The sequence below is a fragment of the Chelonia mydas genome, chromosome 14 (assembly GCF_015237465.2).
Source record: "Chelonia mydas isolate rCheMyd1 chromosome 14, rCheMyd1.pri.v2, whole genome shotgun sequence".
NCBI classification, from domain to species: Eukaryota; Metazoa; Chordata; order Testudines; family Cheloniidae; genus Chelonia; species Chelonia mydas.
In genome coordinates this window covers 28,280,846-28,839,274 of record NC_051254.2, presented here as the reverse complement: position 1 = coordinate 28,839,274, position 558,429 = coordinate 28,280,846, and the positions used below count along the sequence as shown (strand labels likewise).

At 47.1% G+C, this 558,429-nt stretch overlaps 10 protein-coding genes, 2 long non-coding RNA genes, 1 other non-coding gene and 2 pseudogenes across 47 annotated transcripts; 7 read left to right on the top strand and 8 right to left on the bottom strand.

The window, feature by feature from the left end:
- Positions 1-40,992: 40,992 nt before the first annotated feature.
- Positions 40,993-50,746, bottom strand: LOC102940912 (zinc finger protein 239). 6 transcript variants are annotated; one of them, XM_043528848.1, is made up of 4 exons: positions 50,512-50,719; positions 49,239-49,435; positions 44,347-44,460; positions 41,333-44,039 (listed from the first exon to the last, which is right to left on the bottom strand). In XM_043528848.1, the coding sequence occupies exons 2-4, from the start codon at positions 49,375-49,377 to the stop codon at positions 43,093-43,095; spliced, it is 1,200 nt and encodes a 399-aa protein (XP_043384783.1). In that variant the 5' UTR covers positions 49,378-49,435; positions 50,512-50,719; the 3' UTR covers positions 41,333-43,092. The 6 variants fall into 6 exon arrangements, with proteins under 6 accessions (XP_037769246.1, XP_043384783.1, XP_043384785.1 ...); XM_043528850.1 differs by having other exon boundaries at positions 41,333-44,036; positions 50,512-50,717; XM_043528849.1 differs by lacking the exon at positions 50,512-50,719 and adding an exon at positions 50,137-50,232.
- Positions 50,747-87,785: 37,039 nt separating this feature from the next.
- Positions 87,786-430,192, bottom strand: LOC102940697 (zinc finger protein 271). The gene is made up of 9 exons (XM_043528496.1): positions 430,040-430,192; positions 427,643-429,717; positions 407,546-407,558; positions 108,561-108,654; positions 107,103-107,216; positions 105,692-106,921; positions 93,824-94,006; positions 89,292-89,408; positions 87,786-88,999 (listed from the first exon to the last, which is right to left on the bottom strand). Exons 4-9 carry the CDS (start codon positions 108,589-108,591, stop codon positions 87,786-87,788), a joined length of 2,889 nt encoding a protein of 962 aa, XP_043384431.1. The 5' UTR covers positions 108,592-108,654; positions 407,546-407,558; positions 427,643-429,717; positions 430,040-430,192.
- On the top strand, positions 95,799-99,859 carry LOC119567454. Its single transcript, XR_005227477.2, has 2 exons — positions 95,799-96,013; positions 97,272-99,859. It is a non-coding gene; the product is annotated as an uncharacterized LOC119567454 (long non-coding RNA).
- On the top strand, positions 120,029-135,510 carry LOC122462923 (annotated as a pseudogene).
- Positions 136,306-145,516, top strand: SH3BP5L (SH3 binding domain protein 5 like). 3 transcript variants are annotated; one of them, XM_043528865.1, is made up of 7 exons: positions 136,306-136,623; positions 137,738-138,486; positions 140,891-140,953; positions 141,460-141,588; positions 141,822-141,983; positions 142,599-142,772; positions 143,472-145,516. In XM_043528865.1, the coding sequence occupies exons 2-7, from the start codon at positions 138,283-138,285 to the stop codon at positions 143,844-143,846; spliced, it is 1,107 nt and encodes a 368-aa protein (XP_043384800.1). In that variant the 5' UTR covers positions 136,306-136,623; positions 137,738-138,282; the 3' UTR covers positions 143,847-145,516. The 3 variants fall into 3 exon arrangements, with proteins under 3 accessions (XP_043384800.1, XP_037769241.1, XP_037769242.1); XM_037913313.2 differs by lacking the exon at positions 136,306-136,623 and adding an exon at positions 136,647-136,861; XM_037913314.2 differs by lacking the exons at positions 136,306-136,623; positions 141,460-141,588 and adding an exon at positions 136,729-136,861.
- On the bottom strand, positions 174,647-200,481 carry LOC119567444 (zinc finger protein 239). 12 transcript variants are annotated; one of them, XM_043528830.1, is made up of 8 exons: positions 196,761-199,837; positions 196,581-196,673; positions 196,404-196,501; positions 196,213-196,324; positions 187,097-187,269; positions 184,040-184,141; positions 178,951-179,488; positions 174,647-178,371 (listed from the first exon to the last, which is right to left on the bottom strand). In XM_043528830.1, exons 4-8 carry the CDS (start codon positions 196,263-196,265, stop codon positions 178,092-178,094), a joined length of 1,146 nt encoding a protein of 381 aa, XP_043384765.1. In that variant the 5' UTR covers positions 196,266-196,324; positions 196,404-196,501; positions 196,581-196,673; positions 196,761-199,837; the 3' UTR covers positions 174,647-178,091. The 12 variants fall into 12 exon arrangements, 11 of the variants coding, with proteins under 11 accessions (XP_043384765.1, XP_043384758.1, XP_043384760.1 ...); XM_043528823.1 differs by adding an exon at positions 199,921-200,481 and having other exon boundaries at positions 178,104-179,488; positions 196,761-197,268; XM_043528825.1 differs by adding an exon at positions 199,921-200,481 and having other exon boundaries at positions 178,104-179,488; positions 196,761-197,220.
- LOC119563544 (zinc finger protein OZF) lies at positions 226,047-233,245 on the bottom strand. The gene is given in 3 exon segments (XM_037913272.2): positions 226,047-226,276; positions 226,278-227,713; positions 233,027-233,245. Coding segments are annotated over 2 exon segments (1,515 nt in total). The 5' UTR covers positions 227,703-227,713; positions 233,027-233,245; the 3' UTR covers positions 226,047-226,186.
- Positions 263,860-275,704, top strand: LOC102939813 (zinc finger protein 501). 4 transcript variants are annotated; one of them, XM_027830635.3, is made up of 4 exons: positions 263,860-264,085; positions 265,735-265,906; positions 269,876-269,980; positions 270,279-275,704. In XM_027830635.3, exons 2-4 carry the CDS (start codon positions 265,747-265,749, stop codon positions 271,634-271,636), a joined length of 1,623 nt encoding a protein of 540 aa, XP_027686436.2. In that variant the 5' UTR covers positions 263,860-264,085; positions 265,735-265,746; the 3' UTR covers positions 271,637-275,704. The 4 variants fall into 4 exon arrangements, with proteins under 4 accessions (XP_027686436.2, XP_043384706.1, XP_043384705.1 ...); XM_027830636.3 differs by having other exon boundaries at positions 263,865-264,085; positions 270,282-275,704; XM_043528771.1 differs by lacking the exon at positions 269,876-269,980 and having other exon boundaries at positions 263,864-264,085; positions 270,282-275,704.
- Positions 294,277-320,688, bottom strand: LOC102940035 (zinc finger protein 883). 3 transcript variants are annotated; one of them, XM_043528720.1, is made up of 5 exons: positions 320,433-320,688; positions 319,095-319,267; positions 308,075-308,275; positions 300,334-300,447; positions 294,277-300,013 (listed from the first exon to the last, which is right to left on the bottom strand). In XM_043528720.1, the coding sequence occupies exons 1-5, from the start codon at positions 320,624-320,626 to the stop codon at positions 298,665-298,667; spliced, it is 2,031 nt and encodes a 676-aa protein (XP_043384655.1). In that variant the 5' UTR covers positions 320,627-320,688; the 3' UTR covers positions 294,277-298,664. The 3 variants fall into 3 exon arrangements, with proteins under 3 accessions (XP_043384655.1, XP_027686435.2, XP_043384656.1); XM_027830634.3 differs by lacking the exon at positions 308,075-308,275 and having other exon boundaries at positions 300,334-300,450; positions 320,433-320,686; XM_043528721.1 differs by lacking the exon at positions 308,075-308,275 and having other exon boundaries at positions 320,433-320,683.
- Positions 340,697-345,936, bottom strand: LOC122462972 (annotated as a pseudogene).
- Positions 375,665-388,650, top strand: LOC102941612 (zinc finger protein 501). 3 transcript variants are annotated; one of them, XM_043528764.1, is made up of 4 exons: positions 375,665-375,863; positions 377,648-377,848; positions 381,903-382,016; positions 382,299-388,650. In XM_043528764.1, the coding sequence occupies exons 2-4, from the start codon at positions 377,710-377,712 to the stop codon at positions 383,669-383,671; spliced, it is 1,626 nt and encodes a 541-aa protein (XP_043384699.1). In that variant the 5' UTR covers positions 375,665-375,863; positions 377,648-377,709; the 3' UTR covers positions 383,672-388,650. The 3 variants fall into 3 exon arrangements, with proteins under 3 accessions (XP_043384699.1, XP_037769204.2, XP_043384700.1); XM_037913276.2 differs by having other exon boundaries at positions 375,734-375,863; positions 382,296-388,650; XM_043528765.1 differs by lacking the exons at positions 375,665-375,863; positions 377,648-377,848 and adding an exon at positions 377,856-378,223 and having other exon boundaries at positions 382,296-388,650.
- Positions 415,246-456,560, bottom strand: LOC114019174 (zinc finger protein 883). 5 transcript variants are annotated; one of them, XR_006285879.1, is made up of 4 exons: positions 455,431-456,560; positions 443,563-443,661; positions 441,123-443,208; positions 415,246-415,302 (listed from the first exon to the last, which is right to left on the bottom strand). XR_006285879.1 is itself a non-coding variant. In XM_037913267.2 (4 exons), exons 3-4 carry the CDS (start codon positions 443,624-443,626, stop codon positions 441,566-441,568), a joined length of 1,707 nt encoding a protein of 568 aa, XP_037769195.1. In that variant the 5' UTR covers positions 443,627-443,661; positions 454,291-454,503; positions 455,431-456,560; the 3' UTR covers positions 438,571-441,565. The 5 variants fall into 5 exon arrangements, 4 of the variants coding, with proteins under 4 accessions (XP_037769195.1, XP_037769197.1, XP_037769193.1 ...); XM_037913267.2 differs by lacking the exon at positions 415,246-415,302 and adding an exon at positions 454,291-454,503 and having other exon boundaries at positions 438,571-443,208; XM_037913269.2 differs by lacking the exon at positions 415,246-415,302 and adding an exon at positions 454,291-454,503 and having other exon boundaries at positions 438,571-443,205.
- LOC119567458 lies at positions 456,557-461,552 on the top strand. Of its 2 annotated transcripts, none has more exons than XR_005227482.2 (3): positions 456,557-456,755; positions 459,709-459,804; positions 460,366-461,552. It is a non-coding gene; the product is annotated as an uncharacterized LOC119567458 (long non-coding RNA). The 2 variants fall into 2 exon arrangements; XR_005227481.2 differs by lacking the exon at positions 456,557-456,755 and adding an exon at positions 458,260-459,105.
- A 32,854-nt stretch (positions 461,553-494,406) lies between these two features.
- On the top strand, positions 494,407-528,694 carry LOC114022245 (zinc finger protein 239). Of its 5 annotated transcripts, none has more exons than XM_043528834.1 (5): positions 494,407-494,736; positions 518,431-518,519; positions 520,162-520,258; positions 520,952-521,065; positions 521,281-528,694. In XM_043528834.1, exons 2-5 carry the CDS (start codon positions 518,496-518,498, stop codon positions 522,366-522,368), a joined length of 1,323 nt encoding a protein of 440 aa, XP_043384769.1. In that variant the 5' UTR covers positions 494,407-494,736; positions 518,431-518,495; the 3' UTR covers positions 522,369-528,694. The 5 variants fall into 5 exon arrangements, with proteins under 5 accessions (XP_043384769.1, XP_043384771.1, XP_043384770.1 ...); XM_043528835.1 differs by lacking the exon at positions 494,407-494,736 and adding an exon at positions 517,471-517,685 and having other exon boundaries at positions 521,284-528,694; XM_043528833.1 differs by lacking the exon at positions 494,407-494,736 and adding an exon at positions 517,471-517,685.
- Positions 506,019-506,091, bottom strand: TRNAV-AAC. Its single transcript has one exon. It is a non-coding gene; the product is annotated as a tRNA-Val (tRNA).
- Positions 528,695-558,429: the final 29,735 nt, after the last annotated feature.

Here is a 558,429-nt window from a genome sequence, read left to right as displayed (position 1 = left end):
TTTTGGCACCAATTGTTAAGCAGCTAAGCATGCCTGGGACATTGCTTCTTCTAAGGCTCGCCACATAGTCATTCCTTCCAAAGAATCCTGTGGGGAACTTTGGTTCCTACGATCATTACATCTCCCTTAAACAAACAAAGCAAAATACAATTAGAAAGATACATACAATTTAGCTAAATTTCAACTTTTTTACTTAACTTGTATCAACTTAATTTAGCAGTTTCTAATCTGAAACCTTACAGAGTCTAGAACAATGTGTCTCTTTATGTATCAGGTTTTCTTCTCGCTCTTCCTTTAGATGTAGTAGCAAGTGTATGAGCGTCCCACGTTTGTTTGGGCTTTTTCTATACTGGAACTGACCGCTTGAGACTCATAGATTCAGTAGAATTGTTTGGTATTGCTTGCCTTTCTGAGATAGATGTTGACATTGTTTCTGTTTCTTCCATATTTTCTTTCCTCTCCTGCTTAAGTCTCTTAGTGCTCATTTAATCCTCTCTGTTTGTTCTAAAGATATCTCCTTCCTCTGTCTCAACAAGATAAGATCTTGGAGCAGGATACTGGTCAATCAGTTGTGTGGGTTTCCATGTTCCTTTTTAATTAATACAACAGTTTCTCCATTTTTCAGTGATGATAATGGCTTTGCATCTTTGTCAAAAAAATATTTCTGCTTTGCTTATCTCAGTTGTAGGCTAGTTTGTATGTCTCCTTTTATCAATTTGGGTTGCAACAGTTGTGATGAAGTTGGCAATCTGGTCCTTAGATATCTTCCCACAAGGAGTTGAGCAGGTGATCCTAAATCTCCCATAGGTATATTTTGATGGCTCAGTAGACTAAGAGAGGGATCTGTGTTATCTAAGCTAGATTTTTTATGAATCCTTTTTACAAATTGAACTGTTCTCTCAGCCATTCCATTGGACCATGGGAACAACAGGCTTGATGTTTGGTGAATAAAGTCCCATTTCTTTGCAAAAGTTTTAAAACCTCAGGAGCTAAATTGTTGTCCATTGTCACTAATGAGATCTTCCGGTATGCCAGATCTTGTAAATACAGACATGCAGTGTCTAATGATAGATGTACTTGTGGTTTCCTGAAGCAAGCAACTTCTAGGCATTTTGAAAAATAATCAGCCTGAATAAGTTCATCTGCCCCTTGAAACGCAAACAGCTCCATGTCAAATTTCTGCCAAGGTCTCTTTGGGACCTCATGGTAACACTGGTTCCTTTTGAGTTTTGTCTGTGAAGGTTTGACATGTGTTCCCAGGCTGTACCATGTCCTCAATTTGACTGTGCATGCCTGGCCAAGAGACAGCATCTCAAGCTCTCCTTTTACGTAGCTCTGCTCCTAGACGACTCCCAATAGCAATAGCCTAGATCTCTTTTCTGAGACTTTCTGGTATGATGATTCTGTCACTTTTAAAGTCAAATCCATCTTGCACATGTAGTTCATCTCTATATGGTCAATACACATGGGTATCATCTGGTATTTCAGGTCCCTTGTCTGACCATCCTTGCAAAATAGTTTGTCTTAAGGTTGCAGGACAACATCATTTGCAATAGCTGCTTGAAATTCCTTCAATTTCTGTACTGAAATAGAATCACAGAATCGTAGGACTAGAAGGGATCTCAAGAGGTCATCTAGTCCAGTCCCATGCACTCATGGCAGGAGTATTATAAGTATTATACTAGGTAAATAAGACATCATGAGGAGTATTGTGACATCAGCTTCCACTGAACTTACTCTTCACCTTGCCACATGTATGTGCTGGATAAAGCATCAGTAATTGCTAACTTTTTCCCTAGTCTGTATTTAACCTCCCTTTGACATTTCTGCAGTGTTAGCAGTCATCCCTGAATCTTTGGTGGAGCATTGTACAGATTTTTTTTGCTGAAAATGGCCTCAAGGGGCTTGTTGTCTGTTTCCTCAGCAACCCCTCCCCCCCGATAAATGGATGAAATCAAGTACATCCAAATACTATTGTCAACATTTTTTCTCTCTTTGAGCATAGTTCAGTTGTGTAGTTGTCAGAGTGTTAGAGGCATAAGCAACAAGAAAACAGTTTTGCAGCAATGCAGCCCTGAATCTGGTAGAATTTGCATCCACTGACACAGTAACAGTTTCTTTGACATTAAAGTTGTTTAGCACGAGTGCCCTGGTAAGCAATTCTTTCTAGTGTTCATGTACCACCTTATGCATTGACCTCTAGGGGAAGTCTACATCTCTTCCCAACAGCTGACTTAAAGGAGTTGTTACCATTGACAAGCGTGAGGTAAATTTCTCAAGGTGAATAACCATTCCAAGAGATCTTTGCAATTCAGCCCTGCAGCTTGGTGGGACTATATCAGTTATTGCAGTCATTTTTATGCTGTCCGTTTTCAGACCTTCTTCTGTCAAGTGATGCCCCACTTGGAAACTGTTGGAGGGGACTGGCCCTAGAGCTGGGGCTTTAATGGCCACAGTCTTTTAAAAATATATTTTCTGCTGCAGAGATGGTTTAAAAACCAAATGGAAAGACACTTCTCTGGAGACCGTACACAGCTGCCACAAACTGGCCTCCACCCTCTGGCTACTGAAGCCAAGTGGGCTGAGAAGCTACTAGGGCTATTGCTCCAGCCAAGGCACTACCCATGGGAACTCTGATTGGAGGATTACTCAGCTCCACTGATTGGTCCAGCTACACTATTTAAGCCAGGAGAAGTTTGTCTGAACAATGAGGTTGTTTCCTGTTGGATCCTGTGTGTGGCTGCCTCCTGCCTTACTCCTGCCTTGACTCCTGTTCCCACTGTGTTCAATCCTTGCCTCTCCTCCTGCCCTTATGCCTCATCTGTGATGCTCAGTGACCAGTCCTGGCTCTGACCCAGACTCTGGCTTGATTCTTAGGTCTGGCATTTGGCATCTGACCCCATCGCTGACCCTCACCTTCGATTCTTGACTTCTGGCAACTGGCAGTTGACTCTGGTGCTGACCCTTGACTTTGTTCCCCAGCTTGGATTCCTGCTCCTCCCAGTAGGCCTGACTGCCTACATCCTGGTCCATAGCACCAATTCAGCAAAGGATGACTTACACTGTTGCAGATGTGACCCATTGGCTCCAGTGGAGCAAAGCTGATTTAGAGCATCTGGGGATCTGGCCCAATTGATGCTATCAGAACAATGTTGATTCTCACCCAGTTGTGGATCCAGTCCATCAACTCCAAAGGAGCAACGTCACTTCTTGCCAGTTGTGACTCTCATCCACTGACACCAATGGAACTGCAGCTGATTGACACCAGCTGAGGTTCCAGCTCAATTCATTCAGTTTCAAAGCAGGAGGAGAAAGGGGGAAAGTTTGACAGAATTTAATTAATCATTGTATTTATCTTAAACCACAGTAGAATCCAAATGTTCCCATGAGGATTGGGGCTCCATTGAGCTGGACCCTGGAGATCAATGAGAATTGGGCTAAGCAGTGGTCAACTCCAATGACTGCTGAGTATGATTTTTGTTTTGTTTGCAGATAGGGAAACTTCCTGGGTGGGTGAGGTCATCAGCAACCAGGGACTGAATCAGGATTCCTGCATTTTTAATCATGAGCTGTTATTGCTTGGGTTAAAGCAGAGCTTCTGAACCAATGTGTCTTAACACTCTGGTACTCTAAAAAAGTAATGCAGGGGGGAGGGGTGAAAGAGGTGGTCCTTACTACTTTTAAGGACTGCCCCACTTCTGTCCTGTTTCAGAGGTGGGGAATGTTTAGGCCCCTTATTTCTCCCAAAGTCACCAGTAAACATTGTGCATCCAATCAGGGAGTGCCTGCAAACTGTGTGGCCCGCCTGGCCTGGCATGGTGCACAAAAAGCCAGCCAGAGCAAGGGAGTGCCAGCACACTGAAATAGCACTAGTAGCCACCCTAGAAATGTGCCAATCATAGGCACTAAGGCAGGGAGAGTCTTCAAATTCCTAGTCTAGGCAATGCGTGTGCACAACTGACCAGCACCAGCAGGGGGCATCCACAAATTTCCAATATGGAGAGAGAATACTTGCAAACTACTGGTAATGTCAGGGAGCATGTTCAGCAGTCTAACCAAGGAAGAGAACATCTGCAACATCCAGCCCCATCCCTACTGTTTCCCCATAATCCAATAATTGTCCACTCTCCATACTCCCTTACCTGTCAAGTCAAAACATCCGTGAGGTAGAACAGTATTGTTACCTCATTTTACATATGGGAATCTGAGGCACAGAATAGACTGAGGGATGTGCCCAAGTTCACACAGGAAGTCTGTGGCTGAGCCAAAAATTTGGCCTAGGTCTCTTGAGTCCCAGCCACTACACCACACTTTCCTCCTTTAAAGTACCTTTCTTTGATTGGGAGTGAAATCTAGGTTCTGGCAACATGCCAAATCCTACCCAGTAGAGCACCAGAGAGTAGATGATCAGGGCATGTTCACCATGTGGACACAATGCACGTCATCCTCACTTCCTGCAGAAGTTCTGTAAGCTGGGTCCAGTTCTGCCTCCTGCACTTAGAAAGGCTTCATGTTAGTGGACAGGTTCATTGCTCCAGTGAATGTCCCTGTTAGCAGAGGAAGAAGCAATTTGTTAGGTGGCCCCAGCCAGTTCCAAGGAGAGGTTTGGATACCAAATGGTGCCCTTCAATATGACTCTGTATTCAGTGGGGAGCCAGTGTAGTGATGGGAGCACTGGGGTGCTGTATTCATGGCAACCCATGTTACTGAGCAGTTCCAAATAGCTGCTGTTCTTCCAGGTGTCTTTAAGCAGTAGAAGGGCTGGGAGATGCTGCTGATCACATCTCATGGGAAGGGACCCCACAGCTGGGTATTGTTTGTGTTTTGCTGACATTCCAGCCCATGCTGTTGTCCTGCCTGTTTCCCTATGTGCCTTCTACTGCTCTGGGATCATCTAGACCAGTGTCACCTCCCTGTTTAAATGCTGACATGCAGCCAGGGCCATCCCTTTATGATTGCAGCTCCTGGCAAGTTCTCATGCCCAGAGTCACATGCTCATTATAACCGCCACATGTAGGTCTTGGACTTCCTTGCCTTCTGGGGAGAGGAGTATGCCCAGTCCATCTGAACAGGAGTCACCAGAATGCCAAGGTCTTCAAGTGTCTGGCAGAGCAAATGTGTGGAAGTGTCACTCCCTGGATGCAGAGCAGCACAGCACTGAGCCAAAGCAATGGAGCTCCAGCAGCCATACAAGACCAGGACCTCTGGCAATGCTTCCAGTGCATGCCCTATATGAGAAGCTGGGCAGAACTTTTGCTATGGATGTTACCATTAAAAACTGGCCTGGGATTCTGGGCAGTTTGGAGTTGACCACAGATGTCACCCAAGTGACCTCCAGAGACTGACAAGTAGCAGATGCCTCCAAACAGCCAAGATCCTTTTGGCATGATAAGTCCTGAGGGGTTTGGGAGCCCCTAAAACCCAGGCAGAGACTCAGCGTGAGACTGCTGCATAGGAGAGCTCTGCCAGTCAGTGTTCTGTGCAGCATTGCAATGCAACCGTCTAGGGGGATTTAAATGGATTTGTTCTGGATACCCACTGGGTTGTGCCCAGGGCCGGTTTAACTTTTTGTGGGCCCAGTGCCAAAGATATTTGTGGGGCACCCTGGGGAACGAAGGGGCCGGGGCAAGAGCACAGCGGGGAGGGTGGATTTGATTTAAATCATGATTTAAATCACTAGTCAGGAAGACTCAATTTAATCATGGTTTTCTACATAAAAGTGCATTCTTGTTGGTTGTTATAACCTTAATACATATTCTTCACAACTCAGAGATAGATGTAGGTTTCATTTTTAGAAGGTACACACTATACATTTTTAAACAGTGATTTATTTTGAAAACTTTTCAGATGAGTTTTACAGCTATATCAGAAAATGAATGATTGTTAGGTTATTTCATTTACCAAAGATAATTGAAGCAGATATTTATGAAGTCATTGGGAGGTGAACTATCTCCAGTTCAACAGGTTAATCATTAATATTTGGAGGATTTTCTTGCAATGCTGTATTAGGAAGAGAACATCACCAGACAGACATTTCAATTGTTTTATTTAACTAAAACAACAACATTAACTATTCTGGATTTTTTTCTTCAACAGCAAACATAATATTTTAACAAAAAAGCATATGTCCCTCGCTTCTCCCATTTATCTCCAGACTTCTCCTTGTCCAGATCTATTCTGCCCCCAACAATCTTCTATTCATTGAACTTTTTGAAACTTTTCACTTTTAAAGAGACGTAAGGGATTGACTCTGTGTACACAAATTTGCATAGGGACAATAGAGTTGAGGTCTGTTTTTTCTCACCTCTATATATCATTTACTTAAAAACATTTTTTCTGTTAACAAGCATGTTACCTCTGGAGACACAAATCCACAGTTTGAGAACTGGTTTCAGAGTAACAGCCATGTTAGTCTGTATTTGCAAAAAGAAAAAGAGTACTTGTGGCACCTTAGAGACTAACCAATTTATTTGAGCATAAGCTTTCGTGAGCTACAGCTCACTTCATCGGGTGCATCCGATGAAGTGAGCTGTAGCTCACAAAAGCTTATGCTCAAATAAATTGGTTAGTCTCTAAGGTGCCACAAGTATTCCTTTTCAGTTTGAGAACTGTAAAACTAAGCATCTCTGATGGTATCTTCTGGACTGAGCACTGAGTCCCATTGGGTAGACAGAAAGATTAACCTAAATAATCTATACAGAAGCCTGTGGAACCCCATAAGATTGGGTCCCTTATCTATGAACTATTAGAACTCATTTACAAAACTTTTCTTAAATGTTACATGAATATATTGTCACATACTATAGAATTAGAATTTATAATCCTATTCCATGATGAGATATAATGTATCTTAATTAAAACTATCTGTAGATAGGTTTTTTCCTCAAAAATCCAACTTTAATAAAAAAAATCAGATTTTTTTTTTAAAGTCATTGATTTTTATTCACCCTGAGAGTGGGGCCTGGTGGGGGAGAAGGATTGGTCCCAGCTGGAGAGAGGCAGGGGCCAGGGGCAAGATGAGCACAGTGGGGCATGGGGGGAGGATTAGTCCCTGCTGACTGTAGCAAGGCAGGGGCCGGGTGCAAAAGCACAGCGGGGCAGGAGCTAGGGTTGGTCCCTGGAGCAAGGGAGGGGCTGGGGGTAAACTGCAAGTGCAGCAGGGCTGTGGAGGGGGTAAATAGGATCCCCCCCACTCCTGCCCACATAGAGTGGGTACCTACCTTCTCCCTGGTTCTAGCCCATTCTCTTGGTCTCTCTCTGTTCTGAGCTGAGGGTGGCTGTGCATTGAGCATAGGGCTGGGGGTGCAGGGTCTGGGAGGGAGTTTGGGTGCAGGAGCAGGCTAGGGGTTGGGGTGCAGGGTCTGGCCAGAAGCTAGGGTGAGGGAGGGGGCTCAGGGTTGGGGCAGGATGTTGGGGTGTGGAGCGCTTACCTGGGGCAGAAGTCAGGGCATGGGGTTTGGGGGGGCGGGGGGCAGGGTGTGTGTAGGGGGTGCAGGAGTCAGGACTGGGGGCGTGTGAGGGGGGGTGCAGGAGTCAGGGCAGAGGGCTGGGGGTGTGGGCTGGAGTCGTGGGGGTGCTTCCAGCCTCCTGCCCTGAATGGCTTATGGCAGGGGGCTGGAGGGGGTATGCCCTGATACCATTCCCTTCCCCAAGGCCCCACCCCCGCCTCCTCTCCGTCTCCTCCCCCAAGCGGCAAGTGCGCTGTGGCTCCACTCCTCCCCCTCCCTCGCACCGGCAAACAGCTGTTCGGCGGCAAGGGAAGCGCTGGGAGGGGGAGGGGCAGGAAAGTGGCATGCTCTGGGGAAGAGGTGGGGGAGGGGGAGCTTGGTTGCTGGTGGAGCCTGCCCTGCTGCAGCAAGAGCCAGCAGGACCAAGCTTCTGCCCGCTTACCCTGCAGGAGAGAGGGGTGGGCGGAGAAGAGCGGGCCAGCCCAGGGCCCCAGTGGCGCTATGGTAAATCCAGTACTGGCTCTGCCATGTTGGAAACATGTGAGCTATGAGACTCTATACACCTGTTCGGTTTCCTCCACCCCCAATGAGCTCAAAATAGCACCCACACCACAGACTTTAAGGTCTAAAGGGTTTCTTTCCATGAAGTATCAAGTCCCACAGCCAACGACCACACATGTCCCTACCCCTCTTCCTGTGTTACGTGATGCTCTTACCTCGCATGAACACTGCAAGACAATGCAGCCTTCTTGGGACCACACATGAAGGCGGTGTTTCCCTTCCACTCCTGCACCAGCTGTGGGAACATCATCCTGGTCAACAGCAGCATTGCATATCTTCCCAGCTTGCCCACTGCCTTTTGGACCAAGAACTTTATCTGTCTTTTGGGGACACATACACTTACTCCAATGTAAGGACAGCCTGCAAAGATACACATGGGCTTACTAACCTGCTCTCTGCTGCCCACCACCCACCTGGCACAGGGCCGGCCCACAACATTTTGACACCTGAGGCGGGGAGCTCAAATGATGACCCCATGCCCCCTTGCTTGGGCCAAAACTTTGAAAGGTCTCAATTCTGCCTTCTTCCTGTTCTACACCTCTCATGGTACTGCTCTGCTACCTACCCCAATAAAGGAGAACTAACAACTTAAAATGCCTCGTTCAAAAATTTTAAGTAACACTTAACTTTCAAACACCTGAACAGCAAATGTAACTTTTCTTGTCTGCATAGTAAACACTGAGGTTTTTATCTGTTTGAATAATCAAAGTGGTGCTTTCCGTACCTTCTTGGTTGCAAAGATTTGAACTACTTCCTGCTGAAGGTCCACAGTCTGGGCCAGCTCATGCTCTATTGAGATGGTTGCAAGGCCGACCAGCCTCTCCTGCGTCATTCTGGAGCGTAGATGTGTTTTTATTAACTTCAGCTTGGAGAAGCTGCATTCTCCACTGGCAACTGTTACAGGAAATGTTAGAAGTATGCACAGAGCCACAAAAGCATTTGGAAAGAGGGTGGTCATCTTATTTGTGCACATATATTCCAGAACAGCCTTTGGAGTTGATCCTGCTGAAATGTATCTTGAAAGGGCTTTCAGTTCATCACCTAAATCACTCGTATCAATATCACGCACGTCATCATGTGTCAACACTGTCTCTAGTGCCCTGCATTGCTGGTGTAGGTCTTCTTCAGGTATAGTGAGGAGTTTGGGAATATCATACAACATCCCAAATATACTTCTGTGTTCCTTCAGCTGCATGAAATGTTCTTCAACTGACTGTATTGCACAGTCTAGCATCTGGTTACAGAATTCAACTTTGAATTGTTTTTTGGGGTCTCTTATGGGATTATCCTGTGCCTTGTAATCAAAATGTCTTCTTCTTCGCTGACTCTTGTATTCTTGAATGGGTGGGAAAATAGCTTCAGTGTGAAGTTCCTCTGCCAACTTCTGTGCATTCTTCAGAACGTTTTGAAATCCCTTATCTGTCTGGTAAGACTGTAGGTATGACTTTGCTTTGTCCAGTTATTCCATTGCTCCAGATATATCAAGGTCAAAACCTTGCAGTCTCTTGCTTACAACATTTATTTCAAACAGTATGTCATGCCACAACATTAAGCCACACAGAAATTGGAAGTGATGTATGTTTCTGGTGATTCCATTTCCCTCTGCCACTGTTCTCCCACAAACAGTTCCTGTCATAGCATTATCCTCCATAAATGGCAACTATGGCATCATCTGTCTTCCCAATTTGGTGTTTGATAGGCTTTATCGCCTCCACTTGACTTTCCCATCGAGTGGCACTCAGTGGTTTCAGTGTCAGAGAGGAAGTTCCCAGATGTTGCTTCAAAATTTGCCATCGATGAGTTGATGCAGAGAAAAATACATAGATGCTTTGAATTACATTAAAAAATTCTCACAATGGGAATGAGCCTTTTCTGAACATTTTGTCAGTAAAGAGACTCTGATGTTATTTTCTCTTGATGCTGATCATCTATGGGGTCCTTTAACCTTAGTCTCATCTCATGCTCATTCCACCTATGGAATGTTCTCTGGTGGTTTGCTGCCTTCTCATGGCATGCCAGATTTCCAGCCAGATTTTTCCAGTCCTTTGTTCCTGTAGAACCCAATGTGGCTGGAACATTAGACTGGAAGAGTTTGCAACAAAAACAGTGTGCAGCATTTTGGGGTTTTGAGGACATAAGCCATGGCCTCTCCACTTTGTCACCATTGGGGATTTCACGCCAGTAATGTGTTGGATGGAAACTTCTATTTTCATTGTCTTTGGGGAACATGAAGTTTTTCACTTGCTGTGACCCATGCAGTACAAGGAAGTCCCTCAGGCTACTGCTCAAGTGGGTCCACAGTCCTGGATCACCTAGACTTAAGCAAGTAAACTCAGTAGCGGCTGTTTCTTGTGCCTCCACCACACTCTTCTCTGATCTACACTTTTCTTCAGGAATGTGCATGTGTCATAAATATAAAGGGAAGGGTAAACCCCTTTTAAAATCCCTCCTGGCCAGAGGAAAAATCCTCTCACCTGTAAAGGGTTAAGAAGCTAAAGGTAACCTCGCTGGCACCTGACCAAAATGACCAATGAGGAGACAAGATACTTTCAAAAGCTGGGAGGAGGGAGAGAAACAAAGGGTCTTTGTCTGTCTGTATGCTGCTTTTGCCAGGGACAGAACAGGAATGGCGTCTTAGAACTTTTAGTAAGTAATCTAGCTAGGTATGTGTTAGATTATGATTTCTTTAAATGGCTGAGAAAAGAACTGTGCTGAATAGAATGACTATTCCTGTCTGTGTGTCTTTTTTGTAACTTAAGGTTTTGCCTAGAGGGATTTTCTATGTTTTGAATCTAATTACCCTGTTAGGTATCTACCATCCTGATTTTACAGAGGTGATTCCTTTACTTCTATTAAAAGTCTTCTTGTAAGAAAACTGAATGCTTTTTCATTGTTCTAAGATCCAAGGGTTTGTGTCTGTGGTCACCTATGCAAATTAGTGAGGATTTTTACCAAACCTGCCCCAGGAAGTGGGGTGCAAGGGTTGGGAGGATTTTGGGGTGGAAAGACGTGTCCAAACTACGTTTCCCAGTAAACCCAGATAAAGTTTGGTGGTGGCGGTGGAAATCCAAGGGCAAAGGGTAAAATTAATTTGTACCTTGGGGAAGTTTTAACCTAAGCTGGTAAAAGTAAGCTTAGGAGGTTTTCATGTAGGTCCCCACATCTGTACCCTAGAGTTCAGAGTGGGGGAGGAACCTTGACAGCATGGTTACATCCATTTGAGATGGAGATATAGATGCTGCAATAGCTGCCAGGTCACCTGCACTCTGACTAACTGGAAGATCAGGCATCTCCTCACCACTCACATCCTCACTGGGGCCAGAATGCTCACCTTGAACATTTGTGTCTATGTATCTCAGGAGACCTCCTTCCTGCTTAGATAGGAAAGCTTCCTTCACTTTCTTTTTCTGAGTGCTGCCCCAGAGGGGCGTTTTCTTCTTTCACTCATGACTGCTGTTCTGTGCCAGTTATAGCGGCTCTCAACACTCAGCTGAAGGGGACAAATAAGCAAGCTGGTAGCAAGGCCTGAGTGAGGGAAGATATCAGCGTCTTAAGGGTCTAACTGGCTCCTACTACTTCAGTTGACTGCCTGTTCTCTCAAGTGATTCAGGGAAGCAGCAGGAAACAGGAAGCTCCCTGAGAAGCTGGTGTTAATCAGTCCAGGCTCCTGGGGATGCTAGAGATGTACATAAGAGGCTGCTCCTCCTCCTCTCTCTCCCTGCTGCTTTCTGTTATTCCCTCTCACCTTTTCTCCTGCCTGCCTGTTAGGTGTCTTGTGCCCTCCTTCCTCCAGGACAGCACTCCACCATCTCTGTGCATCTAGAGCAGAGAGAATATAGATGCACCAGCAGCAGACACAATTTTCTACACTCTGGGTCCTAGTGGCTCCCCCCCACAGCCTTGTACCTGGGGCGGCTGCCTCAGTTTGCGTCATGGTAAGGCCAGCCCTGACCTGGCATTTGTATTGGGATCCTATGCCAGGGGAAATAAGGTGGAAAACATATGACCAACTCCAAGTGCAGCTCAGACTGGGAAAAGTGAATGGGAATGGAATTCCAAAATTAAGAAAAGAGTAACATTTTATCATTGTTGGTACGGAGACTAGTACTGGTACAATGACTACATGTGCTATTACTCTTTTCCCATAGTGCCTGCAACACAGCTGCTCTCATAGATAGGGTCCTCATTGGTCACTTACACCTGGCAAACTTTCAAGGTAAGTGAAATAGGACTAGGGAACACATTTGCTGACCTCCTGACTACTTCTGAGCATAAGGCCATGACAATAAAAGTGGGAGGTGGTTTCCTGCAGCAAGCAGAGATGCTCTCAAGGGAGTAAATGGACAAAGGAAGGGACATGCAGGAGAGGATGCTGGACAGGAGGCAAACAGCTTTTTACCTCCTCCTGTGGATGACTGTCAAGATCACTCAGAGTGTTTTCTCCATGCTGTCTGACAGAAGTTTGAAATTGTACTGATGCACAAAAACCAGATCAATTATTGTATGTTGAGAGAGGAATCATGGGAGTTTGTTACTTTGACCCCAATTCCCAGAATTCCAGTAGGTTCCAGTAGGCAACCCATTCACTTTTCCCAGTCTGAGCTGCACTTGGAGTTGGTCATATGTTTTCCACCTTATTTCCCCTGGCATAGGATCCCAATACAAATGCCAGGTCAGGGCTGGCCTTACCATGACGCAAACTGAGGCAGCCGCCCCAGGTACCAGGCTGTGGGGGGGAGCCACTAGGACCCATGAAAAAAACTCCATAATGCAGACAGCCCAGCAGCAGAGCATTGCAGCATGGGGTATCTGACCTGAATACTGCAGTTATTTTGAAAAAGTGCCAAGCTGTATGGATGCAATGATTCACAAGGAAAGTAGCTTAAGCCACATAAAAAAGTAGTGTGAATGCTCTCTTTCAAGATACTTATCCTGATATAATGGAATAACATACACTGAGAGAACTTCCCATGTAGACAAAACTTAATTTCAGTGATTCTCCTAGTTAACCAGAGAAGGTAAAGTGTTGTTCACTGATGCTGCTATGTGAAAGCTTACTGTCAGCAAGGAATCCAAAAGTACTCCTAGACTATTGGCTGAACCAACCAATTGTGGGTAATTGATTTAAATGTAGGAGCTGAACAGAAGACATTCAAAACTCCTCAAGAAGTAAGAATCAAATCAAATCCCATCTCACCCTGGGAAGAGTGGTCCAGGTTTCAAATCCTAGACAAACCCTTGTTAATGATGTGTTTGATGATATACCTTTAAATATTTGAGTCTTTTTTGTCCCCTCTGCAAATTCTGTGGAATGATGGGTTCCTTACCTTCCAAAAGGATTTGTAGGAATAGGGCATGATTCTCCTTTAGGGTGCCAGATGTCAAGGGTTCAAATACTGGACAAGCCCTTGCCTAGGCTGTGTTTGCTCCTGAACTTTAATTTAAAAAAAAATTAAATCCAGTGAAATGCTGTTATCCTTACAATTACAAACCGATTTGTTGGAATAGGGTATGATTCTCCTTTAGGGTTTAAATCCTGGCTAAGTTCTTGTCAAAACTGTGTTTGTAGCTGTCCCATTAAATTTTTTGGGTAGTCTTGTGCGTCTGTGTATGCGCATGTGAGTGCACTTAATTCTGAAGAATTATGATTGTTATTTACTCAGAACATACCTTGCTGATCTAGGCTTATGATTATCAATTTAGAAGCAAGAGTGCCCATGTTCAAATCCAAGAGAAACCCTTGCCAAGGCTGTGTTTGCCTGTTTTTCCCCCCAAAAGTCCTGTAGAATGACGGATGCATTTGAGGTCAGGGTCGGGAGATGGCAGGACCAGAAGACAGGAGAATGGAGCAGGGGTCCAGACTTGTGCCAGAGGGTTCCTCTCTGTCAAAGAGGAAGTCCCGAGTGGCAGCAGTGGCAGCCTCTCTTGCAATGACAACAGCGTGTTTGGTGGTGATTGCGGGACTGCAGCCATCCACCGTCTTGCAGCTGCAGCAGTGTCACATGGTTCGGCTGTGGTACATGGGGGTTTCGAGTAAGTGCCCCATGTGGAACCTTGTAGTGGGCACATTACTGCTCCACTCCTTTGGCTTTTTCCCTCGGCAGCTCAGGTCAGTCATTCACCTGCCAGATAGTAGGAAATCTGACGTTAGTTTCCATTTAGTCAAGGAGTCTGAGCAGTTCTGTGAGAAGCCTGGGGAGAAAGCCCCCATGGAGCAGCTCAGGTGGGATTAGGCACTACCCTGCTTTTCAAGCCTGCAGTGAAGACAGTAACCATATTTTTCTGCACAGCTGTGGTACAGGAGGAGGATGTTTGCACCTTGCTGGAGCATTATGCCTGTCGGCCAGGAGGGTATATGACAAGTTTGCCGTGTGGATGGGTAACTTTCGGGGGACAACTGAGCTTTGGAGGGATAAGAGTGACCAGTTAAGACATGTTCCAAATATGTTTTACACTGGTTCAGAGTGGGGTTACTGCTGGTATGTGGGACAGCCTGAGGCTTGCTTCAGCTGTGGCTCATATGAGCACTTCAGTTACAGGTGCTCAAGCCAGTGCTGTCTGTGCTGTGAGTCCCCGGAGCACAGGATGGAGGAGTGCTGGTAAGGGATCCATTGTAATCTGTGTGGGAGGCAGGGACACATGTACCGCAATTGTCCAGAGGTGTGGCATATGTGAGAGAAGGCACACTGGTGACAACATAGAGCACGCATGAAGATGGAGAGTGGTCAGGAACCAAGGGAACAGGAGTGGTCAAGCAGACATCGGCCTCAGATGTTAAAGGAGTGGAGGGTTTATGCCCCATGAATGGGGAAAGCAGTGGACCCAGCGGTAGGATAGTGAGACTAGAGGAACTAGTGCAGAACAGTGAGGAAAGCAGTGGGGTAGGTAGAAAAGGATGGCCAGGTGAGGCTGGTGGCTATGCGCTGGCTGGGGTAACAGGGCCCAAACAGTCCCCATGTGACCAGGAACAGGGTGATGGATTCCAACTGTGCTGTGAGATGCCTGACCTCTCCATGAACAGGCAGGAGGAGAGCGGAGCCACTGTGGAGACTTTTGTGAAGGTTTCCCAAAGGAAGAGGCAGGAAAGAAAGTGTTCTGTAGTTGTTAATGTCCCACCGGCTGCACTGGGGTTATGGGACTGCACGTTGCCAGCTGGGACTGAGGAAGGCAATATGGCACCTCCCCAGGACAACCGTTTTGCAGTGTTGGGCCAAGAAGAGACAGAAGAGGAAGGGTTGAAAGGGGAATCTGCAGCACAGGAAGTGGCCTGCTCAAAGCGGAATGAGTGTCTAAGGAGAAAGGCACTTGGGCAGATCAGAGGAGGAGGGAGGGTTCATCACATCCTTGTTTGTCTCCTACAGTTTTGGATGGCGATGAACAGGGTCAGGTGTCACTTTTCCCTTTTGACTCACTGCTTGACCCAGGGGGAAGGGAATGAGTGAGACAGGGCAGCACCCTAGGATGGGGCAGTGGGTGCGATGGGCAGTAAAGAGCGAGTTTTGGGGAGGAAAGCATCTGCCCTAAGCTGACTGAGGTCAATATAAGGAAAGTGGCATCTGTGAAAGTGGCCATGTGGAGGGATTCAGAGGCCCATGAGGAGATGCTTGATGTTTAGTACCTTTAAGCAGCTGGACCTGGACATAGCGGGCATACAGGAAATGCCTATTAATGACAATAGGGAAGCTCATTAGGTGGAGGGCGACTGCAGAAAGGGCCCATCCTCCTGTTTCTCTAGGCCAGATGTAGAACTGATCAAAGAAATTGTTTTTAATTGTTCACTTTATTAATATAACTTCATAAGCAAAGTTTTATGAATGAAACAACATTCATTCATAAAACCGGCTACCCCAATAATAACTGGCTAATTGAGTTTCACTTTCAATCCAATTGCTGCTTAAATCACTGAAACTTACAGTTTCAACATTGTAACTTCTGTTCACTGTTTGTCATTCATTATACTTGTCCGTGTTGTAACTCAAACTCCACTTTAACTTGTCCCAAACTCCATTTTAAAATGCTCACTCCATTTTGTAAAAACTTGCTGTAACCTTCATTTTTGCAAAACCCTGCTGAAATCTTATTAGTGTAGTTTAGATGTGTGAATGAGGTATGTATGGATGATGAAATCAACCTCCAGCCCCAACCTGTCCTGATGAAATAAAGTGTAAACACCAACAGCTGAAGATGCAGACAACAGCCCTGACAAAGCAAGAAGAGTCCACCCAAAAAAGAAAATAACAAAAGTACAACTGAAGAAACATCAAAGCCAGGTCCTAGGCTGAAAGTCATGTCTGCAATTGATGGGTGATCAATCACACTGAACCCAGAGGCAGCATGACACAGCAAGACCTATAGACTCTGGATTCAAACTAAAGCCTACAAAAAGGATGGGTGAGATGGAAGACTTTGGAGGGTAACATTCTGCTGCCAACATGGAAGGGCATCGGTGCATGCCCACCAGAGACCCAGTTCTTCCTTGTGCCCAGCTTTCCTGGCCAGTTAGCCACCACAAGCTATGAACCCAAGCCACGAACTCAAGCTACATTCAGGACTGGTAACTATCTAGCAGCTGCAGAACATTTGTATTTGTGTGTGTGTGTGTGTGTGTGAGAGAGAGAATAGTATAAGGGCCCTACTGATCAAACCCTAACCCCGCCCCTTGACCCCCTTAAACACTGCCCACCTGTCACCGGAAGTCCCGTCCCATGGGGGTATTACTTCCGGGGTCTAGTCGGTCACATGACCGGAAGCAAGCTGTGTCATGTGACCACTCTAACAACTCCTCCCACTGCCCTCTACCAATCAGGAGGTGTTTTGTCCCAACAGGACTGTCCCGAGAGGAGATTTGACCAATCAGGGTGAGTTCCAGGGCGGGGTGTCCTGTCCGGAAGTGGATCGTGTGACATCTCTAAGAACTCCTCCCACTGCCCTCTACCAACCAGGATGGGGTTCGTCCCAATAGGACCACCCTGAGAGGCAATTTGACCAATCAGGTGAGTTCCAGGGCGGGGTGACCTTGTATCTTTAAACTATGAGAAACTATGACCCCTTTTTTGCCATCTAAAAAACGAAAATTGGCTAAAAGAGCCGAATGGCTCAGTGTGTGATCTTGTTCACGTTCTAAATTTTTTTAAAAAACTGGTAATGTTTTGCTTTAAATAAAACATTTCTGAATTGGTCATTGTGGTTTATTTTGTTTTTGTTTTGTTTTTTTAAAAAACCCACCAAACATCAATTGTCTTTAAACCCCTCATCTGGGATGCTTTATTGGTAATAAAAACGTTGCAAGATACACATGTCTGGGCTTGTTGAGACATGATGCCCAAGAATTTAAATTTATTTTTTACAAAATTCATCACCATCCAGTCGTTTTGCACTAAGTCGTTAGAATACAATTTTAAAATCTGGTCAAAAGATAAACCCTTGCTACAATGATGTAAGAAAAACATGCAGTGATAGCCACAGGCGATGGAGCGGGGGTCTTGTAATTGTCTGTTGTGAAACACAATGTCTGTGGCATTTTTGTTTAAAAATTTCATAATGCTTTTAGGAAACAACACACAGTTTCTTGATCAACCAGATACAAGGCGAGCCAGTGTTCACCCGGTTGGTTGTGTGGATGCGTGTTGACCACCAAACCTAGGGGTCTCTGAGACAGCTTGCTGCCAGGGAGCCAATCGCAAGGAAACATATCTAAGAAATTCTTTTTCGTGTAAGGGTCCATTGATAAGACACGTGAGAGCTGCACGGTATCCATGTTCACATGTAGTCAAACAGAACGTTTCTCCTCTGATTTATCTCTATGACGTTGTCAAAAACCCCATACACGATCATATTGATGGTAACGGTTAAAGCCTTCCCAAAACGTATTTCTGCTCTCAGGTTCCCGTTTTTAATCAGGGAATAGTGATTGGCGCATTCATGGTTGGGAGACAGGTCAAAAGCAAACAAGGTGTAACCCTGTGCAAACTCCTCACGGTCGATTAACAGAGAACGATCTTTCATGTGTTTACCAGCTGTCTGTACCAGATTCATGTATTCTCTCACACAGCATCCTGCCCTGAAGTCTGGTTGCAGAGGCTTGATTGGTATCTGTTCACCATCCACATACAAGGCCACAAAATTAATATCGTAATGCTTAAAATGAAAGGGATTTTTAGCATAACTTCCTCTAAAGGCATCATTATCCACAAACCCTAGGACAAGCATTTGGGGTATCTGTCCCAAAAACAGGTTCTCCTGGTTACTGACCCTGCTGCCCACGAGGATGCTAAACACTTTCATTCCCACATGGTCCACAGGGTATTTAGCATTAACGGTAAGCAGGGCCTCCGCGTGCCCCAGACGAATGCTCAGGGCCACCCATACTTTCTTCACAAAAAGGGATGCTGATAGAATGCACAGTTTAAAGCTTTCGGCTGCACTGCCCATTAAACAGAAAGCATCTTTACTGCGCATCAGTTTAATTTTCACATCCACTCTGTTCAACAATAGTTTTTCTTGAAAAAACAAGTTGCTGTGTAGATGACCCAGCAGCTCTACCGTCCTGCTTTGGGCCGTCAGCTTTGCACGCCTCACAAACCCTAGATTCCTGCCATCCAACTCCATTTCTTCCTGTTGTCTGGCAGTGTCTTTGTAAAAGAGGCCGGTGGAAAATTGCGTGGCAAGGGTGTTGTTGCTGTAATTGAGCACCGATTCGATAAAGGCCCTGTAAGGGTAACAGTTGTTGCTTTGGCTTACAAGGCGGTCTCCCACCGTGACATCCAGGTGACTAAAAACAGAGGCCACGGGGTAATTCACCAGGCCCACCTCGGCGTCCGCAGCGAGTTCAGTTCCATCTCCTTTTACAATCTTGCAACACAGGTACAACAATGTGTTGTTTAAATCCATATAATCTATGACATTCCCTGCTAGTCAATGGGGGCAGACTCCGTAACGGCCGACAGAGATGGCACCTCGATGTAGATGCTTTTCTCGATGCTGGTCTGCATAGGGGCTATTTGGAACAAGTCTAGTTGGGATTTGGTGCATTCTTCAGACCCGCAGTGAACGAAAGCCATGTTGATTAAAATATATCTCTTTTACCAGGCAGAGAGCATTTCCTCTTTCACCCAGGCTTCCTCTTGGACTTTCACTTATAGCTGGCCCTACACGTCAAAGCTCTTCTTTTAAAGGGTTTCAGGGGACCTGTGCATCGCAGGTATGATGCATTTCTCTTTCTCTTCCTCCTTTTAGTGTACATCAGCCCCGATCCTTCCTGTGAAGCTGTATTCCCCACCTTCTCCAGAACAGCGCGGGAGACATGGCCTCATGTCTTTAGCTATGTTTTTAGCAGCAGTTTTTACATGGGGTTTAATAATCTCTAGTCCCCTCCTCAAAAGCGGTACGGCTTTTCGAAAGAGGCTACGGAATATTCCACCCACGCCCGCCCCGTACATCACGGGGGCCCCATGATATCCAGGAAGGGCATATCCCGCCTGGGCTTTGTAATAGTTCCTGTAGATGGTGGGGTTTCCGTAATTTTTTAGGATTGCCATAATAGTGTTTTGCTTTTTAGAAACCTCGCTCTCTCCGGGGACGCAGGTGTAGCTTGATGATCACCTTGCCAAAGCGAAATGAGATGCTTCTGTTCTGATCTGTCTTTATTTCAGTGGTAATGGTGTAAATATGATGTTTACTGATAGGGACGTAATGAGGTTTATCAGAGGTGATGGTGACAAACTTGTTCCTTCCTCGGACGGGGACACAACGTAACAGGGGAACAGAAAAGTGCTCCCACAAACTGGTGTTCTACCATATCCGTGTACAGATACAAGGAATTAAAAACCCCTGTAATGTCTGCCGAGAAGGGGAATTTTTGGACGCTGTGTTTGGGCCCAAGCCCAGAATGTTAGCTAGCTCCCCGCTGGTAGAAAACATGTAAGTAAAATTGGCAGATTTAAGTCTAATTTTTCTACCCACAGGGTTGTAGTTCATGACCATCTCAGGTGGCCTGGGATGACAAGCCACGGTACTGTTCATATGATCCAGTAATTCCGGTATGGACGAGTAATAACCTCGTCGTAGGATGAAACTCCATGCCATATCTCCAAAGGTGATTTCAAAAGGGGTGTCTTTGTTGATAGTGTTCCAGCTGTGCGGGTATTGTATTTCCACTAACCCCACCTCCCAGGCACCCCGGAGATCCAAGGGCTTAATTAGCTGTATTGTAAAATTCAAGCTGGTGTTTTGGGGAAAAACTGCAGAGCTGGTGTTGCTGGGCAAAGTAATGAAAAACCCGCCGTTGGTCATTATTTCTCTCTCTGTGTCTTTGCAGGAGGAATATCTTTTTTTTGGTTTGTTTTTGGTTGTTGTTTTTTTTGTTTGTTTGTGTCTAAATGTCAGAGTTGAGAAGCTTCCACCCAGCTGTTAAACTTATCAGGCCACCCCAACCATTTCACCAGTAGTTGGTTTTTTTTCTCCCTTTTCCTTTCTCCGCTAGAACTTTTTCAATCCTGTAAATCCTATCTCGTTTGGGGTTTACTTTTTGTAATTCTTCAGGGTAAAAAGATCCAGTAACTATCTCACCCTCGTAATCTTTTGATCGGTATACAGGTCTCCAGCCCCTGGTTAAGGCTTCATCCACTATGAATATCTCATCGGTAAACGTCTGTTCATAACCTTTTTCAAAAGCTCCTTTGGTTTTAGATAGTCTCACAAGGTCACCTTTTCTAAAAGGGGCAACAACCGGTTTTATTTTAAAACCATCTCCATAAACCATTTTCCATACCTTTAGAGAATTTGAAGGGTTAACATCAGCGGGTCTGGTACGTATAGTTCTGTGAAAGCTCTGGTTGTAACTCTTTATAAAGTCAGGTAACACATCGATGTAGCGAAAGGTGTTATGGGCTGTAAAATATCTCCACATCCTCGTTTTTAAAGTTCTGTTAAATCGCTCCACAACCCCTGCTTTGACTTCATTATTAGTAACAAAATGGTGAATGCCATGCTGCTTTAACAATCTGCTTAAAGGTTTGTTTAAAAATTCTTTCCCCTGATCAGTTTGTAATTTTTGAAGCACGTGCCCTTCGCTAAAAATAGCTTTAAAGGCCTTGGATACCTGACCACTTGTCTTGTCTCTTAGGCCTAAGGCCCAGGCATATTTGGATAGAATGTCTACCACTGTTAAGATGTGCTTAAAACCGCTGTTGTGTTTGGAAAACTGGTGCATATCCACCAAATCTGCCAGCCATTGCGCATCCACTTCTGAAACAATGGTCTTGTTTCTTTTAAAACATATTCAAGCCAGTTTGTGAAAAGTGTAAGCATCCTGGTCTGAAAGCCAAGCTGTTACCTGTCTTCTATTTAAAGTTTTACTATGCTTTTTGGCCACTTGAAAAAGAGGGTTCACCCCGCCAAAGCTCCCAACTTCCCCGGGGGTGTAATATATTTTCTTTAACAGAGCCGTCTGTGGAGACATGACTGGTTACTGGTACCGTCTTTTACTAACACAAGTATGAAGGGGGACACATTCATATTAACACATTTAAATAAGTTTTATTAATCACCTGGTTTAACACAACCTTTTACAGCCGCCTGTAAAAATGGATGCCATGACTCCTAACATGAGGGAGTCTGTGCTGGTTCATTCTGCCATTTTGTCCTTTTCCTCTTGAGATCTGTGTCTCAGACATGAGCAAAAACAGCTGATGCACGATACATTTACTCCCACAGGGCTACCGATGTATAAGTTCTCAAAGGCCTCTAGAAAGGCATTGTCAAGCTGTTGAGAGATTTTCAGAAAAGAAGCAGTGTAAGCACCCCACTGCTTGTTTTTTGATTTACATAATCCCGGGTCGGTTCATAACCCCATTACACCCCCACATCCCCGACCGTCACTTCTTAATCATTTATTTACCTGAGCCATGTCTTTTCCGTTCACCTCTTCCACCGGTAACTCCCCCAAGCCATGATCGCCTTCCACCTCTAGGGAGGTGGACAACAAAAGGCCATCACGCTCATCAGAGTGTCTCATGAAGGTTTGGGTTTCGGGGTCAGTTTCTGATGTATCCATCAATGGAAAGCTCCTCCTTGGAACTCTTGCTGATGTAGCGCTTTCTCCACACAAGTCCAAAGGTGCTCGGCACTAAAAAAAAGTCCAAAGTTCTCACGGGGGTGGTGAAGGAGTCCATGTTTCTACGATTTCTAAAACATGCGTTCTTGGTAAAAGATGGCGTCTTCTGCCCGGTGCTGGGACTTATGGGGTGATGGTGCTGCGCTCTGATTGGCAGAGGGGTCACACAACCCGCTTCTGGGAGGTTCACCCCATCCCAGAACCTGCCCTATTTTGGTCAAATCTCCTCTTGGGGCAGTCCTATGCAGCCGAAACCCCTCCTGATTGGTAGAGGGCAGTGGGAGGAGTTTTTAGAGGGGTCACACAACCCACTTCCGGACAGGTCACCCCGCCCTGAAACTCCCCCAATTGGTCAAATCTCCCCTTGACGCGGTCCGATGGGGGCGAAACCCCTCCTGATTGGTAGAGGGAAGTGGGAGGAGTTCTTAGAGGGGTCATACGACCCATTTCCGGACAGGTCACCCCATACTGGAACTCCCCCCGATTGGTCAAATCTCTCGGGGTGGTCCTGTCAGGACGAAACCACCCCTGATTGGTAGAGGGCAGTGGGAAGAGTTGTTAGGGGGTCACATGTCACACCTTGCTTCCGGTCATGTGGACGCCTTGACCCCAGAAGTAATACCCCCATGGGGTGGGACTTCCGGTGAAAGGTGGGCAGTGTTTAAGGGGTCAAGGGGCGGGGTTTAAGGGGTCAAGGGGCGGGGTTATGGCATTCACGTGGCCACCTTGATCCTGGAAGTAATACCCCATGGGGCGGGACTTCAGGTGCCAGGTGGGCAGGGTTTAAGGGGGTCAAGTGCTGGGTTTAAGGGGTCAAAGGGCAGGGTTAGGGTTTGATTGACAGTAGGGCCCTTATACTACTTGTGTGTGTGTATATATACATAGGTATTAAATATTAGTTATTGGCTAGAAATCAAATTGTGTTATAATAAATGTGACATCTTGTCTTGTCCCCTGAAATGATCCTGTGTAGTTTTGTCTGCATAACACAGAGAAGTATGACAGGGTTTGAGTTTTGTTCCTCATATTCATAGTGTGAGTACAGAAGCTGGTGGAATTCCGGCTGAGGTGGATTGGTGGATTTTGAGTTACATGGCACTGGCTGCAGCTACATTTGCATCGATAGTCTCCAACTGAAATGGAGTCAAATGTTAGGGAGTCACGTACATGACTGTGATCAGTAAACATAAATTCTAAAATTATTAGAAAAATAAATTCCCTTTCTTAATAAAAGAGAGAGAGAAAATTGTAACCATGTATGTTAAAATTAAGTAAATATCTTTTTAGTGGGGTGAAAAACAATTGACTAAAATAAAGTAGATAATGGCAGTAATACAGAGTATGTCTGTCAGAAAAAGTAAGCAGATTTTATTTATTTTTTATTTATCTCTAATAAAGAAAGTATGAAAAGTGTGTTTCTAATATCTGTGTTAAGGCTCCAAAACTGATACCTCAAGGCTTGGAATTGGGAATATTTTGCTGCATTATCTCCTGATTATTCTAAATTTACATATAAACTTAAACATGGATACCACTGATTTCAGCCCACTGGATTATTTCCATCTGTCTGTTACTGAAGACTTTTGGTCCTTTCAGGTTGCACAGATCAATTCATATGCTGATTCATACCTCACTCAGCACTCCCACAATTTATCAGCCCATTGCTGCATGCAGCAGTGGATCCCAACAAGTGTGCCTGAAATTCAGTGGTTTTGGGGTCTCCAAATTTTGTGGGGATCTAAACCTTCCGCCAGTTGGAGTCAGCAGCAACAAGGGCTGGGTTCAATATCTAGGGGTTCCTCTTAACAATACAAAACAGAACCGTCTCAAGCCCTGTCAAGGTTCCTTCCCCACTCTGAACTCTAGGGTACAGATGTGGGGTCCTGCATGAAAACCCCCTAAGCTTATTTTTACCAGCTTAGGTTAAAACTTCCCCAAGGTACAAACTATTTTAGCTCTTGCCCTTGGACTTTATTGCTGCCACCACCAAGTGTCTAACAAATATATAACAAGGAAAGAGTCCACTTGGAAACATCTTTCCCCCCAAAATCCTCCCCAAACCCTATACCCCCTTTCCTGGGGAAGGCTTGATAAAAATCCTCACCAGTTTGCACAGGTGAACATAGACCCAAACCCTTGGATCTTAAGAACAATGAAAAGCAATCAGGTTCTTAAAAGAAGAATTTTAATTGAAGAAAAAAAGTAAAAGAATCACCTCTGTAAAATCATGATGGTAAATACCTTACAGGGTAATTAGATTCAAAACATAGAGAATCCCTCTAGGCAAAACCTTAAGTTACAAAAAGACAGAAAAACAGGAATATACATTTCATTCAGCACAGCTTATTTTCTCAGCCATTTAAACAAAACAGAATCTAACGCATATCTAGTTAGATTACTTACTAAGTTCTAAGACTCCATTCCTTTTCTCTTCCCGGCAAAAGCATCACACAGACAGAGAAAGCCTTTGTTTCTCCGCCCCTCCAGCTTTGAAAGTATCTTGTCTCCTCATTGGTCATTTTGGTCAGGTGCCAGCGAGGTTGTCCCAGCTTCTCAACCCTTTACAGGTGAAAGGGTTTTTCCTCTGGCCAGGAGGGATTTTAAAGGGGTTTACCCTTCCCTTTATATTTATGACAAGCCCATACCCAATACTCTAGGAAAACTTAACACCAGCCCTGGATGACGGTAAGAGGCAATACTTTACATTTTCCAGCATTGAGTTTGTGTATAACAAAGGAAAACGTCTATTAAAAGGGAAAGGGAACCCAGCATTTATTTGGGAAAACATCACGACCATGATTCAAAAGCATGTAACCATAAGCAAACACCCACCCCATAGTACACTGGGAAATGTTCTTTGCTTCAGTTCCCCACCTTACAATGCGAAAGTCCAATGAATGAATGTCCCTTTAACGATCCACTCCCCTTTTTCTCTGCTGCATTCCATGTAGTCAGCCAAGACCCAGAATTCAGGGTGCGTTTGTTTACAAGGGTCCACCTTCCACCCCTGAAAAGGGGGTGGGGTATTAAGCACTGTTGCTGCTGCTGTGATCTCTGCAACTACTCACCACTTGCTGCCACTTCTGCCACTGTTATAACTGCTGCTGCTGCTCACTGCCACTTGGGGGATGCTGCATTCTGAGGTTCCCGCACTTAGCCCAGCTTTTAGTGATTTCACCAGGCAGCAGGGAACTTCTGCGCTGCTGCCTCTGCATTGTTTTCCATTGCAACACTCTCCCTGTAGAAGGTTTAAGACTTAACCGCTAGATCTGCTCATCAGTGATTTCAGCTCCAGTAATCACTGAACAGAAGAAAAGGGACTCTCAAGTGAATCCAATCATCTCTGTTTTTAAAAACTGGAGCGCAAACAGTCAAATGCTACCTAGGGCTCTTTAAGCAGAGTCCATGCCCCCTCCCCCCCCACTTCAATGGGATTTAGCATTCCGACCCCCTGCTGCCCTTTACTCATACAGTAATGATAACGACATTTTGTTACCCCTGCCTTCAGTAGTGAAAGTGACCTGTAACCTCAATCCAGCCAAAATTGGTCACTTTGGCAAAGCAGGTCTATCTGCCAAACACCTAGGCACAGTATGCATGTCTATGCAAATACTGTCTGCTGCTGAACTCTTTTCCTGTAGTGCATCACTAGATGTCATTCAGAGCCTGCTTACAGAGATAACAAACCAACAAGTGTTTCCCACAAAGCCACTCTCATTTCAATTCCAGTTTTTCAAAGACAGATGACTTGGCATAGGTTTCTTTTCCTACATTCTTTCTCTGCTACAATGTAGCCTCCAGCAGCAGAGATGAAAGCAGGCATTGGCCTTTCTTGGACAAACTTTACTGTCTGTTGAAACATCTCCAAGAGAGGTATATGCATGTCTACAGGTCTGGGCAGAGTGTAAGCACAGATGAGTCCCTGTTGAGGTTCACAGGTTGCCAAATAGGATTTCTCCAGTACATCCATTTTGAAGCACTTGGAGGAGAGGAAGGCGATCAGGAACAGTCAGCATGGATTCACCAAGGGCAAGTCATGCCTGACCAACCTGATTGCCTTCTATGATGAGACAACTGGCTCTGTGGAAATGGGGAAAGTGGTGGATGTGATATATCTTGACTTTAGCAAAGCTTTTGATACGGTCTCCCACAGTATTTTTGCCAGCAAGTTGAAGTATGGATTGGATGAATGGACACATAAGGTAGTAGAAAGCTGGCTAGATTGTTGGGCTCACCAGGTAGTGATCAATGGCTTGATGTCTAGTTGGCAGCCGGTATCAAGCAGAGTTCCCCGGGGTTGGTCCCGGGGCCGGTTTTGTTCAAAATCTTTATTAATGATCTGGATGATGGGATGAATTGCACCCTCAACAAGTTTGCAGATGACACTAAGCTGGAAGGAGAGGTAGACACCCTGGAGGGTAGGGATAGGGTCTAGAGTGACCTAGACAAATTGGAGGACTGGGCCAAAACAAATCTGATGAGGTTCAACAAGGACAAGTGCAGAGTCCTGCACTTAGGACTGAAGAATCCCATGCACTCCTACAGGCTGGGGACTGACTGGCTAAGCAGCAGTTCTGCAGAAAAGGACCTGGGGATTACAGTGGACAAGAAGCTGGATATGAGTCAGCAGTGTGCCCTTGTTGCCAAGAAGGCCAACAGCATATTGGGCTGTATTAGTAGGAGCATTGCCAGCAGATCGAGGGAAGTGATTATTCCCGTCTGTTCGGCACTGGTGAGGCCACACCAGGAGTATTGTGTCCAGTTTTGGTCCTCCCACTACAGAAGGGATCTGGACAAATTGGAGAGAGTCCAGCGGAGGGCAACGAAAATGATTAGGGGGCTGGGGCACAAGACTTACGAGGAGAAGCTGAGGGAACTGGGGTTATTTAGTCTGCAGAAGCGAAGAGTGGGGGGGATTTGATAGCAGCCTTCAACTACCTAAAGGGGGGTTCCAAAGAGGATGGAACTAGGTTGTTCTCAGTAGTGGCAGATGACAGAACAAGAAGCAATGGTCTCAAGTTTCAGTGGTGAAGTTGAGGTTGGATATTAGGAAACACTATTTCACTAGGGAGGGTGGTGTAGCATTGGAATGGGTTACCTAGGGAGGTGGTGGTATCTCCAACCTTAGAGGTTTTTAAGGCCTGGCTTGACAAAGCCCTGGCTGGGATAATTTAGTTGGGGATTGGTCCTGCTTTTAGCAAGGGGTTGGACTAGATGACCTCCTGAGGTCTCTTCCAACCCTAAGATTCTATGTTTCTATACTAAATTTCCCGATTTTAAGATGAGAGATATCTGCCCAAATGTCTCTGGAGAAATAAAAGAACATTTGAGACCAAATGAATTTTATGACCATTAAGACGCAAGGTGACAACTGCAAATTCCTTTCTTCTCAAAAAACATGGAACAACTGCATGAATATATAGCTAAATTTATTATAAGATATATTTGTAAGCAGGTATTTTATTAGTTTATGAATAATACTTATGCTATGCGGATTCCAGATTACATTTGCAAGCATTCCAATATTTAACAGGACCAGGATGATAAGAGTCAGATTATTCCATGTGATTGTACTGAGCATGTTAGTGTAAGGAGAAGAGGCTTGGCCGATGACAGCAGCTAAGAAAAAGAGTTTGGAGGCAGCCCATGGCTGAGGAACATACTACACATTTCATGGAAGAACAAAATAACAAATCTGAGAGTAAGGGAGCAGGACATATTAGAAAATATCATCAAAGAAAGAAGGCTGGGACATGTACACTGTATGGAAGATGGGAGACATGCTAAACAAACTATGAATTGGGTGCCTGAGGAAGGAAAGGGAAAGTGAGGAGGGTCAAGGGAGAACCGGCAGAAGACAGTGGCAGACGATGCATCAGCATCACCTGGAAAGGCGTACCACAACTAGAGGGTGACTGTAATTAATGGAAGAAATGGGCTGCCTGCTGTGTCAGAGGCACAGGAGAAATTAAGGTCTCCAAGGTAAAGAACGTGTACTATTAGGAATAATGAATAACATCGAGCTTTTATCTAAGTGATTGTTAGAGCTGAAATACATATTCACAAGATGAGAAGTAGTCATTATGAATTTAACATTAGAAGTTATTGATAGTTAGGAATAGATTTCTTGTTTATGTTTTTGAAGCTCTCTAGGTCAATGCCTCAACCTGAAGCAAATACTCACCAGCAACCACACACCACACCACAGAACCACTAACCCAGGAACAAGAAAAGGAGTACTTGTGGCACCTTAGAGACTAACCAATTTATTTGAGCATAAGCTTTCGTGAGCTACAGCTCACTTCATCAGATGCATGATGAGCTGTAGCTCACGAAAGCTTATGCTCAAATAAATTGGTTAGTCTCTAAAGTGCCACAAGTACTCCTTTTCTTTTTGCGAATACAGACTAACACGGCTGTTACTCTGTAACCCAGGAACATATCCTTGCAACAAAGCCCGTTGCCAACTGTGTCCACATATCTATTCAGGGGACACCATCATAGGGCCTAATCACATCAGCCACACTATCAGAGGCTAGTTCACCTGCACATCTACGAATGTGATATATGCCATCATGTGCCAGCAATGCCCCTCTACCATGTACATTGGGCAAACCAGACAGTCTCTACGTAAAAGAATAAATGGACACAAATCAGACGTCAAGAATTATAACATTCAAAAACCAGTCGGAGAACACTTCAATCTCTTTGGTCACTCGATTACAGACCTAAAAGTTACAATTCTTCAACAAAAAAACTTCAGAAACAGACTCCAACGAGAGACTGCTGAATTGGAATTAATTTGCAAACTGGACACCATTCAATTAGGCTTGAATAGAGACTGGGAGTGGATGGGTCATTACACAAAGTAAAACTATTTCCCCATGTTTATTCCTCCCCCAACCCCCGCACTGTTCCTCAGATGTTCTTGTCAACTGCTGGAAATGGCCCACCTTGATTATCACTACAAAAGGTTTCTCCCCCCGCCCCCGCCCCGCTCTCCTGCTGGTAATAGCTCACCTTAAGTGATCACTCTCCTTACAGTGTGTATGGTAACACCCATTGTTTCATGTTCTCTATGTATATAAATCTCCCCACTGTATTTTCCACTGAATGCATCCGATGAAGTGAGCTGTAGCTCAAGAAAGCTTATGTTCAAATAAATTTGTTAGTCTCTAAGGTGCCACAAGTACTCCTTTTCTTTTTGTGAATACAGACTAACACGGCTGCTACTCTGAAACCTGTTAATATAAGTAGAATATCCTAATGATTGGGAGTTAGCATATTCATTTTATAATGAACCTGGAAATTACTTGAAATTAGAATCAAGCTTGGGGTTCAATCGTCCTGCATTAAATGCAAGATGGAATAAATTCCCCTCCAAGTGAAGTTAAGTGTAAGAAGAAGGAAGAATGACTTTAAACTTTAAAATTAGTAAAACTTCAAGAATATAATGACCAAGTTATAATAAAATATGAAAGATTGTTATTCCTGTTGTTAAATGTTTCAAGAATTAACAACAGAAAATGGAGCTAAAGACTTCTCAAACAATTCTATTAGTATTATACTTTAATTGACAAGGACAAATAAGAATTCAAAAATTTCACAAAAGGAACTGAACCCCATGAAAAGAACTTTATTGAAGCTTGGATGCCACCTATTGGATGGGAGGAAACATACACCTGACCTGTCCAACTGAGAAATTTTATCATCTGAAACCAAAGATGGGGTCCATCCCTAAAATTTGTGATATCCAATGAGAAGGTGCCAATATCAAGAAATCGATCCCTTCTAGAACTGGACAAATCCATGGGTATGATGGAATGGAAGAATAATGTAGAAAAGGAATGTCCTAGCCCAAATGAGCAGTAGAGACCTTTTGATCTGATACAGATAGGCCTATGCACTTCAAGCAAGAAGTGATCAGTTCTTTGATTCTCCTCTCCTGAGATAGAGTGCATTTTTTTAAGCAAGAGTCATTGATAGACAAGAACGTTGGGTTTGGACCTTTGAGTCCAAAATCCCATCAGTAAGCAACCTTGTGAAAGAAAGAACTTTCATGAAGATCAGAGATACCAAGAAGAAATCACCACCACACAAAGTGTGTCTCTGGTCAACTGAAGGAAGGGTGAGAGTTCACTATTTATAGTGTAGAGAGGTTAGGAAATTAATAGTTATTGCTAATAGATTCCATGGGAAATTCTGTGCTTTGAAGGAAGTCTAAATTTTGTCTTGTATAGCAAAAATACTGCTTTTTTAGAATATTTAAACTACTGGAGTTCATATTTTTATTCCATAAATCCAGATACTTGTACTGCTAGGACTTATACCTTGGGAATATACAAAACTGATCAACTTAAAAATGTCCTTAGGTATTACTGAGCTATCCTGATTGCCAATTGCATTAGGGAAGATACACTAAGAACAAGAGAGAAAAGATGGAGCACTGAAATAGCTTTTAATATTTTAAAATCTTTCTCTCAGAACAATAATTGGACTGGGTTATAGGATTTAAATCTTACACATTGAGACTAAGTTACTTAGGTGCCTGATTTAGGTTTGATCTACACTTAAAATTTAAGTTGTCATAGTGTCATTGGTCTGGGGTGTCACCCCGACTGACAGAGCTACACTGGCAAAACCCGTAGTGTAGACCTATATATGTTGACAGAAGAATTATGCCATCAGTATAGGCCTGGTCTACACTTAAAAGCCAGGGCAGCCTCACTATGGTGTTAACAGGTGTGAAAGATTCACACCCTGAGTGCTGTAGTTATGCCTACCTAACCCTCAGTATAGATGCAGCTAGATGGATGGAAGAATCTGCTACTTGTGAGAGAAGATTATCTACAGCAATAAGAAAACCCCTTCCATCACTACAGGAAGTGTCTATGGTGCTCCATTGGTATAGGTACAGCACCCAGACCATGGGCTTACCCCCCCTCACCCTCAGTCCCTCCCCTCCACTCCACCAGTGCTCACCACAAGGCCCCACCCCCACTCAGCCTCTTCACCCCGAGGCCCTGCCTGCCTCTCGCATAGAGTGGGAGGGGGCAGAGAGGAGTGAACAGCGGCTGGGGGGAGGGGGCAGAGAGGAATGAGCAGCGAGCGGGGCCTTGGGGGGAAGAGGCCAAGTGGGGGCAAGGCTTCAGGGCAGAGCACAGGTGGAGTGGGGGGAATTGAGGCCACAGCCCGGACACCGGGGCCCCTTCTGAGTGTGGGCCCGGCACCATTGGTGGCATTGTAAACCTGGTGATGATAGCGCGGAAGCATAAACAAGCCTTTTACTCGGGAAGGTGGTGTTCCTACAGTGACCAAAAAACACCTTCTACCAGTGTGGACTGCCTCTATACCATGGGTTTATGCAGACATAGCTACCCCAACGTAGTTATGTCAATATAGCCTTGTTGTCTGTTTTTACCTGGTGAGTACAATAACCATAAGAAGATATGATGTGCATTTTGTATGTTAAGGCTGATTTAACCATTACCTAGCTTACTAAAGTTATTGTGTTATTGCTTAACAGAACTAACATTGAGTTCATTATTGTCTTGCTGTGTGCACACCTAATTCTGCAGCTGTACTAATGTGTCATCACATGTGTGAGAGTTTCTTGTTTTCTGGTTACCTTTTGTTCTATTAACCGGCTAAAATTTAAGTACTCCAAATTTAAGTACTACAGAATACTTACCAGTAATATCTATCACCACTGGGAAGTTAACCACTGTATTTTGCAAAAAAAACAGGATTACTTGTGGCACCTTAGAGACTAACAAATTTATTTGAGCATAAGCTTTCGTGGGCTACAGCCCACTTCATCGGATGCATGCAGTGGAAAATATAGTGGGGAGATTTCATATACATAGAGAACATGAAACAACGGGTGTTACCATACACACTATAACGAAAGTGATCAGTTAAGGTGAGCTATTACCAGCAGGAGAGAGAGAGAGAAAAAAAAGCCTTTTGAAAACCTTTTGTAGTGATAATCAAGATGGGCCATTTCCAGCAGTTGACAAGAATGTGTGAGGAACGGTGGGGGAGAAATAAACATGGGGAAATCGTTTTACTTTGTGTAATGACACATCCACTCCCAGTCTTTATTCAAGCCTAATTTAATGGTGTCCAGTTTGCAAATTAATTCCAATTCAGCAGTCTCTCGTTGGAGTCTGTTTTTGAAGTTTTTTTGTTGTAATATTGTGACTTTTAGGTCTGTAATTGAGTGACCAGAGAGATTGAAGTGTTCTCCAACTGGTTTTTGAATGTTATAATTCTTGACGTCTGATTTGTGTCCATTTATTCTTTTACATAGAGACTGTCTGGTTTGGCCAATGTATATGGGAGAGGGGCACTGCTGGCACATGATGGCATATATCACATTCGTAGATGTGCAGGTGAACGAGCCTCTGATAGTGTGGCTGATGTGATTAGGCCCTATGATGGTGTCCCCTGAATAGATATGTGGACACAGTTGGCAATGGGCTTTGTTGCAAGGATAGGTTCCTGGGTTAGTGGTTCTGTTGTGTGGTGTGTGGTTGCTGGTGAGTATTTGCTTCAGGTTGGGGGGCTGTTTGTAAGCAAGGACTGGCCTGTCTCCCAAGATCTGTGAAAGCGATGGGTCATCCTTCAGGATAGGTTGTAGATCCTTGATGATGCGCTGGAGAGGTTTTAGTTGGGGGCTGAAGGTGACGGCTAGTGGTGTTCTATTACTTTCTTTGTTGGGCCTGTCCTGTAGTAGGTGACTTCTGGCTCTGTCAATCTGTTTCTTCACTTCAGCAGGTGGGTATTGTAGTTGTAAGAATGCTTGATAGAGATCTTGTAGGTGTTTGTCTCTGTCTGAGAGGTTGGAGCAAGTGTGGTTGTATCGTAGAGCTTGGCTGCAGACAATGGATCATGTGGTGTGGTCTGGATGAAAGCTGGAGGCATGTACGTAGGAATAGCGGTCAGTAGGTTTCCGGTATAGGGTGGTTGTCATAAATATAAAGGGAAGGGTAAACCTCTTTAAAATCCCTCCTGGCCAGAGGAAAAATCCTCTCACCTAAAAAGGGTTAAGAAGCTAAAGGTAACCTCGCTGGCACCTGACCAAAATGACCAATGAGGAGACAAGATACTTTCAAAAGCTGGGAGGAGGGAGAAAAAACAAAGGGTCTGTGTCTGTCTGTGTGATGCTTTTGCTGGAGACAGAACAGGAATGGAGTCTTAGAACTTAGTAAGTAATCTAGCTAGGTATGTGTTAGATTATGATTTCTTTAAATGGCTGAGAAAATAGCTGTGCTGAATAGAATGAATATTCCTGTCTGTGTGTCTTTTTGGTAACTTAAGGTTTTGCCCAGAGGGATTCTCTGTGTTTGAATCTAATTACCCTGTAAGGTATCTACCATCCTGATTTTACAGAGGTGATTTCTTTTTACTTCTATTAAAAGTCTTCTTGTAAGAAAACTGAATGCTTTTTCATTGTTCTAAGATCCAAGGGTTTGGGTCTGTGGTCACCTATGCAAATTGGTGAGGATTTTTACCAAACCTTCCCCAGGAAGTGGGGTGCAAGGGTTGGGAGGATTTGGGGGGAGAAAGACGTTTCCAAACTACGTTTTTTCAGAAACCCAGATAAAGTTTGGTGGTGGCAGTGGAAGTCCAAGGGTAAAATAGTTTGTACCTTGGGGAAGTTTTAACCTAAGCTGGTAAAAGTAAGCTTAGGAGGTTTTCATGCAGGTCCCCACATCTGTACCCTAGAGTTCAGAGTGGGGAAGGAACCTTGGCAGTGGTGTTTATGTGACCATCGCTTATTAGCACTGTAATGTCCAGGAAGTGGATCTCTAGTGTGGACTGGTCCAGGCTGAGGTTGATGGTGGGATGGAAATTGTTGAAATCATGGTGGAATTCCTCAAAGGCTTCTTTTCCATGGGTCCAGATGATGAAGATATCATCAATGTAGCGCAAGTAGAGTAGGGGCATTAGGGGACGAGAGCTGAGGAAGCGTTGTTCTAAGTCAGCCATAAAAATGTTGGCATACTGTGGGGCCATGCGGGTACCCATAGTAGTGCCGCTGATTTGAAGGTATGCATTGTCCCCAAATGTGAAATAGTTATGGGTGAGGACAAAGTCACAAAGTTCAGCCACCAGGTTGGCCGTGACATTATCGGGGATACTGTTCCTGACGGTTTGTAGTCCATCTTTGTGTGGAATGTTGGTGTAGAGGGCTTCTACATCCATAGTGGCTAGGATGGTGTTTTCAGGAAGATCCTCAATGGATTGTAGTTTCCTCAGGAAGTCAGTGGTATCTCGAAGATAGCTAGGAGTGCTGGTAGCGTAGGGCTGAGGAGGGAGTCTACATAGCCAGACAATCCTGCTGTCAGGGTGCCAATGCCTGAGATGATGGAGCATCCAGGATTTCCAGGTTTATGGATCTTGGGTAGCAGATAGAATACAGACTCCAACGAGAGACTGCTGAATTGGAATTAATTTGCAAACTGGACACCATTAAATTAGGCTTGAATAAAGACTGGGAGTGGATGTGTCATTACACAAAGTAAAACTATTTCCCCATGTTTATTTTTCCCCCTTACTGTTCCTCACATGTTCTTGTCAACTGCTGGAAATGGCCCATCTTGATTATCACTACAAAAGGTTGTTGTTGTTTTTTCTCTCCTGCTGGTAATAGCTCACCTTAACTGCTCACTCTCATTATAGTGTGGATGATAACACCCATTGTTTCATGTTCTCTGTGCATATAAAATCGTCCTACTGTATTTTCCACTGCATGCATCCAATGAAGTGCGCTGTAGCCCACGAAAGCTTATGCTCAAATAAATTTGTTAGTCTCTAAGGTGCCACAAGTACTCCTGTTCTTTTTGTGGATACAGACTAAGACGGCTGCTACTCTGAACACTGTATTTTGCTCACTCTCAACCTCTTCTCTGCACCTGGACTACATATGTATCTTTGTGTGTGACAGTGTTTGTGTGTGGGAAACACCTTAGATCTCTCTTTCCCTCTGATAACAATACATTGTGTGTATGAATGAAAACTTCCTCCCAACTCCTAGCATTACTTCAGTCTTCATATGTGTATACTATAATTGCTATAATACTTTTGTACCCTGACTTTGATTGGGTTGAATATATCTAACTACAGAAGTTATTCTATGTGAATACCTCATATATGCAAACTGTCTTCATTTGCAATTGCTACTGTTTTGCCTTTGTTTATCTTAAATACTAAGAGCATTGAGCTTTGTATTTTCTTATCTGTATATTAACTTTGCCACGGTTTATACTTTATGGTTGTAGGTGGTTTCTCTTTGACAATCTTTATAGAGAGATACTCTTCCCAACACAGATTAAGTGAATGACATGAGCACCTCATTTCATCTGACTTTGACACCAGTCAGCCTAAAAGCCTGGAAAGATACTGAAACAAATTATTAAACAATCAACTTGTAAGCACCTAACGGATATACAAGTCACAAGGAGTAACCAGCATGGATTTTTCAAGAACAAATCATGCCAAACCAACCTAATTTGACGGGGTTACTGGCCTAATGGATAGGAGCAGAGGAGTGGACGTAATATAGCTTGATTTTAGTAAGGCCTGTGACAGTCCCACATGATAGTCTCATAAATAAACTAGGGAAATATAGTCTAGATGAAATTAGTATAAGATGGGTGCACATCTGGTGAAAGACAGTACTAAAAGTATTTGTCAATGGTTCACTGTCAAACTGGTAGGGCATATCTAGTGGGGTCCCACAGGGGTCAGTCCTGTGTCCAGTATTAGTCAATATTTTCATTAATGACTTGGATAATGGAGTGGAGAGTATTCTTATAAAATCTGCAGATGACACCAAATTGGGAGGGGTTGCAAGCACTTTGGAGGATAGGATTAGAATTCAAAATGACCATGACAAACTGGAGATCTGGTCTGAATTCAACAAGATGAAATTCAGTAAAGCGAAGTGCAAAATATTTCAGTTAGGAAGGAAAAATCAAATGCACATCTACAAAATGTGGAATAATTGGCTAAGCAGTAGTACTGCTAAGAAGGGTTTGGGGGTTACAACAGATCACAAATTGAATATGTGTGAACAACTTGATGCAGTTGCAAAAAAGGCTAATATCACTCTGGGTGTATTAACAGGAGTGCAGAAGGTAAGACATGGGAGGTAAGTGTCTACTCAACGCTAGTGAGGCCTCTATTGGGGTATTTTGTCTAATTCTGGACACCACTCTTAAGGAAAGATGTGGACAAAGTAGAGAGAGCCCAGAGGAGAGCAACAAAAATGATAAAAGGTTTAGAAAACCTGACCTATGTGGAAAGGTTAAAAAAAACTGGGCATTTTTAGACTTGAGAAAAGAAAATTGAGGAAGGACTTGATAACAGTATTCAAATATGTTAAGGGCTGTGTGATGGGGCAAGGCCAGATGACTATGGAAAAGTAGTGGGAGATAGATATATTAGCTCCAGGCTAAACAAATCCCTAGGACCAGGACAAGTGAAATGGCAGCTGCTCCAGGTCAATTAAGACACCTGTGGCCAATTAAGAACTTTCCAGAAGGCAGGGAGAAGGCTAGGTTGATTGGGACACCTGAAGCCAATCAGGGGCTGGCTGAAACTAGTTAAAAGCCTCCCAGATAGTCAGGTGGGTGTGCATGTCAGGAGCTGTGGGAGGAAGTTGCACTGGTGGAGAGGCTGAGTAGTACACACCATATCAGCCAAAAGGGAGGAGGCCCTGAGGTAAGGGTGAAGTGGAGCTTGAGGAAGTAGCCCAGGGAACTGTACATGTCATGTTTCTAAAAGGTCAGCTACCATAGCTGATCCTATTAGGGTCCCTGGGCTGGAGCCCGGAGTAGAGGGTGGGCCCGGGCTCTTCCCCCCCCCCGCCCCCCTTTTGCCCCCTGATTAATCACTAAGACTGGGAGACAACAGAGACTGTGCAAAGAAGGATAACTTCTCCTCACCTCCCTCGCTGGCTTATGATGAAAATGGCTCAGTAGACTGTGACCCTTGTCTCTAGAGAGAGAAGGGTTAACTGGAGGGTCACAGTGAGCCTCAGAGGCTAGTGAAATCTGCCAGGAAACACGGGACCCACAGAGGCAAGGACAGAGCTTTGTCACAGCTGTTATAAAAGAGGACTGCGATCAATTGTTCTCCATGTCCACTGAAGGTAGGACAAGAAGTAATAGGCTTAATCTACAGCAAGGGAGATGTAGGTTAGATATTAGGAGAAAAAATTCGAACTAGAAGGGTAGTTCTTCACAGGAACAGATTACAAAGGGATGTTGTGACATTCCCATCACTGGAGGTTTTTAAGAATACATTAGACTAAGGCCTGGTCTGCACAACAAAGTTAGGTTGACACAAGGCAGCTTATCCCAAACTAGTCGTGCATGGTGCTACATTTAAATTTGGCTCCTGCCAATATAATGCCCCATTATGCTGACTTAATAACACCACGTCCCTGAGTGGCATAGAGCAAAGGTTGATGTAGTTAGATTGAAATAGTTTGCGTGTAGACACTGCGTTATTTACGTTGACCATTACTATCCTCCAGCAGCTGTCCCACAGTGCCCCACATGGACCACTCTAGTCCCCATTATCAACTCTGCTGGACCAGAAGCCACACCTCCCATTTAAAGCTCTGCAAATTTTTGAAATTCCTTTTCCTGACTGCCTAGCTTGGCAAGTACATGAAGCAACTCTCCATGGTTGAGTGCAACTGCCCATGCCTGAAGGGGGGTTCCATAGAGGATGGAGCTAGGCTGTTCTCAGTAGTGGCAGATGACAGAACAAGAAGCAAGGGTCTCAAGTTGCAGTGTGGGAGGTCTAGGTTGGATATTAGGAAAAACTATTTCACTAGTTTCAGAGTAGCAGCCATGTTAGTGTGTATTCGCAAAAAGAAAAGGAGTACTTCTGGCACCTTAGAGACTAACAAATTTATTTGAGCATAAGCTTTCGTGAGCTACAGCTCACTTAATTGGATGCATTCAGTGGAAAATTTCACTAGGAAGGTGGTGAAGCACTGGAATGGGTTACCTGGGGAGGTGGTGGAATCTCCATCCTTAGAGGTTTTTAAGGCCTGGCTTGACAAAGCCTTGGCTGGGACAATTTAGTTGGTGTTAGCCCTGCTTTGAGCAGGGGATTGGACTAGATGACCTCCTGAGGTGCTTCCAACCCTAATATTCTAAGCCAGCTACACACTTCAGACACACTCCTGCATGGAGGAGAGAGGAGGGACTGGATCTCCTGGACCTGTGGGGAGAAGAGGCTGTGCAGGCACAACTCCAATCCAGCTATAGAAACATGGATATCTATGAGCAGATTGCTTGGGGGATGCAGGAGAAGGGATAGGACAGAGACCAGCAGCATGAAAGCCAAGGAACTGTGGCAGGCATACCAATCCAGTGCCAAGCCACAGATCTGCCACTTTTAAAAAGAGCTGCATGCCATACTTGGTGAAGACCCTGCTCTCATCCCCAACAGCTCTGTGAATACCTCCAAGGAGCCTGAGTCACAGGTCTCTGCCTTTAACAGTGAGGAGGAGGAGGTGGATGAGGAAGAGTATTGGGGACAAGCGACAGTGGGAATCCAGCCATGCAGCAAGCCAGGACCCGTTTTTTTTACTCCACAGCAGTTTGGCAGTACTGCCAGATGAGCATGGGGTGAGCCTGATGCTGGGGAAGAACTTTGGGTAAGTGTGTAGTTTAATTTTAAATTACAGGGATGCCTCCCACCCCCTCAAGTAACAGGACACATTTTTGACATAATTTACTGGTGTTAGAAGAGATAGATAGCAACTCTACCTCTCTTAGTTTAATACTATTTTTCATTCCTCTCTAGAGTTGGGGGTAGGGTCCACATGGAGCAGTTTATGTGCACAGGGATGTTCTGTGAATCCTCCTGAGATATCTCAGTGAAACTTTCATGGAGGTACTCTGCAACCCTGTGCCAAATGTTTCACCGCCGGCACAAGGAGCCAAGACAAACTGCACAAATGATGTACTAACTGCGATGACTTTATGCCAACATAACTTGCACTGACGTAAGTTTGTAGTGTAGACATGGCCCAAGTCTGTACCAAGAGTCTATCTCAGTTGGACTTGCTGAGCAGAGTTCATGGTGTGAAGCAGGAAGGTTGGAGCCCCATTGCTTCAGTCTATGGAGGCAGAGAAGCTGCAAGGTTTACCCTGGAGGCAGAGGGAGACCCCTTGGGCATCTGGCACACTGAAGGGGTTCCTCCAAGAGACTGTTCCAAACCTGGGGACAGCACCAGTCCCAGTACAGATGTCTTTCCACTAGGCCACACCGTTGCTACATGGATCCATGACAGTAGGTAATCTCAATAAGAAAAGGAGTACTTGTGGCACCTTAGAGACTAACAAATTTATTCTCTAAGGTGCCACAAGTACTCCTTTTCTTTTTGCAAATACAGACTAACACGGCTGCTACTCTGAAACCTGTCAGTAGGTAATCTGCCTTTCTGAGAGACAGTAGCTAGGTTGAATGCTTCTATCAAGCTAGCTGTGTCTACAGTGGGAGTTAGATTGACATAACTATACATAGTGCAATTTTTTTTTCTCAGCCCAGAGCAACATAGCTAGGTTGACCTAAGTTTTAAGTGTAGACCATGCCTAGCTGTTTGAGTGCCAGGCAGGTGTAGGTAGCTCCTGTTCACTACAATGCAAAGGCAGTGGGTTAATGTGTTATGAGTGTACTATGGCATCACTCAGAGTTAAGATTGCACTGGTATGAACCATAATTCTCTAGCTCTTGGTTTTCAGAGATCTGAGCTAGAAATATTTTAACTCTTCACTTCCTGGTTTCAAAAGCTTAAGTTTTGCTAAACTCAATATCATGGAGAGGCATGAGATACCACTGGGCAGCTCTAAGTCTGCATTAACACAGAGGTTTTTGTCAGTGAATTCTCTAGTATTTTAACAGAGAGAAATCTTGTTTGTATGAATTAGACCATTTAGACAAAAACAATGAGGAGTCCTTGTGGCACCTTAGAGACTAACACATTTATTTGGGCACTTAAGGTGCCACAAGGACTCCTCATTGTTTTAGCTGACATAGACTAACATGGCTACCACTCTGAACCCTGTCACCATTTAGACAGTTGTAATTATCATGTAGGTGTGCAGTTCAGGTAACAAGAGCTACCCCTCAGTGCGGTTCATCAGTAGATCTCAAGGACGGAAACATCATTATCCCCATTGTACACATGGGGAAACTGAGGCAGAGTGGCGAGGTGACATGGCCAAAGTCATGCCACAGGCCTGTGGCAGACCTGGGAATAGAGCCCAGGGTTTTTGAGTCCCAATACAGATGTCTTTCCACTAGGCCACACAGTTGCTATGTGAATCCTAAGTGCCCCAATCTTCCCTATACTTTGATATCATGGAATGGGACTAACAGCTGTGCTCTGAAATGTCTGCAATGTGCAGTTGCTAGCAGGGCTGATGAGAGAAATCTCAGACATGGTCTGTGTCCCAAGAACTGGACAGTTTTTTATTACATGGTAATAACAGTAATGTTAAGCATGTGAGAGAAGATTCGTTTGCCTATCTCTTGTCCCACCCCCACAATCCCCTGCTACATACAGCCCTCCCTCTTGAACCACCATTTCCATCCCACCCTCCCCTTCCCACCCCTTTCCCCCCATACCAGTGCTGGAGAGCCTGTGATATGCATTGAACAGGCCCGTTCACAAGTTCAACTCTTCACCCAGTCTCAGTGTGTGTTCTCGTTACATGTCCCCCAGCACGCCCGTCTCAGCTCCTGACCCAAAAGGGCTTTCCCAGATGCCACCTCACATGGGTAGCTGGGAGATTGGCTCCGACATCCCTAGACGGACAATCTCCCCCCAGATCCTGGCTCATGTATGGGTAGAAAAAAGGGGCTCCCCCTAGAGAGGCAGCCCCCCAGATCTTGGCATACACACATGGGCAGGAAAAGGGACTCAGACACCCCAGAGGTGTAAGGAGCCCCTGAACCTGGTACAAACATGGGAGGGAGAATGTGGGACTGACAGGTGCCCCCACCCCTATTCCCTGCCTCCTGCCCTGCCACCCTCCTCCACCTCACCCTTCCCAGTGTTCAACCTCTCCCCTTCCAGTCCCCCTAATCCCCATCCCCTCACCCTGACCTAAGCCCCCAGAACACTCTCCCCTACCATCTTCTAATTATCCCTCCTCCCCTTTTCTCCCTATTCCCCTCACTCTTCCACCCCCTAATACTTCCTTCCCCTCCCAGCAATGACATGTGTAATTTATTTTCTTTTCAAAAATAGCATAAGTGCCTTCTGAATCTCCTGCTGCACTCAGATTACAATTCCCCAAAATAAAATAAAAGACCCTCTTTGATAGAGGCTGATTGTCACAAGATGCCTCTGATGTTTCCCTACAGATTTCTACCAACAGCTGGGTTTGAATTTACACTGGAGCAATTGCCAGAACATTTTGCCTAGAGCCACACAGCTGCTGAAAGTTGCAGCTGGCTACCAACCCCCATGGCCTCTCAGACAGCACATGCACAGTGAGATCCATTTGGTGTGGGAGCACTACGCACACACCTAACTTGAGAGCTAAACTCACTAATACTGTTTTCAGTTTTATTCCCCCAGAGGGGTGGTCCAGTCCATGCATTCTCTGGGAGTAGCCCTAGAGTGACTGAGACTCTTGTGCCAGAATCAGTTCCTCATCCCTAGCTCTGTGCAAAGAAAATTGGTAGAATCCATGAACCTTAAGAAAAACTGCTTTTGGGGAGTGTAACTCAGGAACCGATTGTTCAGTGACCCCAAATTTGGATCAGTAACCCCACCCCATGTCCTGAGAAGGCACACCACATTTCATGGCAATCCAAGTAACTGTGCAGATTTTAGACCACTTACAAGAGTCAAACTATACACAGAAAGCTGCTTTAACCTTAATTATAATGGAGACCTGGTGGTCTGCTATAAAACTGCATTAATCACTGTAATATCTGAGCACTTTCCAAGTAGCATATTAATCACATAACTTAACATCTTTCATGTGCTGTTTGTTCTCTTATCCTCTCTCCAGGATGAGGTATGTACTCAGTGGAGGGTTTTTTTGTCTATATACATGGCATTGTGCATTTAAGTTAGAGAATGCAGGTCAATGAAACGTGCCTGGCATTTGGCATGGAAGGCAGTAAGGTTTGAGACGGTCCTTAGCTGCTTGGAGAGTTCATTCCACAGTCTCAGACCAGCCAACAAGAGAGACCTGTGTCATGAACACACAAGCTTTACCCTTATTGTTGAGAGTTCCATTGTGCAGAGGGGTGAAGTTTTCGACCCCAGTCTCGATCCCAGAGCTTAAGGCAGTCTTTTGTATCTCTACAATGAGCTCCATGGATAAGGACCAAGACCTTGGACTTGATTCAATATTCTGTGCGAAGCCACTATTGGGAGCAAGGACAGGTGTGATGGGCTCGCTGTAGCTTGTGTAGCTGAGGAGATGCACTGCAGTGCTTCTGTATTAGTTGGAGTTTCTTAAGTGCAGTTCTTGCATGGAGTACCGCAATGCTACAGAAGTGTTGAAGGTGTAAATAACTGAGGCTGGGTCTTTGTCCACTAGGAGGGGCTGGAGTCTGCTTGCCACCCAGGAACTACAGAAAGCATTACTCATGGATGATGCTACGTGAGAGCTCAGCATCAGCGATGAATCCAAGAGCACTCCTAGACTGTTAAATGAATTGGCCGATCGTGGGTAGGAGCTGATCAGTGGATGTTCAGAGCTTCTCAGGAAGTAATAATCAAATTCCCATCACAATGTGGAAATCTTATCTCAGCCTTTTCCTCTGCATGCCTCTGTCTCAGAAAGGTGATTACATTCTTTGCTTTAACTATTCCATGTCCCCAATATATGGCCCCTACGGCCTGGCCAGAGTTGCTGACGTTCATGGGAATCAGCAAAAGTGTTACTCACTTCACTTATCCCTAGTCAGGACACACTAGGGTTTGCATCTTCTGTGGATTCTCTGATGCCTAATAAAGGCTGAGCTGTACCGGAAGTTTTTCCCGCACTCGGGGCATTCATAGGGTTTTTCTCCCGTGTGGATTCTCTGGTGTTCGTTACAGGTGGCTCTATCCCGGAAGCTTTTCCCACAGGTCAGGCATTTGTAGGGTTTTTCTCCTGTGTCAAGTCTCTGGTGCCTAACGAGTTGCGTGAGCTGACGGAAACTTTTCCCGCACTTGGGGCATTTATGTGGTTTCTCTCCCGTGTGGATTCTCTGGTGTTTATTAAAGGTTGACCGATCCCTGAAACTTTTCCCACAGGTCAGGCATTTATAGGGTCTCTCACCCGTGTGAATTCTCTGGTGTGTACTGAAGGTGGATCTATCACTGAAGCTTTTTCCACACTCATGGCATTTATAGGGTCTCTCTCCCATGTGGATTACCTGGTGTGCAGTGAGGGTTGAGCTACAACTGAAGCTTTTCCCACACTCAAGACATTTGTAAGGCTTCCCTCCTGTGTGGACTCTCTGATGTTTGGTGAGGTTTGAGCGCTGGCTGAAGTTTTTCTCGCAGTCAGGACACTTATAAGGTTTTTCTCCTGTGTGGATTCTCTGGTGAATAATAAGGAATGATTTCCAAGGGAAACTTTTCCCACAGTTGCCACACATGTGAGGTCTCTCTCCTGGGGGGACTCTCTGCTGAACAGATTCTTTGATTTTTCCAACTCCTCTGACATTCTGCATGGACTTATCCTGTCTTTCCTTTTGGTGGTTTCCCTGCTGTCTCTCTGACCAGCGCTGACTCTTATGGGCTTCTCCCCACTCAGGTCTCTGGGAAACATCTCCTTCCGCTCTTCCCAATGCCATCCCATGTGGCTCCAGTTGTTCAGAACCTTCCTGCTGAGGGTTCTCCTCCTTATTCTCGTTCACCATCTCCTCACCTGCTGGGACAGAGAGAGAATCCAGACAGGAGTCAGTCCCTGTGCCGGGGGAAAGGGAACCTCAGAAAAGGGAATGAGAAAGGGGGGAACAAACCAAAATAAGTGGTGGGGAGATATCAGTATCTGACTCTCCTCCCCAAACCTTTCCTGACTGGAGGCAGAGAGAGGAGATCAATTCTGCCTTCATTCCATTACAATATGGATGTCGAGAGGGACTAAAAGGCCAGATACGATTGGTGAAAACCCACGAGTGATGTCTGTCACAAGAATACAGAAATTGGTTTCTAAGTCAGTTCAGCCAATTCTTTACCCATATCGGCAATTTTTGGGATCTCCCTTTCCTTGTAACCCTGGAGATCAGGGACCCATGTCTCCCCCCCTAGTTCCAGGCAGGAGATTACATCAGGTTTCGAAATTGGACATCCTGTTTGGTGAGCAAGGAAACAAGTGTTGATCTTGTTCATTAAGGTCAGTGCTGTTACTACTTCCAGATCCAGGATATGAGTAGCCCACCCACAGGGGCTCCTTCCTCTCCCCACCCCCACCCTAAAGGGACTGGGCTATAAATCGTAAAGGACATCATGAGACATACTGTCTGGAGCAAAGGTTCATCCACTCTGCCTAGGGAAGGGGCCTTACTTATTCCCTTGGGGAGCTAAGAAAATTTGCTACGCTCTGTAGGTATCAGGGCTACTATTAAGGCTCTGTCGCTGCCAATTATTCCCTTCTCCTTCCCCTGCAACACATATGCCCATATTCCTCCAGAACACAAGCCAGAACAGGAAGATATTACAGGGGGCTTGTCTACCTGGTCAGTAAGCCAGAGTGTGACTGTAGCACATCAGCTGTTGTGCACTAACTGTCTGTGTGGACCCTGCTATCATGCACTGAAAGTTCTGTAGTGTGTTTTGAGGTACTGCTCTCAGTCACTTAGTGTGCAGAAGCAGGGTCCGCACACCTATTTAGAGCACGGTAAGGTGCTGTAGATTTACACCTTGACTTGCTGATGTGACCCAGTGACCGCTTAGTGTCAACTGGCAGAGGGCACAGAGTATACCTAGGGTTTTACAGGGATATTCTGGGTCAGAAATGTGCATAATTGCTCATCAGAGGGCAGCAGGTGAGGTCTCCATTGAAAACCAGTTACCCACTAGTCGCTGTAACCCTTGTGAGATGTATGTGCAGATAGTATAGACACACAACCTCTTAAACACTGACAACTATGTGTAATTTACGGTCTTGGAGTTAGGGCAGGTCACCAGGAGGTCACATGTCTTGGACAGGCTCCTTTCAGGCAGGAGGTTACAGACACTTATCTCTCTCTGTGGTTATATATGCATTGTCTGCCTTGCAATGGAGGCCTATCTGCAGACTGAGCCAGGTGCCAGTCGAAAGGCTGCACAATCTAGGAGAGAGCAGAGGGGTGGCCTGTTTATGTGCAAAGACACAGAATGGTCAGCATATATCTGCGGGCACAAGGAAACACACAGGATCCTTCATCAAGGAGCCAAGCTAACCGCGTGTTTGTCCTAAGGAAGGAGGGTCACAGCCAACATTCCCTCTAATTTTTTCCATCCATGTGCAGAATAAATTTTGTCATGTGCACCAAGATATGTGCGGATGTGCGTCACCAATAGAAACAAAAAACCTAGATAGAATTTTTTTTTTTTTTTTTAAAAGTTACCCTAGGGATAATTACTCCAGCCAGGGCAGGTTAGGCATTTTAGAACTCACTACTCAAATAATTTAATTAAGTGTAACAGAGAGATAAAAATTATGAAATGCATAGACCAGTCAAAACCCTAAAATAACACACTTTGAAAGAATAAAATTACAGAGAATATATGTGCATTGCAGGAAGTACCAAGAAGTAACAACAATAATACAATATGTGCTGGGAGGTGAGTGTGAAAGAGACACAGAGAGAGAGAATGTGTGTGTGTGAGACAGAGACTGTGAGTGTGTGACACAGAGACAGTGTGTGTGAGACAGACACAGAAACTGAGCTAGCTGCTGGGAAAATCTCAGAAACAGTGCAGGCTGAGCCAGGCTGTGTCCCTTCTTCCCTGCTCTGCGGAGATGGGCTACAGGGGCAGTGGAACACCCAAAAATCAACACCCTCCTTCCCTCCCACCCCCCACCCAGCCAGCAGGAGGATCCCAGGAGCAGCTGCAGGACAGAGCAACATGGGGGAGGGGCACCTGAACACATGCTGCTGGCTGTGCACGCTCTGCAAATCAGCTGGGCAGCGTTTGAATCTCTCCTGGGCAGCTGCGCAAGTGCGCAGCTTACAGAAAACACAGGTCACAGCCAGCTGGGCTGTGGGATGCTGAAAGGATTTTGGGTGAGCATCACTCTACAAGACATGAGAGTATCTAATTCATAAAGGCTGTGGCTTTCGAAGGGACCCAAGAGAGTTAAACATCCAACCGCACTGACTGCAGTGTCTGGGCCCCTTACAAATTTCCAGTCTTAATCCCTCTGGTCCCCACTCTCCCAGTGTGAAATGGAGATAGCCACCCGCTCTCCATCTGTCTTCTCTTTTTAGATGGAAGTCACTTGGGAGCAGGGGCTGTCTCTTCCTGTGTGAATGTCGGTTCACAGAGTGACAGGAAGCGGGGTCCAGTAGTTAGGGATTTGGCCTCAAACTCAGGAGATCTGGTTCAGTTCCTTGCTCTGCCAGACTTCCTGGGTGACCCTGTGAGCATCTAGACTAGACTATCTGTGCCTCAGTCCCCTATGCATATAACACATGTAATAGCAGCTCCCTCTTCCACAGGGGCAAAGGGATATGTTAAATACTGCGAGGTGCTCAGACACAGTGGTAATGGGGACCCATATAAGTACCATTATGGCACAATCGGCCCTGATGCCCATTGGAGAGGGCAGGTGCTGTGGTAATTAAAAATCTGTTTCCTAAACCAGCCATAGTGGCGTAAGGTTTACATGAATTCCTGCTTCCGAAGCGTCTCTCCCTGCTCGTGTGTAATCCATCACCAGCTTTCTCCATCCCTGCGCTAGCTGTTGCAGGGCCCCAGAAACACGGAGGGTGAGACTAAGGGACCTCTCAGTACCAACTGGTGAGGACACACAGGATGCATAGGATTGTACAAGGATCCCCAGGGGCAGAGATCTGCACAACAGTTCACTGGCAGGTAGGTGTATGAGGTCTCTACCAAAGGCCAGTAGCCTACTGGTCATCATCAGCGTGAAACATGTCTATGGATAATATCAGAGAAATTACATATCTTTATTGAAAAATTATGTTTGTAGAGTCTTGGAGTTAAGGCAGGTCACTAGGAAGGAGACGTACCTCAGAAATGTTCCTTTCAGACAGAAGCTAACTGTCACCCATCTCCCTGTCTGGCCATTTATGTATCATATGCCTCACACCGTATGGCTGTTCGCATACTGAGCCAGGTGTGAAATGGAGCGATTGTGAAGTCTACGAGAGGGGATATCCACAAGTAGAAAAAACAGCAGGGAGTGTCCTGTTTATGACTAAAGACAACACACTGATATGGCTTATCTTGGAGTGCACAGAGATGCTCTGAATCCTTCAGCTAGGAGGCAAACTGTTACGCGCTTGTCTCATGAGAAAAGGATCACAGCCTGCCTGGCTGTAAAGTGCTGCAAGGACTTTGGGTGAGCTGTACTTTACTGGACAGGAGAGAATCATGTTAATTAATTAAGTCCCAGCTCTAGAAGGCACGTTTTGATTTGATTTTCTATGGAACCATTTGTTTCCAATATTTCTACTTGCTTTGACTTGGAAGCATCACAGCCATGCATTAACTGTCTAGAAAATCACCACCAACTCCCGCCTCCCCACACACCCCTGTCCCTCCCCAACAAAAGCAGAACAGGAAGTCATTATTTAAGACTGTGAGCTCTTTGGAGTGAAGATTGTCTCTGTGATGGGTGCACCAGACCCTTCCAGGCCCCCTGCTAGAGGCCCCATAGTCCTACCACACCCCACCCCAGGAAAGGACCAGCAAAGGTGGGTCCTCCAGGCCTGCCTACAGAGGCCACAGAGAAGCAGCCAGTCAGAGCCCACCAGGCTCAGATAAAAGGAGCTGCAGGGGCTGAGTGGGGCAGTACCTGGCTGGGGCCAGATGGGTGAAGACAGGGGCTCTGCTCTGGCCAGAGGACCTTGACAGGTTGCATTTACTGGAACCAGAGAGAGAGACTGAGACTGTAATTAGGGAGGTAAAGGGCCCAGGTGGGCAAAGGCCCAGGGAAAACAGGGAGCAGTATGTAGCTGCTGTTTATAGGGTCCCTGGGTTGCCACCTGGAGTAGTGGGCAGCCTGGGTTCCCCCACCAGCGACTGGCAAAGTCACCTAATCCAGGAGCAGGGGACAAGACTCTTTGAGAAGCCTCAGAGAAGGGCAGGATTGCAAGGGCCCAGAGATGGGGCTGAAGACGTTCCCCCACCACGCTCTGCCCATACAGCATCCTGAACCAAAACCCAACTTTCCCCTCTCTTCTACTGTAGAGAGCTACCCCACAGAATACATTCAGACCATGAATCACATCCTCCACCCTCATTCTGCCCCAGAACCCAGCCCCTCTCCCTGCAAGGAACCATCATTTCAGAAGGCTCAGTCATGTCCAGGAAAAAACACCAAGAACAGCACCCTCCTTCCACGAATTCAGCATACTGGCATAGGAGGTGGCCCTGAAGGCATTAACAGCAACTGGACCCAGCCCCGTGACTCTGGTCCATGCCCTTCCTGGCTGGTGGAAGAGAATTGAGAACATCCGGGGCCTCCCGCTAACACAGCTGGCTGGGGCAGACCACAGGCAAGACAGAGAGAAAGCACATTTGAAAATCTGGCTGCTGGGGAGTTAGGCAGGGCTGAGGCATGAGACTCGTGTTCATCTGTCAGATGGCAGAGGGGTCAGAGGCACCAAAGGACAGAACATTCCCTAGGAAGGGGGGAGGGATACAGGAAACATGTCCCTCTTGAAAACCTCAGTTGTGGGAAGAGTAGCATGATTGTTATGTCCCTGAATTTCCTGTCCTAACAGGGTGTGTGTGGAGGTCACAGTCTTTCACAGACAGGAGCTTGGGACTATCGGGGCAGATCCCCCTGATATCTGAGGGACCCATGAAGAACCCTGCACAGAATCTGACACCAATGCTTCTGAGACACACGTACACACCAATTTTTAATGCCCGAGGAGGCAGGAATCCTTACCCAGCGAGGTCACGGTCTCATAATTCTCCCGCATGACGTCCCTGTAGAGGGCTCTCTGACCCGGGTCCAGCAGAGCCCATTCCCCCTTGGTGAAATACACAGCCACCTCCTCAAAGGTCACCAGCTCCACTGCAGCCATGTCCCTTCCCTGTTACTCAGGAATGTGGGATAACCTGGACTGGGACCTATTCCGCAGCCTGTCAGGGCGAGAAGGGAAATTGGGGCCATTTCCAAAGGTGCTTCAATGCATTTCACACCCCGATTCCCACCAGGCTCTTTCCCTGCAGACTGACACTCCACACTCTGCAGGGCTGGGGAATTGCTTGAGTCTATTGTGTGTGGATTTCAGCAGGTGCCTAAGTGCCTCACAAGAACCACAATAGGCACCTGACCTACCAGCCTCCTGAAGAGGATATCCCAGCTGTAGTTCCCGAACAGAGATAGGTGCCGCCCTGCAGTCGGAACCCTATCTCTGAGAGAGGGGTGGGCTTTGGATACATCCCTGTCATCAGCATCTCCATGGGCTAGCTCAAGCAGCTGCTCACCTAGCATAGGAGCCTTTGTGGATCCCACTCCTAGACCCCTATCTCTGCCCAGTCACTGTACAGGGAGCGTGGGCACCTCACTCAATTGTGTGCATTCCATTGTTACTCCAGTGACTGGCTACATGCCAGGAGGCCTTTGTGATGCTCAGCGTTGCAACACCCCAGCCCCTTTGTGCATCTGGGCACAGGAAGTTACTGAGAAGATCTCTTAATTGCTCTTGGCCCCCACAATTTCAGAATCGAAAGAGCTACTTTGGGGATCCCCCTGACACTGTCCCCAGGGCAGCACATTCCCCAGCAGTGCAAGGACTAGGCAAAGGCAAGAACTTGTTTTTCCTCTTCCTGCTCCTCACCTTGTCTCAGGAAAGTCAGTCTGCCCTGGGTGCTGCGTCTGCAGTGAATGGAGCTGGGCAAGGCTGGGAGCTGGGAACCTCCCTCCCCCCTATTGCTCCTGCTGCCCCTGCCGGACTCTCCCCCCATCTCCCTCCCCTCCTCTCAGGCTGGGAGACTCGGTCCCTGGCCCGGCCCAGGCCGGTCGCTCTCCCGGCGCTGGCTCGGCTCCTGCAGGCGCTCAGGGGGCAGAGCCGGGGGGGTCAGGAAGGGCAGCAGCTCCGGGACTCGCAGACCCCCGCCCCCCCGGGAGCAGAGCTGGGGCGAGGAGGGGCCGTTGGTGCAGAGTCACTTTCCTGCCCGGCCCCAGCCCTTCCCCCGGGTCTCTCCCCCCTCACCTGCAGGCTCCGGCTCAGGGGCTGGTTCCAGCCCCCGGAGAAAGTCCCCCCGGCTGGGCCCCGAGGGGCGCTAGGGAAGGGTTCTCCCCGCACACACTCCGCTGGGCAGCGGCAGCGGCTCAGCCCGAGCTCCCGGCTCACGATGGAGGCGGCGGCAGCGTCTGACCCGGGAAGCTCAGCCCCGGAAATGGCGGGCAGAGAGAAGCATAGAGAGCCACCAGCCCTCCCTTAGCAGCAGCCAGGGCCCTCTGGTGGCCACAGCTACTAAAAACCCCTCCCTGGTTCTCCTGGCGTAGGTCAATTAAAGATGGATGAAGCCAGATTCCTTCTCTCCTGCCTGGACAGACAGAAACCTCCAGCGCGAATGAACCAGACAGAGGCTAACCGAGCCCCAGAGGAATCATAGACTTTAAGGTCAGAAGGGACCATTATGATCGTCTAGTCTGACCTCCTGCACAACGCAGGCCACAGAATCTCACCCACCCATCCTGTAACAAACCCCTGACCTATGTCTGAGCTACTGAAGTCCTCAAATCATGGTCTAAAGACTTCAAGGTGCAGAGAATCCTCCAGCAAGTGCCCTGTGCCCCATGCTGCAGAGGAAGGTGAAAAACGCCCAGGGCCTCTGCCAATCTGCCCCTGCTGCAGTTCCGGGACCCACCAGCCCTGCAGCTATTTATATTGTGGTCCCAGAGGGAACAATCTACAGCCCTAAAGTTACCCCCTGTGTCTCACGGAGTCTCCTCATCCCCACCTGCTGTGTCGGGGGAGGGGATGTCCAGGCTGCCCCTGAGGAGAACGGGGGTGCCAGGCAGGGAACTGGCTTGGAGGGGTGCTCTCACAGCAGCTGGGGATGGACTCACCCAGGCTGTCATGGTGGGTGGTTGAGAAGTGACGGGCCAAGGCCGTGAGGGCTGTTAAGGAGGCGGAGACAGCCCTGGGAGCTGCTGGTGTAGTGTAGTAAACTGCTCCTTGTTGGATAGCAATTACTGATACATTAGATTGTAAGAAACTGCTATTGTAATACACTGCTACCTGACGTAGCAAATGCCTACAGGTAGCAGTTTCTTGCACTGTAGTATATATGAAATTGAACTGGCCCCAGAGCTGGGGTGTAATGGACAAAATGGCTTTGTTTTAGATCTCTGCTGCAGGGGCTGATTACAAACCAAATGGCCAGATATCCATCTGGTGTAAATCCGCCCAGCTCTGCCGAGTCCACTGGAGTGATGGTCTGTTTACACTATCTGGGATCTAGTGCCTCTGACTCAATGGAGTGACACAACTTTGTATACCCTCGGGTTCTGAGCCATTGGCTCCTATGAAGAGTGGCTAATGTACACCAGTTGGGAATCTGACCTCATTGGCTCCAGTGTAGCAACATCAATTTACACCAGGTGGGGATCTGCCCTCTTTGATTCTCATGGGGAGACACCAGTTTATAGTAGACAGGAATCATAGAATCATAGAAGATTAGGGTTGGAAGAGACCTCGGGAGGTCATCTAGTCCAACCCCCTGCTCAAAGCAGGACCAGCACCAACTAAATCATCCCAACCAGGGCTTTGTCAAGCCGGGCCTTAAAGACCTCTAAGGATGGAGATTCCACTACCTCCCTCGGTAACCCATTCCAGTGCTTCACCACCCTCCTAGTGAAATAGTGTTTCCTAATATCCAACCTAGTCCTCCCCCACTGCAACTTGAGACCATTGCTTCTTGTTCTGTCTTCTGCCACCACTGAGAATAGCCAAGAACCATCCTCTTTGGAACCCCCCTTCAGGTAGTTGAAGGCTGCTATCAAATTCCCCCTCACTCTTCTCTTCTACAGACTAAACAAGCCCAGTTCCCTCAGCCTCTCCTTGTAAATCATGTGCCCTAGCCCCCTGATCATTTTCGTTGCCCTCTGCTGGACTGTCTCCAAATTTGTCCAAATCCTTTCCGTAGTGGGGGCCCAAAACTGGACACAGTACTCCAGATGAGGCCTCACCAGTGCCGAATAGAGGGGAATAATCACTTCCCTTTATTTGCTGGCAATGCTTCTACTAATGCAACTCAATATGCTGTTAGCCTTCTTGGCAACAAGAGCATACTGTTGACTCATATCCAGCTTCTCATCCACTTTAATCCCCAGGTCCTTTTCTACAGAACTGCTGCTTAGCCAGTCAGTTCCCAGCCTGTAACAGTGTATGGGATTCTTCTGTCCTAATTGCAGGACTCTGCACTTGTCCTTGTTGAACCTCATCAGATTTCTTTTGGCTCAATCCTCCAATTTGTCTAGTTCACTCTGGACCCTATCCCTACCCTCCAGTGTATCTACCTCTCCCTGCAGTTTAGTGTCATTTGCGAACTTGCTGAGGGTGCAATCCATCCCATCATCCAGATCATTAATAAAGATGTTGAACAAAACCGGCCCCAGGACCGACCCTTGGGGCACTCCACTTGATACTGGCTGCCAACTAGACACCGAGCCATTGATCACTACCTGTTGAGGCCAACAATCTAGCCAGCTTTCTATCCACCTTATAGTCCGTTCATCCAGTCCATACTTTTTTAACTTGCTGGCAAGGATACTGTGGAAGACCGTATCAAAAGCTTTGCTAAAGTCGAGATATATGTGATATATAAAGTCAAGATATAGCAAGATCTGCGAGTGTTGGCTTTAATGGATCTACAGCAATTTACACCAGCTGAGGATCCAGTCCAACAAATTTTGGGGCAAGTCAGGAGGAGTGATGATGAGAAATTAACAAAGGGGGAAATGAGGCTCATTGTTATTCATTACTGTTATCCTTTACACTGCGGTAGTGTCCAAATAGCCCAGCAGTATCAGGGCCCCATTGTGCTGAGCTTTTGAACTGAATGAGAGTTGGGCTGATTAGGGGTCATCTCGAAAGGATCTTGAGGGTGTTTGTTTTGTTTGTGGGTTGGGTATTTTTCTGGTCAGGTTGTCAGCAGGGATTGAAGCAGGATCCCTGTATTATAAAGCATGAGTGTCTACTGCTTGGGCTATGTATTCTCTATTGACCTCTCACAACACACACAAATTCTACAGGTTTATCATAGTTATCATGGATACGCTTTTGTTCTTGTAGTACGTGTAAGAGGGAGGAGGGTTGTAAACATTTTTGATTTTGAATAAGGGGTCACCAACCTGAAAAGTTGAGAAACTTTGGCCTATAGGATTCCGCTGGGGAGTGGGCTCTGGGGCTTGCCCCGATCTCACGCTCCAGCCGGGGAGTGGGGTCAGAGGCTGCTCTGCGCACCGCAGCTCCTGGAAGCAACGGCATGTCTCCTCTCCGGTTCCTATGTTTAGGGGCAGCTGGGGTGCTCCGCGTGCTGCCCTGTCCGCAGGTGCCAACCCTGCAGCTCCCATTGGCTGGGAACTGCAGCAAATGGGAGCTGCAGGGGCGGCGCCTGAGGATGGGGCCGCGCGCAGAGCCGCCTGGCCATGCCAAAGCCGGAGAGGGGACATACCGCTTCTTCCAGGAGCTGCTTGAGGTAAGTGCTACCCAGAGCCTGCACCCCTGATCCCCACCATGCCCCTGACCCAGCCCTGAACCCCTCCTGCCCTCTGAACCCCTCAGTCCCAGCCCAGAGCACCCTCCTCCACCCCAAACACCTCATCCCCAGCCCCACCCCAGAACCTGCAGCCCCAGCCGAAGCCCTCACACCCCCCGTACTCCAACCCACTGCCCCAGCCTGGGGCCCCCTCCCGCACCCTGAACTCCTCTTTTCTGGCCCCACCCAAGAGCCCTCAATCCCTCTTGAACCCCAACCCAAATTTTGTGAGCATTCATGGCCCACCATACAATTTCCATACCCAGATGTGACCCTCAGGCCAAAAAGTTTGCCCACCCCAATCTAAAGTCTGGATTTACATCTGCCTTGGTGCATAAGCCATTCCTCTGCCAGAAGGAGCAGCACACCCAATGGAATCATGCACAAAAGTGAGGAGGGAGCAGAGGGGGAAATGCTCCAGCGAAATGTGTTAGTGGGCTAAAATCACTTCCACACAGAGGTCTGGGGCAGGACAGACAAGTTCTCCCATAATGGACCAGAAACCAATTTCTAGAATGGCTCTAGCTGGTGAGCTTCTACGGACCATGGGATATCCAGAAATCCTCATGTCAGAGCTGTGTAGCTGCTGTGCCAGTGTGGCAGTGTGGACTCTCAGAGGAGGGCATGGTGGGAATGGCTCAAACATGCTCACATGGCAAGAGCCAGGCCATGGGCAGGTACTACAGTGTAGACATAGCCTCAGTCATTTAGTTAAACCTTCTAGATTGATGAATTCATGGTAACTACAGGGAATACAAAGCAGAACCACAGAATAACTGGGAGGTCACAAACTTTGTAGCTTGTGTTGGCCGAATTCATTGCACAAATCAAGGGCTCCTTGCATCACTCCATCTTCCCCCCACACACACACACGTAAGCTCCTGGTGTGCCACCCTCCAGACTATCTGCAACTCCCCCAATCTCTAGAGGCTCTGTCCACCCGCTTCCTTCATACTGGTCTCCCCCAGCACCCCCTCACCTGGAGATCTCTGTGTCCCCCTTTCCCCATGGTCCTCAATTCCCATCCCATGTCAGTAGCTCTGTGCATCCGCATTTCCTCTTTCCTCCATTTCCCCCATTCCAGGATCCCCCATTCTCCCCACATGACAGGAGCTCTGTCTTGTCACCCCGTCCCTCCTTCCCCCTCCATACCAAGGGCTCTGTGTTCCCCTTCCCCCAATCTCCCCCGTGGCAGAGGTTGCATGTGCTCTTCATTCCCCCATCCCTTTATACAAATATCCCCATCTCCTCTGCCCCTCCCTATGCCAGGGGCTGTGTGCACTCCCTCATTCTCCCTCATCCTCATGCCCCACATGCTCCTAATCTCTCCCATCAGGGGTTCTGTGTCCCCTATTTCCCCCTCCTCTCATTCTTCTCCCCCCACCCCCACATACCATTATCCCTGTGTGCACCATTCCCCTTCCCAATCTTTCCTACTAGACTAGGGGCTATGTATGCCCTGCTCCCCTTTTCTCCAAAGCCAGGGTTCCCAAATCTCCCGCCAGGGGTTCTATGTCTCCCCATACACTGACATCCCCCATATTCCCCTCCCATGTCGAGTTGTGTGCATGCCCCCCTTTGCTCCATGTCCCCCACCCCCTTTATTATTTTTCTTCTTTCTCTCTGGGAGATGTCACTCAGAGTGTCAACATGTTAAACTCAATTGGGAAGATGAGCATAGGGTACTGTTAAACTGGAAGGCGTCAGTGGGGCCATCAACCAGTTCTTTGACCTACAGACAATTACAGAAGTGTTTGAATCAGTGGCTGGGCTAAGCAGATGGCAGGGGCTCTATCCCCCCTCCATTTCCCCCTTTTGGTTTTCTGGTTTTTCCCAAAATCAATAGAATTCTATCCACTGATACCTAGAATGTTCCCAGAAATGTTGGAATTGCTCACATGTGGTATTAAAAAGTTATGGTTATCACATTATATACAGACAGACAAACAAACAGAGATGCCAATAAAATCTGCTAGATTATACAGTATAAATAAATCCTTAAAGTGATTTTCTGAAAGCCCCTTTTCACCCCCAGGAAGGCCAGTTTTCACACTCTTGTTCTCTCCTGTAAAGGTCTCTGAGAAACTCCAGTCCCTTCTATTCTTCCTCATTCAAAGCAATTGGTCACAAATAAACCCTTGGCCCAACTAGGTGCCCAGGTCAGGACATTGCATTTTGAATCTAACCAAACCCATTGCTGCTTCTGAAACTAGTCACTAAAACACAATCAAGAATATATCAGAAATCAGAGCGTACAAGAGAATGACTGTTCCAGGTGAATGGCAGCAAATTTCTGTGATGTTCTATTCCATATAGGATTTTATTTACTGACAAAAAACAGAGCCTGCAGAGTTAAGATTGCCCTGAGTTACCTTGCGCCTTTCCACAATGTCCCTTTCAGCAAAACTCAGATTTGGTGTGTGGTCTGTGAGTTTAATGAAAGTCACTGTTAGGTGGCATTGTGGGCACAAGGGAGAAGGGTTGTAAAAAGGGGGATGAAGCAATTGTAAAATATAGCAGATGTGTTCTTTCTATGGGGCAGGCTAGTGATTGAGTGTAGGGCAGGTGTAGGTAGCTCCTGTTCAGTACAGTGCGAAGGTGAGTGTGTGTGATGGGTATATTGGGGCATTGTACAAAGAGGGCAGAGTTAAGGTTGCATTGGCATATATGTTAACTGTGTATTTCCTGGTTGAGTCTGAAATGCCTTAACTCTTCATGTCCTGGTTTTCAGAGGTTTGAGTTTTGCTGAACTGGATGTCCTGGAAGGCACGAGATACCGCTGGGTGTCTTTAACTCTGCATTAACAAAGCTTTTAGTCAGTGGATTGCCTAGGGTGACCAGATGTCCCGATTTTATAGGGACAGTCCTGATATTTGGGGCTATGTCTTATATAGGTGCCTATTACCCCCCACCCCCTGTCCCGATTTTTCACACTTGCTATCTGGTCACCCTGTGATTGCCTAAGTTTTTTTTTTTGACAAAAAGAGAACTGCTGTTGGCAGGAGTTAGTGGACAGTTAGGCAGCTGTAATTATCATGTAGGTGTGGCACTCAGACACTGTTGTGGATGGGTAATGATGATAATACCTAGCTTTACATTGCCCTTTTCATCAGTATATCAAACAACATAATCTCCATTGTGCACACAGGGAAACTGAGACAAAGAGACGTGAACTGATGTGGCCAAAGTCATTCCACTGGCCTGTGGCAGAACTGGGAATAGAGCCCAGGGTTTCTGAGTCCTGGTCCAGTGGTCTCTCCACTAGGCCATGCAGGTGCTACATGAATTCTAAGTGCCCCCATCCGCCATACATTTAAATATTGTGGAATGGGGAGAATGGTCATGCTCTGAAATACTTGTAATGTGAAGTTGCTAGCAGAGCTGATATATGCTCCCAGCATGCCTATTCTCAGCTCCCCACCCAGAGGGCAGGGCTTCCCCAGATGCCAGCTCATAGGGGTAGCATTGCACAGGAGATTGGCTCTAACCTCCCTCTAGTGATAAGACCCTCTCCAGATCCTAGCTTATGTAAGGTAGGCAGAGAAAAGGGCTCAGACTCCCCCAGAGGGTGCAGGGACCCCAAAATCCTGGCACACACACAGGGGTAGGGAGAGGGGTCCAGACACCCAGGAAGGGTAAGGATGCCTGGAACCTGGTACACACATGGGAATGGAGACAGTGGGACTGACAGATCAAATGCCCCTATCCCTATTCCATGCCTCCTGCTCTGCCACCCTCCTTCACCTCACCCTTTCCAGCGTTCAGCCTCTCCTTTCCTCTTCCACTCCACCTAATCCCCATCCTCTCACCCTGACCTGAGCCCCCCAAGCAAACTCCTCTACTATCCACCCCCAGTTATCCCTCCTCCCCTCACTGCAGCCCCAAACCCCTCTCCCTATTTCCCCCCTCTTCCTCCCCCTAATTCTCCTCCCCTCCCAGCAAGCATTCACATGTGTAATTTATTTTCTTTTCAAAAACAGCATAAGCGCCTTCTAAATTTTATGCTACATTCACATTGCAATTCTCCAAAATACTACTACTACCCTCTCTGAAAGAGGCAGATTGTAGGAAGATGCCTCCCTTGTTTCCATTCAGATTTTTGCCCATGATGGGGTTGAATTTCAAGTGTCCATGTGTGATTCAGGACCAATAGCCAGAACATTGGCTCTTGAGCCACAGAGATCTGGTGAGCTGTAGCTGACTAGCAACCCTCTTGACTTCCCAGGCAGCACATGCACAGTGTGATCGCTGTGGTGTGTGAGAGCAAGTTACACCCTCCTTAAGAGCTAAACTCATGCCATTTTCAGCTTTGCTTCTCTCCAGGGTGGTGTGGTCCATGCACTCTCTGGGGGTAACCCCAGAGCGATGGAGACTCTTCTGCCAGAATTAGAGCCCTGGTTTGATCCCTAGCTGTAGCAAAAAAAAAAGTTGGTAGAATCCATGAATCTTCAGCAAAGTTGATTGGTTGGTTTGTTTGGAGGGGGTGGGGGCAATATTTTGGAAACCCTTTGGTCAAATGACCCCAAGTTTGGATCAGTAACCCCACCCTGTGTCCTGAGGAGGCATGCCATGTTTCAAGGCAATCCAATTAACGCTGCAGATTTTAGAGCACTTAGAAGAGTCAAGGTTTAAACAGAAACTTAGGTTTAACCTTAACTATACAGCAGATGTGGCAGTCTGTTCCAATACTGCATTCACCACTGTAGTGTCTGAGCACCTTCCAGCAGTGCATTAATCGCATAACTTAGCATCTGCCATGTGCCATTTGTTTTCCTATCCTCTCTATAGGATGACTAAACAAATCCATTTTTTTCAATCTTCTCTCATAGGTCATGTTTTCTAGACCTGTAATCATTTTTGTTCATAGATATTAAGGTCAGAAAGGACCATTATGATCATCTAGTCCGACCTCCTGCACAACGCAGGCCACAGAATCTCACCCACCCAGTCCTGCGATAAACCTCTCACCAATCTCTGAGCTACTGAAGTCCTCAAATCATAGTTTAAAGACTTCAAGGAGCAGAGAATCCTCCAGCAAGTGCCCCGTCCCCATGCTACAGAGGAAGGCGAAAAACCTCCAGGGCCTCTTCCAATCTGTCCTGGAGGAAAATTCCTTCCCGACCCCAAATATGGCGATCAGCTGAACCCTGCGCATATGGGCAAGATTCACCAGCCAGACACCCAGGAAAGAATTCTCTGTAGTAACTCAGATCCCACCCCATCTGACGTCCCATCACAGGCCATTGGGCCTATTTACCATGAATATTTAAAGATCAATTAATTGCCAAAATCATGTTATCCCATCATACCATCTCCTCCATAAACTTATCGAGTTTAATCTTAAAGCCAGATAGGTCTTTTGCCCCCACTGCTTCCCTTGGAAGGCTATTCCAAAACTTCACTCCTCTGATGGTTAGAAACTTACATCTAATTTCAAGCCTAAACTTCCCAATGACGAGTTTATATCCATTTGTTCTTGTGTCCACATTGGTACTAAGCTTAAATAATTCCTCTCCCTCTCTGGTATTTATCCCTCTGATATATTTATAGAGAGCAATCATATCTCCCCTCAACCTTCTTTTAGTTAGGCTAAACAAGCCAAACTCCTTGAGTCTCCTTTCATAAGACAGGTTTTCCATTCCTGGGATCATCCTAGTAGCCCTTCTCTGTACCTGTTCCAGTTTGAATTCATCCTTCTTAAACATGGGAGACCAGAACTGCACACAGTATTCCAGATGAGGTCTCTCCAGTGCCTTGTATAACAGTACTAACACCTCCTTATCTCTACTGGAAATACCTCGCCTAATACATCCCAAGACCGCATTAGCTTTTTTCACAGCCATATTGGCGGCTCATAGTAATCCTGTGATCAACCAATAGTCCAAGGTCCGTCTCCTCCTCCGTTACTTCTAATTGATGCATCCCCGGCTTATAACTAAAATTCTTGTTATTAATCCCTAAATGCATGACCTTACACTTCTCACTATTAAATTTCCTCCTATTACTATTACTCCAGTTTACAAGGTCATCCAGATCTTCCTGTATGATATCCCCGTCTCTCTCTATATTGGCTATACCTCCCAGCTCTGTAACATCCGCAAATTTTATTAGCACACTCCCACTTTTTGTGCCGAGGTCAGTAATAAAAAGATTAAATAAGTTTGGTCCCAAAACCGATCCCTGAGGAACTCCACTGGTAACCTGCCTCCAGCCTGACAGTTCACTTTTCAGTAGGACCCACTCTAGTCTCCTTGTTAACCAATTCCTTATCCACTTTTCAATTTTCATATTGATCCGCATCTTTTCCAATTTAACTAGTAATTCCCCATGTGGCACAGTATCAAACACCTTACTGAAATTTAGGTAAATTAGATCCACTGCGTTTCCTTTGTCTAAAAAAATCTGTTACTTTCTCAAAGAAGGAGATCAGGTTGGTTTGGCATTATCTACCTTTTGTAAAACCATGTTGTATTTTGTCCCATTTACCATTGACCTCAATGTCCTTAACTACTTTCTCCTTCAAAATTTTTTCCAAGACCTTGCATTCTACAGATTTAAAACTAACAGGCCTATAGTTACCCGGATCACTTTTTTTCCCTTTCTTAAAAATAGGAACTATGTTAGCAATTCTCCAATCATACGGTGCAACTCCTGAGTTTACAGATTCATTAAAAATTCTTGCTAATGGGCTTGCAATTTCATGTGCCAATTCCTTTAATATTCTTGGATGAAGATTATCTGGGGCCTCCCAATTTAGTCCCATTAAGCTGTTTGAGTTTCGCTTCTACCTCAGATATGGTAATATCTACCTCCATATCCTCATTCCCATTTGTCATGCTACCATTATCCCTAAGATCCTCATTAGCCTTATTAAAGACTGAGGCAAAGTATTTGTTTAGATATTGGGCCATGCCTAGATTATCCTTGACCTGCACTCCATCCTCAGTGTTTAGCGGTCCCACTTCTTCTTTCTTTGTTTTCTTCTTATTTATATGGCTATAGAACCTTTTACTATTGATTTTAATTCCCTTTGCAAGGTCCAACTCTACTTGACTTTTAGCCTGTCTCACTTTATCCCTACATATTCTGACCTCAATACGGTAGCTTTCCTTGCTGATCCCTCCCATCTTCCACTCCCTGTATGCTTTCTGCTTTTTCTTAATCACCTCTCTGAGATGCTTGCTCATCCAGCTTGGTCTACAACTCCTGCCTATGAATTTTTTCCCCTTTCTTGGGATACAGGCTTCCGATAGCTTCTGCAGCTTTGACTAAAATAATCCCAGGCCTCCTCTGCCTTTAGATCCATAAGTTCTTCAGTCCAATCCATTTCCCTAACTAATTTCCATAATTTTTGAAATTCAGCCCTTTTGAAATCAAAAACTCCTAGTCGCAGATTTATTTTTGTTTATCCTTCCATTCAGTTTGAACTGAATTAGCTCATGATCACTTGAGCCAAGACTATCCTCTACAACCATTTCTTCTATGAGGTCCTCACTACTCACCAAACCAAATGAAAATGGCATCCCCTCTTGTCGGTTCAGCAACTACTTGATGAAGGAATCCATCAGCTATCGCATCTAGGAAAATCTGAACCCTATTATTATTACTAGCACTCATCCTCCAGTCTATATCTGGGAACTTAAAGTCTCCCATGATCACGCAGTTTCCATTAGTATTTACTTCATTAAAAACATTAAAAAGGGCTCTATCCATATCCAAATTAGATCCTGGTGGTCTATAGCACACCCCAAGCATTATCACAGGGGAGGCTCACATTCTTCCCCAATGTGATTTTTGCCCAGACGGACTCTGTCTTATCCATTCCATCGCTTCTTATTTCTTTACATTCTACCTCATCCTTGATATACAATGCTACTCCACCACCTTTACCTTTATTTCTGTCTTTCCTAAACAGCACATACCCTTCAATACCTGTAGTCCAGTCATGACTACTATTCCACCATGTTTCTGTTATCCCTATAATATCTGGTTTCACTTCCTGCACCAGTAGCTCTATTTCCTCCATTTTGTTACCTAGGCTCCTCGCATTGGTGTACAAACATCTTAATTTTTGCTGTTTGGCCTCACTCACATTCTGTACCCGATTAGGCACGGTCATTCTACAGCCAGTATGACCTATTAGACTGGTATCCACACTGCCCTTCCTCCTTATGTCCATTCTCCTACCCATGGCTGTATCCCTTCTTACTTTGTTTTCTTTCCTCTCAATGCTAAAATCCGGCATGGAGATTACCTGGACATCTCCCAATCATCTCCCCCAAATTCCTAGTTTAAAGCTCTCTTAATCAGTTGTGCCAGCCTCCATCCTAGAAGTCTATTTCCTTCCCTACTCAGATGAAGTCCATCCCAAGAGAACTGTCCTCTGTCCATGAATGCCTCCCAGTGGCCATACATCCCAAAGCCCTCCTTATAGCACCACTGCCTAAGCCATCTGTTGATAGTCACAATCTTGTCACACCTTTGTTGCCCTTCTCTAGGAACAGGCAGAATCCCACTAAAGATCACCTGAGCCTCGATTTCCTTAAGCGTCTTCCCCAACCTAGCATAGTCTCCCTTGATACGTTCCAGCGAGAATCTACCGGTATCATTTGTTCCCACATGAAGGATAATGAGGGGATTCTTTCCTGCTCCCTTTAGGATCCTTTTCAACCTCAGGTCTACATCCTGTATCTTAGCACCTGGAAGACAGCACACCCTTCTATTCTCTGGATCAGCTCTGGTTACAGGCCTGTCTATTCTTCTCAGTAAAGAGTCCCCGATCACATAGACCTGCCTTTTCCTGGTGACTATGCTATTCTCCAGTCTATCCCCTGTTCCCTCTGGCTGCAAGTTCTTTCTATTCTCTGGACTTTCTCCAATTTTTCCACATCTTTCCTGAAATGTGGTGCCCAGAACTGGACACAATACTCCAATTGAGGCCTAATCAGTGCGGAGTAGAGAGGAAGAATTATTTCTTGTGTCTTGCTTACAACACTCCTGCTAATACATCCCAGAATGATGTTAGCTTTTATTTGCAACAGTGATACACTGTTAACTCATATTTAGCTTGTGATCCACTATGATCCCCAGATCCCTTTCCGCAGTACTCCGTCCTAGGCAGTCATTTCCCATTTTGTATGTGTGCAACTGATTGTTCCTTCCTAAGTGGAGTACTTTTCTATTTCTCCTTATTGAATTTCATCCTATTTACTTCAGACCATTTCTCCAGTTTGTCCAGATCATTTTTAATTTTAATCCTATCCTCCAGAGCACTTGCAGCCCCTCCTAGCTTGGTATCGTCCACAAACTTTATAAGTATACTCTCTGTGCCATTATCTAAATCATTGATCAAGATATTGAACAGAACTGGATGCAGAAATGATCTCTGCAGGACCCCACTCATTATGTCCTTCCAGCACGACTATGAAACACTGATAACTACTCTCTGGGAACGGTTTTCCAACCAGTTATGCTCCCACCTTATAGTAGCTCCATCTAGGTTGTATTTCCCTAGTTTGTTGGTGAGAAGGTCATGCAAGACAATATCAAAAGCCTTACTGAAGTCAAGATATAGCAAAGAGAACTCCTAGATTACAGGGTGATCTTCAGAGCTCCTTGAGAATTAATAATTAAATACAATCCCAGCATGGGAAACTTGCTCTGCATGACTCTGTTCTGGAAAGATTATTTCATTCATTGCTTTAATAACTAGTGCAGGTCCCCAATACATGGCCCCTCCAGCCTGACCTGACCCTCTGGGGTTAGTTGGAATCAGCAAAGATATTATTCACTTTGTCCATCCCACTCCTAGGGTTTGTGTCCTCTGTGGATTCTCTGATGCCTAATAAAGGTTGAGCTGTGCCAGAAGCTTTTCCCACACTCTGGGCATTCATAAGATTTTTCTCCTGTGTGGATTCACTGGTGTTCATTAAAGGTGGATCTATCCCGGAAGCTTTTCCCACAGGTCAGGCATTTATGGGGTCTCTCTCCTGTGTCGAGTCTCTTGTGTCTAATGAGTTGTGTGAGCTGATGGAAATTTTTCCCGCACTTGGGGCATTTATGTGGTCTCTCTCCCATGCGGATTCTCTGGTGTGTACTGAAGGTGGATCTATCACTGAAACTTTTTCCACACTTGAGACATTTGTAAGGCTTCCCTCCTGTGTGGACTCTCTAATGTTTAGTGAGGTCTGAGCGCTGGCTGAACCTTTTCTCACAGTCAGGACACTTATAAGGTTTTTCTCCTATGTGGATTCTCTCATGCGTGATAAGGACTGACCTCCAAAGGAATTTTTTCCCACAGTTGCTGCACGTGTTGGGTCTCTCTCCAGTGGGAATTCTCTGCTGAGCAATGTCTTTGATTTTCTCGACTCCTCTGATCAAATGAGTGGATTTACCCTATCTCTCTTCTTGGTCGTTTCCATGATACCTCTCTGGCCTGCACTGATTCTCAGGGGCTTTTTTACACTCAGGACTCTGGAAAACATCTCCAGCAGCGCTTCTTGATACCATCCAATGTAGTGGCTCGGGACCTTCCTGCTGAGGGTTCATCTCCTCACTCTCACTCACCATCCCATCACCTGCTGGGACAGAGAGAGAATCCACAAGGAGTCACTCCCTGTGCCGGGGGGAAGGGAACCTCAGAGAGGGGAACAGAGAAGGGGGAAGAAACCCAAATAACTGCTGAGGAGATTGTAGAATCAGTACTGGCTCCTCGTCAAACCTTCCTGAGAGGAGAGAAAGGAGGCGATCATTTCTGTCTCCTCACCCCATTTCAGTATTGATGTGGAGAGGGGCTAACAGGTCAGACAGGACTGGTGAAAACCCTTGAGTGACATCTGTCATGAGGATACAGAAATTGGTTTGTGAGTCAGTTTAGCTGATTCCTCACCTGTGTGAGCATCTCTCAGGATCTCCCTTTCCTCGAACCCTGGAGATCAGGGACCCACAGCTCCTCCCATCCTTCCAGCCAGAAGATAATGTCAGGTTGGGAATTCAGGAATTCTGTTTGGGGAGACAAGGAAACAAGTATTGATCTTGTTCATTGAGGTTAGTGCTATTACTACTTCCAGAGCCAGCATCTGTGTGACAAAACCCAGAGGGGATCCTTCTCCCTTCCCCGACCCTACTGGGCTATAAATCATACAAGATCCCATGATGCACTGGTGTGCCACTCTGCCTAGGGATTCATCCACTCCGCCTAGGGGTTCATCCACTCCTGCTACACTAGGATACAACTCTGTCGCTGCTAATTATTCCCTCCCCTGCCCCCAACACTTATATCTATATCCCTCCAGAACACAAGCCAGAGATATTACAGAGGGCTTGTCTACATGGTCAGTTAATGCCTGGCAAACCAGAGGGTGAATGCACAACACATTAGCCTTTGGGTATTGACTGGCCGTGTGGACCCTGCTACCATGCATTGAAGGTGCAATGTAGAAAATCGCTACACACCTGCCTACAGTGCAGAGCAAAGAGCCTCCACTCATGGGGCCCCTAGCAGAAGGGCCACTCATGGGGCCACTAGAAGTAGGGCCCCGTCCCCATACTGATCAATGGTCAGTCAACCCTTCCCCATCAGCCAGGAGACCGGCTCTGCATTCGCAGAGTCCTGAGTCCCAGTGCAGTGTGTGGACCAAAGACAACCCCTCCTCTCTTTTCTACTGTAGCAACCTACCCCACAGAGTTCTCCTGGACCATAAAGTACCTCATGAACCCTCTCTCAGCCCTAGCCCCTCACATTGCGAGGGACCAGCACTTCACAGAGATCAGCCACAGCCAGGAAAGGACACTGAAGAGTCTAGAACATCTGGGGTGTCCTGCTAACACAGCTGGCCGAGGTGGAACATGGGCAAGATGGAGGGGAAGCATATTTGGCCACTAGTGATTTAGGCAGAGCCAGGCATGAGACATTTGTCCATCTCAGAGATGGCAGCAGGATCAGAAACAACATAGGATGGGACTTGCCCTGGGAAGTGCAGGGGAGAGAGAGAGTTTGTTCATCTTCCCTTGGTTATGGGAAGAATAGCAGCATGATTATGTCCCTGTGGGACAGTCTCTCACACACAGGATCAAGGGACTAGTGGGGCTGATCGCCTTCAAATCTGGGGGACCAGTGAAGAACCCTGCACAGAATCTAACCCCAATGCTTCAGACACACACACACACACACACACACACACACACACACACACACACTCACACAGCTTCCAACACCGGAGGGATAGGAATCCTTACCTAGCGAGGTCACAGTCTTATAATTCTCCTGCATCACATCCCTGTAGAGGGCTCTCTGACCCGGGTCCAGCAGAGCCCATTCCTCCTCGGAGAAATACACAACCACCTCCTCGAAGGTCACCGGCTCCGCTGCAGCCATGGCCCTTCACTGTTCCTCAGGAGTGTGGGTTAAACTGGGCTGGGACATGATTTCGCAGCCCAAGTCAGTGGGAAGAAGGAAAACTGAGGCAGTTTCAAAAGTTTCACATCTTGTTTCCCCCTGGGTTCCTTCTCTACAGACAGACGCTCTAGATTCTGCAATGCTGGGGAAATGCTTTGCATTTCAGAACTGGGAACAAGTCAGGTCTCTCAATCAGTGGCCTGTGCTTCCAAAATGCTGAGCCTACAACACTGGGGTTCAATTCTGAGTGCCCAGCACTGCTCATCATCAGGCCATTTATTCTAATGCTTGAATATGGATTTACAAAATTAACTTTAGGCTCCTGTATTTACAGATCTTGGCCTAATCATTTAATTCAAGTGCAGATGCCACCTCTGAGTGTGCTAAACACCAGCTTGACCCTCTTTCCACACACACACACACACTCCGCACTATGTAATAGAGCTAATTTTGATTCCATTAGGAGTCTTGTTACATGCTGCAGAGCTGAAACCAGTGATTCCTAGGTCTAAGGGCAGCTAGTGGAGAGGTGCAGCTGGTGGTAAAGACTGCAGCAGAACCCCATGGAGAGGTGTGGCAACTGGCTGTTGACCTGAGCAACAAAGCATATAAGATGCCCCCATACCTCCCCCCACATCCACCCAGGCTGGGAGGTAAACTCTGGGGGCTGCACTGACCAAGGACAGAAACTGTGGGTGAGGTGACTGTTGGGTTGCTGGACTTAAGACCCTGAGGGGAGAAGGACACTGCCAGACTTACTTGGGGGTGGGTCTTTTGCTCATGGTTGGTGTTATGAATCCTGTTTGTGGTGTTTCCCCAACAAAATGCCACATTGTTTCCCTCCTTTATTAAAAGGCTTTTGCTACACTCAGATTCTGTGCTTGCGAGAAGGGAAGTACTGCCTCTTAAAGGCGCCCGGGGGGTGGTATGTAATTGTCCCAGACCACTAGGGTCGGGGCTCAAGCCGGTTTTGCATTGTGTTATTGAAATGGAACCCCTAGATACTGAACCCGGCCCTTGTTGCTGCCAACTCTGACAGGCAGAAGGGTTACATTAGTTTAAGCAAACCATCTTACTTTTCTAGTCTAACACTTCCTAGGTTTTCTTATGATTTTGTAACTTGCAGTTTTTATGTCTAAATTTGCAGTATTTTTATCCTATTGCACAAATGTATTCTTTGTGATCAGATGTTATTAAGACATATAGATTTCTCAGACTGCTCTCAAAACATCTGCAGTTTAATTTGATGCATCAATGAGCACTGATTTCTGCAATTGCTGTTTTGCCCTTCTGTCTAGTGCCTCTATCTTTGACACATCACCACTTTTGCATAGAAATGACTTCCCAAATTTTCATTAGGAGTACTGTACTTTCTTCTGTGAAATCCCTCTGAAAGGCCACATTCTATAGTATTTTTACTAAACTTATTTACAGTATTAGACAACCCCAAGAATTCAAAAATCATCAGTCATGCATTAAAAGTATGATATTTTAAAAAAGAAATACATTTGGGTTCTATTTGTTTGCGTTTTTGTGTCTATAGGGTATATTAGCTTAATATTTTCCAGCTTTTTTCCTTAACCAGGAAGGCTAGAGTCCTTTTAATGAAAGCTGCAATTATCATAGAATCATAGAATATCAGGGTTGGAAGGGACCTCAGGAGGTCATCTAGTCCAACCCCTTGCTCAAAGCAGGACCAATCCCCAATTAAATCATCCCAGCCAGGGCTTTGTCAAGCCTGACCTTAAAAACTTCTAAGGAAGGAGATTCTACCACCTCCCTAGGTAAAGCATTCCAGTGTTTCACCACCCTCCTAGTGAAAAGGTTTTCCTAATATCCAACCTAAACCTCCCCCACTGCAACTTGAGACCATTACTTCTTGTCCTGCCATCTTCTACCACTGAGAATAGTCTAGAACCATCCTCTTTGGAACCACCTCTCAGGTAGTTGAAAGCAGCTATCAAATCCCCCCTCATTCTTCTCTTCTGCAGACTAAACAATCCCAGTTCCCTCAGCCTCTCCTCATAAGTCATGTGTTCCAGACCCCTAATCATTTTTGTTGCCCTTCGCTGGACTCTCTCCAATTTTTCCACGTCCTTCTTGTAGTGTGGGGCCCAAAACTGGACACAGTACTCCAGATGAGGCCTCACCAATGTCAAAGAGAGGGGAACGATCACGTCCCTCGATCTGCTGGCTATGCCCCTACTTATACATCCCAAAATGCCATTGGCCTTCTTGGCAACAAGGGCACACTGTTGACTCATATCCAGCTTCTCGTCCACTGTCACCCCTAGGTCCTTTTCCGCAGAACTGCTGCCTAGCCATTCAGTCCCTAGTCTGTAGCGGTGCATTGGATTCTTCCGTCCTAAGTGAAGGACCCTGCACTTATCCTTGTTGAACCTCATCAGATTTCTTTTGGCCCAATCCTCCAATTTGTCTAGGTCCCTCTGTATCCTATCCCTACCTGCCACCATATCTACCACTCCTCCTAGTTTAGTATCATCCGCAAATTTGCTGAGAGTGCAATCCACACCATCCTCCAGATCATTTATGAAGATTTATGAAGATATTGAACAAAACCAGCCCCAGGACCGACCCTTGGGGCACTCCACTTGATACCGGCTGCCATCTAGACAATTATCAATCAATCCCTTGATTCCAGAAGCTTGTGACTTCAGATAAATACCAAACATTGCCATTGCCATGATAAAATAATGAGAGTTGGCGACACAGGATATATGTATTTGACTACCTAGAAACACACAGCATTGGTATGAATAGGAATACTTGTATTACATCAAATTAAATGTTTGTTTAAATTATTTCTAGATAGAGGCCTTCATTTGCAAACATTGATTGGGTGCTACTTCTCCCAAAGAATGATTTAATACCATTTTGGATTTCTAAGTATATTGCGTCAACACTATTACCTATTACTGTTTGCCAGAAGCTGGGAATGGGTGACAAGGGATGGATCACTTGATGATTACCTGTTCTGTTCATTCCCTCTGGGGCACCTGGCATTGGCCACTGTCAGAAGACAGGACACTGGGCTAGATGGACCTTTGGTCTGACCCAGTATGGCTGCTCTTATGTTGACCAACCAAACTTGTAATCTCATCACAAAAAGATATCACGTTAGTCTGACAGGATTTATTTACCATAAACTCATGTTGATTTGCATTAATTACATTACCCTCCTTTAGATCTTTATTAATTGAGTCTCTTATCAGCTGCTCCATTATCTTGCCCAGGGTCATAGTTAGAATGACAGATCTATAATTACCCAGGTCATCCTGTTTATCCCCTTTTAAAAATTGGTGCAACCTTGGCTGTCTGCCAGGCTTCTGGAACTTTCCCAGTGCTCCAAGCTTATTGAAAAATCAACATTAAAAGTCCAGCAAGCTTCTCAGCCATCTCTTCTAAAACTCTTGGGTGCAAGTTACCTGGACCTGCTGATTTAAAAATGTATCACTTTAGTAGCTTCTGTTTAACATCCTCCAGAGATACTAGTGGAATGAAAAATGTGTTGTCACCACCATATGATGACGTTTTTTTCCTCAAATACAGAACAGAAATATTTATTGAACATATCTGCTTTTTCTGCATTATTATTGATAATTCTGCCATTTCCATCTACTAATGCACCAATACCTTTCTCATGATTCTCTTTGTTTCTGATATTTTTTTTAAAAGCTCCTTCTTGACTCTAATGACTCTAGATTTCTCCTTGTGTCCCTTGGCTTCCTTTTTTATTTTTTTAGAATTCCTAACTTCTGCTTTATATGTATGACTATCAACTTCCCCTTTTCTCCATTTGTTTTATTTATATATATATAATTTTTTGCAGCGGCCTTCACTTCCGCATTAAACCAAGTTGTTTTTTTAACCAGTGTGGCCTTCTGCCTTGATTGTAGGATTGTGGCTTTTTTGGCACCTAGTAAGATGTTTTTTAAATGATCTGCAAATATCATTCAAATTTTTCTGATTACATTCTTCCTCCTAGCTGATCTGGATCATAATTGTTTTCAGCTTTGCAAACTTGGCCCTATTAAACTACCAAGTATAGATCTCACTGGTCTGGACTTTATTCTGCTTCCTTGTTATAAATGTGATCAAGCCATGATCACTGGTGCCTAAGTTTCCATTAACTTTTAGTTCTGTGATCAGTTTCTTTTTATCAGTTAAGACAAGGTCTGATAAAAAAAATCCCCTATGTTGATTACAACACTATTTTGCTTAGGAAATTGCCATCTATTACATTTAGAAATTTCCAGGGATTTAGCAGTGCTTAATTTTTGCCAGGGCTGAGCCTTGGCACCTCTGGTGGCAGTTCATAGCTCCAGCACCTCAGGGTTTGCTGCATCACTTATTAATGTAAAAATATTGCCAGAGCCCTGGCACTTCTTTCATTACAAATTAAACACTGTGTTTTAGTACTGAAAGCATGGGACCTACAGAATATGTCACTCAAACTGAAATCCCTCATGATCACACAGGTTTTTTTCCCTACACATTGTAGATAGGTGTTGTAACCCCTTCTGCCAAGGCACCAGCAGGGGACAGGTCCTTATTTCAGGGGTTTCTCTTCAATTTTGTCTCAAGCTCCCACCTAGTAATCTAGAAACCTCTAATCACTCGGGTGCCTTTGCCAGGCAAATCTGTTCCTATTTGCAAGCACAGAGATTTAAACAATAAATTCAAAAAAGAACTAGATAAATTCATGGAGGATAGTGTGACATTGCACTTCATATGATTTTATGAAAATATGCTAATAAGTGTGAATATAATGTAACTGGAATATGCTTCATGCAAAAGGTCTCTTATAAGGTATCATTACAAAGCTTATAATATACTGAGTGTGGTCATCCTATTTGTATGAATGTATCATTCTTGAATCTAAAACTAGAAATATGAAATATAACTCTGGGGTCCTATTGTACTTATGCAAAGTGTGGGCCATTAATGGTGGTTTAGAATCTTGATGGCTTCCATCAACTAGGACAATTGACTGTAGATGGCTCTGTTTACTTGCAAGCCTTCCTGTGAGTCAAGCTGGGAAGAATGAAGGCTTGGGGTCTCACAGGACATGCGACCATGTCACCTGGTACTGAAGTCCATCTTAAATCTGGTGCTTTTCCATTTAGAAAGAGGTGTGGGGACCCAGAGAGACAAAAGATTCCAACCTTGTGCCAAAGCTATAAAAGGGGTGGAACAGAACAAAGTGGGCTGCAGTCATGAGAAATCCCCTAGCTACCACCTGAGCTGGAACAAGGACTGTACTAGGCGAAAGGATTGGGCCCAGACTAGAAAGGAGTCTAGTCTGTGAAAGAAGCTTACTGGAACATCTCTGAGGGTGAGATTTATCTGTAATCAGTTTCTTACTGTATTAGGCTTAGACTTGCGTGTTTTTCTTTTATTTTGCTTGGTAATTTACTTTGTTGTGTCTGTTATTACTTGGGACCACTTAAATCTGACTTTTTATACTTAATAAAATCGCTTTTTGCTTATTAATTGACTCAGAGTAAGTAATTAATTCCTAGGGGAGCAAACAGCTGTGCATATCTCTCTGTCAGTGTTATAGAGGGCGGACAATCTATGAGTTTACCCTGTATACTCTTTCTACAGAGTAAAATGGATTTATTTAGGGTTTGGATCCCATTGGGAACTGGGTATCTGGGTGCTAGTGACAGGAGCACTTCTTAAGCTGTTTTCAGTTATGTCTGCAGCTTGTGGGGGATATGGTTCAGACCTGGGTCTGTGTTTGTAGCAGGCTAGTGTGTCTGCCTCAACAAGACAGGGTACTGAAGTCCCAAGCTGTCAGGGAAAACTGGTTCAGAGGTAGTCTCAGCACATCAGGTGGCAGTCCCAGGGGGTCTTCTGTGACCCAACCCATCACAGATAAGTCCATCAATGGCTATTAGCCAGGATGGGCAGGGATGGTGTCTCTAACCTCTGTTTGCCAGAAGCTGGGAATGGGAGACAGGGATTGGATCACTTGATGATTACCTGTTCTGTTCATGCCCACACCTGGCATTGGCCACTGTCGAAAGAGAGGATACTGGGCTACAAGGATCTTTGGTCTGACCCAGTATGGCCGTTCTTATGGTCTTAACTTTATTGGGGGGCCAGGGAAGGGCCAGGTTAAACTAGGACAAATATTTACAGTTTAACACCTTTCACCACCATTTACCTCATGGTGCATAAGTCTTAGTCCCAAACAATTGGACCCTGAATGGCTGATGCAGTTTGTTCTGCCTTCCCAGCCTTCAACTCTCAGTTCATGGGCCCCCAACTTCCTCCCTCATTGTTGGTGGTTCCCAGAGTACAGGTAAACCTGTCCTGCTATAGCAGCAGTTCTCAATCAGCAGCCCAATTAGCACAGAGCTGTGGCCCAGCTGTGTGCAAAAAAAAATGTCAAAATTTGCCATGCTGGTCTGATAAGGGGTGGGCTGGCTGAGCAGGAGAGAGAGTAAGGCAGCCTGCTGGAGTGATGCTGCCAGCAGAGGGCTGGTGAGTTCTGCAGGGAGTGGGTCTGTGGGTAGGTTGGGGAGGGCACTGGGATCTAGAGTTTTGCTGGGGTGCTGCAGCACCCCCAGGTTTTAGGTGGGGCTCTGCTCCAGGGGTCGGGTCCAGCTGCCCAGCCCCATGCTGGGGGGTCAGGTCTGGCTGCGGGCTGCCTGGCCCCTCACAGTGGTGTCCTGGAGTCCTGCTCCTTGGCCCTGCACTGAGAGGTCCGGGACCAGCTGCCGGCTGCGCAGCCCTGCACTTCAGGGTCTCGGGTCCTGCTGCCCGGCCCCACATCTTGGGATCCTGGGCTCCTGCTGCCTGGCCTCGCACAGCAAGGTCCTGGGCTCTGGCTGCCTGGCCACACTGTGGTTCTCAGCCTGCAGCCCATGTAACACATTGTGGGCCGCATATGCAGCCCCCAGTGATAAACAGGTTGAGAACCACTGTGCTATAGTGAGTTCAGAAGCTGGGACAGAGTCACTAGGCTGACACAGATTCCTGCTCCCTGAATCATTCACACAACTGCTCTCTGCCACAGGCTAAGGCCTGTGAGTGAATCCAATGACTGCCTTGCTTTGGCAGCTGCTCAGACATCCAGAACTGCTGCTAGGCTCCCACCTCTGCTTACCAGTGTCGAGGCAACTGGAATCTCTGGTGACTTCTACCCATGTGAAGCAATTACACCTCTTAGCTCAGCTTTCCAGATTCAAGGAGACCAGTAGCCTTAGGACCACAGCAGAGACTTTACCACCCAAAGAGCTATTCCCAGTGACAAACATCAGTATCCATCAGGGTGACCATACTCAGTCATTGTCCAGGCTTTGCCCAGGTGGGTTCTCAACAGCATACTCTCAAATATATGGACCCCAAGTACAAAACTTAGTCAAATTATACCCCAGTGTCCCCAAACTATCTGCAGTTAATATGCAAATGAGGTACTGCCTCACTCAGTCCACTGCACTTGCTCCCCGGCAGATGCCAGCAGAGAGCTCACTCAGTTACCTCCCTTCTCTTATAGGCTTGAGGCCACAGGACTTAGAAATGTGTGAGAAGCCAGTCATCCTGTTCTCTATTATGATGTGGTGGTCTGTAGCAGACACCAACTAGTATCCCATCTTGTGCTTGATCTGCTCGGACACCGATCCATAAACAGCTCAACATCATTTTCTTCCGAGTTATCAGTGACTTGGAAACAAGTAATTTTATTTTTGACATAGGATGCCAAGTTCCCCCCTACACACACACTTTTTGCCCACTTGCTCCTTCCCAGAGAGGTTATAATAATTGACTGTAACATTCCAATAGTGCAAATTATCTCACCAAGTTTCCATAATACCAACTAAATCAAAGTTATACTCATAAATGAGCAATTCTAATTACTCTTGGTTTGTTACCCAGGCTCCTAGCATTGGTTTATAGGCAATATGAGTCAGTGTGCCCCCTTCCTCCCACCCTTCTAAGTCTTTTATGTGGGGTCATGGAAAACCTGTTAAAGCATTTTAAATTTAAAGGAATTAACAGATGTTCCCCACCCCGCACTCACACTTTCTTTTATTCCCTTTCCTTTACTTACTTAGGCCTGGTCTACACTACTAGTTTAAGTCATATTTAGCAACGTTACATTGAATTAACCCTGCACCCGTCCATACAACAAAGCCATTTTTTTCGACATAAAGGACTCTTAAAACCGATTTCTGTACTCCTCCCCGATGAGGGGATTAGCACTGAAATCAACATTGCCGTTTCAAGTTAGGATTAGTGTGGACGCAATTCGAAGATATTGGCCTCCGGGAGCTATCCCACAGTGCACCATTGTGACCGCTCTGGACAGCACTCTGAACTCGGATGCACTGGCCAGGTGTACAGGAAAAGCCCCGGGAACTTTGGAATCTCATTTCCTGTTTGGTCAGGCAAGCTCATCAGCACAGGTGACCATGCAGTCCCAGAATCAAAAAAGAGCTCCAGCGTGGACCGAACGGGAGGTACTGGATCTGATCGCTGTATGGGGAGATGAATCCATGCTATCAGAACTACGTTCTAAAAGACGAAATGCCAAAACATTTCAAAAAATCTCTGAGGCCATGAGGGACAGAGGCTACAGCAGGGACGCAACACAGTGCCGCGTGAAACTTAGGGAGCTCAGACAAGCATAACAGAAAACCAAAGAATCAAATGGATGCTCCAGGACAGAGCCCCAGACATGCCACTTCTACGCTGAGCTGCATGCAATTCTAGGGGGGGCCGCCACCACTACCCCACCCCTGTCCGTGGACTCCGATGATGGGGTACTCTCCGCCATGCCTGAGGATTTTGTGGATGGGGAAGATGAGGAGGAGGAGGACGAGCTTGGGGAGAGCACACAGCACACCGTTCTCCCCGACAGCCAGGATCTTTTTCTCACCCTGACTGAAATACCCTCCCAACCCAACGAAGCCGGAGAAGGGACCTCTGGTAAGTGTACCTTTTTAAATATAATACACGTTATAAAAGCAAGTGTTTTTTAATGATTAAGTAGCCCAGAGAATTGGATGGGGGTTGGGGTTACTTTGGTTTCTGCTGCTGCACGTTAACAGGAAAACCGCAGCACTAAATGGCCAACTCAACGTGCTTTGCTTGGTATGGGAGAGGAGGGTGCTGCTGTTATGAAGGTTGCAGAAGCCGAAAGACTATGGCTTACCATGGCCGCCTGCAAGCCAAATTCTGTTGCCCGGCACTGTGTGTGTGATCTCTAACACCAAAGCCACAGGCACTCAATATAAGATGCAAAATGCGACCTTGTACCAAAATCACATGTGCTATGTAATGTGAATAGTGTTGTTCACCGTGAAAGAGTATAGCCATTGTTCTGTAAAATGTATCTTTTTAAATACTTCACTCCCATTTTTTCCTCCAGCAGCTGCAAATGTTTCAAGCCTCCCTCCTCCGTCCCAAAGGCTATCTCAGATAAGGCGGAGAAAAAAACGCATGCGAGATGAAATGTTCTCTGAGATCATGCAGTCGTCCGGCACTGACAGAGCTCAGCAGAATGTGTGGAGGGACACAATAGCAGAGTACAGGAAAGTGGCCGATGAATATGAGGAGAGGTGGCGGCAGGAAGATCAGAGGAGGCATGAGGCAACCCTGGGATACTGTGAGATCAAACGGACATGCCGTCCAGTTCATGAATGGCAGTAGGATCACAGACTGCTGCTGCAGCCCCTGTTTAACCACTCTCCCTCCTCCCCAAGTTCCATCGTTCTCACCCAGACGCCCAAGAACGTGGGGGGGGAGGGGGGGGGGAAGGCTCTGGGAACCCAACCACTCCACCCCAGTGGACAGCCCAAGCAACAGAAGGCTGTCATTCAAGAAGTTTTAAACTGGCCTTTTCCTTCCGTCCTCCCACACCCCACCCGGGCTACCTTGTGAGATATCTCCCTATTTTTATAATCAGTTAATAAAGAATACATGGTTTTTAAATGATAGTGACTTTATTTCCTTTGCAAGTGTAAGCAGAGTCAGGATGAGCTCCACCCTGACATCTGGTGGTGAGGTGTGGCAAGTTGTGGAAAAGAACTTCAGGGGCTGATCTCATTTGCATAGGCACACCCACCCCGCCTAGAATGAGGCCATAGCTGCCCAAATAGTCACTTTGGCTGCTGTGGGATCCCCAGTGTCTCTGTTATTGGGGCAGGAAGAATAAATTGTTATTACCCTGATTATGGGAATCAAGGACAGTGGAACTGTACTTCGCCTTTTGTTATGATGGAGGGACTCACCATCAACTAAGTAGCACTCGCTAGGCAAGGGACATGGGTTCCAAAACTCTGTGAATGGAAAGAGGCTGGGGACAGGTATTAGTACTTGGTGGCATGCCCCCCTTCCCCCCTGGGTGAGAGCCTTACATGCTAATTGCACTTCCTCCTCTCTCCACTGTGGAATATCAGAGCTAATTTTGATTACATTAGGAGTCTAGTTACAGGCTGCTGAGCTGAATTCACTTGCGGCTAATGGTGCACCAGCACTGAGGCGCCCCTACTACAAGCTGAAATCACAAAAGAGCTGAAATCACTGAGTGTTGTGTTAAGTAGGGGGGGAGCCTGAAGCTATATGGTGGAGCAGTTTGCGGGACGGTGAGCAGAGCGGCTGGTGGAGCAGAGCGGTTTGCGGGACGGCTGGCAGAGCATTGCAGTTTTCGGGACGGCGAGCAGAGCGGCTGCAGAGCATTGCAGTTTGCGGGACGGCGAGCAGAGCGGAGCGGCTGGTGGAGCAGAGCAGTTTGCGGGACGGCGAGCAGAGCGGAGCGGCTGGTGGAGCAGAGCAGTTTGCGGGACGGCGAGCAGAGCGGAGCGGCTGGTGGAGCAGAGCAGTTTGTCGGATGCCTAGAGCAGCTCATGGGGTAGCTGGCAGAGCGGAGCCCCATGGAGAGGTGGGGCCATCAGCTTTGGACCACATAAGGTGCCCCTTAACCCCCCTCCCCCCCCCATCTCCACCCAGGTTGGGAGGTAAAACTCTGCAGATAAACTTTTGAACTCTGGGGCTGCCCTGACCAAGGACAGAGACTTTTGCGTCGTGGGACTTTGGGTGATTTTGCGTTGCTGGACTCAAGAACCAAAGGGAAAGGACATGCCCCTTTTTTTGCTTGGGGTGGGTTTTGCTCATGGGTTGTGTTATGAATCCTGTTGGTGGTGTTTCCCCCAACGTAATGCCACATTGTTTCTCTCTGTTATTAAAAGGCTTTTGCTACACTCAGACTACATGCTTGCGAGAGGGGAGGTGCCCAGCGCGGGTGGTATATATTTGTCCCAGGTCACTGGGTGGGGGCTCAAGCCGGTTTTGCATTGTGTTATTGGAATGGAACCCCTAGATACTGAACCCGGCCCTTGTTGCTGCCAACTCTGACAGGCAGAAGGGTTACACAAGCAAGCTGTGATCAAAGCCGGGAGGGAGGGTGGCTGACAGAGAATTTAGAGGCAACCAAGGGGGCAGGTTTTCATCAAGGAGAAACAAATAGAAGTGTCACACAGTACCCTGGCCAGTCATGAAACTGGTTTTCAAAGCTTCTCTGATGCGCAGCGCTTCCTGCTGTGCTCTTCTAACCGCCCTGGTGTCTGACTGCACGTATTCAGCGGCCAGGCGATTTGCCTCAACCTCCCACCCTGCCATAAACATCTCCCCCTTACTCTCACAGAGATTGTGGAGCACACAGCAAGCAGCAATAACAATGGGAATATTGGTTTCGCTGAGGTCTGACGGAGTCAGTAAACTGCGCCAGAGACCCTTTAAACGTCCAAATGCACATTCTACCACCATTCTGCACTTGCTCAGCCTATAGTTGAACAGCTCCTTACTACTGTCCAGGGTGCCTGTGTACAGCTTCATGAGCCAGAGCATTAAGGGATAGGCTGGGTCCCCGAGGATAACTATAGGCATTTCAACATCCCCAACTGTTATTTTCTGGTCTGGAAAGTAAGTCCCTTGCTGCAGCTGTTCATACAGACCAGAGTTCCTGAAGATGTGAGCGTCATGTACCTTTCCCTGCCATCCCACGTTGATGTTGGTGAAACGTCTCTTGTAATCCACCAATGCTTGCAGCACCATTGAAAAGTACCCTTTGCGGTTTATGTACTGGCTGCCTTGGTGGTCCGCTCCCAAGACAGGGATATGTGTTCTGTCTATCGCCCCACCACAGTTAGGGAATCCCATTGCAGCAAAGCCATCCACTATGACCTGCATATTTCCCAGAGTCGCTACCCTTGATAGCAGCAGCTCAGTGACCGCGTTGGCTACTTGGATCACAGCAGCCCCCACAGTAGATTTGGCCACTCCAAATTGATTTCCGACTGACGGTAGCTGTCTGGCATTTCAAACTTCCAGATGGCTATCACCACTCGCTTGTGAACTGTGAGGGCTGCTCTCATCTTGGTATTCTTGCGCTTCACGGCAGGGGAAAGCAAGTCACAAAATTCCATGAAAGTGCCCTTACGCATGCGAAAGTTTCGCAGCCACTGGGAATCATCCCAGATCTGCAATACTATGCGGTCCCAGCACTCTGTGCTTGTTTCCCAGACCCAGAATCGGTGTTCCAAGGCATGAGCCTGCCCCAGTAACACCATGATCTCCAAATTGCTGGGGACAGCAGCAGTTTGAAAGAAATCAGTGTTCATGTCCTCATCACCACGCTGCCATCACCTCCTCACCTCGTTTTTCAGGTGCTGGTTCTGCATAAACTGCACAATAATGCGCGAGGTGTTTACAATGGTCATAACTGCTGCAGTGAGCTGAACGGGCTCCATGCTTGCTGTGCTATGGCATCTGCTTGGGCAATCCAGGGAAAAGGGCGCGAAATGATTGTCTGCTGTTGCTCTGACAGAGGGAGGGGCAACTGACAACTTGGCTTACAGGTTTGGCTTACAGGGAATTAAAATCAACAAAGGGGGTGGCTTTGCATCAAGGAGAAACAGAATGGCCCCCTCAAGGAATGAACTCAAAACCCTGGGTTTAGCAGGCTGTTGATTTCACGGAGGGAGGAGAAAATGAATACAAAACAAATCTGGTCTATTTCTTGTTTTGATCCACGTCATCTATCTTTATACATCTTGCTGGCAGCAGATGGTGCAGTACAACTGCTGGCCATCATCATCTCCTGGGTGCTCGGCAGAAGACGGTGCAGTAGGACTGCCGGCAGGACTGAATCGCCATGAGACAAAACTTAAAAGGGAAATGACCTGGCTGAGTCACTCCCATGTTTGCCCAGGCACCCCTGACCGACCTCACCGAGGTCAGCTAAAAGAGCACCCTGGAGTACGACAACGATAGCTACCAGTCATACTGCACTGTCTGCTGCCAAAAGGCAATGAGCTGCTACTGTGTAGCAATGCAGTACCATGTCTGCCAGCACCCAGGAGACATATGGTGACGGTTACCTGAGCGGGCTCCATGCTTGCCGTCGTATGGCATCTGCACAGGTAACTCAAGAAAAAAGGCGCAAAACGATTGTCTGCCCTTGCTTTCACGGAGGGAGGGAGGGAACGGGGGCCTGACGATATGTACCCAGAACCACCCATGACAATGTTTTAGCCCCATCAGGCACTGGGATTTCTACCCAGAATTCAGATGGGCAGTGGAGACTGCGGGAACTATGGGATAGCCACCCACAGTGCAACGCTCCGGAAGTCGACGGTTGCCTCAGTACTGTGGACACACTCCGCAGACTAAATGCACTTAGAGCATTTGTGTGGGGACACACACAATCGACTGTATAAAAATGCTTTCTACAAAACTAAATTCTATAAATTCTACCTAATTTTGTAGCGTAGACATGGCCTTAGACCTGCTCTATTTGGGGAATTTTTTTCAGATTAACTTTGGGGGTGGCATAAACTGCCTTGTGTCCACACACAAAATTCTCCCCTCCTCAATTTCTCTAACATTTTACTCCACATTAATTAATCCATTTTGGAAGATCTAGTTAATTCAGTCTGAGATTCATGTGGACGTAACCTTAATTCAGAATAACTACTCTTCTTCTAGCCATCCTCCCCCTGCTATCCCATATTGCACTGCTTCACACTTGGATCAGACTGTCTGTTTACCTGTGTGCTCTCTATTGTGCTGGGTTCATCATAACCCGACATCACCTTCCCATTTAAATGCTGGCAAGCAGGCAGGTCCCGTCATCCCGCCCACCCACCCATGAGATTCAAGCTTATGAGTTCACACACCTAGTGTCACATGCCCATTACAGGCAATCATCAAGTGATCCATCCCCTGTCATCCAGTCCCAACTTCTTGTGAACAGAGGCTAGGGACACCCAGAGCATGGGGTTTCATCCCTGACCATCTTGGCTAATAGCCATTGATGGACCTAATCTCCATCAATTTATTTAGTTCTTTTTTGAACCCTGTTTACTTCTGGCCTTTATAACAGCCCTTAGCAACAAGTTCCACAGGTTGATTGTGCGTTGTGTGAGGTACTTCCTTTTGCTTGTTTTAAACCTGCTGCCTATTAATGTCTTTGGGTGACCCCTAGTTCTTGTGTTATGAGAAGGAGTAAATAACACTTCCTTATTCACTTTCTTCACACCAGTCACAATTTTGTAGACCTCTATCATATTCCCTATTAGTCATCTCTTTTCCAAGATGAACAGTCCCAGTCTTTTTAATCTCTCCTCATATGGAAGCTGTTCCATACTCTTAAGCATTTTTGTTGCCCTTCTTTGTACCTCTTCCAATTCTAATATCTTTTTGGAGATGGGGTGACTAGACCTGCACATAGGATTCACGGTGTGGGCATACCATACACTGTGGGGTGTCAGGGAGCTAGTACCCAGCCAACCGCCAGCAAGTCTCTCTCTCTCACTGATGCAGAAGGTTAACAAAATGACTCTCAGTACTGGGCCCTCTGAGAGACCATCATACCCACAGAATGTCTCCAGCTAAATGACAAAAAAGCCTGCTCTGGGAGCTTGCCACTGGGCCAATCAGAAGGTGCTTCTCTACCCACAGGATTTTTGCAGACTTCTACATCATAGAATACTAAACTGCATCACATTTCACATTATTCAGCATCACATATTAAAATATAGATTAAAGCTAAAATATCTATCAAATGGGATATGTATGCAGATTTCTTTATTAAATTTTTTACCATATCTATGTACATTTAATCATTTTTGTTTTTAACTTCTGGACCAGGATTAAAATTTCCTCTTTCTACACCAGTCTTTAAAAACTGGCAAGACACCCCAATGGACTTACATGCCCAAACTGTATTCCAATTTCCCTTTATTCTATTTATTCAAAGTAACATATTTCGTGGCAACTTTTTATATTTATTAGAAATTAGCACCTTTTAGCTTAAGCTGTACTAGAAACTCTTAATTTTAATGAAGTCTTGCCCAAATGAATTGCTCAGCATACACAAGTGCAAACAAACAAAAATTGTAAAAATAGTTCACACGGACATCATTTGTAAATTATGAAGGAAGTTTAGGTTGCAAGGAATAGCAGTATCACACAAACCCCTCCCTTCCAGCAGGATTTGACAATGTATGTCCTTCCTCAACACACACATCTGTAGCACCATCATCCCCCCTTGCCCCCATCTCTGTTACCTTGAAAACAGATTTAGGGTACTCCCAGAATAAGCTCACCTATTGTCCCCTCCCGAGTTCATCAAGAGTTCCCTAAAAACAATTCAATATTAACCAATCTGTTTTCCTAAGGTATGGGTCTCTAGGGGAGCTAGGAAATACGTGGAGGACACAGATACAGCCTTCCGATACATGATTGACACAAGCAGTATTCTTTTCCAAAACAAGGCACCTTTTTATTGGTGCAAATAATAAGAATCCCTAATACAATAACAAACTAACAATCCCCTTATTGATGTTATAAACACAAATCCCTTTTAACAAGTAAAAGAGCACCCCAAACCATACTACCTTACTGTTTGAAATGATTCTAAGTGGTTGCACCCTGTTACAGATGGCCAGTCCATCACAGATTGCTAACAGCAATTTTTAAATGGTTTAAATCTCATACATTTCTTTCACTATCAACACACACTCATACATCTGTCTTAACCCAGAAATATACATGTACTCACTAACACTATACTATGCTGTCCTATACTATAATTATAATTGACGGGTTTACTCTGTCTGCTGACACAGGACTCCTTCTGGTGCCACTGTTGCTGCTGCCTTCTTGCTTGCTTCTTCAGGACTCCTCTTGTCCACTCTTCTCTCCTCAGCTCTATCTGCACCGGCTGCTACCCACTGACACATCGACTTTTATACTGTCCTGTCAAAACATTCTAGATGCCTTTTTCCCCCCAGTATACTACACTCCCATTTGTTTGAATGGCCTGGCGTTTTTTGTGATCTTTACTGCACATGCTCAATACCAACATTCCAAACATTCCACAAATGCTCACGACTGTTGTTTACCTGAGAATTATGATCTGCTGACCTTTCCCCTACTTTTGCACATACTCCATAAATATCATGTGACCTGCAGCTTCCAATAGTGCAGTGACTCTAGCTTATTCAAAATGGTGGTCAGGAATACAAAATGAAGTCTGAGTAATTTCTCTGCTATCATCTCCTCCTTCTCAAAACAATTAAGCATATATTCAAGCCAAAGAGCATACTATTTTATAAATATGCCACATTTAGCATATTGGATTTAATAAATAAAATAAAAACAACAATGGAGCATTAGGGAAACCTATATTTTAAGTCTTTGAGAGGCAGTAGCTACAAATAAAATGTCCTTAAGATTCAATGTATTTTATATGCTTTAGCAGTACATATTTTGCATTATTAACTTACTTGGCACATTTAGCAAAATACAAAAAATAAATAAAAATAATGAAAGACAAAAACATCCACATTCACACACTTACCAAGACTTTTGAAGGTAACATGAAAAAACAGGGCATGAGGATAAGAGTTGCCCAGGATTTTAGGAGACATTTTCATGACTGTTTGAAATTTTTATTCAGTGAAAATTTTGTATCCATTCTTTGTTAGTTGTCATGCTTTAACAAGGGTAAATGCATATAATACATAAGGCATTACTTTCCCACTGTTATTTTTCTAGTCACTTTTTCACAGAAGGGCAGAAATACTAAATATATACATTGGAGCCCCACAGAATAGCAGTGACTAAACACTTAAAAGCAAGATGGGGAGCAAACACATTGAGAGAATTGTGCTGTGACACTGCTGCAAAAAGCCAAAGCCAGACCCTTTCGACTAATAAAAAAAAGCCCTGTGATATAATGAAAATGTATCAACATCTTTACATTTGTACCAATATTTTATAGAGCTATCTGCAAAACAATTACTTTCCCGCCCATTTAATTTATCACCACACTGAAGCGGCCTTACAGAATTAATTGCCCTGTGCAGATATAAAACTTTACATTGTATAAAGCCTTTAAAACTGTAACTTCTAGCACCTCCCCAAACCCCTCTCATACAACATTATGATTTTGTCTTACCGAAACAAAATGAAAATGACAATACAATGTTTAAAAGAGAGACTATCCCAACTTGGAAAAAAAAATAGCATTAGCTTGTTTTTAAAATTTTGCCTAAATGAATTGCCCAGTATGAAGAAACACCAACCAGACAAAAACTTCTCTAAATCTCTTTACAAATACAGGACATAGGACTTTTAATAAGCTCATCATTTTGTGAATTGTGAAGAAAGTTTTAAATTCTGGGATACTGTATTAAAAAAACCCACCCACTCCCACATTTATAAGGGGATTTTACAGTCAACACATACAATTTTAAAAGACAAGAACAGAGATAAAATCTCCAGCCTGGCACTGACATCTAAAGAAACATGCCCCTTCATGCCTACCCCACACCCCACCTCTTCTTTACCTGACTTATTTTTTCTTCAACTACCATCTTCTGCTAACCACATGATTTTTAATCACATCAAATAAAATTTTAAAATACAAACTATCCTAACTTTTAAAAGTTTAACATGAAAAAAACAGGATATAGGGGTAAGAGAGCTGGCCCAAATTTTAGGGGAAATTTGACAATTGTTTGAAATACTTTTTAGTGAAAGTATTTATTCTTTGTTAATTGTCAGGCTTTAGCATGGGCATTTGTCACACAGCAGCTCTCCCCAGCTTCATGAAGCTTTATTCCCCCTATTGCTTTGCCAATCTTTCTAATCTCTTTGTCCTGGCCTATCAGAAACAGTAACAATAAATAAATAAAATAACAGTAACAAAATCATTGGCAGGATTACATACTTGGTGATACTTTGTGGTGGTATTTGTGCAGAGCAACAATTCCTTTGCTGTTGTTTTTTTTATCATCATCATCACACTGAAGAAGTCCTAAAGAGTCAAGTTTTCCCTGTTCTTATATAATACTTTACATTTTACTTTTACACAATGTGTCACCTCAAGCTAGTCTACACTAGAAGTGCTGCAGCAGCACAGCTGCACCGATACGCCTCTGTAGCACATCCGGTAAATACACTCTTATGTCGACGGGAGAGAGCTCTTCCATTGGCAGAATAAAACCACCTCCACAAGAGGCAGCAGACACCGCCACTTAGGATGGTGTAACTTATGTTGCTCAGAGGGGTGGCTTATTCACACACCTGAGTGACATAAGTTACACTGACAGAACTGGTAGTGTGTACAAGTCCCTAGATATTTTACAATGTCAAATAATACAAGACAGTAGATGACAGAAGTGAGAAATTACAGAAAACTGTTATGGAGAGTACAACTGTAATGCAGAGAGACTAAGGGGAAATTAAAAGGCATAGCTGAAGTAAAAGAAGGTGTAATTGAAGAGGAGATTTTAAGCAAATGGGAGCCAGCTGGTTCAGGGTATACCACTTCCCATAAGCCCTCCCCCCCCAAACAAGCACCTAGGGCCCTTTTCAGGGGAACGGGTGTGTATGCCTTTTGTTTTTAAATGAACGGTAACTTTCCAACAACTATAAAAATACAAAGTGTTCAAACGTCTTCACCCTCACTCCTTCCCTTTTTACAACTGTCTCTGTCCCACTATGCACTGATTAAAAGTTTCTCCTTACCTTGGAGGAGACCAGGCCTTTTAAAGCATTGTCCCCAAAACTATTGGCTAAGAAAGTACTGTGCAATCATCATATAAAAGACGACACGCCATTCAAAAAGGTCTGTGAGTTAAAGATGGAGGTTTCTCACAGTCCCTTGAATTAAGCCTCGCCAGCACTGTCACTCAAACAGCTCATGAAGAGACACCAGACAGAGGAAACTGTGGGAACAGAAGGAACCAATATACTCTTGGCACAACCAGTGCGTGCCACTCTGGAAGCATGTCACGGGAGCAGGCCAACAGGGAGAGCACCTGATGAAGGTTATCAAGACAGTGCAGAGGGGGAGCATGAGGCCAGACCGCTGACCCAGCTTTGGTTTAACACTCCAGATCCCAACCAGGAGACCCCAGTTCAAACAGAGTGGGGTGGGTTGGAGAGGGCTGGTAACAGGACCTGGCCATGCTTGCTCAGTGGACTCGCATGTTCAGCTTCCAGCTGAAAGGTCGATGGAGTGAGACCATCCCAAGGCAATTAAGAAAAAAAAAAAAAAAAAAAAGCTGTGACCTGAAGAGGTCTCTTGACATACAAAGGAAAGGTTTTCAAGCATAGTATAAAAACTAGTATGATGCCTTATCTGCGTTTCTTATTTTAAATCTCTCAGCAGCTGAGTGATGGTTCTTTAGAGGCCTGGGAGAATGTGACCACCGAAAGCCATGAAGGAACAAACAGTTTGGGCCTGGCCTGCTTTTGCCCTGGCCCAAAACCGAATGCTCTGTAGGCAAGGGTGCAGGAACAATTTTTATAGTGAGGGTGTTGAGAGCCATTGAATCAAACTGTAAGCCCTGTATACAATGGAAACCACTTCAAGCCAAGGCAGCACCCCCAGAACCCCTACTTCCATAGGATACCAAAAAAGAAGGGGATGCTGATTCTATAGACACGTACTATCTAACTCAGAAAGAAATCTGGCATGGAGGCTGTGCTAACCCATAACCGGTCAAACTTTTGCTTTTGATTGTACAAGTTGCCATAAGCAGAATCATCACACATTGTCTGAAAGAGAAGCAATCTGAGAACTCTGAGATTGTGTCACAGATGCCCCAAAGCAGGCCAAAGCAGCCATGACTGTGAGCTGGACTGCACATGATGTGAACCAAAAACTCTCAAATATTTGTCCCTGTTTAACCCTGGAATATTGTGCTCAAGCAGTAGAGTAGGTGAACAACATGACAGATGCTAGAGACCCAGATAAAAGTATTAGATGAAATAATCAGACCCTCAGGTAAATGCTTAATGCAGAATCTTGAACTTCTTCTTCCTTCAGCAAATTACAAAGCCCTGTTTAGAAGAAAAAAAAAAAGAACTGTTTGTAAAATACCTAAGTTAGAGGGTACTTTGGGAACAAAACTGCTGATGCAAAAATAAAATAAAATAAAAGTGTGGTGGGGACGGGGGTTGTAAATATAATATCAGTTGCAAATGCCTGTGTGAAGCATGTTTTTCATGGGACACTCCATTGGAGTCCCTGTGTCACATGAAGAGATCGGCACTGAGCTACTTGGCTCCTCATGCAAATCCTACGAAAACACAGCCCCATGCATACAGCATCTGAGGCACTGGTTTGCCCCTAGCAGACCAGGAAGCAACTTGAAGATAAGAACCGAGACCTGAACTTGATTCAATATTCTATGGGAAGCCAGAGTAGAGACTGAGGGCAGGCCTGAGTTGTCCATGCATAGCCTTTGTCGAGAGAAGTGCTGCAGTGTTCTGTACTAGCTAGAGTTTCCTAAGTGCTGACGCTTTCGTGCCCAGGTCCATAGCACTGCTGTAGTCCAGCCAACAGGTGACAAAGGTATGAACAACTACTGAGGCCAGCTTATTGTCCACCAGGATGGGACAGAGTTTCCTAGCCAACTAGAGATGAGAGAAAGCATTACTCACAGGGGCAGCTATGTGAGCGCTTAGTGCCAACAAGGAATCCAAGAGTCCTCCCACACTACACAGGGAACTGGCCAATTGTGGGTAAATGATTTAGATGTAGGAGCTGATCGCAGGATGTTCAGAGCTTTCTGAGATGTAATAATCAAATCCCATTACAACACGGAAATCTTATCTCAGCCTCCTGCTCTATACAACTCTGTCCCAGGAAGGTGGTTCCATTCTCTGCTTTGATAACCATTACATGTCCCCATTACACGACCACTCCAGCCTGGCCTGACTCGCTGAGACTGTGGGAACCAGCAGAGGTATCATTCACTTGGCCCAACCCTAGTTAGAACACTTCTGCGGTTTCTCCCCTGTGTGGATTCTCTGATGTGAAAAAAGGTAGGTGCTCCGAGTGAAGGTTTTCCCACACTCGGTGCACTTATAGGGCCGCTCCCCCGTGTGGGTTCTCTGGTGTATAATAAGGTCTGAACGCAGACAGAAGCCTTTCCCACACTCGGGGCATTTGTAGGGCCTCTCTCCCGTGTGGGTTCTCTGGTGTTTTCTAAAATGAGATCGATCACTGAAGGTTTTTGCACAGGTCAAGCACATATAAGGTCTCTCTCCCGTGTGGGTTCTGTGGTGTGTAACCAGGTATGAGCGCCTCCTGAAGCTTTTCCCACACTCAGGACACTTATAGGGCATCTCTCCTGTGTGGATTCGCTGGTGTGTATTAAAATGTGACTTGTCACTGAAGCTTTTCCCACAGTCGGGGCATTTGTAGGGTCGCTCTCCCGTGTGGGTTCTCTGGTGTATAACTAGATAAGAGTTCCGACTGAAGCTTTTCTCGCACTGTGGGCATTTGTAGGGCTTCTCTCCCGTGTGGATCCTCTGGTGAGTCTTAAATTGAGATCTATCACCGAAGCATCTCTCGCAGGTCAGGCATTTGTAGGGTCTCTCCCCAGTGTGGGTTCTCTGGTGAATGACAAGGTGTGAGCTCTGACTGAAGCTCTTCCCACACTCAGGGCATTTGTAGGGTCTCTCTCCCGTGTGGGTTCTCTGATGGGAAGTAAGGAGGTGGTACTGAGGGAAGCTTTTCCCACAGTCAGTGCATATGTAGGATTTCTGCCCCAAGTGGATTCTCTGGTGAAGATTGAGATCTGAGCTCTTGCTGAAGCTCTTCTCACAGTCCGGGCACTTATAGGGGTTCTCTCCCATGTGGATTTTCTGGTGAATAATAAGAACGGATCTCCAACGGAAGCTCTTCCCACACTCACTACAGGTGAAGGGTCCCTCTCCAGCAGGGATTTTCGGTTGAACAATATCTCTGATTTCCTCTACCCTTCTGCTCCTCTGAATGGATTTACCCCATCTACCCCCTGGCTGGTTTCTCTGCTGCCTCTCTGGCCTGTGCTGCCTCTCACGGGCTTCTCCCTGCTCAGGACTCTGCGAAACATGCCCTTCGGCTCTTTCTGATACCATCGTATATGGTTCTACTTGATCAGGACCTTCCTGCTGAAGATTTTCCTCATTGTTTCCACTCACCGTCCTGTTACCTGCTGGGACAGAGAGAGAATCCAGACATCACTCCCTGTGTCGGCGAGACAGAGAACAGCAGAAAGAGGTACGGCACAAGGGAGGATATACCCCAACGACTACTGGGGACCAATAAAATAGGAACTGAATCACCTCACAAACCCTTCCCCAGAGGGGAGAGAGCTGGTGACCAATTCCATCTCCTTGTCCCATTTGAATATTGATGAGGGTAGCAGCTATAGGTTTACACAGAACTGGTGAAACTGCCCAAGGATAAAAATATTGGTTTCTGAGTCAATTTAGTTGCCACCTCACCTGTGTGAATGTTTCTCAGGATCTCTTTTTCCTCGTAACCCTGGAGATCAGGGACCCACGGCTTCTCCTCACATTCCAGCCGGGAGATCATGTCAGATTTGGAAATTGGAAATCCTGCTTGGGGGGGGGGGGGCGGGCGGGCAAGAAAACAAGTGTTGATCTTGTTCATTAGGGTAAGAGCTGTTACTACTTCAAGATCCATGTTCTAAGTAGCAAAACCCAGAAAGGCTCCTTCCTCTCCCTCCCACAACTCTACAGGGACTTGGCTGTACATTGTAAAAGATCCCATGAGGCACTGTTCTGGAGCAAGGGTTCAACCACTCTGCCTAGGGAATGGCCCTAACTTATTCCCATGACAAGTTGAGCATAGTTGCTATGCTCTTTAGGTATCTGGGGTACAACCAAGTCTCCATCGCTGTCAATTATAACCCCTCCATCCCTTCCCCCCACCCCACCCCACACACACATACCTCCACAACACAAACCAGAGCAGGAAAACCTTAAGGGCTGGTAAAAAAAATCCACACCCCTGAATGACTTAGTTAAGCCAACCTAAGTCTCCGTGCAGACAGCATTAGGTCGACAGAAGAATTCTGTCGATCCAGCAACCGTCTCTCAGGGAGGTAGATTAACTATAGCAATGGGAAATCCCCTCCCATTACTGTAGTACATGTCTACACTGAAGCACTACAGCAGTACACCTGCAGCTGTGTTGCTGTAGCGTTTTAAGTGTAGACACAGCCTTAGGGAACCAAAAGGGATACATTCAGGAAATGGAAGTAGGGGCATGTCTCCAAGGAAGCATATATGGAAATAGCACAAGCATGTGGGGACAAACTCAGGAAAGCCAAGGCAAAGAATGAGTTACAGCTGGCAAGGAATGTTAGAGACAACCAAGAAGAGATAGTATAAATATGTCAGGCAAAAAAGAAAGATCAAGGACAGCGTGGGTCCACTGCTCAATGGAGAAAGTGAGCTGGTAACGGAAGATGATAGGAAGGCAGAGCTGCTCAATGCCTACTTTTCTTCAGTCTTCTCACAAAAAATAACATGGATGATTAGTGAAGTTACCATAGACAATCAAGGGGAAGGGCTGCAGATCAGGATAAGTAAAAAACACGTCAGAGATCTTCTGCCAATTAGAATGAAATCAGTTCACCACAGGCTGCTGAATGAATTAGCTGAAGAAATCTTGGAGTCACTGGCAATAACATCTGCAAACTCAGGGATGACAGGAGAGGTCCCAGATGACTGGGGCGGGGCTAACGTAGGGCCCATCTTTAACGGCAGGTCTATACTACGGCAGGGATTGACACTCTGAGATCAATCCACTGGCGGTCAATTTAGTGGGTCTAGTAAAGACCCGCCAAATCGACTGCAGATAGCTCTCCAGTCAACCCCGTACTCTGCCGCTGATGAGAAGAGTAAGGTAAGTCGACCCATTGACACCCCCACCCCTCCCCTGTGGTGTAGACCCAGCGATAACTTGACCTAAGGTATGTCAACTCCAGCTACATTATTCACGTAGCTGGAGTTGCATAGCATAGGTTGACTTACCACAGAAGTGTAGACATAGCCTGAAAAGGGGAAAAAAGAGGAGCCGGGGAACTATAGACCAATCAGCCTGACTTCGATACCTGGGAAGTTACTAGAGCAATGTATAAAACATTCAATTTGCAAATACCTGGAGCATGAAGGGGTGATCACTAGCAACCAGCATGGATTTACCAAGAAGAAATCATTCCAAACCAGCTTGATTTCCTTCTGTGACAAGGTAACTAGTTTGGTGGATGGGAGAATGTGGTGGACATAATATACCTGGACTTCAGCAAGGCTTTTGACACAGTCCCACATGACAATCTGATAAGTAGGCTGAAGAAATGTGAGCTTGGTGGCACTACCATTAAGTGGATACATAATTGGTTAAACAACCACAAACAAAAAGTAACTATTAATGGAATGATGTCAGATTGGAGGGAGGTCTCAAGTGGGGTTCAACAGGGATCTGTACCAGGCCCGGTGTTGTTTAACATCTTTATTAACGGCCTGGCTGTAGGTATAGACAGCATACTGATCAAATGGGCAGATGATACAATGTGGGGAAGGGGAGAGTTGCCAACACTTTGGAGGACAGAGCTAAAATTCAGAGGGATCTTGATAAATTGGAGAACTGGGCTATAGACAACAAAACGAAATTCAACAAAGACAAATGTAAGGTGCTACACTTAGGGAAGAGAACCCAAATGCACAAATACAGAATGAGGGATAACTGGCTTGGCAGCAGCACTGCTGAGAAGGATCTGGGAATTGTGGTGGATCACAACCTCAACACAAGTCAGCAGTGTGATGCTGTTACAAAAAAAGCAAAGCAATTTTAGGTTGCATTAACAGAGGCATAGTGCAAGTCACGGGAGGTGATAGTACAGCTCTATTCAACACTGGTTAGGTCTCAGCTGGAGTACTCTATCCAATTTAGATCACCAATGTATAGAAAGGATGTGGAGAAACTGGAAAGGATCCAGAGGTGAGCGATCAAAGGGATGGAATGCAAACCATATGAGCAAAGGCTGAAGGAACTGGGTATATTTAGTTTGGAAAAGAGGAGATGAAGGAGGGACATGGCACTGGTCTTCAAATACTTGAAAGGTTGCCATAAAAAAAAGATGGAGAAAAGTTGTTCTCTCTTGTCACAAAGGGCAGGACAAGAGGTGGTGGGTTCGAACTACAGAATAGCAGATTAAGGGTACCCTTACAGAGTTTTTGCACTGTAAGTTTCACTGGTGATAGGGAACCGGTGAAAGTAAAGCGCTGGTTTGTGTACTCACTCAATTCCTCAGGCATCAGAGAGTGTTTACACTACCAGCACTTCCATCACCAATGAGAACAGCGCTGTAGGGCAGCTATCCAACAGTGCAGCTCCCTTGATAGGTCTCATAGGAAGGGGGGGGGGGGTGAGCGGAGGGCATTCTGGGTCCCTGCCCAGTGCCCTGTGCTGCCCTGCTTCATGTCCCAGTAGCCCCATGACTTCCTTGTTTCTTTCGTGGCATTTTTTTTAAAACGCCCTGCTGTCTGGCTGCTGTCCCTGCCATATCTACAAGCAAAGGGAAAGAGAGCTTCAAACTTCCCGGGGCTTACAGAGGGAGGGGCGGACGTCCGTTTACTTGGCGTCAGAGCAGCGGAGATGCTGGCCAGAGTGGTCACTTTTGGAACTGTGGAATATCCTTCAGAGGCCAAAAGGTATTTACACTGGTAGAATGTGTCCTCATTTTCACAACAGCACAAAAAGAACAGCGGTAAGAGTTATATGCCTCTCGTGAAGGTGGTTTTCTTTTTGTGGTGAAACTTCTGAGTTTCACCGCAAAAGGTCATTAACAAGTGTAGATGCTCCTGTGGTTTTAACACAAAAAAGGGACTTTTTGCACTTTAAATGGTAAGTGTAGACATAGCCTTAGACTAAATCTCAGGAAAAAATTCCTAACTGTAAGAACAGAAGGAAAATGGAACCGATACCTCGGGAGGTTGTGGAAGCTCCTTCATTGGAGGTTTTCAAAAGGAGGCTGGATAGCCATCTGTCTTGGATGGTTTAGACACAATAAATCCTGCATCTTGCCAGGGGGTGAGACTAGATGACCCTTGCAGTCCCTTCTAACCCTATAATTTAGACTGTGAGCTCTTTGGGGTGGGGACTCTCTCACTGTGTATCTGTGCAGTGCCTAGCTCAAGGGGGCAGTGACCCCTGATTGGGGCCTTTAGGTGCTGCCCAAATATGAGTCGCCAAGAAATAAACAGAGGAAATGCCACCTAGGGCCTGGAAAGAAAATCACTAGACACCTGCCCTCAGTCTGGCACAGACAGCAAAAAGCTTCCTGTCATGGGTTCATGATGGAAGAGCACAAGGGCACATCCAATGGCTGGTCAATGGTCATTCAGCCCTTCCCATGACCCATGAGCCCTGTTCTGCCCCTGCAGAGTCCTGAGTCCGAGTGCAATGTGAAACACAAAGACCAGCCTTCCTCTCTCTTTCCCCCCAATGCACACTAAATTCGTCCGGTCCTTGCTCAGCCCCATGACACTGCTCCATGCCCTTCCTGGTGGTGGCAGAGTGTTGAGAACATCTGGGGCCTCCCACTAACAAAGCTGGCTGAGGCACACCACAGACAAGATGGAGAAGTGCATCAGAAAATTGCCCACTGGGGACCTGGGCAGAGCCGAGTCATGAGACACTTGTCTATCTCAGAGGCTCCGAAGGACGTTAGCCCTGGGAACAGGAGGAGACAGCGAGTTTGTCCCACTTGCAAACCTTGGTTATAGGAAGGCTAGCATCATTGTTACGTCCCTGCATCTTCTTTCCTGGGGGTATGGAGGGGCCAGTCTCACACACAGGGGATCTGGGACTGTCATGTGAAATCTGGGGGACCAGTGAAGAACCATGCACAGAAACTGACCAAGATGCTCCAGAGGCACACAGTCCTCCCCCACAGCCCCACAACACATACACACTTTCTAATACTCAAGGGGACAGGAATCCTTACCCAGCGAGGTCACAGTCTCATAATTCTCCTGCATGACGCCCCAGTAAAATGCTCTCTGACTCAGGTCCAGCAGAGCCCACTCTTCCTCCGTGAAATACACAGCCACTTCCTCAAAGGTCACTAGTTCTGCCGCAGACATTTCCCTTCCCTTCCTCTGGGGGATGGGACAATCTGGACTTGGATGTTACTCTGCAGCCTGTCAGGGTGAGAAGGACAATTAGTCACCCCAGGTTCTTTCTATGCGCACACATTCTAGACTCTGCCATGTGGGGGAAACAGTTCCACAAAGATTTTCAAAATCAGCAACATCAAGTTAGTCCCAAAATCAGTGCTTAATTTGCATCAGGGCTGAGCCCCGGCACCTCTAGCCTTGGCAGTTCATAGTCCTGGCACCTCTGGCCTTGCTGCATCAGTTATAAATGTAAAAATATTGCGTGAGCACCAGCACCTCTTACATTACAAATTAAGCACTGTCCAAAATCCATATTCATTTCTCTCAATAAGTCTTCTGAGATTCCAAAGTGCTCAGCCAGCAACATTGGAATTCGGTTCTGAATACCTTTTATTCAGGTGCCCGAACATGGATTTAGAAATCTACCTTTAGGCTCTTGTATTTCAAGACACTGGCTTGGTCACTTTATTCCAGTGCAGGTGCCACCTCTCCCACCAGGACTAATCTGACTGAGACATTGTTAAAACCTCTGGGTAACAGAGATTTAAGTGAAGTCATTGGGACCACTCACATGGCCAAAGACAAGCATATAAGCAAGTGTTTACCAGATCAGATCTGAAGTTAGTATAAATCATATCAAAAAGAAAAAAAGTCAGTGTGTACGCACAATGGAGATTTACCAACCCTTATAACAAAGCAATTTCAAAACAGGTCTTTCCATATTACAGAGATGAGAGTGTCTCAGCCAGAAATTCAGTCAAATGTAGTTTCTAGCCAAAAGTTTTTAACATGCAAGGGCTGTTGAAAATTTGATCAAACTTTTTTATGCATGGTGCTTCTTTCCCATCCTGCCCCCTCTCAAAAAATGGCTGAGTGTCTTTTCCTCAATGTTTCTACAATAAATTCACCCCGGACAGAAAATTTCAACCCTAAAGACGAGCATAAGATTTGCCAAACTGAATCAGACCCAAGGTCCATCTAGTAATTCTGAGCATGTTATAAGCAAAGGAACTGGTCCCTTCAGGCTGAAGTTGTGCAGCCAAAGAGCACAATCCCAGGAGCCGCTTTGGGGAATCCCCCTAACACTGTCCTAAGGGCAGTGCATCCCCCCAGCAACAGAGGCAGGAACTGGCTTTTCCTCTCCCTGCCCCCCACCTTGTCCCAGGAAAGTCAATCTGCCCAGGGGTGCTGCAGGGAATGGGGCTGGGCAGGGCTGGGAGCCGGGAACCTCCCTCCCCACTGACTGCTCCTGTTGCCCCTGCCCCTCCCCACCACTCGGGCTGGAAGACTCAGTCCTTGGCCCGGGGCCTTCGCTCTCCCGGCGCTGGCTCGGCTCCTGCAGGCGCTCAGGGGGGCAGAGCCGGGGGGGTCAGGGAGGGCAGCAGCTCTGGGACTCGCAGACCCCCGCCCCCCCGGGAGCAGAGCTGGGGCGAGGAGGGGCCGTTGGTGCAGAGTCACTTTCCTGCCCGGCCCCAGCCCTTTCCCCGGGTCTCTCCCCTCACCTGCAGGCTCCGGCTCAGGGGCTGGTGTCGGCAGAGCCCGGGGCTGCCCAGGGGCTGGTTCCAGCCCCCGGAGAAAGTCCCCCCGGCTGGGCCCCGAGGGGCGCTGGGGAAGGGCTCTCCCGCACACACCCCGCTGGGCAGCGGTAGCGGCTCAGCCCGGGCCCCCGGCTCACAATGGAGACGGCGGCAGCGTCTGACCCGGGAAGCTCAGCCCCGGATCTGCGGGCCGAGAGCAGCAGGCTGGAGCCAGGCGGATGCTCAGTAACAGCTGCTGAAGCCGCTGCCCTCACTCTGCCCATACTGCACCGGCCATCAAAGGGGGTAAAAAGGCAGGTGGGGGTGCAGGGTGCTCAGGGGAAGGCGAGGTGTGACGACACAAATCTCAACCCTCCCCTTTTGCAGAGAGAGGCCAAATCGGGGGCAGGGCGCAGGACCAGGGGTCGAGCACAGAGTCCAAGCGCTGCCGGAGGGGGCCCCGGGATGCGGGCGGAGCGGATAAAAGTAATTGCAGACGGGGTGAGCTAGCTGCAGCAGGGGCTGCCAAACAGGGGGGCGGGGGGCTTGTGCTCCTAGCTGGCTGGAACATGTCAGCTCCCCCTTCCCAAACCTGGGTGTTAAAGGCGCAGTGTCACCCAGTGCCTAGACAAGGCAGCTCTTCTCTGTCTGAAACGGCCGGTGTATTGACAGGTTTCAGAGTAGCAGCCCTGTTAGTCTGTATCCGCAAAAAGAAAAGGAGAACTTGTGGCCCCTTAGAGACTAACCGCTTATGCTCGAATAAATTTGTTAGTCTCTAAGGTGCCACAAGTTCTCCTTTTCTTTTGGCTGGTGTATTGGTGTTTAAAAAAATTCTTTGGCAATTTCTGTGACTAACATGCAGACACCTCCAGCCTCATAGCAGTTCATTTGTTTGACTTATTGGAGTTCTGATTGCCAGGATTGGCCTCCCTTTCCTGTAATCCACTGTCAGTGTAGCTTCACTCCTTTTAATTATTTAATGTTTACAATTATTTTTGGCTCATTGTTTTTACCGCTCCAACATTTACTTTGGTTCACATTTTGTGCAGATGAATGGAATGTTGCTACTTTAATGTTTATAATAGCAAATACTAATGAGTAATATAATTAAGATTAATATTAAATTATGCAAATAGTTTAAGCAATCGCATCTCACAGTGAGTTCTAGTACAACACTTCCTGTGTTTTACTGTGATTTTGTAATATGCAGTTTTTCTCCATAGTAAAAGTTTATTATTTGTGATCATATGACTACGGCTGACTGAGTTCTTGGGTTGTCATCAGTATACAGGAATTGCCATTTTCTTTGATCCAGTGAGGATTGCCTTTTTCAGCTGTAGTTTTGCCTCTCTTTGCAGCACCCCTGTGCATTTTTCACATTGCACCACTTGTGTGTAGAACTAACTTCCCAATATATTCAGTAAGGGCACTGTACTATCCTGTATGAAATTCCTTTCAAAGGCAAATTTGCACTGTAATTTTTATTAAACATAGATATACACTATCAACAACCCTAAGAATTCAAAACTGTACTACTTGTGCACCAAAAATTATGAACTTTTAAAAAATAAATATATTTGGGGTTCTTTTTATCTGCCTTTTTGTTTCTGAGCCTTTAGGGTGCACTTGTTTCATATTTGCAGGCTTTTTTTGCTGCAGACATGAAGGGCTAGAAACATTTTTGTTGTTTTTGTTAAGGAAAGCTGAGTTGCTCAGACAATTCATTGATTCCAGTGTTGTCCCTCTTCTCCTTCCCTAGGCAGTACGTTGTGACCCATCTTCCACGTGCCTGCACAAGGACTGTGGGTTGTGCAGGGGGCTGTGCTCCCCAGAGCATCCCTGTCCACTCCAGAGGAGGCATCAGGGTTCTCCAAAATCTGCTCTGGCTGCAGGACATGGCGCCATGCAGGAGAGTCAACGGCAGGTGCAGTCACAGACATGATGGCTAGCACAGCTACTGGTGGTGGAACTGAACCACCAACTGAACTCCCTGCTGCTAGCCCATGCATTCAGCATCTGCTCCAGGATCAATCAGTCCTGTTCCACGTTCCTACACTCTTCATCCAGGGACTTCTCCCTGCTCCCATTGTGTCCTGCTTCTTCTTCACCCTCTTGAACTCCAGGCACTCTTTGCTCCTGCATGCCACAACCCTGAAAAGGTCCTCTATGTTCCTCAGTGTGGGCCAGTTTTAGGACCCAGTGCCCTGGGTGGGAGGCTTGGCCAAGCAGAAAGTGTCTGCCAGTGGAATGAAACAAACAGCATATTAATTGTATTGCTGCAAGGAAAAAAAAAAAAAGAATCCCCCCACTTTGCTTTCTCCATCTACACATGGCTGCGGGTTGCAACATTTTGAAATGTGTATTTAATCCTTTATGAATTCTCCTGTGCAGACCCTCCTACTTCTAGCATCAGGAGAGCCCCACCCACACACCATGATAAGGAACATTCATTTTATTTAAAAGAAAAAAAAGTGTTGAAAAAAAGCCACCCCTGGCTGAGGCAGGGCACAGTTACCAACTCGCTCTAACTTTGTTTCTGGCTGGGGAAGCCATAGAAGATATACACAGGTGGCAGGTATAATAGGCCAGGGGAGGCTAAGCCTCCCCAACCCAGGCTGTGTGGCCCCTCCCATGCTCCACCTTGAGGCCCCACCCTCACTCTCCCTCTCCCCAGCGGCTGTCGGGAGCTCAGCTTGGACTGGCGGCCTGCAGCTTGGGACAGCTGGTGGCCTGGCCCCAGGGGGGCTTGGGCTGGTGCTTGGGCCAGCCAACAGTCCAGGGGTTGGGCCAGTGCTCGGGCTGGCCGGGGCATTGGTGCAGCTGGGGCGAGTGGGCAGGTGCTCCTCTGGCTGTGGGGGGCTTGGGGCTCCAGTAGGCGAGGGGGGTGAAGGGGCAGGATCTCAGGTGAGGCCAGGAGGCTAGCACCCCCGAAGCGGGGGGGTTTCACGTGCCACCCATGAAGATATACATCTTTTGGAAATATTAGAATGGAAGAAGGAAGTAGTTTTCCAGGTAAGTGGTGGGACCCCATTATCTAATGCAAAGGAGATATTTAGGTGGCTGAACAGCAAGTGAGCAAATGGAGTGGTTTTACTGGAGGGGGCTGGGGGGAGAAAGTTCTCTCTACCCAGACATCTGAACAATTGTTTGGAATTCCTGCTGCGGGGGGGGGGGGAGGTGAATCAAGATGTTGGAGTAGGATTCAGAGTTTTGCAAGTGGCAGAGTGGATTCCCCTCCCCCTCATCTTCCCACCACAGCCTAGAAGTCCAGGAAGAGGCAGGAAGTAGGAAGAGGCAGCCAGCTAAGACTGTCTGCTGCATGAAATGTCATCTAAAGTCACCTGGCAGAAGTGGAGGAAAATCAGAACAATAAAATAACAGGCTGAGTGTATAACAAGCAATGAGGACCACAAAGAACTTCACCACTCTCTGAAACCCAATGGATTTATAAACCTGTGCTGTATGGGACTGTGCAGTTTGCTAGCCAAAGTCTAAGTGTAACATGACATTAGCATTCTTGAGTTACCACCAACTGCGCTTGCAAAGACATGCACTCATACCTCCTAGGCCTATAAGCCTTTACTTGTTTTGCTAGCTATAATTGCAAACAGAGCTTGTCAGAGACATTAGGGAGTTGTGGCTACATTTTTTTTCTCCCTTTGGCAAAGTCAAAAGCCCTTGAGTTAGGAAATGCCAGAATGAACGCTGCCCATGCAACCTTAATTCAGTTTACTTGTGCCCATGCATTATGATGCAGCTTTAATTACACACAGAAGAAACCATCTGTGAACAGTTTGGTATAAGTGACTTGGCAAGCATCACATAGGAACTCAGTGGCAGAAGCCGGACTAGAAACCAAACCTCCGAGGTGGTAGTCAACTGCCCTAACCACAAGCCCATCCTTTCTCTCATTGAAGGCCCCCCCAAACCTTCCAACTTCTGCAACAAAAAAGGCAGTAGTCCCACAGACAACAGCGTCCTTTACTACACAATGGATTCATCTCCTGAGCAGCCCCAGCCTGTGCACTGACTGAGGCAGTGATCTTGGGAAAAAAATAATACAGGTTCATGTAATTAAAGACTGTATCATAGTACATAAGCACAAGGGGGGCAAATTAAGATGGCATGCACAACATTTATTCTGGAATTTCCTCCCTTGAGAGCCCTTGACTTTGCAACCTTTAAGAATTAAACTTTGTATTTCCTAATTGTTAATTATTTAGTTTATTGATGAGAGCAGCCTTAACTAATGCTAAATGAGGGGTTTTTTTGTTTGTAAATATTTTTTTAATAGAAACAAAATCTTTTATATATGTGCCATTTAAATAATAAAACACATTTATTAGGTTCAATGCCTATTTTATTGCTACTCTTATCTTTGTGCAGCTCCATATTTCACCACTTCAGTGTCTTGTTGACCAATACCTGGGAAGTCATTAAATTAAATTGTATTCAAATGAAACATGTTTTAAACTTCACATTTACTGCAACTTCTACATGACTTAAAAATGTGTAATGGAAAATGGAATAGGGACTTAGATCTCTAATTTCCTGGGTTGGTTTGTTTTGGAAAGGTAAATATTCAGAAAGCCAGAGATTGCCCCCAGTTTGTAAGAAGCAGCTAGCCAATCTCCATAAGCAGGAGCTGTAATTTTGTACCTTATTTTCATGTGCCACCCAGTCCCCACCCAAAGGAGCCCTGCTGCTTTCACTGCAGTGCCTGCTGGGACCCTGCTTTGCATCAATGACAGGGGGAATCAGAGGAAAACCAATTAGCAAAGGCAGCCATTGCCATGACAGCCAGGGTCATAGTGACCCTCCCCAAATGAGCAAAGGGGCTGGATGGGGGGGCACTGAGTGGCTGATTGTCTCTGCTGTCACAGTGGATCTGCTCTGGCAGGGGACAGCAAATGTGTGCAGAGTGGGAAAAGGCTGGCTTTTCTGGTGTGCTGGTTTTCCCAAATTTCCTGAAAAATCCACCCCATCCAAACACAGCCCGGGGATCCCTGCACATGCACATCCATCCATGGCGGACTTTTGGTTCCAATTCCCCACATGGCAGGTTTACCAGAAAGGGTTTCTGAACAAAGCTGAGATGTGGAGGTAGGGACCCGGTAAACCAGCCAGTTCTGACACAGCCATAATTATGGTCTTAAATTCTATGGGTCTTGCTACTGCGAGACTGTAATCCTGCGGTCGCATCTAAAGGCCTCATCAAAGGCTCAGAGCCCTGTGGCGCTGGGCCCTGCAGCTCAGGGAGAGACAGGCTGACTAGGAGATGTCATCTCAAAATAATCTGAGGGGAGTTTGTTCTTGTTTGTTGGAGCAGAGGGAAACTTCCCCTTGGGTCATCAGCAGGGATGGAACAGAGGATTTCTGCATTTTAAAGCATGCGCTCCTCAATTTAGTGGTTGTGACCCCCAGGTGCGGGTCACATCCTAGGAATCCGTTTGCCACGGAAAAATGCAGAATTTGCGTTTTTACAAAGAATCTTTCACTTTTACATTTTGTGAAAAAATAAAAACGTATACAGTAGAACCCCATTTATCTGAGCCTCCATTATCCAGCTCTCCAGATTAGCTGAACCACCAGTGCATACATAGGAATATGGGAAATTGATACTTCAGCCCTGCATCCTATGGCTGACAGTCTGAGCCCCTGCTGATGATCTGAATTTTTGATTATCCGATCGGGCCCCAGTCCCAGTTAGATTGGATAAATGGAGTTCCACTGTATATCAATAAACCATTGGGTTCAACTGATACCTATATATATTGGGGCTAGGGAAATGAAAGTTCAGCCTTTCATTTTAATCACAGAAAAATGTGGAGTTTTATGTTTTTTTTGTTGGAGAATTTTGTTTTTTTAATCACAGAAAACTAGGAGCCCTGGTCATGAGGCCTGGCAGTGAGATCTCTGTGGCAGGGAACTGAGTCCATAGGGGAAGGGTTAGGAAGCAGTTTGGGGACTAAGGAGACAGGGTTGTGGATGCATCTCCTGTTTCCATCCCTTTGTGTGGGCAGGCTCCGAAGGGGCAGGACTTTCTTTGGGAGCAGTGAGGATGTAGTTCCCTCTCACAGTAATCTGGGCAGAAATGAGTTGGCTCCTGGTCCTATTTTACAACCCCCCCATCTAAGATCTCCAATTCCACATCACAGCAACAGGGATGCAGATTAGATTTATGTTCCAGCTAAACCAGGCAGTTAATACTTCTGCAATAGCTAAATGTCGCCTTTAGGGATTATTGCATGAATGGGGACAGTCCCCACCACTTGGCACTATTGTTTTAGGCTGGCTGCACACTCAGGCAGACAAATCTGCATCAGTACCACTCCCTTCACATTTTCAAGGGTTTCTTTGCATTCATGAGAGCTGGTGGGCATACTGTTTATTTTAAAGGAAAGTTAAGATTCTGGAGCAGATTTATGTTTTTAGCAGGGGATGGAATTTAAGGAGCCGCTTGGGGGATCCCCCTGACACTGTCCCCAGGGTGGCACATTCCCCCAGCAGCACGGGGACTAGGCAGAGGCAGGAACTGGCTTTTCCTCTCCCTGCTCCTCACCTTGTCCCAGGAAAGTCAATCTGCCTGGGGTGCAGCAGGGAATGGGGCAGGGCTGGGAGCCAGGAACCTCCCTCCCCACTGATTGCTCCTGCTGCCCCTGCCAGTCTCTCCCCGTATCTCCTTCCTGCCCCCTCTCCCCTCCCCTCGGGCTGGGAGATTTGGTCCCTGGCCTGGGCCCGGGGCAGTCGCTCTCCCGGAGCTGGCTCGGCTCCTGCAGGCGCTCAGGGGAGCAGAGCCGGGGGCGGGTCAGGGAGGGCAGCAGCTCTGGGACTTACAAACCCCTGACACCCTGGGAGCAAAGCTGGGGCAAAGAGGGGCCATTGGTGCAGTCACTTTCCTGCCCGGCCCCAGCCCTTCCCCCCGGGTCTCTTCCCTCACCTGGAGTCTGCGGCCCCCAGAGAAAGTCCCCCTCCAGCTGGGAAGGGGCGTTAATGTAGGTTTCTCCCCAGCTACCATAGCCCTTCCCTTTTCCTTAACAAAGCCCTTCCCTGCAAAAGTATCAGGACTGCAACTCCTGCCCCCAACTCACTCACAGACTGGAGACAGGTCCCCAAAACTCTTCAGGTGCTGTGACACAAACTCACCTGATGCCCAGGTGCCCCAGAGCAGCATGAAGTGGGACCACAAATAACACAGGGGACAGATGGGAACCTACTCTCCGCAAACTCCAGGGGTGCCAACCCTAAACACCATGGCCCCTCTTGCTTCTTTACAAATGGGGTTTACTGAGCCATTGGAGTTGGAGTTAACAGCAAATCAGCCACCGCACACTTCCCCCTGGATCTTCCAGATTCCATCTTGTTCCTGAACAGAGGACCCTGCAGAAAAAAGACACCCAAGCCTGCTGCCATCTGGGGCTCCGAGCAGTCCCCTGGGCCACTGGGTCTCTTCTGCTGTGAGGTATCCTCTGGGGCAATCCTGGGTCCTCACAGAAACACCCCAGACTCCTGGTGTCTCCTTATTTCCATCTGCTGGATCCACAGAGAAGGGAGGCCAGTGTTGATGTGGCCATCATATCTAGACTCACCTGTAAGTATCCCCTGGGGCCTGGCTTTATGGGAGTGGTGAGCTTCCCAGCTTTGTGGAGCTGAGCCCCCCAGGCACTGAGGAGCACCTGCCCGAGTGTGGGTAGCCTGGTGAGGGGGTTGAGATGTCACTGGAACTGGCTGAATACAGCCACGGAATTTGCATTTAGAACTCTAGGATGTTTTACAATCAGTTGTAGGGTGGAATTCATGCCTGGGACAGGGGCCAATCAATGGTCTGAAAACACAGCTTTTGTGGGACTTACTTAGTGCAGAGCCCTTCTGGGGGTGCCTGGGGTGGGGCAGTTGTTATGAATTGTATTACGGGAGCACCTCAAGGCGCTGAGAACCGATCCCCATTGTACTGCAATGCGCAGACCCTGAGAGGGTCCCTGCCCCAGATAGCTCACAGTCTAAACAGATTATTACCCTCACTGTATGTCACACAGGGAAACTAAGGCAAATACCGATTAGGTGACTGGCCTGAGGTGATATGGGGAGGCTGAGAGGGCAGTCCCAGCCCAATGCCACAACCAGCCTTCTTGCTACCGACTCCAGGTCTGTGACTCCCCAGCTCAATTGCTTAGAAGGGGAGTGCGCCAGAAATGACCAAACCCATAACTTTCACTGTGGCCCCGTTACAAAGGGCTTACCAGTTCTTTTCCTGGGCCCGCCAGGGGCATGTGTCTTCCGGGCTCCAGGCAGCCTCCTTGTGGTCAGGCTTCCCTCAGCCCCTGTGCCCTTATATTTTGGGTATCCCCTTTGATAATCCTGGGTCCCAGTAGTGTCCCTACCGCCAGCACCCCCGCACAGGTGTTTGTTACAGAATGTATGAACTCCAGGTGTATTCCTACATTGATGCACGTGACCTGAGTGTTTCATTGTTTCCACACTTTTTATTGAGTAGCTTTTTTATTTTAAAAAACCCCTAATAACCCTGGGAGTTATTTTTTGCTAACATTTGCTACTTACATAACAGGCGGCCAGATCTCCAACAGCATTCAGCTTGTACGTAGACCATCCCACACGCTGAGCTAGTCAGAAAGTCTGGCCCTGCTTGTGGGTGCTTTGGCCCATAAAACTTCACGGGATGAAATCTCCTAACTCTGCTCCTTTCTAAGCTCCCACTCCTCTGTCCCTATTGGAAGTAACCTTGGGGTCTCCTCTCTGGATCCCTGTTACAGCAGATAGTGGCTGTAAGTCACACAGAGATGGGGTTAGGTCCTCGGAGATCAGCCCTTGCTAGGCACTGGAGAATCAGCATCCCACGTTTGATTTCAGCTGCAAACATCAGTGCTTAGATTAGTGCATAGACTTTGTGCTGGCCCTCTGTGCAGAAAGGAATTATAGCTGGGGCCTCCAAAAGAGCTAGGCACTCGGATACATTGACTTGACCCTGCAGGCCATGAACATGCAAGCCTAGGCACCTGAAATTCATTGATGTCAATAGGTGCTGGGTGCCTAGAGGCTTTTGAAAATCCCACTAGGTGCCTAAATACCTTTAGAAATCTGTGCTCCTCCTCAGTCCAAGGGTTACATGCACCAGCCCAGCCCTGCTAAATAATGCTCAGCCCATAAGGGCATATCTGCACGATGGTGTAGGCAGTAAGAAGCCTCCAGCACAGAACAGCTAACGCCTAGTCCCCACCATCCGGACGCGAGAGCAGTGCCCCTCACAGTCCAAGCAATGATTGGAGAGCTCAGCACAGACTAACACAGGTCTCAGAGGCACCATACGGGTTGAGCTTCTGACACCCATGAGGATCTGAGAAGTGTTCCAGGAACTGTGTCAGCTGGCCGGGTGTGTGGCCCAGGGGCTGTATGTTGTTTTTGTCTTGGGGGATGGGGTGGAGCGATAGCCCCAGTGATAGGGCCAAGGGGAACCCCTTTCTTAGTGCCAAAATCCAACACCCACAGGAGCTTATTGACCGTGAAAACTTGCCCTGCTCAAACCCTCTGGCATGCAGAGATGTGTGAAGGAAAAGGGCATCAAATTCTACATATCAAAAGAGTTCAGGCCTCATGTGTCCCTTGTCCAAGGACTCACACACAAAACACTATATGTCAGCATCGACAGCAAAACTGCCACCTTTCGGCCCGGTCTCCCTCTCCCCACGGGTCACAGAGACAAGGGCTCTTTGCTACTTTTCGAAAAAACAGCAGCAAAATCCCACTAACTTATTATTGAATGATTGTTGCTTCAGAAAACTAACTTATGCAAAAGGCTGGGATGGAAAAATATTAACCAAAGTGATTCCTGAGTTGACTCTGTTACCGATAACAAAAAAAAGTCAATAAGGAGGCATCAAAGGCAAATTCACTTGCACAAACTCGAGGGTGAACTCTCAGAAGAAGGTGAGGGAGAGAATGGTGCCTCAGCAGACAACTCATGCACCATATGCCCTCTGTCCAAAAGGGCTCAGACATACACCTGTGAAAACAGAGCCCTGGCACATGCAGATGTCTCACCCACCATGTGCCCTCCGTCCGGAGTGCTCACACAGGCAGCTGTGTACGCTGGCCACAAGATCAGCTATCCTTGCAGGGAGCTAGGTCCCTTCTGATACCCAGAGCAGCTCAGCTGGATCTAGGTAGGGCACCTGTAGCGCTTCTCCCCCGTATGGGTCCTGTGGTGTCGGATGAGGTCCGAGCTGCGGTAGAAGCTCTTCCCGCACTGGGCGCAGGCGTAGGGGCGCTCGCCAGTGTGGATGCGCTGGTGGGTGACAAGGTTGGAGCTCTGGCTGAAGCTCTTGCCACAGTCGGGGCAGGTGTAGGGGCGCTCGCCCGTGTGCACACGATGGTGGGTGATGAGGGTGGAGCTCTCGGTGAAGCTCTTGCCGCAGTCGGGGCAGGTGTAGGGGCGCTCGCCGGTATGGGTGCGCTGGTGGCAGATGAGGGTGGAGCTATCCACGAAGCTCTTGCTGCACTGGGGGCACTGATAGGGGCGCTCCCCAGTGTGGACGCGCTGGTGCCGCATGAGGGAGGAGCTGTCGTTGAAGCTCTTCCCGCACTGGGTGCACTTGTAGTGCTTCTCCCCGGTGTGGATGCGCCGGTGCCGCAGCAGGGTGGAGTTCTCGCTGAAGCTCTTCCCGCAGTCACCACAGATGTAGGGCTTCTCACCGGTGTGGATGCGCCGGTGCCGGAGCAGGGCCGAGCTCCAGATGAAGTTCTTTCCGCAGTCCCGGCAGGCGTAGGGCATGTCGCCCATGTGGACCCGTTGGTGCTGCACGAAGTAGGAGCTGTCGCTGAAGCTCTTGCCGCACTCCCCGCAGACATAGGGCCGCTCGCCCGTGTGGGTCTTCTGGTGCCGCACATGGGTCGAGCGGATGCTGAAGCACTTCCCGCACTCCTCACACCGGTAGGGCTTCTCGCCCGTATGGGTGCGCTGGTGCTTGATGAGGGTGGAGCCGTGGCTGAAGCGCTTCCCGCAGTCAGGGCACTCGTACGGCTTCTCGCCGGTGTGGATGCGCCGGTGTGCAATCAGCGCCGAGTTCTGGTTGAAGCTGTTCCCGCACTCGGGGCACTTGTAGGGTCTCTCCCCGGTGTGGATCCGCCGGTGGATGATGAGGGCTGAACTGCTGCTAAAGCTTTTCCCACAGTCCTCGCATCGGTAGGGCCGCTCCCCGATGTCTTTGAGCTGATTGACACCTCTGCCCGGGTGGGAGGATCTGCTCTTCCCTGTCCCTCGAGGGTTTCCCTGCTCAGCACTCTGGGAAATGTCCCCTTTGGCTGTTCCCGATACCGCCCCATGTGGTTCCACTGGTTCAGGACCTTTCTGCTGAGCGGTCTCCTCCTCACTCTCACTCCCCGTACCGTCACCTGCTGGGACAAAGAGAATCCAGACAGGAGTCACTCCCTGTGCCGGGAGAAAAGGGAACCTCAGAGAGGGAGGAAGAAACCCACATAACTACGGGAGAGAGAGAAAAATCAAGAGACAGTTCGTTGGCCACAAACCATCCTTCCCACTGCAATGTTTTCCTGGCTGATGTAACCAATTCCTCACCTGTGCGGACATCCCTCAGGAGCTCCGGTTCCTCAGAGTCCTGCAGATCTGGGGCCCACAGCTCCTTCCTCTGCTCCATCCAGGAGATCACATTGGGCTCGGGGATGGGAAATCCTGGTTGGGGGAAAGAGAACAGGCAAGATGAGGGCTTGCGACATAGACAGAGAATATTTATTATAGAGACGTGATTTTAACCCTATCTCTGTGCTGGGAAGTTGGGAGAAAAGGTCCATGGACACATTCTGGGAGAGTCAGATGTCTGCTGGGGGATGTGTTGTGTCACTATCACAGATTCAAAGGTTCCAAAGCCAGAAGGGACCACTGTGATCATCTAGTCTGACCTCTTGTATAACACAGGACAGAGAACTGCCCCAAATAATTCCGATAGCAGAGCTGTTAGAAAAACACCCAATCCTGATTTTAAAATTCTCAGTGATGGAGAATGCACCATGAACCATGGTAAACTGTTCCAATGCTTAATTACTCTCACTGTTAAAATGTACGCCTTATATCTAGTCTGAATTTGTCTAGCTTCAGCTTCCAGCCAACGGATTATGTTAGACCCTGCTCTGCTAGAATGAAGAGCTCATTATTAAAAATTTGTTCCCCACCTAGGTACTTATAGACTGTGATCAAGCCACCCTTTCACCTTCTCTTCTCTCTGAGCTCCTTGAGTCTATCACAATAAGGCAGGTTTTTTAATACTTAAGTCATTCTTGTGGCTCTTCTCTGAGCCCTCTTCAATTTATCAACATCCTTCTTGAATTGTGGGCACCAGAACAGGACACACACATAATATTCTCTAATATAATACAATATTAAAATTTACATATGCCTATAATATAAAAGTGAAAATGAGAGGTCAAAATGAAACGGCTTGACTTTCTCTCATTGAAAATTTCATTGAAATGGACACGTTCTGGTAAGACATTTTGATTTTGATGAAATGGCATTTTTTGACTGAAAACTGTTCAGTTTCAAATTTTTTGACCAGCCCTAACCACTGGTGTGTCCTTGAATCTCCTCTCCCAGGGGAAGGGGAGTGAAAGGAACAGTCACTCTTTTAACACACACACACACACACACTCTGGGGCTGATCCCCATGAAACCTAAGGGAGTGGAAAAGTACCCCGAGTAGAACCCAAGCCAGCTGCTTCTAATACCTGAGGGGATAGGAACCCTTCCCCGTGACATCCCTGTAGAGGGCTGTCTGACCTGGGTCCATCAGAGCCCACTGCCACTCGTTGAAATACACACATACCTCCTCAAAGGTCACTGGCTCCTGGAACAGCAAGAATCCCCCACTCAGTGAGCCACAGTCCCACTCGCTCAGTCACTGGTGCCCTGAGTGCCCCATATTAAATACATCTCAGCAGCTCATTCCTTTCTCAGCACCTTCTGTTCTTCCAGATTAATTGTTCCCCCGTCCCCCACCAGCAGCCCCTGACCATCCCCTACCTGAGCCAGCTGCTCTGCAGCCATTTCCCATCCCCGACCCCCGGGCAGGCGGTTTGATCTGGAGTGAAACCGGAACGTTATCCTGCAGCCTGTCAGGGTGAGAAGGGCGAGTGGGGAGGTTTCAGAAGCGGCTTTCACCCATTTCTCACCCCGATTCCCCCTAGGGTCTTTCTGTGGATACAGGAATGAAGCTCATAGAACATTCAGTCTCCAGCCACCCAAGCACACCTATACAGAGGAGCGGCTGGCTATCACATTATAAGCTGGGCTGACAGCACCACCTATTATTAAGATTGCCCAGCACATCCTGTTATAAGAAACTGTTTTCTGTGGCTTATAACTTTGCCAAACGTAAACTGTTTGGCCTGACCTTTCCCATGCCAGGTCTCTGCCTCAGGCTGAAATAGCTGGGAAAATTTCAGCCAAACAGTCCAGCCATTTCTGAGACTGAGGCTAGGGAAAAATAAGTGGTTTTGCCCATGCTGAAAAATTTGGATGTCCTTTTCTTTGAAAAGCTCGCGCACTCTCCATGCTTCAGAGCAGGGTGTTGTAATGCAGAGGGTGTGTTGGGGGGGAGGATTTTGCCATGCCCAGGAAACCCGCATTTGGCTAATGTATATGCCTTTGAAAAATGCCGTTTGCACATGGTCAGCAGAGGCTTCTTCGGTTTTAGCTGCTAAAATTCTGGACTTCTACATAGAGTGCTTCCGCCGACGTGCACGGGCTGAAATTGTGGAAAAGCAACATCACTTGCCCCACAACCTCAGCAGTGCAGAACACAATGCCATCCACAGCCTCAGAAACAACTCTGACATCATAATCAAAAAGGCTGACAAAGAAGGTGCTGTTGTTATCATGAATAGGCCAGAATATGAACAAGAGGCTGCTCAGCAGCTCTCCAACACCACTTTCTACAAGCCATACCCTCTGATCCCACTGAGAGTTACCAAAAGAAACTACAGCATTTGCTCAAGAAACTCCCTGAAAAAGCACAAAATCAAATCCGCACAGACAGACCCCTGGAACCCCAACCTGGGATATTCTATCTACTACCCAAGATCCATAAACCTGGAAATCCTGGGCGCCCCACCAACTCAGGCATTGGCACCCTGACAGCAGGATTGTCTGGCTATGTAGACTCTCTCCTCAGACCCTACGCTACCAGCACTCCCAGCTACCCTCGAGACACCACTAACTTCCTGAGGAAACTACAATCCATCGGTGATCTTCCTGATAACACCATCCTGGCCACTATGGATGTAGAAGCCCTCTACACCAACATTCCACACAAAGATGGACTACAAGCCGTCAAGAACACTATCCCCGATAATGTCACGGCTAACCTGGTGGCTGAACTTTGTGACTTTGTCCTTACCCATAACTATTTTACATTTGGGGACAATGTATACCTTCAAATCAGCGGCACTGCTATGGGTACCCGCATGGCCCCACAGTATGCCAACATTTTTATGGCTGACTTAGAACAACGCTTCCTCAGCTCTTGTCCCCTAACGCCCCTACTCTGCTTGCGCTATATTGATGACATCTTCATCATCTGGACCTATGGAAAAGAAGCACTTGAGGAATTCCGCCATGATTTCAACAATTTCCATCCCACCATCAACCTCAGCCTGGTCCAGTCCACACAAGAGATCCACTTCCTGGACACTACAGTGCTAATAAACAATGGTCACATAAACACCACCCTATACCGGAAACCTACTGACCGCTATTCCTACCTACATGCCTCCAGCTTTCACCCTGACCACACCACACGATCCATTGTCTACAGCCAAGCTCTGCGATACAACCGCATTTGCTCCAACCCCTCAGACAGAGACAAACACCTACAAGAGCTCTATCAAGCATTCTTACAACTACAATACCCACCTGCAGAAGTGAAGAAACAGATTGATAGAGCCAGAAGAGTTCCCAGAAGTCACCTACTACAGGACAGGCCTAACAAAGAAAATAACAAAACGCCACTAGCCGTCACCTTCAGCCCCCAACTAAAACCCTTCCAACGCATTATTAAGGATCTACAACCTATCCTGAAGGATGACCCAACACTCTCACAAATCTTGGGAGACAGGCCAGTCCTTGCCTACAGACAGCCCCCCAACCTGAAGCAAATACTCACCAGCAACCACATACCACACAACAGAACCACTAACCCAGGAACCTATCCTTGCAACAAAGCCCGTTGCCAACTGTGCCCACATATCTATTCAGGGGACACCATCACAGGGCCTAATAACATCAGCCACACTATCAGAGGCTCGTTCACCTGCACATCTACCAATGTAATATATGTCATCATGTGCCAGCAATGCCCCTCTGCCATGTACATTGGTCAAACTGGACAGTCTCTACGTAAAAGAATAAATGGACACAAATCAGATGTCAAGAATTATAACATTCATAAACCAGTAGGAGAACACTTCAATCTCTCTGGTCACGCGATTACAGACATGAAAGTTGCGATATTACAACAGAAAAACTTCAAAACCAGACTCCAGCGAGAGACTATTGAATTGGAATTCATTTGCAAATTGGATACTATTAACTTAGGCTTGAATAAAGACTGGGAGTGGCTAAGTCATTATGCAAGGTAACCTATTTCCCCTTGTTTTTTCCTACCCCTCCCGCTGTTCCTCAGACGTTCTTGTTAAACCCTGGATTTGTGCTGGAAATGGCCCACCTTGATTATCATACACATTGTAAGGAGAGTGATCACTTTAGATAAGCTATTACCAGCAGGAGAGTGGGGTGGGGGGAGAGAAAACCTTTTGTAGTGGTAAACACCCATTTTTTCATGGTTTGTGTGTATAAAAAGATCTTCTGAACTTTCCACAGTATGCATCCGATGAAGTGAGCTGTAGCTCACGAAAGCTTATGCTCAAATAAATTGGTTAGTCTCTAAGGTGCCACAAGTACTCCTTTTCTTTTTGCGAATACAGACTAACACGGCTGTTACTCTGAAACCAGTCTATAAAGTATCTACATGGGGAACAAATAATAGAATCCTAGAAGATTAGGGTTGGAAGAGACCTCAGGAAGTCATCTAGTCCAACACCCTGCTCAAGGCAGGACTAACCCCAACTAAATCATCCTAGCCAGGTCTTTGTCAAACCGGGCCTTAAAAACCTCTAGGGATGGAGATTCCACCACCTCCCTAGGTAACCCATTCCAGTGCTTCAACACCCTCCTAGTGAAATAGTGTTTCCTAATATCCAACCTAGACGTCCTCCACTGCAACTTGAGACCATTGCTCCTTGTTCTGTCATCTGCCACCACTGAGAACCGCCTAGCTCCATCATCTTTGGCACCCTCCTGGAAAGTTGAAGGCTGCTACCAAATCCCCCCTCACTCTTCTCTTCTGTGGACTAAATAAGGCCAGTTCCCTCAGCCTCTCCTCATAAGTCATCTGCCCCAGCCCCCTAATCATGCCCTCCATTGGACTCTCTCCAATTTGTTCACATCCTTTTTGTCGTGGGGGACCCAAAACTGGACGCAGTACTTCAAATGTGGCTTCACCAGTGCCATCGAGGGGAATAATCACTTCCCTCGATCTGCTGGCAATGCTCTTACTAATGCAGCCCAATATGCTGTTAGCCTTCTTGGCAACAAGGGCACACTGTTGACTCATATCTAGCTTCTCATCCACTGTAATCTCCAGATCTTTTTCTTAGCCAGTCAGTCCCCAGACTGTAGCCGTGCATGGGATTCTTCCATCCTAAGTGCAAGACTCTGCACTTGTCCTTGTTGAACTTCATCAGATTTCTTTTGGCCCAATCCTCCAATCTGTCTAGGTCACTCTGGACCCTATCTCTACCCTCCAATATATATACCTCTCCCCCCAGCTTAGCGTCATCCGCGAACTTCCTGAGGGTGCAATCCATCCCATCATACAGGTCATTAATGAAGATGTTGAACAAAACCAGCCCCAGGACCGACCCCTGGGGCACACCACTTGATACTGGCTGCCAACTAGACACCGAGCCATTGATCATTACCCGTTGAGCCTGATGATTTAGCCAGCTTTCTATCCACCTTATAGTCCATTCATCCAATTCATACTTCTTTAACTTGCTGGCAAGAATACTGTGGGAGACCATATCAAAAGCTTTGCTAAAGTCAAGGTATATCACAAATATTTAATAACGAGCGCTTCAATCTAGCAGAGAAAAGTCTAACATGAACCAACGGCTGGAAGTTGAAGCTAGAGACCCACAGACTGGAAATGAGGTGTAAATTTCTAACAGTAAGTGTAATTAAGCACTGGAACAACTTACCAAGAGTTGTGGTGGATTTTCCATCCCTGACCATTTTTAAATCAAGACTGGGTATTTTTCTAAAAGATCTGCTCTAGAAATTAGTTGGGGGCAATTCTCTAGCCTATGCTGTGCAGGTAGGGTGACCAGATGTCCTGGTTTTATAGGGACAGTCCCGATTTTGTGGGCTTTTTCTTATATAGGCACCTATTACCCCCCATCCCCTGTCCTGATTTTTTACACTTGCTATCTGGTCACCTTATGTGCAGGAGGTCAGACTAGATTATCACAATGGTCCCTTCTGACCTTAAAATGTATGAAAAAAAATCTTTTGCCAGGTCTGCAACTCCTTGAGATGCTTCACTCCCCCTGCAGGCACACACACTTTAAGCACTGGTTCCAATGTTGAGTCTAGTCCCTTTGTGGCTTTAGCCCTTGGAGACTCCAAGCAACGGATAATCTGTTCCCAAGGTAATTGGTTCCCACAGATAATTACACTGACAATTAAAAACTCTGCTCCTTAAAACAGGGGGATTGACGATGGTATCTATGCAGGGAGAAGCTTTCTAAGACTACAAGGCTCTGCAGTCAAGCGGACAAAGACAAAACAAGATCCAGTGGCTGGAGTTGGGAATCAGTAAATTCAAACAGGAAATGAGACTAGTGTGATCACAGTGAGGCATCAGAACAGAATACCAGCTGGTCGGGCTGGATGTAGGGATCACTGAATGAGGAGCCCTGGTCTGTGCGATGCAGGAGGACAGGACAGATGATCACAATGGTCCCTTCCAGCCTTAAAATCGGTGATAATAAATATTTACTGTAACTACATCAAACCACTACAAACTGGATCACGGGTTAGAGAACACAAGTTCTTTCAAGTGAGAGCGGGGGTGGATCCTTCTGCATCATGTTATCAACTCTGGCGATATTATTGTGAGTCTCACAATATTTAGAGCACATCATACGGCCCCAGCTCCTGGAGTCTTGTGCTCCCTTGTGAATCTCAGCTAGCTAGCTAGCTAGCTAGCTTTCTTGCTAGTTTTCAGCCCTTGTGGTTGAAGAGAAAACACAACTCTCTAAAGGCTTGAAAAGCAAAAGATTAATACGCATTGGATTCTTTTTATTTATCTCTCTCTTTTTTTTTAAATAACATGATTTTTAAATCCATCTTTTTGGACTGTGGTGCATGATTTCTTAGCATTTCGAGTCAGCAATACCGTATTCCTTATGATATTTTGTAGCATTAACATTCTAGGTATGGAGTATGTATAAAAACCGGTCATCCTGCCAATATATTTCTATAGGATGAACTGGCAAAGTCCATTGCTCGGAGCTTTGCCATTCCTGACTAATACAACCATTTCAAACAAACAGTCATGCCATGCCATGATGTTACTCCCTGGGACTAAGTCAAACCTTACTTCATCTCCAATCTGCTTCTCTCAGGGCCTCTTTCACTAAAGCCCAACAACAAAGAACACCTTGCAGACAAAGGCTCTCATCCCCAGTGCAGGCACAGTGCACAGAGATCCAAGTGCAATACCCCACAGAGCTCACTGCAGAGCGGTCACTTTGTTCTGCACAGACCCAGCCCCTCCCACCCAGCCTAAACCCACCCACCGACATTTTAACCCCCCCCCCCCCCCCCAGTAACAGAGTCTCTGAGCCAAGAGCTAGAAAAGAGCAGACTCCAAGGAGCTGCTTTGGGGGATCCCCCTGACACTGTCCCCAAGGCAGAGCATCCCCCCGAGCACTGTGTGGACTAGGCAGAGGCAGGAACTGCCTTTTCCTCTCCCTACCCCTCATCTTGTCCAGGAAAGTCAATCTGCCCGGGTGCTGCAGGGAATGGGGCTGGGAGCGGGAACCTCCCTCCCCATTTATTGCTCCTGCTGCCCCTGCCAGTCTCTCCCCCATCTCCCTCCTGCCCCCTCTCCCCTCCCCTCGGGCTGGGAGACTCGGTCCCTGGCCCGGTCCGGGGCCGGTGGCTCTCCGGGAGCTGGCTCGGCTCCTGCAGGCGCTCAGGGGAGCAGCTCTGGGACTCGCAGACAGGAGGGGCCGTTTGTGCAGAGTCACTTTCCTGCCTATCTAGGGCGATTAGATAGCAAGTGTGAAAAATTGAGACACTTTTTTTGGGAGGGGGCGGGGGGAACACAGTGGATATAGCTACCCATACAAGACAAAACCCCTAATATCTTGGGACAGGCCACATAATATTAGGAGGTCTGGTCACTCTACGCCCACCCCCAGGTCTCTCCCCTCACCTGCAGCAGGCTCTGGCTCAGGGGCTGGTGTCGGCAGAGCCCGGGGCTGTCCCAGGGGCTTCTTCCAGCCCCCAGAGAAAGTCCCCCCGGCTGGGCACAGAGGGACACTAGGGAAGGGCTCTCCCCGCACACACCCCGCTGGGCGGCAGCAGCTCAGTCTGGCTTTTGGACACTACAGATAAAGCAGCAGCTGTGACCCAGGAAGCTCAACCCCGGATCTGCTCAGCATAGAGATTGCAGTAACCAGCATCTTCCCTTCCTTCCAATAGCCAGAGCCCCCTGGTGGCCACAGCTCAGGAGCCCTGGGCGCAGACCTGCTGCATGGCAGGAATCCGGCCAGAGCCCTGCCTGCACCTGAGCAGTTACAAACCAATTTGGAAATTAGGAGGGAAACAAGAAAAGGATTTTTTTCTTTTCGGGTTGTGAAATTTTCCATCCTTAGTGTGACTGAAGATGGTTGTGTACCATGATCAAAATATGAGCTTTCTAAAAAGGATTTCTGTAACCAGCCTTACATATGTACCTATATTTTAAAATTCTACCATGTTACAAAGACAATCAAGTTTTAGGCAAGGGTCCTGCCGTCTTCCCATCCTGCATTACAGTTAAGCATGTGAATAAGCAAGTTCAACTGAGGTGGCAAAATTTGCAGATGATACAAAACTACTCAAGCTAGTTAAGTCCCCGACTGCGAAGAGTTACATAGGGATCTCACAAACTTGGGTGACTGGGCAGATGGCAGATGAAATTCAATATTGATAAATGCAAAGTAATGCACATTGGAAAACAATCCCAACTATACATATAAAATGATGGGGTCTAAATTAGCTGTTAACACTCAAGAAAGATGTTGGAGTCATTGTGGATGGTTCTCTAAAAATATGCAGCTGCAGTCAACAAAGCAAACAGAATGTTGGGAATCATTGAGAAAGGGATAGATAAGACAGGAAATATCATATTGCCTCTATATAAATCCATGGTACGCCCACATCTTGAATACTGCATGCAGATGTGGTCACCCCATCTCAAAAAAAAAAAAATTATTTGAATTGGAAAAGGTTCAGAAAAGAACAACAAAAGTGATTAGGGATATCGAATAGCTTCTGTATGAGGAGAGATTAATAAAACTGGGCCTTTTCAGCTTGGAAAAGAGATGACTAGGGGGATATGAGAGAGGTCTATAAAATCATGACTGGTGTGGAAAAAGTAAATAAGGAACACAACACAAGAGCTAGGGGTCAACAAATGAAATTATAGGCAATAGGTTTAAAAAACAAAAGGAAGTATTTCTTCACACAATGCAGAGTCAATATGTGGAACTCCTTGCCAGAGGATGTTGTGAAAGCCAAGACTATAACAAGATTCAAAAAAGAACTAGATAAATTCATGGAGGATAGGTCCATCAATGGCTGGTAACCAGGATAGGCAGGCATGGTATCCCTAGCCTCTGTTTGCCAGAAGCTGGGAATGGGCAACCAGGGATGGACCGCTTGATTACCTGTTCTGTTCATTTCCTCTGAAGCACCTGGCATTGGTCACTGTCAGAAGACAGGATACTGAGCTGGATGGACCATTGGTCTGCCCAGTGTGATGGAGTGTGCGTACCCCTCACTAGGTGAGAATGGGTTCATCCCACACTATGGGTGGAGGAAGTTCCGCCCTCAGACCATGGTGGGCATGCTCCAACTGTTCTTGGAGTATAAGAGGGAGCAGACTAGCTCAGTCTAGGCTGAATGCTGAGGAGGAAGGATGCTTGGTGAAGGCTCTAGCCCAGGAGCCAGTACAGCCCTTGCCTGTGGGAGCTGGAGAGCCCGAGAAGTGACCAGAGACCTGTTGTCTATGGCTGAGTCAAAGTCCCAGTGAGTTACCTTTGCCAAGGGCCTGGAGACCCTTATGTCATATGGACCATGACTTCAGGAAGCAGGGTAGGAAGGGGCCCAGGGAGGGGGAAGAGAGTTGTGACCTCCCGCAAAGCGGAGTCTGCCTGTTTGGGTGGCAGACACATTTGCTACTAGTGGGGCCCTGGGCCAGGAGCTGGTGGAGCAGAGGGGGCTCAGGTCCCATCCCTTCTCCCTGCCCCCACCCCCCTGGACTATCACTGCCCTGGGTTGTGGTCCTTGGCCTCTAGACCACATAGCCCTGCACTTGATGACTATATTGACTCTAGGGGGAAGGATAGCTCAGTGGTTTGAGCTTTGGTCTGCTAAACCCATGGTTGTGAGTTCAATCCTTGAGGGGGCCATTTAGGGATATAGGGCAAAAATTGGGGATAGCTCCTGCTTTGAGCAGGGAGTTGGACTAGATGACCTCCTGAGGTCCCTTCCAACCCTGATATTCTATGGCCACTTAACCATGCCATCTTGCACTTGAGGGCTGCTATATTGACTCTGGCCATTAAGCAGCACTATCTTGAGTCCCAGGACATTCTGGTAGACTAACTGTGGTGCCATCACACCCACGATCCACACCAAAGAGGGATGGGGTGTTCATGCACCACCACACCAGTATGGTCATTCTTATTTTCTTAAGTCTTTGCTTTTATATCTTGTGTGTGGCCTATGGAAAGCCCCAGGACTGCTCACCATACACATAGGAATCTGTGTGGAGATCTGGCCTGGGTTATACAGGGAGTCAGCCTGGATGATCAGTGGTCCCTTTTGACCTTGGAATCTAAAACCACTAATTACATCAAACCAATTTATCTTTGATTGCATGTTAAACAGATGCTTTCCCCAGTTGACAGCTGGGATTGATCCTTCTGCATCATGTTATCAACTGTTGTGATTTTATTGTCTCACAATATGTAGAGTTTATCTTGCACCCCCAGCTCCTGGAGTCATGTGCAGTACATGCTGATGTGTTTGAACTGGGCAGCCTTATATAATTATGATTGCTGCGAGGGCTGTTTAATTGCAGTTAACTCAAGTGATTAACCCAATTAAAAAATTAGTCAGGTTTAATTGCACCATTAACAATATAGTACCAATTTAAAATTTTGGGTGTTTTTCTACATATAGATTTCAATTACAACACAGAATACAAAGTGCACAGTGCTCACTTTATATTTGATACAAGTATTTGCATTGTAAAGATAGTATTTTTCAATTCACCTAATACAAGTACTGTAGTGCAATCACTTTATCATGAAAGTTGAACTTACAAATGTAGAATTATGTACAAAAAACCTGCACTCAAATAAAACAATCTAAAATTTTAGAGGCTGCAAGTCCACTCAGTCCTACTTGTTCAGCCAATTGCTCAGACAAACAAGTTTGTTTACATTTACAGGAGATAATGCAGGCTGCTTCTTATTTAAGTCACCAGAAAGTGAGAAGAGGCATTCACATGGCACTTTTGTAGCTGGCATTGCAAGGTATTTACATGCCAGATAGGCTAAAACATTTATATGCCACTTCATTCTTTAGCCACCATTTCAGAGGAGCTGTTTCCATGCTGATGCTTGTTAAAAAAATGCATTCGTTAAATTTGTGACTGAACTCCTTTGGTGAGAATTGTACATCTCCTGCTCTGTGGTTTTACCTGTGTTCTGCCATATAGAATGTTATGGCAGTCTCAGCTAGTGACCCAACATATGTTGCTAATTTTCAGAACACTTTCCAGTACTGGATTTACCATGGTGCCGGGCCCACAGTTCAAAGGGGCCCCACCTGGCCCGCTTTTCTCCATGGCACCTCCCCTCCCGGCTCTCTCCTATGGGGGCAGAAGCTTGATGCTGCCAGCTCCTGCTTAAGGCTTAGCCCTCTCACTTTTAAAAATGATTGCTTGCCCCTCAGGCTTTTCTGGCAGCCCTGTTGCCAGGTATCTTGTTTTAGACTGGAAACTCCAGTAGAAAATGACTTGAGTGTCCAGTTAGCAGTGCTGACTGGAAACTAAAAGTCCAGTTATAGGAGTAACCACATTAGCCTCCGCTCCTCCCACTCCCAAGACCCACCCCAGAGGGCTGGAAGAGAACCAGTCCTGCTGCTGCAGGAGGAGGGGCAGCTCAGTGAAGAGACTAAGAGAATGGGCTAGAACCAGGTAAGTACCTGCTCTATGGGCAGGGGGTGGGGCGTGGAAGAATCCTGTTTACCTCTCCCCAGCCCTGCTGTGTTTGCAGTTTACCCCTGGCCCCTCCCTTGCTCCAGGGACCAACCCTAGCTCCTGCCCCACTGGGCTTTTGCCCCAGCCCCTTTTACAATCATTCCCCAGGGGGCCCACAAATGTGGGCCCAGCACCAAAAAAGTTAATCTGGCCCTGACACTTTCACTGCAGATTTGACAAAATGCAAAGAAGGTACCAATGTGAGATTTCAACAATAGCTACAGCACTCGACCCAAGGTTTAAGAATCTGAAGTGCCTGCCAAAATCTGAGGGGGATGAGGTGTGGAGCATGCTTTCAGAAGTCTAAGAGCAACACTCTGAGCAGCAACTACAGAACCCAAACCATCAAAACAGAAAATCAACCATCTGCCTGTGGCATCTGACTCTGACTCAGATGATGAAAATGAACATGCATCAGTCCGCTCTGCTTTGGATAGTTATAAATCAGAACCCATCAGCATGGAAGCATGTTCTCTGGAACAGTGGTCCAAGCATGTAACTTTACAGTGCAAATATTTGTAAAAAAAATTTAAGGAGCACTGTACTTCATATTCTGTGTAACTGAAATCAATAGTTGAAAATTTAGAAAACTACCATTTAAATATTTCAGGATTTATTTTTAACAGTGATTAAAATGGATTAATCATGATTTTTAATCTCAATTAAATGCAATTAATTCATCATTTGACAGCCCTAATTGCTGCAGTACCTAAAAGCCAGGGCCTCATGGTGCCATGGACTATACAAACACACTTAAGTTTTAGATGTAGGCTTAACCTAGCTATATCAGACTCCTGGAAAATCTCACCCCCTGTGTGATGTAGATAGGATGACCTACCCAACTGTACAGGCAGTTTGTCTTATGGAAGATTTCATCCATCGACCTGGCTACCATCACTCAAGGGGTGGATTAATTAGTGATAAAAACCCTTCTGTTGCTGAAGCACGGTGTTACAGTAACACAGCTTCAATGCTGTAGCTGTGCCACTGAAGTGTTGGTGGTATAGACAAGCCCTTCAGCTCTGATCTCACAACTGCTTGCATGCTTTCCTTTAGTACAGTGAAATCAAAGTTAAGACAAATGAATCATTGCAGGATTGCGGCCCTTTCAGGGCAGCAAAAGAGAAAAGGGGATTTTTTAAAAAAAATTCTTTTCCCTTCACACCAGCCCCTTCCCCCTACTGCCTATTTTTGTCTTCAGCACGCTACAGCTGATTGTCTGCAAACAGCTAATCCAGCTGCCCATCAAAGGTTAATGGGGGGACCCCCCAAATGTGCAAGAGCTGATTTGCTGCTGATTATCCCAGTGGGATTACCCCTCAGTTCACTAGCTGAGCACCCACTTTTTCCTGTGGGTGCTCCAGATGGAGCACCCACCGAGTTGGCACCTATGGCAAACAGGGACTTTCTTGACCAGTGGTGGTCTGCCAGTTGGGAGTGTTGAAATGCCCATAGTGATCCTGGGGTCCCAGCCTATCCCTTGCTCATGAAGCTGTACACCTCTACAGCACGAAGGAGAGATTCAACTACTGTCTTTTTTGAGATGGGGTGACCACATCTGCATACAATATTCTGGATTTATATAGAGGCAATATATTTACTGTCTTATCTATTCCTTTTAGTGATTCCCAACATTCTGGTCACTTTTGACTGCCGTTGAACATGGAGTAGATCAGAGGTGGCCAAACTATGGCCTGCGGGCCACATCCAGCCTGCAGGACCATCCTGCCCGGCCTTGGAGCTCCCTGCCGGGGAGGCTAGCCCCTGGCCCATCCCCCACTTCCCCCCTCCCCTGCAGACATACAGCCAGCAGTCTGGGTGGCGGGGCTGTGTGCTCCTTGCAGGGGATCCCAGCAGGGCAGGGAGCTGGACTGGTGCAGGAGCTGCAGTTGGAGGTAACCTGCTCCATCTGCACCAAGTACATGATGGTGCCTGTGATGCTGGACTGCGGGCACAATTACTGTGAGGACTGCATCAGCCAGCACTGGGACAGGGTGGAGGAGGAGGATCCGAGGCAGTGCCCCCTTTGCCGCTGGACATTCCAATAGCGCAGCTTCCGCCAGAACAAGCTGCTGGCCAACATGGTGGCGATCATGCAGCAGTTCCCCTCCCAGGACGAGGTCCAGGATGTGCGCTCCACATCCAGCATGCTGGGCGGGGGAGGGGGGTGGAGCCCATGGGGAAGAACCCCCAGGAGCAGCAGGTAAAACAGCAAGAACCCAGTGCAGCTGGAGTGAGTGCCCCCATGGCTCAGTGGTGCTATTCTGTGCCATGTTTCCAGGCTAGATGGGGCCACTGCTCTGAGCCTTTCCTAGGTAATTTTGTAGAGGTTGTGTTTCAGTCCCATTTCTATTCAGTTCACAATTCATGTCAGACTAGGAACAGAAACTAGCAAAACTGCACACTGGTCTCCACTCCTTCCTCTTGGGCCTCAAATTGTCCCTCAGTGCCAGGGACCAACCTCCCCTTAGCTGCTCCTGTGGCTTTGTGTAAACACCAGCCCCCTGCACTGTTGTCCTGGTTCCCTTCCCAGCACACAGTGGGGAAGTGAGATTGGATTCCCCCCTTTGAGCTCACCTGGCTGTGATCTCACATGTTGACAGCCAGGAGCAGGGAGCCAAGAGCCCAAGGGGGCAGCTGGGCTTGTGGTGGGGAGCTGCAAGCCCTGGCTCTCGGCCCCTCACATTGCCCCTCTTTGGACAGTGGAAGTGTTCCTGGTAAGGACATGCATCACTGACAGAAGGAGGGCAGTGTAGACATGAAAAAACAGTAATTTGTGGTGGCTGTAAATCAACGTAACATAGGTCAACTTATGGCTGTAGTGTAGACATGCCCTATGTTGCTCAGGGGTGTGGATTTTTGACCAAGCCTCAGGGGTGTGAATCTAATTTTCTAGTGTAGACTAGCTGAGGTTGTCACCACTGCAATTAAAAACACATGGCTGGCCTGTGCAAGTGTAACCCACACACCTCATGGGTGTGATCTATCCCATCTAGTGGCACCAATACCACAGAGATTAAGGAGTCTGCTCTACAGCTTTAGCTAAGTGCCATATGGCTTTTAGCTCATGCAGTAGAGGCTCATGCACTAAGCTCCAGAGGTCCCAGGTTTGATCCTGCCCGCTGACAGCCGGGGTCTGTCAGTGTTACACAAGCTGGCTTGGGCTAAGGGACTGTTTAATTGTAGTGCAGACATTTGTGCTAGGTCTAGAGTCCAGGGTCTAGGACCCTGCAAGGGGGGGGGCGTTGCAGAACTGGGGCTGTAGCCCCTTAGTCCAAGCCCAGGTCAGTGGCACAGGCCAGCTGTGGGTGTCTAATTGCAGTGTAGACATTCCCTAAGGGCCTGTCCCAAATTGCACATTCAGCTTTCCCTTTGAGGCCTCCCCATTACAGGACAGAGGTGATCCTGGGGTGGAGGTGCATATATCAGGTCTGCAGCAATGTTAGTTCTGTGAAACCCAGGGTGTGGCAGGGATTGGACTATAATAAGAGTAAAACAACAAATCTGTGCCAGCTGAGGGGGATGAGGACCATGAGAGGTGCAAAGACCAAGGAGGTGGGGGAGGTGTTTGGGGGGGTGGGAATAAATGAGAGCATGGCATGAAATTTGTTATGCATGTTACAGTAGCACTTACCTCCCTGTGCCAGGCGCTGCCCAAGCACACCGTGAGAATCCCTGCCCAGCTGAGATCAGGGCTCCATTGCACCAGGCGCTGCACAGATACAGTGAGAAACAGTCCCTGCCCTGAGTCTGAATTGACTAAGGAAGGAGAATATCTGGGAACCAGACCTCCTGAGTCCTGGCATTGGGTCTCCCTCTGAAGGTCCCTTTAGGCTGCATAGGAAGGGAAACATTCTGGCAGTGAGTTCAGTAGGGCTGGTGATGTGTAACACTAAGGCTGCACTATTGGAACTAGTAGTGCACAGAATGGGCAAGTAATATTCTTCAATCTGTCTGTGGTATGCACACCCCATCCTCCTTTTGGGGCATGGTGGAGTTGGATACCACCCCAGTTAGAGCCTTCCTGACAGGCTTTAGGCTGAAAGCAGCACAGACCAGAGGCCAGAGACAATATGGCAGCCCTTGGGGTCAGGGCAGTGCAGCCCAATGGCCAGAGTCAATTACAGCCGCTCTTGGGGTTAGGGCAGCACAGCCTAGGGGACAGAGTCAATATAACAGGCCACAGACACAGGGCAGCCAGAGTCAATTACAGTGACCCTTGAATTCAGGGCAGTGCTATGTAGCGGTCAGTACCTGGGGGGCCATTACCAGAGGGGCTTATGCCCACCAAACTCCACTGGGCCCCAATCCAGTGCCCTAACAGCGGTAGAGTGGTCCACCACTGGGAAAGCAGAGAATCCCACCAAACCATGCTGACCTCACCTGGGTGAGATACCACTCGCTCACCCTCCCTGGGTCACTTCCTACCATGCTTCCAGAAGCTGCAGTCCAGTCAGCACTGGGGTCTCCAGGCACCTCAGCGCAGATGATTCCCTGGGGCTTCATTGGCCACAGATCTCCAGTCTGACTCTCAATCTCCAGCACCTACAGGCAAGGGCTGTGATGGCTCTTCAGCTGGAGCCTCCACTAACAGTCCTTCCCCTCCAGCAGTCAGCCTAGAATGAGCTGGGCTGCTCCCTTTTATACTGAGGCAGCAGTTGAAGCATGCCCAGCAAGGTCCGAGGGGCAGGACTTCCACTGCCCATAGTGTGGGGTTAACCCCCTCTTGTCCAGTGCATGGTATGCACACACCGTCCCTAATGTCCTTTGCTGGCACCTCCAGCTGGAGATCCCAGGGACCCTCTCTGCCTCTGATGCTCAGTGGGATCGATCTGGTCACTAACCAGACTTTCCTCCCCCTCCAGGAGAGTTTCAGGCAGCGTCTGGAGACTCTGAAGAAGGACCTGGAGATCATGCTGAGCCTCTCATCCCATGGGGAGATGTGAGAGGCAGGTGACCCTATCACCCCATTAGCCACATCCAGCTCCATGACTTCTGTGGCAGCAGCCCTGCATACCCCAGGGCTGAATAGCCCACACCTGGGCTCACAGGTCAATCTGTCTGGTTAGGCACATGGCATTGTGGGGCCATGAGGTTGTGTCTACATTGCAAACTAAGCCAGGCCTCTAATGAAGGGCTGAGTGCAAACCTCCATTCTGCCCACATACAAATCACTGACTTGGATCTGAGTGCTGGCTGACCCTGGGCCCTAGCACCCTGCTAGGGGATGGGTCAGATCCCAGTTCCTGTTGGGATCCAAGCCCTGTCATTTTGCAGTATGGATGCAGAGGTAAAATCACCTCCCTATTTCTTCTCACTATGTCCCTGTTGATAGATCCTAGGATCACATTAGCCCTTTGCTCCACAGCATCGCCCTGGGAACTCACATTGGTTGCTTATCCACCATCCCTCCCTAGACCGTTTCCAGGTTCTTCCCCTGTAGCCCTTGGGCATCTGAACTCCCAGGTTTAAGCAGGTTGGGCAGCTCTGGTAACACCATGGTTATTCAGCTGTGTCCTAGGACCTCTCTAAAGCTGTATCCCCAATGCAGCACTGAGATCCCCAAGCAGGCGCCTCTGACAACCCTATCTGCCTTGCAGCACCTGCTCTCCTTCCTGCAGGATGGGCAGCAGATGATCCTCCAGAAGCTGCAGGAGATGGAGGAGACAAATGGCACATGGGAGGAGAGGAAAGAGGAGCCAGACCCAGGACAGCAGGTGAGATGGCAGAGACAGCCCAGATCCAAGGGACAAACCCTCCTGGGGAGACCCCCAACTCCCTCTAGGGCTGCCAATGTCTGTTCAGAATTGTCCCCTGGATTCTAATGCAATGTGGGGACAGGGAGGTCTCAGCAGGGGCCTCTCACAGTCAGTGCTGGCCCCAAAGGCCCAGTGCAGCACTAGGAGGCCTGTGCTGCAGGGACAGAGATCAGCAGGGGTCACTCCACTCTCCTCTGGCAGGCAGGGCTGGCCCCAATGCGCCAGAGTAGCACTAGAGGGCCTGTGGTGCCGGGAGCAGGGCAAGGGGCACTCTCCATGGCCAGGCTGACCCCATGCATTGGAAACCATTAGAAAGGCGGGGCCGGAGGGAAGGGAAGGATTTTACTGAACTTGAGAAAAGGAAAACCTACAATGTAAACTGACTCTTTCTTCCTCTCTCTCTCATCTGGTGCAGGATGAAAATATCACCTTGAGCAGGTAAGGACTCTCCCTTTCTCAGACAGCACAACCCTTTAATACATGCAACCCCTAATAACCTTCATAAACCAGAGATCTGGCTATTTATTTTTGGGGTTTTTTTATAAAGCTTCTATGGTATCTATCTATCCAGATGCTCCAGAGGGAGAGAGAGGGAGAGGTGATGTGAGCATGTGGACATAGTCTTGACTGGCTGAAAGCCTTGGTGCAGGCGCTCCTCCTGCCCTTTGAGGTCTCTTGAGCTGTGTGGATGCTAGGATGAGATAGGCGGTGCTGTCTCAGCATTCCATGATGGTGTAACTGGGCAGACAGAGCAACTTGCTATCACAAATTTGAGTGAGGTGGATCACTGTCAGTCCATTGCTACTTGTAATTTTCTGGGCAGCACCATTAGCTGCAGAGTCTGGAGACCTGCCCCTGGGAGTGAGGACTAGACTCTGCTCATTGACCAATCTCGTTTTCATGGATTGGCCAAGGTGTTGGGATAACTTGGAAGAGCTACTCCTTGTGGGTGTCTGAGCCCAGTGAAAGCCCTCAGAGGAAGGCCTTGAGGTAATAGGATCTCATCTTATAGCTGCTTCTCTAAGCTATGAGTAGGGCCTTACCAAATTCACGGCCATGAAAAATGCATCATGGACCGTGAAATCTGGTCTCCCCCTGTGAAATCTGGTCTTGTGTGCTTTTACTCTATACTACACAGATTTCATGGGGGAGACTAGTGTTTCTCAAATTGGGAGTCCTGACCCAAACGGGAGTTGCAGGGGGGGTCACAAGGTTATTTTAGGGGGGTTGCAGTATTGCCACCCTTACTTCTGTGCTGCCTTCAGAGCTGGGGGGCTAGAGAGCAGCAGCTGTTGGCTGGGTGCCCAGTTCTGAAGGCAGCGCCCCACCAGCAGCAGCACAGAAGTAAGGGTAACGATACTATACCATGCCACCCTTACTCCTGTGCTGCTGCCTTCAGAGCTGGGGGGCTGGAGAGTGGCAGCTGTTGACTGAGGGCCCAACTTTGCAGGCAGCAGCACAGAAGTAAGGGTGGCAATACCATACCATGCCTTCCTTACTTCTACACTGCTGCTGGCAATGGCTCTGCCTTCAGAGCTGGGCTCCCTGCTAGCAGCCGCCGCTCTCCAGCTGCCCAGCTCTGAAGGCACTGCCGCCACCAGCAGCAGCACAGAAATAAAGTGGCAACACCATACCATGCCATCCTTAGAATCATAGAATATCAGGGTTGGAAGGGAGCTCAGGAGGTCATCTAGTCCAACCCCCTGCTCAAAGCAGGACCAATCCCCAACTAAATCATCCCTGCCAGGGCTTTGTCAAGCCTGACCTTAACAACCTCTAAGGAAGGAGATTCCACCACCTCCCTAGGTAACGCATTCCAGTGCTTCACCACCCTCCTAGTGAAAGTTTTTTCTAATATCCAACCTAAACCTCCCCCACTGCAACTTGAGACCATTACTCCTCATTCTGTCATCTGCTACCACTGAACAAGCAGTGTTCACCCTGCAGGCCAACTCTTCAAGTTGGTTACCTGATGAAAAAAATACAGAATCATAATCTAAATTCTACACTTTAACAGACTAAGCAAGAGTTGAATCAAACAGCTTTTCTTACACCACTGGATGTTGGAGATAGGTTACGGTTCTTAATACACAGGCTGAATTTCCTCCTCAGCCTGGGACCAGTCTCCCCAGTTCAAAATCTTTTGTCTTCCAGACGATCTTCCAGATGTTGAGATGGGGGAGGAGAGAGGCCAGGTGGTGTCATCAACCCTCATTTATACAGTCTCTCCTTGCATGACATGGGGGTTAAGTAGTCCCCATTGTGAATGTGCCCTTTCTGAGGGATCTCTGGGAGCGCGGATTCTTCTTGATGGGCCATCAACATATCTGGCTGGTCATGATGTAAATCTATTTTGTCAGTGTTAGTTACTCCTTTGTTGCCACTGAAAGGCTAGCTGTGGGAATTTCCCATTTGCCTCATATTTCAGTAACACACACAGCAATCTTTCATAACTTCGCATACAATGATAGTACATACACCCCAACAGGATATTAATGTTCAACAAATCAAGACTTTCTAACTGATATCTCAAGGCATGCATTGTATAAAGCATATCTTCATATCACAGGGGAGAATATGGGGGTTCTATGGTGCTATTTTGAGGTACAGAGTGTCATAGCAAGGCCACATTTCTGGATCTGTGTGCTGAGCTTGGCACAGCCCTCCAACACAGAGACACCAAACTGAGAGCTTCACTGACAATGGAGAAATGAGTGGCAATCATATTGTGGAAACTTGCAAAGCTGGTTTGCTACTTTTGGAGTGGGGAAAATCCACTTCGGGAGCCACTGTCATTCAAATGTGTGGGGCCATTAATCATCTCCTGTTATGCAGGACTGACTCTTGGCAACAGGCAGGACTTAGTGGATGGATTTGCAGCTAAGGGGTTCCCAAACTGCAGTGGAGCAAGGAACCCCATTTTGCCCTCAGATCACCTTTCCACAGAGTACACCAACAGAAAGGGCTACTTTTCTACAGTCATGTAGGTGCTGGTGGATCACCAGGGATGCTTCTCCTACATCAGTGTTGGCTGGTTGTGGAAAGTGCTTGACACTCACACCTTTAAGAGCACAGGACTGCTTAGAAAGCTACAAGCAGGGACCTTCTTTCCTGATCAGCAGACTACTGTTGGTGGTGATCAAATACCAGTAGTGATCCTGGGGTCCCAGCCTAGCCCTTGCTCCCCTGGTTCATGAAGCTGTATGTAGGTCACCTCGACAGCACCAAGGAAAGATTCAGCTACTGGATCAACAGGTGCAGAATGACAGGTGAATGTGCTTTGGTAGGTTGAAGAGTGCTGGTATTGTTTGTTCACCAGAGTGGATCTTGGTGTGAAAATATCCCAATGGTTATAGCTGCCTGTTGTGTCCTGCATAATACCTGGGAAGCAAAGGGGGAAATGTTGCTGCAGGGGTGGAGATGGAGGGGCTGTTTGAGTTTGAACAGCCAGACACAAGGGCTATTAGACAAGCTCAGAGAGGCTCTATACTGCTTGGGGAGGCTTTCAAAGGGCACTTTAACAGTGAGCCATGGTAATGTGCTGTGGTGGACTGTGCTTAACCTGGCACTGCAGTTTGGGGGCCTGTTAGGAACTCTGGTGCTTGCTGCATATCTGGGCACATCTTACTGCCAGTGCAGCTGTTAACAGTGGGGTGCTTGCTGTACATTTATGATGACTGCACTGATCCACTGGGTTGCAGGGGCATGCACAATGGGGGACAAGCAGGGCCCCAGGCCCCCACAATCAGTGGGGGCAGAGAACTCTTCCAGAGCCAGGGCCTGGAGAGTGAGATCCTCCAGCCCTGGGGCCATGGAGGGAGATCCAGCTCCTCTGGCTGCTGGGAGAAAGCGAGCTCCACCGGCCCTGGGGCTGCGGAGGGTGGGCAGGGAGAGCTAGCTCCACCAGCCCTAGGGCTGTGGCAGGGAGAGCCAGCTCCTCTTGCCATGGGGGGAAGGGAGATCTAGCTTCTCTGCCCACAGGGGGTGTGGGGACGCACAGAAAGTGCCCCTCCAAAAGCGGCCTAATTTTTATTCCTGTGCACGTTCCTGCTGGTGCAGTGCACAAACCACCACTTTCCCTGCCACCAGGCATTATACACCATGTGTAGTAAACTAGGAAAGGTGAATCACTTTCAAAACAAAAGAATGAAAACCGCTCCCAACACACAATCTGAAAAACTTAACAGAAAATACATTTTAACATAAAAGATTAGGGAGCGTTAATAAATAAACCAGAGGAAGGAATACCGATGTCCATTGTAGCTACATCAACGCTGGCTTTCACAGGTCAGCTCTGGTTGTTTACGCTTTCCCCGGTGTGGAGTGGTAGGGATAGGCATGCTGGCTATGAGGAATGCTGAGGGGGCTTGTAGGGAGGTGCTATGCTGTAGTGCTCTGCAGACTGCAATGGGAGTCGAGCCCAGGATTGTTGGACCTGGAGGTCCACAAGAGTCTACAGCATATGTGTTGGCTGACAAAGAAGCCCTGTTTTATCCTGGTGCTTCTCCTTTCCTCTTTTTCCTTCTCCATACAGTCTGCAGTGTTCACCCTGCAGGCCCTCTCTTCAAGGTCTGGTGCAGCACTGGCTTGCAGAATCTCACAGAACGTATCCCCCCACATCCTCCATTTTCCTCCTCCTTTTCTGGTCAATTGTTCCACCCATGTGGAGGGGGAACCCTTCAAGGCCACAATGGCAGCAGCTGCAGATAAAACACATAGAGGTACCAGTGCCAGTATAGTAGGAATGGAAAGTGAAAAAGAACATTCAGAACTGCCCCCTTCCCTTGTTCCCCTAAAGTGTTACACAAGACAAGCTTATTAAGACTTCTGATTCAGCGTGCTCGTGCACAGCACACTCACAGCACCAGACGTCATGAGTATGAGCTGCCGGGGTGATGGAAATGAGGAGGAAATTGCTCAGTTGCATGAAACTATGAAATTAGAGCAGTGGCATTGAATACTGGCACCATTTTCTGCAGGTGGTGGTGGCAGTTGTGGAAGTATAACATTGTATAAGTATAACGTTGTATAAGGGGACATGCTGGATACATTGTATATGAGAGGGCATGCCAAAACATGTTACAAAGTATCTGAGGGAGCACACATAGGGACAGTTAGCTTTTGAATGGAGAAGCAATTAAGATAGAGCCAGCACGTCTAAGAAGCAGGCATCAGAATGGAAGGTGTGAAGGGCAATTAGTTAAGTTAACTGGAAGCTGTTAAAGGAGATTGTTAAGGGTGGCAGGTAATTGAAGATACGTGACTGGTCTCAGGGATCTCGAAGGGTGGTGACTAAAATCTTTTTCTTCTTTTGTCTGTAACTTCTCTGTAACTTGTTCTCCAAAAAACTGTATAAATTAAGAGACACAAGCCCCACTCGGGGGGCTCACTTCTAAATGTATTAGCAGAGCAGCGTTGCTAATAAAACAGAGTGGTCTGATAAATTGTGAGTCTGAGTCAAACTTTGACACAGTTTAACCTGATATCTCACTCCTTAGGGTAACAAAGGCACAGGGAACACAGCTGCTACTGCTGGTGTCCCAAAGTCACCCAGGTACATACTTTCCTAGCCAGTTTGTGGCAATGGTGCCTGCCGAAGTTATCACCAACTGACTTTGGAAAGTGTTCTACAATGGAGGCAGAAATTAGGCTGCCATTCCTAGAAACCTCCATGGACGTTTCATTGAGATCTCTCAGGAGGATTCAAGGGACATCCTTGGTTACATAAACAAACTGCTCTGTGTGGCCTCCTTGCCTAACTCTACAGAATGAAAATGAAAAGCAGACAGCAACTCCAGCTCTCTTTGTTGTACCACTACCTCTTCCAGTATGAGTCAATTAATGAAAATTCTATAGCTGTGTCCTGCTAATTTGGGAGTGCCATCACTATATCCAAGGTTAGGTCATGCTTGACCTGGGGACTGACTGGACTGCGATGGAGTCTCAAACCAGTCCTGGCTCATAGCATAGGTGGTCCTCCCTGTCATCTGTCCTCCGTACGCCTCCTCTTCTTTCTTGTTCACCACCACCTCCTCCTCCTCCTCCTCCTTGCTCTTCACATCAGAGGTCTGTGACTTGGGCTCCTTGGAGGTATCCATGGTGGTGAGAGGGGTGCTGGTGGAATCAACAAGTATGGCATGCAGCTCTTTGTAAAAGCATCATGTCTGTGTCTTGGAACTGCATCAATTGTTGGCCTCCTTGGAACTCCTGCTATGCCTGCTGCAGCTCCTTAGCATTCACATGGTCCTGCTGCAGGTCCCTGTCATACCCTTCTCCTGCGTCCCCCTTGCAATCTGCTCGTAGTTGTCCACATTTCTATGTCTGGTCTGTAGCTGTGCCTGCACAGCCTCTTCTCACAGGCCCAGGAGATCCAATAGCTCCTGTCTGCTCCAAACCGGAGCACACCTGGAACATGTAGCCAACATGTGGTCAGCTGGGCAGTTGCGTAAAACAACGGAGAGCTGCTAGGTGTGCTCACCAAGCTGGACAATCAAGAAAAGGCATTGCAAAAATTCCAGGGGCTTTAAAGGTGATAGGGGGCTTCCAGCCTGTGTGACCCCTGGCCAGTGGAGTTCACCATTGCAACCAGAGTGGTGCGTATCAGGCATTCTGGGATGGTTGCTGGAGGACTGTTAGGGCAAACATAGGTAACACAGTGTCTACATTTCTGTTGCATCAGCCTACATACGTCGACCAAAGATCAACATCACTTGGGAAGCTGGTGTTACTGTGTTGGCTTATTGGGGTGCTTAAGCCAGTGAGGGACACATTTAAGTGTAGACACATGCACAAATGGGTTGATGTAAGTCAGCTGACACCATCCTAACTTTGTAAGGTAGCCCAGGCCTCAGGCTGGGCAAAGGCCCATTCAGGCTGGATAGCAGCATTCATGATGATTGTTCCAAAGGAAACCAGGGGAGCCTAGTGGCTTGGCATGTTTTACCCTACAATCCTAAGAAGGAGATAGATGGGGCCACACTCCCGGTGTCCTGTGGCTCAGTGATCTCTAACTATGCCTGTCTTGGTGGGTTGCAGGTCTGGCAGTGAGAAGCCCTCGAAGCCCCGATTGCAGTCGCCAGAGCCATGTGACTGCCGGCTGCACCTGCTGAACAGCGTCCAGAGGATACAGATGATGGGTTACAGAGGTGAAGCAGGAGCAAATTCCATTCCTTTTCCTCTTGCCGCTGTGGCTAGGCCTACGTGTGACAGCAAGCGGGGCTAGGTCCTGCAGGTCTGGTGTAAATTGTCCGGGCGTTGCTAGCTGTGGCAATTTGCACCAACTGTGGACCTGGCCTAAAGAGAATCACAGGGCTACAGGCTTCCCCAGCAAGGGGCTCTGTGGAAGGAAATGCGGGGGAATGGATCCATATAGCATGCTGTACCCCAGCAATCACATCACTTTCCCAATGTCAACTGGATGGTGTGGAGAGGCCCCTTCACCCACAGCCCCTGGGGACTAGGCCTTAGCCCACATAACATGTGGGGCATGGGCAGCGCCAGGGTGAGCTTCCCTCATGCTGTCCCACCTTGGTTCAAACTTCAGGGTGGGTGGGAGGGTTACAGGATAGTTTGGCCTCTGGGACCCCAATGGAAAAAGAACTAAGAGTCAGATCCAGAAAAAAGGACTGAGTCACATTAAGGGGGGATATGAGAGCATTCTGAAAAAAAAAAAAAAAAAAAACTAGTATGGAGAAATTGAATAAGGAAGTGTTATTTACCCTTTTATACAACACAAGAACCAGGGGTTACCCAATGAAATTAATAGGCAGCAGGTTTACAACAAATATAAGGAAGTACTTCACATAACCTGTGGAACTCTTGGCCAGAGAATGTTGTCAAGACCAAGACTATAACAGGGTTCAAAAAAGAACTAGTTAAGTTCATGGAGGACAGGTACAACAATGGCTATTAGCCAGGATGGGCAGGGATAGTGTCCCTAGCTTCTGAGTGCCAGAAGGTAGGAATGGGTAACAGGGGATGGATCACTTGATGATTTCCTGTTCTGTTCATATCCCTCTGCAGCATCTGTCATTGGCCACTGTCAGAAGACAGGATACTGGGCTAGATGGACCATTGGTCTGACCCAGTATGGCCATTCTTGTGTTGTTATCCATCTGCTTGTCTCACCCGTGCCACTAAAGCTGTCAGTGGGAATGGCTTCAAGCCACTGCCAGCTGAGCCACACTGGAACTGACGCCTCGGGGGAAAGGTCCTGTATCCCATCAACCCCGAAGTCAGCCAATGCTCCCACTCTAGGGCCAGATCAGAGCTAGCAGCCCCTGGAGGGGAAACTCCCTGTGTCCGCACTCCCCTGAGCCCCATAGTCCCCTGTCAACGTGCCTCCATGGGTAACAACTGACCCAAGTTCAGGACAAATTGCTAAGCAATAGGGCAGCCATACCCCAAAACTGTGGTTATTCTCCCATAAGATATACCAAACCAGCAACAAAAGTAAACTTCTGTCTCACCACACTAGCTAACAAAAAATCAGAAAAGCATTCTCCTTTGGCATTCCAGTCCTGGATTCAATACCCGAACACTAGACTTAATGATGAGTGGTTATTTAAAACCAATTTCATCAAAAAAAATATTCTTCTGATCCCAAAGGACCTGCCACACACCCAGGTCAATATACAACTCAGATCTTACCCAACCATCAGGCTGTTGCCAATCCTTTAGTATCTAAAATCTAAAGGTTTATTTATAGAAGAAAGAAAGAAAGAAAGAGAAAGGTGAGAGTTAAAATGGGCTAAAGGAATCAAATATATACAATAATTGCAAAGTTCTTGGTTCAGGCTTGTAGCAGTGATGGAATAAACTGTTGGCTTGTTAAGTGTCTGGTTGCTTCCAAATCATTGGAAGGTCCTCAGTCCTTTGGTTAGAATGCTCTCATTAGTATAAGTCCATAGTCCAGAGGTTTGAGCAGGAAAGAGGCAAAATGGAGATGTTTCCAGCGCCTTTCATAGCTTCTCTCAAGTGAAGGGGAACCCATTGTTCTCACTGTGGAAAATTACAGGTGACAAGACGGTGTTTGGAGTCACATGATTTCGCTTAGTCATAGCAAGAAAGTCCATTACATGTAGATAGGTGTCTTCCATTGTGAATTAAGTGTTCTTTAATGGGCCATTCAACTTGAATAGTTCCTTCACAATGTGTTGGCTAAATACCTTGTGGGTGCTACCTAGAGCAAACATTTGAAATCCAGGTATAGAGGCAATACTCATCACTTCAAATCCAAAAATGATGCATGCATACAAATAGCACAGTCATATTCAGAAAATCATAACCTTTCCATAGACACCTTACTTGATATACTTTATAAGATTTGTTGCAATTATATATCAGTGGTAGCAACAATGATCTACATGGTCATATTTTAATCAGATAATGTCACATCCCCTCTCCCTGCAACCTGTACAGAGCTGGCAGCCCCTAGAAAGGAAAGGGCCCATGTCCCATTCCCCACATCCCCTGAGCCAGCCAGTTCCCCAACTCAGAAAACTGAAAAACTCAGTATGTGATATACATCTAGCGGGAGTAGGTAGGGACATCTTATATTTTCTCTAAGTAATGTTTCTCTCCTTGCAATGACCTGATTTCTTCTCTTTCCCCAGCCCAGTTGCACACACTCCCTTTATCTATTATCTAATCTAATCTATCTATCTATCCAATCACACATTCTCTTTCTCTCTCTCCAGTGGAGGTGACTCTGAATCCTAAAACAGCCAACCCTGAGCTTGTCCTGTCCAGTGACAGGAGGAGTGTGTCTCTTGGAGACGAGCGGATGGACCTGCCCAACTACCGCGAGAGATTCGACACAGCTCCTTGCGTCCTGGCCAATGAAGGGTTCTCGTTTGGGAGGTATTACTGGGAAATGGAGGTGTGGGATGCTGGCTGCTGGGCTGTGGGGGTGGCCAGGAAGTCAATGAAGAGGAAGGGACATCTCAGACTCACACCTAAGCATGGCTTCTGGACTGTGGAGATGCACATGGGCAAATACTGGGCTCTCTACACCTCCCTGGCCCTTGTGTACTGCAACGAGAGGCTTCACGGGGTCGGGATTTACCTGGACTACACGGAGGGGCAGGTGGCCTTTTACAATGCTGAGTCCTTGACCCATCTATACACCTTCATTGCCTCTTTCAAGGAGGAAATTTTCCCCTTCTTCTATACCAAGGACAAGAAGATCCCACTGGTCATTAATAGGTTCGAGACAGAGGGATGGATTCCTCTGACTGAACAGACGCAGCCTATTCCAGACCCCATCATTTGACTTGTGTGTGCTTTCCACTGCCCCTGGCACAGACAGAATGTGAGCATGTCGCTTACATCCGCTTTGCAGTCAAATGTTCCATTTTAATGCCATTGAAACGCTGTGTTTGGATTTTTTTCAGACTGAAAGTTTGTCAACGTGAGTGGAATGAAACATTTCAATTTTTCATTTTGAAGTTTTTCATTTTAAATTTTTAAAGTCCAAATCAGGAGAAAACATTTGGATTTTATCAGATGAAACATTTTGATTGACCTAAACCATTTTTAAAAAATGCTGTTTTGCAAGAAATTTTAATTAAAAAAATTCATTCCAATTTGGAGTGAAAATAAGTTTTGAAATTGCAGAATTTCTAATAGAAAGGAAATTCCAGTTCTCACTCATAGAGTGCTAGACTCTTCTGGTTTCTAAGCCTTTAGGGGGTCACATTTAAAAGTAATTATGAGGAACAGAAACCTATTATTTTTCTTTTAAATGAGAGGTGAGATTTTTTGTAATCACAGGACTCTGGGAGCTGAGGCTTTAAGGAAAACAGAAGTTTTGCCGTGAAATTGCGGGACTTGGCTTAGAAACCAGATGATTAATAGAAAGAACTCAATTTTGTTATTCATATTTTATATAAAATTATTTTTTAAAAAATCTCTTGGTTTTAAGCCAATCTCATGATTTCAGGGGGCGGTGTGTGTGTGTGTGTCTTTTGACACATTGATCTTGGACACTGTGGGGTTGGTGATGCTGCCTTTCCCTCGAAACCATCACACCATGGACCAACCTGGCATTGCCACAGCAACTATGACCACTGCCTTCGTCGTCATGGCAACTGTGGCCAGTGGATGTGAAAAAAAAACTCATAATAAATTAACCCCAGAAAATAAACATGGGTTTTTGGGGTGATTTGGACTCATTTGTTTATTTTTAATTAACACCTAATTGTTTTTACTGTTAAAAAAATAATGGTTTCTTCCAGCTAGCTCTTCCCCCAGGATAAAGATGGGACAGTCCAAAGGGATCTCTGATTGGCTGCTGAGCCCTACGTGGTACATCATATCTCCGCCGCCAGCTTGAACGTGCGAACAGGCAAGCCCCGGGCTTCCCTTCCAAGGAGAGAACATCGGGGCGGGTGGGTCACGTGGCCATACTGGTGGTGCTATGGGTGTGTCCATGTTGGAGTCTGCTACGGGCGTCGCCATATTCTCTTCCCTCGTTGTCGTCACCATCTTGCGTTACGGCAGGAGCAGAGGGCGAGGTAAACAGCTGGCACCCTAGAGGCCCCGGATGTTACTTTCTCTTCAGCTGGGCCGTAAACCAAGATGGCGACGCCCACCGTGGATCCAGGATGGCGGCGTCCACGTGTGACTACTAGCTCTCTCACTTTGAGCTTATTTATTTACCTCGGTGAGAACTGAGCCGAGCGATATCTCTGAGCCTGCAGAGATGTTTCGCTCTATCCCCTCCCGGGGGCAGCTTGAGGGCAGAAACGGGGCGGGGGCTGCGCACATGGGAGCCGCCATGTTGTACGGCAGATATGCAGACGGGGAAAGGGGTGTCCCGGAAGAGCGGGTTCCGGTTCCGCTTGGGCTGGCTGGGTTGGGGGGAGGGGCTGCAGCTAGTTGCTTAGCCTGGAGAGTAGGAGGTAAATAGAGCAGGTCGCCCCTACCCCCGGGGGTGCCCGCCCCTGTGCACTGAGCCGAGACCCCTGGGGGCGGGACCAGGGCCCGGGGTGCATGGGGGTGGGGGTAGCGGGGGCAGGGTGCATCCGAGGGGGGCGGCTCAGGGCGCATTTCGGTGGGTGCAGTTTGCGATGTGGGAGAGCTGGGTGCATTAGGGGAGGGGTGGTTGCATGGAGTGTTCGGCTGGGTGCAGGCGTGGCAGGGAATGGGCAGCTTGCATTGGAGAGGAGGTTGATGTACTTTGTTTTGGGGTGGCGCGGCTGGAGGGTGCTGATAGAGGGGTGCTGGCTGCATTGGGAGGAGGGGTGGGCGCAGGGGACATTGGAGTGGGTGCAGCTTGCATTGAGGAAGGGGCAGTGGGATCATTGCTGGGCACATTGGGGTAGGGGGAGAGGGGCATTGATTGGGTGCAGGATGCATTGGGGAGGAGGATGTGGGGTGGACGTAGAAGACATTAGGGTGGGTGCTGGCTGCATTGGGGTGAGTGCAGGGAGCATTGGGGTAGGGGTGTGTGCTGGGTGAATTGGGGAGGAGAAGGTGGGGTGGCAGCTGGGTGCATTGGGATGGGGGAGAGGGTGGTTGGATGAGTGCAGGGTGGATGCAGAGTGCTTTATGGGAAGTAGCAATAGATGGGGTAAGGAGTAAATAGCATGGGATGAAGTGGGAACCTGGTGACTCTTCTGTGTCCATTTAAACGTGACAGGGTTCTCTTCTGTCTGGGGTGTGTATGTGTATCTGGTGGGGTGGGGAGTCTTGGTGCTGACAGGGGTCTGCCTTACTCTGTTGGTGTCTGGTACAGAGAGTAATGTCTGATTCACTCTCTGCCGCTTATTTTCCAGCCTCCTCTCCTATCTCTGCAGATCTAACTGGACCTCAGTTCTCCAGACTTCACAGTCTGAGCCCCCCCGGGACCGGCTCTCATCAGGGTCTCGCTGGGACTGGCAGTGGGGGGTGGAGGCGTGTTTGGCTCTCTGCCACTGGAGATTCTTCTCCACCCCCTCAGCAAGCCCCCTTCCTGGCTTTTGGTTTCTGTCTCCGTGGTCCTGATTCTCCGTGGTCCTGATTCTCTCTTCTCCGAGCTAGCCATCCTCTGACTGGGCAGCGAGAAGTGGTTCAGATGCTGGTACGAGGAGGGACATCCATCTAATACCTCCTCTCATGCCTTGTTGCTCAATGTCCCAGCCACTCTCCAAGCTCTTGCTGTAACCCAGGGCTGCCGCGACCATTCCCAATTCCCTGCCTGCTCATGGCTCGTATGTTGGTGTGACCCAGTGGATGGGCCCAGCACTAAGATGCCTGTGTCCCTGTGAAGGCTTTGCCGGCAGCCTGCCTGCTGAGGAAGACCTGATACTGCCAAAGGGAGGAGTGGCGTGGGGGCCCCACAATGGAGGACTCAGACCAGCGGCTGGTTCTGGGTATGAACGTGAGGGATGGGCGCCAGACGCCTCCTGGGGAGCTGCGGACACCCACGCAGGAGGGTGAGGAGCTCAGGGCTCCTATCCCTGAGGATGTCTGCAGTGGTGATGAAACCAAGATGCCGTTGAGGGACCAGGAAGATGTGGAGGAAGAGTTGGATCCCAGGATACAGGTGAGGGCTGGCTGGACCTGGCTTCCTCTAATGCCATCAGTCACTAGTGTGGATGTGAGCTGCTAGCCAGTGGGAGCTACGCATTCCCATGGGGACCTGCTCCATAGGGGATGTCACAGCCCCAGCTGCAGAGCCTGGATGTTTAGCTTGAGCTGTGGAGACTCTTGCTTTTAGCACTGGTTCAATCACTGGTGGTTAAAACGGCCCCCTGTCACCAGGGTCTACATTTGTACATACATCAGAGGGGCAAAGGCGTGTGTAGTCCCCATTGCAGAAGGCAGTAACCTGTCCTTAGTTTGTGTGGTAAACTGGTGTAAGCTCCTGTGTGGAGACTTGTAATCCAGTTCATAACAATTTATCTTAATCTGATTCTTCACTAAGGGCTTGTCTACAAGGAGAGATTGACCAGCAGAGCTATAGTGGAATAATTATCATGCTGTAGCTATGCCGGTATCACTCCCTGCATGGACACGCTATTCTGGTATAAAAATAACTTTCTTCTGGAAGTTCGAGGGGAAAAAAGGTGGGTGAGGTAATATCTTTTATTGGACCGACCGAGCTTTCAAATTACATGCAGGTTTTCAGGTCAGGGAAAGGTACTCTGAGTGTCACAGCTAAATACAAGGTTGAAGGGATAGTTTAGTGTAAGTAGTTAGCACATATTCTAAGGGGCCATTCAAGGTGAAGTGGCCTGTTAACACAGAATAACAGAAGTTGTCCAATAAAAGATATTACCTCACGCCCCTTATCTCTCTACAACAATGCTCATCCCAGAATAATTACTTGCAAGTAAACAGTCACTTTTATTCTGGACTAGCATGTCCTCTCGTGGGGGTACACGGGCCTAGCTGTTACAGGATAATAGTATGCTGGACAGTTTCCCTGTGTAGACAAGCCCTGAATTAAATTAAACTGATTTATAAAACATCTTTGAATTGGATTAAGGCTTTGTCTAGATCAGGATTTAAAAGTGTCCTTTGATCCTGTTATTTCACTTGATCTAATTAATACCTCCTGGGACTCCAAGACAAAGCAGCTGTAACTGCAGCCCATGCTAAACTGGTCATATTAAAAGCCTTCCTAGGATCCTGGTAATGTAGGGCTGGAAGGGACCTCGCAATAGCCTGTAGTCCAGCCCTTGTAGTCTGTCCACAGCTTAGAGTAGGGACTGTCTTTCTTTGTGATAGTACAGTGCAGCCCCTAGGGGCTGCTGTAATGTATGTGACTCAGGTCATGATCAGAGATCCAGGATCCTTGGTGCAGGGTCCCATCCTGCCGCCTCAGGGAACAGCAGAACTCAGGTGCCATTAGACAACTCTGATCATCAATAGATCTCAGAGCTCATTAGGTCTCTCGTCCAGGCCCTTGCTGTCTCGCATCTCGATTGCTGCAGCATCCTCCTCCCTGGCCAGGACCGGTCCCATCTTCTTACCCCACTTACGTTTGTTCAGAATGCTGCTGCTGCAAAGATCATTTTCCTGTGACGCCCACACACACCTCTCTGCGAGCTCCCCATTGGCTCCCCTTCGCATCACACACAAACTGCTTGTCTTAAGGCTCTTCATGGCCCTATCTATCATCCCCCCTGTGCTATTGAGATGTGGAGCCCAGCCTCCGCTCTGCCAGTGACACCAGCCTTCATCACCCACTTGGTAGATTTTCCCAGCGGCACCTCCCTGCTTCCTGCCATGCCACCCCTGTCTGGAGGAGGGGGAGCAGCAGCAGCAGCTCCCATAAACACCCACAAAGCCACCTCACTGCCCTCCTTCAAGTGCCTCCTTTGCCGCGATACCTACGTGACTCTCGACATTGGTTAGGAGCTGCGGCTGCTGCTTATCGCGCTGATCAGATGTGACTCATCGTTCCTTTGTGCTCCCCATCCGTCTCAGCCCGTTGTCTCTTGTCTAATTGGGAGCACATCTTTGTTACTGCAGGTGTTGTACATGGTGCCTAGCACGATGCGGCCATGACCATAATATTTGTTGTGTGTCAGAGGCACATTGCCATCAGAGAGCCTGAGTCCCTGGCACAAAGCCCTGTCCTGTCTTCTCAGAACAGGTACACACAATGATCCCCACCTCTCATCTAGTACTTCTCACCAGCAGAGCCAAGTGTTCTACAGATTTATCAGCATTTCACAGATGGGGAAATGAGGCAGAGAGGGGCAAAGCGACTTACCCAAGGTTACCCAGCAGGCCAGCAGCACAGCCTGGTATATGCTCTGTGCGCTAGGCCACACTCTGTTTGTGGTGCCATCCCCCACAGCTTTGCAGGGAGTGGAAGGGGTGCAAGGAGGGGCTCTCGCAGACTGGATGGGGGGCTTGTCGGGGTGGTGCTGTCCTGCTGAGCTGGGCATAGCATTGGGGCGGGTACCTGAGCCTCCTGCTCTGCTTCCCCCTTGCAGGAGGAGCTGGAGCATCTCAACCAGGCCAACGAGGAGATCAACCGGCTGGAACTGCAGCTGGATGTGAGTAAGCGCTGGGCTCCCTGTGGGGCCGGCCGCCTTGCTTCAGACTGAGCACGACCCTGCCATGACCACTCTCATGTTACAGTCCTGTCCAGGCCATGGAGATCCCTGGCAGCTCCCACCGATTGTCTCCATGCTGGGCCAGCGAGCCTGGCTGTTACCTTGTGGTGGTTGCAGCTCTTACTGGGCATTCAGTGACCCTTGGAGCTGCTTGTGTAGCCCCTGTGCTGCCCTGTGAAGCCAAGCAGAGCTGGGCTGGATTAGCACTTGGGAGGGGACAGGGGTGCTCTCTGGTAGTCAGTGTCCCGGTGTGGGGCCTGTGCTGAAGGGAATGGGTTGGAGCTCAGTAGGGGCCACTCTCCCTTGGTGGTCAGTGCTGGCCCCAGTTCCCCATTGCAACATTAGGGGACGCTGTGCTGCAGGGAACAGTGCAAGGGTCAACAGGGAGTACTCTCCCCTGGCGGTCAATGGTGGCCCCAATGCTTCTGCTCTCCTCCCCGCTGCAGGAAGCCAGGACTACATACCGCAGGATCCTCTCTGAATCCGCCAGGAAGCTCAACACCCAGGGCTCCCAGCTGGGGAACTGCATTGAGAAAGCGCGTCCATACTACGAGGCCCGTCGCCTGGCCAAGGAGGTGTGAATGCTCTCCTCTGCCCTGCCTGGCGTGGCCCCCTCCCTGGCACATGCCAAAATCAGACTCCTGGGTTCTGTCCTGGCCCTGGGGAGCGAGTGGGGTCTAGTGGGTTAGAGCAGGAGGGTGGGAGTCGGGACACCTGGGTTCTATCCCTGCTCTGGGAGAGGAGAGAGGGCAGGAGTCCCTTGCCCTACTCTCTCTCTCCGTGTGACTTTCCTCTCCCCTCCATGCAGGCCCAGCAGGAGACACAGAAGGCAGCACTGCGGTACGAACGGGCGGTCAGCATGCACAATGCTGCCCGCGAGATGGTTTTTGTGGCAGAGCAGGGCGTCATGGCCGACAAGAACCGTCTCGACCCTACCTGGCAGGAGATGCTCAACCATGCCACCTGTAAGGTGAGATGTGGGGGTGGGGCCGGAGGTTGTACCAGCCATGTAGAGGGGAACCACACCACTTGCAGGGTGAGACATGGGGGAGGGAGGGGGCTGTACCAACCACATGGGAGGGAACCATGCCATTGGGAAAGTCAGACATGGGACTTGGCCAGAGAGCCATACCAATCGTGGGGTACAGGGGAATTATACCAACCACATGGAGGTGCTGACAATGCTACCTGCTAGGGGAGAGCTGGGGGACCACATTGGCTGGGCACAACGGGAGGAGGACTTTGCCATCTGCCTGGTGAGAGCTGGGAGCATGGACATGGTGGAGGCAATAACCAAATGATCATGCCATCTGCCAGAGGAGGGGTGGGGGTGCCACAAGGACCATACCAATTGCACAGAGAAGGGGGGATGGTAGGTTGCACCCCCCTGGGGGGTGACAGCCTGAGTCCCTGTCAGGGAAGGACGGATGGGGAGGGGTGATGGAGCTGGATGCGGTTTGCGTGGGAGGATGGGGAGTGGATGGAGGAGACTGAGATCTGCAAGGCTCTGTGTGTATGTGAGGGCGCAGGCTGGGTGGGAACAGGGACCCGCTCTGAGCTGCATGTCATCCTGCTCCGGCTGCAGGTGAATGAGGCGGAGGAGGAGCGGCTGCACAGCGAGCGGGAGCACCAGCGTGTCACCCGGCTCTGCCAGCAGGCCGAAGCCAAGGTGCAGAGCCTGCAGAAATCCCTCAAGCGCGTCATCGTAAAGAGCAAGCCCTACTTCGAGCTAAAGGCCCAGTTCAACCAGATCCTCGAGGTGAGGCGTTACAGCCCCACTGAGATCCTGGGGGGCCGGGGCACACATCCGCCCCCTCTGAGATCCCAGCATCCCTGGGGGTGGGTGGGCAGGTATATGCCTGCTCGCCCCTGCTGAGATCCCAGCATCCCAGGGGGGCACACACGCATGCCCCCACTGAGATCCTGGCATCCCCAGGGGGGCCGGGGCACGTGCACGCCCCGCCCCCGCTAACATCCTGGTGTCAGTGATTTGGGGGCTGGGTGTGTGTGCGGCTGGGGTGAGACATACCCACCCCTCTGAGATCCCACAATGCCCTGAGTGACATGTTGCTGCTCCCTACCCAGGAAGGGATGGATTTTCTCATGGGTGCTCCCCTCCCCTGGCTGTGGGGCCTGAGGCAGGGGAGCAGGGAGAGATGTGAGGCTGTGATTGGGTTTAGAGAGGGGTGGGGTGCATGTGTGTTTCTGTGCGCACACGTGTGGATACCTGCAAGGAAGAGTGGGGGTGGGGCTGAGTATGCAGGGGGTGGACTGAATTTATAGGATGGAGGGGGGGGGTGTCCTGGGTTTGGCTCCTCCTCCATTCCCCCCCCCCCCCCCCCCCCCGGAGCACAAGGCCAAGGTGATGGGACTGGAGTGGTGGGGTGGGCGGGAAGGGTTTAGGCACACTGTGGTGGCAGAGGGAGCTGTCTAACCCCTGATGTCCTCCAACCCCCAGGAGCACAAGGCCAAGGTGACGGGGCTGGAGCAGCGGGTCTCCCAAGCCAAAATGCGCTACTCGGTGGCGCTCCGTAACCTGGAGCAGATCAGCGAGCAGATCCACGCCCGGCGGCTGCAGCGCCTCATCCAACGCCGGGCTTCGCCAGTAGGGGCGGAGGCGGGGGCCGGGCTAGGTGCCGAGTGCCCCCCCACGGACACGCTCTCCATGCTCAGTCTGCAGACCATCGCCTCCGACCTGCAGAAGTTCGACTCGGTGGAGCATCTGCTGGGGCTGTCGGACGCCACCAGTCTCAACAGTGATGAGCTGGAGGAGCAGGAGCAGCGTCGGCGCGGGCAGAGCCAGTTCAAGCACCACCGCAGCGTCAGCCTCTAACCCACCTCCCTGGCCCTTCCCCTCAGCAAGCTCAGCCGGAAGGGGCTGTGCCAGCGGGGTGAGGAGGGAGTGCTGTGGCTGGATGCTGCGGCACTAAGGGGGAGCAGCCTTTCACGGGGTCTGCGAAGCACCGCTGCTTCCTAAGGGGGGGCCCAAAGACACTGCACCTCCTGGGGGCGTTGCTCATTCTCTCCTCCCCCCCCCCCCCCCCGCACTTCCATGAGTGCCCTCTGACACTACACCTCCCAGAGGGCATTGCTCATCCCCTCCCCCCCAGGTGAGTGACCCGACACTGCACTGGGTGACCTCTGACACTACGCTTCCCAGGAGGCATTGCTCATCCCCTCCACTGCAGGTGAGTGACACTGTGCTGGGTGACCCCTGACACTACACTTCCATGTGGGTGTTGCTATACTGACACAAGTAGCATGGAGGCTGCTGATTCCAGCCAGCAGGGCTGTCTGGGTACCCTGGGGCAGGGCTCCATGCTGGAGCCAGGAGCAGACTTGGCCCTTTGCTGGAGCGGTGTCACCTGCAGACCCCACTTCCAGCATGCACTGATCAGAGCACCCAGTTCCCTTGAGCGCCGCGTGCTGGCAGCTGGAGTCTCCCCAGAGCAAAGACAACAGCACCTCTGGTTTTATGCACACTATTCGTGGTCTGCTGCCTTCACCGACCTGGTCTCCGGCACTGCTACATGTCCTGGGGACGGGGAGCAAAACTAGCTGCTGTCTCACAGACTACATTCCTGGTGGGGGCATAGGCCCTGGCCTGGGGCTACTGCATGTGTACATCCTGGGGGACAGGGCGGGAGCTATGGAACAAGGGCCCTATGGTGTCAGCTCTCTGATAGCTACAGCCTAGTTCTTGTCCCCAAGCACCGGCTGGTGAGGGCTGCTGCTGAGACATAAACATGGCCTGGAGCCAATGCCCTCTCCTAGTGTAAACACAGACTGGGTCAGTCCCCTCTGCCTATCCTGTGGAGCCTGCAACGCTCACTGGGTGGGTTGCTCACTCACCTCCTGCAATGTAACAGGGATGCTCCTGTGAGAATTTGGGTGCTTGTGCCTGGGGTTCATATCCCAGTGGCAGAGGTTACAGGAGCAGCCAGTGCAAACTTTATAGCCTTCCCCGCTGCTCAAAGGCAGCTGGGCTCAAAGATGCCTGGAGTCTGCCCTGTGAGCAGAACACCTTCTCCCGAAAGATTGCAAGGAGCTGATTCCTTCCCCCACCAGCAGGTGGCACCAGATGGTTCACCCTGGGCAGCTCCTTGTACTCCAGATTTCCTAGGTCAAATCCCCCTCAACTCTTCCTTTATATTGAGACAAATAAGTGTCAAAGCTGCGTGGAAAGTAATTTGCACTAGTTGGTGTGGGGATGGGGGGCCTTGGTGTCTGTTGGGAGGGAGAGTTCCTTGTGCATATCCTCTGTCCCATAGCCCACTCTGGGCTCATCTGTACCCCCTGTGGTCTCCCAGGAGCTGGGGCTGCCTCCTCTCGTGATGGGTGCCCCTTTTGGTGGGGAGGCTGTTGCTGCTGCTGTGCCCTGGTGTGGCTTCACTCTGCTGTGGCTGTGGTGATAACTCTGCCAGTTTGAGGCAGCCCAGTGGATCTGTATGAGTGAGTGGCTGTGCTGTGTATTTTATTTAAAGTAAAGATGCCCCGTGGAGATTTGTGTGTGTCTCTGTCTCATGATTCAGTGTAATCCTGGATTGTCCATACTGCAGACACACAATATTGCAGCCAGTTCCCAGGACCCTCATCTGATCTGGGTACAACACAGGGATTAGCTGTGTTCATGCAGTGGTTGTTTTTTGTAACTACTCGGCACTGTTTCAGCCTTGGAGCTTCATATTCACTGTACAAATTCTGCAAAGATTAACTCCACTAGCTGGCAGGAGGAGTTGGCTGTTATCCACTAGAGGGGGATATTGGACAGTTTGCCAGGGTGTTACAATTTCACAGTAAGGTCTCATCAGCTGTATTTTTTTTTTTCACTGCACTGCCAATTTGTGTGTAGTGGGGAAATCTTTACAGCCATCCCAAAGTGCCTCAGTAGACTAAGGGTTTATCTACACTGGAAATTTTTCACTTACACTGATGTAACTCCCTTCATGGGCACTCTTGTTCCAGAATGAGTGGCTTTTTAAAGCTTAGCTTAAACTACTTTACTTTGAAAGTAACAAGCTTAAAATGGAAAAAGGTCACTCTTAGTAAGATTAAGTGTCCATGTGGGGAGATACACTGGTGCAATTATAGTGGTTTAAATTCACTTCTGTCATACCATGGAAGCTTCCTGTGTAGACAAGTCCTGAGAGAGACCCTGTGGTGAGTTAGTGGCAAAGCCAGGAATAGAGGCGTTTGGAATAAATAATGTAAATATTTTTGATGGAAAAATAGATATCTATCTTTTGAGGGCAGTGGATGAAACCATATCAATTTCTATGAAAATTCCTTGGGGGAGGAAATATTTTTAAACCTTTAGAAATTTATTTTGAGTTTTATGCTTTCAATTTTTATTTTTCAAATTATTTCATGCCACATCAATAGTTCATATTATGCACCAATGACATGTCATATATTCTTTCTTTTATAAAATCATGAAGGGCAGCTGCTATTTAGTTCTGGTGGAAACACTTTATCTTTTCTAGGTCAAAATATCCCGTTTGTGCTGTGATGAAACAGTTTAACATTTTGTTTCATTAAAGTGTGTGTTTTGTATATTTTGCAGTCATGCAAGCAGCCTATTCAAAACAATGTAGCATTTCTTAACTGGAAGTCAGCAGGGAAGATTCTTAGGTTAGTGTGGGAAAGCTAAGCTTAAGGCAGAGTCCATATGGGTAGCAGCAATAGCCTCAGGATGCCATGCTCTTCTCAGCTCCATCTTTGCCCCCTCTGTGCGTCTGTAGCAGCACACTGAAGACCTATCTATTGACACCTGCCCTTCCTTTAGTTCCAGGTACAGTCTTTTACTCTGCTTCCCTGCAGAATACTGGGGAAAGTCACCTGCCCTGTGGCCTGGTTGTGACGTTCCCCTCTGGTGTGGTCTTGAGCGGTGATCTGTTAGGTCACGCCAATCCTTGACTCTGGGAGCCAGCTTTACCCTGCTCTGCTGTGAGAATCCCCACTCCTGGGCTGTTCACGCACAGCCTCTGGCATGTAAGCTGCTCCTTGGATTGTGCAACCGAATGACACTAGCCAGTATCTCCAGTCCCAGACACAACCCTAGGAATCTCCATCTTGCAGTGTCCAGGTATGCCTGCTGGACACTGCAAGCTTATACAAATTCATCAATTTAACAAAGAAATTGGTACCAGATTTGTTATCTGACACACTTCTGACATGCTTCAAACCAAACACACTGCTTCAGGGAGAACAAACAGGAGATTAACTATAAAAATAAATTTTAAGTGATTATAAGTCAAAACACAAGAAGTCAGATTTGGTCAAATGAAATAAAAGGAAAATGCATTCTAAGCTGCTCTTAACACTTTCAGTGCTCTTACAAACTTAGATGCTTCTCATCCTGGCTGGCTGGTTGCCCTTCAGGCAGGCTCTCCCCTTTGATCAGCACTTCAGTCGCTTAGTGGTGATGTCTGTAGATGGAGGTGGAAGAGAGAGAGCATGGCAAATGTCTCTGTTTTATCATGTCCTTTCTTCCCTCTTGGCTTTGTCCCCCAACCTTCAGAGTAAAGTGAACATTACCTCATCGCGGTTCCAAACCAACCAAAGGAAGGGGGGTGACTCCCTCGAAGGTCTAACAGATTTGTTTGTTGCTGTCTAAGCCACCGTCTATTGTTCCTGTGAAGCTGGGCTGAGTTTGTCCCATCCATACCCTGATGAGGTGTTAACTGCCTCTGTTCTTGGAGAGTTTTTGCATGGGCTCGCTTTAAGCCATGAGGATAAATTTTCAGCCCCATAGCTACATACATGAAATTATAACCTATAACGTTACTGTAACAATTACTATAACAACCATGCTCAGTGCATCATGAGCCTTCTGAAGACACCCAACATGACAAACTTCGCATTGGATACCACACAATCATTTTATAAAGATGAATGTGGGGGTGTAGGGTGTTCCTCCGAGGTGTACAGAGCATCACACCTCCCCTCTTAGTTTACTCCAAGAGGCTTGGTCACTGACTAGCTCAAAGGCAGTTTGTGGTATAGTTCTCTTGGCATCCAGCCATTAAGGCCATAAGGCCGTGTGCCTCAGTTTCCCCATTCACACAGCAAACCAGGTTTTTTTTATGGCTTCTCTGCTGCGATAAGCTTTAAACCTGTTTACAGGTATTAATTTAAAAGTAGCATTACCATAAGGTTTAACATCTGTGTCAAAATTCTTATCCCCCAAACTTAACATTAATACCAAAATTTTTATCACAGATGGGTGTTTACAAGTATATTTACGATACCACACCCTCTGTTCTGATTGTGTAGTTTGAGGTTAGTTTGTTCATTGCCTATGGGGTCCTTTGAGACTCTCTCATAATCAGTCACTGGCTTTTCTTTCCCTCCAGTGTGTGGGCTCTTAATTTAATCATGTTTCTGCCATTTTGATGTCTTAGGGTCTGGCAAGATAAGGGACCAGGAGGGTCCTGCACATTGGCTGGCCCTTTGGGGAATAGCCTCCCAACCCCAGGGCTGTACATATGTAGAAAATCTAGCTCCCCTTTTGGGGTTACCCTGTGTGTCCCCCTCCCAGCACTGAGTCCTTCCCTGCCCCCTAGAGGGCTGTGATCTGGGCGAGGGGTGCTTACCCTTTGATCAGATGCACCTTTTCCCAGCAGCTTTCCCATAACTGCTCTCTGTGTCTCACCAGCTTGGGGGAAAACACCCCCTTTTCTGTCAGTTGGGTCATTTGTATTCTGGCAATCTACCACCTGGCAATTTCCTCGTCCAAACTCCTCTGTTATCACAGGCATTAGAGCTGCATCTTGATTTAAAGAGAGACAGTTACTTTCCAAAAACTTATCAGAAATAGCATCCTGAAAAATTGGGACCTGGGTTGGGGTACCGTCTGCCATCCCTTTCTCTGTCCCTGAGAAGTCAGCGGTGTGACAGGTCCCCTCCAGGAGGTCAGTGACACAGTCCTTCTCAAAACCTGGGTCACAGCCTGAGTGTCTGGGTGCACAGATGCTGACCCAGCCATCCTCCTAGTGTCCTGGGCATCCTGCCCCAAGTGACTAGTGAGGAGATATTCCTGTACCCCCACTATTCCTTCCCCAGTTTCCTCCTCTGGGCCTCCTGCTCAGACACATTTCTCTGTGCCCCCTAGGAAGGGTTCTGTCCTGTGACTGTGTAACACAGGGAAGCAGAGTGCTTCCAAGTATGGGGGGGCTGAGACTAGCTCCTTTCCAGCAGAAGGCAATATGCCCTCTGGTGCAGGGGCAGGAGAGGTGTTGTCAGGGATTAAGGAAACTGTCCCAGTTATTAGCTGGCAGAGTTCTGCAGAAGAACCAAAGACAGAAGGAAGGAATAGTGGGAGTACAGGAATCCTCACCCACCTCAGTGTTTTCTGAGATCCCCTGCCCCTTCTCTGGACTCTCCTCTGGGATACATTGCTCTATGCTCCCTAGAGTCGTGTGACGGGGAGCCGGGTTGGATCACAGAAAACCGCTTGAGAACTGCCAACTGATTTCATAGATGTGTTGAGACTACTTCTGCCCCTACTTTTCCTGCCAGACTGGGACTTCAGTGCCCTGCCTGGTTTGAGCCAGACACGCTAGCTGGCTGCAAACCCAGAACCAGGTCTGAACCACATCCCCTAACAGCTGCAGGCTTAACTGAAAGCAATTTAAGAAGTGTTCCTGTCTCTAACACTCAGATGCCCAACTCCCAATGGGGTCCAAAACCCAAATAAATCCGTTTTACCCTGTATAAAGCATATACAGAGTTAACTCAAATTGTTCACCCCCTATAACACTGACAGAGAGATATGCACAGCTATTTGCGCGCCCCTCCCCCCGGTATTAATACATACTCTGGGTTAATTAATAAGTAAAAAGTGATTTTATTAAATATAAAAAGTAGGATTTAAGTAGTTCCAAGTAATGACAAACAGAACAAAGTGAATTACCAAGCAAAATAAATTAAAACATGCAAGCCTATGTCTAATACAGTAAGATTCTGAATACAGATAAAATCTCACCCTCAGAGATGTTCCAATAAGCCTCTTTTACAGACTAGCCTCCTTCTAGTATGGGTCCAGCAATCACTCACACCCCCAGTAGTTATTATCCTTTGTCCCAGTTTCTTTCAGGTATCCTTTGGGGTGGAGAGGCTATCTCTTGAGCCAGCTGAAGACAAAATGGAGGGATCTCCCTGGGGTTTAAATAGACTCTCTCTTGTGGGTGGAGACCCCCCCTCCTCTCTCCTGTGCAAAGTCCAGCACCGATGGAGTTTCGGAGTCACATGGGCAAGTCACATGTCCATGCATGACTCAGTTTTTACATGCAGTAGCCATTGCCCACATGCTATCTTGAATGTCTCCAGGAAGACTTCTTATGTGGATTGGAGTCTTCCAAGATCCATTGTTTGTTAAGTGTTTCTTGATTGGGCACTTAATTTGCACATTCCTTTCTCAAGAAGCTGACCAAATGCTTTACTAAGGCTACTTAAAATCAAGCAAGTACACAGCCAATATTCATAACTTTGAATACAAAAATGACAAGCATACATGGCATATGAAGCATAAAACATATTCCATTTATGTCATATATACATTCATAAGCCTATTCCCATAAGCCTTATGGGGTGCAGTGTCACAAGCCGGTTTTGCCTCTAGTTCAGCTGAGACCTGCTGGCAGCTAACAACCTGGAAGTTCTTTCCCTGGCAGGCATTACACCCCCATCCCTTCCTGATGTGGTGTTGCCTCCAGCCGCAGTGCAGGAGTTGATCTCAACCACCCTCCCACCTGGAAGCACATGGCTTCCCTGTGTTACAGAGTCACAGGAATCCTCACCCACCTCAGTGGTTTCTAAGATTCCCTGCCCCTTCTCTGAGCTCTCCTCTGGAACACATTTCTCTCTGCTCCCTAGAGCCAGTTTTGTCTCTGGTTGAGCTGCGACCTGCTGGCAGCCAACAACCTGGACAGTTCTCTCCCCAGCTGGCATTCCATTGAATACATCTGTCTGCTCACCTGCCCTGCCCCACAGGGTGGATTAACTACACAGACCCTAATACAACACCCCCCCTATATGCCACTACATTAGCATGAACAAAAACTCTGCTGGTTACAGCTCAAGCTGCTCACATGTAACCTGAAAAGCACGTACAACCTCTGAAAAGCAGGGGAGTGTCCAGTTAAGGGAGATGTTTTCAGCATGACAAAACGCCCACACATCATGTTAACCGATCTCCTTGACAGACTCTGCACCATCGCATGGAGCTCCCTTTGCCTCCCAATGTACCAATGATCACAGTGCACATGCCGAATCCCCCTCACTCGCACTCTGAGAGAAAACCATAATTCTGACCTGAGCAATATCCCCAGGTATCTAATGCAGACACTTGTAAGCCATGGGAAGTATATTGTTACCCCTGTTGACAAAAACAGCTAGCCAAAAATTGGTGGCAGGGAGGTGGGGTTGAAGGTTGTTCCAGTTAGGAGGAGCAGCTGGTGGTTGTCAGGTATTTCTTCGATGCAATTTTATTTATAAACGGAATGTACAAAGTCCTGCTTCCCTGAACACAGGAGGAACCAAACAACATGGGCAGTGTCTTTTCTCACAGCTCCAAGCTTCTGTCAGTCAGCACATCAGCAAAAAACCTTTCTTTACGCTCCTCCCATCACAACACACTGTGCTTCCAGGTAAGTCTGCTTGACTGTCTTTCTGCTTCTTTCTCACACACACACATACACACACACCCCTCCACCAATCCAGACCCTGACCCCTGCATGTGAAACCCCTTGGGCCACACAATTCAGTTTATTCTCATGTTTTTCCTTTTCCCTGTGGCTTGGGTGCTATTGCTGTAACTTAGGTCACGTTTACACATTTACCCTGGATGTCAGGTGGCAGCTATGCCCATCATACAATAGCAAGGTTTAACTCAGCCCACAACAGTGTTTTACATCTCCACAGATAGAGTCTGGAGTGGACACCAGGGTTTTGCATTATGTGTGAAGTAGGCCTCGTATATACAGGTTTTGTACCAATTTAAATGTATTGGTTAGGTTGTGCATATTTCCAAAAGTAGTCTATAAAATATAAGCCCCTTTATACCAGTATAAGGGCATCCACACTGAGGGGTTTACAATATTGTGTTCTAAAGTTGAATCAATATAAAAACTGATTCAGGCCTTAGAGCATTTGGTACATAAAGTGTGTTTCTTTGGCAGTGCGATAGGATAGGACAATGAGTGTCCTTGTGAGGTTGCAGAGTCTGGCAGTGCGATAGGTTAACGTGCCACTCAAGTTCAGTTCTGTTAAAGACACTTCCCTTAAAATGGACATTCCCAGACATTTCTGCAGTTGTATCAAATACTTTGTTTCTTCTAATATATTTAGAATTCTGGTTTCTTCTGATAAAAGGAAACTCTGATCCTATGGTGCCTGTCATCTTATCTTTTAGGGCAATAAATACTTGCCAGGTAGGCAGCCACTCCCCTTATACTGAACAAAGTCTCTTTGGAATCACAGTGAGTTTCAGAGTGTCCCAGCAATCTATTCTCCAGTATTTTATCCAGTCTGAGTTTCCAGTATCCCAAGCCCATGGGGAGAGGCTTCTCCAGCCCCAGAGCTCTTTTTGTTTTATAGATTCTTATAGTCATGTTAAGGCCAGACAATGAATGACTGCTGCATCCAGCTCAGTGACTTGTGGCTGAGCAGATCTTTCAGAAAGCATTGTCCAGTCGCAATTTAGACTCCAAGTGATGGCAAATCTACCACATCCCTTGGGAAGCTGGTCCAATAGTTAAATACGCTAAATAATTATTTCCTGAGATTCAATCCACATTTTCACTTATTGTCATTGCATTCATCATCATTATTTAGGGGTGTGGTGGGTAAATTTTTTTCCCTCTCTGATGTCCTCAGCTTTCAGGTATTTGCAGTATGTTCTCAAATCTCCCATGAGGTTTCTCTAGACTAGCAAGTGCGTTCCCCTATTTTAACTTGAGTTAATTTATTGCTATTTAGCTCAAGTTAACACACACTATTGTAAATGTTCATCTAGACACTTCACAAACATTTGTTCCAGGATAAAACAAACAATTTGTGGTTTACCCCAGAGCTCAGCCACAAATGTCTTGTCTAGACAATGATTTAAGATATGGGGTGACACATTTCACAACTCGGGTGTAAACGTGGATTTCAATAGAAGTTCAGTGCCTAACCTGCTTAGGTGCTTTTGCAAATTCCACTGGGGCTGGGAGTCACAAGGGGGACCTGTGCGCTGCAACACCCTGCATAGTGGAGCCGGATTTTTAAACACCCTGCTGCCTAGTGGAATACACAACCCTGAGTTAGGTGCCTAAAAATTGTATTACAAAAGCCAGTGAGCAGAGAGGGAGGGGCTATCTAGGCTGGCCAATGGGAAATGTTGAGGAGAGGGGTGTGTGGCCTAAAAAGGGAGTTTGGGACCTAGGTCTGGGATGGAGTGAGGCACCTTTCTCTGTATCCTTCAGAGACACAAGTTCAAATCCCTGCTCTACATCAGGCAGATCATGCAGGGTCATGTGCCCTCCCACCCCATATTTGCTGCTCAGCCATGCTTAGTAACACTGCTGAAGCCAGCTGCCTTTACTCTGCCCCGCCCCCCACTATCGGCAGGCACTGGTCGTTTCACTTCCCTGACTCTTTCCTCCGGCCCCCCCTCAGTTCACAACTGCCCTGCAACAGACAAAACATGAGGAAACATGAACAGCATGCCAATGCCCCACATCTCATGCTGAAGCTGATTGGTTTTGTCATAAACAGGTTATGAAATCTTACACCCCACCTGTGCCTGAGGCAAAGAAGCATTTCTGTGGCTCCTCCAGAGCATTTGCAAAGCCTCATTCAGTGGTTTCATTCCAGGTGGTGAACTGCCTGATCAATCGCAGCTGCCTCGCTGCTGATGTGAGTGAAATTGCTGGATTCATTGTGGACAAAAGGTTCCATCCATAACCAATCAGACCAATCACAGACAGCTTGTCTGTGATATTTCAGGCAGGGCAATGTGTGATGGGAACAACTCTAGGGCCTGACCTATGCTGAAAAACTAGGTCAACATCGCTATGGTGCTCAGGGGTGTCCAAAATTCACACTCCTGCATGACGTAGCTATGGATTTCCTAACCCTACTGTAGACTCAACTAGGTTGATGGGAAAATGGTTCTGCTAGCCTAGCTATCGCTGCTTGGGAAGGTCGATCGTGTACAACAACAGAAAAAACCCTTCAGCCATTGTAGAAAATATCTACACTATGGCGCTACAGAGGCATAGCTACGGTGCTGTAGAGCCCAAAGTGTAGACATGGCCTAAGACTCCTCTACTTCGGTTTCAACATGTTACTTATGGAGGTTCTGGATGTGTTGGGGGAACTTCATGACACACGCTTTCATTTGGCTCCATGTCGTGTCTGGCTGCTGAAGACAAGTGTGGAAGTCCTGGGTCCTTTGACACCAGTGCTCTGGGATCTGCACTGGCTGCCCACAGCCTTCCATGTGGAGATTTAGATTCTGGTTTTGACACCGAGAGCCCTAAATGGCCTGAGACCTTCCTGCTTGAGAGACATTTCACTTCACTTGCCATAATACTGCTCCGCTAGAGGTGAGTGAAGTCACTTGAGTTAGAGCCCCCTCCCCCCTTGACATAAAAAAGGGGCTGCGGGCAGGGTGTTCATGGGTCTGAAATTTCCCGAATCTGTTGACCTTCTGGTCACACTGCAAAGCCTGTCTGTTTGGGCAGGCACTTGCAGACTAGTGGGGTGGGTTTGGGGGAGTGATGGGGCAATTTTGATTTGTAATATGTGTGGGGAGGAAAAAATATGCTACATTGTGGTGTGATGATTTTTATATTGCAGCCTCTAAAGGTTGGTGAGGATGGGGGTCTGCTTTACTGTTTTACATAAAGCCAAATAAATGGATACAATAGATGCCCATGAAATAATGAAACATCACAACCCGGTCAGTTAGGCTACGGGTGTTCTAGTGATGTGATTGCTTGGTCATCACATTTTTATCAGTGAGCCTGTGGGGTCTGGTCACTGAGAACAGCCCAGTTTCATTTCTTGCTGGCTGTAGGATCATTTGCTCAGTGCAAATTTTCAAATGAATGGGCATTCAATATAGTTTTATTACTAAACCTGTAAACCTTGTACTTTAGATATGGATGAAACTTTATGGGCATCATGAACTCTGGAAGCCAGGACTGTGCTCTCTTAACCAGGACTATAGTTGTTCCTCATTGCCCCAAAAGGCAGAGTAAAAGGTGGTCTACCTAGAAAAGTCACATCAGCATAGCTGTGTCTCTGAGGGATGTGAAAATCCACACCCTAGAGAGGTGTAGTTAAACCGACCTAATCCCCAGTGTAGACAGCGGTAGGTTGATGGAAAAATTCTTCTGTCAACCTAGGTAACACTTTTTGGGGAGGTTGATTAACTACACTGATGGGTAATAAGTGTCTACCCTAATGCACTACAGCAGTGCAGGTGCAGCTGTGTCCCTGTAATGGTTTAAGTGTAGACATAGCGTTAAATAGAGAACCATGGAGCAAAGAGAGTTCTGTGTGGGGCTTGTTATCCCTCTACCAGCACATGCAATGGGGAAATACCTAATTAAATAGATTTAGAAAACATGCTGCTTTCATTCACATCCCTTTTTAAAACCCATTTCTTCTGTAAGGCCCTTGACATGAGATTATCACTTAAAGAATAAACCACATCCCCACGCCTTGTTATGACTCTCCTGTGTCTTTTAGACTGCAGTTACCATTGTGTAATGGTTTGAATCTGCAAGTGACCTATGCCCCATGCTGCAAAGGCAGAAGAAAATCCACCAGGGGCTCTGCCAATCTGATCTGGGAGAAAAAAATTTCCTTATCCCAAATATGGCAATCAGACCCACGAGCCAGACACCTGGGAAAGAATTCTCTTTAGTAAATCAGAGCCCTCCTCATTTAGTGTCCCAACACTGGCTGTTGGAGATATTTTCTGCTAGCAATCACAGATCAGCTACATGCCATTGTAGGCAGTATCAGGATACCATCATCTTCATAAACTTCTCAAGCTCAGCCTTGAAGCTAATTAGATTCCTCCTCTCCCCCCCTCCCACAGCTCCCCTTGGAAGGCCGTTCCAAAACTTCACTGATTTCCAAAACCTTCATCTGATTTCAAGCCTAAAGTTGTTGATGGTCAGTTTATATTCATTTGTTCTTGTGTCCACATTGGTGTTTAACTTAAATAACTTCTCTCCCTCCCTGGTATTTATCCCTCGGATGTATTTATAGACAGCAATCATATCTCCCCTCAGCCTTCATTTGGTTAAGCTAAACAAGCCAAGCTCCTTGTGTCTCCTCTCATGAGGTAGGTTTTCTATTCCTCTGATCACCCTAGTAACCCTTCTCCAGTTTAAACTCATCTTTAACATAGGAGATTAGAATTGCACACAATATTCCAGATACGGGCTCACCAGTGTCTTGTATAATGGTACTAACACTTCCCTGTCTCTATTGGAAATACCTTGCCTGATGCATTCTAGGACTGCATTAGCCTTTTTCATGGCTGCATCACATTGACGGCTCATAGTCATCATGTGATCAACCACTACACCCAGCTTTTTCTCCTCCTTTGTCACTTCCAACTGATAAATCCTGGGTTTATAGCAAAAATTCTTGTTGTTAATCCCTAAATGCACATCCTTGCACTTTGCACTATTAAATTTAATCCCATTTCTATTACTCCAGTTTACAGAGTCATCCAGATCTTCTTGTATGATATTCCGGTCCTCCTCCATATTGGCAATACCTCCCAACATTGTCATCTGCAAATTTTATTAGCACACAACCACTTTTTGTGCCATGGTCAGTAATAAAAATGTTCAATAAGATTGGTCCCAAGACTTACCCCTGAGGAACTCCACTAGTAATTTCTCTCCAGCCTAACAGTTCACCTTTCAGTGTGGCCCATTGTCGCCTCCCCTTTAACCAGTTACTTATCCACCTTTCAATTCTCATATTAATTCCCATCTTCTCCAATTTAATAATTTTCCAAGTGGAACTGTATTAGATGCATTACTGAAATCCAGGTAGATTAGATCTACTGCATTTCCTTTATCTAAAATATCAGTTATCTTCTTAAAGAAGAAGATCAGGTTGGCTTTGCGTGATCTACCTTTTGAAAAAACATGTTGTACTTCATCCCAATTACTGTTAACTTCTATGTCTTTAACTGCTTTCTCTTTCAAATTTGTTCAAAGACCTTGCATACAATTGAGGTCAAACAACAGGCCTGTAGTTTCCTGGATAACTTTTTTTCCTTTTCTTAAAAATATATTAGCAATTCTCCAGTCGTAGGGCCTGACCCCCAGTTTACATATTCATTAAAAACCCTTGCTATTGGGTTTGCAATTTCGTGTGCCAGTTTCTTTAATATTCTTGGACGGAGATTATCTGGGCCTCCTAATTTAGTCCCATTAAGATGTTTGAGTTTCACTTCCACCTCAGACGGGGTAATTTCTACCTCCATATCCTTGTTTCCATTAGCCACCCTGCCACTATCCCTAAGCTCTTCATTAGCCTCATTAAAAACTGAGACAAAGTATTTGTTTAGGTGTTGGGCCATGCCTAAATTATCTTTAATCTCCACCCAATCCTCAGTGGTTAGTGATCTCACTTCTTCTTTTCTTGTTTTCTTTTTATTTATATGGCTATAGAACCTTTTACTGTTGATTTTAATTTCCTTCAGAAGGTCCAACTCTGTCTGCTTGGCTTTTGGCATCTCAAAGTTAAGGAAATTAGTTAGGGAAGTGGATTGGACTGAAGAATTTATGGATCTAAAGGTAGAGGAGGCCTGGGATTATTTTAAATCAAAGCTGCAGAAGCTATCAGAAGCCTGCAACCCAAGAAAGGGGAAAAAATTCATAGGCAGGAGTTGTAGACCAAGCTGGATGAGCAAGCATCTCAGAGAGGTGATTAAGAAAAAGCAGAAAGCATACAGGGAGTGGAAGAAGGGAGGGATCAGCAAGGAAAGCTACCTTACTGAGGTCAGAACATGTAGGGATAAAGTGAGACAGGCTAAAAGTCAAGTAGAGTTGGACCTTGCAAAGGGAATTAAAACCAACAGTAAAAGGTTCTATAGCCATATAAATAAGAAGAAAACAAAGAAAGAAGAAGTGGGACCGCTAAACACTGAGGATGGAGTGCAGGTCAAGGATAATCTAGGCATGGCCCAATATCTAAACAAATACTTTGCCTCAGTCTTTAATAAGGCTAATGAGGATCTTAGGGATAATGGTAGCATGACAAATGGGAATGAGGATATGGAGGTAGATATTACCATATCTGAGGTAGAAGTGAAACTCAAACAGCTTAATGGGACTAAATCGGGGGTCCCAGATAATCTTCATCCAAGAATATTAAAGGAATTGGCACATGAAATTGCAAGCCCATTAGCAAGAATTTTTAATGAATCTGTAAACTCAGGGGTTGTACCGTATGATTGGAGAATTGCTAACATAGTTCCTATTTTTAAGAAAGGGAAAAAAAGTGATCAGGGTGGCTATAGGCCTGTTAGTTTGACATCTGTAGTATGCAAGGTCTTGGAAAAAATTTTGAAGGAGAAGGTAGTTAAGGATATTGAGGTCAATGGTAAATGGGACAAAATACAACATGGTTTTACAAAAGGTAGATCATGCCAAACCAACCTGATCTCCTTCTTTGAGAAAGTAACAGATTTTTTAGACAAAGGAAAAGCAGTGGATCTAATTTACCTAGATTTCAGTAAGGCGTTTGATACTGTGCCACATGGGGAATTATTAGTTAAATTGGATAAGATGGGGATCAATAGGAAAATTGAAAGGTGGATAAGGAATTGGTTAAAGGGGAGACTACAACGGGTCCTACTGAAAGGTGAACTGTCAGGCTGGAGGGAGGTTACCAGTGGAGTTCCTCGAGAATCTTTTTTGGGACCAATCTTATTTAATCTTCTTATTACTGACCTCGGCACAAAAAGTGGGAGTGTGCTAATAAAGTTTGCGGATGATACAAAGCTGGGAGGTATTGCCAATTTAGAGAAGGACAGGGATATCCTACAGGAGCATCTGGATGACCTTGTAAACTGGAGTAATAGTAATAGGATGAAATTTAATAGTGAGAAGTGTAAGGTCATGCATTTAGGGATTAATAACAAGAATTTTAGTTATAAACTGGGAACGCATCAATTAGAAGTAACAGAGGAGGAGAAGGACCTTGGAGTATTGGTTGATCACAGGATTATTATGAGCCGCCAATGTGATATGGCCATGAAAAAAGCTAATGCGGTCTTGGGATGCATCAGGCGAGGTATTTCCAGTAGAGATAAGGAGGTGTTAGTACCGTTATACAAGGCACTGGTGAGACCTCACCTGGAATACTGTGTGCAGTTCTGGTCTCCCATGTTTAAGAAGGATGAATTCAAACTGGAACAGGTACAGAGAAGGGCTACTAGGATGATCCGAGGAATGGAAAACTTGTCTTATGAAAGGAGACTCAAGGAGCTTGGCTTGTTTAGCCTAACTAAAAGAAGGTTGAGGGGAGATATGATTGCTCTCTATAAATATATCAGAGGGATAAATACCGGAGAGGGAGAGGAATTATTTAAGCTCAGTACCAATGTGGACACAAGAACAAATGGATATAAACTGGCCACCAGGAAATTTAGACTAGAAATTAGACGAAGGTTTCTAACCATCAGAGGAGTGAAGTTTTGGAATAGCCTTCCAAGGGAAGCAGTGGGGGCAAAAGATCTATCTGGCTTTAAGATTAAGCTTGATAAGTTTATGGAGGAGATGGTATGATGGGATAACATGGTTTTTGGTAATTAAATATTCATGGTAAATAGGCCCAATGGCCTGTGATGGGATATTAGATGGGGTGGGATCTGAGTTACCCAGGAAAGAATTTTCTGTAGTATCTGGCTAATGAATCTTGCCCATATGCTCAGGGTTTAGCTGATCGCCATATTTGGGGTCGGGAAGGAATTTTCCTCCAGGACAGATTGGAAGAGGCCCTGGAGGTTTTTCGCCTTCCTCTGTAGCATGGGGCATGGGTCACTTGCTTTAGGATTCTCTGCTCCTTGAAGTCTTTAAACCACGATTTGAGGACTTCAATAGCACAGACATAGGTGAGAGGTTTTTTGCAGGAGTGGTGGGTGAAATTCTGTGGCCTGCGTTGTGCAGGAGGTCAGACTAGATGATCATAATGGTCCCTTCTGACCTAAATATCTATGAATCTCTCACTTTATCCCTGTTACCCGCACACTCTAGGGGTGCCCACCTTTACCCAGTTCCTAGGGATCAAGGCATAACCCTCTTAATTTAGGCACCCACGCTTACTCCGTTCCTATGGCTCAGGGTGTAACCTTACACTGTATGGGTTTGTGGGGTCTTTTACCAGTGAAAGAGCATTACATGGTAATATCCTTATCTCTATTTATTAACAATCACCAAAACAGAATGCACATGCTAAGCATACAGTGCTCACCACTCCCAATAAGGCAAACAAACTTTTCGTGCTAGCCAGTCGGAATCAGGTGTGACAAAGTTCCTCCTCTGCCTTGGTGGGTCCTGCGCTTATTGTCGGATTTGCTCGCCTCAGAGATTCATGGCAGCCCTCAGTTTGGCCACTTTTGCTAGTGGCTCAAACCTGCCGTTCACTCAGCTAACCTCATCACTGGCCAGCATGGGGAAAGGGAGGAGAACAATCCCTGCAGTCTCTGCAGACCCACCTAGTGGGTCTGGGGACAGGCCAGGGACCTTCCCCTCGGGTGAGACCCACAGTCCAGGTCAACTCCTCCTGTATCCAATAGGGAGTTGGGGGGATGGGGAGAATCTGGGCCCGCCCTCTACTCCAGGTTCCAGCCCAGAGCCCTGTGGATCACAGCTGTCTGCAGTGTTTCCTGTAACAGCTGTGCGACAGCTACAACTCCCTGGGCTACTTCCCCATGGCCTCCTCCCAACACCTTCTTTATCCTCACCGCAGGACCTTCCTCCTGATGCCTGATAATGCTTGTACTCCTCAGTCCTCCAGCAGTACACCTTCTCGCTCTCAGCTCCTTGCACACCTCTTGCTCCCAGCTCCTCGCACGCACCACACTAACTGAAGTGAGGTCCTTTTTAAACCAGGTTCCCTGATTAGCCTGCCTGTCCTAATTGATTCTAGTAGCTTCCTGATTGTCCTGGAATTGCCCCTGTTTCCTTACCCAGGGAAAAGGGACCTGCTCCACGCCACACCTCCTGTGTCTCCTCCCCTGCCTGCCGCCTAGCGGTGAGGAGTGGTCAACCTGTCCCCTCCTTTCCCCTCCTCCCTCCGGTGTTTCCCCTCCCTCCCTGCTCATTATGGCGGGGGACATGGCGGGTGAGTCCCCTCAGGCGGATCCCACTGCCCCTTCCCCGCCTGTCCCCGCATTGTCCCCGCTAGCCTCTACCTCAACCGCCGCTGCCAGACCACCTGCTATCGCCACTGGGGTGACCTCTGCTGCTGCCACTTCCCTCGCCCCCTCCTATTCTGGGGGAGCCCCCTCAGCCGGCAGGAAGGGCCAGGGCAAAAAGAAGGGGAAGGGCCCCGCCAAAAAGACCAGGCCCTCCATGGCAGGGGCTGCCCCCACTGCCACAGCCCTTCCATCGGCCGCGGCATCCCTCCCCGCTGCTCCCTCCACCAGCTCTGCGGGTGCCATTCCCCTGGCCCCCAAGGTGTACGCCCAGGTGGCGGCAGCCCCCCCACCTGCCACTACATCATCTCCTCTGACCACCACCTCCGCTACCATCTATAGCAGCTGGGGCCCCTTCCCCACCTTGACCAGGAAGCACAGCGTCCGTTGCCTCCTGGTGCCCGCCTCGCCCCATGGAGAAACCTCCGTGCGGGCATTGGCAAGGATGGTGGGGCCCACGGCCATCATGGCAGCCTCAAAAATGTACAGAAAGGTCATGTTCTTCCTAGCATTGGAGGCCGCCACCCAGGAGTGGTAGAGAAGAGCCTGGCGGTGTGTGTGCGGGGGGGTGTTCATTCCCCTAGAAACGCTAGAGGAGCTAGGCATCCGAATAGTCCTGACCTCTGTCCCTCCCTTCCTTCCCAGTGTCACCCTGTTACCCGCCCTCTCTTCCCTGGGGAAGCCCATCTCCATTGTCAGCCCTCTCCCACTGGGCTGCAAAGACCCCGCCCTCCGTCACGTCCTCTCGTTCCGCCGGCAGGTGCAGCTTCAACTGCCGCTGGCGGCACGTGACAGAGAGGCGCTCAAGGGGTCCTTCCAGGTCCCCTACCAGGGGGCCTGCTACCATGTGCATTATTCAACTGGGGAGGCCCGGTGCTACCTCTGCTGGGCAATGGGGCCCATCTGGAGGGACTGCCCCTTGGCCCGGCATGGAGGAGCATCCTGGACCCCCGAGCCCTGGCAGGGCACCGGCCCTGTCATCACCAGTGCCCCGGCTGCCCGGCACCCAGAACCGCCTCTCCTCCTCCCCAGCCCACCACTGCTCCCGCTTGGGCCCAAGGGCACCTCACCCGGTATGCCCAGACGAGTGGGAGAGCCCCACCTCTGCTGCCTGCAATCTGGTGGGGCCTGTAGAGGAGGGTGCGGTGGGAATACTGCCGGGCATAGGAGAGGGCCCGCCCCAGGGGGAATCTTCCCTCCCTCATGCTGCCCCACCGTTACCTCCCCGAGTCCCTGAGCCATCGCCCCTGCCCCCCGACCCGACCACTGCTAGCCAGCCCTCAGATGATGCCATGGAGGGCTGGGTCCTAGTACAGGGGAAGTGGGGCAAGTGGAAGGCTCGAGCTCCCCTCCTTCCATCAGATGCGGAGGCTCCCCGGAAGACCAGGAAGGGGAGCACCAACACCAAGCCTTCCGCTTTGCCCACAGGTGTGTTCCATCCACCGGAGCCGGCTGGAGAAGACGTGGCAGCACTGGGGAGAAGCACTGCCCCTCCATAGAGCTGGGGTCTGAGGTGGGCCATGTGGCGCTGACCAATTGGGCGCCACGTCGGGGGTCCGCCCCTTGCCTGCCCATCTCAGTGGGCCATGGGGCTGTGCCGGGAGCCCCTCCAGAGGAAGGCCGGGGGCCAGTGACCCCAGCCCCCCATACGCTGAGAGAAGAGCTGTGGGAGTTTCTTGAAGACGTCCATGGCTCCCGTAACAAGGTGCAGCTCGCTCTCCAGCGATGGGGGGATTTTCATCAAATCCTTCGGGCTGCGAGGGCCCTTATGGAGGAGGGTAAAAGGACCGGGAAGCAGGCCACCACAGCCTATCAGCGGGTCCATGGCTTCCGTGACTCCTTGCGCACCTACGGGGTAGATCACGGTTTGCTGTGCGGCCCAATGGGGACAGTGAGCATCCCTGCCAGCAAGGATCCTCCCAGCCCTCCTCATGGCACCCATCATCTTTGCAACATTGAACACCCAAGACTGTAGGATGGGTTTCCCCAGGTGCCAGGTGCTCTCCTTCCTTTGGGGGCGGGGGGTACTCTGTGGTTTTCCTGCAGGAGACCCATATGGATCCAGCCGCTGAAGACAGCTGGTGGGTGGAGTGGGGGGATAGGGTCTACTTTAGCCATCTCACAGTTTGTACAGCTGGAGTGGCGACGCTGTTCTCCTACAGCCCGAGCTGCTGGAGGTCACTGAGGCTATGCCAGGCCACCTGCTGCACCTCCGGGTCCGCATGGAGGGGCTCATGGTCAACCTCGTTAACGTTTATGCCCTGACATCGGGCGCGGAGCGGCTGCGTTTCGATCAGCAGGTGTCCGCCTTCCTTGACTCCTTGGATCCTCGTGAATGCCTGGTCCTGGGCGGGGACTTCAACACCATCCTTGAGGAGCGGGACCGCTCAGGGACCGAGCAGTGCCTGGCCGCCGCGAACGTCCTCTGCGAGATTGTAGACCATCACTCCCTGGTGGACGTCTGGCATGACCACCACCAGGACGATGTCTCGACGTTCACCTTTGTCCGGGTGGAGGTCCATCAGTTGCGCCACTCCTGGTTGGACCGCATCTACTTGTCATGCTTCCACCTTTCACTGGCCCACTCCTCCAGCATCCAGCCTCTCCACTGGAGTCCCTGCCCATGGAGACCCCCAATGGAGCCCCTTAACTTCTGAAGCCCCTGCCAGCCCCGAGGCAAGCGTCGTTTCAGGTGTTGGCGGGGAGAACTCCAGGGTGGTGGAAGGCGATCTCCCTTCCATCCACGAGGAGATCGAGGCCCTGGGTCTGACCCCGGTCACCCAGTGGGAGGATGACCCTCTGCCAGCCGGCCTCAATCTGGGAGACCTCACCCCAGCCCCCCTTTCCCCATGCTCCCTCCCCCTAACCTCTGCTTCCGCTCCCACCTCCGGGGGTCCCCTGGATTCTTCCATCTGCCCGGCCGCAGGCGGCACCCCGCTGACGGCTGCCGAGCCTATTGATGCAACGGCCAGTGCCTGGTGGCTGGGACCTGAGTCACCAGGGGCATCCCTCATTGGTGCGGGGCAACCGACATGGATGTCCCCCAGGAGATTATCGACCATCACTCCCTGGTGGACGTCTGGCGCGACCACCACCCGGACGATGTCTCGATGTTCACTTTTGTCCAGGTGGAGGCCCATCGGTCTCACCACTCCTGGTTGGACAGCAGATATTTTTCACGCTTCCACCTTTCACAGGTCTGTTCCTCCAACATGCAGCCGGCCCCATTTTCAGATCACCATCTAGCCAACTTGATGGCCTCTCTCTGTGCAGAGAGGCCGGGGCCGGCCTATTGGCATTTCAACAACAGCTTGTTAGAGGATGTGGGCTTTGTGGCATCCTTCTGGGAGTTCTGGCTGGCCTGGCAAGGGCAGAGGCCTTGGCATGGCGGTGGTGGGACGTGGGAAAGGTACACACCCGGTTCTTCTGCTGTGGCTACACCCAGGGCACCAGCCAAAGGAGGGATGCAGCGATAGATCAGTTGGAATGGGAGGTGATAGAGCTGGGTCTCTGCAGGGGTCCTCCACCTGCCCCTGGAGGAGGGAGGGCAGTGCCTGAAGTGCCTACGGCACTCAGGTCCATGTCTTCCGCCTCCAGACTCTGCAGAGGCTCCTTTATGGTGCAGGTAGTCTGGCATGGAGAGTACTGGCACACGCCTTCCTGCGCCGCTTCCGAGGGCTCCGATACGACCGGCAGCTCCGATACAACCGGAAGCTCCTTTATCTCCATCCAAGAGGTCTTCCACAAGACCTCTCCGGGCTGCTAGTCTTCTACCAGGACCTCCTCTGGACCTGGAAACTGTTCTCTGCGACCAGGTCCGTGGCAGCCACCTTAGGCTGGGGGGGGTTGACCCTTTAGCAGTGGGTGGGCTTCCACCCGCCCACTTCCTGGATCCCAATAAGATTACTCTCCTGTAGCCATCTGGCCTGACCCTGTCACACAGGTCATCCAGGAATTGCAGCTTCTGCATTATATAGTTGGCAGGGTGTTGAGGTCTGGCAGCTCTGATTTTGGGCTGTGTCCTGGTGCTGGTTCCAAAGAACTGCCTTTTGGACCCCAGTTTATATAGTGAAACTTGAGTCCTGCTTAGCTATTCCTTAACCAATCATTTTACTAAAGTATTACAAAATAATTCTTTGACCAATCCTAACATAATGAGAAACAATTCTTTACTCAATCGTACCCCACCACCTTAGTTGATTTACACCTTGTTACATAACTAATTTTGGAAGACAGAAACAATTACAGAACCCGACAAAAAACATACCAATAAACAATAGAAAAGTGGGGACCATAAAGACAAAACAATAAAGAAGTAGAGATTTCACACCCACAACTGTTGATAGGTGATGCCTTGCCAGACGGAATGCCATCAAACAAAGTTTTCTTTAAAAATCTTAATATCTGCTTCTTTATCTGGTGATGGGTACTGCTAGGGCAGGATCCCCTTCTTAAGAGCCCAATATTACATTATCTTCATATAATTGAGATGGAATGTGCAGATGTGATTTTCTGCTTCTCGGTTCATGGCTACTGCTCTCCTAATATGGCTGCAGGAAAAGGCCTCAGACTTTACATCTTGGCACTTTCTGACCTCCAAGAGGTAGTTTTCCTTGCGTATCCCTCCCATCTTCCCTTCCTTGTTGGCTTTCTGCTTCTCTTCATCACCTGTTTGAGATGTTTGCTCATCCAGCTTGGTCTGCAGCCCTTCCCTATGAATATTTCCCCTTGCTTGGGATGCAGGCTTCAGAGAGCTTTTGCAACTTTGATTTAAAGTAATTCTAAGCCTCCTCCACATTCAGATCTTGAGTTCTTCAGTCCAGTCCAATTTCCTAACTAATTTCCTTAAATTTTTAAACTGAGCCCTTTTGAAATCAATGATCCTAGTTACAAATCTATTTTTGTTTATCCTTCCATTTATTTTAAACTGAACTAGCTCATGATCACTCAAACCAAGCTTATCTCCTTCAACTAGCTCTTGTATGAGGTCCTCACTACTCACCAATACCAAATCTAAAATGGTATCACCTCTTGATGGTTCAGCAACTATTTGGTGAAGAAATCTGCCAGATATCAAATCTAGGCCCAACTATTATTAGTAGCACTTGTCCACCAATCTATATCCAGGAAGTCAGTCTCCCATAATTACATAATTCCCAGTAGTATTTAATTCATATGAGAATCTGTCATCCAGAGATTTTAACCCAAATTAGTGGTAACTTAACTGTTTAATTCCAGGTGGTGTTAGCAATAAATCAATGACAACATAGCATTTCTGGCTGATAAAAATGTATACAAATAAGTGTGCTCTTATCTAAAACTATTATTTATTAGATTTAAGCACACAGAGACATAAGCAATAGGTTTAGGACATCCCAAATACTTACCTAAAATCTGAGATGGTACTGAGTAATTAGCAGCAGGTCAGCGATGGCCAGTCATTTCCGCATTGGGGAGTAAGGTGTCAGGAAACAAGTCTCTCAGGTAGCTTCAGAGAATTGCTCCAAAGTACATTCTATTATCTAGTCTTTTTATAACTAACTTTTACAAAACATACAGCTCATAGTGACCCCTACTAGGTCATCACTTCTCCTATCTTCAATAAACTACTCATCAATAAAATATTCCTAACAACCTTAACCATAATAAGCTTCTATATCAAAGGTGCCCAAACTCAAGGTCTCCATCCACTTATTTTCTTTCAGTCTCATAATTTGTTGACTCTTTTCTCCCCTCCTCCATTCTGATTAACAGAAACTGCAGGTCTGCAGCTAGTATTTGACCTTGCCTCCAAAAGCACTGCTTGTCCAAATTAACCCTTAACTTGTGGTGTTCTATTTTATTAATTAATGGTGGCTGAATGCATATAATATGGCTGCGATTAGCTTGATCAATTTCTGGGGTAACAAAGCAATTACTTTATAATGCAATCTAATTAATTTTCTTTCTCCCAATTATCAAGTTTGATAATTGTTTGGTTCTTCTGGTCATTTTACTTTGAAAATTACCTGGCATCCAACTCCTTTCTACCCGACACTCCTGTCATTCTGGGAGACAGCTTCCGAACCATTTTTCTGGACACTTGAGCTGTTTAACTATCCTCTAAGCCAGGAGTTCTCAAACTTCATTGCACTACGACCCCCTTGTGACAATAAAGTTACGACATGACCCTGGGTGGGGGCAGAGCCCAAGCCCCGCCACTCCAGGTAGGGGGAGAAGGGGCCAGAGCCTGAGCCCTGCTGCCCTGGGTTGAGGTGGAGCTCGGGCTCAGCTTCAGCCAGGGGTCCCAGCAAGTCTAATGCTGGCCCTGGCAACCCCATTAAAATGGGGTCATGACTCACTTTGGGGTCCCAACCCACAGTTTGAGAACTGCTGCCATAAGCAACTGCAGATTGTCAGTAGAATGGGGATTTGGAAGACTGAAGGGAAGGAGGAGAAGTTTCCTGACAAGGCTGGAGGCTGCTGAGCAATATCTGCATCTTGTGGTAGGTGCTTGATATGTTTTGAAAAACATCTGTGAGAACTAGGGGGAGATCCTCAGTGATGGCTCGGGGGGAGCTGGGAGGGATTTTCTGTATGTTATGAACGGCCAGACAAGGAGCCTCTACAAGGTACCTCAACTGGTTAGGGACGTGGGGCCGGTCAGGGATGTGTTGGGCTCCTACTTTGACATCAAAGTGTAGTGTTTGAAAATGAATATCCTGTAACCAAGGAAATGAATGCCATGTGTTTGTGTAAAGAAATTATTAATAATTTTATTAGGGGGATCTGTAGCTCATTAAATTTTTAAGATGAATTGTACATGATAAAACCTTTATTGATTTAATATAACTCAGGGCAAATTTAAAACCAATGGATGTGTGGCACAACACACCCGAAGTGCTGAGCGCACACATGGCTGTGCTGATGGGCTCACAAAAATAAGTAGGTGAAAACTATTCTCCTTGTCTTGGTGAGTGGAATGGAGTGGGCAGAGCAAAACGGGATCCTCCACATAGCATGACCTCACAGACACTGAACAAGTGAGGTTATACCACATCGAGAACACCGTTTTGCTCTACAATATGGAATCCTCCATGTATCCTTGTGTGCACTGTACATCTGAGGTCACACCGTGTGGAGCAAAATGGCATCCTCCACACAGTAGGGATTGCTGTGACTCCCCACATGCTGATGGCACAACCCCAGCTGCTTGTGCATCACTCAACACCATATACGCAGCTTCAGCTTCTGCTGCAAGGTAGAGAGCCAATCAGAGGACCCATATCCCCTTTACCAGCCTGCTCCTGACATTGCCCTCTCGAATGTTAACGAAAAAGTGTTGGAGTCATCCTTCAGGCCTATTTTACACAGTCCCATACCCACTTCCTGGTTATCAGCCCCTGCCAGGGGACTCATCTGTTCTTCCATGAGCTTTTGCTGCAACTATACCTGAAATGTAATAAATTGTTGTAGGAGCTGTTGTTCTTCTTGCCAGAATAGCCAGGTGTGACATACTTCCCCAGGGTACAACCTGGAACTGGGGTACCGCTGAGCCCTCTGTCTCACCAACCTGGGCCCCCTCTCACACTGTGATGTTGTGAAGAGCTGCAGACCCCTTTCTGATCCTTCACTTACACAAACATTTACAGACAGGGACACACCCAGGTGCAGTTACATGAATGCTTCTAACCACACGTGAACCAACAATAGTTTCTTCAGGTATGTCGGAGTGGTGCACTCTGGGCAGCTATCCCACAGAGCATGTACACTGGTCAGGATTTGACCAGGGCAAGTCAGTACAGTTCTAGGTTTCTAGGCTTGTTCTTCTAGACTGTGTGATGAGCTCGCCCCAGCCCTGCGGCACAAGGACACAAGAATGAGAGCTGCCTTGTTGTTGAAAAAGCGCATGGCGATTGCACTGTGGAAGCTGGCTACTCCAGACTGCTACCGATCAGTCGCTAACCAGTTTGGAGTTGGAAAGTCAATCGTTGGACTCATGTTGATGGAAGTATGCAAGGCTATTAATCACACCCTGCTCCAAAAGACCATGACTCTGGGCAACGTGCATGATATTGTGAATGGCTTTGCACAAATGGGCTTCCCTAACTGCGGAGGGGCGATAGATGACATCCATATTCCAATTCTGGCACCAGACCATCTAGCCACAAAGTACATTAATCAGAAGGGGTATTTCTCAATGGTTTTCCAGTGATGATATGGATCACTGTGGGTGTTTCACGGACATTAACACAGGCTGGTCCAGAAAGGTGCATTACGCATACATCTTTCAGAACACTGGCCTGTTCAGGTAGCTGCAAGCAGGGACTTTCTTCCCAGACCAGAAGATCACTGTAGGGGGAGTTGAAATGCCCATTATGATCCTGGGAAACCCCGTCTACCCCTTAATGCTGTGGTTTATGAAGCCATATATGAGGCACCTTAACAGCAACAAGGAGCGGTTCAACAACAGGCTGAGCAAGTGCAGAATGACTGCTGAGTGTGCTTTTGGCCTATATGGGAGGCTGGACCTGGCTGATGACACTATTCCTATGCATGCTGTATGCTCCATAATATTTGTGAAGGGAAGGGTGAAAGCTTCACTTAGGGCTGGAACACTGAGGGTCAGTGCCTGGAGGCTGCATTTGAAGAGACCGGGGGGCACAGCGTGGGGCCATAAGGATCAGGAGGCAGCAATTTGAAGCTGAAAGCCACTAATATTTGTTGGTCTGCTCGGGAGAGCAGTGCTTATAATGCTAGGAGGTGGTTGTGATTGGTGCAGATGATGCACTATGAAGATGTAAGAAAATTGCCTGTTGCTTCGCAGGGCTCTGTTTGCTTTCAATGAATGGAATACAGATGGCTTTCAGACCAAAACAATTCATTTATTTAAAAACAACAACCGGACGAGAGAGACAAACAAAAAAACACATCAGCACTGAGGAGGATGGGGGAAGGGAGGGTCCCAGGAGGAGGTGGGGTCCCGGGACGGTTTAAGATTTGTGTATGTCCAGGTATTATATCCAACCTTCTCCTCTGGAGTACGTGCAGTGGGTACTGTACTTTAGCAGGGCTAAACAGCAGCTGCAGGGGAGGGCGGGGACAGAGCTGCTCAGTTTGCAGTGCTAGTAGCGCCTGGAGCATGTCCACTTGGTGCTCCATAGCATTTAAGAGCTGCTCCGTGGCTTCCTCCGCGTTCTCCTTTCAGTCCCTCCTCTCGCTGTCCCATCGCTCCTTCAATTCTTGTTTTTCAGTCATGGAGTGCATCATAACATCACACAGAAAGTGCTCCTTAATTCTTCTTGGCCGCTTTCTAATTCTGGGCAGCCGTTCAGCCGCCGATAACAAAGAGGGAGGCTGGGCTCCCAAGGTCATATCAGTGAAGGTCAAAATGCAACATTTTACAGAAGCAGTATTGTTTGCAACACAGAGACCACTCATTTAAAACACATCCACTATTCACGTACCTGTTACTAACTGGCTCACCCCATGCAAGCACACATGCACCAAAAGACCCCTAAAATGGTAACCACAGGGGCAGGGGAAATCAGTGTTCCAGGATCGTACTGTACATTGAGCACTTGGCTCTTGGGGAGAGCCAGCACTGTAGGGGGAGCATTATAATCATTCCTGTCCCCACATTTTCCACAGACTGTGTTCATTATGGAAGATAGCTCACTGCTGAGGGTGAGCAGGGAATCAAGGGAGGGTCTTCTCCAGGACTACAGCTTCCACCCTGGCTCTTATGGGGCTCGCCCGTTTGCAGCAATGGTCCTGCCCATCCCCCCCAGTGACGGCAGAGTGGTGTGGGAAAGTTACCCTTAATTGCGCAAGAAACAAAGCAGCTCTGCCAAAGAACCTGTGGCAGCAGATTGCCTAGTATCTCCATGAGAGTTTCCTGGAGATCTCTGAGGCAGATTCCCATGAAGTGAGGGAGTCAATCAACACCCTGTTCCACCGCTCAGACTAGGCATGTGGTGGTACGCGCATCATATAGACACAAGCCTGCTTTCTGCAGCCCTCCCACCCCCAACAACTTGCTTCATCGATTCCCCAAATCAAAGTCAGGGGCCTCCTCTCCTGTTTACATTTTGCCAAGATCCGACAGCTGTGACTGGCTAGCCTCCTCCATGGTACAGAAGAGCTCCTGGCTGCATGCATCTCTGACCTCTGAGTCATCCTCTGCCTCTGGGTTCCCCTCCCACTCCACATCCTCATCCAAGATTTCCTCCTCCTGGCTCGGTCCACTCTCGACTGGCATGCAAGCCAACGAAGTATCCACATTGCCTTTGCAGTGGAGGTGGGGTCATCACCGAGTATCACGTCCAGCTCTTTGTAGAACTGGCAGCTCGTGGGTGCAGCACCAGAGTGGCAGTTTGCCTCCCGTGCCTTGTGGTAGGCGTTCTGCAGCTCCTTCACTTTGACCCTGCACTGCAGTGTGTCTCAGTCATGGTCCCTTTCTGTCATGCATCGTGAAATCTGTCTGTAGGTATAATTCCTACGGCTGGAGCGCAACTGGCACTGGACAGCCTCCTCTCCTGAAATATTGATGAGGTCCAGCAGCTCAGCATTGCTCCAAGTGGAGAATCGCCTGGTGCGTGAAGCAGGCATGGCCACCTGGAAAGATGCGCTGAGACCACTGCACGCATCACCGAGCAAACAGGAAAGGGACTTTCAAAATTCCAAAGGAATTTAAGGGGGTGGAGATCATGGTTGGTTACCTGAGGGCAGGGCAGTAGAGTTCAAACCGATGACGAGAGAGGCCAGTCGCAGCACTGTAATCGACCAGGGTGTCTACACTGGCATCGCAGCGCTGCAGCCCCAGCGCAGAAAGCTGTGCGCCTCTCGTTGGGGTGGGTTTTTTGCAGTTCTGCAACTGTGCAGTTTCTGTTCATTAAGTGGCTCAGCAGTGTGTACACCTAGGGAGTTAGAGTGCAGACAGCTGCTTTACTACTAAGCAGGGGCCAGGCAGCTGGAAGAGAGTCAGCCTTGGCTGGTTTGGGACTCATGGGGAGGACCAAAGCCCTGGCCCTGGGCTCCCCTCTCTGCAAGATGGACTTGGCTGAAAGTCACTGATTTCTGTGCTAACAAGTTCTGCCCTATGCTGTGTTCCTGTCAACTAATAAACCTTCTGTTTTACCGGCTGGCTGAGAGTCATGTCTGACTGAGGAGTTGGGGTGCAGGGCCTGCTGGCTTCCCCAGGAACCCCACCAGGGCAGACTCACTGCAGAAAGTGCACGGTGTGAAAGGGGATGCTGAATGCTCCGAGGTCAGACCCAGGAAGGTGGAAGCTTCTTGCCCTGGAGACAGCATACTCAGAGAGAGGAGGCTCCCCCAGAGTCCTGACTGGCTTCGTATGGAGTAGTTCCAGAGCATTGACCTGGTGACTCTGCGACAGGGGCATATCACCAAGGAAGTATACATGGGAATAGTGTGAGCATGTAGGGACAAAATCAGGAAAGCCAAGGCAAGGAATGAATTACAACTGGTAAGAAATGTTAGAGACAATAAGACAAGGTTCTTCAAATATATCAGGCAAAAAAGAAAGATCAGGGATGTTGTGGGTCCACTGCTCAGTGGAGAAGGTGAACTGGTAACAGAAGATGATAAGAAAGCAGAGCTGCTCAATGTCTACTTGCTTCAGTCTTCACACAAAAACCATGTAACTGGACAACTAGCAATGGTAATTTAGACAAAGAGGAAGGGCTACAGATCAGGATAAGTAAAGAACACATCAGCGATCTTCTGTCTATTTTTCAATTTATCTAATGTTTTATCCCACTTTAATTAATCCTCTTTGGAAGTGGCATTATTCTGTTCCACAATGAGGTCTATTAGTAAACGGTTCCTATTTGGATTAATTATACCACTTCTGGCAGTCATCCCATTGCTATTCCATGCTGCATTGCTGCATGTCCAGATTAGCCTATGTATTTCTAGGGCCACCATGACCAGCTGCCATCACCCCATTTAAATGCTTGCTCACAGCCATATGCACCTCTTTATCAGTTCTACTCATGGGAAGCTGACACAACTGGAGTCCCATGCCCATTACAGCAGATACGCACCAAGTTTCTGTTTGATCCCATCTGGTGATCGTGCACTGCCTTGCTCCCTAGAGAGATGAGCACACCCAGTTCCATCTGAACAAGAGTGACTGGACTGTCAGGATCTATAAGTGACTGGCAGAGCACATACAGGAGAAGGGTCACTCCTGGGATATGGCTCGGTGCTGCACCAAAGCAAAGATGCTCTGTCAGAGCTACAAAAACACAAGGGATGCAAACAGGACCTCCAGCAATGCTCCCAGTGACTGCCCTACTATGAAGATCTGGGCTGGACTTTTGGAATGAGGCCACCACTGAATGCCAGCATGGGACTCTGGGCACTTTGGAGTCAACCCCACAAGAAAATTACATGACCCCAGATTCTGACTAGGAGAAGATTTTCTTAAAGAGCCAGTGCATCTTTGGCATGCCTGAGCCAGAGATCCAGGGGCTAGAGAGCCCCCAAAATCCAGAAGGAGACCCATCCTGAGACTGTTGTGGACGGGAGCTCTACTAGACAGTGTTATGTGCTGTATTTCAGTACAACTATATAGGGGGATTTAAACAACTTTGTTCCAGTACTGGCTGGACAGATGAGAGTTATGACTCTCTCTCTCTCTCTGACTGCTCTGCCTTCCCTTCCCCCCATCTTGAGTGCTAAAAAAATGGCACCCATGCCAGAAAATTTTAAACTCTAAAGGATTTATTTCCCTGAACTATCAAACCCCTCAACCAGTGGCCAAACATGCCATACCCTCAATCTGCTTTCCCATTACGCTTAATGCTCACCCTTCCTCCCAGACCCCTGCAGCCCTCCCTCCATCTTCACTGAAGATGATGGCACTGTGATGGTTGAAAAAATGTAACATGTTGCAGGGTGGGATCTGAGTTACTACAGAAAATTCTTTCCTGGGTATCTGGCTGGTGAATCTTGCCCACATGCTCAGGGTTTAGCTGATCACCATATTTGGGGTCGGGAAGGAATTTTCCTCCAGGGCAGATTGGAAGAGGCCCTGGAGGTTTTTCGCCTTCCTCTGTAGCATGGAGCACAGATCACTTGCTGGAGGATTCTCTGCTCCTTGAAGTCTTTAAACCACGATTTGAGGACTTCAATAGCTCAGACATAAGTGAGAGGTTTTTCGCAGGAGTGGGTGGGTGAGATTCTGTGGCCTGCATTGTGCAGGAGGTCGGACTAGATGATCATAATGGTCCCTTCTGACCTTGGTATCTATGAATCTATGTTTATTGTAGCAGAAGATACAGAAAGAGAAAAAGCAATAGAGAAAGTCATGTGGCTCACAGAGTGACCAGTGCCCTGAGCTTTCAGCTACCTTTCCTTTTTCAAACTCATATTGTATATGAGGATAATGGCACAATTAATTAGATGGAATTATGAATTAATTGCTTCTCATCTAACTAGCTCAGGAAAACCAGGAACTAATGTGCTTAATCTGAAGCAAGGGAGATTTAGGTTAGATATTAGGGAAAACTTTCTAAATATAAAGGTAGTTGAGCTCTGAAATAGGCTTCCAAGGGAAGTGGTAGAATCCTCATTGCTAGAGGTTTTTAAGAACAGGTTGTGCAAATTCTTATCAGGTATGATTTACTGTCTCAGTGCAGGAGGCTGTACTTGATGACTTCTTCAGGTCCCTTCCAGTCCTACTTTTTTATGATTCTATGAATGGACTAGTGTTATAAAACTGAATATAAAATTCAAACAGCTATGAGAATTAATCAGAATGGTATTCTATTAAATATTCATAAACCACATCAAGAGATTGTTTGCCCTAATTAAGAATAACTAGTAACTAAAAATTATTAACATAATTTAAAAGTTAAACTTAAAGCAATAGTATCAGATAACCAAGTATAAACTTAGTAAAGCAAATAAATTACAACAATTAAACTTCAACTTGATATTCAAACTTTTAAACTAACACTGAATACAACTAGATAGGTTGGGTAGGAGAATATAACTGAAAGTATTGTCAATGTAACAAAAACAAGCAAAACTGTTGCTACTACTTTTACTTCCGTCTCAAAAACGGTAGCATTTTGAGGCTAAGTGAGATTTTTAAGGCGAAGTCAGAGTCATATGATTACTACAGCTTGAAATTCAGCAGAGTTTAGACAAACATCTCTAGCTGGAAATGACTACAATTACATAGAAAAGCGGGGGTACAAGAATCACCCAATGTGATTATTATACAACAGTGGAGAGCAGAGAGGATTAGTTTTGATTTAGTGGAGTTAACAGGCAATTTTACAAGTGTGAAAGTTCAGAAAGCAGTTTGATTAACCATGGTATTCAAATTACAGCTAATCAAGCAGGGTGAGGGAGTGTTCTTAGAGTTAACAAGCAGCTAGCAGGAAGATCCTGGTGACTGACTTAATTGGCAGAAAAGAGAGATTATTAAACATAATTCTGTATACCAATGAGTAAACACTGTAGAGTTCAAGTATAGAAAGAGAATTATCACAAAGTACCCTACTTATGGTTTTTTAAATACACAAAGATAAATTAGTTAAGCTACCACCCCAAGGGTGAAATGAGGCTAGTGTAGGACTATAAGGTATTAACACATTTGATAACTCTTGTAGTTAAAAACACACCACACAATTAAAATTAGAATAAAAGTATTCTAGAGGTTAGAACATAAATATTGTAGAAAGATGCTGAAGTTGGAAGATAGCTTTCTCAATCTCACATAGAGTGTAATGTTATAAGGGAGAGAGATCTAAGGCCTGATCTACATTATGAAATTAGGTTGGTATGACTATATCACTCATTGGTCTGAAAAATCCCTCCCCTCTCAGCTACACATTTAAACTGATCTAACCCCCCGGTGTAGAAAGTGCTAGGTTGATGGGTGAAATCTCCCATTGACCTGGCTACCGCCTCTCCAAGAGGTGGAGTACCTATGCCATCAGGAGAAACTCTCTCATCGACGGAGGCCGTGTTTTCACTGAAGCACTACAATATTTTTCATAGTTGGGTGGAAGTTGTTAGCCTTATATGACTGGTGTTTTCCAAGTAAGAGTTCCTACTGTCCCAAGAGTCTGGATTTATGGAATAAATCTGAACTCCAATGGGTTCAGTGTTCTAAGGAAACAATAATTATGCTCTGAAAGAACAAATTCTGACTTCATTCAAAGTGCATAAATTCCCTATGGAATTTTAGCAACAAGCATGGATTTCCTAAATCCTTCTGCACTTTTTACCAGGTGGAATTTCTCACCCTGCCTTCTGTTGTTCAGTGTGAAGTCTCCTTCATGGTAGGACACAGGATTCTGTCTTCAAAGAAATGTAAAGAGTCAATGAAAGAAGGGAACTGGACTCACAGTCACCCACCTTATGGAGTGGTTGCCCTAACCATAATGCTGCTGAGTCATTCCAACTCTCTCTCTCTCTAGCCAAAGGACTCTTTTAGTATTTATATAAGGTGGAATTGTTTCATAAGGAGATACTGAGGGATCTCTCTATCAGAATATCCCATAGTTTCGTGGCCAGGGCACTCACATGAGAGGTGACAGACACCTGCTCAGATACCTTTGTTTCAACAGATGGAGGGGGGACTTGAAATGGGGGAGGTCACCCACATCCTGGGCAAGTGCCCTAATGATGGGGCTAAACGTTATGAGTGAGATCCTCCTTTCCCACACCAGCTGTTTTGTGTGGAGATAGGCAGCCTCTGAACGTACCTACTGGCTTGGATGCCATCAGCAGAGGAGTGTCTAACTTCTCCACTTCATGAATCAGAAGCAGAGATAGGTGCCTATCTCCATGAAATGGGCAGGGCTTAGGACATACCCTTCTCATTGGCATCTCCTACCGATTAGCTTAGGCAGCTCCCCACCTAATGCAAAGGCTTTTGTGAATCACATTCTAAGATGCATTCTCTTCCCCTTCATTGTATAGGGAGCCTGGATATCTAACTTGGGCTTTGTGGATCCCAGGGTTGTTCCTGTGAACAACCTAAAAGTTAGGCATTGTAATTATCTGAGTGTCACAATGCATAAATCCCATGTTGGATTTGGGCCTAAAACACTATCAAGAATAAATGAGAAGTCATAGCATATAACATAAAGATTGTTCTACATTTATAACAACTGAAGAGCATGATCAGTGTTCAGAGCTTCTCAAGAAGTTACAATCTAATCCCATCCTAGCCTCTTGCTCTGTACATCTCTGTCCCAACAAAGTGATTTCATTTTCTGTTTTAATAACTACACATTGCATATCCTCACTACATGGCTATCCAGCCTAGCCTGACCCTCTGAAATTCATGGGAATTGGCAAAAGTCATCCCTAACCAGGGCATTTCTATGATGTGTGTCCTGTGTGGAATTTCTTATGAGGTTTAGGCTCTGCCAGAAGCATTTCCCACAGTTGGGCCACTTATAGGTTCTCTCTTGCCTGTAGGTTCTCTGATGTGCTAGAAGATGTGAGCTCAGCTTTTCCCACACTCCCTGCATTTGTAGGGTTTCTCTCCCATGTAGATTCTCTACTGTTGACTAACAGTTGAGCTTCAACTGAAGATTTTCCTTCAGTCAGAGAAGATATAGGGCTTCTCTCCTGTGTGGATTGCATGATGTGTAATAAGAGCTAAGCTCTGACTGAAGCTTTTCCCACCATCCATACACTTGTAGGGTCTCTCTCCACTGTGGATTTTCTGTTGTGTAGTAGGGGCTGAGTCATTCTGAAACTTTTCCCACACTTGGGACATTGAAAGAGTTTCTTCCCCATGAGATTCTTTGGTGAATAATAAGGTTTGACCTCTCTGAAGCTTTTCCTGCACTCAGGGCATTCATAGGGTCTCTCTTTTGTATGGGTTCTCTGATGGGATAGAAGTTGTGAGCTTTGACTGAAGCTTTTCCCACACTCACTGCATTTGCAGTGTCTCCCGCATGTTGATTCTCTGGTGATTAGTGAAATCTGCACTCTGAAGCTTTTCCCACAGTTGGGGTAGTTATAGCATTACTTTCCTGTGTGGATTCTCTGATGTTTAATAAGGGATGAGTTGTGACTGAAGCGTTTCCCGCAGCTGGGGCAATTATAGGGTTTCTCTCCTGTGTGGATTCTTTGATGTCTAATAAGGTGTGAGCTCTGACTGAAGCTTTTCCCACACTGGAGGCATTCGTAAGGTCTCTCTCCCGTGTGGGTTCTCTGATGTGATAGCAGGTGTGAGCTCACACTGAAGCTTTTCCCACACTCATTGCATTTGTAGGGTTTCTCTCCTGTGTGGATTCTCTGGTGAGTAATAAGAGTTGAGCTCCTACTGAAGTTTTTCCCACACACAGGGCACTCATAGGGTCTCTCTCCCGTGTGGGTTCTTTGATGTGATAGAAGCTGTGAACTTTGACTGAAACTCCTCCTGCACTTGGAGCATTCATAGGGTCTCTCTCCTGTGTGGGTTCTCTGATGTGACAGAAGGTGAGAGCTCACACTGAATCTTTTCCCGCACTCACTGCATTTGTAGGGTTTCTCTCCCGTGTGGATTCTGTGATGTTGAATAAGGGTTGAACTGCAGTTGAAGCTTTTCCCACAGTCAGGGCAATTATAGGGCTTCTCTCCTGTGTGAATTGTATGATGTGTAATAAGGGCTGAACTCTGTCTGAAGCTTTTCCCACAGTGCAGACACTTATAAGGTCTCTCTCCTGTGTGGATTCTCTGGTGAATAATAAGGACTGATTTCCAAGGGAAGCTTTTCCCACAATCACCACAAGTGTAGGGTCTCTCTATAGTGGGGTTTCTCTGTTCAACAGTTTCTTTGATTTTCTTGACCCATCTGCTTCTGTGACTGGATTTAGCCCATCTCTCCCCTGAGTGGTTTTCTTGCTGCCTCTCTGGCCTGTGCTGGCTCTCACAGACGTCTGGCTCCTCAGGACTCTGGGAAACGTCCTTTTCAGCTCTTCCGGATACCACCCCATGTAGATCCACTTGCTCAGGACCTTCTTGCTGAGGATTCTCTTCCTCATTCTCACTCATCATGCCATCACCTTCTGAAATAGAGAGAGAATCCAGACAGGAGGCAGTCTCAGTGCTGGGGGGAAGGGAACGACAGTAAGGGGAACAGAAAAGGGGATCAAAACCAAATAATTGCTAGGGAGATTAAAATATCAATATCAAAATATTAAAATAGCTGAATCCTACTAACTCCCTGTGATCCTAAGAGCAACTCAATGCCAGAAGGCCAGGGCCTTCCTGTAGCAGAGAGTTTCAGCTGGCCTGGCCATCTCAGTGGACAACAACTCACTATTGTTATCACTTAACAATATCCTGGTTAATGTTATTTCATAGTTACATCGCTGATCTATTTGGGAACATGCTCATTTAAAGTTGTGTGATGCTTCCTTATAACGTTGTTTGGCAGCTGCCAGCTTTGTCCACTGCTTGCAGGAAGAGCAGCCCATTGGAGCTAGTGGTGGGGGCTTGGAACCAGGGTGGGCAGACAGCCCCTCTATCAGCTCTCCTAAGTTCCCTATGCTGCAGCCACCCAGCAGGCTATCAATTGCCAGGCAGTTCAGGTGTCCCTGCCCCCACTGCTGTGTGCTGCTTCTGCCCTCTGCCTTGGAGCTGCTCCCAGGAGCCTCCTGCTTGCTGTGCAGGGGGTGGGGGGGAAGAGGGGTGCTGATGTCAGGGTGTCCCCCTTCCCCCGCTCCTGTACCTCATCTCCACAGAGCGGGGGTGGGAGGGGCAGGAGACAGGGCTCAGGATGGAGGGAGCTTGCTGGCAACTTCTGTCTCAACTTGCTGATCTACTTAAAAAGGCAGTATACTTAGAGTGGAGTCAGCGTACTTAAAGGGGCAATACACATTTCTCTCTCTCTCTCTCTCTCTCTCACACACACACACACACACACACACACACACACACACACACTGTGTGTGTCTCTGTCTCACACACACATGCACCCCCCGGCACTTTGGAAAGTGGAGGGAGTGGTGTGCTCCAGTGGGATAGTGTGGGTTCATCATCACCTTCAGTTTCCACAGGGAATGTTTGCAGCCACTGCCACGTGTCTATTGTGTCTCCTCCCTCCATTTGTGCTGCCTTGTAGAGTGTGAGGCTACATTAACAACGTGTTAACCCTTAAGGGCTCAGCCGAGTGCTAGTTCATCATTTAGCAGCAGGGCATTCCCTGGGACAGGTACGTCCTTAGGATTAATGGGGCCCTGTGCAGTATTATTAAACTGGTGCCCCTATGCCCGATGGCAGCCCGGGCTCGTAGCCCGGAGTGGGGCGGTAGGGACGAGTCAGCAAAGGATACTGAGCCACCCGGCCCACCTCATGGCAGCAGAGAGCCACAGTTCCCCGCAGAGACCCCCATACCCTCTCCCTCACGCAGAATGCACGGCGCTGGTGCATTCAGTTCTGTGAATACGGTCCCTTCCTAAGGAGACTGCAGCATGTGTTGGGCGTGCAGGAGCTGACCCGCTCTTACCTGCTGTCATGGGCAGTGGGTGAAGCTGCCGCTTGGGGAGGCTAGCTCCCCAGCCCACCTCTTCTGCCTGTGGCCCCGCCCATACTCCAGCCCTACTCCACCCCAGGCCATGCCCCCACTCCGTCCAGGTGCCACCCTCTCCCCACTATCTCCCTCCTCTCTTCCCTCCCCTTCTCTGCTCACCCCCTTCCAGCCAAATCCCTGAACCCAAATGAAGCAAATGACATTTGAAAAAACCACTCTTTTGCAATTTCTTTCTAAAGAAAATGGAACACGTTTTCCACTGCAAGCCAGATGGTGAAGACTCGAGATGCAGAAGGTACCTAATTAAAAGCACTAAATTTGAGAATAAAAAATGTCAGTCACAGGTTTTTTGATATACCCTGAAGTTTGTCAGAGATTTATTTGCAAAAACTTTGTAATAAAGGCAAGTCAGCTGTCCTGCTGAATACAACATTAAATATTATGGAATACATGATGCAGCTCTTCTCTGTTTCACATTTTCTTAATCACTATTTCTAAGCTGATTTTATATTTTAAATGTACTCTTAAGCCTTCATAAAGTAATTATTCCAGATTACTACATATTTAACTCACTGAAACAAAGACATTATTTTAAATTAATCAGTCACAGGGGTTTAGTGTGTTCATAACAATGTTCATTGCTTTTAGAAAAAGGCAACACTAATTTACTTTGTGTGATCTCCATAACCATAGACATGTTTATGAAATTTCACCAACTTTAAAAAATATGTTTCCAAAGATTTTAGGCATAACAAAGCATTTTATATCTTACTAAGGTACTTATTTTGCTGGAGGGTCTCTTAAAATTAGTTCATCAAATAGTCAGAAGTAAAGAAAGGGAAACTTGTTTGTCCAGCTATCTGGAAGGAAAGGGGTGTTGTCCCTTTAAGGGCTCTCTTCAACGGGGGCGTGAAGGGAGAAAGGGATGGACAGAAAGGACAGGAAGACTTTGGAAGCAAGTTTTTTGCACTATAGTAATTAAAATTAAAATGCGTATTTTAGATAAGGGTGCTCTTTTGAAGGATTTATTTAAAAAACTATGTGTCTGAAGATCCAAGCATTTATGGCTAAAGATGAATACTCAGATTGTGCATCTAAAAATCTATGCAAGGATTTTTTAGAGATGTGATTTTATAATCTTCAGCAACACACTAATGAAATATTTGTAAAGCAAATTTTTAACTAAGGTTCTGTAGACTAACATATTCTGAGTAAATATTGCAGTAATGCACAACTGTTTTTGTCAGTAAATTCAGAAACTGACAGTGTATACCTGGGGGTTGGAAAATGCCTATTAAATGGCTTCATTACCACTTGAATGGCTTTTTGAACAGTTTCAATGAACAGTTTCATTGAACAGTTTCAGTGTTGTGCTAATAGGTCTGGCAGGCTGGAAGGCTTTTTCACTTTTAAGTTAACAGATCCCTTCTGGAGGAAGACTCATGCAGCAGCCAGCTGTGGTGGGTGCCTGCAGGAAGTGTCAGAACAGGGATAGAAAGAGGCGGGAGGGTGTACCCTAAGACCCAGGGGTGCCCCAAATTTTTGGGTGCCCTACGCAACCTTGTATGCTGTGTATGCCTAAGGACGGCCCTGCCCTGGGAAATATCCCACCCTCTTCCACCCTCTGACTTGACCACCTCAACCAAGCTTCACAGTCATCATTGCTGTGTACAGTATTAAATTGTTTGTTTAAATTTATAGTGTAAATATATACAAAATGTCTTTTGTCTGGCAAAAAACATTTCCCTGGAACCTAGCCCCCCATATTTACATTAATTCTTATGGAGAAATTGAATTCACTTAACATCGTTTCGCTTAAAGTCGCATTTTTCAGGACCATAAGTACAATGTTAAGCGAGGAGTTACTGTAATCTGTATCTAAAAGGTGTCATGTAATATGGCACTGGAAAATTAACAACTCGCTGATCATTAATATTCTTGTGTGATGTATGTACCACAAAGGACACGCTAGATATGCACTGGAAATATATGACTAAAATATGTTTAATCTGAACATGTAGAGGGAGTTGATGAGCAGGTTTTCTCCACACAAAGAGGCCAACACTTCAAACCAGTTATGGCCAAATACAATGAGCTATTCATTTGAATTGGAAGTTGCAGGAAGATAATTTGCGTTGTAAAAATCACCACCTGGGGATGGAGAGAAGACAGCATGGCATCCAGACCCAGCAGGGAAAGGAACTTTGTCTGGGCTTAATTTTCAAGGAATTTTGTAGGTTTACTGGACTATAAAAAGAAAAGGTATATAATCCCATAGTTATCCATTCCTGTGCAGATACGAGAGGCCAGTGCTCTTATATATCTGGGAAAAGTGGATCCTTCAACAAAGGAGGTTGAAGTCTCTGGGAACTGAATATAGGTGAGAAACCTGCTTAGATAAAAATTGTAAACTGCTGAAGTTAAACTTTAGTCTTAGAAAGCACATTTTTAAGTTTGTTTGTTTGTAATAATTTCTATCTTTATCCCTTGTACTTGAACTAACTTCAATCCTAACTCTTTAATCAAATAAACTTTTTTACTTTTTATCTAAACCAGCTCAGTGCTTGGATTGAGATAGGAGGGTTTGTTAAACACCAGTGAAATTAATGAGCTGCAGTGTATTGCCTCTTTAAAGGAGTAACAAACTTAACTTCTGTGAGCATTCCAGGAGCAGTCTGGGCACTGCAAGGAGACAGTTTTCAGGAAATTCAGAACTGCAGGGGTGTTGGTTTCACTTTGCAAACAATAACTGGGCAGTGGAAGCCAGGCTGTGATCTACAGGATTGTCTGTTGGCTGTTGGTGTTTGGGCTATGAGAAACAGTAGCAGAGCATTTAAGGCATCATAGTTGTAGGACAGGCAGTGACATAACTCCTTAATGGTTTGGGTTGAACCCCAGAATGTCACAGCCTCCCAAACCCTTCCCCAGAGGAGAGAGAGGAGGGGACGCATTCTTCCTCCACATACTCTGAATATAGAGGAAGGTAGGGGCTGAAGGGTCAGACAGGCTTGATGAAAATTCAGATGTGATGTCTGCCAGGAGGATACAATAATTGGTCTCTTAGTCAGTTTAGCTGAATCCTCACCTGTGTGGACTTTCCTCAGGCTCTCCCCTTCCTTGTAGTCCTGGAGATCAGGGACCCATGGCTCCTCCCCTCGTTCCAGCCGGGAGATCATGTCAGGTTTTGCTTGGGGAGCAAGGAAACAAGTGCTGATCGTGTTTATTAAAATGAAACTGTTATTCCTTCCAAACTGAGCATCTGAATAGCCCACCCAGATAGGCTCCTTCCTCTCTCCTCCCACCCTATAGGGACTGGGCTATAAATCATAAAAGATCCCATGACACACTGCTCTGGAGCAACAGTTTATCCATTCTACCTAAGGAATGGCCCTGCCTTATTCCCGTGGGGACCTGAGGAGAGTTGCTACACTCTGAAGGTATCTGGGATATAACTAAAGTCTTAATCACTGCCAATTCCCACCCCCACCCCCCGCCACACACACATAACTCATATCCCTTCACAAAACAAGCCACAATTGGAAGATGTTACATAGACTGAACTTTTTGAGGTAGGGGCTGTCTTTCACTATGTGTCCATGTACCACCTGGCTCAGAAAGGCTCTGATCCCTGACTGGGGCTTCTAGGTGCTTCCCCAATGCAAATTGTTCAGAAATAAACAGAGGAAACACCACCCATGGCCTGGAAAGAAGATCAATAGACACCTGCCTCCAGTGCAGTGCAGAGAGCAAAGAACCTCCTCTCATGAGTCATGATAGACTAGGACTAGGGCAGATCCACATGGTGGTCACTCAGCCCTTCCCCATCACCCATGAGACCTGCTCTGCTCCCATAGCTGCCCATCTGGCAGACATCAAAGGACTGGTGCTGGATCTCATCCCCTCAACCTGTTCCATATACCACAGACCCAGAGAAACCAGCTCTGGAGGTGGAGTAGCCATTCTCATCCCACCTGGCCTGAAACTGCAGAATCATAGAAATGTAGGGATGGAAGGAAACTTGAGAAGTAATTATCTCCAGTCCTCTGAACTCATAGCAGGACCAAGTATACCTAGACCATCCCTGACAGGTGTTTGTCCAACCTGTTCTTAAAACCCTACAATGATGGGGATTCCATTAGCCTCCATTAGTAACCTGTTCCAGTGCTTAATTATCCATATAGTTAGAAAGTGTTTTCCTGATATCTGACCTAAATCTCCCTTGCTGCAGATTAAGCCTATTATTTCTTATCCTACCTTCAGTGGACATGGAGAACAATGGATCCTCATCCTCATTACAACAGCTCTTATCATATTTGAAGATTGTTATCAGGTCCTCCCTCAGTCTTCTTTTTTCCAACACTAGACACATCCATTTTTTTTAAACCTGACTTCACAAGTCATGTTCTCTAAACCTTTTATCATTTTCAATGCTCTGCTCTGGATTTACTCCAATTTGTCCACATCTTTCTTAAATTGTGATGCCCAAAACTAGTTAACACAGTACTCTAGTGTCATCAGTGCAGAGTTGAGTGGGACAATTACCTCCAGTGTTTTACATGCAAGAGTCCTGTTAATACACCCCAGAATGGCATTAGCCTTTTTTTTTCAACTGCATCACATTGTTGATTCACATTCAATTTGTGATTCACTATCATGCCAAGATTATTTTCTCAGTACTACTCCCTAGCCAGTTATTTCTCATTGCGTATTAGTACTTTTCACTTGTCTTTACTAAATTTAATCTTGCTCATTTCAGGTAATTTCTGCAATTTGTCAAGACTGCTTTGGTTTCTAATCCTGTCCTTGCAACCCCTCCCAGCTTGGAGTCTTCCACAAATTTTATTAGCATACTCGCCACTTGACTCCATCAGGTCATTAATGAAAATATTGACTAGTACTGGACCCAGGACAGATCACTGTGAACCCCCACAAAATATGCCTTCCTCATTTAACAGCAATCTGTAGGTAACTATTATTTGAGTAAAGTTTTTCAACTGGTTGTGCACCTGCTTTATAGCAATTCCATCTAGACTACATTTCCATAGTTTGCTTATGAGAGTGTAATGTGGGACTGTGGTGGAGAAGACAGATCTCCTTTCTTTGATTCCAGAACCCAACCACTGGGACACCCTTCCTAGGCACCAGACATTCACATAGTAAGACACAGTCGCTGTCCCAAAGTCTAAAATGAAAAGATAGACAGTGGATTATTATCTCCATTTTACACAGGGGGAACTGAAGACCAGCGAGAATAAACCTAGGACTGTTAAAAGAGCCCAGGCCCCCAAGTCAACAGGGTTGGATGTGTAACTCCCTGGGTCCCTTAGAAAGCCACAGTCTGAGTGATTTACAAGAGCTCAGACAGGGAGGCTATAGCAGAGCCTGGAACTTAATCCAGGTCCCAGTGTAGTGTCTGAAACACAAGAGCAGCTCTCCTCACTTTTTCTACTCTGGTGACATACCCCACAGAACACTTCCAGACCATAAAGCACTTCACAAACCCTCACTCAGCCCCACAACCCAGCCCCTCTCACTCTGAGAAACCAGCACTTCACAGAGACCAACCACGGCCAGCAAGAGACACCAGGAACAACATCCTCCTTCCAGGGATTCAGCACATTGGCATGAGTGGTAGCCCATGAGGCATGAACAGCAGCACTCTGACACTCGTCCATGCCCTTCATGATTGGTAGAAGAGTCAGGAACATCTGAGGCCTCCCACCAACACAGATGGCTCAGGCAGAACATGGGCAAGATGAAGGTGAAGGGTGTTTGAAAATGTGGCCACTGGGGATTTAGGCAGAGCTGAGTCATGAGAAACTTGGCCATCTCTGAGATGACAGATGGGTCAGAGGCCCCAGAGGATGTGACTAGCCTTGGGAACGGTCAGTAGAGAGTGACTTTGTCTCACTTGAAAACATTGGTTAAGGGAAGAGCAGCATCATTATGGCCCTGAAACTCCTGGGCCTATGAGAGGGGATGTGGAGGGGACAGTCACTCACACACAGGATTTGGGTACTATAGGGGCTGATTCCCCTGTAATCTGGGAGACCAATGAAGAGCCCTGCACAGAAGCCAGCCCAGATGCTTCAGAGACACTTCCTCAACAGCTTCTCTTACCCAAGAAGACAGGAATCCTTACCCAGCGAGGTCACAGTCTCATAATTCTCCTGCATGACGTCCCTGTACAGGGCTCTCTCACCCAGGTCCAGCAAAGCCCACTCTTCCTTTGTGAAATATACAGCCACATCCTCAAAGGTTACCAACTCCACTCCAGCCATTTCCTTTCCCCGTCTCTCAAGGGAATGAGACAACCTGAAGCAAAATGTGGATGTTATTCTGCAGCCTGTCCGGGTTAGAAGGGTGACTGGGGATGTTTTGGAAGGGGATTTTGTCCGTTTCACACTCCTGTTCCCCACAGGTTCTTTCCCCGCAGGCAGATGTTCTGGACTCTGTGAGTTTGGGGAAATGTTTTTAATAGCTTTATTCAAACAATAGCATTTTAAATCCATATTCACTTTTCTCAAAAAGTGGCCAGAGTTTCAAAAATGCTGAGCCTGCAACACTGGGGTTCAGGTCTGAGTGCCCAGAGCTACTGAAATCAGTCCACTTACTCTGGTGCCTGAATATCATCACTTTATTATACCATGGACCCAGCCCCCTCCCACCAAGACTAACTCCAGAGACATTCCCCAGAGACTAGAGATTACATGAATTCAAGGTGACCAGAAAGACATGTTAAAAAAATTGGGACATGCCTGATATTCTCCTTTTATAACCCGCACCACCATGTGGTCATGGTCTGGCACATCACCAGGGTACAATTTTAAACTGTGATCGGAAGGTAAGCTTTTACCACATTTCTTTAAAATTATATATACTATGACAGCCACAGGCATAGACGACTGGTATCTACTGATAGTGGGAAGGGCACCATTTAAAGGTTTGCCACCTCCCCCCCCCAACAGCTTGAGTCATGCCTCCCCAGGCACATCCCCCCACCCTTACTCTTAGTGGTCCCTCCCTGCAGCTCCCAGGCTGGGAGGTGCAGGGAGCAGCTGCTGCTTTAGCCCCTTGGAGAGAGGCAGCAGCAAAAGCATGGACTCTCCTTTCAGCTCTCAGCTGTTTTGCTGCTGCCTCTCCCCAGGGCCACAGCTTGCAGCTGGCCAGTCCCAGGAGCTGCCACACAGGGAAGTTACTGACTGGGGGAAATCTGGGGGAATCAAAAAACTTGCCTGGTCCATGTTTGGGTAGTAGAGGGGCCAGACAGTGTTCCCTGGGTAAGTTGTGGGTGTGGGTATTAACAATATGCCTCAAGGGTCTTCCAGACATAGATCCCTTTAGGAGCAGGTCACTGGGAAAAATATCTAAAAAGAAGCATCCTATGATAAAATATGTGTTAACTGCACAGTGTTCAAAATCCAGTAGAGTCAGATAGGATGTTCCTTCTGTGTTAAACTTGAGCATGTTATCAGAAACACCATACACTATCATACTGACTGTAGAGGGCAGTGCTGGGGCAAAACAAATCTGCTCTCAGGTTTCCAATTTCAATCAGAGAATAATGATCAGTGCATTCCTGGTCTGGGGTCAGGTTACAGGCATACAGCATGTAGGCCTGAGCAAATTCACCACAATCGATCAAGTGTGCTCAGTCTTTTACATCTTTCCCAGTTGCCTGCATGAGATCCAAGTACTCCCACATCAGGGATTTTCCTATACCTCCCCCATAGGGCTATTTACCCCCCCCTCCCCCGGCCAGTTTTGTGAACTAATTACATGCAAGTGTTGCCAATTTAGTGATTGTTTGGAAATTTGAATTGATATTGAAACATTAATACACACTTTAAAAGCATACAAAGTGTATGAAAAAACACATGTATCTGAAAAAGTATAATGGATTTGAAAAGTATGAACATAGACTAGCTTCCTTATTCAGCTGTTGCTTTTATGACCATGTCAGTGCATTCACCTCGGTGATGTTGGCCAACCTAATAATTTCAAATTATGATTTGTAAGCAAAGACTAAATGAGCTCTCCCTGACAGCTAGTGATGAGCTGGGGGCTGGGGGGAAAGGCTTCAGGACCAGACTGTATTTACATTCACACCTAATCTACCTAGGTATCCAGTAAACAGAGCTGTGTTGCCCAAGTGATAGATTTTGGCTGGGGTTGGGTTACAAATCACTTGAATGCAGGGGTAAAGAAATGTTCTTATTCTTATTGTATGAGTAAAGGGCAGTAGAACTGTACTTAGCCTCTGGGGATTGGTCCTGGTTTGAGCAGGGGGTTGGACTAGATGACCTCTTGAGGTCCCTTCCAACCCTGATATTCTATGATTCCATGATGACTGAGGGCATCGAGAGAGAGGGTGGGGACAGGTGTTTTGCTTGATGGTCTGCCTGAGTCACAAGTACTATTAAACCTGCCCCTCTCCACTGTTTAAAGACAGAGCTGATTAGGCTCCATAGAGAGTCTTTTGTTGTGTTAAGTGACCACTACAGCTGAAATCACTGAGAATCAGGTCTAAATGCTTAGACCTGCTGTGGAACAGTGTTTCTATGGCAGGCCCAGTCTGCACTAGCAGTGAGGTTCCCTCACTGAGAGCTCAGCTGAAATCACTGAGAGCTGGGTGGAACCTCAAGAGACCAAGTCGCAGCGGTCACAGTGGCAGCAGAAGGTGACAGCGCAGGGCCATTGGCAACAGAGCGATGGAGTGAACAGTGGCGCAACGAACAACAGTGGCCAGAGCAAACAGTGAGCAGCTGGAGGAATGAGCAAGGTGCCTTCTTGCTCCCCACCTGGGAGGTGAACTCATGTGAAAGCACCTCTGAACTCTGAGTCTCCACTGACCAAGGACAACACCAGTGAGTGTTAATGAGGCTGTTAAGAATGCTAGAGACACAACACAGTTCATGCGAACAAACATGGCTGTGGTATCATACTTTCTATTTAGGCAAGAGATACCGCACACTACAAACTGGAGGCCAATGTTAAGTGCATTGTCACTTGTTCATCCTGAAGTTGAACACTGGTTCTGAACAAGACCAGCAAATGCTCACTATCTTTCTGCAAGAAACTCAACTGACTGGCTAGACACATGTGGTGCAACAGTGAAAGACTCAACAGTTAAAAAAGTGAAGAACTCTCTCACCACATTCAAAAAATTTGCATAAATGGCTGATGAATGCACCAATGCAAATGGGCATCAAGTATTAAGTCATTGTGTACGTTATCTTGATGTCAGTGGCAGGCCAGGAGATGCATTTCTAGATGTTCAAGTTATAGAAGACAGATTGGCTTCATCTGTGACAACCCACATCTTAGAAGAGTTAAATGCTTGTCAGTTGGACTCCAAACAGATGGCTGCTTGTGCATTTGATGGAGCTGCAAACTTCTCTGGAAGACATGGTGGAGCACAAGCTTTGCTCATAGAAAAGTGTAACTCTAGTCTCTCCTAGACACACTGCAGAGGCCATCTACTCCAACTAGCGCTAGTACGAGCTGCAGACTCTTCAAAAGACATTTAAAAAGCTATACATTTAATGTCTTCATTATATTCTTTTTTCAGCAAGAGTCCAAAAAGACTGAATATCTTGGAAAATATAGAAGAGACACTGGGACTGAAGTTTAAATTAGTCCAACCTGGGAAAACCCTCTGGCTTTCTCATGAGCGATACTTGGCTGTTGTCTTAAAATTACTCCAGCCATTATTACTGGCTTTGGAAAGTATCTACCAAGATGGGATGGATCTAAGTAGTGAGGCTGGTGGATTACTTTTGCTACTACATTCAGAGAAGACTATTGCCATTCTCTCTCTTCTAAGTCTACTGTTGGAAACCACTTGGGTCATGTAGCAGATGCCTGGATGGCATTGTTTAAACAGTAGTAGACCTTTGTCTAGCAAAGCTTGTCCAGAAGCTACATTTGGATCAATCAGAAAGCTATCCATTGAAAAAGTACTGGAAGAAGCAAAGACTTCAGTCCAGAAGTTGAGTAATGAAGGCATTTATATTGAATCCTTAAGTGAAGAGGAAAAGAAGTGTTTGTTAAGACAACTGAAAAAGTACACAGACTTGATTCTTAAAAATCTACAACAGTGACTTCTAGATTCTACTCAACCTCTATGTAGCTTTCACAGATCCCTGTCCTATAAAACACAGACAGTTGAGTGGAGTGAGGCACTACCAGCAATGGGGCTGCCATGTGCTCAGGACAGAATAGAGAATTTGAACACAGACTGGAATATCATACGATGAATGAAAGAAGATTTGACTTCAACTTCTTTTTTATCATCACTCGTGGCTTGACCCGGTCTTTATGCTATGTTTCCTGGGCTGAAAGAAGTAGGAATTTATCTCTTGCTAATCCCAGTCACAACAGCTACCGTTGAGTGTTCTTTTTAATCACTGAATAGAATTTTGTGTTTTGAAAGAAGTCGCCTTCTGCCTGATCATGTGAATGAACTAATGAGCATATCAATTGAAGGAATGGAAGTACCAGACACATGAGAAACTACCAAAGATGAATGCATTGCATTCAAGAAGTTCATTAACAGAGTTGTGCAAAATAATAACAAAAAACCAAGAAGGATGTAGACGTAGTGCTTCATAGAAGGCTTGAGCAGCCAACTTTAATTTGTGTGATGATTTTAAAACATGAGTTAAATCTCATAAAATGGTCATGAAACATTTTTCAGTTTTTACTATGGTGCCATACAGCCCACCTTCACCCTCATGGTCTCACTCCTCATCGGTCCTGACCCTTCCCCCACCCCCCGTAAATTTGAACATACACCCCTAATTTCAATTCCTGGGGAAAACACTGTCCCTCATGCATTTCCATTTCTCAAAATCAGGTTGTAGAGGTTTAACGTGCACCTGCTCACCATCCACATATAAGGCCACAAAATTAATGTCATAATGTTTAAAGTTGAAAGTGCTGTTAACGTAATTACTACTGAAGGCATCATGATCTATAAAGCCACTAACGAACTGGTAACTGCCCCCGAAAGAGGTTTTCCTGGTTACTGAAATGACTGCAGTCAGAATACTGAACACCTTCATCATGCCCACCTAGTCCACAGGGTACTTAGCGTTGGTGGTTGTTACAGCCTCTGCCTGGCCCAAACAAACCTCTGAGTAACTTTCACCTGTTTCACAAAACAGGACGCTGAAATAATGTGCACTTTATAATTCCGAGTGGCATTCCCACTCATCAGGGGAAAAGTTTCTTTGCTACATGTAAGTTTAATTTTCAAGTCTATGTCCTTCAGCAGCAATTTTTTTTGAAAAAACAAATCACTGTGTAAAGGTCCCAGCAAATCCAGCTTTCTGCTGACGGCTGTTAGGTCGGCCCTGAGTATAAAACCTGTTACCCACACTGTCCAAAATGGTGCTATTGTGGGCCCCTGCTGTGTCTCTCTGAAACCTGCCTGTGGAAACTAGGATATGCTGGGGTATGATTGCTGTAGTTCAGAATCAATTCTATCAAGAGTCTGTAAGCGTAACAATTGTTGCTTTGGCTGATAAGACAGACACCTAAAGTGACATCCAGCTGGTTAAAAAGGGTGGTGATAGGGTAATTTGTTAGGATGACGCTGGCATCTTTGTTAGTGTCTGCCCCATGTTCTTTCAGAACCTTGTGGCACAGGTACAGCAATGTGCTGTGAGGTCTAGGTAATGAGTCCCAGGCCTCAAAATAAAATTAAAAAATTCTACAGGGGGATTCATAGTTAAGGCAGCCAAAGGTGGCACCTTGGCATAAAAGCTATTCTCAATGCTGGTTTGAGCAGGGCTAATTTAAACAGATTCAGTTCTGATTTGGGACAATTCTTCAGAATTGCCATGAATGAAAGCCATTTTGTGTTTTAAAATATATCCCTGTTACCATGGGTGATCCTCAGCTTCCTCTTCTTAGGGAGTCTTTTAGGCTTATGGCTGCAGCATCTTTTAACAGCTTTTATTTTCTTTTTTAAAGGGCAGGGAGACCCTGTAAATGGAAGGCCTGATGCCACTCTTCTTCTCCTTATCACTGCAAGACCAGAACCTTCTTGTTTTACGTGCATGCTCACTTCATTCATAACAGCGCTAGACACTCGATTTACTACATCATTGTTGTAATTTTAACAGCTATTTTCATGTAGGGCTTACTGATTTCTAGACCCTTTCTCAAAATTGTTACTGTTTTTCTAAAAAGACTGTGGAACATCCTTCCTAAACCATCCTCATACATAGCAGGTAATCCAGGATAACCCAGCAAGGCATAACCAACCTGAGCCTTATAATAGTTCCTATAAAGAGAGGGGTCCCCCTAATTTTGTGTAGTCAACATCCTTCAACTCTCCTGGGGTGCACATGCAGTTTAATGATCACCTTCCCAAAACAAAATGAAACGTGTTTAGGTCATTCTGTCTTTACTTCAGTAGGGATGGTTCTGATGTGCTGCTTACTCATGGAAACTTAATGGGATTTGTCACCTGTGATAGTGATAAATTTGTTGGTGCTGTAATGGCTAGGAACACAGCACAGCGACGGAAGAGAGTAGTCCCCCACTAACCGCTGTTATACTATATCCATGTACATGTATGAAGAATTAACCCCCACCACCACTCTAATGTCAGCACAGTGAGCAGCTATCATGCAAGAATACTCCCAGTCCTATCACCAATCCCCCTCTCCCCATCCCAGGTATGGAAAAAATACTTTTCTTCATTTGCTTTTAACCAAGTCCTTCTGGTCACGGCCTCATCAATGTCACTGAGCTCTGGTTTCTTGGGATTGCTGTTAATAGTTTTGTTCATGTTCTCTAATAAATGCTGGGTGTTTTAATAATAGCAATGTAAAAAAGGCTGGTACTACCAGCCTATCACAAATGGTAAAGCAAAAGAAATTATGGCCCATAAGTGACCATAATGGATTTTTGATAAACTAATATCCCAATTACCAGAAGAACAGCATACTGGGTCAATCAGACCAACGGTCCATCTAGCCCAGTATCCTGTCTTCAGAGAGTGGCCAGTGCCAGGTGCCCCAGAGGGAACGAACAGAACAGGTAATCATCAAGTGATCCATCCCCTGTCGCCCATTCCTGGCTAACAGTCATTAATGGACATATCCTCCATGAACTTATCTAGTTCTTTTTTGAACGCGGTTATAGTCTTGGCCTTCACAACATCCTCTGGCAATGAGTTCAACAGGTGACTCTGCATTGCATGAAGTACTTTCTTTTGTTTGTTTTAAACCTATTGCCTATTAAATCACATTTAAAGTATAAAGCTGGAAGTAGTATTTTGAGGAAAGGTCCCCACAGATGCATTTCTAGGTAAGATGACATAAAACCCACCTTCAGTCAGTTTCCTCCTTATCACTGGTCTTGAACTTGAGACATTTTGACCCAATTGTTAAATTTTCAGGCCAGCTTTCCATTTCACCAGAAAATACTTTTTCTCTCCCCCGTCTTTTCTTTGATAGAATCTTTTCTATTTTGTAAACACAGTCCCGGCTAATGTTTACTTTTTGTAATTCTTCAGAGCAAACAGAGCCTACAACTTCCTCTTCTCTGTAATCTTTTAATGTGTACACAGTTTGCTGCCCTTATGATGAAATACCAGACACAAATATTTTAATTGGTAAAGGTTTGCGGATATCCCTTTTCAAAAGCTCCTTTTAATTTAGAAACCTTATAGGATCTCTTTTCTGAAAAAGAGAGCGTGGCACCTTTATTATAACGCTATTCCCATAGACCATTTCTGACAGGCTCAATGAGTTAGTATGAGTAACATCAATCAGTTCTGCTAACTTCTGTTGTAACAGTAGTTGAAGGCCTGCAGGACACATCGATGTATGAAAAGGTGCTATAGGCATTAAAATACCTCCACGTCTTTGATTTTAAAACTTCTCCATTTAAACCCTCACCTTGACTTTCTTATTGGTAAAAATATCACATACACCTTGTTATTTTAACAAAGTCTTTAAAGCTTTGTTAAAAGTAGATGAGGAAAAGAGTTCTTAAATTTCTGAGGCACCCAACCTTGGCTGAAAAGAGCTTTAAAACACCTTCATCACTATTTAAGGCTACCACCCAGTTTTATTTAGACAAAATATCTATCACTGTTAACATTTATTTATGACTATCATTGAGGTTCAATTTGGGAATCACAATGATCAAATGAGCCTGGCATTGTGCATCCACATCAGACAACCATTTTATTTCTTTTAAACTTGATTCTTGCTGGCTTGTGCTGCATGTGAATATCTTGGTCTACAAGCCAAGATGCAATCTGCTTTCTGCTCAGAGTTTTACCACATTTGTTAGCAGCCTGAAATAAGGGGACGTGTGGGGGAGGCGGGGAGGGGGAGAATCACACCTCCAAAACTCCCAACCTCCCTAGGAGAGTAATACATTTTCTTTTACAAGCCTGTGACATTCTGGGTATGTGTTCCAGATCCGAGGAATAGCTGTGTAGCTCAAAAGCTTGTCTCTCTCACCAACAGAAGTTCGTCCAATAACAGACATTACCTCACGCATCTTGCCTCTTTACCAAGCCCATCATTTCTGACTCCACGACTTAAGTATATGTAAGAAAACATTAACAAAAAAATACAGAGCAAGGCATCATATTTTATCATTAGATTCTTAAAAGCAGAGTTATATACAGTCAAGTGAAGCAACTATGCACAGCTGGTAAGATCTTTCTATTTAAGATTAGTTTTGTAGCACCTATAAACATCCGTTGTGTTCTTGTTTCTGAAAGAAAAAATTTGTACATCTTCATCAATATTCAATTGTATTCTTTTTGACCCCTTAGGGAGAAGTTTTGTCATGTAAGAAATTTTATAAGCTTTTTTTTAACAACCCTTTGACATATCATCAGGACAGTTTTCACTGGCACCTTATTTCCAATGCCTGCCACCAGTGACAATCTGCTGAAGCTTCTACCTCCCTTATCATTTTAACAACGGCAGTTACAGTTTGCGTGGTCAAGTTAAGCTCCTTCAGTTTTCAGCCTGTGGCCATAATTCTATTTAAGAGCCATGTCATATTCAATTTAGAAGAAATGCATCTGACCTGGTGAAACATTTCTATGCACCCTCAAAGGATACAATTATGGCTGTGCGAGTGGATTCATCTATCACACAGGCTTCACAATTATCAAAGAGCTGACCCTTAAGTGGTGGTAATTGGCTTTGTCTACAACAACCCTAACAATATCAGTCATAACACCTTCTTTACAACTCAGTCAGTCAGCCCCCTTAGTTTGTATCGGCTTTTTTTGGTAAGTTTCCTTTTTGCAAAAGCAGAATGTGCATATCAGATTTATTCTTCCAGAAGGCTGGTTCTCTTTATCCAACTAATCTGCTGAAGATATCTGTCAAAAGCAGAGAAAATAATAGGTTTTTAATTTTGTTGTAGTAATTTACAAATTAAAAAGGCAAAAATTGTACTACCTAGATCATCCCCTCTTCTGTTTCTGAAATGTCATTATTCCTAGCAGCCATGTTGTTGGGCATTGTCTGTCTCTCCATCTCATCTATGATCCCGGTTACTACGAACAAACATATAAATGTATTTAAACCCTTATAATTTTGCATGAATTTCTTGTAAAATGCCATAAGGGGTCTTACCTCATCTTGCAATTCTGGCTCAGACTGCTCTGCTTCTGATGGCAACTCGCTACGTACCCTGGATGTAATCCTGTATGACTCTGGCTTAGTTATCTGTCAAAAACAACAAAAAGCACATTTTAAAAGTACAACTGTAATTTTTTTTTTCAAAAGCTGTGAAAAAACTTCCAGTTGTTTTACCATGATGATATTGCCATTTAACCAGCAATCGTCAGTTACTGCCTGACTCTCGGCCTCACTATCATCCAACGATACCATGGCTGCCAAGTCCATGTATACAGGCTCTTCTTCCTCCCCTTCCTATAAAAAGCATAAACACATTAAGCCTCTTATAATTTTGCAGCAATTTGTTATAAAATAATACAGGCCATCTCACCTTGGACCTTAACTCTGCCTGCATCATAGCCAGCAACAAATGCCTCTGCATCCTATCTTGAAGTACTTTTACATCTTTTGCCTCATTTACAACAGGCGATGGCCCCATGGAGTCTCCCTGGTTCTTTAGTTCGATTTCTGGATAGAACGTGGGGTTCAGTATCAGTGATGCCTCTTCAGGGAAATAAGGGTAGGCAGGCTGTCTCTTCTGAACGCATGCAGGTGCCCCCAGAGGCAATTCAAGCTTCTTGGCATCTTTAGGCATCTTGTAAAAGGCCATGATTGGAACATACAGGTTCCCAGTTTAAATTCCCTTGCAAAAAAGTAGGTTTTTTATACACACACCAGTCAAACAATCATTGCTTGGGGTTTTCCAAATGATCCAGGCCTCAGGAGGCCATTCCCGACTGGCTCACCAAAAGTGATTTAAACAGTGCAATGGAGAATAGCCATGCCCCACCATTAATGTGGCACATTACAATTGGTTCAGGGAATGCGTTCATTTTAATATTCTATGACATGTCTAAAGAATATCTTCTAATTGGCTCAGCCTCGAGCCATGGCTTGTCTGAGGCTGCTGTCCTGGAATTACTGGCATTTGATTAGTGACTGCCCTTGGGGTGAGGTGCTTTTCTCTTTCTTGATTTTTTAAACACTCTCTCACACACTTCGAAATAATAGTCTTCATTTTCTCTCCCTGCCATTTGGTCAGAGAGCGACATTTTCCTTTCTTGCTGTTTTACAACTCTCTCTTTTTGTCCACTTTATTTTCCTCTCTCCTTCTGCCTTTTTCCCCCTTTCCATGTAACTAACTCTCTCACACGTTTTTGATAATCCACTTTATATTCTCTTGGTCTTTCTCTTCCCCCCCTTATTTCTGAATATTATCCCTCTCTGTTTTTCTACAGCTGCCTTTCCACGTAGCAAACTCGCTCTCAGAGATAATCTGATTTATTTCATAAATTATTTTAAAATTACTTAATGCTTACTGATGCTACTGGACTATTGAAATGACCTTAACAGCAGCTTTAAATGTAAATAAACAAGAAATCCCACACACGCTATTTATACATTTCGTCCTGATGCACCCCGATTTTTTTTCAAAATGGCCACCAGGTCAAACGTGTGCATGTCCAAATAGGAGTCTGGGGTGGGATATAAAGCAAAAAGGGGGCATGGAAGCCTCTCAAAAGTTATATGATGAGTAAAGATTTTAAACTACTTAGCTTCCCTGCATTTAGGTTAAATGTAAACCAGCCTGAATAAGCTGGCTGGCAAGAACTGAGTGCTGTGAGCAGAGGAAGCAATCTCCTGTTTTGGTTGGTTTGGGGGTTTTGTTCATTAGTTTTTTGATCTCTCCTGGGTTCAAGGAAACAGGACACTGTAAATAAATAAGACAGCTATAAAGGTCCCAGAGTCCACTGTCAAGTTCTCCTCCCAGCTGGAGCAGCCCTCAGTCCCTGAATTTTGACCACCTGCTCAGGTCAAAAGGAGTACCACTGTCTTGTATGAAATCCCTCTCAAAGGCAATTTTTGCTAAAACACACACATATAATATTGACAACCTCAAGAATTCAAATTCAACCCCGAAGAGTTATGATTTTTAAAAAATACATTTGGGATTCTTTTTATTTATCTTTTTGATGCTGAGCCTTTAGGGGGCACTAGCTTCATATTTTCAAGCTCTCTTTCCCTCCACAACCATGAAGGGTAGAATCTCTTATTATTATTCTGTGATTCAAAAGCAGTCTCTTGATTCCAGAAGCTGTGTTTTCAGAATAAAAAACAACAACTATTGCCATACTTATGATAAAATCATCAAAGTTGGTAACAATGGGTGCATGTATTTGACTACTGCCTAGACACACATTGATACCAATGAGAACACTCACGCTCCATAAAGTTAAGGACTTGTTTACTTTTTTTTTTTCCCTCTGGGTAGAGGAATTTGTTTGCAAGCGGAGACTGCAACCACTGATTGGCTGTGACCTCTCCCAAAGAATGCATGTCTAAAATATTTATACATTGGTATTAACAGTTAATACCATTTTGCACTTCCAATTATATTGAAATGACCTCACCCATTTTTACTTAAAAAAATAAACCAAAATTCTATAACTAATTCTCCCATCCTGCTAACACTGAGGCACATGCTTTCATACTTCATTAGCCACATCAATGATCATTTATCTCCTGAAAATTTTAAATTTCTACTTGAATGTTCTATTTTCATAGCAAGGTTTTCCCAGTATCATCCCTTTTTGAAGTAGCTTTCCGGGAAATCTGTGAGGGTGCTCAATACACACTCTCAGATGTCCAAGTTTAAGGACTCAGGATCATCCTTGATGGGCTGATTTTTTTGTACCTCATAAGTGGCAGCCCCCTTTCACAGCCTTTTCCTCTCTGCTAAATATTTTTGTTCTGATACATTTCAGTGGCATCCTTCGTGCTGACACTTTTTTTTTTTTAAGAACAAAAAAAGTAAAGGATTCTTTTGAAATGAGTATTGTTACTCTTTTGCACTGGTCTCAGAAATTCCTCATGCCAATGCCATATCACAGAATTTAAGGAGATGTGTCTGCAATGATTCTAACCAATGAGGTTTACAGGTTAGAGACAAGGTAGGTGAGGGAATATCTTTTATTGAACCAACTTCTATTCACCGAATAAAAGATATTAGCTCACCCACCTTGTCTCTCCAATATCCTGGGACTGACAGGGCTACAAACACACTGCACGCAGCTTTACATTGGCACATTCCCACAACACCGAACACTGGCTATTAACATTTTTCTAAGGTTATTGTTAATAACAATATTACTGCCCACCTTTCCCTCAACCTCAGAGCTCCCCACCCAGGTGCTCCCCTTCTCACAGCCCCTCCCGCCCCCCCTCCAGATACCCTGGTTTTGTTTATGGGAGGGGGAGGGTCAGCTTGAAATTTTGGTGCAAGTGCAATTCTTACTTCTCTGTTCCCGGGACGGTCGCTCTCCCGGCGCTGGCTCGGCTCCTGCAGGCGCTCAGGGGGGCAGACCCTGAGTGGAGGGGGGCAGTCAGGGAGGGCAGCAGCTCCAGGACTCGCAGACCCCCGCCCCCCCCGGGAGCAGAGCTGGGGCGAGGAGGGGCCGTTGGTGCAGAGTCATTTTCCTGCCCGGCCCCAGCCCTTTCCCCGGGTCTCTCCCCTCACCTGCAGGCTCCGGCTCAGGGGCTGGTGTCAGCAGAGCCCGGGGCTGCCCAGGGGCTGGTTCCAGCCCCCGCAGAAAGTCCCCCGGCTGGGCCCCGAGGGCCGCTAGGGAAGGGCTCTCCCCGCACACACCCTGCTGGGGAGCAGCAATAAATTAATCCCGGGGTCACAATGGAGCCTGGAGGCGGCCAGCAGCAGCGTCTGACCCAGGAAGCTCAACCCACAATCTGCTGAGGAGCAGTAACAGCTGCTGAAGCCTCTGCCCTTTACCACCAGACTCTGCTTCTTGCAATAGGAGAAATGTAAAGGACGGGGATGTCGGAGGGGAGGCACGGGCACAGTGTGGGCAGGGGAAGGAGAAGGGCAGACAGAGTGACGCAGCTGGGGTTAAAAAAGGGGAAGATGATCTGGTTACAGGTGCTGTGTGTGCACCCCAGTGCTTAGACAAGGCAGAAATGGTGTACTAAATTGCTAAAGGAGACTGGAGTCCGTGAAATATTTTAGACTCGCTCATAAAGATCATGGGGTTTTTAATCACATATATTCTGGTGTTGAAAAGAATTCCATGTCAGTTTACGAACATGTAACATGCAGATGCAGACAGCCTCAGAGCAGTTCCCTACCTTGGCTTATCTGCTGTTCTGACTGCCTGAATTGGGCTTCCTTTCCTGTAATCCACTGCAAATGTGGTTTTCACTCCTTTTAATTATTTATTTACAATATATACTTATGACTCTTATTGCTTTTAATACTCTATCATTTACTTTAGTTTACATTGTGCAGATGGATGTCATTTTGCTACCTTGCTTTTATAGTGTCAATGCTCCAGGCGAAGCTGGAGTACCTCTCCAGGGCGCAAACCTGGGCAAATGATATGGAGGCCCAGAGTTGCCCATGCATCAGGACCCCCCTCTTGGTATCACTGGTAAAATCCAGAGGAGAGGAAGAACCAATATATCTGGTAACCGATCCACTGCAGGAGTTGCCAGAAAACTATTAAGATGTTAGTGCCTGACCACCTTTGGGGCTCCACTCCAGAGTTTCTGTCCGAGTTTACTCTCATATCCTTACATTTTCCCGAATTCACCCACAAGGCAGTGGGGCTTTTCTCTCAGGGGTTGCTCCCTTTGCGTTATGCTCTCCTGGGCGACCCACAAAGCAGTGGATTTGATGAGCCGCAGGTAATACTGTCTACTCTCATTACGGTAGTAGGCATAGCCTGATCTGAAACAACAGATATTTAGAATCTTTTACAAGTAACTTATTTTGGCCTGACAGAATTTCAGTAGGTGGTCTAAGGTTCAAATTCCAGCTCATCTGGCTCCTTCTGGCTGCCTGGCACTAGGCAGGCCATTTCTCATGATGGAGACAATGAAGACCCATTAGTGTCACGGCAGATTCCGCAGTGCAAGCAGAGGATGGTAGCAGCCATGATGGAGTGAGTGTGTGATGGGTTTTCCCCAGGATGCCACCTGGAACTGGGGTAACTCTGCACCCCCTGATCCACCAGCCTGGGCTCCCTCTCACACTGTACTGCTGTTACAAGTTACATACACATAGGGACACACCCAGCTGCAGTTACAAGCAGGCTCTCTGACCAGCTCCTGCATGGGAAAGCTACTCCCAGCTCCTCAGGCATGCACCCCCTCTGGTGTATAAACCCAAAATTATACTGTCTTGCGCTGCACAGGGAATTGTACAGTGTACGCTCATAAAATTCGCCCCTGCCCTCAATGTGGAGAGGAATATGCAACAGCCCGCTGCCTCTGAGTTATGATTCCCACACACTGGTTTAGATAAAGCAAAAACAAGTTTATTAACTACAAAAGATAGATTGAAAGTGATTATAAGGGAAAGCAATCAAATCAAAGCAGATTACCTAGCAAGTAAACAAAACATGCAAACTAAGCTTAATATACTAAATAGATTGGATATGAATAGAAGATTCTCACCCTAAGAGATGATACAAGCAGGCTGCAGATTCTTAAGGGGCAAGCTGCACTTGCTTTACAGCTTGGAATCCCCAGGTGTTCCATTCAAAGGCTAAAAATCCCTTTAGACTGGGTCCAGCACTTCTCCCAGTTCAGTCTTTGTTTCTCAGGTGTTTCCAGGAGGCTTCTTGTGTGGGGAGTGAAGAACACCAGATGATTATATAGCTTTTGCATATGGCAGGAATCCTTTGTTCCCAAAGCTTGGTTCCCAGACCGATCTGTGGAAAAACACTGATGTCCCAAGATGGAGTCTAGAGATGTATGGTCCCATCACATGTCTTGCAGAGTCATAGCACAGACTGTCTGTAGCATTCTCAGGAAGGCTTCCCAAGTGGGAGATAAGCTTCTACTAAGGCCTGTTTGTTTTCTTAATGGCTCATTGTCCTGAATAGGCCCTTCCCCACCCACTACCTAAACTGAATACATCTTGTCTAGTGGGTGGGGAAGGGTGTACCCAGGTGTAACTACATTTGAAATACAGATACATAGTCAATATTCATAACTTCACATACATGTCTACAAATAGGATAATCATATTCAACAAATCATAACTTTTCCAATGACATCTCACATGACTTATCTTGCATAGAATGCATCATAATTATGTCATAATCATAACATAATAATATCACTGCAAAGAATATGGGGCGCAGTGTCACAGAGTGCTCTGTCCAGTTCACTCACCCTGTCTCGCTATGCAGTGACCCCCACTGTAAGCAACATATACAAAGTGGTGGAACCCTTGACCCATTTAAAGTAACCAATTAATCTACTTTTTTGCTGATCTTAATTGAAAAGATCTCTATCACCTTGGCTTCTACCTGCTCACAAACCACATGTGATGTGAACCTTATTCTTTATGATCTGGGCGTCCCCCAAGAAAACTTACCTTAGAAATTCAGTACTGTGACAGGATTCCCGGGGTGCAGCCTGGGACCGTCGGACGGCTATGCCGCCCCCGAACTCTCTCCAGCCTGGGCTCTCTCTCACAATGCCTTGCTAATGACCAGCAGCAACCCCTCCAGGTGCTGTTATCACTCAGCACAACCACATGTGGAGACCCCACACCCAGCTAGATTGCATGAATGCTCCCAGATCCACTCATGAATCACACAGAGAAAGGCACCAGAGAAAAATCACCCCAGCTCCCAGCACTGTACCTCGGGAATATATCATCTAATTTATTAATTGGTTCACCACTTCACCGATGGAAAGTGGATATACACCAGCCTTTGATACTTGAGCAATTTACCATTCACTTCAGGCAAACTCACTGGTAAAGATAAACAGTAAAACAAATTTATTGACTATAAAAGATAGATTTTAAGTGGTATTAAGTGATAGGCAAAAAGTCAGAGTTAGTTACCAAAAGAAATAAAATATAACCACACAGTCTAAACTCTCAACCCCATTAGACTGGGAAACATCTAGATCAGGCACTTTACTCACCCCACTGGATATTGCAGTCCATTGTATATAGATTTCACCTTTGAAATCTGGGCCAGTCCCCATAGTTGGAGTCTCAAGTCTTCAGCATCCTTGTTGCTTGCAGTGTAGGTAGGTGAAGGAGAAAGTCTCAGCATGTGGTCACTGTGTTCTGTTTTATACCCTCAGACCCATGTGTTTGGGGAGCACAAATCCAGGCATGTCTGGGGACCTTGCTGAGTCTCCAGGGCCAGGCTGAGCAATTCCCCTGGTGTGGTCTCATGTAGGTGAGTCATTGAATTGTAACTCTCTTGCTGGACAATGGCTGGTGATTTCTGCTCAACAGCACCCACCCGGGTGTTGGTTACCTCCCTTGTCATTGTCTCTGTAGAGTCAGTATCTCAGCTCCTCTCAAACCCACAGCATTTTTAGAGACAACTGTATAACACAATCTCATAACTTCATTATATATTTAGATGAAACAGTGACTTTCAGCAGCTCATAACCTTTCCCTGATACCTTACAAGGCATGCTTTATATGTCATATCACAACTATATACAGATGAGGAATATGAGGGCTACAGGGAGCTCCCCCAAGGTATAGAGTGTCACACCCAGCATTGCCCCTTACGCATCTGTCAAGTGAGGATGGCGATGCTGATGAGTCCATGATTGCGAAGTGGTGATCCTACAGTCCAGTAGGGTGTAATAAAAATGTTTTCAGCTCAGTTAACATGCTGTGATGTCATTAATTGATTCCTCAACAAGCCACAGGCAGCCACAGAAAAGGCAGAATAAGTAGGCAAAGGAAAGCAAGATACTCTGTTACTGTCAGAGGGAGATGAGTGGTTCTAAAGTGGTGGTGTCAGGCCCAAGCTGATCTCCTTCAAGGTGGGACAACCTTGTCCACAATCAGTCAGGCCTTGTCTGCACGAGAACATTGCTCTGCCAAGTATTGTCAAAGTAAGCGATGCCACCCCTTTAATGTGGATGCACTTCTCTCATCTCAAGTTGCTTTATTTCAGTATATATGGTATATACAGAAAGGGGATTAACTACTGGGATGTAAGTCACCTTTATAGTGGTACAACAGAATCCATACTACGGCTTTCCCCACTCAAACTATTTCATTTTAAAATCACATCCCTAACTAAATTAGTGATACCATGACAACTTTCCAGTGCAGACCAGGCCTTGTCAGGCTGAGGCTGGGAAGCTGGAAACAGGGTCTTTTGACAGGCAAAGTTTCCCTTTCTCTCACAGAAGCAGGATTAGCTGAGGTAGCATGAGACAAGCAGGCAGGTGCTACATCTAGGTTGGCTAAGGTGCAGTATCAGAGCCTGAAAGGCAGCCTTGATTGTCTAGACACCCAGAGACCCACAATTTAGAGCATAAGGTAAGAAACCCAAAATGTATTGATGATGGACACCAACAAACAGAACAACAACAACAGAAAAAGCAAAACCTTCCCTCTCTCTCACTATTCATGTCTTGTCATTGGCTGTCAAGATAATCATGGAAGAATCCAGGAGTCCTTCCCAAAACACTAGCAATGATTGAGACTTTGACTTGTCTGAGAAATGTTCAGGTTGTGTATAGTCTGTAAACTGTCGGTGCACCTATCAATAGAATCCTCTTTATCCAAACATCCAGTAAAGGCATCTGAGTACATCAGGCTCGAACAGTGTGACTGGTCTAGGTAATAATGACTCCCCAAGTTGTCCTAGGAATTCCCATAGGCCTTAAACCACTACAGACTCTTTGCTAAAGCAGGCTCTGTTGCTGGGTAGCTTCCACTGTCACACGACCTCCTGTTTCTAGCACGGAGCAGTTCCCGAGTCACCTGTATTCCAGGTTTGTAATATAACCACACACTATGGCCAGATTAGTTTGCAACACTGGAATCTCTTTTCAGTGCTGCACTCACTCACATTTGCATGAGGAGTTGAACAAAGCAGTTATTACATTTAATTTTATCTACTAAGAAACATTTTTTAAAGTAGCAGAGAATGGATTCTGCTGCTAAATCTGCAGCCAAGAAACTGCAGAAAACGTGGCCCTGTCAGTAGGGAACAACGTTTCTTTATCGGTGAAGTATGCTCAATTAATTTGGTCATGGAGTTCACTAGGCTTTGTAGTGAATACATGTATACAAAAGGAGAACAGCAGGCCCATGACTGCACAAGTATGTAACTCTACTGGTAGTAATCAGTAACTCAGACATCTCACTAAATGCTTTAGATCTGTGAATTAATGGTGTCATAAATATAAAGGGAAGGGTAAACACCTTTAAAATCCCTCCTGGCCAGAGGAAAAACCCTTTCACCTGTAAAGGGTTAAGAAGCTAGGATAACCTCGTGGGCACCTGACCAAAATGACCAATGAGGAGACAAGATACTTTCAAAAGCTGGAGGGAGGGAGAAAAAAACTCTCCCGGGGACAGAACAGGAATGGAGTCTTAGAACTTAGTAAGTAATCTAGCTAGATATGCGTTAGATTCTGTTTTCTTTAAATGGCTGAGAAAATAAGCTATGCTGAATGGAATGGATATTCCTGTTTTTGTGTCTTTTTGTAACTTAAGGTTTTGCCTAGAGGGATTCTCTATGTTTTGAATCTAATTACCCTGTAAGGTATTTACCATCCTGATTTTACAGAGGTGACTCTTTTACTTTTTCTTCTATTAAAATTCTTCTTTTAAGAACCTGATTGTTTTTTCATTGTTCTTAAGATCCAAGGGTTTGGGTCTGTGGTCTCCTATGCAAATTGGTGAGGATTTGTATCAAGCCTTCCCCAGGAAAGGGGATGTAGGGTTTGGGGAGGATTTTTTGGGGAAAAACGTTTCCAAGTGGGCTCTTTCCCGGTTATATATCTGTTAGATGCTTGGTGGTGGCAGCAATAAAGTCCAAGGGCAAAAGGTAAAATAGTTTGTACCTTGGGGAAGTTTTAACCTAAGCTGGTGAAAATAAGCTTAGGGGGTTTTCATGCAGGTCCCCACATCTGTACCCTAGAGTTCAGAGTGGGGAGGAAACCTTGACAAATGGTAACTACAGGGAACAAAAAGGAGAACCCCAGTGTAATTATAGTGGCTATTTTATGCAGCATAAAATAAATCATGGAGGCTGTGACCGAGTGCCTGGTATGGGTCACCACTGAGAATGCCACCTCCGGGCAGACTGCAAGAAACAGGGCAGAGAGAGTCCCCAAAACAGGTGATTTATTCTATAATTAGATTCACCAAGCCAGTAACAAAAGAGCTTCCGTAGCTCCACGCTGGTTAACAAGAAGCCAAACCCAGTCCCCCTTAGGCATTCCAGCTCTTGGCTCCCATCCAGACAAACTGGCCTAATATAGAGAGAGGTTCCAGAAAACCCAGTTCAGCATATCTGAGGTTCTACCAATCCCAAAGGATCAATATATCTCTCAGGTCTTACCCAAATATCAAGCTGTCTGCCAATATTTAGTCAACTAACTAAAGATTTATTAATAAAATAAAAGAATAGAGTTATAAATGGTTAAAGGATCATATACATACAGATGTTTGCAATGTCCTTAGATCAGGTTTATAGCAGTGATGGAGTATTCTGCTGGTTAGCAAAAGTCTCTCTTGTAACTTCCAAAAGAGTGGAAGGCTCTCAGTCCATAGTTCAAATTGCTCCTTTTAGTTGTAAATCCACAATCCAAAGAATTGGAGCAGGAATGAGGCAAAATGGAGATGTCTCAGGCAGAGCCATCCCATCCATAGGATGGACCAGGGCAACCGCCCTGGGCTTTGGGGGGCCCCGCACTTCAGGGGGACACGGGGTCAAGGGAAGCCTGGGGGTTAGTGGGGAGCCTGGCACTGGCAGCAGTGAGCGACTCAGCCCCACCCCACCCCACTCTGCTCTGCCCCACTGGCTCCTGGCATCACTCAGGAGAGGGGACGGAAGCCGGAAAGAGGCGGGTGGGGACTTGAGGGAAGGGGTAGAGTGGGGGTAGGGCCTGGGGCAGAGTGGGGGGTGTTGTCCTGGGCTCCATACCCCCCTAGGGATGGCCCTGGTCTCGGGTGTCCTTTATATCCTCTGCCATGTACATGGAAACTTACTCAAACAAAGCCCACAGCCACTGTGCATGGGAAAGTTACTGACCCAAGATGGAGTCCAGGGTCACATGAGCATAGAAAGTTACTGGGAAAAGATGGAGTCTTAGCTCACATGGCCTCATCACGTGTCTTTATATGCTTTGTTTACTCACAGGGACAGCCATTGCCCATATTCTTTCTGAGCCATCCACAGAAAAGGATTACTGGGTAGAATGAGTTTCTTCAATGGTCCATTGTGATAGTGGAGTGTCCTTAATGAGCCATCAATACATAGCTGTCTAGTCCTGATGTAAATCTGTCTAGGGTAGGGGGAAGTGATAATCACCCAGAAACAAAACACGTTTGAGATACAAATACATAACTTCAGATACAAGGATGATACATCAGATACATCCGATGAAGTGAGCTGTAGCTCACGAAAGCTTATGCTCAAATAAATTGTTAGTCTCTAAGGTGCCACAAGTACTCCCTTTCTCTGCTGAATGGATTCTTTGATTTTCTTGACCCCTCTGCTCCTGTGAGTGGATTTACACCAGCTTTCCCCAGGCTAGTTTCCCTGCTGTCTCTCTGGCCTGCGCTGACTCTCACAGGCTTCTCCCCCTTCAGGACTCTGGGAAACATCCCCTTCAGCTCTTTCTGATACCATCATCTGTGGTTCCACTTGCTCAGGACCTTCTCACTGCAGATTCTCCTTGTTCTCATTCCCCATCCCATCACTTGCTGGGCCAGAGAGAGAGAATCCAGGCAGGAGTCACTCCCTGTGCCAGGGAGGAAAGGAACCTCAGAAAAGGGGATAGCAAAGAGGGAATGAACAAAAGTAACTCCTGGGGAGATCAAAAAATGATTAGATGAATCCTCCCCCAGCACTGCCCCAGAAGAAAAAAAGGAGGGGACCAATTCTGTCTCCACATTCAATCCAAACATTCAGAGAAAAAGGGTGTTATTGCCAGGTATCAGTCAGGGTGGGTGGAAAGCCATGATGTCGGCGATGAGGATATGACACCTGCTGGAGACAGTCCTGACCTGAGTGAGACAAGGTAGAACAAACCAAAATTACTTTGGGGGTGATATCAATCAGTCAATCAGGAGATAAATTTCCTGCAAACCCTTTCTAGAGGAAATAAATGAATGAACCAATTCTTCCTCCTCATGCCATCCCTATATGGATGAAGGGAAGGGGTTACATGGTGTGACATTATCTGATTACAATATGACCATACAGAGCGTTGTTGCAACCACTGTTATATATTTGCAGCAAATATTGTACAAAGGTTGTAAAGTGAGGTGTCCATAAAAGGTTATGATTTTCTGGTTATGATTATGCTATCTGTATGCATCTATCATTTTTGTATTTGAAGTTATAAGTATTGGCTCTATACCTGGATTTCAAATGTTTGCTCCTGGGGTACCGCCCACAAGGTAGATAGCCTGGATTATAGGTAATGGCTTCCTGCAATGACTAGGCGAAATGCATGGACATGTGATTTGCCCATGTGACTCCAAACTCCATCTTGTTGCTGTAATTTTCCACAGTAAGAACAATGGATTTCCTTCCACGTGGCAAAGGCTATAAAAGGCCTGGAAACCCCTCCATTTTGCCTCTATCCTGCTCCAGCCTCTTTCCAGCATAAGCCTCTGGACTACAGACTTATGCTAATGGAAGCATTCTAACCAATGGACTGAAGTCCTTCAAATGATTTGGAAGCAACCAGAGACTTATCAAGCGAGCAGTTTATTCCATCACTGCTACAAGCCTGAAGCAAGAACTTTGCAATCATTGTATGTAATTGATTCCTTTAACCAATTTTAACTCTCACCTTTCTTTCTTTCTTTCTTTCTTTCTTTCTTTCTTTCTTTCTTTCTTTTTCTTTTTATGAATCCACTGTTTTTAGTGTGATATAAGAACTGGAATGCCTGAGGAAACTGCCTTTATGTCTTCTTGTTAGCCAGTGTGGTGAAACAGAAGTTTACTTTTGTTGCTGCTTTGGTACATCCTATGGGGGATTAGGCACCAGTCTTGTGGGGTATCTGCCCTATTTCTCAGCAGTTCGTCCTGAATTTGGCATTCTCAGTTGCGACCTCCCCACTGGGGCATGGTTACACATGGTCAGACAAATTTTGGGAAAACCCATGAGTCACATCAGCCATGAGACTATAAAAACTGAGTCACTTTAGCCTACTCCTCACCCCTGTGAGTGTCTCTTAGGATCTCCCTTTCCTCATATCCCTGGAGATCAGGGACCCACGGCTCCTCCCCTGGTTCCAGCTGGAAATCACATCGGGTTTGGAAATTGGAAATCCTGTGTTAAGGAAACAAGTGTTGATCTTGTTCATTAAGGTCAGTGATCTTACTCCTTCCAGATCCATGATGAGAGTAGCCCTCCCAGAGGGGGTCATTCCTCTCTCCTCCCCACCCTATAGGGGCTATAAATCATACAAGATCCCATGGTGCACTAGTCTGGAGCCAGGCTTCATCCACTCCTCCTAGGGAATGGTCCTGACTTATTCCCCTGGGGAGCTGAGCAGAATTGCTACACAGTCTACGTATCTGGGGACAACTCAGTTTCCATCACTGCCAATTATGTTTCTGCTCCCTTGCCCCGCACATACATGCACCCACATTCATCCCCAACACAGGCCTGAACAGGAAGCTATTACTTAGAGTGTGAGTGCTTTCTCATGCCCATGTGCTGTGCTCTTGTGTTTGGGACAACAGCTGCATCATCTCCATCTCATATTCAGTCCTGCTTCTCACCACTGGAGTAACTTCTCTACAAACTGAAGCTTTGAACAAAGGACTGATGAACACATCCAAAGGTTGGATGGGTCTCAAAGGGACTTTACAAGCCAGCAAATTCACCAATGCTAAGAACCTGATATATGGACTCTGAAGTCATATGTATGTGTAAGGGGACTGTTGCCCCCTTACTAACATTCAGTGGGGGTGTTTTAGTTGCTAGCTCCCAGTACTAAAAAGGGGGAAGGGTCGATGGGGAATCAGGACCCTGAGACTGACGGCCTCCAGGAACAATGGGGAGAGGCCAATGCTCCAGGTCAGCCTGAATGACAGGGTGGGCAGGCTAATCAGGGGAGTCAGGAGGCCAGGGAGGTGCCATCCTCCGTGTGAGCTGGATTTGCCTGGGTCAAACAGAGTGGGGCCAAGCTAAATTGAAAGCAGGGGGGCCAAGCTAAGCTGTGGAGCAGAGCTGGGCCAGATCCAGAGGGACCAGAAAAGCAGCCCACAGAGAGCAGACCCTGTCCTGGGAGCAGAGCAGCAGCAGTGCAGAGACAGAGTAGTGCAGCTGGGGATGGAGCAGTCCGGAGCTGGGTGCGGTGAGCAGCTGGGGAGAGCGAGGGGGACCCTGGGCAGCAGGCCCAGCACAGGGAGATGCCTCAGCCAAGAGGCTTTGCAGGCCAGGCTTGGATCGTAACCCTGACAGGGTGAGGGAGACATTGGGCAGAAGGGTGCTACCACTTAGAGCCTGAGAGCATGTGGCCACCACCAGAGTGAGTGTCCAACCCACAGCATCCCTGCAGCACAGCCAGGGCCTGAGAAGAAGGCCTGGGACTTACAAGGAACAGACTGTGAAGTGCCCTGACATTCCAGAGACACTGTTTGTGATGTTCCCTGCCACGGAGCAGGCTGATGTGTTTCCGTTAACCTTTCCCATTTTTCCTTATTCTTTTTAAAATTAACTGTTGATTAAATAACTTGCATTTGCTTTAACTTGTATGTAATTGTCAGTGGGTCAGAGAAGTGCCCAGTGCAGAGAGAGTACCCTGGAGTGGGGACACCCTAGCCCCTGTCCAACGTGACCACAGCAGGGTTGGGGGGTCGAGCCCCCCAGGAATCCTGGGCCCAGCCTTGTTGGGGTTACGAGAACTCTGCCAGACAGGAGAATGGAAGAGGAGTCCTCAAGGGCAGGAAGCCCACTGGGTAAAGGAAGTGGGAGTGAGGACTCAGATACTTTCGCTAGCCCACTTCATCGGGGTAGTGCAGAAGCCAGGAAAGTTCCCCACAATAGCGGGACTATTACCCTGCTTACATATGTATCTGATTGCTTTGACCATTTTAACACGTTTGTCTGATGGTTTAATTATTAATATAATTGATATTTCCATGTAGCATCACAATAAGTGGCCTACCTTTCCACTGGCTTTCTTGACCAGACAACACAAATATAAATCAATAATCTACAACAGATTATGAAAGAATAGTTAAAATTTAAAAAAATATTTGATGAATCGATCCAGTCACCATCCATGTTTACTGCTATTTAAAATTACCTCATCACCCAGCCAGCTTCTTGGCATCAGACCACGAAATGAAGTGTCATACAAACTGATTTTTCTCACTTTGACCTCCAGTCCCCCTGTAACCTTGTGGGTCTGCACAAATGTTATTAGAAAAGAAATGTAACACACATTACATACATACTCTGTTTTACCATTGGGTATGCTGTCAATATTACATTAAAACTTTTACCATGCTTCATAAATAGAAGTATGTTAACAAATTGGTTAAAAAAAACTGTGCGAGGCAACCATTCTTTGTCTTCCCCATCCTCCATGGGCATGTCATCAGCATCACTTGGATGACTGCTTGCAACTTCTTCCACAACACACTCCTCTTCTTCTGTGTCTGTGACCTCCACATTTATCAATCTGCTGTCATGAGGCTTCTGAGATACATTGCAGGAGCCGGGGGCTGGAGGTCTGCCAGTGGCCAGCCAGCAGTCAACCCCTGGGGCCATGGGAGCAGCAAGCCACCAGAGCTGCAACCTTTGAGACCTTTGAGACCGCTGGAGCAGCTGGCCAGTGGTCAGCCCTGGCTGCCAGAGTAGTGGTCCCCAGGCCACCAAAGCAGCAGTCAGTGGTCAGTCCCAGGGTCACTGGAGCAGATGGTTGGAGGTCAGCCTTGGGCCACCAGAGCAGCTGCTCCAGGGCTGAAGCAGCAGCTGGGGTTGGGTCAGTCCCCCTGAGGCAGGAGCAGTGGCGGTCAGCCCCTGCAGCAGGAGCAGTGGCAGGGCTGGAGAAGTTTGCCAGAGGTCAGCCTCCTGTAGCACTCCCATTGTTAGTATGTCCCGTCCTGTTCTTCACCCCCCCTCCCAACCTCCCCAGGAATTTTTAGTAAAAGTCAGAGATAGATCATGGGCAATAGATAAAAATTCATGGAAGCCCATGACCTGTCTCTGACTTTTACTAAAAATACTTGTGACAGAATCTTAACCTTAAATATTATGGACAAAAGACTTTGTTGATTGCTCCCCTCTCACCCATGAAGAGGAGATGGACCCAAATACTTGTCCCATCAGTTTGAACTCTGGGGAAGGGAATAAAAATGTCTGACCACAAGGAACGTTATCTCTACGGTGCTTGGACACTGGAGAGCAAGATGTTCTAGGCATAAGTGAGAGAGCCCTAGCTACTTAGCTTGGGCTATTCCTAAAGGACATATAGAACTTGTGTAACTCACAGCTGCTTGGGGTGGCACGCTGTCCCCCTCTAATGGCACCTAGACCATTTAGATATTGATGAGTCTGCTACAGCTGTGGCTAAGAAGCACATGGCTTTTAGCTCATGCAGTATAGGCTCATACACTAAGCTCAAGGTCCCAAGTTCCATCGCACCTGCCGACAACCGGGGTCTGTCAGCCTTACATTTGCTTATCACAGAAGCTTCTATTACATTTTAAAACTTATGATTGCAACTTGTGTGTGTGTTTGCCTGATTTAACCTTTCAAATAACTCTCATTTCATTCTCTTGGCCAATAAATATTTAGTTAATTTATTATAGGATTGGTTACAAGCCTTGTCTTTGGTTTGAGATCAAAGGCGCAATTGACCTGGGGTAAATGACTGGTCCTTTGAGACTGGGAGTAACCTGAATATTGTTGTAATTTTTGGTGTAAGGGATGATCTCTCACAGGCTTGCCAGGGTGGCAAGATAGAAAAGGGGACTGTCTGTAGTGCAGTGGTAAAGCTGTTAAGTGTTTGAGGAGTTCACACTTGATATCTAATTGTAGAACATACAACCAGGGTGGGGTTTGTGCCCGGGTTGGTGACAGTCAGTCCTCAGGTCAGTACTCACATTCCTGAACTACTCCTGACAGCCTAATCTACAATGGAAAGAAACTAATAAAGAAATAACACCACCTTTATTCAGGAGGTTACATACAATAGCCCTGCGGTTTAACTCTGTCTAATGCTTTTCCAAATAATAAAAATACCTTTCTTTGTGTTTCAGTTTAAAATAGATAGCAAATTGTGACGGTTACCACTTCCAGACCAAAGGACAAGGAAAGAGGCTAGGTAGCACATTGTGACAGGATTGGGCCATTCATCACAACTTGCTACCCTGGACCCAAGGATGGGGAAAGGTAGTGGTAGCAAACTGTGATAGGCATACCTCTATCCGTCACAACTTATGACCTCTGGACCAGGAGATGGGGAAAGATAAAGGACGGGGAAAGGTGAGAGGCAGCAAATTCTGATGGGAATATCCCCTGCCATCACAACTTCCTGCCCTTGGATTACGGGATGGCAAAAGGCAGAAGAGGCAAGTTGTGACATAATACAAAAGAGAAAACACACAGATGTTAATAACCGCTACCAGTAGCACACTGTGCAGGCAACGTTACACTAGCAGGGTGAGGAGCAGCACGTAGCCCTGGGAGCAGGGGGACAGAACTTGAGGGGTTTTTTTCCCCATAGCCCAGTGATGAATTAATTTGACACAACAAATAACCAGCAGAACCTGGTGACACAGCACCACAGGTGTAACGGGGGCAGGGGGAGTGCAGGGGGGCATTGCTTTCGCAAACAGAGGCTTGGGGTGGGGTGTCACCCAGGGTCACATGCCACTTCCCTCCCCGCATTTCTGTGAGCTGCCCTGCAGGGCTTGTTCATCTCAGCCTGCCTGGGAGGGGGGTCTCTGTCCTTCCCACGCTGCGCCTGCCCCCCCGCATGTTTTGGCTTGAGGGGAGTGGCGGGGCAGGACAGAGCAGCTTTTCCCCTGCACTCTGGGCTGCTGTCTCAGAAGATGGACCCTGCCTCCTAGATCCTAGTGCCCACTTATTTCCTGTTCCAGTGAGGGGGAGGGGGTAAGAAATAGTGGGATAGAGCAGGGGGAAGAGTAGGGAATGGGATGGGGCAGGAGACAGTGGGGAGAGGGGGAAGAGAAGAGGATGTAACAGTGCTGCCTTTGGTGGGACACTACTGAGAGTATCAATTCAGGACAAAATGCTTAGAACAGGGCAGTCACAGCCCAAGTCTGGGTGTCCTTTATTATTAAGTCACACCAAACCAGCCAAACAGAGAGGACTTGGGTTTTACTCCACTGGCTAACCAGAAGTCATACACGCAATTCCCTCAGATACTCTAGTTCCCTTGTATCACCGCCAGCACCACTCCTTATGGGGATGAATGGTTATGAAAACCAATACCCCTGTAAAAGAAAAAAGGTTTTCCCGATCCCGAAGGACCAAACCCCAGATCTAGGTCAATACACCAGTTAGATCTTTCCCACAAATCACGCTGTTGCCAATCCTTTAGGATCTAAAATCTAAAGGTTTCTTCATAAAAAGAAAGATATATAGATGAGAGCTAAAATTGGTTATATGGAATCAATTACATATAGTAATGGCAAAATTCTTGGTTCAGGCTTGTAGCAGTGATGGAATAAACTGCAGGTTCAAATCAAATCTCTGGAGTACATCCACAACTTGGATGGGTCATTCAGTCCTTTGTTCAAAGCTTCAGTTTGTAGCAAAGTTCCTCCAATAAGAAGCAGGATTGAAGACAAAATGGAGAGGTTTCCAGGGCCTTTTATATCTTCTGCCATGTGGAAGGACACCCCTTTGTTCTTACTGTGGAAAATCACAGTAGCAAGGTGGAGTTTGGAGTCACATGGGCAAGTCACATGTCAATGCATGACTCAGTTCTTTACAGGTAGAGCAGCCATTGCTCACATGCTACCTTGAACGTTCCCAGGAATCATATGTGGATTGGAGTCTCCCAAGGTCCATTGTCAGTTAAGTGTTTCTTGATTGGGCACTTAATCTGAAGAGTCTCTTCACAATAAGTTGGCCAAATGCTTCACTGGTGCTACTTAGAATCAAACACATTGAGATACAAGTATATAGCCCACATTCATAACTTCAAATACAAAAATGATACATAAATACAGACAACATAATTATAACCAGCAAATTACAACCTTTTCATAGACACCTTACTGGACCTCCTTTGTACAAGATTTGGTTCAACTATAGGACCTTGGATACAACAATGATCTATACGGGCACAGTTCATGTCAATAACGTCACAGGGAATGGGGGAGAGGAAGAGTGAAGGGGAGGGAATGGGGAAGAGAAGGGGATGGGATGGAGCAGGAGACCAGAAATGTTCAGAGCTCAAGGGTTTACTTCCCCGAAGTATCAAATTCCACAACCATTGGCCAAAGGTGCTGCCCCCCATCCACCTTTCCAAATTGGTTGGTGTACCCTTTCCCTCCTGCTCCATTACAGCCTTCCTTCCTCTGTTGCTCAACATGTCACTATGCTGGTTTAAAAAATGCAGCTTGTTGCCGGGCAGGCCTGGTTATTGTAGTAGCAGATGCAGAAAGAGGAGAAGCAACAGGAAAAGTCCTTTGGCTCACAGTATGATCAGAGCCCTAAGGTTTTGGCTCCCTTTACGTTTTCAACCACACCCTATTTTATGACATTAATGGCACAAATGAGGCTACAGAGCTATTTTGTAATGCACAGAAGATAACGTATTTTGGGCTACAGTGTAAACACCTTGGGTTCAGGCCAGTTACTGCAAAAGTATATTTCACAGTGTTCTTTGTGCTTAAAAGAAGAATTTAAGGCACAGGGACTGCTGTTTTGGGCACATACGTTATAAGACAATGCAGTCTGAGGTAAGGATAGTCAGGCCTAGTGGTTGGAGCAGTGGTGGTCAGGCCTTGTGGTCAAAGCCAAAGGTCAGAGCTGGAATCAGAAGTCAAGAGCAGTGTTGGAACAAGGCAAGGGCCGGGCTGGTAGCTAGGCTGGAGACAGACTAGGGAAAGACAGGAGCAAGAGCTGGAATAGAGCAGACTGAGGTCTGTAGAATCAGTCACCACTATCAGGCAGAGGTGAGTTCCAAACCATGAAACGATGTTGACCAGGCTGAACTGCTGTTTCTCCTGTGTGCCTCATACACCTGTTCTGAGAGTTACCAGACCAGCTACCGGCCTGTGGATTGGCTGGAGCCTAGCACAGGAATGACTCGTCCCCTCATAGGGTTTAGTTAGGGTCTAGTTCAGGGATGGCTCATCGCCTCACACCTGGGTTGCAAAACAGGTGGTGTTTCCCTTCCACTTCTGCTCCAGCTGGGTGGAGGCAGCTGTAGCCCCAGCCCCAGAGCAGCCTGGATAACTTCCCATTCTGCCCACTGCCCTTGTGAACAAGACCCTTCTCTTACTTTTGGGGACTCACTACAGGCTAACATCCTCTGGGGCAGTGGTTCTGAACCATGGAACAGTATAAACAAGACATTGTCTGTATGAAATTTTAGTTGTACTAATGTCACTAGTGCTTTTTAAATAGCCTGTTGTAAAACGAGGCAAATATCTAGATGAGTTGATGTATCCCCTGGAAGACCTCTGCATACCCGTAAGGGTACAAGGACCCCTGGATGAGAACCACCGCTGTAGGGTAAGGACTGCCTGGACAGCCTGTTACTATCCTGCCCTCTGCTCACAAGGGAGAACATGGACAAGTGAAAAGACACCATGGGTGGAACGTGAAGCATCCCTTGCCCTGCCCCCACTCGCTGATCTCATCTCCCCCCCGCCTCCTGTGGCCCTAGCTGGGGCAGAGGGGTGGGGGCTAAGAGCTCGCCCCCCCATGGCCCCGGCAAGGGGTGGAAGGGGCCTGAGAGTCACCCCACACATGACCCCACCCCATTCTGCCCCTTCCCCCACTACACTCCCCATTCTTCCACTATCTTTGAGGCCCCGTCCTCATTCTGCCCCCATTCCGCCTCTTCCCTCTGAGGCCCCATCCCACTCTCTCCTTTCCACTCTCTCCCCCTGCTGTGGCCCCAAGACTGGAACAACTTGGTGACCCCGCCACAGCTCCTCCAGCCCTGGAGCTGTGGCGGGGGGACATTTTTCTCAGGGGCCCAAATTGGCCAAGGCCCCTGGGCACGGCCTGCATGGGCCTGTGCCATAATCCACCACTGCCCCCCACCCCCACGGCTTGAGGTTTGGGGAGGCTTAGCTTCCCCCAGTCTCCTTTACATGCCACCTATGAAAGACACACAGACAGGGCCAGCCTTAGGGGTGGGGAATCTGGGCGCCTGCCCAGGGTGCTGTAGTCAGGAGGCACCATGGTACAGAGGCAAGGGGCTTAGGCTCCCCATTGCTTCCTGAGGGGTGGAGCCCGGTGTGGCAGGAGCTTCCACTTCCCTGCTCCAGAGCGGAGACCCTATCTGGTCTCCACTCTATCTGGTTTCCCAGCCCAGCTTCTAGTCCCACTTTGCACTGTGCGAGATACCGGGCTCTCCCCGCACCCTGTGTGACTGTCCCAGCCAGCCGTTCCTCCTTCCATGGGCAGCCTGAATGAAAGCGATGCCACCTAATGGAAGGTGAGTGTGGCATCTCAACCAGCCAGTGGGAGCTGGAAATTGCCAGGATTTGGAAGGGAAGGAAGCTAAAACTGCAGGGCAAAGAGACCAGTAAGCCTGGGGGTGGGGGATCCTGACCATGGGGCTGGATGCGCTGCATCTGAGAGTGCTAAACGAGTTGGCGATGTGATTGCAGAGCCATTGGCCATTATCTTTGAAAACTCATGGCGATCCAGGGAAGTCCCAGATGACTGGAAAAAGGCTAATGTAGTGCCCATCTTTAAAAAAGGGAAGGAGGAGGATCCGGGGAACTACAGGCCAGTCAGTCTCACCTCAGTCCCTGGAAAAATCATGGAGCAGATCCTCAAGGAATCAATTCTGAAGCACGTAGAGGAGAGGAAAGTGATCAGGAACAGTCAGCATGGATTCACCAAGAGCAAGTCATGCCTGACTAATCTAATTGCCTTCTATGACGAGATAACTGGCTCTGTGGATGAGGGGAAAGCGGTGGACTTGTTGTTCCTTGACTTTAGCAAAGCTTTTCACACGGTCTCCCACAGTATCCTTGCCAGCAAGTTAAAGAAGTATGGGCTGGATGGATGGACTATAAGGTGAATAGAAAGCTGGCTAGATTGTCGGGCTCAACGGGTAGTGATCAATGGCTCCATGTCTAGTTGGCAGCCAGTATCAAGTGGAGTGCCCCAAGGGTCGGTCCTGGGGCCGGTTTTGTTCAATATCTTCATAAATGATGTGGAGGATGGTGTGGATTGCACCCTCAGCAAGTTTGCAGATGACACTAAACTGTGAGGAGTGGTAGGTACGCTGGAGGGTAGGGATCGGATACTGAGGGATTGGGCCAAAAGAAATCTGATGAGGTTCAACAAGGACAAGTGCAGAGTCCTGCACTTAGGACGGAAGAATCCAATGCACCGCTACAGACTAGGGACCGAATGGCTCGGCAGCAGTTCTGCAGAAAAGGACCTAGGGGTTACAGTGGACGAGAAGCTGGATATGAGTCAACACTGTGCGCTTGTTGCCAAGAAGGCCAATGGTATTTTGGGATGTATAGGTAGGGGCATTGCCAGCAGATCGAGGGACGTGATCATTCCCCTCTATTCGACATTGGTGAGGCCTCATCTGGAGTACTGTGTCCAGTTTAGGGCCCCACACTACAAGAAAGATGTGGAAAAATTGGAAAGAGTCCAGCGGAGGGCAACAAAAATGATTAGGGGACTGGAACACATGACTTATGAGGAGAGGCTGAGGGAACTGGGATTGTTTAGTCTGTGGAAGAGAAGAATGAGGGGAGATATGATAGCTGCTTTCAACTACCTGAAAGGGGGTTCCAAAGAGGATGGATCTAGACTGTTCTCAGTGGTTGCTGATGACAGAACAAGGAGTAATGGTCTCAAGTTGCAGTGGGGGAGATTTAGGTTGGATATTAGGAAAAACTTTTTCACTAGGAGGGTGGTGAAACACTGGAATGCGTTACCTAAGGAGGTGGTGGAATCTCCTTCCTTAGATATTTTTAAGGTCAGGCTTGACAAAGCCCTGGCTGGGATGATTTAGTCGGGGATTGGTCCTGCTTTGAGCAGGGGGTTGGACTAGATGACCTCCTGAGGTCCCTTCCAACCCTGATATTCTATGATTCTATGATTCTATGAACTCTGCCCCAGAGCCCGCTCACCCTATCAGTGAGGGCAGACTGCCTACTACATTGTCATAAATATAAAGGGAAAGGTAACAACCTTTATGTATGCAGTAACATAAAATCCCTCCTGGCCAGAGGTACAGAATCACTTACTTGTAAGGGGTTAATCAGTTCAATTAACCTAGTTGGCACCTGACCAGAAGGACCAATGGCGAAAGAAGATACTTTCAAATCTGGGGGAAGGTTTTGTTTGTGTTCTCTTTGTTGGTTCCCTCTCGGGACAAAGAGAGAGACCAAGCAGGTAACCCAGCTCCTAAAAAGATTCTGAAATGATACATCTAAAATTACAGAAATTGTAAGTAATAGGAAGGAAATGTGTTAGATTATCTTTTGTTTTAGCCTGTGAATTTTCCCTGTTTTATTTTTATTTTATTCCTGTTCTTTAACTGGAAAGCAGAGTCAGAGGGGAATCCTCTGTGTTTTAAATCTTTTTATTTATCCTGTAAAGTTATCTTCCATCCTGATTTTGCAGGTGTGATTCTTTTACTTTTTTTTTTTTAAATAAAATTCTTCTTTTAAGAACCTGATTGATTTTCAGTGTCCTAAAAACCAGGGATTTGGTCTGTGCTCACTTTGTTAACCTACTGGTTGATATATTATTCTCAAGCTCCTGCCCCCAGGAAACAGGGTGAAGAGTCTTGGGGGGATATTTTTTTGGGGGTGGGGGATAGGACTTCAAGTGGTCTCTCCCTGAATGTTTGTTTAAATCACTTGGTGGTGGCAGCAATACCGTCCAAGGACAAGGAAAGGAATTTGTGCCTTGGGGAAGTTTTTAACCTAAGCTGGTGGAATATAAGCTTAGGGGGTGCAGGTCCCCACATCTGTACCCCAGAGTTCAGAGTGGGGAGGGAACCCTGACATACATTATCTTGTCTGTCCTGCTCAACGAGCAGATGAGGGGGTCCCTGTAGCACTGGCTGGGGAGGACAAAGTGACTGCTGTGGGGTTTCCTAGGATGCCCATTACTGTGGCATCCAGATGTGAGTCACTGCAGAGCAGGGCCGGCCCTATGGGTGAATGACATGCTCGGGGGGGTGCCATTGTCAAAAGGCAAGAAGTGGGGCGGAATTAGAGTGCGAGGTCATGGAAGAGAACTTGGGCCAATGGGGCGGGATGCAGCGGGGGCCGGGGCAATGGGCAGGGGAGGCAATGGGGAGGCAGCAGGGGCCAGGCAGCCAAAATACAAGTTTTCCGAGGGCGCTATATTCCCTAAGGCTGGCCGTGCACACAGGAAAGGATGTTGGTCACAATGCAGAGGTGAACAACTCTGCTGGAGAACATTGTGACACGATGTTCATAGGGAGCAACCCAGCCTAGTCATTTCCTGCAGCCTGTAGGGAACACAGGATACTGGGAGTCCCTTTCTCTAACCTAAATGGCAGGTCCTGCCCACCCCATTTCACCCACCAAGACAGGGAGAACAGTTTCCACCTACTCATTTTTGTAAGCCCACCAGCACAGCCGTGTGGGCATGCAGCACTTTGGGCATGTTGTGCCACAGGTCCACTGGTTTGAAATGTGCCCTGTGTTATGTTAAATCAATAGGGATTTTACCATGTATAACTCAGCTGAAAAATGTCACTTGGGTACAGCTTCTTCCCAAATAATGTCAATTATTAATAAAATCCTAACACAAACACCCTGCATTCATTTCCTTGGTTACGGGTCATTCATTTTCTACCACTACCCTCTGACATCTGAGCACATTATATTCCTGACTACTTGGGGCATCTTGTCGAACTCCTCTTTCTGGCTATTCATAGCATACAGAAAGTCCCTGCCCTCCCCATCTCCCTCCCAGCCATCAGTGAGAATCTCCCCCATGCTCTCAAGGATGTTCTGCAAAACACAGCAAGTACCTCTCACATGAGGCAGACATTGCTCATCAGCCTCCAGCCTTCTCAGAAGGCTCCTCCTCCTTCCCTTCAGTCTGCCAAATGCCCACTCCACTGCAAATCTGCAGCTATGTAAGGCCTAGCCCAACAGCTCCTTTCTCCTGACATCCAAGTGTCCAGGAAAATGGTTCATAAGCAAGGCTACGATTATGTCACAGAGGTCATGGAAGCTGTAACTTCCATTGACCTCCATGACATTTTCTGCCCTGGGATTGGAGCTCCCAGCCAGCCCCGCCCTCGCAGATCCCAGCCAACCTGGTGGGGGGGACCCTGCAGCTGCCAGCTGCCCAGGCGACTAATTAGATGGAATTACACAGTAATTCATTGGAATTATGAATTAATGGCTTCTCATCTGACTAGCTCAGGAACACCAAATCAAAAGATGGAATTATTGATTATGGTTATTAATGAGACTGCACTCAGGCAGTAACCACATAAAAATTTACTAAGGATTCTTCTCCACCCATCCTAAACAATGTTGTAAAATAAACCACTGTACGTGGCTTTCAATAAAGAAGAGTTTATTTTAGTAATCAGAAATGACAGAAGAAACCAATAAACAATCAAATCAATAAGGATTATGCAAATGAGATACACCAGATGAAAATGGTAAATAAAATAAGTAAAGCAATTTACCTATTCTTAAAATAACCTCTTAATTAAATATGACATTCTAAAATAGAAAGCAAGTATTAAATGGACTAGTGTTATAAAACTGAGTATAAAGTTCAAAAAGCTATGGGGATTAACCACAATGGTATGCACTTAATTATTTAGGATACTAAAAAAAATCCAGAGGTTGTTTATCCAAATTAAGTTTAACTAGTAGCTGAGCATTATTGATGGAATTAAACAGCTAAACTTAAAGAAACAGTATCAGATAACCAAGTATAAATTCAGTATAATAACTGGTATACAACAAGGAGATTCAACTTGCTACTAAAACTTTTAAACTAAAAATGAATTTGGACAAAACTAGATAAATTGGATAGGATGTGAGAAGTGAAAGTAGTGACAACTTAACAAAATCTAGTAAAACTCTTACTATTTCTCTTACTTCTATCTTATGAAGGTAGCATTGTGAAGCTAACAATTCACAATTATATAATTATTACAGTTGAAAATTCAGCATTGTTTAGACGTGTTTAGCTGGAAAATAATTACAATGAACCCTGCACAAGCTGTGTTACAAGAATCACCCAAAGTGATTATTATACAACAGTTCAGAGCCAAGAGGATTAACTCTGATTTGGTGGAGTTAATAGGCAAGTTTACAAGCGTGAAAGTTCGAAAAGCAGTTTAATTAATCAAACGGTAATTCAATTTAACGAGACAAGGTGGATGAAATAATATTTTTTGTTGGGAAAGCTTTCAAGCTTGTCTCTCTCACCAACAGAAGTGGGCCCAGTAAAAGCTATTATCTCACTCACCTTGTCTCTCTAAGATCCAGGGACCCACATGGCTATGACAACACTACATATTCAAATTAAAGTTAATCAAGACGGTTGAGGGAGTGTTCTTAGCTCCCTCCTGCCGACAAACAGCAGCTACACTGGGTGCCTTACAGTGGCAAGGCATTAGTGGCACAGCTGCGCAGTGTAGACATAGCCTTAGTCTACTTTAAGGCTCTATTTCTTTTTCCAATTTCTAGTTGATTCATTTCCTTTTTACTATTTTTAATTGGGATATTTTTCATAGTTGGATGGAAGTTGATAGGTTTATATGACTTTGGTATTTTCCAAGTAGGAGTTCCTACCAGTCCAAAAGTCTGTTTTTATGGAATAGAGCTGAACTCCAGTGGATTAGGTATTCTAGAAAAACACGCTCCAAGACTAATGTCTATCTTCCTTCCAAGCACACAAAGTACCTGTTGAATTTTAGCAATGGGCACTGATTTCCTATTTTTTTCTGAACTTTAAAGAAGTGGCTCTGCTCACCCTCTCAGTCCCTTCTATTTTTGTGGGTGAAGTCTTCCTCTTTGTAGCTTGGTTTAGGATTTTCTTCTGGGAAACATCTTTTCCCCCAAGCTGCTTATTATTGGGATTCTGGAGTTTAGCATCCCAAGGACTCTCTCAGTCAAAGAAAGTTGCTCTCTTAGGGAGAGTTAAACAAACACTTCTCATGTGGAATGACCCAGCTTTCTCTAAATCAGGGGCTCATAGTCTGATCACAATCTGCTGGAGGTAGGTTTTGCAGGACAGAGGTTTTTGCAGTGTTCCCTCTAATTTTTCCACACGTGTGGAATGAATTTTGTTATGTGCACCAATATGGAGGTGATGTGTGACACGTCACCTTCATATTGGTGCACATAACAAAATTCATGTGATGGGGTGGGGCTGAGGAATTCTTGTGGGAGGGGGCTCAGGGTTGGGGTGCAGGGCTGTGAGGGCTCTGGCTGGCGGTGCGGGCTCTGGTATGGGGCTGGGGATGCGGATGCGGGGCTCAGGGCTGGGGCAGAGGATTGGATGCAGGGGGTGAGGGCTCCAGCTGGGGATGCAGGCTCTGGAGTGGGGCCAGGGATGAGGCGTTTGGGGTGCAAGAGGGTGCTCCAGGGCTACAGCGGGGAAAAAGGACTCCCCCCAGCGCTCTCTCCCCACAGCAGCACCTGGGCTGAGGGGGAAGAGGCACCTGTCCCCGCCACGGGAGCTCTGGGGCTGGGGCTGCAGGATAGCTGCCCCTCCCCCGGCCCCAGCAAGTCTGAGCTGGGAGAGGACCACCCAGGCCGCTCCTGGGTCCGGGCTGCTCTGGCTGTGCCTGGGCCCAATCTGGCCATCCCTGGATCTGGGCCACGGCAAGTCCAGGCTGCAGGGTGAGTTGGGGCGGAGGGGGAGGCGGTTCCCTAAGCATTTGCGCAGCGCTAAATAGGATTCTGCACGGCCATGTCGCCGCACAGCTTACAGGAAATTTAGGTTTTGGACTAGACAATCCCTTTTTATGCATTATCACTCCATGTGGTTGTAATGGGGGGACTCAATCTACCTCAAAGGACATATTAGGCAAGTTTCTATTGTCCGTTTTCTTTTGGAGAGGCATTTCCTTTTATTGCAGGTGGTCATTCATTAACTGGACAGGTCAAACTGTCATAGCAAGTTTCTGTCCATCCAGCAGGTGGCATTCGGGCATCAGAAGAAATTCCTTTCCATCCTTTTCTTGGAATCCTTCATTAGCATAGAATCTGCCACCTCTTAGCTGAATACTTTTATACAGTGGACCAGGTTCAACAAAGGAGATTGAGGAATACCTCCACCTCTGAATATCCCGTGGCTAGGGCACTCATTTGGGAGGTGGCAGATTGCTTGGGGAGGTGAAGGGATTTGAACAGCATAGAGGAGACTTGAACCTCCTGGGTGAGTACCTCAACCACTGGGCTAAAGGGTATAAGAGAGGTCCTTGTCCTCTTTTCCCATAACCCAGGTATTTTGTGTAGCATTAGGTGGCTTTGGAACACTCCAACTGGATGGGGCCCCATCGGCAGAGGAGCACTTATCCCCAGTTTATGAATCACAAGAAGAGACAGGTGCTTCCCTGGAGCCCGGACTTAGGTACCTATGTACAAGAAAAGGGCAGGACTCAAGACACCCCCGTCTCCTTAGCATCTCCCATTGGCTAGCGTAGGTGGCTCCCCACCTAGCATGCTTAGTTTTGTGAATCACATTCTGAGATGTCTCTTTCTCCCCATTCATTTTATAGACAGCCCAGGTGCCTAACTTAGGCTTTGTGGATCCCAGTGTTGTTTCTGTGATTGCCTAGAAGTGTGGTATCACAACACTCAGCATCGTAACACTTAAGTCCCTTGGTGGATCCACGTCTAAAAAACTATGAAGAATAAATGAGAAGTCACAGAATATAAGAGAGCTTTCTAGCACCAAATAAACTTAGGAGCTGAAGAGAGGATGTTCAGAACTTCTTGAGAAGTAATAAACAAATCCCATCACAGCATGGGAATCTTATCCCAGCCTCTTGTCCTACAGGGCTCTCTTCTAGAAAGGGGATTTCAATCTCTGTTTTAACAACTATTGTGCGTCCTTATTGCATGGCCACTCCAGCCTCGCCTGGTCCTGATATTCAAAGCATTTACAGGCTGTCTCCAGTGTGGATTCTGTAATGCTTAATACCAGTTTATCTCCAATTGAAGCTTAGCCCATAGTCAGGGCAGTTATAGGGGTTTTTTCCAATGGGGGTTCTCTGATGTGATAGAATGTGTGAGGTTCAACTAAAACTTTTCCTGTACTTATTGTATTTGTAGCATTTCTCCCTGTGTGGGTTCCCTGGAGATTATAGGAGCTAAGCTGTTACAGAAACTTTTCCCACAGTCAAGACATTGATAACGGTCTCACTCTGCTATGGATTCTCCGATGTGCAGTAAGGGCTGAACGTGTACTGAAGTTTTTCCCACATTCGGGGCATTTAAAGGGTTTCTCCCCTGTGTGTATTCTCTGGTGAGTAATAACATTTGAACTTCGACTGAAGCTTTTCCCACAGTCAGGACAATTATAGGGTCTCTCTCCTGTGTGGGTTCTGTGATGTAAAAGAAGGTTTGAGATGTGACGAAAGCTTTTCCCACACTCCTTGCATCTGTAGGGTCTCTCCCCTCTGTGGATTCTCCGGTGTTTAGTGAGGGCAGAGCTGTCACTGAAGCTTTTCCCACAGTTGGGGCATTTGTAGGGCTTCTCTCCTGTGTGTTTTCTCTGATGTCTAGTGAGGTCTGAGCTTCGACCAAAGCTTCTCTCACACTCAATGCATTTATAGGGTTTCTCCCCTGTGTGAATTCTCTGGTGTATAATAAGATCTGAGCTTGAACCAAAGCTTTTCCCACACTCAGGGCACTTAAAGGGCTTCTCTCCTGTGTGGACTCTCTGATGTTTATTAAAGTGGGATTTGTCACTGAAGTTCTTCCCGCACTCATTACACTTATAGGGTTTCTCTCCAGTGTGGATTCTCTGGTGTCTAACAAGTTTCAAGAGCTGAACAAAGCTTTCCCCACATGTTGGGCATTTGAAAGGTCTCTCCCCTGTGTGGGTTCTCTGATGTGATAGAAGGTTTCCACTCCGACTAAAGCTTTTCCCACACTCGTTGCATCTGTAGGGTCTCTCCCCCATGTGGATTCTCTGGTGCGATAGAAGGTGTGAGCTCAGACTAAAGCTTTTCCCACATTCATTGCATATGTAGGGTCTCTCCCCCGTGTGGATTCTCTGGTGCAATAGAAGTTGTGAGCTATGACTAAAACTTTTCCCACATTCATTGCATATGTAGGGTTTCTCCTTCATGTGGGTTCTCTGATGTGATAGAAGGTATGCATTCTGACTAAAGCTTTTCCCACACTCATTGCATCTGTAGGGTCTATCCCCAGTATGGATTCTCTGATGTGCTAGAAGGTTTCCACTCCGACTAAAGCTTTTCCCACACTCGTTGCATCTGTAGGGTCTCTCTCCAGTGTGGATTCTCTGGTGAATAGTGAGAGTTGAGCTCTGACTAAAGCTTCTCCCACACTCCTTGCATTTATAGGGTCTGTTTCCTGTGTGGGTTCTCTGGTGACTAATAAAGGCTGATCTCCAGCAGAAGCTTTTCCCACAGAAACTGCATGTATGGGGTCTATCTCCACTGGGGATTCTCTCTTGAACAGTTTCTTTGATTTTCTTGATCACTCGACTCCTGTGAGTGGATTTACACTGGTTCTCCTTTGCATGGTTTCTCTGATGCCTCTCTGGCTTGCACTGACTTTCACGGGCTTCTCCCTGCTCAGCACACTGAGAAACATCCCCTTCAGATCTTCCTGATACCATCTCACCTGTTTCCACATGCTCAGGACCTTCCTGTTGAGGATTCTCCTTCTTGTTCTCACTCACCATCCTCTCACCTGCTGGGATAGGGAGACAATCCAGACAGGAGTCACTTGCTGTGCTGGGGGGAAAAGGAACTTCAGAGAGGAAAAGCAAAGGTGGACCTTGATGGTTCTTGGGGTATCTAGGACTGTGAGTCATCTAGTTACCCACCTGCATCCAGCATGATGCAGATATACTTGTGCTTAGCTGGGTGTCAGCTCCCTGACACTACCAGTCTGCTAGCCGCTACAGCACTCTCCTCTGGATATGCCAGCCCTTACTTTGCCTTGCAGGTTAACAATAGGTGCACCCTAATCCCCAAGTCCCTTTGAAGCATTCCTCTGTAATGTCCAGCCCCTTATCCACTGACCATACACAAAAATATCAGATCTGCTGTCCCCAAAGGAAAAGCATACACACTCGGTGGTATGATTCAGTTCAGGACCAACATCTAGCTTAATACCACAGCACTTAGACATATCTATAGTGAAAACCACAATAAGTTCATTAACAAAGATTCAAGGTTCAAGTGGCAGTGAGTAAGGATATTGGAGACATATACAACAAAAATCATAACACTCTTTCTAGAGACTTAACAGACTAACCTCCTGTCTAAAGAAGTTTTATCTCAGCCAGTGTCTTCTGCAGCATTTCAACCAAGGTTGGTTGAGATCCTGTTTTCATGAAGGTAACCGAACCACCTGTTTACTTCCTAGGTGCAGGATAAAAGGGTGTCTTCTTTGCCTTCCATTTATATCCCCAAAATTTATTCTTTGTGCCCCAAGTCAGGATGACCACCTGCAGCTTATTTTCCTGAGTGTTGCTTCCCTGTTTTTACATATCTCCATTGACTTTGTATGTAAGTATGTACCATGGGGCTGGATTCCAGTAATTAATTTACACCTCAACAAAGAGAGGTGACTAAACTTCTCCTATCTGACAGAAAACCTGTTTGCCAACTCTGCCATGACACAGACTTTAAACCATATTTTCAGGATCTAGACACACCTCCTTCCACAGAATCTGCACATATATTTCACAACAACATTAATTTCCACTGTGACCGCAGTTTTCATTTAAGACTGCACAGGCCGTTCTTTGGTGAAACAGAATGTACATAAAAAGAAAAGGAGTACTTGTGGCACCTTAGAGACTAACCAATTTATTTGAGTATAAGCTTTCGTGAGCTACAGCTCACTTCATCGGATGCATTCAGTGGAAAATACAGTGGGGAGATTTATATACATAGAGAACATGAAACAATGGGTGTTACCATACACACTGTAAGGAGAGTGATCACTTAAGGTGAGCTATTACCAGCAGGAGACCGGGGGGGGGGGGGGGAGGGGGGGTGGAGGAGAGAACTTTTTGTAGTGATAATCAAGGTGGGCCATTTCCAGCAATTGACAAGAACGTCTGAGGAACAGTGGGGGGGCGGGGGGGAGAGGAGGAATAAACATGGGGAAATAGTTTTACTTTGTGTAATGACCCATCCACTCCTAGTCTCTATTCAAGCCTAAGTTAATTATATCCAGTTTGCAAATTAATTCCAATTCAGCAGTCTCTCATTGGAGTCTGTTTCTGAAGTTTTTTTGTTGAAGAATTGCAACTTTTCAGTCTGTAATCGAATGACCAAAGAGATTGAAGTGTTCTCCGACTGGTTTTTGAATGTTATAATTCTTGACATCTGATTTGTGTCCATTTATTCTTTTACGTAGAGACTGTCCAGTTTGACCAATGTACATGGCAGAGGGGCATTGCTGGCACATGATGACATATATCACATTGGTAGAAGTGCAGGGGAACAAGCCTCTGATAGTGTGGCTGATGTGATTAGGCCCTATGATGGTGTCCCCTGAATAGATATGTGGACACAGTTGGCAACGGGCTTTGTTGCAAGGATAGATTCCTGGGTTAGTGGTTCTGTTGTGTGGTGTGTGGTTGTTGGTGAATATTTGCTTCAGGTTGGGGGGCTGTCTGTAAGCAAGGACTGGCCTGTCTCCCAAGATCTGTGAGAGTGATGGGACGTCCTTCAGGATAGGTTGTAGATCCTTGATGATGCATTGGAGAGGTTTTAGTTGGGGGCTGAAGGTGATGGCTAGTGGCGTTCTGTTATTTTCTTTGTTGGGCCTGTCCTGTAGTAGGTGACTTCTGGGTACTCTTCTGGCTCTGTCAATCTGTTTCTTCACTTCAGCAGGTGGGTATTGTAGTTGTAAGAATGCTTGATAGAGATCTTGTAGGTGTTTGCCTCTGTCTGAGGGGTTGGAGCAAATGCAGTTGTATCCCAGAGCTTGGCTGTAGACAATGAATCATGTGGTGTGGTCTGGACACCAACATTCCACACAAAGATGGACTACAAGCTGTGAGGAACGGTATCCCCGATAATGTCACGGCAAACCTGGTGGCTGAACTTTGTGACTTTGTCCTCACCCATAACTATTTCACATTTGGGGACAATGTATACCTTCAAATCAGCGGTACTACTATGGGTACCCGCATGGCCCCACAGTATGCCAACATTTTTGTGGCTGACTTAGAACAATGCTTCCTCAGCTCTCGTCCTGTAATGCCCCTACTCTACTTGCGCTACATTGATGATGTCTTCATCATCTGGATCCATGGAAAAGAAGCCCTTGAGGAATTTCACCATGATTTCAACAATTTCCGTCCCACCATGAACCTCAGCCTGGACCAGTCCACACAAGAGATCCACTTCCTGGACACTATGGAGCTAATAAGCGATGGTCACATAAACACCACCCTACACTGGAAACCTACTGACCGCTATTCCTACCTACATGCCTCCAGCTTTCATCCAGATCACACCACATGATCCATTGTCTATAGCCAAGCTCTGCGGTACAACTGCATTTGCTCCAACCCCTCAGACAGAGACAAACACCTACAAGATCTCTATCAAGCATTCTTACAACTACAATACCCACCTGCTGAAGTGAAGAAACAGATTGACAGAGCCAGAAGAGTACCCAGAAGTCACCTACTACAGGACAGGCCCAACAAAGAAAATATCAGAATGCCACTAGCCATCACTTTCAACACCCAACTAAAACCTCTCCAACGCATCATCAAGGATCTACAACCTATCCTGAAGGACGACCCATCACTCTCACAGATCTTGGGAGACAGGCCAGTCCTTGCTTACAGACAGCCGCCCAACCTGAAGCAAATACTCACCAGTAACCACACACCACACAACAGAACCACTAACCCAGGAACCTATCCTTGCAACAAAGCCCGTTGCCAACTGTGTCCACATATCTATTCAGGGGACACCATCATAGGGCCTAATCACATCAGCCACACTATCAGAGGCTCGACAGTCTCTACATAAAAGAATAAATGGACACAAATCAGACGTCAAGAATTATAACATTCAAAAACCAGTCAGAGAACACTTCAGTCTCTTTGGTCACTCGATTACAGACCTAAAAGTTGCAATGCTTCAACAAAAAAACTTCAGAAACAGACTCCAATGAGAGACTGCTGAATTGGAATTAATTTGCAAACTGGACACAATTAACTTAGGCTTGAATAGAGACTGGGAGCGGATGGGCCATTACACAAAGTAAAACTATTTCCCCATGTTTATTCCCCCTCCCAATCCCCACTGTTCCTCAGACGTTCTTGTCAATTGCTGGAAATGGCCCACCTTGATTATCACTACAAAAGGTTCCCTCCCCCCCCCCCCCCGGTCTTCTGCTGGTAATAGCTCACCTTAAGTGATCACTCTCCTTACAGTGTGTATGGTAACACCCATTGTTTCATGTTCTCTATGTATATAAATCTCCCCACTGTATTTTCCACTGAATGCATCCGATGAAGTGAGCTGTAGCTCACGAAAGCTTATGCTCTAATAAATTTGTTAGTCTCTAAGGTGCCACAAGTACTCCTTTTCTTTTTGTGAATACAGACTAACACGGCTGCTACTCTGAAACCTGTTAGAATGTACATACAAGAACCAGGATGTTCCTGTAACCCCCTTGCCAGCTGGCATCCTGGGGTTCTTGCATCACAGAAACAAACCCAAGTAACTGCTGGGGAGATCAACAAATGAGGAAATAAACTCCTCCGACCCCACCCAAAAAAACCCCCTTCTCCAGAGGAAAGAAAGGAGGGGACCAATTCCACCCCCACATCACATCTGAACACTCAAAGAAAAGGGTAGCTCCAGCCAGGTGTGAGTCCTGCTGGGCAGGAAGCCACAAGGATATGACACCTGCTAACCTGGGTAAAACAAGGCAGAACAAACACAAATAGCTGCCCGGGAGATTAATCAATCAAATGCCCTCCCAGTCCTTGGCCAGGAGCAAGGACCTGCTGGCTGAAGCCCAGGCACAGTGATGAGCACAGCTGGCCCCCATTTGAGCTGCCTGATGGGCTAAGCCACCAGGGGCTGAGGGGGTTAGCAGACCTGCTCCAGCGGTTCATTGTATTTGCCCAGGGCTCTGGTAGCTCCTGCTTATTCTCAGCCTTACTCCTTCCTTGTTTCAGCCTTGCCCTTTCCTTGCCTCATTCCAGGTAATGTGCTTCTAGCCCTCACCTCCCATTCCCGACTTCAGCTCTAACGCTGGCTTCTGGCATCCAGCCTCAGATTCCAGTTCTGACACTTGGCTCCAGCTGCAGGTTCCTGACGCTGGCTGTGACCCATGGCTCTGACCGTTAGGACTGACTCCTGCTCTGACCACTAGACATGACCACCCATGTCCTGGTCCCCAACACCCTTTCCCAGAGAAGGGAGAGGAGGGGATCAATTCTGCCTCCCCTTCCCATCCGAATATTGAAGAGGGGAGGGGATACCCAGTCAGACAGACCCCCCGGTTTGATGTCTGCCATGAGGGTATAAAAACTGAGCCACTTTATCAGACTGATCACGAGTGGTCATCTTTACAGATCTCGCTTCCTCATAGCCCTGGAGAATAGGTAGAGGCAGGAACTGGCTTTTCCTCTCCCTGCTCCTCACCTTGCACTAGGAAAGTCAATCTGCCCGGGGTGCTGCAGAGAATGGGGCTGAGCAGGGAGCCGGAAACCTCCCTCCCCACTGATTGCTCCTGCTGCCCCTGCCAGTCTCTGCCCCTGTCTCCCTCCTGCCCCGCCTCCTCCCCTCCCCTCGGGCTGGGAGACTCGGTACCTGGCCCGGCCCGGGGCGGTCGCTCTCCCGGCGCTGGCTCGGCTCCTGCAGGCGCTCGGGGGGGGGGGTGAGGGAGGGCAGCAGCTCCGGGACTCGCAGACCCCCGCCCCCCCCGGGAGCAGAGCTGGGGCGAGGAGGGGCCGTTGGTGCAGAGTCACTTTCCCCCCCGGCCCCAGCCCTTTCCCCGGGTCTCTCCCCTCACCTGCAGGCTCCGGCTCAGGGGCTGGTGTCGGCAGAGCCCGATGCTGCCCAGGGGCTGGCTCCAGCCCCCGGAGAAAGTCCCCCCGGCTGAGCCCCGAGGGGCGCTAGGGAAGGGCTCTCCCCGCACACACCCCGCTGGGGAGCAGCTGATCAGCTCCTAGATCACAATGGATGCGGCAGCAGCAAGGTCTTCTGAGTCCCAACCAGGAAGTGTGAATGAGCAGACAGAGTGTTATTTGCTGTCTCCCCTCCCCTCGCAATGCTCAGAGCCCTCTGGTGGCCACAGCCCCAGCTCGTGAACCCGCCGAGCCACCCACACTCACACTTTGGGGCCAGAACAGCAGCGCAGGAAGCAACAGATTTAGCTCCTTGGTTGTTCCAGGGCAGGCTGGAGCCAGGCGAATGCTCAGTGACAGCTGCTGGAGCCGCTGCCCTGGCTCTGCCCCTACTGCCCCCAGACTCTGCTTCCTACAAGACGAAGCTGACGAGGGAGCAAGAGAGGGAAATCGGGGGGGAGGATGGGTAGAAATTGTTCAGGAGCCACCATGTGAAACGAGGGTAAGGGGCAGGGGCAGGCAGATGGAGAAAATCGGGGACAGGGAGCAGGAGCTGGGGTTCGGAAAGGGGAGATATTGTGCCAGACCATGTCAGAGGGGAAACCCTGATAGGGAAGGGGTGCAGGGGATAAAAGTTACTGCAAACGGGGTGAGCCATCAGTAGTGGTTGCCAAACAGGGTGTAGATTGCTGGCAGAGGGGCTTGTGCTGTTCGCTGGATGGTCCGTCTCAGCTCCCGCTCCCTGGGGCTGTGTAGTCTATTGCCTAGATACAGAAGCTCTTTCTCTATCTGAAATGATGTAGCGAGCTACCAAGGAAACCTGGTTCATTGAAATCTCTCTTGCTCTCTCTCTCTCACAAACACACATCCTGTTGTTTTGTGTTTAAAATAATTCCTTGTCAGTTTACATAGTTCACAGATTTGTCTCATCTGCTGTTCTGATTTGCCTCATTTTGAAGGCCATTCTGTAATCACTGTCAATGTACCATGACACGTTTTAATTATTCATTTAAATATAATTTTTATTACTCCTATTTTTTTAGCACTCTGGCATTTGCCTTGGTTAGCATTGTGCTGCTGTTGTGCTACTTAGCTTATATTTTTAATAACAAATAATCATGGACAATATTAATTGATGAGTGAAGGGGCATGCCCTCATTCTAGTGGAGAAGAGACTAAGCTCTTCTGGGCTCCAGTCTGCATTGCCTGGAGGGGGAGCTTTAAAGGGGGAAAACTGTCACAAGAAGCAGTAGTAAAAAGAACAGGAGTACTTGTGGCACCTTAGAGACTAACAAATTTATTAGAGCATAAGCTTTCATGAGCTACAGCTCACTTCATTGGAAGCTTATGTTTTAATAAATTTGTTAGTCTCTAAGGTGCCACAAGTACTCCTTTTCTTTTTACAGATACAGACTAACACGGCTGCTACTCTGAAATCTGTCAAGAAGCAGTAGTGAACAGGAAAAAGACAGCTGAGCTTCAGAGACTGCTGACAACAGAGACAGATCAGCCAAGAGGGAGACACTTGCAGGCCCCACCACCCCTGAAGCTGCATGGACCACCTAGGAAGCAGGGTGTCCCAAAAGGAGGGGCTGGAGGTAGACCCTAATTAAAGAAACTATACTAGCTGATAAACCCAACCCCAAAGGGGCACCCCAAAAGACTGCCTAAGAGACCAAACATCTTTGCCTTTTATTTCTTTTACTCTGATTTCCCACATCTCTCCAGAGAAAGAGAGCGAAAAGGACCTTTGTGTTCTTGGTTTGTTTTTTGTTTGGAGAACACCTTGTGTGCTACGGACAGGGGAGGGGTATCATGAACATCTTGAATTGGGGTCTGGTGGGGACTCAGGGAGCTAGGCCGGACTCACTGCAGGAAGCGCACAGTGTGGAAGGGGATGCTGAATGCTCCGAGGTCAGACCCAGGAAGGTCAAAGCTGTGTAAGCTTCTTGCCCTGGAGAGAGTATGTTCAGAGAGGAGGCTTCCCCAGAGTCCTGACTGGCTTCATATGGAGTAGTTCCAGAGCATCGCCCGGGTGACTCCATGATAGTCTCTTTCCATTGTAGATCAGTCCATATGTTGTCTGTTAATGCATTGAAACTAGTGTAAAGTATTGAAAACAGTATTTGAAATATTTATGTATACCTTTTAAACACAAGCTATTAGGCAGAAAAATCTACCACTGTTCTTCATATGGACTTCCCACTATTGCCACTGTTACACACATTGAACAAGTTTTCAATTCAAAATTTGCACTTCTGTGCTTTGGCATACTCATATCAACAAGTTCCCCTCTGATCTCATTTCAGAGTCATTTTCTCAGGCCTTTTCCTCGCTGCTTAAACTGAAGTGCCTTATCCTCACTGTGTTTTTTCCTCAGAATAACACCTGCTCCAACAGGCTATGCTTTGACCAAAAGTAAATTGTCATTCCTCAGCATTAAAAATAAAAAGAGAAGCCACCAACACAATAATAGACACAGGAAAACCTAGTAAAAAAAAAAAAATTAAGGCACAAGAGCGAACACAAACTTTGCAAGGGTTTCTATGGGTTTTAAACCTTGGACTGCTTGCATTGTAAGCAAGAATCATATCCCTAGATGAACAAACAATGCTTTGGCCCAAAAGCAATCATCGTTCCTTAGAACTGTGGGAAAAAACAGGCAAATCTAGCTATAAAATGTAAAAGTAACGCACCTAACTTCACTTTTAAAGGTCTCTCCCATGGTGTCTCACATCTTAAAGCAAGAAACTGAAATTCAGATCCTAATGAAGCTATAACTCCGAGACAAACAAACCAGGCTTTGCCCAAAACCTCTTGTCATTCCTTAGTTTTTTTCCTCTCTCTGTAACATATGTGCATTAACTTCACATCCTTAGTGTTACACCCCATAGACATGCCCTTTATAAGGGACAGGAATAAGAGAAATTGGGGGGGGGGGGAGGTTGAAAGCCTCTGTTAATTTCTTTAGTTTAAAAGGCTTTAAATGGTTTTCCATGGCACCCACCCAAATGGGGGGCTCTAGACATTCAGACTCAAACACCCTGGGATAACTAACAGGCATTAGCTATCTCCCCATGAAAACATAGTGGAGACAAAGCATGTTGCTTTGGTTCCCTTTTGGAAAAACTAAAGGAGTAACAGGATAATTCATGTCCAAAAAAAAAATTTTATTTTGGGCAGTACAGAAAAATAAACTTGTCAGAATGAAGAATTTCATTGAAAGGTATCACAAAAAGTCTATGAAATTAAAATATGTAATTAAGAGGATACACAGTTCAGTAGAAAAATCAACATGTATTAATTCATTTAATTTGTTGAAGAGTAAATTGTGCACTTCAGTGTTCGCAGGATGGTGAATTACTTACAGAAAAAAGGATTTTTAATACATTTTCAATTACAAAGGGAGCGGGGAGTCACATATTACTGGAAGTCCAGAATGGTAGTAACTGCTATAGGAATTAGAGTAGCAGCCCGTATTAGTCTGTATTCGCAAAAAGAAAAGGAGTACTTGTGGCACCTTAGAGACTAACCAATTTATTTGAGCATAAGCTTTTGTGAGCTACAGCTCACTTCATCGGATGCATTCAGTGGAAAATACAGTGGGGAGATTTATATACACAGAGAACATGAAACAATGGGTGTTATCATACACACTGTAAGGAGAGTGATCACTTAAGGTGAGCTAATACCAGCAGGAGAGCGGGGGGGGGGGGGGGGGGGGGGGGGGGGAGAAGAAAACCTTTTGTAATGATAATCAAGGTGGGCCATTTCCAGTAGTTGACAAGAAAGTCTATCACTGGGTGGCTTTAGCACTGTCTCCCCACATTCGGTCCTAGTGGAAGGTGTAGTCTAAGGACTAATAAAATAATCAAGGTTAGGATCTTTAAATACAGAAGTCTGAATTTAGGCTTTGAAATCCATATTCTGGTACCTGAATAAATGGCCTGATTATCACAAGTGCTGAGTACCCAGAACTGAGTCCCAGTGTTGCAAGTTTAAAATATTTCAAACTCAGGCTCCATACTGAGAAAAATGAATATGGATTTAAGAGGTTGAAGTAGGATTTGTTTACTACTTTACAGGTTTTATCTTGCTGCTAACACATACACATGCATGTTTTTATGAATAGAAGTGGTCCTGTTGACTTAGTTTAATTTCTATTAGTGGAAATGTTTTATGTGTTCACTCCCAGTGGGAGGCTGTAATTAAGTGACCAGGCCAGGATCTTTAAATACAGGAGTCTGCATTTGAGCTTCCAAATCCACATTCAGGTACCTGCCTGCTTATCAAAGTCCTGCTTTGTCAGAAATGACCCCCCCATGTTTCAGGCTCAAAATTTTTTAAATGCCAGACGCTACCTGAAGATGGATTTAAGAGTTTGCTTTATGTTGCTCTTTTTGAATATTTTGGCTCTTGCATTTCTCCACAATAGCAGAACCTGGGGAGAATCATGATATGAAATACCCTAAAGCCTCTAATGAGACCTCCCTAATTGTCCTTCTCACCCTGATAGGCTCCAGAATAAACAGCCACATTTCTCTCCAGATCATCCCATCCTCCCAGGGCACAGGGAAGGGGAATGGCTGCAGAGCAGGTGACTTTTCAGGAGATGGCTGTGTGTTTTACTGAGCATCCGTGAGCTCTCCAAGACCTGGCTTAGCAACACCTGTACAGGAATGCCTCGCAGGAGAATTGTTATACCATGACCTCACTGGGTAAGGATTCCTGTCACCTTGAGTATTGGAAGATGGGAGAGGGATTTCGCTTCTGCTCAGGCATCTTCACTGGTCCCCCATATTTCAGGTGAGTCAGCCCTGATAGTCCCCAGAGCCTGTGTGTTATGTACTGTCCCCTTCCCATACCACAGGAGACTCGGGGATATCATGATGGTGCTACTCTTCCCATAACTAAGGGTTTTAAGAGGGACAAACTCACTATTTTACCACCACCTTCCTCAGGCATGTTCCCTCCTCTGGGCCTCTGACCTCACCGCTGTCTTAGAGAGGGACAAGTGTCTCATGACTTGGCTCTGCCTACGTTCCCAGGGGCCAGCTTTTCAAAGGGCCTTCACCTCCATCTTGCCCATGTTCTACCTCAGCCAGCTGTGTTAGCAGGAGGCCCCAGATGTTCTTGATGCTCTTGCACCAGGCAGGAAAAGCTTGAAGCAGACTCACAGGCCTGGATCCAGTTGCTTGTTATTGCCTCAAGGGCAACCTTCTGAGCCTGATGTGTTGGAAGGGGGGTGGTGTTCCTGGGGCCTGCTCTGCCATGGTTGATCTCTGTGAAATTATGGTTCCTTGCACTGAGAGTGGCCAGGTTCTGGGGTTGAACATAAGAACGGCCATACTGCGTCTGACCAAAGGTCCATCTAGCCCAGTATCCTGTCTTCCCAACAGTGGCCAATGCCAGGTGCCCCACAGGGAATGAACACAACAGGTAATCATCAAGTGATCCATCCCCTGTCACCCATTCCCAGCTTCTGGCAAACAGAGGCTAGGGACACCATCCCTGCCCATCGTTGCTAATATCCATTGATGGACCTATCCTCCATGAACTTATCTAGTTCTTTGTTGAATCCTGTTATAGTCTTGGCCTTCACAAGATCCTCCAGCAAGGAGTTCCACAGATTGATTGTGTGTTAGGTGAAAAAATACTTCCTTTTGTTTGTTTTAAATTTGCTGCCTATTAATTTCATTTGGTGACCTCTAGTTCTTGTGGTATGAGAAATAACACTTCCTTATGTACTTTCTCCACACCAGTCATGATTTTATAAACCTCTGTCATACCCCCCCTTAGTCGTCTCTTTTCCAAGCTGAAAAGTCTCAGTCTTATTAATCTCTCTTCACATGGCAGCCGTTCCATACTCCTAATAATTTTTGTTGCCCTCTTCTGAAACTTTTCCAATATATCTTTTTTGAGATGGGGCAACCACATCTGCACGCTGTATTCAAGATGTGGGCGTACCATGGATTTATATAAAGGCAATATGATATTTTCTGTCTTATTAGCTATCCCTTTCTTAATGACTCCCAACATTCTGTTCACTTTTTTGACTGTTGCTGCACACTGAGTGGATGTTTTCAAAGAACTATCCACAATGACTTCAAGATCTCTTTCTTGAGTGGTAACAGCTAACTTAGACCCCATCGTTTTATAGGTATAGTTGGGATAATGTTTCCAATGTGCATTACTTTTGCATTCATCAACATTGAATTTCATCTGCATGTTGTTGCCCAGTCACCCAGTTTTGAGAGATCCTTTTGTAGCTCTTCACAGTCTGCCTGGGACTTAACTATATTGAGTAGTTTTGTATCATCTGCCAATTTTGCCACCTCACTGTTTACCCCTTTTTCCAGATCATTTATGACTATGTTGAATAGGACTGGGCCCCTGGGGGACACCAGTATTTACCTCCATTCTGAAAACTGACCATTTATTCCTATCCTTTGTTTCCTATCTTTTAACCAGTTACCAATCCGTAAGAGGACCTTTCCTGTTATCCCATGACAGCTTACCTTGCTTAAGAGCCTTTGGTGACAGACCTTCTCAACGGCTTTCTGAAAATCTAAGTATACTATCTCCACTGGATCCCGTTTGTACACATGCTTGTTGATCCCCTCAGATAAGTCTAGTAGATTGGTGAGGCGTGATTTCCCTTTATAAAAACCATGTTGACTCTTCCCCAGCAAATTATGTTCATCTATTTGTCTGACCATTTTGTTCTTTACTGTAGTTTCAACCAGTTTGCCCGGTACTGAAGTCAGGCTTACTGGCCTATAATTGCCGGGATCACCTCCGGGATCACCTCTGGGATCACCTTTTTAAAAATTGGCGTCACATTTGCTATCCTCCAGTCATTTGGTACAGAAGCCGATTTAATTGATAGGTTACAGACTACAGTTAGTAGTTCTGAAGGAACTCAAATGTGAAATTGCAGAACTCTTGGGTGAATACCACCTGGTCCTGGTGACTTACTGTTTAGTTTCTCAATTTGTTCCAAAACGTCCTCTAATGACACTTCAATCTGGGACAGTTCCTCAGATTTGTCACCTAAAAAGAATGGCTCAGATTTGGGAATCTCCCTCACATCCTCAGCTGTGAAGACCAATGCAAAAATTAATTTTGTTTCTCTGCAATGTCTTTATCATCCTTAAGTGCTCCTTTAGCACAGGGGTGGGCAAACTACGGCCTGTGGGCCAGATCCGGCCCCTCAGGGCTTTGGATTTGGCCCGCGGGATTGACACCCCTGTGGCACCGTGGGCCCCGTTTCACTCCGGGAAGCAGCCGGCACCATATCCCTGCAACCCGTGGGGGAGGGGGTCAGAGGGCTGAGCGCACTGCCCTTGCCTGTGGGTACCTCCCCCGAAGCTCTCATTGGTGGCCAGTGGAGACTGCCTTGGTCCCGGTGCGCACCGCTGCCACCCTGGAGCTGTTCCCAAACCCCTCCTGCACCCCGCACCCCAACTCCCTGCCCTGAGCCCCTTGCCTGCACCCCAAACCCCTGCTGCACTCCACACCCCTCCTGCACCCCAGCCCCCTGCCGTGAGCTCCCTCCCACACTTTGCGCCCCCTCCTGCACCCTAACCTCCTTCCCTGAGCCCCCTTGTACATTCTGCACCCCTCCTCTGCCCCAATCCCTTGCCCTGAGCCCCTTCCTGCACACTGCATCCCCTCCCACACCCCAACCCCCTGTCCCAGCCCTACATTCATGGTCCTGCATGCAATTTCTCCACGCTTGAGCCAAAAAGTTTGCCCACCCCTTCTTTAGCATCTCAATCATCCAGTGGCCCTCACTGGTTATTTAGCAGGCTTCCTGCTTCTGATGTACTTAAAAAAATTGCTATTTTTTTTTTAGTCTTTGGCTAGCTGTTCTTCAAGTTCTTTTTTGGCTTTCTTAATTATATTTTTATACTTCATTTGCGAGAGTTTATGCTCCTTTCTATTTTCTTCACTAGGATTTAACTTCCACATTTTAAAGGATGCCTTTTTGCCTCTCACTGCTTCTTTTACTTTACGATGTTTAGCAACGGTGGCACTTTTTTGGTTCTCTTACTATGTTTTTTAATTTGGGGTATACATTTAAGTTGAGCCTCTATTATGGTGTCTTTAAAAAGTTTCCATGCAGTTTGTAGGGATTTTGCTTTTTGGGCTGTACCTTTTAATTTCTGTTTAACTAACTTCCTCATTTTTGTGTAGTCCCCCTTTCTGAAATTAAATGCTACAGTGTTAGGCTGCTGTGGGGGTTTCCCTGCCACAGGGATGTTCAATTTAATTATATTATGGTCACTATTACCCAGTGGTTCAGCGATATTCACCTCTTGGACCAGATCCTGTGCTCCACTTACGACTAAATCAAGAATTGCCTCTCCTCTTGTGGGTTCCAGGACTAGCTGCTCCAAGAAGCAGTCATTTAAGGTGTCAAGAAACTTTATCTCTGCATCCCATCTGAGGTGACATGTACCCAGTCAATATGGGGATAGTTGAAATCCCCCATTATTATTATTGAGTTTTTTATTTTAATAGCCTCTCTCTCTAATCTCCCTGAGCATTTCACAGTCACATCCCGGTCAGGCGGTCCCTACTGCTATACTCTTATTATTAGAGCATGCAATTGCTATCCATAGAGATTCTATGGTACAATTTGGTTCATTTAAGATTCTTACTTCATTTGATTCTACGCTTTCTTTCACATATAGTGCCACTACCCCACCTGCACGACCTGTTCTCTCCTTCCGATATATTTTGTACCCTGGTATTACTGTGTCCCATTGATTATCCCCATTCCACCTAGTTTCTGTGATGCCTATTATATCAATATGAGGCACTCTGGTTCACCCATATTATTATTTAGACTTCTAGCATTGGTATAGAAGCACTTTAAAAACTTGTAACTTTTTAGCTGCCTGCCATTACATGATGTAATTGAAGGGGACTTTTTTTCATTTCACTCTCTCTCATCAGATCCTACCTGTATTTTATTATTTTCCATCCTCTCCTCCTTACTAGGACATTAATAGATCCTCCCCTAAGGGATGTCTCTGTCTGAACCAAGTGCTCCTACACACCTGTTGGCTTTCCCCCAGCCCTTAGTTTAAAAACTGCTCTACGACCTATTTCATTGTAAGTGCCAGCAATCTGGTTCCATTTGGTTTAGGTGGAGCCCATCCTTCCTGTATAGTCTCCCCCTTTCCCAAAATTTTCCCCAGTTCCAAATAAATCTAAACCCCTCCTCCCTACACCATCGTCTCATCCACGCATTGAGACCCTGCAGTTCTGCGGGTCTCACTGGCCCTGCGTGTGGAACTGGAAGCATTTCAGAGAACACAACCATAGAGGTCCTGGACTTCAATCTCTTACCTAGCAGCCTAAATTTGGCCTCCAGAACCTCTCTTCTGTCCTTCCCTATGTCATTGGTACCTACATGTACCACCACCACCGGCTTCTCCCCAGCACTACACATAAGTCTATCTAGATGTCTCAAGAGATCAGCCACCTTTGCACCAGGCAGGCAAGTCACCATGCGGTTCTCCCGGTCATCGCAAACCCAACTATCTATGTTTCTAATGATCGAATCGCTCATTACTAATACCTGTCTCTTCCAAATAACCAGAATTCCCACCCCCCGGAGAGATATCCTCACTGTGAGAGGATACCACATCATCATCTGGAAGGAAGGTCCCAACTACAGGATCATTTCCCTCTGCTCAGTTGGATGTTCTCCTTTCCTGAGCCTTTCATCCTCCTCAACAGCACAGAGGCTGTCAGACCGGGGGTGGAAGTGTTCTAGTGTGTCCTGGAAAGTCTCATCTATGTACCTCTCTGTCTCCCTTAGCTCTTCCAGTTCAGCCACTCTGGTCTCCAAAAGCCTGTACAAGGTCTCTCAGGTACACATACGCCACCCGCCCATAGGGCCGGTAATCATACATGCAGCATTGGGTGCAATAAACTGGATAACCCCCACTCTGTTGCTGGACTTCTGCCTGCATTATCTTTTAACTCCTGAAGCTGGTTCCTTTGTTGTTCTTTTCTTTTTATCAGGGGATGTTTTGCCTTTAGGTTTAAAGAATGTTAAGTGTATCTAGCTCCCCACTCCCCTGTAAACTCCCTCGCAAAACTCCTGTTAGCCATTCCTGTTTGCTGGCTCCTCTGGTTGCTTAGGAGTGGGCTTTTTAAAGCCCTGCTCTTCCTGAGTAGCCCTGCCCCCTGGTTAAGGATTGATGGGTACTAAAGGGCTTAGGGATAAAGCCTCATTAAGAAGCTCTCAGCCTTGCCTAGCAGGCCGCTAGGCTCAGCACCCACATGGGCAGCACCCAGTCCCCCAAACAAACAGAATGTGTATGAAGTGATTTAGGTGGTACAATTCTGTGGGGTAAGTCTCCACTATGGGAACTAAACATTGGGACTTCAGAGCTCTGGGTTCAATTCCCGGTTGTGCCACACACTCCTTATTTGAGCTTTTAAAGTCACCTAGACTGGGGTTTTGCAAAAGCCACAAGGGAGTTAGGCACCCAACTCCCATTGAGTGGGCCTTTGAAAGTCCCATTTTTGATCCTCTGGGCTTTAGTTCTTCTTCTGTGAAGTGAAGATAACAATCTACTCTCTGCGTGAGTATTTACACAGAAAGCTCTTTGGGGCAGGGATTCATCAGAATCAGCTTCTTCTCACAAGAAGTGTGGCTCACTGGTAGAGCTCTTACCTGAAACTCAAGAGACATGGCTCCAATTCCCTGCTTTGCCCCAGGCTTCCTTGTAAGCTTGGGTAAGTCACATACGCTTAGATCCACAAGAGGGGCCTAGGCATAAGCCTTGCCCCACAAGGGGAGTTTGGTATCTAACTCTGTGCTACGGGCCACGACCCTTCTCCTGGGGTAAGGTGCCTAAGTTAGGTCAGTCCTTCCTCATGGGGGGAGGTGGAAGAGAGATGCCAATTCCACTGAAGCTCAGACAAGAAGTATTCAGTTTACTCTGCTGCAAGGGAGGTTTAGGTTAGGTATTAGTAAATATTCCTAACTATCAGGATAATTAAACACTGGACTAGGCTTCCATGGCAGGTTGTAGAAACCCCATCACTGGAGTTTTTTAATAACAGGTTAAACAAACCTGTGTGGAAGCATCTAGATATACGTGGTCCCACCTCAGTGGGGTGGAGGGGATGGAGTAGATGACCTTCCAAGGCTCTTTCCAGGCTTACATTTCTATGGTTCACAATAACCAAGCGGTTAACGCACTCCCCTGGGATGTTGGAGACATGTCTTCAAATCTCTGCTCAATTAGAAGCAAGGACTTCAACCTGGGTCTTTCACCTCCGAGATGAGGGACTTACTACTGGGCTGCAGAGTCTCTCTCAATGGAGATGTAATCATTTATACAAAGAACAGCAGCATCACCAGGATAGATGAGCATAAGCCCACTGTCAAAGGTTCTGTGTTCAGTCCCTTTTTTGGTGGCTCACTTTCTCCAATCTGGCTTGCCTCTGTTTAACTCAGATTAGCCCAGTCCATCAGTTTAACATAAAATGAATCAATCACCCCTTACATTTTAGGGCTTGCAGTCTTCCTATCAGTTCCCTGGAGGCAGTCTGGCATGATGCTGTTGTCCCTCTGCCATTTTAGGCCAGTGGTTCACAACCTATTTACCATTGTGGGCCACAATGCAGCTCTCTGTGTTATGTGTGCTGCATCTACACAATATATATACTACCTGTATGGCCCTGAGAATGTCACATGGGCTGCAGTTGTGTGATAGGGCTGCAAGCAGCCTGTGGGCTGAGAACCACTGTTCTAGGCTCTCCTGCCTTCCCTTCTCACTCTCCTTTTCCTTCCTTCATACCAGGAGTTGAGGCAGCAGCAACAGCATCTCCTCCAGAAGCAACAGCAGCTTCAGCAGTGGTGGAGGAAATAGGTAAAGGATGAGGAAGAAGAGGACAGCACCCAGCAACTGCTTTTACAGGAGCTGTTTCTGAAGCAGCTCTTCACTATACAATTCCATTTCTGGACTTGGGTAACCATCATCAGTTGGTGGAAATGGCTCATTCCAGGTCTGCAGAATGATCAGTAGTGGTGAGAGAATTTCAGGATGGCAAAGACACTGTTTTTGAGATCTGTGCTGAACTAGCCCCAGAGCTGCCGTTTACTGACATGTAGTTCCCTGTCCCTCAGGAGAAGTCGATCAACATTGCCACCTGGAAGTTGGCCACCCCTGAATACTACCAGTCTATGGCCAACCAGTTCAGCATAGGGAGATTGACTGTTGGGGCGGTTGTCATGCAGCTGCATGGTGCCATGCTTTGAGCAGGGGGTCAAACTAGATGACGTCCTGAGGTTCCTTCCAACCCTGATATTCTATGATTCTAGTGTTGCACAGCATCATAAAGCTTGGTAATGCTCAGGAGACTATTGCCAGCTTTGTATGCATGGGATTCCCAGACTGTATTGGGGCAATTGATGGAACCCATGTGAATATTACTTGCCACACCACCACCAGGCTCAGAAAGGGGTATCACTCCACAGTGCTCCAAGGGCTGGTTGGCAATAGTGGCAGGTTTACAAACATAAGTGTAGGGTGGTTCAGAAAGGTCCACGCAGCTAGAATCCTCTGTTTCCCTGGCTCATGTAACCATTCACAGGCCACCTGGGCAGAAAGAAGGAAATGTTTAACTATTGCCTCAGTAGTTGCAGAATGACAGTGGAGCGTGCAGTAGGCCCTTAAAAGAGAGGTGGTGCTGTTTGTGGAATGAAACAGGTGCCAGGAAAAATGTGCCTAAGATTATACCTGCATGTTGTATTTTGCAGAATATTTGTGAGTATGGGAGAAACCCTCGGTGGTGAGTGGGAGGCTGAGTTGCAAAGACTTGCTCAGCAGTTGGAGCACCCAGCAAGGCAGCAAGAGCCAGGGCAAATCTGTCAGGGATACCTATTGCTGTTACTGAGCCTCATGCCTAAAACGTGCAGCTGCACATTCAGCTGCTTACCTGGGGAGAGGAAGAGGGAAATGGACTGTGAGCAGGGAAGTCTTTCACATGTGATAGAAGTGGACTCGTTATGACATTCCTCATTTTACCTTCTGTCTGTGCCTTGACACTTTTCTAAAACCCCAGGAGTTATTTAAACTGTATGGATTTTCTGTGTAAAAGGCATTAATGGCTCTTTATGAAATTTTTTTTTACCAGTTTATAATTAAACAGGTTATTACATACAACCAGAAATAAACCTTTAACTAAAATAGTGAAACAAAAATTCATAATGACACAGTGCTGTGGAGGGCAGAACACAACAGAATGTCAGAGGTGAGCAGTGAGCACACAATTTGCCTCTACCTATTCTTGTTCTTGGGCTTTCTGGTTTCAAAGTGATTGGGGCATTACGTGTCTCAACGGAGCTGGGCTCTGAAGGGCAGTTGTTCTCACTACCCTGAGCTTGGTTGTGAGAAGGGAATGGCCTCAGAACCCAGCTGCGGGGGTACAGTGAGGAGTAGATTCTGTTGTTTCCAGGATCCTGTATTGTCCAGGGGCTGAAGAACATGGCTGCATTGTGGTTTAGAGCACTGCATTGTCTGCTGTCTGTAGCCCTGATTGATAAGAAAACTGTACATTTATCACACTCATAATGTGTATCGATGATCACATACCTACAATGTATTGATTATCACAGGTTCTCTCAAAAATGCGTTACAGAGACGTTTCTCCTTGGTTATATGTTGGTGTTGTGTGGGTGTGGGTGTGTGTGTGTGCATTAGAGACTCAATAACAAACAAACAAGTGAGCTCACTATTGTAAGTGAACAGCCAAAAGCTGTAAATAATGCTAAAGCTCTCACATTAAGAGGTACATTGCATAGTTATAGCTCACTTGCACATCTTAAAGGATGAGGAAAATACAGATACAAATGACCAGGAGCATCTTAGAAGGCCTTGAATCTACTGACACCCATTCAGGGAGGCTAAAGAATCCAGAAATTCTAGAACTAGAGTGGATCTTTTATACCTCCTTGTCACAGTGCATGTTACTCACCCCTGGATTGGCACCTTCTACTTGTTGTCTTGGTGATTAGCTCAAGGCCAGCACTCCCTGTCCACAACTTGCATACTGTCACTGCATCTCTGCTGTCCACCTACAGCCTCAGGAACTGTAGTGTCCTCTTTGTGGCTTAGCCTTCCGGCTGGGTCATTGTCAATATTCCCCACTTCTAGGGTAATTTAGCTCCTAGTTCAGCCACTTCCCCAGTGATGAGTGAGGAGCAGGGGAATCCAGGCCTGGTTTCTACTCCAGGTCCCAGCCGAGGGACTCTGTGGATTGCAGCCTGCTGATATGCCTCAAATTACTCTCACTACTGCTATGTCTCCCTGGGCTACTTCCCCATGTCCCCAGCACCTTCTTCATCCTTCCTCAGAGCCAGCAACTACTCAGCCTTGGCAGCCACCTGGGAGTTCCTCTTGCTCCCCAAGCTCTGCCAGCAGTTGCTCTGCCCAGGGTGCTACTGGGGTTGCAGCCTACTCCAGACACAGGCATCCCTTCTCAAGCTCTAGACAGCTACTGATCTGGTGCTCTCCTGCAGCTCTTTTTATATGGGCCTGCTGGTCCCTGATTGGCTGCTCCTCACAGCCCCTCCCCTATTGGCTGCTTTCTGCTCTATTAACCCCTTATCTGCCAGTGTGAGACAGACACCTCATCACACTATCTTTTATGTAACCAGTTGGCTATTGAACCATATTTGGTCACTTTCCATGTGCATAATAGGATTAATGCCTACCCATTATTGATACATGTCATTCCAAGTGTCCATAATTACACTTCCAATCATTAATATTAATAATTTACTTCAAGCACGTCTTAATAATTCCTATATGCTAATATGGTCTAACTGCCTATTTACTGCCTAGCTACCAGATTGCCAAAGTGCCCCACCAACTCCTTGTTTCAGAATTACTTCTTTCAGAGTGGTAGCCGTGTTAGTCTGTATCAGCAAAAAAACTCAAGGAGTACTTGTGGCATCTTAGAGACTAACACATTTATTTGGGCATCCGATGAAGTGGGTTTTAGCCCACAAAAGCTTATGCCCAAATAAATGTGTTAGTCTCTAAGGTGCCACAAGTACGCCTCATTTTTTTAGAATTACTTCTGTAATTCTGCAGTATGTCTGTATATTTGTTATCATTTGTTTGTCTCTCAGAATGAGAGTGCAGAATTGATGGCCTGGGGTTAACTTCGAGCCTGCAAATGTTTAGCTAAAAACTCAGGCTCAGCATAACTACTCACTCCAGGCCTTGTACTAATAAAAACAAGCCATTATCCACAGCCCAGACTAATAATCCAATTATTTGTGGCCTTCTACTTACCCACTATTATATTTCACCCTAGTAAGCAACACACACTTTCAATATTATATCCAGATAGTGTCCCTTTACATATAGCAAGCTAAGACTATACATGAGACAACGCCCTTGGTCAACATGCCCTAACAGCAGCATGTGCTGAAGCTGAGCATACTGGCTCTGTATTTCCTCCAGGAGTTGCTGCTGAATCTCCCTGTCTTTCTCCAGTGTTTTTTGCCATAGATACACGGTCCCTGGCCACTCCAACAATCTCTCTGGAGAACTCCATTTCTTTTTGCCTCTCTCACCTCTTGATTGACTGAGTTTGGGGGGAAATTGTGCTACTAATAATATATGTCGCTGTTTGTATGAACTAATGATAAAGATGTGTAAAACAGAGATCAGTGTAATTGCAGTCGCTGGACTATAAAGGGGAATCCAATTTGTTTAACTTGAATTGTGGTATGATGGAATCACTGAACCTAAGCCACTCTGGAAGTTGTGCTGGATCACAAAGTCAACATGGGTCAATAATGTGATGCTGTTGGAAAAAAAGCAAATGAAATTTTAGCTTGCATTAAGAGAGGCATAGCATGCAAGTCAGAGTGTAATGAGAGGCCTGGACTTAACATGACCCACAGCCTTCTTGTGTATGGACTTAGCATAACCCGCATCCATCTTGTTTGCTCAGTCACCATAAATTGGAAACAAAAACTATAGAGTCAGGAGAATTCAGCCTTCATGTGGACAGATAGAAAAGTATCAGCTACAGCCCTATCAACAGAAGATAGCTAGATAGTCACAGAGTCATGAGAATGGGAGAGAATGGAAAAGCTGACCTGGAGTTCCTGCAGCTTCTTCCAGATAATAAAAAGTATGAGGTTTTGCGGTTGCAAGTGTATCCCACTAACGAAGCATAAAGAGAAGCAGACCTCCAGAAGTTTTTACAAACATTGAAAAATAAAAAGGCTAATGAGTAGGTGGTCTTAGGCACGTGAACCCCTGCATCGTGAGAATGACTGGTTAGTGGTTTTTGCATAGCTATCTTTTAAGTCAAGTTATTGGTTAAGGCATAGATAAGAGAGAGCCTCATATTAACTACGTAATGAGGGTCAGAAAACAAGCTCACTGGAACTTAACTCCGGTACAGCTCAAGACCAAAGCTGCTAGAACTTTTTAACCCCTGCATGACTAGACTGTGTAGAAGCCAGTGCCCCAGACAACACAACCCTGACTGGCCATCAGTAGATGTCTATCTGTTTTATTGGGAGTGGTGAGCATAAGATGCTTGGTGTGTGTATTCTGTTGCTTTGTTGCTAATTGTTAATAAATACTTGTACATGTATAAGGATATTCACTGTGTGAAGGCTCTTTCACTGGGAAAAGGCCTCACAAACCCAAAGAGCCCTGAGTCCACTGGGAATGGGTGTTTGCCTGGAGCCCACGAAGGGGTAAAGTTAGGTCCCTTGTGGCCTGAGTACCCATGAGGATGGATAGGGGTGGGAGCCCTATATTATGCCCTGAGTACCTATGCGGGAGGGTATGGGTGGAGTCTTAAATTGTGTGAGTAACAGATTCGGCGGAGACCTGCAGGCACCCTGAGGTCGTTTGGGCCAAATTGATCGAGTCTCACACAGTGAATAATAACAGAATATCTGTGCCCTTCTTCTAGCCAAAATTTGCCATCTAGTGACAGAATGACTACTTCAAACATCAAGGAAGGAGACCCCGAGGGGTGGGGGCTAGTTGAGGTGTCCACCCTGCTTCATAAATGGGTAGCAAAACAAGTCTGTGCCCATATGCCTTTCAGGGAAAGGAGGCACTTGAATCTGCTTGTAAGGGGTTTGAAGTGTATTGTAAAGGCATGAAGCCAAAACCAGAGAAAGACATAATAAAGGCAGCATTATAGAAAGCTGCCAGTAATCTTTCAAGCATGGTGTTGCTCCAGGAAAAGCAACTGGAGGGATTGTAAATGGGAGTTAGTGGTGGTTAAAGATAATTTGGCATTACAGGGTTTAGAGTTAAAAGCAGACCACCTTAAGAGACAGGAGCTGCGACTTAGTTGCACAGGAGTGGAGAAAAAGGTTTCAAAATGGAAAATGGAGAATGAGTAAGTTAACATCTAGAATTAATACATTAACACATGGAGTTGCCTAGAAACAGTAACTGTGATGATGAAGCATGGTTACATTGGTGAATTTGAGATCATTGACGATCACAGAGCTGGGAAAATTGTTGTTAATCTCACAGGCAGACTGAACAAGTGTGGTGTGATCAGTCCCAGATTTGATGTTCAGCTGAAGGACCTGTAAAAGTGGCAGAACAACCTTTTGCCTTCACGTCAGTTTGGATACATAGTGCTGACAACTTCCGCTGGCATCATGGAAGCAAGGCAAAAACACACAGGAGGCAAAATCCTGGGATTCTTTTTCTAAAACTTGTAAAACAGGCATACTAATAAATTGTTCAAGTGGGGAAAAAACAAACAAACAAACAAACAGTTAACTGCAGCAGAGAAGAGCAATCCTGCAATCCATTTGGCATGCAAACAAAAGCCACAGACACTAGGGGAACAAATTCAGGGTTTTGCAAGTGCAGATAACAACCCTCACATTCCTCCCCGAGCTAGGATAAAAACTAGGGGTAAAGGTTCCCAACTGTTTTAACCCAGGGAGCTCTATTCTTTGAGCAGAGCTAACTATGTTGCTACCTTCTTCTACTTCTTCTTAGTTTGCTAAATTTGCTGCTGTTAGTTTGTACTTTAACCTGACATCACAGGGTTAATCACACTTTTCTTTTTCTGAAGTTTTAGTGAAGGGTACTTTGGATACTTATATGAAAAGTTGGTGTTTTGTTTTGTTTTGATTTTGACAAAGAATGACAGAGGTCTGCTGTATTCCACAGAAATTTTAAAGCAACCACGGAGACAAATATTTTTCTGCCTTTTTTGCCATTTTGAACAATTCCAAAGTAAAGAAAGCACTGATTGAGGTACCTGTGTTGCAGGGACTGTACTTGGTGACTAAGTCTTTACCAGCAAAATGTACCATGTTAAGCAAACAGCATAAGAATCAAGTAAATGATGCTGTAGAAACAGCAGCTCATAAACACAGCACTCGGAGCGAGAGAAGGGAGCCTTTAAGCTCACAGAACTTAGTTTCTATGGTACAACAGAAGGTCAGACTTCGCTTGCTTTTGACCAGTCTAACTAACTATGGTGTCCGCTCTGGGTCAGGCTCTGCAGAAGTTCCATTGGCCCTAGTGCCCCTTCCTCTTTCCCACCCCTTACCAACCACGATAGGTTCTAAGTGGGAGAAAAAATTTAACATGCAAATAGTGAGGTATTTTGGCGTGGTAAGCACAGGACCATGGTATGCACAGCAGGGAGTATTAGGACAAACAGAGCAATGCCCAGTATTGCAGGCAGCACAAGCATATGTATATTGCTGGGTGCTTTTTCTCACACTGACACTAGCAATAAAAAGGAGTACTTGTGGCACCTTAGAGACTAACCAATTTATTTGAGCATAAGCTTTCGTGAGCTACAGCTCACTTCATTGGATGCATTCAGTGGACTTGCATCCGATGAAGTGAGCTGTAGCTCACGAAAGCTTTTGCTCAAATAAATGTTAGTACTCCTTTTCTTTTTGCGAATACAGACTAACACAGCTGCTACTCTGAAACTAGCAATAAAGTATTTTCAAGGGTAACCTAGATATTAAACCCACTGTAGTGTCTGTGTTAGTATTGAGTCCAGAGCACTTGCAAGGTCATAAGAGAACATATGAAGGTACCTCCTGGGTTATCAAGTCCAGTCCCCTGCTATTTCAGACAGTCCTGACATATCATCCTGTTCAAGCTCCGTCTTCAAGCTAGTTAGGTTGTTTTCTCCACTGCTCCCATCTGAAGGCTCTTACAGATCCTCACTCCTCTGACGGGTAGAAACCTTCTCATTTCCAGACTAAATTTGTACATGGCCAGTTTATCCCCATTTGTTTTTCTGCTAACATCTTTCAGCTTAAATACCTCTTCCTCCTCCCTGTTGTTCATCCCCCTGATGTATTTGTACAGATAATTCTGGTCCCTTCTCAGCCTTTGTTTCTCTAGGCTAAACAAGCCAAGCCATTTCAGTCTACTTTTGTGAAACAGTCTTCATTTCTCTGAGCATCCTACCAGCCCTTCTCTGCCCCTGTCCCACTTTGAATTCATCTTTCTTGAACATGGGTGACCAGAATTGTACACAGTGTTTCAGAGAAGGTCTTACAGTGTCTTGTACAATGCCATTAATATGTCCCTATCTCTACTGGAAATACCTTGCCTGATGCATCCTAGCATTGTGTTTGCCTTTTTCATGGCCACATCACATAGGTAACTCATAGTTATACTGTTATCAACTAAGACACCCCAGTCTCTCTCCTCCTCTGCTGTTTACAGCTGATGAGCCCCCAGGTTATAGTAAAGGAGTACTTGTGGCACCTTAGAGACTAACAAATTTATCTGAACATACGCTTTTGTGAGCTATAGCTCACTATTCTGAAACAGGTTATAATAGAAATTCTTGCAATTAGACTATAGTGACCTTTCACTTTGTACTATTAAATTTCATCTAATTTCTATTACTCCAGTCCCAAAGCATATCCAATTCTTCTTGTGTAATAGTCCAGTCCCAAATTGCTCATGACCACTCCATGAGACAGCAGGTCTGACAGCTGCAGTGGGAAGAGCAACAGCAGACTAGGGAACTAACTGATGGAGCTACTGCTTGGTCTGATGGCCAATAGGCAGCAGCAAATTCCAGCCCTGATGCCACCCTCTTCCCCCTCCCAGTAGAGCCTGGTCCAGTTGTTTCTCCTCCTCACTACCATTGTCCTGCGGTCGATGAGCAACTCTGGGTGGGGAATGAACCACTCCATGCAATTCATGGGTGGAAGTGTGCATGGACAGATGTGTCCATTGGGGGAGGGAGTTCACATTGTGATAGCTGGGAGGAACAAGCTGCTAATTTGTAATAAATGATTTGTGCTGCCCAATCTTTTGATGTGGGAGTGCTTAGCACACACTAGAGAGGAAGGAATTTCATAACAAAACTTTTAATAAAGTCTCAGATCAACACCATAAATTATAATAAAACTGGCAATGAGGAAATGGAACACGGTGAATCAGACAGACCAATCAGTAAAGCTCACTGATATGGTTCTCACAGGTTATCCATTACCATGATGATTCCTCCCTCCTCCCCCCCACCCCCGCATAGTGCAGATGTGGACACCCATGCCACCTCTCACTTCCCTCATCCTCCTAGGCCCCACCCCTCTTATCAAAGATGCACTTTCTGGCTGTCTATACCAGGCCCATACATTGGGTTTATTCTACAGTGAAGAGAAACCCACAGACAGCAAGTCTTCTATTACAGTCTGGTTTATTTTAATCCATAACTACATGGGAGTGAAGATTGCAACAACTACTGAAGTCAAGGAAATCACTGATATCAGTCACAGAAAAAAACAGCAATTGCCAATGTTCTGTGTCATAGAAATGTGCTAATCTAAACCTAATTGATTAGTTAGAATCATTATGTTACCCAAAATTGGGCCAGCTAGTAAGCTTAGGGAGGACTAATGACCCACCAGAGTTTGGCAGAAAGCAGCAAGTTTATTATACTGATAGCTAAGCTCAAAAGAAGGGGGGGTCACACTCACACTTGCAGACTCACACTCCCAGGACAGGCAAGGCACTGGAGATGTCAGGATCCTTCAAGGTAAGTGTCCCACAGCGCAGCGATGGACAGTGATGAAGTCTTCCCAAGGCACGATGGAATGCAATGCAGCGAACCACTGGTCATGTGACCCAGGTGAAGGGCCTTCACGGGAGGTACAAGTTCATGAGTACACTCCTGAGCACATGGCCCCTTCCCCGTTTAAAGGACCTGCTCCTCATGGCCTGCGACTAGAGATGACTTGGCCATGTCTGGTTGGTCACACTCCACCTCGGGCAGTGTCCATGCACTGGGTGTGTGAGCGCTGCTTAATTAGAGTCCCAGATATCTTGTCTACCTGGGAGCTCTTCTGATCTTCCAGCTGTTCAACCAGCCCATTCATCCCACAAGCATTCCAGGAGGGGGAAAGCCACTTTGCAGGTGTCATAAATATAACGGGAAGGGTAAACACCTTTAAAATCCCCCTGGCCAGAGGAAAAACCCTTTCACCTGTAAAGGGTTAAGAAGCTAGGATAACCTCGCTGGCACCTGACCAAAACGACCAATGAGGAGACAAGATACTTTCAAAAGCTGGAGGGAGGGAGAAAAAAAACTCTCTCTATCTGTGTGTGTGATGCTTTTGCCAGGGACAGAACAGGAATGGAGTCTTAGAACTTAGTAAGTAATCTAGCTAGATATGTGTTAGATTCTGTTTTCTTTAAATGGCTGAGAAAATAAGCTGTGCTGAATGGAATGGATAATCCTGTTTTTGTGTCTTTTTGTAACTTAAGGTTTTGCCTAGAGGGATTCTCTATGTTTTGAATCTAATTACCCTGTAAGGTATTTACCATCCTGATTTTACAGAGGTGACTCTTTTACTTTTACTTCTATTAAAATTCTTCTTTTAAGAACCTGATTGCTTTTTCATTGTTCTTAAGATCCAAGGGTTTGGGTCTGTGTTCACCTATACAAATTGGTGAGGATTTTTATCAAGCCTTCCCCAGGAAAGGGGGTGTAAGGTTTGGGAGGATTTGGGGGGGGGGGGGGAAAGACGTGCCCAAGCGGGCTCTTTCCCAGTTATATATCTGTTAGATGTTTGGTGGTGGCAGCAATGAAGTCCAAGGGAAAAAGTAAAGTAGTTTGTACCTTGGGGAAGTTTTAACCTAAGCTGGTAAAAGTAAGCTTAGGAGGTTTTCATGCAGGTCCCCACATCTGCACCCTAGAGTTCCAAGTGGGGAAGGAATCTTGACAGCAGGTACTCAAAGAGGGAGAGGAGAGAAATAGGGGATGGTGGGGAGTTTAACAGACCTTTTGAGCCTACAGGTCATACAGAGCATACAGATCACTAATGCTCCTACAACACATTATATGCACATGTTTTTAAATGTTGTGATAGAGCAGCAAAATTAGTTTTCTGAGATCAATGCAAAGGAGTTCAGGATATTTAAATCTGAAAATGATTTGGAAAAGTAAACTTGTCAGAATGCAGAATTTGACAGACTTGTAATAGCCTAAATAAACCTGCAGTGTTGCCGACTCATGTGATTTTTGTCATGACTATGGCAATATTGGGAGATTTTTTGAAACACAAGCTGCTGGCATTGAGATGAGTTGAGACTCACAGGTTTCATTAAATCTAGCCTTTATGGTTTTGGAAAAAGCCTTGAAAATATGAAGCTAGTGCATCCCAAAGGCCCAGAAACAAAAAGGCAAAGATAAAGGAGGAAGGGAAGGAAGATCCAGGGAACTACAGGCCAGTCAGCCTCACCTCAGTCCCTGGAAAAACCATGGAGTAGGTCCTCAACTAATCAATTTTGAAGAACTTAAAGGAGAGGAAAGTGACCAGGAACAGTCAGCATGGATTCACCAAGGGCAAGCCATGCGTGACTAACCTAATTGCCTTCTACGATGAATGCTCCTCTTGCCAGCAAGTTAAAGAAGTATGGGCTGGATGAATGGACTATAAGGTGGATAGATAGCTGGCTAGATTGTCGGGCTCAACGGGTAGTGATCAATGGCTCCATGTCTAGTTGGCAGCTGGTATCAACAGACAGCTGTAGCGGCACAGGAGCCAGCAAACAGAGCCGTAAACAGGGGAGTTTCAGTGGGAGTTTGTCTTGTGGTGCTCGTTTGGGGTTTGTTTTTGCTGTGGGTGGTGGTGGTTTGGTGTGGTTTGTGTTTCCCAGATTAACAGGATTTAGGTGGGAAGGCAATGACAGATACAGAGGCAGCAGTGGGAGTGACCCATGTCGTGGAAGACACACTGAGGATGACTGGATGTGGAAGCTGCAGTATGTACATGTTCCTGGAGGGGGTACCTGGAAAGAGTTTTGTCTGCATGGAATGCCGTCTGATAGAGCTGATGGAGGAAAAGATCAGAGGTTTGGAGATGCCAGTGGAAAGTCTGGTTGAGTTTAGGAAGGGGTTCGAGCAGATTATGGAGCAAAGACATGAGGTATCTGAAGGGAAAAGCTCAGAATGGCAGATGGAAGCAGGACTGAGGAATTCTGAGGGGAGACTGCTGGGTGAGGAAAGTGGTTGGTGGAAGCATGTGACTAAAAGAACCAGGCAGAGGAAAAGACAGGCTAGTGAAGGAGAAATAGAGCTCAAGAAAAGGTTTGTAGAGTTGGAAAATGAAGAAGGGGCTCAGCAGGTAGTCACTGAAGGTGGAAGGGCAAGGAAGAAGAGAAGAGCGGCTAATCCTATAGGAAAAGGGGAAGAGTCAATGGAGACTACACCAAATATGAGCCCCAGGAGGATACAGGAGGGGTTGAAGAGGATTACAAGGGAGAATAGGAATGGAAAGAACTTGCAGCCAGAGGGAACAGGGGATAGACTGGAGAATAGCATAGTCACCAGGAAAAGGCAGGTCTATGTGATGGGGGACTCTTTACTGAGAAGAACAGACAGGCCTATAACCAGAGCTGATCCAGAGAATAGAAGGGTGTGCTGTCTTCCAGGTGCTAAGATACGGGATGTAGACCTGAGGTTGAAAAGGATCCTAAAGGGAGCGGGAAAGAATCCCTTCATTATCCTTCATGTGGGAACAAATGATACCAGTAGATTCTCGCTGGAAAGTATTAAGGGAGACTATGCTAGGCTGGGGAAGACGCTTAAGGAAATCGAGGCTCAGGTGATCTTTAGTGGGATTCTGCCTGTTCCTAGAGAAGGGCAACAAAGGTGTGACAAGATTATGATTATCAACAGATGGCTTAGGCAGTGGTGCTATAAGGAGGGCTTTGGGATGTATGGCCACTGGGAGGTGTTCATGGACAGATCTCTCAGGATGGACTTCATCTGAGTAGGGAAGGAAATAGACTTCTAGGATGGAGGCTGGCACAACTGATTAAGAGAGCTTTAAACTAGGAATTTGGGGGAGATGGCTGGGAGATGTCCAGGTAATTTCCATGCCAGATTTTAGCACTGAGAGGAAAGAAAACAAAGTAAGGAAGGATACAGCCGTGGGTAGGAGAATGGACATAAGGAGGAAGGGCAGTGTGGATACCAGTCTAATAGGTCATACTGGCTGTAGAATGACTGTGCCTAATCGGGTACAGAATGTGAGCAAGGCCAAACAGCAAAAATTAAGATGTTTGTACACCAATGCGAGGAGCCTAGGTAACAAAATGGAGGAACTAGAGCTACTGGTGCAGGAAGTGAAACCAGATATTATAGGGATAACAGAAACATGGTGGAATAGTAGTCATGACTGGACTACAGGTATTGAAGGATATGTGCTGTCTAGGAAAGACAGAAATCAAGGTAAAGGTGGTGGAGTAGCATTGTATATCAAGGATGAAGTAGAATGTAAAGAAATAAGAAGCGATGGAATGGATAAGACAGAGTCCGTCTGGGCAAAAATCACATTGGGGAAGAAAACTACTAGAGCCTCCCCTGTGATAGTGCTTGGTGTGCTATAGACCGCCGGGATCTAATTTGGATATGGATAGAACCCTCTTTAGTGTTTTTAATGAAATAAATACTAATGGAAACTGCGTGATCATGGGAGACTTTAACTTCCCAGATATAGACTGGAGGACGAGTGCTAGTAATAATAATAGGGCTCAGATTTTCCTAGATGCGATAGCTGATGGATTCCTTCATCAAGTAGTTGTTGAACCGACGAGAGGGGATGCCATTTTTGATTTGGTTTTGGTGAGTAGTGAGGACCTCATAGAAGAAATGGCTGTAGGGGACAATTGTCCTGCTTTGAGCAGAGGCTTGGACTAGATGACCTCCTGAGGTCCCTTCCAATCCTGATATTCTATGATTCTATGATCTTGGTTCAAGTGATCATGAGCTAATTCAGTTCAAACTGAATGGAAGATAAACAAAAATAAATCTGCAACTAGGGTTTTTGATTTCAAAAGGGCTGACTCAAAAATTAAGGAAATTAGTTAGGGAAGTGGATTGAACTGAAGAACTTATGGATCTAAAAGCAGAGGAGGCCTGGGATTACTTTAAGTCAAAGCTGCAGAAGCTATCGGAAGCCTGCATCCCAAGAAAGGGGAAAAAATTCATAGGCGGGAGTTGTAGACCAAGCTGGATGAGCAAGCATCTCAGAGAGGTGATTAAGAAAAAGCAGAAAGCATATAGGGAGTGGAAGATGGGAGGGATCAGCAAGGAAAGCTACCGTATTGAGGTCAGAACATGTGGGGATAAAGTGAGACAGGCTAAAAGTCAAGTAGAGCTGGACCTTGCAAAGGGAATTAAAACCAATAGTAAAAGGTTCTATAGCCATATAAATAAGAAGAAAACAAAGAAAGAAGACGTGGGACCGCTAAACACTGAGGATGGAGTGCAGGTCAAGGATAATCTAGGCATGGCCCAATATCTAAACAAATACTTTGCCTCAGTCTTTAAGAAGGCTAATGAGGATCTTAGGGATAATGGTAGCATGACAAATGGGAATGAGGATATGGAGGTAGATATTATCATATCTGATGTAGAAGCGAAACTCAAACAGCTTAATGGGACTAAATCGGGGGGTCCCAGATAATCTTCATCCAAGAATATTAAAGGAATTGGCACATGAAATTGCAAGCCCATTAGCAAGAATTTTTAATGTATCTGTAAACTCAGGGGTTGTACCGTATGATTGGAGAATTGCTAACATAGTTCCTATATTTAAGAAAGGGAAAAAAAGTGATCCGGGTAACTACAGGCCTGTTAGTTTGACATCTGTAGTATGCAAGGTCTTGGAAAAAATTTTGAAGGCAAAAGTAGTTAAGGACATTGAGGTCAATGGTAAATGGGACAAAATACAACATGGTTTTACAAAAGGTAGATCATGCCAAACCAACCTGATCTCCTTCTTTGAGAAAGTAACAGATTTTTTAGACAAAGGAAACGCAGTGGATCTAATTTACCTAGATTTCAGTAAGGCGTTTGATACCGTGCCACATGGGGAATTATTAGTTAAATTGGAAAAGATGGGGATCAATGTGAAAATTGAAAGGTGGATAAGGAAATGGTTAACAAGGAGACTAGAGTGGGTCCTACTGAAAGGTGAACGGTCAGGCTGGACGGAGGTTACCAGTGGAGTTCCTCAGGGATCAGTTTTGGGACCAATCTTATTTAATCTTCTTATTACTGACCTTAGCACAAAAAGTGGGAGTGTGCTAATAAAGTTTGCGATGATACAAAGCTGGGAGGTATAGCCAATTTAGAGAGAGACCGGGATATCATACAGGAAGATTTGGATGACCTTGTAAAGTGGACTAATAGTAATAGGATGAAATTTAATAGTGAGAAGTGTAAGGTCATGCATTTAGGGATTAATAACAAGAATTTTAGTTATAAGCTGGGGAGGCATCAATTAGAAGTAACAGAGGAGGAGAAGGACCTTGGAGTATTGGTTGATCTTAGGATGACTATGAGCCGCCAATGTGATATGGCTGTAAAAAAAGCTAATGCAGTCTTGGGATGCATCAGGCGAGGTATTTCCAGTAGAGATAAGGAGGTGTTAGTACCGTTATATAAGGCACTGGTGAGACCTCACCTGTGTGCAGGAATACTGTGTGCAGTTCTGGTCTCCCATGTTTAAGAAGGATGAATTCAAACTGGAACAGGTACAGAGAAGGGCTACTAGGATGATTCGAGGAATGGAAAACTTGTCTTATGAAAGGAGACTCAAGGAGCTTGGCTTGTTTAGCCTAACTAAAAGAAGGTTGAGGGGAGATATGATTGCTCTCTATAAAAATATCAGAGGGATAAATACCAGAGAGGGAGAGGAATTATTTAAGCTTAGTACCAATGTGGACACAAGAACAAATGGATATAAACTGGTCATTGGGAAGTTTAGACTTGAAATTAGATGAAGGTTTCTAACCATTAGAGGAGTAAAATTTTGGAATAGCCTTCCAAGGGAAGCAGTCGGGGCAAAAGACCCATCTGGATTTAAGATTAAACTTGATAAGTTTATGGAGGAAATGTTATGATGGGATAATATGATTTTGGCAATTAATTGATCTTTAAATATTCACGGTAAATAGACCCAATGGTCTGTGAAGGGATGTTAGATGGGGTGGGATCTAAGTTACAACAGAGAATTCTTTCCTGGATATCTGGCTGGTGAATCTTGCCCATATGCTCAGGGTTCAGCTGATCATCATATTTGGGGTCAGGAAGGAATTTTCCTCCAGGACAGATTGGAAGAGGCCCTGGAGGGTTTTCACCTTCCTCTGCAGCGTGGGGCACGGGTCACTTGCTGGAGGATTCTCTGCTCCCTGAAGTCTTTAAACCATGATTTGAGGACTTCAATAGCTCAGACATCGGCGAGAGATTTTTCGCAGGAGTGGGGGGGTGAGATTCTGTGGCCTGCGTTGTGCAGGTGGTCAGACTAGATGATCATAGTGGTCCCTTCTGACCTTAATACCTATGTATCTATGAAGTGGAGTGGAGTGCCCCACAAGTGGAGTACCCCAAGGGTCAGTCCTGGGGCCGGTTTTGTTCAATATCTTCATTAATGATCTGGAGGATGGAGTGGATTGCACGCTCAGCAAGTTTGCAGATGACACTTGTCACGGAGTCCCTGGGCAATGCTCTGGAACTGCTCCCCATCAAGCCAGTCAGGACTCTGGGGAAGTCTCCTTTCTGTGAGAAGCCTGTCTTCAGGACACAAAGCTCACACAGCTTCCACCTTCCTGGGTCTGACCTCGGAGCATTCAGCATCCTCTGCCCCCCCGTGCACTTCCCACAGCGAGTCCGCTCAGGCGGGGCTCCTGGGGAAGCCAGAGGGTCCTGCACCCCAAATTCGCAGTCAGACGTGACTCTCAGACAGCCAGTAAAACAGAGGTTTATTAGACAACAGGAACAGGGTCTAAAACAGAGCTTGTAGGTGCAGAGAACCGGACCCCTCAGCTGGGTCCATTTTGGGGGCAGTGAGCCAGACAACCACGCCTGCACTTCACTCCATGTCTCCAGCCAGTCCCATACTGAAACTCCCTCCAGCCCCTCCTCCTCTGGGCTTTCCCCTTTCCCGGGCCAGGAGGTCACCCGATTCCTTTGTTCTCCAACCCTTTAGCTCTTACCTTGCAGGGGGGGAGGGCCCAGGCCATTAGTTGCCAGGAAACAGGGTGTCGGCCATTCTCTCTGTCCAGACCCCTGCACACACCTGCCCTCTAGGGCTCTGCAACGACCATACACCCTTATCCCACCACCTAGATACTTAAGAACTGCATAGGTGAAACTGAGGCACCCCCACACTATTCAGAGGAAACATTAAGAACAGTCCCACTTCGTCACAACACTAAATTGGTAGGAGTGGTAGATACGCTGGAGGGTAGGGCTAGGATACAGAGGGACCTAGACAAATTAGAGGATTGGGCCAAAAGAAATCTGATGAGGTTCAACAAGGACAAGTGCTGAGTCCTGCACTTAGGACGGAAGAATCCCATGCACTGCCACATACTAGGGACCGAGTGGCTAGGCAGCAGTTCTGCAGAAAATGACCTAGGGGTTACAGTGGATGAGAAGCTGGATATGAGTCAACAGCGTGCCCTTGTTGCCAAGAAGGCTAACAGCAGTTTGGGCTGTATAAGTGGGAGCATTGCCAGCAGATCGAGGGACGTGATCATTCCCCTCTATTCGGCATTGATGAGGCCTCATCTGGAGTACTGTGTCCAGTTTTGGGCCCCACACTACAAGAAGGATGTGGAAAAATTGGAAAGAGTCCAGCGGAGGGCAACAAAAATGATTAGGGGGCTGGAGCACATGACTTATGAGGAGAGGCTGAGAAAACTGGGCTTTTTTAGTCTTCAGAAGAGAAGAATGAGGGGGGATTTGATAGCTGCTTTCAACCACCTGAAAGGGGGTTCCAAAGAGGATGGATCTAGACCAGTGGTTCTCAAACTTTTGTACCGATTACTCCTCTCACATAGCAAGCCCCTGAGTGCGACCCCCCTTATAAATTAAAAACACTTTAAAATATATTTAATACCATTATAAATGCTGGAGGCAAAGCGGGGTTTGGGGTGGAGGGTGACAGCTTGCCACTCCCCATGTAATAATCTCGTGACCCCTGAGGGGTCCCGACCCCCACTTTGAGAACCCCTGGTCTAGACTGTTCTCTGTGGTAGCAAGTGACAGAAGAAGGAGTAATGGTTTCAAGTTGCAGTGGGGGAGGTTTAGGTTGGATATTAGGAAAAACTTTTTCACTAGGAGGATGGTGAAGCACTGGAATGGCTTACCTAGCGAGGCGGTGGAATCTCCTTCCTTAGAGGTTTTTAAGGTCATGCTTGACAAAGCCCTTAGATGTGTATTGGTCCTGCTTTGAGCAGGGGGTTGGACTAGATGACCTCCTGAGGTCCCTTCCAATGCTGATATTCTATGAAAGAACTGAAAATGCATTTATGTTAAAAAATTCTTCATCTGTTGGCGCATGAATCATTACTTTGGAATTACTGAAATTATTGAATTATCAACATTTAATAATAATTAGAGTTGAAATTTTCCTTCCAGGTGGATTTCATCATCCGATGAAGTAAGCTGTAGTTCACGAAAGCTTATGCTCAAATAAATTGGTTCGTCTCTAAGGTGCCACAAGTACTCCTTTTCTTCTTGCGGATACAGACTAACACGGCTGCTACAACATTGTTTATGATGATTTATAGAAATCAAGGTAGTAAAATGACACTCATCTGGACAGTGTTAATCAAGTGAAATGATGAAGTGCTAAGAACAATAAAAGGCATAAAATAACTTATAAAAACAAATAATTAAAAACAGTGAAAAATCAGTTACTGTAGGAAAAGGGGTCCGTCCAGCTCAGGCAATAGCAAGATCAGATAGGTCAAATTTTTGAAGGTTGCATGGATCTGAATCTTACTTCTATGTCAGCTGACAGAATTAATTTAAACATACACAGACACAAAACACAATTTGTGTGTATGTGTAAAAAATATTGACTGAATCCTCAATCCAGTCTCCTTTGGGCAGCTTAGTACGTCATCTCAGACAGAGACGAGCTGTCTTATCTGGGCAGGGGGCTGCACTGCGCATTAAACATCAAACCATATGGAGACACAGGGTGCTGCTGAGAGCGTCTCCCACTTCCTGAGCCCCAGCTCCAGCACCCTGCCTTTGGTTTTATATATCTAGCCCTCTCCTTCCTCTGCCCTCGCTACACAGTGGCCACATCCCACCCCTCCAATTTGCCCCTTTCTCCCACCTTTACGTCTGTTTTGCAGGAAGCAGAGTCTGGCGGTAGCAAAGGCAGACTGAGGGGAGGGCAGCAGCTGCTACTGCTGCTCAGCAGATGAGGGTTGAACTTCCTGGGTCAGACGCTGCAGCTGCTGCAGCCTCCCTCACCTCCTCCATTGTGAGCCGGGACCCGGGGCGGAGCCGCTGCTGCCGCTGCCCAGCGGGGTCTGTGCGGGGAGAGCCCTTCCCCAACGCCCCTCGGGGCCCAGCCGGGGGGACTTTCTCCGGGGGCTGGAACCAGCCCCTGGGGCAGCCCTGGGCTCTGCCGACACCAGCCCCTGAGCCGGAGCCTGCAGGTGAGGGGAGAGACCCGGGGAAAGGGCTGGGGCCGGGCAGGAAAGTGACTCTGCACCAACGGCCCCTCCTCGCCCCCGCTCTGCTCCCGGGGGGGGGGGCGGGGATCTGCGAGTCCCGGAGCTGCTGCCCTCTCTGACCCCCACCCCGGCTCTGCCCCCTGAGCGCCTGCAGGAGCGGAGCCAGCTCCGGGAGAGCGACCGCCCCGGGCCGGGCCAGGGACCGAATCTCCCAGCCCGAGGGGAGGGGAGATGGGGCAGAGACTGGCAGGGGCAACGGGATTTTTTTCCTGGACAAGCTGAGGCGCAGGGAGAGGAAAAGCCAGTTCCTGTCTCTGCCTAGTCTCCGCGCTGCTGGGGGGATGCGCTGCCCTGGGGACAGTGTCAGGGGGAATCTCTCAAAGTGGATCCTTGAATCTTTACAGCTGGAGCACAGAGTGACACTGACAGTTACTGTTGGCTGCACAATTTCAGACTAAAGGAGCCTCTTCAGTTGCTTATAACATCCTCACAGTTACTAGATGCATCTGGCCTCTCATGTAGTCTGGCAATTGCTATGTTTATCTTTACAGTTTCTTTCCTCTGTGAATTTATTTTGGAAAGTTTGATGAGAAGCCAATTAGCCTGATAATGAAAAGGGAATGGGAACAAAAGCAAGTTACAATTTTACCATTACAAAAAGGATTGTTTCCTTTTAACCAGTTCTAGCGCTTTAAGAATTTCAACTAGACATTTCACATTGACAAAGAAGGAATTCCTATGTCAGACACAGTTCTCTCTCTAGTCTGGCAAAATCTCTTTTGCCAGAGACTTTTTAGAGAATGTAGGCAACAGCCACAAATGTGATTCATCGGTGGGAGAAAAATCCTTACATTGAGAAACATCAAGAGCTCAATATGTTTAGTTTATCATGAAAAATAAATATATTGGAAGACTGGGAGGTGACTTGATTACATTGTACGAGTACCTTCAGAGACAGAAAATAGTGGTAATAAAGGGCTAGCATAAGCTGGTATCTGGACGCTGAAGCCAGATAAATCTGATTAGAAATTAGGCATAAATTTTAATAGTGGAAGTGATTAATCTCTGGAACAAATTACCAAAGAAGTGGTAGATTCTCTGTTTCTTGATGTCTTCAAATCAACAGTGGATAACTTCTAGAAAATATGTTTTGGCCAAACATAGGCCTTTGAGGAGATGCAGGGTTAGCTGGGTAACAGTTAATGGTCTCTGACATACAGAAAGTCAGACTAGATGATCCAGTGGTCCTGTCAGGCCTTAAACTCTATAAATTTTAGGATCTCATTCCACAAACACTCACGTGTTTAATATCAAACTTCCGAGTGGTCTCCTGGATTTCACTTAATCTGTGTGACTGAGAGGATTTAAAAATATCTCTGTGGGTTTAGTTCTGGTAGGAGGAGATGGGTCTGTACTATAAATAAAGTGATGAAGGATGGGATCTTTAAATACAGGAGCACAATTTAAACACCTAAATCCAAATGTAGGCCGCTAATTTAGCATTCCCCTAGAATGGTAGAGAAAGTCTGAGGGAAATCAGGGTTTGAAATGGACTAAATCCCTTCTGAAACTTCCCCAGTCACGCTTCTTGCCCTGACACGTTGCAGAATAACATCCACATTTTGCTCCAGGTCATCCAGTCCATGGAGAGACAGGGAAGGGAAATGGCTGCAGTGGAGCTGGTGACCTTCGAGGAGGTGGCTGTGTATTTCTCCGAGGAGGAATGGGCTCTACTGGACCCAGGTCAGAGAGCCCTCTACAGGGATGTGATGCAGGAGAATTATGAGACTGTGACCTCACTAGGTAAGGATTCCTGTCCTCTCTGGTATTAGAAGCTGGGGGCAAGAGGGCTGAAAAGTAGCTGGGTTGTCTTCTGTGCAGGGTTCTTCAATGATTCTCTCCCCCCCAGCCCATGCTTCAAGGGGTCAGTCTGTATACTCCCCAGCTCCTGTGTGTGAGAGACTGTCCCCTCCACATGCCCTCACACAGGACAGCAGAGTCAGGGATATAACAATGGTGCTACCCTTCCATAACCAAGGTTTTCAAGTGAGACAAACTCACTCTCTCTTCACCGTTCCCGAGGTTACTTCCGTCCTCTTGGGCCTCTGAGCACTTTGTGACCTCAGAGCTGGACAAGTGTCTCAGCTTTGCCTAAGTGGCCAGATTTTCAAATGAGCTTTATCTGCATCTTGCCTACGTTCTGCCTCAGCCAGTTGTTTTAGCAGGAGGTACCAAGGTGTTCTTCACTCTTCTACTAGTCAGGAAGGGCATGGGGCTGTGGCCAGTTTCTGCTAATGCTTCTTTCTTGTACCAGTGTGCTGAATTCTTGCAAGGAGGCTGTTGTTCCTGGTGTCTGTCCCTCGTTGGGGTTGATTTCTGTGAAATTATGATTTCTCTCAGTGAGAGTCATTGAGCTCTGCACTGGGTGAGGGCTTATGAAGTAATTTAAAATCTGGGAGTACTATTTGCGGAACATTACTAGAGTAGAAAAAAGTGAGGAGGGGTCTTGTGTTTCAGGCGCTGCACTTGGAATCAGAAGACCTAGGTTCAGTTTCATGCACTACTATACACTTGAAGCTCTTGTAAGTCTCTGAGGCTGTGACTTTCAAAGATACCCAAGGGAGTTAGACATCCAGCCCCTGCTAACTGGGTTGTCAGGCCACTTTGAAATTCAATTTTAACCTCTCTGGTCCCACAAAAATGAGCTGAGGTCTGGAAAATCTGCCTTCGAGTAAAAGCTTTGCTTCACTACCATGCTAAATCAGCACCACTGTGATTGATGCTCTCCCATTGACATAATTACTTCTCCTCAATGAGAGGCGGAACTTATGTCAGCAGGAGAGCACAGACACTGCATTAGGTCGATTGTAAGTTACATTGCTAAGCGGGCAGGGTTTTTCACACCCCTGAGCAATGTAATTTACATCAGTTTAAGCCATCGTGTAGACAAGACTTGAGAGACTTATGGAGCTCAGTCTATTAAGTTCATCCAGAAGAAGGTTAAGAGGTGTTTTGAAGACATAGGTGTCTACATGAAGAGAAAATTTCTGATACCAGAAGGCTCCTTAATCTAGCAGCCAAAGTCAGAATGTGATTCAATGAGTAGAAGCTGAAGATGGGTGAATTCAGGCCAGTCATAGTCGATGGAGTACATTACTCAAGGGTGTGGTGGAGTCTTCATCATTTGGATGTCTCTTTCTAATAAATATAGTCTAACTCAACCACAAGATATGGGATTGATGGAGCAATCTTTGGGTGAGGTTCTCTGGCCTGTGTTTGATACAGGAAGTCAGACTAGATGTTCATAATATTCCTGTCTAGCCTGTACGTCTAAAAACATATGTTTGCAGATTTGTACATTAGTTGGAAAGCCAGTCAGTCTTGTGGCTGGTCTCAAGGCCCAATTCAGCAAACCATCACTAGTCACAAAGCACATACGCAGGTGCTTAATTTCATGAAAGTCAATGGAACTCAAGTGCTAAATTTAAGAGATTTGCTTGACTGGGCACCTGGGAGATTATGGGGATGCGGTAGTTGAATTTGTTGGGATGCGTCTTGCATCTAGGGAAAATATGACTTGAGATCAGCAGAACAAGGACAATGGACTTCAAAAAGCAGACTTAGAGAATTAGTAGGTATGGTTCCATGGGAAGAAAATCTAAGCAAAAAAGGACTGAAAGAGAGCTGACACTTTCTCAAAGAGACAATATTCAAGGCACAGCAGCAAACTATCCTGATGTGAAGAAAGGTAGGAAAAATAGTCAAGAGGCCAATATGGCTGCATCAGGAGATTTTTCAATAACCTGAAAATTGAAAAGAAATCCCACCAAAGTGGGTACCTGGAGAGGTTGTGAAGGATGGAAATGAGAGGGTAGTAGGAGCATGTAGGGACACGACTGGAAAGGCTAGGGCACCAAACGTGTTGCACATAGCAAAGAATGTAAAAGGCAATAAGAGGTTCTTTAAATACATTAGGAACTAGAGAAAGATGAAGGAAAGTGTTCTCTACTTGGCAGGGAAGGAGAGCTAATAAAGGGCAACATATTTTGCTTCAGTCTTAACTAAAAAAGTTAATTGTGACCAAATGTTAACCACATCTGCTATTAAGAAGGAAGGCACACAAGCCAGAATAGGAAAAGAACAGGTTAAAAAAATACTCTGTTAGATTTATTCAAGTTGTCAGGGCCTGACAAAATTCACCCCCAGGTACTTAACCAACTAGATGAAGCAATCTTGAAAGCAGGATCAATTTTCTTTCAGAACTTATTGAGGAGAGTGAGGTCCTAGAGGACTGGAGCAGGGCAAACATGGTACCTATCTTTAAAAGGGGAACAAAGAGGACCTTGGGAATTATAGATGAGTCAACCTAACTTTGATACCTGGAAAGATTCTGAACCAAATTATTAAACAGTCAATTTGTAAGCACCTAGAGGATAATGAGATAATAAATAATGGCCACCATGTATTTGTCAAGAACAAACCATGTCAGACTAACCTAATGTCCTTCTTTGACAGGGTTACTGGCTGAGTGGCTTGGAGGAAGAACTAGACATGATTTATCTTAATTTTAGTAAAGCTTTTGAAACCGTTCTATATGACCTTTCTCATAAGTGAACAAGGGAACTGTGATACAGTACTACTGCTGAGAAGGAACTCTGAGTTATAATGGATCACAAATTGAATATGAGTCAAAAATGTGATGTAGTTGTGAAAAAGGCTAATATGCTGAGGTGTATCAACAGGAGTGTCATATGTAAGACCCAGGAGGTAACTGTCCTGATCAACTCCGCACTGGGGAAGTCTCAGCCGGAGGACTGTTTCCAGTCCTGGGTGCCACATTTTAAGAAAGAAGTGGACAAATTAAAGGGAGTCCAGAGGAGAGCAACAAAAATGACAAAAGTTTCAGATTTTGTCATGGATATTTTTAGTAAAAGTTACAGGCAATAAAGAAGAATTTATGGAATCCGGAGACCTGTCCATGATTTTACTAAAAATATCCGTGACAAAATGGGGAGGGAGAAGTCTCCAGCACCCATCGCTGCTGGGGCTCTGGAGTTCCCCACCGCCCATGGTGGCTGGGCAGCTCTGGGGGACCCACCATTCCTGACAGCTTGGAGCTCCAGGGTCCCCCCACCACTCATGGGTTGGAGTTGCGGGGAGCCCCCGCTGCCCACGGTGGCCATGAACTGTGGGGTTCCCCCACTGCCCATGGCGGCTCGGATCTCCCCCCACCCTCAGTGGCCACCTGGATCTGAGCCACCATGGGCAGTTGGGGGACTCCGCAGCTCCGAGCCACCGTGGGCTGAAGTCATGGAGGTCTCTGGAAGTCATAGATTCCGTGACTTCCACGACCTCCTTGACAAAATCATAGCCTTAGACATAATGAGACATAATCCCCAGCCCAATAAACTCACAAGGTATCTTCCACATCTGGCTTGTGTTAGGGATGACTTGTGTGTGTTGGGAGAGGGTGGTATATTTGGCAGTGATGGAGACTTGATTGTACCCCATATGTCTAGAGAGCAAAATGATTCTGCTCATCTCCCTAGAGAAATATGTTATGGCAATTCACTAGGCTGAATGGATGAACCCTTGGTCTAGACCAGCGTGTCAAGGGGTCTGACTGATTTATAGCCCAATTCCTGTAGTGTGGGGGTGGGGAGAGGAAGGACCCTTTCTGGGTTGCTTATTCAGCTCCTGGACCTGGAAGTAGTAACAGCACTCACCTTAATGAACAAGATCAGCACTTATTTCCTTCCCCCACCGGTGCAGGATTTCCAGTTTCCAAATTCAGTGTGACCTCCTGGCTGGAACGAGAGGAGAAACTGTGGGTCCCCAGTCTCCAGGCATGGGGGATTCTGAGAGATGCCTACACAGGTGAGGAATCAGTTACAGAAACCAATTATTGAATCCTCATGGCAGATGTCACTTAGGCATTTTCATCAAGGCTGTCTGACCCTTCAGCCCCTGCCTTCATCTATATTTGAAGGATAGGTCCCCTCCTCTCTCTCTCCTCTGGGGCAGGTTTTGGAGGTGGGTAGGGTTCAGCTGCTGATATTTCAATCTCCTCAGCAGTTATTTTGGTTTTTGTTCTGCCCTTTGCTGTTCCCCTTTCTGAGGTTCCCTTTCCCCCTGGCACAGGGAATGACTTGTGTCTGGATTCTCTTTGTCTCAGCAGGTGATAGGATGGTGAATGAGAACAAGGAGGAGAATCAGGAACATCCTGAGCAATTGGAACCGCACAGGACATCAGGAAGATCTGAAAGGGAGGCTTCCCAGATTCCTGAGCATGGAGATGCTGCCCCTCTGGCCTGCACTGACTTTTGCATGCAAGAAAACCAGCCGGGGCAGAGACAGTGTAAATCCTCTGACCAGAAAATATGGGTCAAGAAAAACAAAGACACTGTTCAACAGAGAATCCCCATTGGTAAAACACCCTACACATGCGGTGACTGTAGGAAAAGTTTCCGGTGCAGATCACAACTTACTAGACACCAGAGAACCCATACAGGAGAGAGACCCTACACATGCCTGGACTGTGGGAAAAGATTCAAACAGAGCTCAGCCCTAATTACACATCGTACAGTCCACGAACGAAAGAAGACCTATAACTGCCCTGACTGTGGGAAAGGCTTCAGTCGGAGCTCAACCCTTATTCAGCATCAGAGAATCCACACAGGAGAGAAACCTTATGAATGCAGTGAGTGTGGGAAAAGCTTTCGTGTGAGCTCAAATCTTCTATCACATCAGAGAACCCACACAGGGGAGAAACCCTATGAATGCCCTACTTGCGGGAAAAGCTTCATTCAGAGCTCAAACCTTCTATCACATCAGAGAACCCATACAGGAGAGAGACCCTACCAATGCAATGAGTGTGGGAAAAGCTTCAGTCAAAGTTCATCCCTTATTAAGCATCAGAGAATTCACACAGGAGAGAAACCCTATAGCTGCCCCGACTGTGGGAAAAGCTTCAGTTACAGTGTAGAACTCAATGATCATCAGAGAACCCACACAGGGGAGAGACCCTACAAATGCAATGAGTGTGGGAAAACCTTTAGTTGCCTCTCACACCTTCGATCACATCATACAACCCACACAGGAGAGAAACCATATAACTGCCCTGAATGTGGGAAAAGCTTCACTCGCAGGTCAACCCTTACTACTCACCAGAGGATCCACACAGGGGAGAAACCCTTTAAGTGCTCCGAATGTGGGAAAAGCTTCCGTGCAAGCTCAGCCCTTTCTGAACATCAAAGAATCCACAGTGGAGAGAGACCCTACAAGTGTCTTCACTGTGGGAAAAGTTTCTATAACAACTCAGCCCTTTCTAATCACCAGAGATCTCACACAGGTGAGAGACCTTACACATGCAATGAGTGTGGGAAAAGCTTTAGAAGCAGCTCACACCTTCTGTCACATAAGAGACTCCACAGTGGTGAGAAACCCTATAAGTGCACTAACTGTGGGAAAGACTTCCGGCACAGCTCAAACCTCAGTACACATAAGAGAATCCACATAGGACACACACCCTAGAAATGTCCTGGCTAGGATTGGGCCAAGTGAAGGACCTTTTCTGATTCCCATGAATCTTAAAGAGTCAGGCCAGGCTGGAGTGGCTATGTAACTAGGACATGAAATGTTTATTAAAGCAGAAAATGGAATCATCTTCCTGGGACAGAGCCATGCAGAGCAAGAGGCTGAGATAAGATTTGCACATTGTAACTGCATTTGATTATGACTTCTCAAGAAACTGTGAACATCCTCCTTCATCTCCCAGTTTTACTTTTGATGTTCTCACAGGGGTAGTCAATTATTTTTATCAAGGTCCAAATTTCTTGGTCAAAGTATAGTCAAGGTTCAGGCTTCAGAGCAAATAATAATAAAAAACAACAATAACAAAAAGATTTTTGGGGCCCATTCAAAAGTGTCTGGCGGCCCGGATTTGGCCTATGGTTGACCTATTGACTCCCCCTGACCTAGAACCAGCTTCATTTTATAGAATGTGACTTCTAATTTATACTTGATAGTGTTTTAGACCTCGATGCTCCAAGGGACTGAGGTACTGTGACACTTGAGGATTGCAATACCTAACTTTTAGGTACCTGGAAAATCACAGATACCACACTGGGATCCACAAAGCCTGAGTTAGCAGGCTAGGCTCCATAGAAAATGAATGGGGTGAGATAGGCATTTTAGATTGTGATTCACAAAGGCCAGCAGGTGGGGAGCCACCAAAGCTAGCCAATGGGACATGCCAATGAAAGTGCTGTGGTCTAAGCCCCATCCCTCTCACAGAGATAGGCGCCTCTCTGGTCTTGCAATTCATGATGGGGCATGTTCTGTTAGGCATGTTCAGAGGCCATGTAACTCAGCACAAAACAACGGGGGATTGAGGAGGAGAAAGACAACCTTCTTTGTAACCTTTAGCACAGATGTGGAAGACCCTTAGTTCAAGTCCCCCCTCCACCTGATGAGGTAAAAGAATTTGAACATGGATCTGCCAACTCTCAGAGTAGTACCCTAGCCACAGAGCAAGTCTGGCTGTGGGACTCACTCAGTCTATCCCAGTAAAACAGTTCCACTGTATATAAATACTTAGTCATTGGGCCAGAGAGAGAAAGTGAGATTAACTCAATAGTCTTGTGGTGAGATCACCTACCTGTCAGGTGGTAACCTTGTCTCCAGGTCCTTTGCTCTAATGACTCCTTACATTGACGTTATCCTAACTTCCACCATGAAGAAGACTGCACACTGAACAATGGAACGAAGGGTGAGAAATTCCACCTACTTAAAAGTGCAGAAAGATTTCAATTCTTATTGCTAAAATTCTATAGGGAATTTCTATGCTTCAAAGGAAGTCAGAATTTGGCCTTGGAGAGAATAATTATTGTTTTCCTAGAACACTGAACCCATTGGAGTTGAGTTCTATTCCATAAAACCAGACTCTTAGGCGCTCTTAATTGGAAAATACCAAACTCATATAAACCTAACAACTTACTTCCAACTATAAAATATTTCCTAACTTCAAATGGTGCAAAAGAAAAAAGAATTTCACTAGCAATAGTGATTTAAAAAATCGAGCCTTAAAGCAGTTTAAGATTGGGGGAAATACTCTGAAGAGCATAACTGGGCTAATAGAATTTGAAAATGACAACATTGTAACAGGCTTTGTCTACACTAGCACTTTTGTCAGCAAAAATTGTGTGGGTCAGGGGTGTGGGAAAAAAATACACCCCTGACCAACATAAGTCTCACTGACAGAAGCACCAGTGTGGACAGCACTATGTCGGTGGAGACGGTCTCCCGCCGATGTAGCTACCGCCGCTCATTGGGGGTGGTTTAATTATGCTGGTGGGAAAGCTCTCTCCCGCCGGCATTGACTGTCTATACAGGAGACATTACAGCGGCGCAGCTGCTGTGGTACAGCTGTGCTGCTGTAAGGTCCATAGTGTAGGCATAGACTAAAACTGAGCTGGTGCTGATTAAACCGCATGCATTCCACTGTAGCTGCCAGAGTTATTCTTCACACCTTGCGTCTGTGATGGTGATGTCACTTCACTTAGTTTACTGCTTAATAGAGCTACCCTTCAAATCTTTTTGGTTTGATGAGAACATAACTAAAGTTCAGCTGTTCTTATTGTGGTGTTATATTTTTATGACAGGTTTCAGAGTAACAGCCGTGTTAGTCTATATTCGCAAAAAGAAAAGGAGTACTTGTGGCACCTTAGAGACTAACCAATTTATTTGAGCATAAGCTTTCGTGAGCTACAGCTCACTTCATCGGATGCAGTGAGCTGTAGCTCACGAAAGCTTATGCTCAAATAAATTGGTTAGTCTCTAAGGTGCCACAAGTCCTCCTTTTCATATTTTTATGGAAATTCATTGTTTGATTACTTTTTGTTCTCTTTCAGCTCAGTTCCTAACTGTAACTGCTACTGAGAACTTGTAACTTTGTTGTTCGCTGTTCTACTCTGTCCTGTATTTTACACTTAACTCCTGTGACTGTTCTGTTTTTTACAAGTGTGAGTGACAATTACTTGCAAGTCCTTTGATCTCTCACCCTTGTATGTGTATGTATCTCACTCTGTATGTGTGAGTGAGGAAAGCTGTCTTCTAACTTCAAAATCTCACTACAATCTTTATTTGTGTGTGTTCTAAACTTCAGAATACTTTTATGCTAATTTCAGTTGTGCTGTGTATTTTTAACTACAGAATAATATAATGTGTTAATACCTCACACTACACAGTAGTCTCATTCCAATCTTGGTTTATGAATTTAACTAATTCCTATTTTCTTTGTCTACTTTAAATACCAAAAGCAAGGTACTTTATGATAGTTCTCTTTCTATATATGAATGTTAGTGTTTTTCTCTGGAATTATCTTGAACAATCTCTCTCTCTTCTACCTATTAACTCAAACACCAAAATCTCCCCCTGCAGTACACTATCTGCCTATCAGCTTTCTAAGAACACTCCCTAAACCTGCTTGATTAACTTTAATTTGAAAACTTTGGTTACTCAAATTGCTTTCTGATCTTTCATACTTATAAAATTGCCTACTAATTCCATAAAATCTGAGTTAATCCCCTCTGTTTTACACTGTTGCAAGGGACTGGACTAGATCCTGTGATTCTTGTACCCCCAGCTTTTGTATGTTTCATTGCAGCCATTTCTAGCTAGAAACATATCTAAACAATGCTGAATTTTGAGCTATAATAATTATATACATTTGAATTTGCCTTCAGAATGATCCTTAGCTTCACAAAGTTACTTTCTTAATACAGAAGTAAAAAGTCATTGTTTTGCTAGCTTTTGTTAAATTTACACTATATTCAATTTGATGTCCTATCCAATTTATCTAGTTTTGTCCAAATATGTTTTTAGTTTAAAAGATTTAATATCAAATTAATTAGTTTTAATCTAGTTATGTCATTGAGTTAATATTTGGTTTTCTGATATTTCTGTCTACTTGTTGAATTCTGTTGTTAATGCTTAGCTACTAGTGAATTTTAATTAAGTGAATATCATTGAGTTAAATGCCCATAGATGTTTCAGTTTTATACTCAGTTTTGTAACACTAGTCCATTCTATATAATTAACCGAATTTCTTTTAATTTCCTTTCTGTTTTAGAATTTCAAGTTTAGTTAAGAGATTGTTTTAACAGTTACTACATTTTATCAGACAATTTATTTACTTTTTTTTTAATCTGGTGAATCTCATTCACATAATCTTTGTTCATTCAATTGCTTGTTGGTTCCTTCTCTTATTTTTGCTTACTTAAATAAGTGTTTCTTTATTTAAAGTCATTTCAGTTGTTTATTTTGGGACATCCCTTAGTGTATAGAAAAAAGAATCCTTGGAAAATTTTTATGTGGTTACTTTCTGAGCGCAGTCAGATTAATAATCATAATAAATAATTCCATTTGTTGGTCTGATTTTCCTGAACTCAACATATGAGAAGCAAGTAATTTATGATTACATTAATTTTCTCCCAATTATGAATTTTGATAATTATTTAGTAATTTTACTTTGAAAATTACCTGTCATCCAATATATTTAGCTTACCCTCTGCATCCCTGTTAATAAACCATTTTTCTGTACACTTGGACATGAGAAAGGTGCTATATAGCTATACCCTGAGTAGCTGCAGAAGTGTAGTGGAGTTGTAATTTGGAAGACTGAAGGGAAGGAGGAGAAACCTGCTGACAAAGCTAGAGACTGCTGAGCAATGCCTTTATCTTGTGATAAGTGCTTGGTGTGTTCCTCACAACATCTGTGAGAGCAGATGACTGGGAAGTAGAGGTGGAGGGACTTGTCTGGCTGTTCATAAGATCCAGAAATGCGCCTTTACAAGGTGACCCAAGTGGTAAGAGACACGGGGTCAGGGATATGTTGTGCTCCTACTTTGATGGCAGAGTGTAGTGGTAGAAAATGAATGTGCTTTAACTAAGGAAAAGAATTCAGTGACTCTGTGAAGATTTTATTAATTGATTTTATGAGGGGAGCTGTACCTCAGTGAAATTTTTCAGCTGAGTTGTACATGATAAAAAAAGTATCCATTTAACACAACACAGGACAAATTTCAAACCTATGGACATATGGCAGAACATACCCAAAGTGATGAGTGCACACATGGCTATGCTGGTGGGCTCACAAAAAGGTGTAGGTGGAAACTGTTCTTCTTGTCTAGGTGGGAGGAGTGGAATGGGCAGGGCCTGCCATCTGAGAGAGTGAAAGGGGGTCCCAGTATCCTGAATTCTTGTCCTTTGTGTTCTTGTAGCACTGCTGGAGACAGGCCCGCCGATGGGGGTGGAGCAAAGGACGCAAATGTCCAGGGGCCCAGGAGCCCCTTGCCACTGCCAGCAGCGCAGCAGGGCTAAGGCAGGCTTCCTGCCCGCCCTCACTCCGCACTGCTCTAGGAAGCCGCTGGCACCTCGCTGTGGCCCCTGGGGAGGGGGTCTCTGCACGCTGCCCCGCCTCAAGCTGTGACTTCCCAGCTCTCATTGGCCGGGAACGGCAGCCAGTGGGAGCTGTGGGGGCAATGCTTATGGGCAGCAGCGCACGGAGACCCCCAGGGCCCCGTGCCTAGGAGCTGATGCCAGAGGGGATGTGCTGGTTGCTTTCGGGAGCTGCCCAAGGTAAATGCTGACCCCCTCCTGCACCCCAAACCCCTGCCCCCACCTAGAGCCTGCACCCACACCCCCTCCTGCACCCAAATTCCCTCCCAGAGCCTGCACCCCCTCCCACACTCCAACCCCTTGTCCCTGGTGGGGGAGAGCGAGCTACGAGCTACGGAGAGGGGGGATGGAGTGAGCAGGAGGTGGGGCCTTGGAGAAGGGGCGGGGCAAGGGTCTTTGGGTTTGCGCAATTAGACAGTTGCCAATCCTACTGGGCAGGCATGTGGAAGCCCTGGCTGTGCTGGAAGAGCATGCCCAGCAGCACAGCCAGCAGCTTGCTGGGCACAAGCACCGCCCAAATGTCAGGCGGATCATGTCCATGCGGGCGCAGCTTGTGCGTGCGTGGGAGCCCGTTGACTGTGCTGCCCTGGGGCCCAGAATTGCTGTCAGCGGGCTTGGCTGGAGATTTCTTTGATGCAACATTGAGCCATGTCTTAGGAATGACCCTTCTCCTGCATGTGCTCTGCCAGGCGCGCACAGATCCTGGCATTCTGCTGACACGTATTCACATGGACAGGCTTTAAACTAGGTTCATCGGGGGAAGGAGACCAAAGCCCTGAGCTAAGTGGGCAAGTGGCATACCGGGAGGAAGCACGAGCAGGACAGCACGAAAGGGGAGGGCTCCTGCCTCATACTGAGAAAGCGGGACGATCAGCGAGTTATCTCAAGTGCCTATACACAAATGCAAGAAGCCTGGGAAACAAGCAGGGAGAACTAGAAGTCCTGGCAGAGTCAAGGAATTATGATGTGATTGGAATAACAGAGACTTGGTGGGATAACTCACATGACTGGAGTAGTGTCATGGATGGATATAAACTGTTCAGGAAGGACAGGCAGGGCAGAAAAGGTGGGGGAGTTGCATTGTATGTAGGAGAGCGGTATGACTGCTCAGAGCTCCGGTATGAAACTGCAGAAAAGCCTGAGAGTCTCTGGATTAAGTTTAGAAGTGTGAGCAACAAGGGCGATGTCATGGTGGGAGTCTGCTATAGACCACCAGACCAGGGGGATGAGGTGGATGAGGCTTTCTTCCGGCAACTCACGGAAGTTACTAGATCGCAGGCCCTGGTTCTCATGGGAGACTTCAATCACCCTGATATCTACTGGGAGAGCAATACAGCAATGCACAGACAATCCAGGAAGTTTTTTGGAAAGTGTAGGGGACAATTTCTTGGTGCAAGTGCTGGAGGAACCAACTAGGGGCAAAGCTCTTCTTGACCTGCTCCTCAAAAACCGGGAAGAATTAGTAGGGGAAGCTAAAGTGGATGGGAACCTGGGAGGCAGTGACCATGAGATGGTCGAGTTCAGGATCCTGACACAGGGAAGAAAGGAGAGCAGTAGAATACGGACCCTGGACTTCAGAAAAGCAGACTTTGACAACCTCAGGGAACTGATGGGCAGGATCCCCTGGGAGAACAACAATAGGGGGAAAGGAGTCCAGGAGAGCTGGCTGTATTTTAAAGAATCCTTATTGAGGTTACAGGGACAAACCATCCCGATGTGTAGAAAGAATAGTAAATATGGCAGGCGACCAGCTTGGCTTAACAGTGAAATCCTTGCTGATCTTAAACACAAAAAAGAATCTTACAAGAAGTTGAAGATTGGACAAATGACCAGGGAAGAGTACAAAAATATTGCTCGGGCATGCAGGAGTGAAATCAGGAAGGCCAAATCACACCTGGAGTTGCAGCTAGCAAGAGATGTTAAGAGTAACAAGAAGGGTTTCTTCAGGTATGTTAGCAACAAGAAGAAAGTCAGGGAAAGTGTGGGCCCCTTACTGAATGGGGGAGGCAAGCTGGTGACAGAGGATGTGGAAAAAGCTAATGTACTCAATGCTTTTTTTGCCTCTGTCTTCATGAACAAGGTCAGCTCCCAGACTACTGCACTCCCAGACAGCACAGCATGGGGAGGAGGTGACCAGCCCTCTGTGGAGAAAGAAGTGGTTCGGGACTATTTAGAAAAGCTGGACGAGCACAAGTCCATGGGGCCGGATGCGCTGCATCCGAGAGTGCTAAAGGAGTTGGCAGATGTGATTGCAGAGCCATTGGCCATTATCTTTGAAAACTCATGGTGATTGGGGTGGGGGGGCCCGAATGACTGGAAAAAGGCTAATGTAGTGCCCATCTTTAAAAAAGGGAAGAAGGAGGATCCGGGGAACTACAGGCCAGTCAGCCTCACCTCAGTCCCTGGAAAAATCATGGAGCAGGTCCTCAAGGAATCAATTCTGAAGCACTTAGAGGAGAGGAAAGTGATGAGGAACAGTCAGCTTGGATTCACCAAGGGCAAGTCATGCCTGACTAATCTAATTGCCTTCTATGACAAGATAACTGGCTCTGTGGATGAGGGGAAAGCAGTGGACGTGTTATTCCTTGACTTTAGCAAAGCTTTTGACACAGTCTCCCCCAGTATTCTTGCCAGCAAGTTAAAGAAGTATGGGCTAGATGAATGGACTATAAGGTGGATAGAAAGCTGGCTAGATTGTCGGGCTCAACGGGTAGTGATCAATGGCTCCATGTCTAGTTTGCAGCTGGTATCAAGTGGAGTGCCCCAAGGGTTGGTCCTCGGTCCGGTTTTGTTCAATATCTTCATTAATGATCTGGAGGATGGTGTGGATTGCACCCTCAGCAAGTTTGCAGATGACACTAAACTGGGAGGAGAGGTAGATACGCTGGAGGGTAGGGATTGGATACTGAGGGACCTAGACAAATTAGAGGATTGGGCCAAAAGAAATCTGATGAGGTTCAACAAGGACAAGTGCAGAGTCCTGCACTTAGGACGGTAGAATCCCACGCACTGCTACAGACTAGGGACCGAATGAGTAGGCCGCAATTCTGCAGAAAAGGACGTAGGGGTTACAATGGATGAGAAGCTGGATATGAGTCAATAGTGTGCCCTTGTTGCCAAGAAGGCCAATGGTATAAGTAGGGGCAATGCCAGCAGATCGAGGGACGTGATCGTTCCCCTCTATTCAACATTGGTGAGGCCTCATCTGGAGTACTGTGTCCAGTTTTGGGCCCCACACTACAAGAAGGATGTGGAAAAATTGGAAAACGTCCAGCGGAGGGCAACAAAAATGATTAGGGGACTGGAACACATGAGTTCTGAGGAGAGGCTGAGGGAACTGGGATTGTTTAGTCTTCAGAAGAGGTGAATGAGGGGGGATTTGATAGGTAGTTGAAAGCAGCTGAAAGGGGGTTCCAAAGAGGATGGATCTAGACTGTTCTCAGTGGTAGCTGATGACAGAACGAGTAGTAATGGTCTCAAGTTGTGGTGGGGGAGGTTTAGGTTGGATATTAGGAAAAACTTTTTCACTAGGAGGATGGTGAAACACTGGAATGGGTTACCTAGGGAGCTGGTGGAATCTCTGTTCTTTGAGGTTTTTAAGGTCAGGCTTGACAAAGCCCTGGCTGGGATGATTTAGTTGGGGATTGGTCCTGCTTTGAACAGGGGGTTGGACTAGATGACCTCCTGAGGTCCCTTCCAACCCTGATATTCTATGATTCTGTGTGCTTCTCTCCCCAGAAGGCAAGGCAATCCAGGACCACCAGATGGGACTACAAAGAAGCAGGGGGAATAGTTGTTATAATGGGTATGTGACTGCCTATGTGAACTCTCCACAAGTAGGACTCATACAGGGGTGCACATGGCTATGAGCCAGCATTTAAATGGGGAGATGTCATCTGGTGCAGATCATCTTGGACCAGTAGTGGGCACAGAGTTCAACATGCAGACTCACATGGGTGTGAAGCATTGCCATGTGGGATAGCAGTGGGAGGACTGCCAGAAGTGGTGTAGTTAATCCAAAATAGGGACATATGCACATGAACCTTATACCACTAGAACTCATTGTGGAATAGAGTAATGCCAATTCCAAAGAGGATTAATTAAAGTGGGAAAAGATACTGGATAAATCAAAAAGAACTCTTATTTCTGAACTCAAGGCAGTTTATGCCAAAAATACTAAAGTTCTACTATAATAACTATCCCATGTAGACAAGATTGGATTTTCCCTTTTTGGCCCCATCCTACCCATATCACTCAGTGATAGGAGAATGGTTCCGTACTGTCAGGCTCAGTTTTGTTCTGCAATTTCTTGACTGCAGCTTTAGCAGAAAAATCCATCCCTTGCTAAAATAATTCTGGTTCAGGGCTGTAAATAGCAGCAGGGGGCACATTTCACTGGGACTCTGGCTCATTGGCTCTGGAGATTTCTCTCTGCTCAGGAAGGAGGGAAGCAATCTAGCCATATTCCCCCCAGTGCCACCAGAGGGGAGAATAGAGAGGGAGGATCTTTATGTGTAGTCTCTAGAGGGTTCTGATTATTACTAAGGGAGGGGAGGCTGCTCTATGAAAAGCTGAAAACAGAGAGAATAGAATAATAGAATATTACAGTTGGAAGAGACTTCAGGAGGTTATCTAGTCCAATCCCCTGCTCAAAGCAGGACCAACACCAACTAAATCATCCCAGACAAGATGTTGTCAAGCCGGGCCTTAAAAACCTCTAAGGATGGAGATTCCACCACCTCCCTAGGTAACCCATTCCAGTGCTTCACCACCCTCCTAGTGAAATAGTGTTTTTGAATATCCAACCTAGACCTCCCACACTGCAATTTGAGACCATTGCGTCTTGTTCTGTCATCTGCCGCCACTGAGAACAGCCTAGCTCCATCCTCTTTGGAACCCCACTTCAGGTAATTGAAGGCTGCTATCAAATCCTCCCTCACTCTTCTCTTTTCTTTACCTTTCCATTAATGTTGAGGTATTCCCTTACATTTTTTAAAAAAATAAAAAACCTGTGATTAATAAAAGAGAATTCTTTTTGTTTGCAATTGTATTATTTGTTGAGGCAAAGATATATGTATGGATATTTATAACTGAGGTCTTTTGAGCTTTTCAAAAAAATTAATTGGTTAATAATATTATGATAGTTATACCCCAATCATAATATTAGTATAGTGTGGTACCACTTATATTAAAAAAGTATACAATTGAATTTTGTTGCAACAAAATTAAAACAAAAAGTAGTCACATGACACACACTCACCAACAAAGAACAACATACATTACATACAGGACAAACTTAAAACTAAAGATGAATGCTGGCAGAATTGTATACATAATTATACAAGAAAGGCAGTAAGAGCTTTATTATTAAAGTAAAGCATTTTAGCAAACAGATAAAAAAAGAGTTAAACATCTAAATAAGCAAGTTATTACCTTTTTATTAAATTTTTTTAATAAGAATTGATAATGCATATTAAGTTATTTGCCCAAGTTGTATTAATTTAGTAACTGAAGGCATTTTCCATTACTTTATATAAACTTTATTTTAAAACTTTGCTAGATGCAAATAAGGAAAGCCCATGTTTCAAATATTAGTCAGTGGTTAGGATTAGAATCAGAGTCTGCATTTCTGTTGCTTTGCAACCATATCTTCTAGAAAGTTAGGAGTATTTCCAGCTGTTGCATTCCTGAAGGGTTAAAATGATTACGTTACTGGACTTATTTAAAGTAAAGTTTTGTTTTGTTTTCAGTTCCTTCATCTTTTTTAGTGTTGGAGTTTTCTGTAATAACTATAACTTTTAAAACAAAGAGAGGGCAGAAGTGAAGAGAGGTTGGGAAGTGGGCGGTGGGGCAGAAAAAGCAACCTAGAAGGGAGGGAGACCTGAGCCAAGAGAGAATAATTAACTCTATCAAGTTATCTTAAAGTACAGGCAGCAGCAGTGAGCAAACTGAGGGGATATAAAGGAAAACTTAACTGGTACGTAAAAATATTTGAGAAAGCAGGTTATATTATTAGCTTTGGGAAAAGTGGGGCTCTGTGGGTTAAAGCTGTGGGTTGGGAACTCGTGCCTATGGTTTTTATCCTGGCTCTGAGCCATGGGTGGTGGATATAATAGGCCAGGGAAGGCTAAGCTTTCCCTGGTGCAGTTGCTGCTGATCCTCCACCGGACACCTGGGTTGTGGTGGCCCTGCCTCTTCCCCTCCCTGCTCTGCCCCTTCCCCAAAGCCCCCACCACCTGCTGCTGCTGCCTGCCTGATAAGTCTTCCTCCTCTCCTCCACTCCATCTCCCCCTCTCTGAAGGTCCCAGCTGCTCGCAGTGTCCCTCCTCACTCCCCTTCCCCACAGGGGTTGGGGAGTCAGGAGGGACACGGTGAGCCAGTGGTGGGCAGAGGAGTGAGGAAGCCAATGGCAGGCGAGGGAGTGAGGAGGCCAGCGGTGTGGGGGCAGGTGGGACTGGGGGAGCAAGGAGGTGAGCAACGGGGGTCTTGCTGTGGGCAGGATGATGATGAGGCGAGCAGCGGGCAGGTGTAGGGGTAAGAAGGCGAGTGTGGGTGGGCAGGGGAGCAAGGAGGTGAGTGGTGGGCTGGCAGGGTCTCTAGCTGCATATGGGGGAGGTCTGGCGAGTAGTGAGGAAATAAGCAGCAGGCGTGCGGGGGTCTTGCTGTGGGCGGGGGAGCGAGGAGGCGAGCTGTGGGCAGGTGTGGGGGTGAGGAGGCGAGCGTGGGTGGGCAGGTGAGTGAGGAGGTGAGCGGCGGGCTGGCAGGGTCTCTAGCTGCATACAGGGGAGGTCTGGCAAGTGGTGAGGAGGGGAGCAGAAGGCAGACGGGGGGGTGAGGAGGCGAGTGGTGGGTGGGGGTCTCGTGGCTGGTGGGTGAGTGAGAAGGGACCCAGTGAGCCAGCAGCAGGTGAGGGAGTCTTGTGGTGGGTGGGAGAGGTCTGATGGGTGAGTGAGGAGGCGAGTGGGTGTCTTACAGTGGGTGGGAGGGGGCTCTGGCTGGGGAGTGAGGAGGCAAGCAGCATACCGCCAGGGGAGCGAGGAGGGGAGCAGTGGATGTGGGTCTCATGGCCGATAGGGGAGTGAGGAGGGACCCAGCGAGCCAGCGGCAGGCAACGGGGTCTTGCAGTAGGTTGGGTGGCTTTGGCAGGAGAGTGAGGAGGTGAGTGGCGGATGTGGGTCTCGCAACCAGTGGGGGAGTGAGGAGGGACCCAGCAAGCCAGCGGCAGGCAAGGGGATCTTGCGGCAGGTGGGGGAAGGTCTGGGGTGGGAGAGTGAGGAGGGATGTGGCGAACAGCAGGCTGGGGGGGTCTCACAGCATGGGGGGATGACGAGGGACTAGGCAGCAGGGGGCCGAGCAGGGAGGGGGCTGAGTGAAGGCAGGGGAGGGGATCAGGGATTTCCCTACACGTCCCCTCAATTCCCGCCCCCTCTTTCTGTGGAAGAGATGGCCCAGTCTGCACGAGCAGCGAGGTTCCCCCACTGAGAGCTCAGCTGAAATCACTGAGAGCTGGGTGGAACCTCAAGAGACCAACTCACAGAGGTCACACTGGCAGGTGGCAGCAGAAGGTGACTGTGCAGGGCCATTGGCAATAGAGCGATGGAGTGAACAGTGGCACAACGAACAGTGGCCAGAGCAAACAGTGAGCAGCTGGAGGAACGAGCAAGGTGCCTTCTTGCCCCCCAGCTGGGAGGTAAACTTTTATGTGAAAACATCTCTGACCTCTGAGTCTCCACTGACCAAGGACAACACCAGTGAGTGTTAATGAGGCTGTTAAGAATGCTGGAGACACAACACAGTTCATGCGAACAAACATGGCTGTGGCATCATACTTTCTATTCTGGCAAGAGATACCGCACACTACAAACTGGAGGCCAAAGTTAAGTGCATTGTCACTTGTTCATCCTGAAGTTGAACACTGGTTCTGAACAAGACCAGCAAATGCTCACTATCTTTCTGCAAGAAACTCAACTGACTGGCTAGACACACGTGGTGCAACAGTGAAAGACTCAGTTGAAAAAGTGAAGAACTCTCTCGCCACATTCAAGAAATTTGCATACAAGGCTGATGAATGCACCGATGCAAATGGGCATCAAGTATTAAGTCATTGGGTATGTTATCTTGATGTCAGTGGCAGGCCAGGAGATGCATTTCTAGATGTTCAAGTTATAGAAGACAGATTGGCTGCATCTGTGACAACCCACATCTTAGAAGAATTAAATGCTTGTCAATTGGACCCCAAACAGATGGCTGCTTGTGCATTTGATGGAGCTGCAAACTTCTCTGGAAGACATGGTGGAGCACAAGCTTTGCTCAGAGAAAAGTGTAACCCTAATCTCTCCTAGACACACTGCAGAGGCCATCTACTCCAACTAGCGCTAGTACGAGCTGCAGACTCTTCAAAAGACATTAAAAAAGCTATACATTTAATGTCTTCATTATATTCTTTTTTCAGCAAGAGTCCAAAAAGACTGAATATCTTAGAAAATATAGACGAGACACTGGGACTGAAGTTTAAATTAGTCCAACCTGGGAAAACCCTCTGGCTTTCTCACGAGCGATACTTGGCTGTTGTCTTAAAATTCCTCCAGCCATTATTACTGGCTTTGGAAAGGTTTCAGAGTAACAGCCGTGTTAGTCTGTATTCACAAAAAGAAAAGGAGTACTTGTGGCACCTTAGAGACTAACCAATTTATTTGAGCATAAGCTTTCGTGAGCTACAGCTCACTTCATCGGATGCATACTGTGGAAAGTGTAGAAGATCTTTTTATACACACAAAGCATGAAAAAATACCTCCTCCCTCCCCACTCTCCTGCTGGTAATAGCTTATCTAAAGTGATCACTCTCCTTACAATATGTATGATAATCAAGTTGGGCCATTTCCAGCACAAATCCAGGTTTTCTCACCCCCCCCCCCCACACACAAACCCACTCTCCTGCTGTTAATAGCTTATCTAAAGTGACCACTCTCCTTACAATGTGTATGATAATCAAGGAGAGTGATCACTTTAGATAAGCTATTACTAGCAGGAGAGTGGGGTGGGAGGAGGTATTTTTTCATGCTTTGTGTGTATAAAAAGATCTTCTACACTTTCCACAGTATGCATCCGATGAAGTGAGCTGTAGCTCACGAAAGCTTATGCTCAAATAAATTGGTTAGTCTCTAAGGTGCCACAAGTACTCCTTTTCTTTTTGGCTTTGGAAAATATCTACCAAGATGGGATGGATCTAAGCAGTGAGGCTGGTGGATTACTTTTGCTACTACATTCAGAGAAGACTACTGCCATTCTCTCTATTGTAAGTCTATTGTTGAAACCACTTGGGCTATGAAACAATGGCATCCAGGCATCTGCTACAACAGTAGTAGATCTTTGTCCCACAATAGAAGCTACATTTGGATCAATCAGAGAGCTATCCATTGAAAAAGTACTGGAAGAAGCAAATACTTCAGTCCAGAAGTTGACTAATGAAGGCATTTATATTGAATCCTTAAGTGATGAGGACAAGAAGTGTTTAAGACAACTGAAAAAGTACACAGAGTTGATTCTTAAAAATCTACAACAGTGACTTCTAGATTCTACTCAACCTCTATGTAGCTTTTACAGATCCCTGTCCTATAAAACACCGAGAGTGGAGTGAAGCACTACCAGCAATGGGGCTGCCCTGTGCTCAGGACAGAATAGAGAATTTGAACACAGAGTGGAATATCATATGATGAATGAATGAAGATTTGACTTCAACTTCTTTTTTATTATCACTAGTGGCTTGACCCGATCTTTATGCTATGTTTTCTGGGATGAAAGAAGTAGGAATTCATCTCTTGCTACTTCCAATCACAATAGCTAAAGTTGAGCATTCTTTTTCATCATCAAATAGAATTTTGTGTTCTGAAAGCAGTCGCGTTCTGCCTGATCATGTGAATGAATTAATGAGCATATCAATGGAAGGAATGGAAGTACCAGACACATGAGAAGCCACCAAAGATGAATGCATTGCATTCAAGAAGTTCATTAACAGAGTTGTGCAAAATTATAACAAGAAACCAAGAAGGATGTCAATGTAGTGCTTCATAGAAGGCTTGAGTAGCCACTTTAATTTGTGTGATGATTTTAAAACATGAGTTAAATCTCATAAAATGGTCATGAAACATTTTTTTCAGTTTTTACTATGGTGTCATACAGCCCACCTTCACCCTCACGGTCTCACCCCTCATCAGCCCTGACTCCCCTTTTCCCCCCTGTAAATTCGAACACCCCTCCCCACCCTCTAATTTCAATTCCTGGAGAAAACACTGGCGGTGGTGGAGTCTGGATAGGGCCACGGGACGAAGAGGCGGGACAGGGACCTACCCTCCCCCAGGGAAAGCTTCACCCGCAATCCATGCTCTGAGAGAAGAGTGGGGTTTGTTATCTGTTCTTGCAAATCTGAATTTGTTCCCCCAGTGTTTGTTGCTTTTGTCTGCATGCCAAATGGATTGCAGGAGTGCCCTTCCCTGCTGCAGTTAACCATTTCTGGGCAACTCCATGCGTAAATGCTCTAGGTGTTAACCTGCTCGCTCTCGGTTTTTCATTTTGAAATTCTTTTTTGATCCACTCCCCCGTGATCAAGTTGCCACTCCTGTCTCCTAATGTGTTCTGTGAACGGTTCCATTTTTTCCTTCATCTGATTTACCAATCCAGTGAAATTATTGTTTGCTACTTCTCCCTCCTGTGCACTTACTTCTCCCATTCTAATAGGCACCAGTCTAGGTCTTGGTTTAGGTTTTACTGGAACCTGGCTTTCATCATATGGTGATGGTTGCAGTGTGGTGGCCCCTCCCAATGGACTGTTTGGTGGCTCTTGGACTTGGTCATTCCAATCATAACATGTTCCACCTTTTAATTTTGCTTGGGACCCTTTTTCTATTTCTGTCCCCATTCTTTAGTATCTGAAGTCTGTTGTTGCCCACCAAGATTTATAATGGGGGAACTACACTTCTCTTTTTCGCAGATTTTCTAATGTTCAGATATTTCCAATTTCTATTCTTTCCAGTGCTTTTGTTGCCTCAGTTGTTTCTTCTAACTTTTTCTGTGTTTCTGTTACTTGCCGGGCCAATTTTTTTGGCCTTTTGTCTTCTCACTTAACAGCCTTGGCCAGAGTTTGCAATATTCTACATTTCTTATTTTTATTATTATTTTTCTGCCCTAGCTTTACAGATCCCATTCCACATTTCTGTGGGGATATCTAGGGAGGGGATTAGAGGATTCCCTAACTCAGAGTTTTCTGTCATTTTAGGTCATGATCTTTTGGGGTCACTAGTGTTGTTAAGAATGTTGCTAAAGAATGTTGTTACTGTTGGCAGGCTGTTACGGCTGCTCAGACCTTTTGAGTTTAGAGCTGAGCCAGTGTTGTCAGCACTAGCAGACAGTGTCGACTGCTAATTCAGAACATCTCAATATTACTCATAAAGAAAGACCACAGATTCAGTTCAGTGGTGAAGGTGCTCGGCCAGGTTTATTGTCAACGAAGTACAGTCCTGGAGCTCTCATAGGAACTACACGTATGCTAACACGTATGCCTCTGATAGTGGACTAGCTCAGTGAGCAGTGGGCGTCTCTGCTGCCCCCTCAGCTGCACAGAGGTGCCTCTTCTATGAGGTTCTCTTTTATACATTGATACAAGCGAGTTACATATTGCAATTCTGACATGGCTAGTGTAGGCCACCCCTACACCTTGTACCTGTTGGTTCAAACAAAACATCCCCCTCCGTTATCCTGTCACCTGGTCGTCCTCATAATTGGGGTCGGTGTATTCCTGTACCATCTCCCAGGAATGCGATTACATGAATACCCAGTACCTAGTACTTTTTAGGAGTTTTAGCAATGCTAGCCATACCTTTGCCAAGTTCATGTACCTGTAAGCAGAGTCTGAATGAGCTCTCCCCTGACATCTAGTAATGAGCTGTGAAAAAGGACTTCAGGAGCTGATCTTGTTTGCTTAGGCACACCCACCCTGCCTAGGTGCTCAGCATAATGGGATTATTTGCCCAAATGATCACTTTTGGCTGGTGTTGAATCCCCTGTCTCCTTGTTATAGGGGCAGGAGTAATAAAGCATTGTTATCCTTGTTGTGTGAATCAAGGACAGCAGAACTGTACTTGGCTTACCCTGATTGAGGGACTCGCCCTCAACTAAATGGCACTTGCTAGGCAGGGGATGTGGGTTGTACAACCAGCTGGTGGTGTGGGCCCTGGACACCATTTGGCCCTTCCTATGAATAACAGAACTGATTGAGATTCAATTGAGAGTCTTATTATATACCACAGAGCTAAAATCACCAATTTCCAGGTTTATGCATTAAATCTGTTTTGGGATGCAAGAGACTGCTGTGTGTGCACCAGCAGTGAGGTTCCTCCATGAACAGCTGAAATTGCTGAGTGCTGTGTTAAGTGGTGGGACCTGAAGACATCCCAGTGGATTGGCAATCAGCTGGCAGGGTGGCTGGTAAAGAGGTGTGGTGGGCAGCTGGCAGAGAGGTGTGGTGATTGGGTGGAGGAATGGAGTGGCCGGCAGAAAGGAGCTAAGCACTGATTGGCCAACAGGGTGGCTGTGGAGAGGAGCAGCGAGCGAATGCCTGGACAGAGGCGTGAGTAAGGTGCTTTCTTACCCCACCCACTCCACCCAGGGTGGGAGGTGAACTCTGCAGACACACCTCTGAACTCTGGGCCTGCACTGACCCACGACAACAACTGTGAATGGGGTGCGGAGAAGGGACAGGCACGTTAAATGGACTTTTGGTTGCTGGACTTAAGAACCTGAGGCAAAAGGACACTGCCCAACATACTCTGGGGTGGGGCTTTTGCTCATGGTTTTATGTTTATGAATCCTGTTTGTGGTGTTTTCCCAAATTAATGCCGGATTACTTCCCTCCTTTTATTAAATTTTTTTTTCTACACTCAGACTCTGTGCTTGTGAGAGGGGAAGTATTGCCTCTCAGACGCACCCAAGGGGTGGTATGTAATTGTCCCTGGTTACTGAGTGGGGTTTGAGCCGGTTTTGTGTTGTATTGTTGAAGAGGAACTCCTACTGAACCCGGCCCTTGTTGCTGCCAGTTCCAATGGGCAGAAGCCTTTATAACAGTGCATGACTTTTGCTGACTTTTGTTCAGGCCTCAGGCCTTGCCCCAGGCCCCATGTTCCAAGCGCTCTCTCTCTATTATACTTATGACACTCGGAATAGCCATGATGCCCCTTACATAGAGTGGTGTTTCTGAAGCAGGGCCACAAGCACAGATGGGTGGGACCATATCTTGATGCAGACCTAGGATGACCAGCAGTGGGTCTAGAAAAATTTTGCATGAAGAAAGCTACATTTCTGGAGCTTTGTGCACAGGATGCCCCAACCCTCCAGTGTAAAGCTACATGCATGGCAGCCCCCTTGGTGGTTTAGAAGAGTTTCTATAACTGTCTGGAAGTTATCTACTCTGGACTGGTGTTGCCTACCAGTTTGGTGTTGGAAAGTCAACTGTGAGGAAAGTGGTGGTGGAGGTTTCTAAGACAATAAGGTGTGTGAAGTAACTGCTGGCTTTGAAAGAATGGGGTTTTCAAAATGCACAGGGGCCATTGATTGGACTCGTGTCCATAGTTTGCACTCCTCAAATAGCACTTGAGTAATTAAACCACAAAGGGTACCTACTCCATTGTGATGCAGGCCCTCTTCGACCACACAGCACAATTTTTGAATGTCAATGTGAGCTCCACTGGGAAAGCTTTGAGAATAAGAAGTCTTCATTCATGAAAAGGCTGGGACACTATTCCCACCAAATGACATTGCTATAAACAGAGTTACTGTCCACCCCTTCATACAGTGCTCCTCCAAGGATTTAAAGGTGGTTGATTATGCTCCAGAAATATCAACTGGAAGTTGCATACGTTATTGGGAAAGAGCTAACAATCATTGATGCCTTATCCAGTACATACATATTTCATGACGAAAGAGTAAGTTAGAGGAAGCTGATGTTGCAGTACATCTCACCATGTCTTATTAGCCTATTTCAGAACAGAAATCAAAGGAATTTTTCAATCAGCTACTGAAAATGATGCTGTCCTGCAAATCTGAAGACCAACTATTTTGCAAGGATAACTGGACAAGAGACCTGACATATCAGAAGAGATATGTGCTTATTGGTTATACAGAGAGGAAGTAAATGTGCAAAATTGACATCTTTAAAAGTGACCGTCATACTACCAAGAAGTCTCAGAAAAGGGATCTTGGCTATTATTCATAAAAATAATCTGGAAGCAGAGAGTTTGAGATGTTGTCTATTAGCCAGGCATGCACACTCAAACTGAGGACATGCTTCAGTCTTGTAACACATGTCAAACCTTCAGAAACAAAAGTCAAGAGGAATTAGTCGCTATTGTATAAGGTCCTAAATAGAGCTTGGCAGAAATTTGGCATGGACCTGTTTGAGTTTCAAGGAACAGATTATTTTTATTCTGGTTGATTATTATTCCAAATACTTAGAAGCCTGCTTCCTTCAGGACACCACAAGCATGTCTCTCGTAAGACAGAGAAAGTCTATTTGCAAGATATAACATACTGAGAAACTCATTAGTGACAATGAACCACAATTTTTGCTCCAGTTACTTTTAAACTTTTGCAAAACAATTGAACTTTATTCACCAAACATTGTCTGTTGATCCCATAGTCAAATGGAATGGCCAAGAAAACAGTTCAAACTTTAAAAAAGAATTCTTAAAAAAAATCTAGCCTGGAAAACACAAATCCCTATTTTAGGCTGGAACAAAGGGACAGGATCCAGAGTCATGCACCTTGCAGATGGGTGCTGCAAGCACCAGGATAAAGAGTCACATACACTGAAACACACAAAAGGAACAAAGAATCCAAGTGAGGTAAACAGCATTAGAACTGGAATTGATTGTTTATGCAAGACAAACCTAATCCAAATGTATCAATGCCCTTTCTTCAGTGAATAGTGCTTAAGGTCTCTTATATAGTTAAGCAGCCCTTCCTGGGGGGGAAGAAAGGGTTAGTTCTGGGGTTTTTTTTTTTCAATTTTAAAGTGGGAATGATAGACTATTTCCTTCCTTAGATAAAGCAGACAGAGAGAGAGAGATGATGGTAATGATGGGGGGAATATAGCTTCTGTTGATGTTCTCAGCATGCAGGGTCGCTGGTAGGTAATGGACAGATGTTTTGAGCTGGCAGGTCAGCCACAACACCTGTTGCTCTGGACACTGGCTCACCTCCACAGTCAGAGATATCATCTGGTTCTTCTGGACGGGTCCTTCTCCTTCACTTGTCTTTCTCAGGCTGCTCAGAGCTGGATGAATTGTCTCATTTCAACATGCAGTCAGGGGCGCCATTTCAGATTTTTGTAAGGGGGGGGGGCAATTTTAACAGTGACTCCTGGGGCTATTTAGGCACTTGAAAACTCTAGTTTTTTGGCAGATAACTTAGCAATTAGCTGACAGGAACCCTGTATCTAATTCCTTTATAAAAGAAAGAAAATTAAATATTAGACCCACTCAGCTCTAACAACAACATGTTCTGGCATCTTGTGGCAAGTCACTTAAGGGACACTGGTTAGGGTTAACATTTTAATGTATATTCTAACTTTGTTACTAACTATGTGGAGAGAGTCCCCATCAGGACTCCTGGGTTCTATCCCAGCTCTGGGAGGAAAGCAGGGTCTAGTGGGTTACAACGGGGAGCAGATACATCTGGGTTCTATATAAGAACATTAGAATGGTCATACTGGGTAAGAGCAATGGTCCACCTAGCCCAGTATCCAGTATTCTGACACTGGCCAATGCCAGGGGGTGCTTCAGAGGGAATGAACAGAACAGGCAATTACCAAGTTGACCTGTTACCCATTCCCAGCTTCTGGCAAACAGAGGCGAGGGGCATGCCGGACATGGTGTTGGATCCCTGCCCACCCTGGCTAATAGCCATTGCTGGACCTATCCTCCATGAATGTATCTAGTTCTTATTGGAACCCTGTTCTAGTTTTGGCCTTCATGACATCCCCTGGCAAAGAAGTCCTCAGGTTGATAGTGAAGAAATACTACTTTTGTTTTGTTTTAAATCTGCTGCCTATTAATTTCATTTGGTGACCTCTAGTTCTTGTTATGTGAATGAGTAAATAACATTTCCTTATTCAATTTTCCCACACCATTCATGATTTTATAGACCTCTATCATACCACCCCTTAGTCATCTCTTTTCCAAATTGAAAATTGCCAGTCTTTTTAATCTCTCCTCATAGAGAAGGTGTTCTATACCCCTAATAATTTATTGCCCTTCTCTGTATCTTTTCCAAATCCAGTATATCCTTTTTGAGATGGGGTGACCAAATCTGCACACACTATTCAATATGTTGGCGTACCGTGGATTTATATAGAGGCAATATGATATTTTTCTCTTATTAGCTATCCCTTCCCTAATTATTCCCAATATTCTTTAAACTTTTTTGATTTCCACTGCACAATGAGTGGATGTTTTCAGAGAACTATCCACAATGACACCAAGATCTCTTTATTGACGGGTTCAGGTAATTTAGACCCCATCATTTTGTATGAAAAGTTGGGATTATATTTTGCCAACTGCATTACTTCGCATTTATCAACACTGAATTTCTTCTGCCGTTGTGTTGCCCAGTCATCCAGTTTTGTGAGATCCCTTTGTAACTCTTTGCAGTCTGCTTTGGACTTAACTATCTTGAGTAATTTTGTATCATCTGAAAATTTTATCACCTCACTCTTTACCCCTTTTTCCAGATCACTTATGAATATGTTGAATAGGACTGATCCCAGTACAGACCCCTGGGGGACATCACTATTGACCTCTCTCACCTTTTATTCCTACCCTTTGTTTCCTATCTTTTAACTGAAGTGCCTGGCAGTGCTTTCAGGATCATCTAATGATCCTTAATTTACTTTAATGATAAGCCTTTTGCTATCTTAATCACCCTGCCTCTGTTTATAAACAAAGGCCCTGCCCCAAAGGCTGTGCTGCTCCCAGCTTCGGAATTCATTCCATATCCCACTGGAGCTGCTGCAGAGCTCTATCTGGGGCTAGGGAGAATAGACCTCCCCTATGAAACTCGGCTGGGGCCCTCCTCCACACCCTCCCACCCCCCCCCAAAAATTGGACCCCTGCATACAGTACAGATGGTTTCAGGGTCCAGTAAAAAGCTGAGAGAGAAACCAGAGGGGGAGGAGGGCAGGGGAAGACAGAGGAAAGAAAGTAGCATAAAAGGGAGGGGAAGACAGAGCAGGATATCACAAGTATCAGGTTGGGGCCCTCACTGGTGCAGTGATATTCAAGGGTCCTCACTGGAGTATCAAAGACTGATAAAACCAAAGCAATTCTTCTGTCACCACCGCAGTGATGGTAAAAAGCTTTAAATTTGTCCTTCCCCAAAGTCTCTTTTTAAGGGCCCCAAAAGGGAGTGATGAGGACACTATTTTGTCCACCATTTAGGCCTAATTTCCAGCAAACCAATTTTGGTTCACTGATTTCTGGTTCCTCACTTAGAATCATTGGAGGTGCAATGTCCTGTGTTGCCTGATCTATAGATTATATATTAATTGTATTGATTACTTAAGAAATTCCCAGTTAACACACTGAGGTTTCGTAGGTTCTAGTCCTGAGATCAAACCCAGTATTATTAAAATTATTTAGTTGCAACTCACCACTTAGGAAAAGCCTTTGGAATTTTCAATAGTTTTATTAATAGAGTTAGCAAAGTTACAAACACTCCAGCCAATCAAGGTAGATAGGGATAATACAGAATGCACATAGTCATATCATTCCTTTTAGAACAACCCCAAAGATCTGTCATTATTTTTCTCAGCATCATCCAATCAATCATCATAATCATTTTCCTTGTCACCATCATCAGTGGTCATCATCCTGGCATCTTCCAAGACCTACATCTCTCAAAGCACAAAGACCAGGATACAATTTTTAATAATGCCTAATGCATATTCAGTAAGGATTTTAGCCCATTTTCCTTATCTGTATTTCTTCACCTTACTAATGTAGAGGTGGCCTTCTCCCATAGGAAACTAATCCTGTTACCTAAAGTTCATTAGCATACACATCCATTAGTTACCATAACATTCTCGTGGTCAGACATTTGCTTATGTTCCTAACTTAAAATATCCCAGACTTGTATAAACCAGTATTTTGTGTTTCCTGTCAGCAGTTTGGGCATTACAGCAATCTGTCTTGTGCTATATTATGTTTGAGGGTTACTCCTGATTAACTACTTTTGCTAAAGCTTTTGGGGCATCCTTACAGCCCTCAGAGTAAGGGTCAGTTTATTGACTCTCGACGCTAGGCCTAGCAGCCCTGAGAGCAAGGGCAACCCTATTGAGTCTGGCCATTGGGCCTTATGGCCCTGAGAATGAGGGCAAGTCTACAGACTCTGACCATTAGGTGTCATGGCCCGGACTCAAGAGCTGTCCTGAGGACTTATTCATGGGATGGGGTGCACTCACCACACACTGGATGGGGTACCCCCCACCCAATCACAGGCTCCATGCATTATTGCCTTAACTTATACCTATGCCTTACCTACAGAATACACCTACCCCTGCACTCAAGGGAGCTTGTGGACAAAGGAAAGGAGATGCAGGAAAGGATCCTGGACATCATGCAGAAGCAACCACCTCTGCTGGAAAACACTGTGGAGCTATGTTCACATCCAGCACCTCAACCAAGCCATCCTGCAGCCTGTGGAGAACACAGGACACTGGGAGTCCCCTTTTCCTCCCACAAATTCTACCCTCCAAGAAAAGGAGAACAGTTTCCACCTACACATTTTTGTGAGCTCATCAGCACAGCCATGTGTGCGCTCAGGAGTCTGGGCATGTTTCTCCACAGGTCCATTGGTCTGAAGTTTCCACTGCATTATGTTAACTCAACAGAGGTTTCATCACATTCAATTCAGCTTAAAAAAAATTGCTGCAGTACATTTCCCCTTCCCCCACATAACATTAATTATTAATCTTTACACAAACACACTACATTCATTTCTTCTTACAGAACATTCATTTTCTACAACTACAGTCTGACATTTTTGGAGCACAACACATCTGACTCCATGTCCTGGACCACTTGGGGCACTTGACACAGGTCCCCTCTCTGGCTGTTCAGAACAGGGAAATTCTCTCCCCCTCTGCTTCCCAGCCATCAGTGAGGATCTCCCCCTGGCTTTCACAGATGTTCAGCAAAACTCAGCAATCACCTATGACAAGAGGCAGATACTGCTCAGTGGCCTCCAGCCTTGTTAGGAGGTTCCTCCTCCTTCCCTTCAGTCTACCAGACGCCTATTCACTGCAGCTAATCAGACTGTGGTTAAACAGCTCCTTTAACCTGTCCAAGTGCCCAGGGCAATGATTTATAAACCAGGGATTCAGATGCTTCCCCAGAATGAAAGGAGCGTGAGGCAAAAAAGGGTTGGTTGCCAGGTAATATTCAAAGTAAAATTACTAAAATAATGAAACAATTATCAAAACTGATAATTAGGAGAAACAATAAATAGATGGAATTGTTAATTAATTGCTCCTCAGCGGGCTGGTTCAGGAAAAGCAAAGAAAACATGGAATTATTGATCATCGTTATTAATGCATTCAGGAAGTAACCACATAAAAATTTACCCAGGCTTCTTTTTCCTGTGCATAAGGGATGTCCCAAAATAAACAATTCAACTTGATAACTTTTAACCTAAAAATAAATTTGGATGAAACTAGATAGGTTGATATGGCAATACAATTGAAAGGAGTGTCAACTTCATAAAAGCTAGCAAAGCTATTATTACATCTTTTATTTTTTATTAAAGGTAATACCATACATCTATGGGTGACACTGTATTGTTCAAATATAGAAAAAGAACTATCACAAAGTACCCTGCTTTTGTTATTTAAAATGGGCAAAGGTAAAATAGGAACTAATGAAGTTCCCACCCCAAGACTGGAATGAAGCTAGTCTGGAGTGTAAAATAGGAACACGTGAGACAACTCTGTAGTTAAAAACACAAACAACATAGTTAAAATTATTTTAGAAGTAAGAGTATTCTAAAGTTTAGAAGCCACACAAGTAAAGATTAAAGTATGAATCTGAAGTTAGAAGATAACTTTGGTCACACACACACTGTAATATCCCAAGGGAGACAGATCTGAGGAGATTTCTTTCACCGGCAGGTAATTCTCACTCACACGTGCAAAGGCAGCCCAGCTGGAGGGCATGAGTGTAAGGGTTTGTTTACATTGGCACTTGGTCAGCAAAACTTCTGTTGTTCAGGGGTGTTAGAAAAACACCCCCCTCCCCCCCCCCCCCCGAATGACAAAAGTTTTACTGACAAAAAGCACCGGTGTGAACAGCGCTTTGTCGGCAGGAACACTCTCCTGCCGACAAACAGCAGCTACGCTGCATGCCTCTTAGCGGCCTGGCAGTAGCAGCACAGCCGTGTCGCTAAAAGCCTCATAGTGTAGCCATAACCCAAGATACAGGCAAGAGCAGAACAGTGATTGACAAAGTTGCTAGATCTCAGTAGCACTTAAAGTTAGGAATTGAGTTGAAACAAGACAACAAAAGAAAATTAACCATCAAGCAATGGATTTCCACAAAGCTGGGATAACACAATAAGCACAGCGGAGATTTAGTTATGTCCTTGCCAAACCAAAGCTTTGAAGGGTAGCTCTTTTAGGCAGTAAGGCAGATAATTAATAAGACAATTAAAGTCAGCTCAGCACTACATAGACAAGGTGTGAAAAGTAACTGGCGGTTACAGGTGCAAGCAGGCAGTTTAAATCAGCACCACATCAGTTTCAGTTAAAAAGTTGTCACATTCAAATGCTAGAACTTCGTCCGGTGATGTTCTTAGGAGGATTTTCCTCACTGTTTTGGGTGGACTCAGGCAGCTTCTGAACACACTTACTGGACCAGGCCCCACCGCATCTACCTTCCCTGGTTTGTCAATCACAAACAGAGATAGGTTCCTATGCCCCTGGGAGGGGTGAGGTTTAGCACACATCCCTCTGGTCATCATCTTCCATTGGCTAGCTTAGGCAGTGCCCTACGTAGCATGCTGGCTTTTGTGAATCTCATTCTACGGCACCTCTCATTTATTGTAGAGTGGGAGCTGGTGCTCCTAACTCAGGCTTTGTTGATCCTGGTGTTGTTCCTGTGATTTGCTAGGTGCCAAAAAATTTAGTTTCTGCAATACTGAGTGTCACAGCGCCTAAGTCCCTCGGTGGATACCAACCTAAAATACTATCAAGAGTTAATGCAAAGTCACAGCATATAAGATAGGGATGATTCTAGGTATATAAGACCAAATTTCAATAGATAACCTGAATGGAAGCATCTGGAAAATTATAATAAAAAGCATCACAACGTGGAAGTCTCATCTCAGATTCTCGTTCTCCACAGCTTTGCTCCAGGAAGGTGATTTCATTTTCTGCTTTATAACTACACCATGTCCTCATTACATGGCCACTCCTGCCAGGCCTGGCCTGACCCTCTGAGATTTGTGGGAACTGGCAAAGGTGTTATTCACTTGGCCCTTCCCCAGCCAGGACAATTCTTGGTTTTGTGATCTCTGGATTCTCTTATGTGTCATGAGGTCTGAGCTGTGCCGAAAGCCTTTCCCACAGTCAGGGCATTTATAAGGTGACTCTGCAATGGAGGTTCTCTGATGTGATTGAAAGTGTGAGATATGACTGAAGCCGTTCCCAGTCAATACACTCGTAGGGTCTTTCTCCACTGTGGATTCTCTTATGTTTAATAAGGACTGAGCTCACAGTGAAGCTTTTTCCATATTCTGGGCATTAAAAGGGTTTCTCCCCTGTGTGGAGTCTCTGGTGAGCAACAAGGACTGACCTCTGACAAAAGTTTTTCCTGCAGTCAGGGCAGTTATAGGGTGGATTCTCTCCAGTGTGGATTCTCTGATGCGATAGGAAGCCTGAGATCCAACTGAAGCTTTTCCCACACTCAGCACATTTGTAGGGTTTTTCTCTCGTGTGGATTCTCTGATGTTCAATAAGGACTAAGCTGTGATGGAAGCTTTTCCCGCAATCGGGGCAGTTATAGGGTCACTCTCCTGTGTGGGTTCTCTGATGTGATAGAAGCTGTGAATTCTGACTGAAGCTTTTCCCACAGTCAGTACACTCATAGGGACTGTCTCCACTGTGGATTCTCCTATGTTTAGTAAGGGTTGAGCTCACAGTGAAGCTTTTTCCACATTCTGGGCATTGAAAGGGTTTCTCCCCTGTGTGGACTCTCTGGTGAGTAACAAGGACTGACCTCTGACGGAAGCTTTTCCCGCAGTCAGAGCAGTTATAGGGTTTCTCTCCTGTGTGGATTCTCTGATGTGATAGGAGGCGTGAGATCCGACTGAAGCTTTTCCCACACTCATTGCACTTGTAGGGTTTCTCTCCTGTGTGGATACTCTGATGCTGAGTAAGAGTCGAGTTGTGACTGAAGCTTTTCCCACAGTCAGGGCAGTTATAGGGTTTCTCTCCTGTGTGAATTCTCTGATGTGTTAGGAAATGTGAGACGTGACTGAAGCTTTTCCCACACTCTTTGCATTTGTAGGGTTTCTCTCCCGTGTGGATTCTCTGATGTTGAATAAGGGTTGAGCTTTCACTGAAGCTTTTCCCACAGTCGGGGCAGTTATAGGGTTTCTCTCCTGTGTGGGTTCTCTGATGTGACAGAAGGTGAGAGAACCGACTGAAGCTTTTCCCGCACTCATTGCATTTGTAGGGTTTCTCTCCCGTGTGGATTCTCTGATGTTCAATAAGGACTGATCTATGACGGAAGCTTTTCCCGCAATCGGGGCAGTTATAGGGTCTCTCTCCTGTGTGGGTTCTCTGATGTGATAGAAGCTGTGAATTCTCACTGAAGCTTTTCTCACATATGAGGCATTCATAGGGTCGCTCTCCCGTGTGGATTCTCTGATGTTTAACAAGGTGGAACCTCTGACGAAAGCTTTTCCCACACTTTAGACACTCATAGGGTCTCTCTCCCGTGTGGACTGTATGATGTTTACTAAGGGCTGAGGTTTGTCTGAAGCTTTTCCCACAGTCGAGACACTTGTAGGGTCTTTCCCCTGTGTGGATTCTCTGGTGTCTAATAAGGGCTGATCTGTATTGGAAGCTTCTCCTACAGTCACCACACGTGTAGGATCTCTCTCCAGTGGGGATTCTCTGTTGAACAGTTTCTTTGATTTTCCTGATTCCTCTAGATTTACCCTGTCTCTCCTCTGAGTGGTTTCCTTGCTCTGTCTCTAGCCTGCTCTGACCCTCATGGGCTTCTTCCTCCTCATGACTCTGGGAAACATCCCCTTCGGCTCTTTCCAGTACTGTCCCCTGTGGTTCCACTCGCTCAGGACCTTCCTGCTCAGGATTCTCCTCCTCAGTCTCACTCACCGTCCCATCACCTGCTGGGACGGAGAGAGAATCCAGACAGGAGTCAGTCCCTGGGCCAGGGGGAGGGTGGGGGGGATGGGAACCTCAGAAAGGGAAACAGAAAAGGAGGGAACAAACCAAAGTAACTGTTGAGGAGATAAAAAAAATCAGGGGCTGAATCCTACCTACTCTCCCTCCAAGAAGAGAGAGGAGGGGACCCATCCTTCCTCCACATCCTCTGAATATAGATGAAGGCAGGGCTAAAGGGTCAGACACACTTGATAAAAATTCATGATTGATGTTTGCCAGGAGGATAGAAAATTTGGTTTCTGAATCAGTTTTGCACAATCCTCACCTGTGTGGGTGTTTCTTGGGATCTCTCTTTCCTTGTATCCATGGAGACCAGGAAGCCACAGCTCCTCTCCTTGCTCTAGCCAGGAGATGACGTCAGGTTTGAAAATCAGAAATCCTGCTTGTGGGGCAAAGAAACTTGTTCATTAAGGTCAGTTCTGTTACTCCTTCCAGATCCAGAATCTAAGCAGGAAAGTGCAGAGAGGCTCCCTGCTATCCTTTCCCCTCCCCTCCAGGGTCTGGGCTATAAACCATACAAGATCTGATCTGGAGCAAGGGTTCACCACCTCTGCCTAGGAAACTGCCCTAACTTATTCCCCTGGGGAGCCTAGTAGAGTTGCTACCCTCTCTACCTATCTGAGATACAACCTCTCTCCCATCACTGACAACTACTCTCCTGCCACACCTACCCCTCCCCAATACAAGACAGAATACGAAGATGTTGGTGCACCAACTCGCCAACCTCATGAGAAGGGCTAATATTCTGGGGTGTATTAACAGGAGCGTTGTATGTAAGACAGAGGACATAATTGTCCTGCTCTACTCAGCACTGAGGAGGGCTCAGTATGAGTACCGTGTCCAATTCTGAGCACCACACTCTAGGAAAGATGTGGACAAACTGGAGAGAGTCCGGAGGACAGCAACAAAAATGATAAAAGATTTAGAAAATCTGAGTTATAAGGAAAGGTTAAAAAACATGTACATGTTTAGTCTTGAGAAAAAAAGACTGACAGTCTTCAAATATATTAAGGGCTGATAAAAAGAGGATGGTGATGAATTGAGGTAAAACAAGAAGTAATAGATTTAACTTGCAGCAAGGGAGATTTAGGTCAGATATTAGGGAAAAAACTTTCTAACTAGAAGGGTAGTTTAGCTCTGGAATAGGCTTCCAAGGGAGGTTGTGCAATCTCCATTCCTGGAGGCTTTTAAAAAATGGTTGGATAAACATGTCAGGGATAATCTAGGTTTACTTGGTCCTGACTCACTTCTTGAGGTCCCTTTCAGCCCTAAATTTCTATGATTCTATATTCGTTAGACTGGGAGCTCTTTCATCTGAAGACTGCGCTTTACTAGGTGTCCCCATGCAGCACCTTGCATAATGGGGCAGTGGTCCCTGACTAGTCCAATCCCCTGTGCTGAGGCAGGATCAAATAAACCTACTCCATCTCTAACAGGTGTTTGTCCACCCTGTTCTTAAAAACGTTCAGTGACAGGGATTCTAGAACCTGTTCTCAGTGGTAGCAGATAACAGAACAAGGAGTAATGGTCTCAAGTTGCAGTGGGGGAGATTTAGGTTGGATATTAGGAAAAACTTTTTCACTAGGAGGGTGGTGAAGCACTGGAATGGGTTACCTAGGGAGGTGGTGGAATCTCCTTCCTCAGAGGTTTTAAGGTCAGGCTTGACAAAGCCCTGGCTGGGATGATTTAGTTGGGGATTGGTCCTGCTTTGAGTGGGGGATTGGACTAGATGACCTCCTGAGGTCCCTTCTAACCCTGATATTCTATGAACCTGCCTTGATAACTGTTCTAGTGCTTAAATATCCTTACAGTTAGAGAGTTTTTCCTAATATCCAACCTAAATCTTGTTTGCTGCACATTAAGCTGATTACTTCTTCTGCTATCTTCAGTGCACACAGAGAACAACCGATCTCCATCCTTTTTACAACACCCTGTAACATGTTTGAAGACTGTTATAAGGTCTCCCTTCAGTCCTTTTTTCTCACAACTAACATCCCCACTTATTGAAACCTTTTCTCATAGCTCACGTTTTCTAAATCTTTTATCACTTTTGTCACTCTCCTCCGCAAACTCTGTCCTATTTGTCCACATCTTTCTTAAAGTGTGGTGTTTAAACCTGGACACAGTATGCCATCTGAGGCCACAGCAGTGCCAAGTAGACAAAAGATAACTACCTCCTGTGTCTTACACACATCATCTCTGTTTAGACACACCAGAATTATATTAACCTGTTTCACAAGTAGGCAGGAGCAGCGCACGGAGCCACATGCTTTCCCCCCCTGCCCCCCGCGGGGGCCGCAGGATTGTGCTGGCTGCTTCCGCGAGCGGCGTGGGGCCGGAGCAGGCAGGGACCCTACCACCAACCGGGAGATGCCCGAGGTAAGTGCCACCTGGCAGAAGCCCGCACCCCAACCCCCAGCCCCCTCCCAGAACCAGCACCCCATATCCCCTCCTGCACCTGAACCCCCTCCCACACCCCAACCCCCTGCCCCAGCCCTAACCCCCCCATCTGGAGCCGGCACCCCATAACCCCTCCCACACCCCAATACTCTGCCCCAGCCTGGAGCTCCATCCTGTACCCAAACTCCCTCCCACAGCTTGCATCCTTCAACCCCTCCTGCATCCCACCCCCTGCCTCAAGCTCAGCCCAGAGTCCCCTCCCACCCTCAGAAACCCTCGGCCTCAGCCCAGAGCCCCCTCCCAAACCCCAAACCCCTGCCCCAGACCAGTGAAAGTGAGTGAGGGTGGGGAAGAGTGAGCGACGGAGGGAGGGGAGGATGGAGTGAGTGTGGCGGGGCTTTGGAGAAGGGGCAGGGCCTCGGGGAAGGTGTGGGGTAGATCCTGTGTCGCACTTAAATTCAAAAAGTGATCTTGTGTGTAAAAAGGTTGGAGACCACTGAGCTAGACTATATTCCCTAGATTGCATATGATATCATGTGGAATTGTGTCTAATCTTTACTGAAATCAGGCTAAATCGTGTCTAGTGCTACTTCCCTATGCACTAAGAGAGTAACCTTGTCAAAGAAATAAATTAGTTTGTTTTAGCTTGATTTGTACTGGACAGATCTAGGCTAGCTCCTCCTTATAACCCTGCTTCCTCCAGTATCTATCCAGGTATCAAAGTTCAGCTGCCTTGTCAATAATTCTGTGGGTCCTCTTTGTTCCCCTTTTAAAAATAGGAAGTCAGTTTCACTTTCTCCAGTCCACTGGGACCTAACCTGTTCTCCATGAGTTCTCAAAAATAATTGCTAATGTTTTCTGAGATTGCCTCAGCTAGTTCCTTAAGTGTCCTAGGGTAAATATGGTCAGGCCCTGCCAACTTGAATACCTCTAACTTTACTAAACATTCTTCAGCTTATTCTTTCCCTATTCTAAATTGTGTTTCTTCCTCCTTCTTGTTAATACTAGTAATGTTAAGCATCTGATCATAATTATCTTTACTGAAAACTGAAGCAAAATAGGCATTAAAAAGCTCAGCCTTGTTGATGGTATTCATTGTTAGCTCTCCTTCCCTGCTAACTAGTGGGCCTACACTTTCCTTCATCTTTTTCTTGTTCCTAACGTGGTTATAGAACCTCTTCTTATTTCCTTTCATGTCCGTTGCTATGTGCAACTAATTTTGTGCCACAGCCTCTCTCATTTTTTCCTCAATGTGCTTCTCCTGTTCTTTCATAATCATCCTTAGTGATTTATCCATTTTTCCACTTTTTGTTGGATTGCTTTTTGATTTTCAGGTCAGTAAAAAAAGCTGCAGATTCAGCCATATTGGCCTCTTACTATTCTTCCTATCTTTCATGTGCATTGGGGGTCTTCCTTGTTGTGCCTTAAATATTCTCTCTCAGATACTGCCAGCTCTTCTTAACTCCTTCTTCCCCTTAGATATTCTTCCTCTGGGACCACACCTACTACTTCTCTAAGTTTGTTAAAGTCTGCTTTTCTGAAGTCACATGCCCCCCAGATTTGCTGCTTGGCTTGGACTGAGCATGCTCACATGGACTAAGCATGCTCAGTAATATTTGCTGAAGCTGCTGCCCTCACTCTGCCCTGCTCGCTATCAGCAGTCTCTGCACTCCTGCCTTTACTTAGATGCAGAAATTTAGATGCTCTAGCCAAACAAATCCCACCCATAATCTCCCAGGTGGTCAGTTGAGCACACCACTTAAACTCAGTGCTTGAATCCTATTTACATTAAGTTAAAGGTGTTCTTATGTTCTTGGTGAATAGGGATGGTTTGTTTAAATGGGGCTTGAGTCCCCAGACAAGGCTAACCGGTTTCCCAACTATCATATAGACTTGCAAACAGATTCATAGATGTTGAAGCTAGAAGTGAGTATTATGATCAAGTTTGATCTCCTGTATAAAATATAGACGACAGCAGGGGTTCTCACAACAATTTTTTGGTGACCTCAGGGTGCAGCCACCAACTCTTGCTGGTGGCCGCACTGACACTTTTTCCTAAACTACCTAATTAACTTTAAAAAAAACAAATAAATATGCACATATATAAATCCAAATAATTGTATTTTATGTATGTAGCGTTTTTTTTGCAGACTCTCTAATAAAAAATAATGCTGTGAAAAGTGATATTTTTATGTTTGTTAATATCACTTTTCATAGCACATTACTCGCTAGAGGAGAAGCTGTGAAAAGTGATATTAACAAATATACAAGTATAGCCTCCCAGCTAGCTAGTTAAGTCTGCTGTGAAAAGTGATACTTGCATGTTTGTTAATTTCATTTTTTTCAGGAAAAATTAAGCCCTAGATGAGGGTGTGGGGGGAAGGAAGCAGGGGCCAGGGGCAATGCAGGGATGGATGAGAGGCTGGGGGAGACTGCGGGGGCCAGGTGCAATGGGGAAGGGTGTTGAGCCACACCTCTGAATGGCTGGATCTGGGGGTCAGCGCCCAAAGCCTCATGACCAGAGCCATGGCCAGAGTTGGAGCCTGGAGGTTGCGCGGCTGGATCCAAGTCAGCACCTGCTGCTACATGGCCAGAATCGTGGGTCAGCACCCAAAGCACTGTGGCTGGAGCCTGGGGCTGGAGCCAGGAGCTGCACTGCCAGAGCTGGGTGTGGCACCCACCACCACATGGCCGGAGCCAGGGGTCAGCACCCAAAGCCATGCTGCTGGAGGCTGGAGCTGCCACTGGAACGTGCTGCCCAACCACCCCAGGGCTAAAGCCCAAGCTCCACCGCCTTCACTTGCTCCTCCAGTGTTGTGCCCCACCTGTCTGCAGAGGTGGTGCAGGGTGTCACATCCAGGAACAACAGGGAGGGAGGGAGGGATAGGTGCTGCTGCTTTGACCCCCTCCCCTCCATCACCACCCAGGAAACTGTCATGGCTGCATGAAAAGTGGCTGGTGGCCACATTTGAGAAACACTGGACTAGAGAACCTCACCCAGAGATTCCGAATCAAGCCCATATCTTGTTGTTAAGCTAGACTCTATTTCTTAGAGCGAGACATCCCTGGCTTGATTTAAAGACTCCAAGTGATGCACAGTACACCACAACTCTAGGTAATTTCTCCAATACTTCACTCACTCCAACATTTGCACCTTCTGACTGGCCTGAATTTGCTAAGCTCCAGGTTCCAGCCACTGGATTTCATTCTGACTTTGTCTGCTAGATTAAAAAGCCCTCTGCTGTCAGACATTTTCTCCCCATGTAGGTATCTTTGGGCTCTGTTCAATACACCTCTTAACCTTCACCTGGATTGTCAAGGTTCCTTCCCCACTCTGAACTCTAGGGTACAGATGTGGGGACCTGCATGCAAACCTCCTAAGCTTACTTTTACCAGCTTAGGTTAAAACTTCCCCAAGCTACAAACTATTTTACCTTTTGCCCTTGGACTTTCGCTGCCACCACCAAACGTCTAACTGGTATATTATTAGGAAAGAGTCCGTTTGGAAACGTCTTTCCCCGCCAAAATCCTCCCAAAAGTTACCCCCCCCCCCTTTCTGGGGAAGGTTTAATAAAAATCCTCACTAATTTGCATAGGTGACCACAGACCCAAACCCTTGGATCTTAAGAACAATGAAAAAGCATTCAGTTTTCTTACAAGAAGACTTTTAATAGAAATCAAAATCTTGGAGACCTAAACTCTACCGAATAAGGTTTTTGTTATTTCCCGTGGCGGTATGAAGCCACCGTAGCGCAGCATTGTCGGTTTGCAGGTGGAAACGCCATCCCCAAACATATGGGCGTAGCTTTTCCAGAGCGTAGACAATGGCGTAACATTCTTTTTCACTGACTGACCAGTTGCTTTCCCTCTCAGACAGCTTCTTGCTGAGAAACACTATAGGGTGGAATTCTTGGTCCGGTCCTTCCTGCATTAAAACTTCTCCCACACCACGCTCGGATGCATCTGTGGTTACTAGGAACGGTTTGTCAAAGTCTGGGGCCCTTAGTACAGGGTCAGACATGAGTGTCGCTTTAAGCTGGTTAAAGGCCTTCTGACACTCTTCGGTCCACTGACCTTTTTGGTTAGGTCTGTCAGTGGGGCGGCGATTTGGCTGTATTGCGGTACAAATCGTCTGTAATAACCGGCCAAGCCTAAGAAGGATTGAACCTGTTTCTTTGATTTTGGGACAGGCCACTTTTGGATAGCATCCACTTTGGCCTGTAGGGGGTTAATAGTTCCTTGACTCACCTGGTGTCCAAGGTAAGTCACTCTGTTTAGGCCTATTTGACACTTCTTAGCCTTAACAGTTAGTCCTGCCTCCCTTATGCGCTCGAAGACATTTTTTTAGATGTTCCAGGTGTTCTGCCCAGGAATCCAAAAATATGGCCACATCATCAAGGTAGGTGACTTCATATTCTCCTAATCCCGCTAGGAGACCATCTACAAGTCTTTGGAAGGTGGCGGGTGCATTCTGCAGCCTGAAAGGGAGTACATTAAATTCGTACAGCCCGACATGTATAGTGAAGGCTGAGCTTTCCTTGGCGGATTCATCTAGCGGTACCTGCCAGTACCCCTTGGTTAAGTCCAAGGTAGAGATGAACTGGGCCCATCCCAGTTTCTCTAATAGTTCATCTGTGCGTGGCATTGGATAGTTGTTGGGGCGAGTTACAGCATTTAGCTTATGGTAGTCCATGCAAAAACGTATCTCCCCATCTGGTTTGGGAACTAGAACCACTGGAGATGCCCATGCACTGCCAGAGGGGTGGATTACACCCATCTGTAACACATCCTGGATCTCCCGTTCTATAGCAGTTTTAGCTTGAGGAGACACCCGGTAAGGTTGGTGTCACGGAGTCCCTGGGCGATACTCTGGAACTGCTCCCCATGAAGCCAGTCAGGACTCTGGGGCAGTCGCCTTTCTGTGAGCAGCCTGTCTGCAGACACACAGCTCACCCGGCTTCCACCTTCCTGGGTCTGACCTTGGAGCATTCAGCATCCTCTGCCCCTCCGTGCGCTTCCCACAGCGAGTCCGCTCAGGCGGGGCTCCTGGGGAAGCCAGAGGGTCCTGTACCCCAACTTCGCAGACAGACGTGACTCTCAGCCAGCCAGTAAAACAGAGGTTTATTAAACGACAGGAACATGGTCTAAAACAGAGCTTGTAGGTGCAGAGAACAGGACCCCTCAACTGGGTCCATTTTGGGGGGCAGTGAGCCAGACAACCACGTCTGCCCTTCACTCCATGTCCCAGCCAGCCCCAAACTGAAACTCCCTCCAGCCCCTCCTCCCCTGGGCTTTGTTCCTTTCCCGGGCCAGGAGGTCACCTGATTCCTTTGTTCTCCAACCTTTTAGCTCTCACCTTGCAGGAGGGAAGGGCCCAGGCCATCAGTTGCCAGGAAACAGGGTGTCGGCCATTCTCTGTGTCCAGACCCCTGCACACACGTGCCCTCTAGGGCTCTGCAATGATCATACACCCTTACCCCACCCCCTAGATACTTAAGAACTGCATAGGGGAAACTGAGGCACCCCCACATTATTCAGAGGAAACATTAAGAACAGTCCCACTTCGTCACACCGGTAAGGTTGGACTTTAACTGGGTGAGCATTACCTGTGTCAATGGAGTGGTATGCCCGTTCAGCCAGTTCTGGGGTGGCTGAGAACGTTGGCACGTAGCTAGTGCACAGCTCCTGGATCTGCTGTCGCTGCATACGCCCAAGAGTCATGGAGAGGTTCACCTCTTCCACGCCACCAGCACTTTTCCCTTCGTAGTAGACACCTTCAGGCCACTCAGCGTCATCTCCTCCCTGGCCTATAAACTGACAAACCTTTAATTCTCTGGAATAAAAGGGCTTTAGAGAATTAATATGGTTTACCGTAGGCTTTCGGTTGGAGGTGGGGAATGCTATGAGATAATTAACAGCTCCCAGGTGCTCCTGGACCGTGTTAAAGAAGTTAAAGAAGTATGAGCTGGATGAATGGACTATGAGGTGGATAGAAAGCTGGCTAGATTGTCGAGCTCAACGGGTACTGATCAATGGCTCGATGTCTAGTTGGCAGCCGGTATCAAGTGGAGTGCCCCAGGGGTCGGTCCTGGGGCCGGTTTTGTTCAATATCTTCATAAATGATCTGGAGGATGGTGTGGATTACACCCTCAGCAAGTTTGCAGACGACACTAAATTGGGAGGAGTGGTAGATACGCTGGAGGGTAGGGATAGGATACAGAGGGATCTAGACAAATTGGAGGATTGGGCCAAAAGAAATCTGATGAGGTTCAACAAGGACAAGTGCCGAGTCCTGCACTTAGGACAGAAGAATCCAATGCACCGCTACAGACTAGGGACCGAATGGCTAGGCAGCAGTTCTGCACAAAAGGACCTAGGGGTTACAGTGGACGGCAAGTTGGATATGAGTCAACAGTGTGCCCTTGTTGCCAAGAAGGCCAATGGCATTTTGGGATGTATAAGTAGGGGCATTGCCAGCAGATCGAGGGACATGATCGTTCCCCTCTATTCGACATTGGTGAGGCCTCATCTGGAGTACTGTGTCCAGTTTTGGGCCCCACATTACAAGAAGGATGTGGAAAAATTGGAAAGAGTCCAGCGGAGGGCAACAAAAATGATTAGGGGACTGGAACACATGACTTACGAGGAGAGGCTGAGGGAACTGGGGATGTTTAGTCTTCAGAAGAGAAGAATGAGGGGGGATTTGATAGCTGCTTTCAACTACCTGAAAGGGGGTTCCAAAGAGGATGGCTCTAGACTGTTCTCAGTGGTAGCAGATGACAGAACAAGGAGTAATGGTCTCAAGTTGCAGTGGGGGAGATTTAGGTTGGATATTAGAAAAACTTTTTCACTATGAGGGTGGTGAAACACTGGAATGCGTTACCTAGGGAGGTGGTGGAATCTCCTTCCCTAGAAGGTCAGGCTTGACAAAGCCCTGGCAGGGATGATTTAGTCAGGGATGGGTCCTGCTTTGAGCAGGGGGTTGGACTAGATGACCTCTTGAGGTCCCTTCCAACCCTGATATTCTATGATTCTATGAATGGCCCTTCCCACGAGGCTTCCATTTTATGGGCCTGGAGTGTCTTTAAGACCATGACCTGGTCCCCTACTTCGAAGGAACGCTCTCTGGCATGTTTATCATACCAGGCTTTTTGCTCTTTTTGAGTATCCTGTAGGTTTTCTTTAGCAAGGGCTAGAGAGGTTCGGAGGGTGTTTTCTAGGTTGGTTACAAAGTCCAGAATGTTAGTTCCTGGAGAAGGTGTAAATCCCTCCCATTGCTGCTTCACCAATTGTAACGGCCCCTTAACCTTGCGGCCATATACAAGTTCAAATGGTGAAAACCCTAAACTGGGATGTGGTACAGCTCTGTAGGCAAAGAGCAACTGCTGCAACACTAGGTCCCAATCATTGGAGTGCTCATTTACGAGTTTATGTATCATGGCCCCCAAAGATCCATTAAACTTCTCCACCATGCCATTTGTTTGATGGTGGTAAGGAGTGGCAACCAAGTGATTTACCCCATGAGCTTCCCAAAGGCTTTCCATAGTTCCTGCCAGGAAATTAGTCCCCGCATCTGTGAGGATGTCGGAGGGCCAACCTACCCTGGCAAAAACGTCTGCTAGTCCCTGGCACACGCTTTTAGCCCTGGTGTTGCTTAGAGCTACTGCTTCCGGCCATCGGGTGGCAAAATCCATGAAAGTCAGTATGTACTGCTTTCCTCTGGGTGTCTTTTTCGGAAAAGGACCCAGAATATCCACAGCTACTCGCTGAAATGGAACTTCAATGATGGGAAGTGGCTGGAGGGGGGCTTTGACCTGGTCTTGGGATTTTCCCACTTTTTGGCATACCTCACAAGACCGGACATAGGTAGAAACATCCTTGCCCATTCCCTCCCAGTGGAATGACCTCCCCAAACGGCCTTTGGTCCTGTTCACCCCAGCATGGCCACTAGGATGATCGTGGGCTAAGCTCAAGAGCTTGACCCGGTACTTAGTTGGAACTACCAACTGTCTCTGAGGATGCCAATCTTCCTGGTGTCCACCAGAAAGAGTTTCCTTGTATAAAAGTCCTCTTTCTGCAACAAACCTGGATCAATTAGAAGAGCTGAGAGGTGGTAGGTTGTTCCGTGCCGCTGTCCAAGCTCTCTGGAGGCTTTCCTCTACTTCCTGTTTGGTCTGGAACTGTTCCCTTGATGCTGGAGACATCAGTTCCTCATTGGATTGTGGACCCAGGCTTGGTCCCTCTGGAAGCGATGTAGGGGGTGGGGCTGTTTCCGTTGACTGTGAACCGCTCTCTGCTGGTGCACTATGTTGGGGTTCAGGCTCCAGCTGAGCCTCTTGTTTAGGGTTATCAGCTGCTGCCAGTTCAGGTTTGGTGGGGCCCTCTGGTGTTGGGGTTGCAAGTACTGGATTCAGTACTGGCAATGGGTCTGGTGCTAGTTGTTCCGCTGGTTCCAGTTCTGGCTCTGTCTGGGTCTCTGGGACTGGATCCACTACTGCTGTTGCAGACATTAGCCTGGTGTCCGGGTCCATCATCTCTGACCGAGTCCTGGTAGAAGTTTCCGGAACAGAGCTAGGCCTCACGGTTTGTTTAGCCTGGCTGCTGGTGACCATTCCCACCCTCTTGGCTCGCTTCACATGATTGGCCAAGTCTTCCCCCAACAGCATGGGGATGGGATAATCATCACAGACTGCAAAAGTCCATGTTCCTGACCAGCCCTTGTACTGGACAGGCAACTTGGCTGTAGGCAAATTGAAAGGGTTTGACTTGAAGGGTTGAATGGTCACTTGGATCTCTGGGTTGATTAAATTGGGGTCCACTAAGGAAGCATGGATAGCCGACACTTGTGCTCCGGTGTCCCTCCACGCAGTGACCTTCTTCCCGCCCACACTCACAGTTTCCCTCCGCTCCGAGGGTATCTGGGAGGTATCTGGGCCTGAGGACCTCTGGTGTGATTCCGGTGCAATGAACTGTAATCTGTTGGGGTTCTTGGGGCAGTTGGCCTTTACATGCCCTGGCTCATTACATTTAAAACATCGTCCAGCTGACGGGTCACTGGGGCGAGGTGGGTTGCTGGAGAACGGGGTGGCGGGACGACAAGGTGGCTGGAGGGTTCCTTCGGGGGTAGGTGGGGCCTGGGGTGGCCCCCGGTAGTAGGGTGTGGTCTGAGGTTGTCCCTTCTGGTATCCACTCCAACTGTGACCAGTTTTTTTCTTCTCTGCCACCTCCACCCATTTGGCTCCAATCTCCCCCGCCTCGATTACAGTTTTGGGCTTCCCATCTAGGATGTATCTTTCTATTTCCTCAGGAACACCCTCTAAGAACTGCTCCATTTGCATTAGGAAGGACAAATCTTCTGGAGATTTAACACTTGCTCCCGATATCCAGGCATCCCAACGTTTCACAATGTGGTAGGCATGTCGAGTAAATGATACGTCTGGTTTCCACCTTAGGCCTCTGAACCGCCGACGGGAATGCTCGGGTGTTAGCCCCATTCTGACTCTCGCCTTGGTTTTAAACAGTTCATACTGGTTCATGTGTTCCTTAGGCATTTCAGCCGCCACCTCAGCTAAGGGTCCACTGAACTGCGGCCTGAGCTCTACCATGTATTGGTCTGTAGAGATGCTGTACCCAAGGCAGGCCCTTTCAAAGTTTTCTAAGAAGGCCTCGGTATCATCGCCTGCCTTGTAGGTGGGGAACTTTCTCGGATGGGAAGGGGTACCTGGAGAAGGATTGCTAGGGTTTATTGGTATATTCTGCTGAGCCTTTGCCTTCTCTATCTCCAGTGCATGCTTCTTCTCTTTTTCCTTCTCCTCCTCCACATGCTTCCTCTCTTTTTCCTTCTCCTCCATTTCTTTGGCCCTTGCCTCCATTCCCATCCGCATGAGTTCTATCTGTCTTTCATGTTCCTTTTGTTTTTCCTCAGCCTCTAATCTGGCTAATTCCAGCTTTTGTTGAACCGTGGAGTCTGTCATCCTAACCGCTCTGTTTTTAACTAACTTTACATCCGAGAGTTAGAAAGAAAACAAAACAAACAAACAAAAAACTTGGCTTGTAAAATTTTGCTGTGCTGTCCGGATACCTATGTTCTCTGATAGTGATTGTCAGCCTATAGAGAAATCCTTAAAAAAACCCCTAACACCTTTGTCTCCAGGCAAATAGGCAGAAAACCCCTCTAGTTGCTCTTAGGTAAAAAAAACAAAACAAAAACTTCTTCAGGTCTGTCAAGACGGGTCAATTTCCCTGCAGGAGGTTAACTACCCTGCCTTTAGGTAGAGAAAACTGCAGCTCACAAAAGACAAAAAATTCCTTTTTGTCTCTGCTCTGGCCCCAAAGCAGAGAAAAAAAAAACTAACTGCTTTCAGTTTAAAACCTGCTCTCCAGCAGTCCAAAGGAAAAAAAATTATTTCCTTTTCAAATCTGTGCTTCTGGTTCAAAAAATCTCAACTTGATCTCAAAATGATTTCAAGTTAATCCCACCACTCTGCCACCATGTCAAGGTTCCTTCCCCACTCTGAACGCTAGGGTACAGATGTGGGGACCTGCATGAAAACCTCCTAAGCTTACTTTTACCAGCTTAGGTTAAAACTTCCCCAAGGTACAAACTATTTTACCTTTTGCCCTTGGATTTTATCCCTGCCATCACCAAACGTCTAACCGGTATATTATTAAAAAAGAGTCTGTTTGGAAATGTCTTTCCCCCCCAAAATCCTCCCAAAAGTTACCCCCCCCCTTTCTGGGGAAGGTTTAATAAAAATCCTCACCAATTTGTATTGGTGACCACAGACCAAAACCCTTGGATCTTAAGAACAATGAAAAAGCAATCAGACTCTTAAAAGAAGAATTTTAATAGAAGAAAAAGTAGAAAGAATCACCTCTGTAAAATCAGGATGGTAAATACCTTACAGGGTAATTAGATTCAAAACATAGAGAATCCCTCTAGGCAAAACCTTAAGTTACAAAAAGACAGAAAAACAGGAATATCCGTTCCATTCAGCACAGCTTATTTTCTCAGCCATTTAAAGAAATCAGAATCTAACACATATCTAGCTAGATTACCTACTAAGTTCTAAGACTCCATTCCTGTTCTGTCCCTGGCAAAAGCATCACACACACAGATAAAGAGAGGCTTTGTTTCTCCCTCCCCCCAGCTTTTGAAAGTATCTTGTCCCTTCATTGGTCATTTTGGTCAGGTGCCAGCAAGGTTATCCTAGCTTCTTAACCCTTTACAGGTGAAAGGGTTTTTCCTCTGGCCAGGAGGGATTTTAAAAGTGTTTACCCTTCCCTTTATATTTATGACATGGATAAACTAAATAGGCAGAGCTCCTTTAGTCGCTCACTCTAAGGCAGATTTTCCAGACCTCGAATCATTCTTGTGGCACTTTTGTAAGCCCCTTTCCAATTTGTCAACATTCTTCTTGAAGTGTGGACACCAGAACTGGATACACTGTCCACTAATAGTTTCCTAATGCCTGAAACAGAAGTAAAGCCAGGTTGGCTGGCTCATCGGGGATAAAGGCTAAAGGCCAGGCTTCTTTCACTCAGGCTGGTAAACCATCCACTTTGAAGTGAGGGTGAAGGCTATGTCACTCGAGTGCTAACAGTCCTTCAAATCCTTCCCACGTCTCCCTGTGCTCATAAGGACAGAGAGTCCTCCCCCGATTCAGTGAAAAAGAATCATAGGGCATCCCAGCTCCCTGCCGTGCTAAGAACCATGGGATGAGCCCCCAGAAATTATAGAGACATACACAAGTTGAGTGCAGCACCAGTGAGGACACTGTAACTTGCACAGGGCTTGCAGGGTGGCTGCTCACAGCCCAGCTAGGCTAATTCCAGTGCTTAGACCCAGTGTCGATCTAGGGTAACCAGATGTCCTGATTTTATATGGACAGTCCCGATTTTTGGGTCTTTTTCTTACATAGGCTCCTATTACACCCCACCCCTGTCCCAATTTTTCACATTTGCTGTCTGGTCACTCTATGTCGATCACCCCAAGTTAAATCTGCACTGAAGACATATCCTGAGTTTCTCTCAGGCAATGTCTATTCCCACACACAGTTAGTCACCTCCTGGACTGGACACAGGCATCAGAAACACCAGACCCCCCACCCCCCTCATCCCTGTCAGGCTGCTCCCTACTTCAGGCACAAACCAGAACTGTCCCTTTAGGAAGGATGGCTGAGCTTCACTTCACTTCAGTTACCCCGTGAACCACAGACCCAGAGAGGCAGAGGAGATGCTCTATTCCCATCTGGGCTCAAACGCAGACACACCGTCCTGCTAATCTATGAAGCAGCAGTTACCATCATGCTCCATCCCCAGAAACTCATGAAAACTCTACCCAAGCAAGAGGCCAAGGAGCACAAAGATGTATTAGCTACAGCAGGGTGGAGAAAGCTGGTGCTGGGTTACAGATGAGCAAAAAGAGACTTCAGAACAAAGAATTTTTGTACCCCTTACACCACTGCTGCTGCTGCTGGAGGAGGACGAGATTATTAGTGACAGAAGCACAGTGAAACTCAGATTGAAATCACGGTCCACTGTGTTATCAGTGTACTTATGTGCCTCTCATACCATAGTAACTGAGCACCTCACAGTATTTAAAGTAATTCTCCTCAGACCTCTGTGACACAGGGATGGGCTATAATAAATATTGTACAGATAGGCAACTGTGGCAGACAGTTCAAGTGACATACACAAGCCACACAGAAAGTCTGTGGCAGTCAGAGCAAGAAATTAAACCCAGGTCTTTGGAGTTTGCTGTCAGAGCCCTAACCACTGGCCCATCCTCGCTCTCAAAATAGGCACCAGACATCCACGTAGTGAGAGACAGGCCCTACCCAAAACAGCTGTCAATCTAAAAAGACAAAACAGACAGGGAGTGGATTTTTTTCTCCATTTCACAGAGGGCAAAAGAAGGACTAGAAAAATAAAGCTGGGACTTCTAAAGGGTCCCAGACACCGAAGGAAAAAGATTGGATATCTAATTCTCTAGGGCCCCTTTGAAAACCGCAGACTGTGATTTACAAGAGGTCAGTCAGGGAGGCTGTGGAAGAGCCTGGAATTGAATCCAGGCCCCTGAGTCACAGAGCAGAGCCTGGAACACAAGAGCCCTCCTCGCTTTTTTCTACTAAAGTGACCTACCCCACACAATACTTCCAGACCATAAATTATGTCATTAACCCGCACTGAGCCCCAGAACCCAGCCCCTCTCACTACCAGGAACCATCACTTCACAGAGAACAACCACAGCCAGGAAGAGACACCAGGAACAACACCCTTCTTCCAGGAGTTTGGCACATTGGCACAAGAGGGAGCCCTTAGTGAAGGCACTAACAACAGCCAGACCCAGACCCATGACACTGGACCAGGGGTTCTCAACAAATTTTTGGTAGCCTCAGAGTGTGACCACCCACTCTTGCTGGTGGCCGCACTCACAATTTTTCCTAAAATGCTTAATTAACTTTAGGAAAAACAAACAAATATGCACACGCACATGTCCAAATCATTGTAATTTATTTATATAAGAGGTTTTTTTTTGCAGACAATAATAAAAATATACAGTTCACTATTCTTTACTGGACCAAAACAGAACAGAAACATAAATAAGGTGCTTTTCATGTTCTTGTCTTTTTTGTTGTTGTTTCTTTTGGTTGCTTTTTTAAAAGACTTATTAGCTAGTAAGTCTGCTGCTGTGAAAAATGATAATTGTATGTTAACATCACTTTTCACGGCCTCCCAGCTAACTACTAACTCTGCTGTGAAAAGTGATATTAAAAAACAAATAGAAATATCCCTTTTCACAGCAGATTTACTCAGCCCTGGCAAGCCCAGGGACAAATTAAGTCCTGGATGGGGAAGTGGGTAGGGAGATGCCAGGGGCAGCGGGGTGGGGGGTGAGTCCAGGGGATGGCACCTGAAGCCCCAGGACTTAAGTCTGACCCCAGCACCTATGGGAAGGTGGGGAACTCACTGGCTGCCTGCTCCTCCAGCGTTTGTGTCTCCAGAGAGGTAACCGGGGCCGGGGGGAGTGGCAGCACTGCTTTGCTTCACCCTCCCAATCACCACCATAAGAACATAAGAATGACCATACTGGGTCAGACCAAAGGTCCGTCCAGCCCAGTATCCTGTCTACCAACAGTGGCCAAGGCCAGATGCCCCAGACGGAGTGAACCTACCAGATAATGATCAAGTGATCTCTCTCCTGCCATCCATCTCCACCCTCTGACAAACAGAGGCTAGGGACACCATTCCTTACCCATCCTGGCTAACGGCCATTAATGGACTTAACCTCCATGAATTTATCCAGTTCTCTTTTAAACCCTGCTATAGTCCTAGCCTTCACAACCTCCTCAGGCAAGGAGTTCCACAGGTTGACTGTGCGCTGTGTGAAGAAGAACTTCCTTTTGTTTTAAACCTGTTGCCCATTAATTTCATTTGGTGGCTGCTAGTTCTTATATTATGGGAACAAGTAACTAACTTTTCCTTATTCACTTTCTCCACACCACTCATGATTTTATATACCTCTATCATATCCCCCCTTAGTGTCCTCTTCCAAGCAGAAAAGTCCTAGCCTCTTTAATCTCTCCTCATATGGGACCCGTTCCAAACCCCTAATCATTTTAGTTGCCCTTTTCTGAACCTTTTCTAATGCCAGTATATCTTTTTTGAGATGAGGAGACCACATCTGTACGCAGTATTCAAGATGTGGGCGTACCATGGACTTATATAAGGGCAACAAGATATTCTCCACCTTATTCTCTACCCCTTTTTAATGATTCCTAACATCCTGTGTGCCTTTTTGACTGCCGCTGCACACTGCGTGGACGTCTTCAGAGAACTATCCATAATGACTCCAAGATCTCTTTCCTTATTAGTTGTAGCTAAATTAGCCCCATCATATTGTATGTATAGTTGGGGTTATTTTTTCCAGTGTGCATTACTTTACATTTATCCACATTAAATTTAATTTCCCATTTTGTTGCCCAATCACTTAGTTTTGTGAGATCTTTTTGAGGTTCTTCACAGTCTGCTTTGGTCTTAACTATCTTGAGCAGTTCAGTATCACCTGCAAACTTTGCCGCCTCACTGTTTACCCCTTTCTCCAGATCATTTATGAATAAGTTGAATAGGATTGGTCCTACAACTGACCCTTGGGGCACACCACCAGTTACCCCTCTCCACTCTGAAAATTTACCGTTTATTCCTACCTTTTGTTCCCTGTCTTTTAACCAGTTCTCAATCCATGAAAGGATCTTCCCTCTTAGCCCATGACAACATAATTTACGTAAGAGCCTTTGGTGAGGGACCTTGTCAAAGGCTTTCTGGAAATCTAAGTACACTATGTCCACTGGATCCCCCTTGTCCACATGTTTGTTGACCCCTTCAAACAACTCTAATAGATTAGTAAGACATGATTTCCCTTTACAGAAACCATGTTGACTTTTGTGCAACAATTTATGTTCTTCTACATGTCTGACAATTTTATTCTTTACTATTGTTTCAATTAATTTGCCCGGTACTGACATTAGACTTACTGGTCTGTAATTGCCGGGATCACCTCTAGAGCCCTTTTAAAATATTGGCATTACATTAGCTATCTTCCAGTCATTGGGTACAGTAGCTGATTTAAAGGACAGATTACAAACCATAGTTAATAGTTCCGTAATTTCACATTTGAGTACTTTCAGAACTCTTGGGTGAATGCCATTTGGGCCCGGTGACTTGTTACAGTTAAGTTTATCAATTAATTCCAAAACTTCCTCTAGTGACACTTCAATCTGTGACAATTCCTCAAATTTGTCACCTACAAAAGACAGCTCAAGTTTGGGAATCTCCCTAACATCCTCAGCCGTGAAGACTGAAGCAAAGAATTCATTTAGTTTTTCCGCAATGACTTTGTCATCTTTAAGTGCTCCTTTTGTATCTCAATCGTCCAGGGGCCTCACTGGTTGTTTAGCAGGCGTCCTGCTTCTGATGTACTTAAAAAACATTTCATTATTACCAAGAGGCTATGGCTGCACTAGAAACACTATATATGCAGTTGTAGTGTGTCTAGTGAAGACACTCTATGCCGACGGGAGAGCGCTTTCCCAGTGGCATAATTACTCCACCTCCAACAGAGGCAGAAGCTATGCTGGCGTAAGGGCATCTCCCACCGACATAGCACCGGTGTGGATAGCACTTAGGCCAGCGTAACTTGCGTTGCTCAGGGGCTGTCTTTTTCACACACCCTGAGTGATGTAAGTTATATTGACTTAAGCGATAGCGTAGATCTGCCGTAAGTGTATTTGAAAATCTGGCCACCGGGGACTGAGGCAGTCCTAAGGGGAGATGGCAGAGGGCTCAGAGACCCCAGAAGTTGGAATTTGCTTTGGGAAGGGGGAGTAGAGAGTGAATTTGTCTCACTTGAAAACCTTGGTTATGGGAAGAGTAGCACCATCATTATGTCCCTGAATCTTCTGTTCTGTGGGAGGGGATGTGGAAGGCACAGTCTCTCACACACAAGAGCTGGGGACTGATCCTCCTGATATCTGGGGGACCAATGAAGAATCCTGCACAGAAACCAGCCCCGGTGCTTTAGAGACAGCTGCAGCTTCTACTTCCCAAGGGGCTATGCATCCTTACCCAGCAAGGTCACAGTCTCATAATTCTCCTGCATGACGTCCCTGTAGAGGGCTCTCTGACCCGGGTCCAGCAGAGCCCATTCCTCCTCAGAGAAATACACAGCCACTTCCTCGAAGGTCACCAGCTCCGCTGCAGTCATTTCCCTTCCCTGTCTCTGGAGGGCATGGGACAACCTGGAGCAAAACGTCGGTGTTATTCTGCAGCCTGTCAGCATGAGGAGGGTGATGGGGAAGGTTTCAGTTCCCCCCAGTCCTTTCCCTGCTAACAGATATTCCAGACTCCGCCATTCTGGGAAAATACTTGAGCCAAGATATTTAAAAAAAACCCTGAAGTTAGATCCCAAATCCCTGTCCAGTTCTCTGGGATTCAAATTGCTGAGCCAGCAAACTGTAGCTTATGAAAGTGATGTGTGCTTATGTTCAAGAGAAAGGTGCTAAAATGTAATTAGAACAGAGGTTTGAGGACCTAAATTTAGGCTTGACAACAATGAGACCTGGTAAATTGTGGGCGAAATGAAGTGAGACAGCTCAGAAGCTGGTTCTTCATCCAACTTTCAGAAATAAATTCACGTCAGAGAGAGACTGTCCACTGTAAAGATCAACATAGGAACTGCCAGAGTGGGTAGAAGCGAGGTTCATCTAGTAACTGAACATGTTATAAGCATCTGAAAAAGGTCCTTTAGACTAAAGTTGTGCACCCAACAGCGTTACTGTGTGCTCCAGCTGTCATGAAAGAGCAGAATCCAAGGAGCCGCTTTGAGGGATCCCCCTGACACTGTCCCCAGGCCCAGGGGAGCACATTCCCCCAGCAGCGCGGGGACTAGGCACAGGCAGGAACTGGCTTTTCTTCTTCCTGCTCCTCCCCTTCTCCCCAGGAAAGTCAATCTGCCCCGGGGTACTGCAGGGAATGGGGCTGGGCAGGGCTGAGAGCCGGGAACCTCCCTCCCCACTGACTGCTCCTGCTGCCCCTGCCAGTCTGTTCCCCATCTCCCTCCTGCCCCCTCCCCTCCCCTCAGGCTGGGAGACTCGGTCCCTGGTCCGGGGCGGTCGCTCTCCCGGCGCTGGCTCGGCTCCTGCAGGCGCTCAGGGGGCAGAGCCGGGGGGGGGGCAGTCAGGGAGGGCAACAGCTCCGGGACTCGCAGACCCCCGCAGCCCCGGGAGCAGAGCTGGGGCGAGGAGGGGCCGTTGGTGCAGAGTCACTTTCCTGCCCGGCCCCAGCCCTTTCCCCGGGTCTCTCCCTCACCTGCAGGCTCCGGCTCAGGGGCTGGTTCCAGCCCCCTGAGAAAGTCCCCCCGCTGGGCCCAGAGGGGCGCTAGGGACGGGCTCTCCCCGCACATACCCCGCGGGGCAGCAGCTGATAAGTCCGGTTCCGGGATCGCAATAGATGGCGGCAGCGGCAGCTTCAGCTTCTGACCCAGGAAGTTCAACCCGGAGCCCGCAGGGCAAAGCGACGGAGCAGCCGCCTCCCTCCCTTAGCTGTAGCCAGAGCCGGCAGCGACTGCAGCTAACGAGCCCCCCTGCTGTAGCGACCATGCCGACACAGGAGCGGCTGAGCCAGCTGCCCCACAGGGTGCGGGAACTAGAGCCCCACCGCTGTACACGTGGCTCCGGCAGCCCTGCGCCGCCCTCGCTCCCGTCTGATTCTGCTGCCTGCTCACTGCAGGCCAGGGATCAAAACGGCGCAAAGGGGTCAAATCCGGGCGGGGGATGGATGGGCAGGGTCTGAGAAGGGGGTGGAAATTGGCTAGCCCTGGGGGTCAAGCAGCTAGAGGCCGGTTTAGGATAGGGGCTGAAGGGCAACATTGGGGGAGGAGCCAGGGTTAAATCCAGGAGCAGGGCCAGATTAATCTTTTGTGGGCCCAGCGCCAAACATATTTGTGGGCCCCTATGGAGGCAATAGAGCATGGCAAGGGGAAGTCAGTCCCTGGAGTGAGCGGCTGGCCAGGGGCAATGGGGCATGGCATGGCAGAGGCAGCCCTGCTCCGCCCAGTGTGAGGACACTGTTCACAAACCGGCAGTTGACCCGGCCCTGTGCTGCCAGCATGCCCCCTGAACCATGGGGGTGGGCCCATGCTGTGCCACACAACCCCAAACGCTCCCCGACTCCCTATGCCCAGAGCCCCCCTCCACATAAATGCACAGCGCCCTCCACACCATCACCCCGCCCAGCGCACCCCCACTCTCAGCCCAACCACAGCTGCCCAGCAATACACACAGACGCCCCACTTCTTAGCACTCCAACACACACACATCTCCTCCGTCTCCACTGCCCAGTGTCCTTCCCCACAGCCCCCCCACCACAACTACACAGTGCCCCCCAACAGACCCTCACTGCCAAGCACCCCAAATCACACAAACCTCCCCCACTCCCCAGCACTTCCCACCCCTTCACATCCCAGCATCCCCTTCACGACCCATTTCCCCAAGCCCTGCCCCCAGACCCTGCGGAGCCACTGCAGAGCAGGGATCCCCCTCCCAGCACAGTGCTAGGGGGCAGGACAGCTGAAGCTCGGGAGCACAAAGCGGTCCTGTCCCCCGGGGCCCTGCCCAGCCCTACCCGCCTGGCATTGGTGCTGCCCGTGGCGGAGGAGGCGTTTCCTTGCATGGGCAGAATGGGGGGACAGCCACCAACTTCCCCAGGCCACCACTTCTGCAGAGCGGCAGGGAGTGGCAGGCCCTGGGGAACCCGAAGCGGACGGTCACCAGGCTGGAGTGGCAGTGGCTGAGGGTTCCTCTCCACCCTCGTCTCCGCTGGTGGCTGCCTGCCAATGATGGGGGCAGAGAGGAGCCCTCAGCCAGCTGCCAGCTGAGGGGAGCAAGCAGTGGACAGGGGGAAGGGGTCATGGGGTGGGGAGGAGCCAGGGGGTGGAGAGAAGCCCTGGGCCAGGCAGCCGAGTGGGGCGAACAGTGGCGGGGAGGAGCCGGGGGGTGTAGAGGAGCCAGCTGCTCTGGGCGCAGCACAAGTGAGCGGGCCAGGTCGGGGCCCCTTTTGAGTGTGGACCCGACGCCAAGGCGCCACTTGTGCCATTGTAAATCCAGTACTGCTCAGGGGTGAGGTGCTGCCAGAGGGTGGCAGAGGGCAAAACCCTGGAACAGGGAGCTGCAGAGGGGGTAACAGTTACCTCAATGGGTTAAGCCACCTGCTGTGTTTGCAAAAATAGGGTGGAGGGCAGGGGGGCTTTTTTATTTCTCCTCTCCCAGGATGGTATGTCTCAGCACGGGCTTCGCAGGGCTGGATTCTTAAAGGAACATAAATCCCAATACCTAGACATAGCAGCTCATGCAAGTGTTCTCAAACTTTATTGCACTGCGATCTCCCTTCTGACAATAAAGATGCTACATGACCCCTGGGAGGGGTCGGAGCCCAAGCCCTGCCACCCCAAGAGGGAGAAAAGGGGGCTGCAGCCCAAGCCCCACAGCCCAGGGTGGAGCTCGGGCTTCAGATTCAGCCCTGGGTCCCAGAAAGTCTAATGCTGGGTCTGGCGACCCCATTAAAATGGGGTGACAACTCACTTTGGGGTCCTGATCCACAGGTTGAGAACCACTCTGATATAACCTACTGATGTGCCATAGAAGACTTGATTCAGTGAAATATTTTACCTACACCCCCAAAAACTCTGTGTCACACATTTTGAGTATTTAAAAGAATCCCTTATCAATTTGTATGTCTACATAAAGTCTCCTAGCAGTTCACAAATTGGTCTTATCTGCTGCTGTGATTCCCTGAATTGCTTTGCTTCCTTGCAATCCATTTTAAATATGTTTTGTTTTTCAAATGTTATTTTTGTCACTCTTATTACTCTTAGCACTTCATCATTTATCTTTGTTATAATTGTGCAGATGCAGGTCATTGTGCTATTTAACTTATCTTTTAATAGCAAATACTCACTGAAAATATTTATAAGTAAATAATTGCTAGTAGTTTTAGCAATGACATCTTTGTTTCTAGTATAGCACTTGCTATGTTTTTTACTGTGATTTTTCATTTGGAATTTTTAACTTTTTTAAGTTTTTCCTCTTATTTGTATAGCACAAGTTTATTCTGTTGGATCGTGTAACTCCCAGTCAGACTGATTACCTGGCCTGGTGTCAAAACTTTCTTTTCATTTAATCCACCAGTGAGGATTGCCAGCTGTTATTTTGCCTCTCAGTCCAACCCTTAGAGCTTTTTCACATGTCATTACTTAAGTGTAGAACTTGATTCTCAAATAGTGAATAAGAGCAGCATATGATCTCATATTAAATCCTTCTGAAAGGCAAAAACTTACTGTAATTTTTGCTGAACTAAGAATGGCCATATTGGGACAGACAATGGTCCATCTAGCCCAGTATCCTGTCTTCCGACAATGGCCAATATCAGATGCTTCAGAGAGAATGAACGCAAAAGGCAATCATGGAGTGATCTATCCCCTGTCATCCACTCCCAGTATCTGGCAGTCAGAGGTTTAGGGACATCAGGATCATGGGGTTTCATCCCTGATTCTATTGGCTAATAGCCATTGATGGACCTATCCTGAGAAATGTATCTAGTTCTTTTTTAAACCCAGTTATAGTTTTGGCCTTCACAACATAATGAACACACCTCTACAACCCCAAGATACCTTGACAACCACAAGCGTTCAAAATCATGAGTTATACATAAGGCTACATTTTAGTCACAGGTATTTTTAGTAAAAGTCATGGACAGGTCACAGGCAGTAAACAAAAATTCATGGCCCGTGGCCTGTCCATGACTTGTACTTTATACCCTGACTAAATCGGGGGAGCGGGGGGACAGCCCGGGGGTGCTCTGGGAGGAATAGCCTGGGGGGCACCATGGGTGCTGTGGGGGGAGTAGCCCGGGACACCCGCTGGTACTGTGGGAGGGGCGGGTGGGCGGCCTGTAACCCCTGCTAGTGCAGGGAGGGGGGGCTGACAGGCTCCCTACTTGGCTCCATGAGGCTCCCTGGAAGCACTGACATGTCCCTCCCTCAGCTCCTAGGTGGAGGTGTGGCCAGGCAGCTCTGCACGCTACCTCTGCCCCGAGCACCAGCTTCGCAGCTCCCATTGGCTGGGAACTATGGCCAGTGGGAGCTGCGGGGTCAGTGCCTGCGGGCAGAGCAGTGCACAGAGCCATCTGACTGCGCCTCTGCCTAGGAACTGAGGGAGGCATATGACGCTTCCATGAAGCTCCCTGAGGTAAGTGCCACCCAGAGCCCTCACCCCCTCCTGTGCTAAGTTTCCTCTAAGCTGCGCAGCTGCACAGCTGGCTATCAAGGGCTGTGGAGGCGGGGAGGAGCACCTCTCCCCTAGCTGAGCCCATCCACACTCCACCAGAGCTGCCGCAGCCGTGGAAAGGTGCCTCTTCCCTGGCCCAACCCCGAGCTGCTGTGGAGAGAGAGGGCTGCAGGGAGTACTCTCTCCCTGCCACAGTCCTGGGGTAGCCTGCACCCCAAACCCTTCATCCCTGGTGCCACCCCAGAACCCACACCCCCAGCCGGAGCCCTCACACCCCAACCCTCTACCACAGCCTTGAGCCCTCTCCTGCACCCCGAACCCCTCATCCCTGGCCCCACCCCAGGGGCCTGCACCTCCAGCTGGAGCCCTCACCCCCATGCACCCCAACCCTCTGCCCCAGCCCTGAGCCCCTTCTACACTCCAAACCTCTCAGCCCCACCCCTGTCACATATCACTTCCATATTGATGCACATAACAAAATTCATTCTGCACATGGTTGTAAAAAATTAAAGGGAACACTGCTCCCGTGTCCCTACCCCCAGTCCTTAGCCCCCTGCCACACCCAAACTCCTGCTCCTGCTGGGGTAGGGGAGTGCAAAATAGCACGTACTTGTACTCACCGTACTTAATAATGGACATTGAGTGAACTTGTGCAATTTGAGCATGGCTAACTACATCATTGAACATGGGCCCAAACCACTAACATCTTCTCTCTCATGCTAAATGCTATTAGCAAAACAGGCCATAGCAAATCAAATGATATATAGTGTACAACTTTGATACAATAATATGAAACCAAGTGTGTGTGTATATATAAACATTAAGTTGTTGCATTAAATAGAAAAAGAAAGGATTACTAAACATCTGCAGTAACTATAAGAAAAAGCGAAACCCACTTATACAGTCAGCTACTGTACTCCCTACAAATTTCAGATCCTTCATCTACTGAGAAACTGGAAAATCCACAATGGGATTCTGGAAAACAAAAACTGTGAAACACAAGAGACAAATAAATAGGCACAACTGTGAGCCACTCATCCTAAAGGTATTCAATACCAAATTTTCCTGATTATTTATTAATGATGTGTAATTATGATGTGTTTCTAATTAGATGTGTTATTAGTTTGCAGAAATCAATTTACAGCATAAAGACATCGGGACTTTAGAAACCACACAAAAGGCTCTAACTACTTATAGAAGAAAAATTGCAATGCTTTTAATAAAAGAGTCAGGTAATAACTTTGTTACATATACCTAGTGCACCAATCATATATGGGAAGATAACAGGAAGAGTGGAATAATGTCACATCACAAGCAATTATCTTAATACACCTACAGTGGGGTATATCAAGTTTGGTTCTGTAATGGTGACTCTGTATGAATAATTTCTTTAAGTAGTGAAAAATGTGGAAAGGGTGAACGGTTGATATTGGTAGAGCAATGAAATCTAATTAGATATCGTTATATCCACCAGTAGTAAACAAAAAGTTTGAGAAACATAGACTAGGGTACCAAATATAATTTAAAGTATGACCCCCCAAAAGACATAAATATTTGCAAACCAGTAACTTAATTGATATAATTGACATTAATGACTAAATCAATATGTCTATTTAGAGTTTTGGTCATAACATAATCATCATTTGAGTAAATTATATTGATTTTTCAGAGAGCATAGAGGAGTACTGCATGTACTGCAACCTTGTCACTTGTGAAAAAGAAAATGAAGATTGCATGATAATAAGAAACACTAAATTGTATTAGAAATACATACCATGTGTTGGAGCAGACAAGTAAGCAGAATATGATGGTTTATAGTACAAGAACAAAAGTCATGACCCAAGATCTAGCCAGTTGCATATAGACTCAATGGAATAATCTGTCCAAGGATTAGGATTCTTGTAATAATTCCACTTTAATAAATATTTCCACTGCTGCTGCTAGTCATATCTTGACTAATGATTATATGTGCAAGGAATATTATTTTATAAATTTTATGAGTTAATTGAAATTATATTTAGCATTATTAGTTCTGTGATTTTCATTTTTTCATCTATTACTTATCAAAGGTCCAGTGTGACTCTTGTAAGAGGTGGGCACATGTGCCTTCCTTTCCAGAGGGAACCAATGAGGAAAGCCTGTCTGATTAGAAGAAATGGTACAGCTGCACAAAGTGTATATAGTTCATAACACCTTTTTCCACCGGAAACTGAGCTCGGCCCACAAGCACCCTTAATCCATTATTCTGGCCCAAACAGAAACAACAAAAACAATGGCTAATCAAAGACCTTCCCTTGGTGTTCTTAGCATTGCCAGAACAAACCCACCTAGCCTACCGTCATGTGGATACAAAGCCAAGGAAAAAGGTCCCTGAGAATCTACAACCGCTGTGGTGGAAGTTGTGGGAAATTGTCTGCCACACACTACTGGCTGTGTTGAATCCCAGGGTCGCTGGGGAATCCCCTAGTGCAGACTTTCTTTAATTGGGGGTCCCAACCCAAAATGGGTTGCAAGGCTAGTGTAGGGGGGTTGCAAGTAGGGTTACCATACATCTGGGTTTATCTCTTTTTGGTCCTTTGATCTCCCTCCAGGCAGATTTTGGCAATATGAAAAAATGTCTGTCGTTTTTCCTTGCCTTCAAAGCTGGCAGCAGGAGAGCAGCAGCCACTGGCCGGGAACCCGTCTCGTAAGGCAGCATCACTGCCAGTGCTAGTGCAGAAGGAAGGATGGCATAGTAAGCTATTGCCACCCTTCCTTCTGCGCTGCTGCTGGCAGCGACACTGCCTTCCGAGCTGGATGGCCAGAGAGCGGAAGCCACTGGACAGGCACCCAGCTTGGAAGTGAGCAGTGCTGCCAGCAGCAGCCCCGCAGGCAGCGTGGCAGGGTATGGTATTGTCACCCTTCCTTTGGCGCAGCTGCCGGCAGCAATGCTGCCTTCTCAGGTGCGTGGCTGCATGGGAGTGCTGGAAGTGGCCCAGTGAAGCCAAATATAGTTCAGCTGTGTGGCTGACTGACAGTCGGCCAGCGTGTTGCGGCTGGATTCCCCGCTGACCCAGTGGTGGACCACTCCGCCACTGTTAGGGTCCTGGGCTGGGACCTGGTGGAGTCGGGCCTGTGTTTTTTGGTGGTCCACCAGAGCCAGGACCCCTGACTGCTTCTCTGCCCTGCCCTGCCTGAGGGTCTGGGCTTATAGACTTTGCTGCTCTGTCCTGACCACAGGCCAGAACCACATGTTTGGTGCCCCACCCTGCCTGAAGATCTGGGCTTATAGACTTTGCTGCTCTGTCCTGACCTAAATGCCCTCTAAACAGCATGGCCACCACCCATCAGTCTATCAAGTGCTGTGCACTTCAGATGCCCTTCCCCCCACTGCCATGCTGCTCCTGCCCTCTACCTTGGGTTAGAGCCCCTGGCCAGATGCTCCTGGGAGCCTCCTGCTTGCTGTGCATTATGTGTGTGTGGGGCGGGGGGAGGGGAGAAAGCTGATGTCAAGGTGTCCCCCTCCTGCCGTCCCCCACCCATATACCCCATCTCCACACAGCGAGGGTGGGGGGACACGACAGGGCTCAGGAGTGGGACAGAGGGAGGGAGATTGCTGCGGGGGGGTGGGGCTGCTGCTGTATCTGAACAAGCAGGGCAGCACACTTAAAGGGGCAGTGTGTGTGTGTGTGTCTCTCTCTTATACACACACACTGTTTGTCTCTCTCTTTCACACACATAAACACACCACTCTGTGTGTGTGTCTCTCTCTTTCTCTCCCTTGCTCTCTCTCTCTCTCACACACACACACACCATTGTATGTGTCTCTCTCACATACACACACCACACTGTGTGTGTGTCTCTCTCTCACACTCATCTCAACACACTTGTATTGTTGTTATTGTTACTTCTTGATAATTCCTGCAATGCACATCTATTCTCTGTAATTTCATTCTTTCAAAGTGCTATTATTTTAGTTTCTGGGTCAGTCTATGCATTTCATAATTTTTATTTCTCTCTTGTGCTTAAATTTAATTCTTTGACTAGTGAGTTCTAAAATACCTAACCTGCCTTGGCTGGAATAATTATCCCGATGGTAACTTTTAAAAAATATATTTTATATCTAGGTTTTTTGTTTCTACTGGTGGAGCACATCCACACATACCTTAGTGCACATAACAAAATTCATTCTGCACGTGGATAGAAAAAATTAGAGGGAACATTGGTCCTGACTAGAGGCCAGAGCCTCCTGACTGTTTGGTGCCCCACCCTGCCTGAGGGACTGGGCTCCGAGGTTACTGACTGTTCTACCCTGCCAAGTGGCGGAGGCCCCAGTGCTAATTCCCCACTGAACTATGTCCCTCCAGAGGCCTTGTAGGGAAGGGGCATCTTCCTGTGCAGTGAGAGAGAGAGAGAGTGTGTGTGTGTGTGCACACGTGTGCGCAGATAGATCTAACGAAGAGTCATCAGTGAGTGAGGGTGTTTCCAATGGAATCCTGCAGGGATTGGTTCTTGGCCCAATGCTATTCAATATTTTTCAATATTCAGTGACTTGGAAGAAAGTATAAAATAATTACTGACAAAGTTTGCAGATGACAGTGGGGTGGTAAATAATGATGAGAACAGATCACAGATGTGACATGATCTGATTCGCTTGGCAAACTAGGCACAATCAAAACACATCTTTTAAAGCAACCAAATGCATAGACACATACCTCTGTGTAATACTCATGAGAAATCAATTTGGCTTATAAATGCTTCATAGCATGTAAATTATGCACTTCTCAAGCTTGAACAGTTGTTTGCTGTCATGCTGCTTTGTAAGTAAGTAGAACCATCCTTATGCATTACCAAATTAGTAAGCAGAGAGAATAAAGAATAGCAACTGCCTTCCCAGCACATTATACTACAGCTCCTTGCTACCTGGCCACCGGGGCCAGTTTTGACACAATAAACAGTTTTGGAATAAAACTTGCATCAAGTTGCACTGTCGTGTCCAGTAACATCCTGTGCTAAGTGCTTAGGGGAGGAAGCATCACACTTCCTTTTTTCTAAACCTCTGTCTGGAAGTTAAATGGTTCTGATAGAGAGATCTTTAGCCAATAGGGCCTAGGTCCTCAAAGGTATTGAGGCACCCAACTCCCACTGACATAAAGTGGAATAAGGCACTTAGGGTATGTCTACACTATGAAATTAGGTCAAATTTATAGAAGTCAGTTTTTTAGAAATCGTTTTTATATAGTCGATTGTGTGTGTCCCCACACAAAATGCTCTAAGTGCATTAAGTGCATTAACTCGGCGGAGTGCTTCCACAGTACCGAGGCTAGCGTCGACTTCCGGAGTGTTGCACTGTGGGTAGCTATCCCACAGTTCCCACAGTCTCCGCTGCCCATTGGAATTCTGGGTTGAGATCCCAACGCCTGATGGGGCAAAAAACATTGTCGCGGGTGGTTCTGGGTACATGTCATCAGGCCCTCCCTCCCTCCCTCTGTGAAAGCAACAGCAGACAATCGTTTCATGCCTTTTTTCCTGAGTTACCTGTGCAGATGCCATACCACGGCAAGCATGGAGCCCGCTCAGCTCACTGTCACCATATGTCTCCTGGGTGCTGGCAGACATGGTACTGCATTGCTACACAGCAGCAGCAACCCATTGCCTTGTGGCAGCAGATGGTGCAATAGGCCTGAAAACCATCCTCATCATGTCCGAGGTGCTCCTGGCCGCCTCGGTAAGGTTGGTCAGGAGCGCCTGGGCAGATATGAGCGCAGGGACTAAATTAGGAGTGACTCAACCAAGTCATTCTCTTTAGTCCTGCAGGCAGTCCTATTGTACCATCTTATGGTGAGCAGGCAGGAGATGAAGATGGCTAGCAGTCCTATTGCACCATCTTCTGCCCAGCAGCCATGAGATGTGGATGGCATGCAGTCCTACTGCACCATCTGCTGCCAGCCAAAGATGTAAAAGATAGATGGAGTGGATCAAAACAAGAAATAGACCAGATTTGTTATGTATTCATTTGCTCCTCCCTTCCTCCGTGAAATCAACAGCCAACAATCGTTTTGGTGAGGTGTGTCAGGGGGACCTTGAAAACTTTAATGGAGATTCAGTCCTGCCTCAAATACCAGAGGGAGGGATAGTTTAGTGGGTTGAGCATTGGCCTGCTAAATCCAGGGTTTTGAGTTCAATCCTTGAGGGGGCCATTCTGTGTGACAGTTGTTTTTGTTTTTCCTTGATGTAAAGCCACCCCCTTTGTTGATTTTAATTCCCTGTAAGCCAACCCTGTAAGCCATGTCATCAGTCGCCCCTCCCTCCATCAGAGCAACGGCAGACAATCGTTCCTCGCCTTTTTTCTGTGCAGACGCCATACCACGGCAAGCCCGGAGCCCGCTCAGATCACTTTGGCAATTAGGAACTGTCAAGGTTCCTTCCCCACTCTGAACTCAAGGGTACAGATGTGGGGACTTGCATGAAAACCCCCTAAGCTTATTTTTACCAGCTTAGGTTAAAACTTCCCCAAGGTACAAACTATTTTACCTTTTGCCCTTAGACTTTTTTTGCTGCCACCACCAAGCATCTAACAAATATATAATCGGGAAAGAGCCTGCTTGGAAACGTCTTTCCCCCCAAAATCCTCCCCAAACCCTACACCCCCTTTCCTGGGGAAGGCTTGATAAAAATCCTCACCAATTTGCATAGGTGAACACAGACCCAAACCCTTGGATCTTAAGAAAAAAAAACGATCAGGTTCTTACAGGAAGAATTTTAATGGAAGATAAAGTAAAAGAATCACCTCTGTAAAATCAGGATGGTAAATACCTTACAGGGTAATCAGATTCAAAACATAGAGAATCCCTCTAGGCAAAACCTTAAGTTACAAAAAGACACAAAAACAGGAATCTACATTCCATTCAGCACAGCTTTTTTTCTCAGCCATTTAAAGAAAACAGAATCTAACGCATATCTAGCTAGATTACTTACTAAGTTCTAAGACTCCATTCCTGTTCTATCCCCAGCAAAAGCATCACACAGACAGAGAGAACCTTTGTTTCTCCCCCCCAGCTTTGAAAAAAGCTTGTCTCCTCATTGGTCATTTTGGTCAGGTGCCAGCGAGGTTATCCGAGCTTCTTAACCCTTTACAGGTGAAAGGGTTTTTCCTCTGGCCAGGAAGGATTTTAAAGGTGTTTACCCTTCCCTTTATATTTATGACAGGAGCGCATTAAACACCACACGCATTATCCAGCAGTATATGCAGCACCAGAACCTGGCAAAGCGAAACCGGGCGAGTAGGCGACATCAGCACAGTGATGAGGTGATGAGGACATGGACATAGACTTCTCTCAAAGCATGGGCCCTGGCAATGCAGGCATCATGATGCTAATGGGGCAGGTTCATGCCGTGGAACGCCGATTCCGGGCCCGGGAAACAAGCACAGACTGGTGGGACCGCATAGTGTTGCAGGTCTGGGACGATTCCCAGTGGCTGTGAAACTTTTGCATGAGTAAGGGCACTTTCATGGAACTTTGTGACTTGCTTTCCCCTGCCCTGAAGCGCATGAATACCAAGATGAGAGCAGCCCTCACAGTTGAGGAGTGAGTGGCAATAGCCCTGTGGAAGCTTGCAGTGCCAGACAGCTACCGGTCAGTCAGGAATCAATTTGGAGTGGGAAAATCTACTGTGGGGGCTGCTGTGATGCAAGTAGCCAACGCAATCAAAGATCTGCTGATATCAAGGGTAGTGACCCTGGGAAATGTGTAGGTCATAGTGGATGGCTTTGCTGCAATGGGATTCCCTAACTGTTGTGGGGCCATAGACGGAACCCATATCCCTATCTTGTCACTGGAGCACCAAGCCGGCGAGTACATAAACCGCAAGGGGTACTTTTCAATAATGCTGCAAGCACTGGTGAATCACAAGGGACGTTTCACCAACATCAGTGTGGGATGGCCGGGAAAGGTACATGACGCTCGCATCTTCAGGAACTCTGGTCTGTTTCAAAAGCTGCAAGAAGGGACTTTATTCCCAGACCAGAAAATAACCATTGGGGATGTTGAAATGCGTATAGTTATCCTTGGGGACCCAGCCTACCCCTTAATGCCATGGCTCATGAAGCCATACATAGGCAGCCTGGACAGTAGTCAGGAGCTGTTCAGCTACAGGCTGAGGAAGTGCAGAATGGTGGTAGAATGTGCATTTGGATGTTTAAAAGCGTGCTGGCGCAGTTTACTGACTCGGTTAGACCTCAGCGAAACCAATATTCCCACTGTTATTACTGCTTGCTGTGCGCTCCACATTTTCTGTGAGAGTAAGGGGGAGACGTTTATGGCGGGGTGGGAGCTTGAGGCAAATCGCCTGGCCGCTGGTTACGCGCAGACTGACACCAGGGTGGTTAGAAGAGCACAGGAGGGCGTGGTGCGCATCAGAGAAGCTTTGAAAACCAGTTTCATGACTGGACAGGCTACGCTGTGAAAGTTCTGTTTGTTTCTCCTTGATGAAACCCCCCGCCCCTTGGTTCACTCTACTTCCCTGTAAGCTAAGCACCCTTCCCTCCTCCCTTCCATCACCACTTGCAGAGGGAATAAAGTCATTGTTGCTTCACATTCATGCATTCTTTATTAATTCATCACACAAATAGGGGGATAACTGCCAAGATAGCCTGGGAGGGGTGGTGGAGGAGAGAAGCACCGGGAGGGCTGGTGGAGGAGGGAAGGACAAGGCCACACAGCACTTTAAAAGTTTAAAACTTTAAAACTTATTGAATGCCAGCCTTTTGTTGCTTGGGCAATCCTCTGAGGTGGAGTTGCTGGGTGGCCGGAGGCCCCCCCACCGCGTTCTTGGGCGTCCGGGTGAGGATGCTATGGAACCTGGGGAGGAGGGCGGTTGGTTACACAGGGGCTGTAGTGGCGGTCTGTGCTCCTGCTGCCTTTCCTGCAGCTCAACCTTACGCTGGAGCGCATTAGTTTGATCCTCCAGCAGCCTCAGCATTGAATCCTGCCTCCTCTCATCACGCTGCCGCCACCTTTCAGCTTCAGCCCTCTCTTCAGCCCACCACCTCTCCTCCTGGTCATTTTGTACTTTCCTGCACTCTGACATTGTCTGCCTCCACGCATTCGTCTGTGCTCTGTCAGTGTGGGAGGACAGCATGAGCTCACAGAACATTTCATCACGAGTGCTTTTTTTTCACCTTCTAATCTTTGCTACCCTCTGGGAAGGAGAAGATCCTGTGATCCTTGAAACACATGCAGCTGGTGGAGAAAAGAAAAGGGACAGTGGTATTTAAAAAGACACATTTTATAGAACAATGGATACACTCTTTCACTGTAAATCTTGCTGTTAACATTACATACACAGCACATGTGCTTTCGTTCCAAGGTCGCATTTTGCCTTCCCCCACCACGTGGCTAGCCCCTCACCCCTTACCCCTCCCAGTGGCTAACAGTGGGGAACATTTCTGTTCAGCCACAGGCAAACAGCCCAGCAGGAACGGGCACCTCTGAATGTCTCCTTCAGAAAAGCACCCTATTTTAACTAGGTGACCATGAATGATATCACTCTTCTGAGGATAACACAGAGAGATAAAGAATGGATGTTGTTTGAATGCCAGCAAACATACACTGCAATGCTTTGTTCTACAATGATTCCTGAGTACGTGCTACTGGCCTGGTGTGGTAAAGTGTCCTACCATGGTGGATGGAATAAGGCTGCCCTCCCCAGAAACCTTTTGCAAAGGCTTTGGGAGTACATCCAGGAGAGCTGCAACTTCCAGGGCAAATTAATCATTAAACATGCTTGCTTTTAAACCATGTATAGTATTTTAAAAGGTACACTCACCAGAGGTCCCTTCTCCACCTGGCAGGTCCGGGAGGCAGCCTTGGGTGGGTTCGGGGGGTACTGGCTCCAGGTCCAGGGTGAGAAACAGTTCCTGGCTGTAGGGAAAACCGGTTTCTCTGCTTGCTTGCTGTGAGCTATCTACAACTTCATCATCATCATCATCTTCCTCGTCCCCAAAACCTGCTTCTGTGTTGCCTCCATCTCCATTGAAGGAGTCAAACAACATGGCTGGAGTAGTGGTGGCTGACCCCCCTAAAATGGCATGCAGCTCATCATAGAAGCGACATGTTTAGGGCTCTGACCCGGAGCGGCCGTTTGCCTCTCTGGTTTTCTGGTAGGCTTGCCTCAGCTCCTTAAGTTTCACACGGCACTGCTTCGGGTCCCTGTTATGGCCCCTGTCCTTCATGCCCTGGGAGATTTTGACAAATGTTTTGGCATTTCAAAAACTGGAACGGAGTTCTGATAGCACGGATTTCTCTCCCCATACAGCGATCAGATCCTTCACCTCCCGTTCGGTCCATGCTGGAGCTCTTTTGCAATTCTGGGACTCCATCATGGTCACCTCTGCTAATGAGCTCTGGCCAGCGTGGCAAGCTGCAGGTGACCATGCAAACAGGAAATTGAAATTCAAAAGTTCGCGGGCCATTTCCTGTCTACCTGGCCAATGCATTTGAGTTGAGAGTGCTGTCCAGAGCGGTCACAATAGAGCACTCTGGGATAGCTCCCGGAGGCCAATATCGTCTAATTGCGTCCACAGTACCCCAAATTCGACCCGGCAAGGCTGATTTAAGTGCTAATCCCCTTGTTGGGGGTGGAGTAAGGAAATCGATTTTAAGAGCCCTTTAAGTCGAAAAAAAGGGCTTCATCGTGTGGACGGGTGCAGGGTTAAATCGATTTAACGCTGCTAAATTCGACCTCAACTCCTAGTGTAGACCAGGGCAAAGTCTCTCATCAAAGGCTCTTAAGGAAAGTAAGCAGTCATGGGATAAGAGGGAAGGTCCTCTTATGGATTGGTAACTGATTAAAAGATAGAAAACAAAGAGTAGGAATAAATGGTCAGTTTTCAGAATGGAGAGAGGTAAATAATGGTGTCCCCCAGGGGTCTGTACTGGGCCCAGTCCTATTTTAACATATTCATAACTGATCTGGAAAAAGGGGTAAACAGTGAGGTGGCAAAATTTGCAGATGATGCAAAACTACTTAAGATAGTTAAGTCCCAGGCAGACTGCGAAGAGCTACAAAAGGATCTCTCAAAATTGGGTGACTGGGCAACAAAATAGCAGATGAAATTCAGTGTTGATAAACACAAAGTAATGCACACTGGAAAACATAATCCTAACTATACCTATAAAATGATGGGGTCTAAATTAGCTGTTACCGCTCAAGAAAGAGATCTTGGAGTCATTGGGGATAGTTCTCTGAAAACATCCACTGAATGTGCAGCGGCAGTCAAAAAAGCGAACAGAATGCTGGGAATTATTAAGAAAGGGATAGATTATAGGACAGAAAATATGTTGCCTCTATATAAATCCATGGTACACCCACATATTGAATACTGTGTGCAGATGTGGTCACCCCATCTCAAAAAAGATATATTGGAATTGGAAAAGGTTCAGAAAATGGCAATAAACATGATTAGGGGTATGTAAGAGGAGAGATTAATAAGACGGGGACTTTTCAGCTTGGAAAAGAGATGAATAAGGAGGGGATATGATAGAGGTCTATACAATCAGGACTAGTGTGGAGAAAGTACATAAGGAAGTGTTATTTCTCATACCACAAGAAGTAGAGGTCACCAAATGAAATTAATAGGCAGCAGATTTAAACAAACAAAAGGAAGTATTTTTTCACCTAACACACAGTCAACCTGTGGAATTCCTTGCTGGAGGATGTTGTGAAAGCCAACTATAACAGGGTTCAAAAAAGAACTAGATAAATTCATGGAGGATAGGTCCATTGATGGCTATTAGCCAGGATGGGCAGGGATGGTGTTCCTAACCTGTGTTTGCCAGAAGCTGGAAATGGGCGACAGGGGATGGATCAGTTGATGATTACCTGTTCTGGTCATTCCCTCTGTACATCTGGCATTGAACACTGCTGGAAGACAGGACACTGGGCTAGATGGACCTTTGGTCTGACCCAGTATGGCTGTTCTTATGTTCAGTCGCTCTCCATGGCAGCCGGGCGCAGAATGTGACAGAGCTGCTTCTGCCTGAGAGAGCCTGGCTGGGAGACAGCAGTGGCCCACTCCCTGCCTGGGCTCTGCTGCTGGGGACAGAGGCCAAATGAGCTGCCCCCCCACCTGCGAAGCATGCTCGACCCCTGCCACTGCCTCACAGCCAAGCTCTCTTTACACATTCAAAACTTTCAAGCCTTTTGTGGCTTATGCAAAATTAGTATCAGAGTAAAAAAAAAATAATAGTACAGATGAACTCTCTTTTAGATTTCCAATAACACATACACACCCACGCGTGTATTAAGCAAAAGAATCATGAATCATTACAGTTAAATACCTGTTAAAACTATAGGTATTACTACTAAAAATTTAGTTCTATATGGTGTGACGTTCCCTCCAGGCAGCGCGATCAGGGAGCAGGGTGGGTTGGATAGAGGGCAGGGGAGTTCAGGGAGGTGGTCAGGGTGTGGGAAGGTGGATAGGAGTCAGGGAACAAGGGGGTTGAATGGGGGAAGGGGTCCCAGGGGGGCAGGAAGGAAGGACGGGGGGGTTGGATGGAGGGGCGGCGGAGGGCAGTCAGGGGACTGGGAGAAGGGGTGGTTGGATGGGGCAGGAGTCCCAGGGGGGTTGGATGGGGTGGCAGGGAGACAGTCAGGGGCAGGGTTTCCATGGATGGGCAGGGGACAGAGAGAAGGGGTGGTTGGATTGGGCAGGGGTCCCGGGGAGGCTGTCAGGAAACGGGGGGTTGGATGGGGCAGGAGTCCGGGGGGGGGGCATCAGGGGGCAAAAAGCAGGGGGGCAGATAGGGGGTGGGGGCCAGGCCAAGCCTCCATCCCCTAACCAGCCCTCCATACAATTTCCGAAACCCAATGCGGCCCTTAGGCTAAAAAGTTTGCCTGCCCCGTTCTAAACAGATTCTTTTGTTGCTGCCAAAGCCAGTATCCATTGTTCCTGTGAGGCTGGGCTGGGTTTGTCCCATCCATGCCTTGACGAGGTGTGAACTGCCTCTATGTTCCTGGAGAGTTTTTGCTTGGGCTTGCTTTAAGCCATGAGGATACATTTTCAGCTTCATAACTATATACATGAAATTATAACCTTACTATAACATTACTCAAAAAGAACAGGAGTACTTGTGGCACCTTAGACACTAACAAATGTATTAGAGCATAAGCTTTCGTGCGCTACAGCTCACTTTATTGGATGCAAAGAATGGACCATATAGTAAGAAGATACATACACATACAAACAGAGAAGGTGGAAGTTGCCATACAAACTGTAAGAGGCTAATTAATTAAGATGAGCTATTATCAGCAGGAGAAGAAAAACTTTTGTAGTGATAATCAAGATGGCCCATTTAGACAGTTGACAAGAAGGTGTGAGGATACTTAACATAGGGAAATAGATTCGATATGTGTAATGGCCCAGCCACTCCCAGTCTCTTTACTTCCAGTTCATTAACTTGGTTTTGAATAGAGACTGGGAGTGGCTGGGTCATTACACATATCAAATCTATTTCCCTATGTTAAGTATCCTCACACCTTCTTGTCAACTGTCTAAATGGGCCATCTTGATTCACACACACTCACACTTACACACACACAGATTCTACTCCATTTACTGCCATTGGGTAAAATTATCATCCCCCACCAAGTTATTTAGGTACCGAACTCTTTTTTTCAAAAGTGACTTTGGCACTTCTACATATAATACGGCCATATTTTTAAAGGTATTTAGGTGCCTATGGAGGATTACCTAAAGAACCTAGATGCTTAATACTTATAGAAATCAATGGGTGTTAAGTGATAAGATGTTTTTGAAAATCTCACAATGCACCTAAATACCTTTAAAAATCTGGCCTGAGTGACTAAGGCATTTTTGGAAATGGAACCTTGTCACAGAAGTGCTTTTGCAGATGTTACCCCTTGCCATGAGGCAGCCACCAGCCAGAGGCAGATCCGATTGCTCACGATAGTGAGGTATTGCAGCTGGTATGAGATGGCCATTTGTATGTCTAAGGACATGATATGAAAGAGGAAGAACTCCAAGCAGTCCATCAGGAAATGGAAGTAGGCCTGGGCATGGTAGCTAGGGAAGGAACTCATCTCCTGATTGCTCACAATGGGGATGACCATGCTGGTGAGCAGGACATTCAGGAGGGAGAGGTTGGTGAGGAAGTGGCACACTGTACTGGTGAGTTTGGAGAAGAAGACCCAGAGATTCTGGCTTTGGGATAAACTGTTATTTCATGTTAATCATCCAGAACCCAGAAAGGGAGAGTAATTCCAGTGCACCAATTGCAGGGCTTTATTTGATTGGGAAAGGAGAATAACTTGTACAGTGTGAGGGTCTGACACCAGTTTGGGGTTATCCTTAAGCCCTATCCATAACCCTAACCCATAACTAATAGGGACTTAAGTATAAGTTTTTCTTTAAACCTTTAATGGGGCCACTCGTGTTTAAAGTTGAGAATGTGCTGAAGTGGCTGCGGAATCAGGGCCTTTGTACAGAATATTCAAAGTGAGTTTTAATTTCATAAACGTGAGTGTTTGGACCAGATCCTCGGCTGGTGTAAATTCTCAGAGATCGATTGACTTCAACAGAGCGATGAAAATTTAAACCTGCTGAGAATTAGCCCCTTGGTTTTTCAGGAACCCATGTGTGATGCATCCATTTATTCAGAGAAACAAAACACAGCATGTTTAAAATGTATCCAGTCAAAACAGCTCACAGTCCAAACACCGAATACTTTTGATGAGCTGTTTGTAAATGAGCGATGGAGTAAGATATAGTCATAAACAATCTTTGCTAAATAATGCTGAAGAACGAGTACTTATAAGGGAATCATGATGTGGACAAAGACAATCATTAACAGGAAGAAGCACAATAATTTTCCTAGGTTATTTGTTGTCTAGCTAGCTAGCTAACATAATTCACAATCAAAGAGAAATCTGTCATTATGACTAAATGAGGTTGTGTGTTCGGAGAAGAAATGATCCTATCTGTCTGTCTCTCTATCTAATCACATGGTCTGTTTTTATCTGTCATATATGTAGTGTACAGAACCATGCACAAAGATGGCATTCTAATAGTAACAACTTCTGAGATACTTTCTCAGCTTGGAAAGGAATAGATCTACATGGGATAGCGCATGGAACACCAGATCAGTGCATGTGATGGCACTTTTCCACTTACATCGAGGCTAGAACAAAATGATCCCAAACAAGTAACTTACACCAGTGTTCATGTCACTGCTGAGTTTAGCCCAGAGACTTTGGGCCGGAACCTCATCAGTATTAAACTGGTGATGTTAATGTGTTTACTCTACATTGGTGCTGGTTGAGATGAGTTGGGATATCAGACCCTTACATTTCTGTCACACCCTCACTTTCTCCAGGGGTCTGTCAGCCAATTCTGGATCCTTGTGTAGGCAGGCTCTTGGCCAAATCCTAATTTCTTTGAAGTGAGGGGCTAAACCTCAGTGACTTCAATGGGATCCAAACTTGGCCTCATTAGCCCAAGTTGGATTTTCTTTAGAAAACACTGGAAAAAGTTTCTCTTCCAAAGAGCCTTTGCACCATAGCAAGAACGACACAGCTCTTACACAGAGACGGTGGGTGAGGTAATAACTTTTATTGGACAATCTTCTGTTGGTGAGAGGGACAAGCTTTCGAGTTACACAGAGCTCTCCTTCAGGTTAAAATAATCAAAGACAGCTACCTGAGGCTCTTACTCCCCTAACACATCATTCAGAATACAATAATATCCCAACAGTATATACATAATCAAGTCAGGAGGAACTTAGCCATGCAGAAACTTCTTTTGCACCCTTTTATCATTGTGGGGAGCAAACCTTCAGCTCACTCAGAAAACCCCATCAAAGATATGACATATCAGCACTCTCAAGAGAAGGCAAACATAGAAAATCCTGTTGAACCAAACTCTCACCATCTCAACAGGCCTGCCCACCTGCAAACCCACCTGGAACAAAGAAACAAATAAAAACAACAAACAACTCAACAAAAATAAACTAAAAAACTGACAAACAAACAAAAACCAAAGAACAAATGCGTTGATACCTCCGTCAGAGTTATTCTCCTGAAAAAGAAGAGCCAGAGAACCCACTAGGAACTTTGCTATGGCTACTGATTATCACATAGAATGGTGATGTCTAGCAGTACATTGATAGATAGATATATAGATAGATAGATAGATAGATAGATTCCGATCTTAATTACATTTATGTAAACCTATAGTAACTACAATTTTCTTGAGTTAAATTTGTCTGGATTTTTATTCATGTAAATATCCAGTTCTGCATAAACAGATTGCAAAGTATGTTCTCATGAAGGCAATCATGTCATCAGATAATTCTATTTATAAAGAAACACAGAATGAACTCGTGATCAGTGGAGAAATATAGACATTTTATTCTTGCTGAATAACCTCTAACCGATCAGTTTACTCAATACACCTTTCATTTCCTTGTTTCTCATGCTGTAGATGATCGGATTCATCATTGGGGGCAACACAGAATCATAGAATCATAGAATCATAGAATATCAGGGTTGGAAGGGACCCCAGAAGGTCATCTAGTCCAACCCCCTGCTCGAAGCAGGACCAATTCCCAGTTAAATCATCCCAGCCAGGGCTTTGTCAAGCCTGACCTTAAAAACCTCTAAGGAAGGAGATTCTACCACCTCCCTAGGTAACGCATTCCAGTGTTTCACCACCCTCTTAGTGAAAAAGTTTTTCCTAATATCCAATCTAAACCTCCCCCATTGCAACTTGAGACCATTACTCCTCGTTCTGTCATCTGCTACCATTGAGAACAGTCTAGAGCCATCCTCTTTGGAACCCCCTTTCAGGTAGTTGAAAGCAGCTATCAAATCCCCCCTCATTCTTCTCTTCCGCAGACTAAACAATCCCAGCTCCCTCAGCCTCTCCTCATAAGTCATGTGCTCTAGACCCCTAATCATTTTTGTTGCCCTTCGCTGGACTCTCTCCAATTTATCCACATCCTTCTTGTAGTGTGGGGCCCAAAACTGGACACAGTACTCCAGATGAGGCCTCACCAGTGTCGAATAGAGGGGAACGATCACGTCCCTCGATCTGCTCGCTATGCCCCTACTTATACATCCCAAAATGCCATTGGCCTTCTTGGCAACAAGGGCACACTGCTGACTCATATCCAGCTTCTCGTCCACTGTCACCCCTAGGTCCTTTTCCGCAGAACTGCTGCCTAGCCATTCGGTCCCTAGTCTGTAGCGGTGCATTGGATTCTTCCATCCTAAGTGTAGGACCCTGCACTTATCCTTATTGAACCTCATCAGATTTCTTTTGGCCCAAACCTCCAATTTGTCTAGGTCCTTCTGTATCCTATCCCTCCCCTCCAGCATATCTACCACTCCTCCCAGTTTAGTATCATCTGCAAATTTGCTGAGAGTGCAATCCACACCATCCTCCAGATCATTTATGAAGATATTGAACAAAACCGGCCCCAGGACCGACCCCTGGGGCACTCCACTTGACACCGGCTGCCAACTAGACATGGAGCCATTGATCACTACCCGTTGAGCCCGACAATCTAGCCAGCTTTCTACCCACCTTATAGTGCATTCATCCAGCCCATACTTCCTTAACTTGCTGACAAGAATACTGTGGGAGACCGTGTCAAAAGCTTTGCTAAAGTCAAGAAACAATACATCCACTGCTTTCCCTTCATCCACAGAACCAGTAATCTCATCATAAAAGGCGATTAGATTAGTCAGGCATGACCTTCCCTTGGTGAATCCATGCTGACTGTTCCTGATCACTTTCCTCTCATGTAAGTGCTTCAGGATTGATTCTTTGAGGACCTGCTCCATGATTTTTCCAGGGACTGAGGTGAGGCTGACTGGCCTGTAGTTCCCAGGATCCTCCTTCTTCCCTTTTTTAAAGATTGGCACTACATTAGCCTTTTTCCAGTCATCCGGGACTTCCCCCGTTCGCCACGAGTTTTCAAAGATAATGGCCAAGGGCTCTGCAATCACAGCCACCAATTCCTTCAGCACTCTCGGATGCAACTCGTCTGGCCCCATGGACTTGTGCACGTCCAGCTTTTCTAAATAGTCCCTAACCACCTCTATCTCCACAGAGGGCTGGCCATCTCTTCCCCATTTTGTGATGCCCAGCGCAGCAGTCTGGGAGCTGACCTTGTTAGTGAAAACAGAGGCAAAAAAAGCATTGAGTACATTAGCTTTTTCCACATCCTCTGTCACTAGGTTGCCTCCCTCATCCAGTAAGGGGCCCACACTTTCCTTGGCTTTCTTCTTGTTGCCAACACACCTGAAGAAACCCTTCTTGTTACTCTTGACATCTCTTGCTAGCTGCAGCTCCAGGTGCGATTTGGCCCTCCTGATATCTTTCCTACATGCCCGAGCAATATTTTTATACTCTTCCCTGGTCATATGTCCAACCTTCCACTTCTTGTAAGCTTCTTTTTTATGTTTAAGATCCGCTAGGATTTCACCATTAAGCCAAGCTGGTCGCCTGCCATATTTACTATTCTTTCGACTCATCGGGATGGTTTGTCCCTGTAACCTCAACAGGGATTCCTCGAAATACAGCCAGCTCTCCTGGACTCCCTTCCCCTTCATGTTAGTCCCCCAGGGGATCCTGGCCATCTGTTCCCTGAGGGAGTCGAAGTCTGCTTTCCTGAAGTCCAGGGTCCGTATCCTGCTGCTTACCTTTCTTCCCTGCGTCAGGATCCTGAACTCAACCAACTCATGGTCACTGCCTCCCAGATTCCCATCCACTTTTGCTTCCCCCACTAATTCTACCCGGTTTGTGAGCAGCAGGTCAAGAAAAGCGCCCCCCCTAGTTGGCTCCCCTAGCACTTGCGCCAGGAAATTGTCCCCTACGCTTTCCAAAAACTTCCTGGATTGTCTATGCACCGCTGTATTGCTCTCCCAGCAGATATCAGGAAAATTAAAGTCACCCATGAGAATCAGGGCGTGCGATCTAGTAGCTTCCGTGAGTTGCCGGAAGAAAGCCTCATCCACCTCATCCCCCTGGTCCGGTGGTCTATAGCAGACTCCCACCACTACATCACTCTTGTTGCACACACTTCTAAACTTAATCCAGAGACACTCAGGTTTTTCCACCGTTTCGTACCGGAGCTCTGAGCAGTCATACTGCTCCCTTACATACAGTGCTACTCCCCCACCTTTTCTGCCCTGCCTGTCCTTCCTGAACAGTTTATAACCATCCATGACAGTACTCCAGTCATGTGAGTTATCCCACCAAGTCTCTGTTATTCCAATCACGTCATAGTTCCTTGACATCACCAGGACCTCCAGTTCTCCCTGCTTGTTTCCAAGTCTTTGTGCATTTGTATATAAGCACTTGAGATAACCTGTTGATCGCCCCTCATTCCCAGTATGAGGCAGGAGCCCTCCCCTCACAGACATTCCTGCCTGTGCTTCCTCCCGGTATCCCGCTTTCCCACTTACCTCAGGGCTTTGGTCTCCTTCCCCCGGTGAACCTAGTTTAAAGCCCTCCTCACTAGGTTAGCCAGCCTGCTGGCAAAGATGCTCTTCCCTCTCTTCGTAAGATGGAGCCCGTCTCTGCCCAGCACTCCTCCTTCATGGAACACCATCCCATGGTCAAAGAATCCAAAGCCTTCTCTCCGACACCACCTGCGTAGCCATTCGTTGACTTCCACGATTCGACGGTCCTTACCCAGGCCTTTTCCTTCCACGGGGAGGATGGACGAGAACACCACTTGCGCCTCCAACTCCTTTATCCTTCTTCCCAGAGCCACGTAGTCCGCAGTGATCTGCTCAAGGTCATTCTTGGCAGTATCATTGGTGCCCACGTGGAGAAGCAGGAAGGGGTAGCGATCCGAGGGCTTGATGAGTCTCGGCAGTCTCTCCGTCACATCGCGAATCTTAGTCCCTGGCAAGCAGCAGACTTCTCGGTTTTCCCGGTCAGGGCGGCAGATAGATGACTCAGTCCCCTGGAGGAGAGAGTCCCCGACCACCACCACCCGCCTTCTCCTCTTGGGAGTGGTGGTCGTGGAACCCCCAACCTCAGGACATCGCATCTCATGCCTTCCAACCAGCGGAGTCTCCTTCTGCTTTCTCCCCCCAGACATATCATCTGGTCCACTCTCCGCAATGGTACCTGTGGAGAGAACATGAAAGCGGTTAGTTACCTGTGTCTGTGTTACTGGAACCCGGACATTCCGCTTACCTCTTCTGGAGGTCACATGTTGCCAAGCTTCTTCACTGGCCTCTTGGCTCCTCTGTGCAACCTGCTCTATATCTTTAGAGCTTTGTGCCCCTAGAAGCCTATCCTGAGTTTTGTCCAGAAAATCCTCAGTTTCTCGTATACAACGCAGGGTCGTTATCTGTTGCTCCAGACCTTCAATCTTCTCTTCCAATATGGAGACCAGCTTGCACTTTGTACAGACAAAGTCGCTTCTGTCCTGTGGAAGAAAGACAAACATGGCACATCCAGTGCAGGTCACAACAGCTGAACCCCCCCCCCTTCCATATCACCTACCTACTATGAGCTTCCTCAGAGACGTTTGCAAGATGTAAGCCTCACTGGGCTCACTCCAGGCGAACTCCCAGGCAAACTCCTGCTGTGAGCTGCTCTGCTGTCCCCCGCCGCTCAGCTGGTTCGCGAGGCTCTGGCTATTTTTAAACAGCCAGGCTTCCCTGACGCAAACAAACAGACACCCTAATGCCCGCCCCCTGCAGGCTAGCAGCCAATCAGACACCCACTCAGGCTCTCTCACTGCCCTCCCAGCAAACACACGCAAAAACACAGAATAAAGAACAGCCAGCAAGAGCTTCAGATCTGAGGTCGAGTTGGAGGTTGGTTTCAGGAAGGCAAAAGTGCCCCTGAAAAGGAATAAGGAGACCACAGTGAGGTGAGGGAGGCAGGTGGAGAGGGCTTTATGCTGGCCCTGCTCCGAAGGGATTCTCAGCACTGTTTTGTAGATCTGAACATACGACACAATTATAAAAGCAAAGCAGATTCAACCTAAAAGCACATGAAGAGAAATCACAACCATTTCCCCGAGGTACGAGTCAGAGCAGGTGAGACGGAGGAGCTGGGGGATTTCACAGAAGAACTGGTCCACCACGTTGCCTCCACAGAAGGATATTGCAAACATGTTCCCGGTGTGCACTGCAGAGTAGAGAATAACACTGATCCAGGCACTGGCTGCCATTTGGACGAAAGTTCTCCTGTTCATGACTGTCACCTAGGGCAATGGTTGGCAGATGGCGATGTATCGGTCGTACGCCATGATGGTCAGTAAGGGAAAATTTGCTGAAGCAAAGAATAAGAAAAAAAAGACTTGGGTATCTCATCCAGAATAAGAAATTAATTTTGTGTTCATGAGCGAATTGGCCATAGATTTGGGAATGGAGACAGAGACGGAACCAAAGTCTAGAATGGACAGATTCATCAGGAAGAAGTACATGGGGTTGTGAAGGTGGCGGTTGCGGGCTATGGCTGTGATGATGAGAAAGTTCCCCAATAGGGATATCAGGTAAAGCAGTAGAAACACCAATAAGTGTAAAATCTGCAGCTCCTGAACATCAGAGACTCCCAGGAGAAAGAATTTGGTCATGGCGGTTTGGTTGGACATTTTCTTCCTCAGTACACTGTGTGACGGCTGTCGAAGGAATGAGAAGGACAATGATCAGGATTAGAATGGCCCTCTTTCTCCTTTCCCTAATATCTCATTCTATGAATGTCCAAGTTACATAGAACTCATCACTTACAATGACTAGGTGTTGTTCGTGCGCCTCACCTCTGACAATCAATCAGTAATATTATCACACTCGTGTAAGCTCCTTGAAACTCAACAGAGCTTCATCACTTTACCCAATCTGAGGATTCAGCCCAAGGTGTGGCTTGATAAAATGCAGTATGAAGGATGGAACAAAGCACACTCCAAATCCAACAATTCTTGCAAAGAAGGTCCCTCCATTGCGACCATCACCAAGCTTACCACTTGGGCATGAATCTAATAGACTAAAATGCCAACACAGCCCCATGTCTTCTGTGTCTTCCATGTAAGTTCTGTCCACCCATTTACACCCTTTATACTCAGCCAGCAGCAGTGTGGAGCTAGGCCAGGAGCTCTGGGTTCTACTCCCAGTGAGCTCCCGTATGTCCTTGAATGGGATCAGGATAGACAGGCTTTGGCTGCTTGGTTCAACTCTAACCCAGGGTTTAAAGGGGCTCTTCTGTCTAAAACATGATGTGCGCTGCCAACTTTACTGCTTATTCAATTGTTACCTCCACGCAACTATCCCTTTGAAAGAGAAATCACACAGATGCGATAGAATCAATGGGTTTGAAATCAGGCTCTTATCAGACAGTATGAATGTTCCCCAAGGTATTTAACATTTACTGCTGGTTGGAAATTTTCAGCTGTGTTCTTGTTAATGGAGATTGTTTTTTCAGCTAAACAATACTGCCAACAACAACCTCTTAGAACCTGTCTGCTTCCCTCCAACATTTTGGGATTCTTTTGTAAAGAAACTGAAAACTCAAAAACCAAACATTTTTGGTTTGCTGATGAAAAAAAAATCCAGTTTTCAGCAGAAAGTTTACATTTGCCAACAACTGGGGAGAAAAAATTGATTTGACATTTTCAGTGAAAAGTCAAAATTTTCCCCAAGGGTGGAAAAATTCCAATCCGCAGCTGGTATTTGATTAAACTGAGAGTAACATTCTTCATGAGTTCATAACGTTTAAGTCTTATTTCTCATCTTAATTTTCCCCTGTACGTTGATCCACCAACATATTTAATTGAAATAGCAAACTTCCTGACCTCTGTGGATTTTTTCCCAGCACATGACGCATTCAGTCATCCAGCACCAGGCTTTTGGGGTCAATATCTATCTATAGACCAGAATCTAGAAGCTAAAGGCACAGGTATCTGAGAATCTTTCCCCCCCACCCCCAGCCCTTCTGAGCCTGAATGGACAGAACTAGACTCAAACCTGTTGCTGTCTGCAGATGAAGTGTGCGCAGCTGGCATTGAGTATCACTGGCATTGAAGGACTGATGCTGCGGGAAGGTGATTTATTCATGTCTATTTCCTAAGGGCGAGCGGGACTCACTCCCTGGAGCTCTGCACAGCTCAGCAGCAGAGGCCCAGAGGCAAGTGCAGAGATGCCTAGGTGATAAAGCCAAAAGAGCCATTCTGTCCCTCAAGCCTGAGACCCACATAGCATGAGGCCTATGATCTCCCCCAGCATTCCCCAATTCCAGCCCTGCTTCTGTGTTATCTGTGGGTCAGGATCACAAAGATGGAGACAGGCACCGACGGGGATTGATCAGTGCTCCTAAATGAGCTCGGTGGCTAAGTCCCATGGTCATTCAGTCGGAGTGAGGACCTGAACCTGCTTAGATGCTATTGTAAATCCCAATAGGCACCTGTCTCCTTCTTTAGGTGCCTTTGTAACCCTGGTCCTGTGTCTAGCTTGTTCACTTTGAAGGCCTGGGCTTCTCCAGAATTTCAGACAATGAAGGCTGGGATTCACAAAAGAGCCTATGGGAGTAAGGCATGTACATCTTGGGCTCCTAACTCCCTAAGACTCCCTTGAGAAGCCCAGCCTGAAATGATAACTAGTACAGCCAGGGATCTAGAGAGAGGAGGTCACAAGAGGCCAAGAACTCCTAGAATCTAAGCCCAAAATCTCGGGCGTAATAATTGAGACTGGATGAAAAATTCATAATGAAACTTTTATTTTGAGATGATCCATGGTTCAGCTTTGTTTGACCTCTTCATGAATTTTCATTGATCTGGGTGAAATATTGGCCTTTTTTTACCCAGATAGAATTTGCTTGTGTTCCACAGGAATATAGGAATCATCAGAGTCCAGTGCCCTGGCTCTGACAGGAGCCAGCAACAGATACTGCATCATCCACAGCCTGGAACGACAGGGATGGGATGGGGAGATCTGCCTGCACTGCAGAATCTGCAGCATCATCTGCCTGAGTCTGAAGAGGGCCTGAGACAATGGCTCTGGGAGAAGGAACTGCCCCAGGCATCTCCATGGGATTTGAACTCCCAGCCCCACTTGTCTGGAGCACCCCACCAACCCCGCCCCAGCAGGGGGCTCTCTGTGCAGGGGGAAGGGAAGAGCACAGCAGTCCTGACCCCCTCACCCAAGCATACTCCCTGGCTGGGGAGGTAAGGACTTGGACTACCACAACTGCTCCCTGCCTGTCTGTGGGCACCTTGCTGATCCTAAGGGGTTGGGGGAGAGTCTCCTGCTCCTCTTCTGGGACAGAGCAGGGCTCCTAGGCCATTGTCCCAGCATCTCTTTGAGGGCCTCCTGCCACTGCCACTCCATGTGGGGCACCGGATCAATGGGGCAGTCCTTTATGAGCAGAGCTTTATGAGCAGAGCTTTATGAGACTAAATGTGCCTCTTTCCACAGGCTCCTGGGAAGACCCCTGTTCAGAGCAGCAACTCCTGGAGGGACTAGTGCCAGCTACTGTAGAGGGAGGGGCAGAGACCTCGCCCCCAATCAATGGACAATTCTGCGCGATGGGACAATTCTCCCATATCAGGAAGATTCCCTGTGAGTGAGTGGCTGGTTGGAGACCTGTGCTATAGTGGTTTAATTCATTCTCTGATCAAATGTAACTGTGAAGGCTTTCATGATCCCTGTCAGTGTCTCACCCTGCTGGTCATTTTGTCTAGTGAGTTCCCCAGGTTAGCTGTGTACTGGGTGGGGCTGGGCAGAGGCCATCATGGAAATAGTGTTCAGAAAAGAGACTGGGTAGGCAGAGGAAGGGTAAGGAAGAAAGTGGTGGCCAGGGCTTGCCAATGGGGAGAAGGAGGAGAGAATGGGCAGGTGTTTAGAGCCAGGGGTGTGGGGTGGTTCCCTGGGGCTGAGGCCATTTTAGGGGAGTGGGGCTGAGCGGAGGAGGGGACTGGTGGGCAGAGGGGTTAAGCAGGGGCAAAGAGAAGCCAAAAGAACCTTGCTTTCCAAAGAGGCAAGGAGGAGAAGGAGACAATCCATCAAGAGAGACTGCTCTAGAGGTTCCTGGATGAAGAGAGGTGGCTCAGACAGCGGGACGGATTGCTCAGGGTGAGAATGCTGGATATGTGGGCCAGCAGGGTGATTCATCCAGCTCCGTGACAGTGCCTGCACCAATGCATGTGCAGCTGCAATGTCTGCAGGTGCACAGGTACATGTAGACAGGAGAGTGGAATGGTGTCCCTGGTCCTGCTTCACAATGGTTGGAGGGTGGAGTTTCGAGCAGGGCCAGTGAACAGCATGACAAGTAGGATTTGTTTTCCAAACTATTCACTGTTGTGTGTCTGAGAGAAAGATCCTCTAACCCCTGTCCAAGAGATGTACCCCTATCTCCGAGACCAGGGAGGTGGCAGAACACAGACTGGTTTATGACATATACGACACCTTTACTGGTCAGCCCTGAACTCTGAATTCCATGATTAATCTTCTTCTGACACTTAATAGCTTTTCTATTTTGGTTGTGCTGATTCTTCAGACGCTCAGCCAAATCGCAATCCCGCTCCCACGTGGCACCTCAATTTCCCACTCTCTAAAATGGGGTTTCAGAGTAACAGCCGTGTTAGTCTGTATTCGCAAAAAGAAAAGGAGTACTTGTGGCACCTTAGAGACTAACCAATTTATTTGAGCATGAGCTTTCGTGAGCTACAGCCCACTTCATCGGATGCATCCGATGAAGTGAGCTGTAGCTCACGAAAGCTCATGCTCAAATAAATTGGTTAGTGTCTAAGGTGCCACAAGTACTCCTTTTCTTTTTTCTAAAATGGGGATAATCCTGACCCACATTCAGAAAGTGGTTGATCTTCTCTCTTTCTTCCCAAGTCCCTCCCCTCCTTGCCCAGCCCTGGCCCTGTTCCCTGTTCCCCAAACTTCCATGCCCATGTTTGTGGCTGTCTCACCCCCACTCAACCTGCAAGGTCTCCTGCCAGCAAAGGCCAGCTGCTCCCAGGTCTGGAGCTGCATTCGCATGTCCTGAGTGCTGTCCTGCACCATGCTCACCGCGGGTAGGTAGGTCATCAACCTCCATCTGTGTCCCAGGTGCAGGATGGCCTCTGGTTCCTGCTCCCTCAGGCACCTGGAGATGCTGAAATAGGGTTGGGGTTGGCGGAGCAGGAGAGCACCCCATGAGGTTAAGAAATGGCAGTGAGAGCTTTTTCCCGCCCTGGGAGATTACGGTGTCCCTCTGTGGGGACTCCCTTCCTGGCAGATGCCATGCTTTCGTTCCTGGACGCTACCACTCTAGAGTGTATTTGTAAGCTGATGACCCCCACATGTTGTTCAGAAGCTATGGATAACACAAGCTCCGAAATTTGTTCTGTGCTTAGCCCCTATGGCACAGCTGGGCTGGGCGGCCTTTTCTCGCTGTGCTGTGCGGAGCAGGTTCTGGGCACGAGGGATATGAAGAGGCTCTCAGGGACTAATTCTTGAAAATAAATATCAATGATCTGCAATCCAATATCAAATCACTGCTGCTAACATTGGTGGGTGACGAAATAGTAGCAGAGTGGTCATTAATGATGAGGTCAGGGCAGTGACACAGAGCAATTGGGTCCCTTGATAAGCTGGACCCATTCAAAGAAAACAAGTTTGAAAAGAACCAAATGAAGGGTTCTTTCACTAGCAACAAAGCATGCAGGCCACACCTACAGAGTGGGGAAGTGTAGCCAGGAAAGCGCTGAGTGTGAAGAGGATTTAGGGGCCATGCTGGGCAAGTCATTCAACATGAGCACCCAGGGTGATGCTGTGGTGCAGAGGGCTAAAGCCATCATTAGATGTATGAAAAGAGCAGTGAGGAGCATAGGGAGGTGACACACCATGAGGAAGACTGATCATGGAATACTGCATCCAGTTTTGGCGTCCACCTTTGAAAAAGATTTGAAAATATTGGAGATGGGGCAGCAAAAAGCAATGAAACATTTTGAGGGCTGGAGAAAAATGCCTGCGAATGAGCTATTGAAAGAGCTCAGCCTGTTTAGATGACAAAAAAGATCGGGAGGTGACATCATTGAAGTGACTTCATGGAGAGAAACTGTCGGGCAGGAAAGGGCTCATTCATCGAGCAGAGGAAAGCATAACAAGACCCAGTGGCTGGAAACTCAAAAGAGACCAATTCATATTAGAAAGAGGGCACACATATTCAACAGTGAGGATGACTCACCAAAGAAACAAACTAGAAAGGGAAGTGGTGGGAATTCCCCATCTCTTGGTGTCTTCTCATGAAGACTAGATGCCTTTCTGGAACGTGTTTAGTCAAAAACTAGCTACTGTGCTCTACAGAAAGCATGTGATATGCGGGGGGTCAGATGACATGCTCTAATTGTCTCTTCTGTCCATAAAGTCTGCTAATTTATGAAAAACTGAGCGTAGCATGGGGAGAAGCCTCTGATGTTTTACTGTGTAGTGGGCTTGAGCCCACAATAAATGCTCATTGAGTGGGGTGATTCAGGGGAAGTGGCTGAAACATCCAATGTGTCTGGACAGGGGCAGGACATCAGCACTGCAGGGGAGGGGTGGGTGTGGCAGTGACATGACAAGGGCCTTTGGCAGGACCTCAGCCTATTGGACAAAGGTGGTGGGGAGGCGATGACCTCACAGAGAGATCTTGACATCAGCCAGGCAGGACAGGGGTGAAGGACGGGGCAACCTTGGAGATCCCTGTGGCTTTGCTTCAGCACGTCTCCTTCTCAAGGTTTCTCCTGGAGGACTGAGAGAGCATTCACTTGCACGTACGTGAGCGCAAGGAGGACCCTCTTTGGAGTTTTCTCCTTCTCTTGTACTGGTTCTGTGAGAAAGCAGATGTCCCTGTAGAGAAGGTAAGAGCCTCGGAGAGGTTTGGAACCTGTTCAGTCTGATCCAACGGGTACCGGCTGATTTTTAGGAAAGGAAAACATTAGATTGTGGGGGCAGCATTTTATTTCCGACCTAGGACTTTGTCCCTTAGAATCACTGGGGACATTGGGGTTTCTCCTTTTTGTTTTCCCTTTTCCTCTGTCCCTCCTAGCTTTCTCGTCTTCTCTTGCATCTTTGTCCTTTTCCTCTGCTCTCCTCCCACCACCAGGAGCTCTGTGTGTGGAGCGGGGGCCGAGGGGGGGGGGTTTGTGGGCGACCCTCACAGAGAGGTGAGACTGGACTAGTGCTCCGAGAGTGATCCCCTCGGTGGTGACCAGGGCCATTCTTTGGGCTATTTGATGAGAACCCTTAGCCTCCCACCCCTCAAAGTCTCAACCTTGATTGGCTGAGGAGGGGGCTATTGACAGGGAGGAAACTCTGGTCTTTGTTGTTCTCTTTTATGACCAAGCAAATAAGTCACAACCAGTTCTATGTTTGACCAATGTTGACGCTGCTCTCCATTCATTGTCTCGGAGCAGTTCATGATCCTCTCGAACTTTCCAATTCTTCTGAAATAATTGCTGAATAATTACTAGGAACAATTGTTGGTCTGTAGCTCATTTGAGAGCAACTCTGCTACTGACTGGCTGCATCAGCTAAGACAAGTCACTGCTCCTTTCTCAGCCTTCATTTCTCCTTTTGTCAAGTACGAATAACAATCCACTCCCACCTACCTCACCATGGGTGGATGATGGGGATCCACCGAAGAGTGTCACTCGGAGCAGTGCAGACTAGGGGGTGTCCTATCACACTGAGCCATAGCAGATTATGACCTAATATTCGATTTCATTTGTATTTTATTGTTTTGAAATTGTGAAAAGCAGCAACTACTTAGCTCAGACTGAAGCATCTCATCTAATTTTCTAGAGCATAGTGTCTCCCCTTTGGGTACGATGGGACAGTTTAATGCGCTGTGACGGACAGGAGATGCTCTTGTTTTGCAAACAAATATTTTTGCAAAGAATTTTCATCCTACTTCTTATGATTTCAAGAAACAAAGTGGTTTCGTCTGAATGGATTTTCTGACAGAAAACGGTTTCCATGAAAATGTTCACACCTGATTTCCTGGGCTTTATCCCTGCCTCCGGGGGGTTGTTGTCTGTTAGTTAGAACAGGAGTGAGGACTGTTGTCTTCTCTTCTTGGCTCCGTCACCGCTTTGCTGTGTGACACCTTGGGTAGGTCCAATGGGAACAGGGTCAATTCTCTAACTCCAGGCAGCAGTGAGCTGTGAGCAGTGAGTGGGAGATAAGGGATGTTAAGGCCGTCTGCAAAGGAGAAAGGGATGTTTCCAGGTGTTGAATGCCAAGAATTCTAAACTTTGCTAAAATGGCTCATCTCGAGAAACAAGAACTAGTTGGGGCCAGACTTTAACCATTATCTTTTTTAAAGCCCATTCAGGGATGTGAGTCCCAGAGAGCCATAGAGAGGGGGAGCAACTTGCCCAAAGTCCCACAGATCAATGGGCAGCAATGGAAGCAGGAGAGACACTCCCTCTCAAAGGCAGGGAGACCAGCCATTAGGGCCTGGTTGCAATTGCCAGCTGTGGGGGGGAGCGTGAGGCAGTGGTTAGTGAAGGGGTCCATCCATGGCTCTGAGACTCAGTGTGACCCTGAGCTGGTAGCTGAGGCCCGTTTGCCATCAGTAGGGTTGGGGTCCCATTGCTACAGCCCAGTGGGTTTGGGAGGCTCCAGGAAGGTGTGTAAAGTGCTGGGATGTCAGGATCCTGGAGGCGCTGTCACCTCCGCACTAGGGCAGTGTTCTGCACCCCCCTGCTGCTGGCTGAGTTTCTCCGTCCCTTGGCAATAAGACAGACTCTTGTTTTCACAGCCAGTCGATCGCCCTAGTGTCATCACCCTGCCTGCTGGCTGGGCAGGGTAACTCCTGAGGTCACCACCCTCTCCAGCTTGCCTGGGGCTTGGCGAGTGAGGAGGAGGGCGAGGGATGTCGGCTGACCCTGAACATCCACCATCCATCATCCCATCACTGAGAGCAAGTGAGTGGCATTCGGATTCCTCGGTGGCTTCCCCTGTCTGTCTGGGGAGAGGCAGAAACAGGGGGAGAGAATATCTCCAAAGGAGGATTTCATTTGCAAATAGCCCCCAAGAGCCCCTCACTCTTAGGCCAGGCAGGGGCTTCTCCAGAGCCGTCTCCAGTGTGTTTGGAAAGGTTCCAGCAATGGGGATCCCAGCCCGTCCCTTGTGGGACACTGTTCCCCAGGCTGAGAGTCTCTGAACTGGGCCAGACCCTGTGAGCTGCTGAGCATGGAAATCAATGGGGAACAAGGAGGGCCCTGGTCTTCCTGTGCCTAGGGTCTTTGTGACTTTGATGTGGGGAATGGTTTCCCAGGAGAAGTCCGGACTCCTGGGTTCTGTTCCTTCTCTAGCCTGGGCAGGAGAGTGGCCTGGGACAACAGGAGGGGGCTGCTTGTCCAGAGGAACCGACGGTCTTTGGGACTGACCCCATTGCTTGAAAAGGATGAGACTTCCTGGCTCTTGCAGCAGCAGGGATTACGAGGGGGAACGTTGGGAGCAGATCATGCAATGAACTCCTGCCAGTGTGTGTAGATGGCACTCCCTGCAGTCCTGTAGGGGCAGAGGGGGCTGCTGTGGTTGGAGCAGGGAGGAGGAGGGATGGAAAAGGCCCATGAGTGAAAGGCTGCCTTGAGCCCAGACTCACACCTGCTCCTGCTCAGTTCCAGGATGGCCAGGCTCCTGCGGATGGTCTGGAGGAAGGCTCTGCAGGTGGCCCCAGAGCCTGAGGGAAGCAGCTGCCATCTTCCCAAGGGGCAGAGCAAGCCCTGCATCCCCGCTGGCGGGGAAGCAGCTCCTGTCCAGGCCAGAAGGCAGAAGTGCCCAGCCTTCTGGAAAAGGAAACCAGCTCCCGGTGCAGGCGCCGAGCTGGGAGAGGCCCCGACCAGGCCCCAATGGAGCTGGCCCAGGATGCGGTTTCGCAGACAGGACCCAGCCCAGGAGGGGCGCTGGGCAGGGTGGCTCTGGGGCTTGTTGTGTGGGCAGCAGCGGCCCCAGGAGCCCAGCCCTCCTTCCCATCAGGAGGCATCGCCCTGCTCGCTCACTGAGGACCTTCCAGCCCCCGCAGGCCAGGAGGTGGAAGGTCCCTGTCCCAGCACCGGCAGCTCAGCACGGGACAGCGGCAGCACCTGGGCCTCTGGCAGCAGCCAGGCCGATGGAGGCCACTGCTTTGTTCCAGGTGAGGAGCCAGGCTGGGCTCAGGGAGGGCTGAGGACGGGATGTGAACACCCTGGGCCCAGACGCTCTCCCGGTGATATGGGGGGGAATCCCCAGCCCAGGTGTCTGGCCTGAGCCACGCGAACCCCACGGACAGCAGCAGCCGTCACACAGCTGCCCCTTCCGCACGGGGACCTGGGGGTGGGGGCATGAAGAGCTGCTGCCACTTTGGTCCTTGCTGCTCCGGGGCTGGGGGAATAGGCACCCGCCCTGGAGTCCTGGCCAGTGGAGGGGGGGCTCTCTGCTCTGGGCTTCTGAAACTGTTGGGGGCTGAAGGCATCCCTGAGAGGGAGGTTTGGGGCCCGATCTGCCCTGGGTGCCTGAGGTGGGAAGGGAGTCTTTAATCCTGCTCTGCCCCCCACGCCCCTGTCCTTCCTTCCCTGGTGCAGGGACCCCCCTGGATTCGGAGCAGGAGGAAGGGGTGCACATGGCCAAAGATGAAGCTGCTCTCAAGGTCATCCGAGAGCAGCTCCAGTGCAGAGATAAGGTACAAATGTTCCCCACCTGGGCTGGAAGCAGGATTGCCCTGTCCCTTCCCAGCATCCCCACCCCCTGCCGAGGGTCTTGTCCCTCATGATCCACCACCCCTAATGGGGCCCTTTTACATCCATGATGTTGGACCCCCAAGATGGGGGTGTTTGTCCCACAACAGCCGAGATCGTCTCCCCCCACAGGCCCTGTCCCACTTCCTGATCCTGCTTGTGTAGGAGTCGTGGGGGATTTGGACAATAGGTGGGTCCCCACAATCCCCCATTGAGGCCTGAGCCCTGGAGCTGGTGGGGGTGGGGCAGGAAGGGCCCTAGCTAACAGGTTCTCTCTCACTATACCCCACTCCTGGTGGGTACAGGATGAGGGGCAGCAGCTCCTGTTCCTTCAGGCCATCTACCCCGCATGTCTGGCTGCACGGGAGAGAGGGGAGGATACGCTGGAGCTGCGCTGCTGCAAGGCGGCTGTGGTGAAGAGGATTGTGGTGAGTAAGACATGCCATACGGCAGCTGGAGGGAGGAGAGAGACATGGGATTGGCAGGGGTATGGCCGGGCTAATGGGTGGGGGCTGGGTGGTGTTGGAGAGGGCAGCAGAGGGCAGGGATTGCTGGGGCTGAAGACTGGGGATAAGAGAAGGGAGAAATTCTGAGTTTGGCCAGTAGTGGGCAAGGGGGGAACTGTGGGGCTGGAGGGCAGCTGAGAGTGGGGGACAAGGAATCACATGGTCCCAGCTTGGTCGTCAGGATGGGGCTGAATGGGGGCAGTTTTGACAGGGAGGAGGAGAGAAGGGGATTGGGAGTGAGCTGGGCAGGAATCTGGGAAGGGGGACAAGCCTGATGGGCAGGAAGAAATCGGAGGAGCGGGAGGTGGTGAGGGATCCTGATGGCCATGTGGGGCACTGGCTGTGTCATCTCCTCACTGGGAGGGCCTGAATCTCACACGCTCCTTTGTCTCCTTTGTGTCTCACAGGAACTCATCCAGGAGCTTCCCGATCACTCTCCACCCAGAGCCATCCTCGCCAACTCCCTGGCTGCAGTGGGCAACCTCAGGTACCGAGACAGCCCCGCCCCCTTGCTGGCTCCCCTAACCCCAGTGCTGCTCAGGCCCAAGGCTGGGAGTCACTGTCACTGTCACTGTCCCTCCCAGGTCACCTCCCAAGAGTGGCGCCTCTGCAGAGATGGTGGGGTGGGAAGGTTCACTCTCTCCTGGTGGGGCTGTTCTTTTCACTCCAATAACATTACAGGGGCCTTGGGGAGGGGCTCACTCCCGGGCTCAGATACAGGAGGGGCAGCAGGCTCCAGGGAACAGGAGTTATTCCTGTCCTGCCACTGTCTGTCTGTGACGCCTTGGCCTTGTCATTCCCTAGCTCAGTGCCTCAGTTTCCATTCTCACCAGCCCGTGCCTATATCCCTGTGGATTGGTGTCCGTGTTGGCGACAGTCCCACCTCCGTACTGCACAGTCTAATACCAGCTCCTTTCTCTTGCCAGCACCATGAAACTTGCCCTTGAGACAGACCTAGAGACCCACCTCTTGCGAGCTGCTCTTCACTCCGTCTTCACCCTGGGCACGGAGGAGGACACAACCCAAATCCACGTACCTCCTCCTCCTCCATCCTCCTACTCTTCCAGAGTGGTCCTTGGTCCCTGCTCCCTTGATTCGCTGGAGCTCCAGATTTAGGGGTGGGGTAGGCAGAGATGGAAGAAGCTGCAGGGTTGGATCCTTCCCTCCCGCAGGGAAGAGATTCTCTCTCCCTGGGGGGGGATTTCTTTCTTTCTTTCTTATGCCGTGTTTTGCCCAGCAGCCCAGCTTCCATCCATAGCAACTTGGCTGTTTCCTACTCTTCTGCCTACAAGGCCCTCTGCAGAGACCAGCTAAGCTCATGGATCAAAGGTCCAGGTGTCATCAATTCTTGCGAATTGCCTGCAGTGGGATGTGAAGGAGAGAGGCCAGGAGATGTGTTTGGGAGTCTCCCCAGTGCTTCCCAGAGACCCCTCTTCCCATCCTGTGGCAGGTGTAGGCCCAGGTTCCCTAACTCTGACCCATGCTTTGCAGGCTTTGCACGAAATCATGCCAGAGGTCCTGGATGCCATGCTGGGGAACCTGCTGGCAGAGTCCCCAGACACAGACAGGCTCCACTACATATTGGAGGTGAGCCCCATAAGGAGGGGTGGGGACCAATTTTACCTTAGCTCTGTGGGGGACTGGCAAGGAGAGACTGAAAGATCCATTTTCTACTCTGTCCTCCTAGCTGGGTCCCCAGTGGGCCGTCCTTGGTTGGGGAGGTCAGTGCAATGCAGTATCAGGTCCTTCCTTTTTGAGGGACAGAGGAAGGAGCTGGGACTTCAAGCCAGAGCTCTGCCTGGTTCTGCTGAGCACTAACCACAGGGCTCCTGGCTGTCTTGGGGAGGGAGAGTCTGAAAACCCAGCCTTCCCCCACCCCTCCAACACACACACACACCATGAGATTCGGGAGATGGTTCTCAGAGAAGAGGCACACGCTCCTTCCTAGAGAAACAGGAGGACCCCAGAGAATCAGCCCTTCCCTCTGAGATGCTCTGAAATTCCTGGGGGGGATTGTGCTCTCAGTCACTCCCTACATCTCCCCAAGGATTTGCATAGCAGGGAAGGGCGCGGGTTCAGTCTCCTTTCTGGTGAACTGTTCAGGAATCAGGAGTTCTGGGAGGATGGGATCAGCTCTGACCCTGAACATTGTCCCAATCTAGAGAGACACTGACAAGTTGTGACCTGCAGGATACAAGCTGCATCCTGGGGGAAAGAATCCCCTTCTACAGCTCTGCCATCAATGACTCAGATATTCCCCCCTGCGCAGAATGTCTCAGGCCCCTGGGGCTGGGGGCATGGGGCTCATTTGCAAAGCACGTGCACCTGGCCATTGAGTCTGACCTGCCTCCTTTCCCCACAGCATGTCAACTTCTGGATCGTGTCCAGGGTGTCCCAGGAGAGAGCCAGGGCCATCAGGAGCAGCACAGCCCTGCTCAGATACACAGTCACCCTCCCTGAGTTTGACGTAAGTGACCTCTGACCCCAGCCTCCTGGCTCCAGGCGTAGGCGGGCTGGCTCCAGCAGACTGCAGGATCTGCTGCTGCAGGGGCTGTGGCTTAGGAGTGTTCTTCATGGGGAGGCAGAGTCAGAGCAGGGACTGAGCTAGGCTTCAGAGTAACAGCCGTGTTAGTCTGTATTCGTAAAAAGAAAAGGAGTACTTGTGGCACCTTAGAGACTAACCAGTTTATTTGAGCATGAGCTTTCGTGAGCTACAGCTCACTTCATCGGATGCATAGCATATCGTGGAAACTGCAGAAGACATTATATACACACAGAGACCATGAAACAAAACTTCTTCCCACCCCACTCTCCTGCTGGTAACAGCTTATCTAAAGTGATCATCAAGTAGGGCCATTTCCAGCACAAATCCAGGTTTTCTCACCCTTCCCCCCCCCCCCCCCCCCCCCCCCCCACACACACACATACAAACTCACTCTCCTGCTGGTAATAGCTAGGCTTGAGTCAAGTTCTTCTTGTCCTGGTTCAGTGTTGTCCCTGGGCCTTTGAGGGGACCATGCTCCAGCCCCTTCTTGGCATCCCAAAGCATCTCCTGGCTCCCTTGGCAGCAGAGCAAACGAAGGGTCTAGCTCAAGCTCCTCTCCCCCCGCATCTCCTATAGAGGGGCTAAGGGGAAGGATCCTTCTGGCCCAGCGGGGACAGGGAGCTAACAGAAAAAAGTCCCCTTTCCTCTTCCTTCCATTAGAACTCAGCCGAGTTCCCTAGGATGGGTCACCATGTGGCAAAGCTGGCTCTGTTTGTCAGTGACCCAGACAAGGACATCAGCCGGCAGGCCAGGGAGGGGACTTACAGGCTCTACCAGCTACTGCTCCAACAGAGGGGTGAGGAACCCAGCTGGGACACAGAACCCAATAGGGGACTGAGAGTGACCACAGGTGGATAATGGGACCCCAGACAATTTCTCTCAGACTGACCCCAGCTGGAGGACAAGTCTCTCTCTGCCTCTGTTCTTCTCCACTCCACTGTGCAGCCATCAGTGCGATTGGAAGGACACAGAAACTGCAACCAGAATGATAAAAGTGTCTCTCTCTCTTCCAGGGTTGAAAATTCTTTACGGACCATTTAATGACCTTCCCAATGTTGTTTGTACCCTGAGCTAACCATTGTAAAGCGCTTTGGATAAAAGGGCTTTTTCACGCGGCACCTCCTCTCTGTGAGCAGACTGTCTCCAGGGCAAGAAGCTTCACAGCTTCTACCTTCCTGGGTCTGACCTCGGATCATTCAGCATCCCCTTCCTCACCGTGCGCCTCCCGCAGCGAGTCCACAGAGGCAGGGCTCCCGGGGAAGCCAGAGGGCCCTGCACCCAACTCCACAGTCAGACGTGACTCTCAGCCAGCCAGTAAACAGAAGGTTTATTAGATGACAGAAACACGGTCTAAAACAGAGTTTGTTGGTACAGAGAATAGGACCTCTCAATCAGGTCCATCTTGGGGGGCAGGGAGGCCAGACCACATCTACGCCTCCTTCTATTTCCCCAGCCAGCTCCAAACAGAAACTCTCCAGCCCCTCCTCTGGTCTTTGTCTCTTTCCCGGGCCAAGAGGACACCTGATCTCTTTGTTCTCCAACACCTTCAGTTGGCACCTGGCAGGGGAGGGGCCCAGGCCATCGGTTGCCAGGAGACAGGGAATTGGCCAGTCTCTGTGCTGAAGGCATCACACTGGCCCTCTAGGGCTCTGCAACAATCATACCCCCTTATTCCCCCACCTAGATACTTAAGAAATGCATAGGGGAAACTGAGGCACACACAGAGGAGTCAGAGAAAACATGAAGAACAGTCCCACTTCATCACAGTGCTAAATAAAAAAACCCTTCATAATCATTAACTTTTTTTGTTCTACACATAAAAGCACACAACTCATATTTTAATATCCATAGTCTTAACTTTTCTAATGCGATGGATGTACCCTCTCTCCACCACCGCAGCAGCCCCCAGGATGGGGATGGGAAGAAGCGGGGTTCTCTCCCCCACCGCAGCAACCCCTGAGTTTGGGCTGGAAAGGATGGGGGCGGGGCGAGGGGGCTCTCCCATGCCAAAGCAGCCACAGAGCTGAAGCTGGGAAGGAAGAGGGTCTCTCTCCAGCAGCCGCAGCCCTGGAGCCTCTTTCTCTGGCCACCGTAGCCCTGCACGTCCCAAATTCCCCCCACCCCCTCTTCTCACACATCCTCTCCCCCCCCCCCCCACGCAGGTGTGTACTCAGAATGCTCACACCTACCCCCTATTCCCCTCAAGGCCACCATCTCACCTTACATGTGCATCTTCTCCAGGGTCCAATGCTCCCTTATAGCGTTGTTTGGCGTACGACCGAAGGGGAAGTCACCATCTGTCAACCACTGCACTATGAGACTATAATGAACAGAGGAGTCTGTGTCCAAATGGCAGCCAGTGCCTGGATCAATGGAATTCCCGTTGCTACTATGCAGACTGGGAATATATTTGCATTAACTTTTTGTGGCGGCAACAAGATAGATCAGTTCTTTTGTGAAATCCCCCAGCTCCTCCACCTCGCCTGCTCTGACGCAGACCTCGGTGAAGTTGTTGTTATTTCTCTTAATGTGCTTTTAGGTTTAATCTACTTTGCTTTAAAATTGTGTCATATGTTCAGATCTTCAAAACAGTGCTGAGAATCCCCTCTGAGCCGGGCCGGCATTAAGCCCTCTCCACCTGCCTCCCTCACCTCCTTGTGACCTCCTTGTTACTTTGCACTGGTATCTTTGCCTACCTGAAACCCACCTCCAGCTCAACATCAGGTCTGGATCTCATGATGACTGTTCTCGATTCTGTGGTTCCTCCAGTGGTGAATCCAGTCATCTACAGCATGAGGAACATGGAGATAAAAGGTGCCCTGAGGAAACTGACTGAGGGGAAGTTATTTAAGAAGAATAAAATTTCCAGATTTCTCCCATGACTATGTTTGCATACTGTGCTTCTTTACAGATATAATCAACTGATGGCATTATTGTCTCCATGAGAATGGGATGTGCAGTCGTTTTACGCAAAACCTTTATGTTCACAGTAGTAATAATCCAGACTAAGCTCACTGAAGTCAGTGGAGTTACTCTAGGTTTACACCAGTGTAAATTAGATAAGAATCTATCTATCTATCTAAAAAAATACTTGTTAACACAGAGCTGAGGTCACCTAGTCATAATTCTTTCCGTACCAGAACATTAAGTTCAGCAATCCTTAAACTTTGGAAACCCAAGAAATACAGAGTTAAGGTACCTGCTCACATAACCTTAACTCTGCCCCCAGGAGCTGACAGTAGCTGCTGGGAATTAGCTGCATGTACTCCAGCTGCATTCACTGTGCTCGTTTTAGCTGTGTTGAGTAGTGGAGGCAGTAGGTGGAGCAAGTCGATGGAGGTGTGATTGTGATATGAGGAGATTTTGGGATGAGCTGAGGAGCATTACAGAGCCATGATTGTGATCTAACAAGATCTGGGTCTGAGTCCCCCTATGGGTGTGATCAAAGGAGAGAGGTGCACCTGTTCCTTGAGGGTCCCGTCTGCATCAATTCAATACAGAACTGGGTTGTGGTAGGTTGTGTCAGGAGCAGGGCACTGGTGTCTTCTTGCCTCAGGTATAGCCAGTAGTGAAGTGGGATACGAGAGCAGGCTGTGAATTTAATGACGGGTAGGGAATTATAAATGTAGGTGGTCTCCTGTGGGCAAGTGTGAAGGGGCTGATTTTCTTATAAGTACTCCTCATTAAACATTATTTAGCAAAGATTTGTTATGACTATCTTACTCCATCGCTCATTTACAAACAGCTCATCAAAACTACTCGGTGTTTGGACTTTGAGCTGTATTGACCGGATACATTTTAAACATGCTCTGTTTTGTTGCTCTAAATAAATGGACTTATCACACATGGGTTCCTGAAAAACCAAGGGGCTAATTCTCAGCTGGTTTAAATTGTCATCGCTCTGTTGAAGTCAATCGATCTCTGAGAATTTACACCAGCTGAGGATCTGGTCCAAACACTCACGTTTATGAAATTAAAACTCACTTTGAATATTCTGTACAAAGGCCCTGATTCCGCAGCCACTTCAGCACATTCTCAACTTTAAACACGAGTGGCCCCATTAAAGGTTTAAAGAAAAACTTATACTTAAGTCCCTATTAGTTATGGGTTAGGGTTATGGATAGGGCTTAAGGATAACCCCAAACTGGTGTCAGACCCTCACACTGTACAAGTTATTCTCCTTTCCCAATCAAATAAAGCCCTGCAATTGGTGCACTGGAATTATTCTCCCTTTCTGGGTTCTGGATGATTAACATGAAATAACAGTTTATCCCAAAGCCAGAATCTCTGGGTCTTCTTCTCCAAACTCACCAGTACAGTGTGCCACTTCCTCACCGACCTCTCCCTCCTGGATGTCCTGCTCACCAGCATGGTCATCCCCATGGTGAGCAATCAGGAGATGAGTTCCTTCCCTTGCTACCATGCCCAGGCCTACTTCCACTGCCTGATGGACTGCATGGAGTTCTTCCTCTTTCATATCATGTCCTTAGACATACAAATGGCCATCTCATACCTGCTGCAATACCTCACTATCGTGAGCAATCGGATCTGCCTCTGGCTGGTGGCTGCCTCATGGCGAAGGGTAACATCTGCAAAAGCACTTCTGTGACAAGGTTCCATTTCCAAAAATGCCTTAGTCACTCAGGCCAGATTTTTAAAGGTATTTAGGTGCGTTGTGAGATTTTCAAAAACATCACTTAACACCCATTGATTTCTATAGGTATTAAGCATCTAGGTTCTTTAGGTAATCCTTCATAGGCACCTAAATACCTTTAAAAATATGGCCGTATTATATGTAGAAGTGCCAAAGTCACTTTTGAAAATAAGAGTTCGGTACCTAAATAACTTGGTGGGGGATGATAATTTTACCCAATGGCAGTAAATGGAGGAGAATCTGTGTGCGTGTAAGTGTGTGTGTGTTTATATGAGAAGAAGAGGGAGAATGTCTGGCGAGACAATGTCTAGCCAGGTCTACACTGGAAAAGTTTTGCTGATATAGCAATACGAACAAGCTCTCCTACTGTAAATGGACGAGTAGTTTTGCTGGTATTGCTTACACTGGTTCTCTGAGAAAAACAAGCCACACCGCAGGAGCATTTGTAAGCTGGTTTAACCATGTTTACATGAGGGGTTTTACCGGTATAGAAATGTTGCCCAAAAAAATCACACTTCCAAGCTGACATTGCTCTGATGGTGAAAGTTTCTAGTGTCGATCTGGCTTATGTGTTTCTTTTTGTGAGATTACATTCTAAGTGCAATGTACTGAGACACTGCTTTCAGTGTGTGTTTGCTAGTCAAGTACACTGCTCACATGTGTGTTGTTGTCAGTGTACATTATTGTGAGTGTATACCTGAGTTGAAATCAATGTGCATGTGAGTTTTCTATTCCTGTGTGTGTCCCTGAGAATGTACAATATCATGTATTTATTATGAAAATATTGTGTCACTTTTGTGTGTGTTGTCAGTGCTTCTTCTGGCATGCAAATGTGCGTTATTGTTGTGTTTGTGAACACACAGTATTGTGTGTTTATTCATGAAAAATATTGTGTGACTACTGTGACAAAGCTCTGTCCTTGCCTCTGTGGGTCCCGCGTTTCCTGGCAGATTTTGCTAGCCTCCGAGGCTCACTGTGACCCTCCACGTAACCCTTCTCTCTCTAAAGACAAGGGTCACAGTCTACTGAGCCATTTTCATCATAAGCCAGCGAGGGAGGTGAGGAGAAGTTATCCTTCTTTGCACAGTCTCTGTTGTCTCCCAGTCTCAGTGATTAATCAGCGGGCAAAGGGGGTGGGGGGAGGGGGAGCTCGGGCCCACCCTCTGCTCTGGGCTCCAGCCCAGGGACCCTAATAGTATCAGCTATGGTAGCTGACCTTTTGAAACATGACATGTACAATTCCCTGGGCTACTTCCCCCACAGCAGCCCTCACTTCCTCAAGCTCCACTTCACCCTTACCTCAGGGCCTCCTTCCTTGTGCCTGATATGGTGTGTACTACTCAGTCTCTCCAACAGCGCAACTTCCTCCCACAGCTCCTGACAGGCACACCCAACTGACTGACTGGGAGGCTTTTAACTAGTTTCAGCCAGCCCCTGACTGGCTTCAGGTGTCCCAATCAACCTAGCATTCTCCCTGCCTTCTGGAAAGTTCTTAATTGGACCCAGGTGTCTTAATTGACCTGGAGCAACTGCCATTTCACTTATCCTGGTACCAGGGATTTGTTTAGCCTGGAGCTAATGTATCTATCTCCCACTACTTTTCTATAGCCATCTGGCCTTGCCCCGTCACACTACAGATGTGTTGTGAATGTGGATTATTGTGTGTGTGTTTCTACGTGTACATAATTGTGTGTTTCTGGGCAAATATTATTTTGTGCATGTATATGTTTGGAAGTGAACATTAATACGGACTTACCACTGAGCCTGGGATAAAAATCTAAAGCTGCAGCTCCTCAGACAGTGAGATTTTAGTCCATTCAAAGGTGATGCCTATAATGCATCATTTCTCACATGCCAAGTCCAGCTCATTTCAGGAGTCCTTCAACGTTTGTATTTGCTGTCTTGTTAATTTTAAAACAAAATTTGCAAGAATTATTTTGAGCCACATTTTCAAATGTCACTTTTATTCTGCATCCTGAAAGGACTCCAGAATGGTGCAAAAAATTCCATATTTGGGTTTTATTTTCAAGGGAGTCTAAGGAAGCTCCTGCAGTCGATAGGAATTCAGAACTTGTTCCAGACCCAGGTCCTCCAAGGTATTATGCACCCAGCTCTCAGACTTGGTTTTTGGTTTTGCCACTGACATACTTGGTGGCTCTGAGCAATAGCCAATACGTGGTGCCTCACAGCAGGTGAAAAATCAACTCATCCAGTGCTGAACATGGAATGCAACTTATTCCTTATGCCTGGAGGCCAGCTCAGAAGAACTCAGTTCCCATTCAGGCACCAAATTAAATGGTGCCCATGGATGAATTTAATCTGAGAATGACATCAGCCTCATGATAGCCTCGAATGGAAGGAACTGTCATAACTCAACTCTCTAGATGGTCAGGAAAAAAAGTTCCATTATTCACTGCTCTGTCTATCTAAAGTGTCTATATGGCTGCCTTGACCGCATTCCATCACAATGTTTTCTAATGTATAAATTGCAGGATTCACCAAAAAAATTTTCACAGAAAGTCTTCACTTTTCTTGTACATTTTCTCTTTTTCATTTAAAGAAATGAAAACTGGGAAAACAAATAGTTTTGGCTGAAAAATGCATTTTTAATTTAATTTAATGTTTTTTGACAGTTTTCAGACAAAAAAATTCAATTTTCAAGTGGTCCACAGAAAAAAAAATTTGAGACCCACTGCTCTCACTGATCATCACTTTAACACCAAAACAACGTTAATCGGGATGACTTTAAGTGAGGATTTAGAGGACACAGGGGATGTAATGTCTAAATCAGTTCCCCACCAGGATAAGCTACCATGTGTAGTGACCCGAGGATGCTCAGTAGCATCTCCTGAGGCGGCTGCCTCACTGTGTCCTTGCCCGCCATCAGACTCTGCTACCTGTTGAAAACAGGAGGAAAAAAGGAGGTATGGGGGGCAAATTAAACTGTAGAGAGGGACAGAATTTGTACAGGGACGAAACTGTTTCCAGAGCAGGGTAAAAGGGATGAAGGGAGAGGAAGGAGCTACCTCCATGAGCACATGCTTATAGCTATCCCCCATTTTTCTTCCATTGGTAGCTCAGTTTCCATTGTTCCTCTGTCAGAATGTGCTACCATCCCTCTTTACTTTAGGGGAACATCCCATCCCTCTCAATGAGACACCAGTGTTTTCCCCAGGAATTGAAATAGGAGGGTGGGGTGTTTGAATTTACAGGAGGGTGGGGTCAGGGCCGATGAGGGTGAAGGTGGGCTGTATGTCACAATAGTAAAAACTGAAAAATGTTTCATGAACATTTTATGAGATTTAACTCATGTTTTAAAATCATCACACAAATTAAAGTTGGCTACTCAAGCCTTCTATGAAGCACTACATCTACATCCTTCTTGGCTTCTTGTTATAATTTTGTACAACTCTGTTAATAAACCTCTTGAATGCAATGCGTTCATCTTTGGTGGCTTCTCGTGTGTCCAGAACTTCCATTCCTTCAATCGATATGCTCAGGCAGAAGGCGACATCTTTCAGAACACAAAATTCTATTCAATGATGAAAAAGAACACGCAACGTTGTGACTGGGAGTAGCAAGAGATGAATTCCTACTTCTTTCATCCCAGGAAATACAGCACAAAGACAGGGTTGAGCCACTAGCGATGATAAAAAAAAGAAGTTGAAGTCAAATCTTCTTTCATTCGTTGTATGATATTCCACTTTGTGTTCAAATTCTTTATTTTGTCCTGCGCAGATGGCAGCCCCATTGCTGGTAGAGCCTCACTCCACTCAGCTATCGGTGTTTTATAGGATAAGGATCTGTAAAAGCTACATAGAGTAGAATCTAGAAGTCGCTGTTGTAGATTTTTAAGAATCAAGTCTGTGTACTTTTTCAGTTGTCTTAACAAACACTTCTTGTCCCCTTCACTTAAGGATTCAATATAAATGTCTTCATTAGTCAACTTCTGGACTGAAGTCTTTGCTTCTTCCAGTACTTTTCCAATGGATAGCTCTCTGATTGATCCAAATGTAACTTCTATTGCTGGACAAAGATCTACTACTGTTGTAGCAGATGCCTGGAAGGCATTGTTTAATGACCCAAGTGGTTTCAACAGTAGACTTACGAGAGAGAGAATGGCAATAATCTTCTCTGAACGTAGTAGCAAAAGTAATCCATCAGCCTCACTACTTAGATCCATCCCATCTTGGTAGATACTTTTTAAAGCCAGTAATAACAGCTGGAGTAATTTTAAGACAACAGCCAAGGATCGCTCATGAGAAAGCCAGAGGGTTTTCCCAGGTTGGACTAATTTGAACTTCAGTCCCAATGTATATTCTATGTTTTTCAAGATATTCAGCCTTTTTGGACTCTTGCTGAAAAAAGAATATAATGAAGACATTAAATTTATAGATTTTAAAATGTCTTTTGAAGAGTCTGCAGCTCGTACTAGCACTAGTTGGAGTAGATGGCTTCTGCAGTGTGTATAGGAGAGATTAAGGATACACTTTTCTCTGAGCAAAGCTTGCACTCCACCATGTTTTCCAGAGAAGTTTGCAGCTCCATCAAATGCACAAGCAGCCATCTATTTGTGGTCCAACTGACAAACATTTAACTCGAAGATGTGGGTTGTCACAGATGCAGCCGATGTGTCTTCTATAACTTGAACATCTAGAAATGCATCTACTGGCCTACCACTGACATTAAGGTAATGTACACAATGACTCAATACTTGATGCCCATTTGCATCGGTGCATTCATCAGCCATGTATGCAATTTTTTTGAATATGGTCAGAGAGTTCTTCACTTTTTCAGTTGAATCTTTCACTGTTGCACCACATGCGTCTAGCCAGTCAGTTGAGTTGCCTGCAGAAAGACAGTGAACATTTGCTGGTCTTGTTCGGAACCAGTGTTCAACTTCAGGATGAACAAGTGACAATGCACTTAACATTGGCCTCCAGTTTGTAGTGTGTGGTATCTCTTGCTTAAACAGAAAGTATGATGCCACAGCCATGTTTGTTCACATGAACCGTGTTGTGTCTCCAGCATTCTTAACAGCCTCATTAAGTACTTCTAAAATTGGCTTTGAAAGTGGGCTTATAAGGCTTTCTGCATGTTGATGGACTCCAGAGGCCTGGTGTTTTGCAGCCTTTTCACGTAGTTTGTCAGCATTAGCTTTGCTGATCGGTCTCACAAACCAAGCTCCTCCACTTTTACCAGTTAGAGCACTGGGAAGCTTTCCTTCTTCGTAAGCTTTTTTGCAAGAGATGCACCAGTAGCCATCTTTTGTAACTTCAGTAAATGGGAACACTTTGACCAACAACAATCGGGCACTGCCTTTAGGTTTTGGAGACACTGTTTCTTCAGTAGGTGGCTGTATTTGTGCTTCGGGCTGGTCGGATGTAGATGCACCACTTGACCCTTCAGATGACATGTTGATATATTCTTGGTTCTTGATGTGTTCTTCACACTGCTTGGTTTTTGAGGCCTTTGAGTGGAAAAATTGTTGCATTGGTTTTTGTCTTTCCATTTTCACTTTGACCTGCAACATATAAAAGAGATATGAATAAATTTTATTAGGATAATGCAAATTACACCAAAACACATAACTGTTCTAGATTTCTAAAACAAATATACATGTTTTTTTTAATTATTTAATTTAAATTGACTTTTGAAAAATAAGCCATCATGGGATAAGAGGGAAGTCCTCTCCTGGATCAGTAACTAGTTAAAAGATGGGAAACAAAGGGGAGGAATAAATTATCAGTTTTCAGAATGGACAGAGATAAATAGTGGTATTCCTGAGGGGTCGGTACTGGGACCATTACTATTCAACATATTCATAAATGATCTGGAAAAATGGGTAAACAGTGAGGTGGCAAAATTTGCAGATGAATCAAAACTATTCAAGATAGTTAAGTCCAAAGCAGACTGCAAAGAGTTACAAAGGGATCTCACTGGGTGACTGGGCAACAAAATGGCAGATGAAATTCAATGCTGATAAATGCAAAGTAATGCACATTGGCAAACATAATCTCAACTATACATACAAAATGATGGGGCCTAAATTAGCTTTTAACACTCAAGAAAGAGATGTTGGAGTCATTGTGGATGGTTCTCTGAAAATATCCACCCAATGTGCAGCGGCAGTCAGCAAAAAGCAAACAGAATGTTGGGAATCAGTAAGAAAGGGATAGATAATAAGACAGAAAATATCATATTGCCTCTATATAAATCCATGGTACGAGCACACCTTGAATACTGTGTGCAGATCTGGTCAACCCTGTTATCAGATGTGGCCGTTACTTTGGGGTATGCTCATTTATTAGGGTTACTCTTCGGGGGTGGGGGGGAGAGCGGAATTCTGTAATTCTATTGATGTACTGCTTATGTCACTTGTGTGTTCATATGGAGCTCTACTCCTTCCTTCTGCAAGTCCCGTCCCAATGGAGCTATCCTACAGGACCTAGGTTCCCCAGGACTGGGTTCCTCCAGCCCTAGAACTAGACGAACACACACACACAGAGCAAGTCTGAGCAGACCGGGTCAATCAGCACTTTCCAGCTGATTCCCTCATATGTCCCTGTAACCCAGCCCATTGAGTAAGCAGCACTTTCTTGCTGTCACCCTCATGTGCCTCTGGGCTCAATAGGCTGGGCTGAGCAGCACTTTCAGCTGCCCCCGCCTTATGTGCCACAGGTTTAACACGTCCCTATCCCACTTTCACGTCACACTTGTATGGGTAGTAATCCACTTGATGAGCAAACCCCACAGTATTTTGGGGCGCTACAGGGATCTTAAGCTTAGGTAAAAGAAGCGTTGCTGCAGAGTAAATGGGGGAAGCTAAACACAAAAGACTAGAGTTCAGAGAGAGAGAGAGAGAGAGAGAGGCAACCAGCTTAACCATAAAAGTTATTTATTGAATAATAGTGATAACGACACAAGGAGAGCCTAAAACAACATAACATAGATTATTAAAGGTTAATACCTGAGGTAGAAAGGAAAACAGAGAGAGAGAGAGGGGGGCGGGGGATCTCACCCACTCCAGGAGGCTTGAACTGGTCAGGGTTCCCAGGTGATGGTGGTAGCTCAGGGTCCTGAGGGCAGGAGACAGGCAGAGCCCCCAGCACGATCAGTCAGGAGAAGATGGAGTCCCAGTGGAACTGATGCATAGATTGGATCTAAGCATCAGAACACCGACTGGAGGGTGAGTAGGGATTTTTGTAAAAATGGTTCAAGAGAGAACACTAGATTTGTTTATAGGTAAACTGATGACTCAAGGGTTTTCTTTAGGCTAGACAATAGGAGCTGATCACTCTTGGCTCTGGATGGTGTTTTCTTCCAGGGAGCTCCCAATGCAACTAGGCTGTTTCAGTATTTTGGATATCAATCAAGGATTTATTACTAGAATTGGTCTGATAATTGCTGAGCTGGGTGTGTGCAGGTGTAGGTGTAGGTTCATTAACGGCTGCAGAAGAGATTCCCATGATGCAGTGCGTACCTGCTTTTTTGGTCCCAGAGTTCAGTCCAGTTCTCTGTTCTCCATTCTGCATGCAAATTGAGATGTCTCCCTGTCCTATCTTTCATGCAGATGAGGCTAGGGGAGTTGTCTCTGTTCTTCATTCTGTATGCTAATGGACTTAATCTTGTCACCCTTGTCAGGAGGGGTCTAAGTGTGTCTCCCAACGCTCTTCACTGCTCTCTGCAAGTATTTTTCTCTGACGGGTTTTGGTTTAAACAGAGGCTGGTGGGGGGGGGTGTCTTTCATGAGGCAGACAGGCTGGATACTGCACCCTGGTTCCCCAAGAACGCAGAGCTGACTGGTATCAACCCATCCCAAAAAAGATATATTGAAATTGGAAAAGATACAGAGATGGGCAACTAAAATGATTAGGGGTATGAAACAGGAGAGATTAAAATGACTGGGAATTTTCATTTTAGAAAAGAGACAACTAAGGGGGATATGCTGGAGGTCTGTATAATCTTGATTGGTGTGAAGAAAGTGAATAAGGAAATGTTATTTAATCCTTCACATAACACAAGAACTAGCAGTCACCTAATGAAATTAATAGGCAGCAGGTTTAAAAAAACAAAACAAAAGGAAGTACTTCTTCACAAAACATAAAGTCAACCCGTGGAACTCTTTACCAGGGGATGCTGTGAAGACCAAACTATAAAAGGATTAAAAAAGAACTAGATAAATTCCTGGAGAATAGGTCTGTCATAAATATAAAGGGAAGGGTAAACACCTTTAAAATCCCTCCTGGCCAGAGGAAAAATCCTTTCACCTGTAAAGGGTTAAGAAGCTAGGATAACCTCGCTGGCACCTGACCAAAATGACCAATGAGGAGACAAGATACTTTCAAAAGCTGGGAGGAGGGAGAAAAACAAAGGGTCTGTGTGATGCTTTTGCCGGGGACAGAACAGGAATGGAGTCTTAGAACTTAGTAAGTAATCTATCTAGATATGCGTTAGATTATGATTTCTTTAAATGGCTGAGAAAATAAGCTGTGCTGAATAGAATGAATATTCCTGTCTGTGTGTCTTTTTTGTAACTTAAGGTTTTGCCTAGAGGGATTCTCTATGTTTTGAATCTAATTACCCTGTAAGGTATTTACCATCCTGATTTTACAGAGGTGATTCTTTTTACTGTTTCTTCTATTAAAATGTTTCTTTTCAAGAACTGAATGCTTTTTTCATTATTCTAAGATCCAAGGGTTTGGGTCTGTGGTCACCTATGCAAATTGGTGAGGATTTTTACCAAACCTTCCCCAGGAAATGGTGTGCAAGGGTTGGGAGGATTTTGGGGGGAAAGACGTTTCCAAAACAACATTTTCCCAATAAACCCAGATAAACGTTTGGTGGTGGCAGTGAAAGTCCAAGGGCAAAGGGTAAAATAGTTTGTACCTTGGGGAAGTTTTAACCTAAGCTGGTAAAAGTAAGCTTGGGGGGTTTTCATGCAGGTCCCCACATCTGTACCCTAGAGTTCAGAGTTGGGAAGGAACCTTGACAAGGTCCATCAGTGGCTATTAGCCAGGATGGGGAGGGACGCAACACCATGCTCTGAGTGTCCCTAACCTGTTTGCCAGAAGCTGGGAATGGGCAACAGGGGATGGATCACTTGATGATTACCTGTTCTGTTCATTCCCTCTGAAGCACCTGGCCTTGACCACTGTCGGAAGACAGGATATTGGGCTATATGGACCATTGGTCTGACCCAGTATGACCATTCTTATATAAAAATTAATTACAATAATAAAAATGTTTTTACTACAGAAACTCCCCAACATAATGACCTCTCAAGATAGCAACGATGTGAGATAACAACCTGGGCAAATAATGCATTTTAAAAATCTTGGCCTACTAGGAAACATATGTATATAAGTTTCCATTCCCAGTCACAAATCTAGCATTCTGGAGCAAAGTCACTCAAACATAGTCCAATAAACAAACATTATTTAACGTACCTCTCACTTTTCGCTCCACCGCACCCCACTCACTGCTGTTGTCCTTGGTCAGTGGAGACTCAGAGTTCAGAGGTGCTTTCACATGAGTTCAGCTCCCAGGTCGGGGGCAAGAAGGCATCTTGCTCGTTCCTCCAGCTGCTCACTATTCGCTCTGGCCACTGCTGTTTGTTGTGCCACCATTCACTCCACCACTTTGTTGCCAATGGCCCTGCACCGTCGCCTTCTGCTGCCACCTGCCACTGTGACCTCTGCGAGTTGGTCTCTTGAGGTTCCACCCAGCTCTCAGTGATTTCAGCTGAGCTCTCTGTGGGGGAACCTCACTGCCAGTGCAGACTGGACCGTCTCTTCCACGGCAACACTGTCCCACAGCAGGTCTAAGCACTTAGACCTGATTATCAGTGATTTAAGCTGTAGTGGTCACTTAACAAAACAAAAGACTCTCTATGGAGCCTAATCAGCTCTGTCTTTAAACTGTGGAGACGGGCAGTCAAATCGTACTTGTGACACAGGCAGACCATCAAGCAAAACACCTGTCCCCACCCTCTCTCTTGATGCCCTCAATCAACACAGGCTAAGTACTGCCCTTTACTCATACAATAAGACTAACAACATTTCATTACCCCCCCCCCCACCACCCCACACACACACACACACACACACATTCAAGTGATCTGTAACCCAACCCCAGCCAAAATCTATCACTTGGGCAACACAGCTCCATTTGCTGGATACCTAGGTAGATTAGGTGTGAATGTAAATACAGTCTGGTCCTGAAGCCTTTCCCCCCAGCCCGCAGCTCATCACGAGCTGTCAGGGAGAGCTCATTTAGACTTTTCTTACAAATCATAATTTGAAATTATTAGGTTGGTCAACATCACGGAAATGAATGCACTGACATTGTCGTAAAAAACAACAGCTGTATAAGGAAGCTAGTCTATGTTCATACTTTTCAAATCTATCATACTTTTTCAGATACACATATTTTATCAGACACTTTATATGCTTTTAAAGTGTGTATTAATGTTTCAATTTCAATTCAAATTTCCAAACAGTCACTAAATTAGCATGTAACTAGTTCACAAAACTGGGTGGGGGGGTGGTTGGGAAAATTCAGGGAGGGCGTAGGGAAATCACTGCCGGTGCAGTCTTAACCAAAGGAACTGAAGGTGCACTAAGAACAATAAGAATCATACGAACATTTAAAATAAATAATGCTAATGCCTTAGCCTGTGGATTACAGGAAAGGAAGTGCAATCTAGGCAATCAGGACAGCATTTGCTCCTTGACCTGACTTTTCCTAATCTGCCCGTCTCCTTCTCTTGCCTCCACCAGTTCTCCCCTCCTTTGGACACATTTTTTACCCCTCCATGATGTCGAGGACTCAAACCCCCAGACGGCACGGTTCGTTGTCTGACCGGAGAGAGATAGGCAACACCAGCAAGGTCCGAACACAAAGCTCTTTATTGAAGAGTGCACACAACAATAGAGAGCAGCCCGTCTCCAAAGAGAACCAGCAGCCTCTAAATAAAACTCATAGGTTTTTATAGACCGTTCTGTCGCGTCACAGATTTATTCATAAAGCAGCCCACCCCTCCCCTATGTTAGTTAAAATCCTCTTTCTCTATTATGCATGCACTTCTACCCCCTTATTGTACATAACTTTTAGCAAATCGCAATGCTTCACTAACTTTCTTATCGGTATGGGTGTCAACCAGGAGACGAGGAGTTAAGAACAGACATAACACAAAAACAAGGAGTGGAAAACAGTGCCTCCTATCTCAACAAACTGTTCCCAGAACATTTGGTACAAAAAGGCAGGAATGCAGGCCTCCCCTTTTTTCTTACTCCCTGCAACTTAAACAAGTATTCCTTCATTCTGCTGTCAGAGGCTTTCCCAGCAGCCTCTCTTAGCCTGACTTTGGTTAGGTTGACATAACCGCTTCCTATTTAACTTTCCTCACCTGACAATGATTTCTCACCTTCTTTCCCCTCTCATTTTCTCCCACTGTTAGCACCATTTCCTTGCCGCAGGAAGCAGATTGGGAGGGTAGGAAGGGCAGAGTGAGGGCAGCAGCTTCAGCAGATGCCACTGAGCAACCTCGGATAGGTCCAGCAAAGGAGCAAATGCTCCAGGAAGCAGTTTCTCACCTGATTCGTCTGCCGCATCCCTGTCGGGGGCGAGGGGGAGGGGACTGTTCCTGCTGGGACAGCAAAATAAATAGCACAGGGTGGCTAAGGGAGGTAGCCACACAGGAGGCTTCTGAGAGCCCGGGATGGCACCAGGGAGCGCACTGCTCCAGGACTCTGTGTCTACACACTGGGGGGTTCTCTCAGCTCAGGAAGGAGAGAAGGATTCTGGCTGGCGTCCAGCAGCTGAGGGGTTAACACTGTAAGGCCCGGCTGCAGCCCTGCTTAGTGCTGAGGGAGGGGAAGTTGCTCTGGCTCATGCTGCTGCACAGGTGGGGGTTGGACTTCCTGAGTCAAACACTGACTGCTGCCTTCAGCTCCATGCTGAGCCCGGAGTCCGGGCTGAGCCGCTGCTGCCCAGCGGGGTGTGTGCGGGGAGAGACCTGCACTAACCCCCTCGGGGCCCAGCCGCGGGGACTTTCTGCGGGGGCTGGAACCAGCCCCTGGGCAGCCCCGGGCTCTGCCGACACCAGCCCCTGAGCCGGAGCCTGCAGGTGAGGGGAGAGACCCGGGGGAAGGGCCGGGGCCGGGCAGGAAAGTGACTCTGCACCAACGGCCCCTCCTCGCCCCAGCTCTGCTCCCGGGGGGGCGGGGGTCTGCGAGTCCCGGAGCTGCCGCCCCCCCGGCTCTGCCCCCCTGAGCGCCGGCAGGAGCCGAGCCAGCGCCGGGAGAGCGACCGCTCCGGGCCGGGCCAGGGACCGAGTCTCCCAGCCCGAGGGGAGGGGAGAGGGGGCAGGAGGGAGACAGGAGCAGAGACTGCTCCTGCTGCCCCTGCCAGTCAGTGGGGAGGGAGGTTCCCGGCTCCCAGCCCTGCCCAGCCCCATTCCCTGCAGCTCCCCGGGCAGATTGACTTTCCTGGGGAGGAGCAGGGAGAGGAAAAGCCAGTTCCTGCCTCTGCCTGGTCCCCGCGCTGCTGGGGGGAGGCGCTGCCCTGGGGACTGTGTCGGGGGATCCCCCAAAGTGGCTGCTTTTATTCTGCTCTTTCAGTATAGCTGGACCGCACAGTGACATGGACAGTGTTGGCTGCACCGTTTTAGTCTAAAGGGACCTTTTCAGTTCCTTATAACACACTCAGAGTTACCAGACAGGCCTCAGGTCTGACATAGTTTGACAATTCCTAAGCTCATTTTAGAGCAGAGAGTCTCTGTCCTGGGTGAATTTATTTGGAAAGTTTGATATGGGAAAACACTTAGCTTGTTTTTGAGAAGGGGCCTGGGAAAAGAGCAAATTACAATTTTACCATTTTATTTTTTAAACTAATTCTAGTCCCTTAAGAATTTAAGTAAAAATTTTACATTTGACTGAGAAAGAATTCCTATTCAAGAGACAAGGTGGGTGAGGTAATATATTATTGGACCAACTTCTGTTCATGAGAGAGACCAGCTTTTGAGCCACAGAGGGTATGTCTACACAGCAAAAGAAAAACCCGTAGCTGGCCTATGCTAGCCGACATGGGCTCATGGGGCTCTGGTAGCAGGGCTGTTTCATTGCTACCTAGACTTCTTGGCTTGGGCTAGACCCTCCCACCCTACAGGGTGAAAGTGATTAACCACTGGAACAAATGACCAGGGGAAGTGGTGGATTTTCCATCTCTTGATGTCTTCAAATAAACACTGGATGCTTTTCTGACCAATATACTTTAGACAAATGCAGGTCATTGGGCTCAGAACTGGTGTAACAGGGTAAAATGCAAGGGACTGTGACATACAGAAGTCAGACTGATGATCTCATAGTCCTTTGTGGCCTTAAGCTGTATGAATCTTAGGAACTCATCCTACAACCATTCACACATATTTAATATTAAGCATCTCAGTGCTTCCATTGACTTCACTTACTCTCTGTCACTAACAGTGTTTAAAAGTCTGTATGGATTTAGTCCTTGTGGGAGGGGCTGGGCTGGGCTGTAAATAAAGTGATAAAAGCCAGGATCCTTAAAAAACAGGAGACTAATGTAGACACCTACGTCTGTGTTCAGGCAGCTCAGTCATTGGCCTAATTATCAGCAAGGCTGGACGTTCAGAACTGAGACCCAATGTGGCAGGTTCAACATTCTTGAAACGCAGGCCACTTATTGAGAGACTTGACTATGGATTTGGGACTAAACTTTGGGTTGTTTTGTTTTGTTTTTTAGTGTTTTGGCTCAAGCATTCTCCAGGATGACAGAGTCTAGGATGACAGAGGGTGTCTGTTGGCAGGGAAGGAGTCTGGGGAAAATTGGGGTGTGTAATGGATTAAACCCCTTCTGAAACCTTCCCTATCGCCCTTCTCACTCTGACAGGCTGCAGAATAAAATCCACATTTGCTCCAGTTCATCCCATCCACGGAGAGACAGGAAGGGAAATGGCTGCAGCAGAGCCGGTGACCTTCGAGGAGGTGGCTGTGTATTTCTCTGAGGAAGAATGGGCCCTGCTGGACGTAGGTCAGAGAGCCCTGTACAGGGATGTTATGCAGGAGAATTATGAGACCGTGACCTCGCTGGGTAAGGATTCCTGTCCCATTGGGTATTAGAAACTGTGGGGTCTCAGAAGCATCTGGGTCAGCTTCTCTTCAGGATTCTTAATTGGTCCCCCATATTTCTATGACGATCAGCCCTGTTAGTCCCTAGATTGTGTGTCTGTGATACTGTGCCTTCCCACAAAACAGAAGATTGAGGGACATGTTGATGGTGCTACTCTTCCCAGAACCAAGATTTTTAAGTGCACTTTATCTCCATCTTGACTGCATTCTGCCTGAGCCAGATATGTTAGCCGGAGCTCCCAGATGTTCCAGACTCTTTTACCTGTCAGGAAAGCTATGGACCAGAGTCATGAGGCTGGTTGCCATTAGTGTCTCTAGAGCTACCTCTTCTGCCAAGGTGCTGAGTTCTTGGAAGGAGGACGTTGGTCCTAGTGTCTCTTCTTGGCCGTGATGGTTCCTCGCACTGAGAGGGGCTGTGTTCTGGGGCTGAGGGAGAATATATGAAGTAACTGGTGGTCTGAGAGTATTCTGTGAGTCTATCGATATACTATATGAATGTCTGGGGGACAGCCCAGGGAGGTTAGAAGAATATTCACAAATTGGCAAAGGGTTCATAAAAGTGCCACAAGAATGATTTCAAGTTTGGAAAATGTGCCTTAGAGTGAGAGACTTAAAGCGCTCCGTATATTGAATTTATCCAGGAGAAGATTTAGTAGTATTTTGAACAGAAGCCTTAGGTATCTACAGAGGGAGATTTCTGACAGCACAGGGTTCCTTAATCTAGCAGACAAAATCAGAAGGAGATCCAGTGGCTGGAAGCTGAAGCTGGATAAATTCAGACCAGTCATAAAGTGCAGATGTTTAACAGTGAGGTTAATTAACCATTGGAGTAATTTACACAGGGATGTGGTGGATTCTCCATCACTAGGAGTCTTTGAATCAAGCTTGGATGTCTCTTTCTAACAAATATGTCTAGCTCAACCACAAGATATGGACTTGATGCAGGAATTTCTGCGCAAGGTTGTCTGACCTGTCTAACATACAGGAGGTCAGACTAGATAATCCTAATACTCCCTTCTGGCCTTTACATCTGGCAATCTATGTTTGCAGATCTGTAGATTAGTCAGAAATTTGGTCAAGTTCCAATTCAGCAAACTTCCCTATTCACCAAGCACCAATGTGACTCAAGCACTAACTATAAGAGAGATGCTCGACTAGGAACCTGAGGATTCAGGAACTATGGGGGTTCACTTGGTGGGATTTCTTTGGATGGATCTGTCCTGCATCTAAGGAAAAGAAGGAGGGAAATTAGCAGAATAAGGACAATGTTCTTCCAAAAAGCAGACTTTCACAAACTCTGAGAACTTGGTATGTTTGGTCCCATAGAAAGAAAATCTAAGGGAAAAAGGAGTTCAGGAGAGCTGGCAGTTTCTCAAAAAGACAATATTTACAAGACCAAAAGCGTATCCCAATAATACAGAAAGATAGGAAGAATAGCAAGGGGCCAATATCGCTGCATCAGGAGGTCTTTAATGACATGAACATTGAAAAGGAATCCTGCAAAAAGTGAAAACATGGACAACTTGCTAAGGATGAGTATGAAATAACAGCAGAGGCATGTAGCAAGAAAATCAAAAAGTCTGAGGCACAAAATGAGTTACAAATAGCAAGGGACATAAAAAGCAATGAGAAGAAGTCCTGTAAATACATGAGGAGCAAGAGAAAAATGAAAGACAGTGTAGGCCCACTACTTGGAGGGGAAAGAGAGCTAAAAATGATAACATCAGGAAGCCTGAGTTGTTAATTCCTATTTTCCTTTAGTGTTTAGTAAAAAAAAAATTAATGTTGACCAGATGCTTAATAGAAGTAATATCAAAAACAAGGGGGAAGGAACACAAGCCAGAGTAGAGAAAGAACAGATTGAATACATCTAACTTACTTAAATATTCTTTAAGTCATCGGGGACTGACAAAATTCATCCTGGGGTACTTAAGGAACTAGCTGAAGCAATCTCGGAACTATTAACAGTTATCTTTGAGAATTCATGGAGGACAGGTGAGGTCCCAGAGACTGGAGAAGGACAAGCATAGTACTTATCATTAAAAGGGGGAACAAAGATGACTTGCGAATTATAGGCCAATCAGCCTAACTTTGATACCTGCATAGACATTGAACCAAATTATTAAACAATCAATTTGTAAGCACCTAGTGGATAAGTAATAGTCAACATTGATTTGTCAAGAATAAATCAAGTCAAATCCAAAGTGTTACGTTGAGGAAGGATAAATCAAATGCACAAATACACAATGTGCAATAACTGGCCAGGAAGTAGTACTGTAGAAAAGCATTTGGGAGTTATAGTGGATCACAAATTGAATGTGAGCCAACAATGTGACGTAATTGCAAAAAAGGCTAATATCATGCTAGGCTGTATTAATGAGAGAGTCATATGTATGACACAGTAGGTAATTGTCCCTCCCTACTTGGCACTGATTAGGACTCATTTGGAGTACTGTGAACACTTCTGGGTGTCTCACTTTTGGAAAGATGTGGACACATTGGAGAGAGTATAGAGGAGAGCAAAAAAACTTGACCTATGAGAAAAGGCAAAAAGAAGTGGTCATGTTTAGTCTTGAGAAAAGAAGACTGAGTGGGAGACCTGATACCAGTCTTCAAATGTGGGAAGGTGTGTTATGAAGAGGAAGGTGATCGATTGTTCTCTATGTCCACAGAACATAGGAAAAGAAGTGATGGGCTTAACCTGCAGCAAGGGAGATTTAGGTTTGATATTAGGAAAAACTTTCTATCTGTAAGAACAGTTAGGTAATGGAACAGGTTAACAAGGAAAGTTATGAAATTCCAGGCTTTGTCTACACTACACAGCTTTTAGCGACATGGCTGTGTTGCCACAGCCCTGCCGCTAAAAGTTGTGCAGCGTAGCCGCTGTTTGTCGGCTATCCTACTGACAAAAAACTTCCACCCCCAATGAGTGGCATTCGCTTTGTCAGCAGGAGTGCTCTGTTCACACTGGCACTTGTCATGACAAAACTTCTTTCGGGTGGTGGGGGTGTTTAACACCTCTGAAAGACAAAAGTTTTGTCATTCAATTGCGAGTGTAGACAAAGAGCCAGTCACTGTCTATCCTGTTCTTAAAAGCAACCAAACATCTGTCAGGGTTGGTCTTGGGGTACCTACTTCTGTCTCAATGCAGGGGGCTGGGACAGATGAGCTCTTGCTGTTCTTTTCAGCAACACATTTCTATGATTCTGTGATTTGAGCCAAGGTGGGAGGAGAATGTCTACTCCACAGCCAGAGCTGTCCTCTCTGGGTCTGAGGTGTATGGAGCAGGCTAAGGGGGTAGGAAAAGCCAATACCAGGCCTGAGGTGTGAGTCAGCCAGGCCTCAGCGGGGGCAGATCGCGTCTTATGGATAATGGGGAAGGACTGAATGACAGTTGATCAGCAAGCGTATGGGGGCCCTTGTGCTGGACCATCATGACTCATGAGAGGTGGCTCTTTGCTCTCTGCATTGGACAGGGAGCAGGTGTATAGTGATCTTTTTCCAGGCCCTGGGTTGTGTTTCCTCTGTTTATTTCTGAACAGCTTATGATTGGGGGAGAACCTAGGGTCCCCAGTCAGGTGACACCTGTGGAGCTAGGTGCTGCATGGATGCAGACTAGGAGAGAGTCCCCATACCAAAGAGTTGATGGTCTGAGTATATCCTCCTGTTCTGCCTTGTGTTGAGAAGGGATATACGGGTGTGTGGGGGGGAGACGTGACTGTAAATGATGGAGGCTAAATCGTACCCCAGGTAACTTCAGAGTGTAGCAACTCTGCTCAGTTCCTCAGGGGAATAAGTCAGGGCCATTCCCGAGGCAGAGTGGGTGAACTCCTCCTCCAGAGCTGCACATCATGGGATGTTGTATGATTTATAGTGCAGTCCCCATAGGGTTAGGGGTAGGGAGAGGAGGCAGCCTCCCTGTGTGGGCTGCTCAGATCCTTGGTTTGGAAGTAATAACAGCCCTGAGCTTAATGACCAAGATCAACACTTGTTTCCTCACCCCCTCTGCCAAGCAGGATTCCCAGTTTCCAAACCTGACGTGATCTCCCTCCTGGAACGAGGGGAGAGGCTGTGCGTTTCTGATCTCCGGGACTATGAGGAAAGGGAGATTTTGAGAGACCCCCACACAGGTGAGGAATCAGTTAAACTTACTCAGAAATCAGTTATTCTATCATCCTGGCAGACGTCACATACGCATTTTCATCAAGCTTGTCTGACCCTTCATCTATGCTCATAGGATGTGGAGGAAGGATGGGTCCCCTCCTATGGGGAAGGGTATGGGGGGAGCAGGATTCAGCTCCTGATCGTTCAATCTCCCCAGCAGTTATTTGGGTTTGTTCTCCCCTTTCTGAGGTTCCCTGTCCCTGGCACAGGGACTGACTCCTGTCTGGATTTGCTCTCTGTCCCAGCAGGTGATGGGATGGTGAATGAGGAGGAGAATCCTCAGCAGGAAAGTCCTAAGCGAGTGGAACCACAGGGGATGGTATCAGGAAGATCTGATGTTTCCCAGAGTCCTGAGCAGGGAGAAGCCTGTGAAATTCAGCACAGACCAGAAAGGAAGCAGGGAAACTACTCAGAGGAGAGACTGGGTAAATCCACTCACAAGAGCAGAGGCATCAAGAAAATCAAAGAAACTGTTCAACAGAGAATCCGCACTGGAGAGAATCCCTACTCGTGCGGTGATTGTGGGAAAAGCTTCAGTCAGAGCTTAACCCTTATTCACCATCAGAGAATCCACATGGGAGAGAAACCCTATAAATGTAATGAGTGTGGGAAAAGCTTCAGTGTGAGCTCAAAGTTTCTATTGCATCAGAGAACTCACACAGGAGAAAGACCCTATGACTGCCCCGTGTGTGGGAAAAGCTTCAGTGTGAGCTCCAACCTTATTCAACATCAGAGAATCCACACAGGAGAGAAACCCTATAAGTGTCCCGACTGCGGGAAAAGCTTCAATCAGAGTTCAAACCTTCTGTCACATCAGAGAATCCACACGGGAGAGAAACCCTTTGAATGTCTCGAGTGCAGGAAAAGCTTCAGTCGTAGATCGACCCTTCTATCACATCAGAGAATCCACACACAAGAGAAACCCTATACCTGCGCTGAGTGTGGGAAAAACTTCGGTCACAGTGCACACCTTACTAGTCACCAGAGAACCCACACAGGAGAGAAACCCTTCAAATGCAGTGAATGTGGGAAAAGCTTTAGTCAAAGCTCAAACCTTTATACACATCAGAGAATTCACATGGGAGAGAGACTCTATAATTGCCCTGACTGCGGGGAAAGCTTCAGACTGAAGTCAACTCTTGTTACTCACAAGAGAATCCACATGGCTGAGAAACCCTTTAAATGCCCCGCATGTGGGAAAAGCTTCAATGCGAGCTCAGCCCTTAGGAAACATCAGAGAATCCACAGTGGAGAGAGACCCTATGAATGTCTTCACTGTGGGAAAAGTTTCTGTAGCAGCTCAGCCCTTTGTAATCATCAGAGCACCCACCTTGAGGACAGACCCTACAAATGCAATGAGTGCAGAAAAAGCTTCAGTCAAAGTTCCAACCTTATTCAACATCAGAGAATCCACACAGGAGAGAGACCCTATAACTGCCCCGACTGCGGGAAAACCTTCAGTCGGAAATCAACCCTAATTAAGCATCAGAGAACCCATGTGGCGGAGAGAGACCCTATAAGTGAGCTAAATGTGGGAAAGGCTTCAGTGAAAGCTCAAACCTCATTACACATCAGAGAATCCACACAGGACACAACACCTAGGAATGGGTCATGTGTATAAGACCTCTATTGAGACCCATGAATCTCAAAGGGTCAGGGCAGGCAGGAGTGGCCCTGTAATGAGGACCTGCAATAGTTAGTTATTAAAGCAGAGAATGAAATCTTATCTCAGCCTCTTGGTCTACACATGTTCCAGGCATAAGATTCCCGTGTTGTGATGAGACTTGTTTATTGCACTCCCCCTGCCCCCCCCCCGACTCTCACACATACCTCCCCATGTATCCCTTATCTCCACACACCACCACCCTTATATATCTGACTCACACCCCTAGGGCTATGATTCGCAGTGGGGTGCGGATGCTGTTTGCTCAGGGGAACAACATCCTTGACTTCCAAAAGAAAGTGAAATTGTCTTTCTAAATGCTGCAGGACAAGAAATGTTCTTCCCATAATTTAAAGCTCCCTCTCTCTTACCTGGGCCATCAGCTAATCAGAAGGATTTTTAATAATATGCAAGAAGGAATAGTAATAGCCCAGCTGCAGGAAGGGAAACTAAACCCATCTGAAACCTAACCTGTACTGAAGTCCACTCCGAACCCTTACCGATTCTGAAATAAGGAAAAAAATCTTGCTCTTCAAATAGCCAAGACAAACCCATCAGTTAAATTTATAATCTTAAAAAATAAAAAGTGGAATTGTTAATCAAGTGCCTCTGCTCACTTTTAAAAGAAATAATGAGTCCTTTGGCTGCCAGGCAGAAATGAAGGAGAGTTGCAGAACAGGTGTTCGTCAATCATGCTGGGCAGCAGGAGGAGCATTGTCAAAGCCCAACAAAAAAACCTAGAGGGAAAAAAAACCCTTTCTCATAGAACTGTAGAAATGCAGGGGTGGTCTGGAAGGGACCATCAAGTCCAGCCCCCTGCTCTGTAGCCAGCGGACCAAGTAAACCTAGACCATCCCTGACAGGTGTTTGTCCAACTTTTTTTTTTTTTTTAAAAAGCTTCCGATGATAGGGACTCCTCGACCTCCCTTGGAAGCCAATTGAAGAGCTTAATAACCCTTATATTTAGGTGAGATATTAGGAAAAACTTTCTAAATCTTTTTTGCTACAGATTAAGCCCATCACTTCATGTGCTACCTTCAGTGGACATGGAGAAAAATTGTTCACCATCCCCTTTATAACAGCTCTTAACATTGAAAGACTATTTTCAGGTCACCCCTCAGTCTTCTGTTCTCAAGACTAAATATGCTCATTTTTAAAAATCTTTACTCATAGGTCAGGTTTTCTAAACCTTTAATCATTTTTATTGCTCTCCTCTGAGCCCCCCCCCCCCCCCGCCCCCCGGTTCTTTTCAGTAGTACTACCACCTAAACAGTTGTTTCCCATTTTATTGTTCTGCATTTGATTTTTCCTTCCTAAGTGAAGTACTATGCACTTGTCTTTATTTAATTTCATCTTGTTGAATCCAAACCAGTTCTCCAATCTGTCAAGGTCATTTTGAATTTTAAACCTGTCCTCCAAAGTGCTTGGAACCCCTTCTAGCTTGCTGTCATCTGCAAATTTTATAAGCATACTCTCTACTGGATTATTGGGTCATTAATTAAAATATTGAATAGTGCCAGACCCAGGACTGACCCTGGTGGGAACCCACTAGATACAATCTCCCAATTTGACAGGAAACCATTGATAACTACTCTTTGAGTATGGTCTTTCAACATGTTGTGCACCCACCTTATAGTAATTTCCTCTAGACCACATTTCCCTAGTTTGCATATGAGAATGTCATATGGAACTGTGTCAAAAACCTTACTAAAATCGGGTTATAACATGTCTACTGCTTCCTCCCAGCCACTAAATCAGTAATCCTATCAAAGAAGGAAACTGAATTGGTTTGGCATGATTTGTTCTTGACAAATCTATTGTGACTATGCCTTATAACCTATTATTCCCCGGGTGCTTACAAATTGATTGTTTAATACTTTGCTCCAGTACCTTTCCATCTGGTGAAGATAGGCTGACTGAACTATAATTCCCCAGGTCCTTCTTGTTCCTTTTTTTAAAGATAAGTACCATGTTTGCCCTTCTCCAGTCTTCTGGGACCTCACTGTCCTCCAGGAATTCTCTTGGAGATTGCTTCAGCTCGTTCTTTATGTACCCTGGGATTAATTTAATTAGAGCCTGCTGACTGGAATACATATAACTTATCTAAATATTCTTTAACCTGGTTTTACCCTATTTTGGTTTGCTTTCCTTCCCCCGGTTGTCAATATTAATTGTGTTAAGTATCTGGTCATCATTGATCATTTTAGCGATGATTAAAGGAAAATAGGCATTAAGCACCTATTGTTGCTCTCCTTCCTACTAAATAGAGTGCCCACACTTTTTGTTGTCTTTCTCTTGCTCCTAATGTATTTAAAGAACCTCTTCTTATGGACTTTTCTGTCCCTTGCCAGGTGTAACTCATTTTGCGCCTTAGCCTTTCTGCTTTTGTCTCTATGTTCTTGTGCTGTTCTTTTGTACTACTTATTAATCTGACCATGTTTCCACTTTTTGTAGGATTCCTTTTTGATTTTCAGGTCATTTAGAATTAAGCAATAAACCGTCAGGGTGCAACTTCGTTTAAAAAAAACCCAACAACAATAAAAGTCTTAAAAGAAAACCCAAAACATCAGTGAAACTTTGCTTTTTAAAATCAATCTTGGCACAGAACCCAGCATACTAGGTGGGAAGCCACTTAAGCTGCCCAGTGGAGGATGCCACCAGGAGAGGACTCTTCTAAGCCCCATCCTTTTTATGGAGATAGGTGCCTATCTCTTCCTTTGAGTCAGGAACTGGGGAAGTTAGATGTTCCTCTGCCAATGGGGTTTGATACAGAAGTCCTATTCAGAGGCCACCTATCTCCACACAACACAGCTGGGGAGGAAGCAGATGGAGGAGCTCCTTTATAACCTTTAGCTTCATGGTTATTTTATTCACCCAGGATGTGGGAGACACCTTGTTCATGTCCCCCCACTACCTACTGAGGCAAAGGGATTTGAACAGGGATCTTGCACTTCTCAGGAGAGTGGCTGAACTACCAAGACATGGGATATTCTGATGTGAGTGTCTCCGTGTCTCTCCTAGCGAAGCAGTTCCACTGTATATAAATACTTAAGGAATCATTGGGCCAGAGTAAGAATGATTCCACAGCCTGAGGGCCAGGGCATCCACCTATAAGGTGGGTGACTCTTGATCCAATCCCCCTTCTCCAGTGATCGTAAGATCCTAAGTCCCACCACTCACCACAAAGAAGGCCATACGCTGAACAGCAGAAGGAAGGGTGAGAAATTGCATCTGCTTGAAAGTGCAGAAAGATTTAGGAAATCAAAGCTTGCTGCTACAATTCCATAGGGATTTTCTGTGCTTCAAAGAAACAGAGCCTTAAAGGACATAACTAGAGTAAGATAGGGTTTGAATCTGACAACATTGCAGATTTTGGCTGCTTTAAATGACATGCTGTAACCTGTAGCTGCCAGACTTATTGTTCACACCATGGGTGTGTGGTGCTGGATGCACTTAACTTGGCTTACTAAATTATCTGGCTTACTGCTTAAAAGAGCTACCCTTCAAATTTTTGGTTTGATGAGGACATAACTAAATCTCAGCTGTGCTGATTGTGTTACTGTATCTTTGTTGTCTTGTTTCAGCTCAAGTCCTATCTTGAAGTGTTACTAAGAACTAGCAACTTTGTTAATCACTGTTCTGCTCTTCCCTGGAATTTTCCCTCCACAGCTCCAGTTTTTGCATATGAGTGAGAATTAAGTGCCGGTGAGAGAAGCATCCTTAGATCTCTCACCCTTGTAACACTACACTGTGTGTGAGTGAGAGAAGTTATCTTCTAACTTCAAAATCTCACATCAATCTTTATCTGTGTATGTTCTAAACTTTAGAATAATTTTGTACTAACTTCAGTTGTGTTGTGTGTTTCTAACTACAGAATGAACTAATATGTTTATATTTTACACTCCACACAAACCTTTTCCCAATCTTGGAATAGGAATTTAACTAGTTCTTATTTTACATTTGTCAATTTTATATACCAGAAGCAGGGTACTTTGTGATAATTCTTTCTATATTTGAATGTTACAATGTTTACCTATTGGTGTATTGAATTACCTTTAATAATCACTCTCTTCCCTCCCCCCCCCCCCCCGCCCCCCGCTGCCAATTAACTCAAATACCAGGATCTCCCTGCAATATACTGCCTTTCAACTTTCCAAGTAAACTCCCTCACTCTCCTTGACTAACTTTAATTTGAATACGTTGGTTAATCAAACTGCTTTCTGAACTTTCACCCTTGTAAAATTGCCTATTAACTCCACCAAACCAAAGCTAATCCTCTCTCATCTGCATTGTTGTATAATAATCAAATTGGGTGATTCTTGTACCCCATTTATTATGTGTCATTGTAACTATTTCCAACTAGATACATGTGTCTAAACAATGCTGAATTTTGAACTGTAGTGATCCTATGACTTGCGAATTTGCCTTAAATCATGCTTAGCCTCACAATGTTACCTTATTAAGATGGAAATAAAAGTAGTAATAATGGATTTGGTAGATTTTGTGCTGTCTACACAACTTTCAGTGTTGTTTGTACTATTCAACCTATCTAGTTTCATCCAAATTTGTTTTGAGTTTAAAAGTTTTAATATCAAGTTGAATTATAGAGTTTGTAATCCAGTTACTTCACTGAGGTTGTACATGGTTATCTGAAATGTTTTCTTTAAGATTAGCTGTTACATTCTGTTGATAATACTTCGCTACAAGTGAATTTTATTTGGGAGGCGGGAACCGTTGATGCTTGTTAGTATCCGAAGTTATTCTATTTTAGAATTTCATGTTAGTTAAGACGTTATTTTAAGATTTCATACATTGTATCATTTCTTTTATTTACCTTTTTTCAGTTGGTGTGTCTCATTTGGATAATCCTTGTGGATTTAATTTTTTGTTGGTTTCTTCAATCAGTTTTGATTACTTAAATAAATGTTTCCCTATTTTAAATTTGAGTTCAGTTGTTTTGTTTTGGGCTGTACTTTAGTGTAAAGGAAGCAGAATCCTTTGTTCATTTTTAAGCGGTTACTCCTGGATTGCAGTCTCATTCTTTTTAGCATATGCGCAACGTGCCTCAGGTGGGGCGTGACCAGGATTCATCACCAATTTTGGTCTGCTGCTGTCTCCTTAATATCCATAATCAATCATTCTATGTGTTGGTTTGGTTTTCCTGAAATAGTCATATGAGAAGCAATTCATTAATAATTCCGTCTCATTAATGGTTTCTCCCAATTATGAATTTTTATACTTATTTGGTTCTTTTACTTTGAAAATCACCTGCCATCCAACCCCTTTCTACCCCCACTCCTGTCATTTCCAGAGCCAGTTTATCCACTGCCTTCCTGGCTTATGAACCATTTTCCTGGCCCCTTGGACAGGAGAAAGGAGCTGTTTAACTATACTCTGAGCAGCTAGTCCAGTGAAATGCGCATTTGGAAGACTGAAGGGAAGGAGGAGGAACCTCTTGAGAAGGCTGGAGGCTGCTGAGCAATCTCTGTCTCACTTGATAGGTGGTTGCTGTGTTTTGCACAACATCTGTGAAAGCCAGGGGAGATCCTCACCAAAGGCTGAGAGGCAGAGGGATTTCCTGTATATTGTGAACAGCTACAAGGTGCACCCAGTGGTCAGGGATGTGTTGTGCTCTTACTTTGATGTCAGAGTGTAGTGGTGGAAAATGAATGTTCTGTAGCCAGTTAAATGAAGGCAGTGCGTTTGTGTACGGATTGTATTGATAATCAATGTTAGGGAAAGGGGAGCTGCAGCTCAATGCAATTTTTCAGTTGATAAATGCTATTGATTTGACAAAGCATAATGTAACCGTAATGCCAGTGGGCCTGTAGAGGAACATGCCCAAAGTGCTGAGTGTCCACATGGCTGTACTAATGGATTCACAAAAATGTGTAGGTGGAAACTCTTCTGTTGTCTTGGTGGGTGGAATGTAGAAATGATGAAAAATAAAAATAGAATTCTGTCAAGCCTAGTTATAACTTTAACTATTTTGGCATAAATTGAATTGAGTTCTCAAGCAGAAGTTAGTTATTTTTATTTATTTATTTATCTGCTGTCTTATCCCACTTCAATGAATCCTCTTTGGAGGTGATGTTACTGTACTCCTTAGTTCTAGTGGTATAAGGTTTGTTTGGATTACTTCTATACCGCTTCTGGCAGTCCTCCCACTGCTATCCCCCACTGCATTGCTTCGCACCCAGGTCAGCCTGTGTTTACCTCTGTGCGCTCTACTGCTCTGGAGTCATCTTGACCAGATGACACATCTCCATGTGCACCCTTTTATGAATCCTAGGCCTTGTCAATAAAACCCTGTAGTGTGTGTAGACAAAAGTTACGCTGCTTTAATTAAACTGCTGTTGCATGTCCACACCGTGCTTCTTGTGTTGTGTTAAGGAAAAGTTAGCACATGTGACTCCATTTTGGTTTGGGGCCCACCATTGTTTAAATGCCAGCACATCATACACCAGGAGGAGTAATCCTTAGATACTGAATCCATGTGAAAATCCTCCTCCTTTTCTCCAGCCTGCCTTGATTTGCAGTATCTGGTTTTTGTCAGTCTCTAACTCCCTGTCTCTTGGCCTTGATGTGAGGCCTCCCATCCTGATAATAAAAGTTACTGATGCATGGCTTTAGGACCATGCTGTGTAATTAACATACTGGTATAGCACGAGGAATGCACCAAGCAGGGATAGGTGGTAGATAAGACAAGGGTTTGTTTATTGGCTAAGGTTTCCGATGCACGAGGGCAACATGCTTTGCTAAAAGGTATATAACCTTTGTATAATTTGCAGTCGGGGTCCCCTCCTGGCTAGCAGGGGGGCACCACGCTCGAGCGTAATAAACTTAGTGTCTTTTGGGAACTCTGCAGTTGTGGACTTTATTTCTGTGCCTCAGCCTAGATTCGAACTGTGCATGACCTATCAGGAGTAATTCGTAGCACTTGTGTGCATGTCCTACCAGGTATAATTTGCAGCAGTTGTGTGCGTGTCCTACAAGGTGTAATTCGTAACAGTTGGCAGAGCGCATCCACACTAGCAGCTCTTGCATTGATGTAGTGCACTGTGTCTATCCCACTGCACAACTGGCTGCAGGGTGCTTTGGGAAGGGTTTGCAATGCCTCATAGGTCAGGTACAGCATCACATGATGCAGATTTCTCAGTCCCATTGTTCCATGGGCATCCTATTAGATTGCCAGCTACTTTTCAACTGAAGTGTGTGGGGTGGAGAGGTTGAGAGTGTGTGACAAGGAGCATGTGTGTGAGGGGGGAAGAGACAGAGACAAAATGTGTGTTGGGGGAAAGTGTTGGCATGCTGTCTCTTTAAGTTTGGACAGCAGTCTGAGCAACCAATCCTGAAGTGGGGGTGGTGGAGGGGGACCCCCCACCCTGCATTCATCAACCCCTGCCTCAGCACAACATGAGTCTCTCCCCCTGCCGCAGCAGCCCACCCTGCCTACCTGCCAGCCACTGTGCTCCTAGGGCTGGGGAGAGCAGGATTCCACATTAATGATTCTGTGATTCCCTCTGGGTTCTCCCACAGACCAATGATCCACCCCACCCCAGTAGTCCAAGCAGGAGCGTGTTTGCTGTTTTGCTGCTGGGAGCTGCATGCTCAGCTGGGTAGTAGCTATGTGAGCTCCAGAGTTTCAGAACTTCCTGGAGCTTTGGAAGGGGAGGGGTGCATGCCTGTGTAGCTGAAATGCAGGGCAGTGGAGTGGTCACAGCAGGCATTGTGGGATCCTGGGGGAGGCCAGTTACAGTGACATACCGGCAGCATCTACGCTGATGCTTTGTCACTTGGCCACAAAAAGCTCTGTCTCTCTCATTGAGGTGGTTTTATTTTGTCAGCAAAACAGGTAGTTTAGTCACCAAAAGTAGCTTTGTGGTGTGTACACCTCTGCTGTTTTGTTGGTCCCCTCTGGTGCTCCTGGCCTGCCTTGCCCTCTGGGAAGAGAAGCACATCCAGTCCCTCTGAACAAGTGTCACCAGAATGTCACGACCTATAAGCAACTGGCAGAGCACATGCCAGATTACTCCCTGGCCACAGCTGCATCTCCAATGGTGCTACAAGAACAGAGGGAAGAGAAGAGGACCTCTGGCAATGTGCCCCATACCTGCCATGCTATGAGGAGTGGGGCTGGATTTTAGAAATAAGGCACCCACCGAACCCCAGCGTGAGGCTCTGGGCAGTTTGGAGCCAACCACTCCAAAGAAATTCAATTGAGTCCTGACCCCAGCCAGGAGGAGATATTCTCAGAGAGCCAATATCTCTTTGGCATGCCCAAGCCAGCGACCTAGGTGCTGGAGATGCCCCTGAAATCCAGGAGGGGATTGTCATCACTCAATGTTATGTGCTGTGTTGAAATACACCTCTACAGGGGGATTTGACCCATGTTGTTCTGGGTACTGGCTGGGTGCTGCCACGTTCAGTGGATGTGAACTATCAGCCTCTCCTTGTTTTCCCCCACCCCAACCCGCAGTGTCCTCAAAATGGTGTTGACTTTGGACACTTTAAACTCTGAAGGGCTTATTTCCCTGAAGTATCAGATCTCAAACTGAGCAAATATGAACCCCACTACCCACTTTCTAGTGCTGCTTGGTGCTCCCCTTCCCTCCCCATGCACTGCAGCCTTCCTCTGACCCTGTTCAAAACAATGGTAACTGTATTGGTTTAAAAAATGCAGGCCAGTTGCAGGGCAGGCACAATTATTGTAGCAGCAGCCAGAGAAAGAGCAAAAGCAATAGAGAAGTCCTTTGTTTCACAGTATGATCAGCACCCTGTGCTTTTACCTCTCTTTACATTTGAAAACATACTATATTAGGAGGCTAATGGCACAAATGAGGCTATAGATCAGAGGTCTCAAACTCAATTTACCTTAGGGCCAGTGCCAGTCCTCAAACCCTGCTAGTGGGCCAATGTCGCTGAAGATGGTGTTCAGAAAAGAAAATGTTTATATTGTATTTTTTATTTTGAATTTCTTAGAAATAACAAAACTGTCATACAGCTTTGTACAATTCTTTGCCTGCCAGAGTTTTTAGTGTTTGCCAGACACCTGGCAACGCTTCAGTTCTGTCAATTTGTTAATGTTTGGCCTCAGTGACTGAGCAGTTAAAACCTTCAGGATTGCAGCAAGGTGGGTGTCAGATAGTTGTGTTCAGTATTTTGACTTGTTAAAATTCATTGTGGAAAAAAGTGATGCTGCCTCCATGGCTGACTCTGCCCGGCAACTCATGATGCTGACTCTACCTAGTGTTAGGCAAAAAGATTTTCCCGAAGAATCAGGCAAGCACAGACAATACTGAAGAGGGTTTATTCACTGTACCAGGAAGACTGATAAACAGCTTCGAAAATAATATGGTGCCATAGCGGCCAGTTATATACATTCTCTTATCAATTCATTTGCATTTATCTGTTCATTACAGAAACAGACATTGTTACAAGTCAAGAGAGAACCCTGAACAAAGATAAAAATAGGAACAGTACGTATGTATAGAGGTCATCCTGATTGCATCAAGCATCTAAGGCTACCTTGTGGGAGGCGGGGTGGGGTAGGGTTGAGTGCTTACAGATATCCAGTGTGCTGAGAAGGGAGGGTTTGTTCTGTTCTAAGAGCTGAGTTACTGGGTGGGCATTGACCATATAAGTTTATCAATTGTTTACAGTGGTCAGTGTCCTTGGCTGAAGCATTCCTGCTTGATCTGCGGTTTGTGTCTTAGCTGTTAGCTAAATTCTAACTCTTGCCTGACACCGGCAACTAATGATGCTGCCTCCATGGCTGAATCTGCCCGGTGACTAGTGATGATATTTCTGTCCCTCTCCCCCAGCCAATGGGAGCTGTGGGGGGTGGCGCCTGCAGCAGACATTGCCAGCAGCCTGTCTGCATCCCTCTCTCCTCCTATAGATATATTTCATAATGCATAAAAAACAGGGTGTGTGTGGCTACAGTGTAAACACTGTGGGTTCAGACCAGTTTCAAAATTTATTTTGCAGTGCTCTTTGTGCTTGTGTAGGTGTTATGAAAAAGAATTTAAGGTATGAGGAGGGCTGTACTTTGGCATGCACAGTGCAAGGCAATGTAGCCTTCCCTAGGTTGCAATACAAGTGGTACTTCCCTTCCTCTCCTGCACCAGCTGGGAGCAAGGGGGACCATCCTGATAAAGATCAGGACTGCATCTCTTCCTGGTTTCCCCCACTGCCTTTGTGATCAAGACCCTTCCCTGCCTCTTGGGAACTCACTTCAGGGTAACATCCTCCAGTGTAAGGATGAACTGTAGAGGTGCACATGAAATTACGATCCTGCCACCTCCTCCCATGGGAACACATGGACAAAGGAACGGACAAGCAGGAAAAGATGCTGGATGTGATGCAGAGGGAAACAGCTCTACTGGAGAGCACTGTGGAGCTACGTTCACAGCCCACACCCCAGCCTAACCATGTCCTGCAGCCTGTGAAGAACACAAGGCATGGGGAGCCCCCTTTTGCTCCCCAAAATGGCAGGCCCTGCCGCACCATTCCATTCACTAAGACAAAGAAGAGTTTCCACCAGACATTGTTATAAGCCTATCAGCACAGCTACATGTGCACTCAGCACTTTGGGCATGTTCCTCCACAGCTCCATTGGTCTGAGGGTTGCACTGTGTAATGAAATCAATAAAGGGTTTACCATGTATCATCAACTGAAAAAGATCCATTAAGGAACATCACCTTTCTAATAATGTCAATTAATAATAAAATCGTGTCACAAACACACTGCATTCATTTCCTTGGTTACAGGATATTTATTTTTCTACCACTACACTCTGACATCAAAGTAGGAGCCCATCACATCTCTGACCTTGTCCCTGACTACTTGTAGAGGTCCACCTCTGGCTGTTCATAACATACAGAAAGTCCCTCTACTTTTGCCACTCAGCCATCACTAAGGATCTCCCCCTGGCTTTCACAATACACAGCACCTACCTATCACACGAGGCAGATATTTCTCATTAGCCTCCAGCCATGTCAGGAGGCTCCTTCTTATTCCCTTCACTCTGCCAAACACCCACCCCTTTGCAAATCTGCAGCTATCTCAGAGTATAGTTAAACAGCTCCTTTCTATGGACAAATATCAGGGAAAATGGTTCATTATCCAAGGATGCAGAGGTTGACCACATCCTCATAACTACCCAAGTGTGGGGTAGAAAGCGGTTGGACACCAGGTAATTTTCAAAGTAAAATTATCAAACGAATACCAAATAATTAACATTGATAACTAGGAGAAAAAAATTACATGGAATTCTAGTTATTCATTTTATTTATTAAAGATACTGCACTCAGGAGTGACCACATAAAAATATACCATGGATTATTTTTCCTATACACTCTGGGATGTCCCAAAATAATTGAACTTGACTTTAAATAAAGAACTGTTTACTTAAATAAACAAGAATTACAGGAGAACATAAGAATGGCCATACTGTGTCAGACCAAAGGTCCATTTAACCCAGTATCCTGTCTTCCAACAGTGGCCAATGCCAGGTGCCCCAGAGGGATTAAACAGAACAGGTAATTATCAAGTGATCCATTCCTTGTTGCCCATTCCCAGAAAACATAAGTGACGGACACCATCCCTGCCCATCCTGGCTAATAGCCATTGATGGACCTATCCTCTATGAATGTATCTAGTTCTTTTTTGAACCCTGTTATAGTCTTGGCCTTCACAACATCCTCTGGCAAAGAGTTCCACAGGTTGACTGTGTGTTATGTGAAGAAATACTTCCTTTTGTTTGTTTTAAACTTGCTGCCTATTCATTTCATTTGGTGACCTCTAGTTCTTGTGATATGAGAAGGAGTAAACAACACTTATTTACTTTCTCCACACCAGTCATGATTTTATAGATCTCTATCATATCCCCCCTTCGTCGTCTCTTTTCCAAGCTGAAAAGTCCCAGTCTTATTAATCTCTCCTCCTGTGGCAGCTGTTCTGTACCCCTAATCATTTTTGTTTTCTTTTTCTGAACCTTTTCCAATTCCAATATACTTTTTCTTGAGATGGGGCAACGACATCAGCACACAGTATTCAAGATGTGGATATACCATGGATTTATACAGAGGCAATATGATATTTTCTTATTCTATATCCCTTTCCTAATGATTCCCTACATTCTGTTCACTTTTTTGACTGCTGCTACACATTGAGTGGATGTTTTCAGAGAACTATCCACAATGACTCCAAGATCTCTTTCTTGAGGGGTAACAGCTAATTTAGACCCCATAATTTTATATGTATAGTTGGGATTATGTTTTCCAATCTGCATTACTTTGCATTTATCAACATTGAATTTTTGTTGCCCAGTCACCCATTTTTCTGAGATCCTTTTGTAGCTCTTCGCAGTCTGCTTGGGACTTAACGGTCTTAAGTAATTTTGTATCTGCAAATTTTGCCACCTCACTGTTTACCCCTTTTCCCAGATCATGAACATGTTGCATAGGCACTGACTCCGTGGGTGCTCCAGCAATTAGGAGTGCTCAGCACTCATCAGCAGCCAAGCTCCCCCCTCTCCCCAGGGCCTTTCACCTGCCAGTGGCCCCGCTGATCAAATCCTCCCACTCCCTCCCAGCGCCTCCCATTGGGGATGGCAAAACAGCTGTTTTGTGGCATTCAGGAGGCTCTGGGAGGGAGGGGGACGAGTGGGGACAGGGCGCGCATGGGGGAGGAAGTGGAAAGAGGCAGCGTGGGAGCGGAGCGGGGCGGGGATAGGAAGAGGCAGAGCGGATGAGAGGGTTTGGGGGAAGGGGTGGAGTGGGGGCAGGGATGGAACAGGGGTGGAATGGGGGTAGGGCCTAGGGCGGGGGGGGGGGGGGGTCGAGCACCTGCCAGCTAGAGGGGAAGTCAGCACCTATGATAAGTTGAACAGTACTGGTCCCAGTACAGACCCTTGGGGGACACCACTATTTACTTTTCTGAAAATTGACCATTTATTCCTACCCTTTGTTTCCTATCTTTTAAGCAGTTACCAATCCATGGGAGGACCTTCCCTCTTATCCCATGACAGCTTACTTTGCTTTAGAGCCTTTGGTGAGGGACTTTGTTAAAGGCTTTCTGAAAATCTAAGTATACGATATCCACTGGATCCCCTGTGACATTCTATACCTTGGGGGGAGCCCCCTGTAACTCCCATATTCCTCATTTGTACATAATTGTGATATTGCATATAAAGCAGGCCATGTGAGGTATCACAGGAAAGTTATGATCGGCTGAAAGTCACTGTTCTATCTAAATATGTATATCTTCAGTGCATATGAAGTTATGAGATTGTGTTGTATAGTTGTCACTAAAACTTGCTGTAAGTTGGGGAATTGGCCTGATATTAGCTCTCCAGAGACAACAGCAAAGAAAGTAACCAACGCCCAGGCAGGTGTCAAACAACCATCAGCAGCCATTGTCCAGCAAGGGAGTTATAATTCAATGACTCACCTGCATACGGCCACACCAGGGGAATTGCTCAACCTTGTCTGGGGACTCATCAATGCCCACCAGTCATGCCTGGACTTGTATTCTCCAAGCCCATGGGACTGAGGGTATAAAACAGAACACAGGAGCCTTGTGCTTGGCCTCTCTCCTTTCCCCAACTATGATGCAAGCAACCAGGACACTGAGAAGACTGAAGACTCTAACAGAGGAGAAACCTGTATATTATGAACTGAAATATCAAGTAGGGTGAGAAAAACTGCTTAATCTAGTTGTTGCCCAGTCTAGTAGGATTGAGAGTTTAGACTGCATGCTTATATTTTATTTCTTTTGATAACTAACTCTGACTTTTTGCCTATCACTTATAGTCACTTAAAATCTAACTTTTGTAGTCAATAAACTTGTTTTACTGTTTATCTTTACAAGTGTGTTTGCCTAGCCAATGTATATCCACTTTTCTTTGAAGTGGTGAACTTCATAAATTTCAATTGCTCAAGAAAGGGACTTGAGCAGTGCAAGATGGTATACTACTGAGGTACAAGGCTGGGAACTGTGGGGATTTGGCTGGTACCTTTCTCTGAGTGATTCATGAATGGCTCTGGGGCTCCACCTGCTGTTGTGCTGAGTGATCACAGCGTCTGGAGGGGTTTGCTGCTTGTCATTAGCAAAGCATTGTGAGAGAGAGCCGAGGCTGGAGAGTTAAGGGAGCACAGTAGTCCCCACAGTCCCAGGCTGCAACACAGGGATCCCATTACATCCCCCTTGTCCTCATGCTTGCTGACACCCTCAAAGAATTCTAGTAGATTGATGAGGTATGATTTCCTGTTACAAAAACCATGTTGACTATTCCCCAACAAATTTGTTCTTTACTATAGTTTCAACCAGTTTGCCTGGTACTGAAGTCAGGCTTACCACCCTGTAATGACCAGGATCACCTCTGGAGCCCTTTTTAAAAATTGTCATCACATTAGCTATCCTCCAGTCATTTCATACAGAAGCAGATTTAAATGATAGGTTACAAACTACAGTTAGTAGTTATGCAATTTCACATTGGAGTTCCATCAGAACTCTTGGGTGAAAACTATCTAGTCTTGGTGACTTACTACTGTTTAGTTTATCAATTTCTTCCAAAACTTCCTCTAATGACACCACAATCTAGGACAGTTCCTCAGATTTGTCACCTAAAAAGAATGGCTCAGGTTTGGGAATCTCCCTCATATCCTCAACTGTGAAGACCGATTAAAGAATTCATTTAGTTTCTCCTCAATGGCCTTATTGTCCTTGAGTGCTCCTTTAGCATCTCGATTGTCCAGTGGCCCCACTCGTTGTTTATCAGGCTTCCTGCTTCTGATGTACTTAAAAATATTTTTGCTATTACTTTGAGTCTTTGGCTAGCTGTTTTTCAAGTTATTTTTTGGCCTTCCTAATTATATTTTTACACTTCCTTTTTCAGCGTTTATGCTCCTTTCTATTTGCCTCACTAGGCTTTACCTTCCACTTTTAAAAGAATGCCTTTTTGTCACCTACTGCTTCTTTTACTTTGTTGTTTAGCCATGGTGGCACTTTTTTGGTTCTCTTACTATGTTTTTTAATTTGGGGTATACATTTAAGTTGAGCCTCTATTATGATGTCTTTAAAAAGTTTCCATTCAGCTTGCAGGGATTTCACTTTTGGCACTGTACCTTTTAATTTCTATTTAACTAACTCATTTTTGTATAGTCCCCCTTTCTGAAATTAAATGCTACAGTGTTGGGCTGCTGTGGGGTTTAATTTAATTATATTATGGTCACTGGTACCAAGCAGTCCAGCTTATTCACCTCTTGGACCAGATCCTGTGCTCCACTTTGGACTAAATCAAGAATGGTCTTCCTCTTGTGGATTCCAGGACTAGCTGCTCCAGGAAGCAGTCTTTTATGGTGTCAGTAAGGTGTCTTTGCATCCCATCCTGAGGTGACATGTACCCAGTCATTGTGGGGATAGTTGAAAACCTCCATTATTATTGAGGTTTTTTTTAATGTTTGTAGCCTCTCTAATCTCCCTGAGCATTTCACAGTCACTATCACCATTCTGGTCAAGTGGTTAGTAATATATCCCTACTGCTATATTCTTATAATTAGAGCATGTAATTACTATCCAGAGAGATTCTATGGTACAGTTAGGTTCATTTAAGATTTTTGATTCTACGCTTTCTTTCACATATAGTGCGACTCCATGTTCCCTCTAATTTTTGACAGTCCATGTGCCCAAAAAATGTCTTCTGTGCAAATTTTTGACAGGCTGTGTATGCAAAAAATTTCTGTGCAAATTGTCGTGCTTCTGTGCAAATTTGTGTGTGTGTGGTATTTTGCTGTGTGCACAGGGTTTAGGATCTGTGTCCCCCACCAGCATGACTTGTATATTTCTGATATACTTTGAACTCTGGTATTACTGTGTCCAATTGATTATCCTCATTACAAGAAGTTTCTGTGATGCCTATTATATCAATCTTATTATTTAGGCTTCTAGCATTTGTATACAAGGACTTTAAAAACTTGTCACCTTTTAGTGGTCTGCCATTACATGATATACTTGAATGGGACTCTTGTTTGACTGTTTCTGATCAGATCCCACCTGTATCTTCCATCCTCTTCTCCTTACAAGAGGGAGAATCTCCATTAATAGATCCTCCCCAAATCACATGCTTCTCTGCACCTGTCAGCTTTCCTCCAACCCTTAGTTTAAAAACTGCTCTATGACCTTTTTTATTTTAAGTGCCAGCAATCTGGTTCCATTTTGGTTTAGGTGGAGCCCATCTTTCCTGTATAGGCTCCCCCTTTCCCAAAAGTTTCCTCGTTTCTTAATAGATCTAAACCCCTCCTCCCTACACCATTGTCTCATCCACACATTGAGACCCTGCAGTTCTGCCCGTTGGAGTGGCCCTGCACATGGAACTGGAAGCATTTCCGAGAATGCTACCATGAAGGTCCTGGACTTCAATTTCTTGTCTAGCAGCCTAAGTTTGGCCTCCAGGACCTCTCTCCTATCTGTCCCTATGTATTTGGTACCTACATGTACCATGACCACCGGCTTCTCCCCAGTACTACACATAAGTCTATCTGGATGTCTCGAGAGATCTGCAACCTTTGCACCAGGCAGGCAAGTCACCTGCGGTTCTCTCAGTCATTGCAAACCCAGCTATGTATATGTGGATAAATTGGAGGAAGTCCAGAGAAGAGCAACAAAAATTATTCAAGGTCTAGAAAACACAACCTATGAGGGAAGATTAAAAAAATGAGTTTGTTTATTCTGGAGAAGAGAAGATTAAGAGGGAACATAACAGTTTGAGTACATAAAAGGTTGTTACCAGGAGAAGGGACAAGAAGCAATGGGTTTAAATTGCAGCAAGGGCAGTTTAGGTTGAACATTAGGAAAAACTTCCTACTGGTCAGGGTAGTTAAGTGCTAGAATAAATTGCCTAAGAAGATTATGGAATTTCCATCATTGGAGATTAAGAATGGGCCGGGGACTGGACTAGATGACTGCTCGAGGTCCCTTCCAGTCCTACGATTCTATGACTATCAAATTCTAAAATAGAAAATAAATGAAAACAGTTGGTTAACAATATAGAATGGATGAGTGTTATACTCAGTTTTATAACATTGAAAAAACCCTATGAGCATTAACCACTATTCATTCAATTCATTCATTCATTCAAGATTAACAGTATCCACATGTTGTTTACCCTAGTTAAAATTCACAAGTAGTAGAATTGAACAGCTAAATTTGGATAAATAGTGTCAGATAACCAAGAATCAATTCAATGAAGTAACTATATTACAACATCTACAATTCAACTTGATATTAAAACTTTTAAACTACAAACAATTTTGGACAAAAATAGGTTGAATAGAACAGTGGAACAGAAAGTAGTGTCAGCTTAACATAAGCTAGCAAAACTGTTTTAAGAAGATCGTCTGAGGCTAAGCATGATTCTTAAGGCAAATTCACAGTCATTGGATTACTATAGCTTGAAATTCAGCACTGTTTAGACACACACAATAACTGGGATAGAAGAATCACCCAATGTGATTATTATGCATCAGTGCAGAATAGATCAGATTAGTTCTGATTTGGAGGAGTTAATAGGTAATTTTACAAGTATGAAAGTTCAGAAAGCGGTTTGATTAACAAAGATATTCCAATTAAAGTTAATCAAGCAGTTTAAGTGATTGTCCTCAGAGAGCTGATAGGCAGAGAGTGTCCTGTAAGGAGATCATGATATATGAGCTAATTGGCAGAAGAGCAAGTTTATTAAAGATGATTCCATACACCAATGGGTCAACACTGTAATGTCCAAATATAGAAAGAACTATCACAAAATACTCTGGTTTTGGGATTTAAACTAGACAAAGGTAAAATAGGGGCTAGTCAAGTTCGCACACAAAGGTTGGAATAAGGCTAGTGTGGAGTGGAAGGTATGAACATAAGGTAACTCTAATTTAAAACAAACACAACTGAAGTAAGCATAAAAGTATTCTAAAGTTTAGAACACACCAATAAAGAATGAGGTGAGATTTTGAAGTTAAAAGTAGCTTTTCTTAGTCATTCACACAGGGTAATGTTACAAGAAAGTGAGATCTAAGGATGTTTCTCTCTGGTGGATGGGTACACTTACCACCAAATTAGAGTCACACTTACTGTTTCTGTCTCTGGCCCAATGACTTAAGTATTTGTATACAGTGGAACATCTTCACTAGCAGAAATTGAGCAGAATATCCAATAGCTCAGTGGCTGGGGTACTCCCCTGAGAAGGGGCAGATCACTGTTCAAATCTTTGTCTCATCCACTAGAGGGATGACTTTAACTGGTGGTCTCCTGGATCCTGGGTGAGTACCCTAACCACTGGCATAAAAGTTATGAGGGAGGACTCTCTTCCGGTGTTTTTTTGGTGGAGTTAAGTAGCCTCTGAACCTGTCTACAGGCCCAGGCCCCATCTACAGGTCAGTGACTAACTCCCCTGATTCATGAATTGCAGACAAAGAGAAGTGCCTATCTTTGTAAGAGGGGTGGGGCTTAGAACATACCTAAAAAGTATGTGTTGTGAGGCTCGGTGTCACCACACTTAAGTACTTGGGTGAACACTGGTTTAGAACACTATCAAGAAAAAATGAGAAGTCACAGCATATAAGATACACACCTCAAACCATGTTTAACACCAAGCTTAAACGTAGCAACTGAACAGAGGATGCAAACAGAGTAATTAAATCCCATCACAATGTGGGAATATTATCTCAGCGTCTGCTCTGCATGGCTCTGTTCCAGGAAGGTGATTTCATCCTCTGCCTTAGTAACTATGGCATGTCCTTGTTACATGGCCACTCCCACCTAGCCTAACTGAGATTTGTGGGAATTGGCAAAGGTATCATTCACTTAGCCCATCACTAACCAGGACACTTCTAGGGTTCTGTGTGGATTCTCTTATGTATAGGGAGGTTTTAGCTGTGCTGGACAACAGAGGCAGACACAGAGGGGAGAGAAGAGATAGGACAGTGAAGATGGGGGGAAATACAGCTTTTGTTGGTGTTCTCAGCATATGGGGAACTCCTTGGTAACAGATGGATACTTTGGGCTGGCAAGTCATTCATGACTGCCGTTGCTCAGGACCCCAGCTCACTTCCCTGGTTGATCTGGTTGGCTCCCTCCCCTTCACTGGTCTTTCTTAGTATGGGCAGCGCTAGGTGGACTTTATCATCTCACCTTGCTGGCGTTGTGCAGTGCAGCTGTTTTCAAGATCAAGGTGGAAAGCTGAGAGACTGAGATAGGACAGGAGCAAGATGGGGGGGAGGGGCAGAAAGGAGCAAATAAGGGATGGGAAGACAGAGCAGGAGCTTACATGTATCAGATCGAGGACCTTGCTGGCACAGTGATAATGGTCAAGCATCTCCACTAAAGTTTCTGCTGCAATTGTGGTGATGATAAAAGTTCTCTCTTCTCCAAGAAACCCTCTTTTTAAGAGCCCCCAAAAGGCGATGGGTGGGTGGAATAACCATCCTTTATTTTGTGCACCTATTAGTCCTAGTTTCTGACACCAGTTTTGGTTCATTAATTTCTGATGCTCTCCTCCTCTTGTTTAAGAGTCACAATTTTAATACAGTTTTCATGTGTGGGTACAGGCTAAAGTCTGGGTGCTAGTTCAGTCCAGGCTGGTAACCTGTTCACTTTGCAGTGAGGATATAGGCAATATCCTTTGAATACTAACAGTCTGTCAATGCCTTCCCACAATTCCTCCCCACCCCCCGTGTGCCCAGAAGGACAGACAAGTTCTCACAAAATTCAGTGGGAATGAATCAAAGAGCAACTCAGCTCCCTGCAGTGCTAAGAACCATGTGGTGGGCCCCCACAAGTTACAGCAACACACACACAATGTGCACAGCACCAGTGAGGACACAGTCACTGCTCACAATCACCAGGGTTCAATATCCTGAGCTTTTCACCAACAATGTCCATTCCCCAACACAGAGCCAGCCAGACACTGGACATGGATGTCAGAAACACCAGACCTGCTTCTGTCACCAGCCCAGTCAGGCTGCTCCTTACTTCAGGCAAAAAACAATCTTTGCAGAGATTGCTCTCCTGCTACCCTGTGCACTACAGACCCAGAGAAATGGAGGAGCTGCTCTATTCCCACCTAGGCTCAAACACAGATAGAGTCCTCCTAATCCATGAAGCAGCAGTTACCATAATGCTCCATTCCCAGGACCTCCTGAAAATTCTCCCCAATGAAGAGGCCAGGGAGCACAAAGACATATTAATGAATCACAGTAGTCAATTCCTTAATTCTCTGCTGCTTCTGACAGTCTGGCACTGGAGAGCCCCCTTCCCACTTCACGGCCCTGCAACAGCTAAAGCAGGTGTGGAGAAAGCTGGTGATGGATTGAACACGAGCAGAGAGAGAGAGATCAGAACATGGAACTCTTGTAACCCTTACACCAGTGTTCCCGTGGCACCAGGCCAAGAATAGTTATTACAGCAGCACCTGGATTCTCAGTGGGCTATCAGTTGGGCTTATATGGCCCCAATGACCACAGTATCTATACATAGTACAGTATAAAGGCATTTATTATTATACCCCCTGTAAAATAGGAGGTGCCATTATCCACATTGTACCGGGATTGAGGCATGGACAGTCTAAGGGTGTTGCCCAAATTCACACAGGACGTCTGAGGCAGAGCAGGGAATTGAACCCATCTCTCCTGAGTTTCAATCCCAAACCCTAATCTCCCTGGACTTTGACAGTAGGCACAAGAGATTCATAGAGGCAGAGACAGTCCCAGCCCAAAAAGCTTTTCAGTGTAAAATGACAAGACAGACAGTGGACGATTATCTCTATTTCACAGAGGGGGAACTGAGGATCAGAGATAATGAAGCTGGGACCTTTAAAGGGGCCCAGCCACACAAGGCAATGGAAGTTGGATGTTTAATTCTCTGGGGCTCCTCTGGGGCTCCTCAGTGACGGACAAAAGCTCAGAGCCTGCAGCAGAGCCTGGAACTGACCCCAGGTCTCCTGAGTCCCAGAGTAGGCCCTGAAACATAAGAGTCCTCCTCACTTTTTTCTGCCATAGGAATATACCCCACAGACCACTCCCAGACCATACCTTACTTCATACACCCTCCCTCAGTCCCAGAACCCAGCCCCTCTCACTGCAAGGAACCACCACTTCACCAGACCAGGAACAGACACCAGCAGCAACACCCTCCTTCCAGGAATTCAGCACACTGGCACAAGGGGTAGCCTTGGAGGCATTGACAGAAGCTGGACCCAGCCCCATGATTCTGCTTCATTCTCTTCCTGACAGCCAGAAGAGTTGAGAACATCTGTGGCCTGCTGCTAACACAGCTGGGGTGGAATATGGGCAAGATGGAGGTGAAGCACATTTGAAAATCTGGCTGTTGGGGACATAGAGATGGAGCAATGTCTCATGACTCAGCTCTGCCTGAGACCAGAGTCAGTGGTCCCAGAGGATGCAGCTTGCCTTGGGAAGGGGAAGGAAAGAATGAGTTTGTCTCACATGAAAATCTTGGTTATGGGAAGATTAGCACCATTATGTCCCTGAATCTCTTTTGTCCTGGGGGAGAGGACAGTCTCACCCACACAGGATCTATGGATTATAGGGGCTGATCCCCCTGAAATCTGGGAGACCAACGGACAATGCTGCACAGAAGCTGACCAACATGATTCGGACAACCCACAGCTTCTAATATCCTGTGGGACAGGAATCCTTACCCAGGGAAGCCACAGTTTCATAATTCTCCCACATGATGTTCCCGTACAGGGATCTCTGACCTGAGTCCAGCAGGGCCCATTCCCCCTCAGTGAAATACACAGCCATCTCCTCGAAGCTCACCAGCTCTACTGCAGCCATTTCCTTTCCTTGTCCCCAGGGACAGTCAGATGATCTGGTGCAAACTATGGATGTGATTCTGCCACCTGTCAGGGTGAGAAGGGCAACTGGGGAAGTTTCAGAAGGGGCTTTAGTGCATTTCACACCTCACTTGCCTACAGGTTCTTTTCCTGAAGACAGTCATTCTAGACAGTCATCCTAGGGAAATGCTTGACCAAGATATTAAAAACCAACCACCTAAATTAGGTCCCAAATCCATATACTGTTGTCTCAATAAGTAATCTGAGTTTCGAAAATACAGAGCCTGCAGCATTGGGACTCAGTTCTGAGTGTCCAGTGCTTTTGTAATCAGGGCCTTTATTCAGGTGCCTGAATATGGATTTAGGTGTCTGAATTTAGGCTCCTATATTTAAAAATCCTGGACTTCATCACTTTATTATGGCACAGACCTAGCCCCTCCCACCATGACTAGATCTAGAGACTTTTTTACATCCTCTTGGTAACAGAGATTAAGTGCAGTGTTTGGGACCATCCAGATTCTAAACAAGTATTTGTGGAATGAAATCCTAAAATTCAAAGAGTTTAAGGCCAGAAGAGATTATTCAATCATCTCATCTGACTTCCTGTATGCCACAGGCATTAAATGTAACCCAGTTAACCTATTCCCCATAAACACATTTTTCAAAAAGTCATCCAGTGTTGATCTAATCTAGAGATGGATAATCCACCACTTCCTTTGGTCATTTGTTGCAGCAGTTAATCACCTCCACTATTAAAAATTTGTGCTTAATTTCTAATCTGAATTTGTCTGGCTTCATCAGCTACCTAATGGTTGAAGTTATGCCTTTATCCACAAAACCAGTGGCTCTCAATCTTTCCAGACTACTGTACCCCTTTCAAGAGTGCTTCTTATGTAGCCTGTTGTCAAACTAGGCAAATAGCTAGATGAGTTGATGTACCCCCAGAAGACCCCTAAGTATCCCCATGGGTACACATACCCCTGGCTGAGAACCACTGCACTAAACTAAAGAGTCATTTGGTATCAACTATTTTCTCTCTGTGAAGATACTTGTACAGTATAATCAAATCACCTTTCAACTTTTTTTAATAATAAACTAAATCGATTAAGCTCTTTATATCTTTCACTGTAAGGATTATTCTACAGCCCCCTAAAATCATATGTATGACTCTTCTGCAATCTCTAAAAAAAATCTACATCAAAACAGATTTCTACAAGATTAGAGAGAGAAATTCATCTGATGTATGAGATACTTCTGTCAAATGTAAATGTTCCAGTCGATATTGTTAAGAAAATAGAGTTGATTAAAAACATTTTAAATGTTAAAATTGTAACTTGCTCTTTTCCCCAGATCCTTCTCAAAAACAGGGTAGGTGGGTTTTTTCCCACCCAACTTTCAAAAATAGATTCACCCAAGACAGAGACTAGCTACCCTAAAGATGAACACAGGAATAGTCAGACTGTGTCAGACCCAAGGTCCATCTAGTAACGCTGAACATGTTATAAGCATCCGAAAAGGGCCCTTTAGAGACTAAAATTGTGCAGCCGACACTAACTGTCACTGTGTGCTCCAGCTGCATTGAAAGGACAGAATCAAAGGAGCCTCTCTTGGGGATCCCCCCCTGACACTGTCCCCAGGGCAGCGCATCCCACAGCAGCGCGGGGACTAGGCAGAGGCAGGAACTGGCTTTTCCTCTCCCTGCTCCTCCCCGGGAAAGTCAATCTGCAGGGAATGGGGCAGGGCTGGGAACGGGAACCTCCCTCCCCACTGATTGCTCCTGCTGCCCCTGTCTCTCTCCCAGAGCTGCAGACACTCAGGGGAGCAGAGCCTGGGGCAGGGTGTGTCAGGGAGGGCAGCAGCTCTGGGAATCGTAGACCCCCAGCCCCCTGGGAGCAGAGCTGGGGCAAGGAGGGGCCGTTGGTGCAGAGTCACTTTCCTGCCCGGCCCCAGCCCTTTCCCCCCGGGTCTCTCCCCTCACCTGCAGGCTCCGGCTCAGGGGCTGGTGTGGGCAGAGCGCAGGGCTGCCACAGGGGCTGGTTCCAGCCACTGGAGAAAGTCCCCAACCCCAGCTGGGCACAGATGGGGGTTAATGCAGGTCTTTCCCACAGACCCCTCTGGGGAGCAGCAGCAGATCAGCCTGGGCTCCCAGATCACAATAGAGGCAGCAGCCTCTGACCCAGGAAGTTCAGCCCTGGATCTGAGCAGTAACATCTACAGGAAGATTAAGGGAGGTGAATGGCTCAGGGCAGGGATGGCAGCACCAGGGTTTCTCCTTAGGGAAAGGGCTGGTCAGGTGAGCTGAGGGAAATCTGGCCCTGGGCTCCCCTTGGCAGTGGGTTGGAGGAATCTAGGACCCTTGTGCTAGACACTATAATCTGGACTGTAAGTGGCCTGTACATGGCGTAGGGAGGAGACAAGCTTGAGAAATGCCTGTCAAAGTGCAAATGGCTCCCAGTGGTGTTCGTGCCAAGCATGCTAACACGGAAGGGCAGCGATGACCAAGGAGAGACTCTTCAGAGCCGAACACAAGGCTGAAAACTTCCCTGGAGTCAGGGAAGTGCCAGCGCTGCTGGAGGGGACTAGAGGAGATTGAAAAGGCTGCCGAGGCAATGGCTGGCAATGAGCTCCCATGTGTGGCGTACAGGGTGAGCATGACCTGGGCTGTATGCACAGGAGGACAGGGAGCAGGGCAGTGGGGTCACCTCTACATATGGCTCTGGGGAGACCGGCACTGGCTCTCAGGTCCAGATCTGGGCTCTGCCCTGCAGAAAGGGCATGGAGACACTGCAGGGGCTCAGAGAAGAGCTCCAAAGATGAGTCAAGAAAGACCCAAAAAACCTGCCTCTTTGCGTATGGAGCTACATGTAGTTAGCTTAGCCAGAGATGGCTGAGAGAGGCTTGATACATCTCCAAGTACCAGATGTGGTAAAGATTTGATACTAGAGCTTCCTAGTCTAGCAGACAAAAGGGCAGAGGGTCCTGCAGAGCATTGCCCAGCCCTGTGGCTGCCAGGGGTGTCCTGGGGGCATCCTGGAGCCTGGCAGGGAAAATCCCCCTGTCCATCCTGCTAGTCCCACAGCCAGAGGGTTATTTCTCTGGCGTCTCCCTGCAGGGCTCTTGAGATAGATCCTGGGTGTCAGATCCCCAGCTGGCAGGAGTTTCTCACCTGTCTCTCCCAGCACCATGCCCAGCCTGGAGAATGCAGAACCAGGGGCTGGTCCCTTCCTTTCACCCTCTGCTCCCTGTGCTGTGCCCTGCTCCCCTGCCTGAGGGCCCGTCCATGTCCCTCAGTTCCAGCAGAGCCCTGGAGCCACCCCTCCTGCATTAACCCTTTCCCTGCCAAGCCCAGCCCCACATTCCCTCTCATTGACTCTGCTGCCTTCGGGGATCTTTGGGAGCCTCTCAGTGGTGCAAGTAGAAATCATTTCTTGCCGGTACTACACTTATGGGAGGGACACAATGAGTGGGGGCATGTGATATCCCCACGTGACCCTCCATGTGACTCCTCCCCACCCTGCCCTCAGCCCAGGGCCCCCACGCTCTCCCCATCCCCTCGGACACCTCCCTTTGTATATACAAACATCAGCAAGCTTAACTCCTCACTTCCCCCCTCCCGTATGTAGTATTCAGTCTGTTTATATGGAATATGGGAATGGGGTGAGGAGCCATTTCAGCATATGTATGACTTTAATAAAAGACAAATTTTAAGTAGAACTGTGTCCTAAACTGCTTTATGGTATTGTACCCAAGCATTGCAGTTCAACTGGAGATTCAACTTCCTTCATAGGAACAGACTCCTGAAACTCTTACCAGTCCACAAAAGTGGTCCGTCATGCAAATCAATCCCACTGAAGACAATGGGACTGATCAAATGATTACGGATTTACAGGATTAGGTTTCAAGTTTGTGAATTATTCTGGATGAAACGGACAATGCCTGAGCTGTCAGATCAGAAGGAGCTTCATTCAAATAAAGGTGGGCATAGTATCATAGAATATCAGGGTTGGAAGGGACCTCAGGAGGTCATCTAGTCCAACCCCCTGCTCAAAGCAGGGCCAATCTCCAATTTTTGCCAGAGACCCCTAAATGGCCCCCTCAAGGATTGAACTCTCAACCCTGGGTTTAGCAGGCCAATACGCAAATCACTGAGCTATATACATGGGACTTTATACATGTGATATTTACTTTTGCATGGGCCCTGTCAAGGTTCCTTCCCCACTCTGAACTCTAGGGTACAGATGTGGGGACCTGCATGAAAACCTCCTAAGCTTACTTTTACCAGCTTAGGTTAAAACTTCCCCAAGGTACAAACTACTTTACTTTTTGCCCTTGGACTTTATCCCTGCCACCAAACGTCTAACAGGGATATAATTGGGAAAGAGCCCGTTTGGAAACGTCTCCCCCCCAAAAAAAAATCCTTCCAAATCTTACATCCCCTTTTCTGGGGAAGGTTTGATAAAAATCCTCACCAATTTGCATAGGTGAACACAGACCCAAACCCTTGGATCTTAAGAACAATGAAAAAGCAATCAGATTCTTAAAAGAAGAATTTTAATAGAAAAAAAAATAATCACCTCTGTAAAAATCAGGATGGTAAATGCCTTACAGGGTAATCAGATTCAAAACAGAGAATCCCTCTATGCAAAACTTTAAGTTACAAAAAGACACAAAAACAGGAATCTACATTCCATTCAGCACAGCTTATTTTCTTAGCCATTTAAAGAAAACAGAATCTAACGCATATCTAGCTAGATTACTTACTAAGTTCTAAGACTCCATTTCTGTTCTGTCCCCAGCAAAAGCATCACAGAGAGGGGGGGGGGGGCTTTGTTTCTCCCTCCCCCCAGCTTTTGAAAGTATCTTGTCTCCTCAGTGGAGATTTTGGTTAGGTGCCAGCGAGATTATCCTAGCTTCTTAACCCTTTACAGGTGGAAGGGTTTTCCCTCTGGCCAGGAGGGATTTTAAAGGTGTTTACCCTTCCCTTTATATTTATGACAGGCTCATATTTGCCAACCAATAGGTTCAATATTGATTGTACATGCAGACTTTGCCAGTTCTTTATTAAATTTGCTTCTGCTTAAAGGGACCCTGCTCCCAGGATCCTCTGCAGCCCTTCAGCCATGTTTAAGTCACATCAAGTTATGCTCACACCATTCATTCAGTATGACCACACCAATTTGGCACCATCCCAACACGCTCCACCCCCACTCCATCCCAGGCCCTACTCCCACACGGTCCCCTCCTCTGAGCCCCTCCCCCCCACTGCTTGTGACTCTTTGCACCTTGCCCTTAGCCACCTTGGCAGGCAGCAGAACCTCAAGGGAAGAGGTGGAGCAAGGGTGGGATCTTGGGGGAAGAGGTAGAGTGGGGGCAGGAAGAGGAGCAGTGCAGGCAGGACCACAGGGGAAGAGGACAAGTGGGAGCAGGGCCTTGGAGCAGAGGGTGGGCAGGGCTACACCCTTGGAACCCTTTTGGCAGCAGTGCTCCCAAGGCAGCGGGCTGGTACACCTCCAGAGGGAGAAAGTCCCCCTCTGTTGTACCAATAAAATAAAAACCAGCAGGATCTTATTAAAGGGAAAAAGGCAAAATACCACATTTATTGTGAATACAGAAAGAATCATAGTAAGCAGTTAGTTACAGCTGTAACATTCCATTCAATCTCATCTTTATTCACACATTCATTCATACACACACACACACACACAGGTTCTGCAAGGTTGTTATCATAGTAAGCAGTTAGTTATAGCTATAACATTCCATTCAATCTCATATTTATTCACACATTCATTCATACACACACACACACACACAGGTTCTGCAAAGTTGTTATCATAGTTACCAGCCTTAGAGTTGCTCATGCCAAGCCACTGGCCAGGTGGCCTGGACATGAGGAGGGAGCAGGGCCTTGTCAGATGCTCATCTAATGCTCCTGGAAGTTGGTTTGCAGAATCAGACCCCAAAGTTCTGACTTTTTAGAGTCTATTTTTATAGGAATTTCTTCCTATGCCAGTCTATGGGAATTGCTGCATCATGCTGTTGCTGAATCAATCAGCAGATAGCACATTCCTGACGGCTCCAAGATGTTATCTTGTTCTTTGGTTCTCCCATTCTTGAGGCTGTTGGGTGGATTCCAGTCTGCCCTCCGGGGGTCCTCTGGTTATTTCCACTTGACGCCTTCTTCAGCCGATGGACACTGGATTCTTAGGCTGGCACCTCCCTGATCATTTAGTTATTATCCACACCAAGCATCCATCCACATACATCCTCCATCTCTATTTTAAATCACAATTGTTAATACAACAAAAGGGCGGGGAGTCTCTGGGTGCTGTTTCTGTTGTTAGAGTATTGCTTTGAGTCTCTGTGAATTGCTTTGAGAACAGACTCTGTCTTAGAATGTACTAACACAATTAGCAGCTTGCAAGTTTCACACACAGAGGGAGAGAAACAGTACCAAAAACCAAGAGACCTCTTAATTAGTAATACCCTGGAATTTAAACTATGGGGAATCAAACTCATTTGTGATTTTAATACAGAACTTCTTTAATATGATCCAACACCTCCAGTGCAGGATGAGTATGCCCCTAGTCTCTTAGGGTATAGAGTTGGGGCGTACATAACCCACATCTATGTCTCTCAAGCCCAAGTCAATATCCCCATCCTTCTTAACAGGGTAATATGACCTAATGGCCAAAGTCACTGTACTCACCCTTACTAGCTGGGCAGTGTGGCCCAATGGCCAGAGTCAATAGATTCACCCCTCTTAGCAGGGCAGTAAGGCCTAGCCACTACAATCAGTAAATTTGCCCCTGTCAGTGGGGCAGTAAGGCCTAGTGGTATGGGGGCTGCCATGCACAAGAAAGGGGAGTGGCAGCCCAGGTATGGGGGGTTCCAACTGAAACATGCTGACTCAAAATCCTGGTTCTCTAACCAGGCCCCTATCAAATTCCCCTGGGCTGCTTCCTACCATAGTTCCTGCCGCCGCATCCAAGCAGTTCTGTAATTTCCAGGTTCTCTGGTCTGTGTTGTCCTCGGTGACTCCAGACTCAGCAAGGTCTCTGTAGGTGCCCTGATGTCTGCCTGGGTTGCAGCATTTCTGGCTTCCATGGCCTTGGGCTTAAGCTGATCCTTGGCTGGAGCCAGTGACATAAGTCTTTCCTCCCTGGTGATCAGCCACAACTGAGAAAAGTGGATGGACCAGGCCAGTCCACTTTCAAAAAGTGGGAGGGCCCTGGCCCCCTGGCTTCCCCGGTTCCAGCGCTACTGGGTGTTGTGAGTGCTTATGGGTCACTATGGGCATTTCACTGACATCAATGCGGGGTGGTCTGGAAAGGTGCAGGAACACTGGCCTGTACAGAAAGCTGAAAGCAGAGGCTTTCTTTCCAGCCCAGAAGATTACAGTGTGGGATGTTGAAATGACCACAGTGATCCTAGGAGACCCAGCCTTCCGCTCATGAATCCTTACACAGGAAACCTAGATAGAAGCTTACAAGAAGTGGAAAATTGGACAAATGACCAGGGAAGAGTATAAAAATATTGCTCGGGGATGCAGGAGTGAAATCAGGAAGGCCAAATCACACCTGGAGTTGCAGCTAGCAAGAGATGTTAAGAGTAACAAGAAGGGTTTCTTCAGGTATGTTAGCAACAAGAAGAAAGTCAAGGAAAGTGTGGGCCCCTTACTGAATGAGGGAGGCAACCTAGTGACAGAGGATGTGGAAAAAGCTAATGGTGCAGTTGACTAGGGACAATATTCTGAATTTTCCCACCCTTTTCCAAAGGCGGGGGATGTGATATTATGCCCCATATTCTTCATAGAAATATTGTTATGATATGAATATGGCATAACTAAGATATGTTTTATGCAAGATGGGTCATGTGAGATATCACTGGAAAGGTTATGATTTACTGAATGTGATTATCCTATTTGTTTGAACGTATCATTTCTGTATCTGAAATTAGGGACATGGACTATGTATCAATTACAAAAGTGCTTGCACCTGGGGAATTCCCACCACAGTAGGCAATTAGCCTGAATGAGCCATTAGGAAGTACAATAGGTCTGTGAAGATACTAATTTCCCTCCTTCCTGAGAAGTTTCCTGGGATGCTGCTTTGACACTGCAAGGTCAGGTGATAGTGTCACCAGGTACTAGACCCCATCTTGGCTCTGGTGTTTTTCCACTGGAAGGGGGTGAGGGTCAAACTATGAAACAAAGCAGTCCTGCCATATGTAAATCCTATTTAAGGCTGTGGAGTGAGTTCATTTTGGCTCTTCTCCACTTCCTCCCAGCCCAAGAAGGAACACTGCTGAAAACACTTGAAGAAACAAAGGAACTAAACTGGGGAATTTTAGGGGATGAGCCCAGGCGAGAAAGGTCAGCCTGTGAAGGATATACCTGGAGATTTAAGCTGCAAGCAGTGCAGTTTACCTTCAAGAAACTCTGCAACCTGCATAAAACAACATTTAGGGTGAGAAATTACTATTTGTAGCCAATTTCTTTCATGTATTCAGCCTGGTTTGCGTGTTTTGTTTTATTTGCTCAATAATCTGCTTTGTTCTGTTTGCCATCCCTTATAATCACTTAACATTTACCTTTTGTAGTTAATAAACTTGTTTTTGTTTATCCTAAAACCCATTTTGTGTAATTCATAATTGTGGGTGGGGGAGGGGAGAAGCTGTGCATATCTTCCTCCACATTGAGGGAGGGGGTGAATTTCATTAAGCTTACGTTGTATAGATCTCTATAAAATACAAGACAATATAATTTTGGGTTTACACTCCAGAGGGTGTGTACACTTGAGTGCTGGGCAATCCCCTAGCTGACTCATCCCACACAGAACTGATCACAGATTCTGTGTGATTCTACAGCTGGGTGGGTCCCTACCTGTGTGTGTGCTGGAAAGGGGCTTGAGAGCCTGTCACAGTTGCACAGAGTAAGGGAAACCCAAGCTGGTGGGACAGGTGGGCTCAGTGGGACCCCAGCACATCAGGTGACACCCTGGAAAGGGGGTCCAACCTGTCACAGGGGTCATTGTAGCAGACATCTCACTCCTGAGGGTAAGCAGGGAAGCAAGGGTACATCTACTACACTCTTGCGGCTTCTGCCTCTGTTCCTATGCTGCTCGCCTGTGTGCTGCTTTGGTCCCTTCGCAAGTGATTGAAGAATGATGTGGGAAACCTTCCTTCCATGGGGGAAGGAACAAAGCAGCTCTGACAAGGAACCTTCAGCAGAGGATTGCAGAGTAGCTCTAGAAAAGTTTCCTAGAGATCTCCCTCGGGGATTCTTGTGAAATCTCGGTGTGCATCAACACCTTGTTCCATCGTACTGCTTAGCTGCCTGGGGAAATGCCCAGCTCACAGAAACACAACCAGCCTTATACATTTTATGCCTTCAACACTTCACAAAACAAAACCACTTACCAGGGGTCTCCACTACTGCTTCTTGCTCACCAGAGTGCGACTGCTGAGACTGGCTAGACACCTCCAGAGTGGAGAACAGCTCCTGACTGGACGCACCACTGGGTGACCCCACTGTGGGCTCCACATCGTCAGCTGAGGACCTGGGGGGCAGGATAGCTCAGTGGTTTGAGCATTGGCCCCCTAAACCCAGGGTTGTGAGTTCAATCCTTGAGGGGGCCATTTAGGGATCTGGGGGGGAAAATTGGGGATTCGTCCTGCTTTGAGCAGGGGGTTGGACTAGATGACCTCCTGAGGTCCCTTCCAACCCTGGTATTCTATGATCTAACTCCACCTCTTCGTCAATGACTTCATCCTCTGGGTTAGGTCCAGTTTCTGCTGGCACCAGCCCCACTAAAGTATCCATGGGGCTCTTGGTGGTGGAGATGGGGTTGCCACAAAGGATAATGTCCAACTCCTTATAGAAATGGCAGGTCTGGGGCACAGCACTGGAGCAAAGGTTTGCCTCCCTCGCCTTCTGATACGCCTGCCGCAGCTCCTTGATCTTTGCTCTGCACTGCACTCTGTCCCACCGTAGCCCTTTAAGCACAAGCCTTGAGAAATCTGCCCATAGATATCAAAATTCTTCGGCCGGAGCACAGCTGGAACTGCACAGACTCCTCTCCCCAAATACGGAGCAGCTCCAGCAGCTCCGCATTGCTCCAAGCGGGAGACTGTTTGGTGTGTGGAGCCACCATGATCAGATGGGAAGACACGATATGAGCTCTCCACTTTGAAACAAACAGGAAGGGGAATTTCAAAAATTTCCGGGGCTTTAAAGGGGGAGGGGCGGATGGTTGCTTACCTGGCTACAGGACAGTGCAATTGGAACTGCTGACCAGAACAGTCAAAATGGGCATTGTGGGACAGAAGGAGGCCAGTTAAAGTGATACAATCAAACACAGTGTCTACACTGGAACTTTGGTGATAAAACTTTTGCATAAAAAGTCCTATGACTCTTGTTGAGGTGGTTTTATTTTGTCACCAAAACTGAAGAGTTTTGTCACTAAAAGTGGCATTGCGCTTCCACTGTTTAGTTGCCAAAAGCTGCCTTTTGTTGACAAAACTCTGCAGTGTAGACAAGACCTCAGAAAGGGATTATGGAGCCATGGTGGAAATCAGCTGAACATGAGCTCCCCTTGTGACTCTGTACTCTAAGAGGGAGAATGCAATCCTCAGACATATCAGCATGGATATGTCAGGTAGGAGTGGGAAGGTGGTACCTATGGCTTTGGTGAGGCCATTTCTGGATACTGTGTCCAGTTCTGGTGTCCATGCTTCGAAAATATTGAAGAAGGTTCAGAAAAGATCTGCCAGAATGATCTGAGCTCTGGGAAATGGGTCTTATAGTGAGAGACTGATGGAGCTCAAACTCTGTACATTATCAAAGGTACTGTAATGCTAATGGGAGAAGTGAGGGACACACTGGTTCGGGGAGCAAGGCATGAACCAGCTGCCTCCATGACACTGCTACGCAGGTTGTTCAGAGTGACGGTATCTACAGAGACCTTAAACCTCCTGCCTTACAAATGAGTCCCACATTACACCATCATATAACTGGGTAAGAGCCATAGATACAATGCACTACAGGGAAGGGGTTTTACTTATGGTTAATCCTCACACACAGAAATCACTTATTCAAACAATATTATTTGGATGCTGCAGTTACAAATCAAGCATCAGCAAGGTGTGAAATGCACAGGTAAATTCCACAATCACCCTTAACTCTGACCCTGAACCTCCACTAGCCATACCTGTAAGGTGGATATTTTTACATTAAAACCTATCTTAGAAAAATTGTGCCAGTTAAATTTCATGGTCACTAGCTCCTCTGATTGCTTAGGTGCTAGCTTTTTAAATCCCTCTTCTCTCTGAGTAGCCCTGCCCCTGGTTAATGGTTAATGGATCCTAAAGGGATGAGGGCTCAAAGCCTTGTTAAGAAGCTCTCAGCCTTGCCTATCAGGCCACTAGGCTCAGCACACAGCACTCCAGACCACACTATATATTACAGTCAAGCAGCAAGCACACCACAAACAGACAAACTAACAGACAACAAAGCCATGATGAGGGTCACATAGTCGCTCTCCTTCACCTGGAGAACTCCCTCGCAAAACTCCCGTTTGTTGTTCTTGTTCACATGGCATAACATTAGCATGGTGCTTCTGTCAATTCCTGAGCACATTAATGTACTTATTTACTGGGAGATTCCCAACTCAGGGACTCCTTGGAATCCCATCGAACAGCTGAGAAAGACACAGTGAGTTTATAAACTTTAGGACGAGGAGATGAAAGTATAGACAGAATAAAAGAAGACATGTATAGAGAGCATTGTTATAAGCAAAGGTTCCCCTGTTTAAGTCATTGGGCCTAAATTTCGGTGTTCCAGTTTCTATGCAGAAAGAATAGGGAGGTTACAATTCAGCATGCTTTCAGTGATAGACAGAGGTTTTAACTCATTAACCGTAAGAACCAGATTCTCAGTCCTACTCTATCTGCCTTGTGCTGCTATGGTGGCATTCATCTTAATGGGCACCGAAATCTCTTAGGGAAGCTTTGAGAGCACTATAGAAATGCATGTGTTATGATTATCAGACAGCTTTACCCCATGTAACCACCTGCTACTGAATCTAGAATCTTAGCTCTGGTGGAACTTGTCGTCTGGGCGCATAATGTCGTACAGTCTCATTCCATGGACAGGTTACTATAGAAAGGTCAAGGAGGAGTCATTTGATTTGTAAAACCTATAGAAACATAATGTCAGTAGTGTCACCCTCTGCGGTGTGGCAATGGGGACTTGCTGCCACCCTGCCACCTCCCAGCTCCAGGTCCTCCAGTTGGTGGAAATTTTGATAGTACAATGTCTTGGAAATGGGTCAGGCTGGGTATCATTTAAAAGTTCTTTCTACCACAAACACAGTGGTACCAAACGTAACAAACCTAGCACAATTAAGTAGATATATATTTGAGAAAATATTTTAAAATTGACATTTTAAAACTATACCTTTAAGGCAGAGATGCACTGCTTATATAAAACAGACATAGATCTTTAGTAATCCTAGGGAAGTTAGCCTTGACATATAGATGGAAAACATTTATTCATCAGAGTTATCATCAGTGTTGTCTCTATCTAGAGCACCACAGCTAGACACGTTGTTACACTGATCTCATCCATGCCACATTCACACATCTCCAACAAGGAAGGTGGCTGGCCAAACATCTGCAGGGTGGTGAGCATCTGGTCTTTGCATAAGATAATTTGATTAGCTGAAGGATTGATTCGGGAGCGCGTGGTATTTCACATATAACAGGTGTCATCATTCCATTCTCCAAGACCCACCTGTAGTAGGAAGGGGGCCTGAATCATAATCCCTTGTATCAGAGGCCTGGTATGAGGCCTGAGGCCTGGGCTAAAGTAGCAGTCAAAGCTTTGGAAACAAAAGGTTCCAGCCATTCAAAGAAGCTATAAGAGGCAGGGAGTGACATCTTCGGTGGTTCTTCACTGTCCACACAAGCGGACTCCTGGAAACACTTGAGGAACAAAGACTGAACTGGGGAAAGTGCTGGACCCAGGATAAAGGTATTTCTAGCCTGTCTGTGAAAGACCTGGGGATTCCAAGCTCAGCTTGTTCCTTAAGAATCTGCAGCCTGCTTCTGTCATCAGACAGGGTGAGAATTTTCTAATTCATATCCTATCTTTCTAGTATTTTAGGCTTAGTTTACGTTTTTGTTTATTTACTAGATAATCTACTTTGATCTGTTTTCTATCACTTATAATCACTTAAAATCTTTTGTAGTTAATAAACTTATTTGATGTTTTAATCTAAACCAGTGTGCCTTCAACTGAAGTGTTGGGAAAAATCTCGGTTTGGCAATACAAGTCTGCATTGTCCTCTCCACATTGAGGGCGGGGGTGAACTTTATGAGCTTACTTTTTACAGTTCCCTGTGCAAAGTCAGACTAATAATTCTGGGTTCATACTCAGGAGGGGTGTGTGTGTCTGGGGAGCTGGGGAATAGAAAACTTTCTGAGCATGGTAACTGATAGCCCAGATCTGCCTCTGCAGGCGAGGCTGTGAGAACACGACTACAACATGAGGGTGAGGAACCTTAGCACAGCAGTCTGGTGTCTGTCCAACCAGGAATTTGTAACTTTGTTTGTGAGGGTGTATCTGACCCTGTAGGCACAGTAAGCTCAGTTCAGAGTGCAGCATTATAACTTTTGTGACCCCACATCCCTTATTTAAAGTGTAGAAGTGTGTGTCACTTATATCCAAAGGAAACAGCAGTCGGCACTAACTTTGTAGTATTTCTTCCTTTTGCGTGCCAGCATCCATCAGCTTTCCACAGCCACTGAGAGCTGCAGTCAGGAGCAGAGAGGTAAAGATATGGGGCTATTCTATTCTGGACATGAACCCTAGGAGATTTCCTGAGGGGTCCTCTCTGAATGAGAGCTCTGCAAAACTTCTGAGCTGAACCAAAGTACAGAACCAGAGAAGTGCATTGACAATAGCTCCTTCGTGCTACATTTTTCAGATGCTCTGGGTTGTTCTGGGAGGTCTGGCCCAGATCCACAAAAGGACTCAGACGCCTGCCTCCTGGATGGGATTCCTGATGGTGGATCCCAAGTGGAGACAGGCATCTCCCTCCAGGCTGAGCTTAGGTCCCTAACACCATTTGATGGGTGCGGTTTAGGACTCACCCCTTTCCTTGCCGTCTCCACTGGCTGGCTTAGGTGGCTCCCTACCTAGTGTGCTGGCTTTTGCGGATCCCATTCTGAGGCACCTGTCTCTTCCCATTCAGTATATAGGATGCCTGGACACCTAACCTAAGATATGTAGTTTCACTGGGTGGCTAGGCACTGCAATGCTTGGTGAGGCTACACCTCAGTGCCTTTGTGGATTGGGGCCTTTGACATTAGGGTTCTTCAATTCCTATCACATTTAAATGGAAAAATTCTCTCTCGGCCTGAGATGTGACCTACCAAAGGTGAGGCTGCTCTTCCTTGTATTCTGCTTTTTGGGGGTAAGAGACTCAATCAGGTGTGTAATGGGAAGTCAGTTTCACCCTTAAATACAGAGGTGTCTGCCTCAGAAAAACTACAGCAATCAAACAATATGGACGGCTCAGGTTAAGAGCAGGGTAGGCTCAGAGCAGAGAGGCTTTTAGCCAGATCGCTCTCCAAGAATAATGAAATTCTGGACATTTGACCATTCAGAAGGGAAATGGCCCTGATGTGAAGCAAGTCTGGGATACCACAGGGGAAAAAATTATTGAAGAGTTAGATTAAGTGAAGTGGATACTGATTATTTTTCTTCTTTTTTTGCTTAGGACATGCAAAGTGTATTGAGCAGGTATGTGCATGCTTCTCTTTTCCATTTACCATGCTGTTCCTCGCAGAAGCTTTGCAGAACTACGTCCATTGCAGAGCCAAACTGAGAGATAACGGGATATATTTTTTAGGACTGAAGGAAAGAATGTATTTTACCCCCCTGATCTGAAAGACATTCTGAAGGATGTCAGAGGTAAATGCACACCAAACTGTGCACAGTGGGTGAAATCCATGCCCTGCTGTAGTCACTGTCGAGTCTCCATGGGCTTCACTGGCCCATCATTTCATCCAGGGTGATTTCTGATCTTGGCCTGCCTCCAGGAGGGAGATGGAAGGACGGTAACAGGCACGGAGCTCGGGTGGGGCTGGGAATGGTTGGCTCCAATGACCTCATTTCCATGGGTTTTCCAGCTGCTCGGCGCTGGCAGCATTGGGTTGAAATGAGGCCCCTGGATTTACCCCTGAGCTCTCCACTCAGAAGTTTGCCCCAGGGCCTCTGTGGAGAGTCCCCAGGGCAACTGGGGCTGGCTGTGGCTCTTTCTGAGGGTCTAAACTCTGGGGGACAGCAGGAGCTTTGGGGTCTTTCCAGCATACTTTCTGCTCCCCCATCTCTTGCTTCAGTGTCAATCTCCAGAACTGCTGCTGTCAGGAGGGGTTGGGTGTCTGCTGCCTGCCTCTTCCTGGTGGGACTGACTGTGGCTGGGTGGGACTGACTGTGGCTGGCTGGGCCGTTCTCCCTCTGCCATATTCAGGGAGGGAGTGTTCAGCTTTTCCATCCCCAAGGATCCCCTTGCTATTTGTTGTCATGTCTGCCCATGGCTCCTCCCATCCCCTTGGGCTGCAGTATCTCCTCTGAGCGCATCCTGGCTGTGGGCACAAGGTCATCTTCTTCTGTCTTCTCCTCCCGTCCCCATGCTGAGCAGTGTATCTGTCTTCCCTCAGATTTTGTCTCTCCCTCTAGTGGGGCTGTATCTGCTACCGCCTCTGAATCTCTCTGCCCTTCACCCATCAACCCTGACCAGAGTGGGCTTTGTCTTGATGCTCTCACTCCCTTCCTCCTCCCACTTTTGGTCTGCCCTGATGCTCTGTCTCTATCTGCAGAGGCCATGACCCTGGACCTGGAGAATCCCCGGGTCCTGGTGTCTCCAGATCAGAAATCCGTGGAATGGGATGTTGAGCGGAAGAACCTGTCCCAAACTCACAAGAGATTTGATTTTGAGCAATGTGTGCTGGGCAACGTGGGGAGACATTACTGGGAGGCAGATATGGGGGCAGGGGAAAACTGGACTGTGGGGGTGGCTAGGGAGTCTGTGGAGAAGAAAGGAGTGATCAGCTTTAAACCCCAGGAGGGGTTCTGGGCCTTGCAGCAGTGAGGGAGTCAGCTCTGGGCTCCCATCTCCCGAAAGAGACTCCTATCCCTGCGTGTGAGCCCCAGGAAGGTTGGGGTGTCTCTGGACTATGATGTGGTGTGGGTGGTGTTTTACAATTCTGAGAATGAGGAGCTGATCTGCCATTCCCAACCAGTCCCTTTCAAGGGGAAGAAAATATTCCCTTTCTACTGGGTATAGGCCAAGCTCACACTGGGCCCCAGTGATGTGGAGAGTGAGAGCAAGAGACACACTAAAGCAATAAGAAAAGGAGTACTTGTGGCACCTTAGAGACTAACCAATTTATCTGAGCATAAGCTTTCGTGAGCTACAGCTCACTTCATCGGATGCATACTGTGGAAAGTACACAAGATCTTTTTATACACACAAAGCATGAAAAAATGGGTGTTTACCACTACAAAAGGTTTTCTCTCCACCCACCCCACTCTCCTGCTGGTAATAGCTTATCTAAAGTGATCACTCTCCTTACAATGTGTATGATAATCAAGGTGGGCCATTTGCAGCACAAATCCAGGGTTTAACAAGAACGTCTGGGGGGGCGGGCGGGGGGGGGGGTAGGAAAAAACAAGGGGAAATAGGCTTGAATAGAGACTGGGAGTGGCTAAGTCATTATGCAAGGTAACCTAAGTTAATTGTATCCAATTTGCAAATGAATTCCAATTCAACAGTCTCTCGCTGGAGTCTGGTTTTGAAGTTTTTTTGTTGTAATATCGCAACTTTCATGTCTGTAATCGCGTGACCAGAGAGATTGAAGTGTTCTCCGACTGGTTTATGTATGTTATAATTCTTGACATCTGATTTGTGTCCATTTATTCTTTTACGTAGAGACTGTCCAGTTTGACCAATGTACATGGCAGAGGGGCATTGCTGGCACATGATGGCATATATCACATTGGTGGATGTGCAGGTGAACGAGCCTCTGATAGCGTGGCTGATGTTATTAGGCCCTGTGATGGTGTCCCCTGAATAGATATGTGGGCACAGTTGGCAACGGGCTTTGTTGCAAGGATAGGTTCCTGGGTTAGTGGTTCTGTTGTGTGGTATGTGGTTGCTGGTGAGTATTTGCTTCAGGTTGGGGGGCTGCCTGTAGGCAAGGACTGGCCTGTCTCCCAAGATTTGTGAGAGTGTTGGGTCATCCTTCAGGATAGGTTGTAGATCCTTAATAATGCGTCGGAGGGGTTTTAGTTGGGGGCTGAAGGTGACGGCTAGTGGCGTTCTGTTATTTTCTTTGTTAGGCCTGTCCTGTAGTAGGTGACTTCTGGGAACTCTTCTGGCTCTATCAATCTGTTTCTTCACTTCCGCAGGTGGGTATTATAGCAGCTCTCCAACACCACTTTCTACAAGCCATTACCCTCTGATCCCACTGAGAGTTACCAAAAGAAACAACAGCATTTGCTCAAGAAACTCCCTGAAAAAGCACAAGATCAAATCCGCACAGACACACCCCTGGAACCCCAACCTGGGATATTCTGTCTACTACCCAAGATCCATAAACCTGGAAATCCTGGGCGCCCCATCATCTCAGGCATTGGCACCCTGACAGCAGGATTGTCTGGCTATGTAGACTCCCTCCTCAGGCCCTATGCTACCAGCACTCCCAGGTACCTTCGAGACACCACAGACTCCCTGAGGAAACTACAATCCATCGGTGATCTTCCTGATAACACCATCCTGGCCACTATGGATGCAGAAGCCCTCTACACCAACATTCCACACAAAGATGGACTACAAGCCGTCAAGAACACTATCCCCAATAATGTCACGGCTAACCTGGTGGCTGAACTTTGTGACTTTGTCCTTACCCATAACTATTTTACATTTGGGGACAATGTATACCTTCAAATCAGAGGCACTGCTATGGGTACCCGCATGGCCCCACAGTATGCCAACATTTTTATGCCTGACTTAGAACAACGCTTCCTCAGCTCTTGTCCCTTAATGCCCCTACTCTACTTGCGCTATATTGATACCTTCATCATCTGGACCAATGGAAAAGAAGCCCTTGAGGAATTCCACCATGATTTCAACAATTTCCATCCCACCATCAACCTCAGCCTGGTCCAGTCCACACAAGAGATCCACTTCCTGGACACTACAGTGCTAATAAACGATGGTCACATAAACACCACCCTATACCGGAAACCTACTGACCGCTATTCCTACCTACATGCCTCCAGCTTTCACCCTGACCACACCACACAATCCATTGTCTACAGCCAACCTCTGCGATACAACCGCATTTGCTCCAACCCCTCAGACAGAGACAAACACCTACAAGAGCTCTATCAAGCATTCTTACAACTACAATACCCACCTGCGGAAGTGAAGAAACAGATTGATAGAGCCAGAAGAGTTCCCAGAAGTCACCTACTACAGGACAGGCCTAACAAAGAAAATAACAGAACGCCACTAGCCGTCACCTTCAGCCCCCAACTAAAACCCCTCCGACGCATTATTAAGGATCTACAACCTATCCTGAAGGATGACCCAACACTCTCACAAATCATGGGAGACAGGCCAGTCCTTGCCTACAGACAGCCCCCCAACCTGAAGCAAATACTCACCAGCAACCACATACCACACAACAGAACCACTAACCCAGGAACCTATCCTTGCAACAAAGCCCGTTGCCAACTGTGCTCACATATCTATTCAGGGGACACCATCACAGGGCCTAATAACATCAGCCACACTATCAGAGGCTCGTTCACCTGCACATCCACCAATGTGATATATGCCACCATGTGCCAGCAATGCCCCTCTGCCATGTACATTGGTCAAACTGGACAGTCTCTACGTAAAAGAATAAATGGACACAAATCAGATGTCAAGAATTATAACATACATAAACCAGTCGGAGAACACTTCAATCTCTCTGGTCATGCAATTGCAGACATGAAAGTTGCGATATTACAACAAAAAAACTTCAAAACCAGACTCCAGCAAGAGACTGTTGAATTGGAATTCATTTGCAAATTGGATACAATTAACTTAGGCTTGAATAGAGATTGGGAGTGGCTAAGTCATTATGCAAGGTAACCTATTTCCCCTTGTTTTTTCCTACCCCCCCCTCCGCCCCCCAGACGTTCTTGTTAAACCCTGGATTTGTGCTGCAAATGGCCCACCTTGATTATCATACACATTGTAAGGAGAGTGATCACTTTAGATAAGCTATTACCAGCAGGAGAGTGGGGTGGGTGGAGAGAAAACCTTTTGTAGTGGTAAACACCCATTTTTTCATGCTTTGTGTGTATAAAAAGATCTTGTGTACTTTCCACAGTATGCATCCGATGAAGTGAGCTGTAGCTCACGAAAGCTTATGCTCAGATAAATTGGTTAGTCTCTAAGGTGCCACAAGTCCTCCTCTTCTTTTTGCGAATACAGACTAACACGGCTGTTACTCTAAAGCAATAAGGCCTTTCAAAAAACAGAAGAGAATGTGCCTGATGCCAGAATAAAATGCTTATTTAAATAACTGACAATATTATAATAAACTGGGATTTTTCTTAGCCTGCCTTCTAATTACTTAACCTTCAAGAGGACTTCCTCCCCCTCCCTCCCTGCAATGTCTGGGTGTGAGATCATTTCAGTGGGCACCGTCTGCCTTATATACTTCTGCAAAATAGCCCAGAAATGCAGGGCCTCCCCTGGCTGCCTGCAGGGGAGCTCTGCTAATCCTCCTCTCAGTGCAGTGATTGGGGAACTGGCATTGCAGACAGTTCAACAGGCACCTCTGCTCAGCCTGCAGCTGCAATCAGAAATGTTAGCAAAGGAATCTCAGCCAGTAGATAGGGAATAGGATGGAGAATGTTACAGAGAACATTATAAGGCCCTTGTATAAATGAGTGGGACAGCCTCAGCCAGACACCATGTGCAGTGCCTGTCACCCCACCTCAGACAGAAACTATTAGCTGGGTCTTCCCTAGGAGAAAAGGTGGGTTTTGAAGGTGGGTCTGAGCCAACGTGTTAAAAGCCTAGCGTAGGGAGAAGGATTTACACTGTAAGAGGTGGTAGCTGGATGGGGTTATCCCTGGATAGCTCCCTGGGATCTGATTTGGTTTCTGTGTTACAGGAACTTTGCTACAAACTACTAATGATGTAGCTAATAACACACCCTGCCCCTGCCTGAAGCTGATGGTGTGACCCAGGCACCTTAGGCCAAGGGGCAATGTAAGTGGGCCAGGAACATCCTCTCTGCCTTGACTTCCTTTTGCTGAAAAGCAGTCAGTGCCCAGCATGGCTTCTTGGCTGATAAAATACAAATGCTGAGCATTGTATTAACCCCTGTCATTTTAGATAATCATTTCCTATCTCAGAAATAAAGAACTGCTTTCTTCGTGGTGGTTTGATTGCCATTTGTGGCCCAGCCCTGTGAGAAACAGGGGCAGAATAAGAAGCAGTGGTCTCAAGTTGCAGTGGGGAAGGTCTAGGTTGGATATTAGGAAACACTATTTCACTAGGAGGGTGGTGAAGCACTGGAATGCGTTACCTAGGGAGACAGTGGAATCTCCATCCTTAGAGATTTTTAAGGCCCAGCTTGACAAAGCCCTGGCTGGGATGATTTAGTTGGTGTTGGTCCTACTTTGAGCAGGGGATTGGACTAGATGACCTCCTGAGGCCTCTTCCAACCCTAATCTTCTATGATTCATACAGGAGTCAGCTGACATTTCTGGTGATGGGGTGAGTTGGAACCTCAGAGAGGAATGTCTTGGCAACTTCCTCAAGGCAGCACAACCAGCTTCACCAGCCTGTCCAGCTGAGTTGGGGCAGAAGCAGGAGAAGTGAATTAAAAGGTTTACAAAGCAATTCCCTCTCCCAACAGGCTGGCAGAGAGGCCTCAGGCCCAGCAGCTGGGGCTGGAGCAATGAGGAGAGGCTGATAGGGGACTTCTCCTCTGCCAAGGGTTCTGCTGGACCAGGCGGTGTCAGAGTCACTGATCAACTCAGGGTCACCTGTGACTGTCTATCCTCTGAGTCCAGAAAGGAACGGGCACGTACCCAGGAGGAGCTGAACACCTCATTATGATGGATTGGGAGTCAAATTGCCTCCCCCCAAAAATTGGTCTCTCTCCTACACAAATATACACATTGGGACTCAGTGGACCTGAGATTTAGGGCTTCACATCCATGACCCCAATCGGGATATCCGGGTGTTCCTGCACAGGCACCCGCACCCCCACGGACCTGTTGGGTCAGTCATTACACCTTTGAAGCAGCCAGATCATGTGAAAAGCCACACAGAACCAGCCCCATTCTGAGCAGGGAGACAGCCCTGGTACGGCTGGCATTGCCGGGAGGTTTGAAAATCAAATTGAGTTTTTCAAAAGGGGATGGAAAAGACAGCAGAAAAGAGATTCCTGGTAACAGTCTGTGAATCAAATGCTAGAAAAGAGCAGATCAAAGGAGCAGCTTTAGGGGATCCCCCCTGACACTGTCCCCAGGACAACACATTCCCCCAGCAGCGCAGGGACAAGGCACAGACAGGAACTGGCTTTTCCAATCTCTGCTCATCACCTTGTCCCAGGAAAGTCAATCTGCCCCGGGGTGCTGCAGGGAATGGGTCTGGGCATGGCTGGGAACCTACCTCCCCACTTATTGCTCCTGCTGCCCCTTCCAGTCTCTCCCCATGTCTCCCTCCTGCCCCCTCTCCTCTACCCTCAGATTGGGAGACTCAGTCCCTGGCCCGGTGCTGGGATGTTCGCTCTCCTGGAGCTGGCTCAGCTCCTGCAGGCGCTCAGGGGAGCAGAGTCAGGGGGAGGGGGGAGAGGAGTCAAGGAGGGCACCAGCTCTGGGACTTGCAGACTCCCACCCCAGAACAGAGCTGGGGCGAGGAGGGGCCGTTTGTGCAGCATCACTTTCCTGCCGAGCTCCAGCCCTTTCCCTCAGGTTTCTCCCCTCACCTGGAGTCTGCGGCTCAGGAGCTGGTGTCAGCAGAGCCCGGGTCTGCCCCATGGGCTGGTTCCAGCCCCCGGAGAGAGTCCCCCGGGCTCAGCAGAGAGGGGCGATAGGGAAGGGCTCTCCCTGCACAAACCCCACTGGGGAGCAGAGCTGCTCAGCCCGGGCTCCAACATGGTGATTGGGTACATTGGGATGGGTCATGGGTACTGAAGCACCATCTGACCCAGGAAGCTCAACTCTGCCCAGACTGAGCAGAGGTAATGCAAAAGCAGTCTCCTCTCCCTAAGCAATAGCCAGAGCCCTCTGATAGGGCAATCAAGCCCCCTCTCTGTACTCACCTGGGGAAAGGCAACACATGACTGATCCGACCAAAACACAGAGAAGCTTCCAAACCAAGTAAGACAGAGACAGGGTCCCAAAGAAACGTGCCCACTGTGGCCATCCATGGCTCCAGGCCACTCCCTGGAGCCAGCTGCCCATCAGCCCTGAGATTGTTTTAATGTGGGGACCCTCTGAGAAAACATTCAGTCCCTCAGGTCTCATCTCCCCTGCTCCATCCAAGGTGGGGAGAGGCCCCTGTTAATCCGGGCGCACCCTCTGGGCTCTCTTGCTAACCATGGGCTGAGCTGATACCCAAACTCTCACCCAGCAGACAGTTACTGAGTAGCAGCTGGGGCTGGAAGCTGGGCAGAACAAAGCACAGCGGGGACCTTGGCCCAGGGGTTGAGTCTGGCTGGATTGTGGCGGCTAGGTGAGCCAATACTTCCAGGGTGCACTGTCATTACAGGGGTTGGGGTGGTGAAATCAAGTCTCAAGTCCTTTCGACCTTCCCCACAGTATTTTCTCCTGGTCTCCTAACGCCACTTGCTCCCAGCCTAACCTGTGGATCCTCCCAGCAGCTGCAGCAGCACAGTTGACAGATCTGTGTTGCAAGCATTGCTCTATACCCAGCTGACATCAGATCTCTACACCGCTCCGGCTTACCCCCACTAACACCTCACCCCAAAAGAAACATCCCGGAAAGGAACCTCGACACAGCAAGGCCAGCAAAAGGAGAGCAGATGTGGCATTTGTAGGGCCAGCCAGTGGTAGTGGAGGGGGAGAGGAGCTAGGGACAAGCGTCCAGAGACAGGCGGACAGATACGCCAAAGCTGAATTCCCCCGACATATGAAAAGATCAGCAAATGTGTTTTTCACTCCCCCCTCTGTTCATCGGGGCCTTATAGGCCATGTACGTTTGCTGATGTGCAATCAGGTGGCAGCTCCGGCTGAAGCTCCTCCCACACCCCAGACACTGATAGGGTTTCTCTCCCGTGTGAACTCTCTTATGCCTAATCAGGTCTGAGTTCACAGCGAAGCCCTTCCCACAGTCGAGGCACTGGTAGGGTCTCTCCCCTGTGTGGGTTCTGTGGTGCCTGTAGATGTCTGATCTCTCTCGGAAGCTCTTCCTGCACTCAGGACATTGAAAGGGCTTCTCCCCTGTGTGGGTTCTCTGGTGCCTCAGGAAATTCGAGCTGCGGCTGAAGCTCTGCCCGCACTCGGAGCAATTGTAGGGTTTCTCTCCCGTGTGGATTCTCTGGTGCCTCTTGATGTCAGCGGTACCAATGAACCTTTTCCCACAATCAGGGCAGATAAAGGGTTTCTCCCCCATGTGGTTCCTCCTGTGCCGGAGCAGGTTGGAGTTGTGGCTGAAGCTTTGCCCACATTCAAGGCAACTGTAGGGTCTCTCTCCCGTGTGCGTTCTCTGGTGTACAATAAGGTCCGAGCTCTGCCCAAAGCATCTCCCACACTCAGTGCATGTGTATTTACTCTCTCTCATGTGGATTTTCGGTTGGATTATAATTTCTTTCAGGTCCTGAAAACCATCCCCAGGATCCTGACCCAGTGCCTCCACTAGGTGGCTTCTCTCCTCTATTTTTGGTCTACACTGACTGTGGGAAACATCCTCTTCAGATCTTGCCAATTCCGACCCAAGTGGTTCCAGTTGCTCAGGACCTTCCTGCTGAGGGTTTCCACCCTCAGTCTCACTCACCGTCCGATGGCCTGCTGGGACAGAGAGAGAATCCAGACAGGAGTCACTCCCTGTGCTGTGGGAAAGGGAATAGGAAAGGGGAAAACAATCCAAAATAATTGTTAGGGCAATCGAAAAAATCAGGCTCTGAATCTTCCCCCCATCTTCTCCACAACCCTTCTCCAGAGAAGAGGATCCATTCTGCTTCCACCTCCCACCTGAACAGTCAGAAGCAAGGCAGGTACCACTAGAGGGCAGCCAGACTTGGTGCCTCATGCCGTGAGCGTTTAGCTACTGCTGGGAATGATCCAGACCCCGGTGAGCTCACAGGGCCCTTGTGGGAATCCCAATTTTTTATTTGTCTTAACATTTCTGTGTCAGAATAACTGATTCCTCACCTGTGCAAGTGCCCCTGGAGATCTCACTTTCCTCAGTGCCCTGCAGATCTGGGAACCACGGTTCTTCCCCTTGCTCCAGCTGGGAGATCACAGCAGGTTTGGGAACTGCAAATCCTGCTATTGGGAAAGGAGACCAGGGGAGACCAGGGATTGTTGTTGATACAGAGAATATTTGTTACAAAGAACTTTCCCTGATTTGAACCAAGCCTTTTTCTGTGCTGAGGGACATAGGATCTGGATGGATGGATGGAATCTAGGTCACAAAGACATTTTAGGGGAATCAGACACCTGCTGGGGGATGTGCTGTTCCCCTTGTAGGATGTTGTGACAGAATGTACACCTGTGTTCACACCCTACACACTGTTGTAATATTTTTGTACAAAATACGCCTTGTGAGGTATCATTTGAAAACTCATAATTTGCTGATCAGCACTGTCCTGGTAAAATGTGTGTGGCAACATTGTACGTAAGTTATAAGATTCCCCTGCATGGTGTTCTTAACACATGTTCCAAACCCCACAGCCCTGCCCAAACAGAAGTTGGCAAACCAGTCTGTCCTAAACAAAGCAATGTGTGCTGTACTTAATTTTCATTGAAGCAGTAAACAGAGTCATCAAGCAGGGAACAAAGAAAACTCAAACAGGTAAGTAAAAAGCAGCAGGGAATATCCTTCCACATAGCCTTTTTGTCTCCTGGTGCCAAGCCGGAAATGTTTTTCAAAAGGGGGACTGAAACAATAAAAAGGAAGGACAATCACCGCAAGACCCATTCTCTCTCCCTATCACATTCTCTGCACCTAAAGAGACAAAGGAAGCATTTGTTGGACTCTAGAAGAAGGGTCTTGACCTACAGGGTTTGGTCACTAAGACTGCTGAAAACATGTGGAGAGAAACTTTGCTTGAATCTGATATAATTTGTTAAGTTAGATATTAGTAAATGTCCTATCTTTATTTTCCTTGTAACCATTTCTGACTTTTATACCTCATTACTGTCACTCACTTAAAAGCTCTCTCTTTGTAGTTAATAAACTTGTATTGTTGTTTTACCTAATCCAGTGTGTTTACATTGAGGTGTCTGGGAAATTCCATTTGGGGTGACAAGTCGTGTGTGTATTACTCTTTTTAAAGGAATAATGGACATAATATAACTTGTATTGTCCAGGAGAGGGCTGGACAGTATAGGACACACCTTTCTGGGGTAAAATCTAAAACTGGGGGTATGTTGGGGTCACCCTACAGTACAACCCAGGCTGGTGAGAGCCAGAGTGTAACCCAAGTGTGGCTGGCAGGCTGCAGTTTCTCTCTCTCTCTCACTCACACACACAGGCTTGCATACTTGAGCAAGGCATTAAAAGGCAACCAGGTGGCAGAATGGAGTGACACAGCTGCTCATTAGTCCAGCTTCTACCCTGACATATCACAGACACTGATACATTTCAAGGCAGAAAAGGAGGCTTCATGATTATCTAATCTGATCTCTTGCACAACAGAGGCCAGAGAATCTAACCCAGTGATGGCCATGCACTAGGGGACTTGCTGACTTCAACACATCAGCATGACCAATCCCCTTGCCTCTTACTCAATCTCCAGAGATCAGCGCTCTCTCCAAACGAGAGATTTTATGCATTTTAGTGATTGTGAATCACAGACAGAATACAATCCCTTCTTGCCTCTTGAAAACTTGAGGGTAGGTTATCATCTTCATTGTTTCTCAGAATTTCCTGTCCCACAGGAGGTGTGGAAGGGCCAGTCCTTCTCACGTGGTCTCAGGGAACTAGAGGGTCTGAACCTCCTGAGATTTAAGGCAGACTCTTCACTAGGGAATGTTGGAAGAAACAAACCCTCCCATCAGTTCAGCTGAACCAGTAGCAGCTGTAGTGTTGACAAGGTTCTGCCGGTTTCATTGCTTTTCATCTCCAAACTTGTGAAACTAGCTGGAAAAGAATCAAAGAAAAATCCAGAACAGAAGCAAAACCTGGACACTTTAGAGGCCCTACAATTTCTAATACCTGAGGGGACAGGAATCCTTATCCAGTGAGGTCACGGTCTCATAGTTCTCCTGCATGATGTCCCTGTAGAGGGCTCTCTGACCCAGGTCCAGCAGAGCACATTCTTCCTCAGTGAAATACACAGCCACCTCCACAAAGGTCATCAATTCCACTGCAGCCATGTCACTTCCTCATCCCCAGGGAGGATGGAACGATCTGGAGTGTAACGTGGATGTTGTTCTGCAGCCTGTCAGAGCAACAAGGGAAAAGAGGATGATTTCAGAAGAGGCGTTAAGTCTATTTCACAACGTGATCCCCCCGGATCTCTCCCTGCAGACAGAACATCTCATCACTGCGATGCTGGGAAAGTGTTTGGACACTTTAGTTACAGCATAGACCTGGTGCCTCCCACCAGGACACAAACAGTCACAATTTCTGAGGGACCCCTAGAAAAGAGCTGACTCAAAGGAGACTCTTTCAGGGATTCTAATGTTTCTGATGTTGACATTTCAGTCATCACCAGTAGCCTCCGAGTCAGCACCACTGACATGCACAGGGCAGGTTGCAGCTCAGAGCCTTTGTCTCAGGCACTCTGCAAACTCAGAGCAATGCATCTGCATCAGTCACACTCAGGTCACATTTTACAGATTTTCTTTGCCACTAGGACACCTAACGACCTGTGTTGTTGGGGGAGAGGGATTATGAAAGCTGAGACACCTCTCCATGTTCCATCCCCAGCTAATGCTTTGCAAACACACACCCGGGGGGATGTGCCCCACATTTCTGAAAATACGGCTCCAGTGAAAACTTTTCTGCTCTCTAGTCTTCCAGTTGTTTCCCAAGAGACTCTGAATTCCTCACAAAGTAAATGTTTCATTTCAAAAGCCAGTTATATTTGCTAAGTGACAGCTTCCTGGTCTGTTCCATAAAATCCAAGGCCTGGAGAGCCAGGACATGTAATGTCAAAGAGATCATAAGTCCTACATCAGCACCGAAAGACTAGATTGCAGATGAGCACTGCCAGGGCACACCCTCGCCCGTGCAGACCCTAATCAGCAAATCTCTCCGCTTCTGTTTGATGTAAAGGGGGATGCAACGTTACATCACATGTGAGAGGAGAGCTGATCATTGTGCAGGCTGTAACTGTCAGCCCCACTTGGGCTGGGGACCCCAGACAACAGTTTTCACTCCCAAACCAGAAGTTCCTGCATTTCAAACTGGGGACTGGGCAGGCAGGGGAATAGAGGTGGGATTTTATATCACTGTTTTGATGATAAGGGAGAATAGGGGTAAAATCCGAGGGGATGTTGGCTCATTCTTTGATAAATAACTAGAAAGTGCTAATTCCTCTCCCCTCATGGCAATGGGGAAGGGACCAGTAATTGGCTTTTATCTCAATATTTAATAACTGAAGAGAAAAGGGGAAAGATCTGTGGGGTTTTACATCTACATCTGATAACTGGAAAAACTGAGTCCTTATCTCCTACTAATTGTGTTGGACAGTGCATTTATCGTACAGCAAACACCATGTGGTACTTTATCTTTGCAACTGAATGGTTACTTAAAAGGCCAGGAAGTATAAAACTTAAAAGGAAGAGAGGGATGAGTTTTTGTGAGGTGAGCTTGTGATTACCATGTGGAGACAATCATGGAGCGGTGGTGCTGTGGATGGGCTCTCTGAGGAACAGGTGTAAGTTGGAGATTTCTGCTTGAAGGTTGTGTGCTGATGTCTTAAAAACAAGGAAGGCACTGAGAAGTTATCCCTGGTGCTGGTGGAGATAAGCACAGACCAACGAAATTTTCTTTGCTACAATGTCATTTCTGATTTTTTAAAATTATATGACGTTTGTGTTGGAGGTGGATCAGTGACTAAAGATTTTAAGCCAGAAGGACCATTACGGTCATCTAGCCTCCCTTCCTGTATAAGGCAAGCCAGAGAATTTCAGAGTGCCAAGCTTCTGTTTGAGCTAAAGCATAGCTTTCAAAAACAGAGATATCAGTGATACGCAGCACTGTACATCCATAGTTCTCAAAGTGCTCAAAGTGTGGTATCATTATGCCCATTCTACACATGGGGAAACTGAGGCAAACAGCAGCAAAGGGACTCCACGGGGTTAGGGCACCACTCTCTCAAATTTAGTCCAGCTGCCGTCTCCCCCACTGGGGGGCTGCAAACATACCCAACCCCAACGGACAGGAGCCACAGGAACAGCCGCTGTGGGGTGAGTGCAGGACAGGCTTACTCTGTAAATCCCCTGCACGCACGCATGCAGGCACACACATGCACGCACACACCCACCCACCAGGCACCGGACCCGTCCCACTTTAGCCATGTTGGGAAGTAAGGGAGCTGCTGAGGCTGGGCCTCCAATTTCAGACACCCTGTGCCAGATTTTCAGATGTGTTGAGCACCCACTACTCAAACGGAGTGAATGGGGTCTCAGCAGCTCTGGAACCGGACTCAATTTTGGCTCCTAAGAGCTGAGACACCCAAAATCTTTAAAAAACCTGGCGGACTTGCGAATGTCTATGCACGCCGGGATTGTCAGAGGTCCTAGGCTTCGGCCACTCCCATTGGCTCCTGAGGGAACGCCGGGTGCCCCCAGCTCTGAAAACCAGCTTTCCAGTCAGCTGCCTCCACCATCATCACTGGGTTTGCCATTGAAAGAACACTGCGGTGAGAGGGGCTCCATTCCCCTCAGTACAGACGCGCCACAATCAGCTCAGCAAGGAGCCTGTGCCTGGACTTACCCCAAGAAGAGACCCAAATCCCTAGGCCGTTTTGTGTCTGTGAGATGTGTCTGGAAGGGTCCAAGAATTGTCCTTTAACACTGTGCTCTTCTTAACTCCAGTCTCCTCAGGAGCCCCGGGCCCTGTCCTGTTGCTCTGCTGAAGGACTGACTCCTGCATGGGGCTTTAGTGCATTTTACATTGTGATTCGCCACAGCTGTCTTTGCTGCAGAGAGACCCTGAAGAGTCTGGGATATCAGAAAAACGCTGGGTCGCTTTATCACAGGGAAAACCCAACAGGACTAGCAAAGTGTCTGAACCAAACTCTGGAAAAGAGCAGGATCAAAGGAGCTGCTTTGGGGGCTCCCCCTGACACTGTCCCCAGGGCAGCGCAGCCCCCCAGCAGCGCGGGGACCAGGCAGAGGCAGGAACTGGCTTTTCCTCTCCCTGCTCCTCCCCTTGTCCCAGGAAAGTCAATCGGCCTGGAGTGCTGCAGGGAATGGGGCGGGTCTGGGAGCCGGGAACCTCCCTCCCCACTGATTGCTCCTGCTGCCCCTGTCTCCCTCCTCTCCCCTCGGGCTGGGAGACTCGGTCCCTGGCCCGGCCCGGGGCGGTCGCTCTCCCGTCGCTGGCTGGGCTCCTGCAGGCGCTCAGGGGGGCAGAGCCGGGGGGGGGGGTCGGCAGCAGCAGCTCCGGGACTCGCAGACCCCCGCCCCCCCCCGGGAGCAGAGCTGGGGCGAGGAGGGGCCGTTGGTGCAGAGTCACTTTCCTGCCCGGCCCCAGCCCTTTCCCCAGATCTCTCCCCCCTCACCTGCAGGCTCCGGCTCAGGGGCTGGTGTCGGCAGAGCCCGGGGCTGCCCAGGAGCTGGTTCCAGCCCCCGCAGAAAGCCCCCATCCAGGGTGCAGTGGCAGCAGCAACGCTGATGACAACCTGACCCAGGAAGCTCAACACCACACATGCTGAACAGCGAGACCGACAGAGCAGCCTCCTCTCTCGGATCACTAAACGGAGCCCTCTGGTGGCCACAGCTGATGAACCCCCATAGAAACATGACACTGGGATCCAGCCAGTTCCTTCATAACGGAGAGAAAACTCCAGAGTGAATAAACCAGAGACAGAGCCGCAGAGAAACGTGCCCTGTAGGACCCCAGCCTCTTTTGCTGCAGAATATGGGAGAAGTGTCAGGAAGAGAAAGGATGGTCTCCTGGTTATGGAAGTTGACTGGAGAACTGGATTTTTTACTTGCCTCTGCCATAGTCCTGTGCAATGCTGGGCAAGTCACTTAAACCAAGCATGTCACAGCTGGCCATGAGGTGTGTGCCTCACTTTCTGGGTGCCCAACACGAGACACGTGGGGCCAGATTTGCAGGGGGTGCTGAGCATTTACAACCACAATTGACCTACTGGAACTCTGCTCTGAATATGGAAAGTGCTAAGTGCTCTGGAACACTAGGCCCTGAGTCCTCTGCTCTATCTCGGCGTTTACCTTTCCGCCACGCACCCTTCCCCGCCAGAGAACTGGCAAAATTTAGAGGGCGGGGTGATAGAGCGGATCCGGAAATGGACGAGGCTACTCCGATGTCTCGCCCTCCGAGGGAGAGCACTGGTGCTTAACCAACTAGTCCTGTCCACGCTCTGGTACCGGCTCAACAACCTGGCCCCGGCCCCGGGTTTCCTGACCCACCTCCGGAGATTGATTCTAAAGTTCTTTTGGTCAGGAATGCACTGGGCCCCTGTTGGAGTTCTTCATTTACCCCTGAAGGAAGGAGGGCAGGGCCTGAAGTGTCTGTACACTCAGGTCCGCGTTTTCCGCCTCCAGGCCCTGCAGAGGCTCCTTTACAGTGCAGGTAGTTCGACGTGGAGCATATTGGCACACGCCTTCCTGTGCCGCTTCCAAGGGCTCCGATACAACCGACAGCTCTTTTATCTTTGTCCGAGAGGTTTTCCGCAAGACCTCTCCGGGCTGCCGGTCTTCTACCAGGACCTCCTCCGGACCTGGAAATTGTTTCTAACGACCAGGTCCGTGGCGGCCACCATGGGAGCAGATCTCCTCATGGAGCCCCTGCTACACAACCCCCAACTCCGTGTGCAGGTGGCGGAGTCCCGCTCGGTGTGCCAGAGGTTGGTCCTGGCGGAAGTCACGAGGGTCGGAGACCTCCTGGACTACGACCGGAGAGACTGGCTGGATCCCCTGACGCTCGCTCGGCGCATGGGGCTCTCCAGCCCCCGTACTCCCCGGCGCGTACTTCAGGAGGTGAGGGCCGCTTATGTCAACCGAGCCTTGGTTGGGGCGCACCCCGCCCATCCTCTACCCCAGGCCCGCCGGACCTTTCCATTGGGCCCCTACCCTGCCGATCCCGACAAACCCCTCACCCTTTCACTGCTAGCCGGCTGCATGAACTGCAGCCGGTCAGTTTTCAACTTGCATCTCGGAAATATTTGTATACACTCACGCTTCACACCCTTCAGGGACCTCCTGCCACCTTTGGAGGGTGAGCAACCTCGGTGGGCCAGCCTGTACTCCACCTTGGTCCCGAGGCCCGTCGGGGACATCAGTTGGCGGCTCCTTCACGGAGCTGTGAGCACGGGCGTGTTTTTGACACGGTTTACTTCCATCCCAGATACTTGCCCTTTTTGTAATGTGAGGGAAACCCTGGCGCATGTCTATTTAGAGTGTGCCAGAGTGCAGCCCCTTTTTCGGCTCCTCACAAATATTCTATTGCGCTTCTGGCTTCATTTTTCTCCCCACCTCTTTATCTATACACTCCCCACCCGTGGCCCCACAAAATCGCGGGATCTCCTGGTTAACCTCCTCCTAGCCTTGGCTAAAACAGCCATTTATAAAACCAGAGAGAAGAGGTTGGCCCATGAAACGTCCTGCGATTGTAGGGCCTTTTTCCGATCCTCAGTACATTCACGTATCCGGGCGGAGTTTCTCTGGGCGGCGTCCACCGACTCCCTTGACACCTTCGAAGAGCGGTGGGCGCTGTCCGGGGTTCTCTGCTCGGTGACCCCGTCCGGTTCCCTCCGTCTGACCCTTTGATTGAGGGGAAGAGCGAGAGACACCGGCCCCAGCTGTTGCTGCTGTGGATACCATCGTCACTGTCATCTAGGAGGGGTCCTATAATACGTGGGTGTCTACCCCCCCACCCCCAAACCACCCACCCCGCAGCCGTGCCCATCTTGCCGGGCACTCTCGGGGGGGATAATCGGTGACACTGGGCGCGGCACTAGGTAACTCGAGGGGGTGGAAGACCACGAGTGTCGAGGAAGCCCCCCCGCTCTAGGCCACCAGGTAACTCAGGAGGGTGGAAGACCACGAGTGTCGAGGAAGCCCCCCCGCTTTGGGCCCAGGCTAGCCTGAACACTTCTCCCTCCTGAAAGCTGCTGTGTTATACCTTCTGTTTGCGTTGTTTTGTTGCATACTTTGAGTTGGTTCTTTGGTAATTCTTGTAATTGTCACAATAACATTTTTTTTCTGTTTCAAAAAAACACTAGGCCCTGAGTGTCTCCAGCTGGGCACCCACAACCAGAGGACACTTCTGACCATTCTGGCCTTAATCACTCTGTACCTCAGTTTCCAGTCTGCAATCTGGAGATTATGATGCCATGTCCCCTGCCACAGGTGCTGTGAAGATAAATGTATTAATGTTTGTGAAGCACTCAGATATGTCATGGGAAACACCCAGGAGGAAATTAATAATTTTGTATTCAGTACAGGGTTTGGATTTGAATGATAATAAGTCCATGATAATTAACGAATTGATTGTAAATCAATAATATAATATTATAATGAGAATAATCATTCATTCATTGGTGATCCCTGAATATTTTAATTATAATAACATATAATTATTCCCCATTAATCTCTGTGGGGTAGCACATAAGCCCATAAAGGTGCTGTAGCATCTTGATTGCCAGTGAACAGTCAGGTTTTTTCATTCACATAGGGGAAGGAACTGATCATAGTCATGCATAGTTGGGTAATGGGGTCTGTCACAATGAGCACCCCTCATTTGCATGCCAGCCAATATATAAGAGGGCAGCAGGAGTGGCAGGGACTGAAGTGAGCTGAGCCATTCCAGAATGGAGCCATGGCAGGTGCCCAGGCAGGAAGAAGATAGCTCAGGCTCATTGGAGAAAATGGCCCCTACGCAGAAGGATGCACCCAAAGCCCAAGTGGAGGATGCTCCAGCCTCAGGAAGGGCAGCAGGAGACAATAGAGCCAGCAAGGAGCAGCCTGTTGAAGAAATGCTCCCACTCCAGAATCCTGCACCAGCTGCACCAGGCCAAGGTGCACATGTCAGGCAAGGCCAGAAAACTGACGAAATCCTTTGTGAGTGACCTCTACATCTGGGTGTCCACAGAGGCCGAGCAGCTGAGGCTGAAAAGCCAACTCCCCGCCATTGGGTCATCGCAGATCCAAGCCGCTCTGGAGCTGGTGATGCTGGAGCAGCTGGCCAAGCACTCCGCTGTTCCCATCTGCAGGCATTCCTCCTAGAGGCATGTCTTCCCCTTCTCCCTGTGTGCCATCCTGGCTGGGAAAAGAGTGAGAACAAGAGGGGAGAAGGGAGAGAGGAGCAAATCCCCGCCTGAGAGAGATCTTGTCACCTGTCCGCCTGGCTGAAGAGCTGACCTTGCCCTGAAACCTGCATAGCTGCTCCTTGCCCAGGGGACAACTTTGCACACAACAATTCCTCAGATAAGAGTGAGTTTAGAGGCTGAATTAAAGAAGAGAGACATTTCATTTGGGAAAACAAGATCCTGTATGGGAGAGAATTTTCCTCATTTAGAAGAAGAAACTAGTGTGATCCACTGAATCAGCCAGAAACTTTTGTGTGACATGAACAACAGGGGAAGGAGCAGAGAGATTTGAACTGGGTAGATTGTATGCACAGTGCCATATCCTAATTCAAAGTATTTAACACCATGCAGTAGCAATACATCAGGCCATAAAGCAACAATATTTTGCTGTTGCATGTTTCATTTATCTCTGGGGTGAATTGTGCTTTGGGATTTCATTTAAAATGCTTGGGAATCAGAGTTGTGGGTTTCTGCTACCTTTTGTACTATCTTTTCCTTGTAAAATAAAAAAACCAATCACTCAGCAGCATGAGGGCTGAAACCTCCTAAAGGGCTTTTACCACAGAGACCTCTGACTGGCCTAATCAGGGAGTGTTAGGCTTTTAAAGCTCCAGCTCTAGAAGCTGTTTCATAGAATATCAGGGTTGGAAGGGACCTCATCTAGTCCAACCCCCTGCTCAAAGCAGGACTAACCCTCAATTTTTGCCCCAGATCCCTAAATGGCCCCCTCAAGGATTGAGCTCACAACTCTGGGTTTAGCAGGCCAATGCTCAACCACTGAGCTATCCCTCCCCCACATTAAATCCCTACAGATGAATTAAGCTAGTTTAGAATTAGCTGACAAAAATGGAGGCTGTGGAGTGTCTGCAGATGGTCCTGAAGGGGGTGAGGGTGGGAAGCTGAATGGGGCTAAGCCAGAATGACACCAACACCTGCCAAGCTACAGATCTGACCTTGCCCCTAAGATGCTGCAAAAGGCTGCACTGAACCTGTTCAATCACAGGCTTGTTTACCCAGCTCAGTTGCATCACGCACACCCACCCACCCACCCCCTTTCCTTGATAAGTCCCTAAGGAGCTGTGACAGCATTTCAGCCATCGTACAATTATTTTATTTTGATTTATAAAGTTTCCCTTGAGAGCTTTCTCAAACCACATATGCCTGCAGTTTAAAATCAAAAAGTACAAAACAGAAGGATACCCATCAACTACAAAAAGGCTCCTGCTACTGGATTAACTCAAGTACCTTTCCAACCATTTCCCCCTTCAAGTTTAATGGATTTTTCCTCTTTACACTGCAAGATACTTTTGTCTTCTTTAACGGTGTAAAATAATACTTGGGAGTCCAATCCTTCCAACAAGCTCTAGAAAATATTCAAGAGGTCCCCAGGAGAAAGTCTTTTTTCTATTTATCTATTTTCTCCATACACATCCCTCTATCTGTCGGCTTAAACATTTCCATATTGACCATAATCGTTGTATGTAAGAAAGCAGCATCAAACATCCAGCTGCATGAGGTATTTGTGTGCTCCCTCTGGCACGTCCAGATTCTGCAGAATCTAATCTTTGATTTGTTAGGGGAAGGGAACATTCCAAACGCGAGGTAAGTCTGGTTCAGTGGTGTCTGCAGAAAGCCCCGCCCCCTTTCCTCTTGCGGTGGGGTTTAAGCTAAATCCCTATGGCACTGTACATGCCAGCCCAACTGTGTCATTGTTCGTTCTTGTAGCAGAGGGGATGGGGGGAAAGGGAGTGATGGCTGCGTGAACTGCTGCAGCGGAGGACATGCTGAGGGAAGACAGGAGGAGAAATACAGAGACAGGGGAGGGACACCTGGAAAGAAGGGTGGGGAAGACACCCAAAGGGTGGGAAAAAGCAGCAGATTTTACCAGGAAGTGATGGCGCAAGTGACTAATGGTGGTCATTAAAAGTATCAGGATTGCCTTTCAGAGATGCTGAGACTCCAATTGAGGGGAATGCAGCATCCTAACCCTGCCCATTCTCCCCCTGCCCCTCCTGAGGTCCCTTCCAACCCTGATATTCTATGATTCCTTATCCCCCAGTCTCCAGACACTCAATACCCCTAGCAGCCAGCTGCCCCCTCTGCTTCCCATCACCTCCAATCCTGCCCTCTGGGTGCCTTGGGAAATCCCAGCCATAATGCCCTCCCCTAGTACTGCTCCTGAGGCTGGTGGCCTGGGGAAGCGGTTAAGGGGATGGGGGATCTTTCAGTCCAGGGAGATGGAGACATTCTCCCTCCCTGCACTGTCCTGGCAGGGGGCAGAGGAGCTTGGTGGCTTGGCAGCCAGGTCAGCAGCACTTAAAAGGGGCTGGCTGAGGTCTCCCCTGCCCTGCCTGGGGTTTGCCAGACCAGGCGTAAGCTGAGGGTCACTGATCAGTTTGGGGCTGGTTATGGCTGCCTCCTCACCCCACAGCTGGGCAGCCGGGTACTCTCGAGCCCAGTTCCACGCCCGCCCGCTGGAATCGATGAATGTATGGTTCATTTCTGCCATCCAGTCGGGAGGCTCGGAGAGCATCTCTGCCTCATGGACCCTCTCATGCCTTGTGAGGCTGGAGAGCTGAGTGAAGCTTTTACTGCACGTGGAGCATTTAAATGGTTTCAGGTCCGTGTGGGTGATCTGGTGCCTAGCCAGGATGGAGTGCTTGACAAAGCTCTTCCCACACTGGGTGCATTTATGGGGCTTCTCAGCTGTATGATGTTTGAGGTGCGCCTGGAGATTTGATCTCTGAGTGAAGTGTTTACCACACTCTTCACATGTGTAGGGCTTCCCCCCTGCATGGCTAATCTGGTGGAGGAGCAGCTCTGAGCTCTGAAGAAAGCATTTCCCACAATCCGGGCAGACGCTGGGTTTCTCATCTGCGTGGATTCTCTGGTGCTCAGAAAGAGCTGAGCTCACCCCGAAACTTTTCCTGCAGTCGGAGCACTGGTAGCATTTCTGCCCTGTGTGGATTCTCTGATGTGTGGCAAGGCCTCTGCTGTCCCTGAACCTTCTCCAGCGGTCAGGGCATTTGTAGAGCTTCTCGTCTGATGGGAGTCTCTGATGTGCAAGAAGGGGGGAGCTTTCCAGCTCCTCCTCCTTTGCATGCACGCGCTGGTGTCTAGCTAAATGGGACCTCACGCTGAAGCTCTTCCTGCAGTCCGGGCACTCATAAGGCCTCTCTCCCGTGTGGGTCCGGTGGTGCCTCGTGAGGTCTGAGTTGTTACTGAAGCATTTCCCGCAGTCTGGGCATTTATAGGGTCTCTCTCCTGTGTGGATTCTCCGATGGTGAATAAAGTTTGAGCTCTCGCTGAAGCTTTTCCCACAGTCCAGGCACTTGTAGGGTCTCTCTCCCGTGTGCAGTCTCTGGTGGGTGATCAGGTGTGAGCTCACGCTGAAGCTCTTCCCACAGTTACTGCATTTGTAGGGCTTCTCTCCCGTGTGCAGCCTTTGGTGTCTAACAAGGGCTGATTTCTGGGTAAAACTTTTCTCACAGTCGGCGCATTTATTGGGCCTCTCTCCTGGGTGGATGGTCTGCTGAACACTAAGTTCTGAACTCTGTCTACAGCTCTTCCAAGACACAGTGTGTGTATCTCCATTTTCACCTCCTTTCCCTTCTCTCTGACAGGCCGAGAAGTCTTCTGGTTTCTCGAGTCCTTCTCCACAGCAAGTGGGTTTTCCCTCTCCCTTCCCTGGCTGGTTTTTCTGATGCTTCTCCAGCCTGCGCTGACTCTCACAGGCTTCTCCCTGCTCATGACTCTGGGAAACATCCCTTTCAGCTCTTCCCAATAACATCCCAGGCGGTTCCACTTGTTCGGGACCTTCCTGATGAGGGGTCTCCTCCTTTTTCTCACGCACTGTCCCGTCACCTGCTGGGACAGAAAGAGAATCCAGACAGGAGTCATTCCCTGTGCTGGGGAGACAGAGAACCTCAGAAAGGGGAACAAGAAGTGGGGGAACAAACTCAAATAACAAATGGAGAGATTGGAACATCAGGAGATGAATCCCCTGGAGGAAATGGGGGAAAGGACAAGTTCCCACCCAAACACGCCAGCTGTCAGGCAGGGTGGATGGGAAGCTATGATGAGTGACATCTGCGATGAGGATACGACCCTTGTGGGGGACAGTCCTGGGGAAGGCAGAACTAGGGAAACACATGGGGTGTTGGTGGGAATCCCTCATTTTTACTTTACTCGCTGATGGCTACCAAGTTAGTTTAACCTCACCTGAAATCTCCCGTTCTTCACAGCCCTGGAGATCTGGGACCCATGGCTCTTCCCCTTGTTCCATCTGAGAGCTCACATTGGAGTTGTCAATGAGTAATCCTGCTCAGGAGAAAACACACAAACAACTGAGATCAGGGTTTATTCCATTTCCTTACAATAAAGTGTTACTTGGGGTTTTAACCCAGCCTTATTCCACGCTGAAGGGCATGGGATCCGAACGGATGGGAACCTGGTCACGGAGACCCTTTGTGAGAGACAGATGCCCTGTTGTTCCCCTTGTAGATTTTAAGGCCTGTGTCGCAGGGCAGAGGTATAACACCTTTGGATGCCCTGCTAAAGACCCAGCTTCCCCCTTCTTCCCTGAAGAGCGGCTGGGTACATGGGCCAAGACCCTTAGCCGGGAGCCCAGCTGCAGGCCCTAACGAGGGCAGGCTCAGTGTAATCTGCTGAGCCAAGTGGAACCAGCTGCGTTGCTGACTGGGAAGAAATATAAACCCAGGGAAGAGCTCAAGTGGGGAGGCTAGCCAGGCAGGAAGATAGGAGCTCTGTCTCTGCTGGCTGACACAAGCCTCAAAGGCCAGGGGACCCAGTGAGGGGTCAGAGCAGGGACCAGTGTTGGGGGAATTGGGACTTTTCATAAATATAAAGGGAAGGGTAAACACCTTTAAAATCCCTCCTGGCCAGAGGAAAAACCCTTTCACCTGTAAAGGGTTAAGAAGCTAGGATAACCTCGCTGGCACCTGACCAAAATGGCCAATGAGGAGACAAGATACTTTCAAAAGCTGGGGGGAGCGAGAAACAAAGCCTCTCTCTCACTCTGTGTGATGCTTTTTCCGGGAACAGAGCAGGAATGGAGTCTTAGAACTTAGTAAGTAACCTAGCTAGATATGCGTTAGATTCTGTTTAAATGGCTGAGAAAATAAGCTGTGCTGAATGGAACAGATATTCCTGTTTTTGTGTCTTTTTGTAACTTAAGCTTTTGCCTAGAGGGAGTCTCTATGTTTTGAATCTGATTACCCTGTGAGGTAGTTACCATCCTGATTTTACAGAGGTGATTCTTTTACTTTTTCTTCTATTAAAATTCTTCTTTTAAGAATCTGATTGCTTTTTTTCATTGTTCTTGAGATCCAAGGTTTGGGTCTGTGTTCACCTATGTAAATTGGTGAGGATTTTCATCAAGCCTTCCCCAGGAAAGGGGGTGTAGGGTTTGGGGAGGATTTTGGGGGGGAAAGATGTTTCCAAGCGGGCTCTTTCCCGGTTATATATCTGTTAGATGCTTGGTGGTGGCAGCAATAGAGTCCAAGAACAAAAGGTAAAATAGTTTGTACCTTGGGAAGTTTTAACCTAAGCTGGTAAAAATAACCTTAGGGGGTTTTCATGCAAGTCCCCACATCTGTACCCTAGAGTTCAGAGTGGGGAAGGAACCTTGATATGGTGGCAGAGTAGTGGGATTAACTTGAAATCGTTTTGAGATCAATTTGAGATTTTTTTTTGAACCAGAAGCACAGATTTTAAAAGGAAATTTTTTTTTTCCCTTTGGGCTACTGGAAAGCCGGTTTTAAGCTGAAAGCAGTTAGAGGTTGTTTTTTTCTCTGCTTGGGGGCAGAACAGAGACAAAAGGGGATTGTCTTTTGTGAGCTGGAGTTTTCTCTACCTAAAGGCAGGGTAGTTAACCTCCTGCAGGGAAATTCACACTTCTTCACAGACCTGGAGGAGTATTTTTTTCCTAAGAGCAACTAGAGGGGTTTTCTGCCTATTTACCTGGAGACAAAGGTGTTAGGTTTTTTTTTAAGGATTTTTCTGTAGGCTGACAATCACTATCAGAGAACATAGGTATCCGGACAGCACAGCAAAATTTTACAAGCCAAGTTTTTTTTTTGTTTGTTTTTCTTTCTAACTCTCGGGTGTAAAGTTAGTTTAAAAACAGAGAGGTTAGGATAACAGACTGCACTGTTCAACAGAAGCTGGAATTAGCCAGATTTGAGGCTGAGGAAAGACAAAAGGAACATGAAAGACGGGCAGAACTCAAGACAGATGGAAGAGAAGGAAAAAGAGGACGCATGCACTGGAGATGGAGAAGGCAAAGGCTCAGCAGAATATACCAACAAACCCTAGCAATCTTTCTCCAGGTACCACTTCCCATCCCAGAAAGTTCCCCACCTACAAGGCAGGCGATGATACCGAGGCCTTCTTAGAAAACTTCGAAAGGGCCTGCCTTGGGTACAGCATCCCTATAGACCAATACATGGTAGAACTGAGGCCGCAGCTCAGTGGACCCTTAGCTGAGGTGGCGGCTGAAATGCCTAAGGAACACATGAGCCAGTATGAACTGTTTAAAACCAAGGAGAGAGTCAGAATGGGGCAAACACCCGAGCATTCTCATCAGCGATTCAGAGCCCGAAGGTGGAAACCAGACGTGTCATTTACCTGACATGCCTACCACGTTGTGAAACATTGCAATGCCTGGATATCAGGAGCAAGTGTTAAATCTACAAAAGATTTTCCCTTCCTAATGCAAATGGAGCAGTTCTTAGAGGGTGTTCCTGAGGAAATAGAAAGGTACATCCTAGATGGGAAGCCCAAAACTGTAATCGAGGCGGGGGAGATTGGAGCCAAATGGGTGGAGGTGGCAGAGAAGAAAAAAACTGGTCGCAGTTGGAGCGGATACCAGAAGGGACAACCTCAGACCACACCCTACTACCGGGGGCAGCCCAAGGCCTCACCTACCCCCCAGGGAACCCTCCAGACACCTTATCGTCCTGCCACACTGTTCTCCAGCAACCCACCTCGCCCCAGTGACCCGTCAGCTGGATGATGTTTTAAATGTAATGAGCCAGGGCATGTAAAGGCCAACTGCCCCAAGAACTCCAACAGATTACAGTTCATTGCACCGGAATCACACCAGAGGTCCTCAGGCCCAGATACCTCCCAGATACCCTCGGAGCGGAGGGAAACTGTGAGTATGGGCGGGAAGAAGGTCACCGCATGGAGGGACACCGGAGCACAAGTATCATCTATCCATGCTTCCTTAGTGGACCCCAATTTAATCAACCCAGAGATCCAAGTGACCATTCAACCCTTCAAGTCAAACTCTTTCAATTTGCCTACAACCAAGTTGCCTGTCCAGTACAAGGGCTGGTTAGGAACATGGACTTTTGCAGTCTATGATGATTATCCCTTCCCCATGCTGTTGTGGGAAGACTTGGCCAATCATGTGAAGCGGGCCAAGAGGGTGGGAATGGTCACCCGCAGCCACGCTAAACAAGCCGTCACGCCTAGCTCTGTTCTAGAAACTTCTACCAGGACCTGGTCAGAGGTGATGGACCTGGACCCCAGGCCAATGTCTGCAACAGAAGTAGTGGATCCAGTCCCAGAGACCCAGACAGAGCCAGTCCCAGAACCGGAACCGGCGGAACAACTAGCACCAGACCCATCGCAAGCACTGAATCCAGTACTTGCAACCCCAACACCAGAGGGCCCCACCGAACCTGAACCGGCAGCAGCCGATAACCCTACACAAGAGGCTCAGCCGGAACCTGAACCCCAACATAGTGCATGAGCAGAGAGGGGTTCACAGACAACGGAAACAGCCCCATCCCCTACATAGCTTCCAGAGGGACCAAGCATAGGTCCACAATCCAATGAGGAACTGATGTCTCCAACATCAAGGGAACAGTTCCAGACCAAACAGGAAGTAGATGAAAGCCTCCAGAGAGCTTGGATGGCGGCCCGGAGCAACTCACCGCCTCTCAGCTCTTCTAATCGATCCAGGTTTGTTGTAGAAAGAGGACTTTTATACAAGGAAACTCTTTCTGGTGGACACCAGGAAGACTGGCATCCTCAGAGACAGTTGGTAGTTCCAACTAAGTACGGGTAAAGCTTGGCCCATGATCATCCTAGTGGCCATGCTGGGGTGAACAGGACCAAAGACCGTTTGGGGAGGTCATTCCACTGGGAGGGAATGGGCAAGGATGTTTCTACCTATGTCCGGTCTTGTGAGGTATGCCAAAGAGTGGGAAAACCCCAAGACCAGATCAAAGCCCCTCTCCAGCCACTCCCCATCACTGAAGTTCCATTTCAGCAAGTAGCTGTGGATATTCTGGGTCCTTTTCGAAAAAGACACCCAGAGGAAAGCAGTACATACTGACTTTCATGGATTTTGCCACCTGATGGCTGAAAGCAGTAGCTCTAAGCAACACCAGGGCTAAAAGTGTGTGCCAGGCACTAGCAGATGTTTTTGCCAGGGTAGGTTGGCCCTCCGACATCCTCCCAGATGCAGGAACTTATTTCCTGGCAGGAACTATGGAAAGCCTTTGGGAAGCTCATGGGGTGAATCACTTGGTTGCCACCCCTTACCATCATCAAACAAATGGCCTGGTGGAGAAATTTAATGGGACTTTGGGGGCCATGATACGTAAATTTGTAAATGAGTGCTCCAATGATTGGGACCTAGTGTTGCAGCAGTTGCTCTTTGCCTACAGAGCTGTACCACATCCTAGTTTAGGGTTTTCACCATTTGAACTTGTATATGGCCATAAGATTAAGGGGCCATTACCGTTGGTGAAGCAGCAATGGGAGGGATTTACACCTTCTCCAGGAACTAACATTCTGGACTTTGTAACCAACCTACAAAACACCCTCCGAACCTCTCTAGCCCTTGCTAAAGAAAACCTACAGGATGCTCAAAAAGAGCAAAAAGCCTGGTATGATAAACATGCCAGAGAGCGTTCCTTCAAAGCAGGGGATCAGGTCATGGACTTAAAGGAGCTCCAGGCCCATAAAATGGAAGCCTTGTGAGAAGGGCCATTCACGGTCCAGGAGCGCCTGGGAGCTGTTAATTATCTCATAGCATTCCCCACCTCAAACCGAAAGCTTAAGGTATACCATATTAATTCTCTAAAGCCCTTTTATTGCAGAGAATTAAAGGTTTGTCAGTTTACAGCCCAGGGAGGAGATGACGCTGAGTGGCCTGAAAGTGTCTACTACAAAGGGAGAAGTGCTCACGGCATGGAAGAGGTGAACCTCTCCATGACCCTTGGGTGTATGCAGCGACAGCAGATCATGGAGCTGTGCACTAGCTACACGCCGACATTCTCAGCCACCCCAGGACTGACTGAACGGGCATACCACTCCATTGACACAGGTAGTGCTCACCCAATTAAAATCCAACCTTAACGGGTGTCTCCTCAAGCTAAAACTGCTATAGACTGGGAGATCCAGGATATGTTACAGATGGGTGTAATCTGCCCCTCTGGCAGTGCATGGGCATCTCCAGTGGTTCTAGTTCCCAAACCAGATGGGGAGATACGTTTTTGCGTGGACTACCGTAACCTAAATGCTGTAACTTGCCCAGACAACTAGCCATCTGTGCGTGGCATTGAACTATTAGAGGAACTGGGACGGGCCCAGTTCATCTCTACCTTGGACTTAACCAAGGGGTACTGGCAGGTACCGCTAGATGAATCCGCCAAGGAAAGCTCAGCCTTCACTATACATGTCGGGCTGTATGAATTTAATGTACTCCCTTTCGGGCTGCAGAATGCACCTGCCACCTTCCAAAGACTTGTAGATGGTCTCCTAGCGGGATAAGGAGAATATGCAGTCGCCTACCTTGACGATGTGGCCATATTTTTGGATTCCTGGGCAGAACACCTGGAACATCTACAAAAAGTCTGCGAGTGCATAAGGGAGGCAGGACTAACTCTTAAGGCTAAGAAGTGTCAAATAGGCCTAAACAGAGTGACTTACCTTGGACACCACGTGGGTCAAGGAACTATCAACCCCCTACAGGCCAAAATGGATGCTATCCAAAAGTGGCCTGTCCCAAAGTCAAAGAAACAGGTCCAATCCTTCTTAGGTTTGGCCGGATATTACAGGCAATTTGTACTGCAATACAGCCAAATCGCCGCCCCACTGACAGACCTAACCAAAAAGAAACAGCCAAATGCCGTTCAGTGGACCGAAGAGTGTCAGAAGGCCTTTAACCAGCTTAAAGCAACACTCATGTCTGACCCTGTGCTAAGGGCCCCAGACTTTGACAAACCGTTCCTAGTAACCACAGATGCCTCCAAACGTGGTGTGGGAGCAGTTTTAATGCAGGAAGGACCGGATCAAGAATTCTACCCTTTAGTGTTTCTCAGCAAGAAGCTGTCTGAGAGGGAAAGCAACTGGTCAGTCAGTGAAAAAGAATGTTACGCTTTTGTCTACCCTCTGGAAAAGCTACACCCATATGTTTGGGGACGGCGTTTCCACCTGCAAACCGACCATGCTGCGCTATGGTGGCTTCATACCGTCACGGGAAATAACAAAAAACTTATTCGGTGGAGTTTAGCTCTCCAAGATTTTGATTTAGACATCCAACACATCTCAGGAGCTCCTAACAAAGTGGCTGATGCACTCTCCCATGAAAGTTTCCCAGAATCAGCTGGTTAAAATTGTCCTTGAGATGTGGAAAATATTGTTAGTCTTTATATGCTTGGTAGTATATTTAGAGGTGCATGTGTCTTATTAACTCTGTTTTCTCCTCGAGCTCCAGGAAGAAATCCCAGCCAGCGTTTCACCCTCTGTGATTTTCGGGGGCATGTCATAAATACAAAAGGAAGGCTAACCACCTTTAAATCCCTCCTAGCCAGAGGAAAAAACCTTTTCACCTGTAAAGGGTTAAGAAGCTAAAGATAACCTCGCTGGCATCTGACCAAAATGACCAATGAGGAGACAAGATACTTTCAAAGCTGGCGGGAGGGAGAAACAAAGTCTCTCTCCATCTGGGTGATGCTTTTGCCGGGAACAGAGCAGGAATGGAGTCTTAGAACTTAGTAAGTAATCTAGCTAGATATGTGTTAGATTCTGTTTGTTTAAATAGCTGAGAAAATAAGCTGTGCTGAATGGAACAGATATTCCTGTTTTTGTGTCTTAAGGTTTTGCCTAGAGGGAGTCTCTATGTTTTGAATCTAATTACCCTGTAAGGTATTTACCATCCTGATTTTACAGAGGTGATTCTTTTTACTTTTTCTTCTATTAAAATTCTTCTTTTAAGAACCTGATTGCTTTTTTCATTGTTCTTGAGATCCAAGGGTTTGGGTCTGTGTTCACTATGCAAATTGGTGAGGATTTTTATCAAGCCTTCCCCAGGAAAGGGGGTGTAGGGTTTGGGGAGGATTTTGGGGGGAAAGACATTTCCGAGAGGGCTCTTTCCCGGTTATATATCTATTAGATGCTTGGTGGTGGCAGCGATAAAGTCCAAGGGCTAAAGGTAAAAGAGTTTGCACCTTGGGGAAGTTTTAACCTAAGCTGCTAAAAATAACATTAGGGGGTTTTCATGCAGGTCCCCACATCTGTACCCTTGAGTTCAGAGTGGGGAAGGAACCTTGACAGGACTGTACAGCCACTGTAAATAAAAACACAGGTGAAGCACCTGCAAGAGGCACCTGAGACCCTTTCTTTTGCCAGCACAGGGACAAGGAGAAGGAAACTTGTGCTGCCCTGTGACAGCTAAAAGGAATCATTATGGTCACTTTGTCTGATGTTAGAGGAAGGGAACCAAAAGAGCATTCTAAAGCACACGCTACCTATGAAATACAGAGCAACCCCCCCTCCAGGTCCCTCTGGTGCCATGAGGTTAGATTGGCTCAAGGCTTCCTGCCCACAAAAGAGAGAATCCCAGTTTGTTTTCTGAGTGTGGATTTTTCATGCAAGTTCCTTAAAACCAGATGCTCCCAGGTAAGGACATGAATGTTAAGTAGCCTCTTGTTGCATTCTGCAAGCATAAGAGTTTTGCTCTGACAATTCTGTACAAGATCTCCCCTCCCTCCATTGTTCATAGACTTCAAGGCCAGAAGGGACCATTGTGATCATCTATATGATACTGTATGATACAGACCAGAGACCTGCCCCACAATAATTCCTGTTTCAACTTGAGTATATTTTTTAGGACAACATCCAACCTTGATTTAAAAGTAGTCAGTGATGGAGAATCCACCACGACCCTGAGTAAGTTGTTCCAATGGTTTATTCCCCTCACTGTTAAAAACTTGCACCTTATTTGCAGGCTGAATTTGTCTAGCTTCAAATTCCAGGCACTGGATCATGTTAGACCTTTGTCTGCTAAATTGAAGAGCCCTTAACTTATAAAAAAAATTTTTTTTCCCCATGAAGATACTTATAGACAGTGATCAAGTCATCCCTTCACCTTCTCTTTGCTAAGCTAAATCGATTGAGCTTTTGGAGCTCTCACTGTAAGGCAGGTTTTCCAATCCTTTAATCATTCTTATGGTTCTCCTCTGAACCCTTTCCAATTTCTCAATCCTTCTAGAATTGTGGATTCCAGCAGTGGTCACACCAGTGCCAAATAGAGAGGTAAAACAACCTCTCTACTCCGATGCACTATTCCTGTTTATACATCCAAGGATTACATTAGCTTGTTTGGTCACAGTTGGGCCCAGATCTGCAATTGGATTCTTAGGCACCTAAGAAGTCACTGGAACAGCACTGGTATTCACAAAACCTGAGTTAGGTGCAGCTGCTCCCTGTACAATGAACGGGGAGAAACAGACGCCTTAGAATGGGATCCACAAAAGCCAGCACATTGGGCAGGGAGACATCTAAACTGGCCAATATCAGATGCCAACAAGAAGGGTGCGTTCGAAGTCCTGCCCCTCCAATGCAGATAGGCCCCTGCAATGCAGGCTGCAGGGAGGCTTTTAGCTTGGCTTGCAATTCCCAGCTTGGAACTTGTCTCATGGAGTCAGGTGGCTCAGGCCCCCTAAGTTCTTTCTTGTGAGAAGGAGAGAGGTTCCTGCCTTACTCTGTATAAAATAGCCAGAGGAGCAGACCGTGGAGGCAGGGCCTGCCTTATAACTTTTAGGCTAGACATGTGGTTAGAGCTCTAAGTGGAGATTTGGGAGACCCAGGTTCAAGTCCCCCTTCTCTCAAAGGGGAGAAAGGCTTTGAACAAGGTGAGTGCTCCAACCACTGGGCTACCGGATAATCTAACAGGGGCCTTCTGCAATCTCTCCTGCTGAAGCCATTCCACTGTGGATCAAATAATGAGAGAGTCACTGTGCCAGAGAATCTGTAGCCTGGTGGTTAGGGCACCCAGGAACGAGCCTCCGGGTGCAGTCCCCTGGCTCCAATGCCTACTGGTTCTCAGGGGCATGCCTACTAGATCAGGTGCCACAGGCAAGCAAACATGTATCATCCCCTGGTTTGTGGGTCGCTCTGGGATTTAGTGGGGAGATAGGTGTCCAGGCAGCTGTGTGCATTGCCAGAGACAGAAGCTGAGGTGTGGAGGGAACTTTTACCCTGAAAACAGGGTTTGAATGAGTTTAGGTGCCTGCAGGAACAGAGCAGGGTTTTTGTGGAGCCTATAACTGAGATTTAGGTGCCTACTTGTGGATCTGGGCTTGGAACTCATGTTCAGCTGATTATTCACCATGTGCCTTTCAGAATCACTGCTTCCCATGATTCATAGATATTAAAGGTCAGAAGGGACTATTACGATCATCTAGTCTGACCTCCTACACAATGCAGGCCACCGAATCTCACCCTCCCACTTCTGAAATAAACCTCTCACCTATGTCTGAGCTATTGAAGTCCTCAAATCATGGTTTAAAGAAGAGTCCCCTTCCCTGAAAGTACAGCCCATGGTATTTGTTCCTAGATAGGTGAAAGCAATGTACACAAGACGCATTCTCTGAAAGTCATCAAGGGCTGGGCTCAAACTCACAATACACAGGTTCACTGGCCATAGCACGTCACCTTCAGCAACCCCGGCTGCTCTGCTCAGCCCCAAAGGCTGCTGCACTTTCAGGGACACTGATTTTGAGTACCTCACATGTCAAGTGCCCACAGTGAAATGGTTATGGATCTTAAGAGGTGCTATAGCCAATGGGAACTGCGCCTACCTGAAGTGTCAAGCTGGGTTCCTAAAAAATGGATGCTATCAGTGAGGCCACTTTTTAAAAATGTGTGCCATTAAATGGTCAGCTAGGAAACATGAACACAAGCGTGACCAATTATTACAGGGTATTCTATTCTGGTGCACAGTTAGCAGCTAGGAAGACATTCATATGCATTTGTCAGCTCCTAGAAGAACCTTTGCTTAAATTTGGAAGCTAGAAGCATACATACTTTAAAGCAATTCCTTTCACTGCTTTGGGAAAGTTACTGTTAACTCTATGAGGGTCATTTCAGGGCAGTTCCCAAGAAAGAGGCAAATAAAGTGCATAACAAAACCTGTCAGGTATCACAAAGTGGCACTATTACACATAGTCTCCAAACCCTTTTCCTAGGCATGTGAGCAAGTTTTGATTCTTGGGATGATATATTGTGCTTTGTTAGTTTTGGATTATGCCAGGTTTGGAGTAGAGGCAGCTTCAGGACAGGAGAAGCTGCGCGAGAAGCAGGAGAGATTGCCCTCTAAATTAAAAAACAATGAGGAGTACTTGTGGCACCTTAGAAACTAACAAATTTAGTTGTTTTTGCTGATACAGACTAACACAGCTACCCCTATGAAACTTGTCTCTAAATACAGTCTGTTCGAGACAGAGCTGCTGTCTGGGAACTAGTGTGGGGTTGAGATTCCTAGGAGAAGGGATTGCCCTGCATGCAGTTTGTCCTTCTCATGTCAGGATTGGTGTACTGCAATTTACTCTTACAGTGTATACAGACTGATTTCAAACTTAAGAGTATGTTGGTAATAGCTCAAGTTCAGTGGCCACAGCATGTTACCTTGAGTCACCCATGTGTGATGAAAACCAGCTGGCTGGAAACCCTCATGGATAATCACTGATTTCTCCCCAACTGTGAAGCCAACCTGCAAGACTTCAGACAACTGCTATAGCCTGACCCCTCTGTCAAGCAGGTGTCAGAAGGGGATACTGGTGTCAGAAAAGGTGGCATCCAGAATAGGCATCCAGGCTGTTAGTGCAACTCTCTGTTCTGCTGTGATAACAAAACCACCCATCAGAAGTGTATCTGAGTCCAGAGGGATAGAAATCCTGCTTGTACATGTAGCAGCATAATAATTAACAATATACACCCAGTGCTTAATCTGTAATGAAAGAGGTGCCGGGGCTCAAGCTGAGTAGCTGGAGAGTGGCGGCTGCTGGCTGGGTGCCCAGCTCTGAAAGCAGCACTGTTGCCAGAAGCAGCACAGGAGTAAGAGTGGCATGGGACAGTATTGCTACTCTTCCTTCTGTGCTGCTGGTGGCAGTGGCACTGCCTTCCGAGTTGGGCAACTGGAGAGCTGCAGCTGCTGGCCAGGAGCCCAGAGGTGTCAGGGCTATGAACTGCCAAGCCTCAAGGTGCCAGGGCTCAGCCCCGGCACAAATTAATCACTGCCTGCACAATTATAAAAGACAGAAGTGACGATATGACAAATCTGTTTCACTAAAGATTTACCGTAGGATTTTGGCCACGGGGAAGTTGTTGTCAGCATGCCAGATGATACAGTTATATTACAGGCTGTCAAACATGTGCACTTAAGATTGTAGGAAAAAACCCTGCAGCGTATAATACAAACATAGGAATTTCCAGACGGGATCAGACTCAGGTATGGACCTAGCCCAATATTCTGTCTCTCACAATGGCCAGCACCAGCTGCTTCAGAGGATGGTGTAGCAGATGTGGGAAAATATGCCCGCATATTAGGTCTTCTCCTGGTCTCTACTAGCCAGAAATTGGCTTCAGACCTGAAGTGTGATGTCCATGTAAATGTCCAATCCTTTTTTGAATCTTATGAAATTCTTGGCCTCAACAACTTCCTGAGACAATGAGTTCTGAGAAATAATATGTGACCATGTAATAAAACACAGCATCCTAATGCTTAAGCAAAAGGGGGCAATTAAAGATGCACAAGGGGTCCCTTACCTGTGGCCTTTCCTGGCTTTCTCATGCTTGACTGGAGTGATGGGGTGCCAGCTAGGAGCTGGTGGCACGCTCAGTCCTGCAGCTCTTTCTCGCTCTCTTGCCGTCTTGCAATGATTACTCCCAGACCAGAATGCTCAGACCAACATTCCTCCTTTGTGGGGCTTATTTCACTAACCCAAAAGTACACACCTTTAACCCTGCCAGTCCATCCATCTTCTGGGAGCCCGGATGCTAATCCAGCCAGGCATCCTCTCCTAAACTCACAAGTTCACAGCCTCCTCCTGGGCCTGTGTAATCATTCAGGTAAGCTAACTGGCCCAGATTTAGGTGCCTACGTTCCAGTTACAGGTGCCACTTTTATACAACCTTGCTCTCACTGCACATCTAAATTACTGCTGTAAAAGTTCCCTAGCTGCCTAAGTTCCTGTTCTGGTCAAGTACACTGCTGCCTCCCTCTAGGCATCCGGACACTATCTCCTGTCTGAGCCCTAGCACGATCCCTGAACCAGGCTAAGCCAGGCAGGTGAATGCCTAACTTCCCTGCAAGGCCTGATCTGGTAGGTGTGCTCAGAGCATGCCTGGCAGCCAGGGCCCGTCCCAAACCCAGAGAAGGTGCCGACAGTATAACTCAGAGCCCAGAAGTTAGCACTCAGCTGGGATGTGGGCCAAACAGGTTCAATTCCTCCCTCTGCATAAGGGGGGAGGGGAGAGAGAAGAGGATCTGACCAGAGATCTGTATACACCCCCTTATTGCTCCTGCTGCCCCTTCCAGTCTCTTCCCCCTGTCTCTCTCCTGCTCCCTCTCCCCTCCCCACCCCTCGGGCTGGGAGACTCGGTCCCTGGCCCCGCCCGGGCCGGTCGCTCTCCCGGCGCTGGCTCGGCTCCTGCCGGCGCTCAGGGGGGCAGAGCCCGGGGCGGGGGGGGGGGGCAGCAGCTCCGGGACTCGCAGACCCCCGCCCCCGGGAGCAGAGATGGGTCCCCCCCTCCGGCTGGACACAGAGGGCGGTAGGAAAGGGCTCTCCCCACACAGACCCCGCTGGGGAGCGGACAGGAGGATCAGCGGCTCCGGATGGAGCAACAGTGTCTGACCCAGGAAGTGCAGCCTCCCGCCCCGCCCCGCCCCCTCCCGTAGCAACAGCCAGGGCCTGCCATCGACGGCAGCTAACGAGCTCCTGGGAGCAGAAGCGCGGCACGGGGCGATCCGGCCAGAAGCCTCCTCTCCTGCCTGAGCAGAGAGAAACCTCCAGCGCGAACCAACCAGACAGAGCCCCAGAGAAACCTGCCCCCTGCTGCCAGCCAGGGCTCGGGGCAGCCCCCGGGGCCAGGTGCCCATCAGCCCAGACCCCTCTCTCATACCCCAGATCTCTTCTTTTCCTGTAAAATCCACCCCCAGGCAGAGAGCTCTGGCTCCTCCCTTGGGGCTGGGTACGTTGCTGCCCCACATGCCGCTGCTGGAGGAAGCACGCCCCCTCCTGGTTGGTGTGGTGAGGTCTCCCCCTTTTCCAGTCTGTTTTAAGCCCTGCAGCTGGGCCAAGCCCTCCGTCTCCTGCGGAATCTGAGGAGGAGGCAGAGGCTGTGCTGGGTCTCATGGCTGGGGGTGATGTCAGGCTAGCCCTTTGTGTGCCCAGCACTGTGCCAACCCTGAACGCTCCTGACACTTGTCCCTGGGGCTTAGTGCAGCAGCGTGCATGACCCAGCTCCCTGTTGGCCCTCCAGCTCTGCCTGGGTACTGGTCCCATGCCACCCTTGCTCATGCCAGCACAGTCAGGAGAAAGGACCCATCCCACTGCTCCCAGTGGGGTTCCCATGCACCCTGGTCTGGGTGGGGAGCAGGAGCCCTCAGCCTGTTTCCAGCTGGCCTGTGCCAGGACAGGAGGTGAACATTTCTCTCCCCCAGTGACTTCTGGGGGCTCTGGGAGGACCAGCAGCTCCTCAGAAGGTATTCTGGGAAAAGGTCCTAGAAAGGTGCAGATTCAGTCATCCACAGAAGAATCAGTGACTCTGGGTCACAGCCTATGGACCTGGCCAAAAGCCCATAGTAGGCAAAGGGAAAGACTGCCACAGACCAGGGGGACGAAATGGCAGAATGAATGGCCACAGTAGGGTACTGCCATTCACTGCACAATTAGAGAGTTGGGAAAATGTGATTTCAACAATATTTGTGATGGTGGCAGCTCATGCTGGTTTCTTCCCAGCCGGGAAAGGTTACAGACCGTCTTTCTGCAGCAGCCTGAAACCCTCAAAGCTGGGCTGGCTGTCAGGGATAATTATTCCCTGAATGTGCAGGGGGCAGTAGCTCCCTCACCAGCCTGGGAAGCCCCAGAGCCTTGTCTCAAGCTGCCTCCCATACACTCAGGGCTAAGGTGAGGGGTGCACTCTGCCTGCTGGGCACACAATGGGTGGGGGTCAGGGCGCTGGAACAATTTGCATAAGTGGGGTTGCCCAGAGCCATTGAACCAAATTGTAAACCCTGTGTATGATGGAAACCACTTCAAGTCAGGGTGCAGCAGAACCTGTGCACCCCTCGTTCCAGCACCTATAGTGGGGGGACACCCCAACATCAGTCACCCACGGCTTTGCGCAGCAGATCAGGAGCCTCCTGGTCCGGAGCAGCTCCAGCCAGCGGCAGGGCAGCCAAATAGCCCAAAATACCACAACCCGCAGCTGCTAAAAACCCCTGCAACTGTCAGTTACCCAGGCCTTGGCCACACAAGGGGGGGGTAGGGGGTGGGGAAGGCTACTCTGTTATCTCAGGCGGAGCTTCAGGGTCAGACTCTAAAGCTACTGCCCCACCTCCAGGATGGGGGGAGGGGGACACTGTCTCCGGGGACTGGAACCAGCCTCGGGCTCTGATGACACCAGCTCCGGAGCCGCAGACGCGAGAGACCTGGGGGAAAGGGCTGGGGCCGGGCAGGAAAGTTACCTTTCACTAACGGCCCTTCCTCGCCCCAGCTCTGCTCCCGGGCGGGTGGGGGTCTGCGAGTCCCGGAGCTGCTGCCCTCCCTGACCCCCCCGGCTCTGCTCCCCTGAGCGCTTGCGGATCCGAGCCAGCCTCGGGAGAGTGATCGGCCCGGGCCGGGCCAGGGACCGAGTCTCCCAGCCCGAGGGGAGGGGGCGGGAGGAGGGAGACAGGGTGAGTGTGCTGCTCCACGTGAAATTGCATGCACATTACCTAATGAGATAATTTGCATAAATGTAGAGGAACATAAACTGCAGCAAATGCTTTATTACCCCTGCTCTGCAGAATGTATCAAGTAACCGGAGTGTGTATCCTTGAATTTACTGCAGAAACCACATCTCCCTCCTAGTGTCTGTGAGAGGGTCCATTGGATTGAAGGGATAGCTCAGTGGTTTGAGCATTGGCCTGCTAAATCTAGGCTTGTGAGTTCAATCCTTGAGGGGGCCATTTACGGATCTGGGGCAAAAATTGGGGATTGGTCCTGCTTCAAGCAGCGGGTTGGACTAGATGACCTCCTGAGGTCCCTTCCAACCCTAACCTTCTATGATTCAAAGAGTCCTATACACATGGCTCATTCATAGGCAAAAGTGCTGACCTGCGGAAGAACGGCTTTGTCTCTTCTCTGCCCCTACATTGCAGTAACGCTGGCTCAGCTCCAGGCGGGATGGAGGGGATGGAGTGGAGAGCCAAATGATGAAAGAATAACTGAGTTTTCAGTTCAGTGGCCTAACAAAATAATAATAAGCATAATAATTAATAAAAAATGGTGTTTTGAACAAAAACTGATTCCCCCCCCTCAGTTTTTCTCCTTGAAAGAACATTGTTTATGTCCAGTGCCATTTTGAAATGAAATGCCAAAGTGGTTAATTTAAAAAATGTGGAAAAATAATTTTGGGGGCAAAACTACTCATTGAATTTGCTTGGATTGAGCAGATAGTTTTGGTGGCCTGAAAAATGCATTTTTCTGTGAATTTACTATTCCTCAGAGAAAATTTGGCCCGGCTGTTTTGTAGTAGTCACACAAATGGGACATCAGTGTTTTTACCGCAATGTCACCTGACTGCTTACAGCACAACTAGATGTTACGGTGGTGGTAGAGTTAGTTGCCTGATTCCTGTCCATCCTAGTGCTCCAGTTGTGGCTACTAATGGTGGAGCTGCTCCTGTGTGTGTACACTGGTGGGATATTTCCAGAAGAACACATCTACGCTAGACAAAGCCAAAGAAGCTGGGTTTAAAATCCTGGAACAGTTTTTGTGACATGTTCTCAGCCAATGTGTAACAAACCCTGATATGGTCTGTTCTCTCCCTCCTGAGCAGGATTCCAATGCCCAGACTTGATCTGACATCCCAGCTGGACAGAGGGGAAGCACCCTGGCTCCAAGAAAAGGGAGCTCCTGAGTGGCAACTGCACAGGTGAGGAAGTGCTTAAACCAACTCAAAAGGCTTCCAGGCCTCGCTCTTAGTTCTGCCTCAGCTCAGGTCATTCAGAATTGTTACCAGTACGTGTTGTAGTCTCATGGCAGATGTCACTCGTGGCTTCCCATCCATCCTACCTGATATCTGGCCACTAACCCTTCCTCATGAGATTCATAGATTCTAAGGCTGGAAGGGACCACTGTGATCATTTAGTCTGACCCCCTGTATAATACTGGCCAGAGAACTTCCCCAAACTAATTCCGAGAGCAGATCTTTTAGACAAACATCCAATCCTGATTTAAAAGTTGTCAGGGATGGGGAATCCTCCATGACCCTTGGTAAATTGTTCCAATGGTTAATTACTCTCACTGTTAAAAAAAATTCTGCCTTATTTCCAGCCTGAATTTGTTTATGTTCAACTTCCAGGCTGTTGAAGCATGGTTTTCCCCGATATCCTCTTTTCTGTGGAACTCAGTTCCTGATTTTCAGTTTTACCAACAGAGATTTTAGTTTGGTTTTTATCCTTGTGAAAAACCCTTCCCCATTCCCCTCTCTCAGGTTCCCATGCCCACCAGCACAGAGATTGACTCCTGTCTAGATCCTCTATCCCTGCAGGTTACGGGATGGTAAGGGAAAACAGGGAAGAGACTCCTCTGCAGGCAGGTCCAGAGCAAGCAGCACCACAAGGGAGGGGATCTGGAAGATCCGAAGGGAGTGTTTCCAAGAGTCCTGAGCAGGAAAAAGCCTGTGACCATCAGAGTGAGCCAGTCATGGAGAATGGAAACCCTCTAAGAAAGAGAGGGAATAAATCCACTCACAGGACAACCAAGACACCTGAAGAAATTGACCAGCCGTGACACCTCAGTGGAAAGAGATCAAACGTGGTGAATGCAGGAAAAGCTTCCTTTGGAGATCCAGGCTGATCACCCATCAGCAACTGCACACAGGGGAGAAACCCTACAAGTGTGATTGCGGGAAAAGCTTCAATGAGAGCTCAGCCCTTAGTGTGCACCAGAGGATCCACATTGGAGAAAAGCCTTTTATATGCCCTGACTGCGGGAAAAATTTCACTCAGAGCTCAAACCTCGTTCAGCACCAGAGGATCCACACAGAAGAGAAACCCTACAAGTGTCGTGACTGTGGAAAAAGTTTCAACGACAACAGGCACCTCATTAGACACCAGGCAGCTCATGTTTCTGGAGAAAAGCTATACAAGTGCCCTGACTGCAGGAAAAGCTTCAGCCAGAGCTCAGACCTCATCAGACACCAGAGAACCCTCTCAGGAGAGACTCCCTATAAATACCCTGAGTGTGGAAAAATCTTCAGTCAGAGCTTGAACCTCAGCACCCACCAGAGAATCCATACAGGAGAGAAACCCTACACATGCCACAACTTCAGGAAAAGCTTCGGCCAGAGCTCAGCCCTGACTAGACATCAAAGGATCCACCTGAGTTAGCCCTCCACCTTCGGGGCCCTGCCCCATCCAAATCAGTGATGAAATTCATGGTGTAAGGGTTGGTTGGGAGCAGGAGGGGAAGCCTCTGGTCACTGGGATCATTGGGAATCAGAGGATACTGGTGCTATTGTTATTTGCAATGCCTCCTTGTCCTGGAGGGTCTTTTGGCTGTGTCATAAATATAAAGGGAAGGCTAACCACTTTTAAATCCCTCCTGGCCAGAGGAAAAAACGCTTTCACCTGTAAAAGGTTAAGAAGCTAAAGATAACCTCGCTGGCACCTGACCAAAATGACCAATGAGGAGACATGATACTTTCAAAGCTGGAGGGGGGGTGGGGAAAACAAAGGGTTCTCTCTCTCTGTCTGTGTGTTGTTTTTGCCCAGACCAGAGCAGGAATGCAGGTTAGAACTCCTGTAAAGGGCTAATAAGCAATCTAGTTAGACATGCATTAGATTCTGTTTTGTTTAAATGGCTGATAAAATAAGTTGTGCTGAATGGAATGGATATTCCTGTTTTTGTGTCTTTTTGTAACTTAAGGTTTTGCCTCGAGGGATTCTCTATGTTTTGAATCTGATTACCCTGTAAGGTATTTACCATCCTGATTTTACAGAGGTGATTCTTTTACTTTTTCGTCAATTAAAATTCTTTTTTTAAGAACCTGATTGCTTTTTCATTGTTCTTAAGATCCAAGGGTTTGGGTCTGTGTTCACCTGTGCAAATTGGTGAGGATTTTTATCAAGCCTTCCCCAGAAAAGGGGGTGTAGGGTTTGGGAGGATTTTGGGGGGAAAGACATTTCCAAGCGGGCTCTTTCCCTGTTATATATTTGTTAGACGCTTGGTGGTGGCAGCAATAAAGTCCAAGGGCAAAAGGTAAAATAGTTTGTACCCTGGAGAAGTTTTAACCTAAGCTGGTAAAAATAAGCGTAGGGGGGTTTTCATGCAGGTCCTCACATCTGTACCCTAGAGTTCAGAGTGGGGAAGGAACCTTGACATGGTGGCAGAGTAGTGGGATTAACTTGAAATCATTTTGAGATCAATTTGAGATTTTTTGAACCAGAAGCACAGATTTTTTAAAAGGAAATATTCTTTTTTTCCTTTGGGCTACTGGAAAGCAGCTTTTAAGCTGAAAGCAGTTAGAGGGTTTTTTTGTCTCTGCTTGGGGGCCAGAGCAGAGACAAAAGGGAATTGTCTTTTGTGAGCTGGAGTTTTCTCTACCTAAAGGCAGGGTAGTTAACCTCGTGCAGGGAAATTCACAAGTCTTCACAGACCTGAAGTTGTTTTTTACCTAAGAGCAACTAGAGGGGTTTTCTGTCTATTTGCCTGGAGACAAAGGTGTTAGGTTTTTTTTTTAAGGATTTTTCTGTAGGCTGACAATCACTAACAGAGAACATATGTATCCGGTTACAGCACAACCTATATATATATACTTTTTGACAAGCCAAGTTTTTTTTTTGTTTCTTTGTTTTATTTCTAACTCTTGGGTGTAAAGTTAGTTAAAAACAGAGAGGCAAACATGACAGAGCCCAAGGCAAAAACAGCCAAAGAGGCTGCCCACAGGAGAGTACTGGAGGCAACGGAAAAAGAAATGGAGGAGAGGGAAAAAGAGAGGAAGCATGAACTGGAGTTGGAGAAGGTAAGGGCTGAGCGGAATCTACTGGATAACCCTAACAATCCTTCCCTAACAGTCCACAAATGGGAGCGATTACATCCACAGTATGATGAATCCAGTGATATTGCTGAATATTTTCTCACCCTTGAAAGACTGTGCACTCTCCATAAAATTTCTGAAGCTCACAAGATGACCACATTGGTCGCAAAATTAACTGGAAGAGCTCTGGACATATTCAAAAAGATGCCTATTGATGAGGCTTCTGACTATAATAAGTTCAAGGATTTGGTTTTAAAGCAATTTCAAATTACATCTGAAATGTACAGAGTAAAATTTCGAACCCTTAAGATAGGGCCTGGACTAAGTAATGTGGCTTATCTAAACCAGATGAAGGATCTGTTAGATAAATGGGTCCAAGGAAGGGGTGTCACTAGCTTTGATGGAATGTGTGATTTGATAGCTCAGGAGCAATTCCTGAATATGTCCAAGGAGGAAATAAAACGGTGTTTATGGGATAAGGAAATGGACTCAGCAGAAAGTCTTGCTTCTTATGCTGATCGATACGAGCAGTCCCAAACTGCCAGAGAGGTGGGGCAAGACGGAACAAAACGGGTGGAGGGAGGAGAGAGGAACAACCCAGCTCACAGTTGGAGCGGATACCAGAAGGAACACCCTCAGAACACACCCTACTACCAGGGGCAGCCCAAGGCCCCAACTACACACCAAGGAATACTCCAGACACCTTATCGTCCTGCCACACTGTTCTCCAGCAACCACCTCGCACCAGTGACCCGTCATCTGGACGATGTTTTAAATGTAATGAGCCAGGGCATGTGAAGGCCAACTGCCCCAAGAACCCAAACAGATTACAGTTCATTGCACTGGAATCACACCAGAGGTCCTCAGGCCCAGATACCTCCCAGATACCCTCAGAGCGGAGGGAAACTGTGAGTGTGGGTGGGAAGAAGGTCACCGCGTGGAGGGACACCGGAGCACAAGTGTCGGCTATCCATGCTTCCTTAGTGAACCCCAATTTAATCGACCCGGAGATCCAAGTGACAATTCAACCCTTCAAGTCCAACTCTTTCAATTTGCCAACAGCCAAGTTGCCTGTCCAGTACCAGGGCTGGTCAGGAACGTGGACTTTTGCAGTCTATGATGATTATCCCATCCCCATTCTGTTGGCCAATCATGTGAAGCTAGCCAAGAGGGTGGGAATGGTCACCCACAGCCAGGCTAAGCAAGCCGTCCCGCCTATCTCTGTTCCGGAAACTTCTACCAGGACCCGGTCAGAGGTGATGGACCCGGACCCCATGCCAACATCTGCAACAGCAGTGGTGGATCCAGTCCCAGAGACCCAGACAGAACCAGTCCCAGAACCAGAACCGGCAGCAGCCAATAACCCTACACAAGAGGCTCAGCCGGAGCCTGAACCCCAACATAGTGCACCAGCAGAGAGCGGTTCACAGTCAACGGAAACAGCCCCATCCCCTACATAGCTTCCAGAGGGACCAAGCATAGGTCCACAATCCAATGAGGAACTGATGTCTCCAACATCAAGGGAACAGTTCCAGACCGAACAGGAAGCAGATGAAAGCCTCCAGAGAGCTTGGACGGCGGCCCGGAGCAACCCACCGCCTCTCAGCTCTTCTAATCAATCCAGGTTTGTTGTAGAAAGAGGACTTTTATACAAGGAAACTCTTTCTGGTGGACACCAGGAAGACTGGCATCCTCAGAGACAGTTGGTAGTTCCAACTAAGTACTGGGTAAAGCTTGGCCCATGATCATCCTAGTGGCCATGCTGGGGTAAAAAGGACCAAAGACCGTTTGGGGAGGTCATTCCACTGGGAGGGAATGGGCAAGGATGTTTCTACCTATGTCCGGTCTTGTGAGGTATGCCAAAGAGTGGGAAAACCCCAAGACCAGGTCAAGGCCCCTCTCCAGCCACTCCCCATCATTGAAGTTCCATTTCAGCAAGTAGCTGTGGATATTCTGGGTCCTTTTCGAAAAAGACACCCAGAGGAAAGCAGTACATACTGACTTTCATGGATTTTGCCACCCGTTGGCTGAAAGCAGTAGCTCTAAGCAACACCAGGGCTAAAAGTGTGTGCCAGGGACTGGCAGACATTTTTGCCAGGGTAGGTTGGCCCTCCGACATCCTCCCAGATGCAGGAACTTATTTCCTGGCAGGAACTATGGAAAGCCTTTGGGAAGCTCATGGGGTGAATCACTTGGTTGCCACCCCTTACCATCATCAAACAAATGGCCTGGTGGAGAAATTTAATGGGACTTTGGGGGCCATGATACGTAAATTTGTAAATGAGTGCTCCAATGATTGGGACCTAGTGTTGCAGCAGTTGCTCTTTGCCTACAGAGCTGTACCACGTCCCAGTTTAGGGTTTTCACCATTTGAACTTGTATATGGCCGTGAGATTAAGGGGCCATTACAGTTGGTGAAGCAGCAATGGGAGGGGTTTACACCTTCTCCAGGAACTAACATTCTGGACTTTGTAACCAACCTACAAAACACCCTCCGAACCTCTTTAGCCCTTGCTAAAGAAAACCTACAGGATGCTCAAAAAGAGCAAAAAGTCTGGTATGATAAACATGCCAGAGAGCGTACCTTCAAAGTAGGAGACCAGGTCATGGTCTTAAAGGCGCTCCAGGCCCATAAAATGGAAGCGTCGTGGGAAGGGCCATTCACGGTCCAGGAGCGCCTGGGAGCTGTTAATTATCTCATAGCATTCCCCACCTCCAACCGAAAGCTTAAGGTATACCATATTAATTCTCTAAAGCCCTTTTATTGGAGAGAATTAAAGGTTTGTCAGTTTACAGCCCAGGGAGGAGATGACGCTGAGTGGCCTGAAGGTGTCTACTACGAAGGGAAAAGTGCTGGTGGCGTGGAAGAGGTGAACCTCTCCATGACTCTTGGGCGTATGCAGCGACAGCAGATCAAGGAGCTGTGCACTAGCTATGTGCCAACGTTCTCAGCCACCCCAGGACTGACTGAACGGGCATACCACTCCATTGACACAGGTAATGATCACCCAATTAAAGTCCAACCTTAACGGGTATCTCCTCAAGCTAAAACTGCTATAGACCGGGAGATCCAGGATATTCCTCAGATGGGTGTAATCCACCCCTCTGGCAGTGCATGGGCATCTCCAGTGGTTCTAGTTCCCAAACCAGATGGGGAGATACGTTTTTGCGTGGACTACCATAAGCTAAATGCTGTAACTTGCCCAGACAACTATCCAATGCCACGCACAGATGAACTATTAGAGAAACTGGGACGGGCCCAGTTCATCTCTACCTTGGACTTAACCAAGGGGTACTGGCAGGTACCGCTAGATGAATCCGTCAAGGAAAGCTCAGCCTTCACCATACATGTCGGGCTGTATGAATTTAATGTACTCCCTTTCGGGCTGCAGAATGCACCTGCCACCTTCCAAAGACTTGTAGATGGTCTCCTAGCGGGATAAGGAGAATATGCAGTCGCCTACCTTGACGATGTGGCCATATTTTTGGATTCCTGGGCAGAATACCTGGAACATCTACAAAAAGTCTGCGAGCGCATAAGGGAGGCAGGACTAACTCTTAAGGCTAAGAAGTGTCAAATAGGCCTAAACAGGGTGACTTACCTTGGACACCACGTGGGTCAAGGAACTATCAACCCCCTACAGGCCAAAGTGGATGCTATCCAAAAGTGGCCTGTCCCAAAGTCAGAGAAACAGGTCCAATCCTTCTTAGGTTTGGCCGGATATTACAGGCAATTTGTACTGCAATACAGCCAAATCGCCGCCCCACTGACAGACCTAACCAAAAAGAAACAGCCAAATGCCGTTCAGTGGACCAAAGAGTGTCAGAAGGCCTTTAACCAGCTTAAAGCGACACTCATGTCTGACCCTGTGCTAAGGGCCCCAGACTTTGACAAACCGTTCCTAGTAACCACAGATGCCTCCAAACGTGGTGTGGGAGCAGTTTTAATGCAGGAAGGACCGGATCAAGAATTCCACCCTGTAGTGTTTCTCAGCAAGAAGCTGTCTGAGAGGGAAAGCAACTGGTCAGTCAGTGAAAAAGAATGTTACGCTTTTGTCTACCCTCTGGAAAAGCTACGCCCATATGTTTGGGGACGGCGTTTCCACCTGCAAACCGACCATGCTGCGCTTCGGTGGCTTCATACCGCCACGGGAAATAACAAAAAACTCATTCGGTGGAGTTTAGCTCTCCAAGATTTTGATTACGACATACAACACATCTCAAGATCTTCTAACAAAGTGGCTGATGCACTCTCCCATGAAAGTTTCCCAGAATCAACTGGTTAAAATCGTCCTTGAGATGTAGAAAATATTGTTAGTCTTTATATACTTGGTAGTATATTTAGAGGTGCATGTGTCTTATTAACTCTGTTTTCTCCTCGAGCTCCAGGAAGAAATCCAGCCAGCGTTTCACCCTATCTGTGATTTCAGGGCCATGTCATAAATATAAAGGGAAGGCTAACCACTTTTAAATCCCTCCTAGCCAGAGGAAAAAACCTTTTCACCTGTAAAAGGTTAAGAAGCTAAAGATAACCTCGCTGGCACCTGACCAAAATGACCAATGAGGAGACAAGATACTTTCAAAGCTGGCTGGGGGGAGGGGGACAAAGGGTTCTCTCTGTCTGTGTGTTTTTTTCTTTGTTGGGACCAGAGCAGGAATGCAGGTTAGAACTACTGTAAAGGGCTAATAAGCAATCTAGTTAGACATGCATTAGATTCTGTTTTGTTTAAATGGCTGATAAAATAAGTTGTGCTGAATGGAATGGATATTTTTGTTTTTGTGTCTTTTTGTAACTTAAGGTTTTGCCTCGAGGGATTCTCTATGTTTTGAATCTGATTACCCTGTAAGGTATTTACCATCCTGATTTAATTTCAATTAAAATTCTTCTTTTAAGAACCTGATTGCTTTTTCATTGTTCTTAAGATCCAAGGGTTTGGGTCTGTGTTCACCTGTGCAAATTGGTGAGGATTTTTATCAAGCCTTCCCCAGAAAAGGGGGTTTAGGGTTTGGGAGGATTTTGCGGGGAAAGACGTTTCCAAGCGGGCTCTTTCCCTGTTATATATTTGTTAGATGCTTGGTGGTGACAGCAATAAAGTCCAAGGGCAAAAGGTAAAATAGTTTGTACCCTGGAGAAGTTTTAACCTAAGCTGGTAAAAATAAGCATAGGGGGTTTTCATGCAGGTCCCCACATCTGTACCCTAGAGTTCAGAATGGGGAAGGAACCTTGACAGGCTGAAAGGAGGAGACACGAATCTAATGGGACCTGGTGGGGACTCCCCAGGTGGAGGATCAGTCTGGGATCTGGTTGGAGGCTGTATGTTGCCCCTACACTCTGCAAGTGGCAGAGTCTACAAGGAAACCTAGAGAACCCCACCTACACTGAAGGAAGTTGATAAGCAGCCTGAGTGGAGCGTGACATCACTGGTGGTGGGTGGGCCTGGCTGATGTGGCTTTATTGAAACTGATGGGGCAGGAGGGAGGCTGCACGTGAGCTGAAAATAATACATTATTGATAAATGCTAGACATCTGAGTGCAACACAATTAGACAAACACCACCAGCCCTCCGCCCACACATCACATACACAAAACACCAGTTGTGCCTTCTGAATGCACCCACATATCTGTCCGCACACAATGCCAGCTGTACCCAGCCCGCTGATTGCACCCACATACCTGCACACACCCAATGGCAGCTGAATTCACCCACATACCTGTACACACCCATTGCCAGCTGTGACTGCTGAATGCATCCCTGTCAGCACAATGATTAACTCCTAGTGTGGAACACTGAATGCTCAGAGGCAAGAAACTCAGTTTGCTGTGTGAAAGAGCTTGTCAGCTGGTGGTCCCAGTGACGGTGCAGGAGATAGGGGAAAGATTCCCTCTGGAAATGCTCAGTCTCTATGTTCAAATGAGGTTGTGGAGTCTACTCCAATTAAATGGCTGTGGGATGCTCCTCAGCTCCACTCATTCCTTGCTCCTGGCAGGGGCAGGGCCTGGGACTTCCAAAGAGGGCAGGGGCAGGCAGGTCTGTCCTGACAAGGGTCTCTTCTCTCTTGATGCTGGCCTGGTGTGATCACTGAGGTCCTGACTGGCAGCATAAAGGTACCCTGGGTCAGTAGTTGGCAGTGACCCTCTGACTGGAGCTTTGAGTTTGGAGCTCTGTCTCCCTGAAGCTACCCTGGTGGACTGCCCAACTTCATGGCTCCCACTCCCCAGCCTTTGGGGAAAAGGACCTGGCTTCTGACTGTGTTAAAGGGCTCAGGTACCATCATTGGCTAGTCAAAAACAGGGAAGAGGGATGACTGAAAATTTTTGTTTTATTTTTTATTTTTTAAAAAGAAAAGGAGTACTTGTGGCACCTTAGAGACTAACCAATTTATTTGAGCATAAGCTTTCGTGAGCTACAGCTCACTTCATCGGATGCATACTGTGGAAAATACAGAAGATGTTTGTTTTTATACACACAAATCATGAAAAATGGGTGTTTATCACTACAAAAGGTTTTCTCCCACAAAAGGTTTTTTACAAGATCTCTATCAAGCATTCTTACAACTACAATACCCACCTGCGGAAGTGAAGAAACAGATTGATAGAGCCAGAAGAGTTCCAGAAGTCACCTACGTCAGGACAGGCCTAACAAAGAAAATAACAGAACGCCACTAGCCGTCACCTTCAGCCCCCAACTAAAACCCCTCCAACGCATTATCAAGGATCTACAACCTATCCTGAAGGATGACCCAACACTCTCACAAATCTTGGGAGACAGGCCAGTGCTTGCCTACAGACAGCCCCCCAACCTGAAGCAAATACTCACCAGCAACCACACACCACACAACAGAACCACTAACACAGGAACCTATCCTTGCAACAAAGCCCGTTGCCAACTGTGCCCACATATCTATTCAGGGGACACCATCACAGGGCCTAATAACGTCAGCCAAACTATCAGAGGCTCGTTCACCTGCACATCTACCAATGTGATATATGCCATCATGTGCCAGCAATGCCCCTCTGCCATGTACATTGGTCAGACTGGACAGTCTCTACGTAAAAGAATAAATGGACACAAATCAGATGTCAAGAATTATAACATTCATAAACCAGTCGGAGAACACTTCAATCTCTCTGGTCACGCAATTACAGACATGAAAGTTGCGATATTACAACAGAAAAACTTCAAATCCAGACTCCAGCGGGAGACTGCTGAATTGGAATTCTTTTGCAAATTGGATACAATTAACTTAGGCTTGAATAGAGACTGGGAGTGGCTAAGTGATTATGCAAGGTAACCTATTTCCCCTTGTTTTCCTAACCCCCCTCCCCGTTCCTCAGACGTTCTTGTTAAACCCTGGATTTGTGCTGGAAATGGCCCACCTTGATTATCATACACATTGTAAGGAGAGTGATCACTTTAGATAAGCTATTACCAACAGGAGAGTGGGTTTGTGGGGGGGCGGGGGGGGGGTTGAGAAAACCTGGATTTTTGCTGGAAATGGCCCACCTTGATTATCATACACATTGTAAGGAGAGTGATCACTTTACATAAGCTATTACCAGCAGGAGACTGGGGTGGGGGGAGAGAAAACCTTTTGTAGTGATAAACACCCATTTTTTCATGATTTGTGTGTATAAAAACAAACATCTTCTGTATTTTCCACAGTATGCATCCGATGAAGTGAGCTGTAGCTCACGAAAGCTTATGCTCAAATAAATTGGTTAGTCTCTAAGGTGCCACAAGTACTCCTTTTCTTTTTGCGAATACAGACTAACACGGCTGTTACTCTGAAACCTTTTTATTTTTTGTGACATTTTCAATCAAAATTTTGTATTTGTCTTTTATTGTTCTCCATTTTTGAAATATTAAATGTTCATAAAATTAATTATTTGGGGGTTGCTTAGTCTCATAGTGAGATTTTGTGAAGGCTCGGCACAGAGGGGCGTTAGTGAAGGGCTCTCCCCACACAGATTCCACTGCAGAGGAGCAGCACCCGGGAAGCTCAACCTGGGAGATAGTGAGCCAAGAGAGCTGCCTCCTTCCTCTCTCCCAGCAATAACCAGAACCTTCTGGTGGTGACAGCTAATGATCCTCCCCCCAGCACCAAGGACAGAAACAGGAAAAGGGGAGCGAGTGGGGTGGGGAGGATCCAGGTCAGGTCAGACTCCTTCTCTTTTTCCTGAACAGAGAGAAACCTCCAGAGCGAATGGACCAGAGACAGAGCCCCAAAGAAACCTGCCCCTGCTGCCAGCCAGGGCTTGGGGCATGCCCTGGGGTCAGCTGCCCATCAGCCCAGGGCCCTTTTATTTTGAGGACACCCTGGGACAGCCCCAGGTCCATGTAAAATCCTCCTCCGGTTCTGCAGGAGTCTCAGATTCCTGTCCCTGCCTGCTGCACACAAAGAAGGGGGAGGCTAATGCAGATGCAGCCATGATAATTAGAGTAGGGTTGACAGTCAAGGCCTCATAGGGGCCCCAGATCCATGGAGTCTCACACGGTTCTGGACAGAGAAATGACTGGCTGAGGGCAGGCGGCCTTGTAAGGGGGCTGGACACTTCTGAGACCCTAATTGGAGCTGTCGGAGGCCATGGCTGGGATCTGATATGTCCATGAACTGGGGGTTCTTGTAGCAGGGCAGTTCACCTATTAACAGCTGTAGGACCTGGGGTTAGTGATCGCTGATGACTAATGGGGCACACCTGGGTTAGATTAGCTGTTTCCCTACAAAGAGCAGCAGGAGGCACTCAGGAAATTGCAGAGTGAGGAAGGCTGCTGTAGTGAAGACCTTGTGACTGGGGAGTTGCCCCAGTTAAGAAGGGCTGGGGGTTGCCTGCTGACTCAGGAAAGACAGTGCAGAAAGAGTTTGCAGGGAGTCTAGCAGCTGCCTGGGGAGGGTGAGCTCCAGCAGAGAAACCTTGGGTTCGGGAAATGAGACAACAGGTAGGAAAGGCCAGGGGAAATGGGTGGACTTGAGAACTTTATTCTGAATGCTGGCTAATGTGATAGAGCATGATGTGAGAAGGGATGGGGATGGGACAGGTATTTATGGAACATCCCAATAAATGGAGACTGCCTGTGGTGTGAGCCTAGAGGGAGCACTGGAGGTGCCCTGCCTGCTTACAGTTCTGTTATTTCTGGGTGTGTTTTCAATACCAATAACTCAGGTGCGAGGAAGCAGTGGGAGGGGGTTGAAATAGCAAAGACAAAAGTGAAGCTGAGTCTCTGGAGAAAAGTCCTGGCAGTGAGATCTGTGGGGATAGGAAGCATGTCCCCAGGGGAAGCAGTTTGTGGGCTTGGCCCTAAGGAGTCAATGGAAGGGTTTGGTACTGGGTGAGGGGGTCTCCTCTTTCCCTTCCCTTTATGGGCAATGTCAGCAGCAATTTGACATTTTTTTTGGCAAGGGCTTTAGGGGCTTAGTTCCCCACTCCAATGACACTGACAGAATCTGCTCTCTTCTCTATCCCCTCCCCCAGAGATGCCCACACCATCATCAGCCTGTGCATGCAGAAGGGAAGGAGAAGCATGCACCATGAATATTTCTGCTAGAATGATCTGCAGGGAATTAATGAATAATATTACTATGGAAATGTCATCATTAGGCCCCAGCATCAACATCAGGCTTGGATGGACAGGGACTGAATCTTCCAGGAGCAAAATCCTTACAGAGGTGGGGGGCTCTGTGCTGGTGCCACTCTTTATGGCACTGGGACTCCTTATCTACCTGAATAACAAGAAAGGGGATTGGCTCAGGAGTCGGGCAGGTGGCACCAGGATTTCTGTTGAGGGAATTGTCCCCAGAAGGTCTGCTGGGCAATGGTCATGGACAGGAGTGCCCTAGACTAGCTGCCAGCAACTGGCGCCCGAGGTGAACCATGCAATCGGCGCCCCCACCCCCAAATCCCAAGGGCAGATCTAAGCTGAGGTTTTTGGTAAACTGGGAAATATGTTGCTCCTTTTTTCTTTTAATGTTTTTTAAAAGTGTTTTTTGTTTTTGTTTTTAAATAGAGGCGTTTGTCTGTCTGTCCAATGTTTCTGAGATCAGATAAAAGAGACACGAAATTTTCAGAATATATTTGTACACAACAACTAAATGATATTTCAGTCTGATTTCAAATAAAAATGCATTAAAATGTTAATTATAATTATAATTTTTTATTATTACAAATCCAATTGCCATTACCACCCCATCCAATATAGAAAGAAATAAGAAAACTCTTCAATAACCTGTATTTACAAAATACTCCGAATAAAAAACACTCTGTGCTCTTAAAACATGACTTTTCGTACTTTAAGTTTTCAAAATTCAGTCACTAATTCTTTTAGATCCAGTTTTCCAGCTATTTCATGCTCTATTGCCGTTGTGGCAAGTCCAACAAGTCTCTCTTGCACCATTGTTGAACACAGATATGTTTTTATCAATATTAACTTTGAGAAGCTATGTTCCCCATTAGCTACGGAATAGCAGTATCAAGGCCTGGGAAGTAGAAATTCACTTTGAACCTTTGTTTTGGGTTCTGAATGGGTGTGTCTCGTCCTTCATATGAAAACTGCTGTTTCTTTTGCCGAATGTGAACTGGCTCTGGTTCAAATTCTGTTGGAAAGTCTATTTCTTCAGCAAGCTCAAGGGAATCTACCAGTGTTCTTTTGAACCCTTCATCACTTCTGAGTTACTCCAGAATATTTTTAGTTTGCTGCAGTTTTTGAATAGCAGAATGTACGTTCAAGTTCTTTTCCTGAAGCTGCTTACTAGTGAGGTTAATCTCGAAAAGGATATTATACCACAAAATGAGTGAAGTCACAAATTTGAACTTGGAAAGGACATTTGCAAGAGCTTCTGCATCTGAACATGCCCTATTGCCAGATGATCCAATAAAGGTAGTATCATCAGAAATTTCAATTAGGGCATCTTAAATGTTTCCAAATTCATAGCAAAGAGGCTTCAAAGCATCAATGCGACTCTCCCATCTTGTCTAAGTGGTTTCACAGTTAGAGAATTCACATCGCGAGTCAGAATCTCCCAATGGCGTGTTGAGCCTGCGAAAAACACATAAACATGTTATACCAATAAAATAAAAACCAGCAGGATCTTATTAAAGGGGAAAAGGCAAAATACCACATTTATTGTGAATACAGAAAGAATCCTAGTAAGCAGTTAGTTATAGCTGTAACATTCCATTCAATCTCATATTTATTCACACATTCATTCATACAAACAAACACACACACACACAGGTTCTGCAAGGTTGTTATCATAGTTACCAGCCTTAGAGTTGCTCATTCCAAGCCACTGGCCAGGTGGCCTGGACATGAGAAGGGAGCAGGGCCTTGTCAGATGCACATCTGATGCTCCTGGAAGTTTGTTTGCAGAATCAGACCCCAAAGTTCTCACTTTCTAGAGTCCATTTTTATAGGAATTTCTTCCTATGCCAGTCTCTGGGAAATGCTTCATCATGCTGTTGCTGAATCAATCAGCAGATAGCAAATTCCTGACGGCTCTGTGCTGCTAGATGTTATTTTGTTCTTTGGTTCTCCCATTCTTGAGGCTGTTGGGTGGATTCCAGTCTGCCCTCCGGGGGTCCTCTGGTTATTTCCACTTGATGCCTTCTTCAGCCGATGGACACTGCATTCTTAGGCTGGCACCTCCCTGATCATTCAGTTATTATCCACACACATCCTCTATCTCTATTTTAATCACAATTATTAATACAACAAAAGGGAGGGGAGTCTCTGGGTGCTGTTTCTGTTGTTACAGAGTATTGCTTTGAGTCTCTCTCTGTGTGAATTGCTTTGAGAACAGACTCTGTCTTAGAATGTACTAACGCAGTTAGCAGCTTGCAAGTTTCACACATAGAGGGAGAGAAACAGTACCAAAAACCAAGAGACCTCTTAATTAGTAATACCCTGGAATTTAAACTATGGGGAATCAAACTCATTTATGATTTTAATACAGAACTTCTTTAATATGATCCAACAAACACATTGCACCAGGTCAAAGAAACTGCTTGCCTCCAAACAGCATCTAGCAGCATCATTGACAACCAAATTCAGAGAATGCGTACTGCAAGGAATGAAAAAGATCCTAGGATTGATTTCCATCATTCTCCTTTGCACACCATTGTCTTTACCCTTCATATTACTCTCACTATCATAGCCTTGGCCACTTAAGTTTTCAACAGATAATGGCATTGTTTCAAGCTCTTGTAGAATAGTTTCAGTCATAAATGCTCCAGTGGTACGAAACCCAGAAATGTTCCTTTATAAGCACTTCAACATTATCTTCATCTGCACACTTTTCCATATCCACAAAAGGAATGATCATCATCATTTGTTCAACATGACCACATGACTCAACATGACTTACATTTCTACCGTGGCCACGGAATGCTAAATTTTGCCCACCGAGGACTTCACTAAAGCATTCAGACGTTCTAATATTTGTTGCCAATATTCTTCTTTTTCCTTGATCACAAGTAAATTTTCTTTGATAGTTTTTCCTTTTTTCAATCGTAATTCAAGTTCTTTCCAATTTTGAAAACATTCCAAATGTTCTGTACTTCTTTCATGTGAAGAGAGAATTGAAGATATGTTTTTTCAGTCCTTCAAACCATTTTCAGTAAGTGATGTACCAATTGCCTGATTTCTAAACAACTTGCAGCTAAAGCAAAACACAGAGTCCTTCGACACTGAATATTGTAACCAGTGTCAATGAATTCCTTCCCCATTAATGAGTTTCCTCTTGTAATGCAGAGCAGAGAATTTTCTTTTATTTCCATCCATGGGGAAGGGAAATGCATGAACTTGTTCAGGTCCATGTTCCATGAGAATTTGCCTCACACTGTCATCACATCTGGGCCATGAAGCTGGGTCCCCATACTATAACTTGTTTGTAACTTCCTCATCCTTTCTTCTTTCTACTTCATTTACTTCAATTTCTGCATGTGTCTCTGAAGGTGAATAAATTTTCTCCACTTCCATATCAATCTGATGCTGTGAACTGCCTTAATCTAGAATTAAGCTTCCATCATCTTGAGTTTTCAAGCTGCTTTTTTGTGGATGTGAGCTACACTCATCTCGAAGTAATATACCTTCATCATAGGCGCTGACTCCGTGGGTGCTCCGGGGCTGGAGAAAAATTGCTCTGCGCCCACCGGCAGCTCCCTGCCCCCCCACTCCAGCTCACCTCCACTCCAGCTCCTCAGTGAGCACTCCGCATGTCCGCTTTTTCACCCTAGCTCCCAGCACTTGTGCCGCGAAACAGCTGTTTCGCACGGCAGGGAGGGAGGGGGAGGAGGGGGAACGTGGCACACTTGGGGAAGAGGCGGGGCCGGGGCAGGGATTTGGGAAGGGATCCAATAGGGGCAGGGAGGGGGCGGAGTTGCGGCGGGGACTTTGGGGGGAAGGGGTTGGAATGGGGGCAGGGGCGGGCAGGGAAAGGGTGGAGTCGGGGTGGGGCCAGGGGCGGGGGGGGGGGTGCAAGCACGCACCGGCGCAGGGGAAAGTTGGCGCCTATGACCTTCATCTTGATGTTCCAAACTGCTTCCATGCGAATGTGAGCTAACCTGCTCTCCAAGTCAAATTCCTTCATCTGGATTATGTGAACTGCTTCCATCTTTATTTGGATTAAAGAGAAGATATTTCGGGAAGGATCCCTGCTGTTTTGCTTGGTCCTTTTCCTTCTCGGCCTTTCATTTACAATACTCAGCTCCTGAGGGTTTTCTTTTTCCTCTTTCTACATTTGAATGGGGCATTTGAATATTGTTATGTACTGTGCTCCCGACTGCAAGCATTATAGTGTTAAGGATGGCTGATACACCACATGGTTGGTGATCTAAACCACATTGCAGTCATCCCAACATGTCTTTTCACTGCTTAAAGGTTCAATGATTAGTAACATACACTTACTTACCTATTAAAACAGTTAGTTACAGCATTTACATGGAAACAAAATGACCTTTTTCAACTTTATAACCCGACACTGGTTGTTTGGAAAGTAATCCCCTTCCTCACGGTTACCCGCTTGGAGTGTGACGTCATCACTTTCATAGTCTATTAAGCGTTAACGCTGTTACTTTTCTTTTATGGACCTTATTTATTACATGTGAACCAGTTATAACAAAGAAAAGTTCATAATTATACAGCCCGATAATAACACTAAGGTTTAATAATGCTTAAAGATACTCACGTTTTGGAGTTATAATGCTGAAAGACGTTATTCTTTATTCTTTGGCACCAGGAAACACAATTTTCCATAGTATTCACTCGATTCTTAACCATCTACCTGCGACGCGTGTTAAAGTGACTGTTTGACATGTATCAGCTCGTGATATCTCTGCTCTGCATGAATTTCCTGCTAAGCGACCTTGATGTATAGTCGAGTTAGGTGTCACTAGCATTGTAGCTCTTGCCGCTGGTGGATGTTTCATTGTGGCTGAGTTATTGCTTATCAAAATTGCAGAGTGGGTCATCTTGACCCTACATCGCAAATTGAAAAAAAAAAATTCGCTAAAATGTTATTTATTTTTGCAGTAAATAAAAATTTGACATATTAATAAATTCTCAGAAATGTAGAGAAATGAATTATAATTCATATTCCCTGCATACACACATGGGAATTGAAATAATGACATCTTAGTTATTTTATTTGTATTTTTTTCTTCTTTTTCATTTTTTTTCATTTTATTTTATTTTTTAATTTGATTTTTTCCCTCAAATTTGGCACCCCATTTAACTTGGCACCCTAGGCGACTGCCTAGTTCACCTATATGGACGGGCCACCCCTGGTCATGGAGCCTTTTGGATTTCACTAGAGCTTAGGCTTATCATGACGATTGACTTTAACTTCCTCTTCAGGAGGAGACATTGGGTTGTTGTAGACACATTTGGTAGAATCCAGGAATCATGAAGTTCCTTTTTGTTTATAAGAGCAATCTGTGAACTTCTGACCCTGAAGTTTAGTTTGTTGAATAGGAATGGCTTATCTCATCCTGTAACCTGGATCCCCTTGCACCCAGTTAAACATTTGGCAGATTATTCTCCTCCCAGGAATTGTTATTATATATCAGGAAAACCCACATGAAAGAGAAAATATGGGAAAAGCATCATTCAGTGCTCCTACCTGATCACCCATCAGAGAATCCATGAGGCTTAATTTTTGAAATCTGTGATCCTTAATTTTACCTGCTTCATTCAAACACATCAAGAATTTGTTGTTTAAGGACTGAAAGGGGATTAACGTGTCTGGCAGATGCAGAGGAATCCCGACATTAAGAGACTGAGAATTTTGGAAACAGGCTGGGTTGGATACTATTTGGGACACTGACATGACTTTCAGTGCCCCTGTGAAATTCCATCTGGTTACCAACCAGCCCTACAAAATTGCCTTGGGCATATGTGGAGAAAAACTTCTTCAAGACTTGTCCCTTAACTCTGTGAGTATTCCATCCACGTTGCACATGCTCCAAATCCCCGTGAGCCGCCTACATCATATCATATGCCAGACACAGAGTTAGAGCTGCAGACATAGAATCATAGAATATCAGAGTTGGAAGGGAACTCAGGAGGTCATCTAGTCCAACCCCCTGCTCAAAGCAGGACCAATCCCCAACTAAATCATCCCAGCCAGGGCTTTGTCAAGCCTGACCTTAAAAACCTCTAAGGAAGGAGATTCCACCACCTCCCTAGGTAACACATTCCAGTGCTTCACCATTCTCCTAGTGAAAAAGTTTTTCCTAATATCCAACCTAAACCTCCTCCACTGCAACTTGAGACCATTACTCCTTGTTCTGTCATCTGCTACCACTGGGAACAGTCTCGATCCATCCTCTTTGGAACCCCCTTTCAGGTAGCTGAAAGCAGCTATCAAATCCCCCCCTCCCCTCATTCTTCTCTTCTGCACACTAAATAATCCCAGTTCCCTCAGCCTCTCCTCATAAGTCATGTGTTCCAGTCCCCTAATCATTATTGTTGCCCTCCGCTGGACTCTTTCCAATTTTTCCACATCCTTCTTGTAGTGTGGGGCCCAAAACTGGACACAGTACTCCAGATGAGGCCTCACCAATGCCAAATAGATGGGAATGATCACATCCCTCGATCTGCTGGCAATGCTCCTATTTATACAGCCCAAAATGCCATCGGTCTTCTTGGCAACAAGGGCACACTGTTGACTTATATCCAGTTTCTCGTCCACTGTAACCCCTAGGTCCTTTTCTGCAGAACTGCTGCCTATCCATTCGGTCCCTAGTCTGTAGCAGTGCATGGGATTCTTCCGTCCTAAGTTCAGGACTCTGCACTTGTTCTTGTTGAACCTCATCAGATTTATTTTGGTCCAATCCTCTAATTTGTCTAGGTCCCTCTGTATCCTATCCCTAACCTCCAGCATGTCTATCACTCCTCCCAGTTTAGTGTCATCTGCAAACTTGCTGAGGGTGCAATCCATGCCATCCTCCAGATCATTAATGAAGATATTGAACAAAACCGGCCCCAGGACTGACCCTTGGGGCACGCTGCTTGATACCGGCTGTCAACTAGACATGGAGCCATTCATCACTACCTGTTGAGCTCGATGATCTAGCCAGCTTTGTATCCACCTTATAGTCCATTCATCCAGCCCATACTTCTTTAACTTGCTGGCAAGAATACTGTGGGAGACTGTATCAAAAGCTTTGCTAAAATCAAGGAATAACATGTCCACTGCTTTCCCCTCATCTACAGAGCCAGTTATCTGGTCATAGAAGGCAATTAGGTGATACGGAGTGGATCATAGATTCATAGGGTGATACCCTGGCCCCTTTGAAGTCATTGGAAGCCTCATCAACTTCAGTAGGGTCAGGATTTCACCCATAGATTTTAAGGTCAGAAGGGACTTCTGTGATCACCTAATCCAATCTCCTGCATATTGCAGATCAGAGAATTTCACCTAGAAACTCCTTCACTAAATCCGTAACTTGTTGATATACAGTGTATCTTTGAGAAAGAGATTTCCAGTCCTGATACAAAGACATCAAGTGATGGAGAATACACCACATTCCTTCATAATTTGTTCCAGTGGCCAGTTACATTCATTGTTTAAAATGTTCATCTTAATTCCACTCTAAATTTATCCTGCATGTTTTCCAGACATTCTTTACTGAACCCTTTCCAATTTTCAGTTTGTTTTTTTATGCCAGAGGCACCAGAACTAGACACAGGGTTGTCTACACTATGAAATTAGGTCGATTTTACAGAAGTCGATCTTTAGAAAGCAATTTTATACAGTCCATCATGTATATCCCCACTAAGCGCAGTAGGTCACCTGAGTGTGTCCTCAATACCGTGGCTAGCATCAACTTATGGAGTGGTGCACTGTGGGTAGCTATCCCACAGTCCCCGCTGCCCACTGGAATTCTGGGTTAAGCTCCCAATGCCTGATGGGGCAAAAATATTTTCATGGGTGGTTTTGGGTACATGTTGTCAGTCTCCCCTCCTTCCCTCTCTCCTTGAAAGTAAGGGCAGACAATCATTTTGCACCTTTTTTCCTGGGTTACCTTGGCAGTTGCCATAGCATGGCAAGCATGGAGCCCGCTCAGCTCATCACTGCTGTTGTGAGCATTGTAAACACCTCGCGCATTATCCTGCAGTATGTGCAGAACCTGGCTAGGAGCCTCCAGCACGATGACGATTGTAAGGAGGACTTGGACACAGACGTTCCTGAAAGCACGGGCTGTGGCAATTGGGACATCATGGTGGCAGTGGGGCAGGTTGATACAGTGGAACGCTGATTCTGGGCCCGGCAAACAAGCACAGACTGGTGGGACAGCAAAGTGTTGCAGGTATGGAATGATTCCTGGGGGCTGTGAAACTTTCATATGCATAAGGCCACTTTCATGGAACTTTGTGAGTTGCTTTCCCCTGCCCTGAAGTGCAGGAATACCAAGATGAGACCTGCCATGACAGTTGAGAAGCGAGTGGCAATAACCCCGTGGAAGCTTGCAATGCCTGACTACCACTGGTCAGTCAGGAATCAATTCAGAGTGGGCAAATCTACCATGAGGGCTGCTGTGATCCAAGTAGCCAAGGCAATCGGTGACCTTCTGCTAAAAAGGGAAATGACTCTGGGAAACGTGCCGGTCATAGTGGATGGCTTTGCTGCAATGTTCTCTAACTGTGGTGGGGGTGATAGACAGAATGCATATCCCCTTCTTGGTACTGGACCACCTTGCCAACCAGTATATAAACCGCAAGCGGTACTTCTCAATGGTGTTGCAAGCACTGGTGGATCACAAGGGACGTTTCGCCGACATCAGCATGGGATGGTCTGGAAAGGTGCATGATGCTTGCATCTATAGGAACTCCAGCCTGTTCAAAAAGCTGCAAGAAGGGACTTACTTCCCAGACCACAAAATTACCGTTGGGGATGTTGAAATGCCAATAGTTATCCTTGGGGATCCAGCCTACCCCTTGCTCCCATGGCTCATGAAGTCATTCACAGGCAGCCTGGACAGTAGTAAGGAGCAGTTCAGCTATAGGCTGAGCAAGTGCAGAATGGTGGTAGAATGCGCCTTTGGACGTTTAAAAGCCCACTGGCACTGTTTGCTGACTAGGTTAGACCTCAGCGCAACCAATATTCCCATTGTTATTGCTGCTTGCTGTGTGCTCCATAATATCTGCGAGAGTAAGGGGGAGACGTTTACAGTGGGGTGGGAGGTTGAGGCAAATTGCCTGGCATCCGATTTTGAGCAGCCAGATACCAGGGCGATTAGAAGAGCACAGGTAGGAGCTCTGAGTATCAGAGAGGCTTTGAAAACCAGTTTCATGACTGGCCAGGCTATGGTGTGACCCTTGTCTGTGTTTCTCCTTGATGCAAAACCGCCCCCTTTGTTGAATTTACTTCCCTATAAGCCAGTCCCCCTCCCCACTTCGATCACAGCTGGCAAAGGAAATAAAGTCCCTATTGTTTTGAATCCATGCATTCTTTATTTATTAAAAAAAAAGTGAGATCACTGACGAAGTAGCCTGGGTGGGGTAGGGGAGGAGGGAAGGACAAGGCCACGTTGCTTATTGTAGTCACACTACAAATCAAAGCTGTCTGAATGACAGCCTTCTGTTGCTTGGGCCATCCTGTGGAGTGGAGTGGCTGGGTGCCTGGAGCCTCCCCACCCCACATTCTTGGGTGTCTGGGTGAGGAGGATATGGAACTTGGCAAGGAGGGCAGGCAGTTATACAGAGGCAACTATGCTCTTGTTGCCTTTCCTGCAGCTCCACCAAATGCCTGATCATGTCTGTTTACTCCCCCATTAGCCTCAGCATCTCCTCCTGCATGTTCTGATCACACTCACTGTATGTTTTCCTGGCCTCTGCCACCAAATGCCTCCTTGCATTCAGCTGTGCCCTATCAGTGCGGGAGGACTGCATGAGCTCGGAAAACATGTCATCACGAGTGCAGTTTTTTTTGCCTTTTAATCTGTGATAACCTCAGAGACAGTGTTGATACATGGAGCATAGAAACATTTTCACCTGCAGGGGGGATTAAAATGGAGAGTAAAATTTAAGAAGATACATTTCTAAGAACAAAAGGGAGACTCTTTCACAGTGAATCAAGCAATTCACAGCTGACAGCACATGAGCTTTAGGTACAAAGTCGCATTTTGCCTTTTATATTGAGTGCCTGCCAGTATGGTGACACATCACACTCGGCTGGGCAACAGAATCTGGTTTCCAGGCAGCCATGGTAAGCCAAAGGGTACACGGGGTTGGCTTCTTCTGCCTTCATAACATGTGGGAATGGTTTCAAACTGCAATGCCCTCCTTTCCCATAGCAAGCAATGCCGGTTGGGTTTGCAGTTTATAAGGAGGGGCTGTGGTTTTGGGGTGAATGTGCAGCACACCCCTCCCTCCACCACATGGCTGTTCTCCAGGATGATCCCTTTTAGCCAAGCGCAAACAGCTCAGCATGAATGGGGGTCCTTTTACTGTTCCCTTACAAAAATTACCCTATTTCAACCAGGTGACCATGAATGACATCACTCTCCTGAGGCTGACACAGAAAGATAAAGACCGAATGTTGTATGAATGTGACCAAAACCCAGGACCATTTGCTGCCATGCTTTGTGCTGCTATGAATCCAGACTACTTGTTACTGGCTTGGCGTGGTAAAGTGTCCTACCATGGAGGACGAAATAAGGCAGCCCTCCCCAAAAACCTTCTGAGAAAGGCTTTCAGAATACCTCCAGGAGAGCTTCATGGAGATGTCCCTGGAGGATTCCCACTCCATCCCCAAACACATTAACAGACTTTTCCAGTAGCTGTACTGACTGCGAATGCATCCCAGTTCTTCAGGGCAAATCAAACATTAAACATTACGGGGCTTATTCCTTCACCCGCTTACTTCCCTGGTCCTTCTCGCATGAACAGAGAGCAACAATACCCAAAGTCCAAAGGTGCAAACAATTAGATGTTTATTGGCATGAACTTCCAGCACGCATGATTCCAGTTTCCTTCCTTAGTGTCCCCCTTCCCAGCTCTGACACCACAGAGCCTTACACCTGTGTCCCTGTTGCCATTCCCCCCCCTTAGCAAAACATGATTCCAATTCCCCACCCCCATTCCCATTCCCCCCCGCACCCACACACTTCCTGATTGACTACAGACTATATAGTAAAACTTGAGTTTTGTTTAGCTATATTTTAACTAATTATTTTACTAAAATTTAACTAACTAATTTTATATATTGTAATATAATTATTTAACTAATTATATTTTACTATTTTAATTAGTTTACACCCAGCAAAATTAATTATACAGCAGACAGAAACAATCACAGAACCAGACAGAGATTATACAAACAAACAATAAAAAAATGGGGACTACAATAATAGAACAACACAGAAATAAGGATTTCACATCCCAGCTATTAATAATGAGTTCTTGCCAGACAGGATGCTATCAAACTAAGTTTCCTTTTACATCTTCTAGGCACTTCCCTTTCTCTGGAGGTGATAGACACTATCAGGACAGGATTGTATTCCTAACAGCCCAATAGCACCTGATTTCAGTGTGACTAGTTTGGAATGTGAGGATGTGACCATTCGCTTCCCAGCTTATGGCTGCCTCTGCTGCTTAGCCAAAGGCCTTAGCCTAAGAACAGGGCCTCAGACTGTCACAGTGAGAGAAGGCCCTTACACCGGCAGACAGTGATTTTGATTCTTTCTTTTATACCTCTATAACTAGCTAAGTAATAAAAATACACCTAAATTCTTAGAATATAGGCCTTTACAGACAGGCCTAAATATCTATATCCTAACACAATTGATTTTAACCCCTGTAGTGCAGTTACAAATGTGCACTCACCAGAAGTGCCTTTTCCACCTTCAGGATCCGGGAACCCACCGCGGGAGGGTATTGGCTCCAAGGTGATGAAAAGGTCCTGGCTGCTGGGGAGAACTGATTCTCCGCTTGCGTGCTGCGCATTCACCTCCTCCTCCTCCTCTTCCTCATCCACAAAATCCTCCTCCATGTTGCGTGAAACTCTCCCCTTGCAGGTGTCCATGGACAGTGGTGGGGTACTGGTAGGGTCCCCGCCTAGAATGGCATGCAGCTGATCATAGAAGTGGCATGTAGGGGGCTCTGACCCGGAGTGACCGTTTTCCTCCTTTGTCTTGTAGTAGGCTTGCCTGAGCTCCTTAACATTCATGCGGCATTGCAGTGTGTCCCTGGTGTAGCCTCTCTCCACCATGCCCTATGCGATTTTGGCACATATATTAGCATTTCTTCTTTTTGATCGGAGTTCTTCTCCCCGCACAGCAATCAGATCCAGTGTCTCCTGTTCTCTCCATGCTTGAGCTTGTTTGTGATTCTGGGATTGCATGGTCACCTGTGCTGCTGAGCTCGCCATGCTGACCAAACAGGAAATGAAATTCAAAAGTTCTCAGGGCTTTTCCTGTGTACCTGGCTAGCGCATTGGAGTTGAAAGTGCTGTCCACAGCGGTCATATTGAAGCACTCTGGGATAGCTCCCGGAGGCCAATACAGTCAAATTGCACAATGCTGCGTCTGCACTACCCCAAATTCGACCCAAGAAGGTCAATTTTAGCACTAGTCCCCTCATCAAGGAGGAGTACAGCAGTCGATTTTGCTGTCCCTGGCAAAAGCATCACACGGACAGACCCAGATCCTTTGTTTCTCCCCCCCTTCCAGCTTTGAAAATATCTTGTCTCCTCATTGGTCATTGTGGTCAGGTGCCAGTGAGGTTATCCTAGCTTCTTAACCCTTTACAGGTGAAAGGGTTTTTCCTCTGGCCAGGAGGGATTTTAAAGGTGTTTACCCTTTCCTTTATATTTATGACAGATGGAGATTCCACAACCTCCCTAGGCAATTTATTCCAGTGCTAAACCACCCTGACAGTTAGGAAGTTTTTCCTAATGTCCAACTAAACCTGCCTTGCTGCAATTTAAGCCCATTACTTCTTTTCCTATCCTCAGAGGTTAAGAAGAACATTTTTTCTCCTTCCTCCTTGTAACAACTTTTTATGTACTTGAAAACTGTTAACATGTCCCCCTCTCAGTCTTCTTTTTTCCAGACTAAACAAAAACAATTTTTTCAATCTTCCCTCATAGGTCATGTTTTTTAGACCTTTAATAATTTTTGTTGCTCTTCTCTGGACTTTCTCCAATTTGTCCACATCTTTCCTGAACTGTGGTGCCCAGAACTGGACACTGTGATACAGCATGGCCAGAAGGCAGCAGGAGAGTGTTTTTTTTTTTTTTTTTTTGAAGCAGAAAAGAGTTTTATTTGTGTAACACTTACAAAGAATCACCAAAAAGGATCAAGCAAAACTATGCAAGAAAACAAAAGCAGACGCAAGGTATAACACAGCAGCCTTCAGGAGGGAGAAGTGTTCAGGCTAGCCTGGGCCCAGAGCCGTGGGACTTCCTCGACATTCGTGGTCTTCCACCCTCCTGAGTTACCTGGTGGCCTAGAGCGGGGGGGCTTCCTCAACACTCATGGTCTTCCACCCCCTCGAGTTACCTACTGCCACGCCCAGTGTCACCAATTATTCCTCTCCTGAGAGTGCCCGACAAGATGGGCATGGCTGCGGGGTGGGCGGTTTGGGGGTGGGGGGTCATACACCCACGTGTGATAGGACCCCTCCTAGCAGGAGAGTGTTTTTTGAAGCAGAAAAGAATTTTATTTGTGTAACACTTACAAAGAATCACCAAAAAGGATCAAGCAAAACTATGCAAGAAAACAAAAGCAAACACAAGGTATAACACAGCAGCCTTCAGGAGGGAGAAGTGTTCAGGCTAGCCTGGGCCTAGAGCTCGGGGGCTTCCTCGACACTCGTGGTCTTCCACCCTCCTGAATTACCTGGTGGCCTAGAGTCAAGATATACCACGTCTACTGCTTCCCCTGCCCCAATCCACAAGGCTTGTTACCCTGTTAAAGAAAGCGATCAGGTTGGTTTGATGTGATTTGTTCTAGACAAATCCATGCTGACTGTTATTTATCACCTTATTATCTTCTCGATGTTTGCAAATTGATTGCTTAATTATTTGCTCCATTATTTTTCCGGGTACAGAAGTTAAGCTGATTGGTCTGTAATTCACCGGGTTGTTCTTATTCCCCTTTTTATAGATTGGCGCTATATTTGCCCTTTTCCAGACATCTGGAATCTGTCCCATCTTCCATGACTTTTCAAAGATAATCGCTAATGGCTCATATATCTCCTCAGTCAGCAACTTGAGTATTCTAGGATACATTTCATCAGGCCCCGGTGACTTGAAGACATCTAATTTGTCTAAGTAATTTTTAACTTGTTCTCTTCCTATTTTAGCTTCTGATCCTACCTCATTTTCACTGGCATTCACTATGTTAGACGTCCACCACCAACCTTCTTGGTGAAAACCAAAACAAAGAAGTTATTAAGCACCTCTTCCATTTCCACATTTTCTGTTATTATTTCCCCCCCACCCCAATTAATGGGCCTACCCTATCCTTGGTCTTCCTCTTGCTTCTAATGTATCTGTAGAATGTTTTCTTGTTACCCTTTATGTCTCTAGCTAGTTTGATATCGTTTTGTGCCTTTTCCTTTCTAATTTTGTCCCTACATACTTGTGTTGTTTGTTTATGTTCATCCTTTGTAATTTGACCTAGTTTCCACTTTTTGTAGGATTCTTTTTCGATTTTTAGATCACTGAAGATCTCCTGGTTAAGCCAGGGTGGTCTCTTGCCATACTTACTGTGACAGGTTGGATCACAGAAACCCCCTTGAGGCTGCCAACTGATGTGCCAAGACTACTTCTGCCCCTGCTTTCCCGGCCAGCTTGGGACTCCAGAAGCCTGCCTGGATGTGCCAGACACGCTTGCCAGCCACAAACACAGACCCAGGTCTGAACCACGTCCCGCAAACTGCAGGCTTAACTGAAAGCAGCTTAAGAAATGTGCCTGTCTTTAACACTCAGATGCCCAACTCCCAGTGGGGTCCAAACCCCAAATAAATCCATTTTTCCCTATCTAAAGCATATATGGGGTAAATTCATAAATTGTTCGCCCTCTATAACACTGATAGAGAGGTATGCACAGCTGTTTGCCCCCCCCCCCCCCATATTAATACATACTCTGGGTTAAATAATAAGTAAAAAGTGATTTTATTAAATACAGAAAATAGGATTTAAATGGTTCCAAGTAATAGCAGACAGAACAAAGCAAAATAAAACAAAACACGCAAGTCTATGCCTAATACGGTAAGAAAACTGAATACAGATAAAACCTCACCCTCAGAGGTGTTCCAGTAAGCTTCCTTTCACAGACTAGGCTCCTTCTAGTCTGGGTCCAGCAATCACTCACATCCCCTGTAGTTACTGTCCTTTGTTCCAGTTTCTTTTAGGTACCCTTGGGAGTGGAGAGGCTATCTCTTGAGCCAGCTGAAGACAAAATGGATGGGTCTCCCATGGGCTCAAATAGATTTTTCTCTTGTGGGTGGAGACCCACTCCTCTCTCCTATGCAAAGTCCAGCTCCAAGATGGAGTTTTGGAGTCACATGGGCAAGTCACATGTCCATGCATGACTCAGTTTTTACAGGCAACAGCCATTGCCCACATGCTATCTTGAATGTCTCCAGGAAGACTTCTTATGTGGATTGGAGCCTTCCAAGACCCATTGTTTGTTAAGTGTTTCTTGATTGGGCACTTAATTTGCACGTTACTTTCTCAAGAAGCTGACCAAATGCTTTACAAAGGCTACTTAAAAATCAAGCAAGTATACAGCCAATATTCGTAACTTCGAATACAAAATGATACATGCATACAAATAGGATGAATAGATTCAGTAGATCATAACCTTTACAGAGATATGTTACATGGCAAATGTAGTATAAAACATATTCCAGTTATGTCATATAGACATTCATAAGCATATTTCCATAAAGCCTTATTGGGTACACCGTCACACTTACTATCTTTCCTATGCAATGGGATAGTTTGCTCTTGTGCCCTTAATAATGTCTCTTTGAAAAACCGCCAACTGTCTTCAATTGTTTTTCCGTTAGACTTGCTTTCCATGGGATCTTACCCATGGAAAGCAAGCTGAGCAAGCTGAGCAGTCCTTCTTCCTGGAACAGCATCCTGTGGTCAAGGAAGCCGAAGCCCTTCTGGTGACACCATCCTCTCAGCCAGGCATCTCTCTCTACCTGGGCCCCTACCCTTGACTGGAAGGATCGAAGAGAATACCTCCTGCACTCCCAACTCCTTCACCCTTACTCCCAGAGCCCTGTAGTCACTTCTGATCTGCTGAGGGTCATACCTGCCAGTATCATTAGTGCCCACATGGATGAGTAACATGGGGTAGTAGTCAGCGGGCCGGATGATCCTTGGCAATCCCTCTGTAATGTCTTGGATACGGAGCCCTGGCAGGCAGCATACCTTCCGAGATGCCATGTCAGGGTGATGGGTGCTTCTGTTCCCCTCAGAAGAGAGTCACCAACCACCCCCACCCTATGTTTATTCCTGGGAGTGGTGGCTGCGATCTTCCCAGCCTTGGGGGTACATGGCTTCTCCTCTTCCAACTTTGGGGGTGATTCCTCATTGCTCGTTGCCAGTGCAGCATATCAGTTTTCCATCACCATGGTGGGTGGGTTGGGAGTAGGGCTGGAGCACTGCCTGCTGTCAGAAGTAACCAGCAGCCAGTGTCCTCCCTGTGACAGAGCCATATCCTCCTTCCCCGGTGGTGTGACAGCAATCATCTGTAGCTGGATAGTTTCCTCAGTCTTGGATGTCTCCATATGAATACTCTTGACGAATTCTTCAAGGGCACAGATGCTCCTCAGCCTAGCCACCTCCACCTCTCCCACCTGCTTCCTGAGAGGAACAAACCATCCTGATGTGTAGAAAGAATAGTAAATATGGCAGGCGACCAGCTTGGCTTAACAGTGAAATCCTTGCTGATCTTAAACACAAAAAAGAAGTTTATATGAAGTTGAAGATTGGACAAATGACCAGGGAGGAGTATAAAAATATTGCTCAGGCATGCAGGAGTGAAATTAGGAAGGTCACATCACACTTGGAGTTGCAGCTAGCAAGAGATGTTAAGAGTAACAAGAAGGGTTTCTTCAGGTATGTTAGCAACAAGAAAAAGGTTAAGGAAAGTGTGGGATCCTTACTGAATGGGGGAGGCAACCTAGTGACAGAGGATGTGGAAAAAGCTAATGTACTCAATGCTTTTTTTGCCTCTGTCTTCAAGAACAAGGTCAGCTCCCAGACTACTGCACTGGGCAGTGTTAGGATATAGATATTCAGGCCTGTCTGTAAAGGCCTATACTTTAAGAATTTAGGTCTATTCTTATCACTTAGCTAGTTATAGAGGTATAAAAGAAAGAATCAAAATCACTGTCTGCCGGTGCAAGAGCCTTCTTTACTGTGACAGTCTGAGGCCCTGTGCTTAGGCTAAGGCCTTTGGCTAAGCAGCAGAGGCAGCCATAAACTGGGAAGTGAACGGTCACATCCTTACATTCCAAACTAGTCACATTGAAATAAGGTGCTTTAGGGCTGTTAGGAATACAATCCTGTACTATCACCTCCAGAGAAAGGGAAGTGCCTAGAAGATGTAAAAGCAAACTTAGTTTGATAGCATCCTGTCTGGCAAGAACTCACTTATTAATAGCTGGGATGTGAAATCCTTATTTCTGTGTTTGTTCTATCACTGTAGTCCCCATTTCCCTATTGTTTGTCTGTATAATCTCTGCTCTGGTTCTGTGATTGTTTCTGTCTGCTGTATAATTAATTTTTCTGGGTGTAAACTAATTAAGGTGGTGGGATATAATTGGTTAAATAATCATGTTACAATATGTTAGGATTGATTAGTTAAATTTCAGGAAAATCATTGGTTAAGGTATAGCTAAGCAGAACTCAAGTTTTACTATATAGTCTGCAGTCAATCAGGAAGTGAGTGCGGGGGGGGGGGGGAATGGGAACAGGGAATGGGGGTGGGGAATTGGAATCATGTTTTGCTAAGGGAGGGAATGGGAATGAAATGGGGGTGGGGAAATTGGAATAATGTTTTGCTAAGGGGGGGAATGGGAACAGGGACACAGGTAAGGCTCTGTGGTGTCAGAGCTGGGAAGGGGGACACTAAGGAAGGAAACTGGAATCATGCTTGCTGGAAGTTCACCCCAATAAACATTGAATTGTTTGCACCTTTGGCCTTTGGGTATTGTTGCTCTCTGTTCATGCGAGAAGGACCAGGGAAGTAAGTGGGTGAAGGAATAAGCCCCCTAACAGCCAGCACAGTATGGGGAGGAGGTAACCAGCCCTCTGTGGAGAAAGAAGTGGTTCAAGACTATTTAGAAAAGCTGGACGAGCACAAATCCATGGATCCAAGGGTGCTCAAGGAATTGGCAGATGTGATTGCAGATGTGATTGCAGAGCCATTGGCCATTATCTTTGAAAACTCATGGCGATCAGGGGAGGTCCCAGATGACTGGAAAAAGGCTAATGTAGTGCCCATCTTTAAAAAAGGGAAGAAGGAGGATCCTGGGAACTATAGGACAGTCAGCCTCACCTCAGTCCCTGGAAAAATCACGGAGCAGATCCTCAAGAAATCAATTTTGAAGCACTTCGAGGAGAGGAAAGTGATCAGGAACAGTCAGCTTGGATTCACCAAGGGCAAGTCATGCCTGACTAACCTAATTGCCTTCTATGATGAAATAACTGGCTCTATGAGTGAGGGAAAAGCAGTGGATGTGTTATTCCTTGACTTTAGCAAAGCTTTTGATACAGTCTCCCACAGTATTCTTGCCAACAAGTTAAAGAAGTATGGGCTGGATGAATGGACTATAAGGTGGATAGAAAACTGGCTAGATCGTCGGGCTTAATGGGTAGTGATCAATGGCTCCATGTCTAGTTGGCAGCTGGTATCAAGCGGAGTGTCCCAAGGGTTGGTCCTGGGGCCGGTTTTGTTCAATATCTTCATTAATGATCTGGAGGATGGCATGGATTGCACCCTCAGCAAGTTTGCAGATGACACTAAACTGGGAGGAGTGGTAGACATGCTGGAGGGTAGCGATAGGATACAGAGGGACCTAGACAAATTAGAGGATTGGGCCAAAAGAAATCTGATGAGGTTTAACACGAACAAGTGCAGAGTCCTGAATTTAGGACGGAAGAATCCCATGCACTGCTATAGACTAGGGACCGAGTGGCTCGGCAGCAGTTCTGCAGAAAAGGACCTAGGGAATACAGTGGACGAGAAACTCGATATGAGTTAACAGTGTGCCCTTGTTACCAAGAAGGCTAACGGCATTTTGGGCTGTATAAGTAGGAGCATTTCTAGCAGATCAAGGGATGTGATCATTCCCATCTATGTGGCATTGGTGAGGCCTCATCTGGAGTACTGTGTCCAGTTTTGGGCTCCACGCTACAAGAAGGATGTGGAAAAATTGGAAAGAGTCCAGCGGAGGGGAACAAAAATGATTAGGGGGCTGGAGCACATGACTTAGAGGAGAGGCTGAGGGAACTGGGATTATTTAGTTTGCAGAAGAGAAGGACGAGGGGGGATTTGATAGCTGCTTTCAACTAGCTGAAAGGGGGTTCCAAAGAAGATGGATCGAGACTGTTCCCAGTGGTAGCAGATGACAGAACAAGGAGTAATGGTCTCAAGTTGCAGTGGGGGAGGTTTAGGTTAGATATTAGGAAAAACTTTTTCACTAGGAGGGTGGTGAAACACTGGAATGCGTTACCTAGGGAGGTGGTGGAATCTCCTTCCTTAGAGGTTTTTAAGGTCAGGCTTGACAAAGCCCTGGCTGGGATGATTTATTTGGGGATTGGTCCTGCTTTGAGCAGGGGGTTGGACTAGATGAACCTCCTGAGTTCCCTTCCAACCCTGATATTCTATGATTCCACCAGCAGACACCTTTCACACTGGATGGTCCCCCTTCCTGGCTTTTTGTGAGTGGGAAATGCAAGCCACAGTCTCTACAAATCCATACCAGGATCTCGGTAGAGGCATCCATGGTTGTCTGTCTGGATACAGGCGCAGGTGGAGGAGACAGGAGCAGCGTTAGCACTGGTGATATGGCCCTTCCTAATCATAGCAATTATAGAATGACTCCCTACCACAAACTCCCTCTCAAACTCCCCTGTTGGCTAGCTCCCCTTGGTCGCTTAGCCTCTGGCTTTTAAGGCCTTAATGTGGTATATTAATTTTATAGCCTGGACTTTAGCTAAGAAAACAGACAACATATTTCCCAAGAATTCATTATGTGGGTTTATTAAAATCATTTCACCAATATGAATATTTTATGTGTAACAGCAGAGTACTACACATGGTGATGATAATGTTTTGGAACTCAGAAGAATAAATAACTTCCAGCAAATGGCCGAAGCTAAGGGTTGGAGAGAGAGAGACTGTCATCTTCCAGTCTTCGCCCCAGCTTGGTGGGGGTTCTTTTCAAAGCAGTGTGACCTAGTGGATGGAGCACTGGACCAGGAATCAGGAGACAGGATTCCATTCCTGGCTTTGCCACTGGCCTGCTGGGTGACCTGGACAAGTTGCTGCCCCTCTGAGTGCCTGAGTTTCCCTGTGACATGGGGATACTGATACAGACTTCTTTTGTGAAGTGCTCTGGGCTCTGCTGATGCAAAGCACTGGGTGTAATTGTGGTGCTGTGGGACTGATTCTGATCTCCCTCCCATGGCCGTAAAATCAGGAGCAGCTTCTCAGAAGGCAAAGCTGTGTAAAAACTGGTGCATGTGAGCAGAGAATCAGGTCCTCTACATCCATGATGGAGCGATAGCGCTTGGTCTGCAGTTCAGGTTGCAACTGGATTTCTGGTATTGTGCCCTCCCCTTCTCATCTCTCACTGTACGGCACTTTCTGGAACTCTTCCAGCCCCAGGGGACAGCAGGAGCCCTGAGCCTCTCATCTGGACTGTCTAAAATCCATCTCTCACCCCTTTCCCTGCACAGACAGAGCTCACGGTGCCAGCTAAGCTCAGGGGAAACCCTTGACTTCAATGGGCTCAGGATTTCACTCTTGTTTTGGGGAGGAAGTGGCAGACCTGGAGTGACTATTATGTAGTGACTATTCCTGTCCAGAGGAGTACAGGGTGGGAGGTAGGAGCAATCTTCCAGAGCTCAGGGGCTGGGATAGGAGCAATAGGATCTGCCCCCTCTCTCTCTCTGCAGTGGGGTTACCACCTGGCAGGTATTTGACCAGCGTGGCCGGGTTTTTTATGGATTTGCCAGTTGCTGGGGGGTGGGGGCTGGGGGCATGTTTGTGGGCCTACAGCTTTGCATTATGTTCATAATGCACTGGGATAGCTAATGTTAAAAGTTTCTGTGTCCAGCTGAAGATGCTGCCGTGTTCCCACTTCTGTGGTTTAAGCAATAACAGATCAAAACTGTTGAAAATACAGCAGCTGTTTGCCCACCAACACGCAAGTGCACAGCGCAGGTGTAGGAGAGAAGGTTTGAGTCACTTGAGAGGGTGGAGACAGGCGATGTTATCAATCTTATCTAGAAAAAAGAAAAGGAGTACTTGTGGCACCTTCGAGACTAACACATTTATTTGAGCATAAGCTTTCGGGAGCTACAGCTCACTTCATCGGATGCATTCCGATGCAGTGAGCTGTAGCTCACGAAAGCTTATGCTCAAACAAATGTGTTAGTCTCTAAGGTGCCACAAGTACTCCTTTTCTTTTTGCGAATACAGACTAACACGGCTGCTACTCTAAAACCAATCTTATCTAGATGTATCATCTCCCCAGATGCAATAAGTGACTTTTGAAGGGGGGGTTGCCGAGTTTCCTTGTGGTTGGGGGTTGTAGAGAGCTTGCCGTGTGGGGGAAGGGGGTGGGGGAAGAAAAACCTCAGCTGGGATTGGAGACACTGGAAATGCTGGACTAGGGTTGCCTGCCCTCCAGAGTGTCCTGGATTGAAGATTAATCTGTAATGAAAGATTCTGTCATGTGATGAAACCCATTCATGCCTCCACAATGGGCAGCAGCCCTGTCTGGACACGGACCTTGGTCCGGCAGGGAGCTGGCTAATGAAATGATGCCCAGTAACACCAGAGGGCCCTGCTCTGCTTATTGCTCCGGGAAGGAGACGGCTGCTGCTGTCTGCCTGCCTGCTCAGCACATCGGGGGTTGAACTTCCCGGGTCAGACGCTGCTGCCGCCTCCATTGTGAGCCGGGAGCCCGGGCCTGAGCAGCTGCCGCTGCCCAGCGGGGTGTGTGCGGGGAGAGCCCTTCCCTAGCGCCCCTCGGGGCCCAGCCGGGGGGACTTTCTGCGGGGGCTGGAACCAGCCCCTGGGGCAGCCCCGGGCTCTGCCGACACCAGCCCCTGAGCCGGAGCCTGCAGGTGAGGGGAGAGACCCGGGGAAAGGGCTGGGGCCGGGCAGGAAAGTGACTCTGCACCAACGGCCCCTCCTCGCCCCAGCTCTGCTCCCGGGGGGGCGGGGGTCTGCGAGTCCTGGAGCTGCTGCCCTCCCTGACCCTCCCCAGTCTCTGGCTCTCACAGCCCCCCCGGTTGCTCTGACCCTGCAGGGCACCAGCCGAGGACCCAGCCCTGGGGTTCGCTGGCTGTGACTGCGCTCTGCCCCCATCCCCACCCCTTAGTGCCCACCCCGGGCACTGCCCACCCCGGGCACACAGCTCCAGAGCGCATCCAGCCAGCTGTGTCTGTGCTGGGGCAGCAGCAGGAGCAGGGCTGGGGCTGAGCTCCCCACAGCTGATCGGCTCCCAGGTCCCCCTACTCCTCTGCCATACCCCAAGCTAAGACGCTGTGGGGTGTGAGGAGTGTAGCGCCCAGGCAGCTGTCAGTCAGGGTTCGCTGACAGGATGACTATGAACCACCAATGTGGTGTGACTACAAAGCAGGCAAATGTGATCCTAGGATGTATGAAGTGAGGCATTTCCAGTGGAGCTAGGGAAGTGTGTGGATGTCATCCTGCGAGGTGCTGGGGAGACCTCCTCTGGGATGCTGGGCACAGTCTTGATCACCCATGGCCAAAAACGATTAATTCAAAGTGGCCCAGGTGCAGAGAAGGGTTGGTAGGATGCTCGGGGGTATGGAGGGCCAATCTTCTGGGAGGAGGCCAGAAGACTTGGCTTGTTTAGCCTAGGAAAACGAAGGCTAAGAGGAGATGTGATATCTCACTATAAATATATCAGAGGATGCGGGGAGCACCAGGGAGGGAGAAGAACTCTTTAGGCTAAAGGACAACATTGGGCAAGAACACATGGGGATAAACTTGCTGAACAAATTCAGGCTGGAAATTAAAAGATGATTTCTAGCCTGGGGACAAACCACTTAATGCTTTTTGAGAGAGAGCTGGACAAATTAATGAGGGAGATTGTGCTATGGGATTGTATATGATGGGAAAGGGGTCAGCTGGCCCGGGAGTCCTTTCCAGTTCCTGTCTTATATTCCTAACGCACATGCTTCAGGGCTTCAGTGCAGGGGTCAGCAAGGGATTCCCCCCAATGCATTCAAGGGATGTGGGGTGTTTCTAATCTGTTTTCTTTGAAGTATCCCCATGGCTGGCGGTGGGCACTAGATGGTGGGGGCAGGGCTCAGAGGTGGCACTGAGCATTCTCTCAGGTGCTAGGCTGGCTGGTTCCTCCTCCCATGCTCAGGGTCTGTCTGGTCGCCATACGTGGGCCTAGGAAGGAATTTTCCCCCAGGTCAGATTGGCAGTGACTTTAGGTTTTCACACCTTTCTCTGCAGTGTGGGTCACATGCCAGGATTATCCACGTATATCTCACTTTGACATTCCCCTGCCACTGGTGGGGCCTCGGGCACCGGTGCACCTCAGTCCCTCCTGCCTCTGCCTGTGGCACACAATAGTCTAGTCTCCTGTGGGCTGTGATATTTTGGTCTAATTCTGGTTGTTGGGCTTGGTGTGTGGGTGCTGGGTAGTGTTGGGGGCCTGTGATATGTGGGAAAGCAGTCTGGATGATCTGGTGGTCCCATCTGGCCTTAAACTCTGTGACACCAGAGTGGGGCATAGCTGGGGTTGGGCGTAGCATACATGCAGTGCACAGGGCTGGGAGAATGGCAGGGGGCAACATCGCCATGGGGCAGAGACCAGTCTCAGCTGTCGATCCACTTCAGTCCACAAAAGCCCAGTAGAATTTAAATATGAATATATTTGCATAAATATACATCTATTTGCAAACACCCCGAGTAGAATTTAAATTGGTGATCTATCCAAACTGATGTCTGGCTGTGGACCCTCCCCTCGTTCCTCTGAGACGTTGATTGTGGGAAATAGGTCTTGTCAGTTTTCCGTCTCCTCAGCAGATATTGGGGTTAGTTCCCCTTTCTGGAGTTCCCATTCCCACAGCCACAGGGACTGACTCCTGCCTGGGTTCTCTCTCTGTCCCAGCAGGTGATGGGATGGTGAGTGAGAATGAGGAGGAGAAATCTCAGCAGGAAGGTGCTGAGCAAGTGGAACTGCATGGGATAGTATTGGGAAGAGCTGAAGGGGATGTTTCCCAGAGCCCTGAGCAGGGAGACGCCTGTGAGAGTCAGCGCAGGCCAGAGAGGGAGCATGGAAACCAGCCAGAGGAGAGACTGGGTAAATCTACTCGTGGGAAAAGAGGGGACAAGAACATCCATGCAAAAACAAGCAAAACAAGCCAGCAAAGAAACCCAGCTGAGCAGAGATCGCTTGCCTGTGGTAAATGTGGGCAAAGCTTCCCCTGCAGCTCCGCCCTCAGCCTGCACCAGAGGAGTCACAATAGTGCCAGAGAGAAACCCTACAAATGTGAGGAATGCGGGAAAAGGTTCAGCCGGAGCTTGAACCTCATAATTCACCAGAGAGTGCACACGGGAGAGAGACCCTACAAATGCCCCGACTGCACCAAATGTTTCAAGAACAGCTCTGGGTTCCTGAGGCACCAACTAGCCCACACGGGCGATAAACCCTTCATTTGTCCAGACTGCGGGAAATGCTTCAATCGGAGCTCCACCCTTGTCACACACCAGAGGACCCACACGGGGCAACAGCCCTACAAGTGCACTCACTGCGGGAAAGCCTTCAGCCAGAGCTCCAACCTGATCAGACACCAGAGAACCCACGGGGGAGAGCGTCCCTACCCATGTCCTGACTGTGGGAAGAGCTTCACTCAGAGCTCCAACCTCATGACCCACCAGAGAATCCACACGGGGGAGAGACCCTACAAATGCACCGAGTGCGGGAAAGGCTTCGTTCAGATCGCAAGCCTTCTTTCCCACGAACGAACCCACATGGAGGGGAAACCCCATGAGTGTCCTGACTGCGGGAAAAGGTTCCGCTACAGCTCCAGCCTGACTTCCCATCAGAGAACTCACACGGAGGAGAATCCCTATAAATGTCCCGACTGCGGGAAAAGCTTCCCTCAGAGCTCAAACCTCAGCAGGCACCAGCGAATCCACACAGGAGAGAAACCTTATGAGTGCCCCGTGTGCGGGAGAAGCTTCATTCAGAAATCAAACCTGTTTGCTCACCAGAGAACCCACTTGGTAGACAAACCTTCCAAGTCCCCTCCCAAATGAAGGCTAGGCCTCTGCAGAGTCCAAGTGTTACTGCAGAGGGTATAGTGCAGAAGGGCTCATTCACAGCCTTTTAACTTACAGGGTGATGTTAACCTGGTTTAATAGGCTGTGTGAACATGCTATAATCCAGGCTCATTTTGGTTTAGACTAAATTGATTAGTTCAGGTCTCTACAGACAAAAAATTACCCCAGTCTAAGGGCCTCTCCGAGCAGGGAAGTTATTTCAGAATAAGGGAGAGTGTGAATTTGAAGTGCTACAGATATCCCCTAATGACATTGCATATGGACGCTCTCGTATTGAGATTTAGGGTCCATGTGGAGAGTTGTTCTAAAATAGCAGTAGCTAGTCAGTTTCCCCATGTAGACAAGCCCTAATTAAAGGTAGAATTATAAACTGATTTAGTTTAGCAGGCACAGCTGTATGTGTGATGTTCATATTTCCAACCTTGCTTGGCTTGGTTTAGCTTGAGGTGGTTACACTATGTTAATTAGACCTTTGTGAGTTTGTGTACGAATAAGGACTTTGCTGGAGCACTGACCTCCACTCCTATCAAAGGGGTGAACTTTGGGGACTAAAAATTAAAAAGGAAATGGGCAGAAAAAGTCATTAACAGTAGGTAGAAGATAAACAATTACATGATTGGACCAAGCAGAATCTACAAACTAATTGTAGGCAATGGAATAGGTAGATGTGAAAGAAACAAACAAGAACCACCAAATCTACTTTGTCATTTAATCCTTCCTTGCTATGTTGTGATGTAGCTGGCCCAGTGACCACAGCATCAGTTATTTGTGTTAACCTCCACCTTTCCAGCCCCTTCATCCAGTTACTGGTTGTAAAACCCACCTGCTGCATTTTCCCTCGTTGTACAAATGTGATTAAAGCTGTTGAAATGTGTATCAGGAGTGGTGAAAAGAGTGAAATGTGATTTTTAGCAGCATTGGCTGGAATTGCTGAAAATTGGCCTTTGGGTTGAGTTTGAGCTATGTTTTACCATAGCAGAAATACAATATACTAAGGTGCATGTTCCTTGAGAGGAGAGCTGGTCACAAATAGAATTCCTGTCCCACAGAAAATTCCAAGATTCTGAAATTTCATTTCATCCCTAATTGGGACAAAAAGTAGAATTCTCAGAATTTTTCACAAAATGAAATATTCAGAACAATTTCATTTTGACATTATGGAAATGTTTCAGTAAGAGCTAAACATTTCATTTAATGTTATAATTTGACTGTATTTCATTATATCGTATTATTATAGACATATAGAAATTTGGGCTGGAAGTTAACTCAAGAGGACATCTTCTCCAGCCCTCTGAGCTGACGCAGGACCAAGTAAGCTTAGACCATCTCAGATAGGTGTTTGTCCAACCTGTTCTTAAAAGCCTCCATTGATGGGGATTATAATATCATATATCATATCACATAATTAATATCGTTGAAATGATAACATCAAATTTAAATGTTTCAATAATTTCCCATAGAAAATTTTAATGAAGTCAATAAGTCCATGAGCAATATTTTGATTTAATCAAATCAACATCTTCTGATGGAAAAACATTCCACTAGAAAACTGTTGAGCAGTTCCTTTCTAGTGGAGAACCATGGCTGTTTCTGACTTTTTCACATTAAAACAAAAAAGCTGTGCTTATTGTTTTTGTACAATGTAATATTTCAAAGGAAGTGGAATAAGCAGTGTTACCCCTCTCACAATTTTATCACCAGTCTTGCAATATGTGGTGTTTTATTAATATCCGAGCTCCCAGAGTCATGTGTTTATGGGTGAATCTCAGTTTCCACTGGTGAAAAAAGTAAGTTTCTAGACCTTGAGGCTGCAGAGAAAAGCTTGAAAATGTGACCCCTGAAGATTCAAACACTAGAAGGCAAATGAAAGAACCAACGCATAGTACTTTAAAAAATCATGAGATTTAAAAAAAAGTAATCTCATGATTTTAGGGGATTATAATTCTTAAACATTGGATTTGGGCCAAAAGACATCTGATGAGGTTCAATAAGGATAAGTGCAGGGTCCTGCACTTAGGATGGAAGAATCCAATGCACCGCTACACACTACGGACCGAATGGCTAGGCAGCAGTTCTGCGGAAAAGGACCTAGGGGTGACAGTGGACGAGAAGCTGGATATGAGTCAGCAGTGTGCCCTTGTTGCCAAGAAGGCCAATGGCATTTTGGGATGTATAAGTAGGGGCATAGCGAGCAGATCGAGGGACGTGATCGTTCCCCTCTATTCGACACTGGTGAGGCCTCATCTGGAGTACTGTGTCCAGTTTTGGGCCCCACACTACAAGAAGGATGTGGATAAATTGGAGAGAGTCCAGCGAAGGGCAACAAAAATGATTAGGGGTCTAGAGCACATGACTTATGAGGAGAGGCTGAGGGAGCTGGGATTGTTTAGTCTGCAGAAGAGAAGAATGAGGGGGGATTTGATAGCTGCTTTCAACTACCTGAAAGGGGGTTCCAAAGAGGATGGCTCTAGACTGTTCTCAATGGTAGCAGATGACAGAATGAGGAGTAATGGTCTCAAGTTGCAATGGGGGAGGTTTAGATTGGATATTAGGAAAAACTTTTTCACTAAGAGGGTGGTGAAACACTAGAATGCGTTACCTAGGGAGGTGGTAGAATCTCCTTCCTTAGAGGTTTTTAAGGTCAGGCTTGACAAAGCCCTGGCTGGGATGATTTAACTGGGAATTGGTCCTGCTTCGAGCAGGGGGTTGGACTAGATGACCTTCTGGGGTCCCTTCCAACCCTGATATTCTATGATTCTATGATTTGGCAATACTGAGATGGGGTTTAGCTTTGAAAAGACAGGTACGGGACAGAGACCACCCTTTGTGAGAGAGAAAAAGAAGGTAACAGAGGGGAAATGGATAGTGAGGTTCAAAGTAACAGGTGTACATTCAATAAGACTAGCCAAAGGAATATTGAGGGTGAAAGCCTAGGCTAGAGGTTAAAAGTTCTTCTCAATCTCAATCTTCTCTGATCCAGCAGAAACTGAGGACTCACAACTCATTACTCTAAGTGGGACGCGGAATTACGCAGTAGGTCGGAGAAAAGTGTCCCTCTTCCTTAGAAGTTTTATTTAGGACACCTCAGGATGTTCACACGTTCCTGCTGAGTCCACAGACAGAATCCAGAGGGGGAGGCTTAGTACCTGAGATCAGACTATGGGAAAAGACCCGAGTCGAACAAGATACACGAATGGGACTGTTTTTGTGGATTCAGACTAACACAGCTACCCCCTGATACTATACATGAATGGGAGAATTCTGCTCTAGGCCTTGCCCTGTTCCTGAGCCCCCACCTGGGCAGACAGCAGTGCCCCATGCTCCCTCAGTTAGGACACTTCTGAGACCCACCATGCCGCCCAACTAAGGATCCTGTGCAGACCCCTTCCAGGGGTTACGGCAGAGGCTCTTGCTAGAGCCCTGGGTTCCTTGTGAATGGGAGAGTTTAATTCCCAAACTCAGGCTCTGGCAAACTGGGACATGCTAGGTTACAGTGCCCCTTAGATCCCCCTTTATAGAATGTTGGAAGGAAAAACAAAACCCAAATGTTGGAAAACTGGGAACTGCAGAGTAGAGATGATGCCTCCAACCCAACACAGCCCCACAACCTTAATTCTGCCCCAGGAGGGAGAACCCAGCAGTGTACCAAGTCCCTCTGCCTTACCCAATGGGCAGCAAATGCTTCCCAGTTCAATGGTACAGCATGGAGCCCATGGCAAAGGGGGAATTCTCTGGCCTGGGCTTGCATGAGATCAGTCCAGATGACCTCATGGTCTCTTCTGGCCTTAAACTGTACGAAATTTGGTGACTCACATGGATGGGCCTTATTAGATGGGCGGCGCTTCTATCCCATTCTCACTAATTCTCATGAATGGGTCAAGGAGACCTTTTGAACAGACCTCGTGGCCCGTCAGCTACCTGCTGTATCCCTCTACCAGTCCCAGTGGGGTGAGAGGGACAGAGAGAGGAGGGAAGCTGGTAGCCACGGAGCTGAGAACTGTAGCTACCAGCTGGAAGCAGCACTTGGTGGGGGCCTGGGGTCCATATATCATACTGGGGCACTGTTCAGGGAGAAGGGGCTCTGCACACCCTTAACCCCAGGAGTGGGGTGGAAGGGGAGGCACAGGTGGCCTAGACCCCAACTCTGGCCAAATATTTTCCACAAAAACGCTGTTCCGACTGATTCATAGGCTCATAGGGTTAGAAGGGTCATCTAGTCTGAGCTCCAAATTGGGAACTGAAAATTGGGTTATCACCAAAACACATTTTTCACAAACAGTGTCTGGTTTCCATGGGACATGTTTTTGTTGTCAGAAACCAAACACCCGAAAACAGAAATATTTCTACTTGGAAATGGTGCTGCAATGCATTGTAGGAGTTCACTCTCAGTCACTTGTTCTCTATGACCCCACGATCCTTTTCACAGTCACTGCTTTCCTGGACACAGGTCCCCACTCTGTAGATACTGCCTGCATTCTTGTTCCTAGATGTATGGCCTTGCATTTGGCTGTATTAAAACACGTTTGAGGGGACTCACCTTACCAAGCGATCCTCATTGCTGTCCTCATTATTTACACCCCGGTTGCCCTGTCCTCATTATTTACCACTCCGGTTGCCCTGTCCTCATTATTTACCACTCCGCAAATTTTGTCAGCAATGATTTGATATTTACTTCCAGATTGCAGATGAAACTGTTGAATAGAGTCAGGCCTGGTACCGATCCCTGCAGAGCCCCGCTAGAAACACCCCCCTCACGGATGATTTCCCCATGGATGGCCACTTTTTGAGATCTGTCAGTTAGTGAGTACTTAATCCATTGATACTGCATAGTGCTAATTTTTTAATCAGAATTGTCACAGTTCAGGACAACTGCACCTGTGTTCCCTCTCCATGGTCCCTGGAGGGCACCCCTGTAGGCTCTCAGGTCCTCATCTGCCCCTTATCTCTCTCCCTCCTGCCAGAGGTTTTACCAGACTGCACAGTTCCCTGCTTACACTGTGCTATCCCCAACCAGCCAGACTGCCAAACCCGGCCAGCCTCTGTGCTTTGCTTTCTCTTTGAAGGCTATGAACAGTTGTAGTTGCCAGAAACCACAAGTTACCAGGTAGTGCTTTATAAGCTACCACATTTATTCTTACTGTGGCAGCATTACAGAGAAAACATTAACACAATAAAAGTTCCTATCTGCATGCTAAAAGTTCACTAGCCGTCACCCAGCAGTCTTACGGGGCCTCCGGAGGCTAAGGTCCTTCTTATCAAAGAAATCGGATTTCATACTCTGATGAGATTACCTATTTGGCTGATAATGATGATTATGTAGCTGTAATATACTTGCACTTTGTAAGGCATTTGCGTTGTTTTCTCAGCTCTGCTAATCGCGGTGCTATGTGTCTGTTCCATGCACCTTGTTTACCCATACTCAGCTCACCTGGTCTCAGCGCTGGGTGTGGGCACCATGCACTGAATTTCCCTGTTCTCAGCTCCTTGGTCTTGCCTCTGTGTATCTGTGGCATCATGATCTCAGTTTTCCACCTTCTTAGTTCCCCGGGTTGTAACTCGGTGTCTAGGCCATATACTGAGTTTCCCTATTCATAGCTTCTGAGGTATTAGTGCTGTGTTTCTGTAACATGCACCCAGTTTCCCTATTAGCTCTATTGGTCTCAGCGCCATGTATATGTGTTCTACACCAAGATTCCCTTTTCTCCCTTCTCCTTGTCAGAGCACTGTGTGTCTGTCACATGCATTGATTTTATGTTCCCAGTGTCTCAGTTCTGTGCCATGCACTGTGTTTTCCTGTTCTCACATCCTGTGGTCTCTGTGCTATTTGTCTGTCCCTACACTGAGTTTTGCCATTCTGAGCTGCGTGACTGTGACGTGCTGACATTTTCCCCATTCTCAGCCTCTCTGGTCTCAGTGCTGTGTGTGTGCATGTGTGTGTGTCATGTAAAAACTTTTCCCATTCTCACCTCCCCTGATCTCTACACTGTGTGTCTGTGTCATGCACACATTTTTCCTGTTCTCAGCTCTCATTGTCTCAATATTTGCTTCTGTTCCATACACCAAGTCACCCCATTCTCTGTTCCCTGGTCTCCATGCTGTGCGTCTGTGTCATGCGCTGCTTTCCCCATTCTCAGCTGCCCTGCTTTTAGCTCTAGACATGTGTGCTATGCACTGAATTTCCCCATTCTTAGTTCACTTGGTCTCAATGTGACTGACATGTTCCGAGTTACCCAATTCCCTGCTGATCTCATTTGAGTCCTATGTTTGGGTGCCAGGCACTGAATTTACCTGTTCTCAATATCCCTTTTTTTTGTATTGTATGTCTGGGGCATGCACTGAGTTTTCCTGTTCTCAGCTCCCCTGGTCTCCTTGCTTGGTGTCTGTGACTGAAATATTGTCAGTTTGCCCATTGCCTGCTGATCTGATCTGAGCACTGCGTGTCTCATGCTATCTAACAGATTTCCCCATTCTCAGATCCACAGCTCTCAACACTGTGTGTTTGGGCTCTACACTGAGTTTCACTGTTCTTAGCTCCTCTGCTATGAGTGCTGTGTCTCTCTGCCATGCACTGACTTTCCCCATTTCAGCTCCTTTCATCTCAGTACTTTGTCTGTGACATGCATTATTCTCACTCCTTCCGGTCTCAGTGCTATGGGTCTCTGCCATGAACAGCCTTCCCCCATGTCACAGACTCTCAGGTTGTGCCCACTCTTGGCCCCATATGGTCCCTGCGGAGAACCCCCTTCAGTGTGACAGCCCTTCTCGGGGCTCCATTCTCTCTCAGGGGTTAAGCCCCTCTGCATCCTGGAACCACACTTCTCTGAGCCTTTAGCATGCCTGTCTTTCGCTGTGGGCTGCCTCAGGGAGTCCATGCTCTCTGGACCCCCGGGGCCTCAACTCCCAGAGGGAATAATGCAACCCTGTTCTCCAGACCAGAGTGACTCTCAGTCAGCGTAAAGGCGAAGGGTTTACTGAGTGTCTGAACACAGCATAGGAAACAATCAGGGCCCTCAGACCCGGCCTCCTTCAGCACAGTACATCTAAGTCTCCCCTGCATTCAGCTGGACTCTGTCTGCTCTCTCCCCCCGAGTCCAGAGACCCCACGCTTTCCAGCTAGGCATACGAAATAACCTGCCCCCAAACCCCGCTTCTGTCCTTTGTCTTCTGTCCAGGTAAACAGAGTCACCTGGGCCTCCTCTCCTCTCAGCTGTCCTTTGTTCCCCACTGGCTGGAAACTGCAGGTCAGATCACCGGGGTCCTCTCTCCGCATCCCATTATCCTCCCACTGGCCAGAACCAGCTGTGGCATCCGAGCTGGGCCTCCTAGTCACCAGTCACTGGGGTATCCATTCTCCTGGCCAGTGGCCGGGGTCCCAAGTTCAGTCGCTGGTGCTCTGTAACAACAGGTTTCAGAGTAGCAGCCGTGTTAGTCTGTATTCGCAAAAAGAAAAGGAGTACTTGTGGCACCTTAGAGACTGACCAATTTATTTGAGCATAAGCTTTCGTGAGCTACAGCTCACTTCATCAGGTGCGGTGCTTATGCTCAAATAAATTGGTTAGTCTATAAGGTGCCACAACAAACTCCCTCTCCCATCACCTCGTTAAACTGGTAACACCCAGGGAAACTGTGTACCAACCCCTCTGCATGCAAACCATTGAAAAAACCAAGAAAATCTCCCAATTTGTCACACCCACTCTCAGCTATGCTAGTCTCAGTGCTGTGTGTCTATGCCATGCACAGCCATCCCCTACTCGCAACTCTCCTGGTGTCAGTGCTGTGTGTCCATGCCATACACAGCCTTCCCACACACACAACTCTCCTGGTTTCAGTGCTGTGTCTTGCACAGCTTTGCTTCCCTCACAACTCTCCTGGTTTCACTGTTGTGTGTCATAGAATATCAGGGTTGGAAGGGACCTCTGGAGGTCATCTAGTCCAAGCCCCTGCTCAAAGCAGGACCAATCCCCGATTTTTGCCCCGATCCCTAAATGGCCCCCTCAAGGATTGAACTCACAACCCTGGGTTTAGCAGGCCAATGCTCAAACCACTGAGCTATCCCTTCCCCCAAAATTGCAGGGCTTGTTTCTGCCCGGTTTTGAACCAGGGACCTTTCGCGTGTTAGGCGAACGTGATAACCACTACACTACAGAAACCCAGCCCTACACAGCCTTCTTACGCTCTCAGTACTGTCTGTGTGCTATTCACAGCCTTCCCCCACTCACAACTGTCCTGGCCTCAATGCAGTATGTCTGTGCTACTGTAGCAGGGCAGTTACCCCACTCCTAGAAAAAAAGAGGAGGCTGATTGGGGAAGGAGCCACAGCAGGGGCCACGCCCCAACCAGGCCACACCTGGCCGTGTTATAAGGGCTCAGGGAGGAGCTGGGCCAGTCTCTCTCTCTAGCTGTGAAGAGAGAAGGATCTAGCTGCTAGGGAGAAAAGGGTACCCAGGGCTGGGGAAGGGAGGGGCTAGGCAAGGCTAGAGGAGCTGGGGAGCTCCAGCCTGGCAACTCCCCAGGCTGAGGCCTTGGTAAAGGCCTGTGCAGGTACTGGGGCTGAGAGGTACAGCCCGGAGATAGGTAGAGGCAGCTGGTCCAATCTCCTTGCCAATGATGAGGGGCCATGACAGACAGCAGTTTGCCCCAGTGAGTGGGGGCTAAATGATGACTGGCAGGAGCCACTGAGGCAAGGTGGGTGAGAGGGCCCCTGGGAGGGGAGACCCAGAGCGTGGGGGTACTGCTGGGGCAGAACCCCAGGGCAGGAGGGACACTGGGGCAGCGGCAGGTGAGACACCGGCCAGTAGGAGGTGCTCTGTATGCTGGATAGTTAATTCCCAAGATGACCCGCAGGAGGTGCTGGTGTCAGTGCTGTGTATCTGTGCCATTCACAGCCTTCTCTCACGTTCAGCTCTGGTATCAGTGCTGTGCGTCTATGCCATGCACAGCCTTCCCCCACTCGCAACTCTCCTAGTGTCAGTGTGTCTGTATCAGGCACAGACTTCTCCTACTCTCAGATCCGTGGCATTAGTTCTGTGTCTGTGCTATGCACAGCCTTCTCTCACTCTTGGCTCCCTGGTCTCAGTGCTGTGTGTCTGTGCCATGCACAGCCTTCTCCTACTCTCAGATCCATGGTGTCAGTGCTGTGTGTTTAAGCCATGCACCAAATTTCCCCATTGTCAGCTGCCGTGGTCTGAGCACTGGGTTCACAGAATCATAGAATATCAGCGTTGGAAGCAGAGGTGAAAGTAAGCTGGTACACCCCGGTACGGCATACCGGCAAGAGCTGGTGCATCGTACCAGGGTGGATCGGCTTCCCCAGGTGCAATTTAAAGGGCCTGCAGTTCCCAGCAGCGGCTGGAGGCCCCGGCCCTTAAAATTGCTGCCAGAGCCCTGCTGCCGGAGCCCTGGGGTAGCGGCAGCGGGGCTGAGGCGGCGATTTAAAGGGCCCGGGGTGGTAGCGGCAGCCGAGCCCTGGGCCCTTTAAATCGTCTCCGGAGCCCCACCACCACTTCCCCAGGACTCCGGCAGGCTCCAGGGACGATTTAAAGGGCCCAGGGCCGTTGTGGCAGGCGGGGCTCTGGGGACGATTTAAAGGGCCCAGGGCTCCAGCCGTCGTTACCGCCCAGGGCCCTTTAAACCACTGCCAGAGCCCCCGGCTGCCGCTGTTACCCTGGAGAGGGGGAAGGAGGCACTTGCCGGTACAGGGTGGGCCGGGGCTGGCTCTGACCTCCCCCAGCCCTGCCCCTTCTGCCCGAGGCACCGCCCCTTCCGGGGGCCAGAGCTGGCCCCATCCTACCCACGTACCAGTAAGTCCCTAGGCTTACTTTCACCCCTGGTTGGAAGGGACCTCAGGAGGTCATCTAGTCCAACCCTCTGCTCAAACAGGACCAATCCCCCTCTAAATCATCCCAGCCAGGGCTTTGTCAAGCCTGACCTTAAAAACCTCTAAGAAAGGAGATTCCACCACCTCCCTAGGTAACCTATGCCAGTGCCTCACCACCCTCCTAGTGAAAAAGTTTTTCCTAATATCCAACCAAAATCTCCCGCATTGCAACTTGAGACCATTACTCGTTATTCTATCATCTGGAACCACTGAGAACAGTCTAGATCCATCCTCTTTGGAACTCCCTTTCAGGTAGTTGGAAGCAGCTATCAAATCCCCCCTCATTCTTCTCTTCTGCAGACTAAACAATCCCAGTTCCCTCAGCCTCTCGCTAAATGATGTGCTCCAGCCCCCTAATAATTTTTGTTGCCCTCCGCTGGACTCTTTCCAATTTTTCCACATCCTTCTTGTAGTGTGGGGCCCTAAACTGGACACAGTACTCCAGATGAGGCCTCACCAATGCCGAATAGAGGGGAATGATCACATCCCTCGATCTGCTGGCAATGCTCCTATTTATACAGCCCCAAATGCCGTTAGCCTTCTTGGCAACAAGGGCACACTGACTCATATCGAGCTTCTCGTCCATTGTAACCCCTAGGTCCTTTTCTGCAGAACTGCTGCCTAGCCACTCGGTCCCTAGTCTGTAGCAGTGCATGGGATTCTTCCATCCTAATTGCAGGACTCTGCACTTGTCCTTGTTGAACCTCTTCAGAGGACTGGGTCAAAAGAAATCTAATTTGTCTAGGTGCCTCTGTATCCTATCCTTACCCTCCAGCGTATCTACCACTCCTCCCAGTTTAGTGTCATCTGCAAACTTGCTGAGGGTGCAATCCATGGCATCCTCCAGATCATTAATGAAGATATTGAACAAAACCGGCCCCAGGACCGACCCTTGGGGCACTCTGGTTGATACCAGCTGCCAACTAGAATGGAGCCATTGATCACTACCCATTGAGCCCGACGATCTAGCCAGTGTTCTATCCACCTTATAGTCCATTCATCCAGCCCATACTTCTTGAACTTGCTGGCAAGAATACTGTGGGAGATGGTACCAAAAGCTTTGCGAAAGTCAAGGAATAACACGTCCACTGCTTTCCCCTCATCCAAAGAGCCCCATGGACTTGTGCTCATCCAGCTTTTCTAAATAGTCCTGAACCACTTCTTTCTCCACAGAGGGCTGGTCACCTCCTCCCCATACTGTGCTGCCCAGTGCAGTAGTCTGGGAGCTGACCTTGTTCGTGAAGACAGAGGCAAAAAAAGCATTGAGTACATTAGCTTTTTCCACATCCTCTGTCACTAGATTGCCTAGAGGAACCCTGTTCTCCAGACTGGAGTGATTCTCAGCCAGCGTAAAACAGGAGGGTTTATTGAGCGTCTGAACAGAGCATAGGAAACTCTCAGGGTCCTCAGGCCTGGCCTCCCTCAGCACAGTACATCTAAGTTTCTCCTTCATCCAGGTGGGCTCTGCCTGCTGTCGCTCTCCAGTCCCAAGCCCCCGTGCTTTCCAGCTGGGCATCTGACATCACCTCCCCCAAGCCCCGCCTCTGTCCATTGTCTTCTGTCCAGGTAAACAGGGTCACCTGGGCCTCCTCTCCTCTCAGCTGTTCTTTGTACCACTCTTGCTGGAACCGGCTGATCAGGTCACTGGGGTCCTCTCTTCGCAGGCCATTCTCCTCCCACTGGCCAGAACTAGCTGTGATTCTCTAGCTGGGCCTCCCGTTCACCAGGACACCAGTCACTGAGGTATCCATTCTCCAGGCCATTGGCTGGGGTCCTAAGTTCTGTTGCTGGTCCTCTGTAACAAAAAACTCCCTCTCCCATCACCTCGTTAAACCAGTAATACCCAGGGAAACTGAGTCCCATTCCCTCTGCACGCAAACCATTGGAAAAACAAATAAAAAACCAAGAGAACCTCCCACTTCGTCTCACCTGGTGTCAGTGCTGCAAGTTTCCCCATTCTCAGCACCCCATGTTTTATCACTGGTTGTCTGTGCTCTGCACCATGTGTCCCCATTCTCAGCTGCCCATGTCTTAACTCTGTGTTTGGGCCGTGTACTTAACTTCCCCATTCTTAGCTCCCTTGGTCTCAGCACTAAGTGTGGGTGCCCTCCCCTGAATTGCCCCCTTCTCAGCTACCCTGTTCTCAGCTGCACATCTGTCATGTGCTGAGTTTTTCCATTCTCAGCTCCCCTGTTCTCAGTGCTGCATGTCTGTGCCATGCACCAAGTTTCCCCATTGTCAGCTTCCCTGGTCTGAGCACTGAGTGAATGTGTGTCTCACCTCTGTTTGTCTGTGGCATACTCTGAGTTTACCAGATCTCAGTCTCAGCACTGAGTGCTTGTGCCATGCATTGAATTTCCCCATTCTCTGTTCCCCGGGTCTCAACACTTTGTTCCTGGTCTGTACATTGAGTTTTCCTGTCCTTAGCACCTCAGGTATTAGTGTTTTGTTTCTGTGACATGCACTGAGTTTCCCCATTCTCATCTCGACTGGTCAGTATTTGCAAGGCCATGGCAGTGAGGGTGGAGTGGTACACTCTTAAAAATGGTGTCCTCTGTGTGTGATACTGGAGAAAACCACATCTGATTTTGTCTCAGTACTGGACAGCGGAAAAACCATACCCTATCCCGCCCCCCCGATTGTCTGTCTTAAAACCGGATGAATGGCCTGCCTGTGTAAGAACTCTGCAGTAACAAACGCAAAATAATCTGGCCCTTCATAGGCTTGGTGTCTATAATAGACACTGAATTAAATCCTGAAGTAGGAGGATTAATATCCCTGCCAAAATGATCTTTTATTGTAATGATTTTGAAAAATTTCAAACCTTGAAAATATTGCTTCAAAAGATATTATGGGTTTTTTTCCTTATTTGTTTAATTTTATTTTCAAATGTAGGAGCAAAGTCCGGTCACACATAAAGGCTGGAGGACTGTTCGTATCCTTGACAGCAGTGACTCTGGGTAGAATTTAGGATCATGGTGGAATCCAGCTGAACACAGGCTCCTGGCATGATGCTGTGTTGCTAAGGGTATGTCTACACTATGAAATTAGGTTGATTTTATAGAAGTCGATTTTTAGAAATCGATTTTATACAGTCGACTGCGTACGTCCACACTAAGCACATTAAGTCAGTGGAGTGTGTCCTCACTACCGTGGCTAGCATCGACTTATGGAGCGGTGCACTGTGGGTAGCTATCCCACAGTTCCTGCAGTCTCCACCGCCCATTGGAATTCTGGGTTAAGCTCCCAATGCCTGATGGGGCAAAAACATTGTCGCAAGTGTTTTTGGATACATGTTGTCAGTCGCCCTTCCCTCCGTGAAAGCAACGGCAGACAATCATTTAGTGCCTTTTTTCTGTGCAGATGCCATACCACGGCAAACATTGAGCCCGTTCAGCTCAATTCACCGTCACTGTGGCTGTTGTGTCCTAGGTGCTGCTGTCAGCAGATGGTGCAATAGGACTGCTAACCATCATCATCCACCATTTCCGCTGCAACTCTGCTCTCCTGCAGATGCCATACCACACTCAGCTCACCGTCACCGCTGCTGTTGTGAGCATTGTAAACACCTTGTGCGTTATCCTGGAGTATATGGAGAACTGGGCTAAGAGACGCCAGCGCGAGGAGGATTTTGATGAGGACATGGACACAGATGTTCCTAAAAGCACGGGCTGTGGCAATTGGGACATCATGGGGGCAGTGGGGCAGGTTGATACAGTGGAACGCTGATTCTGGGCCAGGCAAACAAGCACAGACTGATGGGACCACATAGTGTTGCAGGTATGGGATGATTCACAGTGGCTGCAAAACTTTCGCATGCATAAGGCAACTTTCCTAGAACTCTGTGAGTTGCTTTCCCCCACCCTGAAGCGCAGGAATACCAAGATGAGAGCTGCCATGACAGTTGAGAAGTGAGTGGCGATAGCCCTGTGGAAGCTTGCAATGCCTGACTGCTACCGCTCAGTCAGGAATCAATTTGGAGTGGGCAAGTCTACTGTGGGGGCTGCTGTGATCCAAGTAGCCAATGCAATCATTGACATTCTGTTATCAAGGGTAGTGACTCTGGGAAATGTGCAAGACATAGTGGATGGCTTTGCTGCAATGGGGTTCCCTAACTGTGGTGGGGCGATAGATGGAACACATATCCCCATCTTGACACCGGACCACCTTGCCAACCATTATGTAAACCGCCAGGGGTACTTCCCAATGATGCTGCAAGCACTGGTGGATCACAAGGGACGTTTCACCAACATCAATGTGGGATGGCCGGGAAAGGTGTATGACGCTCGCATATTTAGGAACTCTGGGCTGTTCAAGCAGCTGCAAGAAGGGACTTACTTCCCAAACCACAAAATTACCGTTGGGGATGTTGAAATGCCAATAGTTATCCTTGGGGATCCAGCCTACTCCTTGCTCCCATGGCTCATGAAGCCGTTCACAGGCAGCCTGGACAGTAGTAAGGAGCAGTTCAACTATAGGCTGAGCAAGTGCAGAATGGTGGTAGAATGCGCCTTTGGATGTTTAAAAGCTCGCTGGCGCTGTTTGCTGACTCGGTCAGACCTCAGCGCAACCATCCTGAGGAAACTACAATCCATCGGTGATCTTCCTGATAACACCATCCTGGCCACTATGGATGTAGAAGCCCTCTACACCAACATTCCACACAAAGATGGACTACAAGCCGTCAAGAACACTATCCCCGATAATATCACAGCTAACCTGGTAGCTGAACTTTGTGACTTTGTCCTTACCCATAACTATTTTATATTTGGGGACAATGTATACCTTCAGATCAGCGGCACTGCTATGGGTACCCGCATGGCCCCACAGTATGCCAACATTTTTATGACTGATTTAGAACAATGCTTCCTCAGCTCTTGTCCCCTAACGCCCCTACTCTACTTGCACTATATTGATGGCATCTTCATCATCTGGACCCATGGAAAAGAAGCCCTTGAGGAATTCCACCATGATTTCAACAATTTCCATCCCACCATCAACCTCAGCCTGGTCCAGTCCACACAAGAGATCCACTTCCTGGACACTACAGTGCTAATAAACAATGGTCACATAAACACCACCCTATACCGGAAACCTACTGACCGCTATTCCTACCTACATGCCTCCAGCTTTCACCCTGACCACACCACACGATCCATCGTCTACAGCCAAGCTCTGCGACACAACCGCATTTGCTCCAACCCCTCAGACAGAGACAGACACCTACAAGATCTCTATCAAGCATTCTTACAACTACAATACCCACCTGCGGAAGTGAAGAAACAGATTGATAGAGCCAGAAGAATTCCCAGAAGTCACCTACTACAGGACAGGCCTAACAAAGAAAATAACAGAACGCCACTAGCCGTCACCTTCAGCCCCCAACTAAAACCCCTCCAACGCATTATTAAGGATCTACAACCTATCCTGAAGGATGACCCAACACACTCTCACAAATCTTGGGAGACAGGCCAGTCCTTGCCTACAGACAGCCCCCCAACCTAAAGCAAATACTCACCAGCAACCACATACCACACAACAGAACCACTAACCCAGGAACCTATCCTTGCAACAAAGCCCGTTGCCAACTGTGCTCACATATCTATTCAGGGGACACCATCACAGGGCCTAATAACATCAGCCACACTATCAGAGGCTCGTTCACCTGCACATCCACCAATGTGATATATGCCATCATGTGCCAGCAATGCCCCTCTGCCATGTACATTGGTCAAACTGGACAGTCTCTACGTAAAAGAGTAAATGGACACAAATCAGATGTCAAGAATTATAACATTCATACCAGTCGGAGAATACTTCAATCTCTCTGGTCACGCGATTACAGACATGAAAGTCGCTATTTTACAACAAAAAAACTTCAAATCCAGACTCCAGCGAGAAACTGCTGAATTGGAATTCATTTGCAAATTGGATACAATTAACTTAGGCTTGAATAGAGCCTGGGAGTGGCTTAGTCATTATGCAAGGTAGCCTATTTCCCCTTGTTTTTTCCTACCTCCCCCCCAGATGTTCTTGTTAAACCCTGGATTTGTGCTGGAAATGGCCCACCTTGATTATCATACACATTGTAAGGAGAGTGGTCACTTTAGATAAGCTATTACCAGCAGGAGAGTGAGTTTGTGGGGGCGGGGGGGGGGGTGAGAAAACCTGGATTTGTGCTGGAAATGGCCCAACTTGATTATCATACACATTGTAAGGAGAGTGATCACTTTAGATAAGCTATTACCAGCAGGAGAGTGGGGTGGGAGGAGGTATTTTTTCATGCTTTGTGTGTATATAATAAGATCTTCTACACTTTCCACAGTATGCATCCGATGAAGTGAGCTGTAGCTCACGAAAGCTTATGCTCAAATAAATTGGTTAGTCTCTAAGGTGCCACAAGTACTCCTTTTCTTTTTGCGAATACAGACTAACACGGCTGTTACTCTGAAACATTCCCATTGTTATTGCTATTTGCTGTGTGCTCCATAATATCTGTGAGAGTAAGGGGGAGACGTTTATGGCGGGCTGAGGCGTTGAGGCAAATTGCCTGGCATCCGATTTTGAGCAGCAAGACACCAGGGCGATTAGAAGAGCTCAGCTAGGCATACTGCGCATCAGAGAGGCTTTGAAAACCAGTTTCATGACTGGCCAGGCTACGGTGTGACCGTTGTAGTGTTTCTCCTTGATGCAAACCCGCACCCCTGGGTTGATTTTAATTCCCTGTAACCAAACCACCCTCCCTCCCCCCTTTGAAATAAAGTAACTATTGTTTTGAAACCATGCATTCTTTCTTTATTAATTAAAAAAAAAAAAGTGAGATAACTGACAAGGTAGCCCTGGTGGGGTGGGGGAGGAGGGAAGGACAAGGCCACATTGCTTTTTGTACAAATCACACTACAAATCAAACTGTTTGAATGACAGCCTTCTGTTGCTTGGGCCATCCTCTGGAGTGCAGTGGCTGGGTGCCCAGAGCCTTCCCCCCTCATTCTTGGGTATCTGGGTGAGGAGGATATGGAACTTGGGGAGGAGGTCAGGTGGTTATACAATGGATGCAGCTCCGGTTGGCTTTTCTGCAGCTCCACCAGATGCTTCATCATGTCCTTTTGCTCCCCCATTAGCCTCTGCTCTTCGCGCTCCTGCCTCCGCTCTTCGCGCTCACTTAATGCTTTCCTGGCCTCTAATACTGAATACCTCCATGCATTAAGCTGTGCCCTATCAGTGCAGGAGGACTGCATGACCTCGGAAAACATGTCGTCACAAGTGCATTTTTTTCGCCTTGTAATCTGCTATAATCTCAGGGATGGAGATGATATGGGGAGCATAGAAACATTTGCACCTGGGGGAAGATAAAAAGGGAACGTAAAATTTAAGAAGATACATTTCTGAGAACAAAAGGGATACTCTTTCACAGTGAATCAAGCAATTCACAGCAGACAGCACATGTGCTTTAGGTTCAAGCTCACATTTTGCCTTTTATATTGAGTGCCTGCCAGTATGGTGACACATCACACACGGCTGGGCAACAGAATTCGGTTTCCAAGCAGCCATGGTAAGGCACAGGGTACGCGGGGTTGGCTTCTTACGCATAACATGTGGGAATGGTTTCAAACTGCAGCGCCATCCTTTCCCATAGCAAGCAATGGGTTGTGTTTCACATTTAAAAGGAAGGGCTGTGGTTTTCGGGTGGATGTGCAGCACACACCTCCCCTCACCCCACCACGTGGCTATTCTCTGGGATGATCCCTTCACCCCTCCCCTCGCCGTGTGGTTATTCTCCAGGATGATCCCTTTTAGCCAAGCGCAAACAGCCCAGCATGAACGGGGTCCTTTTACTGTTCCCTTGCAAATATTCTCCTATTTCAAACAGGTGACCATGAATGATATCACTCTCCTGAGGCTGACACAGAAAGATAAAGACCGAATGTTGCTTGAATTCGACCAAAACCCAGGACCATTCGCTGCGATGCTTTGTGCTGCAATGATTCCAAAATACTTGCTACTGGCTTGCTGTGGTAAAGAGTCCTACCATGGAGGACAAAATAAGGCAGCCCTCCCCAGAAACCTTCTGCAAAGGCTTTCAGAGTACATCCAGGAGAGCTTCATGGAGATGTCCTTGGAGGATTCCCACTCCACCCCCAGACATGTGAACAGACTTTTCCAGTAGCTGTACTGGCCGCGAATGCATCCCAATTCTTCACGGCAAATCAAACATTAAACACTATTGCTTTTAAACCCGGTACTGTAGTTACAAAAGTGCACTCACCAGAGCTGCCTTCTCCGGCTTCCGGGTTGGGGATCCTGCCTTGGGAGGGTATTGGCTCCAGGGTGATGAAAAGGTCCTGGCTGCTGGGAAGAATGGATTCACCACTTGCCTGCTGCGTGTTTGCCTCCTCCTCCTCTTCCTCATCCACAAAATCCTCCTCCGTGTTGCGTGAGACTCCCCCCTTGCAGGTGTCCATGGACAGTAGTGGGGTAGTGGTAGGATCCCCCCCTAGAATGCCATGCAGCTGATCATAGAAGCAGCTTGTATGGGGCTCTGACGTGGAGCACCTGTTTGCCTCCTTTGTCTTTTGGTAGGCTTGCCTGAGTTCCTTGACTTTCATGTGGCACTGCTGTGTCTCCCTGTTGTAGCCTCTCTCCATCATGCCCTGTGAAATTTTGGCAAATATATTGGCATTTCTTCTTTTTGATCGGAGTTCTGCCTGCACAGATGCTTCTCCCCATACAGCAATCAGATCCAGTGTCTCCCTTTTGGTCCATGCTGGAGCTCGTTTGCGATTCTGGGGGGACTGCATGGTCATCTGTGCTGCTGAGCTTGCCACGCTGACCAAACAGGAAATGAAATTCAAAAGTTCCCAGGGCTTTTCCTGTGTACCTGGCTAGTGCATCGGAGTTCAAAGTGCTGTCCAGAGCGGTCACATTGGAGCACTCTGGGATAAGTCCCGGAGGCCAATACCTTTGATTTGTGTCTGCACTAGCCCAAATTCGACCCAGCAAGGTCTATTTTAGCGCTACTCCCCTCGCTGGGGAGGAGTACAGATGCTGATTTTAAGAGCCCTTTAAGTCGACGGAACGGGGTTGGTTGTGTGGACACATCCATTTTAAAATCGACCTAACACGGCTAAATTCGACCTAACCCTGTAGTGTAGACCAGGGCTCAGAGAATCAATATAATCCTTGGATGTAGAAGCAGGGAAATACTGAGTAGGCATAGACAGGTGGTATTGTCTCGATATAGGGCATTAGGGAGACCATTACTGGACACTCTATCCACTTCTTGTGTTCTCACTTCAACAAGGATGTTGACAACCTTAAAAGGGGAAAGAAAAGAACCAGCAGAATTATTATAGGTCTGGAAAACTTGCCTCAGAGCGAGAGACTTACAGAGATCCATCGGTTCGTTTTATTCAAGTGAAGGTTAGGGGGTGACTTGATCCTGGTTTATAAGTACCTACATGGGGAGATTCATGGGAGTTCTTTATGCCAGCAGAAAAACGCCTCTTGCATTGAATTACTCCCCAGGAAAGGGAGGGAAAAGGGAATCGTGACTCATCTGGTGCCACTAACTGTGACCACCAGAGGGCCCTGGCTATTGTCGGATGCTGACTACGGACAGTTCTTCCAGTGGGTGTTTCCCTGTCTGAGGACACCAGGTTTGAGCTTCCTGGGTCAGAGGCTGCTGGTGCTGCCTCCATTGTGAGCCCGGATTCCTTTCCAGGCTGAGCCGCAGCTGCTCCCCAGCGGGGTCTGTGCGGGGAGAGCCCTTCCCCAGCGCCCCTCTGTGCCCAGCCGCAGGGACTTTCTCCGGGGGCTGGAACCAGCCCCGGGCTCTGCTGACACCAGCCCCTGAGCCGGAGCCTGCAGGTGAGGGGAGAGACCCGGGGAAAGGGCTGGGGCCGGGCAGGAAAGTGACTCTGCACCAACGGCCCCTCCTCGCCCCAGCTCTGCTCCCGGGGGGGGCGGGGGTCTGCGAGTCCCGGAGCTGCTGCCCTCCCTGACCCCCCTCACCCGGCTCTGCCTCCCTGAGCGCTTGCAGGAGCGGAGCCAGCGCCGGGAGAGAGACCGCCCCGGGCCGGGCCAGGGACCGAGTCTCCCAGCCCGAGGGGAGGGGAGGGGGCAGGAGGGAGACAGGGGCAGAGACTGACAGGGGCAGCAGGAGCAATCAGTGGGGAGGGAGGTTCCCGGCTCCCAGCCCTGCCCAGCCCCATTCCCTGCAGCACCCTGGGCAGATTGACTTTCCTGGGACAAGGGCAGGCGCAAGGAGAGGAAAAGCCAGTTCCTGCCTCTGCCTGGTCCCTGCGCTGCTGGGGGAATGTGCCGCCCTGGGGACCGTGTCAGGAGGATCCCCCAAAGCGGCTCCTTCGATTCTGATCTTTTCCAGTGTTGGCTCAGGGACTCTGTTATTGGGGGCGTTAAAATACCTCGGTGGGGTTAGTCCTGGTGGGAGAGGCCTGGTCGGAGCTGGAATAAGGTGGCTGAAGCCTGTTCTCAGCACTGCAGAGTCCTGAGTGTCTGTCTGCAAGGAAAGAGCCTGTGATGAACTGAAGAGCTGTGAAATGCACCCAAACCCCTTCTGAAATCTCTCCACTGGCCCTTCTCACCCTGACAGGCTGCAGAACCACGTCCGCGCTTTGCTCCAGATCGTCCCCATCTGCTGGGGGACGGGGAAGGGACATGGCTGCAGCAAATCCCGCTCAGGTAGGGGATCTATCCAGGGGAAGTGGGTTGTGGCAGGAGCAGTAACCACCATATGGAAGGGGGAGGGTTAGTGCATTGGGTGAGGAACTTCCCCATTGGGCTGTGTTTAAACTGAGGCAGTGTGGCCTAGTGGCTAGCATTCCTGACTGACACTCAGGAGACCTGGCTTCTATTCCCAGCAACGCTGCTGGCCTATGGCCTGTCCTTGGGCAAGTCACTGCCCCACTCTGTGCCTAAGTTTCCCCTTCTGTAACGTGGGGATAATGATGCTGAGCTCCTATGTAAAGTGTTGTGGGGGGGCATAGCATAAATTTAGATGGAACAAAGGGGCCAAAGAGGTTTATGTAACCCAGTCCCTGTCTAACATTAAACAAGGGTCAGGGCTTGGTGTACAGAGACCGCAGCCTTTATATCACCGTGGCACACTCACCACTAAACACCCTTTGAACCTTCTATTAAAGATACAGCATTTGACATGTAAAGCGCTAATGAGGCTTTCATTTTAATGACATCCCGTGTTCCCTTTTGCTTCAGCTGGAGAGGGTTTTAGAAGGAAAAAGCCCCTTGTCTCGCAGTCTCTTACCTGATATCAGAGATGGTAATAACTGTCCTTTAGGGGAAAAAGGAGAAGTTAATTGAGGTGGGCTGGAGCTGTTGTTAAAGTCTAATCCTATTTCACTGGGATTCCACTGGAGCCGGTACAGGTGGTGATGTCATGTGGGTCCCTTTCTCTGGCCCGGGCCGGTCAGGACAGCTGTCAGGATCAGGACGAAGAGTATCCCGGATCCTGGGAAAGGGGGGTGGGGGGTGGCCAGGGTGGTGAAGCTCACCCCATTAGCCTCTGTCTGTTCTTTCTGTTCTTTCTGTTCACAAAGTCTCGTTCTTTAAGGAGACACAAAGGGAGTGGCGGGTGGAACAGCCTATCCCCACGGTATTTTGTCCACCAGTTAGGCCCAAGATCCTACACACCAATTTTGGTTCATTAGTTTCCAGCTCCATATCACCCATTTTTAACCAGCATTAGTTTCAGCAGCCATTGGATTACATCAATGTGGCATTTTCGGTTTAGACCAAACCAGTCTCAGTCTGGTTTCCTTGCACTGGTTCCAATCACCGTTTGTTATTACAGGTTTTTGTGAAGTCTTATGAACTCACACTCACCTTTAGAGTGAATTTGCAGGCCCAGTTCTCCCCACAGAGGGTGAGGGAGGGGGCAGGGGATGGGACAGAGGTGCCCAGCTGTTCAGAGAAAGCCATAGGAAGTGGCCTCCGAACAGGCAGTTAGGTGGTGGCAGTAGCATGGAGGCCACACGTGCATTGGCTGTCAGGCCAGCCAAGGCCCAGATGCAGCCCCCAAGTGGGGGAGGCAGGAGAGCTGGGCGCACAGGGGGCAAGAGGGAGGCGGAGTCTCTCCTGTGGAGCAAGGGGAGGTCCTGATCCAGTAACTGTGCAGGGGCAGGTCTGTGTGGGTTGTGGGAGGGGGTGATTAGGGACTGTCCTGAGAGGCTGGTGGGCAGGGGATGTAACCCAAGGCCTGTGGGAGCTGCAGCAGATGGTGAGGGAGGCTGGGAGAGGCCGTGGCTGAGCTAGTGCGCTTGCGTCTGGGCAGCAGGCACTGAGCCGTGGATGCTTGCTGTTCCAGGGGTCGGTGACCTTCGAGGAGATGGCTGTGTATTTCCCTGAGGGGCAGTGGGCTCTGCTGAATCCATGTCACCGAGTTCTTTACAGGGACCTCCTGGGTAAGGATTCCTGTCCCCTCAGGTATCAGGAGCTGGGTGTCCCTGAAGTGCCCAGGGCGAGTTCTGTTCTGGTCCCTTAACGTTCAGGAGGAACAGCCCCATAGTCCGCAGACCCCATGTGAGAGAGACTGTCCCCACACAGGACCGGAGATCCAGGGACTTAATGATGGTGCTGTTCTCTCTGTAACCCGGGCTCCCAAGTGGGACAAACTCACTGTCTCCCCCACTTCCCAGGGCAGATTCCACTTCTGGGGCCTCTGCTCCATCAGGGATGGACATGTGTCTCCTGACTCTGCTCTGCCTGAGGCCCCACTGGCCAGATTTTTGTTGGTAGGTAGCTGCCTAAAGATGCAGACAGGCACTGAGTGAGATTTTCAAAATTTTCTCAGTGTCTAACTTCCATTTTGCTTCTACAGAATCCCACTAGGCCCCTGTCTGCAACTGTAGGTGCCTAAACTTCTTTAGAAATCTGGCCCAAGTTCCCTGTCTGTGCAGAACCCTGAGCTCACTTCAGGGGACACAGCATGTCTCTCCCAGATGCTGGGCTTTCCCAGTGGGCTCCAGGAGCATTTCCCTGTCTGTTCATATGAAATCTCCCTGCAGCAAAGAAAGGGGCTGGGCACCCTGCAGCAGCCTCCCCAACCTAGAAAAAAGAGAGTGTATGTGAGCCTACTTGCTTTTTCCCCTGAGCAGGGTTTCCTGTTCCCAAGCCGAGTGAGATCTCCCGGCTGGACCGAGGGGAAGAGCTGTGGGGCCAGGATCTCCAGGGCTCTGAAGAAAGGGGAATCCTAAGAAACGGCCACACAGGTGAGGGATTGCTTCGGTCAGCTCCTAGCCCAGTTTTATGTCCTCATGGCAGATGTCACGCATGGGATTCCAACAACCCTGTCTGCTGCCTGGCTTATCCCCCTCCCCTCTCTCCTCTGGGGAAGGATTTGGGGGGATTTGGAACCTGATTTGTTTCACCCTTTTTTGTGTCAGCCTCTCTGAGGACTGACTGCTGTCTGGATTCCCTGTCCCAGCAGGAGACAGGACGGGCAGTGAGAGCGAGGAGGAAAACTCTCAGCTGGAAGGTCCTGAGCTAGAGCAACCACACAGGAGGATGTCGGGAAGAGCTGAAGGGAATGTTTCCCAAAGCGCTGAGCAGGGAGAAGGCTGGGAGAATCAGCACAGACTGGAGAGGCAGCTGGGAACCCAGCCAGGGAAAGGATTGGATGAATCCTGTCACAGGCCCGTGGACACCATCCACCAGAGAATCCCCAATGAAGAGAGACCCACCATCTGTGAGGAATGTGGCAGAAGCTTCAGTCGCAGCTCAAACCTGATTGTCCATCAGAGACTCCACGCCGGAGAGAAACCCTACAAATGTCTGTACTGTGGGAAAAGCTTCAGCCGGAGCTCCCACCTGATCACCCATCAGAGACTGCACACGGGGGAGAAGCCCTACAAGTGCCCCAACTGCGGGAAAAGTTTCAGCGACAGCTCTACCCTCATCACCCACCAGAGACTCCACACCGGAGAGAAACCCTACAAATGCCCTGACTGCGGGAAAGGCTTCAACCAGAGCTCCAACCTCACTTCCCATCAGAGAACCCACACAGGGGAGAGACCCTACAAGTGCCCCGAGTGCGGGAAAAGCTTCAGCGTCAGCTCCTACCTCATCAGGCACCAGAAAATTCACACAGGGGAGAGACCCTACAAATGTGAGGAGTGTGAGAAGAGCTTCAGTCAGAGCTCTAGTCTTATCAACCACCAGCGAGTGCACACCGGTGAGAAACCCTATAAGTGCATTGATTGTAACAAATGGTTCAGGAACAGCTCGGACCTGATTAGACACCAGAGAACCCACACGGGAGAGAGACCATATCGGTGCCCCGACTGTGGGAAAAGCTTCAATCGCAGCTCGAACCTCATGACGCACCAGAGGATCCACACGGGAGAGAAGCCCTACGAATGCCCTGAGTGCAGGAGGAGTTTCACCGTGAGCTCAGCCCTGATCAAACACCAGAGGACCCACCGGGAGGAGAAGACTTATGACTGCCCTGACTGTGGGAAAAGCTTCATTCGCTGCTCCAATTTTCTTACGCATCGGAGAATCCACATGGGGTAGAAACTGGCATCCCCTGATATCCCTGCCCCTCCATGCCAGCTCAGAAGGAGCCGCCTGGAGCCAGGGTCAGCCTGGCTGGCAGACTCCAGGGAGCTGCTGCTCAGTGGGGTCTGGGAATCTGGTTTTGGGGCACAGAGGACTGGGGCAGATGGTTATCTCTAGGAAGGGAGGGATTGTTTTGTTTTCGATTTCAAACACTTTTATAAACACATTGCAGCAGGGATGGAGGCAGCAGGAGACGCTAGAAATCTGGAGTAGAATTTTGCACATTATGAGGATTTTGTAGAATTTACCTTTCTTGTTTTGGAGAACCCGCTGGAACGTCACTGGTGTCTGGAGCTGAGAGGTGAGAACCGCCTATTTATCGCCATAGACTGTTCGCTCTGAACCATAATGATAGCATATTGCATTCCAGTATTGATAATACTTTCTCTTGCTCGTTGTGCTTCATCAGTCTGGGTGGATGGCCTAATAATTTGACAGAGTTCTTCAAAGGGAGAAAGATGCACCTTCTGCAGGAGAGGTTGGTTTATCTTCCTACTGTTTTTCATTTGTTTGGAATTCATTGGATTTCACGTTGCTTAGCTGACGTACAGATGAGAAGCTTTTTATTAATCAGCTTTAGTACTCAAAACAGAATATGAAGATGAACAGGGCAGAGTGCATGAAGTTACAACCAAAAATGTTAAGATAGGGGGTTAACCCCCACTTACCAACAAGTAATAAATCAAACCACAAAGATTTACCAGTCAATAGGAAACGTACTCTAGCGTGGAGTGGGGGCTTTTACTACAACACTGAATCCTTAGTACAGGGCTGGATCAATTTACCAGTCAAAATTGATGTCCCACTCATGCAGCCTCAGCAGGCAGCACCATGCCAGGCAGCTTTACCCTGCCTGTCCTTGTGATGCTGAGGATGCCTAGAAAGTAGTGGTTACACTAATAAACATGTCTGTGGGCTCTATCGATGTTCCATTTGTACCATGTGCCCGGGGAGGTTACACAAATCAACCTGGCCGTGGAAAAGCAGACTCATACTCAGAGATTCATTAAGTCTGAAAAACTGTGTGCTGAATTAATGGCATTTGAAGCATGCATTTGGATACAGACGCCCCTGGGAAAGTTTATCTATGCCCCGTTTCACCTGATAAGTAACAAAGAATTAAACATACGTCTGCTCTGGCCCAGCAACAGATCGGTCATTCTAAGTGTTGGGAAGCGTGTCCCTGAGTTCATAGAAGCCTGTAAATGATTTAAATGTATATTGTGTTCTGTGTGGCAATAGCCAGCTGTCACAGAGTCACAGGGTCTGGTCTGGCCCCAGCCTGTCATCAGCCCCGTGGGAGTGACCTCTTTAATGTGCCTAACCCAAGGACCCACACAGCTCCACAGAGGCAGGCCTGTGGCCTTCATGACTCCCAGGCTGGGCCTTCGGCACCAGCAATCCCTGTCTGTGGCTCCCCACAGAGAATCCAGCCCAGCCAGAGTCCTGCAGGACACAGTGCTCTCAGTGAATATCTGCAGTGACACCAAGTGGCCCATTCAACAGAAGGTGACAATTCCTTAGTTACCTGGCTTATAGAATCTGAAAGTCCTTACATTAGCACAGTGGGGCAAAGGTTAACACATGGTCTGTGCTAGCTACACCAGTGCAACCAGCCATCATCTGTTTTGGTCTCTGTTTCTCCTCTCTGTGTCATCCCAGGTGAGAGCTCCAGACTCTTTGCAAAAGCCAGGAGTTATCCCAGTATCCTGACACCAGTTCAACCCATTGTTCTTGAGCTGGGGCCTTTGCTCTGCTTCTCTGCTGAGAGGTAGGGGGAAAACTCCTTCCTTTTGGTTTGATTCCTGGGTCTGAATGTCCTGGCATTTAAAAAAGGGTCGGTTTCAGTCCATCCTTTAATGTCCCAGTCACTGCACCCCAGTAAGCTACATGATACAACATCTCATGTCTGCTGCTCTGCCACGAAAGCCGCATTTTAACCCTTTTTCACCCACTGGGTGGCTATGCAGAGTACAGAAGGAAACTGAGGCATGCCCAAGAACCATAACAATATTGCAGAAAATTCCTGCTTGTCATACCAGCCTCACCCTCTCTGTCTAGGATTAAAATTTAGTTAGTAAATGTGACTTGGGGATTTGTTATACTAGCTCAGCATAGAGCTACTTTGTCAGGAAGATGTTTGCGCATACCCCAAAGAGGAGCTGGTAGCCTGTAGGTGGACTGATGGGCACTCACTGCAGCTCAGTCACAGGTGACGCTTTCTTGAATTTGGGTAGTTTTATAAATCATTGTTTTACCACTTGGTGAAAGTAGTATAGGAGCTTCCCCAGTACACCATGACTGGGATTGCAGAGTATTTATGGTTACACCTTCCGGTGAATTGCCATATAAATAGCCCCGTGGTAACCAGTATCAAAGTTACGTTAATGTGAGATATCTCTGTGTGAAAGGAAGAGGCTTGGCTCTGAATTGTCATTGTCCCAAGACAGATTTAAACTGAATTGACACATCAGTGACCAAGCAATTGTTTAAAAGTTGCCTTTTAAGAATGGCTCTTTGTTGAGCTGCCACTCACAGTCCCATAACTTTGGGTTACAAATTTTGACTGGTAAATTGATCCAGCCCTGTACTAAGGATTCAGTGTTGTAGTAAAAGCCCCCACTCCACGCTAGAGTACGTTTCCTATTAATTGGTAAATCTTTGTGGTTTGATTTATTACTTGTTGGTAAGTGGGGGTTAACTCCCTATCTTAACATTTTTGGTTGTAACTTCACGCACTCTGCCCTGTTCATCTTCATATTCTGTTTTGAGTACTAAAGCTGATTAATAAAAAGCTTCTCATCTGTACGTCAGCTAAGCAACGTGAAATCCAATGAATTCCAAACAAATGAAAAACAGTAGGAAGATAAACCAACCTCTCCTGCAGAAGGTGCATCTTTCTCCCTTTGAAGAACTCTGTCAAATTATTAGGCCATCCACCCAGACTGATGAAGCACAACGAGCAAGAGAAAGTATTATCAATACTGGAATGCAATATGCTATCATTATGGTTCAGAGCGAACAGTCTATGGCGATAAATAGGCAGTTCTCACCTCTCAGCTCCAGACACCAGTGACGTTCCAGTGGGTTCTCCAAAACAAGAAAGGTAAATTCTACAAAATCCTCATAATGTGCAAAATTCTACTCCAGATTTCTAGTGTCTCCTGCTGCCTCCATCCCTGCAGCAATGTCCAGTATGTGACACAATATACTCAACAAGAAATTCCCTCTGCCCCAGGGGATAATACTCTCAAGTGCGACTGGAGACAAGGATACTGCCTGCAGGAGCATCTTCCAGCAGCCACGGGGTTAACCCAGTAATGCTGAGGGCTCTAGTTATTGCTAAGGAGGGAAAGCTTCTTTCTCTCCTCAGTCATTGGGGTCTTGTACATTTCGAAGCCAGGCCCATTAACTACACTAGTTCCATTGTAGTTAGCTTGTTATTTCACTTTTTGAGTATAGGCAATAATCACAAAAATATATTTTAAAAAATCACTTCAGAGTCAAGTAAATCTCTTGTAAAGTAAATAAGTCAAGTCACTGTAAATACTTTGAAGCTAATTCTCTGGAATCTAAAATACCCATGTGACTGAAGATGCAACAAAAGCGATACTACCAAGAGATTCCATTTTAAAGTTAATCTGCTGCTTGTATGAACTCGTGGTAATGGTGGGCGAAAAGAAGATCACAGTAATTACAGTCACTGAGGTATGAGAGAATCCAATTTGTCTACCTTGAATTGGAATATGATGGAATCACTGAGGTTAGGCCTGGTCTACATAGGAAAGTTTTCACGGTGTATGTTTTTCTGCTCTATCTGTACCAGTATAACTACGGTGAAAGGATGCATCTATACTGTTTTGTTTACTGTGGCTTAAGCTAGTTCCTTTATGAATCATTGTGCTCGGAGGAAGAGGATGAGATCAAGCGGTTACTCTTACATTCAGTTTTCCCACAGTGGTTTCAGTTGCTGGAGAACCTCTTCTGTTCATGGCCCCCTAGCACTGATGGGTGGGACAGGACAGTGCTGCAGAGCTGGGGTGAACAGCAGTGACCACAGAACTTCAGGCTGCAGAAGGCTACTTCCCTAGACATCTGTGCGGAGCTCGCCACCAAGCTGCAGTGGTGGAAAACCAACCTGAGAGTCCCCCTCAGCGTGGAGCAGTATGTGGCCATCAGCATCTGCAAGCTCCCAACTCCCGACAACTGCTGTTCAGTAGCTAGACAGTTTGGTGCCGGGAGATCAATTGCCGGGACTGTTGTCATGTAGGTGTACACTGCTATCAAGAGGGAGATGCAGGGCTAGAACATAACACTTGCCAATGCACAGGAGGCTACTGATGGCCTTGCATAGCTGGGGTTCCCAAATTGTACAGGAGCCCTTGATCAAACCCATCTGACGATCCCACCCCCCTCACACCAGATCAGAGTTTATTGACAAGAAGGGGTATTTTTCCATGGTGCTGCGAGGCCTGATTGATTGCCATGGGATGGAGTGGACAGGACCATGATGCCAGGGTCTTCAGAAATGCAGCTCTGTTTTCTGCAAAGAAAAAGAGAACTTCTGTTCCCATGGCCATTATGGATATTGGTGGTATTGTTCATACATTCCAAGGCCAGAAGGGACCACTGTGATCATGTATAACACAAGCCAGAGACCTGCCCCCAAATACTTCCTACAGCAGAGCTATTAGAAAAATATCCAATCTCAATTTTAAAATTGTCAGGGATGGAGAATACACCATAACCCTTGGAAAATTGTTCCTTTGGTTAATTACTCTGTGTTAAAAAATTTACAGTGTTTTGATTCCTCCTGTCATTCTGGGAGACCCAGCTTATCCTCTGCTTCCCTGGCTTATGAATCATTTTCCTGGAGACAAGGGCAGGAGAAAGGATCTGTTTGACTGTACCCGGAATAGCTGAAGAACGATTGCGGAGAGGGTGGTTGGAAGACTTAAGGAAAGGAGGAGATGCCTCCTGACATGGCTGAAGGCTGCTGAACAGTATCTGCCTTATGTGATAGGCACTTGCTCGGTTTGCACAACATCTGAGAGAGCCAGGGGGAGATCCTCACCAATGGCTGGGAGGTGAAGATGATGGCACTTTCTGTACCTTATTAACAGCCAGCCACAAGTGGTCAGGGACACGGGGTCAGGGATGGGTTGTGGTAGGAAATGAATGTCCTGTAGCCAAGGAAATGAATGCAGGGTGTTTGTATAAAGATCTGATTAAGAATTGGTGTTACTGGGGGGAGCTGCATTTCAGTGAAAGTTTTCAGTCGATTTGTACATAACATTTATGGATTTAATGTAATCGTGAAAAGTGACAACCAATGGATGTGTGGCAGAACATGCCCAAAGTGTTGAGCGTACACCCATGGCTGTGCTGATGGGCTCACAACAAATGTGTAAGTGGGACCTGGTCTCCTTGTTTGGTGGGTGGAATGGTGTGGGCAGGGCCTGTCATTTGGGGAAACAAAAAGAGGCTCTCAGAATCCTGTGTTCTCCACAAGTTGCAGGACATAGCTGGGTAGGGTGCTGGCTGTGACCATAGCACCACAGTGTTCTCCAGCAGAGCTGTTTGCCTCTATCTGAAGGGTATAGTCCAGCATCCTTTCCTGCCTGTCCTCTCCTTTGTCCAGGATCTCCCTTGGGAGCCTTTCTGTCTGCTGCAGAGACCTCCCTCTGCTCTTCTGTCTTCTTGGTAGGATACAGTCACAAGGTCTGTGAACATGTCCTCCCTTGCTCTCTTTTTTTTCCTTCAGAAGTGTGCCTGGGTTCTGGGGGGAATCACCACCAGTGCCCTCACTTCCTGTTCCTGTGCCTCAGGGCTCAGTGTACTGAAGAGAGATTGGCTGTATGGTGCAATCACCTCCTGTTTTGTGTCCTAGGGTACTTGGGTGCCTTCCATGCTCAGCTCCATACTGTTCTGAACCCCATGATAGGGTTTTATGGTGGCGTCCATTTCAAAAATCTGTCCCTGCTCTTCATATAGGGCAGGCCCTGGGAGCATGGGTGCAGGTCCCGTTCTCATCCCTTGTGTTACCACAGCTCTGCTGAAGCTCCTTTGCCTTGGCACAGTGCTGGGCCATGTCTCAGGACTGACCTGTCTCCTGCAAGGGCTCTGCCAGTTGAGATGAGTAAATAAGGGATTTTTCAGTTTGAAAATTTGACAGAAAGTTTGGTTTTGGGTTGAATGGAATGTTTTTGAAATTTCTGGCAAATTGAAACATCAAAGTGTTTTTGAGCCGAGTCAAAATGAAACATTTTGTTTCGACGTGACCTGAAAGTTTTCATTTTGGTTTTGACAAAACCCCAGGGAAGACCTGATTGACAAAATGGCTGAGGGGACACAGTGAAGGCAGCCTCCCTTATACCCTTTCAGCAAGTGGTTAGGGACCTCCCCAGATATGTGGTTTCAGTTCCCCCTCTGCCTGATATGGAGCAGAGAGCTGAATTTGGGGGTCTCATGCTGCAGGAGCGTGCTCTACCCACTGTTAGTCTGACGTGAGGCTTTCTCAGTCTCTCCTGCTGAAGCTATTCCCTTTTTATCAATAAGTAAATAGCCATTGGAGCAGGGACTTAAACTGGCATTGGCTGCACCCTTAGGTGAGTGTCCTAACCACCACCCTATAGAATCATTCTGGGCGCTTCCCTCTGCCCAAAAGCTAAACAAAAATTGTCAGGCCAGGTTGAAACAAAAAGTTTCAACATTTCTAAAATTTTGATGTTTTGGTTCAGCCAAAACTATTTGAGACTGAGTTGGGGTCGACCAAAACTGCATTATTGGGGTGAGTAAATTGTTTGCATTCCCCCACTAAAATTGCCCAACTGTATCTGCCAGGCATCCATAGATCCTGGCATTCCAGTGACACTCGTTCAGATGGTACTGGACATGTCTTCTCCTCAGAGGGCAAGGTCGTGCAGGGCCTGAGACAGGACCATGTGGAAGCATGGGGCATGGCTGCTGTCATGGAAAGTTGACTCGGGTGTGTGAACATGGCAATCACAAAGGGGCACACCTGCCTATGTGCCGGCATTTACATAGGAAAGTGACATCCAGCCAAGATGACCCTGGAGCAGTAGAGGGCACATAAATTAAGAGATTGGCTGTTCCAGTACGACACAATGCTGTATGGAAGAACAGCTGGAGGACCTCTGGAAGACAAACTGTTAATCAAAAATATGGATGTGTCCACGCAAACCTTAATACTGATATAAATCATTCCAGAATAGAATTACGGTACTTCTAAAGAGTGTTAATTAAATTGGAGAAGTCACTCAATAGATAGATTAGATAGGGGGTGTATGGGGATAGATAGATTAGATAGAGGGGGGGTATGGGGAGAGAGAGAGAGATTAGATTTGGTGAAAAAATGTGTTTATACAAAAACAAAAACTAGTTTTATGTAAATTTTGCCACATAGATCAGGGCTTATTGATGGGATTCCCTATTTGTCTCCATCCTGTCTGTATCACTCAGTCAAAAGAGGATTCTTCATTACTGCCAGGGCCACATGTTTTCTGCAATTTCTTGGCTGCAGATTAAGCAGCAGAATCCACCCACCGTTAAAGTAATTCTGCTCCAGAATCTAAACTGTCCTTTAAAATAAATTCTGTGGTAAGCTCTTACAACTGCAAAGAACATCTTAAAAATGTGGACTGAGTGTAACCGATGCAGGTGTGTCTGCCTAAGTTCACAGACAGCTGACACAATAGCACTGAGCATTGGGGACTGTCCCCATCCATGCCAATAATCCCTGATGATGACATTTACATTGTTAACAGCTCATCATTAACATTAATCTGCATCTCCATTGCTGCTGGATGCAGGGTTAGAGACTTGGCATGGGGGGGTAAAAGAGGACAGGGAGCCAACAGGTTTCTGCCCAGATTGTTGGGGTAGTGTGTTGGGGTAGCTGCCCCACGCTGGTATGTAAGGGGTTAAAGCAACCCTGGGGAGGCTGTGCGGGAGGTAGCCAATAAGGAAAAGGCTTGTAGTGCCAGCCAATTAGGAGAAGGTTTATTGGAGGAGCCAATCAGGGCCAGGCTGGCCTATATAAGAAGGGGCTGCTGAGCAGAGTAGAGGCAGTCACTCCCTGGAGTTTGAGGGAGGAAGACTGATTGCTTAAAGAGCTGGAGTGCTATGAACAGAACAGTGCTTGGCAGGGTTACAGAGTAGGAGGAAGCTCCAGGCTGATGGTTGCTAGACTGAGGCCCTGATACAAGGGCAGAGGAGGTGCTGGGGCTAGGGGGAAGTAGCCCAGGGAAGGAGATGGTGGAGTTGGAGGAGGAACAGTATGTGGCTGTTGGCTATAGGGTCCCTGGGATGGGGCCTGGAGTAGTGGGTCAACCTGCCCCTCTCCCCCCACTGGCTACTGAGGGAAGTGGCCAGTGCATGAACTGTAGTCTGCCACTGAGATGAGTGGCTAGAACAGGGACTGCAGATTGCTAATGAGGCATGTGGTAGGACTGAGGACTATCTGTCCCCTAGAAGCGGGGAAAGAACTGAGTGGGGCATAGCTGGAGGGCTGCGTCCAGAACGAAGTGGTCTGGGGAGCGACGTGGGTCCTGAATGTAGAGACAGGAGTGACAATGGGTGAACACCACCTGAGGAGGGTGCACTGGCAACCCTGAGCTAATTCCTAGGACAGCCAGCAGGAGGCACCGTGGTGATGAGTCAAACCCCGTTACAGGTAGAGGACCACATCCTTACACCCCCAAAAGAGTCCTGCCCCCCTGAACCTGCCTACAAGGGAGATGGAAACAGGAGATGCATTTGCAACCCTGTCTCCTTGGTCCCCAAACTGCTTCCTAACCTTTCCCTTGGGGAGATAGTTCCCTGCCCAGAGATCTTGCCGCCAGATCCCCTTCTGGATCTAGCCAGGCTCAGTCCCCTCAGCACTGTCAATTCTACAGCTAGATGAAGTGGCTGGGCAGCTGGAGACACAACATGGGCTGGAACGTAAGCAAAACAAAAAGGCTACCCAGCTGTATGTCTCCTTCCCATCAGATGGGAGCAGCACCATCTCCCAGCCCTCCCACTGCCCAGCCCCACCTGGGTGGGGAGCAGTGGCCTGGACTTGAATACACCACCCTGGTGCTTCTGACTCTATACTGACACCCTACTGAAGGGCTCCATTTGATCTCCAAACTGCTCCCTGGGACTATCCGGGGCTCGCTCTGCTGGCAGCAACATTCACTGGAGCAATGAACCTGTCCACTCACAAGCAGAACTTTCACAGGAGCCAGCCCCAGGCTAGGGCACCCCTGCAGGAAGTGAGAATGCGGTGTGCACTGAGTGTCTGCTTCCTGGGAGACTGTTTGGAATATTGCCATCAGCCAGGTTTCACTCCCTGGCAGAGGAAGCTCTTGCAAAGGAGGAAAGGATGGCCTAGTGGCTGTGGGGTTGGACTGGGCCTCATGTCCATCAGGAACAGTCAACATGGATTCACCGAGGGCAAGTCATGCCTGACCAACCTGATTGCTTTTTATGATGAGATAATTGGCTCTGTGGATATGGGGAAAGCAGTGGACGTGATATACCTTGACTTTAGCAAAGCTTTTGATACAGTCTCCAACAGTATTCTTGCCAGCAAGTTAAAGAAGTATTGACTGGATGAATGGACTATAAGGTGGATAGAAAGCTGGCTAGATCGTTAGGCTCAAGGGGTAGTAATCAACAGCTTGATGTCTAGTTGGCAGTCGGTATCAAGCAGAGTGCCCCAGGAGTCGGTCCTGGGGCTCATTTTGTTCAACATCTTTATTAATGATCTGGATTGCTCCATCTGCAAGTTTGCAGACAACACTAAGCTGGGGGGAGAGGTAGATACACTGGAAGGTAGGGATAGGGTCCAGAGTGACCTAAACAAATTAGAGGATTGGGCCAAAAGAAATCGGATGAGGTTTAACAAGGACAAGTGCAGAGTCCTGCACTTAGGGTGGAAGAATCCCATGGACCACTACAGGTTGGGGACTGAGTGGCTAAGCGGCAGTTGTGCAGAAAAGAACCTGGGGATTACAGTGGACAAGAAGCTGGATATGAGTCAACAGTGTGGCCTTATTGCCAAGAAGGCTAACGGCATATTTGCCTGCATTAGTAGGAGCATTGCCAGCAGATCGAGGGAAGTGATTATTCCACAGTGGTTTTGAAGGCCTGGCTTGACAAAGCCCTGGCTGGGATGATTTAGTTGGGGTTGGTCCTGCTTTGAGATGACCTCCTGAGATCTCTTCCAACCCTAATCTTCTATGAGCCCCTGCCAGTCATTGAATGTCTCACCAGCACTCCTTTTGCTTTGTAACTAAATTCACTGATGTGAACAGGCCATCGCTCCAGTGGAATCAGCAGAGCTGGGCGGACTTACACCAGATGGATATCTGGTCATTTGGTTTGTAATCACCGCCACAGGGATGTAAAACAAAGCCATTGTGTCCATTACACCCCAGCTCTAGGGCCAGTTCCCTCTGGCAGCTCCCGGGGCTGTCTCCGCCTCCTTACCAGCCCTCACAGCCCTGCCCGTCACTTCTCTGCCACCCACCATGACCGCCTTGGTAGGTCCATGCCCAGCTGTGAGAGCACCCCCTCCCCCCACCAGTTCCCTGCCTGGCACCCCCATTCTCCTTAAGGGCAGCCTGGACACCCAGCAGTGTCTCCCCCCCCCCCCGACACAGAAGGTGGGGATGAGGAGACTCTAGGAGACACAGGGGGTAACTTTAGGGCTGTAGATTGTTCCCTCTGGGACCACAATATAAATAGCTGCAGGGCTGGTGGGTCCAGGCCATGGTCCCGCAGCAGGAGCAGGTTCCTTTAGGGCTTGGTGAGCCTCTGTCTGGTTCATTTGCGCAGGAGGTTTCTGTCTGTTGAGGCAGGAGGGAAGGAATAAGACCAGGTCCCCCCTATGTGCTGTTTCTGCCCCCCGGGGAACCCCAGGGAGGGGACTGCATTCCCAGTGGTCACTAGAGGGCCCTGGCTAGTGCGGGGTGGCAGCGGCTGCTGCTTCTGCTCCTCTCTGCCTTTAACTCTTTGTCCACGCAGGAAATCTGAAATTTTAACTTCCTGGGTTGTGATCTCAGGCTGCTGCCGCCTCCATTGTGAGCCGGGAGCCCAGACTGAGCTGCTGCCACTCTCCAGCGGGGTGTGTGAGGGGAGAGCCCTTCCATAGCACCCCTCTGTGCCCAGTTGGGGAGACTTTCTCCGGGGGCTGGAGGCAGCCCCATGCTCTGCTGACACCAGCCTCTGAGCCAAGTGACTCTGCACCAATGGCCCCTCCTCATCCCAGCTCTTCTCCCGGAGGGGCGGAGGTCTGCGAGTCCCAGAGCTGCTGCCCTCCCTGACTTCCACCCCTGCCCAACGTCCCGCTACCGGGCCAGGGACGGAGTCTTCCAGCCTGAAGGGAGAGGGGACAGGAGAGAGATGGGGTGGGGGGCTGGAAGTGTGTGTCAGGGTTCCCTCCCAACTCTGAACTCTGGGGTACAGATGTGGGGACCCACATGAAAGACCCCCTAAGCTTATTTCTACCAGCTTAGGTCAAAAACTTCCCCAAGGCGCAAGTTCTTCCTTGTCCTTGGATGGTATCGCTGCCACCACCAAGTGAGTTAGACAAAGATTTAGGAAAAGGACCACTTGGAGTTCCTGTTTCCCCAAAATATCCCCCCAAGCCCATTCACCCCCTTTCCTGGGGAGGCTTGAGAATAATACACCAACCAAATAGGTAAACAAGATGAGCACAGACCAGACCCTTGGGTTTTTAGGACACTAAAAACCAATTTGGTTCTTAAAATAATTATTTTTTTTCTTTATTATAACATTCCTTTTTGGTGATTGACCAGTGGCTTTCCCTCTCAGACAGTTTTTTACTGAGAAACACGACAGGATGGAATTCTTGATCCGGTCCTTCCTGCATTAAAACTGCTCCCTCACCATGCTCGGATGTATCTGTGGTTACTAGGAAAGGTTTGTCAAAGTCTGGGGCCCTTAGCACGTGATCAGACATGAGTGTTGCTTTAAGCTGGTTAAAGGCCTTTTGACGCTCTTCGATCCACTGAACTGCATTTGGCTATTTCTCTTTGGTTAGGTCTGTCAGTGGGGCGGCGATTTGGCTGTATTGCAGTACAAATTGCCTGTAATATCCAGCCAAGCCTAAGAAGGATTGGACCTGTTTCTCTGACTTTGGGACAGGCCACTTTTGGATAGCATCCACTTTGGCCTGTAGGGGGTTGATAGTTCCTTGACCCACCTGGTATCCAAGGTAAGTTACTCTGTTTAGGCCTATTTGATGCTTTTTAGCCTTAACAGTTAGTCCTGCCTCCCTTATGTGCTCGAAGACTTTTTGTAGATGCTCCAGGTGTTCTGCCCATGAATCAGAAAAGATGGTCACATCATCAAGGTAGGCGACTGCAGATTCTTCCAATCCTGCTAGGAGACAATCTACAAGCTTCTGGAAGGTGGCAAGTGCATTTTGCCCCAAAAGGGAACACATTAAATTCATACAGCCCTACATGGATAATGAAGGCTGACCTTTCCTTGGCAGATTCATCTAGCGGTACCTGCCAATACCCCTTGGTTAAGTCCAAGGTAGAGATGAACTGGGCCCGTCCCAGTTTCTCTAATAGTTCATCTCTGTGTGGCATTGGATAGTTGTCTGGGCGAGTCACAGCATTTAGCTTACAGTAGTCCACGCAAAAGTGTATTTCCCCATCCGGTTTGGAAACTAGAACCACTGGAGATGCCCATGCACTGTTAGAGGGGCGGATTGCCCCCATCTTTAGCATGTCCTGGATCTCCCGTTCTATAGCAGTTTTGGCTTGAGGAGACCCCTGGTAAGGTTGGGCTCTAATTGGGCGAGCATTATCTGTGTCAATGGAGTGGTACTCCCGTTTGGTCCGTCCTGGGGTGGCTGAGAACATCGGCGTGAAGCTAGTGCACAGCTCCTTGATCTGCTGTCACTGCATACATCTGAGAGTCATTGAGAGGTTCACCTCTTCCACGCTTCTGTCACTTTTTCCTTCATAGTAGACACCTTCAGGCCACTCAGCGTCATCTCCTCCCTGGGTTGTAAACTGAAAAACACTTTTAATTCTCTGGAATAAAAGGGCTTTAGAAAATTAACATGGTATGCTTTAGATTTGAGGTGGGGGATGCTATGAGATAGTTAACTGCTCCCAGGTGCTCTTGGACCATAAATGGCCCATCCCATGACACTTCTATCTTATTGGCCTGGATTGCCTTAAAGACCATGACCCCGATCCCCTACTTTGAAGGAACGCTCTCTGGCATGTTTATCATACCAGGCCTTTTGCTCTTCCTGAGCATCTTTTAGGTTTTCTCTAGCTAGGGCTAAAGAGTCTCGGAGGGTGTTTTGCAGGTTGTTTACAAAGTCCAGAATGTTAGTTCCTGGAGAAGGCGTAAACCCCTCCCATTGTTGCTTCACCAACTGTAATGGCCCCTTAACCTTGTGGCCATACACAAGTTCAAATGGTGAAAACCCTAAACTGGGATGTGGTATAGCCCTGTAGGCAAGGAGCAACTGCTGCAACACAAGGTCCCAATTGTTGGAGTGCTCATTTACATATCATGGCACTCAAAGTTCCATTAAACTTCTCCACCAGGCCATTTGTTTGATGGTGGTAAGGGGTGGCAACCAAGTGGTTCACCCCATGAGCTTCCCACAGGCTTTTCATGGTCCCTGCCATGAAATTAGTTCCCGAATCCGTAAGGATGTCGGAAGGCCAACCTATCTTGGCAAAAATGTCTGTTAATACCTGGCACGCACTTTTAGCCCTGGTGTTGCTTAGAGCTAATGCTTCCAGCCATCAGGTGCCCCCCCCCCCTTCTTTCTAGCTCTGGGGTTAGGTTAGGCTAAGCGCAAGGAGGCTAGGATGATGGAAAGTGAGGTCCAAAAGAAACTAGAATTAGCCAGATTGGAAGCTGAAGAGAGACAGAAAGAACATGAATGACAAATGGCCTTAAAGTGCTTGGAGTTGGAAGCGGAGGAGAGGAAACAGGCAAAACACTTGGAGATGGAAATGGAGACAAAATGTTCGAGGCAGAGGCGAAACATTTGGATACAGAATTAGAGCTGAAGCGCTTAGATCTGGAAAGGGCTAAGCTGGGTCTACCAGATAACCCTAACAATCCTTCTCCAGGTACTGCTCCCCATTCCAAAAAATTCCCCACCTACAAGGTAGGTGATGATACAGAGGCCTTCTTAGAAAATTTAAAAGGGCCTGCCTTGGGTACAGCATCTCCACAGGCCAGTATATGGTGGAACTGAGGCTGCAGCTCAGTGGACCCTTAGCAGAGGTGGCAGCTGAAATGCCTAAGGAACACATGAACAGCTACGAACTTTTTTTAAAAAAAGGCCAGAATTAGAATGGGGCTAACACCCGGGCATGCCCGTTGGCAGCTCAGAGCCCTAAGGTGGAAACCAGATGTGGCATTTTCCCCGACACGCCTACCACATTGTAAAAAAAATTGGGATGCCTGGATATCAGGAGCAAGTGTTTAAATCTCTGGAAGATCTGTCCTTCCTAATGCAAATGGAGCAGTTCTTAGGGGGTGTTCCTGAGGAAATAGAAAGGTACATCCTAGATGGGAAGCCCAAAACTGTAATTGAGGCGTGGGAGATGAAACCAAATGGGTGGAAGTGGTGGATGACTGCATGAGCTAAAAGCCATATGCTTGTTAGCTAAGGCTGTAGAGCAGACTCATTAATCTCTCTAAGTGGTCTTGGTGCCACTAGATGGGACAGAACCCCACACCCAGGAGGTATGTGGGTTACATAGACAAGCCCCTTAGGCTGTGTCTACACTAGCATTTTTGTTGGTAGAACTTTTGTTGATCAGATGTGCGGAAACCTCCTCTTCCTCACCGTCCCCCTCCAGGACAGACATAAGTTTCACTGACAAAAGCACCAGTGTGGATAGTGCTATGTCAGCGAAAGACGCTCTCCCACCATCATAGCTACTGTGGCTTGTTAGGGGTGGTTTAATTATGCCGGTGGGAGACCTTAAAGTGGCATCACTATAGCAGTACAGCTGTGCCACTGTAAGGTCTGTAATGTAGACATAGCCTTATATGCTTGTCTTTGCCATCTGTGTGGTCCCATTGACTTGATTGAATCTGTTTCAGTGGAGCTGGGTCTGTGGTGTAATTTAGTGATTATAACCAGGATTTTTAAATATAGGAGCCTAATGTTAATTTTCTAAATCCCCTGTCAGGCTGCTGAATAAATGGCCTGATGATAGCAGTGCTGAACACTCACAACCAACCCCCAGGGCTGCAGACTCAGCATTTTTGGAACTCCAACCACTTATTGAGAGACATGAATGTGGGTTTGGGACCTAACTTTAGGTTGCTCTTTATGAAAATCTTGGCTGAATCATTTCCTCAGCATGGCAGAGTCTAGAGCATCTGTGTGCAGGGAAAGAACCTGGGGGGAATCAGAGTGTGAAATGGACCAAAGCCCCAGTCTCCCTTCTCACCTTGACAGGCTGCAGAATAATGGTCCAGATCATCCCATACCCCAGTGGGATGGGAAAAGGAAGTGCTTGCAGCAGAGCTCCTGATCCTTGAGGAAGAGGCTGTGTAAGAGGAACAGTGGGCTCTGCTGGACCCGGGTCAGAGAGCCCTCTACAGGGATGACATGCAGGAGAATTATGGGACTGTGACCTCGCTAGGTAAGGGATTTCTGTCCCCTCAGGTATGAAAAGCTGTGGAGTCTGAAGCTTCTGTGCAGGGTTCCTTGTGGGTTTCCTGGATTTCAGGAGAATCAGCCTCTCTAATCCCCAGAACCCACGAGTCCCCTCCACATCCCTCCCACGGGACAGGAGACTAAGGGCATGGCTACACTTGCAAGTTAGAGCACATTAGAGCAGCCCCGGGCGCCCTGACTAATGACACATCTACACTGGCAAGGCACGTAATCCACCTCGACAAGAAGCTTGCTGCTCCCCGGCTGGAGCGCTGTGGTGTCAGTATGGATGCCCTGGTCTATTAATGCGCTCTGATCAGCCTCCAGAAGTGTCCCACAACGCCTGTTCTAGCCACTCTGGTCATCACTTTGAACTCTACTGCCCTGCCCTCAGGTGACGAACCATCAGACTCGCCCTTTAAATTCTCTGGGAGTTTTGAAAATCCCCTTCCTGTTTGCTCAACAAGGCACAGAGTGCTCTCAGTGACTCTTTCCAGGTGACCATGCCTCCACACGCCAGGTGATCCCCAATATGGAGCAATGGCAAGGTGCTGGACCTCATCAGTGTTTGGGGGAAGGAAGCTGTCCAGTCCCAGCTGCACTCCAGCCATAGGAATTGCAATATCTTCAGGCAGATATCAAGGGACATGATGGAAAAGGGCCATAACCGGGACGCACTGCAGTGCAGGGTTAAAGTGAAGGACCTGTGGAATGCCTATCACAAGGCACAGGAGGCAAACCGCCGCTCTGGTGCTGCCCCCGTGACCTGCTGTTTCTACAAAGAGCTGGACGCAATACTTGGGGGCGACCCCACCTCCACTCTGAAGACCATCATGGACACTTCAGAGCCCAGCGAGGGTGCTGAGGAGGAGGGAGACAGCCCTGCATCCCTAGATGTATGCAGCCAGGAGCTGCTCTCAAGCCAGGAGGAAGGTAGCCAGTCGCAGCGGCTGGTGCTTGGGGAAGAACAAAAACACCAGAGGAGGTACCCACTAAGCGGCTTTTATTTTGGGAAGGAAGTTGTTCGGTGCAGGCTCTTGGGGCGAGGAGGGTTAGGCCTGCATGCATGCCTAGATGTGGAATAGGGCGTTGATGTGCTCTCTCACATCATGGTAATTGGTCTCAGTGATCTCTTCAAAGGTCTCCTGCAGAAGCTGGGCAATCCGCTTGGGCAGGTTCCTTGGCAGACCTACTGTGCTCCTTGTCCCAGTAAAGCTAACATGTCCATGCCACTGTGCCGTGAGGGGCGAGGGGGACCATTGCTGCACACAGGCAAGCTGCATATGGGCCACGTCAAAAGCCGCATTGTAGTAGAAGACCCTCCCTTGCTTCCCAGGTCACCCTCAGCAGTGAGATGTCTTTCAGGATGAACTCCTGTGGAAAATGTGGGGACAGCGTTCAGTATAGTGGCCCTCTGCAGCTGTTGGCTCTCCCCAAGGCACAGAACAGAGGACAGTACGGCCATGAAACAATCAGTCCCCCTTGCCCCTGTGCTTACTCACCATTTTGGAGCTCCTGGGGTTATGTGCGATCTGCTATTGTGTAGACTGTGCTTGTCATCTTTAAGTACGGCCGAATCATTGCTCTGTCTGGTGTGAACAATGCTGCTTCTGTTAAGTGTTGCATTTTGGCTTTACAGATGCAACCTTGAGCTTTCAGCCGTCCTTGTTATCACTGGCCGAAAGACTCCAAAGAATCAGGAAGCGGCCATGTAGAAGCAAAGAGGACGTGCTGCATGAAGTAATGCAGCAGTCCCTTAATGAAAATCAAAAAGTGCATGGTGGCAGGAGAGTGAAAGGAGGGTCTGCCAGCAGAATGTGGATCGCCGGCACCAAAGCACAGAGCGGCTGCTAAACATTATGGAGAGCCAAGCGGACTCGATACAGGCGCTCATAGCAATGCAGGCGGAGCGCTTCTGTGCCTGCACCCCCCCCCGCCCCGCAGCCCTTGTCCCCAAACTCTTTCCCTTGTGCCCCTATGTCACCTCCAACCCACTTTCCCCCACATCCAGGTTCTTATCACCACCAGCTGCCTCCAGCAGCCGTAGCTTCACCACCCAGCCCTGGAAATTACCCACTGCACTCAACTCCCATCACCGTGCATTTTAGCCAGCCAGAAGTGCAGCACTCATTGCACAGCACTCCAAACAGGAAGGCTGAGTATGAGAACAGGACACATGCAAATCTGTCAGTGTACTGTTCCCCATCCAACCCCCTTGCCCTTTCTGTTTCCCAAGCAGTTGTTTTTCTTTTCAATAAATGAATTTTCTTTTAAATAAATGGCTTTTTTGGCTTTGAAAACATTCTTTACTATGGAAAGCAACAGGCGCTGCAAGTCAGTGTAGCAAACACAGATTCCTACTAACATTAGAACCACTGCACTTCACTCTGATGTAGGGCACCAAACATTACTAGTGGCTTTGAGCCTCAAATTGCTCCCTCAAGGCATCCTTAATCCTTACAGCCCCATGCTGGGCCCCTCTAATAGCCCTGCTTTCTGGCTGTTCAAATTCAGCCTCCAGGTGTTGAATCTCCAAGGTCCATGCCTGAGTGAATCGTTCACCCTTCCCTTTACAAATGTTATGGAGGGCACAGCACACTGATATAACCGTGGGGATGTTGTCATTGGCCAGGTCCAGCTTCCCATACAGACAGCACTAGCGGCCCTTTAAATGGCCAAAAGCACACTCCACAGTCATTCTGCACTGACTCAACCTGCTGTTGAACCGCTCCTTGCTGCTGTCAAGGCTCCCTGTGTAGGGTTTCATGAGCCATGGCATTAAAGGATAAGCGGGGTCTCCAAGGATCACAATGGGCATTTTGACTTCCCCTACAGTGATCTTCTGGTCTGGGAGGAAAGTCCCAGCTTGCAGCTTCCTGAACAGGCCTGTGTTCCAAATGATGCGTGCGTCATGCACCTTTCTGGACCAGCGTTAATGTCAGTAAAATGCCCACGGTGATCCACAAGCGCCTGGAGTACCATAGAGAAATACCCCTTCCAATTAACATCCTCGGAGGCTAGGTGGGTTGGTGCCATAATTGGAATATGCGTCCCATCTATCGCCCTCCTCAGGGAAACCCGTTTGTGCAAAGCCAGCCACAATGGCATGCACGTAACCCAGAGTCCCGGTTCTTCTGAGCAGGATGCAATTAGTGGCCCTGCAAACTTGCATCAACACAATTCCAGTGGTCGACTTTCCCACTCCAAACTGGTTAGTGACCGATCGGTAGCTGTCTGGAGTTGCCAGCTTCCAGATTGCAATAGCCACCCGCTTCTGCACCGGCAGGGCAGCTCTCAGTCTCGTGTTCTTGCGCTGCAGGGTGGGGGCGAGCTCAGCACACAGTCCCATGAAAGTGACTTTTCTCATCCGAAAGTTCTGCAGCCACTGCTCGTCATCCCAGACTTGCGTGACAATGTGATTCCCACCGCTCAGTGCTTGTTTCCCGAGCCCAGAAGCAGCGTTCCACTGTGATGAACATGTCCGTGAATGCCACAAGCAATCTCATGTCGTATGCATTATGCGAGTCAACATCATCGTCGGACTCCACACTGTCAGTTTGTAGCTTAAGGAGTAACTCGACTGCCATTCATGATGTGCTGGCGAGACCCATCAGCATATTCCTCAGCAGTTCAGGATCCATTCCTGCAGACCGAAAGGGAAGACAGTACAAAAAACGTTGAAAGAGGGTGCCAAATGTGGACAGAAGCACAGGGATTGCTGAGATGCAAAGCGATGCATCATGGGGCATTGGGACAGGACCCAGAATGCCCCACCCAAGCCACAGTACCAGAATGGGAAGAGGTGCTCTGTGGGATAGCTGCCCATAATGCACCACTCCCAATATCTCTGCAAGTGCCGCAAATGTGGCCACGTCCGTGCGCTGGCATCTGACCGTGTGAACACACTGCAGCGCTCTCCCTGCCGCGCTCTCTGAGGGCTAGTTTAACTCACAGCGCTCTACATCTGCCAGTGTAGCCAGGCCCTAAGGGATGTTACGATAGCATAGAGCCTCTCCACCAGATGTGCTGAGGTTGTATTGGTACAGCTGCAGCACTGTACGTATAGACATGGCCTAAGGGCTGGTCCACATTAGAAAATTAGATCAACCCAGCTACACTGCTCAGGGGTGTGAAAAATTCACACTTCTGAGTGACGTAGTTAAGCCAGCCTAACTCCCCGTGTAGACAGGGCTACTGTAGTGATTCAGTGTAGACATTTAATACAATGATGGGAGGGGTTCTCCCTTCACTATAGTAAATCCAACTCCCCAAGAGGCAGCAGCTAGGTCTGTGGACGATTTCTTCTGTCAACCTAGTGCTGTCTGCTTGGGGACTTAGGTCAGGATAACTGCATTGCTCGGGGTGGGGGGGATTGTGCATTTTTCACACCTGTGAGTGAAGTAGCTGGGTCAACCTAAGTAACATATTCCTGTTCTGGCCTGTGTTGTGGAGGCCTATGGGTGGGTGGGGGCACATGTGTGAGGGGGTGCAGAGGTTGTAATCTGTGGTGGAAACTTAGTTGCAAACCAGATACCTAGAGAGTATAGCAACCTGCTCAGTTCCCCCAGGGAATAAATTAGGACTGTTCCCTAGGCAGTGGTTGAATCCTTGCTCCAGACCAGTGTGTCATGGGATCTTGTATGATTTATAGCCCAGTCCCTGTAGGGTGGGGCTGGGGAGAGGAAGGAGCCTCTCTCGGGGACTACTCATATCCTGGGTCTGGAAGTACGCTGACCTTAATGAACAAGATCAACCCGTGTTCCTGTTCCTCCCTACCCCCCTGCAGCAGGATTTCCAAACTGGATGTGATCTCCCAGCTGGAACTAGGGGAGGAGCCTTGGGTCCCCGATCTCCAGGGCTACAAGAAAAGGGAGATCCCGAGAGATACCAACACAGGTGAGGGTTCTGCTAAAATGACATAGTTTTTGTATCCTCATGGTAGACATCATTCTGGGGGTTTCACCGGTTGTGTGTGACCCTGTAGCCCCTATCCTCATCTCTGGTTGGATGGGATTAGGAGGTAGAATTGGTCCCTGGCTCACTCTCTTCTGGGAAAGGGTGTGAGGTGGAAAGAGGTAATTTTAATTGGTGGATGCTAACGCACTTAATTTTAAAAATTATTAAAAATATGTAGTGTTGATAAACAAGCAATGTCAGGTCAGCTTTTACTAATTGCTTGTCTTCTGCCAACTCGGGTGTGGCTCCCACTACTTTTAATCACAGGGGTTCTTTGACATAGTATTAAGAGTTGGGTGAAATCTTGTTATGGGTTGAGTTAAAACTCTGTTGAGATTGGTAGGGATGAAGTTACCCTTCAGTCAACAGAACTGTAAGCATAAGCCCTACCTAAGACAAAAGGCGCATGTGAACCCAACCAGGAACGTCTGGCTGAGTATTGTTTTGGGTAGGGGAGTGTGTGTGTAGGAAGAAAAATCACACAAGAACAGGCTGAAGTCAGGGCAACACCTAAAACTTAGGTCACCTTAGCTACATCACTCAGGGAGGAGAAAAATTTCATGCATTGTGTAATGTAATTATGTTGACCATACATTTTCTCCATATTTAAAGAATGAAGACATTAGTGTGTTTACAAAAGAAATCAATTTCAATCAGGATATTTCTAGAATTCTTTGTGTGGGTTTAACTGAAGTTTTTCTTTGTAAACATGATGGCTATAAAAGACTCACTTTTATGACTTGGTTTAGAGCTGTGATAACACATCTTAAACATTACTTATTTTTGAGGTTTTCTGAATAAAAACATCCTCCTATTCTTTTTCACATCCAGGACTCTTTTATCAGATATGTATGGCTGAGAAAATCTCTTTTCTGGTGATAAAGATCATATCTATACCACATTGGCATCTTGTACAAGAGGGATGTGTTCTGTTTCTTCATGAAACACTCTTATGGGTTTGGCTGCTTTTTGACCAAATGGTTTCTAGATTTACAACCTACCATTTGCAGGATATTGTAATTACAGACTCTTAACAAATATTCTCTACAAAGCAGGAATCACAATAACTAACACACATACATCTTTCAGAGCATGGTAGAAAACAGTGTATAGAACAGGGGTGGGCAAACTTTTTGGCCCGAGGGCCACATCAGGGTGTGAAACTGTATGGAGGGCTGGGTAGGGAAGGCTGTGCCTCCCCAAACAGCCTGGCCCCATCCTCTATCTGACCCCTCCCACTTCCCACCCCCTGACTGCCCCCCTCAGAAACCCCCACCCATCATAGAATATCAGGGTTGGAAGGGACCTCAGGAGGTCATCTAGTTCAACCCCCTGCTCAAAGCAGGACCAATCCCCAATTTTTGCCCCAGATCCCTAAATGGCCCCCTCAAGGATTGAACTCACAAGCCTGGGTTTAGCAGGCCAATGCTCAAACCACTGAGCTATCCCTCCCCCCTGCTCCTTGTCCCCTGACCGCACCCTCTTGGGACCCCCGCTCCCATCCCCAGAACCTCTGCCCTATCCAGCCGCCCCCTGTTCCCTGTCCCGACCATCCCCCCCCGCCGAACCTCCGCCTCATCCAACCACTCCCTGTCCCCTGACTGCCCCCTGGGACCCTCTCTCCCTTATTCAACCCCCCGGCCCCGGTACCCTTACCATGCTGCTCAGAGCAGCATGTCTGACAGCCAGCTGCACCACCCGTGTGGTAGCGTGGCTGTGCGGGAGAGGAGACAGCAGGGGAGTGGCTGGGTTTGAGGGATTCATCTCCTAATATTTCAGTCTCCCCATCAGCTATTTCGGTTGGTTCCCTCCCCTCAATATACTGACTGACTCCTGTCTGGTTTCCCTCTGTCCCAGGAGGTGACTGGACAGTGAGTGAAAAGGAGGAGGAGAACTCTCAGCAGGAATGTCCTGAGCCAGTGGAACCACACAGGGTGGTCTCAGGAAGAGGTGAAAGGAACTTTTCTCAGAGTCCTAAGCAGCGAGAAGCCCATGAGAGTCTGCAGGCGAGAGAAGATACAGTGTAAATCCTCTCAAAGGAGCAGAGGATCCTCTCGAAGGAACAAGAAAATCAAAGAAGCTGTTCAACAGAGAATCCCCACTGGAGAGGGACCCTACACGTGCGGAGACTGTGGAAGAAGCTTCCCTTGGAAATCCATTCTTCTTACTCATCAGAGAATCCATACAGGAGAAAAACCCTACAAGTGCCTTGACTGCGAGAAATGCTTCAGCCAGCGCGGAAACCTCATTGCACATCCACACAGAAGAGAAATTCTATACATGCAGTGACTGCGGGGAAAGCTTCAGTCTCAGCTCAGACCTCACGAAACATCAGAGAAACCACATGGGAGAAAAACCCTACACCTGCAGTGAGTGCGGGAAAAGCTTCAGACTCCGCTCCCACCACATCAGGGAATCCACAGGGGAGAGAGACCATATAAGTATCCCAAGTGTGATAAAAGCTTCAAATGTAGCTCATCGGTTATCAGACACGAGAGAATCCACACAGAGGAGAAGCCCTATAAATGCCCCGACTGCGGGAAAAACTTCAGCCGGAGTCGGTACCTTATTACCCATCAGAGAAGCCACATAGGAGTGAAGCTGCACGCATGCTCCCTGTGTGGGAAAAGCTTCCACCAGAACTCGCACCTTATTTCACACCAGAGAACTCACATGGGGGAGAGCGCCTATAAATGCCACCAGTGTGAGAAAAGCTTCAATCAGAAGTGGAACCTTATTAAACATCAGAGAACCCACATGGGCAAAAAGCCCCACAAATGTTCCAAGTGTGGGAAAAGCTTTGGTCAGCGCTCACACCTGGATTCACACCAGAGAACCCACACGGGTGGAAAACCCTGTGAATATCCCAAGTGCGGGAAAAGCTTTGGTTGGTGCTCCAACCTTATTGCACATCAGAGAGTCCACACAGGAGAAATCATATAAATGCCTGACCTGTGGAAAAAGCTTCCAATACAGCTCAGACCTCAGCAAACATCAGAGAAAACACATGGGAGAGAAACCCTAAAAATGCAATGAGGGCACATCTGCGAGCAGACTTTAATACATATCAGAGAATCTACACAGGACACAAACCCTAGAGGGGTCCTGGCTAGGGATGGGATGGATAACACCTTTGCCGATTCTCATGAATCTGAGTGTCAGGCCAGGCTGGAGTGGCCAGGTAACAAGGACGTGTAACAGTTATTAAAGCAGAGAATAAAATCACATTCCTGGAAGGGAGTCCAATAGAGCAAGAGACTGAGACGTTGTGATGGGATTTGATTCTCACTTCTCAAGGAAGCTTTGAGTGCCCCGTCTTCAGCTCCTACATTTAAGTTTGGTACTAGAAACCTAGAACAATCTTTACCTTGTAACTTCTGGTTTATTCTTCCCAGTGTGTTATTTAATGGAATTGATACATACAGGAGCAATGTTGGACTCAGGTTCAAAACATCCTATCTTGGGCTCTGAGCACTGAGTCAAGGCGATGGTTTAATTGTGATTTTTCTTGCTTTGAACAAGGAGGAATGAGGTAGATCCCAGTTTCTCAAATGCTCAGAGTCCTTTATCTGAAGAGGACAAGTGTGTGAAAATTTATCTTTGTGGGGTGAAATGGGCCTCCAGGAAAGTCTCTTTAAGGGTTTATTTTATACTGTACAATCTAGCAGCTGAAACTTGGATTCTGCTTTTTATTCCCCTGTAGTTACTATGAATTCACAGATCTAGAAGGTTTAGGTAGATGACTGAGTTACTGATATCTGCCAGTCAAGTTACATACATACACTGTCATGGGTCTGCAGTTCTCCTTTTCAATACATGTATACACTACAGAGCCCCCGTAATGAGTAGGTGAACTGCATGTCCCGTTTACTTGTTCCTATTCCATAACAACGGCCATGCTAGGTCAGACCAAAGGGGCTGACCACAAGGCTGAGTAATCATCTCTTGTACATTTAGAATCTAGGTCCATTAAATGCACTGTCGTTCCATTGTAATTATCTTGCTGTTTCTTTCTTCTTCTTCTTTTTTTATACAGGCACTTAAAACACACAAAAATATCAAAGTTCACTTCAGAATCAGGACAGTGAAAAAACATAGAAGCTAATTCTCTGTACTCCAAAAATATCTCATCAACTGAGTTTGGAGCAGGAGTGTTAATATTAAAAGATTCCATTATAAAGTTAATTGGCTGTTTGTATGAACTAGTGGTAAGGACAGGTGAAATGAAGAACGCAGTGAAATTGAAACCACAGGTTTACATTTGAATTTGAATTTGAGGCTGATAGACTCATTGAAGTTAGGCCATGTCTGCATGGGAAAGATTTTTCTGGTGTATGTTTTTCTGCTCTAACTGTATCAGTATAACTATCATGAAAGAGTGCATTCACTTCTCTTTGTATATGCCACTTTTAGCTGCTTCCGTTCTGAATTGTTGCTCTTCACTTTAGTCAAAATAACTGTGCAGCATCCTGAGCATATACCCCAGGACACAATGTTTCACCACTGGGCTCTCTGCATTGTGAATTTTTTTCATGGTGCATTGTGGGATGCCTACCACAACCAACTGGGACTTGGGATCAAACTAACAAACTCCTAGGATTCCTCTTCTGGCATCCCATCATTCATCCATTTTTTTTGTCCCTCACCAGTGACATTTTCAAACTGCAGTAAGGCAGCATGAGGAAGCTACTGTTGAGGCCATGGTCCTGAAAGTTCCTAATATGAACAGGCCATTCTGTGTGTACTGGCAGTCATGCAGCTGGACAGCTTCAGATGGGTGGGAGACAGCCAAGGCAATATGGCTAGCAGAGAAGAAAGAAATAGAGCAGTTACTTTTACATGACAGCTTCCTGAGGGGACCACTGAGGGGACTAGTCTGCCAACTAGCACTGGCTGGTTGGACGGGATAGCACTGCAGAACAGGGAGGAACAGCCATGGTGGCAGAACCTCAGGATGAAATTCAGCATAGACAAAGGTAAGGTGCTACACTGGGGGAAGAAAAAAACAAATACTGAATGGGGAATAACTGGCTTGGCAGCAGCACTGCTGAGAAGGATCTGGGAATTGTGGATCACATCCCCAGCATGAGTCAACAGTGCAACTCTGTTGCAAAAAAAGGAAGTCAATTTTAGGTTGCATTAGCAGAGGCTGTTAGGATATAGATATTCAGGCCTGTCTGTAAAGGCCTATCCTCTAAGAATTTAGGTGTATTCTTATCACTTAGCTAGTTATAGAGGTATAAAAGAAAGAAACAAAATCACTGTCTGCTGGTGTAAGGGCCTTCTCTTACTGTGACAGTCTGAGGCGCTGTTCTTAGGCTAAGGCCTTTGGCTAAGCACCAGAAGCAGCCATAAGCTGGGAAGCGAATGGTCACATCCTCACATTCCAAACTAGTCACATTGAAATAAGGCAATCTGGGGCTGTTAGAAAGGTGATCCGATCTATCACCTCCAGAGAAAGGGAAAAGCTAGAGGATGTAAAAGGAAGTTCAGTTTGATAGTTTTCTGTTCGGTAAGAACTCACTTATCAATAGACACAGCTGGGAAACCCTTATGTCTTTATAGATGTAGTTGTGAAATCCTCACTTCTGTATTGTTTTGTCATTATAGTTCCCACTTTGCTATTGTTTGTCTGTATAATCTCTGTCTGGTTCTGTGATTGTTTGTCTGCTGTATAATTAATTTTGCTGGGTGTAAACTAAGGTGGTGGGATATAATTGGTTACATAATCATATTACAATATGTTAGGATTGGTTAGTTAAATTTCAGGAAAATGATTGGTTAAGGTATAGCTAAGCAGAATCAGGTTTTACTATATAGTCTGCAGTCAATCAGGAAGTAAGGGGGAGGGGAAATTGGAATCATGTTTTGCTAAGCGGGGGAATGGGAACAGGGACATAGGTAAGGCTCTGTGGTGTCAGAGCTGGGAAGGGGGACACTAAGGAAGGAAACTGGAATCATGCTTGCTGGAAGTTCACCCCAATAAACAATGAATTGTTTGCACCTTTGGACTTCAGGTATTGTTGCTCTCTGTTCATGCGAGAAGGACCAGGGAAGTAAGTGGGTGAAGGAATAAGCCCTCTAACAGAGGCATAGCATGCAAGTCACAGGAGCCGATAGTACCGCTCTACTCAGCGCTGGTTAGGCCTCACCTGCAGTACTGTGTCCAATTTTGGTTACCAATGTATAAAAAGGATGTATAGAAACTAAAAAGGATTCAGAGGAATGCAACAACGATGATCAAAGGGATAGAATGCAAGTCATATGAGCAAAGGCTGAAGGAACTGGGTATTTTTAGTTTAGTTTGGAAAAGAGGAGATTAAGGGGGGACATGACAGCAGTCTTCAGATATTTGAAAGGCTGCCATAAAAAAATGGAGAAAAGTTGTTCTCTCTTGCCACAGAGGGCAGGACAAAAGCAATGGGTTCAAACTACAGCATAGCTGTCATAAATATAAAGGGAAGGGTAAACACCTTTTAAAATCCCTCCTGGCCAGAGGAGAAGACCTTTCACCTGTAAAGGGTTAAGAAGCTAGGATAACCTCGCTGGCATCTGACCAAAATGACCAATGAGGAGACAAGATACTTTCAAAAGCTACAGGGAGGGAGAAAAAAACTCTCTCTCTGTCTGTGTGTGTGATGCTTTTGCCAGGGACAAAACAGGAATGGAGTCTTATAACTTAGTAATCTAGCTAGATATGTGTTAGATTCTGTTTTCTTTAAGTGGTTGAGAAAATAAGCTGTGCTGAATGGAATGTAGATTCCTGTTTTTGTGTCTTTTTGTAACAAGGTTTTGCCTCGAGGGAGTCTCTGTGTTTTGAATCTGATTACCCTGTAAGGTATTTACCATCCTGATTTTACAGAGATGATTCTTTTATTTTTTCTTCTATTAAAATTCTTCTTTTAAGAACCTGATTGCTTTTTTCATTGTTCTTGAGATCCAAGGGTTTGGGTCTGTGTTCACCTATGCAAAGTGGTGAGGATTTTTATCAAGCCTTCCCCAGGAAAGGGGGTGTAGGGTTTGGGGAGGATTTTGGGGGGAAAGAAGTTTCCAAGCGGGCTCTTTCCCGGTTATATATCTGTTAGACACTTGGTGGTGGCAACGATAAAGTCCAAGGGCTAAAGGTAAAATAGTTTGTACCTTGGGGAAGTTTTAACCTAAGCTGGTAAAAATAACATTAGGGGGTTTTCATGCAGGTCCCCACATCTGTACTCTAGAGTTCAAAGTGGGGAAGGAACCTTGACAATAGCACATTTAGATTAAATGTCAGGAAAAACTTCCTAGCTGTAGGAACAGTAGGACAATGGCACAGACTGGCTAGCGAGGTCATGGAACTTCCTTCACTGGAGGTTTTCAAAAGGAGGCTGGATAGCCATCTGTTCTGGATGCTTTATATCGCATCTTGGCAGAGGGTTAGACTAGATGGCCCTTGCAGTCCCTTTTAACCCTATGATTTTAACACAAGCACTCCAGGTGAATACATGCAGCGCCGACACAAGCAGCCAAGTATACACATGCCCAAGCAATGTATAGACTTTGGTAGCTGCATGCCAATGTAACTTGTGTTGACCAAAGTTTGTAGGGTAAATGTGGCTGTATATAATGATAGACTCAAGAAACTCAATCTATTTAGCTTAACAAAGAGAAGGTTAAGGGTAACTTAATTACAGTCTACAAGTGCCTACATGGGGAATAAATATTTGATAAGGGGCTCTTCAGTCTTGCAGAGACAGTTTTAACACAACCACAGAATCTATAGTATTGGAAAGGACCTCAAGAGGTCTTCTAGTTCAGTCCCCTGCACTCATGGCAGGACTAAGTATTATCCCTGACAGGTGTTTGTCGAACATGCTCTTAAAAATCTCCAATGATGGAGATTCCACAATCTCCCTAGGCAATTTATTCCAGTGCTTCACCACCCTGACAGTTAGGAATTTTTTCCTAATGTTCAACCTAAACCTCCCTTGCTGCAATTTAAGCCCATTGCTTCTTGTCCTATCCTTAGAGGTTAAGGAGAACAATTTTTCTCCCTCCTCCTTGTAACAACCTTTTCTAATCAAGTGGCCAGAAATTAAAACTAGTCATTCAGACTGGAAATAAGGCATACACTTTAACAGTGAGAGTTATTAACCATTGGAACAGTTTACCTAGAGCCATGGTGGATTCTCCATCACTGGCAATTTTAAAATCAAGATTGGATGTTTTCTGCTAATCTGCTCTAGGAATTAATTTGGGGAAGCTCGGTGGCCTGCGTTAACAGGATCAGACTAGATCAGGGGTTCCCAAACTTGGTTCGCGGCTTGTTCAGGGTAAGCGAGACACTTTTCGTTTACCTGAGCGGCCACAGGTACGGCCGCTTGCAGCTCCCAGTGGCCGAGGTTTGCCATTCCTGGCCAATGGGAGCTGTGGGAAGCAGCGCGGGCCGGGCCACCGCTTCCTGCAGCTCCCATTGGCTGGGAACAAAGTGTCTCGCAGCCCGCCAGGGGCTTACCCTGAACAAGCCATGAACCAAGTTTGGGAACCCCTGGACTAGATGATCACAACAGACCCTTCTGGCCATGGAGGGAATCGATGAATGAGGAGACTCCAGGAGCCCCCCTGGGGGAGGGTAATTTTAGAAAGACTGGGGACTGTTCTTGCTGGGACAACAAAATAACTCCAGGGCTGACAGTGCTTGGAGCCCTAGAGGGAAGCAGGAGCCACGGTTCTCTGGGCCTCACACTTTGATTTATTAACTCTGGCTGGTCCAGGGCCGGCTCTAGGTTTTTTGCTGCCCCCCCCCCCAAGCAAAAATTTTTTTGCTGTCCTCCCCCCTTTGTTTTTGGCTTTTACACATGTTTGCACTTTTCATTTTTTTTAAAATTTTAAACAGTCAAAAAAAATTTGCAAACAGAGAATTTGTAGTTAGTGAAATAAAACAATTTCCTATTAGTATACTCATTTAATTTTGAGCATTGAGAAATGTTTGAGAAATGCTTGTCTTGGTCTAATCAACTGTGAATAATTTACATTCTGAGTCCAACTTTTCAAGTGAATCTGACTTTTCTCAAAGCTGTATATGTGTTTGTGTATCCCTTCTGCCCATCAGAGTTGGCAGCAACAAGGGCCGGCTTCAGTATTTAGGGGTTCTGTTTCAATAACACAATGCAAAACTGGCTCAAGCCCCCACCCAGTGACCTGGGACAATTACATACCACCCCCCTGGGCGCCTCTAAGAGGCAATACTTCCCTTCTCGCAAGCACGGAGTCTGAGTGTAACAAAAGCGTTTTAATAAAGGAGGGAAACAGTGCGGCATTATGTTGGGGAAACACCACAAACAGGATTCATAACACCAACCATGAGCAAAAGACCCACCCCCCAAGTAAGTTTGACAGTGTCCTTTTCCCCTCAGGGTCTTAAGTATGGACCCAGTAGTCCATCCCCTCCCCCCCCCACACACAGTTTCTGTCCTTGGTAGCCCCCCCAGAGTTCAGAAGTTCATCTGGAGAGTTTACCTCCCAGCCTGGGTGGAAGTGGAGGGAGGTATGGGGGGTATCTTACATGCTCCTCTGCTCAGGTCGACAGCCAAGTGCCACACCTCTCCATGGAGTTCTACTGCAGTCTTCACCACTAGCCGTACCCCTCTGCCAGCCACCCAGCTATCCACTCTGCTCTCCTGCTGTCCGCTCATCTCTGCCAGCCACCCAGCTATTTGCTCCTCTCTAGCCATCTTGCTGTCTGCTCACCAACTTATCTTCAGGCCCTCCCCCTTAACACAGCTCTAAGCAACTTCAAGCTCTTTAGTGATTTCAGCTCTCAGTGATTGTTAGCTGGTAGTAGGGGAGCCTCAGTACTGGTGCACCACTAGCCCAAAGTAGGTCTAATGCTTAGACCTAGATGGCAGTAATTTCAGCTCTGCAGCATTTAACAAGACTCCTAATGAAGCCAAAATTAGCTCTGTCAGTACACAGAGGAGAGAAGTCAAAGTAGTGTTCAGCATACACTTTCAATTCCTTGGGTTTTGGAACCCGTGTCCCTTGCCTAGCGAGTGCTACTTGGTTGAGGGCGAGTCCCTCCGTCATAAAATGCCAAGTACAGTTCTACTGTCCTTGATTCACATAACCAGGATAACAACCCTTTCTTACTCCAGTGCCCCAATAACAGAGAGACTGGGGATCCCACAGCAGCCAAAGTGACCATTTGGGAAAGCAGTCCATCATGCTAGGCAGGATGGGTGTGCCCATGCAAATGAGATCAGCCCCTGAAGTCCTTTTCCACAGCTCACCACCAGATGTCAGGGTAGAGCTCATTCTGACTCTGCTTACATTTGAAAGACTAATTTTCCTGATCTACTAAATATATTCTCCTGTTTAGCACTTTCTTTACCAAAGTGACAGAATCTGCGAACGGGTTCTATTGCTGTTCCCGTGCCAGATTTCCATGCTACGCTGAGCCAGTCCTTCTGTAGGGAGTATTTCTTGTTAGTATGGTACAGGAAAAAAGGTAAAGCACACACAAAATCTGTGGAGGTTCCTTTGCTCTGGCAGGAGAGGGGGGAAAAACCTGGCAAATCTGGTTCACCACTGAGATCAGACTGATTGATTGCAGTAACAAAGCCAAGTAAAGTTTAACATGGATTTAAGGTTAACAGTATGGCCTTGTAAAAGACCATTTGAGTTTTTTGACTACAGTCTCTGGCTTTTGTCCTTTTGGGGCACAACCTGAAACTTACTTGTTATCTGTATTTATTTCTTGGAGTTCTGATCTCAGAGCATAACTTTTTGAAGAATATATTGGTACATCTGTAAAAGAATTTACAGCTAGAGTGGAGAAGGCGGCAGCAGGGGCTGTGCACAAGGCTGCTCAGCAGGGGGAATTATTGCTCCAGCTGTTTGGACAAAGACACAAAATCCTAAGAAGGGAAAGGGTGGAGGATTTAGCAGCCCAGGAGCGGCGGCTGCATTGTCAGGAGCCAGGCTCTTGCGGACTGAGCTGGCGGGCTCGGAGTGACTGGGATTCCTGCCCCCCTCCCTCCCACGGAAGGCTGAGGCTGGGCAGAGGTGTCAGGCACCTGCCCGGGGTGGGCTTGGCTCAAATGCTGCAGCCCCAGCGCCACTGGAGAGGGGAACTGTCGGATCCGCTTCTCAGCCGGGCTCCCCGCTCCGGCGGCTAGGGGCTACTCCCGGGAGGGGACCGGCCGCCCCCCGCACGTGCCTGGATGGAGCTGGTGCTGCTGCCCTGGTCTAGCCGACATCTGCTCCTCCAGTGCACACGCCTGTGCCCGGGTGCAGCCGCCTGACAGGAGCAGCCCCTGGGCACGGGCTTGTGCCCAGGCCGTGCTGGTGCAGCTGCCCAGCGTTAGCCCATGGGCCGAGCCGCTGCCCGGAACGAACCAGCCTCCTGGGCTGCCCATGTGCTCCAGCCTGCACCCGGACGACAACGACGATGATGCAGCTGCCTGGGACTAGCCACCTCCTCCCCTGGCGGATGCCGCCGGGGAGCGGGCGGAGGGCACAGCCGGGTAGGGAGCTGCCACGGCCGCCGGAGCCGCAGTGCCTGCCAGTGCCCTCTGCTCACCAGCATGCTTTACTTCCAGGCGGTGATCACGGCAGGAACCGTGATGCTGGTTTATTACTTTGAGTACACGGACACCTTCACGGTCAACGTGCAGGGCTTCTCCTGCTAGGAGGACTCCCACCCAGGGCCGGTGTAGTGTAATAAAGTGCTCGCCGCAGTACTGTGCTACTTATGCTGTACTGAGCATGCTCAGTAACATCTGCTGAAGCCACTGCCCTTCACCCTGCCCTTATTATCCCTAAGATTCTACGGACTGCTTTTGACAGGGGCTAAAAAGTGGCAAAGGGGGCCAATCGGAGTAGGGGGGTGGCCAGGGTCTGAGCAGGTGGCAGAAATTGACTGGGCGAGGGGGGAAGTCAAGCAGTTTGAGGCAGGATTAGGAGAGGGGCTAAAGGGCAAAATCAGGGCTGGGGGGAAGGAGCAGGAGTTAAGCTTGGGGTGAGGCACTGGCAGAGGGTGTCAGAGGGCAAAACCTGGCACAGACAGGGGCAGAGGGTGTAACAGTTACTCCAGTGGGATTGAGACACCAGTGTTTGCAAAAATGGTGGGGGCAAGGGGGCTTTTTTTTATTTCCCCTCTCACAGACAGCACCTCTCAGCATGGGCTTCCCAGGGCTGGGTTCTTAAAGGCACAGGCATCCCAATGCCTAGTCAATGCAGGTCCTCTTTGTATGTCTACACTACAAAGTTCAAAGCGCTGCCACGGGTGCCAGTCCTCCTGGTAATCCACCTCGATGAGGGGATTAGCTCCAAGCACTGGGAGCAGAGCCTGTCCACACTAGCGCTTTAAAGCGCTCAAACTTGCTGCCCTCGGTGAGGGGGGGGATGCTTTTTCACATCTCTGAGGCAGCAAGTTAGAGTGATTTAACTTGCCAGTGTAGATAATCCCTGAGATTTAATTCAGTGAAACATTTTACATATACCCCTTCAGAAACAAAGAATCCCTTGTCACTGTATCTGATTGCATAGAGTCTCCTAGCAGTTTCCCAAGTTGTCTTATCTGCTGCTGGTATTCCCTGAATTCCCTGAATTTTTAAATTTAATTTTTTCTTCTCATTTTAGAGCTGACTGAATTTCTGGCCTACCATCAAAACTTTGTTTTGAGTCAATCCACCAATGGGGATTGCATTTTAGCAACTGTTATTTTGCCTCTCAGTCGAGCTCTGCATGCCATTGTGTACAACTTGAATGTCAAATATTCAATAAAGGCAGTATACTATCTCCTATAATGTCTTTCTCCCTTGAAAAAAATCTATTGTAATTTTTGCATAAAATTAGAACTGCCATTGTGGGTCAGACCAATAGTCCGCCTAATCTAGTATCCTGTCTTGTGACAGTGGCCAATGCCAGGTGCTTCTAAGGGAATGATCAGACTAGGCAATGACTCAGTGAACCATCCCATTGTCCACTCCCAGCATCTAGCAGTCAAAGGACAGTTTAGGGACATGCAGAACATGGGCCTGCATCCCTGATAGTCTTGGCTAATAGCCAATGTACTTATCCTGAGGGACTGATCTAATTCTTTGTTCAACCCATTCATAGTTTTGCCTTTCAAAATATAGTGAACACACATCTACAACCCCAAGATACCTTTACAACCACAAGAATTCTAAAATCATGAGTTATACACTCTCGAGTCAAGAAATTTTAATAAATACATATCTTTTTTTAATGTGTCTCTTTGTTCCTGAGCCTTGAGCCATGTCAAGATTCCTTCCCCACTCTGAACTCTAGGGTACAGATGTGGGGACCGGCATGAAAACCTCCTAAGCTTACTTTTACCAGCTTAAGTTAAAACTTCCCAAAGGTACAAACTATTTTACCTTTTGCCCTTGTACTTTATCGCTGCCACCACCAAACATCTAACGGATATATAACTGGGAAAGAGCCCGTTTGGAAAAGTCTTTCCCCCCAAAATCCTCCCAAACCTTACACCCCCTTTCCTGGGGAAGGTTTGATAAAAATCCTCACCACTTTGCATAGGTGAACACAGACCCAAACCCTTGGGCCTTAAGAACAATGAAAAAGCAATCAGGTTCTTAAAAGAAGAATTTTAATAGAAGAAAAAATAAAAGAATCACCTCTGTAAAATCAGGATGGTAAATACCTTACAGGGTAATTAGATTCAAAACATAGAGAATCCCTCTAGGCAAAACCTTAAGTTACAAAAAAAGACACAAAAACAGGAATCTTCATTCCATTCAGCACAGCTTATTTTCTCAGCCATTTAAAGAAAACAGAATCTAACACATACCTAGCTAGATTACTTACTAAGTTCTAAGACTTCATTCCTGTTCTGTTCCCGGCAAAAGCATCACACAGACAGCCAGAGAGCCTTTGTTTCTCCCCCCACTCCAGCTTTGAAAGTATCTTGTCTCCTCATTGGTCATTTTGGTCAGGTGCCAGCGAGGTTATCCTACCTCTTAACCCTTTACAGGTGAAAGGGTTTTTCCTCTGGCCAGGATGGATTTTAAAGGTGTTTACCCTTCCCTTTATATTTATGATAAGCCTAAACACCCGAATGAATCTTAGTCTACCCTATCCTGTTACCTCTCCGAAACATTTAATATACCTAAGGCCATATCTACACTTTAAGCATGGGTTAACTCAAGTTATGGCAGCACAGAGTCACTACGGTTACTATGTCACTTGTGTGCATGCCTCCTGGACTCCTTGTCTTGGCAGTCAGGGTACTCCCCAGAAGCACTTGTATAGATTCAGAATGAGATGCACCATGAATAGATATAGAATCATAGAATCATAGAATATCAGGGTTGGAAAGGACCTCAGGAGGTCATCCAGTCCAACCCCCTGCTCAAAGCAGGACCAATCCACAACTAAATCATCCCAGCCAAGGCTTTGTCAAGCCTGACCTTAAAAACTTCTAAGGAAGGAGATTCCACCACCTCCCTAGGTAACGCATTCCAGTATTTCACCACCCTCCTAGTGTGAAAAAGTTTTTCCTAATATCCAACCTAAACCTCCACCACTGCAACTTGAGACCATTACTCCTCGTTCTGTCATCTGCTACCACTGAGAACAGTCTAGATCCATCCTCTTTGGAACCCCCTTTCAGGTAGTTGAAAGCAGCTATCAAATCCCCCCTCATTCTTCTCTTCCGCAGACTAAACAATCCCAGTTCCCTCAGCCTCTCCTCATAAATCATGTGTTCCAGTCCCCTAATCATTATTGTTGCCCTCCCCTGGACGTTTTCCAATTTTTCCACATCCTTCTTGTAGTGTGGGGCCCAAAACTGGACACAGTACTCCAGATGAGGTTTCACCAATGTTGAATAGAGGGGAATGATCATGTCTCTCGATCTGCTGGCAATGCCCCTACTTATACATCCCAAAATGCCATTGGCCTTCTTGGCAACAAGGGCACACTGTTGACTCATATCCAGCTTCTCTTCCACTGTAACCCCGAGGTCCTTTTCTGCAGAACTGCTGCCGAGCCATTTGGTCCCTAGTCTGTAGCGGTGCATGGGATTCTTCCATCCTAAGTTCAGGACTCTGCACTTGTCCTTGTTGAACCTCATCAGATTTCTTTTGGCCCAATCCTCTAATTTGTCTAGGTCCCTCTGTTGTACCAATAAAATAAAAACCAGCAGGATCTTATTAAAGGGAAAAAGGCAAAATACCACATTTATTGTGAATACAGAAAGAATCATAGTAAGCAGTTAGTTACAGCTGTAACATTCCATTCAATCTCATCTTTATCCACACATTCATTCCTATACATACACACACACACACAGGTTCTGCAAGGTTGTTATCATAGTAAGCAGTTAGTTATAGCTATAACATTCCATTC

Coding starts and splice junctions, on each gene's coding strand:
- LOC102940035 (XM_043528720.1), bottom strand. CDS start 320,626: ATGGTCGCTACAGCAGGGGGGCTCGTTAGCTGCAGTCGCTGCCGGCTC. Junction 308,276..319,094: donor TGAGACTGTGACCTTGCTGG/GTAAGGATGCAT, acceptor GTCAGTTTATAG/GCCAGGGAGGAGATGACGCT. Junction 300,448..308,074: donor ATACCACTCCATTGACACAG/GTAATGCTCACC, acceptor CCCCACAAGCAG/GATTTCTGATTTTCAAACCT.
- LOC114019174 (XM_037913265.2), bottom strand. CDS start 455,455: ATGAGAAAGCCAGGAAAGGCCACAG. Junction 443,662..455,430: donor AAAGCCAGGAAAGGCCACAG/GTAAGGGACCCC, acceptor TCTCCTGAGCAG/GATTACTCATTGACAACTCC. Junction 443,209..443,562: donor TGAAGAACGGGAGATTTCAG/GTGAGGTTAAAC, acceptor TTTCTGTCCCAG/CAGGTGACGGGACAGTGCGT.
- LOC102941612 (XM_037913276.2), top strand. CDS start 377,710: ATGGCTGCAGCAGAGCCGGTGACCTTCGAGGAGGTGGCTGTGTATTTC. Junction 377,849..381,902: donor TGAGACCGTGACCTCGCTGG/GTAAGGATTCCT, acceptor TCTGCCAAGCAG/GATTCCCAGTTTCCAAACCT. Junction 382,017..382,295: donor TTTGAGAGACCCCCACACAG/GTGAGGAATCAG, acceptor TCTCTGTCCCAG/CAGGTGATGGGATGGTGAAT.
- SH3BP5L (XM_043528865.1), top strand. CDS start 138,283: ATGGAGGACTCAGACCAGCGGCTGGTTCTGGGTATGAACGTGAGGGAT. Junction 141,984..142,598: donor TCAACCATGCCACCTGTAAG/GTGAGATGTGGG, acceptor CTCCGGCTGCAG/GTGAATGAGGCGGAGGAGGA. Junction 142,773..143,471: donor AGTTCAACCAGATCCTCGAG/GTGAGGCGTTAC, acceptor TCCAACCCCCAG/GAGCACAAGGCCAAGGTGAC.
- LOC102940697 (XM_043528496.1), bottom strand. CDS start 108,591: ATGGGAAATGGCTGCAGAGCAGCTGGCTCAG. Junction 107,217..108,560: donor CTGCAGAGCAGCTGGCTCAG/GTAGGGGATGGT, acceptor TCCCCCAACCAG/GATTTCCCATCCCCGAGCCC. Junction 94,007..105,691: donor GAAGCGCTACAGGTGCCCTA/CCTAGATCCAGC, acceptor CTGCAGAGTAAC/ATCCAAGTCCAGATTGTCCC.
- LOC119567444 (XM_043528823.1), bottom strand. CDS start 196,265: ATGCACATTCTGCTTTTGCAAAAAGGAAACTTACCAAAAAAAGCCGAT. Junction 187,270..196,212: donor CCAAAAAAAGCCGATACAAA/CTAAGGGGGCTG, acceptor ATTTTGCTTCAG/GTTGTCTCATTCCCTTGAGA. Junction 179,489..184,039: donor CCTGAGGAAAGTCCACACAG/GTGAGGATTCAG, acceptor TCTCTATTTCAG/AAGGTGATGGCATGATGAGT.
- LOC102939813 (XM_027830635.3), top strand. CDS start 265,747: ATGGAGAGACAGGGAAGGGAAATGGCTGCAGTGGAGCTGGTGACCTTC. Junction 265,907..269,875: donor TGAGACTGTGACCTCACTAG/GTAAGGATTCCT, acceptor CCACCGGTGCAG/GATTTCCAGTTTCCAAATTC. Junction 269,981..270,278: donor TCTGAGAGATGCCTACACAG/GTGAGGAATCAG, acceptor TCTTTGTCTCAG/CAGGTGATAGGATGGTGAAT.
- LOC114022245 (XM_043528834.1), top strand. CDS start 518,496: ATGGCTGCAGCAAATCCCGCTCAG. Junction 520,259..520,951: donor TCTTTACAGGGACCTCCTGG/GTAAGGATTCCT, acceptor TCCCCTGAGCAG/GGTTTCCTGTTCCCAAGCCG. Junction 521,066..521,280: donor CCTAAGAAACGGCCACACAG/GTGAGGGATTGC, acceptor TCCCTGTCCCAG/CAGGAGACAGGACGGGCAGT.
- LOC102940912 (XM_043528848.1), bottom strand. CDS start 49,377: ATGGCTGCAGTGGAGCTGGTGACCTTTGAGGAGGTGGCTGTGTATTTC. Junction 44,461..49,238: donor TGAGACCGTGACCTCGCTGG/GTAAGGATTCCT, acceptor CTCACCAAACAG/GATGTCCAATTTCGAAACCT. Junction 44,040..44,346: donor CCCAAAAATTGCCGATATGG/GTAAAGAATTGG, acceptor TCTCTGTCCCAG/CAGGTGAGGAGATGGTGAAC.